Consider the following 576,716-nt stretch of genomic DNA (forward strand, 5'->3'; position numbering starts at 1 on the left):
AGCAAGCAGTAAAAGATATAAAAGAAAAATTTGGAGTAGGAATTAAAATCCGTGGAGAAGAAATAAAAACTTTGACACTCACCAATGACACTGTAATTCTGTCAGAGACAGCAAAGGATCTGGAAGAGCAGTTGGACAGAATGGACAGTGTCTTGAAATGAGGATATAAGAGGAACATCAACAAAAGCAAAATGAGGATAATGGAATGTAGTCAAATTAAATCAGGTGATGCTGAGGGAAATAGATTAGGAAATGAGACACTTAAAGTAGTAAAGGAGTTTTGCTATTTGGGGAGCAAAACAACTGATGATGGTTGAAGTAGAGAGGATAAAAAATGTAGACTGGCAATGGCAAGGAAAGCGTTTCTGAAGAAGAGAAATTTGTTAACATCGAGTATAGATTTAAATGTCAGGAAGTCGTTTCTGAAAGTATTTGTATGGAGTGTAGCCATGTATGGAAGTGAAACATGGACGATAAATAGTTTAGACAAGAACAGAATAGAAGCTATTGAAATGTGGTGCTACAGAAGAATGCTGAAGATTAGATGGGTAGACCACATAACTAATGAGGAGGTATTGAATATAATTGGGGAGAAGAGAAATTTGTGGCACAACTTAACTAGAAGAAGGAATCAGTTGATAAGGCATGTTCTAAGGCATCAAGGGCTCACCAATTTAGCACTGGAAGGCACTGTGGGGGGTAACAATCACAGAGGAAGACCAAGAGATGAATACACTAAGCAGATTCAGAAGGATGTAGGTTGCAGTATGTACTGTGAGATGAAGCAGCTTGCACAGGATGGAGTAGCATGTAGAACTGCATCAAGCCAGTCTCTAGACTGAAGACCACAACAACAACAGATCACCACTGACCGTATAGAGGAGACACTGAGCAGTAAACAGGCACAACAAAAAGCCTCCTGTAACCAATCCCTTGCCTCAAGGCTCATATCCTTGCAACTGACCAAATTGCAAGACCTATCCCACATCCTCCCATCACCAACCACTCCAGACCTGTCACAGGCATCCCTTATCCCATCATTGGCAGGGCTGCCTCTGAAAGCAGTAATGTGGTATAAAAACTAAGCTGCAAACACTGTGCTGCTTTCTACATGTGCGTGACATCTAACAAGCAGTCCATCAGCATGAATGGCTACTGGTAAACTGTAGCCACAAGACAGTTGGACCATGCAGCTGCTGAACACACTACCCAACACTGTGTGCTTCACTTCAATGACTACTTCATAGCCTGTGCCATCTGCATCCTTCCTACCCACTCCAACTCTTCTGAAGTGCGCAGGTGCGAACTCTGTCTGTGATATATCCTGTTCCCATAACCCCTGGCTTCAAACTGTGCTAGTCCCTCTTTCCAACTGCTCTTCGCCCACCCCCACCCTAAAAATCTCCCGTCTGCACCTAGCAGCCCTATCCTGTCCACACTGTGAACCAGATGCTCCCACAAGCATCACTACATGCCCCCCTCCCCTGATATCCCCCACCCCCCACCCCTTGCCTCCTCCTTACCACCACCTCCAAATTGCTGCTGCCATCAGGGCAGTTAAATTTAGTCTGGCCACAGCGACCAGAGACAGTGGTCATATGAGTGTGAGTTATGCCTGTGTGAATGTGTGTGTGTTTGTGTTTCCTACTTCAGATTCAGAAGAAGCCACTTTGACTGAAAGCCAAAATACAACAGTCTTTCCATTGGGCCTGTCTGTGATTCAACATCATCTTTACATGGTGAGTAGCTGTCCAACCTCTTCATAATAGTGCTGTTATTCCATCTTGGGGTTTCCACTGTGTTAGTTATATGAAAGAAAAATGTGTGCTAATCAGAGAACATTGTACAACAGGGACCAATCTAATGAGGCAGTGTAGTTAAGGCACTGACATCATACTGTGTCTGTTCAAAAAATTCCAGAGCTCTGTTCACAAAATTTTTCTAGGCTTACCTTTTTCTTATTGTGCACTGTCTCCTTAAAAGTACCCTCCTCCATAATTGAGATACTGCTCTCAATGCCATTTCCACTTCGGGAAGCAATCTTGGTACGCCTCTTGCTGGATTACACAAAACGCTGTCTGCAAATTTTCATTTATGTTGTCTATTGTTGCAAATATTTGTCCTTTCAATGAGGTTACAAAGTTGGAAATTAAAAAAAAAAAAAAAGCCCATAGGGATCAGGTCTGGAGAATATAGAGGATGAGGCAGCACAGTGATTTTGTTTTTTGTGCAATAGTCGTGCACCAACAAGGACGATTGTGCGGGAGCGTTATCATGATGCAAGAGCCATGAATTGTCTTGCCACACTTCAGACCGTTTCCTTCTTACATTTTATCACAGGTGTTGCAGCACATCATGATAGTACCATTGACTAACAGTTTGTCCCTGTGGCATGAATTCACATCACAGCACTAACACAATTTCTTAGGACGAAAGTTTTGTTGGCTGACATCAGCCATCTGTTGTTGATCACGTGACCTTCAAGCTCACTTCCTCTCAATACAAGGCCATGTGTAGATCTCCACCTCTTGTTGATACCAGTTGTTTGTTGTTCATTATTCTTGTTATTAATTGTTTTGTTTTATTATATCTTTTGTTAAAATTTAATAATAAATGACTAATGATTAATTGAATCACTTAGGCAGTCATCTGAATTGTATGACATGAGCGTGCTAAATTACTTGCCCTCTACTACATTTACAAAGTCAGTTTATATACCTACCACTAACGTAATTAATATTTTACAATTAAGTGGACTGCAATATGGCTGCAAAGTGAAGTGAAAAAAATATTGTGGGGAGAGTCAGATTGATTACTAAGTGGAATTTACTTGTTCAGCAGCAAGAATTTGTAATGTTTCATAAAGAGATGAACTGAAACCCTTAGACACTGCAACAGTGCAAGTAATGTCTTAGAGTTTTTTTGTTTCAATATATGTTTGTGGCAGGCTTATTTATTGTTATGTAGCTCCCTGGATTGTGAGTGTATCAGCTTTGCTAGCATCAGTGGTCAATATTTATGTGGTTTCATTAGCTAACACCAGTGTAAATAAGACACTTAATAGATTAAAATACAAATAAAAGATGTAAAAAATAACTGTGAATCTTGAAAGCCACAGTATAAGGGAGACAAAAAATTTGCACTGGTCTGGCAACTAAACTTAACCTTATACAAGCCGATTTTTCATGGGATATGACGGCAGCTCGTAACACTGTTCCTTTTATTAATTCTGAGAGCAATTTGACCCAACAAATGAAAAAAACTGATTCTTTGGTTCCCTAAAATACTTATAAATGCACATTCCTGTTCCTTGAGCTCCTTGTATAGTGTGTGAAATTCCCTTTCTGTATCACATAATGACATTTTTCAGACCCAGACTTTCTTTTTCTTTTGTTTTGAACTTCTGTCATTCTTATCTAATATACAAGTTATCCTTGCAAGTTGAAAGCCATTTGAACCCAATAAACATCATTTTCAGACAAATGTGGACTCCAGCACCAACACATGTAAGTTACCACATTGTGTATGTGCACTTCATGCATAAAAAGTTAAAAATTGTCTTTCAAAGGACTCAGTTCCTGCAAAAATCAGTTGAGGACAGCAATGTGAGTTGAAATCGTGGGCTCTGAACTGACTTGATGTGCTGTAGCATAACAGACAGTGTGCTTGCACTTTGACATGACAGTGCCCTAACATAATGATGCCATGACAGCCAATGTGAACTGGTCTTATATCTGAATATTGTAGAATACTGAAATCAAATACATCAAATTTTGATCATAGATATAAGTCATACCTCACCACATTTTTGACACATTTTAACAATGATCGAGGTCAAAGAGAAAAGCATAAAAAACTAAAAAGTGAATATTAAAATGGTAAAGCGATAAAAATTTTTTTCAATATGCAAATGTAAAGTGAATCTGTAAAAAAAAGAACAGAAAAATAGCTTTTTTATTTGTATTCAATTGTTTTCCTAAAATTTTTTATCCAAGTAAGTATAAAACATCTTTTAATTTTATATTTGCTGCTAATTATTTACAGAAAGTATTTAGAAGCACTGAATAGAGCACATAGAACACTCCAGGACTGACAAAATAACAAAAGTTTAATGGGAGATGTATTACTTATACTGTCAAGTTTTTTTTGTCAAACACTGTCTGTCATTCTGAAGTCAACACCAGCAGATGAAATAAATGCCTGTTTAATAAAGTCGTTCATAAGGTAGCAGGGAAAAATAATCAAGTTAACAAAAATATGAGAACACAAATCTTGGAAGATGAAAGAGCACAAGAATTTGTCAAAAACCTTTTACAAATAGGGGAAGGCGCCTATCCAATAGACAAAAAATCTGGCCAGGTCATACTGACAAATGAATTGTATAATATCACTGAAACACCTGAACAACTCTTAAGCCAAATAAACTCACGTATTGTCAAAAATTATACCAATTCAGAATCGTTATGTGAGCAAGTCAATATAGCAATGAAGGGCAAAGTTGTCAACAACATCAACAAGGCCATCCAACAGACAATTCCCAGAGCAGAGAAAATTTACCTGTTGATCGGTACATGATTGACGAAAATGAAACTGCAAATTTTTCTACTGAATTTTTAAATTCATTGAATGTTCCAGCAATGTCATTCCATTGCCTCAACTTGAAGAATTGTTTGCCATTCATTTTACTGCAGACTCTGATTTCGTTGAAACTGTGTAACGGGTACAAGACAGTATAATGATTCACAAAGAAAAAATGTAGATATTATTTATAATGTGATTACCTTTAATTCACCTAGATTGCCCACCAGTTTAACAAATTTGCAATTTCCAAGAAAGTTGGTTTACAGCATGACCATCAATGAAGCACAGGGCTAAACATTATGAAATTGTGGTGTTATCTTACAGGAATCCTGCTTTTTAGATGGCCAACTATACATCATATGCTCATGAGTAGGATAATTAGAGTCTGAACAATAAAAATTCAAATATAGTGTATGAGAAAGTGTTGTGAAATTTTTACCAAGGCCAGGATTTGAACACAGGTCTTTGAGTCACTAGGCAGATGTGCTAACCACAAGGCCACCCTGGCTGCACAACTGAATGGACTACTCTAGCATGCCTCCCTCCTTAATCCAAAATCCCATTCACACCTCAGCCCACTTGGCATTCCCCCTAACTCAAACAGCACTGCAGAAGCTCTCCAACTCTATTGGAATAGTATCTCAGCATCAAATGAAACAGAAGATCTTGCCTGAAACCCAGGCATAGATGCATTAATCAAATCAAACTATATGGTTCCACATACTTTTTCAGGTTTCAAAAACATCCATGATGTATATATGCATACTAAAGTGACGAACAAAAATTTGTATTATACTATTCCACCACAGATGGCGAGTCTCTGCAATGCTGACTGGGTTTAGGTGCAATAATAAGTGGGCTAAAGTGTGAATGGTAATTTGCATTGAGGAGGGATGGATGCTAGGGTAATATGTGTAGTTGTGCACAGCTATTGTGCCTGGGTGGCCTTGTGGTTATCGCATCTGGATAGTGAGCGGAAATCATATATGTCTGAGACTTGAAAGGGTCACTGGAATTGTATAGTTTCATTCGATTAAATAATACTTTATTTCACTGTTGATCAGTTAATTTAGTATACACTATATACATCATAATGGAAAGTATATCTGTATCTGATAGGGAGACTGGTTCTTATGGTGTCAACATTACAATATATTCTGACTTGGGCAATGCTGGCTATTGCTGGTAGTAAAGAATTATTATTTACTGACCTCAAAATGGAAATTTCATCTCAGACTAATTAATTATGTAAAATTGTGTAAAGAGTACTAACCAAATGAGGGAGGGGGTTAATTTTTACTGACGAGCAGAGATACTTTGAGGATGATGATTACCGATGTACAGTATGGTCGCTTAGCTGAAGCTAAACCGGAGGACACGGAAAACTTATGTCCTGTCCATAAGACACAATTAAGGTAATTGTTATGCAAATATATTGATATTTTTGACAAGAAGCCTGGGAATGTAAAAAATTATGAATTTAAGTTAAAACTGAAACCAAACACCTATTTCTCATTAAAGATTATGGAGTACCATTCTCAAAGAGGGAGGCCATAGAGAGGCAATTACAAAAGATGAAGAGCTGGAGAATAATTCAGAATAGTGAAGTGAATACAATAATCCATTGGTTGGCATATCAAAAAAAGATGGAGGTTTAAGACTGGTACTGGATTCAAAACATTAAAATAAAACTTTGCAAAGAGAAATAGATCATCCTGGAAACACTGATGAGTTGTTGCATACATTTACACATGAAATTCATGACTAGCTTAGACCTCACCTCCAGTTTTCCTCTAACCCCACTTATGTAACTCACAGAAATACACTGCATTTTTATATGAAGGAAGATGCTAGCAATATTGCATAGTATCTTTTGGCCTTAATGTTTCTGCGGCTGAGTTTATTTGTGCACTGGTAATTTCTACAGGGGAGGGAACCTCTTGAGTGCATTAATCATTTATGGGGATTGAATTTTAACCTCTGGGAGAAACCGGGGGGGGGGGATATTTTGTTTTGGTGGGGAAGTTTGTATGAAATTAAGGGAGGGGGTATATAACTGAAGTTGTCTAAGAAACAAATTTGGATTGAAGCAACTCAAATTTTTGGGCTACAGTATTAACGAAGAAGAAATTTCGTCAGATGAAAAGGAAGTTGGAGCCATCAAAAATGACCTTTTCTGAAAACAGAGCATTGAAATCATTGGGTATTATAGAAGTTCAACAGTATACAAGTTTCAAGTGCACTCTGTATAAACAATATTTTAAAGAATAATTCTGTGTTTTTTGGGGTAAAGAATAAAAAATTGGCAAAATTGAGACACAACTATGTGAAAATAAAATTTTGTACACACATGACTTGTCTTGGCTCTTCTGTATCATGACAGATAGCAAAGGCAGTAGGTTACAGTACGCTTGTTCGCCCACTGCTTGAATACTGCTCAGCAGTGTGGGATCCGTACCAGATAGGGTTGATAGAAGAGATAGAGAAGATCCAACGGAGAGCAGCGCGCTTCGTTACAGGATCATTTAGTAATCGCGAAAGCGTTACGGAGATGATAGATAAACTCCAGTGGAAGACTCTGCAGGAGAGACGCTCAGTAGCTCGGTACGGGCTTTTATTGAAGTTTCGAGAACATACCTTCACCGAAGAGTCAAGCAGTATATTGCTCCCTCCTACGTATATCTCGCGAAGAGACCATGAGGATAAAACCAGAGAGATTAGAGCCCACACAGAGGCATACCGACAGTCCTTCTTTCCACGAACAATACGAGACTGGAATAGAAGGGAGAACCGATAGAGGTACTGAAGGTACCCTCCGCCACACACCGTCAGGTGGCTTGCAGAGTATGGACGTAGACATAGACGTAGAAGATTATAAATGGGAATAAAGAAGGCCAATAACTGTCACAAGTAGACCACTACAAAAACACGAAAATTGTAATATATTTAGATCAAAAGAATAATTTACTTACATGAATATAAACTGTACCATAGCAAGATAATCATGTAGACACTTTTTATTCACCATTTTGATTACATAATCAAATATATAAAAGAAAAGAACAATCTAACTGACAATCCCCAGTCAACACCCAGGGAGGTGAATTCAAAAAAATCTGTGGGAAATGTGAGGAATTTAACTTAATGTATTTGAAATGGATATAAGATCAAAAGGAGATAAGCATCATTTACAATGAAATCAAACAAAATGAAAAACATGACCAAAACTAGAGACTGGTAATGAGTTCTTTGAGTAACAGGGGAAAGAAAAAGTAGGGCAATATTACAAAGTATATAAAAGGATACTATTTAGGAGAATAAATATTGACAGTGACATCGGGAAGTTATCCTGCCAGATGAGTATTTGATATGTTAATAAAATATCTATATGAAAGTTTCAGACACTGTGAGGTACAAAAATGTATTCAGAAAATTCTAGAAAATATTTATTTCTATAGTATCTCAAGGAGAGGCAGCAAACAACTAACAACCTGACCAAAGAGTGAGAGTCAATTACAAGACCTGGTGGGGATTATGCAGAACATTTTGCCAAAAAAATGGATGGAGCTTGTTGCTATACATTTATGTCTGTCACTACATGAAACAAAAAGGAGTTTTTGCTAAATATTTGTCAAGGTTGATTTGTTTTCCAAAGTTATAAAATTATCTCCATTAAAGAGAGTATCTAATGGGAATATAGTTTTGAGAATCAGGAGAGAGTATTTTACAAACTGGGGGACACCTTATACAGGACATATTGTAGCAAGAATAGCAGAGGTTGAAAATACCGCTGCAGTTACAAATTTCTTTATTTTCACACGGCCAGTTTTGGACTGTTATAAGCCCATCTTCAGGTGTTGGAGCTATGCTGTGGTCCCCAAGCACCATGTGCACCAGGTGCGGTGAGCTGCCTATGAGTGCAGAACAGGGAAAAATAAAGAAATTTACAACTGAAGTGGTATTTTCAAACTCTGCTATAATGCTCAGTTGCAAATGTTCTTCCAACAGGAGTGTTTGTAGCAAGAATAACGCAAATTGGATAGAAGAATATGTTGAGATATTACTGTGAGCAGCTTAACAGTTTGTTCCAAACAGAAAGATTTATAGAACACATTCACAAAGTTAATGTCAATACATAAATTCACAGAGGATGAGAATGAGGCCATCTTGTAGAAAATTGAGCAGAGAGTGCTTGACACATTTTTTAGGGGTTTACAGCCAGAGATATCGTGAAGAATTTGGATGAATTTCTAATGACTTTAAATGAAGCAATAGGAACCAAATTAGCACTATCTAAGGTAGATATGTTCACCAAGTCATGAGAAAAGAAGGTAATATATAATATTGATGTTAAATGTTTTAGATGTGGACATGTGGGTCATACGAAGCATAATTTCAGAGAATAGCAGAGCCAGATACATGGACTGTTTAGGCATTCTGGTGGAACAGTAATGATAGAAATTCATGGAGGCATGGAAGAGAGTCACAGAGTGGACCTTGCCCCCCCCCCACCACCACCACCCTCCCAGTTAATGGGGCAGAGGGAAATGTGTCCAATATACAATGCTTCCATTAACAGTTAGCTCCAATGTGCAATTACTGGCAGACTTTTTCTGACTGGTTATGAAAAAGGAAAGTTTTGTAAATTTTTATTAGATACTGAATCTCAGGTGTCAGTGGCAAGTAAGGATAAAGTAAAATTAAGTGCAACATACTGGACATTATGTAGATTTGCTCAGTTCAGTGGTAACAGCTTTCCACCTGGAGGTATGGAGAAGTTCTTTCCATCATCAGCAGTGATTATGATATCATTCTTGATTTAGATTTCCTGGCTGCACATCGTGCAAAAGTTGGCTAGGAATGATGTATAGTGGGACTGGATGGAACACCATTTCATCTGTGCTCTAAGCTGGAATACCAATACTGTTGCAAGGTTCACCTCTGGGCCAGGAGTGGTCACCTTGAGTGTGTTCAAGTTCTCAAACTCAGCTCACAGGATATCACACTGGAAGGTGTTGGAGAGATAATCTGATTTCATTTAGGAGATGATCTGCCCGTGAATTCTTTTTATATTTTTCAAACTTTATCTAAAATGAAGAACTGGACAAGGTGAAGTGTTTTGCATGGTGTTGTTTATTATTTGTTTCAGAAATTGAAGGAAGCAAAGCAGTGCCTGTCAGTATTGATCACTTTAGCCATGAGGAGGTACAGCTATGTGTTATACCTAGATAGCTAACTTAGAAGTACTAGATGAAGATGAATCAGACAGGGATTTCACATTAAATTACACAACACTGGGATAGTCCATCAGCTTGACTGCACTATGAAATAAAGTAGCACATCTAGAGGGGCATTTCAAGAAGGACATGGAAAGACTTTCACAAGACTACATAGGGTTGTTTGATCCCTCTGCCACAGCACTAACTCAGTAGCATATCACTGGAAATGAAGCACCTTTTTGAAGAAACCATGTAAAGTTCCTCAATCCCTACAGCCTGCCATGGAATACTTTATAAGTTGACAGCTTCAAATTTTAACCCCTGGTCAGTACCTGTCATCACTGTACCAAAAAAGTCACCAGATAGATGCAAAGCGCATCAGTTCTGTTGTCACTACCACTACAGAAATCACAAAACAGTGTCAGTACCTACCCAGTGCAAATATTAGAGAAACATTAGATAATCTAAGCCAATGTCAATATTTTACAACTACAGACCTATGAAGTGGATACCATAAAATAGAGGCAGCACCTGAACATCATGCGAAACCACATTCTCAATCCATTTTGGTCACTGACAATATTGCTGTATGTGTTTTGTGCTGAAAAACTCACCAGCTCCTTTCCAGTGATTACCATATAGTGTGTTGTGAGGAGTAAAAACCGAAGCAATGTATGATCTATTTGGGTGATACAATTATGTTTTACAAAGATACCCAGCAGCACATACAGTGTTTATGTGTGTAGCATAGTTAGCGCTTAGCCTGTTAAAGAGCAACTTTGTTTTACAAAAAGTCTGTTACTTGGGCTATATTGTGGGCTGAAATGTGGGTCATGATGATCTGTGACTTCTTGAGCCCATCAAAAATTTTCTGACACCCACTAAAATAAAGAAATTGCAATCATATTTAGGCCCTGCAAATTTTTATCGAAAATACATTCTAAAATTTGCTGAAATTGCAAGATCCATCACACCACTGTTAAGGAAATGGATGAAGTTTCATTGGTCATCATATTGTGAAGCAGATTTTCTGAAACCTAATGATTTGTTAACATTTAGTCCAGTTCTTGCCTTTCCAAATTTTCAGAAACAGTTCACGCTGTCACGTGACTCCAGAATTTTGCATTACATTGTGTTCTGAGTCAGGAAATAGATGGACAGGAATTCCCTATACTGTATACATCCAGACAGCTTAATAGGGCAGAAAGAAATTATTCAGCAGCTGAGAAAGAAACACTGGCTTTAATATTCATAATAACATATTTGTAATGTTATTTACATGGACATCATGTTAAGGCAATAAATAATCATGGAGCACTCAAACTATTATTAGAACTCAAAGAGCCCACTACTAGATTTACAAGGTGGTCAATGCTGGTCAGTGAGTTTCCTTTTGAAGCAGTACATCAGCCAGGAAGGTAACATGTGAAGCAGATGGTCTGAGCCACAAAGTCTGCACTGTGGAACGTGCTGGCAAAAAAAAAAGGATGCATAGAAGGAAGAGCAATGCAATAACCAATATTATTAGCAGTTCACCAAGTAGCTGCAATGTACAGTAAGACAAGACATGGGCTATGTATCACAGTGCCAGAGAGATTACGAAATGAAATACTGAGGCAGCTCCACAATTCAATTTTGGGAAAACATGTTGGTCGCAATGCAATGGAATGCAGGGTAGCGCAAAATTACTGGAGGGGAAAAATGCAAACGAGCCATCAATCATTAACACAACACCAGTAGAAAACTATTATGTACTTCGACAATAATTGATCATTTTTCACATTTCTTTTCTCTGGCAGCTGTACCAAACCAGCAGCACATGTAATGGTGAACCAGAGGATACCCAAGTTCAGATCATTTGAAACAGTAATAACTGACCAAAGGACAAGTGTAATGCTTGATTTAATGAAGTAGTTATACCAGTTATTGCACATTAAGAAACTTCAGACTAATGGTTAACATCCACAAAAAATGGTCAAAAAGAAAGGGATCATCAGACGAGTGCAAAGCTGTTAAGGTATTATGTTAACTTGACATTCTCTATACTATGTAATGAAAGGGCAAAACATACATATGAGAGGCATTCAATAATTAATCAGTATCAAATAAAGAAAAGTAGGCACTGTGTACAAAATCATGTTGCCTGTTGAGCACTTTTGCTGGCTTCTGTTTTTTTGGCTTTGTAAATTTTAAGCTCTTGTAGTAAACTGAGAGCACAGCTTTTCTTCACACTGTGGAACCTTTTTGCACTGCCTATAGCATGGCTGCTTTCTGCTAAGTGTAACCCAAAGGCTGTATGCTACCTGGATGTAAATGCTCCTTGAACTTTGCATTAAAAGAGTGGCTAGTTTGTCCAATATAATATGCATCACAGTTATTGTGTTCAATCCTGTATACAGCACAGCTGTCAAATTAATCATGTGCACTTCTCACCTTACGTTTTACGCAAAGTTTTAGAGTGTTGTTAACTTGAAAGCCACATCTGATTTCAGATTTTCTAAAAAAATATTCTCTATGTGGTTGGACACATTACTATGAAATTGCATTGGGATGGTTTTCATTTTTTCTTTATTAGTAGTGTTTCCTGGCTGAAGATGCATTTGCCTACTTTATTAGCTTATTGTATGGGCTCATAACATCATTTACTGAAAAACCTTTGGCAACTACTGTGGTCTGCTTTGAGATATTGAGTCCTTTAGATATTTCATTGTTAGTCACAGGTAAACAAAAGAGCCAGTGGATCATTGGGGTGAAGGAGACCTTTTTATATCAAGAAGCCTGATATGAAATGTCACTGATTGTAATATCTGTGCTGTGAGTTTTCTGAAAATGGGAAACCTGTGTCTGTTGTCAAAACTTTCTTAATAGTAAAGTCTAAGTAATTAATGGAGTTCTCTCATACTTCTGTAGTAAAAGTTATTTTCGGGTGCAGTATGCAGCATACTGCTTGGGCAAATTCATTAAGTTCATTGGTGTCACCCTTTAATAGTAATTAAATATTGTCAACATAATGTTTATAGTAAACAGTTTCCTCTTGTACCTGTGGGAAGTTGTCAAAAAATTTACATTCTAAATCATTCACAAAAATATCTACTAAAGTGCCCCAGACTTTTGCCCATCCCAAGACCATTTGTTTGTTAATATATTTCACCATTGAAGGTGGGAAAATTATATGCTAAAACAAACTCTAAAAATTCAATCAGTTCTGTACTTTCTGCAGTGATTATTATGGATTAGCAGATTAAGTCTTATAATTTCAATAGTTTCTTGTATTGGCACATTACTGAAAATGTTTTTTTTTTACATCCAGGGATGCTATTTGCATTATTTGGTATATGTAGGTCACTGATAGCATTTGCTACCGCAGAACTATTTTTAGCCCCAAAACAGGTACCAAGCATGTAATACCTTCTAAGTTTGTTGGTAAGAAGCTTATTTAGTGTATAGCATGGTGATGACATGTTTTCACTATTGGGCAAATCAGAGTTCTTTGTCTGTGAATCTTAACTTTAAATCTAAATTGGGGAAGTTCAGCATTGACCATTTCAAGCAATTTCTCTTTATATTCATTAACAAGAAATTTATCTCCTTATATAGTTCAGACAAGAGCCTAACAGTTGGATCTTATGAACTTCTATTACACTATTTTTCAGCAGATCATTCATTGTCTTCTCTAGCTCTGACTTTATATTGAATTTTTTTTAAAATCTGACTCTCACGATTAACAACCTTACAAGGTCTGTTTTAAATGGATAGAGCTTTATTGAATTTAGTACTGTTTCAGTTTGTGTGGCTAGAGAATTCAAATATGGCCAGGAATAATTCTGAAAAATTAGAAAAGAGGCATAACAGAAAGTTAGGTAAACTGATTAAACCTCAGACAAAAAATATTATATAAATGATTAATGGAAAATCTCATTTAAAGATGTGAAACAAATACTAACAAAGAGATAGAGGGGCTGGCCATTACTTACCTCAGCTCAGTACAACTGATAGATACACAAAAAAATTTTATCCTAGCTTTTGGAACTTTGTTCCTTCGTCAGGGAGGAGAGAGGGGGAAAAAAGGGGGAGATCTTTGCTACCCTTCCTGTTTACCTTTCCCCTGTTGCTTCATAACCTCAGTTGTGAGTAACTGAGTCCACTTTCCCTTCTTCCCCTTTTTTTCCCCTCTCTCCTCCATGATGAAGGAATAAAGTCCCGAAAGTTAGGATAAAAATTTTCTGTTCTGTTTTGTGTATCTATCGACTGTACTGAGCTGAGGTAAGTACTGGCCAGCCACTCTAAATATTATATAATGTAAGATAGGCACTGGACAACATAACTTTAATGACAGGATAGAAAACTTAACAAACATAGAATTGAATGGTGTCAAAAGTGCTTTGTTGAATAAAGGTTTACAACATAATGTCACTCCAAATGTCAATAAGGAAAATATTAAGTGAGTTACAGTTCAGACTGAAATGGCACATGAAGCAGCTAGGATGACACAAATTGAAATAGTGGACACCGTGGTTAAAAGTCAATACAGCTTTATCCAGTCAAAACACGTACTGTAAGATTGTTAAGCATTTTATTTTTCAACATAATCTCTGTCAATGTGACAGCCATACACCATCTTTCTGTCAGGGCCTGTATGCCCACATGGTACCACTCTACTGATTGACGTCAGAGCAAACATCTGTCTGCATCAGTAACCTCCCCATCATCCATGTTCTGCTTCCCAAGGCCCCATTGGGCCAAGCGGATGGAAGTCAGAAGGTGTGAGGTCCAAACTGTAGGGTGAATGATGAAGAATGAGGTTTCGTGAGCCTCTCAAGGTGTGAAAACTTGAGGTTTTACATTGTCATGGAGAAGGAGAAGTTCATTTGCATTTTGAGAGTATCTACATGTTCCAAGACTGCAGGATTCAGAGCTGTGTTTGACTGGCCAGCACGTGGGAGACTAGAAATGTTAGCGGGACCTAGTTGCAATGATGATACCTATCTTGCCCATCAACTCACCATGCTTTTGTACAGTGCCAGGTCTCCATAGAGATTCTGCAAGCACCTATGAATATCTGTGATGCTCTCAAAAGAACCCCAATGACAACTCTTTACTTTGAATGTTTTTCCATTACAGATGCCACCTTATCGAACTTCATGAAACTATGGAGGCTGAAATGGGAATATACCACACTGTCCCACATCAAATTCCACCAAAACTGACTAAGGAATAAATAAATAAATAAATAAATAAATAAAGCGGTGCCTTGCTTATTGAATACCATTTGCACCACCCTCTTGGGGGGAAAAAGGTATAAAAGCAGCAACATTTCCACAACTATCACAATTCGATATAATCTTAAATTTCATTTTAAGCACTTTGCCATGTCTCTCTCCCACTCCATACTTTCATCCTTTAAAAATGTACACATTTTATTGTCAGACTAACTTGTCATATCTTTATCAAGGGCTGCACCCAAGGAGAGCACACTGTAGATTAACCCTAATATGTATAAAACCTTGTTGATGTGTTTCTTTTTCCAATACTTTTGAGTGTAGGCAACAATATGAATGTCTCCAGACCCAATAGCAGGAATGTATTTCTCATCACCAATATGAACAGATCTTGCCTCTGGAAATTCTTCATAGGTAGTGACCCAGAAATGTTGATTGGACGTGTGATCAGTTGTTCCTGAATCAATATACAATGCTTCTCCAGTTATGTCTGGATCACTTGCACTGCACAGTGCTTCTCCAATGAGAGATTCTCCATTGGATGAAGATTGGTTTGCAGTTGCAGATACTGCAACCTGTCTTCTGACAATAGTGACAACCACATAATTTTCAAAATGCTCGTGTTCTTTACCACAGTTTTTATGAGAGCTGTTGCTTGCTGAATATGCTAAATTTTCTCCTTTACCACTTGTGTTCATTCTATCTTTCTCAATACCAAGTCGGGATCTAGACTGCCAAGTCTTCATTCACTTGTCTGAACAGATTCCCATGCAGCAACAAAATATTTGTATGCTACAGGTAGAGTCATCAAAATTGTTGTAATGATCATTTACTCAGATATTTGCTCATACAGAACCTGCAAGCCATGTAGAAAATCTTCAGTTAGCAATATGTGTCAGTATGTCATCAGATTGTTTCTTTTGCAAACAATACCACTGCTGCAGGAACATGTAAACACTTGTTATGGATTTTTGTTCATAAATGCACAATGATTGTGCCACATTTTTTTCAGTGTGCTGCAGTTCATAATATGCAGCATAATATTTTGAGCAGACATGGTGATAATTTGTTGAGCCATTGTTTCACATTGTGTCAGTCTGCAACCAACGTGCTACACATATCATTATTGGATTTTTTTTTCAGTTAGACAACTGTCCAAGCATTGCATGATTTCAACACTATGCATACTTGATACAGTCAAATTTTCAACACTTTTGAGTTTGCTTATGCAGATGATCTCACTTTCCATCCTGAGGTTAAGTTATTTTTCCTCTACATGCATGGCCAGAAAAATAACCTCATGATCATATTTCAATTGTTATTTCTTGTCTGATACTAACTTCCCACAAAATATTACTTGTTTTGTATTCCTGGGCCCATAACCTGCTGGAAATCATTATTTTTGTGTTAACAAATAAGGCATTGAACATGATGAACTTGGGTTTTATTTGATACACAGTTTTGCACACAACATTCAGAAAAATCAGATACATACAACACGAAAAAACAAAGATACTGGACTCAAAAGAAAGTGAACAGATCAAAGAGTCTTGAGGACCAAAGAAGATAAATTGCTGAGTTTCTGACATTTAAAACAAAATTAAATTTGTCCTTCTTTTATGTATTTTTAACACATGATTATAGCAGAAACAAATAGGGAATCATTTGAGTGATGATATGAGTCCAAATGGGAAATCCACTGAAATAAGCAACTTTGACAAAGGCCAGAGTGTTGTAGCCTGACTCCTGTGAATTAACATCTCAGAACCAATGATGCTAATCAACTGTTTGCATGGTGCCATTGTGAACATCTATGGAAAATGGTTTACGCGTGATGAAACCACAAACATACGCCAATGTGTTGGATAGCCAAATCTCATTTTAGTTGGTGGAGGTCATAGCTCACAAAGGTCAGATGATATGACACTTCCAATTACCCAAGATAGACAGGGAGAGGACAGAGGGAGATGAGTCATTCTGTTTTATGAGTCAGTCTGCACCATTCCAGAGGTAGTTCACTTTCACAGGAAGATAGCAATCATAACAATGTGATGGACAGTGAGAGAAATTGTTAGGGTGGAAAGTTTGCATAATGATTTTGCTTTTTTCAGCAGCATAAAATGTCATTGAACATACAATGTCTTCATATTCAGTTCGTATTCAGAAATAATACTGTCATGTTGTAACTATAGTCAATTCAACATCCAAAAGTAGGGCTATCACAAAAATGATGACAGAATGTTTATTAGTACTGGCATACACCCAGAAATAATGAAACTCTCAGATGGATAGTGCAGGTATTTGTACAAACATTGAATATTCCAGAGTGCTGGTATTAATACAAACATCAACTTTTGCAGAATATGCAAACATTGAATATTCCAGAATATACAAACATAAGATTTTCCAAGAACCTTCCAGAAATGATAAATACTAATTTACAAGTAATGGTTGGTGGTTACGTTTGTCCTGGAGAACCATAGCATGCCAGACACTGATGCCCATACTCTTACGCCTTCTTTACTAAGATGCATTGAATGTAGCCCCTCCTGTCAAAGCTTCATGATCATTGAGTGGATCTTCATTTTCCTGGGACCTCCCATCATCATTCTGTGCCTTTGGATTGTAGTAGGCCTCCATACAGAGGACATGTATGACTTCTTTGTGCTTTTGCCTTCTTCAACATATGAGAGTCTAAGAAACAACGAAAGATATAATACAGCCCAAAGTAGTGCTCTATAACTTTCCAATAGTCCTACTTTCTGCATAGGCATAAAAATCCATACCACATTTCCAGGGCCGTATCTTAGTGACTGGTCCATGGCACAATAGCCTCTTGGTCTTTCTCCTGGTCATCCAGAGTTCATTTGTGAGCTGGTGCCTTACTTCATTGGTAATGGTGAGAGGTGTTTCGTGTAGTCACAATGAGTGTCATCCAATTGAAATGGGAACCATGAATCACGGTCATTTCAGCCTTGTGACTGTGGGGCAGAAAGAATAGTGTGAAGTCTGTGGTGTCTTGCTTCATTATGTTGTATACCAATGTCATGACAAGCAGCACTATGTCCATGTTCGACATCAGTGTTCATCAACAGTGTATATGTCAGTGTCTTATTAAAGCAACTGATGAGGTTATTCGTCTGTGGATGGTAGGCAGTTGTCATCCTGTGGGTGATGTCACGACGTGACATTACTTCTGACACTAGTCTCAACTGGAAAACTTTTCCACAATCAGAAACCATCGCACAGAGTAATCCACATTTCAAAATGATGTCTTCTACAATGTACATACAATTTCCAGAGCTTCAGCAGTTGGAACAGCTTTAGTGACAGCACAGAGGGTGAGGTAGTCAGTGCGGACTATTATCCATCAATTCCCATTTATTAACTTTAGGCACCTCCACAAGAGGTTGATTCAAATCAGATGGAATGGGGGTCCTGTAGGTGGCATTAGTACCAAACACTACAGAGGTAATTATGACATGTGCTTGTGTCATTGGCATTCCTTAGAGAGGCTCACATAGTGTCTTAATGGATTGGTAGAAACATGACCAGTAATACCTGCTTCTGATTCTGTCTAGAGTCTTCACAAATCCTAGTTGAACAGATGTTGGAGCACCATGGAAATCTTCAGGATAGGTAGTCACTGGTGAGCTGAGCAGAGCAACCAAGGCAAAAAGGCTGCAGGAAAAGTATGAAGAAGTTGAAAAAAGAAATGATCAGCAGAAGGACTGACTCAGCATATAGAAAAGTCCAAATAACTCGGTGAAATTAAAAGCAATGGTGGTAACATTAAAAGCACAATGGGAATTCCAGTGTTAAACTCAGAGGAAAGAGTGGATAGGTGGAAAGAGCAAATTAAATGCCTGCAGGAGGGAGAGTACTTTTCTGATGATTTGATGGTTCCACATACTTTTTCAAGTCTCAAAAACATCTATGATGTATATATGCATACTGAAATGACGAATGAAAATTTGTGTTATGCTATTCCAGCACAGTTGGTGAGTCTCTGCAATGCTGATTGGGTTTAGGTGCAATACTAAGTGGGCTTAAGTGTGAATGGTAATTTGCATTGAGAAGGGATGGATGCTAGGGAAGTATGTGTAGTTGTGCACAGCTATTGTGCCTGGGTGGCCTTGTGGTTACTGCATCTGGATAGCGAGCAGAAATCATATATGTCTGAGACTTGAAAGGGTCACTGGAATTGTATAGTTTCATTTGATTAGATAATACTTTATTTCACTGTTGACCAGTTAATTTAGTATACACTATATACATCATAATGGAAAGTATATCTGTATCTGATAGGGAGACTGGTCCTTATGGTGTCAACATTACAATATATTCTGACTTGGGCAATGCTGGCTATTGCAGTTAGTAAAGAATTACTATTTACTGAACTCAAAATGGAACTGACCTCAAAATGTTAATGGAAATTCCAGTATTAAACTCAGAGGAAGGAGTGGATAGGTGGAAAGAGCAAATTAAATGCCTGCAGGTAGGGGAGTACTTTTCTGATGATTTGACAGAAGAAGAAATTGGAGTTGATATCGAAGACACTGGGGATCCAGTATTACAGTCAGAATTTAAAAGAGCCCTGGGAGACTTGGGATCAAATAATGCTGAAGTGTTAGATAACATTCCATCACAATTTCTAAAATCATTGGGGGAAATGGAAACAAATGACTACTCAAGTTGATGTGTATTATCTATGAACTGGTGATGTACCACAGACTTTTTGAAAAATATCAACCTCACAAGATAGCCAGGGCACTTAGGTGTAAAAACTATTGCACAATTAGCTTAACATCTTACACATCCAAACTGCTAATAAGAATAATATACACAAGAATGGAAAAAAAATTGAGAATCTATTGGACGACAATTAGTTTGACTTTAGAAAAGATAAGGGCACCAGTAAGACAATTCAGATTTAGTGCTTAAGCAAGTCTGAAGAAAAACCAAGGTACACTCATAGGATTTGTCGATCCAGAAAAAAAAGTTTGACAATGTGAAATGGTGCAAGATGTTGGAAATTCTGACAAAAATAGGTGTAAGGTACAGGGAAAAATATGTGACATACAATATGTACAACCACAAAGCAGGAACAATGATTTTGGAAGACCAAGCATGAAATGTCTAGATTAAAAAGGGTGTAAGACAGGGATGTAGTTTTTTGCCCCTACCATTCAATCAGTACATCGAAGAAGCAATGATGGGGGAAAAAAATTGTTCAAGAGTGAAATTAAAATTCAAGGAGAAAGGATCTCCATGGTAAGATTCGCTGATGACATTGCTATCCTCAATGAAAGCGAAGAATTACAGGCTGTGTTAAATGGAATGAACAGTCTAAAAAAAAAAAAAAAAAAAAAAAAAAAAAGAATATGGTTAAGAGTGAACTGGAAAATAGCAAAATTAATGAGAAGTGGCGGAAATTAGAATAGTGAGAAACTTAACATCAAAACTGAGGGTCACAAATAGATGAATTTAAGGAATTCTGCTACATTGGAAGCAAACTAACCCATGACAGATGAAGTAAGGAGGACATAAGAAGCAGGTTAAGCACAGGCAAAGGGGGCACTCCTGACCAAGAGAAGTTTACAGGTATCAAACATAGGCTTTAATTTGAATAAGAAATTTCTGATGATCTACATTTGGAGTAAGCGCTGTATGTTGGTGGATCATGGACAGTGAAAAAAGTGGAACAGAAGAGAGTTGAAGCATTTGAGATGAGATGTTACAGAAGAATGTTGAAAATCAGGTGAACTGGTATGGGATGAGGAGGTTCTCCACAAAATCGGCAAAGAAAGGAACATAAGGAAATACTGACAAGAAGGGGCAGGATGGTAGCATATGTGTTAAGGCATTAGGAGATAATCTCCATGGTACCAGCAAATACATAAGGACATAGGGTGCAAGTGCACTTTGAATCCCTACGGGCTATCAGGAGTTACGAAGGCGGTCTTTTCCCAGTCAGTCTCTTCAACATTGATTTCCCAGTAGCCAGTCTGTAAATCCATATACATAACTTTGCTCCTTTCAAGCAGTCTATGGTGTCACCAATGCGTGGCTATGAGCAAATGTCTTTCTTCATGATTATTAAAATTCAACAGAACCACATGTGCTGCCCTTCTCCCTCACAAGCACCACAGGAGAGGACTAAGGACTCTCTGCAATTTCAATGACATGCTCTTGCAGCATCTTCTCCCATTCCTCCAGGATTATCCTCGATCAGCTGATGACACGTTATATTTGAGTTGGCTAATTGGTGGATGATACCCAGTACTGAAGTGGTGTTTTACCAAGGGCTACATGGACTGATTTTTCTCCAGTCTGGATTTTAAAGCATCCAAAAAGTGAGACAGAATGGCTATCACACACTGATGTTGTTCTTCAGTCAGGTTAGAACCTGTTGGCAGTTCAATAGCTGCCTTCTCCCCTGCATTTGCTGTTATTGTAATGGACCAGGATTCTTTGTTGATGGCCAGACTGGTTTGGCTGTCCCTATACACATACTGAAATATAGACAACCTCTTTCATATCATGGACTATAGTCTTCTTTATCTGACAACAGTAAGCACCCGACATTACAGAAAAGGAAGCTGACTAGCATCAGGACAGGTTGGCTGTCAGTGATAGCATCAATGAGATTTCCTGACATCTTGGTGACTATCATCCATGGACGATTTTCATCTGGGGTTGTCTCACCTCCACAGATGGTCACCTCATCTAGGTTTCCTAAAATTGGCAGTTAGGCAAGCTTCTGGTAGCTCTGTACAGTGACAGGGAATGACTATGGCATGCTGTGGATTGATGTCTCACAGTTCGGCTAGGTTCATATGAAATTGATTGGCATGATTAGGTTTGGTGGCAGTTGATGTCTTGCAGCACAGTAATCATCAAAAACTTGCCTTTGTTTTTCGTGATAATGTACAAGGTCATCCATGGTGAAAATGTAGCAGTGTCCATTCTTCTGCAAGACATTAAACTTAGAGGAGGAGTTGGCTGTGCCTGAGTTGGTTGGGTGCATTTGTTGGCTGTAGCATAAATCCGAGTTGGCCAAGTCCATTCTTCCTGGCACGATCAACTGATGGCAGCAATTGGTGCTAAAGATCAACACATCTCTTCTTTGACATCCTCTATTACCTCCTGTCAAATGCTCTTGACATTCCCGGCTGCTATCTCTTGCTTATTCAACATAAAATGCTGTATCTCTTCTCTAACTACCTAGCGCATGAGGGAAATGAGATTGTGGTGATCTTCCAGTACCACATCAGGAACCACATTGGGAGTCAGTTGTGTTTCTTTCATCTGATTCTTTTCTGCTCCATTTCTCCAATGCACTGGCATCACTTGATGACTTCCTGAGCTATTGCAGCGTCCTTGACCAGAAGAGCATGTTACATATTTTCTCTGACCGCTTTCATCAAGTGTGAGATTTTGGAAGCTCCTATCATATTTGAATTTACAATTTGCACATAGCCAAAACATTCTGCAAGCAGGACTGTGTTATTTCCCCATGGTGCTGTGCCTTGTTATTCACTTGTTTGTCTGCTAAGCAGACTTCCTGATTATTATCATCAAATGTTTTGTTCATTTCCACCAGGAATTTGTCTTTATTATTCTCAAAGCACTGCTGGGGTGTGCCATCCAAGTTAATGTACACATTGTCCAAAAAATGTCATGTCATCCCACCTATCATATATGACTCGATTGAATCCTTTCAGCCATTGTGTTGGATCCTGACTAGTGATTTCCGAAAACATTGTAGATGTCTGGTGTATAGTTGATATGTTGCTGTTTCGGAAACCACTGATAACCACAGAAATGAAGTACTGCTTGTATTCTGATTATTTCAGCCCATGTCGGAGACAGCTTTTATGTGGGCTAATTGGAGTGAAAGTCATTTAGATGTTTTTAAGTACCCAGCATCTTCACCAAACAACGTCTTGTTGTGACCACACTCAAGTCTAAATGTGAAAGCTGAGTCATCACAGAAGTACAACAACTTAGAACCATAAGGAAGTTTGCTATGACCACACCGTACAGCCATAAAAGAACTGCAGTCCTGGACAGAGAATGCAGCAATTTATCCAAACACAAAATACGCCAGAATGCTAGTATTTATATGGAAATTTAATATTATAAAATAAATATTATATAATAAACAAACATAAGATATCTGATGAAGCTTCCAGAAATAATAAATGTTAAATTACAAATAATTGCTGGTGGTTGAGCTTGAATTGGTGACTTGCGGCATGTCAGCCAGCAAAACTATTCATTGCGTCATACTCGATGCAACCCAGCATGCAACAATATATTTGCTCAATTACTACTCACATGAGATAACTGGATGTAAACTGCCATTTGTCATACAAAGATGAATGGATCTCTTATACAATTTTTGTGTCTGTAAATTATCTGTGCATCAGAGTGTCACACTATTTGTGCCAGAAGTGATGAGTTATTGGAAAAAAAGCACAAAATCTGGTCCAGGAACTGAGAAACTGGATCCTAAAGTTGAAACTTTTTATGAAAAATGGTGGCAACTACAAAAATGATATGGAAGATCATCAAAGTTCATGATGGAAATTGAACAGGTTTTATTCCTTAAAAACTTGAAGATATAGGACATGCCAGTGTGCTATGAAGATCATTAGTATTGAACAAGTTAGCTAACTTTTATAACAACCAATGGTTGAAAGGGGGATAAAAGTTCATGCATTGAATGAATCACTATTTATCTGAAAAATAGTGACAACCAGAGGCAGCTGTGAAGTTGCAACAAGGAAGGGAATGTGAAATTCAACAAGTTAACTATTTATGTACTTGTGGTGGTGGTGGTGGTTAGTGTTTAACGTCCCGTCGAGAGATGGAGCGTAAGCTCAGGTTAGGGAAGGATTGGGAAGGAAATCGGCCATGCCCTTTCAAAGGAACCATCCCGGCATTTGCCTGAAACGATTTAGGGAAATCACGGAAAACCTAAATCAGGATGGCTGGAGACGGGATTGAACCGTCATCCTCCTCGCTCAGTTTTATGTACTTGTAAAATAACTTTTGCACATGTATGAATTTGAAAATAAAATAAAAGAAGAAAATATTTCTCATTCAATGCTTTCATACCAAATCTGATTTGAGTGACAAGCTGCCCATCCCAGTGACACAAAAATGATAATTTCGGCAATGTACTGCACCTAGTTATTAAACTGAAAGTTGCAAATAATCTGGGTGAGAGAGACATCAAGTTCATGGAGGTCTACAATAAGTAATTTACAAATAACTGGAAACAGAAATAGTATGTGCTTCAGGTTGTATCTCAATATCACCTCCAGTACCCATGGCATAAAAGTGAATTGATTGAATAAGAATAATCTTTAAAAGTAAATGCAATTTCCTCATCATACACTATCTGATTATGAGCAACCAAACAGCCCTCTGAAAAGCAGAATTACCACTAGATGGCACAAGAGGTGGACCTGCCAGTATAAAACAAGGCGAGGAGTATTATGTTGACAGTCGAACAGCAGAATGAGTCAGTCAGAAAAACTCAGAGGTAAAATGGGGACCACTCATTGGATACATCAGGGGCATTTTAACACTTCTAATGCTGCCCAGATTGACTGTTGGTGTGATTGTGAAGTGGAAACATGGAGGAACAACCACAGATCAACCAAGATCAGGCAGACCTCTTGTGCTGATAGTACAGGGACTTCTAACATTGCGAAGAGTGGTTGTAAAAAATCACATGAAATCAGTGGAAGCAATAGCTCATGAGTTCCAGGGGCACTGTCAATCCAACTAGCACAATGACTGTGTGTATAATAATAGAATTATATTCAATAAAAAGGGTGATACACCACATATACACCCTCACACTCACTGAAATTTGTTTAATAACATTTAAAGGTCACAAAAAGTTATAGATATGAGTCTGTCAGCTACATGACAGCATCAAATACATTTAAGAAATTAGTAACTCAGACAGGGTTTGTTGATGCAGACCACACAGCCAGGGGATACCAACTTTGTGTATTTCTTTAGTCATCAAGGAGTAATGAAATGGTAAAAAGTTGCAGTTCTAAATTAATGAAATTTGTCTCCAGAATGAACATTCATGAAGAAAGAGAGAAGTCATGAGGCATAATTGCTGGCCAAGAAGTGAAATATATATTTAGCACTGCTGATTGATACCTACAGAAGTACACACAGTATCCTAGCTTTCAGAACTATTAGTTCCTTCCTCAGGGAGGAGAAAGGCTCAGGTTGAGGAAGTTTAAAAAAAGAGGGGCAAGGTCACTCAGACTTCAGGCCAAGAGGAACTCACCTATTGTGAGGATGAAGGGAAACAAATATGAAGGGAAAGATGTCAGAGAGAGCAGGAGCGCAAGTATGTATCCTTTGAGAGCTGCCACCCCTTCCATATGAAATAATCTTTTCTTCGCAATCTAGACATTTACAGAAATATATCTGCTCTACCACTGAATCCCTCCATACCTACACCTACAACCTCTCCCATACTGCCTTCTCCCACAACTAGCCCACAGATCTTATTCACATACAAATCTCCAGGGCAGTATCCTCATTTCACCTGAAACATCACTGCACCAAAGTCACAACTTTCTTGAGTCAAGTCCTGAAATGAGAACCTCTTTCTTTCATATTCTCCCAACACCACCCACTTCCGCATTCCACCACCTTCCTAAGCTCCATACCATTGTAGTGAAACCATTATCCCTAATCCAAAGTTCCTGCAACCATTCTCTTTGAAAAACCTAGCTTCCCGAACCCACCCACTAACAGCTACTCTTGGTTAAACATTGGTAAATCCTATAATATCAAAGGAACAGCAGCTAGTGAAGATGTGAATGTTATTAGCGACTAATAGCAATGACCATCAAGTAAGGGTGCACTTTGAAACACCCAGTACCCAATTTCTAAACAAAACTTAAGTGACAATCTAAGAAGGGGATAATAAGCTGAAGATGTGAATTGAAGCCTGTGTTAGGGAGAGCATTGTACTAGGGTAGTGCATGCAGCTGTGTTAGCTGCACTGCCGTGGTGGTGTAATGGCTAGCCCCACTGCCTAGTAATCAATGAAACATGAGCCCAAGCCCCAGCTGCAGCACAAATTTTAATCCACTTCTTCAGCTTCTTTCATTATCATAGATAAAGATGAGACTCAAATATCTCAAAGAAAATTTAATTATATCACACTCAAGTGAGTTGGGTGCCTGCTGCATCACATGGGCTATTTGGATCTTCACACCTGAAATGGAGATGGGAGCTTTCCCCTCAACACATCCATATATCTGGACATCCTTCTGAACTTAAACGTGTCTTTTTTCATTCTCATTATTTTTATGTTTATTTATTATATGCCATTATTTTCTTTATTGGTTTTACCTTTTCATTTTTGTTCTACTCCCACCTTTCCTTATAATTTTCCCCATATACTTTCTTCTTTCCATATCATGTCTCTCTTAGTTATTAATTACACTATTATTTCTACATCTACATTTATACTCCGCAAGCCACCCAACAGTGTGTGGCGGAGGGCACTTTACGTGCCACTGTCATTACCTCCATTTCCTGTTCCAGTCGCGTATGGTTCGCGGGAAGAACGACTGTCTGAAAGCCTCCGTGCGCGCTCTAATCTCTCTAATTTTACATTTGTGATCTCCTTGGGAGGTATAAGTAGGGGGAAGCAATATATTCGATACCTCATCCAGAAATGCACCCTCTCGAAACCTGGCGAGCAAGCTACACCGTGATGCAGAGCGCCTCTCTTGCAGTCTGCCACTTGAGTTTGTTAAGCATCTCTGTAACGCAATCACGGTTACCAAATAACCCTGTGACGAAACGCGCCACTCTTCTTTGGATCTTCTCTACCTCCTCCGTCAACCCGATCTGGTACGGATCCCACACTGATGAGCAACACTCAAGTATAGGTCGAACGAGTGTTTTGTAAGCTACCTCCTTTGTTGATGGACTACATTTTCTAAGGACTCTCCCAATGAATCTCAGCCTGGTACCCGCCTTACCAACAATTAATTTTATATGATCATTCCACTTCAATTCGTTCTGCACGCATACTCCCAGATATTTTACAGAAGTAACTGCTACCCGTGTTTGTTCCGCTATCATATAATCATACAATAAAGGATCCTTCTTTCTATGTATTCGCAATACATTACATTTGTCTATGTTAAGGGTCAGTTGCCACTCCCTGCACCAAGTGCCTATCCGCTGCAGATCTTCCTGCATTTCGCTACAATTTTCTAATGCTGCAACTTCTCTGTATACTACAGCATCATCCGCGAAAAGCCGCATGGAACTTCCAACACTATCTACTAGGTCATTTATATATATTGTGAAAAGCAATGGTCCCATAACACTCCCCTGTGGCATGCCAAGTTTTCTTCTCACTCTGTCCTCTCTCTCTCTCTCTCTGCACTGAATAATGGACAGTGCTGACCAACGTAGTAGGCCTGCTCTCTTTGATCTACTCTCTTTGACTCTTTACCGTTCACTTTTGTCTTGCATCACTGTCAAACAAGGTGGAACCCTGACAGCCTGGCATCTGAGTGACCTGCCTTTCCCTTTAATCTTCTCCAACAGATCCCTCTATCCTCCTCAAGGGAATAATTAGCAGTTTCAATTATTGTGCATCCTCAAGATTAAATACTGTCCATAAATTCTGATTCACAAAACAGTTTAGTTATTCCCATAGGGTATCTTTCACTCTGACACAGAAAGTGTATTGTTTTAAAACTTAATGGCAGATTAAAACCATGTGCTGAAGCTGGACTCAAACCTGGAACCTTGTCTTTCCTGGGCAGTGCTATTCCTTACAGAGCTATCTACAAGTAACTCATGACCCACCCTCATCAGTATACTTAGATTAGTATCTCTCTCCTACCTTACGAACTTCACATAAATTCTCCCAAATACCTTGCTGGATCATCACTCCTGGACTAGAGGGCACAGCGGAGAAATGGCTTATCCACAGCTATCTGCCAGGAAGTTTTAAAATGTGTGAGTTTAGAAGTAGAAAGTAATACATAGTTAGTAACCCCATTTTATTCTTAAGAGAATCACTTTATGAAAAATGGGACACAGTCTGCTCCCTTGGGCCTGACTGATATGGTAATTAAAAGAGTTCTTCTGAGTCTGCAGCATATGAAACATTATGCAGTTGCTACACATTCAGAAAGGGGAAGATTAGGAAAATGGAATAAGTTAAGTTTTGACCAATTGATTTGGGTTGCCACTGTCCTTTTCAGTATACCTTTCTCTTGTTGAAGAAAGTGCTTAAAAGTACTGTTAGTTACCCAAGACATCATCATCATCATCATAATCACTTAAGACTGATAATGCCTTTCAGCGTTCAGTCTGGAGCATAGCCCCCTTATGAAATTCCTCCATGATCCCCTATTCAGTGCTAACATTGGTGCTTCTTCTGATGTTAAACCTATTACTTCAAAATCATTCTTAACCGAATCCAGGTACCTTCTCCTTGGTCTGCCCCAACTCCTCCTACCCTCTACTGCTGAACCCATGAGTCTCTTGGGTAACCTTGCTTCTCCCATGCATGTAACATTACCCCACCATCTAAGCCTGTTCGCCCTGACTGCTACATCTATAGAGTTCATTTCCAGTTTTTCTTTGATTTCCTAACTGTGGACACCCTCCTGCCATTGTTCCCATCTACTAGTACCTGCAATCATCCTAGCTACTTTCATATCCGTAACCTCAACCTTGTTGATAACGTAACGTGAATCCACCCAGCTTTCCCTCCCATACAACAAATTTGGCCGAAAGATTGAACAGTGCACAGATAACTTAGTCTTGGTACTGACTTCCTTCTTGCAGAAGAGAGTAGATCGTAGCTGAGCACTCACTGCATTAGCTTTGCTACACCTCGCTTCCAGTTCTTTCACTATGTTGCCATCCTGTGAGAATATGCATCCTAAGTACCTGAAACCGACCACCTGTTCTAACTTTGTTCCTCCTATTTGGCACTCAATCCGTTTATATTTCTTTCCCATTGACATTACTTTCGTTTTGGAGATGCTAATCTTCATACCATAGTCCCTACATTTCTGATCTAGCTCTGAAATATTACTTTGCGAACTTTCAATCGAATCTGCCATCACAACTAAGTCATCCGCATATGCAAGACTGCTTATTTTGTGTTCACATATATTAATCTCACCCAGCCAGTCTATTGTTTTCAACATATGATCCATAAATAATATGAACAACAGTGGAGACAGGTTGCAGCCTTGTCTTACCCCTGAAACTACTCTGAACCATGAACTCAATTTACCGTCAACTCTAACTGCTGCCTGACTATCCACATAACGACCTTTAATTGCTTGCAAAAGTTTGCCTCCTATTCCATAATCTCGTAGAACAGACAATAACTTCCTCCTAGGAACCCGGTCATATGCCTTTTCTAGATTTATAAAGCATAGATACAATTCCCTGTTCCACTCATAACACTTCTCCATTATTTGCCGTAAGCTAAAGATCTGGTCCTGACAACCTCTAAGAGGCCTAAACCCACACTGATTTTCATCCAATTGGTCTTCAACTAATACTCGCACTTTCCTTTCAACAATACCTGAGAAGATTTTACCCACAATGCTGATTAAAGAGATACCTCTGTAGTTGTTACACTCCTGGAAATGGAAAAAAGAACACATTGACACCGGTGTGTCAGACCCACCATACTTGCTCCGGACACTGCGAGAGGGCTGTACAAGCAATGATCACACGCACGGCACAGCGGACACCCCAGGAACTGCGGTGTTGGCCGTCGAATGGCGCTAGCTGCGCAGCATTTGTGCACCGCCGCCGTCAGTGTCAGCCAGTTTGCCGTGGCATACGGAGCTCCATCGCAGTCTTTAACACTGGTAGCATGCCGCGACAGCGTGGACGTGAACCGTATGTGCAGTTGACGGACTTTGAGCGAGGGCGTATAGTGGGCATGCGGGAGGCCGGGTGGACGTACCGTCGAATTGCTCAACACGTGGGGCGTGAGGTCTCCACAGTACATCGATGTTGTCGCCAGTGGTCGGCGGAAGGTGCACGTGCCCTTCGACCTGGGACCGGACCGCAGCGACGCACGGATGCACGCCAAGACCGTAGGATCCTACGCAGTGCCGTAGGGGACCGCACCGCCACTTCCCAGCAAATTAGGGACACTGTTGCTCCTGGGGTATCGGCGAGGACCATTCGCAACCGTCTCCATGAAGCTGGGCTACGGTCCCGCACACCGTTAGGCCGTCTTCCTCTCACGCCCCAACATCGTGCAGCCCGCCTCCAGTGGTGTCGCGACAGGCGTGAATGGAGGGACGAATGGAGACGTGTCGTCTTCAGCGATGAGAGTCACTTCTGCCCTGGTGCCAATGATGGTCGTATGCGTGTTTGGCGCCGTGCAGGTGAGCGCCACAATCAGGACTGCATACGACTGAGGCACACAGGGCCAACACCCGGCATCATGGTGTGGGGAGCGATCTCCTACACTGGCCGTACACCACTGGTGATCGTCGAGGGGACACTGAATCGTGCACGGTACATCCAAACCGTCATCGAACCCATCGTTCTACCATTCCTAGACCGGCAAGGGAACTTGCTGTTCCAACAGAACAATGCACGTCCGCATGTATCCCGTGCCACCCAACGTGCTCTAGAAGGTGTAAGTCAACTACCCTGGCCAGCAAGATCTCCAGATCTGTCCCCCATTGAGCATGTTTGGGACTGGATGAAGCGTCGTCTCACGCGGTCTGCACGTCCAGCACGAACGCTGGTCCAACTGAGGCACCAGGTGGAAATGGTATGGCAATCCGTTCCACAGGACTACATCCAGATCTCTACGATCGTCTCCATGGGAGAATAGCAGCCTGCATTGCTGTGAAAGGTGGATATACACTGTACTAGTGCCGACATTGTGCATGCTCTGTTGCCTGTGTCTATGTGCCTGTGGTTCTGTCAGTGTGATCATGTGATGTATCTGACCCCAGGAATGTGTCAATAAAGTTTCCCTTTCCTGGGACAATGAATTCACGGTGTTCTTATTTCAATTTCCAGGAGTGTACAATCTTTTCTGTTTCCATGTTTAAAGATTGGTGTGATTACTGGTTTTGTCCAGTCTGATGGAACCTCTTCCGACTCCCAGGCCATTTCAATTATCCTGTGTAGCCATTTAAGACCTGACATTCCACTGTATTTGATGAGTTCTGACTTAATTTCATCCACCCCAGCTGCTTCATTGCACTGCAACCTATTGACCATTTTCTCCACTTCCTCAAATGTGATTCTATTTCCATCATCATTCCTATCCCATTCTACCTCAAAATCTGAAACACAGTATTTTCACCTACATTGAGCAACTCTTCAAAATATTCCCTCCATCTGCCCAAGGCATCCACAGCATTCACCAGCAGTTTTCCTGACCTGTCCAAAATACTTGTCATTTCCTTCTTACCTCCCTTTCGAAGATTGCTAATTACACTCCAGAATGGTTTTCCAGCAGCTTGACCCATAGTCTCGAACCTGTTTCCAAAGTCTTCCCAAGATTTCTTCTTGGATGCTGCAATTATCTGTTTGGCTTTGTTTCTTTCTTCAACATAACTTTCTCTGTCTGCCTGAGTTCTAGTATGTAGCCATTTTTGATGCGCCTTCTTTTTCCTTTTACAAGCTGCCTTGACTGTGTCATTCCACCAAGCTGTTTGCTTCATCCTACTTTTACACACTACTGTTCCAAGACATACTTTAGCCACTTCTAGTACTGTGTCCATGTACCTTGTCCATTCCTTTTCCAATGACTGTAATTGACTACATTCAACTAACTGGTACCTTTCTGAGATCGCTGTTACGTACTTGTGCCTGATTTCCTTATCCTGAAGTTTCTCCACTCTTATCCTCCTACATATGGACCTGACCTCCTGCACTTTTGGCCTCACAATCCCAATTTCACTGCAGATTAAATAATGATCAGTGTCATCAAAGAATCCCCTGGATACACGTGTGTCCCTAACAAGCTTCCTCAATTCCTGATCTGTTATTATATAGTCAATGACAGATCTGGTTCCCCTGCCTTCCCAAGTATACCGGTGAATGTTCTTATGTCCAAAAAAGGAGTTTGTGATTACTAAGCCCATACTGGCACAGAAATCCAAGAGTTGTTTCCCGTTCCTGTTGGCCTCCGTATCCTCTCCAAATTTACCCATAACCTTTTCATACCCTTCTGTTCAATTTCCAATCCTGGCGTTAAAATCACCTATGAGCAGAACACTGTCCTTGTCCTTTACTCTAACAGCTACATCACTGAGTGCCTCATAAAAACTATCCATCTTATCTTGATCTGTCCCTTCACAATGTGAATATACTGACACAATCCTAATTTTCTTGCTAGACACTGTCAAATCTATCCACATCAGTCATTTGTTTACATACCTTATTGCAACTACGCTGGGTTCCATTTCTTTCCTGATGTATAGCCCTACACCCCATTGTGCTATTCCTGCTTTGACTCCTGACAGGTAGACCTGTATTCTCCCACTTCCTCTTCTTTCTCACCCCTTACCCGAATGTCACTAACAGCTAAAACATCCAGCCCCATCTTACCTGCAGCCTCTGCCAGCTCTACCTTCTTCCCAGAGTAGCCCCCGTTGATATTAATAGCTCCCCATCTCATTACCATTTGTTAGCCAACTCGTATCTTAGGAGTCCCTGGTTTGTTAATTAGAGGTGGGACTCCGTCACCTCCAAAGGTCCGAGGCATTTTGCTCTGATTATTGCCAGCATCATATTTAAAGTACCAGGGAAGCATGTTGCTAGCCTTACTTGAGCCGAGTCCCATTGGGTTTTACCCCTATCGGCTGAGGGACTAACCGGTGGATTTGGTAGTCTTTGCCGTATGAGCACAAAGGTGACCACGACTCAGAATACATCCGAGATGCCCAGCCTTATTCCAAAGTAACTGGTATCCCGACTGTCGGGACCACTTACTTGGCCACTCATACGTTGCCCGTGGTTCATGAACTAGGACATGACTACAGGAACCCACACCATGAACCACAAGACTGGTATTTTAATTTGTTTATATCCTGCTACAGTTTTTCAAGTTTTGACATAGCATAGTTATATATTTATACATCAGAAAAATGGAGGTGTGCATAAACAGGTGTAACACAGGGGCCAACCAGTAATTTTAGGTGGGGTCTGGATACATCTGGAAAAAAAAGGACCACTCATATTCCTTACTACATTTAATTTTCACTCACATAATGAAAAGAAATACATTAGATAGGCACAACTGTATTAAAAAATCAATGGGATAAATTATATTTGTGGTTTTGAGGAAGGTTTTTGTAGTCAGGTTGATATTGGCCCTTCAAAAAGATTCATTTTTGAAAACGAAATTTCCACAAACATATGTGGAGCCAAACATGCCAGTCAAGTAAACAGCTTATTTTTGCAGTTTTTATATTTTTCTGGGACATGTTTACTCCAAAATTCTTCTCCAAATGCAGTTTTATACATCGTCAAGGGGATGTCTGCCTGAAAGCATATTACCTCCATTTTGATTGAAGGCTTTGAAATGTGGAATAACTTTGCAGCCACATCAGTCTATTCTGTCACTGGAGAAACTTCAAAAACAAAATTAAGAATCATGACAACTTCTCTATCTCTGTGAAGTCTTGGAATCTTGCTGCAAATTCCTTTCTAAGATCTGACATAAAATTTGAAAATACTGTGATATCTATTTCAGAATTATTTTTGTATTCAAGCATTGTTGGAAAGTAAATAAATTCTTGACTTGAAATATTTTTTCACAGATATCTAGTTTTCATTGGAAGAAGACACTTTGTATAACATCATATACTAATGTTCCACAGCTAGCACAATGTGATCCTTTGCTAGAAATTGCAGATGCTTCCTTGCTTCTTCTGCATTAAAGTTATCTAAGGAGGAGGTTACTTCTCCTTTTACTTGGCAAAAACATTCAATCACTTGACCCTTACTTTGCCAGCATACATTGCTGTGCTCCAGTAAGTCAGAATGTGCTGAATCATGCTCAGATAGGAACTCTGTGAACTACCTTTGCCGAAGAGTAGAATAAGGCCTCATAAAATTAATCAATCTATCAAGCTGTCCAGAACTTCTTTCAAAGTGTCACTAAGTTTTCCACAAAGGGCTTCCTGGTGAATTATGCATTAATAAGATACTAGACCCAACTTCTTATCCTTCATTCTCTTTACTAACCCTTTTCTTTGCCAATCATCGCTAGAGCCCTGTCAGTTGAAAGAGACTCCATTTTATCACAACTAATGTTTGATTTTGTCACAAAGACATCAAAAGCCTTGAATAAATCTTCTCCACCTTTAACCAGTAATATTGCTAGCAATTCTTCCCCAAATGCTTTACTTTCAAGATCCAAGGATTGTAACAAAGTAACATCTGTTTTTCATAAACAATGTCACATGATTTATCAAGTGTTATGGTGTAGCAAGGTATTTTATGCAGAAGTTCAAGCAAATACTTTAACTGTCAGCAGCCAAAATTATGATTCTACTTGTATTGCTTCTTTCTGACAGTGGAATACCTTGAACTATGGCAGCAACATCTTCTCTTCAAAAAATGAAATGGTCATATCTAACATACATCTTTTTACTATCTAAGAGGCTGAAAATGACTTCTGATGTTTGAGCAGCTAACACTATACAACACTGCTTTGGCAGATTTTTCTTTACTGCTCATAGAGCGATTTAGCAAGGCCATCTTTTATAATATAAAGCTAGCTATGCCTGGAGTTTTTCTTGACAAGTTCCACTATACAGAGGAAAATGTTATGCAGCTGCTTATGAATTGTTATGTAGCGTCACTTTAAATTGGCACCTCTAATAAAAGCAACAGTCTCGATGCCTATGAAGCAAACTGGAACCGCTCTGGGCCTATCAGGCAGTGTAAAACAATGTTGTTCAGCCTATTTAAGTCTGTTACAAGCATCAACAATAACAAGATGACATTAAGAACAGCTCCATACAAGAACACAACTACTGATGAACTGACAATAAAAGTTATCTGTTTTATTTAAATTCGTTTTTTATAAAAACACCACTGCCCTGCACAAAGCACATGCCAACAGAGTCGCTTCCCTGCATCAGATCATCATCATCATGTAAACCCACCACAAAGGTAAAACTGTCATTTCACATCAGTTTTGTAATGTGATGTTAAGCTTTTGTTCATGTTATGAGTACAAAAACTGTGTTAAAATGAGTATGCCAGCTCCGCTTAACAGAAGCATTGTGTGTTACCAGTCAGAGATTGATTTATAAAATTTCCTATTTCATTAAATAAATTCTTGTGTTGCTTTCAGGTGTACAGAGCTTTTATGCAGACTTGCATAACTTGCTGCACTGGGCAGCCAGCTGCCCCTGTTCCCCAGCATACACTCCTACACTACACAGTATATCAACTATGTATTTAATCTATCAACTAACAATTAAGAACACAAATCAGCCACACAATTACTTGTAAAATACTATAAAAATTATACAGATGACACTAAACATATTGTTATCTGTTGAAAAATATGTTTTAAGTACGCTACTTAAGTAGCTTATTTTCAAAAGACTTCTGGCAGTCCAGTTTCTGACCTTCCATAGTCTGGAGCTGGACCACAGTCCACCGATTGTCAACCACGGGTGTAACACTTCACAATTACCATTCCAGACATGCATGAATTAATAACTGAATTATTTAACTCCCTAGTTTCACATCTGTCTCTTACCATTTCTTTCACCTCTGGCACTGTTTGTTAATGTGAAAAATGCTGAGCTGCACCATGGTTCGGAAACCATGTCAAACTGCATCTCCCCCTATAGCTGTGTAAGTTTGCAGGTTGGAGGAATGCAATGGCGTACCATGTCCAACAGAACCATGACCAGTAAAGAACTGTGGTGTTCAAAACAAACTTGCAGGAAAGGTGAAAATCAGTGAAATCAACTGCAACAGTAAAAAGTTTTATTAAAACCACTTGACCTAGGTTTTGACGTGTTTAAGTATGTCTTCTTCTGAAGGTTCAATGATTGACGATGACAATGGTTATATAATGCTGTGGAGGTACATAAACAAACATTTAATGCTGATTGTCATTGGAAAATGCTTCACAACTGCACCTAGTGAACCTATGCCACACACAAGTGGCTAACCGCAGTAATGACTTTGAAACAGGCCTGGGTGACTAAAACTGATCCATGATTGCTCAACAGCTTTTTACAGCTCATAAGAATAGATTGAAATACATTCAAAGTGGTCGCACTGTTTTATGCAGCATTCAAAATGTCCTCCATGGATATGAAATTAGGTGTTTCAGAGAGCCAGGTCAGTATTGAAATGCACATGAAATGTTCATCAAACCACGTTAACACATGGCAGAACCAGTGGTAGTTTGATAATTGCACAAATGCAGCAGATAAACAAATTGGTGAATATGAGATGTCAGCAAATCCTGGTATTGCTCACATGAAAGGCACAAAGGCAAACATATTGGGATCCCATTTCATCACAAGTAAACACTTCCCACATGAAAAAGCCATGACAAACATTAACAGTAGCATTTCAATAAGAGTGATCCATGACATCACAGACTTTTTGGTGAATACCTTGTCACTTGCAGAGTGGTTCTGAAATCGGGTGATCCAGGGTCAGGTTAGTATTGAAATGCACATGAAATTTTCATCAAACCATATTAACACATGTCATCTGAATCGACTCATCAATTCAGGTAACCTTTATCCAAACTTTGAAAGCCAAGTGTTGTTATTCCTATGGACATACTGGTCCCTGAGCCCTGTCATTAACACAGTCATTCATATACTACTAGTAGCTCCTGCAGCCTTTAGAGTGAAGATGGTTTTGCTTGGTGTGGTGAATCATATGCTTTTGTTTTTTAGCACTGAGCTTGTGAGTGACATTCTCTACTGTTACAGTAACAGCTGATCAAAATTATTCCCCAGTATTAACATATACAGGATGTTTCAAAAATGACCGGTATATTTGAAACGGCAATAAAAACTAAACGAGCAGCGATAGAAATACACCGTTTGTTGCAATATGCTTGGGACAACAGTACATTTTCAGGCAGACAAACTTTCGAAATTACAGTAGTTACAATTTTCAACAACAGATGGCGCTGCGGTCTGGGAAACTCTATAGTACGATATTTTCCACATATCCACCATGCGTAGCAATAATATGGCGTAGTCTCTGAATGAAATTACCCGAAACCTTTGACAACGTGTCTGGCGGAATGGCTTCACATGCAGATGAGATGTACTGCTTCAGCTGTTCAATTGTTTCTGGATTCTGGCGGTACACCTGGTCTTTCAAGTGTCCCCACAGAAAGAAGTCACAGGGGTTCATGTCTGGCGAATAGGGAGGCCAATCCACGCCGCCTCCTGTATGTTTTGGATAGCCCAAAGCAATCACACGATCATCGAAATATTCATTCAGGAAATTAAAGACGTCGGCCGTGCGATGTGGCCGGGCACCATCTTGCATAAACCACGAGGTGTTCGCAGTGTCGTCTAAGGCAGTTTGTACCGCCACAAATTCATGAAGAATGTCCAGATAGCGTGATGCAGTAATCGTTTCGGATCTGAAAAATGGACCAATGATTCCTTTGGAAGAAATGGTGGCCCAGACCAGTACTTTTTGAGGATGCAGGGACGATGGGACTGCAACATGGGGCTTTTCGGTTCCCCATATGCGCCAGTTCTGTTTATTGATGAAGCCATCCAGGTAAAAATAAGCTTCGTCAGTAAACCAAATGCTGCCCACATGCATATCGCCGTCATCAATCCTGTGCACTATATCGTTAGCGAATGTCTCTCGTGCAGCAATGGTAGTGGTGCTGAGGGGTTGCCGTGTTTGAATTTTGTATGGATAGAGGTGTAAACTCTGGTGCATGAGACGATACGTGGACATTGGCGTCATTAGGACCGCAGCTGCAACACGGCGAACGGAAAACCGAGGCCGCTGTTGGATCACCTGCTGCACTAGCTGCGTGTTGCCCTCTGTGGTTGCCGTACGCGGTCGCCCTACCTTTCCTGCACGTTCATCCGTCACGTTCCCAGTCCGTTGAAATTTTTCAAACAGATCCTTTATTGTATTGCTTTTCGGTCCTTCGGTTACATTAAACCTCCGTTGAAAACTTCGTCTTGTTGCAACAACACTGTGTTCTAGGCAGTGGAATTCCAACACCAGAAAAATCCTCTGTTCTAAGGAATAAACCATGTTGTCTACAGCACACTTGCATGTTGTGAACAGCACACGCTTACAGCAGAAAGACGACGTACAGAATGGCGCACCCACAGACTGCGTTGTCTTCTATATCTTTCACATCACTTGCAGCGCCATCTGTTGTTGAAAATTGTAACTACTGTAATTTCGAAAGTTTGTCCGCCTGAAAATGTACTGTTGTCCCAAGCATATTGCAACAAACGGTGTATTTCTATCGCTGCTCATTTAGTTTTTATTGCTGTTTCAAATATACCGGTCATTTTTGAAACACCCTGTAGCTGATTGTAACATATGACATTAACAGCAGTGGTTTTCCCAGAATTGAGGCACTCTAAAAATTGTGGTCCACAAGAAGGCCAGAGCACACAGATCTTTACACATGAATTGCACCATCAATCTGGCCCATGATTAAGGTCAAATATAGTGAGAACTGGGGTCACCTCAATCCTGTGTGTAACAGTTATTGAGGCAGCCATCACAATTCATTCATTAGTCATTCACTAACCCATTCGCACAACTCTCTGCAAGCTCCATCATGAAATAGAATTCTCAGGGATCTGGAACGAGAAAGATACAACGATAAGGAACTGCTTCTGTACATAACTGTCATTAAAAATGTCTGCTTATTTCGCTTCCCAAATTTTATACATATATTTGTGGATTATTAATTATTATGTCACAATATTATCTTTGATAGTGCTGAAGCTGAGGTTCACTTAATATTACATACACTAATGGCCAAATGTCAAGTGGGAAAATATGAAAATGGAAAGAGAAATACTCCAATTATCCCAAAAATTGTACAATATAGAATAGGAATACTACCTGCTTTGGAGACATATGTGTGTTACCCCCACAATTTCTCTGTCGTATTTTTATTCTCATTGTGAGAAGAGGTACTTCTTGGTGAAGTTTACAATATAATACCAATAAGAATATCACTGCATTACATTAATGTATCAGAAAATTGTTAAGTAAAAATTCCAAAGCTCTGAAAATGCTGGTTTTTACCAGTTATGTTGTTGGCTGATTTTCCCTTATTACTATACATGCTAATGGTAAAATGCAAGAGGAATAATATGTAAATTTCTCAGGCCCCTTGAAACTGCTAAGATGAAGATTGCAGCTCAGCATTGTTGAAAATGCTATGAAGTGTTGCTTTGGTGATAGCTCTAGGAGACACTTACTTTTCAGCATAGGTCACAATAAAGCCAACTAAATGTCCACAATAACTAATACCTGGTCTTAACTGCACCATGAACTCTAACAACGTCTGCATGGCAATTATTGGAATAAGTAAAGGCTGCCTTAAAAGTTGCAGTTTACTGAAAACTGTGTAATGGATACTCTGAGAAGTTGGTCTGTATTCTACACATGCTTAAGTTGGTGTTCTCACTCATGACAGTGCAGAGATAGGCTTTTTCATTGTGTTTTGTTGCAAGGTTAGCAAGATAGAGACTGGACCAAGAATAAATGGAAGACTGTGGTCTATACATTTCCATTAAATCTGCAAAAGAATCTTGGTTACATGTTCATTTTGAAGGAAATAAGGTGATACAGCTGCAGGAGAGACACAAGTGTGATATTCACAATGGCTTTCACTCTGCAGCAGAGTGAATGCTAGATTAAAACTGTGTGCCAGACTAGGAACTGATTCTGGAACCTCTGGCTTTTGTGTGCCAATGGTCTACCAACTATTCTATCCATGATGCCTCAGCATATAGAGGACGTGCCTGCAAAAGACAAAAGTTCTGGGTTTTTGGTCCCCATTCAGCACAGAGTTTTAATCTGCCAAGATATTTCAAGTGTGGCATTGATTGGGACAGCATCGTTATACTAACAGAGCTTCTAACCTTCATTGGATGTTGGAGAAATAATGTTAATGTGCAACATAAAAGAGATGAGCTCCTGGCCACTTATGCTACTTTCAGGGGTGTGATTGGTATAGACCTTCTCTTCATGGATGAAAATACCTGTCAGCATTGAGCTGCTTTGGTAAACAAATTACATCCAGATGAAGATATCTGTCACATGTACAGGCCAACAAGGTCTCTGGATCTGAATTCCACTGTGTGTATCTGTGCTACAGCAGGGAAATTACTTACACTGTCTGAATCCAATGATTCTTCTAGACCCCTGGAGAGCTCTGTCTCTGCTTGCCTTTTGAACACTAGTGTATTTTAATGTTATACACTGAGGAGGCAAAAGTCATGGGATAGCAACTTGTACAAATTCGGACGCAGTAGTATGGTCTACACAAGGCATAACACGGCAGTGCATTGGCAGAGTTGCCATTTGTATTCAGGTTATTCACGTGAAGAGGTTTCCAATGTGATTATGGCCACACAATAGGAATTTTAATAATTTTAAAAGCAGAATGGTAATTGGTACTAGATGCATGGGACACTCCATTTTGTAAATCATTACGGAATTCAATTTTCTGAAATCCACAGCCTTAACAGTTTGCCGAGAATACCAAATTTCAGGCATGTAAGGGCAATGCAGTGGCTGACTCCCTTCACTTAATGACCAAGAGCAGTGGCATTTGCGTAGAGTTGTCAGTGCTTGACAAGTAACACTGTATAAAATAACCTTAGAAATCAATGTGGGACATATGAAGAATGTATCCGTTACGACAGCACAGTGAAATTTGGCATTAACAGACTATTGCAGCAGATGGTCAATGCGAGTGACCCTGCTAACAGCATGACATTGCCTGCAGCACTTCTCCTGGTCTTGTGACCATATTGGTTGGATCATTTCAGTTGGTAAGAGTTGATGGTAGAGAATGAGTGTGGTGCAGACCCCATAAAGCCTTGGACCCAGGTTGTCAACAAGATGCTCTGCAAGCTGGTAGTGACTCAATTAATGGTATGGGCTGTGTTTATATGAAATGAATTGGGTCCTCTAGTCCATCGGGACTGATCATTGACTGGAAATGATTCTGTTTGGCTACCTGTAGACAATTTATAGCCATTCATGATCTTCATATTTCCAAACCACATTGGGATTTTTATGGAAGACAATGTGACTCATCACCAGGTCACAACTGTTCACAATCAGTTAGAAGAACATTCTGGAAACTCAGCGTGAATGTTTTGGCCACTCAGATCACCCTACATGAATCCCATCAAACATTTATGTGACATAATTGAGAGGTCAGTTCGTGTACAAAATCCTGCACCAGCAACACTTTCGCAATTATGGACAGCTGTAGAGACAGCATGGCTCAATATCTATGCAGAGGACCTCCAACAACTTGTTGAGTCTATGCCATGTTGAGTTGCTGCACTACACCAGACAAAAGGAGGTCCAAAACAATTTTAGGAGATATCCCATATGACTTTTGTCACCTCAGTGTAAGAATGTGCAGGAAATTATTGCAAGATGAGAACTACTATGTATTGTGAGGGCAAGATAAAATACTTATGGCCTGACAATGAAAGGCTGTGTGTTTATAGAGCTAAAATGCTCTTATATTTTCATTTAATGTGCTCAACAGTGAAACACCATGCCTAATGTTTTTCTGTAGAGATTGTCACTAGGAAGTGTAATTTTAGTATGTTTGCAAAGTACAGGTCTGTCTGTCATGACTTCCTCATTTGGCTCAAAACGTTTTCACTCATTAATTTCTTTTGGTGTAGGAGTGGTTGGAGGTCAGAAAGTGAGAAATGTTTTCATGTCAGAGCTTCTAACATTTTGAAATTCAAATCCCTCAAGAATTAGGGGACCAGCCTAGCAATTACATAAATGAACGTGAGGAACTGCCTCAACCAGGATGGCCAGCATACCAACGCATGTTCATTAATCTGCCAGGCAGATATTATCTGAGTCTGGCTAACCACCCTCCTTCATAAGCTAGAGTGCTGCACATTAGGCTTTATGAGAAGGTTGAATTTTTTTAAATGACCTTACATAATGGTTTGTGTACTTCTAATTACAGCTGCTGATTAAACTTCAGGAATCTAAATGTACTTATGTCTGGACTGTGTTTGTTGCCGTCTATAGTAACTTGAATGAGGGTACAGGTCACAATGCCAGGTGAAAGTTGAGCCATACATAATACAAATCACAATTAGATTGAGAATGTAAGTACAATGAGACTAAATGTATGGCCAGTACTTACAGTTTTCTCTAATAAACTATCATTTTCATGCAAATGATTCATTAATGTCTCATTGGTCTGCAAAGGAATTTTCCATGTCGTATCTTTGGTGTCTTAATGCTAATCAATCCATGAAACTTCAGTGACCCTGTCACCCTAAATGACTGCCTGTAGCCCCAGCTATCGTCACAGTAATTATGGATACAGAAAATGCTCCAGAAATATCTCCGTCATTATATCTCAGGTGCTCATGAATAGGTTGACACTCAAGAGTGTCTTTTAAAAGGGTCAGGTCTTTCATGGGTGATGGATTTTTATTTTGTGGTGAACTAGATGATCTCATTCACTTGACTGATAATGTACCAGTATGTAAGTGCACACTTACCCAAGAGTATTCTACAGTCTACAGTTTTTGTGCATGCATGTAAGAATAATGTTTAGTGCTCACCCACAATCATTTTGTAGATATCTGTTCAAAGAGTTGGGCATTATAACTACTGCTTCACAGTACATTTATTCCCCCATGAAGTTTGCTGTTAATGATCTGCTACAGTTAAAAAGGAACAATGATGTACATAATTACAATACCAGAAGGAGGAATGGCATTCATTAATTCACATTAAGTTTGTTTGTAGCACTAAAAAGGCCACAATAATAATTTTTCATCACTTATCCAATGGTATGAAATGTTTAAGAAAGTTTCTCCTTGACAAATCCTTCTATTCCACACAAGAATTTCTAATACTGTAATGTGTGAAAGGTTTTGGGTAGAAATTAGTTACACACATCTGGATGTCTCTTTTATTTTTGAATAAAAATAAATAAAAAAACACTTTGAAATGTTCAAAATTGAGCCATATGGGCATATTAATTTACGAAGTGAATTTAAAATGACTTGTTCCACATTACTACAATCTGCCATCCAAAATCATCCATCGAACTTGTGACTAACTCCAAAGGTTTCAGCCATAGGCTACATAAAGAGCTTAATTATAGCAAATACTATTTTAGAAGTCTTTCTTTTTGTCCTCATGTCAAATGTGCATTGAGTAATGGAGAACATCCCCCCAACTGGCATGTGTAACAACTATTCAAGGTTACTTATTTTCCACTAGGATCAAAATTTAAATACTGATGGGACAGCCATTAGCCTCTAATGCATCAACATAGTAAATGGATCAAATACCATTCAAAAAGAACTGAGATAGCATCACACATCTTGCCTTGTCTGTCCTCTCATACTCTAACTCACAAGCATGCCACACAAGGGAATATTATACAACAAGAATCAACATAAGAGTTTCACAATGACCTCTTTTATGTAACTAGACAGTCTAAATGAATCACTTGGTACATATGGGTGTGATGAAATTAAGACAGAATGGAAACTAGTATCTGAGCAGTAAAAAATGCAATATTAATGACACAGATTGTACAAATACAGAATAAGAAATTGCCAATATTCTTAAGATGGATGACAAAAGAAGATCATGGATTGATGTACTTGAGACTGTATTAAAACAATAAAGTGAAACAATTCAAAACAGTTTTTTTTAAATAGAGGTTATGGAATGTTTTCAGGTGCCTACTTTATAAAGCTGTCTCTTTGCTGTGTTACATTTGCTTCACTACTAGTGAAGTATGATTATACTGGCCCCTAGAAATTTTTCTCTTCTTCAGACTTATGCTGTTGATGGACTGGTGCCACATCACAAATGATGGTGAAGTTTGAGTCTCTCTGTCACAATGAATCTCCAGGTAAAAAAGTTACATCCTGGAGCTTAGGCTCCTAGCTTCACTTTGGAGGTACTTACCTTGATTGTTTCATAAGTATCAACTGAGTGATTTCATTTCTGAAGTTTGCTGGAGCTCACATTGTGATCCTTTGTTTAGTGGTTTTTCTAATGTTTCTCCAACTTAAATGGCCATTATTATTAAAATTTCACATTTCATTGTCGGTGATGAAACACTTGTGTTGGTGAAATATCAGAAAATCATTAAATGACCATTGGCCTAAGATCCTGAAATGAGCACCAATGGGCACGACATTAAGTGGCTGTGAAAAACTCAACAACCCCAGGAATGTGGTCTGAAGGCTGTTTGTGTATTTTATTTAAATGTCTGTACTGACTGCTGCGGTCCAGAAAGATAAATCTTCTTTTACTAACCATACATTTATTGCAAGTCTCTTCAGTTTATGTACCTATAGCTGTAAGCTGTTTCACAAACTGAATTAAAGTTCTTTTCAGTGTGAATTATGGCTTCTGTCAAAACTTAATTTCGTTTACTTGAAATTCATGAATGAGGAAAGCAGTGCACTATTTGAGATTCTGGGCCCACATTGACAAGGAATGGCGTTCTGATCCCCAGCTTTGAGTTTTCCATACTTTTTCTCCCCTATGCTTATTGAAATCATATTTTGTCAAAAATGACCTTGCTGCCTACGGAAACTTAAAATCTCATCAATCATCCCTTCGTTCTGTAAACCTTTGTAAGTGGGAAATGAATATGGGACACTCCAAAAACAGGGCGAAAATTTCTATTTCCACAAGGCGCATTCTTTGACATTGCCAGACGCTTGTGTGTAATTTCGAAATCTCCTAAAAGTGTTCCTGTACTTACATGTTACTGTGCTATGGAGCAGGTACTGGTAGTGAACGTAATTAGTCCTGAGCATTAATACTCTGTTTTGACGATTTGGATTTGACCTAATCATGCTATCACTTACTGTGAACCATTTAAGAAAATCAAGCACAATCTGAATAAGGGCGGCCACATCTTAATTTAGACTTTCTTTTTATCGAGTTTGAGTTCATAATTGTCACCACAGCGGTTGATGGATTTCTAATCCCCCTTTTTTTGAAATGGTCTATAGTTTCCGTGATTCAGTGACAGTATTTCCGATTACCATGTAGCGGTAGCGTACTTCGGATTTTGACTTCAAATTTACAGCGTACGTGCATTAGGCTCGAGCCTAAGTATTTTAAGCTATCTTTGTAGGAAATAAAAACAGTTGTTTCCACTGGCTTAACGACAATTTGAGTTTGATTTCCACTCATGCCTTTATTAATATCTATATTACTGTTTTTCTGTTTAGAGTTGGAATGTTTACAGAATGTCGTTTTGTAAGCTTTCAAAATATCAGCTACTTAGAAGTTTGCAACTTACCTTAGAAACTTTTAATGTGTTCCTGACTGTTCCGGCTGTTAGCAGTTTGTACTTTGTTTATCCCAGTCGCCAGCGAGAAAATTAATACCGGTACATGAAGAAGAGTTTGAAGAGCCTACTACGTTACATCATAAGACTTTCCATTGACTGGATTAGTTACAGTGGGCACTTCCACATATTATTGATTCCTTCTCTGTGTGTCAGTAACTGTAGATAGCGATCGGTTTTTATCTGTGTCCTGTTTGCGGCGTGTGTGTTACAGACTAGTATTTCCGTTTCGGAGGTGGTCAGCAAGTAAACTGTTTAAACACATATCTGAACATGCTAAAGTCTCAAGCATACATTACTTTCTTCAGGTTGGAGCTATGGTAGGACGTAAGATAAAAAGTAATATCGTTACGAACATCTGGTAACATTTAATTCTGTATTATCTTCTACTTACGAAAGTATACATTGCAAACTCTCTACAACAATTAGCAGCATACATATTGTGCGTTTGATACGTGAGTCTTCTGAACACATTACCTTCAGGACACCTCGTCGCAGTACAAAATACGGTTATCTAAAAAACCAGTAATTTATAAATCATAATTTATTTGGTTGATTAAAGGCATTTCTTTAAAAATACATTATTTTTGCCTTGTCACGGCATTTATAGTTTTCATATTTCGCAAACTCAATGCAACCCTTCAGTGAGTTGCATGGGTTTGGAAGCTCGGTTAAAACAGTCTGCTTTCGCAGCAGTTAATTGAGTTTGAACTTTTCTGACAGTGTTTTATAAAAATGTTTCTCTTAAGACTTCAAACTTATATAATAGAGATAATTATCTTTTAGGGAATGACACTTTATATTCATACAGTTTAATTTCATAAACATACGGGATGCTTACAAACATGTTTAACAACTCAATTTAATTTAAATTTTATTAATTTATGTTCGTTTTTTTATCGTTCAAGAAATTCGAATGATTTGATGTACAATGCCAACACGATAGTTGCGGCTCTAAATTGAACTTCAAAGCGCGGCTAATAGCGATCGGCGACTGTTGTTCCCTTCGTGACCTGCAGTTATTCTTCAGATCCTCTCCACTGCCGTCGGTTGAAACACACTCCTAGGTATTAAAAAACGTGTAAGTACCTCAGGTTTTTTGCCAAACCACTTCTGTTAACAAAATCTTTCGTAACAGCATAAAAAGCTAATTATTATTTGTAGATTAAGCCCCCACGGCACTATTTTCTTTTCAGCATGCACTTTACAAGCACTAAATTGTGATGCAATCCAGGGATACAAGAATTTTTTTCTTTGTCAGCATTTTCCCCGACCTCGGCAGCCTCTATATGACAACAAACAATTTATAATGCTGCAGAGAAGCAGGTAGGAAACATGTTAACGGATAACAGGTGCAGTTAAAATTACAATATTGAAGGGCTTTGACAGTGAGCTGCCCCACTGAGAGGGCGTATTAGAACTGTTAATTCAGCATGGTTCGCGTAGTTAGTCACCTCACTACTGCACATTGTGCTGTAGATTAAACAGTAGCAGTCTACCAAGTAAATTGCAATTTTGTGAAAAGGAAGATGAAAACATTTTGATACCAATTTCGTGTATATGTGAGTTTTAACCTGTTGATACTTCAGTAATAATAGTTTGTGTGCCACTGCCAGAATCAACCTTTTGCTTCACTGTGGCCAACTCCTTTGTCACCAATCCACAGCGCTTCGAAACCACAGCTACAAGAAATTCATAGACAAGTAGATGCATTAGATGTTTATCGGAACAAAATTGTTTTGGTAATGAACTTATTCACACTTGTTTCGACAGTGATAAGCAATAATGTAGTATTCAAGACGGCGATTTTTGGCTGTTACTGCAACGGGAAATTAAACGTTCGCAAGATATTATCATTACGATATTGTTATTATTGCAGTTCTTGATACGACCCATAACTGATTGACCATATGGCTTCATTTTTAATCGTACTTTGCCAGACAGCTCATCAAATAGCTCGATAACCCCATTATTTATTGCTAGACTGTTTGGTCGTAAATGCTGTGATTTATATTATTTTGAAACCGAAAGTAAGCGAAAATGAACAACAAACAAAATAAAGTTACGGCGCGGATACAGCGATTGTCGTGCAAGTGTTCAGTGAAATAAATAGCCAAGACACAGTCTTCTTGTTCAGAGAAATGAGACACTCCCTAGCTAGCGAACAACTAGACCCGTCTTCACATTGGCGAAGACTTGATATCCGCCATCAGTTTGCCCCCATTTTTCAGATAAGGTTCACTAAAGAACTGTACATTGGCGGATTGATTATTATCGTCCAGTATGTGACATGCTTCAACTTCTCTCTTCGATTTCCGTAGCAACTTTGACTGAAATCAAGTCGAGTGGGTGAATGGGTGACTAAAGTTTAATTGCCCACAACTTTTAGAATATATTATTGAAACGAAAGTTCTTCACGTTCTTGAATTACATAACAATGAAGTTGTTTGTACGCTATTTTGAGCAGAGAAGTATGCTTCTGGCTGCTTTTGAAACCCGCCACATAACTTTTACTTCATGCACCTGAAACTGATAGACGCCGTTATGATTATTGTTGAATTTCATCGTAGGATCATATCCAGTACCATTTTGTTTTATGCTGAGCTCTACTTTCCTAAAATTAACTTCCAGTTGGCAACATAAAATGCAGAAAAGTTAAGACGCAACTGTTCTAGTTCATTTTCATTGTACAGAATAGATATTAATCTTAAGCTCCGTAAAACCAAGGAATTTGTGAATTAACTTTTCGTTTCGATATACGTTAAATGATTAAATTTTCCAGATATTATTTCCAAATGTCGAGAGAAATATAAGGACAAGCACTTCGGCGATAGACTGTGTGAAGTTTAGATGAAAGTGTACTTTTACTTATGAAATACGTTTGACATACAGTTAATAAATATTATATTTCTCAACAATTCGTTTCGATAAAATCTTATGTGTGCTGCAGCTTTCTTAGCAGACACTGTAACTACAGCTATTATCCATGATTCTAGTCGTGTATACAAGACAATGTCAGCTTCACGGAGATATAAAAATTTGTGACGAGCAGATCACAGGAAAAACTTTGTTACAGTTTACAATATATCTCTTGATATTTACAAATTGTTATGCATCTTTTAAACTAATGAAATAAAAACAATTTTTGTGAGACAAATTCATGCATACCTTCTCGCGATTTCGATAACATGTATTGAACAATGCAAAGAGCACCTTTCAACCAATCGGAAAGGATCTGTTGAACAAGATATAATTGAGCTGTGCTGGAAGACTACGCAAAAGTAATATTGTAGTTCTTCCGGCACCGTTAGTTTCAACGCTGCGAACCTAAGCCGCAGTTCTTTAACAATAACATTATCAACAATAACAATATATTGTGACCTAATAAGGTCTTTATTACGTCTGCACGCGGCTTGCGTCGGTGCAGACGGAGAAGACAGTGGAAGAGTTAGTCAATTCCTCATTACAGCATCGTCCAGCGACAGGCTGCAGACAAGAGTGAAGGGATAAACATTCATCAGACAATCGCTGACGACCCGTTGATAGGCAGATTTCGTCCTGAGACACTGATCGCGTTGTAACACGTCCTTTGCGTAACTATTGTCCTCCAGTGAGTGCAACACAATCTCAGAACATACGAGAGTAGTTTACAATAGCTTGATAACAGTTTAAGGTCTAGCGAATTCAGCTGCGTTCACGCGTACAGTTCTTATTTTGGAGACAGAAATGGCAGCAGTTTCCACTGATTGTACAACGGAAGTTGAAAGATGTTGGTGAGTTATGAGGAATGACGCGGCCAAAGTCAGGAATTAACGCAGCGGCGGAGGCCGCTTTTATAGCGAGGTGTACGTCTTTACACTGCACTTTGGTCAGCTGAAGACCTGAACGCACTTCTATCACCGACGTCTAGAACATTATGATATGTGGCACCCGTCGTAAGTAACTTGCAGCCCCGGTGATGGGTGGTGGGACAGAAGTCTTCGACGAACCATTCCCGTCGACAGTGAATTCGTTGCTCGCCGGTAACCTACTGGACGATGATGTGGGGAGCCGACAGGAGCACCGCCACGGTCGCGATGATGGTGAAGAGCGTGAAGATGATGAGGCAGAAGCGGTCGACGACCATGGCGGCGAACTTCCAGTCGCTGATGAGCTCGGCTTCCTCGTCAGCCTTGCGCATGCGGCCGGTGATGAACTGCAGCTCGCGCAGGATAGCTTGTAGCTCGCGCTGGGCAGACGAGCAGGGCGCGTCGTCCAGTGTGGCCGCAGTGGCCGCTCTCGGCAAGTAACCGCCGCCCGTCGGCGCAGGAGCGCTATTCGCCGCCAGCGTGGCCGCTGCCGCCGCAGCCGCGTGGTGGCGGAAGTCGTCGTCGATGTCCAGCACGTTGGCCAGCAGGCTCTTGGAAGACCGCTCCTTCAGCTCCAGTTCTTTCATGCGGTTGCTCATGAGGATGGTCTTGCGTGTGATCTTCTTACCCGGCCGACTCATCCCGAGGATCCACGGCAGCCACTGCAGGAACACGCTCTTGATCTGCGCACAACGGAAAGAAAAACCACAGTGATTAGCTATCAGCTGTGCAGCAGATTCTATGGTGCTGTACAGGTGTAATGTCGAATCCCTCTACGACGACGTAAAAACGGGGAGTGCACAAAAAATGGGAACACCAGACATGCACTGAAGCGCCAAAGAAACTGTTATAGGCATGCGTATTCAAATACAAAGGATGTGCGTTTAGCGGTTACAGAGATCAAGAATCACACTTTATTAATAATTAATAATCGAGGGCAAGCGTCCGCTGTACAGGGTGAAAAGTATTTAAACCGACAAACTCTGGGAGGTTTAGGGGACACCATGTGGTGTGCGTGCTGTAAGACCTTCGGTACACACACCATCATATTATTTGACTTGTCGCTCTAACGAAGGAGGCGAGTGTCAGCAAGATGTCTCGTGGTCTTATCGTGGCGTGTTTATCTTCTGCCGTTAGGTCAGACGATAGAAATGCCACTTGCACGCTTAGAGTAGCAGATTGATGGGGACCAACTTTAAACAGAACTTGATTAATTTTCACACACATTTATTAAAATAATAAAAATCATAGATATTACGTAACTGCTTCTGGATGCTGTTTACAATTGACAATCTGAAGTTCCTTTGGTCTTGGTACGTTAATCTTATTCTCACATATCTCTGATACTTGACAAAGTGTCTATACATTTCTCTTCATGGCTACGTACAGGAATATGATAATCTTATTAGGCACATACTGAAACTTAACTACAGACTAATGCAGACTGACTAATCGGAGGTCTGTACACTCGTTATAACACCTCGCGCGTTCAGGTATCACTGCGCGAGTGTGATCCGCGAGGAGAAAAGGTTCTACGTTAGCAGCAATCTCATTGGCTGCGTTACATATTAATACGCGGATCGGCGGAAGCAGAATTTGGTCCGTCTTTATGGCAGCGCCATGTCGTAGAGCGGAGACGGACGAGCGCTGCGCCTGCGCTGTTGTGCTTAGCGGGGCGCGCTCTAGTGGGAAAGTTGCGTACGCGCTGACTACGCGGAGCTATGTACACAACACACCAAAACAAATATTTTTCCCAAATGTCATTTTTTCCTATGAGGAGTATTTAAACAGGTAGAGGAAGATTTCTCTGGCGGCAACACTAGCTAGACACGGCTCCTCGCGCTGGAGGTCGGGCATATGTGTGTTTGTGTGTGCGATTCACCCTACTCAGAGAAATCGTACTCCACCTACACCATATCACTAGCTGGACACGGCTCCTCGTGCTGGAGGTTCGAGTCCTTCGTCGGGTATGTGTGTGTGTGTGTGTGTGTGTGTGTGTTTTGTTCTTAGCATAAGTCAGCAGAATTTTTTTATGACCAAGAGACAACACATTAACACAATCCAATTTCAACTACAGTAGATTTTCAAAAATGCCCCCATTGACACGTAAACAAAGGTTACGCCATCGGATCATGTTCTGTTTGACACGGGTAAAAACCCGGGTATCCTGCATTGTTCTTGCTGCTGCCACTATCCGGGCAACCAGATCCTCTTCTGATGCAAGAGGAGTTGCCTAAACAAGGTTGTGCATCTCTCCCCACACAAAAAAGTCCAGAGGGGACATACCTGGGGATCGAACAGGCCATGGTACAGGACCACCTCTCCCAATCCACGTTTCTGGGAACCGTCGGTCCAGGAATCGACGCACCCGACGACTGAAATGTGCCAGCGCTCCGTCATGTTGGAACCACATGCGTTGTCTTGTAGGTAGCGGAACGTCTTCCAGCAATTCTGGCAATACTCTGGCGAGAAAATTGAAATAGTGCCTGCCGTTTAATGGACTTCGTAGCAGATATGGCCCAATTAAACAGTCCCCAACAACACCGACCCACGCATTAACGAAGAACCTCACTTGATGAGCGCTAGTAACTGTGCCATGTGGGTTATCCTCACTCCAAACATGCGAATTGTGCATGTTGAAGACTCCATCACCCCCGAACGTTGCTTCATCGGTAAACAGCACAGAGGATGGAAATGTAGGGTGCATTTCACACTGTTTCAGGTACCACTGCGAAAACTGTGCTCTGGGTGGATAATCAACTGGTTCCAGGTTGTGAATATGCTGTAAGTGAAATAGACGTAACAATTGCTCTCGAAGGACTGTTCTTACATTCGTTTCATTCGGCCCCATGTTACGTGCAATTACACGAGTGCTGATTGAAGGATCCCGCTCCACATGATGCAAGACAGCTTCCTGAAATTTCAGCGTTCTTACCATGCGACGGCGTCCCTGTCCAGGTAATCTGCTAAATGACCCGGTCTGACGCAGACGTTGGTACATAGCAGCAAAGGTCGTATGATGCCGGATACGGCGATTAGGATATTGTTGTTGATAAACCCGCTGTGCAGCTCGTTGTTGTGGTGCGCTACGTAGTACGAACCAACCATATCGGTGTACTTACTCCAGGTGTATCACTCCATTAGTAAGCAGAGGCAATGCACTACTGCACTGGTGGACAGCAGTTGCCTACAACTGAAGAGCGTAATACGCCCTCTAACTACTGAAGATCGTAATACGGCCTCTAACAACTGAAGAGCGTAATACGGCCTCCACCGATTTAAATAATCCTCATAGGAAAAAATGACATTAGGGAAAAATATTTATTTTGATGTCCCCTACAACCCCCCAGAGTTTGTCGGTTTAAATACTTTTCACGCTGTATAAGCGGGCAGTGCACGGCAGCGGAACCATTCCGCTGTGAGCTCAATCAGCAACATCACTAAAGCACTATGCCTCGTCGACGTGTGTATCGTCAACGCCGTCACCGCACGCCTGTGTACAAACATATTATTAGCCTATAAAATATACTGGGGGGCAATTGAACAGCCCAAGCAGTTATATTAAGTGGGCCTATATTCTTCCGTGGATGCAAGATTAATTTTACTCTCGACGTCACTACTGGAAATTCTGGTAGTGATTGGTTTACCCTATGCATTACTTGGCATTGTGGTATCGACCCGAAGACGCAAAGTAGACCTAGTTATGTGTATAGTAATAAGCCATTTACTTTGTACACTCGTTCACGTAGGCCGAATACGGCGCTGCGGTTGATAACGCCTATATAAGGAAAGTGTCTGGTGCAGTTGTTAGATCGGTTACTGCTTCTACAATGGCAAGTTATCAAGATTTAAGTGAGTTTGCACGTGGTGTTACAGTCGGCGCACGAGCGATGGGACACAACATCTCCGAGCTAGCGATGAAATGGGGATCTTCCCGTACGTCCATTTCACGAGTGTACAGAGAATATCAGGAATCTGGTAAAAACAAACCTCCGACATCGCTGCGGCCGGAAAGAGATCCTGCAAGAACGGGACCAACGATGACTGAAGCGAATCGTTCAACGTAAGAGAAGCGCAACCCTTCCGCGGATTGCTGCGGATTTCAGTGCTGGGCCTTCAACAACTGTCAACGTGAGAACTATCCAACGAAACATCATCGATATGGAATGAATGAGATTTTCACTCTGAGCGGAGTGTGCGCTGATATGAAACTCCGTGGCAGATTAAAACTGTGTGCCGGACCGAGACTCGAACTCGGGAAGGTAGGAGAGGAGATACTGGCAGAAGTAGGAGACGAGATACTGGCAGAAGTAAAGCTGTGAAGACGGGGCGTGAGTCGTGCTTAGGTAGCTCAGTTGGTAGAGCACTTGCCCGCGAAAGGCAAAGGTCCCGAGTTCGAGTCTCGGTCCGGCACACAGTTTTAATCTGCCAGGAAGTTTCATCATCGATATGGGCTTTCGGAGCAGAAGGCCCACTCGTGTATCCTTGATGACCGCACGACGTAAAGCTTTACGCCTCGCCTGGGCCCGTCAACACCGACATTGCACTGTTGACGACTGGAAACGTGTTGCCTGGTCGGGCGAGTCTTGTTTCAAATTGTGTTGAGCGGATGGACGTGTGCGGCTAAGGAGACAACCTCATGAATCCATGGACCCTGCATGTCAGCAGGGAACTGTTCAAACTGGTAGAGGCTCTGTAATGGTGTGGCACCTGTGCAGATGGAGTGACACGAGACCCTTGATACATCTAGATATGACACGTACGTAAGCATCGTGTCTGGTCACCTGCGTCCGTTCATGTCCATTGTGCATTCCGACGGACTTGGGCATCTCCAGCAGGACAATTGCTACAGAGTGGCTCTAGGAACACTCTTCTGAGTTTAAACACTTTCGCTGCCTACCAAACTCCCGAGACATGAATATTATTGAGCATGTCTGGGATGCCTTGTAACGTGCTCGTACTCTTACAGATTTATGGACAGCCCTGCAGGATTCATGGAGTCAGATCTCTCCAGCACTACTTCAGACATTAATCGAATCCATGTCATGTCATGTTGCGACACTTCTGCATGCTCGCAGGGTCCTGCACGATATTAGGCAGGTGCACTACTTTTTTTTTTGCTCTCCAGTGTACAACACATTACCACGCCTAGTATGACGCAGGAAAAGATTTGGAATTCAAAGAAATTTCCAATGATCTTGAAATGGATAAATACGGGTTCTGTGTGTTTTTCAAGGGTATCTTATACCATTCTTCCTGCAAGATAGTGGCAAGTTCAGGTAATGGTGATGGGAGTGGGTAGCGATCGCGTACCTTTTCTCTAAAGGACACCGGAAAGGCTCAGTAATATTGTGACATGGTGACTATGGTGGCCAGGAGAGATACGACAGTTTATCCTTGTGCTCACAAAACCAATGCTGGACGATGCGAGATTTGTGAACAGGAACCCTGTTGTCTTGGATCACGGCATCACCATTGGAGAACAAACATCGTACCATCGTCTGGATCTGATTGTCCAAAATGCTCGCATAATTCTTATCAGTAATGCGACCTTGTTTGATTCACTATAAATCCTGTAATGCACAAACTATAGGGATATTACATTATTGAATACTGCATATACACTACTGGCCACTAAAGTTGCTACACCAAGAAGAAATGTAGATGATAAACGGGTATTCATTGGACAAATATATTATAGTAGAACTGACATGTGATTACATTTTCACGCAATTTGGGTGCATAGATCCTAAGAAATCAGTACCCAGAACAACCACCTCTGGCCGTAATAACTGTCTTGATACGCCTGGGCATAGAGTCAAACAGAACTTGGATGGCGTGTACAGGTACAGTTGCTCATGCAGCTTCAGCACGATACCACAGTTCATCAGGAGTGGTGACTGGTGTACTGTGACGAGCCAGTTGCTCAGCCACCATTGACCAGACGTTTTCAGTTGGTGAGAGATCTGGAGAATGTGCTGGCCAGGGCAGCAGTCGAACATTTTCTGTATCCAGAAAGGCCCGTACAGAACCTGCAACATTCGGTCGTGCATTATCCTGCTGAAATGTATGGTTTAGCAGGGATCGAATGTAGGGTAGAGCCACGGGTCGTAACACATCTGAAATGTAACGTCCACTGTTCAAAGTGTCGTCAATGAGAACAAGAGGTGACCGAGACGTGTAACCAATGACACCCCATACCATCACGCGGGGTGATATGCCAGTATGGCGATGCCGAATACACGCTTCCAGTGTGCGTTCACCGCGATGTCGCCAAACACGGATGCGACCATCATGATGCTGTAAACAGATCCTGGATTCAGCCGAAAAAATGACGTTTTGCCATTCGTGCACCCAGGTTCGTCGTTGAGTACACCATCGCAGGCGCACCTGTCTGTGATGCAGCGTCAAGGGTAACCGCAGCCATGGTCTCCGAGATGATAGTCCATGCTGCTGCAAACGTCGTCGTCGAACTGTTCGTGCAGATGGTTGTTGTCTTGCAAACTATCTGTTGACTCAGGGATCAAGACGTGGCTGCACGATACGTTACAGCCATGCGGATAAGATGCCTGTCATCTCGACTGCTAGTGACACGAGGCCGTTGGGATGCAGCACGGCGTTCCGTATTACCCTCCTGAACCCACCGATTCCATATTCTGCTAACAGTCATTGGACCTCGACCAACGCGAGCAGCAATGTCGCGATACGATAAACCGCAATCGCGATAGGCAACAATCCGACCTTTTTCAAAGTCGGAAACGTGATGGTACGCATTTCTCCTGCTTACACGAGGTATCACAACAACGTTTCACCAGGCAATGCCGGTCAACTGCTGTTTGTGTATGAGAAATCAGTTGGAAACTTTCCTCATGTCGGCACGTTGTAGGTGTCGCCACCGGCGCCAACCTTGTGTGAATGCTCTGAAAAGCTAATCATTTGCATATCACAGCATCTTCTTCTCGCCGGTTAAATTTCGCGTCTGTAGCACGTCATCTTCGTGGTGTAGCAATTTTAATGGCCAGTAGAGTAAAAAATTCCCTGCTTTGTATCAAACCTTTCGCAGAAAAAGCAGTTGGGAGATATCAAGCAGGCTTTAGATCTGTCAAATCAGCTATTGACCAAATATCCACTCTGAGGCAGATATTGAAAAAAAAAACAAAAACAAAGGAATACAGTGTAGAAACACATCATACATTTGTTGATTTTAAAGCAGCAGATGACACCATCAAAAGAAATAAGCTCATTGAAGCTATGAGTGAAATGGGCATACGAAAACACTTAATACATCTCATGAGTTTGGCTGTGGGTAAAGTGGAATGTAAAGTACGATACAGGGAAACTTAAATCCAAGTTATGAAATTAACTGTGCACTGAGGGAAGGAGATGCCATTTTAACATATTACTAGAGAAGGTAATAAAGATAGCTCAGTTCAATATAACAGGCGCAATATACAATAGAATGGTACAGGTTCTGGTCTATGCAGATGATGAGGATATTGGTGCAAGCACAGAACTAGTTACTAAACAAACATATAGGGCACTGGCGGGAACAGCAATAGAAATGGAAGAGAACGTCAGTAAAACCAAAGAAGAGTGCGAATAATACGACCAGAACTAAATACAATGTAGGAAATTGACCTGGCACAAATAGAATGTATAGTGAATTTGCTACCTGGGAACACTAGTAACATCGCAGAATGATATTAGTATGGAAATAAAGTGGTGCATACGCCTAGCTAATAAATGCTATTATGGGCTGGGCCCACAACGTACGCCCAGAAATCTGTCCAGAAGAACAATGTGTCAACTGTGTAAAACTTTAATACCTCCAATATTAACATACGGCTCAGAAACCTGGACAGTGACTCAACAGTGTGAAGAGCTAATACGATGTTTTGAACGAAAGGTGTCCCATTGAGCCACTAACGAAGATGGAACGTGGCGTAGGCGATATAAGTTTGAACTTTACTGATTGTATGTATAGATCTTGAAATCATAAAGTTCATTAAAATAAACCACTTGAAGTGAGTAGACCATGTTTTTCGCATGGAACACGCAACCCAGCAAAAAAGGCATCGCTACAAAACCCAGTGGGATGAACATGCAGGGGAAGACAAAGACTTTGATATTTTGATGACATATAAGAAGATGTAAAAATTATTGGAGTCAGAGGGTGGAGAAGGAAGACGCTGGAGATGGACGAAGTGAATAACGTCCCAGAGCAGGTCAAGGCCCATCAAGGGCTATAGAGCCAGGAAGAAGAAGTGTTGTATCCTAGCCAGTAATGCCAACCGAGCCCGCTGCCAAAAGGTTGGCAGCATCAAAGTACGGACGCCGTCCGCATAAGCAGCGCCAGCGAGACAGGAAATCGCCGCAAGTCTGCGCGCGCCACCGCTGGCTTCTGGCTCTTAAGCGCTGGAGTCGCGAGCGCTAGGACAGTTCTGTATTCGCCGCTCAGTTGTATACTCGCCACCGAATTGTGTACTTGTTAGTCAGTTGTGTGTTCATCGCAGCAGAGTTGTTGTTTGTCGTCAGCCGACGCTGACCTAGCCGCTCCGACTCGAACTAGACAGATCTCTGTAGACACGGAGGTCCCTATTGTGTTTCTGTATCTTTATCAATAAAGATAAGTACCGACTTTTATTTAATCAGAGTGTTTAGTTTTTCATCTTTCTGTTTACTGTTCCAGCGGACCGGTCGGCCCGCTATTAAAAGTGTGGCGGTGACTTCGTAAGCCATTTCTACAGCCAAGTGTTTGTCGCTACGAACACCGCCACAAGACTGGCGACGAGGACTTCCGAACTCGTGTGCAGGGCTGGTTCAACTTGTTTCTGGTTATACTGATTATAGCGATAAACTTTTGGGGGCTGGTTTAATTTGTGTTCACTATGTCTGCCGAATTACAACAGTTGATCTTGTTACAGAGTCAGCAAATACAAAGTCTGGTGGAAGCAATCGCCAAACAAGCGGCTAATCCTCCAACACAAAAGGAACAAGCACAGGCAGCACCACAGTTCCGGGCTTTTGATGAATCCAGAGAAGAATGGCGAGAATATTTCGCGCAGTTGCAGGCGCACATGACAGTCTACAAAATCACAGGTACTGAGCGGCAGCTTTATTTAATTTCCACTGCAGGCGTGGAAATCTATCGACTACTTTGTAAGTTGTTCCCGGAATCCCAGCCAGAAGCTTTAGACTATGACGTTGTTGTTAACAAGCTTGCTGAGTATTTCGAGTCGCGAGTTCATGTGGCAGCAGCCAGATTCAAGTTCTTCAGATTAAAGAAACTGCCACATCAATCTAATAAACAGTGGTTAACAGATTTACGGGGCCTCACCCGTCAGTGCCGATTTAATTGTGTGTGTGGAGCTTCCTACAGTGATGTCATGTTACGAGACGCTATTACTCAAAACATTGCAGATTCTCGTATTCGTGCTGCTATCTTAAAGTTGCCTGATCCGTCATTAGAGACTGTGATGAACATCATTGAAGCCCAAGATACTTTTGACTATGTTGAGTGTGAGTTAGATCAGCCATGTATTTCTCAAATTGCCTGTGCTAAGCAAGTTCTGTCACGCCCGCGGCCCCACCGGCAGAGTCAGACTGTAAACACTAGCCGGCCGCGTCATGTTAAACACATTCGTCAGCCGCGTGTGCAAAATGATAGAGTTAAGTCTTGCCCTAAGTGTGTTCTTGCTCATCCTCGTGAACGTTGCCCGTTGAGAAACGCGGTTTGTCACTTTTGTCAAAGGAAAGGACACATCCAGACTGTTTGTTTGCGTAAACGCAAGAACAATTCTAGTGCTGCCCAGCCCATGGATATTCATGTTCTTCAAAGCCAGCCCGCCCAGAAGGTCGCGTTTAAAGACTCTTCCACGGTTCGTGTGGGTAATAAACTTGTTCGCAATCAGCCACCCACCCAGCCCTCTGCTATGCGACCCAAGCGTAATTCAAACGCTGTAAACAGTAATGTACAGACTGCAAGTGAAGCGGGAGTTGTTGTTCCACCCGCCCAACCCACGAGTTGTCGTAAGCAGCGAACACGCGCTAAACGCGCTGATTTTGTGTCTTCCGCCTCCACTGCACCGATCCAGAGACAGTGTAATAAACTATTTGTGAAGCTACGCATCCAGGATAAGACCTTCAATTTTCAATTAGACACTGGTGCGTCTGTGACTCTCATAAATAGTGCTACATATGCGGCTATCGGCCGCCCTAAACTTTCAGCGGCAAAACATTCTTTGGCTACTTATAGTGGAGAACGAATTCCTGTGTTAGGTGTATGTAGCGTGCCAGCCACATTCCGTGGCAATACAAAAACAGTTTCATTCACAGTGCTCCGCGCTACAGACAGTGTAAACATTTTCGGATTAGACTGTTTTGACTTGTTTGGCCTGTCTATCCAAGACAATGTGTTGCAAATTAATTCTGTTGTTGTTCCTCAAGACAGCATAACCGATTTGTGTAAACGATACAGTGACATATTTAAAGACGAACTAGGTTGTGCTGCGAACTTTGCCGCTCATATTACGTTAAAAGATAATGCTCAGCCTCGATTTTGTCGTGCTCGTCCAGTGCCTCACGCCCTCCGGGCACCTGTAGAAGATGAACTTCGTCGTTGGCAAAACAACGGTGTTATTCAACCCGTTTCAGCGAGCCAGTGGGCTTCTCCCTTAGTTATTATAAAGAAACCGTCTGGCAAGTTACGTTTGTGTGCTGATTTTAAGTCGACAGTTAATCCTCAGACTGTCATTGATTCTTTTCCTTTGCCTAGACCGGACGAGCTGATGGATAAGTTAGGGGAAGCTCGTTTCTTTTCCAAAATTGATCTCCGTGAAGCATATTTGCAATTGCCCCTCGACGAGCAATCACAACAGTATTTTGTCATAAACACGTCGTTGGGGTTGTTCTGTTTTCTGCGTTTGCCTTTTGGTTGTGCGTCAGCTCCAGCTGTTTTTAAGCGTTTTTTGTCACAACTTCTGGCTAATGTGCCATCGTGTTGCAACTATTTAGACGATATTGTTGTGTCCGGTCGGACGCCTGCTGAACATTTCCATAATTTGGAGTGTTTGTTTCAAGTGTTGTCCCAGGCAGGCCTACGTTGCAACATCGATAAATGTTCATTTTTCCTTACGGAGCTGGAGTATCTGGGACATGTTATTAATGCTCAAGGCATTCATCCCTCCCAGTCACATTTAGCAGCTATTCGTGATTTGCCCGCCCCTCGCAATCTGAATGAATTGCAAGCAGTTCTTGGCAAATTGACGTATTATATTAGGTTTATACCTAATGCATCACAGATTGCTGCACCGTTGCATCGTCTCCGCCGTAAGAATGTTCCGTTTGTGTGGTCAGCTGATTGCCAATCAGCCTTTCAGCAGCTTAAAGAGGCTTTATTGAATGATCGTTGTCTGGTCCATTACGATCCTAACAAGCCTCTGGTGTTAGCTTGTGATGCCTCTTCTTTCGGCCTCGGTGCTGTGTTGTCTCACCGAGTCGGTAACACCGAACGTCCTATTGCGTTCGCATCTAAATTGCTAAACAAAGCTCAGTGTAATTATAGCCAATTGGACAAGGAAGCGTTGGCTATTGTGTTCGGTGTCACAAAATTCCATCACTACCTCTACGGTAGACCATTCTATTTAGTAACAGATCACAAGCCCCTGACGTCACTATTTCATCCGTCTAAACCAGTTCCTCAGCGGACAGCTCAAAGACTACAACGTTGGGCTCTTTTGTTATCACAATACCAGTATGAGATACTGTACCGCCCTACAGCTCAGCATGCAAACGCTGACGCGCTTTCTAGATTGCCGATTGCTGCGGATGATGTCTTCGATTCCTCCGAAGACTCTTGCCATCAGATTGACGCCGATGAGCATCAATCCCTCCCGGATTTTCCGATTGATTATCATCAGGTGGCACGTGAGACAGCTACGGATCCTCATCTGAGTTTACTATTACGTTTTGTTCAACGTGGTTGGCCGTCCAAGGCAAAGGACATATCGGATCCTGTGGTTCGTCGCTATTATCCGCAACGTCATCTGTTGTCTGTTTCGCACGGAGTTTTGCTGTTACGCACCGAGGATGACCAGCTTCGTGTAGTGGTTCCCCAAGTGCTCCAATCCAAGGTCCTCGACTTGTTGCATCAAGGTCATTGGGGAGTGGTCCGCACCAAGCAGCTTGCCCGCCGTCATTGTACGTGGATCGGCATTGATAAGCAGATTACGCAGATGTCTACAGATTGTTCGACGTGTGCCGAACACCAAGCTGCTCCGCCTCAACGCTATTTTGAGTGGGCACGCCCTGCCGGTCCCTGGCAGCGAGTACATATTGATTTCGCTGGTCCATATTGGAATTCTCGTTGGCTCATCGTGATAGATGCATTTAGTAATTTTCCGCTTCTTGTGCCCATGCAGTCTACAACGTCTGCACAAACTATACAGGCGTTGACTTCAATTTTTTGTATTGAGCGTCTTCCAGAAGTTTTAGTGTCTGACAATGGTCCACAATTTACCTCTGCTGAATTTGAAAGTTTTTGTTCTGCCAATGGCATTCGCCATGTTCTTACTCCGCCGTTCCACCCTCAAGCGAATGGTGCAGCGGAACGTTTTGTACGCACATTCAAGGATCATATGGACCGCCTTCGTGCTACGCACTCTCGTCAGCAGGCCCTCATCACGTTCCTGTCGTCGTACCGGACCACGCCACGCGACGGCCCTTCGCCTGCGGAGCTTCTCCACGGCCGTCGTCATCGCACCCTACTACGGTTGTTGCACCCCCCGGATCGACCCGCCGCTTCTGAGCATCGCACGCGTTTTCAGCGCAACGACGCCGTTTTTTTCAGAGTTTATCACGGTCGCCGTCGTTGGGAACGTGGTACCGTGATAAGTGTCCAGGGTCGCGGTTTTTATACTGTTCAAGGTGCTACTGGGGTGCACAGGAGGCATCAGAACCAGTTGCGCCGCGCTGGCCGCTCGGATTCTGCCGCTCGTTCTTTGTCCACAGATTTGGTCCGCGGCGGGTTCCAGCAGCGCCTTCCGACTTCGCTGCCACCCCCAGGGCAGCAGCAGCAGCAGCAGCCGTCGCCGCTACCACGCCGACAGCCCGTCCCGTTGATGCCTCCCGCGCAGCTTCATTCGGGAGCGCCCCAGGTGGTCGCTCCGGCGCCTGCGGCCCCTCTTCAGTCGCCACCGCCTTCGGAGCTGATGGACGTCGACCCCTCAGCCGGGCCGCCTTCCCAAGCGGTGGCTGTGCAGCCTGTCCTGCAGCCGCTTTCCTTGGGCACCCCCAAGGAGTCTGACACCGCAGCGCCTTGTCCGGCGCCCGCTCAGCAGCCGTCGACGCAGCGTCAGGAGACGCTGCCTCTCTTCGTGGGTCCCGACGCCCCGTCGCGTCCAGTACCAGAAGCTGCGCCCGTGGTCACAGGCGTGCACCCTGACCTCGGTTTTCAGTCGGTGTTTCCCGGGGCCCCGCGCAGCCAATGCTGGGGTGCGGACCGGGGACTGCCACCGACAACAGTCTCCGCCCCGGTCTCTTCTGCTACGCCTGCGGCCGGACCCCTCCCCCGCCGTCGACGCTCGCCACGTCATTATTCAACGACGGTGCGGTGATTTGGGGGGGGGGGGGGAGGAGTGTTGTATCCTAGCCAGTAATGCCAACCGAGCCCGCTGCCAAAAGGTTGGCAGCATCAAAGTACGGACGCCGTCCGCATAAGCAGCGCCAGCGAGACAGGAAATCGCCGCAAGTCTGCGCGCGCCACCGCTGGCTTCTGGCTTCTTAAGCGCTGGAGTCGCGAGCGCTAGGACAGTTCTGTATTCGCCGCTCAGTTGTATACTCGCCACCGAATTGTGTACTTGTTAGTCAGTTGTGTGTTCATCGCAGCAGAGTTGTTGTTTGTCGTCAGCCGACGCTGACCTAGCCGCTCCGACTCGAACTAGACAGATCTCTGTAGACACGGAGGTCCCTATTGTGTTTCTGTATCTTTATCAATAAAGATAAGTACCGACTTTTATTTAATCAGAGTGTTTAGTTTTTCATCTTTCTGTTTACTGTTCCAGCGGACCGGTCGGCCCGCTATTAAAAGTGTGGCGGTGACTTCGTAAGCCATTTCTACAGCCAAGTGTTTGTCGCTACGAACACCGCCAGAAGACTGGCGACGAGGACTTCCGAACTCGTGTGCATCGCTGGTTCAACTTGTTTCTGGTTATACTGATTATAGCGATAAACTTTTGGGGGCTGGTTTAATTTGTGTTCACTATGTCTGCCGAATTACAACAGTTGATCTTGTTACAGAGTCAGCAAATACAAAGTCTGGTGGAAGCAATCGCCAAACAAGCGGCTAATCCTCCAACACAAAAGGAACAAGCACAGGCAGCACCACAGTTCCGGGCTTTTGATGAATCCAGAGAAGAATGGCGAGAATATTTCGCGCAGTTGCAGGCGCACATGACAGTCTACAAAATCACAGGTACTGAGCGGCAGCTTTATTTAATTTCCACTGCAGGCGTGGAAATCTATCGACTACTTTGTAAGTTGTTCCCGGAATCCCAGCCAGAAGCTTTAGACTATGACGTTGTTGTTAACAAGCTTGCTGAGTATTTCGAGTCGCGAGTTCATGTGGCAGCAGCCAGATTCAAGTTCTTCAGATTAAAGAAACTGCCACATCAATCTAATAAACAGTGGTTAACAGATTTACGGGGCCTCACCCGTCAGTGCCGATTTAATTGTGTGTGTGGAGCTTCCTACAGTGATGTCATGTTACGAGACGCTATTACTCAAAACATTGCAGATTCTCGTATTCGTGCTGCTATCTTAAAGTTGCCTGATCCGTCATTAGAGACTGTGATGAACATCATTGAAGCCCAAGATACTTTTGACTATGTTGAGTGTGAGTTAGATCAGCCATGTATTTCTCAAATTGCCTGTGCTAAGCAAGTTCTGTCACGCCCGCGGCCCCACCGGCAGAGTCAGACTGTAAACACTAGCCGGCCGCGTCATGTTAAACACATTCGTCAGCCGCGTGTGCAAAATGATAGAGTTAAGTCTTGCCCTAAGTGTGTTCTTGCTCATCCTCGTGAACGTTGCCCGTTGAGAAACGCGGTTTGTCACTTTTGTCAAAGGAAAGGACACATCCAGACTGTTTGTTTGCGTAAACGCAAGAACAATTCTAGTGCTGCCCAGCCCATGGATATTCATGTTCTTCAAAGCCAGCCCGCCCAGAAGGTCGCGTTTAAAGACTCTTCCACGGTTCGTGTGGGTAATAAACTTGTTCGCAATCAGCCACCCACCCAGCGCTCTGCTATGCGACCCAAGCGTAATTCAAACGCTGTAAACAGTAATGTACAGACTGCAAGTGAAGCGGGAGTTGTTGTTCCACCCGCCCAACCCACGAGTTGTCGTAAGCAGCGAACACGCGCTAAACGCGCTGATTTTGTGTCTTCCGCCTCCACTGCACCGATCCAGAGACAGTGTAATAAACTATTTGTGAAGCTACGCATCCAGGATAAGACCTTCAATTTTCAATTAGACACTGGTGCGTCTGTGACTCTCATAAATAGTGCTACGTATGCGGCTATCGGCCGCCCTAAACTTTCAGCGGCAAAACATTCTTTGGCTACTTATAGTGGAGAACGAATTCCTGTGTTAGGTGTATGTAGCGTGCCAGCCACATTCCGTGGCAATACAAAAACAGTTTCATTCACAGTGCTCCGCGCTACAGACAGTGTAAACATTTTCGGATTAGACTGTTTTGACTTGTTTGGCCTGTCTATCCAAGACAATGTGTTGCAAATTAATTCTGTTGTTGTTCCTCAAGACAGCATAACCGATTTGTGTAAACGATACAGTGACATATTTAAAGACGAACTAGGTTGTGCTGCGAACTTTGCCGCTCATATTACGTTAAAAGATAATGCTCAGCCTCGATTTTGTCGTGCTCGTCCAGTGCCTCACGCCCTCCGGGCACCTGTAGAAGATGAACTTCGTCGTTGGCAAAACAACGGTGTTATTCAACCCGTTTCAGCGAGCCAGTGGGCTTCTCCCTTAGTTATTATAAAGAAACCGTCTGGCAAGTTACGTTTGTGTGCTGATTTTAAGTCGACAGTTAATCCTCAGACTGTCATTGATTCTTTTCCTTTGCCTAGACCGGACGAGCTGATGGATAAGTTAGGGGAAGCTCGTTTCTTTTCCAAAATTGATCTCCGTGAAGCATATTTGCAATTGCCCCTCGACGAGCAATCACAACAGTATTTTGTCATAAACACGTCGTTGGGGTTGTTCTGTTTTCTGCGTTTGCCTTTTGGTTGTGCGTCAGCTCCAGCTGTTTTTAAGCGTTTTTTGTCACAACTTCTGGCTAATGTGCCATCGTGTTGCAACTATTTAGACGATATTGTTGTGTCCGGTCGGACGCCTGCTGAACATTTCCATAATTTGGAGTGTTTGTTTCAAGTGTTGTCCCAGGCAGGCCTACGTTGCAACATCGATAAATGTTCATTTTTCCTTACGGAGCTGGAGTATCTGGGACATGTTATTAATGCTCAAGGCATTCATCCCTCCCAGTCACATTTAGCAGCTATTCGTGATTTGCCCGCCCCTCGCAATCTGAATGAATTGCAAGCAGTTCTTGGCAAATTGACGTATTATATTAGGTTTATACCTAATGCATCACAGATTGCTGCACCGTTGCATCGTCTCCGCCGTAAGAATGTTCCGTTTGTGTGGTCAGCTGATTGCCAATCAGCCTTTCAGCAGCTTAAAGAGGCTTTATTGAATGATCGTTGTCTGGTCCATTACGATCCTAACAAGCCTCTGGTGTTAGCTTGTGATGCCTCTTCTTTCGGCCTCGGTGCTGTGTTGTCTCACCGAGTCGGTAACACCGAACGTCCTATTGCGTTCGCATCTAAATTGCTAAACAAAGCTCAGTGTAATTATAGCCAATTGGACAAGGAAGCGTTGGCTATTGTGTTCGGTGTCACAAAATTCCATCACTACCTCTACGGTAGACCATTCTATTTAGTAACAGATCACAAGCCCCTGACGTCACTATTTCATCCGTCTAAACCAGTTCCTCAGCGGACAGCTCAAAGACTACAACGTTGGGCTCTTTTGTTATCACAATACCAGTATGAGATACTGTACCGCCCTACAGCTCAGCATGCAAACGCTGACGCGCTTTCTAGATTGCCGATTGCTGCGGATGATGTCTTCGATTCCTCCGAAGACTCTTGCCATCAGATTGACGCCGATGAGCATCAATCCCTCCCGGATTTTCCGATTGATTATCATCAGGTGGCACGTGAGACAGCTACGGATCCTCATCTGAGTTTACTATTACGTTTTGTTCAACGTGGTTGGCCGTCCAAGGCAAAGGACATATCGGATCCTGTGGTTCGTCGCTATTATCCGCAACGTCATCTGTTGTCTGTTTCGCACGGAGTTTTGCTGTTACGCACCGAGGATGACCAGCTTCGTGTAGTGGTTCCCCAAGTGCTCCAATCCAAGGTCCTCGACTTGTTGCATCAAGGTCATTGGGGAGTGGTCCGCACCAAGCAGCTTGCCCGCCGTCATTGTACGTGGATCGGCATTGATAAGCAGATTACGCAGATGTCTACAGATTGTTCGACGTGTGCCGAACACCAAGCTGCTCCGCCTCAACGCTATTTTGAGTGGGCACGCCCTGCCGGTCCCTGGCAGCGAGTACATATTGATTTCGCTGGTCCATATTGGAATTCTCGTTGGCTCATCGTGATAGATGCATTTAGTAATTTTCCGCTTCTTGTGCCCATGCAGTCTACAACGTCTGCACAAACTATACAGGCGTTGACTTCAATTTTTTGTATTGAGCGTCTTCCAGAAGTTTTAGTGTCTGACAATGGTCCACAATTTACCTCTGCTGAATTTGAAAGTTTTTGTTCTGCCAATGGCATTCGCCATGTTCTTACTCCGCCGTTCCACCCTCAAGCGAATGGTGCAGCGGAACGTTTTGTACGCACATTCAAGGATCATATGGACCGCCTTCGTGCTACGCACTCTCGTCAGCAGGCCCTCATCACGTTCCTGTCGTCGTACCGGACCACGCCACGCGACGGCCCTTCGCCTGCGGAGCTTCTCCACGGCCGTCGTCATCGCACCCTACTACGGTTGTTGCACCCCCCGGATCGACCCGCCGCTTCTGAGCATCGCACGCGTTTTCAGCGCAACGACGCCGTTTTTTTCAGAGTTTATCACGGTCGCCGTCGTTGGGAACGTGGTACCGTGATAAGTGTCCAGGGTCGCGGTTTTTATACTGTTCAAGGTGCTACTGGGGTGCACAGGAGGCATCAGAACCAGTTGCGCCGCGCTGGCCGCTCGGATTCTGCCGCTCGTTCTTTGTCCACAGATTTGGTCCGCGGCGGGTTCCAGCAGCGCCTTCCGACTTCGCTGCCACCCCCAGGGCAGCAGCAGCAGCAGCAGCCGTCGCCGCTACCACGCCGACAGCCCGTCCCGTTGATGCCTCCCGCGCAGCTTCATTCGGGAGCGCCCCAGGTGGTCGCTCCGGCGCCTGCGGCCCCTCTTCAGTCGCCACCGCCTTCGGAGCTGATGGACGTCGACCCCTCAGCCGGGCCGCCTTCCCAAGCGGTGGCTGTGCAGCCTGTCCTGCAGCCGCTTTCCTTGGGCACCCCCAAGGAGTCTGACACCGCAGCGCCTTGTCCGGCGCCCGCTCAGCAGCCGTCGACGCAGCGTCAGGAGACGCTGCCTCTCTTCGTGGGTCCCGACGCCCCGTCGCGTCCAGTACCAGAAGCTGCGCCCGTGGTCACAGGCGTGCACCCTGACCTCGGTTTTCAGTCGGTGTTTCCCGGGGCCCCGCGCAGCCAATGCTGGGGTGCGGACCGGGGACTGCCACCGACAACAGTCTCCGCCCCGGTCTCTTCTGCTACGCCTGCGGCCGGACCCCTCCCCCGCCGTCGACGCTCGCCACGTCATTATTCAACGACGGTGCGGTGATTTGGGGGGGGGGGAGGAGTGTTGTATCCTAGCCAGTAATGCCAACCGAGCCCGCTGCCAAAAGGTTGGCAGCATCAAAGTACGGACGCCGTCCGCATAAGCAGCGCCAGCGAGACAGGAAATCGCCGCAAGTCTGCGCGCGCCACCGCTGGCTTCTGGCTTCTTAAGCGCTGGAGTCGCGAGCGCTAGGACAGTTCTGTATTCGCCGCTCAGTTGTATACTCGCCACCGAATTGTGTACTTGTTAGTCAGTTGTGTGTTCATCGCAGCAGAGTTGTTGTTTGTCGTCAGCCGACGCTGACCTAGCCGCTCCGACTCGAACTAGACAGATCTCTGTAGACACGGAGGTCCCTATTGTGTTTCTGTATCTTTACCAATAAAGATAAGTACCGACTTTTATTTAATCAGAGTGTTTGGTTTTTCATCTTTCTGTTTACTGTTCCAGCGGACCGGTCGGCCCGCTATTAAAAGTGTGGCGGTGACTTCGTAAGCCATTTCTACAGCCAAGTGTTTGTCGCTACGAACACCGTCACAAAAAGAAGAATGCGATTCCACATAGTAACCACGGGGTTCATGGAATACAACGTTATGGCTGCACAAACCATCACCGAAACCCCGCCGTGTTTCACTTTTAGCACGTAAACCTGCCAAGAATTTGGAAACAGTGTGAGAGAAGACACATCCGACCAAATGAAATTCTTCCACTGGTGCACACTACAGGTGTTTTGGCTTCGGCACTACGTTTCCCTGTTACAGGCATTTGCATCACTGGTGAGTGATTTTGGTATTCCTGCTCGCACTGCATTTTCATGCTTATGGACACCCTTTGTGTTGTTTTGGTGCTGAAAAATTCGCACGTGCGACATTCAACTTTTTTAGCTGTTGTCCTTTTTTATTTTTCATCACAAAAATATTCAATGACCGTCCGTCACGATCAGTCGACATACACTGTCATTTGAATTGTGATTTAGCGGCTGATGCGTTCCACTTTCCTTGTATGCAGTTCAAATCCCGTCTTGAATGACCAAACACTTCGGCTGTCTTGGTTGCGGAAGCATCCACCATAAGAGCACCAATAGTTTACCCATCTTCGAATTCACTTAGCTCCGATATAATGCACTTATAAACTACACAGAACACTGTTCTGACCGCGAATGACACGTGTAACGTAATAAGGATATGCCGTTCGTGATAATATACTACAGCACAGCCCGCAGGTTTGACTAGTTTTGCATTTATGTGAAGCACGCTTTTTCTCGCGGTGTTCCTATATTTTTGTCCACACCTTGTATTTCCTTCACGATTTAGACCCAGGGACATAAAAGCAGGCTATAAAGGCTCCGCATCACAAAAATCAATATACAAGTTGTTTTAGACTAAGTGTCTGTCCGTGCAACTTACAAAGCAATAATTGTATAGAGTATTGTTTAGATACGTAAACGTAAGAAACGTTACTCTTTCTGTGAAATTATGAACATGGTTTATTTAATATTTCGATGAAGTTGAAATCTTTTACAGATTTTTGATAAATAATGCCATATGGCATCTTGACTACTGCTTCACAAGATATTTATTCCTTCATGAAGTTTGTTGTAAATACACTACTGGCGTCTGCGCCACCTGACCACCATATCGTATGATGGTTTATTGTTGCAGCACACTTCCAGAAAACGAATAACCGCACGCTCTTCCAATTTATCAAAGGGCTGCGCCACTTCGATTTGGTTCCTCTAAGCAACGGCGATTTTAATGTACACTACTGGCCATTAAAATCGCTACACTACGAAGATGACGTGCTACAGACGCGAAATTTAACCGACAGGAAGAAGATGCTATGACATGTAAATGATTAGCCTTTCAAAGCATTCACACAAGGTTGGCGCCGGTGGCGACACCTACAACATGCTGACATGAGGAAAGTTTCCAACCGATTTCTCACACACAAACAGCAGTTGACCGGCTTTGCCTGGTGAAACATTGTTGTGATGCCTCGTGTAAGGAGGAGAAATGCGTACCATCACGTTTCCGACTTTGATAAAGGTCGGATTGTAGCCTATCGCGAATGCGGTTTATCGTATCGCGACATTGCTGCTCGCGTTGGTCGAGATCCAATGACTGTTAGCAGAATATGGAATCGGTGGGTTCAGGAGGGTAATACGGAACACCGTGCTGTATCCCAACTGTCTCGTATCACTAGCAGTCGAGATGACAGGCATCTTATCCGCATGGCTGTAACGGATCGTGCAGCCACGTCTCGATCCCTGAGTCAGCAGATGGGGACGTTTGAAAGACAACAACCATCTGCACTAACAGTTCGACGACGTTTGCAGCAGCATGGTCTATCAGCTCGGAGACCATGACTGCGTTTACCCTTGACGCTGCATCACAGACAGGAGCGCCTGCGATAGTGTACTCAACGACGAAACTAGGCGCACGAATGGGAAAACGTCATTTTTCGGATGAATCCAGGTTCTGTTTACAGCATCATGGTGGTCGCATCCGTGTTTGGCGACAGCGCGGTGAACGCACATTGGAGCGTGTATTCGTCATCGCCATACTGGCGTATCGCCCGGCGTGATGGTATGGGGTGCAATTGGTTACACGTCTCGGTCACCTCTTGTTCGCATTGACGGCACTTTGAACAGAGGATGTTACATTTCAGATGTGTTACGACCCGTGGCTCTACCCTTCATTAGATCCCTGCGAAACCCTACATTTCAGGAGGATAATGCACGACCGCATGTTGCAGGCCCTGTGCGGGCCTTTCTGGATACAGAAAATGTTCGACTGCTGCCCTGGCCAGCACATTCTCCAGATCTCTCACCAATTGAAAACGTCTGGTCAATGGTGGCCGAGCAACTGGCTCGTCACAATACGCCAGTCACTACTCTTGATGAACTGTGGTATCGTGATGAAGCTGCATGGGCAGCTGTACATGTACACGCCATCCAAGCTTTGTTCGACTCAATGCCCAGGCGTATCAAGGCCGTTATTACGGCCAGAGGTGGTTGTTCTGGGTACTGATTTCTCAGGATCTATGCACCCAAATTGCGTGAAAGTATAATCACTTGTCAGTTCTAGTATAATATATTTGTCCAGTGAATACCCGTTTATCATCTGCATTTCGTCTTGGTGTAGAATTTTAATGGCCAGTAGTGTAATCCAGTGCAGTTCAAGGGAACAAAAATGGCTCTGAGCACTATGGGACTTAACATCTGTGGTCATCAGTCCCCTAGAACTTAGAACTACTTAAACCTAACTAACCTAAGAACATCACACACATCCATGCCCGAAGCAGGATTCGAACCTGCGACCGTAGCAGTCGCGCGGTTCCGGACTCAGCGCCTGAACCGCTAGACCACCGCGGCCGGCTCAAGGGAACAATGAGGTATATAATTACAATACCGGAAGGAGAAATGACATTCGTTACCCCACTTTAAAACTGTCGTTAGCACGAAAGGGGTGAACAATGCTGCAACCAAAATTTTTGATCAGTTATCCAGTGAAATAAAATGTCCGACAGATAGCAAAGTAAAATCTGAAAACAAAGTGAAAAAGTTTCTCTTTGACTACTGCTTCTATTTCATAGAAGAATGATCATTACTCTAATGTGTAAAAGGCGGTGGGTAGTAATTACTGACTCATATACCTATATTATTTTTTTAAAAAAGAAAGAGAACCAATTTGTAAATGGACAGCATGTTGCTATATTTACAAATTAATTTGTGATGTGAATGTAAAATGACTCGTTCCACATCATTACGATTTATCGTGTAAATGTCCCAATGGAACATGAGACTAACTAAATAACTAACTTTCCCGGCGAACTGAATATTCAAAGAGACTTGAGGCCTGCAACTGGGCTTCGTTTACCACATTCCACATTTCGACTGGGAATCTCCAGTCAGGCGAATCATCGAGGATTCGGTAGTTCAGACAAGTTGTAGGGTATAGTAAACAACGACTGCCTGCAAGCCCGAAAATTGTTTGAATAGTTTATTGAATTATTTTCGGTGAGTTACAGTAATGAGCTATAATTTTTTAACAGAAAATTATTTTTTTCTATAATGTAGCTGATGAACCAGGGTCGACTAGATATACGGAAGAGCCAAAGAAACTGGCACTCCTGCCTAATATCCCATAGGGCCCACGTGAACACGCAGAAGTGCTGCGAGACGACGTGGCATGTACTCGACTCATGTCTGAGGTAGTGCTGGTGCGAACTGGCACCAGGAACCCTGCAGGACTGCCAATAAATCCGTAAGATTACGAGGGAGTGGAGATCTCTTCGGAACAGCAAGTTGCAAGGCGTCCCAGATATGCTCAATAATGTTCATGTCTGGGGACTTTGGTGGTCAGTGGAAATATTTAAACCCAGACGAGTGTTCGTGGAGCCACTTTGTAGCAATTCTAGACGTGTGTGGTGTCACATTGTCCTGCTGAAATTGCCCAAGTCCGTCAGAATGCACACTGGACATGAATGGATACAGGTGATCAGACAGGATGCTTACATACGTGTCACCTGTCAGGGTCGTATCTATACGCATCACACCATTATAGTGCCCCCACCGGCTTGAACAATGCCTTGCTGACATGCATGGTCCATGGATTCATGAGATTATCTCCATATCTGTACACGTCCATCCTCTCGATAGAATTTGAAATGAGACTCGTTCGACCAAGCAACATGTTTCCAGTCATCAAAAGTCCAACGTCGGTGTTGACGGGCCAGGAGAGGCGTAAAGCTCTGTGTCGTGCAGTCATCAAGGGTACACGAGTGGGCCTTCGGCTCCGAAATACTATATCGATAATATTTCGTTGAATGGTTCGTACGGAGACACTTGTTAATGGCCCAGCACTGAAATCGGCAGGAATTTGCGGAATGGTTGCAATTCTGTCACGTTGAACGATTCTCTTCCGTCATGGTTGGTCCCGTTCCTGCAGAATCTTTTCCCAGCCGCAGCTATGTCGGAGATTTGATGTTTTACCGGATTTCTGATATTCACGGTACACTCGTGGAATGGTCGTACGGGAAAATTCCCACTTCATAGCTACCTCGGAGATGTTGTGTCTCGTCGCTCGTGCGCCAACTATTACACCACGTTTAAACCCACTTAAATCTCTTAATGTGCCATTGTAGCAGGAGTAACCGATCTAACACTGCGCCAAACACTTGTTTTCTTATATAGGCGTTGCCGACCGCAGCGCCGTATTCTGCCTCTTTACGTATCTTTTCTGTACATAACTGGCTGTGTTCAGGTGGATTTTCTAGTGGTGAAATGTTCATTAAAATGACTGGTTCAAACGAGTACCCATTTTTTTGTGTGCACAACTAAATGAGTCTTCAAAACGATCTGAGGACGAGATGGAATAAACCAACTCACGCTGGCAGTCTAAAAAAAATATATTTCCTCTTGTGTTATCTTTACTCTGTTTTACCGATATTAATGGAAGGACGTTGCTTTCGTTCGTTCCATGTTAATCACAGACTGTTACAACTGCAGTGATTCGGATCTTCAAATTAACGACTGAAATGAAACACGAGCAACATAAATCGAATACAGACACCTGTCTGTATTCTTGTCTTCACGCCTTCGAATAATAATAATAATAATAATAATAATAATAATAATAATGTCATTTAAAGCCGGCCGGAGTGGCCGTGCGGTTCTGGGTGCTACAGTCTGGAGCCGAGCGACCGCTACGGTCGCAGGTTCGAATCCTGCCTCGGGCATGGATGTGTGTGATGTCCTTAGGTTAGTTAGGTTTAATTAGTTCTAAGTTTTAGGCGACTGATGACCTCAGAAGTTAAGTTGCATAGTGCTCAGAGCCAATAATAATGTCATTTAAAGAAATCAGCATTGAACTCATACGTTCTCTTTCTGTTCGTACAATCGAAAAAAACTCCTTTTTTCTTTCGTATTCATTTTTAGGTGACATCTGGATGTTTCACCGACAGTTAGATTAATGTCTGAAGTGAATTGTCTGACTACAGAAAAAGTTATCGAACGGCAACGAGCAGAAGTACAAAGTTCTAATCTGCGAAATTAAACGGGAAGATTTACGTCACCGGAGAGGAGTATTAAATTGCCAGCAGCATTCCAAGTTTTCAGAGGTGGTATGACAGCAACACCGTAATTACAGATATAACACTAGAACTTCTGGTACAGAATTAAAATAAAATCGTCAGAAACGTTTGCAATAAGCATGGCTGAAGAACGTATGTAATGTGTTCTCCTATTACTTTCATATAAAGATGATTCTCTGTTTCAGTTGTTTGAGGCAGTCAGGTACCCAGTAAGTTGATGAAGTGAAACAATAGTTGTGTGACTGAAATTATTTGTGTGAAGCGAATTGAGAGAATAATTTGCAGACTGAAATTGGCGAAGAAAAGTTCGCTTTTCAAGAAGCGAAAAAGTACTAGTGAAGTAAATATTGACATTACTCTTGGTAATGGAATGCAGGCTGAAGAAAAATTAGAATACTTTTCTAGCATTTAAGACGCAAGAAAAAGGCTTAGACGATATAAAGTGGATGTTCATAATCTACAGAAGATTGCTGTTTATTTATAGTTACACAGGAATAATCTACGAGGGGATTTCAAAAAGTAAGTTACACATTGTTGTGGCAGGTCAAGTAACTTTTATTGAATGCTGCACTGTACTTCAAAGTGATACGGATAGTTGACACAATTTTTCAACATAATCACCAGGTCTCTAAACAATGGTCTGAACATCCTACCAACCGTTCAACTCCTCAACAATGGGAATCCGCTCCTTGGTCGCGAATCCTTTCGAGAAACGGCGTGTGAACATCCTCATCATTGGAAAATATCTTTCCACTCCGCGTGTTCTTTCAGCTTCAGCATCACCCACGTTTATGCAGCCTTGGTCGTATTGTTGGCACCAATTCACTATGGCTGGCGCGACATTACATTTGGTCCCTACACCGTCAAAAATATCGAGGTGAATCTATGTGCAATGTAGACGCTTTGCCCACAAGAATGATACTTTCCTACGTACTTCATCTTTGGAGTACGTTTGCAGTTGCCGTACCGTTTCACTCCCTTCCTGCGATGCACCTGTCACCCTTGCCGTAGCAGAACTGTGGCTATAGAAAATTGAAAACCTTTCTCACTGACAGTTCGCTACTGTTATTGAGCAATGGTCTTAGCGTGAGACGACATATGTAACCTACTTTCTGAAGTCCCTACGTTCATCTACACAACCCAGGTGGGTGTTATAAACCATTGAGTTCACGATAGACAAGTTAGAGACGGTACAAATCACGGATTTAGTTAATACCACCGTTATTCAACTTGTACGTCGAAGAAGGAATAAAGGAAGTGAAAACAAATTTTGAGAGCTGGAATCATAGTTCATAGCGAGCAGGTATGAGAGCCACGGTTCGCAAGTGATATATAGCTTCCTGGTCGGATGTAATGGAGGTAAACAGAGGATAAACAGAGCCAAGGCAAAGGATATAGAGAGCAGTAGGAGGGTGAAGAACGACTTGCTCGACATCGCAATTTGGAACGACACAGTAGGAAAGACGGAATTCTGTCTACGTAGTACGGCCGAAGTAAAGAATATATCAGAAGCAGCTTGGCACAGGTGATGAAAGTATACCCACTCTGTCCAAAAAGTTTTGAGAATGGATTAATAAAGTATAGAGACAAGTTAACTGGTGGTTTTATGCTTCAGGTGTTCTACATTGACTCCCCGCATTTGAGAACAACTTGTAGGACGTTCATAAAACCATGTGAAACTGTCACAAAAATCCTTCTTCGGAATATTGTTGAGCTTGTGCATCACACTCGCTTCCTCTTCACTCTTGGCTATGACGCAACAACACTCGCACACTACGGCTGGAATCCACTGCTTTACACTGCCTGCTGGAAAATGACTGGTCGAATGCACATCTGTTGCGTGCAGTCGTTAGTTCAACCTTCCACCGTAATTACTGCGCTGCAATCGCTTGTATGCCAGGAACATAATGAGTTCGGAACGTTTTTGACAGGCAGTATACAAGGTGCTCCGAAATTCCTGTTACAAACTTATAGGACCTAAGGTTGCCTTTCGCGCATTTTAGTTCGTTATCGAAGATCTACATCTACATCTACATGGATACTCTGCAGTCACTTTTAAGTGCCTGGCAGAGGGTTCATCGAACCACCTTCACAATAATTCTCCATTATTCCAATCTCAAACAGCGCTCGGAAAAAACGAACACCTATATCTTTCCGTGCGTGCTCTCATTTCCATTATTTTATTATGATGATCGTTTCTCCCTATGTAGGTGGTGTCAAGAAAATATTTTCGCATTCGGAGGATAAAGTTGGTCATTTAAATTTCGTGAGAAGATTCCGCCGCAACGAAAAACAGCTATGTTTTAATTATGTCCAACCCAAATCCTGTATCATGCAAGTGACACTCTCTCTCCTATTGCCCGATACTACGAAACTTGCTGCTCTTATTTGAACTTTCTCGATGTACTACGTTAAACCTATCTGATTCGGATCCCACACCGCGCAGCAGTACTCCAAAAGAGGACGGACAAGCGTAGTGCAGGCAGTCTCTTTAGTAGACCTGTTGCATCTTCTAAGTGGTCGGCCAATAAAACGCAGTCTTTGGTTCGCCTTTCCCATAACATTTTATGTGTGTTCTTTCCAATTTAAGTTGTTCGTAATTGTAATTCCTATGTATTTAGGTGAATTTACGACCTTTAGATTTGACTGATTTATCGTGTAACCAAAGTTCAACGGATTCCTTTTAGCACTCATGTGCATGACCTCACACTTTTCATTATTTAGGGTCAATTGCCAATTTTCGCACCACACAGGTATCTTTTCCAAATCGTTTTGCAATTTGTTTTGATCTTCTGATGGCTTTACTAGACGATAAACGACGGCGTCATCCGCAAACAACCTAAGAAGGCAGCTCAGATTGTCTCCTAAATCGTTTATATATATAAGTGATAGCAGAATGTCTATAACACTATTTTGGGGAACGCCAGAAATCACTTCTGTTTTACTCGATGACTTTACGTCAGTTACTACGAACTGTAACCTCTCTGACAGGATATCACGAATCCAATCACGTAACGGAGACAATAAGTACGCAATTTGACTACAAGCTGCTTGTGAGGTACAGTGTCAGAAGCCTTCTGGAAATCTAGAAATACGGAATCAGTTTGAAATCTCTTGTCAGTAACACTTAACAGTTCGTATGAGTGAAGAGCTAGTTGTGTTTCACAAGAACGATGTTTTCTAAATCCGTGTTGACTGTGTGTCAATAGAGCTTTCTGTTCTAGGTAATTCATAATGTTCGAACACAATATATGTTCCAAAATTCTGCTTGTAAATCGACGTTAATGATGTGGGCTGGCAATTTAGCGGATTACTGCTACTGATTTTGCTGAATATTGGTGCGGTCTGTGTAACTTTCCAGTCTTTGGGTACGGATCTTTCGCCGAGCGAGCGGTTGTATATGATTGTTAAGCATGGAGCTATTGCATCAGGATATTCTGACGGGAACCTAATTGATATACAGTCTGGACCGGAAGACTTGCTTTTATTAAGTGATTTAAGTTGCTTCACTATTCCGAGGATAACTACTTCTAAGTTATAAGAACGTAGGCTTCCGCGGCCGGTGTAATAGTGATTAAAGTTCTTCTGGGTATTATGCCGCGTCATTGCTAAAAACTAACAACTATAATAAACTAAAACCGAGGCTTCGGCCGAATTGCAACGGCCTTCCTCAGGGCACGACTGGTTTTGCATGGGGATAGGTGCTTCTGTTTATTACAGACTATCGATGTCTGACGTCACTGTTGTAAAACGTTTCATTGGCCCTCTACTACGATTGGCTAGTCATGACGTAAGGGAAGATGGAAGGAAAGAGACTATTCGTGGATGTGACATTTCTGCCTTCTGTTCGTTGGTGTCCGTTGTACTCACACAAACCTTCAGCGGTTGACTGAATAGCCGGTGTGCGTTTTCCTTGTGCTTCCATTTGTTTCATATCAGCTCTAGGAAGAGGACGAGTTATGTTTCTCCTGATACCTTCACAGGTTCGTCAAAATCATTTTTGTGTTACGTTTATGATAATGTCATGTTTACGTGAGTGACAAAGTGACATGTTTTTGAACAAATCTGGAGGAGAGGAAGTGGATTCCTGACAAGGGAGACTACGACGTTGGGATCACGGATTTTCTTCAAAGTTTGTGCACCATTAGTAGGCCCCATAATGTGCGAGTAGTAAGGTGCACTACTCTGGCAATTCTGAAAAAAGCGCAAGAGAAGTTTTACGCATCTATTATGTAAGTGATGTATCTGTAGGAAGGAGCTGGCTGTAAGAAGTCATTGTGGTTAACGTTCGCGCTTAGCAAGTGGGGCGTACATCTACGTCTACATCTACATACATACTCCGCAATCCACCATACGGTGCGTGGCGGAGGATACCTCGTACCACAACAAGCATTTTCTCTCCCTGTTCCACTCCCAAACGAAACGAGGGAAAAATGACTGCCTATATGCCTCTGTACGAGGCCTAATCTCTCTTATCTTATCTGTTTGGTCTTTCCGCCAAATATAAGTTGGCGGCAGTAAAATTGTACTGCAGTCAGCCTCAAATGCTGGTTCTCTAAATTTCCTCAGTAGCGATTCACGAAAAGAACGCCTCCATTCCTCCAGAGACTCCCACCAGAGTTCCTGAAGCATTTCCGTAACACTCGCGTGATGACCAAACCTACCAGTAACAAATCTAGCAGCCCGCCTCTGAACTGCTTCCATGTCCTCCCTCAATCCGACCTGATATGGATCGCAAACGCTCGAGCAGTACTCAAGAATAGGTCGTATTAGTGTTTTATAAGCGGTCTCCTTTACAGATGAACCACATCTTCCCTAAATTCTACCAATGAACCGAAGACGACTATCCGCCTTCCCCACAACTGGCATTATATGATTGTCCCACTTCATATCGCTCTGCAATGTTACGCCCAAATATTTAATAGACGTGACTGTGTCAAGCGCTACACTACTAATGGAGTATTCAAACATTACGGGATTCTTTTTCCTATTCATCTGCATTAATTTACATTTATCTATATTTAGAGTTAGGTGCCATTCTTTGCATTAATCACTAATCCTGTCCAAGTCATCTTGTATCCTTCTACAGTCGCTCAACGACGACACCTTCCCGTACACCACAGCATCATCAGCAAACAGCCGCACATTGCTATCCACCCTATCCAAAAGATCATTTATGTAGATAGAAAACAACACCGGACCTACCACACTTCCCTGGGGCACTCCAGATGATACCCTCACCTCCGATGAACAATCACCATCGAGGACAACGTACTGGGTTCTATTACTTAAGAAGAGGCGAATGTTCGAATCCGGCAAACACTTAAATTATATTCTATATTTCTTTCCTCGCTAGTCTGTTAATTTAATGTATATGACTTTTGAGGGGTAATGTAACGAAAAAAAAAAAAAATCACGCGCGTCTATGGAAGTTGTAGTGAATTTCATATGTTATTTGAGCGTTTATTATTCGCAATTAAATTTTCAAGGACGAGGGACATGCTTGGAAAGCCCAAGTCAAACCTCGATAAATAATTGTCCGAATGACGTTATTCAGTTATGTAGTAAGTCACAATGTGCCAGGCCACAAGAATAATGCACAATTATTCGTCGGATGTGCTCTCGACATCACACGCACGATGGTATTTGTCATACAGACATCGAAAACATAAATTGAAATGGCATCTATGACATCGAATGAATTCAGTTTTCCCGCATTTACAGGGAATGTTCAGAGTTACCAAGGGAAAACATACCTCGTTGACATTTTGAAAACTTTCTCTTTTTTCCGACAGGATAGATTAAAAAAATTAAGCTTCAGTGCGAGCCGGACCCTCGTCTCATACACGTTTCTTTTACACAGCTCGATCGCTAACCACTTGATCACAATGATCTCTAACCTGCGGCCGCTATTCACAGATACGTAAGGAACATAATGGGTAAAACTTCTGTTGCGATTTTCTCGGAATTTCCGGAGTAGTACGCCTTATTATTTGCTCGTAATGTTTTAGTGGCCTACTAAAGGTGTACAAAGTTTGAAGTAAATCTTTGATCCTAACGTTATGGTCTCCCCTTGTGAATTTAAAATATAGTGTGTTATTTAAAAAAGACGTACTGCTGTTAATATCTTCGTCACGAACAAAGCTACAAGGAAGGTAATCATGCTGTTTAATGTCCTGTCCGGTAGTAACACAACATTTGTTTGCTAAATTTTTATTTTGCTTCTGGCTAAAAAGATATTTGGAGTGGTCAAAATAAGTGCGACACCCTGTATAATGCAACAAACACAACTTTTAAGGACTATTATTGTCAGTCGGGTAAAATGGAACTAAAAGAAAGTTCTAGCAAAAAAGAATCTCATCAGCATCAGGATGGTAACGAGGGAGACGTATGGTCGACTTCGGTTTATTGGAAGAGTTTTAGGAAAGTCTAGCTCATCCACTAAGGAGAGCACGTATAAAACACTTGTGCGACCCATTCTTGAATACTTGCTGGAGTCTTTCGGATCGAAACCGGGTCGGATTAGAGGAAGACGTCGCATCAGTTCAGAAGCGCGTTGCTAGATTTGTTGTCTGTAGATTCGATCAACATGCGATTGTTATGGAGATACTTCGTGAAGTCAAATCGAAATCTCTGGAGGGAAGATGATGTTCTTTTCACGAAGCACTATTGCGAAAATTTAGAGAATAGATATTTGTAGCTGATCGGAGAACTGTTCCACTGAAGCCAACGTAGGTTTCGCGTAAACACCGCGAAGAAAAGATAATATTAGGTTCGTACGGAGGCATATAGACAGTCTTTTTCCCTTTGCTCCATTTGTCAATGGAACTGGGAAGGAAATGAATATCAGTGATACATAATACCTTCCGCCATAGCCACAAGGTGGCGTGCGGAGAACGGATGTAGTAGAGAGCCTGTATACAGAGAGAGTGGTCATAGGTGAAGTTGCCCGTGATTGGTTGATTATCTTGATTGGTTGATTTTTCTGCCAAACGTCTCTCGCACTTCCTATGTTTACCGTGCTTTTGAGTTGAACTTCAGAGGACTTTTGGAAACGATTAAAAGGTATTTGAATTATTGAGAGACTTGTTATGCGTTGTGCATGCATGTTCGATTTAGTTGTATAACGTTTTTTAGTACGTAATTAGCTTTTGCAATCTTACGTACGAGTTGAAATAATGAAGCTTTTTGTGATGAAGTCGGTAGGCCTACATGTTTGAAGTAAACACAGTAGTAATTGTACAGTATTGTTTTTGACATCTGTAATTCGTTCTGCGGCCGTTCGTAAACGATGCCAGGTTGTGCTGCATTTGGCTTTCCAATAAAGGCGAAGGTGGATTTCGCATGTTAGCATTTCCACGCATTGAAGAAAGACGAAAGTAGTGGGCAGTCGCAGTCAACAGGGCTGATATGAACAGGAGCCTTGTGGAAACCAACCAAGTACTCTTATCTATGCGCCGGCCGAAGTGGCCGTGCGGTTAAAGGCGCTGCAGTTTGGAACCGCAAGACCGCTACGGTCGCAGGTTCGAATCCTGCCTCGGGCATGAATGTTTGTGATGTCCTTAGGTTAGTTAGGTTTAACTAGTTCTAAGTTCTAGGGGAGTAATGACCTCAGCAGTTGAGTCGCATAGTGCTCAGAGCCATTTGAACCATTTTCTTATCTATGCGAAGTAAGTCGTTTTTGCTTTTTATTACATATAAAACAACTTGCAATATGAAACAGACCAGTAAATTGGCTGTGTGAAAAGTCTGAAGACGTGACAAGAAGTACTAATACGTCTCACACTTTTTGCATGTCACAAGTGAACAACTGCTTACGACTTTCATCCATCTGACGTAATACAGGCACTTCCGATACAGAACAAATGCTATACACTATATTTTTTTATTTACGTTACTTTCATTGCAATATGTATAGTAAACGAACCTTAAAGGAGATAAATGCAAGTAACGAATAATTTTTACAGCCAGTGTATCAAATTTTCCTTTGCTGTACGTAGTAGGCTACTATGAGTATATTATAGCTGTAAAGAAAGGCATTTAACGAATGATTTCGCCATATTGTCTTGTGGTTTTGATTCGGTGAGTGTGTACTCCACTACTGGCCATTCGGGAGTCCCGCCCGCAGTTTGGCAGAAAAATGGCCGCCGTATCGTCCGGTTGGCCACTCTCTCCCTATACAGGCTCTCTTGGATGTAGAGGTAGGTATGGGCTTAGAGTAATCAGTGTGTATTAGAAAGCGCATAGTAGTTACATTCGTACCTGTGTAGGCACAAGTCCTTAACAAGTGTACCAGTTTCAGGGGAAGAAGAGCACAGAACACGGACACAGTATTCAGACTACAGAATTGTTCTACTCATGATTGTGGAACAAAAGTCAGACTTAACGTACATGTGCTGTGAAAAATTAAAATAAAGACTGAAACAATATTTTCTAGCAGCGAATAAAGCTATACAATAATCGAAAAAGGTAACGAAGAGAAAGAGATAACGGAAATCAAAATGTTTAAAAAGGTAGTTAATGCATGCCTTTTAAATAATACGCAATACTTAAACACCATAACACAAATTGCAAAATGAAATGATAATTAAACAGACACACTAGCTGAAAACAGGCGTTCATATACTTCATTGGGGACATGTTGAAAATGTGTGCCCCGACCGGGACTCGAACCCGGGATCTTCTGCGAACGTCAGGAAATGTACCATATTGTCCGTTACAACTTGGCTAAAACTGACGTCAATGTATTTATTGATTCTGCAAATATTTGAGAATGCTTGCCTCACCGTCTATGTAACTGAAATACTACTATACCCTGTGTAAGAGAGACACAGAGAAAAAAAGGAATAGAAGCTCTTGAATGCTAGGGCTGTAGAAGATTGCTGAGTATTAGATGTAAAGATCGATTAAATAATGAAGAGATATTGAATCATATCGAGGGCAAAACTTGACTACAAGATGGACTAGTTAGCAGGTGCCAATGGATGTCGCTACAGCAGTTAAGCAGAGATGAAACGACTTACACAAGATATACTGGTGTGGGGAACTGCATCAAAACAGTTTTAGAACTAAAGACAACAACAACAACACTAGAAAAACATTTGATGTAACGAACTCTTGCTTCCAAGTGGCTCGTCACAAAGAAATTTGTTTGGCTTGTTACCCCAATTACCTTTGAGATTCTGTTGAAGTATGAATACCTGCATATTATTGGATACGTATATAACGTGGAATGTGTGCCAAGTTTATGCTGTTACCCATCAAGGAAGTAAGAACAAGAGAGTGAAATTTTCTTAGTTAAAGCAGGACAGTATTACTGAAGTCCGTCCCCGGTAGCTGAATGGTCAGAGTGCCGGATTGTCAGTCCTCTGGGCACGGGTTCGATTCCCGGCAGGGTCGGGGAATTTTTCCCGACCAGAGATCGGGTGTCGTGCTGGCCTCGTCACCCTCCTATCATCCTCATCGACTGCAGGTCGCCGAAGTGGCGTCAAATTGAAGGACCGGCACCTGGCGAACGGTCTGCCCGACGGGGGGCTCTAGGCATACGATTAAATAAAATAAAGTATTACTGAAGCACATGGGAGTATCAATACGAGCCAGCCGCTAGGTGCAAACATTGTGGCACGGTTAGTTGGTTACCAGGAGTGCAACAACACTTCTGTAGCTAAGTGTGAGCAGGCTTAGCGGAAAGGGTTAGACGAGTGCAGAGCAGACTGCCTTCGTTACTCTCATAACACTATGTAAGAAAAGCTAAGGGGGCTGCAACAGTACGCCTCAGGGGTTTGGCAAAGCTGTTAAGACACTGAAATTGCTTAAGCAAATGTAGCAGAACGGAAGACTACTGACAGCTCATAAAGAGCTATTCCGATTGGGTCATGTTGAATGACGTCAGAAATCAGAGCCTCTCCTCAACGCCATAAATACTCCACCTCGCTAGTCTAGAGTCGGTCAATCAGCAGGATCAGTGGCATTCATGTAGTTCACACTCGATCCTCTGATTTCTGTATTTGAACACCTTGTGTATGAGATTGTTTCAGTATCATCATACTCCTGCTACCTTACATGATGACCACCGATCTGTAGCCATGGATAATAGAAGCCAGCCTCCAGTACCAGCCACCATTGATGGACAGTCCAGAAGTCTACCAACACAGTTCCAGCCTGGGGTACAAACTGCTCTAAACTTCAGCATCACTTGGGTGAGGCGGGCTACCAAACCGGCGGGCCACACGATCAGCATTCAATACGATCTCATGGCATCCAGCATCATGGTCCATCTGATGGGACAATATGTGCAGTGACTAGGGAGGGACAGAGTACGCCCAGAACGGTGTGTGAGACACAACAAACATGCGCCGTGGTCACCGCGAGCACCGAGCAGGACTTATCACGGGGCTCGCCTTCCACACCACAGACGGCAACCCACTTACTAGAAGTCGCTGTTCGTGAGCAGAGGGCTGATGCAACGAGATACGGCAGCCTGAGCCAGCCATTGGGATCATCAAATTCCTCCGCTGCTTGCTGAGCCACCAGTCATCGCCAAAGATATGCCGACGAGGTGTATTCAAAGAAATAAATGAAGTAATATTTAATCCTGTTTTATTGCATCTGGCGACAGCACACAGATTCCTTGGCCTTCGTCCTGATAAACGGAGGGGTTTGCAGCCTGTGAGTGGGCGATCTCTGCAGTGGCTCACTGTACCAGCTGTTTAACAATGCTGTGAAATTCCCAATTAATTCATCGCCTTGAAAATTTAATTGTATAGTGTCTGTCCTGTCTCGTATTTTGTTTCTGGCGATGTTAGTAGCTAAATAAGCAGTGACACATCACAATCCTACGATTGTTGAGCTTGTTAGACACACCATAGTTCGGCGGTTCATGGTCTGCATTATTGTGTGCTGTAATATAAAAAGTTTATGGCGTTAATCTTTGTGTCGTAAAGTTCTCAGTACCTGTTTTTTGTACTTCTTGACGTAAGTCCTGACTGCTATAGACCTAGCTGAACTAAACTGAAGTCTGTTTTTAGAAGCGTCTAAAGCTTTTTTCGGTATTGATCAGCTTATTAGGAAGTTATGCAAACATTGTATATGTGGATTGCCGATAAGTGGCTTAAGTCATATCTTTCTGGCAGGAAATATATGGTGGAAATATGTCAAAATAAAAGTTACTTTTCCGAATACATGAAAGGCAGAAATTGAGTCTCTTATGACTATATGTTAGGCTCTCTGTTATTCTTAGTGTTCATAAATTATTTACTGTACCATTTGTCAACTACAGAGCCAGTATTTTTCACAGATGGTAATAGAATTTTTGCTAAAGAACACGATGAAGCTGATTTAGAGCAGAATGTCTTTGTGATAAATAAAGAAGCAGGAAGAAATTTCCATGATGGTAAATGAGAACAAAAGGAAATAGATGAGCCTTAGACATAAGACCAAAAACGAGAAGAACTATAATCCTAGAATTGTTGGGATGCAGTGCTGAAAAAATATTTTACACAAAGCTTCCACGAGTTTAGGTAGAATATTAAGGTAAGAAACATGTTAACCTACTGAACAAAAGCATGAGCAAATACGGTTGTGGCTTAACAGCGATCAAGAGCTGCTATAATACTGAAACAGTACTATGTACTTAAACTGCTACTGTACATAGTTATTACGTTATGGTGTGGTGTTCTGGGGAAATACAAGTGTTGCAAAACCATAATTTAAAATTCAAAAACTAGTAATGAGGATAATGAAAGGAGTTACCGGTACAGAATAATTCTGGAACAGTTTTAACGGATTAAAAATTTTGCCTGACCTGGAATATATACAATCTCATTCCTGTTTGTAAAGGTCATTCATTATGTTCATGAGGTAAGCAGTACCAATCGTTTAAGGAAGTTAGTTGTAACAGCGATCAGACTTCGTGCCAAATACCAATAACTCAAAACTTACACTGAGAAGAAATAACTGAACGAAAGACGTACACACGTCAAATAAAGTTTTGCATCACCCCGGTTCCCAGAACTCCTGAAGATAGACGTTGACTGTGGATATTGTATTACAGACACGGTCCCTTTGACTGTTCAGAGATGTCACTAAACCCGCTCAAAGATGTAAACTACCATGCATGACCAGCGCCTATTAGACGGAGGGGGTCCGACAGCCGATCAATTCCAGTAATTCCACCAGGAAGGAGGTACACGGCTCGTGTTGTCTGTAGTTCAACCATGCCTAGACGGTCAATACCGTGGTTCGATCGCGTCCGCATTGTTACTTTGTGCCAGGAAGGGCTCTCAACAAGGGAAATGTCCAGGCGTCTCTGAGTGAAACAAAGCGATGTTGTGCGGACAGAGAGACAGGAACCGTCGATGACGTGCCTCACTCAGGCCGCCCAAAGGCAACTACTGCCGTGGATGACCGCTACCTACGGATTATGGCTCGGAGGAACCCTGACAGCGACGCCACCATGTTGAATAATGCTTTTCGTGCAGCCACAGGACGTCGTGTTACGACTCAAACTGTACGCTGTAGGCTGCATGATGCGCAACTTCACTCCCGACGTCCATGGCGAGGTCCATCTTTGCGACCATGACACCAGGCAGCGTGGTACAGATGGGCCCAGCAACATGCCGAATGGACCGCTCAGGATTGGCATCACGTTCTCTTCACCGATGAGTGACGTATATGTCTTCAACCAGATAACCGTCGGAGACGTGTTTGGAGGCAACCCGGCCAGGCTGAACACCTTAGACACACTGTCCAGTGAGTGCAGCAAGGTGGAGGTTCCCTGCTGTTTTGCGGTGGCATTATGTGGGGCCGACGCACGCCGCTGGTGATCATGGAAGGCGCCGTAACGGCCATACGAAACGCGAATGCCATCCTCCGACCGATAGTGCAACCATATCGGCAGCATATTGGTGAGACATTCGTCTTCATGGACGACGATTCGCGCCTCCATCGTGCACATCTTGTGAATGACTTCCTTCAGGATAACGAATAGAGTGGCTAGCATGTTCTCCAGACATGAACCTTATCGAACATGCCTGGAATAGATTGAAAAGTTCTGTTTATGGACGACGTGACCCACCAGTCACTCTGAGGGATCTACGCCGAATCGCTATTGATGACCAACAGTGCCTTGATGAACTTGTGGGTAGTATGTCTGCATGCCAGCCAGCACAGAGATGAGGAAGTGGAAGAATATTATGAGAAAATACAAGAACTCATCGAGAAAGAAAATAGAAATGCTTGCATTATCATCATGGGGGACTCGAATGCAGTGGTGAGTGAAGGAAGAGATGAAGATACAGTAGGAAAATTAGGATTAGGAATAACAATTGAGAGAGGTGAACGACTAATTAGTTTCTGTAAAGAAAATTCATTAGCAGTGGGTAACACATTATTTGAACACCACAAAAGGAGACGTTACACATGGATATCAAAAATTTGAATAAGAAAGATATCAGCTGGACTACATCCTGATACAAAAAAGGTTTAGGAACTGTTTGAAGAATGCTAAAGCTTATCCAGGAGCGGATATAAATTCAGACCACAACCTAGTGTTGGGAGAAATACAAGTGAAGTTGAAAAAAGTCTGGAGAGGTAAAGCAAAGGAAAGACTAAACATAGATAGACTCAAAGAGGTAGGAAAGGCATCAGATTTGGAGAAGAGATTTATGGAAAAATGGCAAAGAGGTAGTGTTGATGAAAGTGTTAATGACAAGTGGATAAAAATGAGGGAAGGACTCATGGACTCTGCCAAAGAAGTACTAGGAATTAGACTATCCCAAAGCACCAGGAAAGAATGGATAACAGAAAACATGTTGAAAAAGATGTAAGGAAGTGGAAAAGTGTAGAAACTGAAGAAGGCAAAAAGAGGTACAGGAAACTGAATAATGAATTAAGAAGAGAAACTGAAGAAGCAAGAGAAAAATGGATGAAACAGAAATGCGACGAAATAGAGAAAATGGAGCGAGAGGGAAAGTATGAAATGATGTATAGACTAGCTAGTGAAATAGTTTTTGAACGTAAAAGAAAGAGGAATGACATGGAAATAGAAAGAGCGGATGGTACTCTAGCAGAGGGACCACAGGAGGTTTTGAACAGATGGCAAGAATATATTGAATGTCTGCATAAGGGGGATGAAATGCAAAGAGAAATTAAGGATGAAGAGGAGCAATATGTGCTGTAAGATGGAAAGGGATTTTTACCATCTTGGAAGCAGAAGTAGAAAAGGCGCTGAAGGAGATGAATAATAGGAAGGCATGTGGAATAAATGATTTGCCAGCAGAACTGTTGAAGAGTCTGGGAAACAAGGCAAGAAAAGAAATAGTCTACCTTTGTAACAAGATATATGACAAAGGGGAATGGCCTGAGGACTTCGCTGCAACAGCTACGATACCAATAGAGAAAAAGTGAAACACTAAAAATGTGAAGAGCACCGGACCATCAGTCTAATTTCTCATGCAGCTAAAGTCTTGCTGAGAGTGTTGAATAGAAGGTTACATGGCAAGCTGGATAGAGGGATTGCAGAGGAGCATTTCGGGTTTAGAAGAGGAAAAGGAACAAGAGATGCTTTTCGCCTGCTAAGAACTATAGGGGAAAGATATATGGAAAAGGGTAGAGAAATCTTTGCTGTTTTTATAGATTTAGAAAAGGCTTGTTCAGTGGAACAAGCTGATGGATATCTTGAAGAGGAAAGGAGTAGATTGGAAAGAGAGACGACTGATACAGAATCTATATTTACACCAGAAAGTAAGGATAAGGATTGGAAATGAAATGTCAGAAGGAAGCAGCATTGGCCGAGGTGTTAGACAAGGTTGTTGCCTTTCCCCACTGTTGTTTAACGTATACCTTGAAGAGATTATTGCGAAAAGCTTAGATGGGAAAAGAGGAATATGTATTGGTGGAAAGAGAATAGAATGTTTAAGATTTGCTGATGACATGGTATTAGTGGCAGAAAGTGAGCGGACAGTGAATAACATGCTCAAAGATCTGAATGAAGCTTGTGTGGAATATGGGATGCAAATAAAAACAGCAAAAACAAAGAGTATGGTCATCAGTACAAGACGCAGACTGTACAATATTAAAATAGGACAATCTACCATTAGCCAAGTAAGTGAATTTAAATATCTTGGAAGCACAATAGCTGAAGACTTGAGATGTCACCAGGAGGTGAAAACTCGAATTGCCGTAGCGAAGGAGGCATTCAACAGAAAGAGGAGACTCTTATGTGGCAAATTAGATAAAGGACTAAGGAAAAGACTTAGCAAATGTTTTGTCTGGAGTGTGGCAGTATATGGGGCGGAAACATGGACACTGAGACTAGAGGATGAAAAAAGGTTAGAAGCATTTGAGATGTGGATGTGGAGGAGAATGGAGAGAATAAGCTGGATGGAAAGAGTGAGTAATGAAAGAGTATTGGAAAGGTTTGGTGAGAGAAGACGTCTGCTGAAGGTTGTAAGAGAAAGGAAAAAGAACTTGTTGGGACATTCATTGAGAAGGGAGCGCTTGCTAGTAGATGCTTTGGAAGGACTGGTTTGTGTGAGAAGACTGAGAGGAAGAAGGAGATACAACATGATAGACGACATAAAGGGAGGAGGAAATTATGCAGACCTGAAAAGGATGGCAGAAGACTGGACAGCCTGGAGAACTACCATGCGAAAACCTGCCTTTAGGCAGAACACTGATGATGATGACATATCTCTTCTTGCTTTGTTAGGTATCATTAGTAAGCCGGTTTGATCGAGTACTGCTGTGAAATGCTTTTAACATTCGAGGAACACTGTTGAGTAGTGTTTTGGTATATTACGACGGTTATTAAACGAAATGATGGCCTAATAAAGATCTTGTGCAAACATTCCTTTTTTTACAACATGCGCTAAAAACTGATATACAACCAGACGTTTAAACTACGTTCATTCTTAAGCTATTGACACATGGAGAACAGAAGTACTTTTATTCTATTTAGTTTGATAATGAAGGAAGTGACATACCCACTGAGGCATCTCGTGAATATCTGCTGTTCGATGATGATAGTTGAGCACGACGACCGTTAGCACCACCGAAGAAGCCACCATGAACATGATACAGTTGAAGTATGTTCCTGAAAAGTCATCGGCAATAGTACATGTTCAGTTGTTCCAAGGGCGGGTGTCACTACAATGAGAAGTGTAAAAACGGCAGCTTGCTTGCAAACAAGGCCCTTGTGCATACAAAACTACGGTACTTCATGAGCCAAGAAACAACTACTGTGAACGCAACCAAATACATATCAGACAAAATATAAAGAAAAAAATAATGCACAACAAGAGATATAGACGTATACAAAATTTGATACTCGTAAAGTAGATAGGATTGTGGCTGCGAAGTTCAAATAACGTTCGGTGAAGAATACAAAAATTCTATAAGAAACTGGTGTGATACAAAAACTTTAAAAAATACTGCATAAACACTCTTTCATTTTAAAAAACTTTCAGGCACAATAGTAAATAAATTTCTAAGACTACATACTTGTCGTAGCCTCCTCAGAAAATTTATTTGTGATGTTGAGGATGTTCTCACATCACATGATTTCACATGTAAAGTATTTTAAAGAAGATAAAAATTAGAATGGGATGTATCTTTCCGTCGTTTAATAATCTCAAAGTACAAATTTAAATATATGGAAACTTTTAATAATCAATGAACATTTTTAGCAAATGAAACTAAGAGAATTCAATCGCGAGTTCGCAGTATAAATTTAATAAATTTCATTAAAATTGTTTTAAGCAACTTCTTTAAATTTATAGCAGTTAGTTACTAATGAATCATGCTTGCACGAAATCAGAAAGTCAAATTAACTAATATATATTAAATAGGTAATCCTATAGTTATAAGCAGAACCATCAGGCATTAATCTGAAAATGAGAATTCATTTCCAGAAAACAATGCTACAGCTGCAGCTCATACGAAAAGCCGAACTCAAACGTGATTCTAAGAATATATGCATATAAGTGATGCAGTACTCATTCCATTTATAAAAAATATATAAAAAAATAATTTTGCAAGGAGAAGTACTGTGTTTTTAATTGTGTTTTGTCTCTGTGACTATTTAAACTGAAAGTAAGGTGTAACTGTCCTTCGAGCTCTGTCTGGAATTAATAATTCTCTTTAAGCGTTTCTCTTTAAAATTTTTACCTTGAAGATTGTCCAAGCCATTCCGGGGATGGGTTTTATTGAGGTGTCGTTTAAATGCCTGGAGTTACGTGGCTTTCCTCTCCTTGCATGAACTTCGCGCTGAATGCACGACAAAATACATTTTAGGCTTTGTCCCTCGCACCTGTGTGATGCGCTTTTAAATATATGTTTATACAAATAAGTATTTATAGAAGTACTTAGTAAATCACAGTTTGTGTTAAAGGTTTTTTTTTTCTTATTAGGAGAGAAGTTGAGATAAGGCTTTAGGGCTGAAAGTTAGTGAGGAGGAAACGAGTGGAAGAAACAAAATACAAAAAACAAGAACCATACCAGAAATAACACAGAATATACGGCAGAAGTTTATAATTTAATTTAATACTTTTTAGTATAGAAAACGGGACAGAGTCAGTTGATACTTGGAGGTGGAGGTGGTTCCGGCGGACTGCAGTCCACACCCTCGCATCTTTGTGACTGTCGGAAAGAACTCCGCTCAGCTGTACTGATATCCCTACGGATGCGCTCGAGTAAAGTAGGAGTAAACACAAAGAAAAGCACAAGACAGGTTTAGGTTTCACATTTTAAGACTAACGTTCTTTTAATAAAAATGTACACTATCAAAAGGTTAGTCATACCCTCGGAGTGTGATTGGAGACGCTGTTCATCCCGTGCGCCAGGAGACGACGTCTGTCTGTCAACAGAGAGTGTGCACACAGAAGGCATCAATCAGGTCACAGGTCGGTCCAACGAGGCCGTGCCGTCTCATTTCGCTCTGGAATACCCTGCTTCGAATTTCTGTGCGTTTGTTACTGATGAACACATACTGGACATGCCGAACGCACACAGGGAGAGAAAAGGAGACGAATCTGTGAGATGTGCAATCAATGGTTCTTTTTACAGGAAAGGCATGCTTCCAATCTGTTTAATGGAAAAAAAGAAAAGAAAATGTACATTCAGGTTTTGCTTGATTGCAAGTCTCACGGTGATCCGCCGCGTCAAGGCACCCGTCTGAACTGGTCTCCAAGTACGCATCACATGTGAGGAGTATGGGGGAAGATTGCGATGTGTCAGAAAAAAAATAGAGTAACAAGATGTGGCTAAGTTTTAGAGTGGGTTTCTATCTGTCTAATAACTGCTGGATTCGAGATTCCTTTTTTTTTTTTCTCGCGTCTCGGTTTAGTCGTTTCGTGTTAGAGTGGTCATCTTTATCAGTTGGTGATTATAGGGCAGTAATTTTACAGGAAAGCTGCAACAGAACGAGGTAAGCAGCGGGTAGCAAAGGGGGCGCTCGGCGCAGACTGCATGCAGGCGGGCAGGGTTGGGGGTATGGGGGCGGGGGTACAGGCACGCTCGTCGCCAATCCCATTGCGCATCGCGACCAAGTCACTGCGCTGCACGTATGCTGTCGTTCGAGTCCATTTTTTTTTTTTTTACTTTCTCATTCTAGTTACATGATTTTAATTAGGGGAGCTACCATTGAATTAACAATTTTTTTTATTTTTAGGAAAATGAGTATTTTGTCAATTTACCCGGAAATAGTTCAGGCAATTTACTAGTGCTGCTCAGGAGAGCATGTCAAAAAACCGTGAGATCCGTGCACCATGCCATCCTCAGTCGTGTAAATACGGTTTGTGTTGTATGTGTCGGTAGTACTAAAATAGAGCTAAGTGACCAGACGATCTCCTGCTAGCACATCGTCTCAGCAGTTCCGTACACTACTATGCTGTTACACCCTCTCCCTCTGCCCCTCCCCTTCTACACACCACCTTCTTTCTCTGGATATTCATTTCGAATGACCCCACACACAACATAAATCTTGTTGTTGAGGCTGTAGGGACGCTGCGTCATCGGGTAGCGTCGCTAAAAATCTGCCATATTTCAACGAAACTATTGCTCGTGATGTCGACTGACCTCGAACAATACAATAGGCTGGTAGTTCTCTTGGCGAAACATGAAAGTGCCACATTCTGCGCGATAGTGTTGGGCAATCCGAGAACAGGCTAGTTATCTATTCCAACGTGTTCTCCACAACTGACGTCGAGCTTTCGAATATCACATCCGAAAACAAGACCTCATTTTTCGGAGCGACTACTGTCGCCAGCACTTAAGACTAAGACACTTGTTGATCGCTTTCGTAAAAGTTCTCGGTTCTCAGATTTATCGGGTGATCAAAAAGTCAGTATTGATTTGAAAACTTTATAAACCACGGAATAATGTAGATAGAGAGGTAAAAATTGACACACATGCTTGGAATGACATGGGGTTTTATTAGAACAAAAAAAGTTCACAAAATGTCCGACAGATAGCGCTGGACAGCAAAACGTCAGTGACTGCGCATGACAATCGTCATGCTTGGCCTCCCAGGTCCCCAGACTTCAGTCCGTACGATTATTGGCTTTGGGGTTACCTGAAGTCGCAATTGTATCGTGATCGACCGACATCTCTAGGGTTGCTGAAAGACAACATCCGACGCCAGTGCCTCACCATTACTCCGGACATGCTTTACAGTGCTGTTCACAACATTATTCCTCGACTACAGCTATTGTTGAGGAATTATGGTGGACATATTGACCATTTCCTGTAAAGAACATCATCTTTGCTTTGTCTTAATTTGTTATGCTAATTATTGCTATTCTGATCAGATGAAACGCCATCTATTGGACATTTTTTGAACTTTTGTATTTTTTTTTTTGGTTCTAATAAAACCCCATGTAATTCCAAGCATGTGTGTCAATTTGTACCTCTCTATCTACATTATTCCGTGATTTATTCAGTTTTCAAATTTATACTGACTTTTTGATCACCCGGTATTTTCGCTTACCCAGCTGCCTCTTACCGCGGAAATTCGGCCAATATCTCCTACTTATTTCATTGTTATACAAAAAAGGAAAGCTGCATTGGAAAATGTATAGAAACAATATTATTTGATCACGTTTCTTTTACAGTTGCGTTAATAAGACCGCACTGAATTTCGCTAAGAATTGTTCCATTGCGTCTCACAAGTGATTATGAAAACATAAACGAATAAAATATTTCGAATAACGGAAATATAATAACATGATTATCAGGCAGCATTCTGAGACTATAATAAGCGGAAGGTAATATGAAATCTCACATTAATGACGCGAACACAGAGATACACAGGCAAGAGCTGTACTGGCGGTTGAGACTGCAGCGTACAGTGGCCCTATCACCTAGGTTGTACTCTTGCAAGTTCACTGCCTTCGGCTGTGTATTCGATTCCTTTCGGTTCTCGAGTAAAAAACTCCGGAATCTGCCCATCACTACCGTGCAGTGTCTTGCTGAATACCGATATACACTGGTGTGCAAAACTTATAGACGTAAGAAACTTTCGCATGACTTGTCGGTGCCAAGAAACGTAGCTTGGTGGAGCTTGGACCTTACAGAGAAAGAACTGCCACAGAACAGTGTAGAAATCTGAGAGTAGAAAAATGAGATGACCAGAAATTACTCTTTTGTTCAAAGGCAATAATTGTCCCGAATTCACCGCAGTTCATGTCCGCCCCGATAGCTGAGTGGTCAGCGTGACGGATTGTCGTCGTACGGGCCTGGGTTCGATTCCCGGCTGGGGCGGGGATTTTCTCCGCACAGGGACTGGGTGTTGTGTTGTCTTCGTCATCATTTCATCCCCATCCGGGGCGCAAGTCGCCCAATGTGGCGGCCAATGTAATAAGACCTGCAACAAGGGGGCCGGACCTGCCCCGCAAGGGGCCTCCCGGCCAATGACGCCAAACGCTCATTTCCATTTCCATTACCGCAGTTCATGATGGTCCCTTGAACATTAAAAAAGGCGGGACATGGTTCTTAATAGGTTGTGTGGTCACCGCGGACGGCAGTGCACGCTCTGCAATGTGCTCCCATGCTGTCCATAAGATCGATAGTGACTTCTTGTAGTAGGGCTGTTGGCGACTGCTGGACGGTCGTTGATGCGTGCTGGAATTCGTTTCCTCAACGCATACCACAAGTGTTTGATGGGACTTAAGTCGGGGAAACGGACAGACTATTCCATTTCCCGAGCATCCTCTCATTCCAAGATCTCATTCACCTGCGCAGTTAGATATCGTTGTGCACTGTCATTCATAAAAATGAAATAAGGGCCAAATGCTCCCCCGAAAAGACTCTCTTGGGGAAGGAGTACAGTGGCACATTAACACTTGTAAGTAGCCTGTTTAGGTTTTTACCTTGGTAACGCCACGTAGCGCTCTATATGAAAGTCACTGACTGTGCTGTGTGAAGTCTGTGGCTGGTTTGCATTGTTGTTTGCTACTGTAGTGTTGGGAAGTTGGCTGTTAACAGCGCGTAGCGTTGCGCAGTTGGAGGTGAGCCACCAGCAGTGGTGGATGTGGGAAGTGAGATGACGGAGTTTTGAGAGCGGATGATCTGGACGTGTGTCCATCAGAGACAGTAAATTTGTAAGACTGGATGTCATGAACTTATATATATATATATATATATATATATATATATATATATATATATATATATATATATATAATGACTTTTGAACACTATTAAGGTAAATACATTGTTTGTTCTCTATCAAAATCTTTCATTTGCTAACTGTGCCTGTCAGTAGTTAGTGCCTTCAGTAGTTAGAATCTTTTATTTAGCTGGCAGTATTGGCGCTCGCTGTATTGCAGTAGTTCCAGTAACGAAGATTTTTGTGAGGTAAGTGATTCATGAAAGGTATAGGTTATTGTTAGTCAGGGCCATTCTTTTGTAGGGATTATTAAAAATCAGATTGCGTTGCGCTAAAAATATTGTGTGTCAGTTTAGTGATGATCAGAATAAGTAAAGAGAGTAATGTCTGAGTACGTTCAGTTTTGCTCAGCTGTTTGAAAAGCGAATAACGTAAGCGGTTTTCCAGCACAGTAGTTAAAAAAAATTTTTAAGGGGACGTTTCACACTGACCAGTGACTGTACCGTGTTCAAAGATTTGGAGGTCAGCACGCGCATACAACATTTTGCCACCCAACATCATAACACCTGCACCACGAAAAGGAACATGTTCGACAAAGTTCCCGGGTGCATTACATGTTCATATCTCTCGCCACCTGAAGGTACTTCGTCGAAAATGATCGTTTTGGTGGGCCAGGTGCTACGGTGTTGGGAGGAATAATGTCGCATGGGCGTATGGATCCCAAATCTTTGAACGACACACTCACTGATCGGCATTATTGTCACTGTATACCTCACCTATATCGTCTTTTCATGGTTGCATTTGGCCCTGACTTAATTTTTATGGGTGACAATGCATCGAACAGCGCAGGTGTGGGATGCATTTGGGAGACGGACTGCAGCAAGATCACACGCACCAGCGACTATCCAGCTATTATCGACTGCGCTGTTGAAGCAACGGAATGCGCTACCACAAGAACTCCTTACCAACTTCGAGGACCACATGCGAGCAGGTTGGAGAACACGCACTACCGTCCGTGGTCATCACACACCGTGTTAAGAACCAAGTCCCGTCTTTTGTAATGTCCAGGGGAGCACCACAAATCGCCGTGACTTCAGTGTAATTATTGTCTATGGAGAAAAGCATCATTTCTCTTCGTCTCATTGCGTTGGTTCTTTCAGTTACAATCTGTAATATAACAGTTCTTTCTATATATGGTCCAAGATTCATCGACCAGTGACACATTATGCGGAAGTTCCTTTCGTCCTAAACTTCCGCACCCCAGTGCAGATATGGATCTGCTATGCGCGAAGCGACGGTCTTTTATCCGGCACAGTCGTAACAGCGTGCTGCACAGAAAGACAGTGAAAACAGATCGGCAGGGCACTGATGTGAAGGCACCAAGCAGTGGCGTCTCCGTTGTGCTGCCGTGTAATGATTTAAGCGCGGCCAATGACAGGTCCCCAGCCTTGATCAGATGTGTGAGGCTGGTAATGAAATCATTACTCGCGTGAATTTGAAAAGCCTCATCGTGAAACCTACCTCAGAAAATTTAAATAGCAGAAAAGATTTTAGTGTGTCTGTAAGTGACTTTTTTCTCATCTTCTTTTTATATATCAGTCATGTACCCTATATTCAGACGCAGTTCGGTAACCGCTGATTTTTCCAGTTAACAATGTACAACACCAGTGTTCATCTTGACAACGTTCAACGAAAAATTGCCAACGTGGGCAAGAGAATCAGTCTTTCCGAACCATCTTCTTCTGGCTACTTATTTCAAAATTCAAAACGAAATTTGCTTAAAATCTGTTGCTCAGTTACTCTGACGTAAAATTTTAGGCAAACAACTCGACACTTTTTGGAAATGTTTCGGGTCGAGATGGCTCAGAATCTATGCTCCATCGAAATAGCGTAGAATTTCAGCTCCACCATTAGGTGCAGTGCCCGAGTGCCTCTGCACCAGGTATTACACAGAGAAAATCCTAAATAGCTTAATATTATTTTTAATTAGAATGAGATATAATCACTCATAATACGCAAGCCCGTTATACAGAAACTAGTATTTTCGTAGTAATAGCGTATATAATTTGCACGAGTCTTTATAACAAAGGGATTTCATTATAACAAGAGCTAGCAAATGTTCTGGGTACAGAAGACGTTAGTGTCCAGCGATTCCTGATTCAACAATTCTAACAGATCTTCCGGTCCCCAATTTTGACACGTTTATTACAGCCGCTATTAGAAATTTTCAATGCGGTTCAAATCTGGCGACTTTGCGTACCAGAACAGTTACGTCATTGCTGCTGGATATTCTAAATATTAAGTATACTTTTAGTCCAGTGGACGTGAGAGTTATCCTCCCTGAAGACATAACGGATTATATTAACTATCCTCATTAACATGACGGGATACAGGCAGAACTGTCGAGCAGTTGATCCAGTTCAGTGTACCCGTCACTTCATCATATAGCTCTTTTCACGTGTTTCGTGTGACAACATAAAATACTTTCCGTCCTTTAGTGTGTTTTTGGGCAACAAGTGAGTCAGCTGTAGATGCCCATGCGATGCCGTTTCCTTCCGAACTGTAGGTCGTAAATGGCTTGTGAAGGACCAGCGACGATCCTACCTCGCATTAGCAAAGACATTATTACATCCCTTCCCCCCTCCTCAGCACGTCACAATCCGTTACTGTCTGTTTATAGACCAAGAAATCTACTACTGCTCGGAAAGCCATAGGATAGTTCGAGGCGAAATACCTTCGGATCCTCTGAAATCCGCAACGTTCTTCACAGGTCGACATCTTGTGCGCCAAAAGGCCATCAGTAGTTCAAAATCCCCAGTCGCCTTCGCTCCAGACACCAACGGGTGCCTCCCAAAATCATTAGCGTCTACTCGCCAGATGAGTAATTTTACTACGGTGATTTATGCTTCTCCCTCTATAATTGCCGGTTAGCCATGGTCAGTCTTTTATTTCGCGAGAGTAACACTCGTGATTATTTAGATTCTCTGTCGTTTTCTTGTATGTTTATCCACAACTAGAGTACGCTCGTAGCCGCAATTTCTGGTGTTAGAAAACTAATGATTAAAGAAATGTTGGGTGTAATAAATTGGTCTAAGCCTACAGTTAGCACCAAAGAGGTGATGTGCCAGCTTCCCTGGAATAAGTGTAAGGTTTTCTTTTTGTGCGTCACTCTGTTTCCATCCATTACCAAATGGAAACGTAGATGTGGAACGCTATATTTTGTGAGGTACTTCGTCGCCATTTGCTGTGAACTAGGAGACGTTGCGGTATACCTGAGTCTGGTCACTACCGCTCGCGGTCAGTGTGAGAAACGTTAAGTGCCGTCAGCGACAAAACTGAAAGCAGCTAATGAACACAAGTTTTTTTTTAATGATGCATAGTCCAGGATTTTTTTAAAAATGTTTATTTAGAGAAAAGCGATCAGTATGTAGTGTGTGTTGTTGTCTTGCCCAAGGCGTTATCTGGCCATGCAGCGTTCAGTTCGCTTTTCAGTGTTGAGAATTGCATGGAACGCGATTCTGACCTATCAGGGGTACAGCGTCGGAAGTCTGAGGTAGCACGTTTGCCACCAGTAGGGAGAAAACTGTTAGCGACAGCAGGATTGTGACACCTGTAACAGACAGAACGACACTCAGGCAGGGGCACAAACTGGCTCGCTACTCAGCAACAACAAACAACATCCAACAAACTAAACAACAGTCTCCGGGCGGGCGGGGCAGGTAGGATGGCTCAGCTGGTAAACGTTGGCGGTGGTGGCGGGGTTAAGGCCCGTGGGGTGTACTCCACATACCGGCCAGGACAGAGAACCAAAAAGAGAAAGAAAATAAAAGGTTTACATACAGTCAAACAAACAACAACATCAACAACGGGAACTAGTAAAGAAAAGATTGTCTGAATGCTATCTTTGCCCCCTCCAACGATCCAAGTATCAGAAAGCAAACCACTGTCAGCCACTGAGACAGCAATCGGCATCACTACCTAACAGAGGGATGGCATCGGAGACTTGGGGGAGGGTCTCTGCCACGAGGTTCAGGAACACTGTCAACGAGAGCAAGATGGTCACCCCTGAAACAGAACAAGGGTTAATTGACACAGCTACCCGGGGCGCTGTGGCGCGCACTCCACACTCACTACATTTCGAGCAAAGTGCCTCGAATGGACCTCAGTTTAAGCGGCTCCCGTCCCGTCCCGTCCGGTGCGACGGAACGGCTTGTCTGTCAGCTCCGCGGAAGGTCGACGTGGCCTTCAGTGCCAATCTTAAACGTTCGTCGCCGCTTAAAATGAGTTCCAAGCATTCTGCATTTGGTAACAGACAAAAGAAATTACGATGATTTTTCATTAAAATGAAAATGGTGTGAAGAATCAAGCTACATGAAAATTAAAGTAAAAGTGTGAATGCTTTTTTTTCTTTTTTTTTCAATTCGGGGCTTTTGGCATTACTGTAGTACATATCAGCATTACGTATTACATTTTAATAATTTCTGTTTTTCTTCTTCTTTGCAATCAGCTCAGAAACTGATATCGAGAAATAGGTTACCAACGTACGTTGGAAAAGTAGTCAATTCTCGTATCAGTCGGCAGTTACATTTTCTTATATTAACAGGAGATATCACTTGTTTTCTCTATGCAGTTTCTTGCTCTTGCTTCTTTCTGTCCGAGATCTTCGCTTGCTGGAAGTTCCTGGCCAATACTCTTATTAGTGAGAGGCTAGCTGGAAGAAAAACGGAGGACAGGTACGACTGTTGCGAAGGCTTGGGTCTGTGGGGGGCTCCATAGCAACAGAACGATACACATACAGTTGGTTCTCCCATCTAACATGCGACACAGTGCTATCACTAAAACTAAAAAAAAAAAAAAAAATAGACACATCCACGGTGCATACAAGAGGCGGGCGGCGGGGTTGGCGCTTTGCTAGCGGGAGTCGGGGTGAGGGCGCGCAACAGAGACACACACGTGGACAGGACGGCCGTGCGGTCGCTCGGGCCTCCAAGTATCACCTCAGCCTCTGCCCGCGGCACGGAAAAAGGCGCAAAGCCGGCTCATACCTATCAGCGGCACGGCGTCTGACGTAGAGGGCATCTTTTCCGCCACTAGGTTGAGAAATACTGTTAACGAAAGGAGAATGGTGACCCCTGAAATCAAGATTTCAAGTTTTTTATCGTCTGCGCCCAACGTGCAAAAGGAAGCTTATTTTGTACTTGATGCGTGGCTCAAGGAAATTACAGACAGCGAAGGAACATTGTGAGACGTGTATGTACACTTTATACATATTCAGGCAGTGCTTACAGTTTGTTGAAAAATATGTAAATGACATGCTCTGCATAATACAAGGTAAATGTTCACAGACGATCACCAACAGGACGCTCGACGATTCTGCAAATTGTATTCTTCTGTCGCTTAAATATACAGGCTGTAACTAAATTCTCTTTACAGACATTGAGAACGTGTAGTGAGGACCAAACGGTTAATTTTAGCGTAGGAAGTCGTTTCCCGTTACACGCAAAATACCAAATCACACGTTCAAATCTCCCTCATTTTCGGCGCCACTGACTAGGGTATCACGTACGTCATTCACCGATCGGATATGCCATGCCCACTACAGGTTTGTTTACATGCTATACAGTTGAGCCCGCGATCTGCCCGGAGAGGTTTGTACCTTTGTTTACAATGTACACTAGTAATCATTCACCACAGTACAGATGCAAGGACGGAGCGAGGTGGCGCAGTGGTTAGCACACTGGACTCGCATTCGGGAGGACGACGGTTCAATCCCGCGTCGGGCCATCCTGATTTAGGTTTTCCGTGATTTCCCTAAATCGCTCCAGGCCAATGCCGGGATGGTTCCTTTGAAAGGGCACGGCCGGCTTCCTTCCCCGTCCTTCCCTAATCCGATGAGACCGATGACCTCACAGTTTGGTCTCTTCCCCCAAAAAAACCCAACCCAGCAGATGCAAGTCATACTTACATTTCATTCTTAGTGTGTTACTGTTGACCATGGTGAACAACCCGTTTGCAGAAGACGTCCGCATGATGTTATTATACAGCGAAGCTCGGCGCAATTGGAGAGCTGCTGGACAGCTGCACGCGGAACGTTTTCCACACTGCCAGACACCTTACGCTACCTCTTTACTACGGTGTACCAGCAGTCCTTGGAGACAGCTACATTCACCACCAGCAGGGCCGACTGTGTCGCTCCATAGCGGTGCCACACACCCGAGTTTGAAGAGTCTGTACTCCGTGCAGTGGAACAGGATGTGTCGATGAGTACCAGAAACACAGCAGATAGACCGAGTGTGGGTCACCGAACTATCTGGCGTGTTCAGCATGAGCAGCAGCTACACCCGTAACATTCCCAGAAGGGACAGGCAATACAGACATAGGATTTTGCGTCACGAGTCCGCATCTGCAGGTGGCTTGCAGCGTTGTACGGATGAGCCCGAATTCACCAGGGAAAGTGTTCCCAATACCCACAACCGTCATGTGTGGGCTGATGAAAACCCGCATGCTGTGCGCTCCCATGGGTTTCAGGAATGTTATGGTCTGAACACTTGGACGCGGTTCCTGGATGAACTTCCGACTAGGCCTTCCTTACCTTCCTTCACTACATCCATAGGGTGCAGCGTACTTGCAGTTCCTTGATGGTGTACTGCACGGGCTGTTTGAAGGTGTGCCACTGGTCCGAGATAATCTGTACCAACGATTTGGACAACAGTGGATTGGCCTGCACGTTCTCCCGACTTGAAACCCCTAGAATTACAACCTCTTGGGTCACACGACTCTTTGATTTACGACATCCCATTGGCATTCGAGGAGGACCTACTGGCGCGAGTTGTGGCTGTGGTGGATGCTGGAGCACCAGGGATTGATAATCATGTGCACCGGAACATTGTACGGAGGTACCGTATCTGTGTTGACGTCCGTGTTCCTGGACGCTGACGGCAAACTGCAGGAGTCAGAGAGCGACATGTGTTGTGGTATTTTGCGTGTAGCGGGAAAACAGTACGAGTGAGTTCCTATGCTAAACGTAACCGTCTTGGTCCCCACTAAAAGTTCTCAGAGTCTGCGATGGGAATTTATTTACACCCTGTATACTGCTGCCATTATCGATCCGCAACAGAACATATTTCGAATATGTTCTAACCACTTTGTAGAAGTCTGAAATTTAATGCAGCGGAAGTAGCGACCTCTTACATTGCGGTATCATCACATGCGGGTCATACTACTACCTCTGGATTGAGCAGTACACCTTAAATAAATCACCGACTCAGTACAAATAATAATTCCATTTTGTATATTTTCATACACGTATTTTGTTGAGGAACACTTCCTTGATTCTTGTGTATAAATTCTGTATGGACAAGAAAATTCTAGCACACAGTATTTGAGAAGAATTCATGCAGAATGGCACAGTAAACTTATTTCAATAACAGATCAGATAAATTATTTATTTGTTGATACTATTCGTAGTATATTATAAAAATTAGTTTCGTTTCAACTAGCCTCATCGCAGTTCAAGTGTTTAATATTTCCTTCCTGACTGCAAAATGCACACACATTCCACAGAAGTGACAGACTACAGATTCAACAGCAGTTCGCGCATATCGTTGCCCCACATGTCTGAGCAGAGTTTGAAGCACAGCAACAGATTATTCACAGCGTAGAGTACATCTACAATTAGGACACAAAGTCACGCGAGTGTTACACTGACTTGTCTGCCGGGTTGCAGTATACATCAACAAGAGTTTAAAATATTGTGTTGTGGTGCTCATTACGGAAACTGGTTTGATGCACCTCTCCACACTAGTTACCTAGTACACGCCTTTTCATTTCTGCATCACTGCTGCAACCTACATCCACTTGAAGATGCGAACTGTAGTCTATCCTCTATCTCCCTCTATAATTTTTATCCCGCATGCTTCCTCTGTTATCATTCACTGAGGCCTTAGAATGTACCGCATCAATTAATCCCCTATATCAGTCAAGATGTCCCTTAAAACCCTGTCCTCTCCAATTCGATGCAGTACCTTTTTGTTAGCTACTCGATCTACAAGTTTGATATTCTGCTTTCTTCTGTAATATCACATATCAATAGCTTCTATTCTCCTCTTCTCGGTATTCTCCATCGTTCAAGGTTCGCCGCCATATAAGTCTACACTCTACACAAATGTTTTCAGAAACAGGTACATTTATAGCACTGAGTGGATATTTCCATTAGTGTATGGAGTTCCAGTTACAATAGTGGAAAACGAGAAATGAACACCCTGAAGCTGTACACCAAGTGTTATTATAATCACAGAGTTCCTTACGTAACAGATTGATTTGAACAATAATTTCAGTATCCTGCATAATCACTTCTAGCGACAATGCAGTCTTGTCACAGTGCTCGTAGACAGTCGTAGAAACGAAACCCCTTGCTGTTATCGTCGCACATCATCACCGGCATGAATGCTCAATGAACGACAGCTACGCTCGTGGTGCTGGCCTTGAGAATTTTTTGAACGTCTTGAATAACACATCTGATCACGCAAGAAGTGTGTACTCAGGCGTTGTGTTATCGGAAGAGCACGTTTTCACAGTGAAGTACGAGGGTGATTCTCTAAGTAAGGATGCAAAAGACCTCACAAGTGTAGAAATACTCCCTGCGAATTAAGTCCCATGTTTCGATCGAGGAGACAACGAAAACTTTCAAGCGCCAGTTGGTGCCAGAAATTTGACGAATGCAAAACGAGCAAAAGTCAGAGCGGCCAAGCATTGCCACATCAGATCAAGTTCCCTTTGGCGAAGGGTTGATTCAAGCCGATCGTCTCATTCATATGAAGTAGATTGTACACGAATTCAAAGTTTATAGTGGCAACACATAGGACTGCGGGCAGAATGGAATTGTCTCCCTCGGATACTTAACGTAGTATCAGACGGGGGGTATTCCATTCCTTCACCGCGACAGAGGACGAAGTGTGCGTACGTCATGTTTCATCTGAGAGTAGAAAGCATCAGCGTCAAAATACACACTTCATCTAATACCATCCTCTCCCACAACAAGCTCCAACAACGGTATTCATGAAGAAAGCTGTGGATACTGTCTTTAGAATACGCAGAATGTGCAGCTTGTTGATTTCCTCACCCGTGGAGAGACAGTGAATGCTGCCAGTTATGGGGTAACGTTTGTAGAAGGCCAGTCTGAGGAAACGAACAGGACTGTTTTCGAAAGATATCATACTGTCGTGCGGCAACGCCATGTCGCATACGGTTTGGTCACGCGTGGTTTGTTCCGATCTTTATAGGACCGTATTGGAATAGCTCCCATACAGCCCGTATCTCACACTAAGCGATTTTCATCTCTACGTGCCGTTAAAGAAGAGCCTGGTTCGTCTCCATTCCAGCACCCAGGCCAGCATTAAAGTGGCTACTGTTAAGCGGCCACTAGACTGTCACCCTGATTTCCTTTACGCCAGTTTCGGTAGACTGGTTTCCGGAGGACACTAATGGCAGCCATGGATACTATGTGAAAAAATATATGTACTAGCGCCCTAATAAGTCTCTGTATCTTTTTGGTTACTTAAGCAAACTGGCAGAGGACTTGTTGCATTACTTTTGCAACCATTCTCGTATTAAGAGAAATAGAATTGACTGGATAATGATGTGGGTGTATTTTTTACTATTTAATATTAACTCAACAATCACCAGAGAGGACTTGAAATGGTTTAAATGGCTCTAAGCACTATGGGACTTAAAATCTGAGGTCATCAGTCCCTTAGAACTTAGAACTACCTAAACCTAACTAACCTAAGGACATCACACACATCCATGGCCGAGGCAGGATTCGAACCTGCGATCGTAGCAGTCGCGCGGTTCAGGACTGAAGAACCTAGAACCGCTCGGCCACAGCGGCCGGCACAGTCGTTTGGGGAACGAAGCTAGTGCAAACCGCTGATTTTGTTCAGCGAGTGGATCAGGCGATTCGATAAAATCGTTGAAGAGGGTCAATTTAAATGCTGTTGTCAGGCATTGTCCTTCTTCAAGAAAATGTTCGGCCGTGCACTCCACGTTTCTGTAACGTTTTCGATGGGCAGTGTTTCGACCCACTATACAGCTCTGACTTGGCTCCCTCTGATTTTCACCTCTTCGCTCACATGAAACACTGGCTATAAAGACAGAATTTTTCCACGGGGAATGAGCTGCAGACCAGCCTAGAGAATTAGCGGTAAGCACAGGCGGCTGCCTTCTATGACGAGGGTATTGGAAAGTTGGTAGCGCGCCTGGTCCCGGCGGAGGTTCGAGTCCTCCCTCGGGCATGGGTGTGCGTGTTTGTCCTTAGGATAATTCAGGTTAAGTAGTGTGTAAGCTTAGGGACTGATGACCTTAGCAGTTAAGTCCCATATGATTTCACACACATTTGAACATTTTTTTTGAAAGTTGGTACCACTCTACGACAAATGTATTGAAGTGGCGAATACGTAGAGAAGTAGCTGAAAGGTGTAGCTAAATGTTGCAAATAAAATATTTTTGATTTTCACTGTGGTTTCCATTCAGCGACTGATAGGGCTTTGAAAAAAAAAAAAAAAGAGAGAGAGAGAGTGCTTGTTGCATTGGACCTTAGATTCCCAAAAGTCGACTGTTTTACTGCAGTGGTAAGTATCAAACCTCTCTGGCTGTGGCACAATTCCTTCAGTTTAGTTTTATGGCTCCCTGTGACGTTTCCGTAGTACTTTTTTCGCCAAGTTTCCTTTATTATCAATTAGGCGCTCGCTTGAGCATTTTTTATCTCATCCGCCTGCTCAGCTTCAGTTATACTGAAATAAATTACAAGAGTGAAAGACATATGTTATTTGTCTTCTCTTGATAACTGGGAAGCTGAGCGGACGAAAAGAGTGGCGCTCTTACGTTTTAGTAACAGATTTACTAAAATAAACTACGAGTCTCAAAACGCGTTGGCATGAAATACTTTAATTATTCTCATGTTTAATCATGTTACATCTTCGTGGAAGAACGGACAGAAATACTGACAATATCGAAAAAAATCAACCAAATTTCGCCAGTCTCACAAGGGGACCATCTGACCTGTTAATTAAGAATTCTGATGAATCTTAGCTGTGTTGTTGAGTGACCTGTCCTGAGTACCTGGCTAGCTGCTTTTCATGACACAGCTTCTAGTTCAGCTGTGAAGTGTTACGGGTAACTCGTATATTCGTAGTGTTAGCCATTTTCGACCGAGCGGGTGTGGTGCACGGGTTAAGGTTCACGGCTACCACGCGTGTGGTTCTTGTTAAATCCTGCCTGTGTCTTTTTTTCCAATTTCATGAAGTGGAAAATTATTCAAAAATAGTCATTTTCGCTGTAGTAATTTCATTAATGGATCAATCATTAAAATACACTTTCTTCAAGTGTGTATTCTGTTTGTGGTTCGTAGTTAAAATTCCAAATATTTGGAGAGTTCCAGAAAGTTGTCAACAATGGACGAAGTATTAGCAGCTGCCGAAGGATTACAGGTGCGGACAACAGTCCTCAGTCTTTATTTTGACCTGATTGATGTGATTGATACCGATCAAGCCCATGAACAATCGAGGTATAGTAGATACCTTGCGGAACAAGGAGCGAAAACCGATCCATAGATTAATCACTCCTTCACCGAAGTGCATCGGAAAATATAGTCCATTACGTTTTCTTATCTCTGCAAGAACCATCAGGTAAATGTCACCCGGACAAAATCAGGGAAGTTTACGGTGTTGGGCTTCAGAAACCCATTTATACCAGCACTGTACGGAGATAAATGCGCCTCAGAGGCTTCAACGGTTGATGACTGGCTCGTGAGCCTATGTCTTCCCGTGATTTTTGGCCATTAACCGTATTCCAGTCAGAGTCATTCATGAACGTATCACCATTTGTGGTGTTCACGAGTCGTTGATTACTGAAATTGGAAAATAAATTGTTCGTACTCTTCGTGGAACGAATTATAACTGATATCGTTTTCAGAATGGTGTAACTATTTTACCTTCGCAAAACTGGTAGTCGGTAATGGGAAATCCCGTATTTGAGGAACAGCTTGACGGACAACGTCCAGTTTAGACAGCAAATTGCGTCTGAAGCTCTAGTGACATAATGGGGTCGGACATTGTCTGAATTATCATGAGAATGCTATTGTTTACAAGGAAAAGATTCAGGGCCGGTTTTTAAGGCACAAACCGTGCGCCAAACTGCCAGAGACGCTACAACTCTAAGATTTCCGTACAGGACGTATCGTAATTAGTAGTGGCCACTAGGGGCGCCAAGCTGAGAGAGAACGCTAGGGGCGTCGAAGTGCAAGATTTACTTACAGTGCGCATCACAATTAGTAACGAAAACTGCCACAGATGAAAGTGGGGAAGGGCTCCAAATGATAAGTCCCTTGCGTGGAAAAATGTTCTCGAACAGGCCCTGAAAGAGTCACTGCATCGTGATTCGAATTCGGTCGACTGGTCTCCATCAGAGCCGCGACTTGGCGCCATTGAACGACTATACGATGAAATAGGATAGCGGCTGCGTACCAGATCAGTTCACCCAAAAAACCTGGTGACAACTGAGAGTGTAGCAGAAAAATGAAAAAAGAACCGCCGTCATTGTATTGTATCTCGAAGGAAGTGTTTCCTCGAAGATCATAAGCTGTAATAGTAGGTCGTCAGTGTTATTGGGTACATGATGACATTTTTGTAATTAGCAGCAATGAATGCCTCGAGAAACACCTTCCTCATTTTATTATTTTATGTAGCAAATAAAATATTGCATCTTAGTTATCAGGATGAGCTTTCGATCAAAAATGGTTTTTTGCTGCTTACTTTGCCGAATACACTCCTAGATTGTCAAACAGCAGTCATAAAGCGCCACCTGTGCAAACTAGGACGGAAAGTATCGACACGAGCTGGCGAGTTTCCACCGTGGTGCGTGTCTACCTGGAGCTCGCTGTAATTACAAGAGCAGGGAGCTGCTTGTCGGGGTGGAAGATACTTGCCGAGCTGCCGCCAGCGTATTATTCTGGCTGCAGACGCCGCTACTTCCGCAGATAATTAGCATAGTAATGAGGCGGCAGCGTTATCCGCCGCAATTCAGTCGCCTTACCGTCCCAGCGAGCAGTTGTGAATATGCTGGCTCTTGAGATTCCGCCGTCCTCACAGTAGGCGTTCGTTTACGTTCCCTGCTTGCAGCGCTACTTTCAGCTCTCCTGCCTGGTTCCTTTTAGACGAGAGTTTCTGCCAGAGATAACCTGCCACTTGCGGCCTCTCAGAATTTAGTTGCTCTTCGCCTTGGACGATATGGCTTCAGGTTCCATATGATAAACACGAGACCGCTGAGTCAAGATTCGATTTCTGCGTCTCGTCTGGCTGTCATTGTTGCAATTTGGAATGAGCTAAACTGGCAGATTGTCGAAGAGAAACCTTCTGGCGGGCCTGTCTTTCCCAAATCTTTTTATTCACAGATAGAATAGGTAAGAAAACGTTTACGATTGGCGTTATTTGAAGTAAGCGTGCAAGGGGAATAGAAGACAGGAACATGTGGAACACGACTCCAAACCGTTCTAAAAAATTTTCTAATGACACCGGTTACAAGTATTGTTTCTCTGCTCAAACACAGAGTGAATCTCAGCTGTAGCGATCTCTTGTCTGTTTTACCTCCCAAGAATGTATGTCATGAGACACTGGCAGCTGCCTGGCAAAAATGAGATTTCCTCATCGGTAGTTATGATCATGCGGTGTATTAGCAGAGATGTATCCATAGAGGGCACTGACAGAACTTAATTGCTATTTGAGAAACCGAGCCGACCAGAGTGACCGAGCGGTTCTAGGGGCTACAGTCTGGAACCGCGCGACCGCTACGCTCGCAGGTTCGAATCCTGCCCCCGGCATGTATGTGTGTGATGTCCTTAGGTCTGTTTCTGCATTCCACAGAAGTCAAAATTTGATTCATATTCTGTACAGACCAAACCTGAAGTTAACAGTTGCGTACTTAGAAGATTCGCCAGTCCTAGAGATGCTGTCAGCATTTACAAAATCTGAGGATAAACTGTTTCCACCCGGTGTACAATTACATAAAAATACACGGTTTCGAGAGGGTACTTCTGAGAAAATAAAAAGTAGCTCCTTGATCAACCATCGATGACTACTGGCAGCGTCTTCTTTTTAAGAGGTGCTGTTACTGGCCGTCGTTTCTTACTCCGCCTCATGGCGTCATTCAGTCTGGGTATGGAGGAGTATGAGGTCAGCACACTGCTCTCCCAGGTGTTGTCAGTTTTCCAGACGTTAGCGCCGCTATCCCTGATTTAATTAGTAACTCAGTTGGCCTCTCAAGGCACACTATGCGCCAATACAGTACTCCCATCCAGAAAAAGTTCCTGGCAGTCTTTTGAATTGTACACTAGTCATTCACAAAGAAGATGTACACTCTGACCGTGCAGTTAGGGAGTGTTCCTTTGAGAAAATATGGTGATCAAAATTGCTTAATGTTCAATATTTTTACCATATCACAAAACTTTCCTAGCGGCCTTGAAATCAATAAATTTCAAGCCTTCCATCGTTAATACACTATGTGGTCAAATGTATCCGGACACCCCCAAACACATAAGGTTTTCATATTAGGTGTATTGTGCTGCCACCTAATGCCAGGTACTCCATATCAGCGATCTCAATAGTCATTAGACATCGTGAGAGAGCACAATGGGGCGCTCCGCGGAACTCACGGACTTCGAACATGGTCAGGTGATTGGGTGACACTTGCGTCATACGTCTGTGCGCGAGGTTCCCACACCCCTAAACATCCCTAGGTCCACTGATAGTGAAGTGGAAACTTGAAGGGACACGTACAGCACAAAAGCGTACCGGCCGACCTCATCTGTTGACTGACAGAGACCGCCGACAGTTGAAGAGAGTCGTAATGTGTAATAGGCAGACATATCCAGAAAATCACACAGGAATTCCAAACTGCATCAGGATCCACAGCAAGTACTATGACAGTTAGGCGGGAGGTGAGAAAACATGGATTTCATGGTCGAGCGGCTGCTCATAAGCCACACATCACGCCTCACTTGGTGTAAGGAGCTTAAACAATGGACGACTAAACAGTTGAAAAACGTTGTGTGGAGTGATGAACCATGGCACACAATGTGGCGATTCAACGGAAGGGTGTGGGTATGGTTAACGCCCGGTGAACGTCATCTGGCAGCGTGTGTGGTGCCAACAGTAAAATTCGGAGGCGGTGGTGTTATAGTGTAGTCGTGTTTTTCGTGGAGGAGGCTTGCACCTCTTGTTGTTTTGCGTGGCACTAACACAGAACAGGCCTACATTGATGTTTTAAGCAATTTCTTGCTTCCCACTGTTGAAGAGCAGTTCGGGGATGGCGACTGCATCTTTCAACACGGTCGAGCACCTGTTCATAATGCACGGCCTGTGGCGGAGTGGTTACACGACAATAAAATCCCTGTAACGGACTGGCCTGCATAGAGTCCTGACCTGAATCATATAGAACACCTCACTGACCGATACAGATACCTGTTCTCAGTGCAGCACTCCGTGAAGTATGTGCTGCCATTCCCTAAGAAACCTTCCAGCACCTGATTGAACGTATGCCTGCGAAAGTGGAAGTTGTCATCAAGGCTAAGGATGTGCCAACACCATATTGAATTCCAGCATTACCGGTGGAGGGTGCCACGAACTTGTAAGTCACTTTCAGCCAGGTGTCCGGATACTTTTGATCACATATTGTATATAAGATAGTAAAGATGCTCTCTCTCTTTCTTTCGAAGAACATGGTAATAGATTGTGGGCGCGCAATATCTTTGAACAAATGACAGCTACTGTGTGCAAGGTTATCTTTGAGCTCTTTCCCGCTGCCATTGCGGTGCACAGGGCTAGAGAAGTCTGTCTTCCAGAAGTAGTGGATAAGTGAACTGTGAAACTGGGCGAGATGTTGCGGTGTTCTGAGTTGGCGGGTATCAGGTTGAATACCACTGTATTTTGGGCAATTGGCAATTTCCGGTACTTATTGTCATTATTTCCACAATCGTTCTGAGTCCGTATCGCATATTTATGTAGAATAGTTGGTAGCAATTTGCTTATTTCTGAAAAAGAGTCCTTTATGATAGGCCTCGGCATTGCACGTGGTATTTCCAAAGATATTTATTAGTGTAAATCGGCCAAAATCCGCTTCATCTTTTGATATATATGCACATTTTCTAAAGGGCAAACTTCTCTCTCTTTATTTTTATGGACCTTTGTTTTGTAAAAAAAAGATGTGCAATCTATCTTGTAGTCATTAGTAGAGAGAAAAAGGTTGTCTCTTATGAGGAGCGTACCTAGGACGTGGAGGAGTGGGGCAGGGGGGGGGGGGGGACAACTCATTTTAGTTTCGCGACGGAAGGTGAAAGCTTTGAGAATTTACGAAAAGTAATCAGTATCAATTACATATTCTAGCTTTCTTAAAACTGATTCTGAGCTAGGTATAAGTCCATGTGTGGAGCAAGAAGGTCTAAATTTTTATCGCAAGGGAGGTATGCTGGCGTCAGCTGTCCTCTCACGCTTGGCACGCCCTTGTCTAGTTTCTCGTGGGTTCTTGTCAGAATATCGCTCTCTGTACAGTTTCGTTGCCTGCATAGCATTTCGCCTACCTTCAATAACAACAATAAAAGAAAAGTTATGTCGATGCAGTTTGTAGGAAGGACAGTCTTTACCGTATTCCTACTCTACACAACAGTATTTAAAAGGACTAAACTACTGTACTAAATGTACCCGTACATAAGAATACAGTATTGCAATTACTGTTCTGCTAACTTACATTCCCCATAGATGAGTAGCATTTCTACCTTCTCTTCGTTGGTGTACATTCTACTCACACAACTCTTCAACTGACGATGGTTGACGGAATGACGGGTGTGCATTCTTCTTATGTTTACATTTGTCCTCTGTCAACGTCAGCACGTGGATGTGTTCCATTACCCCGAGTACCTGCACTAAGTGCTGGCAGCGTCAACATCAATGTTGTGTTATGTAATTAATAACGCTGTGTTTCAGTGAATGGTACACTGTGATACATTTCTCAATAGGTCTTCAGGAGAGGAAATGAATTAACGAATAAAAAAATAAAGGGTGCCATTAAAAAAATCGTACCGCTGTTCATATCTTTGTAAAAAATAAAGCTACAACGAAGGCAAGCATGCTGTTTAATGTCTCCATGACGGCTAAAGAACATTTGCTTGAAATATTTTGTAATTTGCATCTGGACAAACAGTCATTGAGGGTGATCAAGATAAATGGGACAACCTGATAGTTTGTCCATGTCGTCATTAGCCACAACTCTTTTTATGACATCATCATACATCACCTCTCTATGAAGCCACGCCTTCTCTCCTGGAAACAGATAAATCAGAGAGCTTCTAAGTCAAGACACCCATATTTAGATCTCCCAATCACAGCACAGTATTATACCAGCCAATGAAATGAAACTGTCAGTAACATCCCAGCCATTAAAAGTAAACAGCTGATCCCCATATTTGTTAAACAATTTTACATGTAAATTGAGTATGTTATTTATTAAAATATGAAAGCACACCCACACACCCACACACATTATTTATGTCAACGTTATTTCCACAACATAAATAGCTGTTAAAAATATGCAAAGGGTGTAACGTGCAGTGTTTCTAACTGCAAAATATCTGTTAAAAATACGTCAACCGTGTGAACCAAAATAGTTTATTCCACATCTAAACCGCTAATCAAAACTACGTAAATGGTGTAACTTACAATTTTCCCACGAGTAAAATCTTTGTATTATTTATCAAAAATAGCAGCATACGTTTGCTAAAATAATTTATCAGCCACTATAAGACCGCAATTATTCTGTAACTTACAGGTTAAGGCACAATTGATACAATTGATACCTAGAACGTGGCTGTGGACAAAAAAAATTAAGTGCAAATTTTACTTGGGGGAGTGGGGAGAGCATAAAGAAAATTACAATTACAGTTTTGACTGGTCAATATGAAATTTCATTACTTCTTATCTTGTACCTACCTGTAGTTATGTTCTACTAGCAAGTTTGTCGACCAATGTCACATTTTCCGACACTTTAGCACACGACAAATCGTACTATAAAATGTGGGTTCCTATGAGATCGCTAATGCGTTCTATCACTTAATCTGCATATTTTCGTAATACGTGAGTATAATTTCTAAATGCGCGAAACACGATATGTAAACACAACAAGGTCGAGGTCAACGAGGGATAAGGTTCAACATAAAGGAAAGCTCGACCTCTCGAAAATTTTATCTTTGCACCAAAATAATACTGTATTATTTATCAAAATACATAATGATCTATTTTTAAAAGTTCAAAACGCACATGGCCCCACTGTTGTGATTTAATTGTTCTTTAACATCTGAAAAAAATACACGCGGATCTAATATTGGCACAGTTGATGTAACTTACAGTATTGGAATGTGTGACGTATGTGGATAAACATGCTAGTGGAACATAACAAGAAGAGGGTCCAAGACCAAAAGTACTAGAAAAAGATAGATTAGCCTGTTATTATTGTCTATTATATTTTTCTTGTTGCATTATCTTCTGCCCCCGCAACCCAGAATGATGCAGCGTATTTGTGCCATCCGTAACGTAGCCTAATTTAGACCTAGCAGGAGCCGCCAGCAATTACTGCATTGCCTCCTTAATATGCTATTTTAACGACATGTGTTTTATATTCTTATAGAACAAAATACAGACAATTTACACGTGCAAATAACATTGTAGCCCTTAATTTGAGAGTACACAGTAATGGTCTAGCTGTCAAGAGTATCTTTACCTATAGTTTACATAATAATTGGACTCTTCTAGTAGCTGACATTACTTTAGCTAACATGTTTTTTTTTTACAGTTGTAGAACAATATACAGACAATTTTTACTAGGAAATAGTATTGGTGGACTTCATTTCAGGGTTCCACAGTTAGTTTTTAGGTGCGAAGTGTATCTTAACCACTAATTTAGACAATGGTTCCACTATTCCAAAACTTATGTATGTTTGATAGATACTAAGGACAATTTAGGTTTAGAATCCTGTAAGTTACACCCTTTACATATTTTTGATAAATAATGCAGGTGTGGAAATAACATTGTGGCACATGACTTAAATGTTTTAGCTGATGAGTCTTAGTTTTGATAGACAGATGTGGAAGTACTGTAACTTTACTGCCTTTACGTGTTTTTGACAGAAATTTCGGATGTAGAAGTAACATTGACGTAAGTATTGTGTGATTTCTTAAGTATTTTTGATAAATATTACAGATTTGAAAATACTGCAAGCTACATCAGTGTTATCAATATCTGTACGTAACTTTAGACAGTAATTTCAGCCATGGAAATAACGTTGTGACACTAAGTGTGCGTCAGTAACCCCTTTAAACGAGCCACAGGTGTTTTGTACTATTATAGCAGATAGTCTTGGATTTTGTTAAATAATGCACACGGTTTGGATGTGGAAATATTTAACTGTGCCTTACAATAAGTGTGGTGCAAATATCGAACTTTGCTCATTTCCAGGTGGGAGGTACAAAGAATAAAGAGGGGGCTTGGCTGTTTAGTTTTAACGGCCGGTAAAAAAACTGTTTGGCTGTTTCAATTTAGTGACTGTTAAATAAAGGGCTGTGATTGAGATAAGCTCTCTGACTGGTCAAGGGGCGTAGCTTAAGAAGAAATTGAGAAACAAAATATGTTTTGGTTGCCAAATACAAGGCTTTGGTTGGAAGATCCAGATATGGTTGTGGTAGTTTAGAAGTCTACTGATTGGACTGTTTCCAAGAAAAGAGTCGTAGTTTCGTAGAGACGAGGGATGTGATTATGTCATAGAAAGAAGGCATGGCTTGTGTCATCATGGATATAGTACGTATACGGTACATTATGGGTGGAGGTTACACTCAACAACCGAGCTAGGTTAATAATTGGCTCCTTTCATCGACCTCCCGACTCAGCAGCATTAGTGGCAGAACAACTTTCTCAGCATGTTATAGACTTAGGTGGAGATTTCACTTTACCAGATATAGACTGGGACACTCAGATGTTTAGGACGGGTGGTAGGGACAGAGCATGGAGTGACATTATACTGAGTGCACTATCCGAAAATTACCTCGAGCAGTTAAACAGAGAACCGACTCGTGGAGATAACATCTTGGACCTACTGATAACAAACAGACCCGAACTTTCCGTCTCTGTAAGTGCAGAACAGGGAATCAGTGATCATAAGGCCGTTGCAACATCTCTGAATATGGAAGTTAATAGGAATATGAAAAAAGGAAGGAAGGTTTATCTGTTTAGCAAGAGTAATAGAAGGCAGATTTCAGACTACCTAACAGATCATAACGAGAATTTCTGTTCCGACACTGACAATGTTGAGTGTTTATGGAAAAAGCTCAAGGCAATCGAAAAATGCGTTTTAGACAGGTACGTGCCGAGTAAAACTGTGAGGGACGGGAAAAACCCACCGTGGTTCAACAACAAAGTTAGGAAACTACTGCGAAAGCAAAGAGAGCTTCACTCCAAGTTTAAACGCAGCCAAAACCTCTTAGACGACAGAAGCTAAACGATGTCAAAGTTAGCGTAAGGAGGGCTATGCGTGAAGCGTTCAGTGAATTCGAAAGTAAATTTCTATGTACCGACTTGACAGAAAATCCTAGGAAGCTCTGGTCTTACGTTAAATCAGTAAGTGGCTGGAAACAGCATATCCAGACACTCCGGGATGATGATGGCATTGAAACAGAGGATGACACGCGTAAACCTGAAATACTAAACACCTTTTTCCAAAGCTGTTTCACAGAGGAAGACCGCACTGCGGTTCCTTCTCTAAATCCTCGCACAAACGAAAAAATGGCTGACATTGAAATAAGTGTCCAGGGAATAGAAAAGCAACTGGAATCACTCAACAGAGGAAAGTCCACTGGACCTGACGGGATACCAATTCGATTCTACACAGAGTACGCGAAAGAACTTGCCGCCCTTCTAACAGCCGTGTACCGCAAGTCTATAGAGGAACAGAAGGTTCCAAATGATTGGAAAAGAGCACAGGTAGTCCCAGTCTTCAAGAAGGGTCGTCGAGCAATTGTGCAAAACTATAGGCCTATATCTCTGACGTCGATCTGTTGTAGAATTTTAGAACATGTTTTTTACTCGAGTATCATGTCGTTTTTGGAAACCCAGAATCTACTCTGTAGGAACCAACATGGAGTCCGGAAACAGCGATCGTGTGAGACACAACTCGCTTTATTTGTTCATGAGACCCTGAAAATATTAGATACAGGCTCCCAGGTAGATGCTATTTTCCTTGACTTCCGGAAGGCGTTCGATACAGTTCCGCACTGTCGCCTGATAAACAAAGTAAGAGCCTACGGAATATCAGACCAGCTGTGTGGCTGGATTGAAGAGTTTTTAGCAAACAGAACACAGCATGTTGTTATCAACGGAGAGACGTCTACAGACGTTATAGTAACCTCTGGCGTGCCACAGGGGAGTGTTATGGGACCATCTTTTCACAATATATATAAATGACCTAGTAGATAGAGTCGGAAGTTCCATGCGGCTTTTCGCGGATGATGCTGTAGTACACAGAGAAGTTGCAGCATTAGAAAATTGTAGCGAAATGCAGGAAGATCTGCAGCGGATAGGCACTTGGTGCAGGGAGTGGCAACTGACTCTTAATATAGACAAATGTAATGTACTGCGAATATATAGAAAGAAGGATCCTTTATTGTATGATTATATGATAGCGGAACAAACACTGGTAGCAGTTACTTCTGTAAAATATCTGGGAGTATGCATGCGGAACGATTTGACGTGGAATGATCATATAAAATTAATTGTTGGTAAGGCGGGTACCAGGTTGAGATTCATTGGAAGAGTCCTTAGAAAATGTAGTCCATCAACAAAGGAGGTGACTTACAAAACACTTGTTCGACCTATACTTGAGTGTTGCTCATCAGTGTGGGATCCGTACCAGATCGGGTTGACGGAGGAGATAGAGAAGATCCAAAGAAGAGCGGTGCGTTTCGTCACAGGGTTATTTGGTAACCGTGATAGCGTTACGGAGATGTTTAACAAACTCAAGTGGCAGACTCTGCAAGAGAGGCGCTCTGTATCACGGTGTAGCTTGCTCGCCAGGTTTCGAGAGGGTGCGGTTCTGGATGAGGTATCGAATATATTGCTTCCCCCTACTTATACCTCCCGAGGAGATAACGAATGTAAAATTAGAGAGATTCGAGTGCGCACGGAGGCTTTCAGACAGTCGTTCTTCCCGCGAACCATTCGCGACTGGAACGGAAAAGGGAGGCAATGACAGTGGCACTTAAAGTGCCCTGCGCCACGCACCGTTGGGTGGCTTGCGAAGTATAAATGTAGATGTAGATGTACATATATACGCACTACAAAAGTGCGGAACCTCTTTAGCTATACGGCTCAGGTGAACGTTGTGGACAACGTCTTGAAAAGTGTGTGAAGACGAACATCGACAGAAACAAAACAAGGGTATTGGAATCTACACGAAGGAAAGCAGAGGGTGCTGAAGGAATTAGTTTAGAGAATAAGTCACTAAATGTTTTTGTTCGAGCAGCAAAATGACTGAAGATGGCGGAAACAGAGAGGATAGAAAATGCAGACATGAAAGCGCTCCTGAAAAAGAAATTTGTTAACAACGAGTAGTATACATTTAAGTGTTAGGAAGCCTTTCCAGCAGATATCTGTCTAGAGCGTAGGACAGATAGACGACGCGCTAAACGGATGGTGCTGCTCACTAAATTCCGAAATCCGATGTTCACCGAGGATGTAGAGCATATATTATTACCACCAACTTTCAAATCGCCCAATGTTCACCATTCAAAGATAAGGGAAATTAGAGATCGTACTTAGGCGTTCTGACAGTTGTTTTTCCCTCGTGCGATCCGCGAGTGGAACCGGGGGGGGGGGGGGGGGGGAGGGGGGGGATATGACTTTGGCCCGAAATGTGCCCTCCGCCACACATCGCTTGGTAGCTAGCGGAGTATATATGTAGATGTAGATGTAAAAGTGAAAAGTAAAAGAATGATAGTTAAGGCAACACGAGAAAATAAGTTTTGTAAATATGGTACTGCAGAAGAACTCTGAAGAATACGTGGGTCGATCAGATAACGAATAAAGAGACAGTGAATCGATCTGGGGAATAATTTATGGCACTGTTTGAGTAACAGAAGGGTTCATTAGACTGCATGCATTCTGAAGGTTCAAATAATAGTCAGTTTAGTAGTGGAAGAAAGGGGAGGCTAAAATTTTTACAGGTAGTCCGAGAGTTGACAGTAGTAAGCAGGATCAAACGGATGTAGGTTGCAGTAGTTATGCAGAGATGAAGAGCTTGTACAAAGTAGACTAGCGTGGAGAGGCTTGACAGTCTTCTGGCTGAAGATCGCAACAACAACAATGTGTTGGTTCATATCCTGTTTGACCTAACGAGGGTCCACTGTATATCTTACGCATCAGAATTTTGTAATAAGTGATTACCCTGCAGTGTGAGATTAAGGATGCTTTTTACCTTACATTAGACTCGTCTTCCCCTGCCGGTAACCACCGCCGCTTCACTACATGACATGTTTCAACCTAAACGTTAAAGAGTCGTAAAGGTGTACAGAAGCGCAGGATCACCGCGTCGCACGCTCTAGCTCGCCACGTGTGCGTCGCAGCCGCCGGCTGACGTCACGAACGGCGCCGGGATCGGGCAGGTTAGCGCGCCCATCTCATCGGCGCCTCGGCGGAGCGCACGCATTATTGCAGCTTTTGTGCCGGCCCAGAGATTAGCTGACGCCGAACAAAACGCGCGCCGCCCACCGCCCGCTGTTGTCAGCGGCGGCATCTGTCACGCTGCGCGCAGCTGCGCGTCGCATTCACGCCCCTGCAAAGCGCTCTGCCCGACACTTGCTAACGGAGCCCTTCGCGGTTCCCGGTTTGTCACAACGCCAGCCGTCGCGCCTACCAGCTGTACATCAACCACACTGTGTGTCCTGCTGAAAGTGACGTGGTGGAGCATCATTCATTCCGCAAGTCACTCTACAGTGCATGCTCCAAAGTAGGCGAACAGTGGGGTACCTTGGGACGCTTCCCACACCTTCGCTTCCAACCAGGTCCGTAACAAAAGTTTAACATACACTGACGTGACAAAAGTCACGGGATACCTCCTAATACTGCGTCGGATCTCCTTTTGCCGGGCGTAGTGCAGAAACTCCACGTGGCATGGACTGGACAAGTGGTCGGAAGTTCACTGCAGAAATACTGAGCCCCGCTGTCTCTATATCTGCCCAAAATGCGAAAGTGTTGGCGGTGCAGGGTTTTGTGCACGAAATGACCTACCGATTATATTCCATAAAAGTTCAATGGGATTCATGTCGGGCGATCTGGGTGGCCAAGTCATTCGCTCGAATTGTCCATAATGTTCTTCCAACAAGTCACGAACAATTGTGATCCGCTGACATGGCGCATCGTCATTCATAAAAATTCCATCGTTGTTGGGGAATATGAAGTCCATGAATGGCAACAAATGGTCTCCAAGTAGCCGATCGCAATGACTTTCAGTCAATAATCGGTTCAATTGGACCACAGGACATGGTTGATAACCTGGACCCATGGGTTCATGGGGTCTGTGCCACACTCGAATCCTACCATCGGCTCCGATCAACTGAAATCAGGACTCATCTGCTCAGACCACGATTTTCCAGTCATCTAACATCCACCGATATGGTCACGAGCCCAGGAGAGGCGATGTCGTGCTGTTCGCAAAGACACTCGCGTCGGTCGTCTACTGCTATAGCCCATTAACGCCAAATTTCGCCGCTCTGTTCTAACGGTTGCGTTCCTTGTACCTCCCACATTGACTTCTGCGATTATTTCACGCAGTGTTACTTGTCTGTTAGCACTCTGACCAAACGGCGTTGCTTTCGGTCGTGAAGTGAATGCCGTTGGCTGCTGCGTTCTCCATGGTGAGAGGTAATGTCTGAAATTTGGTGTTCGTGACACTGTGGCTCTCTGGATATTGAATTACCTAACAATTTCCGAAATGGAATGTCCCATGTTTCTAGCTCCAATTACCACTCCACGTTCAGAATCTGTAAATTCCCGTCATGCGGCGATGATAACGTCGGACACCTCTTCACGTGAATAACCTGAGTACAAAGACAGCTGACCGAGCGAGGTGGCGGCCAACTTATCGCGCCCTTACTTTAGATAATCTATTAAGGACTCATAACATAGTAATTTACGTAGGTTAGCGGTTAATAACGAGATCGGTACATATGCGCCCCGAAGTACCGCCTCACAGTGTCAGTATTGGTTTCTGAAAAAAAAATAAAAAAAACACTGTTCGATCGTGCTGCTTGCCGATTTTACTAGCTGGACTGAATTGGTACCCAAGGCAGCATAAATGGGTTCCGTTATCATCTCGTGGCTGTTATACGCTTCAGGCTGTTGGTACTTGAAGGGGTTTACGAACGTGGGTACTTCGCTTCTGTAAGTGGCCAACTTGTCCACATGCCGCACACGTATTGTTTTGACTCCCATATATGGGCAGGCCACAAAAAGTTTCCACATTAATGTAAGACGGAGCATGATTTTTAAACCAATGTGAACCTCTCGAACACCGTTATAAACTTTTAAGTGGGCATCCGTTGTCCTAACCTGTTTTATTTGGATAAACCTGTTTAAGTCTTCAGTACCAATTAACTATGTTCGTCTGGCATTTCAAATGGATCGGTGTGCACCCTACCGGTGCATGTCCCTCCGGCCAGGATCTAGCGAGGTGGCGCAGTGGTTAGCACACTGGACTCGCATACGGGAGGACGACGGTTCAATCCTGGCCGACCATCCTGATTTAGGTTTTCCGTGATTTCCCTAAATCGCTCCAGGAAAATGCCGGGATGGCTCCTCTGAAAGGGCACTGCCGATGCCCTTCCCCGTCCTTCCCTAATCCGATGAGACCGATGACCTCGCTGTTCTCTTCCCCCAAACAATCCAACTCAACGAAAGACAGCTCCATCAATGCGCTGCCCGTTTACACCTCGTGTACGCGATGCTACCACCACTTGCATATGCGCACATCGCTGCCCCATCACTTTAGTCACCTCAGTGTGTTATCTTGTCTCATTTTAAATCGATGCCATTCAGTTTTTTGTGCCGCAGTCTTTTTCTGAAGTTATAAGGAGCAGTCAATTGAAAACGAGACATGGGAATTAGTAAGTAAATTTTTCATTTTTTCAAAAGTAGTCGCCATAACTGTTAATAAATTTATCCCACTATGAAACAAGGCTGTAAATGCCGTCATGGAAAAATGTTTGCGGTTGTCTACGAAACCGCCATTGTACCCATCTGCATCTCTTCGTCCGACGCAAATCGATGACCACGAATATCTATCCTTGCACCAAGCGTTTATCTTCTGCAGGTCTTCTTGCATTTAGCTACAATTCTCTATTGTTGTTACTTCATATCAGCATCAACCTCATCCGTAAATATGGAAATCGTATGGAGAGATCGGGATTGGATAGAGAGTGTGTAAGGCTTTCCAGCGAAGCTTTTTCAGGGTAGTCGAAAAGACGGGAACTCCAGTTCCGGGAAAGTCATGATGACCTTTTTAACTCTTGGGAGTATATTTGTTCTGTCTACCTTTATATTTGACTGCAAGCGCCCGCTCCTAATTGACTTTATGGAGCACGGCGCCACGATTAATGCACAGCGGTACGTGTCCATTTTGCAAAAACTGAAACGCGAAAGGTCTAGATACACAGGAATGTTGACGGACAGCATCATTCTGTTGCAGGAAATGCCCAACCAAATGCTGCCGAGATTGTTTCGGTTACGCTGCAGAAGTTTCGCTGGGAAGACCTTACACTTCCTCCTAAACAGTCCCTACTTCCCCCCACCCGATTTTCACATTTTTGGTGCACTGAAGAAAGATGTTTTGCTTTGGACGAAGAGATACACGCCTGGATTTCTAGAAGACCACAAACATTTTTCCATGGAGGCATTGACTGTCTTGTCTCACAGTGGGATAGATATATTAACAGTTATGGCGATTACTTTTGAAATGCCTTAAGAAACAGTTGACCTACTTTTCCCCATGTGTTTCGTTTTCATTTGACAGCTCCTTAACTTAAATGTTCTGCAGAAAATTAAGGTTATTCCAAAAAAGAAAACATGTTCCAAGGTACAACAGATCGTGTACCTAGAAACAAATATTGTACTAAAATTTAAAAGCGTTGCGATTGAGAATATCTTGTCAGCGCTGTATTTAAACGTTTATCTGTTACATTATGATTCCACAGTACATCAATAATCAGTAAATGAAATCAAGCGAAGCAGAAATAGTATCAAAAATCGATTACAAGTTAAACAAATATTTGAATTGAAATTTTCAAGACAGGTAAAATTGTTAAGACGTTAACGAATTTGCAAGTATCCCACTTTCCATGGTAAAAGACCTTCTATTTCAATGTTGAAGTTGGTCAACGGTCGACGAAGTGCGGTTTTACCCTCGATGCATACATAACTAATTTTAGAAATATGTGTGAATTTTACTTGACATAAAAATCTGTACCTGAAGAACTAACAATATATGTATGCTAAATAGCTTTAATATATTATATAGCACTTAAATGCGTAGAACTCGAAATTTTTACAAATGCTGCGCAAAACACCTCATATCTGGTAACAACGTAACCTGTGTAAAATGGCGGAATCTATTTATGGATCTCTCTGGTGCGCATTCTTTATTGTGGTTCTAAAATCAGTCAGGAGACTGAAGTTCCGATCAATAAACGTCGTGTTCCTAGATGCACTATCTTCGAGGTATAACACTCTCCGGTACTTGGTACCAATAGCGATAGCATATCGTACGACGCTGTAGAAACGAAATGTTCCGAGTGACTGGAAAAATGCCCAAGTAATTCCCGTTTTCGTTGAATAGATGCACCCAACTATAAGCTTATAACACTGTCTTTTATCTGTTGTAGAATTTCGGAACATGGTATATGCTCGAGTATTGTGAGCTTTCTGGAACCTGCTGGTACTAATCTGTACCAGCAGGTCCCAGAAAGTTCATAATACTCGAGCATAAACCATGTTCCTCAGCGTAGCGCGTCAGCATGCATCAAAGGTAAGTGAGCCACTTTTGGATTGAATGCGTATGGTGATTTAACGACCATTGTTCTGGTAGACCGGCCAGCCTAAATTTCGTTTTTAGGCGGTTTCCCGCTCTCGTTTAGGCAGATGCTAGGCTGGTCCTCAATGCCTGACACAGAAAATACTATGCTGAAACAGTTAAAATACGATAACTCACAGAAAAAAGTTTACTCGGTTCACAGGCAGGTGGCGCAAGCGTTTCCTGACAGTTCTGTCGGCAGAAAGTATATCCGGTCACACACTTAAAACATAAAATTTCCTAAATCACGATAACAGCGCACCCCGTGAGACGGAATAAACGCTAGGAAACGGGGGCTATGACCTTTCTGGAGGCGGAAAACACCCTCTGCTGGAGGCACCATGGATCCGCTAGCAACGGTCTTAGAAACCCAGGTCGCTCAGTTCGTCCATACGACACATAAAACAGTAGATACCGGATTCCCGGCCGAAGCTAAGTTCCTTGACCTTCGGAAAGCTTTCGTTGCAGTTCTGCACTTCCGCTTAATGATGACGTAGTGCATAGCGTCCGAAGCTCTCTCACCCTGTTTGCGGAAGATTCTGGTACGAAATTGCAACACCAGAAAATTGTAGCTAAATGCAGAAAGACCTGTAGAAGATAGACGCTTGGTGTAAGGATAGACATTCACCCTCGCAACGCAAGCGAAGTCAACGTATTACATATATGACACTTTATTGTATTATTACACTGTTGCGTAAAACTAATCTGAGGGAAGGCAGATACTGGATCGAGTATCGCTGGAAGAATCCTCAGGAAGCGCAGTCTACCTACGAAAGCGTTGGCTTACAAGACATGCAGTCGACTGATACTTGAGAATGTAATTTGAGTCAGGGACCACTGACGGATACGGCTGGTAGATGTAATAGAAACTTCGTTAAAAGTAGCAGCACGTTTCGTTACGGGCTCATTAAGTACACTCGAAAGAATCGCAGAGGTTCTTATTCAAATGCAGTGGAAAACTATACAAGAGGGGCGTTGGGCATCACAGTGTGATTTCTTGTTAACATTTCGACAGCGTACGTCCCAACCATTATATTGTTTCCTTCTACATATAAATTTCCAAAAGACCATGAACGTAAAATTACGTGGATTAGAGCTTATACGGAGACTTATTAGTGGTATTAGCCACCGACACTGGAAATGGGGCAGGTGACAGTCGTACAAGAGGTATCCTCCATTGTACGCCGTACCGTGGCTTGCGGATTATAGATGTAGATGTAGAATATAGTCACCTTTAATCCACTTTAGATTATGTGTGGGCCGAGGGAAACAAGCGTCTCTATATGCCACGTGTGTCCTAATCCCTTATGCATTGCGACATATATACGACGTAACACTCCTTTCATTAAGTAAAAGGTCCAAGATCTCAAAACAAGTTTTCCGACAAATTAAAGCATGCAGAGGGGCATGTAAATTTATTGCACCGTTAATGCTCTTAACTCTTGTATAAACCGATATACTGAAGCTAGTATGGTTTTATTGTTTTAATGGAAAGACGCATTTTTCTAAACGGCTTTTTAAAGCCTTGACAAAGCGAGTACAGCTACATGACGCTTGTTGACGTTAACACAGAACTTTTCGAAAGGTAGCGGAGAAATGTGCTAAAACTGAAAGAGAAGGCCCGGTATAAAGACAGTCAAGAAGGGCTCTCATACCAGACACCGTCGTTGTGCGTAGAAAGAAGATAGGTCTACACTGCTCAGATAAAACGTATTTTCTCTTTGCCTTAATGTTTACGACATAGATAAGGTCTTCACTACGACTGTGACGAATGGAACGACAAGCTAAATTCTACCACACCAGAAGGTGCTTAGGAAAACTATTTCAAATTGTGCACGTATTCTGTTTTAAGCGAACAGCTTTTATGGAAACAAGTTAACAGTCGAAAGGCTCTTCAAACACGGTACACTCACCGATCTGCTTTACTTTTACGCTGTACTCCTTTCCCATTTACGTCTTTTCTGGAGTGCATTCGGTACTGACTTCATTTTTATGGATGACAATGCGCAACCGCATCGAACTGCGTATATGGAGGCCTTGTGGTCAGCGTGGGAACAAGTTGTAGGGACGCACTGCCATCTGTGGTGATCACATATCCTATTAAGACACATGTCCTGCCTTTTTAGTGACCAGGGGACTATCATGAATCACGGTGACTTCAGTGTTATTATTGTCGAATAGAAGTGCAATTTCTGTTCCTCTCACTGCGTATCTCTTTCAGTTACATTGTGTACTATATTGCAGCAGTTATTTCTATGTGTGGCACAAGTTTCATCAATCTGTGTTACTTGCCAGTGGCACATCATGCAGAAGTTGCTTTTGTCCTTAGTTTTGCACACTAGTGCATAAACGGGGTGTCTCTCCTAAGAGTCTTCAGGAGCATTTTCTCTGGTGTTTCGTCAGATATTTGTAATTTCAACTATATATGAAGGTAGTATCTGTTCCCGGAAGAACAGATATCACTGATGAGCGTGCAGCTTCTCTCGACACCTTAGCTGCGAACAGGCGTTGATATACATAAAAAATGGTTCAAATGCCTCTGAGCACTATGGGACTTAGCATCTGTGGTCATCAGTCCCCTAGAACTTAGAACTACTGAAACCTAGCTAACCTAAGGGCATCACACACATCCATGCCCGAGGCAGGATTCGAACCTGCGACCGTAGCAGTCGCGCGAAATACATCATTGGGGACATGTTGAAAACGTGTGCCCCGAACGGGAGTCTGATGGGCAAACATCTTTTAGGCGCACTACGAATGTAGTGGTGTAGACATGTTGGGAATTTGGGTCTCACGGGGAGCGTGCAACGGACAAGTCCCTGCAGGCGCACTATCCTCTGTGCCGTCGGTGGCTCAGATGCCATTACGGTATCTCAGCGTATTCGGTCAGAGGGATGCTCGATCTCTGTAGTAAAAACACTGAGTAAAGGAGTCAACGATCAATTTGAACGGGTGTCTTGTGACTTCCACCGAGACCAAACGCAACGAACAATATCGGAAAAAAAGATGGATAGATCGTCTGCCATGTAAGCAGGAGGTCCCGTGTTCGAGTCCCGTTTGGGGCACACATTTTCAACATGTCCCCAATGATGTATATCAACGTCTGTTTGCAGCTAGGGTGTCGCTTTAATTATCATTTCATTTGTAATTTCGTTTTTGCAACGTCTGGCTGGTGTCAACTCAAACAGATCCTGCTCATATGTTTCATACGAAGCACAGCGTCGGTGGAATGCGTCGGTTTGCTTCCTGTTTCAAACAAAATGATTTATAAATCGGAATTTTACGTGCCCATTCGATAGAGTGCTACAAGATTAGTCTAGTGCAATACTCGTTTTAACGACATGTGTTAACAGGAATAGTAAAACACGAAGAATAGCCAGAGTTTCAGCAACGACTGGGCAGTGATTCTGCGTGGCTGTAGCAGTCAGCGCGCGCCAGGGCGGAGCTGTAGCTGCTGCAGTACTGGTTAATCTCTGTGTTTTACTGTTCCTGATAACACATATCTTTAAAACGAGTATTGCACTAGACTAATCCGGTAGCGCTCCATCGAATGGGCACGTAAAATTCCGATTTATGAATTATTTTGTTTGAAACGGGAAGCAAACCGACGCTTTCCATGCACGCTGGGCGTTGCTTGAAAGACGAGATGAGTAGCATTTGTTTGGGATGACTCCAGATACACGTTGCAAAACCAAAACTGCGAATATCTGCCGAGACACCAGAGCAAATCCGCCTGACGACTCTTAGGAAAGACACCCAGTATATAGGCAATGCTACGTAATAGGTACAAATCTCAAAATACTCAAAAAACTTTAAGTTTTTTGGTATCTTACTTTAATAAGCACGTATGTAAACTTCGCAAAAAGGTGATGAGTATGACACTCTTCGAAATGTCGCAGTATTTTAACACTGTCACCCGGCTGGAAAACAGATCTTTTTTGATCATGGCTATAGTATGTTTTACTGTGTTAGCACAATTGTTCTATGACTCGATTGTAAAACTCTCTAAATTACGGCATAACGGTCATTCCGGAAAGGAAATATGTCGTCTACATGAGCCCAGTGGTGGTTGACTTGTAAAGAGTTTGTAATAGCACAACAAAAAACTTTAGGTTTTTTTGCTTTTACAATTATACCCTGTTTTGTAGTACGTTTCCATCAACCAATACAAAGTTTTAACACCAGGTAATTCCCTATTTCTGTTCAGTGGAGAAAGTAGAATTACTTAAGACTCCAGTTCCCCATATTTATTCAGCCGGGTTCCACGGTTAAAATAACTCTCGTTAAAGTTCTCCATGTACATGTTGTTACACATTCCTATGATCTACATCAATTATCAAGAATGTCGCGACGAGTAGAAGATGATCCTGCAACAACCATGCCAAGAATTGTTTCTGTTTGAAATTATGAACAAGAAGGATCTTGTGTTGTTGATTCTGCCCGAGCAGTTGCTTTATCCATATCACTTACAGCTCTCAGACAACAAGATCACCATGCCCTATTACAGTTCTGACAGTTCGTAAGAGATGGTGCCTAAAGCAGCACTCCTATTTTTGTTGTTATTTAGAAAAATAGAAAATAGTGAACAATTATGTTTTAAAAACATTTAATGTTTACTTCATAATGTTATACACCATTTACATTTTATTCTTAGAAAATATAATAACAATGTATTATAAAAAATAATATTTTCAAAAACCTTACACGTCGCGAGTCTGAAAAATAGTTGCTAAAATCGGACTCCTTGCAAAAACACTCAAAATAACACTAAACAAAATTAGCTAAAGTGTTGCCTGTGTTTGTAAGAGAATTTTAAGAGGGTAAGGGGGTGTGTAAGTACAGGCAGCTGTCAAACATGAGAAAGTGAGAGTCCTGTTTAAGCAACTGAAATGGGTCAGTGAGCAACTAAAGCCGACATTTTATTAACAGAATACATTTTTAACCAACCATCTGCATGAAACGGCCTAATCATTGGAAAATACTTCACTGTTCACGATTACTTATTGGCTGAAAGGCTTACCTGCCGATATCTAAGTGAAATGAGAAAAATGTAGCTCAGCGTAAAAGCTTTTTCCATTGTCAAAACCTGCAATGGCTAACTGGTAAGTAAAAGTGAAGCGGACGAATTGGTTACCGCACAACAGAGTGCTATAAGCCTAAACTACTATTTACACTTGGTCCCACTAGGGCTCAGCAGAATGCAGGGCCAAGAGACCAGGCTGTCCGCTTTAAAGAGGGCGGGGGGGGGGGGAGCCACTTTAAGGCACTTTCCCCTACTAACAAGACGGAGTGCATAAGACTGGTAGTCAAGAGTTTCATTCTATTTAGAGATGAGGTGGGAGCTACACAGAGCAGAATAAAAAATTACCGCCATTACCAAGTGTGGGCAGATGGAAACTCTTTGGCGTCGATATATGGTCAGGAATTGTGGATAACAGATTCATATGCTTCACCAGACGAATTAACCATCGTTGTTTAGCACCTGTTTCTGCGCGGCGAATTACTTCTACTGTTGGAGAACAAAAATACAGCGGATGTCGTTTATGGATGATGAAGCACAATGCCATTTGTTACGTCTCGCAACACAGCTTCTAACAAGCTTTTAATGACGATGCACTGGCCCAGGAGAGTGCGCTCCTTCTTCACCTGACCTTAATTGCTTATGATTACAGCTTCCGTCATTGATGAATTGGACTCACGTCCGGAAAGTGGACACATTGCACTGACCAAAACCGAGGATAGCCAGGTGCATTTGAAGAAATCTGTGATTCTTTGAGAAGGAGGGCTGGAGGATGTGTCATAATAAGTAGTATCCGCAGTGATCGCCGCCTGTCAGGTCAGCAGCAAGATGACTATTACAAGACAGCGTGATCCATATCTCGATAAAACATATGTTAATTTATGACAATTTTTCTAGTTTTGACAAGTAATATATCTTGTAAGATCCTACAAAAAATCCGTGAACTCATTCGTCATCAGACGATTTGCTTACGTTGTGTTCCCTGTGTTCGTCAATTTCGTGGGCTGATGATATTTTGGATCATGTTAATTTTAATATAACTCTTAGTTTTCATCAGGAAGGCGATAAGAATTATCAAGGTTCATTGTGAAGAGTGCAGGTATACATTTTCTGGGTTGTAGTTGGCGGTTAGAACCAGCAACGTCAAGGAAACCTAATGTTCGTACACCTGAAGGGTTAGCGTCAGAACTCGCTTCTAAAAGTGGCCTTATTGTAATAAGGTTATTCGGAGTAGCATTAGATAATCGAAAATAATGCTAGACATGACACGACACAGTTATTTTGCTGAGACTGCGTGTTTAAATGGACCTAGCAAGATCAACCAGGCTCTCTGTTATTTGTTTTCTTAAGCAACCTCCACGTGACGTCCATGTCGTGAAAATAGTGCCATCTCAATGGACCACATGTTAGACGCCGTGATGTCGAAAATTTTGCACAGAGAGTCCACATACTCAAATATGTAGTAAGAACTTATGACATAGATCATGAAGGTTACCGTTGGTGAAGTATAAACTACCTTCGTGTTGTGTATGCACCAATCACACAATTCGTGTAAATTATGGGCTGGTGGTTTGTGGGTGAGAAACTGGTGCCTAATAGTGTTGCAAATGTGTTCCATCATGTTCAGATCAGATGAATATGGTGTCCAAGACGTCAACGTGAGTTCTTTGCCATGTTCCTCAAACCACTCTAATATGATTCTGGGTAGTTATCCTGCTCGAGATTGTCATCACCGTCAAGGAAGACATCAAATACGGAGATATACAGGTCGTCCACAATGAATTCATGTAGTGCACAGCGGTCATATTGCCTTTGATTACTACTAAGCTCTCTTGGAAGCCCATATAAAGTTCCTCACATCATAATACTGCTCCCACCGCCCTGCGTCCATTGCGCAGTACTTCTTTCGAACAGCCATTCGCTGGATGACCGTGTATTTGGACGCGACTATCGATCTGGTGTAACAATAAACGAGATTCATCTGACTAGGCTACATGGTTCCAATGATCCACTGTCCAATTTTGATGATGCCCTGCCCTTTGCAATCGTAATGTTATTGGGTCAACCAGGGAGTACATAGTGCTCGTTTGCTGGGGAGCCCAATGTTGGACAATGCCAGTTGCATGGTGTTGGGTCGGGACCAGCATTCTACAGTGTCGCCCGATCTGCACAAACGACTTGGAATACTTTGTGCCCACTCATAGTTTCACCATCCTTCAGTCACTCTCAAAGGATGCTCATGACTGCAGCACATGGAAGAGTCGACCAACATCGCCGTTTCTGAGACCCTCGTTCCCAAGCGGAAGGCCGTAATAATCCGTCCTCTATTAGTTTCTCCAATTTCACAGCGTGCTGTTATTCCGCAACGAATGAAAGGCCGCTTCAGTTGATGACAGGCGCTTTACTAACTCCACTACTGGTTTCGTCCTTCACAGTCAGGCAATTTTAAAACGGATCTGAAAATCGTGTCGTTGAGAAACAACGCCAAACGTTCATTTGACAGAGAATCTTAACAGCGGTTTCGGCCGTTGAAATAAGGCCATCTTCAGATCCACATGAAAATGGTGTGATTATAAACGTATAAACGCCAACTCTGATCATGGTCTTAGTAAAGTACCTACTAGCTGTTCGTAAGCTCTGAAATCATAAGATGATGGAGATAAGGGATCTGATATATTTCTTAAAATTTTTTTGTCTTGATCTCACTAATACACTAGTTTATAGCTCGTTGATTACTATTTTCGGTTGCTATACAAGATGACTGGGTGTTGTGTGATGTCCTTAGGTTAGTTAGGTTTAAGTAGTTCTAAGTTCTAGGGGACTGATGACCATAGATGTTAAGTCCCATAGTGCTCAGAGCCATTTGAACCATTTTGCTATACAACCAGCTTCATATCAGTCTTAGTAGGGCCTAGAAATGGGCAAACCCTTCTGTTCAGAAATCGGATTAGAACTGCTCACTTACTGGGATGACCAACTCTTTTTCATGACTCACCACTTATTATCCACTCACAAAAATACGAGGCGTGTTTTTTAAGTAAGGTCAATTTTGTTGAAGACACTAGTAGTTCGCGCGCATACTGTGGTGTCACCGCCAGACACCACACTTGCTTGGTGGTAGCTTAAATCGGCCGCGGTCCATTTAGTACATGTCGGACCCGCGTGTCGCCACTGTGTGATCGCAGACCTAGCGCCACCACAAGGCAGGTCTCGAGATACGGACGAGCACTCGCCCCAGTTGTACGGACGACATTGCTAGCGACAATACGGACGAAGCCTTCCTCTCATTTGCCGAGAGACAGTTAGAATAGCCTTCTGCTAAGTCCATGGCTACGACCTAGCAAGGCGCCATTAGCCTTACCTAGTTTAAGAGTTATCGTATAAATGTCTCAAGAAGAACGTTGTAAACCAACAAAGAATAAAGTTAAGTATATTCCAAAGCTACGTATTTTCTTGATAGCAGTCATAACGTATCCTGTTCCAGACTTGACGCCAGTCGGCGTGTGTGTACGCGTGCCTTTCGGCTCCCTTCTCAGTGTGGCGTAGCTAGCTTGTTACGCCACAACACATACCGCAATGAGCGCGTGCATCGTGTATTGGCATGCCTCGGGAACAACTGGGCCCAGTTTCAGATCCGTAGCTAACTTGTACGGTTCTGTTCTGTGCTTTCAAAATGTTTGAGACTATCAACTCGCCCGCCGCGTGTGAAGTTCGCTCAGTGATACTATTTTTGTCAGCAAGGAACCTGTCTGATACAGAAATTCATCGACAGATTTGCGAAGTATACGGTGATACTGTTATGAGTGAAAGCAAAGTGCGTAAGTGGGTACGAGAATTCAAAGACTGCCATGACAATCTCCGTGATGAGGACCGCTCCGGTCTCTCTTCTTTGATTATAGACGATTTGGTAGCTTCAGTTGAAGGGAGGATTCGTGAGAACAGGCGCTTCACAATAACAAGTCTCTCAAACGAATTTCATCACGTGGCGAGATCGGTGCTTTATAACATTGTTTCTGAACACCTAAAGTTTAGGAAACGGTGCACCCGTTGGGTCCCAAAACTCCTAAAAGAGGACCACAAAAACCAAAGATTTGAGTGTATGATGAAGTTCTTGACTCGTTATTATGAAGAAGGTGACGGCTTCTTGAGTCAGATCATAATTGGAGACGAAACGTGGATTTCGTATATCACGCCCGAATCGAAGAAACGGAGCATTGAATGGAGACACACACATTCGCCTGTAAAGGTGAAGGCCAAACAGACTCAGTCCTAGCGCAAAATTATGGCGCCGGTTTTTTGGGATAGGCATGGTGTTTTGTTGGTCGACTTCATTCAACGAGGAACCACTATCAATGCAGAAGCATACTGCCAAATCCTGAGAAAGCTATGCAGAGTGATTCAAAACAAAAGACGCGACATGCTGACAAAGGGAACCGTCCTTCTCCATGACAATGCAAGACCACACACTGCAGGTCAAACCCGTGATTTATTGGACAATTTTGGCTGGGAAGCTTTAGACTACCCACCCTACAGCCCTGATCTTGCGCCGAGCGATTACCGTCTGTTCCTCCACCTCAGACAACATCTCAGTGACAACGCTTACAATGATGACGTCGACGTGAAATGGCAGTGAATTCTTGGTTATCGGAGCAGGTGGCAAGTTTTTATAAAGAGGGTATTTTAAAATTAGTTGAGAGGTATGATACCTGTTTGAACAAACTTGGCAACTATGTCGAGTGAAGTATGTACTTCCTGAAAATAAATTTACTTTTTTGAAATAACCTTTCGTTGTGTACTTATGTTCAAACGGACCTTACTTAAAAAACATGCCTCGTAAATAAAAGAAAGCCACCTTGCCTTTTTAATTTAGATCACTATAGGTGTATTTACATCTGGTTTAGTCCTATTTTGAAAGATCATAGAAAGAGAAGTAATAAGTTTTTGTTACATCCCTAGTAGTTTTGAGGTTTAAATGTTCTACATTTCGTCAAGAGTAAAAATTAAAAATATCACAAGAAAATCTTAAATATTATTTATCAAACGCGAATTTTAAAAGTAAAGCTAGTCTTGTTACGTTTTCATACTTTTATTGGAGACAAAATATAAGAATTACAGCATATTTGTAAATAATTTAACTTTCTGCAGTCAAAATTTAAAATTAGTATGACAATATATGTTCCCAAGAAGTAAAAATTAACTATTATTGTGATTTACAAATAAAATTAGATCTATTTTACTTGAAGAAAGTGAGTTTCTTTTCTCAGCGCACATTTGCCCTGCCTTTGAAATGATATGCTCATAAAGCACTGATGTACCTGTGATACATAATATTTTCAGAAACAATTGGTATAGCATTGGGTACAGCAATTTTCTGGTTTCCCAACACTTTAATGGATATCTGCTTCTAGGCAAATACGTCTGAGACAAATATTTATCTAGTTTGACAGTAGCTGCATGTCCCAGATCATGACTTAGTTGGAGCTGAGAACATACTCCAAACAGCTGTTAATATTTTAAACAGAAGCTAAAGTATTCATTCTATTGGTATCTCCAAAAGAAAGAGAAACTATGTCTTTCAGGTGCCAGAAGCCATTTCCCAACAAAATAATAATAAATGATCAGAAAATCGAAGAAACTTATTAAACTTATTAGGAATTATCATCTCATTCATGACAGAAATGGACATACAATAGAAAGTAGAAACTTAAATTAGATCAGCAGAAAAATCTTGAGAACCTTCAGAACTAAATTAATAAGGAAACTGTAAGTTCTACTAAATAATGTCAGGATCAGCTTTGATATTTGAAAATGAGTCGTGGACTGTAACAAAAAGATATGAACAAGGATACAAGCTTTGGAGATGAGATTCTTAAGAAGAATAACTCAGTACATACTGCCTGACAGGAGGATGAATGCTGACATCACTGAAGAACAGGGAATGAAAATATTAAATGAGCGATTATGGAATATAGAAATAAGTGAAAGGACTAAGTCACAAGAATGAAAGATTACAGAATACCCAAATTAAGGACGAATTATTACCCAGTGGACATAATACCTTTGGGAAAACTGAGAAAACATGGAAAGATCAATGATTTGAACCAAGAGGGCTTAATAGACAATGCCTAATACGTGCAGAAAGAAGATGACGACATCTCATATTAAAAATATTATGCTTTTTAAGTAGCTATGGCATAATAAGCTTTGAAATTACACAAAAAAACCTGATCCAATGTAAGAGGGGTATTGAAGATATTAATCTGATTAAATAAAATAAATAAATAAGTAATGAATAAATTTATTAATGCACTGTCTATATTAATGGACTATCATATACATAAATATAATTATATAGATATATACTATTACTGTGATGAAGAACAATATTCAGCAGAGCCAAAATTTGATGGAGAGTCACTACGTCATGAAAGTGAGCTGTGAGCTAAATCAGTGAGTGCAGAGATCAGAGGACTCCTGGTTTGCTTTGCGATCAGTTCTGTGTGAACCATGTGGAACGGAGTGCCTCCTGAGTCACTCTGTGATCCTCACCATGTGAGCAGCAGTGAGTCAGATCAACTGTGAGCCAAATCGGTCACCGAGACAAGTCCATCAGTGGGCTCGATCTGCTGGTGAGCTAATGGGAGGGGAGTGACTTATGAGTCACTTTGCAGTCTGCTCCGTGCAAGCAGTGGCTGAAATCTACCGCTCATGCGACTCACATGATCACTGACAACATATTCTGAGTGCAATGCTATGTCGGAAGATAAGAAGTAACAGTTTACTCAGAATAATGTAAAAATTTATAGTGCTTGTGAAATTTGAGACTTTCTTTTCGGATCAAGAGCAGAAGTACACGATGTAAACGATTAATGTTTACAATGAACCACTGTAGCGTACAGGAAATTGAGATGAACAGTTTGATAAATTAGTAGATTAAGCCAAAGACCTAAACATCTCAAATATTGGAAATAATTCGTGTAGTCGCACATATTTGTGAACAACTCACTAAAAAACCTGACCTATAGGAATGAGTGTGAGGAAGGAGGGGGGGGGGGGGCTATGTACTTGAAGGTCGCTTCTGTATGTTTCTTATATAACTCAGAAAATTTGCCCTCTAACGAAAACTTATCCCAGTACAAAATTAAACTACATTAAATTTCCAAAACCAGGTCGTACTCATTTTTTCTCTAGGACTAATAGTTTATATGAAGAGAGAGAGTGCATACTGAAAATCTCAAGCAATGTGCATGTGCTGAGCTTAGGTATTTTTGTAAGTCAATTTGAAATGTTTCCCGACTTGATAAACCACTAGCGTCCTATATCAAATTGATCATCACGACTTCCAGCCGGCCGTTGGGACCGAGCGGTTCTAGGCACTTCAGTCTAGAACCACGCGACCGCTACGGTCGCGGGTTCGAATCCTCCCTCGGGCATGGATATGTGTGATGTCCTTAGGTTAGTTAGGTTTAAGTAGTTCTAAGTTCTAGGGGACTGATGACCTCAGATGTCAAGTCCCATAGTGCCCAGAGCCATTTGAACCATTTTTGAACCATCATCACTACTTCTCTTACACCACTGTGATATGTTGTAAACAACTGCTGTCCTTTATCCTTTGTATAAGGTGGCAAAGTGTTTCCTGCATTAAAGCAGTCTTCTGCAGAACTTACCCTTCTTCATTTTCTATTCTTTTCATGGCTGAGAAATGCTGCACACACTGGTAAGATATACAAATTCATACATGCACATGATCGATAGCACCTTTTTTTTAGCTTGAGAAACGAGAAACGTTTCCTTCAGTATGCAATGAGACGCCCTGCTCCATATTCTTCGTTCAGCTTACTAATTCACCAGAGAGACATTTCAGATCGGAGGAGATAATGGTCCTTTTTTTAGGAATTGTTGATTGCCGACTCCTCAGAAGGATCTGGCTTTTTGAACTGGTTCAGGGATGGATCGCCCATCTCTAGTACTCAATGATAAGAAATGTAAAAATAAAAGTTGGTCAAAGCATGGTTGTCACGATTTTATGGTTCAAATGGCTCTGAGCACTATGGGACTTAACATCTTAGGTAAGAAGTCCCCTAGAACTTAGAACTACTTAAACATAACTAACCTAAGGACATCACATACATCCATGCCCGAGGCAGGATTCGAACCTGCGACCGTGGCAGTTCCGTGGTTCCGGACTGTCACGATTTTATGATTCTTCTAAACTGTAAATGAATGCGCTATTGCGGATAAGGGAATTAAAAATCTTTTTAAGAAGTACCTGTCAGGAAGTGAAGCGCCTTTTCATTACTCTGCTCTTTGTCAAAGTCGCATATGTCTGTGGATTTCCCCATCTGCGGCCCGTATCGCCGCTAGAACATGTAACACCACATTCAGACTCGTTTTGGACAGTCATGTTTTCGCACGTTAGTGTACGTCTGCTGGTGCGAAAAATGGTTCAAATGGCTCTGAGCACTATGGGACTCAACTGCTGTGGTCATAAGTCCCCTAGAACTTAGAACTACTTAAACCTAACTAACCTAAGGACATCACACACATCCATGCCCGAGGCAGGATTCGAACCTGCGACCGTAGCGTGCTGGTGCGAAAGATAAAGAAATAGAAATGGCAAATAATTTATCTAATGAATTATGTAACAATATTACAAAAGGAAAAAGATACGGAAGATCGTGAATCGTCAAAGAGCGCGTAATAACCGGGGCACTTCCACCGAGGCTAACCAGGCAACATAAACAGAGAGGCAAATTAATTCAGCGGTCAGCATTAGGACGATCAGCTGAAGTTGCGCGCGCTGACCGACTGGGACGCACGCCAATTTTCCTGTGCACATCGCTGACAGTTGCAGAAAAAAAGCAAACGTAAATAAAATAGGACGAGTTATTTCCACCGCTGGCCGCATTTCGTTGACGCGGGCAGCCGGCTGCGAGGAATGCGCTGTGATTGGCCGGGCGACCGCCGTGTTTGGCTGGCTGCGCAGTTTGAAGGGCGCTGCACCGCTCTGCGGTCGTTCATCGCTGGGCGTGGCACCCCAGGGACGGGCCGCAGGCCGCAAATCACCGCTATGTGGCCGCCGCCGTGGAAACCTCCACAGGGCGTTCTTCCTTCTGCCACTATGCGAAGACGGGTCACAGCGAAGAGCATTTGTGCTCCAAAGATATGGTGGCCAGAGGTTCGAAACAAGGACACGAGACAAAACATTACTCACACTCTGGAACACGATGCCGATACCATGTAACACAGCCTCTTGTCTTGGTAACGGCTTCAATTCGCCGAGAGACGGAGTCCAAAAGTTTCTTCTGGCTGCATTGATGACTGAACCCCGTAGAGACATCTAATTGTGGAGATGTCGATTGCTACATTTCGTCAGCTCTTCCAAAGAGGACCAGCTGTTTTCTATGGGAGTAAGACTTGGTAATTTTGCGGACCAGTTGAGGCACACTAGGATCCCTGATCGTTCGTTGAACTAGGAGCGTACACATGCAGTTTGTAAGCACAGCAGCCGACCGCTGTAGCCGAGCGGTTATGGGCGCTTCAGTCCGGAACCGCGCGACTGCTACGGTCGCAGGTTCGAATCCTGCCTCGGGCATGGGTGTGAGTGATGTCCTTAGGTTAGTTAGGTTCAAGTAGTTTTAAGTTCAAGGGGACTGATTACCTCAGATGTTAAATCCCATAGTGCTCAGAGCCATTTGAACCATTTGTAAGCACAGCTGCAGTTGCCTTGTAAGACGAAAGAGTCGCAGCATATCTGTCATTAAGATGTACCAGGTGATAATAATGAAAGTGCAGTTACTCACAGAGGTCTATTGTAGACTGTAATTATCATACGGCAGCGAAACGTGGTAGATATTCTAATGTGTTAATGTGGAACAGATTTATGCTGGAAAAAAATTTCGTTCCATATTAGGCCACCAGGTGCAAATCTGGCGCTGTAAGTGCAAGAAAGACATATTAAAATATGTCCATAAGTAATGGTTTAGGAACGGGATGTGGGTAGAAAGGCCAAACAAGTGAAAAAGGCGTAATGTTGATTTCATTATTAACCACCGTTTACACATTTTGTTCAATATGGGCTCAAGAGAAGTTGGTGAGATGCTGTGCAGCGCCAGATTTTCACCTGTTGGCGAAAATTGGAACAAATGTTTTTGCAGCTTAAATCATTTCCACTTTTACGTATTACAATGTCTACCAAGTTTCCCTGCATCATGATGATTACAGCCCCAATGGATTTTCGTCAGTAGCTGCACTTTAATTATAACCACCTGGTAGAAGAAAAGGAGAAACTTTGTCTAATAGAGTGTGGAAATAAAATCCTGGTTCGTGATCACGGTAAGCTGAATGATTGATCCCAAATCAAGGTATGAGAAACATCGCAAACTATTATAAAAGCACTTCTGACCTCAACTACACTCTCCATACGCAGCGATTTGAACTCCTTGTTGAGCCGCCTTGCATCATGTAACAGAGCAAAAATTGCTACTTAACGGAACACATTACACGCCTCCAGGCAGCTGCTGTCCAGTTTCTGTGTTGTTTGGCCCTTTCAAGACGCGTCGCTCTTTGTGCCAGTGTGAGAAATAGCTTTTTGCAAATTGCGCGCCATATGTCCATAGGATACAGTTCTCTCCTTGCACTGAAACTGTTTGAGATGGGCCTGCACTGTAATTATCGTACCACAGCGAAACTTGCTAGATATGCTAGTGTGTTAATGTGGAACCGATTTACGTTCGAAAACAATAGTTCCAGTTTTGCCCACCAGGTGCATTGTGCAAGGTTTGTTTGACGGAACAATGCCCGCGCTCTCATTGGACAATCGATAACGTGAGTAAATAGTATGGCTTTCGAGAAGAGAGGCCAAGCACTTTTAGCGAAACTGATGTATGTGAACAGCAGCAATTACGGTGCCGCATTGTGGGAGTATCGTTGACTGGAAGGTCTGAGGAGGGATTTGATGTCATTAAATGTTTAAAGAAAATGATAATGGAATTCGAAAACACGGGGGAGTTCAGTGTGTCACCTGGAAGAGAGGAGTGTCGTATCTCGGTGGAAGTTACTGACGAGGTTGCTGTTGCTGTAACTGACCATGCAGCACGTGCCCCGGGTAATGCTAGTGGTCGTGCAATGTCACGAGAACTGTCTAACCATGAGCAATAGTACGGAAAGTTTTACGGTCTATTTTACACCGGCACTCGTACAAGATCAAAACTGTGCAGCAACTGAAACGTTATGATCTGCAGCAATGTTCGGAATTTGCTCATCAGTTTCTGGCACGGATCGTTCGTCGTGACATGTGGCCGGGCAGTATTTTATGGAGTAACGAGGCACGCTTTACACTAAAGGGTGCAGTGAATACACAGAACTGCCGAATTCGGGGTAGTGTCAAACCACTGCTGTGCACTCGCCGTATGTAACTGTGTGGTGTGGATTCACAGGCACCTTTATTCTCGTATCCTTCTACTTTAAAGAAAATTCACCCAGAGGGCCCGTCTGGTGTGCCGCGACGTCTGCACGTTGTCGAGACCTTCTTGTACAGTATGGCCCTGCTTCGGAAGAGTGCAATGGTGTGGAAACCACTGTTTTCATGCAAGATGGGCGTGTCATCTGCAGAGGTTTCCCAGATGCGTGGCCTACAAGATCACTTGATCTGAATCATTTGGTCTCCACCTGATCTGAACCTGATTTGAAGCCCAGTATATAGGAACACATTTCCTAGATTCCACTGGAACTGCTGCAAGCAATTGTTGATCATCTCATTTTACGGCTACATCGTCTCGTCGACGTCTCTGGTGATCTTTGGTCACTTACTTAATAGCACTTTGGTCACTTACCTAATTCCATCAAAAGTCTGACAGATAGCCATATAGCATTTAAAAGGAAATTAAAAGAATTTCTGAATGGCAACTATTTCTACTCATTAGACGAATTTTTGGTATAGTAAGTGGGTAATTTACCCTCCCCCCCCCCTCCCAAAAAAATTAAGTGTCATGTAATATTTTGTGTAATGTAATATCTTGTATAGACACTTTTTATTAACCTGACAGGTTCCACATACGAAGTGTCGTATTCATGACCTATGGAACAAGTTATAATCCAATCTAATCTGATCATATTGAAAAAAAACTGTGTGAGCGCGGTGAATAATAAAATAAGCGTTATGATTTTCTCAATTGTTTGACGTCTCCTGCCTACATCCCATCCCTAATTCATTGCACATGGAAACATTTCTGTAAGTCTTTCTTGGAATCATAGAGCCAGATTTGCACCTGGTGGCTAAAACTGGGACTAATTTTTCCCGCGTAAATCAGTTCTGCATTAATGCATTAGCATATCTACCAAGTTTCACTGCTATAAGGTAATTACAGTCCTCACTGGACCTCCTTGAGTTGTGCAGTTTATCACCCAGCATCAACATATCGGGCTTGACATGGCTTGCATCAGCGGTGGAAGGTCACTCGGCGGCTTGGTGCCAGTTCGACATCTATAGCGTCTAAAGCGACTAGTGTGCTCTTTGGAGGGGGCGACTTATTTTATCCCGCTACCACATGCATCTATGACTGATAGAAAATTTGGAAAGAAAGTTAAATTCCAGGTAATAGAAATAGAACTTCAAGATTTGTCGATGAGATTGCAGTTAGAATACTTGTGAGGAACATATGATGTAAAAAAAATATTTATCGGGATACTTTAATAATAATAATAATAATAGCGTGTGACGAGGGCCTCCCGTCGGATAGACCGCTCGCCTGGTGCAAGTCTTTCGGTTTGACGCCACTTCGGCGACTTACGCGTCGATGGGAATGAAATGATGATGATTAGGACAACACAACACCCAGTCCCTGAGCGGAGAAAATCTCCGACCCAGACGGGATCGAACCCGGGCCCTTAGGATTGACAGTCTGTCGCGCTGACCACTCTTTTTTTTAAAATCTCATTTTGTTCGTTTTCGTTCGTTGTATCTGCTCGGGGCGGACGTCGAAAGACACCCATGTCAGTTCGTTGTTGATCCATTAACTCAGTTTTTTTATTACAGAGGGCAGCTAACCCTCTGACTAAACACGCTGAGTTACCGTGCCGGCTATTCAGCTACCGGGGCCGGACGGGATACTTTAAAGGAAAGTAAACCTAAAACAAGGGTAATGGAGTGTAGTCGATTTAAGTCACCTAATATTGAGAGAGTTAGATTCGAAAACGGTAAGCTAAAAGTAAGAGACGAGTTTTGCTGTTTGGGGGATAAAATAACTGATTGCGATTGAGGAGACGTAAAGTTCGGAACGGCATTAGCAAGAAAGCTTCCCTGAAAAACGGATATATGCTAACATGTAATACAACTTTAAGTATTATGAAGTCTTTGTGAAAACATTTGTTTGAGATGTATCTTTACATGGAAGTGAAATTTAGGCGATAACAGTACAGACAATAAGGGAATCGAAGCTTTTGAAATGTGACGCTCCAGGGAAATGCTTAAGTTTAGATGGGCAGATCGTACAATTAATGAAGAGGTGTTGAAGAAAAGTACTTCATGGGACACCTTTGCTACAAAACGGTTATACTGAAAGGACACATACTTAGATATCAAGGAACTGACAATTTGGTGTTGGGGCGAAGTCTTAGAGGTAAATTTGTAGAGGAAAACCAACTCTTAAACACAGTATGTTTGTTCAAGTAGATGTAGGATGCAGTATTTATACAGAAATGAATATAATTGTAGATCATAGTCTATCGTGAAGAACTGCATCGAACTACTCTTTAGACTTGAGATCACAACAGCAACACATTAACCAATATCTAGTTGGGTTTTGAAATTTGTTTTATATAGTTTGTAACTTTCAGATGTTTTTCACATTCTTATTAAAAATGTACACATTTTTTGGGTGTAAATATATACAATGAAAATAACAGCTATTTTAAACTGTCGCTTCCTCACAACTCCTGCATTCTTCCTCTTTTGCTACTGTAGGACTTCTGATGCCCTCATCTTAAGCGCGTATCAGTTAGTATTATGTATTCGGATATGATTATTGCAGCTAAAGCAGTAGCAAGAGTTAAGAAGTTTTACAAAAACAATAGCAAAAGCTGGAGCTTATCTTCCGTGAGCAACTACCAGCGTTTGGCTGCATTATAAGGCAAAAAACAAAACTCGTTCACTGGGCGAAACTATAAGGACGCTCAAAAAGAAACGAGCCGGAGGCATAATTACAGAAACCAGTACCTTTATGTTAGAAGTATTGACCCTGGCTGTGGAAACACTTGGCTCACAGTGACACAAGGCGGTGAATGGCTGTCTCATAAAATTCCCGGTGCTGCGATGTTAACCAGTTCCACACGTGCAACTGGACGTCGTCGTCCGAGGTGACCGCTTGCCCCCCCCCCCCTCCGCCCCCCTCAGAGCCTTTTTAAGAGGAACACGGGAGAGAGGTCCGGATTGTATGGAGGGTGCCCTAGAACTTCCCATTTGAATTTCTGCAGGAGTTCCGCGAGTGTTTTGGCCGTATGAGGCTCGTAGAGCAGAATGACCCCACGGGTGAGATTACCTGGTCGTTTTGATTTGATCGTTTGGCGAAGGGTGGTCAAGGTTTGCGAGTAACGCTGGGCATTCACTGTTGTCCCCGTGATTACGCCATTTTTGGTCCCCTTAAAAAGGCTCTGAGGGGCAAACGGTTCACCTCGGACGGCTATGTCCAGCTGTACGCGCGGAACTGGTTAACATCGATCGCAGCCCCGGGAATTTTATGAGACAGCCATTCACAGCCTTGTGTCGCACTGGGGCAAGTGCTCAACAGCCAGAGTCAATACTTCTAACATACAGGTACTGGTTTCTGTAATTATGCCTCCGGATCGTTTCTTTTTGAACGCCCCTTATAGTTTAGAAAGATACTGAAATGTCTTACCTCGTCCAAAGCCTCAGCCTCGTTGAAATTCTTTGGTCTTACTTCAAAAGACAAGTAGAAATTACACCGATGCATTCTAAAAGCGAATGAGAATGTGGCCTATAGGAAGAAACAAATTGAACCGGTGCTCAAGAGGTGTAGAGAGTCATTTCAGATGAAGGACGTCCCAGAACAAAACTAGTATGTCTCATTGCACTAAGAGATTTCTCATCTTTTTTTCTGAACGTTTGTGTTTGCGATTTTTCGCTTTAAATATAAATTTAGTTTTAGTTATACGTGTATTACATTGATTTAATTTTAAAGTGAATAGTTTACGATATTCTACAACTACTTTTTTGTTTTAACGCTGCCATGAGTGCGTTTGTATACAATGTAAATCGTGAACAATAAGTTTTTCCAGCGTGACGGCCAGCCAAAAATATAAGCTGAATGCCTCGTAGACATTAGGTGACACCAAGCAGCTTAATTGCATGCTATTTCCTTTACGACTTTCTTCTGGATAAATCATTATCCCATGAATACTTCGGTTATTTGTAAAAGGTGTTTGTAGTTCTCTGGCACGTATACAGAATACGTGGTTAGTAAGGGTTTAAATTCGAGCCTGTGTCAAGAAGGGTAGCCTATCGTTTCTCTGCTGTAGAACAAACATATAAAACATTATCTTCCAACCAGCTGTTTGTAACGAACTATTGTTTTAATCATTCTAATGCTAACAGCTGTTTTAGTAGTAATAATAGTAGTAGTAGTAGCTGTAGAAAGAAGTGAATACAACCAATAGAATATGAAACAAAAAGTCGATGTTATAAGATGCGCATAGGCATTAGGCCTGGCAGTTGTTGCCACGTTAATTAGTTGGCTACATATCTAATAAATATACGAGTCACGCTCAATTACTATAGTTGTTTCTTTCAGCAGTCGTGGGAGAGTGGATCACATTCTTCTACAACGTATATTCTTGTAATGCTGACAAGATAGTCCACGGCCATGGGTTCTTATCAAAGCAGTATCTGCCCAGCCAACTCTATACGTTCTACGTTTTTGTAAGAGGAATTTAGAAACAATGATTATTATTTTTGCTGTGGTACTGAGTTCGAAAACAATTTTGAGGCAGCTTTCCATGTGTATATATTTTCTACAATTCTCTTCATCTATGCATAACTACTGCAACAAACATACATTTGAACCTGCTTATTGTATTCAACCCTTGGTGTCTGCTACTGTTTTTACCCGTCAAACTTTTCAGTATTACCAAATTAACTAGGTGCGTCAAAATGTGTCTTATAAACCTGTCCGTTATTTTGGTTACCCAATTTACCCGTTTAATCTTCTGTCACATAACGTTTCAGATGCTCCTGTTCTCATCTGGTATATACTATTCGTCATTCACGTTTCATTTTTACATTATGTTAGATATAAATAGTTCAAAAAAGCATTTCCAACCATTAAAAATTATATTTCAAGTTAAGATGTTTCACTTTCTCAGAGAAACTTTTCTTGCTATTTCCAGTCCACATTTTATATCCCCTTAACTTCAGCCGTGGACAGTTATTTTAATGAACAACTAGCAGAACACATCTACTACTTTTAGTATCACACCATTAGATTAGATTCGACTACTCCCAATTACAAATGTTTTACTTTTATTGATATTCATCTATTTATCTGTTTATAGGACACTGTCTATTCTGATTTACAGAGATTTCAGGTCCTAACTCGTCTCTGACAGAATTAAATACTTTCTGTTCCAAAATTCTCCTTGTTTCTTTTACTGTTTCCTCAGTGTACAAATTGAACAGCGTGCAGGATAGCTCGCAACCCACTCTCACCCGTTCTAGCTACTGCCTCCATTTCATGGCCTTCGATACCCTGTGCAATAGGTATTTTGTTTTCTTAAATACAGCTGAGTGGTCTAAGGCGCTGCAGTCATGGACTGTGCGGCTGGTCCCGGCGGAGGTTCGAATCCTCCCTCGGGCATGGGTGTGTGTGTTTGTCCTTAGGATAATTTAGGTTAAGTAGTGTATAAGCTTAGGGACTGATGACTTTAGCAGTTAAGTCCCATAAGATTTCACACACATTTTGTTAAACACAGTTCCCTAGCCTGTGAATTGTGTCACGAGTAAATATCTGAACACTGCTACATTTACAAACAATGAATTTATCTTCTAGATCAGAGTAGCAGAATACATTAGTAAGTCTCCTTTTACGAGGTGCCATTGTGAAAAGCGAAAGCTGCCTTTCAGCATACCTCAAGGAAGTGTGATGGTACTATTACTATTGACGATACAGACTGAGGTGACAAATGTCATGAGATACCTACTAATATCGTGTCGGACCTCCTTTTATCCGGCGTAGTGCAGCAAATTGACACGGCTTGGAATCAACAAGTCGTTGGAAGTACCTTGCAGAAATACTCTGCCGTCTCTACAGCCGTCCATAATTGCAAAAGTGTTGCCGGTGCAGGATTTTGTGCCCGAACTGACCTCTCGATTGCGTCCATGAATGTTCGATGGGGTTCATGTTGGGTGATTTGGGTGACCAAAACATTCGTTCGAATTCTCCAGAATATTCTTCAAACCAGTGGCGAACAATTGTGGTCTGGAGACATGGCGCATTGTCATCCATAAAAATTCCATCGTTGTTTGGGAACATGAAGTCCTTGAATAGGTACAAATGGTCTCCAAGTAGCCGAACATAACAATTTCCAGTCAATGATCCGTTCAGTTGGATCAGAGGACCCTGTCCGTTCCAAGTAAACACAGCCCACACCATTATGGAGCCACCACCAGTCTGTACCGTGCCTTGCTAACAATATGGGTTCTTTGGTGTCTGCGCCACACTCGATCCTTACCATCGGCTCTTACCAACCAAATTCGGGACTGATCAGACCAGGCCACGGTTTTCCAGTAGTGTAGAGTGCACCGATATGCTGATCAGCCCAGGAGAGTCGCTGCAGGTGACGTCGTGCTCTTAGCAAAGACACTCGCATCGGCCGTCCGCTGCCATAGCCCATTAACGCTAAATTTCGCTGCACTGCCTAACAGATAATTTCGTAGTACATTGATTCCTGCGTTTATTTCACGCAGTGTTGCTTGTCTGTTACCACTAACAACTCTGCACAAATGGCGCTGCTCTCTGTAATTAAGTGAATGTCGCCGGCCACTGCGTTAACCGTGGTGAGAAGTAATGTCTGAAATCTTGTATTCTCGGCACACTCTTGACACTGTGGATCTCGGAATACCGAATACCCCAACAATTTCAGAAAAGGAATGTCCCATGCGTCTAGCTCCAAGTACCATTCCGCGTTCAAAATCTGTTAATCCCTGTCGTACAGCCATAATCACGCGGGAAACCTTTTCACGTGGATCATTTGAGTTCAAATTACAGCTCCGCCAATGCACTGTCCTTTTATACATTGTGTTGGTGATACTATGGTCATCTGTTTTTGTACATGTCGCTACTTCATGATTTTTGTGACCTAAGCGTACAGGGTGATTCTTATAAACCTTTTAAAAACCCGCGAAACGACGTAGATGACGCTGAAACAAGTTATTTAACCTAAGAGACATTGGGCCACAAATTTCGGGAAATACCCCAAAAGCGGATGACTAAGTCAGTTCAAACGTTGGAACAATAAAGGCCGTATCATCTCGATTTGGACCAAAATATTGCAGTGTTGAAACCAACCATTGGGTTTTGGGTAGTTACTTATCGTTTGACTACATAATCGATTATAAGTCGCTCAAATAAAACAGAACTGCTCAGTATGAATAGTCGAGTCGGCGTAAAAAGATTCCTGAAAGCTAGCAGTGGTACTGCCAGCTTGGAGCTGCATAGCGCTAAAGCAAGGTCCGCGCTAGTGGCTGTAGGCACAAACAACACCCAGATATACAGGGTGTTACAAAAAGGTACGGCCAAACTTTCAGGAAACATTCCTCACACACAAAGAAAGAAAATATGTTATGTGGACATGTGTCCGGAAACGCTTACTTTCCATGTTAGAGCTCATTTTATTACTTCTCTTCAAATCACATTAATCATGGAATGGAAACACACAGCAACAGAACGTACCAGCGTGACTTCAAACACTTTGATACAGGAAATGTTCAAAATGTCCTCCGTTAGCGAGGATACATGCATCCACCCTCCGTCGCATGGAATCCCTGATGCGCTGATGCAGCCCTGGAGAATGGCGTATTGTATCACAGCCGTGCACAATACGAGCACGAAGAGTCTCTACATTTGGTACCGGGGTTGCGTAGACAAGAGCTTTCAAATGCCCCCATAAATGAAAGTCAAGAGGGTTGAGGTCAGGAGAGCGTGGAGGCCATTTAATTGCTCCGCCTCTACCAATCCATCGATCACCGAATCTGTTGTTGAGAAGCGTACGAACACTTCGACTGAAATGTGCAGGAGCTCCATCGTGCATGAACCACATGTTGTGTCGTACTTGTAAAGGCACATGTTCTAGTAGTACACCGAGCGAGGCGGCGCAGTGGTTAGCACACTGGACTGACATTCGGGAGGACAACGGTTCAATCCCGGTCCACCATCCTGATTTAGGTTTTCCGTGATTTCCCTAAATCGCTCCAGGCAAATGCCGGGATGGTTCCTTTCAAAGGGCACGGCCGACTTCCTTCCCCGTCCTTCCCTAATCCGATGCGACCGACGACCTCGCTGTCTGATCTCCTTCCCCAACACAACCCCAACCCCTAGCAGTACAGGTAGAGTATCCCGTATGAAATCATGAAAACGTGCTCCATTGAGCTTAGGTGGAAGAACGTGGGGCTCAATCAAGACATCACCAACAATGCCTGCCCAAACGTTCACAGAAAATCTGTGTTGATGACGTGATTGCACAATTGCGTGAGGATTCTCGTCAGCCCACACATGTTGATTGTGAAAATTTACAATTTGATCACGTTGGAATGAAGCCTCATCCGTAAAGAGAACATTTGCACTGAAATGAGGATTGACACATTGTTGGATGAACCATTCGCAGAAGTGTATCCGTGGAGGCCAATCAGCTGCTGATAGTGCCTGCACACGCTGTACATGGTACGGAAACAACTCGTTCTCCCGTAGCACTCTCCGTACAGTGACGTGGTTACCTTGTACAGCAGCAACTTCTCTGACGCTGACATTAGGGTTATCGTCAACTACACGAAGAATTGCCTCGTCCATTGCAAGTGTCCTCGTCGTTCTAGGTCTTCCCCAGTCGTGAGTCATAGGCTGGAATGTTCCGTGCTCTCTAAGACGCCGATCAACTGCTTCGAACGTCTTCCTGTCGGGACACCTTCGTTCTGGAAATCTGTCTTGATACAAACGTACCGCGCCAGGGCTATTGCCCCGTGCTAATCCATACATCAAATGGGCATCTGCCAACTCCGCATTTGTAAAGATTGCACTGACTGCAAAACCACGTTCGTGATGAATACTAACCTGTTGATGCTACGTACTGTTATGCTTGATGCTAGTACTGTAGAGCAATGAGTCTTATGTCAACACAAGCACCGAAGTCAACATTACCTTCCTTCAATTGGGCCAACTGGCGGTGAATCGTGGAAGTACAGTACATACTGACGAAACTAAAATGTGCTCTAACATGGAAATTAAGCGTTTCTGGACACATGTCCACATAACACCTTTTCTTTATTTCTGTGTGAGGAATATTTCCTGGAAGTTTGGCCGTACCTTTTTGTAACACCCTGTATAAGGTATAACGCGTATAAGTTCTGATATTTCTATTGCTGACTGAGGACGGTGTACTGAACAACGTTACATCAGTATTTACGTCATTTGCAGACTAATAATTATAGCTATTACAAGTTGTATGTTTTTGGGTTGATTAGTACCTCCAGGTACATGTGGCAGGTAACTGGGAAGCAGGTCAGGTGTAAAAGTGTGGACGAATGAACTCAGAACGATGTGTCTGTACTGACAGGCATAGTCAACTTGGTAGTGCAGTACGACCGTGCAGAAAACATCAGGTCGTAAGGCTTCTGACATGTTTGTGGAAAGACTGTTCGTCGCAGAGAAAAAGCAATCAGCACGCTGATGTCTGTACATGTCAAGGCATCATATATGAAAATGTTTGCGTTATGCCCATTACACACTGTATAGCTGCGACAACAATGGGGCATAGCCACAGGGGCATTTTCAAAATCGCGTTACGTGACTTGTTGAGGTAGGCGCAAGAATCTGGCGTGCCCAACTCACTGCGACTGTCAGGGATCGCTTTCTGTGCCCACTCGGCTATAGGAGTATATGTCAGGAGTGGTTTAAGGTGGAACGACCACATAATGGCAGCTACCGAAATGAGACTTTCAAACAACTAGCTAAACAGGTATTCCACCTACAAGGAATAGTGTTAACAAAACTATTATTAGAATAAATCTTTGGTATAGTTCATCGGTTTGGAATCCTTACCAGATTGAGTACATGAAAGACAAGGAAGATCTAAAGAACTGCAAGACAGTTCGTGATGAGATGGTTTGAGCAGCGGAAGACCATTGCTGAAATTTTCTACTAGCCAACAGAGATGCTGTACGCCATGGAGAACGTTACTCTCAATATCCCGAAAACCATAAGTCAAGAAACAAATTACCTCTTACAATGTACGTCTTGCGCAATGGCCACGATGGTACGACTAGAGAAATTTGGAATTTTTCGAAGGGCTATCGACATCTTTCATTCCTTCGTACCTAATGCTGCGAATGGAATAGGGAGAGGGGCACACAGGTTCTTGTTAACTATGTACCCTTGACTACACAACATACGGTTGATTACGGCGCCCCGCACATCTGTGATGTAAATACTGTACTGTTTTCGCAAACGACTTCGAGCTAATTTGGTGAAATGAAATTTCTTGTCTGTCTCTAACAATGAAATTTTCATCGAATATGTAATTGGAAACATGCTTTCTTCAGAATTCGTCTTAGGATGTTTTCGTCTGACAGTTTGCTTTGATAAAAAAAGAAACCCGGACAGTAATCTGGTTACCTACAGAAATTTCGACTAATGAATTACTTAATTTCCGTAAATCGTTTCACATTTAAAGCCATTTTCTGATGACATAAAGACTGAAACTATTCTTCGTTCATAGTGAATTGGACACACAGCAGCTACGTCGTTTGGACTTCTAAGTCAAAATTTGATACTTTGGTATTTCGTTGCGTTCCCAAGGGGAAGTAAGGGAAATTTCAAAATTTGGCAGAAAATTGTGATGTCGCGTCCTGAATATCGCGTCCTGAATGTCAAAAATGCAAACTCGAAGCATGAGATAATTCGACTTCCAATCCCCTACCATCGATGCGGCTTAGAATCATGGTTCTCAGGTCTGGAGGATGGGCACAAAATCTACCACAGGAGACTGCAGATTGACGACATTTTTTCTTATTTTTTGTTACATCACCATCACATTTTCAACTGCGAATTACTTGATAGAATCCACGGAAATGTGGCTACCTTTGATTGTACGCGACAAATAACTATGTTACAGAATAATAATTGTACCGGACTTTGTAGAATATCTTTAAAGACTTTCAGAGATTAGCTGTAATTTTCAAACAAAATCGAACTTCCTTGTAATCTCTTTGACTTACGTGTACCGCTAGGAGTCATTAATGCAAATTAGTGGGAAGTTTCAGCGTCGTTATTTGGTAGGCATAAAGCCTCTCTATATTTCACATTGAGTTTTAGAATTTCTGAGCCTACAGTAACACGATCTGTATGCAGAGTCGGCTCATAACTGGAGCTGATTAAGTTACGACATCAAAGACATGTACCAGAAGCGAGAACATTTTATACTGTGGGACCTCGTCTTTCGGAGCGGGGCAGGCTTCTTTGACGTTCAAATCATGGAATTTGTAAGCGACTCCTCACCAACATCTACGAAAGGAAAATTTTCAAGTTACTTGCTGCAGTCAAGACAAATCGAAAATTTCAATTATATTTTGCTCACAGACGCCGAAAAGTTTTTGATCTCTGATGAGAAAAGCTATTCCTTGACCGTCACTTTGTGTCCATAGAGGAAAGCTACTTGACTTGAAGTTTTCCTCATACATTTTTTGGCTTGTATGACGCATTGACTAGTGCGACAAGGATTCTTTACTGTAACGAAAATTTTAACTACAAATGATGAAAAAATAATACGCTTTGCCAATTACGACGAAAAAAGAAAGAACCGTGTTCTGAAGCTGTTACAAAAAGACTTTATCAGAGCTATAAGCGTCATCATTAGAATAGCAGAGTTCGACGCTGAAAACTTTTAGACAGATTAATTCATATTGAATGTCAGAAGCACATAAAACAGAGAATAAGACTTGTGGAATTACAATTTTTTGTGATTTTTCTGGAGTGTTGTGAAAAATCCAGAAAGTGTGGTTTTAAACGAAAAGTTTTCACTATGTTCAGCGTACAATACCCCAAAGCTTAAAACCAAAATCTATAGCATGTCATTCTCATTGATGTCGATGAATTCAAAAGCTCCTGTTTTTTCGACAAATACAGTATTTCATGAGGCGATTTCTGAGTTCTGATTTCTTTAGAATCTTCAGTAGCTGTTCCTACACAAGATTTTAGACATGAGATAACAGGCAAATTTATTATGTACAGAAATACTGAAGCAGTTAAGCTTTTGATGAAATAATGTACGTTGTGAAACTACATCCTAAAGCTTGGTAAGACTAGTACAGTGATGTGGTACTTGCCAGTATTACACTGAAGTTTATGGCAAAAAAATACGGAGAAAAGGGGTTTATTTGAGGAGCAAGGCAGGCAGTACTGTGTAATTTGAGCTCCGTTGACATTGCGAGTAGCACGTAACTGGTCTCTGGCCGATACCATAGTTCTAAAATTTAGGAAAGTTTAGTTTTTTGCTACAATTCAAATGGAAGCATTAGCAGGAGTTACTGTACTTCTCTTTCCAACAGTCTGAAATGCCGTTAAAGTAATACATGTAAGAATGTAGTTATTTTAGTATCTCGTCCTATTATTTATGCATAAAATACTATCCATATGTGTAGGATCGCATTTTGAAACCTTATTTACGTATCTTAAATTGTTTGTGATAAACGTGGGCTGTAAGTTTACAATTGTTTCTTACTTGAAATGAGGGTTTTGTAGGGATGGACGGATAATGGCTGCATGTCTGATTGCGCAAATATGAGTCATGCCTGTAAAATGAAGTCTTAACACCAAGTCCTCCGTAGCGAAACAAAAAAAAAGTAAAATATTTCAGGACCTCTTAATACTAAGCGAATAAATTATTTCAGTGCCACTCACTTCGGATTCTATTCAGCTCCGAGTGCAATTTCCAAGGAACTCAGGAGAATCTGTTGATTTAAAACAAATAAGGCAATACTATGATGGATTCTGTCCTACGAAAAACAATAGCTCTAAACAACTTTCTACAGCTTAAATGCAGCGAATTTCGCCAGGTACGTGTACAGCTTCTGATGCTGAGCAACAACGATCTCCATTTTCTCATTCACATTCTTGAATTCGATGCTTTAAAAGATGTATTTTGTAAGAAAGAGAAAAAGAATAATTGTGGTTCCGGCAGTGGTTCCAGATATGATTTCCCTTTGAACGAATATCTTCTCAGATATCCCGTAAAATATGTGGCAAAGCAATTCGAATCATTCATCGTATGGCATAAGATCGGTAGTGATCGTGTTTTGTGAAACTGTTCCCGTAGTTGATCTTATATTATTAGTTCTCTACATCCAACCGGTGTATTCTGAAAGTATGGATGTTCATTCCTGAACAAATATTTGTTACATACTCCTCTTTAGAAATCTAGTAAAATGATTTAATGAGTTCCTATTCATAAAAATACTCCACTAGTATTCCCACGTCACGCTGTCATTACGATTACATTGCTTGAGTCTCACTTTTCTTCCGAAGGAACCTCGTAATAGGTAATTAGAAAAATTGATGATTTTAAAGAAACACGAGGAAGTAATTTCTACACCCCACTGCGTCGAGCAGTGCACTATTTTTTGTGAAAATTGCGGATTTCAGATTTGTTGTCATAGGACACGTAAATTTATTTTATGCAATACGCAGATCATACAGTCGCGCGTTTTAGTGTAAATCGGTTATTGTTAGCAAGATAGCAACAAGATATTCTACATATTTTGTGTTTGAGAGGCACAGCCTTTAGGTGTGATTCTGAACAATAACATGATGGGAACATCAGAGCGAGTATGAACTTCTTCGCTATGTTTGTTGGTTCATGCTCAGTTTTATGTCAAGGAAAAATAAAAGATCAACACAAGTTACTCATAAGGAGCGACATATGTACCAGATTATGCTATACGAATAGGCAGCAGAATAGCTTCTGGTCTGTCGTAGGGCATCTCTGTCTAGTGCTTTGACGATAACGGCGCTCATTATAACATAAATCTCTCCCGAAGAGTTTTTCTAATAGCACTTTGTCACTTTTTTGATTGTTAAGCAAGCGTGAGAAATTTCCAGGAATGAGAGTAGGACTGCATATTGGTCCTTACTGGAATCGGAGGTCCACATGGTTCATTGTGAATGTAAACTGAGAATTAATGTCGTTTTTTACAAGAGATTCATTGCGCTGTCGCTATTCCATATCTTAGGGAGACAATGTCTGTCACCTATAGTGATAGAATGTTTCCAAAATTAAGTCATATGAGTGACATTTTGGCATGCTGCACCTCGTGAGTTGATAAGACGAAAGGTCAGATTGCCTTCTCACGTACAAACGTAATTTCCTCTGTAAAGATTTCTTATTGTGTGCCCGTGCCACCTGCTAGGCATACAGTGTGCTGTGTTATTAGTATGACAACCTACTTGTGCATAGAGTTAACCACTTTCAGCAAAGTTAGCTGATTCTCATTTCTCCGTGATTTTATTTGGGTGGAGAGCTGGCAGACCGTGGCATGCGGTTGACCTTTGCGCAACGCCGCTATCGATGTTCACCTCGGGAATCAACGGTGCGATGCACTTCTCCCTTAGAAACAAACGACTAATTCACAAAATTTTCGTTTTAACAAATACTGCCTCGCCTGAAATGAGAACCAGTAACTAATCCGCGTCGCAAGTCACAGATATTCTTGTTTCGTCCGCAGCAGCACTGAGCGAAGTGCGATATGAAAACTTGCGCCTTTTTGTGGATTACTTCACCATTGAAGCACATCACGAGACATAAATCATGAGCTACGTTTAGTCTATTAGATGGTCACATTAATGTTCCATGTACGCTGTCTTAATAAATAGTAACTAACTTGTCTGGCATTATCATTTTCATTCCGACTGTGAACAAACTTGCCTGTGCTGATTGACAGTTCTTTACAGAGTTTCAGAGGTTTCCCTTGGCTGTAAGAATGGTATCAGAGCTGTCTCCAATAATCCGCTACAAATTAATTCCTAGCTGGAAGATATACTCGTACGTGCACAGTCATAGAGTTCTGTTTATCATGTTTAAAAAAAATAAATTTACATATGAGGGAAGATAGGAAAGTAAAGTACAATAACTTTATCACCAAAAAGTTTAACAGGTAACTAAATAAAAAAATTGCAAAGGAATTTACGTCTTTTACCTGTTTTATACATAGTCACCAACGTTTTCAGCACATTTCTCCCATCGTGGTACCAATTTCAATATGCTCTTTTCGAAGAAGTCCTTTTAGCTGGAGTATACCCATCTGCGGACTTTCACTTCCGCATCTGTCACAAAGCGATAGCCGGCCAGGAATTTCTTCACGGGGCCAAACAGATGAAAGGCTAACGGTGCAAAGTGTGGAGTGTATGGTGGATGCTGAAGAACCTCCCACCAAAATTTGGCGATTTTCTCACGAACAGGACCAGCAACATGGGAGCGAGTATTGTTATGAAGAAGTTTGACACGGTCAGCGTTAATGTTTTGTCGTTTGTCACGTAGGTCACGACGGAACATAACCAAGGTTTTAATACAGTCTGCAGCATTCACAGTGCTCCCGTGTTCAGCAAAGTCCACCAATAATACTCCAAGCGTATCCTGGAACACTGTCACAAACAGTTTTACAGCAGACTGACTCAGTCTGGATTTTTTTCGAACTGGGGAACCATCGTGTTTCCATTCCTCATAAGTCTTCTCGGTTTCGGGCGTGTAGTGGCACGCCCCACGTCCCATCACAAGTGGTGATTCCTTTCAGACAGTCATGACCTTCTGCAGCTCATTGCGTCAACTGAGCCAGGTTTGTCATCATTCGGTGATCCCTGCAGTTGTCTGTCAGTTCCTTAGGCACCCAGCGAGCACTAACTTTACGATGTTTCACCTTGTCATGAACAGTGTAGTACACCGCACGATAGCAAATGTTGAACTGCTGCGATAAGATTCGGAGGTGCCCACGCAGATCGTTCAAAATTGATGCCTCAATTGCTTCGACGTTTTGCAGAGTTGCAGCTCTTCCTAGCCGCCAGAACGTGGCGAATCTCTGAGTTTCACATGACCCTCGTGGAAGAATGCACAACTTCTGGAGGAATTGCTACGGTTCACAGCCATCGTCCTACCCGCCACGCGTGTTCCTGTGAATTCCACTCGGCTTAATGCCCTTTGGTCCCCACAAATATCGAACTACGCTTCGTAGCTCTTCGTCAGTTGACGACAGTAACATGCGCACCTTGTTTGTTTCGTAGTGCAGGCCCCTCTCGCTGGAGCTGCACATGAAAACAAAATACTCTGTGTAGCGCAAAGTTCAAACTATATCGTCGTGAAATTTCAACATTCCAGATACAATACCAGGGAAGAACTAAAATTATTGTGAGATACTTCCCGATCCTTCCTCGTTTAGCAATGATTGAGAAAAATAAGGACATCCGGCCGTCTGCAGGCACTGTTATAAATCAACGGTGAGGGCTGAAAATTTGTGCCGGACCGGGACTCGAACCCGGATGCTCCGCTTCTCTAGAATGGATGCGTTGACAGAATCGGTTATCCCGACACATTTCCCCTCCCACCAAAATTCTCAACATGTCTAGCGCGTATAGCGCCTCTGTCTATTAGCCCCACTCTTCGTATTGCTAAGTCCCGCATAGAATCGGAATATTTGTTGTATCCTTTGTCTGCAGCGCTGATATACATTAAAATCCCCGTTGCTTAGAGGAACCTAAACAAAATGGCACAACCCTTTGTTAAAGTGGAAGAGCGCGCGGTTATTCGTTTTCTGGAAGCATGCAGCAACAAAAAACCATCATACGACGCGGTGGTCAGGTAGTGCAGACGCTTCCAGCGTGGTCAAACAAATATCTGAACGACGAAGCATGAAGTGGTAGATGATCTCTCGATGAAGAATCGGGAACCGCAAGGGAAGTGGAAGCCCTCGAGCTCGAAGCTCGGCGTATCACAATGGAGGCGATAGCGGAAAAGAGTGAAAACCAGTTACAGATCAGTTTTCAGCATCTTGTACTACACTTTGAATTTGATAAAGTTCACCTCTCGCTGGGTTCCGCGACAGCACACAGCAGAAATCTTGTTGTGGTTTCAGCTCAATTTAGATGACTGCTTTAGCCTGTTAATCACCGTCGACAAGTGATGGGTATATTACTATGACCCCGAGATAGAGAAGAAAATGCAAGCAGTGGTAACAAATGGATTCTACCACCGCTGAAAGAGGTGATGCTGAGTGTTTTATAGGACTGCCATGGGGTGGTGCCAACAGAATGTGCTCATAAGGGACAAAATGACGCAGGAGCATTCTATAAAGCAGTCCTGACGAGTCTAACGGAAGCTGTCAGGGCGAAGCGCCGCGGGAAAGTGTCCAAGGGCGTGATTTTGTTGCTGTGTCTTCATACTCCGCCCTCGGATGAAGATACCATTGCGTAGCAAGCATTTCCATTGTGACGATGAGGTGATTGTTCTAGGTGTAAAGTTCCTTGAACAACCGAAATGCGAAGTTCAACAGCCAAATCTCCACCAAGTCATCCATCGTTAGGAGCCACGTGTTACAGAAGCAGGATGAACAGAGAAGGACAAACACCATCATCCAGTTTCACGTACGCAACTTCTGTGTTTGGATATTGTAACAAGACTGTATGACTACCCGTCGTAAATATCACACCCATTTGTGTATATACAGGGTGGCCCATTGATAGTGACCGGGCCAAAAATCTCACGAAATAAGCATCAAACGAAAAAATTACAAAGAACGAAACTCGTCTAGCTTGAAAGTGGAAACCAGATGGCGCTATGGTTGGCTGGCAAGATGGCGCTGCCATAGGTCAAAGGAATTCCAACAGCATTTTTTAAAATAGGAACACCTAATTTTTATTACATATTCGTGTAGTACGTAAAGAAATATGAATGTTTTAGTTGGACCACATTTTTCGCTTTGTGATAGATGGCGCTGTAATAATCACAAACGTATAAGTACGTGGTATCACGTAACATTCCGCCAGTGCGGACGGTATTTGCTTCGTGATTCATTACCCGTGTTAAAATGGGCCGTTTACCAATTGCGGAAAAGGTCGATATGATGTTGATGTATGGCTATTGTGATCAAAATGCCCAACGGGCGTTTGCTATGTATGCTGCTCGGTATCCTGGACGACATCATCCAAGTGTCCGAACCGTTCGCCGGATAGTTACGTTATTTAAGGAAACAGGAAGTGTTCAGCCACATGTGAAACGTCAACCACGACCTGCAACAAATGATGATGCCCAAGTAGGTGTTTTACTGCTGTCGCGGCTAATCCGCACATCAGTTGCAGACAAATTGCGCGAGAATCGGGAATCTCAAAAATGTCGGTGTTGAGAATGCTGCATCAACACTGATTGCACCCGTACCATCTATGCACCAGTAACTGCATGGCGACGGCTCTGAACGTCGTTTACAGTTCTGCCACTGGACACAAGAGAAATTACGGAACGATGACAGATTTTTTGTACGCGTTCTATTTAGCGATGAAGCGTCATTCACCAACAGCAGTAACGTAAACAGGCATAATATGCACTATTGAGCAACGGAAAATCCACGATGGCTGCGGCGACTGGAACATCAGAGACCTTGGTGGGTTAATGTATGGTGCGGCATTATGGGAGGAAGGATAATTGGCCCCCATTTTATCGATAGCAATCAAAATGGGTGCAATGTATACTGATTTCCTACGTAATGTTCTACCGATGTTACTACAAGATGTATCACTGCATGACAGAATGGCGATGTACTTGCAACTGATGGATGACCGGCACATAGCTCGCGTGCGGTTCAAGCGGTATTGAATAATATATCTCATGATAGTTGGAATGGTCGTCGAAGCACCAGATCTGACGTCCCCGGATTTCTTTCTGTGGGGAAGGTTGAATGGTATTTGCTATCGTGATCCACCGACAACGGCAGACAACATGCGTCAGCGCATTATCAATGCATGTGCGAACATTACGGAAAGCAAACTACTCGCTGTTGAGAGGAATGTAGTTACACGTATTTCCAAATGCATTGAGCTTGACGGACATCATTTTGAGCATTTATTGCATTAATGTGGTATTTACAGGAATCAAGCTGTAACAGCATGCGTTCTGAGAAATGATAAGTTCACAAAGGCACATGTATCACATTGGAACAACCGAAATAAAATGTTCAAACGTACCTACGCTCTGTATTTTAATTTAAAAAACCTACCTGTTACCAACTGTTCGTCTAAAATTGTGAGCCATATGTTTGTGACTATTACAGCTCCATCTATTACAAAGCGAAAAAAATGCTCCAACTAAAACATTCATATTTCTTTGCGTGCTACGCGAATATGTAATAAAAAAATTGGGGATCTTACTTGAAAAAAACGCAGTTGATATCCGTTTGACCTATGGCAGCGCCATCTAGCGGGCCAACCGTAGTGCCATCTGGTTTCCCCCTTCAAGCTAGACAAGTTTCGTCCTTTGTAGTTTTTTCATTTGACCCTTATTTCGTGAGATATTTGACCCGGTCACGATCAGTGGATCACCCTGTATATGCTTCACAACAAATTACTAAACATTTCGTCTTTTCGTGCTCCAAGATTTTCTTGCTGTCCAGTTGAATCTGGCCAGTGTTGATTCCTTGCCTTACTATCCATACAGCAATTGAAATAGTCATTCAAACGATATTTTTAAAATTTAGACTGTTAATTGTAAAAAAATGGTGGGCAATACGGAGTTTTTGCTATTATTTTAGGAGTCAGCACTTTAAAAACCACGAAAACGACTCTTCAGCTAAAAGCTTTTTCCATTATTGGTCAATGCAGGGTGGTCCATTGATAGTGACGGGGCAAAATATCTCACGAAATAAGCGTCAAACGAAGAAACTACAAAGGACTAAACTTGTCTAGCTTGAAGGGGAAACCAGATGGCGCTATGGTTGGCCCGCTAGATGGCGCTGCCATAGGTCAAACGGATATCAACTACGTTTTTTTAAAATACGAACCCCCATTTTTATTACATATTCGTGTAGTACGTAAAGAAATTTTAGTTGGACCACGTTTTTCGCTTTGTGATAGATGGCGCTGTAATAGTCACCAACATATGGCTCACAATTTTAGACGAACAGTTGATAACAGGTAGGTTTTTTAAATTAAAATACAGCACGTAGGTACGTTTGAACATTTTATTTCGGTCGTTCCAATGTGATAGATGAACCTTTGCGAACTTATCATTTCTGAGAATGCATGCTGTTACAGCGTGATTCCTGTAAATACCACATTAATGCAATAAATGCTCAAAATGATGTCCGTTAAGCTCAATGCATTTGGAAATACGTGTAACTACATTCCTCTCAACAACGAGTAGTTCGCTTTCCGTAATGTTCTCACATGCATTGACAATGCGCTGACGCATGTTGTCTGGCGTTGTCGGTGGATCACGATAGCAAATACCCTTCAACCTTCCCCACAGAATGAAATCCGGGGACGTCAGATCCGGTGAACGTGCGGGCCATGGTATGGTGCTTCGCTGACCAATCCACCTGTAATGAAACATGCTATTCAATACAGCTTCAACCGCACGCGAGCTATGTGCCAGACATCCATCATGTTGCAAGTACATCGCCATTCTGTCATGCAGTGAAACATCTTGTAGTAACATCGGTAGAACATTACGTAGGAAATCAGCATACATTGCACCATTCAGATTGCCATCGATAAAATGGGGGCCAGTTATCCTTCCTCCCCATAATGCCGCACTATACATTAACCCGCCAAGGTCGCTGATGTTCCACTTGTCGCAGCCATCGTAGATTTTCCGTTGCCCAATAGTGCATATTATGCCGGTTTACGTTACCGCTGTTGGTGAATGACGCTTCGTCGCTAAATAGAACGCGTACAAAAAATCTGTCATCGTCCCATAATTTCTCTTGTGCCCAGTGGCAGAACTGTACACGAAGTTCAAAGTCGTCGCCATGCAATTCATGGTGCATAGAAATATGGTACGTGTGCAATCGATGTTGATGTAGCATTCTCAACACCGACGTTTTTGAGTTTCTCGATTCTCGCGCAGTTTGTCTGCTATCGATGTGCGGATTAGCCGCGACAGCAGCTAAAACACCTACTTGGGCATCATCATTTGTTGCAGGTCGTGGTTGACGTTTCACATGTGGCTGAACACTTCCTGTTTCCTTAAATAACGTAACTATCCGGCGAACGGTTCGGACACTTGGATGATGTCGTCCAGGATACCGAACAGCATACATAGCAAACGCCCGTTGGGCATTTTGATCACAATAGCCATACATCAACATCATATCGACCTTTTCCGCAATTGGTAAACGGCCCATTTTAACACGGGTAATGAATCACGAAGCAAATACCGTCCGCACTGGCGGAATGTTACGTGATACCACGTACTTATACGTTTGTGATTATTACAGCGCCATCTATCCCAAAGCGAAAAAAGTGGTCCAATTAAAACATTCATATTTCTTTATGTACTACACGAATATGTAATAAAAATTAGGTGTTCCTATTTAAAAAAATGCAGTTGATATCCATTTGACTTATGGCAGCGCCATCTAGCCAGCCAGCCATAGCGTCATCTGGTTTCCCCTTTCAAGCTAGATGAGTTTCGTTCTTTGTAGTTTTTTGTTTGATGCTTACTTCGTGAGATATTTGGCCCCGTCACTATCAATGGACCAACGTGTATAATTCACGGCTATTTTCGGTAATCTATTTCGAGATACGTTTTTAAAATGTTCTCCTGTTTCCTACTGCTTATTATTATTATGCTAGCAATTGAGTTCACGCTGAGTTGTTATCTAATATCGAAATTTCATGACCTGCTTAATAAAGTATATTACAGGGTTTTCAACAAAGTTTCACCGGGTACGTGACTGCGTCGTCGCGTTATTCCATAGACCAGCGTTTCGACCACTGTTGCATGTCCCCTTCATCATGGTGATATGGTTACTAGTGCCACGTTCATGTCGTATGTAGAGTAATTTTGTCCGGCTTCTAGAGTCAGTTTGTCAAGAACGTCGCTGAACTACGTTCTTTAGTGTATAGCAAGAGTGGGGAATCGTTACGTGCCGTACTTTATTGATATAATTTATTTTAATTCCTCGTTGCCTTCTCCCTTATTGTCGAAGTTTGGTTGAATACATGAACGAGCATTTAAGAATGGATTTCCGATCACGGAACTGGTGGGGAAAAAAAGAAATGAAAACGAAGTATCCCGTCAGTCCAAAAAGTTTCGAGATTGGATTAGTAAAACACAGAGAAAAGTTAAGATGACGGTTTTAAGGCTTCGAGTGTTCTACATAGCCTCGCTCCAGTAGAGTACAATGCACGGAATGTTCATACAACCATGCGAAACCGTCAGAATAGTCTTTTTGTGGGACGTCGCTCAACTGAAACGTCCCGTTGTATTGAAGGTCGGTCGTGTTGTCAAAGCGATGACTCTTGATGTGAACGTGACGTTCGGTCGTATAACTGGAGAAAATTTATTGAAGATTTAAACTGCAGCGGAAGTCTACACTCACACATATGTCAAAAGTGTTACTTAAAAATTTCATTTCTGTCGACTGAGTATTCTTCTTACATTTTTCGGAATTTGTATTCGTTTCTGAATAGTGGGACTTGAAGTGACATTTCACTGTAAATTATAATGTGTATACAGGGTGTTACAAAAATGTACGGCCAAACTTTCAGGAAACATTCCTCACACACAAATAAAGAAAAGATGTTATGTGGACATGTGTCCGGAAACGCTTAATTTCCATGTTAGAGCTCATTTTAGTTTCGTCAGTATGTATATTCCAGCCTATGGCTCGCGACTGGGGAACACCTAGAACGACGAGGACACCTGCAATGGACGAGGCAATTCTTCGTGCAGTTGACGATAACCCTAATGTCAGCGTCAGAGAAGTTGCTGCTGTACAAGGTAACGTTGACCACGTCACTGTATGGAGAGTGCTACGGGAGAACGAGTTGTTCCGTACCATGTACAGCGTGTGAAGGCACTATCAGCGCTGATTGGCCTCCACGGGTACACTTCTGCGAATGGTTCATCCAACAATGTGCCAATCCTCATTTCAGTGCAAATGTTCTCTTTACGGATGAGGCTTCGAGGAGGAGGAGGAGGAGATTAGTGTTTAACGTCCCGTCGACAACGAGGTCATTAGAGACGGAGCGCAAGCTCGGACGATGGAAGTATGGGGAAGGAAATCGGCCGTGCCCTTTCAAAGGAACCATCCCGGCATTTGCCTGAAGCAATTTAGGGAAATCACGGAAAACCTAAATAAGGATGGCCGGAGACGGGATTGAACCGTCGTCCTTCCGAATGCGAGTCCAGTGTGCTAACCACTGCGCCACCTCGTTCGGTGATGAGGCTTTATTCCAACAGGATCAAATTGTAAATTTTCACAATCAACATGTGTGGGCTGACGAGAATCCTCACGCAATTGTGCAATCACGTCATCAACACAGATTTTCTGTGAACGTTTGGGCAGGCATTGTTGGTGATGTCTTGATTGGGCCCCATGTTCTTCAACCTACGCTCAATGGAGCACGTTATCATGATTTTATACGGTATACACTACCTGTGCTGCTAGAACATGTGCCTTTACAAGTACGACACAACATGTGGTTCATGCACGATGGAGCTCCTGCACATTTCGGTCGAAGTGTTCGTACGCTTCTCAACAACAGATTCGGTGATCGATGGATTGGTAGAGGCGGAGCAATTAAATGGCCTCCACGCTCTCCTGACCTCAACCCTCTTGACTTTCATTTATGGGGGCATTTGAAAGCTCTTGTCTACGCAACCCCGGTACCAAATGTAGAGACTCTTCGTGCTCGTATTGTGGACGGCTGTGATACAATACGCCATTCTCCAGGGCTGCATCAGTGCGTCAGGGATTCCATGCGACGGAGGGTGGATGCATGTATCCTCGCTAACGGAGAACATTTTGAACATTTCCTGTAACAAAGGGTTTCAAGGCACGCTGGTACGTTCTGTTGCTGTGTGTTTCTATTCCATGATTAATGTGATTTGAAGAGAAGTAATAAAATGAGTTCTAACATGGAAAGTAAGCGTTTCCGGACACATGTCCACATAACATATTTTCTTTCTTTGTGTGTGAGGAATGTTTCCTGAAAGTTTGGCCGTACCTTTTTGTAACACCCTGTATACTGTCACGTGACCTATGGTTTCATATATACTTCTGAACATGTTCAACTTTTCATGCAATTTTATATCAGTCTCACAAGAAATGTTATCATCATTATCATAATAATTATTGTGATATATGAATGAAATCTAACATTGCAAATATTTATATTTTTTGTCCTCTGTTATTTTATCTTCAGTGACTGTTTCTTGTTGTTAACAACATGTCCTTGAAGCACATTATCTTTGGTTTGTCGAGAGAAATTTTAAAACAATGTGCATTTTCTATCGTATTTTATATAAAAATTGTGCATTCCACCTCATTTACACTATCATTAATAATGAATACAGCGCTGAATAGCATAACAAGTATTGAAATCATACAGTGTAGGCTTTCACCGCCGGTATTGTCTTCACTTAAAACTTCCGGGCTGATAGGCCGTGGTCGAAGTATAAAACTCTCCCCTGACGTTTCGTCTCCCACAGCCCGGAAGTTTTAAGTGTAGAAATTATTGAAATACTGCCTCCCCCCCTCCCCCCGTTAAAGAAATATCCAGGTGAGCCTTCTGTTTTCGGGTTCTGGTTCGTCGACCATGAACAGGGATTGCTTCACAATGATACTGAAAACGCTCGAGGTGTTAGGCATGATTCCGGAGGGAACAGATTGTGGAAATCCACGGGAACCCGTTTCATCCCCGTTACAGAGCTTCGAAAATAGGGGGTCCAATCAGCCGGTAACCTCCCTCTCTCCCCCTTAGCCCTCCTCTACCACCTAACGGAACTTATCACTCTCTCAAATACTGAAATCTTACTGATTCAGAAGAATAACGAAGATCTTAAGTAATAAGAACCAACAGATGAGTGATCTCTATGTATTGCTCAGGTGACCTAAATTCGCTGACTTCTTTTTCTGTAGACATTTCAGAAATGTTGTTTATTAATCAGATAAGGACTAAGTTGCCACGATACATACAAGTGTGAAAATAATATTAAATGAAAAACGCTTTTCCAATGTGCTGCAAAATTATATTTACTTATTCCTGGCCCCAGTTCTAGACCAAATATGATTTTGCAGAACATTTGGAAAGTGTTTCCTGTTTAATATTGTTCTCACCTTCTCACGCTTCTCTAGTGTTGCCCCCCTTTCATGTCCTCGGACTCTTCAGCATAACTTGCAGATAACATTTCAGTCCGTGTATTTCATCTCTGATAATTTCAGACTACCAAAGAGTATGAAAGATGTCTACATTGTATCCATGTCAGTATGCGTGACGAAAGTTCTGTTGTATGCATTGCTTTTGTCGGACGTTGCACCACCTGGCCACCAACTCACGACTCTGTAGCGTTAATGAGAGTTTTTCAGAATGATCGCTGGCGCCGAGGAGACGAACGTGAATAGGATGCTGTACAAACGGAAGTGGCGGGTAGAAAAGAATGAAAGTAGCAAACAATCCTAATAAACATAGGTATATGCTCAGGTGAAGTTATACCGATGCTGCAACACTGTTAATGTCTCATGCTACTTTTGCTTCGAAACATCGAAAGTGAGGCGAACATTTCAAAGTGATGAACCTCGTTTGACTATCATCGTTCTGGATATCTTTAAGTACTGATAAATAGCGTTTCGACAGCAGGTAACTAGAAAGGGAACTCCAGGCAACATTGCTAAAATCTTTTTCTGAATTTATAAGTGCCGTAAACGTTGAAAATTAATTCTTATCTGTAACTACGTAGGCTTTCCCGGCGTAATAAGTCTTGAAAGTCTTTTCGGGTTTGCTGCCGGATCCTAAAATCAACTTGACTCGATATTTCGGCGATCCAACTGTTCGCCATCTTCAGGGAATGCTGCTTCTGCTGATGAGTCCCGCTGAGAATTGACGCAAGATTGCAATTCGACGTCCTATATAGGCCACCGTTCAGTACACGGCGCATGCGCCGCCCATCACGGTTTCTGACTTCCAAAACAGGGAGGTGGCGCCGCCCTTAGTGAAACACTGCTGGCAACGATATATCGCAATCAAGGCCGCACCGAAGAACGTTCTGTTTTGATGCGAGATAATACAGGATTCCACGTTTTGCTAAGAGGAAACCCATTGTCCCTGTTGATTAAATTATCAGCCAATCTAATTTCGATCGCCTCTTTATACACACTATTCCAAAAACCGGAAATGTTGGTAATTACAACAGTTTCCTCAAATTTCATTTTGTGTCTCTCATTCAGACAGTGTTCTGCTACGGCCGATTTTTCCGGCTGTTGTAGCCTCGTGTGACGGCGATGTTCCACACACCTGTCATTCACTGTGCGAATAGAACGACCAACGTAAGCTTTCCCACATTGACACGGGATTTTGTACACCCCGGGTTTCCTAAGTCCCAAATCATCCTTCACAGAGCCGAGCAGAGCCCTAATCTTAGAGGGTGGACGGAACACACTCTTAATGTTAAAACTCCTTAAAATTCGTCCAATCTTAAACGATAAGCCTCCAGCATAAGGAAGAAAGGCCACAGATCTATGTTCCTCTTCGGACACCTCCGGAGACGGTCCAAATTCCATAGCCCGACGAATCTGATTCTCGGTGTATCCATTTTCCTTAAAAACAGTTATCAAATGCTCAAGTTCTTGGGTTAAGCTGTCTGCGTCGGAAATGGCATATGCTCTCCGTACCAAAGTGCTAAGGACGCCACTACGTTGGTGTGGTGGATGACAACTCTTAGCGTGCAGATACAAATCTGTGTGTGTCGGCTTTCGGTGAACGCTGTGTCCCAAAGTTCCATCTGGTTTTTTATAAACCATTACGTCTAAAAATGGAAGCATCCCATCATTTTCAACCTCCATAGTAAATTCGATACGGGGATGAAGACAGTTGAAGTGGTCCAAAAACCTGTTAAGAGCATCACGTCCATGCGGCCATACGAAAAAGGTATCGTCCACGCATCTCCAGAAGCACGTTAGTTGCAAAGCTGAAGTCCTCAGTGCCATAGCCTCGAAGTCCTCCATAAATAAATTGGCGACTATGGGTGACAAAGGACTACCCATAGCCACTCCGTCATTCTGTTCAAAAATGTTACCGTTAAATAAAAAATACGTAGAGGTCAGCACATGACGACAAAGCTTCACCCGCTCTTCATCCAGTTTTTCATTGAGCATTTGATGACTGTTTTTAAGGAAAATGGATACACCGAGAATCAGATTCGTCGGGCTATGGAATTTGGACCGTCTCCGGAGGTGTCCGAAGAGGAACATAGATCTGTGGCCTTTCTTCCTTATGCTGGAGGCTTATCGTTTAAGATTGGACGAATTTTAAGGAGTTTTAACATTAAGAGTGTGTTCCGTCCACCCTCTAAGATTAGGGCTCTGCTCGGCTCTGTGAAGGATGATTTGGGACTTAGGAAACCCGGGGTGTACAAAATCCCGTGTCAATGTGGGAAAGCTTACGTTGGTCGTTCTATTCGCACAGTGAATGACAGGTGTGTGGAACATCGCCGTCACACGAGGATACAACAGCCGGAAAAATCGGCCGTAGCAGAACACTGTCTGAATGAGAGACACAAAATGAAATTTGAGGAAACTGTTGTAATTGCCAACATTTCCGGTTTTTGGAATAGTGTGTATAAAGAGGCGAACGAAATTAGATTGGCTGATAATTTAATCAACAGGGACAATGGGTTTCCTCTTAGCAAAACGTGGAATCCTGTATTATCTCGCATCAAAACAGAACGTTCTTCGGTGCGGCCTTGATTGCGATATATCGTTGCCAGCAGTGTTTCACTAAGGGCGGCGCCACCTCCCTGTTTTGGAAGTCAGAAACCGTGATGGGCGGCGAATGCGCCGTGTACTGAACGGTGGCCTATATAGGACGTCGAATTGCAATCTTGCGTCAGTTCTCAGCGGGACTCATCAGCAGAAGCAGCATTCCCTGAAGATGGCGAACAGTTGGATCGCCGAAATATCGAGTCAAGTTGATTTTAGGATCCGGCAGCAAACCCGAAAAGACTTTCAAGACTTATTACGCCGGGAAAGCCTACGTAGTTACATCAAGTACGTCTACGGGGAGGAGATGGTGAAGCTTGTACAGAAGTTAGATAAACGTCGGAGGAAGAAAGGAAAGCTGTTGAGTACACTCGCCTTCTTGCTGAGATGCCATGACGAAGGTATTATTCCTAATTTCGCCAGATTTATTCATTTTATTAACAGTAAGAGAGCTAATAGGATTAAGGAACGTGCAAGCCAAGCACTTTTAAGAGAACGCATTCGTTTTACTCGTAGACAGCTGGATATTGTTTCCAAAGATTTATTTTATTTACATTTGAACTTGTCATCGCAGTTTTCAAGGGATGTTTGGCAGTGGGTTGATGAATCCACGTGGGCGCTATCAGATTGGACACATAGGAGCGCCGTTACCAGACAATCCTCGAAATTTGAACGGCTTCTTTCTCGTTCTACAGCATCAGTAGTGGATAAACGTCGGCGTACTGTGATTAATCTGTCTAACAAGGCGTTGGATGGGCCCACAGTGTCGATATTGGAGAAAGGTTTAAATTTTTCGCCCACTCCCAAGAGACTTCCTATCACAGAGTTCATTTGCTCTGTAGAACAAGCAGTACACAGCCTACCCGAGGATCAAGCAGAGGAAATAAGGCAAGAAGTGTCGCACACATTACGTCGGGCTCGACCACCGCGGGATAACATCTCTTCCGCAGAGAGGGCAGCCATTCGTTCCCTTAAGAATGATGACGAAGTAGTAATTTTACCAGCTGACAAGGGGAATGCCACGGTTGTAATGACGCGGGATGATTATGTCCTAAAAATGGATTTACTTCTCAACGACCCGGCGTACAGAAGACTATCTAGTGACCCCACAGAAAGGATCAAACGTAAGACACTTTCACTGCTGAAAAAGAGTTCGTTGTCAGATGATTTACGTAAGAAACTTCATCCTGGTGCTGCCGTTCCGCCTAGGTTGTATGGTTTGCCTAAGTTGCATAAGGAAGGGGTTCCTCTACGCCCTATTGTTAGTAATTTGGGTGCACCGACCTATAACCTGGCAAAGTACTTATCATCTGCTCTCAGTCCATTTGTTGGCAAATGTGAACACCATATATCCAGTTCGGTGGATTTTATTCGACGATTGGGATCTTTGAAGTTGAGTCCCTCAGATCTGTTAGTGAGTTTCGATGTGGTATCCCTATTTAGAGTTCCTCTGGAAGAGTCCCTTAGTTTGATCAGTGAAAAACTGGATGAAGAGCGGGTGAAGCCTTGTCGTCATGTGCTGACCTCTACGTATTTTTTATTTAACGGTAACATTTTTGAACAGAATGACGGAGTGGCTATGGGTAGTCCTTTGTCACCCATAGTCGCCAATTTATTTATGGAGGACTTCGAGGCTATGGCACTGAGGACTTCAGCTTTGCAACCAACGTGCTTCTGGAGATATGTGGACGATACCTTCTTCGTGTGGCCGCATGGACGTGATGCTCTTAACAGGTTTTTGGACCACTTCAACTGTCTTCATCCCCGTATCAAATTTACTATGGAGGTTGAAAATGATGGGATGCTTCCATTTTTAGACGTAATGGTTTATAAAAAACCAGATGGAACTTTGGGACACAGCGTTCACCGAAAGCCGACACACACAGATTTGTGTCTGCACGCTAAGAGTTGTCATCCACCACACCAACGTAGTGGCGTCCTTAGCACTTTGGTACGGAGAGCATATGCCATTTCCGACGCAGACAGCTTAACCCAAGAACTTGAGCATTTGATGACTGTTTTTAAGGAAAATGGATACACCGAGAATCAGATTCGTCGGGCTATGGAATTTGGACCGTCTCCGGAGGTGTCCGAAGAGGAACATAGATCTGTGGCCTTTCTTCCTTATGCTGGAGGCTTATCGTTTAAGATTGGACGAATTTTAAGGAGTTTTAACATTAAGAGTGTGTTCCGTCCACCCTCTAAGATTAGGGCTCTGCTCGGCTCTGTGAAGGATGATTTGGGACTTAGGAAACCCGGGGTGTACAAAATCCCGTGTCAATGTGGGAAAGCTTACGTTGGTCGTTCTATTCGCACAGTGAATGACAGGTGTGTGGAACATCGCCGTCACACGAGGCTACAACAGCCGGAAAAATCGGCCGTAGGAGAACACTGTCTGAATGAGAGACACAAAATGAAATTTGAGGAAACTGTTGTAATTGCCAACATTTCCGGTTTTTGGAATAGTGTGTATAAAGAGGCGATCGAAATTAGATTGGCTGATAATTTAATCAACAGGGACAATGGGTTTCCTCTTAGCAAAACGTGGAATCCTGTATTATCTCGCATCAGAACAGAACGTTCTTCGGTGCGGCCTTGATTGCGATATATCGTTGCCAGCAGTGTTTCACTAAGGGCGGCGCCACCTCCCTGTTTTGGAAGTCAGAATCCGTGATGGGCGGCGCATGCGCCGTGTACTGAACTGTGGCCTATATAGGACGTCGAATTGCAATCTTGCGTCAGTTCTCAGCGGGACTCATCAGCAGAAGCAGCATTCCCTGAAGATGGCGAACAGTTGGATCGCCGAAATATCGAGTCAAGTTGATTTTAGGATCCGGCAGCAAACCCGAAAAGACTTTCAAGAATTCTTATATGTATTGTTACCTGTGAGTCTTCCTCTGAGTTTCATAATGTACAGTGATTAAGATGACGATAAACGATATTCATAGGTTTACTGGGAGGCAAAGGTCCTTGTATTTTCGAAACTCAGCAGCAGAACTGGACGATGTTCGGGACATGGTTTCCAGCTATCAATGTGCTCCTCTGGGTGCCTTATTCAACACCTCCTAGTTATTCGGTATCATTTCTAAACACCGGCTATATCAAAGTGTTTGTATCAGGCTGCATCGTTGTCTGACCCTTTCATATGCGGGAAATTTAGATGTTAAAAACTTGAATAAATCTCATTGATTTGTATGAAGGACACCTGTGAAAGAGCTTAAAAAAGAACCAGAAGGTGAGAAATGTAGTCGGTAGACGCCGGAGCGGAACGTGGAAGGTGTGGAGCGCGAGCGGCGGCGCGCTTGCGGCTGCGGCTGCGGCGGCGGCGGCCTAACAGCCGCTAGTTATAGGCCGGCGGAGCGGAAGGAGTGCCTGACCTAGCGTGAGCTTCTCCCCGGAGTCGGGCGGCAGCGTGAAGCCCAGCAGCGCCATGCTCGAGATGAGCACGCACGGCACGATCAGGTTGAAGAAGTAGTACAGCGTGCGCCGGCGGATCTGGATCGTGAACGTCACGTCCACGTACGGCTCCGGGCAGCACTGGTACACGATCGTATTCTTCTTCCCGGGCATACCTGTACAAACGGACACATCACTCATTTCATGAAATCACACTTTCTACCTTATTCAGAGTTACAGCGGGCGGTCAAAAAGCTTGCGTTTGAGGGCGTTCAACAGCGTATATGCAACGTAGCGCGACTCCGATGCGGATGTACGCGGAGGTGCCAAAAGTCGCAGGATACCTCCAGACAACGTGTCGGAGCTACTTTTTCCCGGCGTAGTGCAGGCGTTCGACATGACGCGGACTCAAGTCGGTGGAAGTCCATTAACGAGGGCGAGTCAAATGAAAACCTTAAATTTGTAATAACAAATCGAAATTTCGCGCCGTTATCCTGCAAGTTGGTAAGCGTGCTACAAACAGCGTGCAGAATGGCCTGTACGTGGCATCATAGTGCAGATGCACACATACCGTCGCAGTATCAGTATAAAGATGGTCGCCCCACTTGCGGCTTGCACCAGAGAGAACAGCGTTCTGTTATTCGGTTTTTGCGTAGTGAATATCTGAAACATATTGAAATTCATCGACGAATGAAGGTTCAATATGGTAATGCATGTTTGTCACAGCAGAAAGTCTACAAATGGAGTAGGAAGTTTGCAAATGGCGTGACTATACTGAAATATGCCCCTCGTCCAGATCAGGCACAACGAGTTGTGACTCCACAGAACATTGCAGCAGTTGAAGCCATAGTGGAGGAAAACCGCCGAGTGACACTGAATGACATTGCAGCATGTTTACAGATTAGTCATGGGTCAGCACACCACATTGTGCAAGATGTGCTCCAGTTTCACAAAGTGCCTGCAAGATGGGTGCAACGGCAGCTGACTCCTGAAATGAGAGAACGACGTGTTGATGCTTGTGAAGAACTTCGGCGCTTTGAACGAGATGGTGATGGCTTCCTTGTGAGAATCGTTTCTGGGGACGAAACCTGGGTTCACTTCCACCAACTGGAAACGAAGAGAGCTAGCAAGGAATGGCGCCATTCCTCATCACCAAGTGATTTCCATATGTTTGGACCATTCAGAGACGTAATGGGAGGAAAGAAGTTCCGTTCTGATGAAGAGGTACGCCGAGCGGTGCATGAGTGGTTGTGCGGACTACCAAAAGAATTTTTTTTCTAAAGGAATTTATGCACTTTGTAAGCGCTGGAGGACTTGCATTGAGTGTGGGGGAGATTTTGTTGAAAAGTGATACAGCTTTGTACCACTTCTGCACAATAAATAATATTAAAAAAAATATTTAAGGTTTTCATTTGACTTACCCTCGTAGGAACACTGAGACATACTGCCTCTGTAGCCGTCCACAATTGCGAAAATGTTGCCGGTGCAGGAATTTGTGCACAAAGTGACCCCTCGACTATGTCCCATAAAATTTCGATGGGGTTCATGTCGGGTGATCTGAATGGCCAGATCATTCACTCGAATTGTCCGGAAAGTTCCTCAAACCAGTAGCGAACAAATTTTGCCCGGTGACATGGTGCATTGCCATCCATATAATTTGCTTCGTTGTTTGGAAACGTGACGCCCATGAACGGCTGCAAATGCTCTGCAAGTAACCGCCCATAACCATTTCCAGTCAATGATCGGTTCAGTTGGACCAGAGGGCACAGACCATTACACGGAAATACAGTGAACACCATTGTGGAACCACCACCAGCATGCACAGTGCCTTGTTGACAACCTGGGTCCGTGGCGTCGTGGGGTCTGCGCCACACTCGAACCATGCCATCAGCTGTTACAATCAGAAATCGAGATTCATCTGATCACGCCACGATTTTCCAATCATCTAGGTTCCAACTGCTATGGTCACGAGAGCAGGAGAGTCGCTGAAGGTGATGTCGTGCTGTTAGCAAACGTACTCATGTCGGTGGTCTGCTTTGTTTTTGTTTTGTTTTAGGGCGACGCACCCAAGTCAAAACTATAGAACCCGAAGACAGAGAGGAGTTAAAAACGACTACACGTCAATCCTAGTTGACATAAGAGAAGACAGCTAAAAACAGGGACGTGGAGAAAGGACTACAAAAGATAGCACACAGAAGCGGAGGTCCAAAACTAAAAATTAAATTGCCTTCTCCATATTGCTGTGACGGATAAAAAGTAAAACGCGATCGTCAACACACGCGTCGTTTGCTAAAACGACCGATAACTCAGACGGAACGCCCAAGCGGATACGTAAACTGTCAAAAAATAGACATTCCGTCTGGAAGTGGCGGACAGTTAAATCTTGGGCGCAATGTGTACGAAGTGATGGGGGAAGCGCCACTTATTAAATGACGATGGCTAGAAAGGCAGTGCCCAATACGCAACCTAGTTACAATGACCTCCTCCCGGCGGGATGGCCATGAGATCGTCCAAGCCACTGGGAGAGGCTTAATAATCCTGAGCTTATTCCCACGAAGGGAGGACCGATGGCGATGTCAAAGGTACACCACCTCCTGACAGATGGCAACACAGAGATTATTGGAGGGAATATAGGCACTCGTGGGCTGAGGTACGAGGACTGCAGCCTTGGCAGCGGCGTCAGCAGCCTCGTCTTCTGGCAGACCGACATGACCAGGAACCCACAGTAACTTCACAGTGACTCCACAAAGAGTGAGAAAGTGACAGTTTTCCTGGACCTGTTGCAATAAGGGATGGGCGGTGTACAGTGCACATAGACATTGAAAGGCGCTGAGAGAGTCTGAGCAGAGGACACAATCGAAAAGTCTCTGTCGCCGGCTGCACTCCGTGGCCTGATACAGGGCGAAGAGCTCGGCTGTAAATACTTGAGCAGTGTGCCAGAGGCTAATATCTAACGACGTGGGCGTCAATGATGAAGGCACACCCGACACCACAGTGAGTCCGAGAGCCATCATTGTACACGAAGGTACTATCGCGAAATTCCATGCGGAGGTCGCGAAACTGAAAACGATTGACTGAAGCCGGAGTAGTGTCCTTAGGAAGCGAATTAAGGCCAAGATTAACACGGGCCACTTCACGAAGCCAAGGTGGTGAAGGGTTCACGCCCACAGGGAAAGTTGCAGGTAGTGTGCAGTTAAGCTGCCGGAGCAAGCGCCGAAAGCGGACTCCAAGAGGTAGCAAAGAAGAGGGACGCGCCCCATATTGGCGATCAAAGGAATCATTGAAGAAGGAGACAAAGGGTGGGTGGTCACGCTTGGAAGATAAACTGCATGCATACCTGCTGAGGAGAAAGTCACAGCGGTAGGACAGTGGTAGATCACCAGCTTCAGCACACACACTCTCAACCAGGCTAGTGTAAAAGACTCCAGTGGCCAAATGGATGCCACGATGGTGAATATTGTTGTAATAGGGATGGACGTGCAGACTCATAAACGAAGCACCCATAGTCGAGTTAGGAACGGACAAGGGACCGATACAAACGGAGGAGGACGGTTCGATCGGCACCACAGGAAGTACCATTGCGGACACGTAGGACATCGAGGGACCGCGTCGGTGGTCTGCTGGCATGGCCCATTAACGCCAAATTTCGCAGCTCTGTCCTAACGTATACGTTCGTCGTACGTTCCACATTGGTTTCTCCCGTTATTTCACGAAGTGTTGCTTGTTTGTTAGCACTGAGAACTCTTCGCAAACGTTGCTTCTCTCGGTCACTGCGTTGTGCATGGTGAGAGGTAATGCCTGAAATCTGGTATTCTTAGAACCCTCTTGACACTGTGGATCGCGGAATATTGAATTCCCTAACGATTTCAGAAATGGAATGTCCAGTGCATTTGACTTAAGGACTGTTCTGCTTTCAAAGCCTGTTAATTCCCGTCGTGCGGCCGTAATCACACATGAATCACCTAAGTGGAAATGAATGCTCATCCAGTATAATGCCCTTTTATGCATTGTTCATGTGACACTCCCACCCCCTTTATATGCGCGTATCGCTAACCCATGACGCCAGTGTATAAGCACCAACATGTAGGCAAGGGATTAGTTTGACATCCGTGTGTTTCCGACGTGCGTGCGGGAATCTGGAAACGTGAACTATGGCGACATTATTACCAAACGCGTACAAACAGAACCAACGTGCTATTATTATTGTTTTGGCTGCTGAAGGACAAACACCTGTGTATGGGGCAGCACGTCTGTCGAGAAGCACCGTTGTCGAATAATGCGCCATGTTCCGTGTGGTGTATCTGCTCCACGATAACGCAAGTCGCCATATACAAATGTCGTAAGGCAAAAGTTACGCCAGCTCAAGTGAAAGACATTCCTATAGTCCCGAGCTCTCCACGTCCGGTTGACTCCTTCGATCCCTTAAAAAAGGCCTTGAATGGTGGACGTTTCCTGTTGTTCCTGTCGGACGGGTACGTGCAACAGGCAGTTCCAGTCTTCTTCACACAGAAGGACACGGTGTTTTGCCAAACGGGTATCTTCAACCGTGTGTATCGGTAGGATGATTACCTCAATACTCACGGCGATTTTGCCAGACTGGCATACCGATTCTGGACTGTACGGCCTTCGACCGGAATCTTTTTCATCGCCCGTTATTTAACAGGACAGGAGGGGCAGGGGGAGATACGGTAGCCAGCGAGATGAACGTTTAAATGAAAGTTCCGCCATTTGGCTGTATAGATTGTTTATTCCTTTGTATAGTCATTTTCAAGTGCCACAGTATTACGTACGATAAGACTTCTCTAAACGGAGTCATCGTCGAACACAGAAGTCCGATCATACTTAACAATGTGGTACACGAAAATTGCCAAAGGGTGAAATCATGATTGTGCAGTACCATAAACAACCTATATATACAAATGACGGAACTTTCATTTAAACAGTATTATATTATAGTGGCCACGAACTATGGAGAGATTATTACCGAAATGAATACTGAGTCGGGGAGTGGTGAAACCAGGTGAGGATACAGGACACACTTTCTTAACGCCTCTCTCTCTCTCTCTCTCTCTCTCTCGCTCGCTTTCCCCTCCCCGCAAATTTGTCATCATCCCCACTACATTACGGTGGCACAGATGTCGAAGGCTTCAATAGTAGTAATAGAATATATATAAAATACTATAATAGAATATTTAATTTTTTAAGACAACTTATTTGGATCGGCGCTTAGTACATCGCTTTAGCATGTAGGGTAAGAGAAAGCATACATTTGAACATTTGAGAAAAACTTGTGTTATGCAATCAATTCAAGAACAGTGATAACAACAAGTTCTGTCATCTTTGAGCCGCACGGGATTAGCCCAGCTGTCTAGGGCGCTGCAGTCATAGACTGTGCGGTTGATCCCGGCGGAGTTTCGAGTCCTCCTCGGGCATGGGTGTGTGTGTTTGTCCTTAGGATTATTTAGGTTAAGTAGTGTGTAAGCTTAGGGACTGATGACCTTAGCAGTTAAGTCCCATAAAATTTCACACACACATTGTAATCTTTGACATTATCATAATTTACAAAATATAAAATTGAAGTGTGCTCTGAACATGAACAGTATTCCGATATTGCAGTGCCTGTGCTATCCCGAATTAAGATACAATGTTCCTTTGGATGTGCATGCAGACTGTAGCGATCACAGGCTTTATGAAATACATGATATGTATTCGCAGTTATATGGAATAACATTAGATGTATAATGGAATGACGACAGTGAAAATTTGTGCCAGACCTGGACTCCAACCTAGATTTCCCGCTTATCGCGAGCGGTCGCCTTACCATTTTTTTAATACCATTTTGTTCGGTATTGTTCGTTGTACTTGTTCGGGGCGGACATTTCCTGACCCCCGTTCAAGTCCATCTTTGATCCATTTTTTTTCTTTACAGAGGACACGTAACTTTCTGACCGACCACGTTGAGCTACAGTGCCGGCACCATTCGGCCATCGGAGCACACCTCAAGGCCAGACCCAAAATTCAATATGTCGTCAACCATGTGTTTACATGCATGTCCGAAGGAACATTACATCTTAATTCGGAATAACACAGGTACTCCAGTATCTTATTTATTCACCGACTCCGGGCCAGTGACTCTCTTGCTAAGTGTCTCCCCTGTACGGGAATATACATAATGGATGTACAGGTGCAGGTTGTAGACAAATGGTCAGTGAGAAATTGAAGTTCAGGTATGGCCGTGAGTGGTGCTCGGATAACCTGATGGTAAGGTGGCCGCCTCGCAATAAGCGGAAAATCCGGGTTCGAGTCCCGGTCCGGCACAAATTTTCGCCATCGTAATTCCATTATACAACTGATGGTTGTCCATATTCGAAGCTGCGAATACATCTCATGTATTAACAGTACTACAAGTTTGATTTTACGTCTACAGCCTACGGCTATGGAAAAATGGAAGGAAAGCTCCATAGTTCTGGCCTCAGACGGGCAATCTGGACCGACTGACAGACCTCCATGTCACTCTCAGCCAGTGGCGTTATGTGGAGGGGCGCAGGGCCAGCACACCGCTCTCTCAACTACCGTCGACCCCGCACAGTTTGGAGCCGTTGTTTCCCATCCAAGTACGCTACTGGCCATTAAAATTGCTACACCACGAAGATGACGTGCTACACACGCGAAATTTAACCGACAGAAAGAAGATGCTGTGATATGCAAATGATTAGCTTTTCAGAGCATTCACACAAGGTTGGCGCCGGTGGCGACACCTACAACGTGCTGACCTGAGGAAAGTTTCCAAACGATTTCTCATACACAAACAGCAGTTGACCGGCGTTGCCTGGTGAAACGTTGTTGTGATGCCTCGTGTAAGGTGGAGAAATGCGTACCATCACTTTTCCGACTTAAGATAAAGGTCGGATTATAGCTTATCGCGATTGCGGTTTATCGTATCGCGACACTACTGCTCGCGTTGGTCGAGATACAATGACTATTACCAGAATATGGAATCGGTGGGTTCAGGAGGGAAATACGGAACGTTGTGCTGGATCCCAACGGCCTCGTATCACTAGCAGTCGAGATGACAGGCATCTTATCCGCATGGCTGTAACGGATCGTGCAGCCATGTCTCGATCCTTCAGTCAACAGATGAGGACGTTTGCAAGACAAGAACCATCTGTACGAACGGTTCGACGACGTTTGCAGCAGAATGGACTATCAGCTTGGAGACCATGGCTGCGGTTACCCTTGATGCTGCATCACAGACAGGAGCGCCTGCGATGGTGTACTCAACGACGAACGTGGGTGCACGAATGGCAAAACGTCATTTTTTCGGATGAATCCAGGTTCTGTTTACAGCATCATGATGGTCGCATCCGTGTTTGGCGACATCGCCGTGAACGCAAATTGGAAGCTTTTGTTCGTCATCGCCATACTGGCGTATCACCCGGCGTGATGGTATGGGGTGCCATTGGTTACACGTCTCGGTCACCTCTTGTTCGCATTAACGGCACTTTGAACAGTGGACGTCACATTTCAGATATGTTACGACCCGTGGCTCTACCCTTCATTTCATCCCTTCGATACGCTACATTTCAGCAGGCTAATGCACGACCGCATGTTGCAGGTCCTGTACGGACCTTTCTGGATACAGAAAATATTCGACTGCTGCCCTGGCCAGCACATTCTCCAGATCTCTCACCAATCGAAAACCTCTGGTCAATGGTGGCCGAGCAAGTGGCTCGTCACAATACGCCAGTCACTACCCCTGATGAACTGCGGTATCGTGTTGAAGCTGCATGGGCAGCTGTACCTGTATACACGCCATCCAAGCTCTGTTTAACTGAATGTCCAGGCGTATCAAGGCCGTTACTACGGCCAGCGATGGTTGTTCTGGGTACTGATTTCTCAGGATCTATGCACCCAAATTGCGTGAAAATGTAATCACATGTCATTTCTAGTATAATATATTTGCCCAATGAATATCCGTTTATCATCTGCATTTATTCTTGGTGTAGTAATTTTAATGGCCAGCAGTGTAGCTCCTAAATCGGCTTCATGGCTGAGAGGGCCCCGTCCCAGTCCTCTCACCTCGGAATAATCCCTGGCCGTAACGGAAACTGAACTAGGGTCCTCGGCATCGCTGTCATCCGTGCCGGCCATTTTTTTTTCTATGTGTACCTTCCTCGTTTTTTCTCCCGTAGGAATTGCGAAGGCAACGACAGCGGGCACAGAGGTGTTAAGCAATCGTTCTTCCCCCACTCCACACGCAAATACAACAGAAAGAATCTCTAATAACTAACTCAGTGGGAAATGCCGTTTGCCATGCACGTCACAATGTCTTGTAACGTATAGATGTAAATGTAGATGCAGGGTGTAGAAAAGTACTTCTGCACACTTCGACAGGTGATAATTAAATCAAAACAAATTACAGTAGACAAGAAAGTACGAGTCACATGTGTTGGTAATGTTTGAATACGACATAGTCCTTGGAAGTTCACAGCGCCTAAAAGGCAAGGGTTTTAAGTCTGATGCGCTGAAATGTTACTAATTTTTATGCCTAGCTTTGGAGGGTAGGATTTATGTCTGAAACATGTCATGTAAAGTGCCGAATATAATTTTCTTACATAAGAACATCGTTCTTAGATGTTACCACTGTCAAGAAGATCCTGCACTAATATGCAGCCTGCTGCTTGTCACCTGAACTTCGAGAGCCAGTAGTGATTCTCCAACAGAAAGAGTTTCCTATTCAGTGGTCTGAAGATGACCACAGGTCGAAACCGGTCACCTTGATAAATAAATCGTGATAAAGACTGTTTTTAGTAGTAAATATTCGACAGAAGGGTTGTTTTGAACGTTTTGAGTGAGAAATAGTAACAACCGTCTCAGCTAATGCAAGGACCCATCTGCTGCTCTCTCAGATAACAAGCTACTAACTGGTTATCACAGAAGTGTCGTGAGATGAGCAGTTTCATATCGTTAATTGTGTTTACTAAAGTGACCTACTGTACAAAGAAGAATTCTACAAAAGTCCTAAAAGGCACACCGAGGCGGACGCTAACACTCAAGGGGCAATTATTCGTTGCTGTCAGCAGTTGTCTCGTGTAAACTAATGGGCACAACAGTTTGATTGTCTTGGCCTTACTGCTTCCAAGGTTGGGTGAAGACATTTCTTTTTGAAATTCTGCTTTTACAAAGGCTTCAAGGCGTTCTAGTTTACATCTGTACATGCTCATCGTTCCACGGGGATTCAGGTCACTGTAATAACAGAAATGTTGAGAGATGAATCGGAATAGGAATATCTGTTGGCTAACTACCAAGATCACCACATCCGATGGCAGTGGACTATTTTCGTAGCTACATGTGGAGAATATGCTGTGTTCCAAATCTGCGACGACGGTTTAGGACGTGTATGAATATTAAGAGCTCAAACGGGGCACCAAACCTAAGCAAAGAACGTGATGCCGAAAGGTGGAAGGAGTATGTAAAGGGTCTATAAAAGGGAGATGTACTTGAGGGCAGTATTATAGAAATGGAAGAGGGGGTAGATGAAGATGAGATGGGGGATATAATAATTCGAGAAGAATTTGACGGAGCACTAAAAGACCTAAGTCTAAACAGGGTTCCGGAAGTAGACTACGTTCCGTCAGAGCTTTTGATAGGCTTGGAAGAGCCAGCCATGACAAAACTCTTCCACCTGGTGTGCAAGATGTATGAGGCAGGTGAAATTGCCTGCAAATTTAGTGATATACATGGCTACTGTAGGCAGACTAAGTTGCGAATAGAGTTAGTAGTAACAAAGTAATACATTAAAACGTCATGCCTGATGCGGCAGCTTTCGGCATGTACAACGAAAATGTAGTAAGCGATAACCTTTTTTTCCTTTCATCATTTTGTGGGTGGTGTCAGGGAGAAAAATTTTCATAAAGGGCTGAAATTATAAATTATGTAAAGTTTGCTGCCAGTCGCTAAGTGTTCTCATTCTCAAAAAGTGGATGCATAAATCTGTGTATTTCCCTGAACGGTGCGTCGTACTCTTGTTGTTTTTTTGGACTAGGAACTTTCGCGGGCGTACGGAGAACAACTCATCAAAGTTTCATCTCAATCAGATGAATGGTAAAGGAACACATAGGGGACAACCTCAGAAAGAAACATTCATTTTTATTTTTGAACATTGTCAGTCCTAAGTATTTAAAACGGTCAACTCCACTGATTGTTTGACCTCCTTCGGACAGAAAAATTCTCTTTTACGGGAGTTACGTGTCAGAACCTGTATGTATTGAGTTTTGTTGCAGTTAAGTGTTAATCTATTCTCTCCGGCTACCCCAGTATCGAGACCATTTACGTTACATTAGATTTGTGTCATATTGCCATATACAAAGATAATATTGTTTGAATAGTATTTCATTTTTGGTTTCACATCATCATATATACAAACATCAAAAAAGTTTTACATCACCCCGGTTCCCAGAACTCCTGCAGATAGACGTTGGCTGTGGATATTGTATCACAGACACAGTCCTTTTGACTGTTCAGAGATGTCATTAAACCGGCTCAGAGATGTGAACAACCATGCAAGAGCAGCGCCTATTAGACAGAGGGGGTCCGACAACCGATCAGTTCCAGTCATTCCACTAGGAAGGAGGTACACGGCTCGTGTTGTCTGTAATTCAACCATGCCTAGACGGTCAATACCGCGGTTCTATACCGGCCGCAATGTTACTTTGTGCCAGCAAGGGATCTCAACAAGGGAAAAGTCCAGGCGTTTCAGAGTGAACAAAAGCGATGTTGTTCGGACATGGAGCAGATACAGAGAGACAGGAACTGTCGATGACATGCCTCGCTCAGGCCGCCCAAGGGCTACTACTTCAATAGATGACCGCTACCTACGGATTATGGCTCGGAGTAAACTTGACAGCGACGCCACCATGTTGAATAATGCTTTTCGTGCAGCCACAGGACATCGTGTTAGGACTCGAACTGTGCGCAATAGGCTGCATGATGCGCAACTTCACACCCGACGTCCATGGCTAGGTCCATTTTTGCAGCCAAAACACCATGCAGCGCGGTACAGATGGGCCCAACAGCATGCCGAATGGACCACTCAGGACTGGCATCACGTACTCTTCACCGATGAGTGTCGCATATGCTTTCAGTCAGGCAATCATCGGAGACGTGTTTAGAGGCAACCGGTCAGGCTGAACGCCTTAGGCACACTGTCCAGCGACTGCATGGTAGTCATAACGGCTGTGCGTTAATGCCATCCTCCGACCGATAGTTCAATCTTGTCGGCAGCGTATTGGCGAGGCATTCGTCTTCACGGATGACAATTTTCGCCCCATCGTGCACATCTTGTGAATGACTTCCTCCTGCATAACGACATCGGTCGACTAGAGTGGCCAGCATGTTCTCCAGACATGAACCCTATCGAACATGCCTGGGACAGACTGAAAAGGGCTGTTTAAGGATGACGTAACCCACGAACCACTCTGAGGGATCTTTGCCGAATCGCCGTTGAGGAGTGAAACAATCTGGACCAACAGTGACTTTTTGAATTTGTGGAGAGTATGCCACGACGAATACAGGCATGCATCAGAGGGCGTTCTACTGGGTATTAGAGGTACCGGTGTGTACAGCAACATGGACCACCAGATCTGAAGGTTTTACTATATGATGGTACAACATGCAATGTGCTGTTTTCATGAACAATAGAAAGGGCGGAAATGATGTTTATGTTGATCTCTTATCCAATTTTCTATACGGGTTCTGGAATTCTCGGAACCGAGGTGATGTAAAACGGTTCGAGAATTCCAGAACCTGTATTTATATCCAAATGGCCAAAAACTGAATCCTGTGATACTCTTCACTTTACACGACCCCAGCTTGATTCAAATATTTTCCGTGTTTGTTGACGTTGGACGACAACCTCATGCTTCCTACTTTACAGATTTTAGGTGAACAACTGTTGACCTTCATCCGTAATCCCATTAAGTTCCAGCTTAAGCAAAAGTATTCTATGGTCCACACAATCGAATGCTTGCATCAACTAGGATGAGACGAACATTTTTCCATACTTACCTATGAGGTACCACTCGCCGTTGGTGATGAAGTCGGAGAGGTCCCCGCCCTCTTCCGAGTTGAGCACCAGGTCGAGCTGCACAGAGTAAAAACAGTCAACGACTAACTGCCAGTGCTGGCGAATCGAGGCGCATGCTGCGTGCACTACATGCTGCGGGGATCCGCACCTAGCTTTGCGCGTATGCTCGCCGCGGTTGCTCACCCTGAGGGGTGCACTCGCTACGAGTGACTTCAAGAAAAAATTTTGTGTTTTAGTTGCAACAAAATGACTGTGGCACATGTATGGCCCATGCATCTGGTACTTGGTGTGGCAGGTGTCAGAACCGGGCAGAGTGGCGCAGCTGTAACAACTTGAATTTGTAGTCGGAAGGTGTGCATTTCAAGTCCCAGCCTGGCCATCCTCCTGAAACCTTCCGTAGTTTGCCTAGTAACTGAACGCGAATTTGGAGATGGTACTTCAAAATGATGTGAGTGGTATTCTTCTCGATCTGTTAGAAATGTCAAAGAAATAACATTATCCTACAGAAGGAAACTGAGTGGCCAAATTTCGCAAGAAAAGTTGTTCCATATGATGGTGTGCCGGGTGTGACACCTTAGTGTTGTGGATAGATGAGGCGTTTGGCACAAATGTAGACACGATATCTGGGCAGCCTGTTCCAGACAGATGTTTAGTGAAATGACATTACCTCGAGAGTTGACGGACTTTGAACTCGGGACGATAATCGGTGTACGACACATTAGTCATAACGTATCGGAGATTTCCAATTAAGATTTACGAGATCAACACAGTCTTAATCATATCATAAACATATCGCAAAGATAAAGTTTCTAACCGCGGAAATCGCCACTCAGGGCTACCGTAAGTGTTGGACGAACGGACCACATTTCGTCCGCAGAGACATACGGGGCAACTATAACTGAGTCATTCGTTTTCGAAGTTACTTTTTGTCCAAAGTTTACATGTACAAATATGAACCGTAAAGTCACAGAAGTTGCATTCTACTCACCAGTTTGCCTCACCAGAGCAGTGTTTCGACAAAATGGCGACAAAGCAAGAAAAGAGTTTTTGTATGTTGGAATACGCGAGATGTTTACCTGTTTCAACTGTGCAGCGTGCATTCAGAAGGTATTATAGGAAAGAACCGCTATATAAACAGAGCACTGTACGTTGGTATCGAAAATTTAGGGAGACTGATTGTCTGTATAGGCCAACGGCCTTTCAGCAGTGGTAACACCGGTTCCCGTCAGATCACCGAAGTTAAGCGCTGTCGGGCTGGGCTAGCACTTGGATGGGTGACCATGCGGTCTGCGTAGCGCTTTTGGCAAGTGGGGTGCATTCAGCCCTTGTGAGGCAAACTGAGGAGCTACTTGATTGAGAAGTAGCGGTTCCGGTCTCTAAAACTGACGTACGGCCGGGAGAGTGGTGTGTTGAACACATGCCCCTCCATATCCACATCCAGTGACGTCTATGGGCTGTAAATAAAGAAAAAACATATGCACCATATTGGTTACAGCAGTCGCCTACCATCCCGTGCCCCTATGCTTACACTTCGACAAAGAGGCCAACTACTGGCATGGACTCGCGAACATCGTTACTGGATCATGGAAATAATGACGGCTTGTAGCACGGCTCAATGAATCCTGCTTTCAGTTGCCTCGAGGTAATGAACGCTAAAGAGTGTGGCGTATGACCCATGAAGCTACAGATTCTGCGTGTCAAGAAAGCCGTGTGCAGACAGGATGTGGGTCTGTTGTGACATAGGTTGTGTTCGTATGGGCGTAGTTAGGTCCTATTCTCTGGCTCAGGGACGAATGACAGGTGCACGTTATGTGGAAATCCATACAGACCATCTATATCCTATTTTAGCGTTAGCGTACTCTGACAGAGAACCCATGTTTCAACACAAGAATGCGACATGTCACAGCTATTTTGTTGCAAGCTAGTAGCTTGATAAACACTCAAGCGAAACAACGACATTGACTTTGCTCTCTAGAGCTCCCAATCTTAGCACAAGCGAGCATTTGGGGGATTCAGTAAATAGCCTCGTACGTCGATGAACCCAGCACAAATTACGATGAATAATTGTAGATAGTACTCCAAATTCCGTGGATCAATACCTCTCGAGAACGATTCTAACACCTCGTTGATTCCATTCCTCGAGGTGTTACAGCAGTTTCGAGGACTCAAGGGGGAGCTCTCGATTCTAACTTCCCATGACACTCGTCCACTCACAAGTGTAATATCGATATTTATAAAAGTTGATACTTTCCCCGGTATCTCGGGATTTCACTATTCTATTTTCTGCATACTATTTCTGGACATTGAACATGATTAATCACTTTATTTTAAACGCCCTTTCAAATAAACCTTTTAAAACGAAGGTTCCTTAAGTATTTCCTGTATCACATTAATATAAAGCATCTCATCTATAAGGCGAGTACTTCATTATTTTTCATGAATTACTTTTATTTTTAATGAATTTAGTTTGACTATAGTGAGTGAGTTAGCGCTTAGGTTTTTATGAAAACATTTCTGTGGGGCAGGGTAGCAGTATTTGTTGTGGCAAATCGAAAGAAGACTTGCGAATTTCGTAACTGTTGTGCAGAAGTGCAGTTCCAACTCTTCTCCGTATCCGACGTCGCTAACACATGAATATGGGGTGGCGCTGTAAGACAGTTTGAATTCTGATCGTGGAACAAGTTTTCATGGTCGGTATTTCGTCGTCGAGGAGAAGAGAGGTGCTGGCAAACACTTTCTGTTTGCTAGACTTTTCGCAAATTTCCTGGTATAATTCCAAACCTCTCCACGGTGACTAAAGCAGTGTTGTTTAAGGATAATGCACCTGTCGCATGGTTACCGTTCAGAGGTGCGGATGCCTTGGTTTATCGAGTGTAGTAAGCTACGTGCGGCCACCATGATCAAATCTCCCATATTTTTCGCCCTATCAACAATACAAACACAACTCTAAATTCCAACCCTCTCAGCGCAGTCACCTACATCCAACAGGTACGCAAGAAGGAAGAAAACTTTCAACACTAGGCAGCTGAACTTACTATCAGTATTCTCTCAGCTAACAATGCCATACGACTTGTTTTACTTTCAATAATATTTTTTCAAAACGATTTTATCTCTATAATGAACGTACCATTTCAATTGCTAATTATTTATGAGATCTTGTTTTGTTTCTGCTTACCATCTAGTTTAGGAAACCACGTTCCAGGTACGCCAGCTCACGCTGGGACTATTCAAGAAACGTAATGCGCTGGGTCTAAAGCTGATTCACAACATTCGTGTACGGTGCACGATTCCCTGGATCGATTTTCTCCTCGCTTGAATGAACAATACATGACATAAGCACAGTCTTGCGAAGATGCCCGGTTAAATGAGGGACTGCAGCTGTATCCTCATATGGAAAATATATACATGAAGTGAAATGGGCTCCGCGATACAACTGCTTTTGTCGTTTGAAGGCGGATTGTTCATAGAGGCCCGCCACTGATCTTATTCATGTAGGGCATCCCAAAGGTACTTGAAAGTACAACTGTAAGTTTGTGTAAGACCTTCCACGCTCATATCGTATCAAAGTAGATTGAAGGAACTCCATGGGTATGGAGTATTTTACTTCAATCCAATCAAGCCATGTGAGATGGAGATGAAAGATATAGACGCGCTATGCACCATCCCATTACGCGTCTTTGACATATAAATACACATCTATACTTCGCAAGTCAACTAACAGCATATGGCGCAAGGTATTTCTAGTATTCGCGAATGGTGTCCGCGAAGAATACCTGTCGGTAATAGTCCACATGAGCTCGAAAGCTTCCGTTTATCTTGTCAGTGTCTCTGGGCGAGGTGGTGCAGTGGCAAGACACAGGCGCTGTAACTGGAAGGATAGCGGCTCATTGCCCGTCCAGAATTCTCGCTTTAGATTTTCCGGGACTTTGCTAAATAGTTTAAAGCTAAAGCCGAGTTTGTTCATTTGAAAAGAACGTGCCAGACTTCTTAACCAGCTCAGGTTTTCTCTCCGTCTCTAATGAAATCGTCGTCCATGGGATCTTTCTTCCTACCGTCATGATCATTTCAAAAGGTGAGTGTGGGAAGAAGTATATACTTGCTGAATCTTCTTGAGCGGTCATGTGTCCCAATAGCGTCTCAACTAGCTCTCAATAGCATATACGTGATGATGAATCCTTGTTATTTTTAGCTTAGATAATAATAGTCATGACAAAACTTACAAAGCTTGTTCAAAAAGTAATGAGTTTTAATGGAGGGGAAAGTCTTCATCTGCTGTCTTTCACGTATGGGCTTCATTTGATTTTAGTTTATTCCTGTCTGTAGGCTCCGTCGAGCTTAAAAGTGCATTAGTCTGCCGTAAGAGCTGTGCCATCATATTCTGTGCGGGACTCGAATAGTCAGCTATGGTGATGGTGGCCATGATCCAGAAATTGTTCAGAAGCCAACGCATTTCAAAAACTGCTGCTCTGATATGGTACAACTGCTTCAAATACCGTTGACATAGTGTGGGAAATGAATCCCGTATCCCGTGTAGAACGCCCATCGAAGGTAGAAACAACTACTATACGCGATGTGTGCGTGATGTGTTAAATTCAGGCCGGCCGGAGTGGCCGCGCGGTTAAAGGCGCTTCAGTCTGGAACCGCACGACCGCTACGGTCGCAGGTTCGAATCCTGCCTCGGGCATGGATGTGTGTGATGTCCTTAGGTTAGTTAGGTTTAAGTAGTTCTAAGTTCTAGGGGACTTATGACCACAGCAGTTGAGTCCCATAGTGCTCAGAGCCATTTTTGTTAAATTCAGACGGGCGGGTAAGCGTTCGAATGTTTACGGACCCGGAATTGATAAAATGACTGTTCGCGCCATCTTTTCCCAGAATTTTCAGACGAGAAAACGAACAGCTCGTCCCGAAAGTTACGACAGATGCTATGTAACAGACGAGGAATGTTTTTACAGTATGATAACAGCGAAGGAATGTTTGTTTTTGAGAACGACAACGAGACAAATCTCCAAAGTCCCGAATGGCACACACTAGCAATTCCCTCATTAAAAATTCTCGAAGAGGTAGATCAAAGGCCAAAGCACGCTCATCAAATGGTTCAAATGGCTCTGAGCACTATGCGACTTAACTTCTGAGGTCATCAGTCGCCTAGAACTTAGAACTAATGAAACCTAACTAACCTAAGGACATCACACACATCCATGCCCGAGGCAGGATTCGAACCTGCGACCGTAGCTGTCATGCGGTTCCAGACTGAAGCGCCTTTAACCGCACGGCCACACCGGCCGGCCGCACGCTCATCGTCTTCTTCGTTACCAAGGGCGGACTCCGCCACGAATTTGAACCTGAGGGACAGACCATCACGAGTGCTTCCTACGTGGAACTGCTGGAAACATTCATGGGAAGGGTCAACCGAATAAGGCGAGCCTTTGCCGCCAGCTGAAATATGTATCATGAGAATAGACCAAGCCAAACCTCACTTTTTGTCAACAACTACCCTGACGGAACGACGCTGCTACTTTTCCCCAGTCCCCCTACAGTCCCAACATGGCCCTGGAGAACTTTCCCAGATCCACCGAGCGAAGACAACACTCAAGGGGTAACACCACAAGACCGTAGCGGTGATTGAAGCTGCTTCGACGCGCTGCTGGAGGGACATTCCCCGAGAGCACTTCCAGAGCGCATTCCAAGTTCAAAGCGATGTCTTAAATATGTTTCTCCCAAATTTGGGCTCATTATTTCTTGTACGAACCTTGTATCATTACAACACCGACAACGGTTAGTTAGTTTCGCTCTACGGAAAATTTCTGTGTTTCAGGCTGGGAAATTAACTTGATTTTCTTCGATCCGTGATGTAATGGTCCTATGCTGTTACCGGAGTAGTTTGCATCATATTCTTCTTAGCAACCCGTAGAAAAGCAGTCAGGGGATATAAGACCAAGTGGCCACGTATCGGGTTTCTCTTTATCAACTATCTGAATAGTTGGCGTACAAAACGGAGGCAACACACTGATCGTTTCCGTATTTGTGTACATTCATGTTTGTGCATTCACAATTGTCACATAAGCAGACATGTCTTCAGATCAGTGAATGTTTGGGTTTTACGGCAAATTCAGGTTGTAGTTCATCTAGAGAGTGCTTCTTCACAACTATTTTAACATTGACTTCGGTTTTTACTAACATAAAGATCTTTGAGTTGCTCTTTTACCTGATTTTCTGATTTTTTCTCTTATTTGTAAGTAAAATCTGGTGATGCTAGGACTCATTCAGCTCTCAACTGTCACAGGTATGTATCCGGTAGAGATAAAGGCGTAGCTCTGTACTGACAGTCTAATCACTTCGTTTTGTGTAGATGCGGGATAGCCCACATTATAGTTTTTGTGCTTAGCGAAAATTTATTAGTTGGTGATTCAGTGGGAGTCAAATTTGCCTAAAGAAAAGAGGTTTCCTTCATACTTTGCTGAAATTCTCTCGCCTATGATAATGGTAGCAACTGGGACGTAAGTTTTGCCAATGTCTCTGTGGCGTGTGAAATGGAGGGTTCGGCTGTGGGCGTGCTGGTTTCTCCTAAATTTTCGTCGCTCGAGTGGATTCTCTTCTATGTGTATTGTGTTGTTCTAACGCAGTGGTCATCAAACTACGGTCCGCGGGCCGCATTCGGCGCAAGCCAGGTATACGTGCCGCATCGGACGACTAATGGCCGAATACAAAAACGTCATCTAACGTTAAGAACTTCTTAAGCGTGTATTTTTCCTGTTCAGTAAGACAAATACTTACAGATACAGCAACATTTTAAGATGCGCTTACTTTTAATAGACATTGGTGAATTCGGCAGTGAGAAAAGTAGGCCGCTTACCTCAGGGACAGAGGGATAAGTAGTACGGCCACTGCTGGGTTACAGGGCGTGAGGAGAGGAAAGTTTTATTTTTTGTCATCTGACAACTCACGTGAGTGCGTGGCTCCTACAGATCAAATTTCAAACGACAGTAGCTGGGATTCGTGACTATGTGTTATGGAGATGGTCATCTTCAAATGCAATACATATCTGTAGCAAAGAATATGGATAAATTAAGGCTATTTTAATACAACGCAATGAGTAGAAGTACAATGGCATTCAAAACATTTAGTAAATATGTGAGATCGTGTCTCATATTGCGCAATATGTTTAAATATAAGTTCAGTTACTGTTTTTAATCAGTTATTCATCCGCTCAGACAGACAACACAACACCACTTCGTCAGGCAATTACAGTGTTGCAACTTTGAGGTCGCGTGTGGGTTGCGAGTGGGAGGGAGGGGGTATGCACGGATGTGCAAGCAGAGGTTGGGGCGAGGGGGGGGGGGGCACAGGTGGCAGCAATCTGAAAAACAGAAGTCGACACGAAGTGTTCCGAGTGGTGTCGATTTTTAACCATCAGAACTTGGGGCCTGGTGGCCAACTTATCGCGCCCTTACTATAGATAATCTATTAAGGGTTCATGACATAGTAATTTGAGTAGGTTACCGGTTAATAACGAGATCGGTACATATGCGGTCTGAGGTATCGCCTCACAGTGTCAGTATTGGTTTCTGACCAAAAAAAAAAAAGACGACCACTGTTCGATCGTACTGCTAGCCGATTTTCCTAGTTGGACTGAGTTGGTACCGAAGGCAGCATAAGTGGTTTCCGTTATAATCTCGTGGGTGTTATTTACGCTTCAGGCTGTTGATAGTTGAAGGGGTTTACGAACGCACGTACTTCGCTTCTGTAAGTGGCCAACTTGTCCACATACCGCACACGTATTGGGTTGACCCTTATAAATGGGCGGGATACAATAAGTTTCCACATTAATGTAAGACGCTCGAACACCGTTATAGACTTTTAAGTTGTTATCCGTTGTCCTCTCCTCCTGTTTTATTTGGATAAAACTGTTTAAGTCAATACCGATTAAATATGTTCGTCCGGCATTTCAAATGGATCGGTATGTTTCTACCAGTACATGATCCCTCCGGCCAGGACCGAGCGAGGTGGCGCAGTGGTTAGCACACTGGACTGATATTCGGGAGGACAACGGTTCAATCCCGGTCCGACCATCCTGATTAAGGTTTTCCGTGATTTCCCTAAATCGCTTCAGGCAAATGCCGGGATGGTTCCTTTGACAGGGCACGGCCGACTTCCTTTCCTATCCTTCCATAATCCGATGAGACCGATGACCTCGCTGTTTGGTCTCTTCCGCCCCCAAATCATCCCAACCCTCCAGCCATCGATGTCGGTAACTTCATGATTTCACCTGTTGGGGGTCACAAAATCACCCTCTACTTTAGATTTGTCCATGATTCGTTGACATGCCAGTTGTGAGCTGAAAAAACTGTTTTTTGAAGTAAATTAAATTGAAATGTATATCTATCTTCTAAAGATAAACGTTGTTCGACAATAAGCCAATAATCACTCATGGCTATCCTCGGTTTGACACAAACAATGGGGCAGTTAAATCGGTGCGTATTCTTTAGAATTTCTTCCATGTTAGCCTTATGCTCCACAGGAGCTTACATACCGTTGCTGCAACGTCCGACTTAGCTGCAGTACTCTCTTGTATGTCTGTCTCGCCCGACCTCTACCGCGCAGCTAGGACGTACAGTAAATACAGCACGTCCTCGCACGGTGATCGCCGTAGCCAAACTGACGAGCTATAAAGACACGACTCACGACACTCCGTCACACCTCTATTCTGCCATGACTTCTCTCCTACTTTTCAGACCTCACAGATTTTTTCACGGGAGAGAGGAAGACTGATTTACTCTAATGAAGTAGTCCTTGTGCTTAAGCACTAAGACTCTCATTCGATGATGATGACGATGATGTTTGGTTGTTGGGGCGCTCAACTGCGCGTTTATCAGCGCCCGTACAAATTCCCAACCTTTTCTCAGTCCAAACTCGCCACTTTCGAGAATGTTGACGAAGTGATGCGGACAACATAGACATCCAGTCATCTCGAGGCAGGTGAAAATCCATTACCCCCGCCGCGAATCGAACCCGGGACCCCGTTCTTTGGAAGCGAGAACGCTCTCATTCGAATTGCGACTGACCAGACATTTGTTAGCCTGTGCACGTCAGCAGTCGATCCTGCAATGCAATCGTGCTGCCTTTGTCAGCGTCATTTGGACATACTTGAACACCCTGTTTACGCTTTGAAGGAAAATACGCGCATTCGTGATAGCTTAGCAGCATTCAACACTCTTTAAAACGAGGTTCGTATAATGCAGGTACGAGTTTCTAGTTTCAAAGCTAAGTTTATTGATTGCTACTGAGCTGTAACGATTGAACGTTGTAACCGCTACGCCGCATCTGTATAAATGGATAATACTATATAAAGAGTCTGTCCTGGTGGTCTATTGATACTCCTCTACGGCTGCCGCCTAGACAGGACTTGCCAGCTAGCTCTTGCTTCGCGCGCGCCGGCAGAAACAGTCGTTCAGCAGGTCAACTATTTTGAGTACGACACAAGATTGTCAACATCATGGAAAACTTGTACGAACGATGTACTATGAAATTTACCTTTCAATACGAATTTGCACGCTCCACGATTTCCGAATTCGATGACTGGCTCTTTGTAAAGATTAAGTTGAAACATCATGAAATAACTAGCTTGAAATACAATTTAGTTGCGGACACTGTAGAGGTGAAACTATGCGGTGATGATACTTGTGTTACAGTAATGACTCAACCCTCAGACTGGTGATAAAGTAAGGTTGCGATTAGTTACCCTGGATTGAGCTTACAGATTTTTATTCAATTTATTGCCTTTCGGGTCATATCCATCCAGCCATTTCAATAGTATTGTCAGTTACGACGATACAGCGCAACACCCAATCCCTGAGCAGAGAAAACCTCCGACCTATCCGGAATGTTACAGTCGAATCATGTCTTCAGCTTGCCTTTTGAAATAACAGCGGGCCACATTAGAAAAACATTCCGTTCACGGCGTGCTTTTGCAAGTGACCAGAGAAAAACGGACGCGAAATGAATCCTACGATATCGATTACGGCGTAAAGAGCATGAAAATTGATTATAAAAAGTACATTCCGTCATTCATACCCGCATAAGGTTTCCAGGGCTAAATAATTTACAACGGGTAGCCGCGCCCTTGCTCATTGAAACATATCAAAACCACATACCCAGACACATCAGCTCAGAAATACTCTTGTCCATTCGAACAGAGACGTAGGACACAGCAACCATACCCAAGAACTCACCTAAGGTCCAGGCGACGCAAGATGCTCCCTGACAGCTCGTAGTACTTTGGCCTGTGACGAGCCAACGGCTGCAGGCGACAACATCTACAGAACTGTGACGACACTTAGGCGCTGCCATAGACAAGTTTATAAAATCGCTTACTTTACTGATTCGCGCCCATCCCATTGCAGGTATCAGGGATCAACATGCACCGACTCAACTGGAGTACTAGCGTGGATAATTCGCACGAGAAACCATTTGCTGTTCAGAACGCAATTAAAATTGCTGCACATAATGATTTTAGCATAAGATCTAAGAAAAAGTTTGGCAATTTCACACAAATTAAACGCCCTTCCTTGTCTGAGTCCATTACCCCCATTGGGGGCGTATACGTTTACTATTAAGAAATGTTGGAAACACGTAGATATTCCGCTTCCACTTTCTAAAACCGCTAGCGAGTTAAGGTTTAATCCTTATTTTCCCCAAACGCGATCGATTTCTCAACAAAAATCATGAAGTCAAACAATAACGACTACAGAAATACTGCCCTTCAGGCACAGAAAGTAAAAGCAAATTCACTCGGTCGGGAACGTGACCCAGAACAGCAGCTTATTCCTAAAACTAATAAACAAAGCAGCGCGGAACGGCGGTAGCAGAAAAACAAAAACACTGCCACGCTTGTAGACCTCGCGTCTGATATTCGCATAATCAAAATAAAACCAGAGCAAAGAGAGGATGCATCAACAACTGTCGCAACTCACCAAGCCGAAAATAAACAAGACGAGCCTCCGGCAAACTCTCAACACAAACCTGAAAGACTGAAGCGTGTAGCGCGCAGACAGACATCCGAGGAGACACATGATTTAGAATTTAAGCTTCAGAGTGCACGCAAAACGCTCAAAAAAATACGAGAAGAAGTGCTCATCAAAGGAGCAAAAGGGCGTATCATCTTCCGAAGTAGACGACGATGATGCAGCTATGAAAACTGATGTACAGGTAGCCGAGCTTATGGATACAAGAGTCACGCATACACCAGCAACAAGTTTAGAATAGTCGGAAGACACGGAAGACTTCAAGCGAAATTTCAAAATAGCAGTAGATAGTTTTAAAAAATCATGGTTGCAAAACACTAACACAAATTCTTTACGGAAGAATGAAAAAAAAAGTGGTATAAGCTGGCCTCGGGGAAGATGAGGTTGGATTCCAGAGAACAGGAACACGTGAGGTAGTACTGACACTACCACTTATCTTAGAAAATAGGTTACGGAAAGGCAAATATACGTTTATAGCATTTGTAGACTTAGAAGAAGCTTTTGACTATGTTGGATGGAATACTCTCCTTGAAACTCTGAAGGCAGCAGGGCTACAATACAGGGAGCAAAATGCTATTAACTTGTACAGAAACAAGACACCAGTTGTAAGAATCGAGTGGCATGAGAGGGATGCAGTGGTTGAGGAGGGAGTGAGACAGGGTTTTAACCCATCCCTGGTTTTATTCAATCTGTACACTGTACACGCAGTAAAGGAAACCAAAGAAAAATTTGGAGTAGGAATTAATGTCCATGGAGGAGAAATAAAAGTTTTGTTTGCCGACGACATTGTAATTCTGTCACAGATAGCAAAAACTTGGAAGAACAGTTGAATGGATTGGAGCATATAAATAGACACTCCGCAAGCCACCGTACGGTTTGTGGCGGAGTGCCTTGAAAGGAGGATATAAGATAAACATCAACAAAAGCAAAACAAAGATAATGGAATGTAGCGGAATGAAATCAGTTGAAATTGAGGAAAATAGATTAGGATATGAGACACTTAAAGTAGTAGATGAGCTTTGCTATTTGGGTTGCAAAATAACTGATGATGGATGAAGTAGGGAGGATATAAAATACAGACTGACGATGAAAAGAAAAGCGTTTCTGAAGAAGAGAAGTGTCTTGACACCGATTGTAGGTGTAAGGGCTAATAAATTTTTTCTGAAAATACTTTTGCAGTGTGTAGTCATGTTTGGAAGTGAAACATGGACGATAAACAGTTTAGACAAGAAGAGTATAGAAGCTCTTGAAGTGTGGTGGTACAGAAGAATGCTGAAGATTAGAAGGGTAGACCATGTAAGTAATACGGAGGTACTGAGTATAAATGAAATAGTTATTGGGAGATGAAGAGGCTTGCACAGGATGGTGTAGCATGGAGAGCTGCATCAAAGTAGTCTTCGGACTGAAGACCACTATCACCACCACCACCACCACAACAACAACAACAGAGTTGTTTCCGATACTGAAATCCGAAACTTCGAAAAATATCTGTATGCCACCGATTTAGGCATAGTATTCGTAGAAGAGCTAGTTTCGACATTGCTGACTACGTAGTAGAAATCCACGTTGGGAACGAAAGTAGTACAGCTATAATGTGGAAACAAGTAATGAACCTTAGCTCGGACGCAAAAATTGGGTGTAATTCACGCAGACAACGAAGTACGTTTTATTGGGATGAAGCTGGAAATATTTTTATTCGACCTTATCCTAAAATCATTACGGACGGCGATTTTAATTGCATTTTAAACAAGGCATGTCAGAATCCCAATTTAAAATTTTACCATGAGCATCAGATTTTAACGGATGGACTCAAATTAATTGACTCTTGGACACATTTACGATGGCAAAAACATGGTTTTACTTATTTCAGTTCCAACTCGAAGAGTTGCCTCCGTAGGTTTTCTGTAGACAAGGTTTTTGCACAATTCATTTCTGGTAGAGAAGTTAGGGCATGTGCCGTTTCAGACAATTTGCCTATCAGAATTCAGTTAAACTTGCAAAACCAAAAATCTTTCGTGGGGAGACGCACCTGATACAGCAACCCGACAATTATAAGAGATCCAGGGCTGATTCAGGCCATTGAATAAGTTTGGAAAAAATGCATTCCAGAAGTTTCTAGTTACATTCGACGCATTGATTGATGGACATGAATGTTTGAAAATCCACGACTAAGTAAGTGCGATATCAGTTCGCAGAAGAGAAAGATTACTGGAGGACGCAGATAAACGAATTTTATTTTGAGTTCTACGAGTTCTAGAAGTTCTGAGCACTCGCTACATGCCATGGAAATGCAGATACTGAGAAGAGCATTAGACATTTCTCTGCTCGACCGTATCAACACTACAACGATCTGACAACTGGCTGGAGTCGTTCCAATAAAACAGATGATGCAAGAATGGAAACATATCATACAGTCACCTACCGGTTCGGTCATCAGTTCAACCTACCGTCTCGCTGTCGAAGACCAGAAAAAGCGATAAAGACCTATAAAAAAAGATCTGAGATCAATAAGCCTAAATCCTTAGGAAGTGTTAGAACGTAAGAAATGGCTTGCATTCCCCTTCCAACGGGATGACGCTAGTAAGCAGAAGTATTTCTACGATATCTATACTCCAAGACAACGACCAATAATGAGACCAGTTCACATAAGAAACCAAAATAATTACACAGACGAGACATTCACTGGAAGGAACCAAAGATAGGGCGCGCAGTATGATAGAAGTCAATGACGAAAAAATCTCCATCTGCCATATGATTAGAGAATCGGAAAGAGCTTGACAGACATTAATTACCTACTTGAGAGGTCTACAGGGAAATGTCTACAACATCCAAGCCATCACTGGACAGCACGTGACCGGTTATTTACGGACTGAAACTAATGAAAGCATGCAACAGAATCTGTTCGATGGCATCGCAAGCACGATCATCGAGAATGACAAAGAATCAGGTAGCAAAAAAAAAAAAAAAAAAAAAAAAAAAAAAAAAAAAAAAAAAAAAAAAAAAAAAAAAAACATTTGTGATGAGATCGAAAACCGAAAGCAGCAGGCTTCGACGAACCCCTTATAAAATTTTACGCTGAATTTTGGATTTTATTAGACAAGAACTCAATGAAATGAGTAACGGAAAACTTCACGGTATCAGACTCTCCTCTCGATTTACAGAGATTCTCAGTGTTAATTCCAAAAAGGTGCATAGCATCAATTTGCTCCGACTTCCGCCCTCTCCATAGATTGAATACAGATTTTAAAATCTTTACGTGGATAATTAGTAACAGAATAAAATCAATCTAGCCTCGAATTATCGGACATTACCTAACGAGCGCAGTTAAGGTCGTTTCATGTTAAACGCCTTAGTCAAGTGTAGGGATCTAGCCCATCCGGCTAGCCGCACGGTCTAACGCGATGCTTCCCGGGCGGGAAGGCGTGCCGGTCCCCGGCACGAATCCGCACGGCGGATTAGTGTCGAGGTCCGGTGTGCCTGCCAGCCTGTTGATGGTTTTTAAGACGGTTTTCCATCTACCTCGGCGAATGCGGACTGGTTCTCCTTATTCCGCCTCGGTTACACTGTGTCGGCGGTTGCTGCGTAAACACTGTCTGCCCATACGTGTACACCATAATTACTCTACCACGCAAACATTTGGGGTTACACTCGTCTGGTATGAGACATTTCTGGGGGGGAGGGGGTCCACTGGGGGCCGAACTGCACAATAACCCTGGGTTCGGTGTGGGGCGGCGGTGGGGTGGGTGGACTGCTGTGGCCTGTTGTGGGGTTGTGAGCCACTGAGGGCTACGGCAGGACGAAGCCTCTCCGCCGTTTCTAGGTCCCCGATTTAATACATACAGACATAGAGATCTAACATGTTTGAGGTGGGTGTGTAAAAATAAGGGAGCACTGGCCGCCCTCGATTTTGACATTTCATAGATTTAGTCACACGTTTCAGACATGTCCGAAACAACAGATACCATCTTCATATAGTTAAGGCTAACCGGCCATTGACTTTCTTCTGTGCGGATGCACACGCATTCCTCGAACTCTTACGGGATTCGGTAAGATTGTCTGTCGCGCGTAATGAGTGTAATGGGCAGGGGCACAACGAATGTAATGTGTGAACGTTAAGTTGGGCATGTGGGTCTCGCGGGGAGCGTGCAAAGAATAAATCCCTGCAGTCGCACTATCTTCTGTGCCCTCGGTGGGTCAGATGGATAGAGCGTCTGCCATGTAAGCAGGAGATCTCGTGTTCGAGTTCCGGTCGGGGGACACATTTTCAACTGTCCCCGTTGATGTATATTAACGCCTATCGGCAGCTTAGGGCCTTGATTTAATTATCATTTCATAATAGTGTGTTGTCCACCTTTGCAATAGAGCAGCGATTCCACGTGGCATGGATTCAACAGGGCCTTTGTAGGCGTCTGGAGGTATGTGGCAGCACAGATTTGTGTGCAGGTCACGAACTTCAAGTAAATTACGAGCCGGTGGCTTGTGAGCGTGGAACTTGCTCCCGAAAGCACCTGAGTCATGTCCATCGCGTTCAGATCAGACGAGTTTGGTAGCCAATATCGAAAGTTCTCTAGCTTGCTCCTGAAAACGCTGTTTACGATTCTAGCATCTTACTGGAAGGTGACATCGCCGTTGAGGAAGACAGCAAGCATGATAGGATGCTGGTAGTCTACAGGAAAGCCTATGTAGTCCACGGCTGTCACGATGCCTTCAATGACCACCACAGCTCCCTTGGGAGATTGAGTACTCGACAACGTCTCGTATCTTCCCGATGCACTGCAGCAGATGTCCGAGGACGAGTTTAGGGCTGCCCGAGCAGGCATGCCGGCTGTTTCACAGCTGTCACACTGAACATGTATCCCACGACGTCCGCTCCCGGAGCAGTGAAGTACTGTCAGCTCTGCTGCGAGCGACAAGGGGATCAGCCCAGAAGGGACCCAGAGAAGCCAACGAAACCGATCATCAAAATTCTTTTTACATTACAGATTCTTGGAGACAAAACACCATGTGTTTGGCACTTAATCTGAACGAGGGTTGAGGCTTCTCATGCGTGGGTACCTACAACGCAACCAAGTGTCATTCACTCTTTCGGTCTGCAGTGGTCATTATGATTTCGATGATCAACGTATATCTCATGATCATTTTCGTAGATCGAGGAACTAACCGTATGTACAGTCGTGGACAAAACGAGCGAGACCCCTCGCCTTTTCGTTATGCTGATCCGCACAGCTTTAAAGTTTGCTACACAGCATAACAGGCAAGGCGACGAAGTGCTACCAACATACTACGCAAGTTCGCATAGCTGATGTGCTGAGATACCTAGCACTGGCGAAACTCGCGCTTCGAAGACGCCGCAACATCGTCTGCTACCACTTAGTGGGAAGCAAAATACCTCAAGTATAAGCCAATGTGTTGTATTCGCATGTCTGTGACTATGACTTGGATCTAAACTGTGGTTAAGGATTGTACGTATGCTCAGATAGCGAATCTAACATCATGAATAAAGACAGGGGGAAATGAATTAAACGTCCTTCCTCTTCCGTAACATCAAATACAGTTCAGTTATTCTTTCTTAAATGAACTGCGCAGAAAATCATTCACCAGAAGTGAATAACTTTTTAGCAACATCAGAAGATATTAACAGCTTGCCGGCGCGGGTTAGCCGTGCGCTCAACGGCGTCATATCGCGGACCGCGCGGCTCCTTGCGCCGTCAGTTCGAATCCTTCCCCGGGCATGGATGTGTGTTGGGTTAGGTAGGTTGAAGTAGTTCTACATCTGATGACGTAAGTAGTTTGGTGGCATAGTTCTTAGAGCAATTTTTTTACCTTTCGCGTAAATTTTCTTTACATAAACGGCCGTATCTTTAGATTGGGTTGACATAGCTCACTTTTTTACACCAGTAAGGGACCGTATTCCGCAGGAACTGCGATACATTTCCTCTTATTATGTCCACCAGTACTTGAGGTAAACGGGTTTTAAGGGTTTGGTAGACAGATAGACAGTCAAGAAAGTGAGATTAGTAGAGTTACATTTTTACCGATTTACGTGACGAAATCCTAACAACGAAAATAGCTACCACAGTTACTGAAGATGCGGGCCGCATAATAATTTCCCCTACTCTTTATTCGAAATGTTCCAGTTGCAGTCGATACATCAGCATACGAAGAAATGTTACTGTAACAAACCTGCTTCAATGCGACGCTCGTGGTGTTCGTAATTTCAATGTTTCGATTGTTTCTACGTTTGGAGTCAACCAAGGAAACAGGCCACATCTTACTGAAGAATGAACATAACAATGAAATATAAGAGTTGATATACGAATGAAATACAAGCGTATAGGAATTTAAAAAGGTTGTAATCCCTGAATGTACCGTACAAACATATTTTATGCAATACATGTTTGACATTGTAAAACCCAGAAGTAATTTTACAATTAATATAACGCCTTGTATTCCCGAACCTGATAAGGAACATCGTGTAGTAACCTTCTTCGGACATGGGTAAATAAATGTGAATAATAAAATAAATAACAACAATATTTGCGTTTAGAACACGGGGCGCGGAAGTGAGAGACCGTGACGATAACCGCTGGGCCACCATTTCGTCTGAGATTATCGCCTTCTAAAATGAAATAAATTACGTCGAAAACTTTTACAGTCGTTTTCTCAGAAACGGTCAAGCATCCACGAATCTGTCGAGACAAGTGTTCGCTTATTTTGAGCCCTCTTCTACCGAGCGAAGTTTCTGGGAAATCGGGTTACGGCACTTACCGTGTTCTCATCAGCCGCTTCAAGCATACTACAATGGCAACGCAGATGTCGCCAATAGAAGTGGATGGAGATTATATGCGAGGAAGACATTCGCCACGGCTGAAAGGCGTCGCGTTGTTGAGACAGAGCTAAGCCTTATTCGTTCATTGTGATTGTGACAGTCGTATTGTTCTGACCCACTAGGACAGAGTTACAAAGAGACACAAAAAGAGACATTATTACGTATACTTATTATTATTCAAGTTGATTTCATGGCTCTACAAGGTCGTGGAATTTGCCATAATATATCCATAATTTATTAAAAGGAAAAAAGTGAACATTAAGCGTATGATGTATAGAACTGTGGTATGGAAATAGCAATGTTAATAACAATAATGGCGAAACAAATCTCATTTTCTCGTCCATCGGTATTAGAATGTCAACAAAGAATTCTGTATCCGCGCTTTGTAAAACTGAAGTGCATTTGACATGACTAAAAATTTTATAATCCATTTAGTTACCCATTTTATTTGCCCGAGTAAACTCTTCGGCCGGTTTAATCATTACATATCCCCAGAAGAATTCATCAACTGTGGCCAGCTATCAAATTTCCCGAGCTGCAAAACTAATAGTTACAAGAGAATTTATGAAAATTTTTGTTAACGAAAGTTCATTAAACTCAGGTTAAATATTCTTGGGTAATAGAACTTCTTTTGAATGTAACATGAGTCGCGATTATTTTGTTATGAAAGCGGAATTGTGGTTTTAGTAATACCATTGAAATCGTCGTCTTCTTGACGCTGATGATGGTGTAATGGATTCACTAAATTTGTTGAATTGAAATACCAGGTTTATAAAAAATACTTGTACGATATTTAGGGTCAGCTCTCTGACATAAAAAAGGGAAAATAAAGTAAACGTACGTTCAGAATTGTTTAACTTATTAGGCCGTTGTCCACCTGTTGTTGATTCCAGGGGTAATAGCTCTATTTTATTAAAGATCCTTATATCACCTACAGACTTAATCATGTATTCGTGTTACCGCGCTGCATACGCATAATAAAAGTAAATTTTCCTTATTTACTATCCTTCTTGGTGTTGAAATTTTAATGGTCAGCAGACTATGTCTGTCAAGATTGTTTGCTTTCGATCATACCTTCGACGAAACACCATTGGAGTTACATGTGCAGTAGGTCCAATAATGAAGCGGAAACATCAGAACAGTTCTGAGCACAACCGTCGCTCTCAGAAACATATGAAGTTAACTGAGAATAACCACCGACAAGTATAGCATCCTGTCGTACCGAGCCTTAGACGTTCTCGCCATCTGTAGCAGGGGAGTTTCATTGTAGCTCAGGTACAGAGGAAAGTGGTAAAACGATGCGATGAGAGGTAGTACAAGTTGGGTTTTACGGCTGTGCTGTTGGCTATAATAGTGATCACCGGAACGAATGCGCAGTGTGACCTAGGGCGGCCTTTGGACTAATAGGAAAAGTTCTATGGTGTGATGGTGCACAACGTCGTCCGGAGACGGACGTGTGTAACTAGCAGATGCTTGGCGAATAATAATTATTTAATGTTGGGACGGGACATTTAAATTCAAAGGATGACAGTCTGGATCTCGTTTGGGCTCAGGCTGCTAGTTTTAGTCAAAGACAAACGATCAGAAATATTTATAAAAAAAAAAACGGGCAAGTGCGAGTAGGACTGACGCTCTAAGGCTTCCGTACAGACGTAATAATGTATATAAACAATAACGGTAATGACTTTGTGCAAGTCTTTCTATTTGACGCCACTTCGCGACTTGCGTGCCCCTAAACAACCCCAGTTATGCAACCTGGGAAAGGGGACCTAACAGTTTAACGTGGAGTATGAACCACATGGTGTTTCTGAAGACTCCTTATCGAGAGGTAAAGGCTAGGTTAAAACGAAAAAAAGACAGAAAAATCCGTTGTCCGACACTCGATCCCGTGACCACTGTTTCCAGGCACGCAATTTCCCACTAAACGTCCAGGCCCGACGTAAGTACCGATTGCTCATCTATAGGTTTTGATGAGTGAGTCTGCGAGTATCGAAATGTGTAGCATAGTTGGCCGTTTCTTTCTACTCATTTGTCTTAGAAGTTTAAATTGTCCACACTGCCAAGGTTCAAATGGCTCCGAGCACTATGGGACTTAACAACTGAGGTCATCAGTCCCCTAGAACGTAGAACTAATTAAACCTAACTAACGTAAGGACATCACACACATCCATGCTCGAGGCAGGATTCGAACCTGCGACCCTAGCAGTCGCGCGGTTCCGAACTGATGCGCCTAGAACCGCTTGGCCACAACGGCCGGCACAGTGCCAAGGGAATGTATATCTTAGGCCGTTACATAAATTTAAACTTGGGACCTATCTCAGTTAATGATAAAAAGGGGTCTTAATAGTCGGACAAACACACAGACAGTCAGACAGAAGACATAGTGATCCTATGTGAGGTAAGGAACCCTAAAAACTGAAGAAATATTAAGGTTTAAATAACCTCTGATTATAGAAAGAAAGACATGGAAATCAATCAAATATTTCCCACAGGAACCATCCGACAGGTGCCTCATGCAATTTAGTGAAGTTCCTTTAAAGTAGATCTGGATTCCGGACGGAGAAATGAATCTCAGTTCTTCCGCATGAGGGTGGTGTGGCTTAATTGTTGTGACATTTAGCTCGCCCACAAGGAAAAATTTGAACAATGAATGCTTCACCCAATGAACACCACTTGTAGAAACGTGTCTGTTATGCATTTACATGACAGTGTTCATATTCACAGATCAAGGCTTACGGCGTTGGTGTTCGAATTGCATTAGGTGTAACTATTACTCTGACTTGTTCGACACCTCTATGTGAACATCTTTGGAATAGTTAGTGGCGTAGAGCTCACATACGACGATCTACCATATCACAGGATGAATGGAAACAGATTTCACATTCAAGCCTCCGGCAGATAAAAACTGTGTACCGTACCGTCACCCGAACCTAGGACTTCGACATTTCACGGGTAAGTGTTCTACCTAGTGAGTTATCCAAGTAAAGTTCACAGCTCGTCTTCGCATCTCTACTTCCGCCAGTCATGGGTCGAGAGTCTTGCTCGGCAGTGGTCCAAAGTTCGAGTCCCAGTCGGTGCACAATTTAAGCAGACCAAAGAGGTTCAAATTATCACAACCTCTGCTGCAGGGTGAAAATTCATTCTCGAAAGATTCAATTTTCATTATGTCAGAATTTAGTGGAAACCCTTTCGCTGAGATATTTTATGTGTGAATGACGATCTTTGGAAAAAAAAAATTGCTGCTCGAAATATTTGGGCGCAAATATGTGTAAGCTCATACGAGCAAAAGTTGTTTTGCTGATTTCAGTTATGGTCAAATATTGTCTTGTAAGGCAAATATAAAGTGTATGCTTCGGATCAAGCAACGCCATGCTGGAACAAGAAGGAACACTCAAGAACTGTAAAATGAGTGTTCATACCATGCTGGCAAATGACTCATAGACTTCAGATCAGAATCTACACACAGCAGATGATGTTTATAAGCGAAATAAGGACTAAATGCCTTTTCGTGGGCACACTCCGGTTCAAATGTAATGTAGCGACATGTGCTGCGGAGTTAGGCGAAATGCTCTGTGCGTCTGATATGTATCTTTAAGGCCCTCATTTGCCTCCAACAATGTCTGATACGCATCTGCAGGTGTTAAAATGAGATACACCATTATAACCCCTTCACATTGTCTGAGCTTTCTGAGTAGGTTTGCATTTGCCTTTAATTATTTTACTTTGCTGAAGTGGACTCGCATCCGAAGTTTTGTGATGAACTACAGGAGGGACGTTTCTGAATGCTGCGTCAAACTAATTTCTTTCCGCATCTCACAGTGGCAACCAATAATGTTACTTTTTATTTATGTTTAGGGCGTTTTGATGAGGAGAACTTTCGTAGCCGAGGTTGCGCGCTCTGCCGACACACCCTGAAAATTACCTTATGTAAAACAAGGATGTAGTATGTGATAACGACCAAATAGTTTTATCCATATTTTGTAGCTGTGAACATGACTGTATTCAAAACACAGAGTATGAACAAGATCGCCTTTACTCACAATTCTTTCGTGTTTTATTGAATTGTACGTTGCATTTCGGACCCTGTGGCTCCATCGTCAGATGCAAATCGTCTCAATACATAATTTACTTCTGCTCTTAAGTGAAGTGAAATGTATATTCCTGTTATAAGAAGGTTAGATGTTAGGTTTTGTATTTCATGAACCAACTACGGCAAATACCGTGAGAAACAGTGTAAAAACAATGAAAAACCTACCTAATAATCAAGGAAGAAAATTTTTAACCTTTTATCGCTTGTGGACGTTGGTTTACCATTTTTTCTACTGCACATCACGTCACTCAAGGCGCTTGTACATTTGTTTACACATTTTAAAAACACTTCACAGATGTAGTTTAACATGTTATGATCAAAGATGATATTTATCACGTAGTGTCAAAGGTCTGAGTATTAACCAAACAGGCATACCCAAGGAAATAATTGTAAAATAATTCCTTAAAATTATTAAAAGAACACTGCAAATCTGTGCGTTCATTTAACATAGATTCAGGCTTTTTGATTTTATTGTGGTATATTTTCAATTTTTCTAACATATTTAGGGTCTTATCGTTGACTTCATAGTGCAGTACTACCAGATTGTATTCTGTCTTGTTGATAATGCGTTTGGTCTCCGGCAAATGCTGTGCATCAACCGATTTTTCAAAGTGGTTGAGTCTGGAAGCATTTATGTGCTCCTGGAAACGAGTTTTGAAATTTCTGCTTGTTTTCCCTAAAATAGCATGTAGGGAAATTGAGACATGCTACTTCATACACTCCTCTGCTGTTGAATGTTTGGGTTTCTATTTTTTATGTACAAAAAGTTAATACACTTACTAGTTCACAACATAAAAACAAATTCCCAAATATTTAACAGCGGTGGACTGTATAAAGTATCATTCCCTTGTTGTCCTGCTTGCTATGCAGGGAAAACATACAGAAATTTCAAAACCTACTTCCAAGAATACGTTATGCTTTCAGGTTCAACCGTTTTGAAAAGTCCCGTATCGTACAGCATATGTTGGGAACCAAACACATAATCAACAAGACAGAAAACATGTAGGTAGTGTTACACAACGAAACCAGTGGTAAGATACTAAATCATTTAGAACATCTGGATATATGCCACCATAAAATTAAAAAGCCTGAATCGATGTTAAATGAACAGACGGATCTCGCGGTGTTATTTTAAAGAATTATTTTAAATTTATTTCCTTGCATATGCCGATTTCGTTAATACTCAGATCTCTGATACTACGTGACAGATTTCACTTTTGATCATATGATGTTAAACTACATCTGCGAAGTGCTTTTAAAATGTATAAACAAATTTGTGCACGCCTTGAGTGCCGCGTTGGGCGATGACAGAAAGAATAAAGCGACGTCTTCCGGGGTTAAAGGGTTAATAATGTTCTTCGATGTTGTTTTGTAAATTTTACTCTGTTTTGTTTTTTCACTGTTTCTCTTCGTATTTTCTGCAATTGATTCACAAAATATAAAACCCAATACCTAACCTTCTTAGAACAAGAACATAAATTTCAACTCAAGAGCAGAAGTAATCATTTATTAAGACGATTTGCATCTGACGATGGATCCACTGCGTCCGAAGTGCAACGTATAATTCCATGAAACACGAAATAATTGTGAATGAAGGCGTTTTTATTCATACGTCATGCGACATAACCAAATACCAGGAGATGGCGGGAAGTAATTGTGAAATTTAAAATTTTCCCTTCGTATAGACTGCGTATCGAAAGAACTCCTGGATGTCAGTAACTTGGTGCCATGTTTGATTCGCTCCGTATCTTGTGACCATCTTCAGGCCATTATGATGGAGACGGTACACTCAACTCTTGTATTTAAAACCCCGCCGGTGCATGCACGGTGCACTTAGTTGCTGTAAGTCTGTTGTAGATCTGTGCATTGCTGAGAGCGCCCTCCGCTGGTGAATACTCGCCTCTTCGATGTCAGATCGATCGTCTTCACGCAATAAAATCGCAGAACGGCGCCGGCTAATCGCAACTGATTAGAGTCTCAGACAGTCGTATTTTACTGACTGGGTGATAATGGCGTTCCAGAAGTATGAAGTATAGGTCGCAATTATTGTTGCATTGTATTTTATCGAATGATCAAAATCTGTTTATAAGCCGGTAAATTTTTAAATACCACATCAAGCACGTCAAGGGGAAGCCAATGGTGCAGTATATTCGAAGATCTAAAAAGTTACTGGAAAAACAAGAGCTGAGCTTGCAGAGACAAGGACATTATTCTAAAGTTTGCCAAAATTCTGTGTTTCATTAATGCTGCTGCTACAAATAATATAAAATGCAAAGTGATCATGGCACTTGTAAGAAAAAAGATTCGTTGTAGGTAATGCTACTTTGCTTATGCCACTGGAGGACAATATTACCAAAATAAGATCAATTTTTTATGTATCCCAAGATCGATAAGTATGCTACCAACTATATAATGAGCAAAACTGTGGTGTCTTTGACTTCCCGTCTTTACCTAATGTGGTCATTGAGACTAAGATCGCATAGTTCTGTTCTCCCTTTGTCGACTGCCTAAGAGACATAAAGAACATGTGCCTCTATAGTGACCAACATTGAAGCAGCCATCTATGAACTGCCTAAGTATTCAGACCCACTGGATATAAATCATATAAGAAATTATTCTGATTTAATCAGTAGATTTAAGTCACTTAAGCTGAAAGACAAATTTTTATCACTCAGTTTTGACGTTGTCGCTGTTTTTAGAAAAATACTGTTGGTGGAAACGCTACATCTCATTAGCAACCCAAAAGTTTTGGGGCTGACATAACAGCATTGTTTGAGCACATCCTCTCCTCGACGTACGTTTTATTTAACAACAAGTTTTATGAAAAATCTGATGGTGTTACCGTGGGGATTTATTTACCTCCCCTGGTGTCCAACCTTTCTGCGGAAGATTCTGAGGAGCGAACAGTCGACTTAGCAGTTTCAGAATAACAGTACTTTGGGGATATTTTAATGATACTTTTATAGTTTGTCCTCATGGTTTTGACAGTCTCATATAATCCCTGCAACATCTAAACTATGTACACTAAAATATAAAATTTACTATAGAGGTGGGGAATTAAGCTTGTTTGCCGTTTTTAGACGCCTTAGTGCGACGTAAAATCAGTTTTACATTTGGTCATTCGGCTCATTCATAAGGACCTATATTTACAGGCAAATAGTTACCACCTTGAGGCAGAAACAATGAGCTTCCTGAAGACTTTGATTCACCGATTCCAAACTATTTTAGCTGCCATTAGCCTGCAAACAGAACTGGAACATTTCCAAATGATATTCCTGGAAAATGGATGTTAATTACAGCAGGTATGAAGACATATTAACGGCAGAATAAGGAGGAGGATGAGAAACATGTCTTCAAGCTGAGAGCCTATCTACCTTACACTGGAACCGTAAATAGCAAACTATTTCAGAAACAGAAGGTTGAAGTGATCGTTCGTCCTCCTCAAAAAATTACTTCTGAGATCGGTCAAAGATGACTTTGAGTTGTACAAGGCTGGTGTTCATAAGATTCAGTGCGAATTCTGTAAATCATATTTAGGACAAAAAACGCGCACTGTTCAGGAGAGCGATGCGGAACACAGGAACAAATTGGCTGTGGCAGAACAATGTATTTCTACTGGTCATGCGATGAAATACAATGTAACAAAAATTTTAGCCCGTACTTCAAATTTCTGGAACGCTTATTATCAATGAATCAGTAGAAATACGATATCTGAAGCTCTTACTGATCGGGACGACGGTTTCAAACTGGATTCTTCATGGAGTCCTGTCGTAGTAAAACGTCGTGCTCTAGATAGCCGGCACCGATCTGCGATTTTACGACATGAAGACGATCGATCTGTCATCGATGAGGCGAGTTTTCACCATGGAGGACGCTCACAGCAGCGAGCAGACTGGTATCGTGCGTTCGAGCAACATATGCTTGGAGAAAACCGGGTACACCACACATACGCTGGCGGTATTTTAACTAATGGAGCTTAAAGTACTGACACCAGTGTACATTTGATGGTGGCCAGAAGACTCTGTGGCAAAATATCGTGGCAGCAAGTTACTGAAATCTGCCAGTTCGCCCAAAATTTTATGGAACAGAAATGAACTATTATTGAGGATATCCAGTAGTCATACCTTCCGATATTTACACTACAAAGCAGTTATCAAATGTCTCTGAGCACTGCGGGACTTAACATCTGTGGTCATCAGTCCCCTAGCAGTTATCACTGCGACTCTCCGCATACGTGCACACATCTGGCTATACTGCCATGAGGTAGCATGACTTGCGTTCGTTTAGAACAAAGCAGGGCAGTTAATTTGTGAATAACGCACGTGTCTTGTTTGGTCATAGCACTTTCGATGTAGAGGTGGCAGCTGCTGAAAATGATGAGATACCGAAATTCATTACGTGTCTCGTTTCCCGGTATCTTTTGTCTTACTGTGTTGCTGTAAACGGAGTCACTGCGTCATTTTTTGTCTTGGAAGATACTAATAAAGTGTGTCTAATCCTACTAACTGAAGCACAGAGTTCGTATCTGAAAGCGTCGGAATCAGTACGTCACGACTGCAGTAGAGTGGACGTAGACGGTTTCCAGACAATCGTTATGTGCTGCACCACTTTAAATAAGACGACAACTAATGCAGTAAGCACACCACATTCGGTTGTTGCTGCAATTTCTACTATTAAAACTTTCTCACGTTCTTAAAGGACGGTTATTCTTGACGGAAACCACTGCGCGCTAGGTCGCGTTGTCTCACTGCACCTTAAGAATTCATGCGAAACTCAAGTACACAATGTCTGACACTACTGTGAATCCCCTGGAGAGGCTGGATGGATGGGAACATAGAAAACAGAGGGAAGAGGGGGAATCTCACTACAGAGGAGATGTTCAAGGGACACGCTATGGCAAAATGCGGCATTAGTACGTGCTGTTTTGCTGCAATCGAAATTTCTACATACGAATCTTCGATAGAACCAGCAGCTCGAAGTAAGGGGGTGTAAGAAAATTCCCTGGTTCGCCAATGCGTATTTTTTTTGCTGAAAAAATGTCGGCAGTCTAATCAACTACAATCATATCCGCTATCATACTTGAGAATAAAATGTAAATGTCGAGTGACTAGGTCCTCCCGTCGGGTAGACCGTTCGCCGGGTGCAAGTCTTTCGATTTGACGCCACTTTGGCGACTTGCGCGTCGATGGAAATGAAATGATGACGACAACACAACACGCAGTCCCTGAACGGAGAAAATCTTCGACCCAGCCGGGAATGAACCCGAGCCCTTAGGATTGCTATTCTATCACGCTAACCACTCAGCTATCGTGGGCGGACATACTTGAGAACGAAACAAATGTTGGCTCCACTTGATATCTCAGGGTCTCAACAATTTTCTTTTTATAGAGAGTATATAATGTACTGTGATGACGGCTAGCTGATTCTTTATCATATAAAATTATATGGTGATAGTGCACAAGTACTATTTTATATTTTGGATGCTTATGCTGTGTAAATGAGTAAGAGTGGAAGTGACAGATAGTTAACGAGACTTATTAGGGGTAATTCCAATCTCTGTGTAGACTGTATTTGTTTCAAACAATATTTTACAATTACTTATGTCTTTCTCAGTTAGGTTAATTTAAAGTTACGTTTCCCTTTTCTTTAAATTTTTCTACATTAATACTATTTCTTTTTTTGTAGGAGCATCAGGTACACTATTAGTTTTATATTTATAAGTCTTTTGAAGTTTAGTTGTTTGACTAATTTTAAACTTATTTATGAATTTATTTATATAGTTACTTCAGCTGCCTTTGTGTATCATGCATTTGTTTAAAATCTCAGCAATTCCCCCAAGTGCAATGCCTCTAAAATCACATGATTACACAGTCTGTACAAGTGACCAAGTATCGTGTGGTGCCTATATACATTGTGATTAGTCTTATGACCAGTTCTAGAAATATAATTTTACAATCTATTTGCGATGGACCAACTTACCGTGAAATATCACACCATAGTTCTACATGCTGAAGCTGCTTTTCACTGTTTAAACTGATTATCTATCGAGAACATTAGGAGTCTATGCTCTGCAGTATCAGTTTGTAGTGAAGCGTATTCGTTTTTGAGGGTTATGGGGCTAGGTGCACATAGCCATTCTCAATGCAACCCCAACGTCTTAAACCTCTGAGCAAGGAAAAGACTGAGTTCAAGTTCATCACAGTGGGTGTACGAAACCAAAAATGCTTTATAAAGCAACCTAAAAACCTTAAACAAATGGTTCAACTAGGAATGTCAGCTAATAACGTATGTATTAAAGTAACAATGTTACTGAGTGGTGCTGATACAGTAAATAAAACTTTCCGCGCTTGACACTATTAAATTTTTTATGCGTTATGGTTCAGCAACAAAAAGCGAATTTTCAGCAGTCACTTCATGTAAGATGCAGGCAGATAAATATTGTTTTAATTTTAAACAAATCAATATCATTCGTGCCTTGTCACTATACTAGGCAGCCTCAGATCTCCATATCTCTACCTACTCCGTATTACGCACGGGTAACTCCGTGCCGTCCGCCTGTTATTTACGCGCTTGCAACTTGTTCGTACCCTCGGAATATTCCAGCTCAGCCGTTTCGCGCTTCAGTCGTGACTAATAGTCCGCCAAGTTTGGGTGCTGCTGGTGCTCTGTAACGCTCTCGTCATCTTGGAACGTTCTGTCGGGAACCATCCCCTGTGGCAGCCGTGACTCATTAACATTTCCACCCTGGCGGGCTGTAACTCGCTGCTGGAACGTACTCGTTCCTTCGTTCACAGTTTCCGGCGTAGGAGTTCCGAGTCCTTTCACTGCGCAGTGTGGAAGCCATGACAAAGCTCCATATGTGTAGAGCGTTCTTGACTGTGGTCTTGTACTTGTGAGTAATGCAAATTGTGATACACTATTGTAAACGTGTGTAGTTGCAACTGTTCGTCAAGAATGAATGAAATACGAAGTCTAGTTATTTGTGGGTATATTCTTCTGTAAGAGACGAAAGTAACAAAACTATACAATGCAATTTTTATGATTAAGCATTATGTTTCAAAATGAATACAACGTGTAGAATATTCAACAATTATTAAATAAATCGCAGTTCAAAGTGTTTTATTTAACCACATAAAATAAGAAACATTGCTTCGTGATCCGAACTGCTTTGTTCGTTCAGTATACTTAATAGCCTATGCAGACCCTTTGAAATAATTAATACGTATCTGAAATCTATTACCTTTTGAAACAGGAACAATGGAATCTGTTTCTCGTAATTAATAGTCTAGCACATCCCTAGTTTTATCCTCATTCAAGTCACACCCCGAGTAAATTACTGTATAGAGCACTTCTGCGGTGTGTTTATGTGTTTGTTTGATCTAATAAAAATTTTAGTGTTACCACAAACTCATTGCATGGCCACGATTCAAAGGATTACGAGGCGGGCTTGCTGTGTTGAACAAAAACTGCAGCGCACAGCGGTAATGGCGAGAGTGAGCAGGGTAGCGTTACCACATCGAGGCAAGGCCCATGATATGAGCTATATGCCTGGGGGCCGGGATTAGTGCAACAAAGACGTCCTGGAGCCGTATAAATAGCTCTGAATTATGAAGCGGATTCATTCAGAGCTCAGAAGTACCACCACAATGCCAGAACCATTGTAGACAATGAGACGAGTTGGCACTGCCAGTTACAGCCATAGGTTCGAGACTGCGTTGAGCCGTCCACCTCACGCACTAAGTCTGTCCTGTGGAAATTGGTGCCACGGCGCCACTGACCACCCGTCCGTGCCTCGCACCACCAGACTCTTGTGAGAGGGTAGCGAGTAATGTCCCAAGCACGGTAGTCTTCCCTCGCCTCCGTGGTACACGTGAGCCGTCACTGAGTCGCCTGGAGTGTGCTCAACGGCAGCACACAGTCCCACTAAGAAGAAGAAATGCGATGCCGACGCCAGCGACTAGCCCCACTGACAGACCGCTTTTGCCACTGCTCAACGTCACATCAGTAACGTAGGGTGTTGACACCCTTACATCTTCACTGGGGCAGAAGCCAGCTACCTGCTGGTCATTACCGACTTGCCGTGCTGGAGTGGGGTGTGATTGCCTCATGTTGTCAATGAAGATAAGTGTAATTGAGGTTTAATAAGATATTTCTCCCGACCACCAGTCTGTCAGTGGGGCGCACTGGCCCATCTCTCCACTATTCTCTCTAAAAGTGGTGTCAGATATCGGATTTAGCCCTCCAGAATGGTGTTAGGAGAGCTGAGGTCACCACCAGTGGGCAGCGAAGGGTGTATTGTTCAGCAGCCTATAGTATTATAGTTATGGTGTGAGTAAGGCTATTGTTTGTGTTTTGGCGACAATCACGGGGTCGAGAGTTTTGGGCCATCATAACTGCAAAGTTACTGTTGTGAGACCAGAGGAACTGGTGAATGTCTCCCAGTTTAAGCGTAACTCTAAGGATCAATGGTCAGAGTCCATGCTGTGTAATTTAATAAGGCATTCCGCTCCAAGGCGTCACTGATGAGGAAGCTGATCAATCATTAGTTGATCAGGTAGTACGGGTAAGAGCAGAGAATGTGTTTGTGAATAATATGCTAGCAGTGGAGGATGGGGAGATGGGTTGTTGAAATCGAAGTCTAGGGATGGGTCCAGCTGTTGTCAACCTTGTTACTCACTTTTTCCGTCAGGTCATCCAAAGATGTGTTGTCATTTATAGATGGTCTCTTGTCTTTGGCTAACATAGGGGGTTGGTCAGACAAACACTTACTGCAAATGGCAATATTGCACCTGTCAGGAAAACCAAGTCCTTTGTACGATGCACAGAGGCACTGGACGAGGCAGAAACGTTTGAGCAGCTCATGCAAGAACTGATCGCAAAGATATACACTGAAGAGCCAAAGAAACTGGTACACTTGCTAATATCTGCCTAATATCGTGTAGACCAGTGCGAGCACGCAGAAGTGCCACAACACGACGTGGCATGGACTCGACTAATGTCTGAAGTAGTGTTGGAGGGAACTGGCACCATGAATCCTGCACGGCTGTCCTTAAATCCGAAAGAGTACGAGGGGTGGAGGTTTGCTCTGAACAGCACGTTGCAGGGCATCCCAGATATGCTCAATAATGTTCATGTAGGGGGAGTTAGGTGGGCAGCGGAAGTGTTTAAACTCAGAAGAGTGTTCCTGAAGCCACTCTGTAGCAATTCTGGAGGTGTGGGGAGTCGCATTGTCCTGCTGGAATTACCCAAGTCCGTCGGAATGCACAATGGATATAAATAGATGCAGGTGATCAGACAGGATGCTTACGTATGTCTCATCTATCAGAGTCGCATCTAGACGTATCAGGGGTCCCACATCACACCACCTGCACACACCCCACACCATTACAGAGCTCCCACCAGCTTGAACATTCCCCTGCTGACATGCAGGGTCCATGGATTCATGAGGTTGTGTACATACCCGTACACGTCCGTCCGCTCGATACGATTTGAAACGAGACTCGTCCGACCAGGCAACATGTTTCCAGTCATCAACAGTCCAATGTTGGTGTTGACGGGCCCAGGCGAGGCGTAAAGATCTGTGTCGTGCAGTCATCAACGGTACACGAGTGGGCCTTCAGCTCCGAAAGCCCATGTCGATGATGTATCGTTGAATGGTTCGCACGCTGGCTCTTATTGATGGTCCGGAATCGAAACCTGCAGAAATTTGCGGAATGGTTACACTTCTGTTCACGTTTAACAATCTCTTCAGTCTTCGTTGGTCCCGTTCTTGCAGGATCTTTTACCGGCCGCAGCGATGTCGGAGATTTGACGTTTCACCCGATTTCTGACGTTCACGGTACACTCGTGAAATGGTCGTACGGGAAAATCCCACTTCGTCGCTACCTCGGAGATTCTGTGTCCCATCGCTCGTGCGCCAATTATAACACCAAGTTCAAACTCACTTAAATCTTGATAACCCACCATTGTAGCAGCAGTAATCGATATAACAACTGCCCTAGACACTTATTGTCTTATATAGGCGTTGCCAACCGCAGCGCCGTATTCTGTCTGTTTACATATCTCTGTATTTGAATACGCATGCCTATAACAGTTTCTTTGCCACTTCAGTGTAAGAATCTGTGTGCCGGTTCTTCCTGAGCAGTTAAATGTAATTTCTTAGAGGTCTAATGAAGTCATAGAGGATTTTGTGGACTGGATTAGAAAGGTTAATGTGCATATGAATGAGCTGACGTGGAAAGATGAGGCAAATAAGCGATTAGAACAGGTAGCCGAGCAGATGGTTCTTGATGCTTTCCTGAGGGGTTTAGCACTGGAATTGTCAAGATTGTGTACAATAGTGCGACTAGGGGTCTTCATACAGCAGTTAGGATAGCAATGTTGTGACAGGGGTAAGAGATTGACGAAATATATTTGCGGCGAATATAAGATGTTTAATTGTAGTTGTACGGGGGATGTGCAGAGGCAGTGACAACAACCACGTAATAATAGGAGCGGTAAGAACTACCAGCAGTTTTGTGGGAATGACTACAGGGATGGTATGAACCGGCAGCAGTCTTATCGGGATGATGGTGTTTGGTTTGTGGGGCTCTCAACTGCGCGGTCATCAGCGCCGATACGAAGTCCCATTTTTTACACAGTCCTATTGTTTTACCCAGTCCAACCTATCCACCGTCACGAATGATGATAATGATGATGTAATGATGGAGACAACACAAACACCCAGTCCCCGGGCAGAGAAAATCCCCAACCCGTCCGGGAATCGAACCCGGGACGCCGTGATCCTGAGGCAGCAACACTCGCCACTAGAACACTAGCTGCGGTCACAGTCTTATGCGGATAATGGTAGCAGTGGTCTGCGTGGTAAAACGCAAACCAGAAGACGTTCGCAGTACAAGCAAATGCAGTAAACACGAATGATGATGTGGAACATGCCATAATGGATGTAGTAGGCGGTAGAAAGCTTTAGTTTGACACAGGGGCACATGTATCGATGGCTGTGGGAGATATGGTGGGTAGGAGGGGTGAGACCCAAATCGTTTTAACTTTTGTGGAGTAGGGGGTAACGATGTATGGTAACTGGGGTCGATAATGGTGAAATTTTGAATTGGCGGCAATCAAGTTTAGGCGGTGTGTAGAAGTGGTTTCTAATGTAAACGAGGGCTCCGGCTTGATCCTAGGGTTAGACTTTCTGAATCAGCATCATCTCATAATTGACTTCGATGACGTGCAATGGAACTTAGAAGAAAGACATCCCAGCTGGGGGAAGTTGTTGTCAATGTTGATCTGTCACGAGGACCATCTGTTGTACATGTCGATCAAGTTAAACCATGGGCAGTGACATTAAGGCTTAATTCGCATTACTGTGTGTTGAGTGGCACTGGTAAGTTGCTATGAGTGAGTGTGGAAAAAAAAATGGTTCAAATGGCTCTGAGCACTATGGGACTCAACATCTGAGGTCATAAATCCCATAGAACTTAGAACTACTTAAACCTAACTAACCTAAGGACATCACACACATCCATGTCCGAGGCAGGATTCGAACCGGCGACCGTAGCGGTCGCGCGGTTCCAGACTGAAGCACCTAGAACCGCTCGGCCACACCGGCCGGCTAGTGAGTGTGGAGTCTGACTTACCAGTTGGTATGTTGTGTATAGTGGAACTACTGGAGAAAAGTGATGTATTGGATGCAACGGGTTGCTTGGTAAGACGATGCACTGTACGTGTGTAGGAAAGGGACGGAGGCAAGATAATATCCATCAGTGTGGATTATTTTGGCGCTGAGGAGGTTAACTTCTTAAAGTGAACAGTAGTGGCAAAGTTAGAAATTTCTGAAGAAGAAGATTGCTGCGCAGAATGTGTAAGCTACGAAAAGGCACTGGATGGCACTAAGACTGCATTACACGAAGAAGTGAAGCATTTGAAGGAGGAAGAGAGGGCACACATGGAAGAACTGTTGTTAGAGTTTCAAGACTTGTTCTTTTCACAGGGGCCATTGCCTTCAACGCCCATGGTGCAACACAGCATTCCTACAGAGAACGAATCGCCAGGGTACCACAGGCCATACAGAATACCGTGGTGTCTGCGGGCGATGCTATAAGAGTTTATAAGTCAGCATAATAGAAGAGAGTATCAGGATCGGGGGGGGGGGAGGAGGGAGGCAGGGATTGTAATTGTACGAACTGTCAAGGAAGTGTTAATTTTGCTATGACTAACGCTATTTGACTAGTAAGACAACAACAGATGTTTACCCCTTTCCATACATCACGGAAACCATTTATAATTTGGGCAGTGCCGGTATTTTTCTACATTGGACCTGAGGAGAGGTCACCATCTGTTAGAAGTTGCTCCAGAGGATAGATCAGAGACTGCGTTTTCAATATCTTGGGGACCTCCAACATGCTGCAGGTGAAATAGGTCAGCAACTTCTCCTTTATGTGGGTGGAATTCCATTGAAAGTTGCGTTAGGAAGTATTCTTTATTTATTGATGGTGACTACTTTTACTCAATTTTCAAATCAATAAATGAAGGACACTTCTTAATGCAACTTTAGACAGAATTTCAACCATTTATTGCTTGTGGACATGATCAGTGTAGAAGAATGCCATTTGGTTTAGCGAATGCAGACGCAACATATCAGCGTTTGTTAGATGGAGCGTTGACGGAAATGAAAAAGGGACTGAAACCTCATCAATGTTTAATGTATCTGGACGACATTATTGTATTATGAGGAGATGTGCAAGGACATAGCGAATGAGGGAAGTATTCAAGAGGTTATGTGTGGTACATTTAATACTGAGTATTGAGGAGTGTCGTTTTGTGTTGGTAGAAGTAAATTATTTGCATTATGTAATTAATAAGGATGGTATGATAATTTACCTGAGGCAGCGCAAGGATTTCCAGTACCAGGGGAAAGTAAAGGGTTACAGTCATTCCTGGGCCTCAAGAATTATTATATAAAATTCGTGAGAGTATTTGCAGATATAGCACGATCAATAATGCAGTGACTAGAAAAGAGCATCGAATTTGTGTGGGCTCAGGAGTGTAAGAAAACGTTTAATGAGTTAAATAAAGTGATGACGTCGAGTTCAATGTTGGTGTTCCTTGATTTTCAGAAGAAATTTATATTATTATCTGATGTGTCGAACCATGTGCGTTTCGAGCCCAGGAGGTCGGTGGAGAGGAACACACTACTACTTTTGCATCGAGGCAACTGAATGAAACTGAGAGGAATTATTGTATGATGGAGAGGAAGGTCAAGAACAAAACGCAGTCACGGCAAGAAGAATAAACGCTCCGCTGACGTAAGGTCTTAGCCCAATGACAGACCGCCGACTGCTGATCGGCTTGATGTCAGCAACGCAGGGTGCTGACATCTGTACTCTTCGCTGGGGCAGAGGCAGCCACATGCTGGCCATCATCGGTTTGCCCAGCCAGAGTGGGATGTGACTGCCTCACATTGCCAACGACGGGATGTGAAACTGAAGTCTAGTAAAATATTTCTCTCGACCACCAGTTTGTCACCGGGCCCCACTGGCCCGTCACTCCATTCCTCAGCCTACAGAGTGCCGCCAGAAATCGGCCTGACCCCACTGGAACCTTGTGATCAACTAAACAATCGTTCAACAGCCGTAGTTATGGCTCTTAATGTTTTATTTGAATTCTTTCGTGATTCGCGACTCGACGTTTGTTACAATTAATCTTTGAGCTAGCATGGATGCTCATTCACTTGTCTGGTACATGTGTTAGTTCTGGCGCGTGTCTAACCTTCTGCAATACCACCAGTAACGCAATTATTTTTGCCACACCATTTACTCTGGAAGTAATGCATCTTTTTACTGTGTTTCTAAGTGCCTTGCGGATCCACCATACATGTATTAGTTGTAACTGAGACAGCTTAATGCTTCATTCATGTCTTATTATTTTTGAACGAAGACGTTCACCATTTTCAGCTTTTTCCATGTCTGTAGATCTTTGTAAAATAAATGTGTAGTAATCGAATTCCTCCTCTATCATTTTGGTAGTTAGGTAATACCATGTCACTTGAATGTATATAAATCAACGCCGCCAGCCATACTTATACGTACGTGAGGGATATTGTTTGTTATGACAGTTCTGTGGTGCAAATCTTCTTTCAAATAATATATAGCTCCCAATCAACCTAAAGGCCATAGGACATGTTTCTTTATTTTGTATTAATCATTGATGCTCAGGGATCTGCCGACTATTGTGTTGAACCATTCGTAGAAACAAAGAGCAACAGCTCACTTAGTTCCGTTCCACAAAGTAATAAATAGTTTCATAGTTTGACGAACTTTCGGGCGACTAGATTTTATTTTGCAGGATGTCAAATTAAACATCTTTCAACCGTCTAGTTTCCAAACCTATTTATATGGCCACCAGCTTCGGCGATTTACTACGCCATCTTCACAGGCTCCTGACCGACGTGTGGGAGGTTCCCACCTCGGTTCTTATCAAAACAGAGGCCAGCAATACTGGTATTAGTAGATTTATGCCTGCTATAGCGATACCTTCAATCTTGGTTGAAGCTATCGGTATAGTTGTTTTGATCAGAACCGAGGTGGAATCTTTCTGCGCGTCAGTCAGGGTGCCTGAAAATGGCGTAGTAAATCGCCAAAACTGGTAGCCAATTAAAATAAATTTGTAAACTAGAGAGGTGCATCGAACAGCTGAGTCCCACAACCATCTCTGAAAAGATGGTCATACAGAGACTCAGTCTGATTTTGTTTTCCCTATGCGTTTCAACGGAGATTGTGATCGGGAGCCAGTTGCACAGAATCTCAACATTTCATTTGTGAACGATGATATTAATTTGAGCTTTCGTAGTAAATTAATTGTGCTTTGATCTTCGATGGACTTTGGAAACACTTTAAGTGAACTGCAGTGAGACTAGGTTCAACCACCTTTCATGATCTGACTGAATAGCGGGCGCTGTTAATGTAGTTAATAATAATGTAATTACAAACTATAGCCATGGTGTTTAGCGTTAAACTCATTCCCCAATCACTTTAAACATGTGGTTACTATTTTATGGTGCAATCAGTACCAGGGAAGATACCCGTGGTCTAGGCGTAGCGTCTTTGATTCATAATCAAAAACGTCTTCGGTCCCGGGTTCGATCCCCGCCACTGCCTAAATTTTGATAAATAATCAGCATTGGCGGCCGAAGACTTCCGGCACAAGAAGTCAGCCTCATTCTTCCAACGGCCTTGTCAAAGAGGGCGAAGGAGCGGATGGAGGTTCAGGGCACTCACTTGTCCTAGGGGTGGGAAATTGCCCCTAAAGGCGGAAGAATCAGCAATGATCAACGACATGAGGATGCAGAAGGCAATGGAAACCACTGCATTAAAGACACGTAACGTGTATCCACAGGACATGTGGCCTGTAATTGAAGAAGTGTCATGCTGATCTCTCCATTGGCAAAAGATTCCGGAATAGTCCCCCTTTCGGATCTCCGAGAGGGGACTGCCAAGGGGGAGGTTACCATGAGAAAAAGATTGAATAATCAACGAAAGGATAACGTTCTACGAGTCGGGGCATGGAATGTCAGAAGCTTGAACGTGGTAGGGAAACTAGAAAATCTGAAAAGGGACATGCAAAGGCTCAATCTAGATTTAGTAGGGTTCAGTGAAGTGAAGTTGAAAGAAGACAAGGATTTCTGGTCAGATGAGTATCGGGTAATATCAACAGCAGCAGAAAATGGCACAACAGGTGTAGGATTCGTTATGAATAGGAAGGTAGGGCAGAGGGTGTGTTACTGTGAACAGTTCAGTGACCGGGTTGTTCTAATCAGAATCGACAGCAGACCAACACCGACAACGATAGTTCAGGTATACATGCCGACGTCGCAAGCTGAAGATGAACAGATAGAGAAAGTGTATGGGGATATTGAAAGGGTAATGCAGTATGTAAAGGGGGACGAAAATCTAATAGTCATGGGCGACTGGAATGCAGTTGTAGGGGAGGGAGTAGAAGAAAAGGTTACAGGAGAATATGGGCTTGGGACAAGGAATGAAAGAGGAGAAAGACTAATTGAGTTCTGTAACAAGTTTCAGCTAGTAATAGCGAATACCCTGTTCAAAAATCACAAGCGGAGGAGGTATACTTCGAAAAGGCCGGGAGATACGAGAAGATTTCAATTAGATTACATCATGGTCCGAAATCAGATACTGGATTGTAAGGCGTACCCAGTAGCAGATATAGACTCAGATCACAATATAGCAGTGATGAAGAGTAGGCTGAAGTTCAAGACTTTAGTCAGGAAGAATCAATACGCAAAGAAGTGGGATACGGAAGTACTAAGGAATGACGAGATACGTTTGAAGTTCTCTAACGCTATAGATACAGCAATAAGGAATAGCGCAGTAGGCAATACAGTTGAAGAGGAATGGACATCTCTAAAGAGGGCCATCACAGAAGTTGGGATGGAAAACATAGGTACAAAGAAGGTAGCTGCGAAGAAACCATGGGTAACAGAAGAAATACTTCAGTTGATTGATGAAAGGAGGAAGTACAGACATGTTCCGGGAAATCAGGAATACAGAAATACAAGTCGCTAAGAAATGAAATAAATAGGAAGTGCAGGGAAGCTAAGACGAAATGGCTGCGGGAAAAATGTGAAGACATCGAAAAAAATATGACTGTCGGAAGGACAGACTCAGCATACAGGAAAGTCAAAACAACCTTTGGTGACATTGAAAGCAACGGTGGTAACATTAAGGGTGCAACGGGAATTCCATTGTTAAATGCAGAGGAGAGAGCAGATAGGTGGAAATAATACATTGAAAGCCTCTATGAGGGTGAAGATTTGGCTGATGTGATAGAAGAAGAAACAGGAGTCGATTTAGAAGAGATAGGGGATCCAGTATTAGAATCGGAATTTAAAAGAGCTTTGGAGGACTTACGGTCAAATAAGGCAGAAGGAATGGATAACATTCCATCAGAATTTATAAAATCATTGGGGGAAATGGCAACAAAACGACTATTCACGTTGGTGTGTAGAATATATGAATCTGGCGACATACCATCTGACTTTCGGAAAAGCATCATCCACACAATTCCGAAGACGGCAAGAGCTGACAAGTGCGAGAATTATCGCACAATCAGCGTAACAGCTCATGCATCGAAGCTGCTTACAAGAATAATATACAGAAGAATGGAAAAGAAAATTCAGAATGCGCTAGGTGACGATCAGTTTGGCTTTAGGAAAAGTAAAGGGACGAGATTGGCAATTCTGACGTTACGGCTAATAATGGAAGCAAGGCTGAAGAAAAATCAAGACACTTTCATAGGATTTGTCGACCTGGAAAAAGCGTTCGACAATATAAAATGGTGCAAGCTGTTCGAGATTCTGAAAAAAGTAGGGGTAAGCTATAGGGAGAGACGGGTCATATACAATATGTACAACAACCAAGAGGGAATAATAAGAGTGGACGATCAAGAACGAAGTGCTCGTATTAAGAAGGGTGTAAGACAAGGCTGTAGCCTTTCGCCCCTACTCTTCAATCTGTACATCGAGGAAGCAATGATGCAAATAAAAAAAAGGTTCAGGAGTGGAATTAAAATACAAGGTGAAAGGATATCAATGATACGATTCGCTGATGGCATTGCTATCCTGAGTGAAAGTGAAGAAGAATTAAATGATCTGCGGAACGGAATGAACAGTCTAATGAGTACACAGTATGGTTTGAGAGTAAATCGGAGAAAGACGAAGGTAATGAGAAGTAGTAGAAATGAGAACAGCGAGAAACTAAACGTCAGGATTGATGGTCACGAAGTCAACGAAGTTAAGGAATTCTGCTTCCTAGGGAGTAAAATAACCAATGACGGACGGAGCAAGGAGGACATCAAAAGCAGACTCGCTATGGCAAAAAAGGCATTTCTGGCCAAGAGAAGTCTACTAATATCAAATACCGGCCTTAATTTGAGGAAGAAATTTCTGAGGATGTACGTCTGGAGTACAGCATTGTATGGTAGTGAAACATGGACTGTGGGGAAACCGGAACAGAAGAGAATCGAAGCATTTGAGATGTGGTGCTACAGACGAATGTTGAAAATTAGGTGGACTGATAAGGTAAGGAATGAGGAGGTTCTACGCAGAATCGGAGAGGAAAGGAATATGTGGAAAACACTGATAAGGAGAAGGGACAGGATGATAGGACATCTGCTAAGACATGAGGGAATGACTTCCATGGCACTAGAGCGAGCTGTAGAGGGCAAAAACTGTAGCGGAAGACAGAGATTGGAATACGTCAAGCAAATAATTGAGGACGTAGGTTGCAAGTGCTACTCTGAGATGAAGAGGTTAGCACAGGAAAGGAATTCGTGGCGGGCCGCATCAAACCAGTCAGTAGACTGATGACCAGAAAAAAAAGTACCAGGGATTATAATCACGAGTGTCCAGAAATCCGTACATTTACCCCTATAGGCAATATTTAATGAGATAGTTACGCAGGAATTCCTTGGCATATTCATGGTGATGAAGAAATGCAACACTTGCTGGTCGGCATATGAGTCCTCGACCCAATTTAAGACAAAAGTGTATCTAGCAAAACCTAGTCCCACCAATAGGTTTAATTGAAACGCGATTTAAAAAAACGAGGCGTTGGCAACACTGTAACTGTGTGCAGCGTGGCCAAGAACAGGTACCATGACCTGTGCACTGTGACGGAGCCATCCCATTAGCTCATCGAGACGAGGCAATGCCGTGGAGAACGGATATGCAGACTCGCCGACATTTGAGTCACGTGACCGCCAAACTTTCTTTCCGTTAAAGCATCAAATTGTATTCTGTTTACACCTCCACAATGCTTTATCTTGTACATTTCTTTCTGTTATGTTTATTTAAAAATGAAGACATAACGTGAACTTCTTACAGATGTAAACGACCACTTTTTTCGTCCATGACACAAATAAACCCAATAGAAAATAATAGTGGATACCACAATAGATAAGCTACACTAGATCACTATGCTATGCAGTATCTTCCCAGTGCCGGTACGTATGCATACGAGGGAGGTTAACTTTAGAGAATACTTTCAAACGACCACCTTGCATTTGCAGACACTTCGCCGCTCACTGGATCATACTTTGCTGGACCCTACACAACACACCTGCATCCACCACTGCCGAAGTGGCATACACACGAGCTATTAGGTCGTATACATCCATGGTTAGAGTACTATAAACTGGTTTCTTTAAGTGTCCCCACACACAAGAATGTAGTGCATTAAGGTCCGGGTAATGCGGAGGCCAGAGCATTGGACCTCCCCGACCAATCTATTTCCACGGAAACGCATCATTTAAATAGTTACGCACATTCATTACAACTTGTGGCGGTGTGCTATCATGCTGAAACCTTAACGGTCGGCAAAGAACCAAGTCACACGTTTTCTAATGAGCCAGTCAAAATGTTTAAAAGAAAAGTACGATGCAGGGGCGCATTCAACTTGTCTGGCGAAGTGCCCAAAGTACTTCTCCCACGATTCCAGCCTACAGGTTTAGGCCACATATGGCCAAAAGCCACATTTACACGTGACACGCGGTTTGAGTGCCAATCAATAATGGCTGTTATAAGAGTTTAAATACGTTTACGGGTGAAGCTAGAATCATCAGTCCATATAACATTATTCATAAAATATTTGTCATCTTCCACTTGGTGCAAAAGCCATTCACAAAACTGTACTCGTCGAATGCTGTCTTCTGGCCTCTGGTGCTGAGTTAACGTGTAATGATGGATGCAGTTCTCCATCCTGCAACATTTCGATAAACATATCTGAAACTACCCTGCAATATCACGTATCCTCTGTTTATAGATATCGTGCCTGGACGACCTTTTTGCGTTATTTGTGGACGAAGATTACCGGTTTTCAGAAAGCTTTGCTGCAAGCGACGAAAAACATTCTTATCGGGATGGCGAGCAGCAGCAGCGTGGCTATTGAATGCACCCAACACCAACAGCATATTCATCATTTGTGTACTCCATTGAATGGCCGCCCAACGTAAACCTGATAGGACCAATTATCACTGGAACTGCACTGTCATTAGACAAATGCAAGCAATTTAATGGATCCCACTGTCACGTGATAGAATATTTCAACGCCACTAAATGATTTCCTGCGTATAAAGGACGAGAACTAGGGATGGGACACCTAAAAAGCAAAAACAGAACATGATGACGAATCGACTCATAGTACCATGGGGTGTGGGCTTGATGCTCCAGCAGTCTACTCAGTGAGCTGTGACGGCTAGTACGGTAGTGCCGGGCGATACACGGTCCTCGATGCATTCTGATGCACTGCACAATGTTACAGTATTATCATCTCTCAAAGTGCACCCAATCTGATTCTGCTAGATAAATCTTTGTCTTGAATCTGGATGAAGAAGGGCATGCCGACCTCCAAGTGCAGCATTTTTTCTTCAACCTGTATGCAGTTTGTCGTCCAGTGTGAACCTACTACGGCAGCAAATCCTACTTTTAAAAGACAGTAACAAAGATTTGTATCGGAAGCTAATTGCTGTTGCTCCAGGACACAATGCTGCAGGAGCGAGGAAGGAGCAATTGTGAGGGTCGGCTGTAGAATGAATTTTAAAATTTTTTGAGGCAGGTATTTAGTGTATTTGTCTGGACTGTAGTCATGTATGGAAGTGAAATGTGGACGATAAATAGTTTAGACAAGAAGAGAATAGAATCTTTCGAAATGTAGTGCTACAGAAGAACGCTGAAGATTTGATGGGTAGATCACATAACTAAAGAGGAGGTATTGAATAGAATTGGGGAGAAGAGGAGCTTGTGGTACAACTTGACTAGAAGAAGGAATCGGTTGGTAGGACATGTTCTGAGACATCGAGGGATCACCAATTTAGTATTGGAGGGCAGCGTGGAGGGTAAAAATCATAGAGGGAGACCAAGAGATGAATACACTAAGCAGATTCAGAAGGATGTAGGCTGCAGTAGGTACTGGGAGATGAAGAAGCTTGCACAGGATAGAGTAGCATGGAGAGCTGCATCAAACCAGTCTCAGGACTGAAGACCACAACAACAACAACAGTATTTAGTGTTTCATTGGGTGTGTCGTTGCACATATGTGACATACCAATGTACATAAATAAATGCCTCGTAGCAGTTCCTGGATAGCTTGTATCCTCAAGGATGTTTTCAGCTAAATGTGATGTTTAAGAACGACAAGAACAAAATTTCTAGAAAAGATTGACACAAATGGTGTGCAATATCTAAATGTGCCATAGAGTAGATATGCGTTTCCTGTTACATTACAGTGAAAGCTGCCTGGTCAGACTCAGGAATATAAAAATCTCCAAATGAAATCAGGTGATGGACTTTTGCTTTTGGATACTATGAAAAGCCTTGCTACATCAGAAAATCGTCTACCACAGCTACAATGTAACTTTTTTAACGCATATGTACGTCCACGCCCACCCATTCTCCCTCTCTCTCTTTCTCGCCTCAAGCATTAAAAAGTGATTATTTCATGGCAAACATTATGAAAGACGTAGCTGAATCTACCAAAAATCGACGGATATTTACATTTTTCCATCTTCTGTTCAGGAAAGGACGTGCCTAATCGAGCTTGTTTCCAAGAACAACACTTCGAATATGGGGCTCAGAGGGCCTTCGCAGTCAGTAGGAATAGGCTTCAAACGCCCATGTGCTGCAAGTTTTCCACGATTTTCCTAAATCGCGTAGGGACTATACTGTGAAACTTCATGTGAATATACTCCGCAAACCTCTACGAAGTTCGTACCACAAGGCACTTCCCATTGTACCGCTCTGGTTACATTTGCATATGGAGGGGGGGGGGGGGGGGGCGTGAACGTCCGCGTACACTGTAATTAAGCTAATCTTGTGATTACAGTCACTACAGAAGTTGTACGTAGTGGGCTATAATATGTTTCTAGTTACATTACGTAAAGTGGTTCTTGAAATTTCGTAAGAAGTCTTTCACGGTATAGTTGGCATCTATGTTCAAGTGTCTGTCACTTCGGTTTTTTCAGCGTTCCCGTGACACTCTCCCAAGGATCACACAAATGTGTGACTTTCTGTACTGCCTTTGTTTGCATACATTAAACCTCACCTGTTAGTACTATTTGGTACCGGTCCCAGACACATGAGTGAGATTGTAGGTTGGGTCGCACAAATGTTTTGCAAGCAATCTCTGTTGTAGAGTGGTTGCATTTTCCTAATATTCTTTCAATGAACTGAAGACTGCATCTGCTTTGCTTACAGCTGAGCTTGTGTAACCAATCTTAAACGCGGCAAGCCATTTGATATGAGAATCGCACTCTGCTTAGAGGACAGAGTATGATAATAATATTTCATAAAGAAGGTTTTGGACTGTAGTGGCTGTACGTACTAACTTCTACCTAACTTCATATCTTAACTGTATTTAACAAGGTGCAAGTCTTCTTCCCCTTTTTACTTTCTGTGTATAACTGGGAATAGGGTGCACTCTGGATCTGGCACAGGCAAGCCAGTGTCCAACGTAACGAAATAGGTGGAGCTGAGCCGCCGGCGGTGCCTCTCGCGTTTGCACGGGTACTAAGCAAGATAGGTGTTGTGAAAGTAGCCTTGCCGGGTGAGCCCCAGGGGACTGGTCCTAACGTGCATTTATGATTCGCCTCCAGTCGAGCGGCCGAACCGTAACAGTGGGAGGAATTTCATCAACAGATCGTCGGCGCTCTCCCATGCTCTGAAGAGCGACTTCAGCAGGTAATAGTCTTACGCTTACCTCTTTAGAAAACATGGCATGCTAAAATATAGGGGCCTAAGGTCATAAGCGATTTGCAAGACTAGTTATTGGGCGTGGAAACATGCCATAGATAAAATGTTTGTGACGTCAGAAGTCGGAGCAAAGCAGTATTTATTTTTGTTTTTGTTTGAAAGAGAGGGGTGAATCAGAAATTCATTGGAGATTTAATGCAATGCGTTTTTCTTGACAGAAAGGAAAGCGCAGGCTGTAAAATTCAGTAGAAACATCTGGATTTTTCCTGAGATGGAGATGAGGATGAGACGAGGAGTTCACTGGTGACAGAGACTAGGATGGACCGAAAAGTTCGTTCAGAGGTGGAGAGATGTGAGCATTTGGTACACATATCAGGAGCCGATCAGGGTCCGCTGTTTGTCTCAGCAGAACCGCGGCCCTTGCCCATTATTTCATAGTAACAGGCGCGACGGCAGTTTTATGCATGTCTCACGCTGTTTACAGTGAGCCGTATTTGCAGATCCGACATCTTAGGAAAACCCTTGGTCCGCGTTTAGTCAGATCATCGCAGTTACCTGTCTCAAGTCCAGCACTGCTGTAGTAGACGCATGAATTTTTCAATGTAACTATTAGACTAACAGTCACTCTATTCGTTTAATTACAAGCTCACGAGTCATTTTATGAACGTCAGTTGCGGATAAAGGGCACTTTTTCATTCACGTTCGAGTAGCTCTGGAAATCAGCAGGCTCACTTTGTGCAATTCATGCAGGGTAGGTTTGTAACATCAAATGAAGTTCTTTCATAGTCAGATGCCTTTTATGTTTGTGTTATAATTGAGTAATTTAATGTGTTTATGTAAAACTTGTTTCTGTTAGCATCTTCACTTAATACTGTATTCAACATTATGCTGTTCCCCACTTAGGATCCACAGGTAGGGCCATAAATTCTTCGCATTAATTATTCCGCTGCGCACAGTAATTTCACCTTGGGTATTAAACATGTGTCTGGCTCTTAATTAATTTTCAGGGTCAGGGTAAAAATGTAAAACACAGCTCGGTGTTGGAATTACATTCTCAACCTTCAGAATTCTTATACGCATGTATTCCTATGAGTTGACTCTCCTTCCAGAATAACAAACTGTGTCTTCCCTACCAAGAATCCTCGATAAAGTCAAACATTTCGCCCGATTCCTCATTCGACCGCACTTTCGATAGTAAGTGTAGGTGTAGTACTGAGTCAAGTGCTTTCCGGAAGTTAAGAAATATTGCATCTACCTGACTGCCTTAATCCATGGCTCTTAAGATGTCCAATGTTTTCGGAATCCACGCCGGTGACAAATACCTCATTGTATTTGAGCTTAGAATATGTTCGAAGATTCTACAACAGATGGATGTCAAGTACATTGTATACTGGTGTGAGTTGTATAGGTGTGGCCTGCACTAGGTACAGTTTTTTGTTCTATGTATCTGCAGTATGCTACGGTTAAACGAGGGGCTTATTCAAACACATATTCTAAATAGAATCTGACAAGGATTCGAACAAAGTTATGTTTAGCACGAAGAGCTGCTAATAAATTTTCTTTATGTAACTAACAGTTTGAGTCCAAGGACCATCATCAGGCTCCTACAAGCATTTACGTCATACTAGGCGATAAAAATTCAGTTGCGTCAGATAATAAGATCACTGAAGTCGTCACTGGTGTCACATATAAATAAAAAATTACATCGTCAGTCATAAAATGTGCTAGACAGTGCACACGTTCATACTTATTGTTGGTAGAGCATGAAAGAAAGCACTCTCCGCCACATTTTATGATCGGCGGTGTAATGTGACAAAAGTGACGAATTCATAGATTTTGTTATCTGACGCTGTGGATGTTATATCGCCTAGTGTAATGGAGTAGTTGCTTTTATTATGGTCCTTGGACCGAAAGTGGCTGTTAAATAAAGAAACTGCATCAGCAGCTTTTGGCGGTAATCATGATGTTCTTCAAATATTTACGAAAAAATGATAGGGATTTCACCGGGCATTGGATCTTTGTCTAATTTTAGCGATTTCAGCTGTTTCTCAACGTCATTGATCCTAATACCTACCCCACTCAAGTTTTCAGTCGTATGATAATTAAACCGGAGCAATATTCTTGTCTTTTCCTCAGTAATGGAACGTTTGAAGGCAGAATTACTCATTTCTGCTTTTGCTTTACTACGCTCAATTTCAGTTCCTGTCTCAACCATAAGCGTCTGGACATAACCTGTGGTACCATTAACACATTTACGTATAGTAAGAATTCCTCCTGGTTTTATGAGAGCACTTTAGATAATATTTTGCCACCGTAATCACTAAAGTCTTTACGCTTTGCTCTCTTCGGAGCCGAACGCTTTTCATTTAGCAGTTCGCTAGCCATAACCGTACTGTTTATAGGCTTCTACCGCATCAATGCTCAGTCGTGTTGTTTGGACCTCGCTATCAATGAGACGTTAAATCCTAGTTTCCCTGCTGTTGCCATATTATTTTCGTATTGGTGGACAATCAGGTTTTGATTTGATCCATAAAATCGCGGGAATTCAGCCGTAACCAAACTTTGTCTGCTGCTAATTATTTCGGCTGTAAACCGTTCGGCCGAAATACTAACAGTATACATTGTTTAGTTACGGGTGAATCCCTATAATTTTAGAAATCAAGTAATATGCCGTGAGAACATGAAGATTCACAGCATTTGATTTTCTGCGTAAGGCTTTGGAAAATATATGGTTTATGTTCAGCTGCTCAGTCATGCAGTACATTTAATAAGTTACCAACGATAAAATGTTAGCGGTATCCTAAATAAATCTGTCATCAACCCGAAGATTAGTTTGAACACCACAGTGCTTTACGAGGCATGATTGTAATGGAGGTGGTATATCGTCACCTTCCTCAAACTTCTGAACTGATTTACCTAGATACTAAATATAGGAAGGTTACAGTTTAAGGTGGACTCTGGAACTCGGTGGAACAGGACAGTTTACACACTTGCCCGAAGGTTACGAAGTGACAGTGACCGATGAAAATCCTAGGATTCAATGAACTTTACATTACCAATATACCGTAGCTTCCTCCTTATTTCATCCGTCAAGGGTTATTTTACTTACAGGCTAGCAGAATTCGTTAATTTCGTGTACTTCGTGATCACCAGTTTTGATGTGAAGCTTCTCGATACCCTCATTTCTGCAACTTCCCATTATTTTCGTCTTTCTTCGATTTACTCTCAGTCCATACTGTGCACTCATTAGACTGTTCATTCCATCTAACAGATTTTGTAAATCTTCTACACCTTCACTGAGGATAGCAATGTCATAAGCGAATCTTATGGATTTTAATCCCACTCTTGAACCTCTCTTTTATTTCCGTCGTTGCTTCTTCGCTGTGTAGAGTGAGCAGTAGGAACGAAAGACTGCGCCCATGTTTCAAACCGCTTTCAATCCGAGCACTTCTTACTTGAACTTCCAGTCTTATTGTGCCCTCTCGGTTCTTGTACATTTTCTGTACTACCCGTCTTTCCCCATAGATTACCCCTATTTTTCTCATAATTTCGAACGTTTTACACCATTATACAGTGACTAACGCTTTTTCCAGGTCGATGCAACCCATGAACGTTCTTTGATTTTTGCTCAGTGTTGATTCCGTAATGAAGAGCAACGTCAGGATTGCCTGTTAAGGTGTAACAATGTAGGTAAAACACTAATTTGGGTGCGACGAATTGATTTTGTGGTGAACGACATATACCGTCAGCGAGAATCGAACGTTCCGTGCTACGAACGCATCTCTGTGTCTTAACGAACCAAAGATTTTGTTTTATGGACTGTTTACGAAGGAAATGGAGAGATCGGATGTGTGAGAGGAGAAGAGTGATTGTATTGTTGTGAGACACCATTACGGTATGTAGTAAATTTTCAAATACTTTTTCACAAATTAAAATCCAGTAACTAACATCAAGTATTGAAGGCGTGTATATCTCCTTACCAAAATTAGTTAATTATCACGGTACAGATATTACGAGATGTAGAAGTTTGGAACGATAATGCGAACTTGCATTTTTTACGGTCAGATTTCGTCGAGAGATTATCTCCGAATTAATAAACTTTTACTTGCTAAATTGTTGGACCTGTCATCCAGACTCATCAGACAACATAGCACTTAGTTGTGCCGAACGATCTGCGTAGCAAGTAAAGGTTTTAAAAATTTCAGGTGGAGCAGATAACGACGTGGAATTTCCGCGAGATCGCCGCATTGGAATTCATCTCTTGCTCTCCTGTGGTATTTAAACCAAAATATTTATATTTTCCGAGTTTTCGGGAGAGTGAAGGTAAAAGGAAATAAGGAACTAAGCTAAACCAACTAAAACCAATAACTAAACAAATAATTAAAATAAAAGCACACATAAAGAATAATTATTTATAATAATAAATAAATAAAGAATATTTTTAATTAACTAACCAATAATAGTATATTTAACTCTCTGATGATAAACTTTCCATAAGCCAAACTGATAGCCATCTAACAAATCTTGAATTTTCTTTTCCATTCTCCTGTACATTACTGCGGTCAGCAGCCTCGATGCCTCAGCTATTAAACTGATTGCGCGACAGTTCTCGAACTGCCCTTTTCATCTACGGAATTGCGTCGATGATATTTTCCCGAAAGTCTAATGACATATCGCCAGTCTCACAAATTCGATACACCAGCTTGATTAGTCGTTAGGTTGCAATTTTATCCAATGATTCTAGAATTTCTTGTGAAGTATTATCTATTCCTTCTGCTTGCTTGATTTCAAGTTATGCACAGCTCTTTTAGATTATGACCCTCATACTGGATCCCCTATCATTTCCATTTTGACTCTAATTTCTTCATCTATCATGCCATCAGGCAATTTATTCTCCTCATCTGGGCTTTAGTGTACTCTTTCCAATGCGTTTAACAGTGGGATTCCCATTGCACTCTTAATGCTGCCATCCTTGCTTTACATTCCACTCTATGTTGTTTTAACTATTCTATGAGCTTGCAAAATTCCTGAGAAAACAGGATTAAGTGTTAATGATGAAAACACAGAATATCTGCTCATAAGTAAGAATATCCAAACTGATGCACCTTTGGTCTTTATGCTGTTCATTTTTGGAACACATTCTACGACCAGCTTAGAGACAGAAGTGATGACACTTTCTGCAGGACCTGAACACCATTTTGCAAGAACGTACAGTGCAAGTTGTTACTAATTTGTTTGACTAATGGGTCTGCTAAGTGCTATACCACCTACTGCACTCCCCTGACATAAGCCCTCGTGAGTTCAACTCGATTTCTAAACTGAGGGAAACACTTCACGGCATTCGCTTCAGAACTGCTACAGATTCGTCTGGCAATAGACCGCGCCGCTCGAACCCCAACACAACTAGCACTACTAAGAGTATCCTATGACTTCCACATCGCTGGCAACGGGTTATACACAATGCTGGTGACTGCTTTGAAGGTCAGTAAAACTTTGAAACACGTATCAATTTTGTACGAGCTGTAAATAAATTGTTGCCACTATAAAAGTTCCAACCCTTGTATATGCTGAGTCAGTCCTCCCGATGATCACTTATGTTTCGATTTCGTAACTGTTTTCCTGCAGCCATTCCGCCTTAGCTTCCCTGCAGGTCCCATTTATTTAATTCCTAAGTGACTTGCATTTATGTAGTCCTGAATTTCCCTTAACATTTTTGTACTTCCTTTTTTCGTCTATCAACTGAAGTACTTATTCTATTACCCACGGTTTCTTCGCAGTTTCTGCCATTGTACCTGTGTTTTTCTTCGCAACTTATCGAGCTATTCATCATCGCAATGTCTATAGTCTCAGAGAACTCCAGGCGTATCCCTTTATTTCTTAGCACTTCCGGAGTCCACTTCTTTGAGGACTGATTGTTCGTGACTAGTCTCTTAAACTTTAGCCTCCTCTCCATGGTTAACAAATTGTAGTCTGAATCTATGTCTGCTCCTGAGTACGCCCTACAAACCAGTATCTGAGTTCGGACTTCCTGGCCGTGATGTAATCCAGCTGGAATCTTGAAGTGTCTCTGGGCCTTTTCCAAGTACACCTCCTCTTGTGATCTTGAACAGAGTATGCGCTATTACTAGCTGGAATTTATTGCAGACCTCAATTAGTCTTTCTCCCTTTCATTCCTACTATCAAGGCCATATTCCCCGTAACTCTATTTTCTGCTCTTTCACCTACAACCGCATTCCAGTCTCCCTTGACCAAAAGATTATCGTCTCCCTTTACGTTCTGATTTATCCGTTTAACACCTCCTCTGTCTCTTCATATTCTGCTTGCGACGTCAGCTGGTATATCTGTTGTTGTTGGTGTCGGTTTTCCGTTAAGTTCAATGAGAACTATGCTATCACTGACCCGTTCACAGAAACTCACTCTCTCCCCACCTTACTATTCATAATGAATCCTATTCACTCAATACCATTTTCTGCTGTTGTTGATATTATCTTGTATTTCTCTGACCACAAATCCCTATCTTACTTACATTTTACTTCAATGACTCTCTCTATATCTAGATTGAACCTTTGAATTTCCGTTTTCAGATTTTCTAGCTTCACTACCACCTTCACACTTTTGACATCCCAGACTCCTACTCGTAGTATATTACCCTTTCGTTAGTTATACCATATTTTTCTGATGGTCGTTTCCATGTTGGCCGTCAACTCCCACAGTTCCGAGTGAGGGACTAATTCGGTATCTTTTCAGTTACAGGCCACATGGCCTGAGGACACAACTTATTTGTCTTTAGTGCGATGGTTTCCATTGCTCCAGCATACTCATGCCATTGATCGTTGTTTTCATTTTAGGTGCAATGTCCCGCTCCGAGGACAGGAAAGAGCCCTGAATCTCAGTCCGCTCATCCGCACTTTTTGACAAGGCCGTTGGCAGAACGAGAATGACTTTTTATACTGGAAGTCTTCGGTCGCCATTGTTGATGATTTTTATTCAAACTTTAAGCAGCGGATACTTTCGATTCCGGAAAAGAGGAGATTTTGATTATTGGTCAAATACGCTACACCTAGACCACGAGTCCACTACATAATTCATAGTATATGCCACAACAAGAAAGATATGGTTTGTCTATAGTTAACAAGGAGAAAACAGTTCACGACTGTTATTACTGAGATCTTCAAACAATAAATAATTTAACCCTCAATTTCAACTTAATAATGATCTTTTAAGTGATAACATGGTCGCCATTGATTTAATTATTTATTACCATTTCCATTATTGCAATTTCGATCTTAGATCATCATCAAGTAATAAACTGCAATCAGTGTATAAGCTAAAGTTAGATATTGTACAGACAAAAACATACTTGTATGACATTACATCCATGACAAATGTGGATTTAGGGTCACAAAAATTACTCATGTGCTGGAAAACAGCAGCTGTCAACATTAGTAGAATTAATGATCTCGGGGTGTTGACGTTCTTCTTATGTCCGTGCTTGCTACAAAAATAGCAACAATTACTAATCCACAATTGTAAATATATTGTACCAAAAGTTTCTATAAATGTTAATATGTAACAATAATTTTACAGTAAGAAAATAAAATAACTCACTGAAGGTAGCAGAAAAAGTGCTAAAACATGTCTGGGTAAAACGAAACTGAAAAGGTGTCTTGCATAAGGGGGAATTCCTCGTTTTATTAACATAATTACTAAAACGGACGTGAGCCTCTATGGCTCATGTCATCTTTCGTCACATACGCACCATCTGTATTAACATCTTGTTACGAGAACATAACATAAAATAGGCAACTAAATACAGCACTCTTAATTAACTTCACCGGTTTGTAACAAATAAGGTTAAGTCTCTTGAAACTAGATTAATTGTTTCTCCACACGCCACGGATACGTACTGCTGAAAAATAGGTTGGAATCTGCTGCAGCTTGCTTACATAATGTCCAAGGACTACATTTAACTAGCACGCAAGGCGTCTAGATACAAAATCTTTGGTAACCAACACAACAGAAATATACTTTAAATTCTAAGCTACAGGTAATAGGAAATCGATGACTATCACGCTTTATTAACTAACACACACATACACATCGATAAATCCTTAATTTATATTTATGTGTGCGTTTTTTACCATAGGTAATAGAGTGTGATACGCACATATATCCACAAATCCATAGTTTCTAGATATGTGTGTGTTTTTTTACCACAGTTAGTAAAGTACAAAAGTTCATATTTGATTGCCACCTGAAGGCTAGCACCTAAGAGTACATTTGCCTTCTCTACTAAAGGTTTTGTATCTGGATGCCCATATGCGACTTAAATGTAGTTCTCAGAAATGATGCAAACACAGTGAAGCTGAATCCCACCTCTTTCTGACTAGTGTGATGTGTTTGGAAGGTAGGAGACGAGGTACTGGCGCAAGTAAAGCTGTGAGAAGAGGGCGTGACTCGTACTTGGGTAGAGCTCTACCTCAGATGGTAGAGCACTTGTCCGCGGAAGGCAAAGGTCTCGAGTTCGAGTCTCGGTCGGGCACAGTTTTAATCTGCCAAGGACTTTCACTCTAACACCTCTTTATAAAACTGTGTGGGTGAACAGGCAAGGTTTAACTGCTGTCAGGTATCATGACGAGATCGTGACACCTCATGTACGGTTGTGACGAGATGCTATAGACTCAGGCTTCGTATTCAAGGACGATAATGCTTGACCTCATAGAGCATCCGTGGTTGAAGTTTTCCTGGAAACGATGTTTCACGCCAGGCATGGCTTGCTCACTCTCCCGATTTGAACTCCATAGAGCATGTCTGGGATGCACTAGGGAGATGATTTGCCTCGTGTCACCATTCACCAATCACTCTCCAAGACTTGCGAGCAACTCTGCAGGAAGAATGGGTTTTATTGCCTCTACAAGAGACTGATGACATCATTTACAGCATGCCCCATCGTTGCGAGGCCTGTATTGCTGTAAGACAAGACCACACCCCTTACTGAGCATATTAACCAGTTGCTGGAAAGTGTGCGCGAAACCCTCAAGTTAGAAAAAACAAAGAACGTTATTGCCTGCCGTTATGCTTGGTGCAGCTGTTTATATTCTGTATTCTACACTTTGTTCCGACATTACCATCGCTTATTTATAGCGTTTGGTGGCAAAATAAATTCAATATTGCAAAATTTCCGTTTGTTGATGTAATTTTTGACGCCATTGTAGTTGGTTAGAGACGATCTGTTATTTCCATTTACTGAAAATTCTGTGTTCCTTGTTGACAACTTTGTATATAACTATGTGTCCAAAATGACAACAATTGTTTTGAATCTGAACAAACAACAATATTCTGAGAGCTAGTTTGCTCTATGTAAATTTAAAACTATTACAGGCTTATGTACATTAACTCTTAGTGAACATGTGGACGATCTGTATAAATTACGAGTTTCTCATGTGATAATTTAGATTGACTTTCCACGTTTGAAGAGGCTGAAGATGAATTAATTTCACTGGTAACTATTGTCTTATAATGAAATTGCCTTTGCAAGTATTCAGTTACTATTTTATTCAGTTTCAATTCTAATAAAATAACCACATATAATTTAATCCATCGCTCTTTAATTTTCTTTCCACGAGCTGCAACATTTTCTTAGGAAAGTTCATTGTCACACTCTAATTTATTCTTCTCACATTTGAGAGTGAGTGGGGTTTTCCACCTACGAACCACAGAGCTTGCCGAGGTAGGGTGCCTTGATAGCGTCAACGATACAGATAGCCAAACAATAGCTACAGTTACAATGAAGGGGTGTCCATGGAGATGCCAGACTACCCTTTAGTTCTCGAAGAGTGGCAGCAGCCTTTTCATAGTTGCAAAGACAACACTCTTTATGTTGACTCATCTGGCTTTTTGACATTAGCGAACATAGTATTGCTGTTCTGGTATGCAAACGACTGAAAGCAAGGGGAAACTATAACAGTTATTTTTCCAAAGGGTATGCTTGTTCGACTGTGTGGTTCACTGATGATGACATCCTCTTGGGTAAAATATTACAAAGATGAAGGATCTTGGGGCAGGGGCTGGGGCCACTCAGGAGGGTGTCATCACTAGCAAAAACAAAAATAGAATTCTATGGGTCGGAGTGGAGAACGTTAGATCCCTCAATCAAATAGGTAGAGAATTTAGATAGAGAAATTAATATGCTGAAGTTACATATAGTGGGAATTAACGATGTGTGTTGGCAGGAAAAACTGGACTTCTGATCAGTTTAGTGGAGAGTAGAAATACATAATCAAATAGAGGTAATACAGGAGTAGATCTAATAATGAATAAGAAAATGGGAATGAAGTGAATACATTACTTTATCCAAGATAAACACCACCACAATGGTACAAGTTTATATGCCAACTAGTTAAGCACGTGACGAAGAGGTGGAGAGAATGTATGATGAGAGAAGTGAAATTACTCAGATAGCTAAGAGAGAGGAAAATTTAATGGTAACTCGGGGCGCTGAAGACCTTGCCGTCGTGCGCCCACAAACCCCTCTACTACTACTACTAGGTAACTCGGGCTGGAATTCAGTAGTACAAAATAGAAAGAGAAGGAAATTTAGGAGCAGAGCGTGGACTATGGAAAAGAAATGATGCCATGTCGTGGGATTATGTGTTTCATTCAAGAGTTATGTAAGATGGTTGTATACAGTAAGAGGTCTGGAGGCACTAGAAGACTTCAGATTAGTTATACAAGGGTAAGTGGGAGATCTAGAAATCAAATTTTAAACTGTTAGACAACTCCAGGAGCACATGTGGACAATGAGCACAATTTATTGGTTATGATTTATACAATAAAACTGAAAAAACGGCAAAAAGGTAGCAAATTAAGGAGATGGGACTTGGGTAGATAGAGGAACCAGAGGATGTTGAGAGTACTGAAGAAGAAATTAGGCACCGATTGACTGCGGAAAAGGGAAAGAAATACAACAGACAACGAATGGGTAGATTTGAGGGATGAAACAGTGAAGACAGCAGAGGATCAAATAGGAAGAAAGACAAGTGCTAGTAGAAACCCTTGGGTAACGCAGGAGATGCTGAATTTAATTAATGAATGGAGAAAAGATGCGGGCAAAAGGGGATACAGACGTCTGAAAAATGACACTGACAGAAATTGCAAAATGAGTAAGCAGTAATGCCTGCAGCTCAAATGAAAGCGCTATAGAAGCGTCTATAACTAGGGGAAAGAGAAATACTGCGTAGAGTGAAAATTAAAGAGGCCTTTAAAGAAAAAAAGAAGCAGCAGTATGAACATCAAGAGCTCAGAATGGAAAACAGTACTGAAAAAGGAAGGGAAAGCTGATTGGAGGAAGGCATATGTAATGCCCCTGGAATACATGATAGTCGCTCTGAACTACTTTGGGAAAATCAGCTATGATAAAACTATTCCATCTTGCGCGCAAGATGTTTGCAAGGGAAATACCTTCGGGCTTCAAAAAACTCCAATTTAAAAGAAAAAGGGTGCTGACAAGTGTGAATGTTACCAAACTATCAGTTTAATCAGTCACGGTTTAAAATAGTAACACAGATTATGTACAAAAGACTGGATGAATTGATAGAAGCAAGACCAGCTTGGGAAGATAAAAAGGAACAAACGAGTCTATACCGACTCTACGACTTTTTTAAAAAGATAGCTTAAGGGAAGGCAAATCTACGTTTAGAGCATTTGTTTACTTATAGAAAGCTTTTAACTACGTTGACTGGAACACAATCCCTGCGATTTTCGAGCTAGCAGGGGTAAAATCATTGAGCGAAAGATATACGACTTGTACAGAAGGTAGATGGCAGATGCAGGAGTCGAAGGGCATGAAAGGGAAACAGTGGTTGAGAACGCAGTGAAGCAGAGCTTATCCCTGACGTTATTCAACCTGTACACTGAGCACACAGTAAAGGAAACCAAGGATAAATTTGGAAATGGAATTAAAATTCATGGAGAGGAAATAAAGCTACAGGTTTGCCAATGACACTGTAATTTTGTCAGACAACAAGAGAAGTTACAAGAGCAGTTGGATGGAATGAACAGTGTCTTGAAAGAAGGATATAAGGTGATCATCAATAAAAGCAAAACAAGGTTAATGGAATGTAATCGAAAGAAATTCAGGTTATGTTAAGGGAATTAAATTAGGAACTGAGAAACTAAATGTAGTAGACGTATTTTGCTATTTGGGCAGTAAAATAACTGATGGTGGATGCTATACCACGTAGACTAGTAAAGGCAAGGGAAGGGTTTCTGAAGAACAGGTTTCTGTTAACATCGAGAACAAACTGACTGTTAGGAAATATTTTTGAAGGTGTTTATCTGAACTGTAGTCTTATGTGGAAGCGGAATGGGGGTGATAAGTTTAGAGAACAAGAGAGCAGAAGCTTTTGAAACGTGGTGCTGCAGAAGAATGCTGGAGATTAGATGGTAGATCACATATGTAATGGAGACATATTGAACAGTACTTGGTAGAAAAGAAATTTATGTCGCAACTTCACTAAAAGATGGAAGCCATTGATAGAGCAAATTTCTGAGACATCAAGGAATCATCAGTTTGGTACTGGAGCTAATTATGTGGAGGTAAAAATTGTAGAGGGTGGTAAAGAAATGAATACACTAAACATATTCATATGAATGAGTGTTGTAGTTGTTATTCAGACATGAAGAGTCTTGAACAGGATAGAGGAGCATGATGAGCTGCTTCAAGCCAGTCTTCAGGCAGAAAACCACAACAACAAGAACAACGACAAGAACTGCAACACCAACACATCGAGTAATCAGTAAAGAAAAGAAGTGATAAATTTGGTAAGAGGATTAAGGTTGAAGGAGGAGAATGAAGAACTTTGAGGGTTGATGATGACATTCTAATTTTGTTAGAAGCAATGAAATATTTCGAAGAGCAGTCGGACAAATTGGATAATGTGTTGGAAATACATTATAAAACGAACACCAAGAAAAATAAATTGTTAGTATATAATATAAATGTAAGCGTTAGTGGGTCTTTCCTGAAGGCATTTATCCGGAGTGCAATCCCTTACAGAGCTGAAAAGTGAATGGATTGCAAGAAAAGAACAGCTTTTGAAATACATTGCTACATAATAATGCTGAGGAATAAGTGGGTAAATCGAACAATGAATGAGGATTGGGGCAATAAGATATTTATGGCATAACTTGACTAAAAGAAGGGGAAGAAAGATATTTATGTCATAACTTAACTAATGGATGTGTTTGGTTGTTAGGACACACTCTAGGGTATCCAAATATCTTCAGTCTGGTAAAGGGGAGAAGTAAAAACTGTAGCTGGAGACTAGGCGATGAATACAGCAAGCAGGTTCACATGGATGTAGGCTATATAGAGATTCAGAGGCTTGTACAGGATAACTGCCTCGCAGAGCTGCATGAAACTAGTCTTCAGGCTGCTGCCAACTACAACTATAAGAGGGTTATTTGATGATGATTTTAGATGAAAGCTATACTTGAAATTCACATTTGTGGCATTGTATTCCAAAATATTCTAATGTTTTTCTCATTCCATTGTTTAGTTATGCATATCCAGTTATTTAATTTTTAAGCTTTCAGCAACGTTACTGTCTTTTAGATTTTTAATTTTTTTAATCTCCTTTATTTATGAATTGCTTGCAGTTCGCATCATGACAGAATATTAATTCAAATTAGAGTTGATGAAATGTCCTATTTTCTGCATATTTTACTTATTGTAAGGAAGCTATACATGTCAAACAACCAGATTTTTCTAAATGCTGTAAATTTTTTTAACCTGTGTCATTGAATGATAAAAATTGCAAAAAGCAACAGGTTATTTATGTGTAGTATGTTGCATAGATGATAAAATCTTCAAAATAATGAGAGCGTAAATGTTTGGTAAAATTCAACAGCCTTGCTGCAGTGGTAACTCCAGTTCCCATCAGATCACTAAAGTTAAGCACTGAAGGGGTTAGCTAGCACTTTGATGGGTCACCATATGGGTCTGTCGAATGCTGTTGGCAAGTGGGGTTCACTCATCCCTTGTGAGGCAACTTGAGGAGCAACTTGACTGAGAAGTAGTGTATCTGGTCTTGTCAGTTGACAACAGCCATGAATGTGGTGTGTTGATCACATACTCCCCCATATCTGCATACAGTGACGCCTATGTATCTGGTCTTGTCAGTTGACAACAGCCATGAATGTGGTGTGTTGATCACATACTCCTCCATATCTGCATACAGTGACGCCTATGGATGAGGATGACACGGTGGTCGGTCTGTACTGCTGGGGCTTCAATGGCTCTTTGGAAAGAATTTAGTCATAATTGTTTCGTAAAATCTGCCTAGCTGTTTCGTGGAGTATTTTAAGGCCAAAATCTGGAATGAAGGAATTTCACAAGGCTTAGATATTAAAGAAAAAGCTTATAAAATGTTATCTAACTTCAAAAACTGCAAAAGAGCGAAAAATTTTGCCTAATCAGTCAGTAGTAATGATGTGTTGTCAGACATTCAGTTAAGTTGATGATTCTATTTTATGCACAATATGTTGATAGTCAAGGGCTGCTTGTGTTACAAATTGTGCTGTTAAGTTTACTAAATGCCTGTACTCCAGGCTCCAGTTAGCACAACTAGCAGCATTTCAAGAAGACGAATGAGTTGGTAATCGAAAAAGTGCATATAAAATGGAAACAATAACTTGACTGAACGCCCATTAGGACCCCATTAATCAATAATGAATAGGAAATCTGAGAGATTACATCGTAAGCAGTGCAAGACCCATGAGATTGGTTATGTGACATACATGGAAGGTATACAAGACCCTGGAGATAATGAAATCAACTCACCAACTAGTTATGTAAACATAATTTTACTAGGGGAGGAGGCTGGATGAGAGTTATAATGTTTCATTTAATTTTGTGGCACTAGAGTAATCGCTGTCAGTAAATAGAAAGTTTTCTCTTGTGGGTATAAAAAAGAAAGAATTTGATACAGCCATAAAAATGGATAGAAACCTAAAAGGTGTTAGGTCAGACGGTATGAACATGGAATGTTAAAGTATGGATGGACTTTACTTCAAGTTAATTGCTGCTCCTGTCTGACATGTTTCGAAATCTTACATAAGTCCTCAAAAGCTGGAATAAAAGCAATAAATGAAGCTCCACAGTGGAAAAATATGACATTTATCACATTTTTTAACCTATTGTGATCAAATAAAAGATAATAAAAAGGTTGAGTATGAAGACAAGATATTTAAAAAAATGGTAGAAGAATCTGCAATGGATTAAAGGATAGACAGAATATAACGAGCATATATAATAACCAGTTGAAGGTGCATCTCAGGGATTGCAAAGATAATATGTTACTGAAACTAGTACACCTTTAGACATGTGAATGTCGTGCATTAAAATTATGATATAAGCGTATATGAAATGTTACTGAGAAGAATCATGAAGAAATTAATTATTAGGTTCAATTAAAACCATTGAAGCCCATAAATTAGAAGAAACAATAAACATAAAAAATAAAAGAAAGAATAAGGGAAAGAAGACTGCCAACTTTTGAGGATTATTATATACAGAATAAATAACTATAGGCTAATGAAACAAATACTTAAGTATCTTTGGAACAGGAAAGTAAAAACATGCAGGGTTTGTTGAGCCAAAAAGAGATGTAGTAAGACACAAGTTAAAGTAATAAAAAGTCATTGAAGAAGAAGAAGAACCAGCACTAGAAATAATGTTTTTCGAAGGAAAGTCAGAAATAGAAATATTTCCATCTAAGAGCAGTAAGAGATCAGGTGGAAAGGAAAATGACATAGGTGAAAAGACGAAAGAATACTGGAGGGAAAGGAAACAGAAAATGTAATTAAATATGCATCTGGTCTGTAACTGTCCATAATAAAAAGAATAAAAGCGTTATCTATTTTATTGCTTAAATAATAGACAGCAGTACAAAAAGAATAATGGAGTACTGGACAGTAACTGTAACAAATAGGACAATAATGTGAGGACCCAGAGCTGTGCGAATCTCATAAATTCATATCATTATTAATATGATTATAAATTACAATTTCCTTTCATTCCTTTAATTTGTACTGTATATTAAAAAGTTGCTGTACAAGATCCTCCAATAAGATAGCTATAACCTATATTACACCATCGCCAATTATCATCCGATCAGAGTGCAGATTAGACTATACGTATGTTCTATTGCTCGTTGTTACTTCTGTCTTCCCAGACCTACTGAGCAAGGAATAATAAGCATATTATCGCTACCAAATTAGAACTAGAACCGTGCCAGATTTCAGAGAGAACACGTTTGTTATTGTGTTCTTGTATTCAATACAAAGATACTCCACATAATTTGTGAAAGCATCTAAGTGAAACGAAATCTAGTCTTACCCCTTAATCACCTGCAAACTATTTTATTATATCACCATCTATGTCAGGTACAAGAATGTCTTTGATGAGTTGAATTTAACAGTCAGGGATATCCGCTCTCTTCAATTCTGAATTTAGCACTTGGAGCTTTACAAAAGCTATTAAAGAGGGAGGCAAATTGTTGTTTATGGGCATTTCATGGTAGATTTTCTGAAAGAATCTGATAGAAAGAATGACCTTGAAGGATTACTTGGTTCTTTCACTTTGAATCTGTTATTGATTTTGTTACTTGGGTAGTGCAGGAAAGCAGCACACTGACAGATAATGTTTTTATAGAACAAGATAAGTTCAATCAAATAAAAATCTTTTCTGTTAAGAATTGTTTTTGTGATCATGATGCACAGCTAGTTACAGAATATGACATAGCCCCATACAGTAATGCAAAAGATTCCTCCAAAATAGTGCATTCATTTAGCAATTTAAGATTTAAGATTTTAGGGAAACCTTGCAACAATTTGCCTGGGATGAGGTGTACAGGGAACATTATACTAATATAAAATTTAACTTGTTCCACGATATGTTTCTTCAAGAAAATAGCGAAACATAATTGTAAGAAACCATCTAAAAAGTCATGGACTACTAAAGGGATAAAAATATCTTGTAAAGAGAAAAGGGAAATGTATCTTATAGCAAGAATGAGCAATGATCCACAAACAGTCCAACATTATAAAAACTAGTGCACTGTATTAAAATAGTTATTAAAACATCCAGAGGTATGTGTATTATGTTTGATAAAAAATTAAAGCAATTTGAAATATTGCTTAAAGGGAAACACAGCAACTGAGAGAACCAGAGGACTATTTCTTGAAATTCAAAGAAAAGTTTGTTAACAAAAAGTCAGAAGTATAAAATATTTTCAAAAATAATTTTTTAAGTGTTATAGAGAAAATAGGATACAGCTGTTCATTAGAAAATGCTAACCTTTATATGGAAGAGGCAAACCTATGCAATCTGATGAAACTGAAATTCAACCCACCTCTCTTACTAACTTAGGAAAATAATACATTCACTCAAAAGTAAAAGCTCACATCGAATTGATGGCATTTACAACAGAGTACTAAAAGCCTGTTCCCATCAAATGAGTAGGATTCTTAGCTCACTGAAGCAGGGCATTTTTCAAGACAGACTGAAAATTGCAATTGTTAAACCATTGCATAAAAATGGGGATAGGTCTGATACTAATGACTACCACCCAATTTCACTTCTAACAACTTTATCAAAAATTCTTGAAACTGTAATGTGTTCAAGAATAGCTTCATAAATTGGTAAAAATGAAGTACTAACAAAATGTCAGATCAGTTTTCAGAAAGGTTTGTCAACAGAAAATGCTGTACATGCTTTCACTGATCAAATATTAAATGCTCTGAATAACCAGACATCACCCATTGGGATTTTTTGTGATCTCTCAAAGGCTTTTGGCTGTGTAATCACAAAATTATTTTAGGTAAGCTTAAGTATTCGGGTATGATTGGGGCAGTGCACAAATGGTTTGATTTGTATTTCACTGGGAGGATGCAGAAAGTTGAAATTAACAGTACAGGTAGTCTGGAAAAATCAATAATGTTCTCTAACTGGAATGGTATGAAGAACAGTATCCCACAGGGCTCTGTCTTGGACCCCTTATTGTTTACAACATGTATTAATGACTTGCCACTGTATAAATATGCAAAGCTAGTTATTTCTGCTGGTGATACAAGTATAGAATTCACATCCAACAAACAAGAATTAGCCAAGGAAATTTTAAATAACGTCTTTCAGGAAGTAGTTCTCTGCAAGTGGACTCTCATAGAATTTTGAGAAAACACGTTACATCCAGTTCTGTACAGTAAATGGCATAACACCATTGATAAATATATACTTTGAACAGAAGTCTGTTGCTAAGGCAGAATATTCAGTATTTCTGGGCAAGTGTGTTGATGAGAAATTGAACTGGAAGAAATTCATTAATGATCTGTTCAAACATCTGAGTTCAGCTGTGTATGCTATTGTGGTTGTTGCAAATTTTGGTGATAAATATATCAATAAATGTGCCTACAATGCCTGTTTTCTTTCACTGCTTTTATGTGGCATCAAATTTTTGTGTAATTCATCACTAAGAGAAAAAGCTTTTATTGCACAAAGTGTGTAATCAGGATAACAGCTGGAGTCGACTCAAGATCACCTTACAGGCATTTATTTAGGGAACTAGGGACATGCACAATACCTTCACAAGACACAAATTAACTTATGAAATTTTATTATTAAAAACTCACTCAACTTCAAAAATAATAGCAAAGTGCATAGCTACAATGCTGGAAGAAAGGATGGTCTTCCCTATTCTGGGTTAAATCTGACTTTGGCACAGAAAAGGGTGAACTATCTCGGCACAAAAGCCATTGGTCATTTACCAAATACCATTAAAAGTTTGTATATATATATATATATATATATATATATATATATATATATATATATATATATATATATATACCGTCCAAAGGAATGTTATGTTAAACTGACATGTTCTACATCATTAAGAAATGTCGAATTCATTATCTACAGAATAAGTAATAATGTAATGTAATGGATGAACAGGTCTATTGCTTGAGGGAGAGGAAGAAAAGAGAATCTAGAAGGCATCCAAAATGCATCACTTAAAGAGAATCATGAAGGTGTTCCACAATAGCACTGGGATTTTCCCCAAGAGAGAAATTAAGTAGTTTCAAGTAGCCAGAAAAATAGAATATTACATTCCTCACAAAAATTTTAGATTAATCTTTATAAAAGGTTCTTAACAAGGGACACTCTTGCTTGCTCTATGATATTCCCAGGACATGCCATCAGTATCTATTTACTCATCGAATTTATTGTATTTGATGAATGAGTACACGTTAGCTTGTGTCCTGTATGGTACAAGACTTGTATTAATGACATAAAATTTCTCACTTTTCCAACGCTCTCAGTGACCTTCAACTGGCACCAGACACGTAACTAGCTGATAAATGTGTAACATATTCTTGACTAACTACAAAAACTGCTGAAGTGTACAAGGTCACATTGGTTCATTCATTAGTTAGTTGGTTTCACGTTCCATAGATAATTTGACAATAAATTGTAGTGATCTGGAACAAGTAAGGTTATATTCATATCACAAATTATATTATAAATATTCCTACATGCTCATCATTTACCATTGGACTTTTTTTCTAAAAAAAGAGACATTTATATGTGAGTTAGTTTCACACATCACAGAAATAGAAATTCTTCTATAACATAGGAGATATCGAGGAGAAACACTTTCAGTTTATTTTTAAATTTTCCTTTGCCTTTAGTTAGACATTTTACATCCCCAAGTGAGTGATCAGAAGTTTTGGTAGCAGCATTGTGCATCCGTTTTTGCTAAAGAAAAATGAACGACTTTTTTTCTTCCGGTATTCTAATTATGTAAATCAGAGTTCGTTTTGAACTGGAGCAGATTAATCACAGCAAACTAGATGAGGGGGTAAATATACTGTGAAGCAGTAGTCAAAATACCTAAGTCCTTAAAAAGATGTCTACAAGATGATTGTGGTTGAGTGCCACGTATTAATCTTATTGCTCTTTTATCAACAATGAAAACTTTTTTCTTAAAAATGAGGTGGTCCCAGAACATTATTGCATGTGATATTATTGAAGATATGTAAAATATGCCAACATACTGATTTGTCTTCCCCCCACCCCCCAATGCGTATAAGTGTAAATGTGGCTGAAATGTTGTTTTAGAAGTTGCATAATGTGCTTTCTCCATTGTCAGTAGTATGGACACCTAAGAATTTTAAAGTTTACACCCTATCTGTTATTTTATCATCATTGTTGTAGTACTTCTTCATGTGTAAACCAAAATATCGAATAGTTTTAAAATTTAGGATGATACCATTCATAAAAACCAGTCAATGCATACTTTTGGGAACACTGTTTATTGTTTCTTGTGTTCTGTATGTGTTGTTGGAACGATTACAATACTTGTGTCATCCACATAACAGCTAATTATGCTTGTTGTGTTTTCGACAGAAGATCATTTACACATGTGAGGAACACTAGTGGCCCAAAGACTGAGCCTTGGGGAACCCCATATGTTATTGCCTCCATCAGAATAATCTTTCCTGGTTACAGTGGTTGAATTACTAAATTCAACTGCATTATTTTTGTTAAATATGACTTTATCCATTTGTTGGCTATATCATCAATCAGATGAAACTTCAGTTTATCTAGTAGAATATTGTGACTCAAGGATCAACTGTCATAAATGGGTTGCAGAAAACACCATCTGGCGCTGTTTTGTTATTAATGCTTGTACTATCCGGTGAGTGAATTTGTAAATAGAATTGTCAGTAGAGCAACTCTTATGAATTTGAAACTTTGATTTGCTGAGTACATTATTGTTGATCTGGTGAGATCTATTTTAGAGTACATCAACATCTAAAAAAGTCTGGAAAATGATGCAGTAGTCAAACATACTCGTAGTCATTATCACCTCTCTTATCACCTTTCTTATATAAAAGGTTTAACAATGGCATATTTCATGTGTCTTGTCTTCCTGTGATGCATTACATATTTCAGATAATAATCTGTTGGAAACGCCATCAAATCAAGATGAACTTCTGTTTCTGAGACAATTTTTAAGATTTTTTTAATTTCAGAAGAAAAAGTTGGTCGCTATGATGGAATTTTATGAGAGTTGCCTTTCATCATACTGCTTTGATGTTTCTCTTGAACAGTTTGTCCATATTTTCTACTGTGTTTAAGAAATGATTATTAAATATATTTGCAATCTTCGACTTATCATTTATAGCTATTCTATTCAGTTCAATAATGATATTATGCTATGCTGTGGCTTCTTATCCAGTTTCTCATTTCACTATGCTTCATATAACCTCATATCTGTTGCCAGAAGTAATGATTTCTGACATAATGTGCATTTTCTTTGATTTTTAGCAACTTTACATAGTAATTCTGTGCAGTTTTGGTTGTGTGCAACTACTTTAGGACCTCTATTTGCTCTTGCCAGCACATACATTTTTCTTTTCCTTTCACAATATACTTTAAGCCCGCTAGCGTTTCACGGTTTTTCATGGCTGTTTAATGTCCTTTATGATTAGCTTTTGCAGGAAACATTCAGATATGGATATGAATTTATCCTTCTATTCTAATAAATTTTGTATCAGCGTTTGGTATGTTATAGATGTCATTCCAGGGCATTGTAAAAACATTTGTTCCAGAGTGATTAATTATTCTGATTTCTGCTGAGGAGCATATATGATCTAAGGTACTTCCTGAGATCTACTACTATCTGTGCAACTTGATCAGAAAAAGAGAGAGAGATCATTTGTAGTTGAGTGTACAGTTAATTTCTTGCTTTGACCTTCATCAAAGAAAACATTATTAATTAGGGCCCTAATGCCTTTGTCCACCTGTGTTGGAATGTTTATTACTGGGATCAAATTTTAGGATCGAAATAAGATTTCCAGATTAATTTTTGTTTGAGGATCCTTTCGGAAATCTATATTCAGGCCACCACAGACTGTTAATTGTTTGCTGTTGTGTGATGGATAGCATAATAAGGAATCAGAATTCCTCAAAAACAGTACAAAATTTCCCAGTGGCGATCTACTCGAATTTTCCAAACAGACAAGAAGCTATTCTACCTTACTACCCCATCCTGTAATATTCTAATGAAATAAGGTAACTTTACTTTACTGTGTGTTCGTAAACAGCTTCTGCTATTTTAGCCTCCTTCATAATAGAGTGACAAAATGCTGAGTCGAACCTAAAAAGTGCCTGTCTGTCATCATTAACCGCAGGGATCTTGCTTTGTGTCATGGTGACCCACTGTACATTATCTGCAAGAAGCTCAGCCAAACTATCTCCACCTCTCTTTTTAAGATGTAGGCCATCTCTTAACTGTAGCAACAGGCACCACACTCATGAGCAGCTGGCTCAACTCAATATTCAAATGGATCCTACCACTGTTACACCAGGGCTGATTATGGAACTTTAGAACCTCCACAAAACTTTTATTTGTGTGTGTAGATGCTACTCATTTTTCGTCTAGAAAATTTAGCAAACCCAATTAGCAGATGTGGCAACCAAGAAATCTCGTGCAACATATCCTCTGGCTCAGTGTGGAGACCCCATATTGTGTAATGATTTAAGATGCAGAGCCATGTACCATCGGGAAGAATAATAGTACAAAGTTACAGACAATAAGCTGCTGCTCGTGAGGCCAACTACTTGGCCACGCCATACCACATTTGATTATATATCCTCACACAGTATGAGTAAGCTACCGTTCGTTCCTTCGAAGCTTCCAGGTCCTGCGAATTAGCCCTACCAATGAAGTGTGCTTTTGATTAAAGGTTTCTTTGATTTCTTGTAGGCCAGCCGCTGTGGCCGAGCGGTTCTAGGCGCTTCAGTCCGGAACCGCGCTGCTGCTACGGTCGTAGTTTCGAATCCTGCCTCTGGCATGGATGTGTGTGACGTCCTTAGATTAATTAGGTTTAAGTAGTTCTAAGTCTAGGGGACTGATGATCTCAGATGTTGAGTCCCATAGTGCTTAGAGCCATTGGAACCTTTTTTTTTTTGGTTTCTTGTTGTCGGTCATCGTAGCCACAACAAATTCAAAGAAAATGTAATCTTTTCATGCAGACTGTTTGGTTTAAATAAATACTTTATTGAGAACTACTGTCCACTTATGATGATGTTAAGTGATAATCAGGCACAGAGACGTGGACACATCATCAAAACAAACACACACAATAAATCACATCTTGCTAATTTAACTTGGAGACATCGTCGAAGCAGATGACAGTTACACCTGTGAGAACTACATGTGATTCGATGGTCAACAAGTATATTTTACTTAGAAAAGAGGAATGAGACTAGTTTATCTACTGATTTGTCATATGTTTTATTACACAAAGAGTTGTATATGAAGCAATTTTTAAGATTTTTTGAAACTTACAATCTGCTTTCTAAAAAGCTCGAGACAAAATTTGAGCCTATCACAGTTGCTTAGGTTTTATTGTGTATTTTCAGATTTTATTGGCATAATGAAAAATCCATTAAATGTTGGGCATGCAGAAGTGCAAATTCCAATCATTGGACTGGAATTTCAGCTGTGTGTCTTAATTCCTTCGCAGAAGATCTTTAGGTATGTTTCCTTGGCTGAGACACTATGGGCGCTGTCAACAAAGTTTTAAGGACATTGGTGGTTTTTGAAGGCTGATGACGACTGTCAGCAGGTAAATAATGATTTGTATTTGCAGTTAATTGGAAACCTCATCAGTAGTATGTTAATCAAAAGAAGCTTTCAAGTTGTAATGGGCAATAATAGGAGATCACTAATGAAGGTTATTAATGGCCTTCCACAAGCATCAGTGTTAGCCCCTCTTCTATTTTCCTTGGGTATAGCAGACATGCCTAACACAACATCAAGGAAATTTGGAAATGATATTGACTAGACTCACCGTGCAGGTCGCAAAGAACTGGACATTTCTGAGTCTGTTTTGACAGAAGACCTGCAAATTCTTGGCAAACACTTCCGCAACTGGAGGTCACAGACAAGCAAGCCAACTGCCAAAGTAGACGTCACAGGTTTCCACTTTAACAACAATCTTAGCAACAAGGAAATGAGGGTATACTCTGAAGAGGAACAGCTGAGGATGCTTAGGAGTAAAAAACACTTGCTGAAAACTGTCGCTAAGATGAAGACAAGGAACAACATCTTGTAGATATGAAATGTAATTCATCAGCACCAATACTAACCACTTGTGGTCTTGGACTGATGTGCCCTGTGGCAGAATACTGCACTGCAGTTTGCATCGGCAGCTCATACAACAGACTCGTCGACTCCCAACTAAACCAGACTACGTGCATCAGTAAAGAATAATTTGAAACTATCTTTTTGGGTGCTTATTCTCAGCCGTATAGCTCCCCCATTTTTTCGGCCAGAATCTGCTCTCTATCGGGAGTTTACGAAAGTAGCGGCTGTTCATTATCTCCAAATACATGAGTACATCCTGCACACAGTAGAAAGAGACTACACTACCGTCATCGATCTTTACAAGGTGCAAAATTTTTGGTGGACTGCGGATTAACAATCAGAGTCTGACGGACAGAAATATGGCGAAGAAGTGCTATCCCGGAACAGCGTAACATGCTATGGATCTCGTCCAGGGCACAACGTTTTGAAGAGCATCGCAATTTTTGTTCTGCACTCAACAAAATAAGGATAATTAGTGGAAGAAGTGCTGACTCAGTGTACAACATCGCTTAACTGTGACTATGCTTCAGAATGATGAACTTTTCAGCATATAATAATGCGTGCCCTAAACGATGATATCTTGCCGATCGGAAGGAGTTCGGTATTTTGTATACTAACCAATAAAAATGGACTTTTCGTGGGAGATCCGTGAACACCAGCGGTGTAACTGGGTAAGTCAACAACAGCAAAGCATTCGATAGATATGAACAACTCTGAGGTCGGCAGCAGCAGGAATATTTTAGTTTCCATGTCATTGTTTTGGGGATTAGTGCTTAAGAAAGCCGTGAGATCCTGTTAACGGAAAATCTAAAAGATCACGACAGTATATATAGTTTGAATAAGACACGTACTACGGCCCTTTCTAAAATTAAACTGCAGAGAAGTCACCACGACGTTTCCGCCAGCCACCGAAGACACATCGACGTAAGATTCAACCATTTGAGCGCTTAGTTCACCTACTTCAGGAATTTGTATTCGCAAAGCATACCTCTTCACCGCCGAACACCCTCTGTGGCGCAAGCCCGCTTGCGCTGTGCTCGTGGATGGCCAAAAGAGCGGTACGAGAAAATCAGGGAAGGAACTGCATCGCTGCATGCCCGAATTTTGTATCTATATCTGCACCTATTCTGCCTATCACAGTTAAGGGCCTGCCAGAAGGTTCATGGAACCACCTTCACATTAATTTTCTATTATTCGACTCTCGAAGAGTGCTCGCAAGAAAAAGAGCACCTTTTTCTTTCGGTGCGAGATCTAATTTACCTTATTTTGTTTTAATGATCGTTTCTGCCTTTGTAGGTCGGCGTCAACAAAATATTTTCGCATTCTAGGAGAAAGTTTCTAACTGAAATTTCCTGGGAAGATCCCGCTCAACGAAAAACGCCTTTGTTTTAACAATTTCCTCCCAATCATATTCGTGGACTTTCTCCTCTATTTCTCTATAATACCAAACGTGCCGCCCTACTTCGAATTTTCTCGATGTTCTCCGTTAATCTCATTTGGTAAGAATCCAACATCGCACAGCTGGTACTCCAAAGATGACGGACAAGCGTAGTGTAGGCAGTCTCTTTTGTAGATCTGTTGCATCTTCTGAGTGCCCTGCCAATAAATACAGTCCTTGGTTCGCCTTCCGCACAACGTTTTTTATGTGTTCTTCCAATTTAAGTTGTTCGCATATGTAATTCCTAGATATTTAGTTGAATTTACGACGTTTGGATTTGATTGATTTATCATGTAACCGAAGTTTTACGAATTCGTTTTAGCACTGATGTTGATGACATCACACTGCAAAAGTGAGCATTATCATGCTGGAAAGTGTCTCCTGAACTGGTTAAACCATGGAACTTCGGGTGCAGTCATTGAGCCTCGAATTTCCTCACATCACTCTGATGAGCTGCATTGGTACTGAACGCATGCATCTCCGAAAATTGTGTCAAGGTAGTGGCTTCTGGCCTGACACGTGTGTGAAAGTCACTTCTGCTATGTCGGGGCTCATAGTCCTCCAACATAACAGCAATGCATCGCAAGTGGACTATGCCTGAAGCCGCAGGGGCTACATAGGCGAACACCACCACGACAATTCTGAGCGCATACCTAGCAGGCAGGCAGCTGTAGTACCGCTACAAGGGGACGCAGTAAGCGTGGACGCGCTTCCGAAATGTCAAGTAAACAAAAATATATCCTTCCGTATCTTGGCGCCTCAACAGTATTTAAGCAGGCGCACGTCTACTGCGAGCCATTTTTGCACAAACGAACTCTCTGGACAGTTACGCTGACCGCTTTTGTGGTTCCGTGAACAGAAGATTTCCTGGTGTAATACCGTGAGCTGCCGTCCGACGCCAGCCTACTTACTGGAAATCTTGTCCTCCCTTGGGACGTGGAGCAGCCAGCTACTTAGCCCCTACAGTGTTTTGTGTGTAAGTAGACATTCAGGGGAAGCACTCGTGGTCTACGGGTAGCGTTTTGTTTAGTATTCAAAATGCCCTTGGTCCATGGTTCGAACCCCGGCACCGTTTAAATTTTGAATAAACATCATCAGCTATATCAGCCGAAGACTTCAGGCATAATAAGTCACCCTCATTCTGCCAACGGCCTTTTCAAAGAGCTCGGACGAGCTGACAGACCGTCAAGGCACTCTCTTGTCCTTGGTGAGGGAAACTTCCACAAAAGGCGGAAGAATGGACAATGACCAACGGCATCAGGATGCAGAAGGCAATGGAAACCACTGCATTAAAGACACGTAATTTGTAGCCACAGGACATGTGCCCTGTGCTTGAGAAAGTGTCACGATGATCTCTCCGTTGACAAAAGATTCCGGAATAGTCCCTCATTCGGATCTCCGAGAGGGGACTGCCAAGGGGAGGTGACCATGAGGAAAATATAGAGTAACCAACGAAAGGATAACGTTCTACGCGTCAGCGCGTGGAATAACAGAAGTTTGAATGTGGTAGGGAAGGTAGAAAATCTGACAAGGGAAATACGAAGGTTCAATCTAGATATAGTGGGGTCAGTGAAGTCAAACGGAAATAAGGTGAATATTTCTGGTCAGAGGAGCAAGGGTAATATCAGCAGTAGCAGGAAACGGTTCGTTACGAATAGGAAGGTAGGGCAGAGGGTGAGCTATTGTGAACAGTTCAGTAATAGGGCTATTCTCATCAGAATCGACAGCAAACCAACACCAGCAACGAGATATCAGGTATATATGCCGACGTCGCAAGCCGTAGATGAAGAGATAGAGAAAGTATGTGAAGATATTGGACCGGTACTTCAACAAAAAGTACGTAATGGGAGACGAAAATCTAATAGTCATTGCTTTTGTGCTATTGTGCTATTGTGGTGGGAGGCGTAGAAGAAAGGTTTACGGGAGTATATGGGATTGGTACTAGGTATGAGAGCGGAGAAAGAATAATTGAGCTCTGCAAGAAAGTGCAGCTAGTAATAGCGGATACTCTGTTCAAGAATCGCAAGTGAAAGAGGTGTACTTGGAAAAGGTCGGAAGATACCGGAAGATTTCAGTTAGATTACATATTAGTCAGACAGAGATTACGAAATCAGATGGTGGTTGTCAGGCATGTCCGGGAGCGGATATAGTGGTGATGAAGTGTAGGCTGAAATTTGAGAGACTAGTCAGGAAGAATCAGTGCGCAAAGAAGTGGGATGTGGAAGAACTACGGAATGAAGAGATCTGCTTGAAGTTATTTGAAAAAAATTGGAAATTTGTGGTAAGGACTTATGGTATCAAACTGCTGAGGTCATCGGCCCCTAAGCTTACGCACTACTTAATCTAACTTAAACTAACTTATGCTGAGGATGACACACACACCCATGCCCGAGGGAGGACTCGAACCTCCGACGGGGAAAGCCGCACGGACCGTGCCAAGAAGCGGCTACCGCGCGAGGTGAAGTTCTTTGAGGCTATAGATACTGCGATAAGGAACTGCTCAGTAGGGATTTCAGTTGGAGATGAATGGACATCTCTAAAAAAAAAAAAAAAAAAACAGTCACAGAAGTTGGAAAGAAAAACATAGTTACAAAGAAGATAACTGCGAAGTAACCATGGGTAACAGAAAAAATACTTCAGTTAATCGATGAAAGAAGGAAGAACAAGAAGTTAAGGGAAAATCAGGAATACTGATATACAGATCACTTAGGAATGAGATAAATGGCAAGTGCAGGGAAGCAAGGGCGAAATGGCTGCATGAACATTTTGAAGAAATCAAAAAGAAATGACTGTCGGAATGACTGACTCATCTTACAGAAACGTCAAAACAGCCTTCGATGAAATTAAAAGCAAAGGTGGTAACATTAAGAGCGCAATGGGAATTTTACTGTTAAATGCAGAGGAGAGAGCAGATAGGTGGATAGAGTACATTAAGGGCTTCCATGAGGGGGAAGACTTATTGAATGACGTGATAGAACAAATAGCAGTCGATATAGAACAGATAGGGAACCCAGTACTAGAATTAGAATTTAAAAGACATTTGGAAGACTTAAGATCGAATAAGGCTGAAGGGATGGATAAAATTCCATCAGGATTTCTAAAATCATTGAGGGCTGTGGCGAGAAAGTTACCTTTAACGTTGGTGTGTAAAATGTATGAGACTGGAGGTATACCTTCTGACTTTCGGAAAAACGTCATCCGCATTGTTCCGAAGACTGCAAGAGCCTTCAAGTGCTCATGCATCAAAGATGCTAACAAGAGTAATATATAAAAGAATGGAAAAGAAAAATGAGTATCTGTTAGATGACGATTAGTTTGACTTCAGAAAAGGTAAAGGCACCAGAGGGGCAGTTTTGACGTTGCAGCTGGTGGATACAAGGCTTAACAAAAATCAAAATATATTCATAGGATTTATCGACCTGGAAAAAGCGTTGGACAGTGAAAAATGGTACTAGATGTTCGAAATTGTGAATAAAATAGGGTTAACTATAGGAAAAGAATAGGGAAAAATATACAGTATGTGCAAGAACCAAGAGAGAACAATAAGGGGTGAACAAAAAGAACGAAGTGCTCTGATTAAAATGGGATGTAGTCGTCCCTACTGTTCAGCCTATACATCGAAGAAACAATGATGGAAATAAAAGAAAGTTTCAGAAATAGAATTAAAATTCAAGGTGAAAGGCTAAGAATGATAAGATTCGCTGGTGACATTGCAATCCTGAGTGAAAGTGAAGAAGAAATACAGGATCTACTGAAGGGAATGAACAGTTTAATGAATACAGAACATAGGTTGAGAGTAAATCGATCAAAGACGAAAGTAATGAGAAATAGCAGAAATGTGAACAGTGAAACGCTAATCGCCAAGTAGATGAAGTTAAAGAATTCTGCTACTAGCTAGCAAAATAACTCGTGACGGTGGGAACAAGGAGGACATGGAAAGCAGGCTAGCACTAGCCAAAGAGACATTCCTGTCCAACAGAAGTCTGCTGGTGTCGAAGATTGTCCTTAATTTGAGGAAGAAATTTCTGAGAATGTACCTTTGGAGCACAGCATTGTATTGTAGTGAAACATGGACTGTGGGAAAAGCGGAGAAGAAGATAGTCGAAGCATTTGAGACGTGATGCTACAGAAGAATGTTGAAAATTAGGTGCACTTATAAGGTAAGGAATGAGGAGGTCCTCCAGGGATTCCGCGAAGAAAGGAGTATGACAAGAAGAAGGGACAGGAAGGTCGTACATCTGTTAAGATATCATAAAATAACTTCCATGGTTCTAGAGGGAGCTGTAGAGGGAAAAACTACAGAGGAAGACAGAGATTGGAATACACATAGCAAATAAACAAGGACGTAGGTGGCAAGTACTGCTCTGAGATAAAGAGGTTGACACGGCAGAGGAATTCGTGTCGGGCTGCATGAAACCACTTAGAAGACAGACAAAAAAAAAAAGAAGCGCTTTCAGTTCCTCGTGAACCAATATATTGATATCATACACGAAGATTCAGTTTTCAGCGTTTAAAACACACCTTACTTACATTTCTTTTCACTTCAAAGACAGATATATAATCGTGAAATTCTGTTTGTTTTGTGTAATCACGCTTCGAAGAAAGAGAACTAGTTTACGAGGGTTGGAACATAAATAGTGGCAACTATTTATTCACAACCGATAGAAAAGTGTTACATGTTTGCACATGTTACTGTCCTTCAAATTAGTCACCAGCGTTGCATAGAACCCGTTGTCAGCGATGTGAAAGGCGTAGTGTACTGTTAGCAGAGCCTGTTCTGTTGATGCTGCGAATCGAGCGGTCTACTGCCTGTCGAATCTCTGGAACAGTTCTGAAGCGAATGCCATGAAGTGGTTCCTTCATCTTCGGAATCAAATCAAAGTCACAAGGACTTAAGTCCGGGCAGTATGGTGGATGGTACAGTCTCTCCCAGTCCCATCGACTGAACAGAGCAGCCACAGCTTGCGCTGTATGCGCCCGCGCATTCGTGCGAAATGATGAGTGGATTGCGCGGAAAGTGTTGCCGCTTCTTTCGCAAAGCTGGTCGCAGGTAGTGCTACAAAAACGAACAGTAATACTGTGCATTACGGTCTGCCTTGGAGGAACGTAATGCGTTAGGGTAACACCATCACAGTCGTACATGAGAATAACCATAACTTTCACCATACTGGGGCTCTGACGCACTTTCGACTTTCACGGCGACCCATAATGACGCCATTCGTTGGATTGGCTTTTCAGTTTTAGCTCGTACGATGTGGCCCATGTCTCATCCAGTGTTACAATACGACATAAGAAAGCCTCTCCTTCGCGCTCATAGCGCTCCAAGTGCGTCTGAGCAGCGTCGTGTCGCATCCATTTCTGCATTTCCGTCAAGTCATGCGGAATCCATCGTGATGCAATTTTTCGCATGCCCAGGCGTTTCTTCAGGATGCGAAGCCCTGTCCACTACCGCGGCAACAGCATGTACTTCTTCAGAGACGCTAGGACGACCTGCCCGACGCATGTCTGCCACAGTTTGCCGACATTCGTTGAAGGATTTTACACAACGTGCCACTGTTCTGTACGGCAATGCCGATTCATCGCACGCCTCCTGAAGACCTTGATGACACTGTTGTGCTGTACGACCTCTGGCACATTCAATCTTGATCCAACTCCGTTGTTCCTGTTTCGAAACATAGTGACACCGTTACGTTAGGCCGCTCGCTCACAAGTGACTGTGTTTCCCTGATTGCGCGCACGCCGGTGACGTGGGACAAGCGAGTCCATTTGTTCGGAGGTAAGGTAGGTATGTCAACAACGTGTGCTATCAGCGACAATAGTAGATTCCTTTGCATAGGGTCTCCACAGCAGTGTTGCTACTATTTAAGTTCCAACCTACGTATGTTCATTTTAATAAACGTGCGACATTTACTCCGTTCACTGCCACCGCCTACCATCATGGTATACATGGTCTGAAGATGGTCACATTCTGACCGAAACCGGTTACCATTGCAAATAAACATATTATCTCAGCCAAGACTGTTATTAGTCCATCTTTATAGTATATTACCTGGACCACTGATTTTCTCCGCGAGAAATATTCTCAAAAGGTACTGATAGTTTCCATTGTCTAATTGGGCTTTATTTTCTTTGCGCCGTCACTGGGAAGAGCACCTTAAGTTGCTTTTGAACATTACCCATCACACAAAATGTTGATGCTGAATTACTGATGTAGCACTGATGTTAACGGAATATTGAGTGTTGCCAAGTTCTCTGTAAGCAGATAATACTGTAGGAAAAGCGGAAGACACATTCCATATTGTGTTACATAGTTGCTGTGGTAACAACGAATGGAAATATATTGCCGCTGACGTATTACTATGGTGCAGCCTGGAGGTGAATAGTTATCGCCGTCCAGCGGTGCTCCTGGAAGGAGATTCAGTCTCTAGAGCTGCCGGGATACATGGAGGGAGATGCACAGAACAAGTACGAACTTGGAAACTTTCTGACGTGGCGCACCCTATATTCGTGGTGCCGTACTTTATTTTTGATTCCTGTTGTATTAATAGGGCGGCAACCGAGACAGGTGGTCTGTATGTAGTAGCATGATAGTTGAACAGAATCCTCTGAGCCATCAAACACTTCCAGATATGAGGAGCTACCATCATACACTGATGCGTCAAAACATTAAGGCAACTACCTACCGTGATGTAGAATCCCGTCTGGTGGTGTTGCGTGCACGTGACACTGCTTGCAAAGCATTTAAACGGAGCAGAGACGAGTGGGGAAATATTCTAAGGACCATACGGGCCACAACTTGGGAAATATACTGATTCTGGCCGTACATACAGCGCACCGGTGGCAAGACACAGTCAATACCTTCACTGCGCGATAACAACGGTGAAGCCACTGATGACAGTGCCACTACAGTAGAGTTATTAAACACGGTTTTTCGAAACTCCTCCACCAAAGAAGATGAAAGAAATGTTCCTGAATTCCAATCAAGAACAACTGCCAAGATGAGAAACGTGGAAGTAGATATCCTCTGTGCAACAAAGCAGCTTAGAGCACTTAATAAAGGCAAGGCCTCCGGTCCAGATTGTATACCAGTCAGGTTCCTCTCAGAGTGAGCTGATAATGTAGCTCCATATTTAGCAATTATATACAACCACTCGCTCACAGAAAGATCCGTACCCAAAGACTGGAAAATTGCTGAAGTCACATCAGTACCCAAAAAGGGAAGTAGGAGTAATCCACTGAATTACAGGCCTATATCACTAACATCGATTTGCAGTAGCGTTTTGGAACATACACTATATTCGAACATTATGAAGTACCTCGAAGAAAACAATTTATTGACTCATAGTGAGCACGGATTCAGAAAATATCGTTCTTCTGAAACACAACTAGCTTTTTATACTCATGAAGTAATAAGTGCTATCGACAGGGGATGTCAAATTGATCCCATATTTTTAGATTTCCAGAAGGCTTTCGACACCGTTCCTCACAAGCGTCTTCTAACCAAACTGCGTACCTACGGAGTACCACCTCAGTTGTGCGACTGAATTCGTGATTTCCTGAAAGAAAGGTCACAGTTCGTAGTAATAGACGGAAAGTCATCGAGTAAAACAGAAGTAATATCCGGCGTTCCCCAAGGAAGTGTTACAGGCCCTCTATTGGTCCTGATCAACGACACAGGAGACAATCTGAATAACCGTCTTAGATTGTTTGCGGATGATGCAGTCATTTACCGTCTTGTAAAGTCATCAGATGATCAAAACGACTTGCAAAATGATTTGGATAAGATATCTGTATGGTGCGAAAAGTGGCAATTGACCCTGAATAAGTAACAGTGTGAAGTTATTCACATGAGTACTAAAAGAAATCAGCCAAATTTCGATTACGCGATAAGTCACACAAATCTGAAGGCTGTAAATTTGGCTAAATACTTAGGGATTACAATTACACATAACCTAAATTGAAACGATCACATGGATAATATTGTGGGTAGAGCAAACCAAAGACTGCGATTCATTGGCAGAACTCTTAGAAGATGCAACAGGTCTGCTAAAGAGACTGCTTACACCACGCTTGTCCGCCATATTCTGGAGTATTATGTGCGGTGTGGGATCCGCATCGGGTGGGACTGACGGATGACATCGGAAAAGTACAAAGAAGGGCAGCTCGTTTTGTATTATCGCGAAATAGGGGAGATAGTGTCACAGACATGATACGTGAACTGGAGCGGCAATCATTAAAACAAATGTGTTTTTCGTTGCGACGGTATCTTCTCATGAAATTTCAATCACCAGTTTTCTCCTCCGATTGCGAAAACATTCTGTTGGCACACACCTACATAGGGAGAAATGATAATCACGGTAAAATAAGAGAAATCAGGGCTCGCACAGAAAATTTAAGTGCTCGTTTTTCCCGCGTGTCGTTCGAGTGTGGAACGGCAGAGAGACAGCTTGAAGGTGGTTCATTTAACCCCCTACCAGGCACTTTATTGTGAATAGCAGAGTAATCAGGTAGATGTAGATGTAGATAAAGCGACTGTTGTGTACCGGCGCTTTGGAACGAGTATCGCAGAAGCAGAAAAGCTGCTCGGACAGTGAAACCATGAGTAGCGACAATGTATTGCACGTCCGAGTTTCATCGAAGAACGCGGAAATTAGAGCTTTGACCACTCTGTAAGACAGGGGGGCAGATATGAAGACAGAGCGCAATTTCTCTGCAGGAGCTAGTATTTCGAAGCTCACCGTTCAGCGCACATTTTTGAACACAGGTCTTCGCAGCGGACAAGTTGATCAACGACGTCTTCATTTACAACTGCTGTGCGCACAGGGTCATAGAGACTGGGCCATGGATTTTTGGAAACGTATTACTCGGTCGGATGAGTCACGTATCTTGTAATATCAGGTTGCTGGCCCTGTCTCGATACGGGGTCATCCAGCGAATGGCTGCTCGAAATATGTACTGCGTCACGAATAAAGGCCGTTGGGGACAGTCTAGTGCTGTGGGGGGACATTCACCTGAGCTTTTTTGGGACCAGTTGTAGTAATCAATGGCACCATGGTGTCGGCGAACTACGTGAACATTACTGAGGACCACCTGTATCCCTCCACTCTTCGGTTCTAGGCGCCCAGTCCGGAACCGCGCGACTGCTATGGTCGCAGGTTCGAATCCTGCCTCGGGCATGGATGTGTGTGATGTCCTTAGGTTAGTTAGGTTTAAGTAGTTCTAGGTTCTAGGCGACTGATGACCACAGATGTTAAGTCCCATAGTGCTCAGAGCCATTTGAACCATTTTTTGAACCTCCACTCTTGATGTCTTGTCTGATGGCGATGCCATCTTCCACCAGGATAGCTGCTGGTGTCGTTTGGCCAGAATAGGACTTCATTGGTTTGAAGAACATTATAATGAACTCACTTTGTCCGTTGAACACTAAATTCGTCTGATCTGAACTCGACAGAACTCATCAGAGACGCTATCTGGCGCTAGATCCCAGCCAACAAGCCTCAGGCTTCTTATTGACGGAAACTGTGTGTCTTATGCGTAGACTTATGGTGTCACATAGCTCCGGAAGCCTATCAAGGACTTACAAGATTCATGCCACGCAGAACCGCTGATATAGTGTTTGTCAAAGGTGGCCCAACCCTCCTATTAAGGAGGTGGTCAGTATGTTGCGGTTCATCAACGTATGTTGATCACTTGGAACCATGAAGTAAAATGCACGAAAATGACATGCAACTCAGTACACTACAGTACATCGTAGGTAGATGAGCATCCTTACCCTTCAGAAGTTGTCATTAGTTTATGCCGAGTGTATTTTATGCATACACTTTACTCAATTTCACGCCGAGTAACTATCGTCCAAGTGACATTACAGGCTATTCACCGTCCCCAAATCGGTTGACATACAACTTTTTCTTCTCATCACTTGTGACGATACCTTAATAATGTCAAGTTACTAATATTTCCATAATTATTTGTGAACCGAAATTTTAAGGCTAGTGTAAGACGGAAGTGACAGCAATACGAGTAGCTCGCCCACCAGAAAAGAGAGAAGGAAATTAAAAAAATTCTGTGTTCTGTATTAATAATAACGGAGGTTGCCTAATAATACACTGCCCAGTCACCTGTCAAAAGCCTGAATGACTACCTTTTGCAGCGCGAGAGGTGCTGGAGGACAGTCAATGGGGTTGTGGAAGGTACTGCAAGGGATATAGCACCATGCCGACTGCATTGCCGTGGCCAGCTGTGCTATTTTTCTCGTTTGAGAAACCCAGACGCAAACAGTCCGATCGAAGAGGACCCACAGACTCTCGATTGGGTTTAAATCCGGTGCGTCTGATGACTTCTCGTAACGCTCTTCTAACCACGAGCTGTGTGCTGTGTGACACGTGCATTCTGCTGCTGATAGGTGCCTTAGTGTCAAGGGAAAATAAACTGCATGTAGGGGGTGGACGCGGTCACCGAGGATATATACATACTTATGCTGATCCAGTGTGCCTTCCAGAATGACGAGGTCACCAAGAGAATACCACAAAAATATTCCCCAGACCATAACGCTATCTCCTGGTTGCAGGATGTTTCACACTGTATACAACAGCGGGCATCTTTCCAATGGAGCATAAAGCATGATACATCTGAAATGGAAACTATCGCCTCTCAGGGGACGTCTAGTTGCGATACTGGCGTTCAAATTCTAGGCTTCGTCGCCGATGAACAACAGTCAGCATGGATCCATAAAACAGGCACCTACGGCGGAGGCTCATACGCAGCTCCGTTCGCTGAACAGTCGTTGAGGAGACACTGCTGGTAGCCGCTTGGTTCATCTGTTTGGTCAGTTGATCAAAAGATGCACGTATATTCGCCTGTACACATCTTCGTAACAGTCGTTCGCCACTGTCGTTTATGGCCTGTGGTGCACCACGGTTGCCTTGTCTCCGGTTTGGAACAGGGCCATTTTGCCGTGTGTTATATACTTTAACGACGCCGGCACGCCCTTGGCCCAAAGGGAATGATCAGACAGTTTTGGAAGTCAGATAACTCACACCGTTTGCGCATTACCACGACGACTGCACTGTTTCTCGCGCCGTGCCGGCCGGAGTGGCCGAGCGGTTCTAGGCGCTACAGTCTGGAACCGCGCCACCACTACGGTCGCAGGTTCAAATCCTGTGATGTGCTTAGGTTAGTTAGGTTTAAGTAGTTCTAAGTTCTAGGGGACTGATGACCTCAGAAGTTAAGTCCCATAGTGCTCAGAGCCATTTGAACCATTTGAATTTTTCTCGCGCCTCCTGACAAACTTTATATCACCTCCACTGCTAGTGCTGCCATCTGCCGTTTGTGGATGGTTATTGCACTTTGACTTTGAACGTAGGGGGTGGTCCTATTTATGTGAATGGGCTGTGTAGGATGTGAAATGGTGAAACACACAACTTCTGTGATGGGTAAAAAAAATTCTGGTAGAAATTTAAGGGACATATTCGGTACAGTAACATTGACAAATGATGAACAATCAATGACATTCTCTGTTTGGTCAGATATTTTATGAAGAGTGCTTCAGGGAGAAAAAGACATGATTTAAAATGTGTTAGTATCTACCATTCCGAAAATATTATGCGAATGTGTGCTTTATCCTCAACTGTTTCCGAGATGCTGTTTCTACATCTACATGTACATGGATACTCTGCAAATCACATTTAAGTGCCCGGCAGAGGGTTCATCGAAACACCTTCACAATTCTCTGTTATTCCAATCTCGTATAGCCCGCGCAAAGAATGGACACCTGTATCTTTCCGTACGAGTTCTGATTTCCCTTATTTTATCGTGGTGATCGTTCCTCCCTATGCAGGCAGGTGTCAACAAAGTATTTACGCATTCGGAGGAGAAAGCTGGTGATTGGAATTTCGTGAGAAGATTCCGTCGCAACGAAAAACGCCTTTCTTTTAATGATTTCCAGCCCAAATCCTGCATAATTTCTGTGACACTTTCTCCCATATTTCGTGATAATACAGAACGTGCTGCCTTTCTTTGAACTTTTTCGATGTACTCCGTCAGTCCTATCTGGTAAGGATCCCACACTGCGCAGCAGTATTCTAGGAGGGGACGGACAAGGGTAGTGTAGGCAGTCTCCTTAGTAGTATATAAACAGATCATCACTTGCTGCATTTAATTTTCTTTACCTTTCTACAAATTTCATAAAAAATGGCAAACTGAAGCTGATATCGGTTGTTTGCCCAAGTTTTAATTATAACTTCTCTGGTGAGTCTATGCCGGCGACAGCTTAAGAGTGCCGACTGGTGAAGTCTTTGGCCAAATAAGAGTAGATGCAATCTGTAAATACTACACAGCACAACAGAATTATTTTTTATCTTCATAATTGGTACCGTGCTTCCTGCTCAATTAAACGATGTTAATGGTACAAATTTACAAGCATACTATATGAACGCTGATACTTCGGCCAGTGTCACCTGTCGTTTGAGACAGACTGCCCTGACGACCGGCTTCCTTCAGTGGTCATGCTATTTTCGCGTCAACAAGCACAATCCCGCTCATTTGTAAGGGATAAGTATTCAATCAACTAACTCTAGTGCCGGTTTTACTCAGTCCCGATTAGCAACGCATGACTTGAAAATTTACTGAAGTTTATTTCCTTGCATGCCTGGATGAACAGATATTGTTGACGATGGGCCGTAGTCCGAAAATCACTTCGAAATAAATTCACTGAATGCGGATAACTTGGCTTCAGCTTGTTACTTAAAGATTTACTACCTTTTGGTGACAAAGCGACAAGCGGAAGTTTTGGTCGATCCGCGAGGCGTGCGTGGACAGCCTAATGTTAAGGCGACCACTCGCGATAAGCGAGAAATCCGAGTTCGAGTCCCGGGTTCAAAATGGCTCTGAGCACTGTGAGACTTAACATCTATGGTCATCAGTCCCCCAGAACTTAGAACTACTTAAACCTAACTAACCTAAGGACAGCACACAACACCCAGCCATCACGAGGCAGAGAAAATCCCTGACTCCTCCGGGAATCGAACCCGGGAACCTCGAGTCCCGGTCCGGCACAAATTTTCTTACGTTACAGCAACAACTTCCACCCTTCTCATTCCTGACAGTTGCAAATAGCTGTAACACGAGAGTAAGAGAGCAGTTATAGCATGTGTTTATATGAAGTTTTCCCCCCGTAGTGAATCACACTATCATTTAGCGTGGATCTGCTTCCTTTTGAAACACTGTATAAAAAGTGCTCCATTGCTAATGACCGGGCCAAACATCTCACGAAATAGGCATCAAACGAAAAAAACTACAAAGAACGAAACTCGTCTAGCTTGAAGGGGGAAACCAGATCGCGCTATGGTTGGCTAACTGGATGGCGCTGCCATAGGTCAAACGGATACCAACTGCGTTTTTTTAAATAGGAACCCAAATTTTTTATTACATATTCGTGTAGTACGTAAAGAAATATGAATGTTTCAGTTGGACCACTTTTTTTCGCTTTGTGATAGATGGCACTGTAATAGTCACAAACGTAGAAGTACGTGGTATCACGTAACATTCCGCCAAGGCGGACGGTATTTGCTTCGTGATACCTTACCCGTGTTAAAAAGGACCGTTTTCCAATTGCGGAAAAGGCCGATATCGTGTTAATGTATGGCTACTGTGATGAAAATGCCGAACGGACGTGTGCTATGTATGCTGCTCGGTATCCTGGACGACATCATCCAAGTGTCCGGACCGTACGCCGAATAGTTACGTTATTTAACGAAACAGAAAGTGTTCAGACACATGGGAAACGTCAATCACGACCTGCAACAAATGATGATGCCCAAGTAGGTGTTTTAGCTGCTGTCGCGGCTAATCCGCACATCAGTAGCAGACAAACTGCGCGAGAATCGGGAATCTCAAAAACGTCGGTGTTGAGAATGCTACATCAACATCGATTGCACCCGTCCCATATTTCTATGCACCAGGAACTGCATGGCGATGACATTCAACGTCGTGTACAGTTCTGCCGCTGGCCACAAGAGAAATTACGGGACGATGACAGATTTTTTGCACGCGTTCTATTTAGCGACGGAGCGACATTCGCCAACAGCGGTAATGTAAACCGGCATAATATGTACCATTGGGCAACGGAAAATCCACGATGGCTGCGACAAGTGGAATATCACGACCTTGGCGGGTTAATGTATGGTGCGGCATTATGGGAGAAAGGATAACTGGCCCCATTTCATCGATGGCAATCTAAATGGTGCAATGTGTGCTGATTTCCTACGTAGTGTTCTACTGATGTTACTACAATATGTTTCATTGCATGACAGAATGGCGATGTACTTCCAACATGATGGATGTCCGGCACAAAACTCACGTGCTGTTGAAGCGGTATTGAATAGCATATTTCATAACAGGTGGATTGGTCGTCGAAGCACCATACCATGGCCCGCACGTTCACCGAATCTCACGTCCCCGGATTTCTTTCTGTGGGGAAAGTTTAAGGCTATTTGCTGTCGTGACCCACCGACAACGCCTGACACATGCGTCAGTGCATTGTCAATACATGTGCGAACATTACGGAAGGCGAACTACTCGCTGTTGAGAGGAATGTCGTTACACGCATTGCCAAATGCATTGAGGTTGACGGACATCAGTTTGAGTATTTACAGGTAATCTCGCTGCAACAGCATGTGTTCTGAGAAACGATGAGTACGCAAAGGTACATTTATCACATTGGAACAACCGAAATAAAATGTTCAAACGTACCTACGTTCTGTATTTTAATTTAAAAAGCCTACCTGTTACCAACTATTCGTCTAAAATTGTGAGCCATATGTTTGTGACTATTACAGCGCCACCTATCACAAAGCGAAAAAAGTGGTCCAACTAAAACATTCATATTTCTTTACGTACTACACGAATATGTGATAAAAAATGGGGGATCCTATTTTAAAAAACGCAGTTGATGTCCGTTTGACCTGTGGCAGCGTCATCTAGCGGGCCAACCATAGCGCCATCTGGTTTCCCCCTTCAAGCTAGACAAGTTTCGGCATTTGTAGTTTTTTTTCCTTTGACGCTTATTTCGTGAAATATTTGGCTCTGTCACGATCAGTGGATCATCCTGTATAAGAATGGGAATGGCCAATCACTGTATATCTTAAAGGACATTCCGAATTACAGAAAAAATAAACAAATGAATCTACAGAATAGTTAGAAGCATTCTAAAGTAGAATATTAAAAGAAACGAAAATATGATATCCTGATGTTATTGTAGGCCAGGTTATGTCACCTCTGATTGGAGCATGCCTAGTAGAGCACTGTGATGTTTATATCAACTCTCAGGTTACTAAGTTTTATGCTTCATTAGCAAGTACTAATCGCAGAATATATTTTTATAGCCGAAATCGCGTTGAAAACTGTTATTTACTGACCAGTTTCGACAGGTAAGATTTTCATCCTCAGGTCCTTAAAAGCTTCTTTGGTTGTACGTCATGTTTCTTTGTGCGTTCATTTCTCATACCACATTAAAAAATTTAGTGGACAAATGGTTCAAATGACTCTGAGCACTATGCGACTTAACTTCTAAGGTCATCAGTCGCCTAGAACTTAGAACTAATTAAACCTAACTAACCTAAGGACATCACACACATCCATGCCCGAGGCAGGATTCGAACCTGCGACCGTAGCGGTCGCTCGGTTCCAGACTGTAGCGCCTAGAACCGCATGGCCACTCCGGCCGGCTTTAGTGGACAGTGTATTGCACATTCCACAAAGGTTTGTCAGGCCTTGACATCAGTAATGAATGCACAATGGAACAAGACGTACAGCCAAAAAGTTTTTAAGGATCTGAAGATGACAGTCTTACCCATCAAAACCGGTGTCAATAAAGAACAGTTTTGAAAGCGATCTTGGTTTTAAAAAATGTCTTAAAGTACATACAGATCGCTACTTCTCATTTCTCATTATTAGAAACTCCAAATTATTCACAGAACCTAAAGTTGACGAAGAGGCTTCAGAGGAGCGTAGGACTTACAGTATGGATTAGTGAAGGATCAGATTCGTGTCTCTCATACTTCAAGTGCACTAGAGTATTACCAATGACATTTGCATGTAGATACATACTCAGGCTACTGCACACTGCAGGGCGGAGGGTGAATTATACTTTTATTTGCCACTTCCCATCCTCATCTGTTCTTGTGTGCAGCGAGGCAAAAACGACCTTATGCTTCCGTAGGTGCCCTAATGCTACACTAATGTATGGCGTTTCACGGCCTATTATGGTTCTAGCAGTGCGTCTTTGAATTCATTCTCTGGTCACATTCAGACCTATGCACTCCATACGCTGGATTTCAACAGAACAGGCCGCACAAGATTATTAATAGATACACTCAATTGCAGTGTTATCCCATCAAATACAGGTCTTCCATTGGCCTTCCCTACTATTGGTTTATCGTTTTCGCTCCATTTCTATCACTTTGTAGTATTACCACCACTTGTTGAAACTATGGAACAAGCTCGAGAAGCTTACCAGTAATCTTACAATCAGATTCTATCAGGTTCTTTGTCTTGCTGATAGGTGTTATTTAGCATTTAGAGAGCACTACTTTCAGTACAACAAGTGGAAACGGTGTTTATTTTGTTAGTCATTTCTCATAATCATACACTGACAAGAGAGCTGGCAGTGTTGCTAAACGTATCTAATAAACAAGTTATAAATTGGAAGTGTATAAGACTTTCCAGGGGGTACAATCAATGTTACTTTCATTTCTGTTGAACATTCGATGTTTGTGAAGCATACTCGGTTCTTCTACTCCAATATTCTTAGAGCCAGTTGCATAAGAGTATTTGTGAAGCTGCTTCGTAAGATCTTACAGTGAGTATTAGTCAATAATGTGGTATAGTGTTCGAAGCCTTTGAGAAATTTATGACAAGGAAGCATATTCCATGGGTGAAACATGTGACTTGTCTTTCGCGCGAGTGCTGATTCCCGTAACCACACTGATTCTTTGAGACAAGATCCTTCCCCTACAGGAACGTCGTAAGTAGGAGCTTAGAATATGATCTAGGCAACTGCAACATACGAACGTTTCGGCTATTGGTCAGTAATTCACTGTACCCATTATTTAAATTTTTCTGTAACCCGATGTCACCTGCGCCCATTCCTAGTTGAGTGGGCCTGTCTCACACGAGAGATTAGCGATAAATATGAAACAGTACAGGTAAATTACCAGCGGTACCGTGTACGAAGTGTTCCTAGTCGACTCTGTACAAATTAAAGCCACCGCAGAAAACTACCGAACATAGGGATTTTTGAGTATTGTGGAGTGTACGGTGCCTCTGAGTTGCTCTGCGAATGAGGAGTCTGAATCTGAATCTAGTACCATCTAGGGCGGTTACTAATGTCTATACAAGTATGCAGGTGATTTAATTTTGGATCTCTCTATACCTAGTAATTACTACAAACGCTCGTTCTCCTGGAGAATGTAGTCTGCCTTCCAGATAAACATTTCACTAAATATCAGAAACTTACTTCCTTTATACCACGGGTTTTAACTCGTAGTCGTATTATATGACGGGGCCTGCTTTCTTGGAGAATGGTAAGTTTCGGGAATTAACTACGATCATTTCGTTAGTTGACGAAAAGTATTTTAATATTATCGCCATTCACATTTGATCTCTAAGTCATTTTAATAAGTGGATTCTGAGATGGCATGTTTTTCTTTATGGATATCGGAGTTTCGCCTAACCTAAAGCACAGTCATTTGTATTACAAAGTTACTGTGCCGAATTATTAATGGTAACTGCAGCAGCTGTATGTGGATAAGTAACGCAAAGACTAGCCCTTAAGAAAGTATGTGTTATTTGGGTAAAGATAGGATACTTACGTGGTATTTACTTACCTACAATCTGCTCTTAATGACCCTTAAAGGGCCAGTACTTTTCCTGTATTTACTGCTTTCTGAACATGTGTTGGTTACCAGTAGTTAAGCAGTCGGGTTGCATCAGAATTTTTACCGCTACTTTGATGTGACACCATGGAACAGCCGAGCTAACTTCATTTACTTCTGTAGCGTTTCCAGTTTTGGTCCTCTGTTGTAGCTGTATTTTAACATACTGAACTCAAATTTAGAAGGAAGATGAACTACAAGTTACTATACTACCATGATTCTCCACATATGTCTGATGGTAATAAGAGCGGAATGACATATTGGACTAAACAAATTTCAAATGGTTCCGTTAATTTAATTCGGCACCATTCTAGCTTTCCCACATACAGTAGCTAAAAATATATTTCTGCATCTCTAATGACATCAGTATTGACTGGACATCAAAATTTATCCTTTCTTTCCTTGAATGTTAAGAAAACTTTGGTTATGAACATGAACTAGGTCTAATCGTGCCTGTAATATATATTGTTCGAATACGCAGGAATCTTTAACCAGTAACTTCAATTACGAATCCACGACACATTTCTGACTCTTATACTTCCATCATCAGGCCTATTCTATTCAAATTTATTTTAATATCAATGTTGATTTTTGGGTGTACGTTTTTCTGGGTTGTAGCGACCACTACAAACATTGTCAGAGGGTGCACACCACATCCAGGACATGGAATTGAGCATTATGATACATTAGCATTACGTGAATAGATGACTGATGCGTAATACTCCAACCTGCGTCGTTGAGTCATAAAAAAAGTGACTGGTTATAAATGTTTATGTATTTTGGTTCACCGTAAAGTGGTATATAATAAAGAAAAGTGAATTTAGCTCCATACAGAGTATGTCTAGGGGATAATTTTGACATTTGGATAACGCACCCCATACTGCTCTACAACTGAGGAGGTCGTTGAGGAATAACTGTCAACAGCGTTACCCTAACAGTCATTTTACATTATGTCGAGTTCACAGAGATATAACCTATCAACGGACACACAAAGTACCACACTATTTCAAAGACAATGTTGTTTCTAGTTCTCTACAATTATTACTCTACACTTTCGACTGTGTTCATTGTACAGAGGGTGAGCAACCGTCAGCATGCGTGTAAGAATAACTTATCGCTGAAATATGAGTATTTAGAAACTCGGAAAAATGTGTATTTATAATCATGCGAGGAAGCAAAATGAGAACATTACGTAAATGGTTAATTGGTCGTCATATTATTAGTCATGCACTATGTCTAAGACTAGTTGATCTATTGAGTAAGAGCCAAAGGAATCATATAATTTAATGTATAAGATTCTACCCAATGTTTGTAATAATAGCACGATATAGAAAGAAATACTATAAAGAAAAATGTTAAACCTTAGAAAGTGAGCTATTACGTGCAGAATGGATAAATGTATTTTCTACCTAAGTAGTACCTATTGTCTGAATGTTATGGATAATCATGCGTCAGCGTTTGCAATTCAAGTTCTCCACATTTGCTGTCCACTGAATCACTTAAAATGCGTTTTTTCGTATGTTTCAGTGTTACTAGTATGAGCAAGGCTTTCGAAACTCGTGGACTAGTTGAACGTTGACTTCACTTTCATTTCTGAAATAAAGATATTCCTCTTTTGGAAAACCATTTCACGGTCAAGAGATTTGAGTGGAAACACTGTAAATTGCAATCGCTGTGCTCAGATGCCACTACCGGGATAGTACGAAAATGCATTGGCGTCAACTGCAACTCAGATCTGCCCATATCGGTAGTTTGACTGGCTGCCGCCTCTTAACCTAAACCAGATATCCCCGACGTCTACCAAAACGTCAGTTGGAGGCCTGTTTCAATGATGACATTCGAGAAATTATTGGTGAAACTATAATATTCCTCAAATATAGACCAATGTTGCTAAACAACGTTCCGTTTCTTTGTTGCGGAATATACTGTAATTGGTGATTGAGCTGTGACCTCTCGCAGGCTAAGCCACTGTACTATATACAATGAATTTAAGTTTTCGATTTATTTCAGACATATCTAAGCAAGTGGTCTACACAGAATGTCTGTAACATCAATTTCAGTATTTTTACTAAACACGTGAAATGTGAAAATAGCTAATTTTTCAACCTATTTCCGGACATTTCTAAGTGAACTTTCTTTACGATGACCAGACTGAATCTCTATAATCTTACTTTCAATTTTTTCCGCCAAATATGTGACAACTTTCCGTGCATAGCGTTGCTTGTGTCTGATCATATGGTCGATATTATCTAAAATTTCACCTACCATTTGTAAGCAAAAATTGTTATAAGACTTTTTTATGACAAAATTAAAGTTGTCGGCAACAAGTAGTCATGATCTAAAATCAGTGGTTCCCAACCCTTTCGTAAATATTACCCTTCATCGAGTTTACATGTCAACAAATACCTACAACAAATTTTTTTGTTTGAAGTGTTTTCTAGATGTTTTATTAAACTGAAAAGTAATGAGTCACGGAGACCGTTGGTACTGCTTGTGTCTGACGCTCTATTCTTATATTTTCTTTTCTTTTGGTTAATTCACATCGTTCTAAAATATGCTTTAATATCAATAAGTCATGGAGAATTGTATCGTTACTTTTAAGGCTATTCCAAATAACAATGTATCCAATCTATTGCCGAAATTTTGCCATTTCCGTTTTATCAAAGCGTACTGTCAGTGTCTTGATATCACAGAGTTCAAGAAATTCCTCTTTGTCTCAGATTTCACGATCTGAAGATATTCTTTAACTCATTGAAAATGGTCTTAATAGCCACACATTTATTTGTCGATTTATCTGAATCAGCAAAACAGTCAGTGGCAAGTGCTGGCTTATTACACTTGTGAAAGAGTAACTTCTGTTGCTCGTGTGAAGTATCATTGTCAGTTCTTGGAACAGTGAAACGTCTTAAACTACAGGCCTTCGTTGGTAAAGGCCAAATTTGCCAAGAAAACGAACAACAGTAACTTGTTTTGTTAAAATATTCCCTATATTTCGAGACCATCCGAAATGAAGCATGCTTATTTCATGAAAGAAATCAACGCGGCACGCTAGTTTGGAAAAAAAAACGAAAAAAGAAAAAATCGTTCACCATTTTCGCTCGTTCGTCGAACTAACAACTGGCTGGTAAAACATTAAGAAACAAGCGAACTAGTAGCTGTTTCGAACCACAGAACACTCTGAGCCAAGCAACTGCCCATTGTAATATGTTCCCTGACTATACGCAAACTTCGAATAACGTTGTTCATTGACTCGTTTCAACAGTTCTGCCTTCCTTTTCATCGCATCACAGCCAGATACTCGTTCTGAAAATTTTTAGGTATAAATATTACAGTGTATCGATATAGTAATAGTAGATATGACTGTTTCAAATCGTTTCGTTTACTAATTTGCCGTGACACATGTCTCGCTTTCGATCTCCGGTCAACCCTTGGATTGTAATCGTCACTTATTATTTCTTTTGCCTCTAGCAATGTTTGTTATGTGAAACAAGCCAAATTGTATCTTTGTTTGGAGGCACTCTATGACTGGTCAAGTGGAAGGCAACGGCATCTACATCTGTACTACATATACTACGCACTCCGCAAGCCACCATCATGTGCATGGCGGAAGGCGCCTTTTACCATTGCTAGTCACCTCCCTTTCATGTTCGACTCGTAACTCGAGCGACCGAGCGAGGCTGTGCGGTGGTTAGCAGGCTTTACTCGCATTCTGGAGTACGACGCTTCAGATGCCCGTCCGGCCATCTATTTTTAGATTTTTCGTGATTTTTCGCTCCAAAGCAATTGCCTTGATGGTTCCTTTGAAAAAGACACTGTCATTCCTCACCATTTCGTAATCTAGCTTATGTTCCGTCTCTAGTGGCTGCACTATGGATGGGACGCGAAACTATAATCTTCCAGCGTCCTTTCGTATGGAAGTAGTCAAAAACTGCTGTTTATGAGCATCCGTAAGAGCCCTGATTTCTCTTATCCTGTCTTCAGGGCCATTACGCGAGATGTAAGTTGGTGGCAGTATTAATCGTTCTTCAGTCTATCACGCATGCCAGATTCCCACTGAGCACATTTATTTATTTATTTATTTTTAGTCATCAGTCTTTTGATCGCTTTGATGAGGCCTGCCAACCTCTTCATTTCAGAGTAGCACTTGCAACCTACGCCTTCAATTTTTTACTGAATGTATTCCAATCTCTGTCTTCCTCTCCTTTTTTGCCTTCTACAGTTCCCAATAGTACCATGGAACGCATTCCCTCATGTATTAACAGAATTCCTGTCTTCCTGTCGCTTCTCCTTGTCAGTGTTTTCCACATACTCCTTACATCTCCGATTCTGCGCTGAACCCCCTCATTCCTTACCTTATCAGTCCACTTAATTTTCAACATTCATCGGTAACATCACATCTCAAATCCTTCAATTTTCTTCTTTTCCCGTTTTCCCATAGCCCATGTTTCACTACCACACAAGCTGGGCTTCAATCGTACATTCTCAGAAATTTCTTCCTCAAATTAAGGCGTTTGTTGGTTACTAGTAGACTTCTAATGGTCAGGAATACCCTTTTCCCGGTACTAGTCTGCTTTTGGTGTCCTCCTTGTTCCGTCCGTCATTGGATATTTTGCCACCTAGGTAGCAGAATTTCTTAACTACTTCTACTTCGTGACTATCAGTCCCGTTGTTAAGTTTCTTGCTGCCCTCATTTCTGCTACTTCTCATTCCTTTCGGCTCTCTTCGATTTACTCTCAATCCATATTCTGCACTCATTAGACCGTTCATTCCATTCAGCAGATCATGTAATTCTTCTTCCCTTTCACCGAGGATAGCAATGTCATGAGCAAATCGTATCATTGCTACCCTTCCACCTTGAATTTTAATTCCACTTCTGAACCTTTCTTTTATTTTCGTCATTGCTTCTTCGATGTGCAGATCGAGCAGTAGGGGCGAAACACTACATCCGTTAATTACACATTATTTAATCTGAGCACTTCGTTCTTGGTCGTCCACACTTGCTATTCCCTCTTGGCACTTGTACATACTGTGTATTACCCGTCTCTCCCTATAGCTTACCCCTATTTTTCTCAGAATTTCGAATAGCTCCAACCATTTTATATTGTCGAGTGCTTTTTCCAGGTCGACAGATCCTATGAACGTGTCTTGATTTTTCTTTAGACTTGCTTCCGATATCAACCACAAGGTCAGAATTGCCTCTCTGGTGCCTTTACCTTCCCTGAAACCAAACTGATCGTCATCTAACACTACCTCAATTTTCTTTTCCGTTCATCTGTATATTTTTCTCGTTAGCAACTTGGATGCATGAAAGGTTAAGCTGATTGTGCGATTATTCTCGCACTTATCAGCTCTTGCAGTCTTCGGTATTGTAGATGATATTTTTCAGAAAGTCAGATGGTATGTCTTCAGACTCACACATTCTACACACCAACTTGAATTGATGTTTTGTAGCCACTACCTACCGGTAAAAAATCTAGCAGCACTCCTCTGAATTGCTTCGGCGTCTTCCTTTAATCCGAGATTTGGAGTTCCCAAACAACCGGGCAGTATTCAAGGGCAGGCCGCACATGTCTTCTATACGCGATCTGCCTTATAGGTGGTCTAGTATATCCTAGAATTCTTCTAATAACCCGAACTCGAACATTTACTTTCCCTACAACCAGCCTTGTGTACTTGCTCGTTGCATTTCATGTCTCTCTGCAACGTTACGTCTAGATGTTTAATCGAAGTGACTGCGTCAAACAGCCCGCCACACTCTATTCGAACACTACGGTACTTTTCTTTTCACTCATTGGATTAACTTACATTTCTCCGCAATTAAGAACGTGCTGCTATTCATCACACTAAATAGAAATTCTGTATCTTTTTGCAGTCACTTAATGACGACATTTTTCCTGGCACTGCAGTGCAATCAGCAAAGTCACCTCCTCCGATAGGATGATGTGTAGTTGTGTTCAGAACAAGCTTCGAGCTGATGACAGATTTACCTAATTGATCTATAATATATCCCTTCTTGTTTGTTCCCCGTAGAACATTTCATTTTACCTATTTCCCAGTGTGTAACTACCCACTAGGTTGAGAACCACTGCCCTATATTACAACGTGAAGAAAGAATTCAGTACGCAATATCCGTTTAAGTTACCTGAAAACACAATGACTACTTATTTTGCCTGTGTGAAAGGAATTGAAATATTAGATAATTAATTAAAAAAGTACTATGTGACGTACTCTACTCAACTCCCTCTAGCAACTCTATACGATGAGATGTTCTGCTCTTCAAGATTTTCTTGATGTCATTCAGCTGTGGTGACCGAAATAGCGTACAAAATCTGTAACTTTCCTATTGGTCCTACATCACTGCTTTGTCGAAGATCCAGTCAGATTAAGAGGCGACCTCCAGGGCTTTCTTGCTCCATGCAAAATGGTGGTGCAAACCGCGGTTTCCCCTCCTGATGGTTCAATTGCGCCAGAAACTGAACGATGGCCAGCTGATCTGAACATATACCTGAATAGTGCACTGCCTTGGAACCTACTGCCTGCAAAGCTAAGCTCTCGTGTCAGCGGAAGCAGTGCTGTTGGTTACGTTCTGCTCCGATCGCATACTGAACGATTTATGTAAGCTAAGCCAGTCGGCGTACGGGGCTCGTTTTGCATGATATTAAGCATGAGATTCAGGCACTGAAGCGGCCGTGGCGTATGCACCGTGCCTCTTATCTACTCATCAACTGTCGTCGTGGACTGCAGTGCTGTTTCTCGACTGGCCCGAATACTTGGCTGAGCCAGCTTCCCGTAATTTCGCAATGACAACGTGCAGTAATCAACTAAACTGGATACTTGTCTACTGTTCAGAATGCGCCGTGTGTATCTACTCTATTGCTTAGGCATTCGATTAGGAAGTCACTACTTAAAAGACAATTTACTCAAGATTTTTTTTCTGATTAGTGTTCCTTACCTTACACTTGCTTCTTTACATTTTATTTGCCTGCATGTTTGTCATTTTCGAAATGTGCTACCTCAAATTCACTTTGAAATTCGGTATCTTCTATACATGATCAGTATCCTATCACAGACTTCTGTGACGACATTGTCGAATGCTTTGAAACACACTTATAAAGCTTTCTCGGAGGCAGTCTGTTTACATCAGGTGACATTAATTTAGACGAACCAGGCAATCTAGTCTTCGTCTCTCTCAGCCTCGATGACATTTCAGCTTTATGCACTTGTGATCCATTTTTAACTTTAATCGGTATAGTCACTAATTTTTATTGATCTTTAAGGCTTCTTGAAGCAGACAATAAGGAAAATAAGTCCCAACAAAAAGAATACAATTTTTTTCGGTTACATAATTAGATGATTCGTAATTAGTTATCTAGAGCAATATTCACAGTGTCTTATGAAAAAGAAAGAGTTACTCTCACAGTGACATAATTCTTTCCTTTCATTTTCAAGCCGCGCCTTTAGTCAAACTTTTGTACATAATTTTGAGAAAAGAGTACTTGACTGAGGCGGTAGGGACTGCCTGTTGCAGCTCTAGTGCACCAGGGACGCGGAGACTAGATTGCCTGGTGAGCCATCATCGCATGTTGTGCAGCCACTGTGTACTACCTGATTGCCATCATAGGTCCAGCTACCGAACTTCATGTCACAATGTTGGTCATCAAAGGGGAACCACGTAATGTCTATCTTGCATGTGCTCTTGAAGATGCCCGGTGGAACGTACAAGCAGCTACCGTTATGTCTGACCACAACGTTGGTGTGGTAGGTCCCGTCGAAACCCTCATCAGCACTTGTGGTGGAAAAGTTGGAAAATATTTACTGTGTGTATCATATCAACACTATCGTGTGTGTATACAAAGGCAACTGAATAGTAGTATTACTTTAACAGTATTTAGTTCTGCTTAGTCTCGTCACTTTAGGTTCCAGGCGTTTAAAGGACCTACTTGAGTTTTGAAATTTTAAATCGGTATTTTTAGGGATGCAGGAATTCGGGAAGGGGTATTAAAAGAACACATTTATTACTTAAATATTTTTATTTGCTTTTTTTAACAGGAATAAAGGGCATGTGTAAGTTAAAATTGTTCATAAAGTTTTATATTTAGGAAATATTGCAAGCAGAAAAGAAGAAAAATTATCTGAAAACATCCTTCCAATCTCATTAATGCGACATTTTTTAACATAATGTTCCATAAGATAGTTGTTAAAGGCACTGTGTTTCGTTTCTACAAATTAATTTTAAAAATGCATAGGGTAGCTCTCATGCGTGAAGCTAACCTTATCAAATACAACTAGTCCTATAGTAAAATACTGGCAGTTCGCTAATATCTCAGGATATATTTATACTGCAACTGCAGTTAGCAGCAGATAGATCATAGGAGACGCCATTAGTGTTGTAAAAGAAACATCAAAGCTCAGCCAATTTGGAGAGCTCGCAAGACTAGGGCCCAAGGGCTTTGAAGTTCATACTTTTCTTAGTTTCAAAGAGTTTGTAATTCTAACAAGAGTATGTAATTTGTCTGTTGTTTTCTATCTACATCTCTTTACATGACGTTTTAGACGGTGCCAAATAAAAAATCAAGTATTATCTGTAAGAAGCATCAAAGGTCAGATTCGTGTTCCTACCAATGTGCGTGAAACTTTAGACTCAGTTCATGATTTGTTACAGCAGAGCACCCCTTGTATTCTGTACGCGTCTTTTGGTGTTAATGTTTATTCTCTTCATACAAAGAGAAAGAGTCAGCGTAAATTCTTTTTATTGGACCGAATGATTTCTTTATAACATCACAGTGCCACATGAGTTTCAAGCATACGATAATTTTATTTGACTGTTGTAATTGTACTGGAAGCAAGGATCGTGCGAATCAGTTTAGTACTCACGTGCTTTCATCCCTGAAGTGCTGGTGTGCGATGAATTATTGGGTATGGTTTACTGAATGTTAATTTATGGTAAAAGCTGGCGTTGTGGGTTTAGATTTCTGAAATTTACAATGTCGGTTGACAAAGATTTTTTCTGGGACTTTCCCACCACACGCAGGGAGCGCCGCCAGCTCCGAGCCGCTAGAACCAGTGCCGCCAACGTCTGTACAGTAAATTTACTCCAGTCTTCACGGAACAACATTCAGTAGTGCAATGAGGAAGGATAAGGTGTGGGAGAGGCGTTCATGGAAGAGGGAAAGACGGAATTCTAACCGTTTTGTATCTCGCGACAAACTGAAATTTTCTGCCAACCAGGACGGCACCAAAATGCTTCTTTTGTTGGGCATCTGCGAAACCGAGCAAATGCCTGGAGTGGAAGTTGCAACGAAGTGTGCTCGAACATGCATCAAGCATCACTCGGAGGAGTCTCGCTGCAGTAACCATGGTGTGTTGAGTGTCAGGACAGACTGAAGTGGATAATCATACACAGGAAATACAAGGTGTAATTAAAAAAGAAAAATATGCTGATGACGTCATAAATGTGGTGAAATTTGTTTGAGTTAAAAGAGAGAACCATTGTTTCTATACAAGAAGACGGATCTATTAATCACACTTTTTGAAATGCCGATAATGTACCGAGAACTCCAGCATGATTAACCCAGAGCGCTATCAAAAAATTTAAATGCTCTCTCTGACGCTGATTTACTATCTTTTACAGAGACCTGTTTTACTTGTTAGAAGAAAGCAAAAGCAACTGCAGCGAAATACGGTTTGAAAACCGTGGTTAGAAGAATCCTGAACATCTACTCTGTGAGTCGTTGCAGTGCTACAGTGTGGTGTAATGCTTGGAAGTTGAACAGAAGGCTATTGACTGCAGAATAACAGCTACGTACAGCTGTTGCTTACAAAATGTAGTCGATAAAAGAACAATGATTGTTTACGTGCAGTGGGAAAAAAATTCGAGAACGGTAAATGGAAAAATAAAGTGCGAAAAACTGATAGATTGGTGTACCGCTTCAATAAATCCCTTTGCAGTGATACCAAATGATTTCCTAGAATTCTTATACACAAGTGGGACGTCAGCATTGGACACATATCATACGCGACTGGAACAGGAAAGGGAGGTAATGACAGAGGCACGTAAAGTGCCCTCCGCTACACACCGTTGGGTGGCTTGCGGAGTATAAATGTAGAAATGTAGAACGGATCAGATGCTCTACCTCGAGGTCATTTTAGTTTAGCCTTGACAGGCATAAAAATGAAAAAATAAATAAAATCTTGATTGAATTTGAAAGTGATCTGATAGCAAGGAGTTACAATATAAACATAACCTTTATTAATACAACTGTCAGTCACAAAAGTTGCTACATTTAGCTTATTTATTTGCGATGCGTTGCGACATCTGGAAGATCATATTAAGGCGCTACAACTATCCACAATTCCTACAAATGTACTGGCTGAATTGTATATCACATTATTGTTAACAGGTTGTCAGGAACGGTGTGTGCTGCTGCCAGTGAAAATAAGGTTGTCCAGTTATCTGGTATATGTCGCCACCAACAAAAGAATGGCTTACTATTTTATTACTGCTGAGTAATTACTTTTGCTGTCATTTAAGGTGTTGTTGCAGTGATTCACTGGCTGTTTGAGCGCTGGTGTCCCCTTTAGTGTCTAATTAAAGTCACTTCATTTGTGTTTTTGTTTCGATGTTTCATTTCGTATAAAAGTCACATCGATTTGTACAAGAAAGAAGGAAGAATAGGGTTTAGTGCCCCCATCAACGGCAAGCTAATTAGAGACAAAACATAACCCAGATTGGTCAAGAATGGGACAGGAAACTGTCAGTGTTCTTTCTAATTTGATGATCTCGGAATCTGAATCAAGAAATTTATAGAGAGATTATAAATATAGATGGCAGCGGCCTAATCCAGCATCCTAACAACCAATGGGGTTTCATTAAAGGACGTAATGCTGCCGATACCATCTTTGCTGTGCATCAACTCATAGAAAAAAATCTAGAGAGTTTTATATTGCTTTGCTACATTTGGAGAATACGTTTGGCTGTGACCCACATCAAGCAAATGGGCACAATTTCTATGTCACAGGTGTGCCAGAACAACTCATCTATTGACTCAGAATGTTATGCATAAATAGGCTGTGTATGTCTGGCATGGCCATCATTGTTCCAGTATCAGTTGAAGTGCAGCTGCACAACTGTTCATATTCGTCATGGACACTAAAGAGATTGGAAGCTAAACCTATGTTGGACTTATTCTACAATGACGATGGTTTGATTGAAGATTCTACGGGATGGGATTTACATAATGCTCAGGCTACGCTGTTGATCGCCCCAGTTTGTGGTCCGACAGTAAAACCAGAGAACTGTATGCTTGGGTACAGTTATTAGTCAAAGAACCTTCGAAATTTGAGGGAAAACTTACAAAACCAGTGTCTCACGGGAAGTGAAGGCATTATCAGTAGTGACGAATAAACTAGGATGGAAGTAAGTTGGAAGTGGGAAACACAGCAGCTTATCATGTTGTCATCCTAGGGAGAGCAGGATAACGCCTTTAACAAGAATGTGAAGATCGTAGACTTTTACCCAATAGGCGTAAATAGTTGAGGAAAGTGAAACTCCAAAATTCTAAAAAGCTTGATAACGTGAGAAAATGCTCGAACGAAAAGTAAAAGGAGGATTTGTATTGTTTTTGTTTATGGTGAAGCTCGAAGACAAGGGATGAATGGATCTCGCTGGACAATGTTGCCCTAAGTAAAACTCGAGAATGCTATTATAATTCAGAAGGGACCTCTCCGTTATTTGGTCTGCACGTCAGCATGATAACGCACAATGAGTGGGACTGGGTTCTGACTAAAGGGATCTTTCATGATCAGACAGGACAAAGAGTTTGCATGTTCTGCGAAATATTATACAAATATTTCTGAAGAACAAAACAAGTTTCTAAAAATTTCATTGGTGGAACTCAACCAGGCCAATGAAAAGAAAAGACAAGCCCAGGTCAAACCAGGGTGCCAGAAGAGATGAGATTTTGATATACTGCTACTGTTGAATTTGTGTTATGATACTTGATGTGATATGCTTCTACGTTTATTAGAACATTACTGAGGTTTTCACGCCAATTACAGTCATTGGTGTTGATCAAGTCAGAGCCAGCTGCAACCACATGGGAGCAACACACGACGCGCATATATATTATTGTCTCATATGCACAGCAGCTTGAAGCCACAAGTTACTGGATATCAAAAAACTGGCTGTGAACTGCCTGATAATAATACGTCCTAAAGCATTTTGTGAATGTCTGCCTTCCGTAGTTCTGTTGGTCGAAAGGTAGTAACAAACACCTAGGAATGTCACCCTGAGTCTCCGGTTCGTAAAATGGGCATATTATTGTGAATCTTATAGTTGTGATGGAAAGATGTTATTTTGCTTCGTTTGAATCCTTGAGAGCAAGTCACTAATTAATTTTGTAGAGGGTAATTACTATTCATTTAGCTGTAGTCCATAATAGATAAAATTCGTGAAAATAAATGTTTTAAAGATATTCTACTGTACCAGTCGCGTAGCTGGTGTATTCAGTCATATTAACTGATTGAAGTTAAGTTTCCTTAGCTGGATTTATGCAACAAATCTATCACCAATACCTTCTCACAAAAATTCACGCCATCCTTAGCACTATCTACCAATTACAGTGGACAGGTGAATTAGTAAGTAATAATAAAATCGTTGTACAAATGTAAGCAGTATGAAAACAATAATTCTGTCTTTTTACAAAGCGGCGACAACTCAAAACAACTGGATAACATGGAGCATTAAACTTATCTCTCAACAGTTATATGTTGATGTGCTTATCGAAAAACATATTGTACTTTCATCAGCTGCTATGAAAATTCTTTGTTATAGCAACCAGTTTCATCACCTAATCATCAGGCACAGGGTGTTTTTCAATTAATGTATTTGTGTAGAAACGTACAAGACGTTCAGTCACACTTTAGATAACGTCAAGAATGCGAATTGAACAACACAGCTTGAGAATATAAAATCTACATATAGTTCACAAACTGCAATGTTATCAATAACCAAGGAATATAACGCACCAAAAGCCTGAAAACTTGCACGGCGTATACCATTTCGCTATTAGACTTCTGTCGTGATTCAGACATCTAAGAGTATCTTCATCTGGGTTTCTTTCCTGTCTTCATTCTGCAAAACTTTTTATGATGGTCTCATATATGGAAGTAAATTTATTTAAATTTTGGTCCACGTCGTGATTATATTCTTAAGCGATGTGCATCCTAGATATTTAATATGATTTATTTGCTTCAGGATTTTATTATTCAAGACTATTTTGGATCTTACTAGTAGTCTGCCAAGAAATGCCATCATTTTCGTTTTATCTACCAACAATGTTAGGTTGAAATTTGAGGCTTTCAGCTGCTACCTACAGACTACCATGCAGAGGTCGTCTTCATTGTGCGTGATCGGAGTTAGGTCATTTGCATATACATTTAGTGTAGTGTCACGATCTAAAAGAACTCCATTTATGTTCAACATTTTTCATTTGCTGATAGCTTCATGTATATATTTAATTAAGAATTTTGGAGAAATATAGCATCCTTGTCGTATTCCTTTGTTTGTGTTCATTGCTTTGTTGTTATGTTTCCCGTATGTATAAAGATAATACTATCACTGAAAATAATGCAGACTTATCATATCATGTAAAGATACTGCAGCATCATTCCTGACAAATATATACAAGCTATGGGGTACTACCTTCTGAAAATATTAAAAAGTTGGTTACTGTAATTGTTTGTGTACTGAATACATACACCACCTGATGATAAATTACCAGATCTCGAAATCCATCGCAAATAAATAAGTTAACCAGAGCAATATTTGTGACTCGTAACTGTTCTATTCATAATGTAATTAATCTTGTAACTATGATATTGGTGGAAGAGAAGGAGTCAATAGATGATAAGATTTTCGTGTCGAAATGTAAGTGCTATTTATTGCCTTTTTAATTCTGTATCCGAACAGGTGATTTATTACGTTCCAATTTGCTTCCTATCGATTTAGAAGGGCTCCATCTTCCAGCAAAAAAGGTGGGAATCGATACACACTATAACAGCTAGTGTATCACCTGAACTTGAGGAAACCGCTCATCCATTCACCAACAGATGCTAAAACATTTCAGTTGACGAGTACAACAGGATCTGTTGTTAGGGCTGTCGTACCTGTTGGACAGAGGACCAGTTTCCTAATTTTAAGGCGATATAAGCACACTAGACAAGAAAAAATTAGTCACACCTAACAGAAATCATGCTAATAACTTGTAATACCACCTCTAGCCTTGATAATGTCCCAAATTCGTCGGGGACGTTAGTTCACCATTTTCTTCAGACGTACCATATCTCCCTGAAATCACTCATTGATCCTGCAGAGCCAGAAAATTGCGGAGATGTTGAGTGCTACGTTTCAGCCGCTGTTACGAGTAGTCCCATACATTTTATGAGGGATTAACATTGAGTAATTTGGCCTGAACGCATGCGTGCAGCCTTGTAAACACGACTGCTGTTATCTTGGAACGCAGGAGTGTCCACAACATACTCACCATCAAGATAAAGGACAAAGGCCGTACTTAGTCATCGAGATAGTTAAAGTAAATATCCTGGCCCTAGCTCGCGGTGATCTGAATCAGTGGGCCCAAGTAGTAATACAGAAAACACCCCAGTCTGAACCACAGCCTCCTCATCATTTGATAAGAGGCCAAATGGTGACTTGAATTACTTTTTTACACGTCTCCAGTCAGTTTCTGTCCAGTTTCTGTGCTGCTTGACCAACTGAACTTTATGTGTCTTTATGAGCAACGGCCTTTTGCGGCCCATCCAACTTCAAATGTCTGTTGAATACAATGTTCGCTTGGAAAGTGATTGATACAGACTCGTGTTCACTAACAGTAGAAACTACTGCCTTGTTTGAAAGAGGTCTCTGGTCACAGTCAGTTAGGATCTTTTTACGAACATAGTTCTTGTGTTATATTGCTCCGAGTAGTACACCATTTCATGTAGACACATTGGACAGCCTGTATTGATAAACTGACCATCGGGCAACTTCATTCATGGTGTGGTTGTGGGCATCTTCCCGTTATTGTGACGTCTCCAAGTCAACTCATCTTTTTGCAATGATTCAATACAATGGACCAGTGAGTGCATACCAGTTCATTGTCATGACTTACACCTGTGGTGGATGGTCACATGAGCACCTGATACCCGCTCTCTAGCACCTACAGCGTTCCAAAGCGACCAGTGTGCTCTTTTAAGGGTGTGATTAATACAGTGTTGTTCATAAGTACCACCAGGGTTTCAGAAGAGAACTGTGAGAAAACAACAAGACATACAGAAAACGCATGTCAATGGACAGGGTTTCTCTCCAAGTTTGGTTTCTTAATAAGCTCCTTGGCATAGGTGTAATGTGGAGCAGACATATGGAAAGATGTAGAGAAATCATTCACTCTGTATTGACACATCGAAATAATTCGCCCCTGAAAATAGGCAACCCAGTAAATAAATTTCCAGATCAAGCTGCTGTGGTGCCTTTCTGGGCAATTAGTGTCTCAGACTTCAGTGTGTTGCACGTCACTGCAGATGCTTGTCGCACCACAAAGAGTGCCGTTGTTGAGTACCTGTAGTGTCAGTTAAAACATGGAGGGATGCTGTATCACTAATATGTGTTTATTTTCTATATTCGTTTGCCTTGAAATTTTAGTGCAGTCGTCTTCTGATAACCTGGAGGCACTTACGAATAACTATGTGTTTTGTTAACTGAGATTGCTTGCATTTGTGTAATATTCATCAAATTTCGCATTTTGTGCTTTAAGATGGACCCTTGTGACTTCTAAACCGACAGAAATTAAATGGGAAAGCAATAAATGCAGCTATTTGGATAAGGACATTTTTGTGTAGCTACCTTTGGCAATAGGTGTTATATATTAATTATGTATTTTTTACCTTAAGTGTATTACAGTTTAAAAGAATTTTACAGCAGACATTTTTTGCTTTTATTTACGAAGCATCTTTAATAGATTCTATAAATCTGATACACTTAATACGTTTCTACATTTCTACATTTTGCGTTTTATAAATTAAAATAAAAACAGAAATAAATTAAAGACATTAGCAGCCAGTGGGTGCTGATTTATATCAATGGGGCATGTTGAAAATTTGTACCAGACTGGGGCAGGAAACTGGGCTGCCTCGTTTGTAGGCAGATGCCCTGATAATTATGCCACACACACAAAGTGGTCTCCTGAACTGCACAGACTACCCTAGTACCACTTCCATCAGACTCATATTCTCTATTTTCTACTTATACCACACACTACTAAAGTAGAGCCCCTACTCATTAGCCTCATTACTCACACACGCACACACAAAATATATATATATATATATATATATATATATATATATATATATATATATATATATATATATAATTATGCTGATGACAGCCGAGAATTTGGATCTGACGAGAGGTGTTCATGAATTTAGGCAACATTGTCTATGGAGTGCAGTGATCTGGTGTTAACTTTGATTAAATCAATAGTCGGGCTCACAATAACATTTGTTTATTATTACTGGTCTTGGCTTATGTTAACGCCATCAGTGTTTGGTTGTGGTGTCACGTGAAGAACCAAGGAGCTGCTAAAACCAACCACAGCGAGCCTAAAATATGTGAAGATGGCTTAAACATAAGCCGAAACTGGTAATAATAAACAAATGCTATTACAGTCTCGACTGTTGTTTTAATCAAAAGACTGGAGGTGTTCTAGGCTAGCCTGTACAGCTGCTGTGAGCACTGTGTTTGGATTTGCATAGTGGTCTGTCCACTGTTCGAGTAAGCAGGAGACCCAGTTTGGAATCCCAATGTGACAAAAAATTTCAACTTGCCTCGTTGATATAAATAAATGTGTGCTGGCAACTGGTGTCTGTAATTTCTGTGTGTCCAAAAGAACAGAAAACACCTGTAAAATTAAAATTAATTTTTTTCTATAAATTTGGAGTAAAAAGAAATATTGAACACCATAAGTAAGTTGTTGCCAAATCCATAAGGAAGAACTGTTTTTAATGTACATATAGCAAAATGTAAAGATATGTAATTTATACTGTATTTATAGAAACAACTCATGATACTTTGTAAATGAAAGCGAAAAGCGTCTGGTGTAGAACTTTTTTGAATTGCGTTGTGCTTAAGATGAAACAAATAATTAATAATGGAAGTATTACGTTTTTCCCAACTGACATACACTTTTTATGTAACTATCAATTGAAGTCAATAGAGTGAAGAAATGATGTGCTAGTTAATGGAAAAGTCAAGAGTGTAAGAGCTATGCTGGAGAAATGATGACATAAACGGGAACAGACAGTGAGTGGATAAGTTGGAAGTTAGTGGGACAAGAGAGGAAGTTGAGAGAGAAAAGTGGTGAGGTTAGGAAGGGCTTGGAGGCGCTGGCGGCGCGCGGCGCGTAGTGGCGGTGGCGCTCCCCGCGCGGGCGGCCCGGGCGGTTGATGTGGCCCACAACAACGGCTAGCTGCCACTTGTACTTCCACCAAGTCGCCGGGCGGGCGGGCAGCTCTGACTCGCATGCGCTCGCGCTGCTCACAGACACAGGGGCGTAGGCGGAGGCGGGGCTGCTAGGGGGCGTGGGGCAGGGCGGGGCGGACAGCATGCACGACCATACCCGGCCGGCGACTGCTCGTCACCTCGCTTGGCGCCTTGCTGGGCCGGACACCCCCGCGCGCCGGCGTGCTTGTGGTGGTGTGGTGGTGGATGGTTGTAGTAGTAGTAGTCGTTTAGTAAGCATGTTTGGTTTTTGCTTTTATTGCACTGCAGGGCGGTCTGGAATAGTCTTTAGTAGGTGCTTTCAACTCGGATGGAATTTACAGGAGACAGAACATAGGATGCTGTTATAGAGGGTGATTACTTTTGACAGAATGAACACAGTTTTACTGCCGAAGTGACTGTTTTAAAAGACAGGTGCAGCACTGCCCAAAAATTGTCGTGATCGTCGAGGTGACATGCGGGTTGTACCACAACTACGTGGACGACGCTTGATGTGGTCCATTTGCGTCTGCATATACAGACTGTATCGTAACTAAACTTTTTGTAAGATGATTGCCAGCAGCAGTTAAATATTTTATGAAATACATGACATGCGGCTGTCCGTACGGGCTGTATGAAAACATTTGTCAGAAACCTTACGGATTTTTTCTTGACATCAAAACGTTACAAAAAGTTCGTAAGGGAAGTATGAAAGTAATGCGCTGTAGTGACTGCTAGATTTGTAATTTACCTCAGTTGTACATTTTTACTCACTTTATTCTTTATAGACGACCACTCCGCATGTTTTATTTTATCTGATTGTCGTTTCTTATGGTTTAGAGTAACATCCACCACAACGCATCGTGACTGTTTACTCAGTTCCTGAAATGATGGATTGGGAATACATGTATGGCCCAGTATATGTGAATCCGGACGCAGAACGTCAGCTTTAGCCTGAACGTTGCCCTGAGAGACAGTTACCTTGCATGCATATGTTTGATTCCATCAACGCGTGCGACGGACAAACCTCATTTGAGAGGAGACTCGGATATTGTGGGAGACTACATGATTTACGAACGCCTGAACGTGAAGACCGGGCTCTTCGTAATGTGGATGAAACTCCATCAACTACCTAGTACCACGACAATTCTGACAGTCCGCAGCTCGTGGTCGTGTGGTAGCGTTTTCGCTTCCCACGCCCTGGTTCCCGGGTTCGATTCCCGGCGGGGTCAGGGATTTTCTCTGCCTCGTGATGACTGGGTGTTGTGTGCTGTCCTTAGGTTAGTTATGTTTAAGTAGTTCTAAGTTCTAGGGGACTGATGACCATAGATGTTAAGTCCCATAGTGCTCAGAGCCATTTGAACCATTTTTGAACAATTGTGACAAGGAGTTAATCACGTGATGATGCGGAATATTCTGCACGAAAATGTTCTGTTCACCTATTACCTTCAACGGGTGTAAGGATTATGAGGTAGACTGTCAGCTAAGAGTACCTTTTAACGCATGTTTTCGTAATATGCCGTGGTTCTGCATTTCTTAACGTGTACCTCATTCACTGACGAGGCTGGCTTGTCACTTACGGGTTCTTCAATTACTTTTACAAACGCGTCTGGACTTGTGAAACCCTCATGAAGTGTGACAAGCAGAGCATCAACAATGGTTCAACCTCATCTCATTCATTGCTATCTCGATGGTCCTATTTCTTCCAGCAACGTCTTCTGGACAAACCTATCTACAATGTCTCAGGTATGCATTGCTTCCTTTACTAAAATAATGATGCTCCTCTAGACATCGTCCAACCAATGTTGTTGAAGAACAGTGGTGCCCCACCGCGATTTAGACAGATAGTTCGCCAGAATCTCGATAACCAGATTGGTCGAGGGGGATCCGTATGACCCACTAGATCAACAGCTCTGAATGCAACTGATTCCTTCCTTTGGTGACACTAAAAATCATTGGTGAATTCAACTCCCACACCAAGTGTCGATGTTCTGAGGGAACGAATCCGAAATGGATGTGGCCAAATGCGAAACGAAGCAGGAGTTTTCCGCAACGTACGTCAGAGTACGGAACGCAGCCTCAGTGGATACATGGAAGCAGGAAGTGGCCACCTCAAGCCGTTTTCGTAAATGTATTATTTTTGTACCATGTATAATAAATTCTTTCACACATGTAAATGTGTTTGGTAAGTTGATCATTTTTGTGTTCATGAACAATAAATTTTTACATACTTTTTTCCAAAGTTTTGATATAAAAAATAAATCCCTAGAGATCCTGACATCCACTGATGAAAAAAAAATCACAACATGGAGGAGTTGTGCGGCATAATCGATAGTTGGTAGGCGTGTTTCTACATCTGAAAGTTGGTGTCTATTCACATTTCGCGCCAGTCACATAAGACTGGCGCCAGTAGTGCCACTACGACGATGCAAATCAGGATTGCTTTAAATACGCGCTGTAATGGTCATGAGCATTAGTTACCATTGAGATTGGATGTGATGCGTTGATGTTAGTCAGGAAAGCCTTTGAGGCACAAAGACACCATTATCAACACTTCACTGGATTTGAACGAGGTCGTTTAATAGGGCTGTGATAATCTGGATGTTTCTCCTGCGATATTGCAGGAAGGTCTGACAGGAATGTAGTCACTGTACATGATTACTGGCGGCGCTAGTCACGAGAATATATAGTCGCAAGAAGACTGGGCTCCAGCTGGCCATGTGGCAATACCGAAGAGGAAGACTAACGCTTTTGGCGTATAGTTCTGGCGCATGGTGCTGCATGTGCAACAGAAATTTGAGCAGCAGTTGGCATCATAGTGACACAACGAACTGCTACAAATAGGTTACCTCAAGGCCAGCTCCGAGCCAGACGCCAAGTATCCTGCGTTCACTGACCCCAAACCACTGCTATTTACGACTTCAGTGGTGTCAAGTGGGATCTCGTTGGAGTACAGGGTGGAGGTCTGTTGTGTTCTATAATGGAAGCTAGTTCTGCCTCGGTGCCAGTGACGGCCTTGTATTGCCAGTTAAGGGCCTGCAACTAGCCTGTCTACTTGATAGACACACTGGAACAACACCTGGTATTACGGTTTGCTGTGTGGTTTCGTACGTCAGCAGGAGCACTCTCCTGGTTACCCCACTTACCCAGGCTGCAAATTTGTACTTCTGTCTGGTGATTCGATCTGTGATGCTGCCATTCATGAAGAGCATTCCACGGGGCGTTTTCCAACAGGATCATGCTCGCCCATATACCGCTGTTGTAATCTAGCATATTCCACAGAGTGTCGACATGTTGCCCTGGCCTGCTCGACCAACAGATCTGTCTTTAATCGAGTACGTATGGGACATCATCGGAAGACTATTCCAGCGGCATCCACAAACAGCATTAACCGTCCCTGTATTGATCGACGAGACTACCGACTAGACTGTAGACAGCTGCGTGTCAAGAATTTCAGAAAATGTATCATGACGTGCCATGGAAAACAGTGCACAATAACGGAAACAAAAATATTCCAGTGAACATTTGCCCACGTATAGCCGTTTGCGGGATAATTGCGAATGTGGGATTCTGAGCAGCCATTGACGTTATTTAGTACAGAGGTATCTGACGTCTGAATTTCCCTATTAAGTCACCATCTAGTTTCGCTGAAAGTTCACCGCTGGCTCATCGTTGGGGAATATGATACGGGCGTGATGAGGCATTGGCATACTTTGCTATTAGTGTAAGATGACATGTAAAACGCAAATATGGTGCCAGATAGGTTGAGCAAGGCTGGTACCTTGACCTCCAAGATCGCTTGACCTCAATACTCAGGATTTTTCTGCCTTGTTTACGTTACTCCCCTTGACACGGTTAAAGGACTGGGGCAGTGAAGCCGCACGATCGCTACGGTCGCAGGTTAGAATCCTGCCTCGGGCATGGATGTGTGTGATGTCCTTAGGTTAGTTAGGTTTAAGTAGTTCTAAGTTCTAGGGGACTTATGACCACAGCAGTTGAGTCCCATAGTGCTCAGAGCCATTTGAACCATTTGGGGCAGCGAATTGTACAGTCTTATCAAGAACTCCTAACTCACTGCGCAGACGGGCGCACATTGTATCCACCTGCGAGAACGGCAGGAGCGGCACCCCCTTTAACGTATTCGAATGGTGACACGTAACGTGCTGAAACAACACAGTATTTCTTGTTAAGCTAGGCCAAGGGTAAACAATGAGCTCAATTAGATGAGAACCTATTCATAAAGTTTATATTTCTAATAAGTGTGCGTCAGTGGGGCAATATTTCATACAGAAGGCATAGGAAACTCATAGCCAGTCATTCTCAGTTACCTCAGAAACGGTTCGGTTCCGGACACATATTAACTGAAACTCTTCTGATTCTACTATCTTATATTTTCATCCGCGTCAGTTTTCCCAGTTAATTACGATACAGCCTCTACACATAGCACACCACTGTACAATGCCTGGAAGTGCGTGTTTCGCACTAATATTAAGCGATTTTCCCTTCTCCATTCTCGTGTAGAGAGATGGAAAAATGAAGGTGCGTTTTCGTACACGTCCCAATGACACCAATTTTATCATCGTGTAAAATATTTGTCAATGAATAAATACAGTGTGACGCGGGACAACACTCAGAACATTTTAGTGTCAACTGACTCTGGTGCGACTGTGATATTTTCGTCCCAGAGCGATAGACAAATTCAGTGGTATAACAGATGAGAAATTACGCAGTACAAATAATTTGAATATAAGGGTTTTGTGCTATAGATACACGGCATCCAGAAGTTTAAACCATTCTCAACGGCAACTGGCATCACCAAGGCAAGCGATATGTAATGATGTAAATAATAAAAATGAATACAATAAAATAATTCTGAGTATCAGTCTGAATGTTTATAAAACACTAAAGCAACCGAATTGCCGACGTTACAAACCAGCTTTGCGGTAGTCTTCTTCATGTCTTCCCTGCCGAGTCAACCATCGTGAAGAGGACCGCTTTAAATGCGGTCGAAACGTCAGCAATTTAGTTGCTTAGCGTTCTATAATGGCACGGCTTAATATTAAAAATTATTTTATTCGGATATGTAATAGTATTTACGGTAACTTCTTGTGAAACTTACAACAGAGTTTTATCACTGAATGTGTCTCATACAGATCTACTGCTCTGGCGCAAAAAATACCATAAATCCATTTAAAAAATAATGCCTGTGTCTCGGTGACTAGCCAGGTTGCTCCATGAACCGCTGGTGACTATTCGGCTAGATTAAACGATATTACACATCTTTAACGCATCAAAAGTTATTTAAACTTGGGCTCCTTACCCCATACAAGGTATATGATAATAGCAAGGACTGCCGCGGGCGGTATTCGGCGAGTTTGCACAGGGACTGAACTTTGCACGTGCTGTTATGTCGAGGGTTACCGAAAGCACGGCAAGCTGCGGAAAACTAGACCTTGCAGAGTTCGTTGTCCTGCCAGATCGACTACCGTGGATTCGAGCAGCGGATAGATGCGCCACTGTGCTTCAAACAGCATACTAATTCGATGGAAGCTGTGAGCAACTGTACTATGCAGAATCAGTTCCTCCCCACGCGATACAGAATCTCACTTGTGCATCTCTGCCTCGGCAAACGTAAGCGGGCACAGAGATTAGTCTGGCTGTGGCAACACATATACTGGACACTCGAGGCGTGTAATGCGTTCCGCTTGCTAACAGGAAGTGGATGAGGTACACTCGTGCGGGAGATTTTCACATTGTGTGAAATGGAGCTCCCGATACGTGTGCCATTGTCTCTTACAGGTTAACGGTACAGATACCTACTGTTCAATCATGTGCATCTGTTCCTTTGTCTATAAAAATTTGCACTTAAATTATTTCTTTGGTAAAATAATGCATCACTCTCTTAGTTCTGAACTGTGAGTAAACTACTTGTTTGAGCCTCTATACCAATGGGCACCTGTGGGACATTATCGAGCAAGATATGTGAGTCTCTGACTTAGGTCCAGTCAATGTCTGCTGTGTGTGAGGGGAGGTTGAATGGTCATGGATCAAGATGGCTATACATTACTTTCGAATGCGACACACTATTAGCTTGACAGGGCTCGCGCAAAACAACTTAGAACTTCTGCAGAAACGAATTCTCGTTTTTCCCGCTGTAAAATTGATAGCTGTGGCTTTAAAGTTCTTCATTGGGAGTAGGTTTCAGTTGTTAATTCACGCGATGGCCGCACGCAACGGAACCTACACCACTACTGTTGCCCCCCCCCCCCCCCCCCACTTCCCCCGCCTTTCAAGCGGTCTGCGCAGGTACAGGCCAAGTTATTTAGTGGATAATTAGGTAGATTATGCATTTTGAAGCTAGTTTTTTAAGGACTTATTATCACAGCGTTCTCCTCTCCACAGCTTTCGTTACCTTTGTGTGCACAGGGTTCAGGTTTTATAAACGCAGTGGGCAACAGTGACACACTGTAACTGCCTGAGGAGTATTATCTGTACTCTAAAGCTCATGTTACCCAACGTTCTGTGTTACCTTTTATGTAGGAGTCGTATCTGCGTTAGAGGCAACACTAGGAGAATATTAGCAAATTATTGGAAATCAATGTTTCATTCACTTCCTGATGTCAGGAAAATCAGCTGTATAACTGGAATAAAAATGTTCGGGTGTATACTGTAGAAATGCCACATGAATGGAACTTCGTTTTATCTTAGCTGTCTGGGCTTGAAACTAGATCTTACACATGTACAAGGGTCTCTAACGTTCTTCGAGTGTTGTAAATGTACAGTTTAATAGAGCACTCTGTATCGACGAATGTAGAAAATATAGAAATCAAGAGCAACAGCGGAATTGCTACAATGTACACGATTTTTCGTTTTGACATACAAACTTGCTATTTTGAATTTCGATGTTCATAAAATTCTATATCTCGCATTCGTTGTACAGTTCTTACTTTCTAGTCACGACGATTTATACAGTACCGTTTGCCCAATCACGCCATCGGCAGGAAAGCTATGTTCAGTTCAGTATGAAGGATTTAGGGAAGGAGTACGTGATGGTAATACAAATTTTATGGATAATTTACTGTTGGTACTATAAATCATTCTTCAGCATTGTAGTGCGAATCTGGAACCGCTTTGACTTTGAATGCGCTTTCCAAGGAAACGAGAGTTCTCTGCAAACGCAGACTAATTATTACAAATTGCTGAATCTAAAGGTGTTATTAACAAATCTACATTTTATGAGCTTTTTCTACAATGCTGTAATGATTTATAGGCATTTGAAGATGATGTTTAGCTCACCAGTATTTATCTGTTGACATTAAACACAGAAAATTTAAATACATATTCCATTTAGAGATATTACACACAGAAAATAAAAGAACAAGGCTTAGTACTTAATTATATAAGAAATAGATTCTTTCCAATATTTCTGTGAAAATTTTAAAATGTATAATAAACTTTTAAAACTAGTTACAAGTCAATTTGCAAGTGATTTTGATGAGAAATTGTAAATTACAAGTATTTTTCTGACAGTCAAAACACCTTTCAAAGATAATTGAATGCATTTCCCAAATACTGAACAGAGCATGGAAAAGTATTATAAAGTTTCCATTCGAACGTTTTCATACAACTTTCCAATTTGCTAGCTACTATTTAATAATAATATGCATAATAATTTTATCAGTTTTACTATTGTGTAACAAATAGAATTTAAATATAAATGTATTGTAAATAGAAAAGAAAGGAAAACAATATAGGTGAACCCAGCAAACATACTGTGAAACGGAGAAAAGATAACATGATCATTTAATACGATAGTTGTGTTTCTGAATAGTTCCTTATGGAACATTTGGAGATGTCAACTGTATACCTTCAGTTTATAACAGTACTTATTGACATAAAAATGGCTGGAAATTTAGTGTATAAGCTGTGCAAAGTGTTTGTTATTTATAACTTCTGAGTGACTAGGCGAAATTTGACGCTTTACCGGATCAGTTCTTACTAAAAAGAATTGTGTGTCTTGGAAAGGAAAGTATTCTAACAGAAACAGTAACCAGTCGCAGTTGCTCTTTTGAAAAATTTATTTCTTCTCTACGCTACATTTCAGTCACCAGACAGTCCTAATTTGATTGCTGTTGGCAGTAAATTACTTGCTAAATTAAATGTAGGTCTTGGCCAAAGTTGTAGCGATGATACAGAAACATTCACTATGTATGAAACTTTATAACATGTCAAATGGAGAGACACCAGTAAACTGCTCATTGTTTACCAATGTGAGTAAAAAGCGCTCGAAAAGTTGTTGGTTTGCTTATATGTCGAACAGTTCACTCATATGTGAAAATCCAACATTTCACCTATCTATCTTGCCTTTATGCCACGCTATTTGTTTGGCAACGACCTACAAGTTATTTATATGAGGCAGCTCAAGTATACTATTAAGCCTGGAGAGAAATTAATATTTAAAGAGAATAGCTTGCAAACTGGTTGATTGTTATAACTGAATAATAACCATAGTGTGCGTATTTGGTGATAATGTTGCCTTAATTTTTATTCTCAGATTTAACTATCTTTTCGCAGATTTTTATTTAACACGTAGCCTAGTACAGTAGGGTCTACAGATTTCATATTCAGTGATACTGAATGATATTTTTGAGTTAATTTCCTTATAGTACAGAAATTTAAAGCCTTGGGTTAACTTTCAGACGCTGTTAGTATTTAAAAGAGAGTGACATACGCATTTGTTTAAAAGCACACTGTAAGTCTTGTATTACAGTTGTAATCTACTATATTGCACAGTGACTGCTATTGATTTAAACAATCGCATGAAAAATAATTCTCCAGTTAACGTTAACGAGAATAACTATAGGAGAAATCTTGAGGAAGCATTTCATCTTGTTAATCATTACTGTCTTTTCAACAGTGATTTTTTGAAATATCTCTCCATTATTTACACTGTCAGTTGCTGTCGGATCAAGATTAAATAAACATGATAAAGGTGATTGCGTGTTAGATACTTCTGTCACACTGGTTGAACATAGAATTATTTTTTCTAATGATGTGCACAGATTGTCCCAAAGCTGAATCTGTAATTTGTGTACATTGCGTTTTAAAGTTATTACTTTATTAATCACTTATTACAGCCTCTGGGATCTCATTTAATTAGTTTTGCCTACATACATTCACTTTTGTGCTAGCCTAATATGAAGATTTAGCAGTTTGTTGTAGTTACTATTCCATCATAGAGCCTACTAGAGTTGTGCTTGGTACATAGTCTACGAGAAGTAGAGGAAGTGATTTCTTGCTTCCTTCAGAGTTCTAATTTACGTTTTCTTGACATTCACTGTTGCTTCACATGTATTAACAGCTTATGTCTGAGGCAAATAAAGCGCATCACTCACTCAAAGCTGTCGATATTTTAAAAACTGGTACCACATTTTTCAATGAGCAGTTAAGAAAATACAAGTTATTACCTTTTCTGCAAATACTTCCAGCATACAAAACTGGATAATGTTTGGTTAGTCTTAAGACCTTATCTTCGAAAGTGGGACGATAGAGTGACATTCTTCATGGGCTATACAAGTCTATTAATTACAATGAATTATTGAAATGAGAATCACAGAAAACTACACGATGTGCGTGTAGTCTCAAAATCTTGAATTACTGGTGATGTAAAATTATTTACTTTCTCTCATTTCGAGATTTTTCTTGCATCTCTCCTCATTATCTAAGGAGTAACGAAATTTTTCGCCATAATTACCGATTATTCCTCATGAGCTGTATTTCACACATGGTTATCTGAAGGATGCCTTTGTGTTCTGAAACGATATTGATTTGTGGGCACTAGAAACATGCTTTTATGTCAAGTGACTGCTGCATTCTGAAACGCACCTTTTCTGTTGGCAGAGATTGCTTACTCACAGACCTAGCTATACGTGAACCTGTGACGATGGTGATCAAATATTGAGTCTGCCAGTACCAATGAATAAAGCGACCTCTCGAGGCAGGTGAGACTTAGGAAAAGATAATAAGCAAGGAGTGTTGCAGTAGACTCACTTGCCATGGATATTTGATTGAGAGAAGAAATTCGCTCACGTGAAAGGGGCTTTATACTAAGATACTAATTAATGAAAAAGTGCCAGTTTTGTTTAGCTCCTTCAAAGAGAGTTCGCCTCTGTAGTCGAATGGTCAGTGCAGCTGACTGTGATGCAGGTTGCCCAGGTTCGTTTCGCAGTACTGGCAGGATTTTTGCTTGGTGCAAAGACTGAAATGGGGTACAATCAACCTCGTGATGCCAATTGTGAGGAGCTTCTCACATGAGAAGCTGTGGGAGTGGTGTGCTGACCCTACATCAGTATTGGGACAAGGGGGACATGAGCACAAAGTACCGTTATCCAAGATGGCGGCTGTGACATCAGCTGATGATGTCATCCAAGATTGCGGCCGTGACGTCAGTAATTGACGTCATTGAAGAAGGCGTCTGTGACATCAGCTGATGATGCAAGTACCGTTACCCAAGATGGTGGGAAAGTGCCACGCCCCCTGGCGGGAAAATTGAATTTCAGAGGGAAGATAGGTCACTTGGGTTATCTCTACTAACCTAAGAAAATAGCGGGAAAGAAAGGGCACTTGGCTACCCCCACTAACCTAAGCCAATCGACCGCCACGTCTTCCTAGAAAATGGTGGTGAGAGGACTCAGCCTGTGCTGGGCTGCTGGAGGAAGGAAGGAGTGTACTTTATTTATTTTGGGACAATGTATTTAGGCATGGATTTTGGGAGATAGTATATTTATCTCAGTGATACAGAACATACACTCTGACATGCTTGGGGTCATGGCTCACAGCATACAGACCTACAAACAACTCGTAAATTACCCATGTATAATAATCTGCAGATGCGCTCGCTAATTGTAAACAGCCCAAAATAATGCACTGCACAGCCTACAGACCTGCAAACCACTTGTAAAATAATGCAACACATTTATGTCCAGAGATCCAAAAAACTCATAAATTGTCAAAACAATAATACTCTGCATACATAGTCGCTGATTGTCAACTCTCGAAATCATGTACCAGTCTTTATTTAAACAATTTGAGGCACTACAGCCATTCATCGTGGTCGACATGGGGTCCAGAGTCGAACTGACCTAGTGCACAGTACTGCCACCAGAGGGCACTGGCATCCTTTCCATGATGTGATCCAAGATGGAGAAGGAAAATGGCGGGAAACAGTGTGGTCACCATGGGGTCCGGAGTACAACTGACCTAGTACCCAGTACCACCACCAGAGGGCACTTTGTCCATTCTGTGATGTAACCCAAGATGGCTGCTGGGAGGGTGAGGGAAAATGGTGGGAAACAGTGTGTTCACCACGAGGTCTGGAGTTCTGCTGGCCTAGTACACAGTACCACCACCAGAGGGCATTGTCTTCCATTCCATGATGTAATCCAAGATAGTTGTCTGGAGGAGAAAATGACTCAGCCTGTGCTGCGGTGCTAGGGAGAGGAAGGAGTGTACTTTATTTATTTTGGAGAGATATTATATTTATCACACTGATACAAAACACACGCTCTGACATGCATGGGGTCACACCACACAGCCTACGGACCTGTAAACTACTTGTAAATTACCGAAATAAACCACTACACACACGCAAACTACTCCTAATTTACCAAAATAATTTCAGTACACATCACACAGACATGTAAACTCCTCCTAAATAATGTAGTACACTGATTTGTAGACACGAAATCAACTTCTAAACTGGCCAAATAACACATAGCACAGCCTACAGACCTGCTCGCAAAATAATGGGTTGGGTTGTTTTGGGGGAAGAGACCAAACAGCGAGGTCATCGGTCCCATCGGATTAGGGAAGGATGGGGAAGGAAGTCGGCCGTGCCCTTTGAAAGGAACCATCCCAGCATTTGCCTGGAGCGATTTAGGGAAATCACGGAAAACCTAAATCAGGATGGCCGGACGCGGGATTGAACCGTCGTCCTCCCGAATGCGAGTCCAGTGGCTACCACTGCGCCACCTCGCTCGGTGCAAAATAATGCAATCAACTTGCGCAAGCACTGGCCACTGCTACTTGTCCACTGGACCGCACAGGTGGCTTCTGGCAGACCCCCCCTCCCCCCAAAGTGATGTGGCAATCAGCTGCCAAGCCACGCACAGATGCCCTTTTGTGTCCCTCAAGCATGAGGCGGTGCATCCCTTTCATACTTGACACTTGAGAACTTCCTCTCGAAATACGTGATCAGGTAGACACCATTGCTGACACGACTAGATGGAAGTGAAGACCTATTTGAAGAGTGCAGACGCTCCAAGGGCGCATGCGCATCGACGCCACTGCCAGATGCAAGCCAGCTTGAGCCATCACTCTCACACCACTACTGCCTACAGCGAGCAGGTGAAAGTTTCCTCTATTTTCGGGTGTACAGTTAGAGTTCTTCCAGTGTTATACTGACATCACATAACTCCATGGGATGCTCACACTTGTCTCATGCATGATACCTATGGATACTGATGTCATGGGTGCCTAGGGGAGTTCTATATCGGATGAAGTTAGTGGATCTTTTATAGTTCGTAATTTTTCTCTGTTGAGCTGATAGGTGTGAATCATCAGTTGATGCCGTCATCAGCTGGCGTCTCCGCTGCCATCTTGGATAACGGCACTTGTGCTCATGTCCCCCTTGCGCCAATACTAACGGCTTCCACACTGCTTCTCGATAACGTCATTAGCTGATGATAAAACGGCTGTCAGTTGGTCCCAGTCGTCCTATTTGTTCCCAAAACGTCGGTGCTTTCCTTTCTCCTTTGACTGAACAGTCGGCGACACAAGCTGGTATAGGGTGTGCAAAATGGCCTGGGCGCTAGATGTACAGCTGGTTAGGAAAGTGTGGGGAAAGTGGCACTGGTGGGGGGTCGCTCAGAGCGCTGCAGGGGAAATGTCGAGTGCTAGAGTGGAAGAGCCGCTCTAAACTGAAGCCTACACTCAAATCTTTTGTAAATATTAAGCGAGTCCCCTCCACACCTACACTTGCATGGTGACCATTCAAAATAATCGACTGTCATCTCAACTTTCGTTGGTGTCTAGAAAGAATTCCGCCGATAAAGCACCAATTTCTTTTCGGCTGGCTTGTTAACAATTTGTGGCTTTCAGAGAAGCATCGTGAGCGGCGAATTTTGAGTAAAACCTACACATTTCTCTGGCTGCCATGTTAATATTTGCTTCTTTTGCCAAAACACATCGAAGTTTACACTGTCTCACCTCACTAACATGTTGTGCAGACACAATTGTGAGCGAATTCTGAAACAGTGGTTTATTAAGTATATTAAAAGAGGAACTGTGGAAAAGTAAAGTCAGTAGCTTATGAAAAAACACATCCTCTGTACAAACGACCCTGTAATGTCTTCACATACGTTGTTCTAATGTCCATAGTGTTTCTCATTTCACGAGCTATCGATGGCCCTTAAAAATTACATTCCCTTACCAAAAAAGTCTGTAGTTATTGGAATAACACCGTAGATAACGAAGTTATATATAATAACGATATGGTGAAATACTCCCCTCTTTGCGTGCAGTCATTTGCCAAAATCTCATTTCGATGACCGAAACTATAAATGAAATAAGAAAAATGTTGTGGATATTTCACTCTGACTTTATCGCTTTTGTGGCGCGATCGCGAACGTGTGTTACATCAGGTCAATTTTTCTCGGGATTTTCTACAGACAGATGCCTCTGCCCAAATTTAAAGAACAATTCAACATGTTAGCTAAATTCCATACCTAACGACATATTATGTAATATGCACCAAACGCAGACTCATAGCAACGCCTATTTTTTGTCGTACACTTTTCCGAATTTCGCGCCGTGTCTTGCTTTTGCACAAATATCACAATAAATATGACCTTTAACGAAATGATGGGCACATGATCACGAACCTGACATATAAAGCTATTAGTAAAGTAAAAATTAATTTTTTTCCAGAATAGTTTGTGTAAAATCGTTTGAGAAAGATTGCAGTGTGGGCGCCTCGATTCTGGCATCGCTGACGGGTCGAAAGGTGGAAAACATTTATCGGCCTCCCGTTTGGAGCAAACGAATGAACTCTCCCAACGCTTTTGGACGAAAACTGGTCACTGCGCTTCGTCCTCCGTATCTTGTGCGAGCTATAACCTCATTTTGCGTAAGCAGAGGCCTCTGTCTTCAAACACGTGTAGTTGTTGAACCAACGTCGTACTCCGAAAGGACATTGCGATGTTCGTTTGGAGACCGTGTGTGGTAAAATCTCCTGCTCTCACTTTTCACGCATGCGGTTTAGTATACAGACATAACAGGCTATTTCGGGCGAACAGACAGTCCTTAAAAGACGTTAACTGGCAGGTCCGCGAGTCCGGCCGGACATCTTCAGCCGCTGCCGCCCACGCGCGGCCCGTCGCGTCGCTTATCTGATGGCGGCCGTCCGGAGCCAGGGCGCGCGCGGTCGTCCCCGGCGTGCCCTAAACTCTGAGATACGACCCATTAAAAGGGCGCCGGCATTCGTCGTCAACCTTTACGACCCATAAAAACTCGCGCCGCCGTAACGAATTACGCGTTACATGTGTTTATTTTGCTGCGATTATTCGCCTGGAATTCTTACGCCGTTACTCCCGAGTCTTGCTGATAAATTGAGAAACTCATTTGCGGACAGAGTCGCTTCAGATGGATATGAAAGACGTGGCTTGTGTTTCTGACTTGGGGAATTGGAGGAAGGGGGCTGGGGATGGGGGGACAGAAACTGTGCCCTGCAACTTCCGGGCTCCAATGTCGTCTCGAACGATCTATATCATCCAATTCTCGGTATTCATTAAAAAGTTGGTGGGCGTTAAATTTTGCTCTTTCTGTCAAAAATACTGTTGTGGAAGTACGTTATCTAGTTTTCTAGGACGCTGGACTGATATTTCACAAACGCGACGTAATCTTAGTTTTCTCGTTATAACAGCTTGTTTTCATACCGAGTGGATAATTATAGTAAAAAAAAAAATAAAAAAATTTTTGGGATCACATTTGCTTGGTAAAAAATAATTCTATGTTGGAATGGTGAAATTGCAAAACGACTTAGTCCAAATTTTCTCGGTGCCTGATTAACGGATACAGCCATATTCCAGTGCCCAAATTGCTACGTTTAACAGAAAAATCACTTCAGTCCCCATTTTCTGTACAGTATTTCTAGTCCCAGAAAATTAATGTTTACCGGCAAACCAAGCTTGGTACAGGACTTGTTTTGCTTGCCAGGTATTTACATATAATTATTAACACATTCATTAATAGCTTTCTCTCGATAATTTATGTATAGTAATATAGTCTGTACGGTAGACCTACGATAGGTAAGTAGAAAATGACAATGGCGTCTAATAGCAGTGATTTATGTATTGATGTTGTTGAAACTGAACAAAAGAAGTTAATGACCTAAGAAGGAATAAATGGAGTAAAATGAGTTCAGAATACAAGAGGGCTACATTGAAATATGCAAATGTTGATGGTCTGGAGCATATAAATCATATCGAGAAGTTAGTTTCGGTCAGAGAAACAAGACCTACTTGTGGGTAAGCAAACTGGGTTTAGTCGTGTTTCACAATAATTACTGTTGTACACATCTTTGTAGATTAGTGACATAATGACGTTAATAATATCACTGTCCGAACTGATCATCACAGTCAAAGCAAGCAATAACGGTTGAACCAAATGTATTCCATCTGGAACTTTTGTGTTTACCATATGACATTACACTGGTGCGTCTTCTTCAACGTGTTGCTCCCAAATGTGTTTGCTGAATACTACATAGAGTGTCACAATGGTTGATGTATTTACATGACCTGAGGATTTCAATTTAATTTGCCGAAACTAGTTGTCTATATATTTACTGTGATCTACGCAAATAAAACTTCTCTAGTAAAAAGCTAACATTCTGCAAATTCAGAGATCTCTCTCCTGCTCGCAACATCTGTTAACCGTAAAAAGCAAATAGCATGACAACAGTAACGGTGACGACTGGTGATACCAGTGCAGTTGACAATAATGTTTTGACAATGTAAAACGATCGAAGGCTTTCGCTCAGAACTGAATGCGTCGTACTGCGTCGACTGTTTTCATTCAGCTGCTCTCACAGACCTGTTCCAGGCAAAAGAATGAATAATTCAAGCGATACATACGAGTAGAACTATAATCGAATGAGTCGACTGTTTCCCAGCAACATACTCAGTCGACTGTTTTCATTCTGTTGTTCCTATCACTGCTACCTACCACTCATGCTTATCCAAATGGTATGTGCCCAGTTAATGAATACAAAACCAAATACGTATGCAAGATGTCAAGTATGTTCAAGTCAATAATTAATTCAATGCATTTTATGAAAAAAAGCTAAATGAGTAAAATTGTAGTTTGATTTAAGTTTCTTATATATGGTTATTTACCTTGATGAGCTATTGTTCTATGTATTTTGAATGCGTTTTTCACCAAACGAAGTATATTTCATGTCTTTATACATCAGAAATTTATTACATAACCACAAATGAAATTAATTTGAAATATGGCTTCAGCCTAGCTTTGTCTATAAGAATATGAGCTAGAAGAAGGATATAAAGTAACGTAATTTCATAAACTTTTTATGTCACGTACCTGTATGTATAATATCACATCGTAATTTAGTGCAATATTCACTTCAGTACGATAATAAACCGTTCTTTGTTGTTTCTAAAGATTTACTTCTACGAACTTCAAAGGCGATTTGCAAATTCATGATTCACTTGCAAATGCGATGAGCAGATAATTTATTTCCTCGGATTCTGACCAAGGTTATGGAGTGATTTTCCTTGGTTTTAAGGCAAATTCCAGAACCGTGAACCTCCCGAAACATTCCCAATTGGAACTCCGTCTGTCCCACTACCATCTAGTCTGGTATTTGACTGAAAAGACCCAGTGGGTCAGAACGCTAAAAGACTGCTCTTTCTCTAAATTTACGATTAAGGAATAAAAAAAAAGCTTTATTCCTTCATCGCATCGTCTGCTATTGGCAACGCATTGTACATGCTGAGGAAGGCATCTGTCTACACTTCGACTCACTGGGTAAATGGCAGGCTATGAAGCCACAGATCTGGGTTTATAAACTGGTTGGTCACAGGGTTTATTGCCTCCTCTGGTTATATTTTATGTCTGTTAAAAATGGTAAGTTGCTCCGCGATTTAGAACCCATGTCAAACTGTAGGTTCCTCTACAAATGACTAGCTGATTGACTTCCAAGGTCGGGATGAGACAAAGACACGTCACCTCCGATAGGACTATGCCTAGTAAAGCACCGTGGTCTTGAAACAAGCCTTTGGATTGATGCAGATTTTCCTTTTACATAAAACAGTACACTTACATATATCCGAGGTCCTCATACTTTTGTCGCGGACATAAAAATAAAAAATTAAATTAGAAAGATAGTGCACATACCTTAGCCCCCATAACTATGCTACGTTTTCGGGAGTTTTCATTGGTTTTTAATGCGACCGTCAAAGCTTGAAATCCCCTCACGAATAATATTGTGAGTTGGGACTTCCTCCGCTTCTCTGCTGGCTTGCCTGGACTATGGCGAAATGTAACCGCCCGCCCTACCATTAGGACGATACTTTATTTTTCGAATGCCTCAAAAAAATTAGGCGTTGTTCTAGTGTAGACGTATTGTAGTTCTTAAGCAATTTTCGATTGAACTCACCAATTTCATAACTGTTGTTCGTTCTGTGTGGCGCAGTGCAGACGGCTATTAACGGGGAAAGTAATGTAATTATAATATCTGAAGTAGCGTTTGTAAACTTTAGGTCATGCTTCTACAGCAGATTTTGGGCAGATGTTTCCTTTCTTCCTTCAGTATGTCCCAGGCTGATACCCTCTCCATTCCTGGAAATATACTAACGTATGTAAAAACTAGAATGAGATTTTCGCTCTGCAGCGGAGTGTGCGCTGATATGAAACTTCCTGGCAGATTAAAATTGTGTGCCGGACCGACACTCGAACTCGGGACCTTTGCCTTTCGCGGGCAAGTGCTTTACCATCTATGTAAACACTGCAGTACTCAGAAATAATAGCCCAATTGAATCCAAACTTGGATGATACATAGAGCAGCGTATCAGTGGCTGTAGATGTATATTATTCTCCTATGAGATGGCACGGAAGCTCTCGAGAATCTCGCCTATAGCGCAGGGATTTCTATCCATCCGTGTGAAACAACTACATCACATTCAGCGAGAAGAATTGATAGAAACGGTTTTGCAGGATTTTCTTTGAATTTTTATTGGGATTTCATGACCATATCTACACCAGTTAATTATTATTAAAGATTAATTTCATAAGTTAATATGCACAACAGGCTGAGTTTACTGCTGTACCACCTCTATAAGGTGGACACTTCCATTGGCGTGCACCTACTATGAACTGCTGACGACAATACACACTGCTCCTACACGCTTTCACTAGCTTCACCTCAGAAGAGAGAAATAAAATCTAAATACAAATCTCTACAAAACATATCCCGTATTCGTCGCCGTACGGATTTTGGTGATTCAATACTTACTATTCAGTGCAATTATGAGTAGAGAATTTGCCTGTCTTGCTTTCAGTGGTTTTAATGGCAGACTTTGAAAACAGATTTGTGTGAAAGATAGACAGCTCCAAGATTTCAGTTTTCGTGTACCCGTAGCGCGATTACCAGTACTGAACGCTACAGGATACCAGCGGGGAAACGCTCCTATCGGAGCACAAAAACGCGAATATACTCCTGTTTAAAAGATTAACTTAAAAGTGGGGTACCAGATGTCTCATTAACCCTCCTCAGCACCTTTAAAATTTTCCCAGAGGTTATGTCATGCAAACATATTCACGCTCTTTTTAACATGCAACTCGTCTCTCAGTCCCACAAGATCCGCTAACTGTAACTCACTCACAATCAATAGTCCATCGCTCTTTGTCGATGAAACCCATCGACTCTCACTTGCCCATTCTCAATCATTCAGCCTAACTCACAGTTCCCTGTCTCAACACCAGTGTCAGTTCTGTCGTGCAACTGCTGCCTCCTCTCACTGTCACTGTCACTATCTCCCTCTTGCTCTCTCTTATTGCTACTAATCTCTTTCATTCCTTACCATTGTTCTTCTCATCATCACTCTTCCAAGTTGTCATAGTGTGTCTCTCATTGTCACTAGCTTCCGCCTATTTTCACTTTCTCCGTCTCTTCATTCCTCTCCCATTGGCACTGTCTCCTTCATTCTTTTACCAGCAATGTTTGGTCACTGTCAACTATATCTCACTGCCGCTATGTACCTCCCTTTATCTCACACTGCCCTCGTCTCATTTGCTCTTTCTATAATACAACCACTGTCTAATATCTCCCACTATTTGTCACTTTTTCGTCTATTTTCCACTGCCACACTATCCTCGTCTCTCAGCATAAAAATGCAGAAATATATCCGCATGCCTAAATTAATGGGACACTTTTTGAAGGTGTTGAAGACAGAATGAGACAGCTGCTATCCCACTTTTCAGAGTCTTTTAAACAGACTTGTTCGCCTTACTTGTGCTCCGATAGGAATATTTTTCCTCTGGTTCCCTTCTTTTTCCTGATACGGCAGGGCAGGTCGCTCATGAAAAGAACTTTAAAGGACAGTAAAATTTTAATAATTTACTTATGTGAAGCTGAAGTAACGCTAAACTATTTTTACACTTCAGACCGGATATTGCGCAAAAAATTTTTACTCGTACTTCAGTACTACAACTTGGGCTCCCAGAACATTTCTGATGATAATGGTGACGTTTATATCATCATACTGCTCCGTGCTACAGTCACTTTATAAATTACATTTTCGCCTCAAACGGCATTTTAGTTGCGTATTTTACGTGAGCAAGTAAGGTAACTTTAAACCCCTATGTCTAGGATGCACCGCATTGTTTTTTCTTCAACAATTCTATAGTGGACATAATGAAAATTTCACACAAGAAAGAATGGTGTTTTATCTACACTCCCTATTTTTTCACGTAATCTCCATCCCGTTCTATGGCCTTCCTCCAGTGCGAAAGAAGGGCGTGTATGCCCTGTCGGTACCAATCCTTGTCCTGGTGGCGGAGCTAGTGCTTAACTGTGTGAATCACCTCCTCATTGTCCTCAAAATGTCTTCCACGAATGGAATCCTTTAATAGCCCAAACAAGTGGAAGTCCGACGGGGCTAGGTCAGGTGTGGCAGCCGTGGATGATTTCCTCGAATGCTGCAAATCGTGGAGCTCCGCCGAACCTCCTTCTGATGACCTCACATTCTATGCCCAGAAACTACCTGTACTTCTGTCGAAAGCAAATGCTCCATACATTTTGCACAAGCATTTGTGAATACTGTGGTGTCACCGCCAGACACCACACTTGCTAGGTGGTAGCCTTTAAATCGGCCGCGGTCCATTAGTATACGTCGGACCCGCGTGTCGTCACTGTCAGTGATTGCAGACCGAGCGCCGCCACACGGCAGGTCTAAAGAGACTTCCTAGCACTCGCCCCAGTTGTACAGACGACTTTGCTAGCGATGCTACACTGACAATTAGGCTCTCATTTGCCGAGACGATAGTTAGCATAGCCTTCAGCTACGTCATTTGCTACGACCTAGCAAGGCGCCATTATCAATAGATATTTAAATTATAAAACATGTACCGTCAAGAGCGATGTTCTCCAATTATGGATTAAAGTTAAGTATTCCAAGATCTTCGTATTTTATTTGCTACTATTAATTCCGTTAACTGTTCCAGACCTCACGCCAGTCTGCGTGAGCTTAAAAGCGTGCATTTCGGCCTCCTCTAGCAACACGGTGTTGGCTCTTCTGCCAACACTTCAAGTACTCCCCACAGTTTCTTTCTCTGCAGTGAGAAATCCAATGACGGCACATTGCTTGTAACGTACATCAGCTACAAACGCCATTTTTAACGTGTCCTGTAGCTACCCTCTCTGTCGGAAGTGACGAAAATTCGGTGCGCTCACTCAGGAGATTTCAAATAATACATACGTAACGTTCTTCGAATTCGTAGCATTGTTTTCGGCTGAGAAAAAAAAATGCAATGCGGTGCATTACTTTCTGGGCAACACCCGTATTTTGTCACTCATGGATGTTATATATTATCAGATATGATTTAATTAATTTCCACTTATGTGACATACGATATGGTAAACAATAATGCATAGCAGGTGGTATAGTTCGACAACTGCACACACGTGTGTGTCAAGATATGCAATGGTACGCTTATGATAAATGATGCGGATGGCCAGTTGGTATACTCGTATATGCTAACAAAATAGTCAACACATGACTCTGAACATATGAAGTGGAAGGCGTTCTGTTAATGTTTCTGTGTAAAAATATTACAAGTGAGTGGCAAATGCTTTCTGCTTCGTATAACAATTGTGATGGTTTGTGCAGATACGACGAACCAATTTTCCACAAGGAACATGTATACCCCGGGCTACTGTTGGTGAATACATTGCGCATATTAAAACATTGTGCACAATTATTCACTTAAAACGGCGAAAAAAAATTCTAGAGAAACGAATACAGGTGCTCGACAACTGCAGTCATTAGCGCTGTGTCACCAAAATCATTTATATAACAGCAGCTCTTCTGGCAACAAACACAAGATGCACTTTTTATGGATCTATAGGGCGTCCCAGAAATATAGTGACTAACTTCGGGGGGTTTGTAGCGTTCGTTTTGAGGAAAAAATCGAGGACAGCAACCCATACCTGGAAACTTCATACTGCAACGTGCCACTTCGGCATCCCTTCGGCAGCAAACGTGACTTTGTACGCTGGCGCACCGCAGGCGGAACGTCTCGCAATGTCGTTTGTTATTCAGTGATCACAAGTAACTGCCACTATCGCCAGTGGAGAACATGGAGCTAGCTGCTGCGTAGAAACAGAGCTAGCAGCTGCGTAGAATAGCCTTGGCTCATATGAATGCAGTGCTCTGTTGCCTCTGTGGATGACGTTTTCGGACACGAATTTCCACCCACAGTTTATGATTCTCCCGGAACCCTATAAAATCTGAATGTTTTTCGGTATACGGGAGAAAAATAAAATGAAGATAGAAAGCCCTATCCGAATCCGTCATCTACCATGGCAACAGAGCATTGCATTCGTTGGGAACAAGGCATGTATAACAAGTAACTATCTCCTCCTTCTACAATGGCGACCATGCAATCAGTCGCAATCACTAATTAATAGAAAACATTGAGAGACATTCCGCCCAAGGCCGGCCAGCGTAGAAAGTCACGGTTGCTGCCTAGTGGCTGGCATCGGCACCTTCAGATTCGACGAATTGTAACGTCATTGGATGAAATTTTCAGACACGGGTTTCTACCCTCGATTTGGTCCTTAATACACTCTCTATAACCACTCTAAACTTGTCGGAAAATTTCTGGAACACCCTGCATAACACATATGTTTTGGACTTAGCAAATACCCCGAAAGCTCAACAAATTAGCGACAGTCTAGTCAATAGTGTTAAAAGTGCAAATAATATTTGATTAATTTGTATACCTTGATGGCTGATGATGAGCACCAGTGGCTCAAAAAAGGATCGTAAATAAATTAATATCATAAGATGAATAATCCTGAAACATTATGTCTAGTTGCGCTGATTACGTAAACAGATGAGCCAAAAGATTATGACCACTGCCTACAGCGAGAACGCGTGCGCCTGATGGTATTCCTCCCAAGCGTCGTCCTAAAGAAAGTATATAATCAGAGCAGAGATAACTGGGACTCGTTCTAGAGATGATACCCGCTGCTAATTTGGGAAATCAACTGACAAAAACCGATTTACATAATCGGGAACGGCGAAGCTGGTAGGCCCTTCGCGTGCTACTGTCGTGGTTGAATGACTGTTTCAATCACGAGTAGGCGACAAGGTGCTGGACGTCACCAGAGTGTGAAATTCGAAGGTTTACTAGCCCCTCCGCAAGCAGGATAGATGGCGAACTGTGGCAGGTCTGAGGACAGAGTGCAGTGCTGGTGCATGTACAAATGTTTAGGAGCACCCCCTTCCGCACACATTGTCGAACATGGAGCTCCGCAGCAGATGACAACTACGTGTTCCCTTGATGACCCAACGAAATCGTCCGGTAGGGTTGCAGTGACCACAAGCTCATCGATATACTAATGCCGATTAGTGGAAACCTATGTTCGGATCGGATGAAGCACGTTTGATACGCCTTCATCCAGACAAGCGGCTACTCGAAACATCCACCGTGCTATGTACGCACTCCCCTGGGGCTGTGGGGGATATTACCCTGGGCTCCCATGAGATTAGTCGAAGTAACGAAGATAACTGTGGACTAAATGTTATTGCGGACCTCCTGCATCAATCCATGCTTCATGTCTTATCCGTTGGCGTTCGCGTCTTCCGGCAGGTGAACTGTCTCTATCACAAGCTCAGAATAGTGCCACAGTGGTTTGAGGAGCATCACGTTGATGTCTTGGCCATCAAATTTGCTTTTATTAACCTGATGGAACAAAACTGGGACGCTTCGTGGGCCAGTTGCACGCCCGCAAACCACCGAACTGAAGCTGGCGGGAATTACTTGACCTGTGCGTAGTCGTCTGTTGCGACATATCGGCAGAAACCTACTAAGGAATTATCGAATCCATGCCACCGTGAATCGCTTCTATGCTGCGTTCCAAAGGTAGACCAATAAGCCATTAAGAAGATGGTGATAATGTTTTGGCTCATCGGTGTATCTTCATTATGGAAGGAGAGACCCAGGACTAACTATTCAAATGTGCGAAGACTCGCATTCAAATATTTGCACAAATCTAAGGGAGAGATCCTCGTATTGTCGAACGAACACTCGGCTGCGCCGTCTGATGTAGGGAACTGTAACTGCTGCTGGAAGATCACTCAGTGGTTTGGTTCTGACCATATGTCCATCGTGACAGAGTCATTACTGCTGGCCCCTGTCCCTTTGGACCCAATTTCTGAGTCCAGTCTGGCAGCACCACGGAACGAGCCATTACCTGGCACTTGCTTGCGGATTAAAACTGTCTACGCGACCTGGAATCGAAGGTGGGACCTTTGATTTTCGCGGGCAAATGTACTACTGACTAAGCCATCATTTTGGAAACGATCCTTCAGGCTGTGGCTAAGCCATGTGCCCGCAATATCCTTTCTTCCAGGAGTGCTAGTTCTACGAAGTTTGCAAGGTAGGAGATGAAATACCGGAAGTAAAGCTTTGAGAACGTGCTGTGAGCCGTGCTCGGATAGCTCAGTAGGTATAGCACTTTTTCGCGAAAGGCAATGGTCTCAGGTTTGAGTCCCGGTCAGGTGCATAGTCACACAGTTCTAATCTACTAGCAAGTTTCAGACAGGCACACATTCCGTTGAAGAGTGAAAATTTCATTCTGGAAGCCATCACCTGCCAACTCTTGCGCTCAGTCGCTTCTAACTCGGTGCCAGCACACTATCAGCTCAGCGAAACACATTACCTGTCAGCACTACAGCACTAATGTAAGAGCCTGTTTCGCAGTGTTCCGTTAGTTTTTAATTGAGAACTGGCACTCTGGCTAATTATCAGTACAGCGAGCTTTTTAACTGTATTAAGGAATTCAAAGATAAGTTTCGTTAATAGTAACTGCAATATCTCTAGCGGCTACGCAGAATAAATATTTTTTTGAAAATAAAACAACTGCACTATACCTTATTTGCCAGACAACGTAATATGCCATGTGGTTTTATTTTTGCAAACTATATATTTCTTTGCGTTTCGGCTTAAGCCAGCATCAGAATCAGTCATGTAACAGTGCACTTTAATTTCAATGTTTTAAAGTCCTTGCTATATATTGCCATAATAAAGTTATCATCTTGTTTTATAATCCCTATTTTATGAAGTGAAAACTGTTATAACATACTTTTTACACACCTTTACAATGAAAGAGGGTAATAATTAAAAATATTGTTGCTCATTGACCTGTTTTATTTAATATTATAGAATATAATTACTATTAAAAACAGTCTTGATCACGATTTATTTAACACGGTGACCGGTTTCGACCACTACTGTGGTCATCTTCAGACCATTGAGTAGGAACCCCTTTCTGTTGGACTTTGCGCTGTGGACATTGTAGATCACAACCGGAGTCGTTGGGTTGGTTATGTTTGTTGCGACTTGGCAACACAGCCAAGACACTAGGAGAGGAAGCCGAAAGGCACGCGTTTAAGCTCACGCAGGCTGGCGTGAGGTCTGGAACAGTTAAGGGAATTTATAGTAGTATAGTAGTATTCTCCAACAGAAAGGGGTTCCTACTCAATGGTCTGAAGATGACCACAGTAGTGGTCGAAACCGGTCACCGTGTTAAATAAATCGTGATCAAGACTGTTTTTAATAGTAATTATTTACAAGACATTGATCAGTGCTGTTCCCGTAATGCATTCAAAAGTAATTATACAATATGTTACAGTGCTTTCAACTTCAAATTAGTATATTTACTTATACAGTGTGCGAAAAAAGTATGACTTTTTCGAAATGCCGTAGTTGTCTCGCATTGTTACGCGTAACTTTTAAATTTGGCTCAAATGTGCTTACAACCCTCCTCTGTAAATGTGCGATAGGTGGTACCCCGCGACGTCACCGTTGAGCTCGCCGATGCTTCAAACAACCAGGTGTCAACGCATGTGAAGCAAAGTCCACAGCACCAAAGTTTCTTGTAAGGTGTAAGGCGTGTTCAAGATGGCATGTTATTTGCAAATTTCACCACAATTCTGCCCAACGCCTTTGTAGACGTGGCACACGACGAGAAAGTTGTCACATCCCCTCTTAACCCACATTTGGCGTTTTCTTTGACGCCTCTGCGAAGGAAGTCAGAGCCATGACACACAGTATTGAAATCACTCGGTTTTCTTACGGTTAGCGGCCGCTCAGAATCGATACGAGGAGCCCTCCACCGGTGACATAAAGGGCACTTGGGACGTTTATTCCTACACATTTTGCAATCGAAAACGACAGTTCGCAGTGAAATGGGAAACAAGATGATGTTGGCGACTTTCGACGCAGCTGCCATTCCCTGGACGTTTCGAGACCACTCTAAGCGCATCATGGGGCTGCAGCCCCATTGTGCGTCATCTGACGTCTTTGAAGTGTAGTGCGACCGCAGTTGTTGCTCTGACATACCGGGTGTGAAACCAGTAGGAACTATTCGAAACCATTGGCCGGAATTTGAACGCGATCTAAAGCAGCAGAGGGTGTTTATACTTTTTCAGTCCTCCTGTTTCGCCCCCTCCTGTGGCGTGACCAAGGAGGGGAGCGACACAGACATGTGCACGAACAAAACAGCAAAGGGTCCCTCTAAGATCTCCAAGTTCGGCAACATCCTCGGTGCCATCTAAAGAACTTTGTTGAGACGCTAAAATATATCTGTTGCTTCTGAGGCAGGCAACCTCTTTGACACCCTTTAGGTGCGGTTGCATGCCCTCATGCGCTAGAGCAGCCATGAGGCACCACTGAGCTGAATGGATTATCGAAATATCTGAATGATAGATTTTTAACACGCTCAGCAAAGTGTTTGGGTGGCACCGAGTGTGTTATGGAACTGCGGAGTTTGAGACGGAGCCTTTGCCGTTTTATCCACGCACAACTCAACGTTGCACCTCTCCATGGGATTATTTTTCGGGGTAAGTCATCAAGCCAAGCTAAAGTTTTCCGTGTACAAAAACGTGCTATGAGAGTTATATGTGGTGTGAACTGAAGAACATCTCGCAGAAGCCTGTTGAGGAAACTAGGGATACTGACTACTGCTTCCCAATATATTTATTCCTTAATTAAATTTGTCATTAAAAATATATCACTTTTTCAAACCAACAGCTCAATTCATGGAATCAATACTAGAAATAAGAATAATATTCACAATGATTTAAAGTCACTTACTCTAGTACAAAAAGGTGTGCACTATTCAGGAACCCAGATTTTCTATAACTTGCCAGCTGCCGTAAAAAGCTTAACAACCAATGAAATTCAGTTTAAGAGAAGCCTAAAGGATTTATTGGTGGCCAACTCTTTCTACTCCATTGATGAATTTCTCAGTAGAATCAACTGATTTGTGTGTGTGTGTGTGTGTGTGTATATGTATATTTAAGTACAATCTAACTTCTGCACCACTTCAGAGCAGTAATGTGTTCATTGTAAATAAGTATTGTAGTAGTTCTATTATATGTTTATTACCCTATAAATAAAAAAAACCATTTTTTAAATTTTAAATTCAGTGCATTAATGCGATCTTAGTAAATGAGTGTTTGTAAAATGATTCTTTCATATAGTGTTCATTAAAAAAAAGTGACGATCATTCTACTTGGGACCTGTGGAAGGTACATTAGCTTATTTGTTTCAGATGTAAATATTTGTCATGTATTATTGTTTTTCTGACATGTTCTACATCCTGGAGGACCTCCTCTCTACGGATCAATTAGAATGAAAGTAAATCTAATCTAATGTAAAAACGCCACAGGAGGGCGCGAAATAGGAGGGCTCAAAAAGCATTAGCACGATTTGCTGCTTCGGAATGTGTTTAAATTTCGTCAAATGGCTTTGAACAGTCCCTAGTGGTACCACCCTGTATATCAGAGGAAAAACTTTGGTCGCACTACACTCCAAAGTGATCAGATCGCGTTCAGTTACGTTGCAGCCCTAAGATGTTCTTAGAGTATGGCTGAATCGTCCGAGAGTGTCATCAGTACGGAATGTTGTCAAGAACCTCTCTCCCTGTCGCTCATCGTACTGCGAACTGTCGTTTCCGACCGTGAAATGTATGGGGGACTCAACAATGCAATGGAAAGTGTGGTTTTATTGACGTCTTTGTACCACCTACTGAGTGGCGGTGTGGCTGAAATTATTTCCTCGTCCACTCGTAAGAAAACCGTATGATTTCAACGCTGGGTGTCGCGATTCTGATCTCCATCGCAGAAGTGTCAAAAGAAGGGGTGAAATGTGGGTAAGAGGGAATGTGACGACCTTTCCATAGTGTGACACGTCAACGATGGCGTTGGGCAGAATTAGGGTGAAATTTGGTGCCAGTGTGACATGATCAACCCTCTTCATAACTCACATGAACTTCGTTTCGCATGTGTCGACACCTTGCTGTTTAAAGCGTCGCCGAGTCACAGGCCACTGCTCCTTCGCATCTATACAGGGGAACGTTGTAGGCACCTTTGAACTACGTTTCAAACTCACACGTCGCAGCGGGAGGCAATTACTGGGTATCGAAAAACTAATACGCTTTTTTTTGACAGTGTGTGAAATGACTGTATGCCTAAAATTATGTTAGAGTTTTGCGTGAATAAACGTATTGTACGCGTGCCACCTAAGAGCCACAGTTTATTTTATTTGTAGCAGTTAACACTAGCTTATGGTACGATTGTTCACGAGAACCTGACAACGTATTTTGTATCTACATTCTTTTACGTACGTTGTATATAAAACGAACATTTGCATCTATATATAAAACTACTCACCCGATCAAAAATGCCAAAATGCGACCGTCTAAAAATGAAATAAAAAAGGAAGCGAGGAATATGAAAAACGACGTTGTCTAGTGTCGTAATGTCATGGATTCGTATAATGATTTGTTTTCACTGACTGACAAATGTACTTTTCCTACTTCACAACCGATGCACCTCATAGTTTTATTTGTTAGGCCAATAGTAAATGAAATTTTTATAATTAATAATTTAAGTTACTACGTAGTAGCTTGTCAAATTGCATCGCAACAAATGTACCACTATTAATGAACTTCCAAAAGTAGTGCAATGTAATTGTTGCAAAGCGTTTAATGTGACCTGTCAGCATTTATTGATGGCTGATTTGTAGATCGAAGGAAGGAGGATTGGATTATCGCCCCGGAGACTTCGAGGTCATTAGAGGCGGAGCACAAGCTTGGATTGTGTCAGGGATGGGGAAGGAAATAGGCCGTGCCCTTTCAAAGAAAACATCCTGACATTTGCCTAAAGCGATTTAGGGAAATCACGGAAAATCTAAATGTGGATGGTTGGACGCGGGCTTAAACCATCGTCCTCCCGAATGCGAGTCCATTTCACCATCTCCTCTGTGGATGGTTTGTAGTTGCTTGTCCTACTGACACGCCGTAATCAAATAAATCCGACACAACTAAGATTGAATAAGCAACGGGTTGACAGATTGTCATTTTTTTATATGTTCAGCAGGGTTAGCAGTGGAGACTAATTTAAAGTTACGTAAGAGATAATTTAGTAATGATTCTATTTAGGTCGATTTGATGGAACTCCTTCAGTTTATAATGAATACAAAGAGACCCGAGAAATATAGGATGCTGGTTATGTAGGTCAATAAGTACTGTTATTATGCTGGAGGTCATATCCTTTATCGATAAAAAAACCAATTCATGTGAATACTCTGCAAACGTTTTATTTTCATTGTTTAACCTTTATCGAACAAATTCACATGATTTCATGACATTAAGGCATTCTGTGCATTTAGTTTGGTTGTGGGATATCTGTGTGGAAAGTGTGAACTTAGCATTAAGCCTTATGAAAGGTGGTCAGGTGGAATGATAGAACCTCCACCAACTGGCTTGTGGCAGTGGCTCGGTTGGTCGAGTTTACCTGTTGTACATGAGGATGTCAGGCCGCCATATCTTGTTGGGTGTTATCCTGAGGTCCTTGACGCCGCCGTACTCCGACTCGTTCCAGCGCAGGTTGTAGTCCACCCACTCCTGCAACGCCACAGAGCACACGCACACATACAAACGCGCGTGCAAGCCAAACAAAGCGGTACACTCCTACACCAGGGCAGAAGTCTAAGCACACTCTCCCTTTTTGCAACGACTGTATCTCTAGTATTCTTTCTGATTAAAACTGAAAGTGATAAAAACAATTGAAAATTACATTCATCTGCGATAATATATGGAACTAAAGACAATCGAAATAAAGGCACCAACACCTTCATATTTTTTCTATTATTTTCTTTCTAATTACATGTAATTTCAATAGTAGCCATTTCTAAAATTTCAAAAGATTATGGTTATCTTAAAACAAATACAAAAGATCATTTTTACCGCACATAAATAACAATACTGAGTATATACTGAAGTGCACAGAACTCCTAGTCACAGTACTGCATGCGTTGATAGTTGAATTTTATTTGTGTCTCAAGTACAAAAATTAAAATTTAATTCTACTACACTTAACACGTCACTCTACAGATACGGTGACATTTCGATATACTTTACTACCGATACAAATTCACAAGATATTCGTGAAATGTTACTTCGAACTCTACGTATTAAATTTATTTACGTAGTGAAATGCTAGATAAGAGTGAAAATTTGCTAACGAGCACAAAATAAGTTCAAACTACAAGACTGAATGTCTAACGTCATGCATATGTAGGATATAGACGTGAAAAGATATTAAAAACTGTTAAAAGAAAGTAAGAAATACAAAAAGCAGTAAGAAGTAAAACTTCATGCAGGTTGGAGCAGATAAATAAGAGAAGCAATTTATTTTTCATTTATTAAAATATTTAATTTCGTTTTCATTAGTTTAGTTGATAATTTAAATTTTCCATTTATTATAGTTAATTTAATAATCTAGTCTTGTTTTGCCGAAGACCGAGGAGTTCTCACACTGGTCCGCAAAAAGTAAGCGAAGATATCACCCCAGTCCACTGTCAGCTCTTAAGCGAAAGCGAGTTAAAACTACACCTTAGTAAATATTCTCAACAGTTATTTATAATTTGTTATTTATTACAAATTTATATTTATAAATGGTGATTTGGTTGTCACTGTACGTATTTAAAAGTCAGAGTACAGTCCTATGACGAGTACGTAAAGTGTCTCCTCGCTTTGCTTGTAGGAAACGTGTTCCATCCAACATTTGCTTGTTACGCACTGTTACACTAACTCACACTGGTAATGAGTGTAACAAATCTTGAAACTACGTGCACGGGACCTGGACAATGAACAAGATCTCTGTCATTCACAGACATTTCATTTAAACTAAGCTGTTCTAATGCGCCTCGTGAACTGACATGAAGAGCTTTCTGGTAATAGTGTTATTACGCTTTCAAACTCCACAAGTGCTCTATTACGTAACTACGCGGTGAAATGGTGAGTAGTGACTTGACAGCGATCAACAGCATATTTCACGTGACAGACACGACTTTGCGTCAGTCATGAAGCTTGCTAGTGTAGCTTCCATAGTAGACACGTATCTGAGAAATGTAATTATCCGGGTTTTGAGTCCTTGTCCAGCACGAAGATTTGACTGGCGACGAAACTTACGGTGAACGAGCACTTCGCCACAAACCGAAGACTGATTCGTCAGCCTGTATATTGCCTCGTTATCACCACTAATGCAATTACGACAGCTCATTACACCGGACAGCTATTAATGAAATAAAGAAATGTATGTTATATTAAATTTAAAGTGAAGTTATTAAGCAACATTTACGAAGTACGCAGTAAAATAATGCATTATCGCTATCCTGGCGTTACTCGATTCCATCCTTGAGGGCCACAGCAGAACAAGAACATATCGGTATTTATGGTTATTTTTTTAAAGATGAGTAAGTTGAGGAAGGTTACAGAGTGAGTTTTAAGAAGTGTCACACACACGGCAGCGACTGACGATTTGATGGTGAAGAAACAGGCAAGTAACCATGGCAACACATTTCATGCAGGAGTGTTTGGAGACGGTTCATTCCATTTGACTCTGTCGTTGTAGCTTCCACGTGAACATCTCCTTAGTTGCTAGTGATGGATGTTATACTCCAGAATTAGTGAATAGTGACACATTTAATTGTTGACCGTTGTCAGCTTTCATTTGGAGTGTTTAAAGAAGTCCTCGCTTTAAGCATTACGCAGAATGAAGTGAATCAGTTATGTGATTTACGCGGTAAGGCTGTGTGTGACCACAGCATTTACTGATATGGTAACGGTGTGAGAGGCTGAAATGTTTATTTAATTTGGCTCAGTATGTGATATTTTAAACTTTTCTTTGTCGTTACACAATAATTATCTAGCATCGCAGATTTTTAGTATCTGCAAAACAATACAAGTGAGGTAATAAGTTAAATTAGGAACACATTTTGTGTCACATTTGGAAATATGTATCATTTATGGGGCATTAAATGTTTGGTTTTGGTACGTAGGTAGAGCGTGGTGGGAGGAAGTGTTGTTGCGACTTAGTTTCTACTGTAAAATAGCTATGTACTTAGGTGTCATGCAAGCTGTGCAGCTATTGAAAGATTGTGCTGTTGTGCGTGTTTGGCTAAAACGTTGTTCCGTAATCTGTAAGGATGCGAGTGTATACGTTTTGTTTCAATTCGAGTTATTCCAGGGTGATAGCCGTTGCTGATCACGAGTGCTTAGCTGAATTAATTCACATAACATAAGTTATTCTTAACTACGAGTAGTATTCAGCTGTTGGTGACTATAATGGTCCACATGTACTTATTTTACTGATATAAAACAGACTCGATTGTTACTGTCCTTTGTTTAGAATAGATTTAGACTCCATGAATATATGATCCTAATGAAACGTTTATCTTGTAGTGTTTACCTTAAGCATTAAGCTTTAAAAGTTTCTGTCCGGGAGTAATTTCCTTTTATCGCAAGAAAAATAAATGAAATTTACACAGCAGTTAATCAATTAATTTCGTAACTGTTCATTTCTGAATATTAACTTTTGCCCTTATCAACAGGCTGTAAGCAGGGATGTATATTCTCTTTCAGTGAACCTCACTGACTCTGTTTATGAGCCAGTGGCAGACGGAATTTTTCATTTCCTTCACACGTTCAAAGCGGGGATCAGAATGAGAATCATTTAGTGGTCTGAGGGGACGATAGTTTAATGACGATAAGTGTGACGGGTAAGGCGGTACTTATAGTCCAAGTTTCACGATATCAGCAGTGACTTGCCTATCCATGTGAGGCCCTGCACTGTGAGGCAAGTGCATCAAAGTTTTCAGTAACCCAGTTAATTTATACAGAAAATCTGGTCGGCCTTTAGCGATGCAAAGGTGGCGGCACACATCACCAGGCTTTACACGGCGGTTGGCACGATTGGAGTGTGTATAGTTATCGTCTATGGTTACACAGATATTAATTCATTGTGTTCGGAATTATTCTTATAGAAGCCAAGTCACGTCAAACATCACAATCGTAGGCAATTATCATTCAATATATTCTTCAGCAGCGATGAAGTTATGAGACTGGTCTCCAGAAACAGTGTTACTGCAGGAAATGGTAAATATATGTGGTCGAGATTATATTTATTGATCCATATGGTTGTCACGATTATATATTCGCAAATGTTGAAATACAGTGAGTTGAGAGAAGTCATGGGATATCTTCTAATATCGTGTCGGACCTCCTTTTGCACGATAGTGTGCAGCAAAAAAAAAAAAAAAAAAAAAAACGGCTCTGAGGACTATGGGACTTAACATCTGTGGTCATCAGTCCCCTAGAGCTTAGAACTAATTAAACCTAACTAACCTAAGGACATCACACACATCCATGCCCGAGGCAGGATTCGAACCTGCGACCGTAGCAGTCGCGCGGTTCCGGACTGAGCGCCTAGAACCTTTGACCACCGCGGCCGGCTGGTGTGCAGTAGCTCAACGTCGGGTGGTCTCATCAAGTTGTTGGTAGTCCCCTGCCTCTGTAGCAGTACATAATTTCGAAAGTGCTGCCAGTGCAAGATTTTGTGCACGAACTGATCTGTCGATTATGTCCTATAAATGTTCCATGGAATTCATGTCGGGCGATCTGGGTCGCCAAAGCATTAGCTCGAATTGTCCAGAATGTTCTTCAAACCAAACGCGAGCAATTGTGACCAGGTGACAAGGCGCATTGACATCCATAAAAACCGCGTCGTTATTTAGGAAATGAAGTTCATTAATGGCTGCAGATGGTCTCCAAGTAGTCGAACATAACCATTTCGAGACAATGATCGGTTCAGCTGGAGTAAAGGACCCGGTAAGACCAGCATTATGGAGCCACCACCAGCTTGCACAGTGCCTTGTTGACTCGAACCCTACAATCAGCTCTTATCAACTGAAATCGGGACTCATCTGTGTGGGACACGGTTTCCCAGTCATATATAGGGTACAACCGATATGGTCACGAGCCAAGAAGAGCCCCTGCAGGCGATGTCATTGTTAGCAAAGACACTTGCGCCAGTCGCTTGCGCCGGCTGGTGTGGCCGTGCGGTTCTAGGCGCTTCAGTCTGGAACCGCGTGGCCGCTACGGTCGCAGGTTCGAAACCTGCCTCGGGCATGGATGTGTGTGATGTCCTTAGGTTAAGTTAGGTTTAAGTGGTTCTAAGTTCTAGGGGACTGATGACCACAGATGTTAAGTCCCATAGTACTCAGAGCCATCTGAAACATTTTGAACCAGTCGTCTGCTGCCGTAGCCCACTGAAGCCAAATTTCGACGTACTACGCTAAACATATATTCGTCGTACGTTCCACATTGATCTCTGCGGTTATGTCAGGAAGTGTCGTTTGTCTGTTAGTATTGACAGCTCTAAGCGAACGCCGCTGATCTTGGTTGTTAAGTGGAACCGTCCGTGGTGACAGGTAATTCCTGAAATTTGGTATTATCGACATACTCTTGACACTATGGATCTCGGAATATTAAATTCCCGAACAATTTCCGAAATGGAATGTCCCACGTGTCAATTTCCTTCTACCATTCTGCGTTCAAAGTCTGCTGATTCCCGTCGTGCGGCCGCAAGTACGCCGGAAAGCTTTTCACATGAGTCACCTGAGTACAAACGACAGCTCCGCCCATACACTGCTCTTTTACATCTTGTGATTCTACCGTCGTCTGTATGTATGCATATAGCTATACCATAACTTCTCTCATCTCAGCGTAATTCTATAGCAAATTGACCGCTTATGTATTGTAATCAATCGCCCCTCCTAATGCGGGATTGTGTGTTTGCTTGATAAAACCAAAACATCTGTCTAGATATAAAGCTTTTCATAGAAATCACAGTCATAACTTTCTAAGCATAGATCATCTGAGTGGAAAATATCAAGACGCTATGGGTTTTACCGAGAGATCTGCGTCTTGTTTGATGCCACGACGAAGTTGACTTCAATATTTCTTGTACATGATGTTTTGCAGCCTTAAGAAATTCGTCTCAGCTCCGGTAAAATATTTTCCTTAGGCAGTGCCCGTAACGCCACCAGCCGATATTTACCTTACTAGCCATTAAAATTGCTACACCGTGAAGATGACGTGCTACAGACGCGAAATTTAAGCGACGGGAAGAAGATGCTGTGATATGCAAATGATTAGCTTTTCAGAGCATTCACACAAGGTTGGCGCCGGTGGCGACACCTACAACGTGCTGACATGAGGAAAATTTCCAATCGATTTCTCATACATAAACAGCAGTTGACCGGCGTTGCCTTGTGAAACGTTGTTGTGATGCCTCGTGTAAGGAGGAGAAACGCGTACCATCACGTTCCCAACTTTGATAAAGTTCGGATTGTAGCCTATCGCGATTGCGGTTTATCGTATCGCGAAACTGCTGCTCGCGTTGGTCGAGATCCAATGACTGGAATCGGTGGGTTCAGGAGGGTAATACGCAACACCGTGCCGGAACCCAACGGCCTCGTATCACTAGCAGTGGAAATGAGCGTCATCTTATCCGCATGGCTGTAACGGATCGAGCAGCCACGTCTCGATCCCTGAGTCAACGTTTGCAAGACAACAACCACCTGCACGAACAGTTCGACGACGTTTGCAGCAGCATGGACTACCAGCTCGGAGACCATGGCTGCGGTTACCCTTCACGCTGCATCAGAGACAGGAGCGCCTGCGATGGTGTACTCAACGACGAACCTGGGTGCACGAATGGCAAAACGTCGTTTTTTCGGATGAATCCAGGTTCTGTTTACAGCATCATGATGGTCGCATCCGTGTTTGGCAACATCGCGGTGAACGCACATTGGAAGCGTGTATTCGTCATCGCCATACTGGCTATCACCTGGCGTGATGGTATGGGGTGCCATCCGTTACACGTCTCGGTCACCTCTTGTTCGCAGTAACGGCACTTTGAACAGTGGACGTTACATTTCAGATGTGTTACGACCCTTGGCTCCACCCTTCATTCGATCCCTGCGAAACCTTACATTTCAGCAGGATAAAGCACGACCGCATGTTGCAGGTCCTGTACGGGCCTTTAGGGATACATGAAATGTTCGACTGCTGCCCTGGCCAGCACATTCTCCAGATCTCTCACCAACTGAAAACGTCTGGTCAATGGTGTCCGAGCAACTGGCTCGTCACAATACTCCAGTCACTACTCTTGATGAACTGTGGTATCGTGTGACATGGGCAGCTGTACCTGTACACGCCATCCAAGCTCTGTTTGACTCAATGCCCAGGCGTATCAAGGCCGTTATTACGGCCAGAGGTGGTTGTTCTGGGTATTGATTTCTCAGAATTTATGCACCCAAACTGCGTGAAAATGTAATCGAATGTCAGTTCTAGTATCATATATTTGTCCTATGAATACTCGTTTATCATCTGTATTTCTTCTTGGTGTAGCAATTTTAATGGCCAGTCCTGTAGTTTAGTCTCACCGTGACTAGTGGTCATAATGATTTGCCTCCTCATAGGACGTTGACGTGTTTAAGTTGTGTGCAAAGAGATCTTGAGTTCACAATCTTACCTTTTTTTTGAAATACTAATCAGGTACTTTGTTAATTAGGTGAGGACATGGAAGCCTTATTCGGAAGTAATGATAAACGAAACGAAACTGTGCTCCGCTGTCTACGGCCCTCTGGGTCTCCCTACTCAAACGGAATACTGAGAGCCTGTTAAGATGGACGGTGAGATTGCAGTCGCCGCGGATGCAGCAGCAGCAGCTCGGGGTGCGCTCAGCGCCGGCGGCGCGACTCGGAGGCCGCTCGGTGTGGTGTGGTCCCGAGCGGCACGCGCCGACCTTCGCCGCCGGCGCCACCGCCGCCGTCGCCACGGCGCCGACGTCTGCGCCTGCTCCGACGCCTTCATTAGCGGTGTCTTTGTCCGCTGCTTAATTACAAGGCGCGCCTCTGCCGCAAACGCCGCACCGCGCAGCTTTGATACAGATCCGCGGTGCGCCGCCGCCGCCGTCACCGCCGGTAATTGACTTCGGCTGCCTGCAGTTTTGCGGCTGCATTCTCCACTAGAGATTTAATTACCGCGGATCGCCGGCGGAGGAGCGGTCGGCTTGACCTTCAGGCGCTAGTGGACAGGTGTCAGTCAGTGCGTGACGTTCCTCCTGCCCTGCCATGTATTATTCTCGGTTCCTTATTTGGCAGTGACGGTGTTGTGCGTCATTCAAGTTTATTCGTGATGTTTCAGGTTGTCGTTTCAGTCGTCAGCTCTGAGGCCGGTTTGATGGAGCTCTCTATTGCTGTTGCTTCTCTGGCTGAAGTTCGTCGGAGGAGACAATGAAGATGAGCAGGTAAGTCTACCAATGCGCGTCTCAGGAACACAGTTTTATGGGTTCAGCAGGGAGTTCAGTCATTCACTGTATGTGAAGGATTACAGACTTCCTCAGCCTGAAAGTGGATTATTCATAAAACATACCGGGTGATCAAAATGTCAGTATAAATTTGAAAACTTAATAAACCGCAGAATAATGAAGATAGAGAGGTAAAAATTGACACACATGCTTGGAATGACTTGGGGTTTTATTAGAACCGAAAAAAAACCAAAGTTCACAAAATGTCCGACATATGGCGCTGGACAGCAAAACGTCAGTGACTGCGCATGCCATCGTGTATAAAAGGAACTGTGATGAGAGAAAGAATCAGATGCGCCAGCAGTCGCAGCATGTTGACGTTACCAGAAAAGGCGCTTTTAGTGAAGCTGTATTATCAGAAAGGGGAATGTGCTAGTTCAGCGTTACGATCCTATCGCGATAGGAAGGGGATTCGAACGGGTAAAGGTCCGTTGACAAATGCAGCTGCGGCGAGAATGGTTTCGAAGTTCGAAGCCACGGGTCGTTTAGACGATAGACCCCGTAGTGTCCCACCGAGCACAAGGCGTAAAGCTGCTGAGGCAGTTCAGGAAGAAATGGGGACTGTAGCAGGTTCGTCTATACACGGGGAAGTCAGCGCTCGTGCAATCGCACGTCGCACCGGTACTCCATACACTACTGTTTGGTTGCCATTGAGGCGTACCCTCCGATGCTATCCGTACAAAATCCATCGGCATCATGAACTGTTACCTGGCGGTTTAGAGAAGCGGAGGGCATTTGCGGTGTGGGGGTTTCAAAAGATGGCGGAAGATGACGATTGGTTGAGTAACGTGTTGTGGACCGACGAAGCTCATTTCAGGCTCCGAGGGTCTGTCAACGCCCGCACCTGCAGAAATTGCGCTACCGAAAATCCTAGAACTGTCGTGGAAACTCCATTGCACGACGAGAAAGTCACGGTATGCGTTGGATTTACCACATCTACCGTTATCGGGCCTTTTTTCTTCGAGGAAATGCGTGATTCTGGTTTTGTAACTGCTACCGTGACGGGTGAGAGGTACACCGATAGATTACAGAATCGCATCATCCCCAGCCTGGCTGATAAACAACTGCTGGAACGTACGATGTTTATGCAGGATAGCTCTCCACCCCATATGACCCCATAGACGCGTGAAAGATCTCTTGCGTGCGTCGTTTGGTGATGATCGTGTGCTCAGCCGCCACTTTCGTCATGCTTGGCCTCCCAGGTCCCCAGACCTCAGTCCGTGCGGTTATTGGCTTTGGGGTTACCTGAAGTCTCAAGTGTATCGCGATCGACCGACATCTCTTGGGATGCTGAAAGACAACATGCGGCGCCAATGCCTCACCATAACTCCGGACATGCTTTACAGTGCTGTTCACAACATTATTCCTCGACTACAGTTATTGTTGAGGAATGATGGTGGACATATTGAGCATTTCCTGTAAAGAGCATCATTTTTGCTTTGTCTTACTTTGTTATGCTAATCATTGCTATTCTGATCAGATGAAGCGCCATCTGTCGGACATTTTTGAACTTAAGTATTTTTTTGGTTCTAATAAAACCCCATGTCATTCCAAGCATGTGTGTCAATTTGTACCTCTTTATCTACATTATTCCGTGATTTATTCAGTTTTCAAATTTATACTGACTTTTTGATCACTCGGTACATGATAGATTTTGAGTGAGACACTCCATCATCATGTATCAGGGAAACCAACTGCAGTTACATCAATTCAATAAAATACGTAAAGGCCGATAGGAGATAACCATACCTTGCCATATCACGTAGTTAAATCGCGGTAAGCTTGTTTTTTGTTTTTGTTCCACAACAAATACGAAACATAATTGAACAGGGGGTTCTGGTTCACCTTTAGCCAGAGACCCCTGGAGATTGGACACATGTCACGAACATCAATAGAAGTTTGGTATCATCCTTTATTTCCACATTCATAGCGCAGAAAACTTAAGCTGGGTCTGAAGCATGCGTTTATATCCATTTGCAGTATGTCTAAATCACTATAACAGGAAACATTTGTGTGAAGACGGCGGTTTTTCACACAACTGCTGAGCATCGTCAGTACGTAGAGGAACGTCCGCTGCTCGGATGCAGATCTGAATCCATCGTGGAGTAACACAGATGAGGTTATAAAGCCACTCCTGATCCAAATTGTCCCGCTCTTCAATGGCAATTCTGCGTAAGTCGCACTGAATACTGGTCCTTGTCGACGTCCAACAACATCTCGTTTCAGTCTATCCCACACATGTACGATTAGGTTCAAGTCCGGGGAACGGGCCGGCCACTTCATTTTGGTCATTCTAGCATGCCGAAGAAACATGTTCAAGACAACAGCACGATGAGCCCGTTAGTTATCATCCATCAAGATGGAATTGTCACGTAAGTGTTGGCTCCACTATTGGTTGCAGTCCCTGAAACCGTCCTCAACAACCACGAAAGGTGTACGATAGTAGTATGTAATGCCACCCCAGAACCTTGTTGCACATGTGGGCGTTCGATATTATCAGCGTACAAACTGATCCGACTTTCGTCCATAAACAACAACCGACGTCAGCGCTGGGGCGTTGATTCTGCGTGATTTTTTGCCCATCTGTAATTGAGTCCACGGTCTTGTGCCGAACAACGTGGTGTTCGCCATGATCGTCGAGAATGTAGGTTGGTAACACGCAATCTTCTCTTATCGGTTTGATGGGATACATGACGTCCTGTAGACTCTTCGAATGTCCAGTTCAATTCTTGAGCACGCAGCCCACAGTTCCTTCGACTCAGAAGTCGTAGATATCGATCATTCTGTGGACCTGTCGAGCATAGACGGATTGTGTGGTGCTAGTCCTCAACACTACCTGTCAACTGGAACCGATTCCATGTCCGAACCACATCATATTGACTCCGGTGCACACGTCGAGCCACGTCCGTGGTTGAGAAGTCTTCTGTGATTTCAAAGGCCATTGAAGTTTATCCAACTGAGAGACTTGACCTTCCGCTATAATCCGTTTGGTACTCTTCATGCCTTCAACATTTGGGCTAATCTAGCTCACTATTAAGCTGGATTCTACATTCCCCAGTGATCTCATCTTGTAGTGGACAATAGCTGTTTCTTAATAATTTTCACTTTCAGACTAGAAGATTATTGCAATTACTCAGTCGTTGTATCTGAGATTTTTACAGTTAGAGTTCGAAATTCCTCGACAGATTAAAAAGCTGACGGAGTCTGAAATTAGTCTCCAATTTGGATCCTCGCTTTGATCTCTGGTGACTGTAAAAAAATCACCCCTCATACAGTTAAAATCATTCACCCTTTTGTAGGATCGGCTTCGGACTACCAATGGTTAGATTGGGTACTTTCGTCGCTGTTACTTTAATTATTTAGTTTCGCAAGGTTTACTGTCTCTTTTCCTTTCTGATATGGAAGTGACGCAAAATTTTTTTCTATGAGCGGTTTATATAAGCAAACGTTCTATTATTTGCAATAGTTAACGCAGTGGATTCGCATTCGTGGTGACTACAGTTCAAATCGGCGTCCGGCCATCCAGATTTATGTTTTCCGTGATTTCCCTAACTCGCTCCCGGCAAATTCCGAGATGGCTTCTTCGAAACGGCACGATCGATTTCCTTCACCGTCCTTGACACATTCCCAGCTTATGATCCCTCTCTAATTATCGTGATGTCGATGGGAAGTTAAATTATAATCTTCCTTCCTTTCTTTTGGCACATGTTTCTTTGTGTGGTACGTTAGACATTTTTCTCGCTGACTCGCTCCACGACTTCCTCATTTCTTACACCGCCAGTGCATTTTTAACAGTGTGATGCACCAGAACATTTCAAAGGCTTCCAGTTGTTTCACTTCTGTCTCCCCCATTGTGTATATTCCGCATCCATACGGAGCCGTGTTCCAAACATAACTTTCCAAGAATATTTTTCTGGCTATAAAGTTTTTTTAAATTTTTTTATAGCAAACGTTTCTGCTTTTGCAATTTTCTACTAGGTCATCCTCGCACCGTCCATCTTTATCTACTATATTTCGAATGTAGCAAAATTCATCCACTTCTCCATGAGTCTCATATCCGAGAACAGCAGTTAGCTGTCCGGTGTGCCAGCGTGCTGATACCATGCCAGTGCAGCAGTTTTCTTTTTGATTACGTCCATACTATAGCCATTCGCCAGCACATGTTTCACTTCATTAGGTACTCGTCAGCTTACTTTCATTTTCGGCGTCCACTGCTTGCAGTATCATGCTGATTTTCTGCTCGTAACAAACAACTCCCACACCTTTGCTCTCCGCATTTCCTCTTCTATATAAAAATTAAATATTAGTGGAGGAATACTGCCTCACACCTCTCCTGATTTTAGCCATTTGTATTATTCCGTTAATATACTTCGCATAAGGTAAGGAGAATGGAGATATATCTTAAAATGTTGTAGCGGAGATTCAGCAGAGAAATGAACTGTAGAAAGTTTTGGAATGATATCTTGGGGAATTTAGTGTAATTTCAGTTTCGGTTAATGAAGTTGGAGCACTCAAAAATAGGAACATTATTGCAAAATTCCTGATGGCACGGTATTTTCGTCGGAATATTTAATTTTCCTCGTGTTACGGAGCCACAAGTCCATTTTGAACACCTGCATTAAAGTTTTGGAGCATTACATCTGATTTAGTGTATCAGTAATCAGTAAATGGACAACAAAATTTAATTTTATGCACAAATTAAAATGAACTCTTTAATTTCTGTTTCAGAGGTGTATTTTATATTCTTCCACACACTCCACTGTAGTACGAATATTTATTAACAGTTTAATCATAAAAAAATGTAATGCAGAAGTAGATAATTTTGTATCAGAAATACGGTAACCACTTATAGTACTTTATTTGTTTGTTAATATGCTCTGAGTCACTTTTTCCAAAAATTAACAAATTTATCGTTCATTTACTGTTGTATCATAATTAATGCAGATATGCACCAAGAAAATGTTAGTGTACTCCCTGAAAATGGACATGCAGCTTCGTAAAGCGTTAAGGAGAAAAGTAACATATTGTTACTGACATTGCTCTATTACTAGTAAAAACTGGTTATTACTCGTAAAGATATCTTCAACCGAGAAACGCTCTTTATTCACGTATTATGTGTGATTGATGAGGTGGTGAGCGAGTAAAATTGGCGGTGTGCCTTGTTACTAGCGTTTTTGGAGATCATCGTGTTTTGAATTTTGGACGAGTCGTAGAATCGACTGTCTGAACAAGCTACCTTTACCCCTGAAATGGGGCAGAAGCATCCCAGAAAATGCAACATTTGCCCGGCTGCTTAAACCGTATGCTGCTTATTGCTGGAAAGAAGCTTACATGACTCGTTCCTTCATATCTCACCAGTGAGATTGCCTAATGAGTAGTCTTTGTAATTTTGATAATCAATGGCAGACCTGTGATTATTCAGTATCTCCCGGCGTATTTCTTGCTCGAACAGTCCAAAGGTGTACTGCCGGTCCATAGTGTCCAACGGGAACAATATTTCGGCGATCAGGCATGTCGCCATCGTCAGGTGCGCTGACGAACTGAGCTTCTGAGGGCGGGCAGCCGTCTTAAATCCCCACCCCTCACGAGGCGGTCTCTCTGCGATCCGCGCCCGGGCGTCTGCGGTCGGTGAGGCGCTGGCGTCGGCTTCTGTGGTGGCGTCGGTGTAATTGCCTCGTCCGTCCTAGACGCCCGTTCGTTTCCTTTTCTGAGCGACTTTTTAATTCGACTCAATACTGGTCCCAATGCCCTGCTGAGGTTGTAGGTGCAATCTCGTTTGATGAGTCCGATAGCCTCTCCAAGGACACTGTCCCAGTATTTAGATGTCTGTACCAAGACCCTGGTATGTTGGTAGTCCATTTCGTGATTTTCGGAAAAACAGTGCTCTGCGACCGCTGACTTGTTGGGGTACCCAGCGTGTGGAGATGGAAGAAGTCACGGAGAAAGAGATAGCCACTGCCTTTATACCGTATGCTGGCCCACTATCGGGAAAATAGGACGAATATTGAGGAAACACGGAGTAGGAACTGTCTTTGGGGCACCAAGTAAAAAGCTAGCATTATTGGGAAGTGTCAAAGACGATCTCGGTTTTGCGGAAGGCCGCCATATACCAGATTCCGTGTCAATTTGGGAAGACGTATATTGGACAGACAGTGCGCACCATCGAAGATCGTTGCCGAGAACATCAGAGGCACACTCGACTTGGGTACCTCAACAAGTCGACGGTTGCAGAGCACTGTTTGTCCGAAAATCACGAAATGGACTATCAACATACCATGGTCTTGGAACAGACCTCTAAATACTGGGACAGCGTCCTTAGAGACGCTATCGAAATTCGTACCAGGGACGGACTCATCAACCGAGATTGCAGCTACAACCTCAGCAGGGCATGGGAACCAGCACTGAGTCTAATTAAAAAGACGCTCAGCAAAAGAAACGAAAGGGCGACTAGGGCGGACGGGGCAATTACACCGACGCCACCGCAGACGCCGACGCCAGCATCTCACCGACCACGGACGAGCGGACGCGGACTGTGGAGAGAACGCCTCGCTAGGGAAGGGAATTTAAGACGGCCACCCGGCCTCAGGAGCTCAGTTCGTCAGCGCAGCTGACGATTTCAACATGTCTGATTGCAGAAATATTGTGCCCGTTGGACACTATCGACCGGCAGTACAACCATGGACTGTTCGAGCAATGACAGACCTAACATAGAACTGAGTAAGAAATCCTCTAGCGCAACCAGTAGCCTCCAATTAGAGAATTTTATAACAGTGTAATGTAGAGTTAGGCATGAAATTCTTCTTGGCTCGTTGTAGGGGATTGCCGATTCGCTGGGGGCTACTTCAAGAGCACAAGGCACCCATTACTTGCACTCTTGTGACGGATGACATAGAGGGCAGTGTCTGCTCCACCGAGAGTGTCAGGCGAGGACAGCAAGACCTCGACAGAATTAGTGTTTTATGATTGATAGTCAGTTTAGTAAACTTATATGGATTAAGTAACCACAGAATCTCATCAGATAAAACATTAGTCATCTCCTTAAAACATCGCACACTAGTTACATTGGAACGATCTAGCTGGCGTAGAGCTGATATCTTCCCTGGTTCACTTGTGTCATGGCAGCGAATCAGTGTGTGTGTTCCATGCTGATGTACGAAATATGCGCAATAACAAGGGTGACTTTTCTGAAAATAAAACGTGTTTCAGAATGAATTTTTACTCTGCAACAGAATGTGGGCTTGTATGAAACTTTCTGGCAGATTACAATTATATGGCAGGCAGGGTCTCGATCCCCGGGCCATTGCCTTTCGCAGGCAGGTGCTCCACCATTTTTTTTAAAAATATCATTTTGTTCGTTATTGGTCATTGCATTTGTTCGAGGAAGACGTTGCATGACACCCGTTCAAGTCCATCGTTGATACAGTTACTCAGCTATTTTTTTAAATTTTTTGTGTTACAGAGGGTAGTTAGCCCTCTGACTGAATACGCTGAGCTACAGCTCTACTTTCGCAAGTACCTCATCTCCCACCCCAAATACACAGTTCTCCTGTGAAACTTGTGGGACTAGCATTCCTACGAAGACTCTTGGAAGACTTTCAGACTGCAAGTTTCGCAAGAGATGTTCTGTGAAATTTGTAAAGTAGGATATGAGGTACTGGCGACAAATTGTGAGGACAGGTCACGAGTCGCCCTCGAGTAGCTCAATTGATAGGCCACTTACCTGCCAAAGACAATGGACCCAGCACACAGTTTTAATCTGCTAGCAAGTTTCAATAAATGTTTCAGTGTTAGCCTACCGTTCGTCTTTCATTCAGTTTTTCCTACATTTACAGTGCCTGACCACTGTTCATTTTTCAGTTCAGTTGAGAGACAAATTTGTTTAGTGAAAACCAGTTAGGTGCCCTAACATTTTCTTCATATAATATTTCTGTTTATGTTACTACTGTGTTATCTTCGGTTACGATAGTCATTTATCACATGAGGTCTTTTTTGTTGTTGTGGAAGGACATTGAGAAAAATGTATTTTTGCACTTACTGTCAGTTAAGAAAAAAATATCTTGTTAAAGGGTATAAAGGAAACAAATAGCATTTATTCCACTAATTATATGTGTACAGGATGCTCCATAATATCTATTACAGGCTTCTGGAGGTTGCAGAAGGGACTTAGTAGATAAAGTTTTGATAAGGATCCGTGTACGGAAACATATGTTCGGATGAAAAATATAAATTTCGGATCACTTTCGAAGTTTCCGATTTACGGTACGCACGTAGTGGAGACGATGAGCTCTGGCGTGTGTAATCTACGGGAGTTGGTCCACGTGGCGATCCTGCTATTCCATGCAGAAGTCGTATCTGCGACGAACACATTCATACGCACTGTCCGCAAGCCATGGTGCATGTTTGTGGAGAACTACTATCAATACTTATATTTGTGAACGAACCAGTTTCTCGCAGTCTTTGTTGTAGTTAGACGAAAATGGTACGTGATGGATTGAGACGATTCGGAAGACGTTATCGGTAGATAGGTTGTGCAGCTCTGCCATTAAGTACCGTGCAACGAAACTGGAGATTTGAAAATGAGCCGATCTTCAAGCCTGTTTTACATCTAAGCGATACATTTTAGGATATAAGTTCCTTATCAAAGCTTTTTTGCGCTAAATTCCTTCTACAACTTCTAGAGGCGCAATAGGAATTGTGAAACACCATCTATTAGAGTAACAAAACGTGATCTGATAGCTTTCCTCTCTGAAATAAGACATTTTTCTGCAATGAAGTGACAGAAGAATTCACTTACATGAAAAATTGAAATTTTTCATAACAATGTTCTGAGTCTAGAATATCCTCATAATTTTTATTTGTGGACCATTAAAGTCGGTTCAAACAGCTGCGATTCCAGTACGGTTGTAAAACGCTAACACACTTTCTGTACACATACGTCAGAAGCGTTTTAAAAGCTAAATATGCGAGAATCGCCTTGAAAGCTACGCAGAAAGGAGGATCTGTAGCGAATTTCACGCACTAGTGTCGAACTAATGTGCATTTTCTGGCAACTAGAACTATGTCTCGTTTGGAACCTGCTACTTTTCGTGCCAAAGTTGTGTATCGAATACAGTTTTATTATAAGAGATGGATTAATAAGGTGGTTCAGATACATGGATAATAGGGAAGGCTTTCTTATCTAACGAGGTTCTACAGTTACGTGGTTGTCTGGGGAAAAATTATGAGTACAAAGTATATAAATTTGCGCATCTGCCGTGTGTGTTTTTAATGAATCAGCAGTTAAAACACTTACCAACGTAAGCCAAATATTTGTAATTAGGAGTTGATTCTTCTCGTCCTATTGCAAGACACAACAGAAGGGAAACAACTGTTGTTAGTGACATGGCATTTCATGCAGCAGGCAGGCGGGCGCGGTCCACAGGCTCAGGAGTTTCATTTGGGGGGGGGGGGGCTAAAAGGGGGGCGGGACGGGGGGCAGGGATGGTGTCTGCGGCCGCTGACCTCTGGACGATCCCAGCCAGCTCAAATTCATTTTACTGCCTCCTCAATGCCATCTGCGAAGTCGTCGGAGTAACATTTCTGATCATGCAGCTGGTCATTAAGCAGTCATTATCACGTACATCTATACCTGGCGACTTCGTTCTTGAATTAATCATGGGTGTCATCCTATCTTCACCCGACGTGCGAATTCCACAAAAAAGAGTCGATACCTTGCGTCTGATCGATTCTGATGAACTTCAGCAATACTGGTCGGTACCCACTGGTAGGTAGCTGGTGTGAAAGGGCTTAGATCCCTTCATATAAGTTTTCAAAAAAGAAATCGGGGTCAAAGGTCATTAGGCAGGACCCATTTCAGATCGGGTAACACTCGAAAATAATGAAAATATGTTTGTACCCTTTGGTCCTGAAACACAGTATTTTCCGAAAAATCCAAGAATTAGCGATTTCAAATCATTTTGAGCACACTTCCGTAGAAAAGCATTTGCTATCTTGGGGGGGGGGGGGGGTATAATCGTGTAAGATATAAAACTTCTTTTATTTAATTTTATAGCACGTAAACTGCGAGACAGCTTTCGTTCTCTTGCCAATGTGTTAAAAGTACTGAATATCGCGAGATTAGAACCTCAAATCCACGAATCTTGACTGTTGGCCTTTCAACACTTAGCTGCGGACCACTTACATAGCATACATAGAGCTTTCCGTCGCAAATATGTCTGCAATTTCTCGGAAAATACTAGGTTACGGGCCTGAAACGCATATAAAATTTTCACATTTTCGATTGTTGTATGTTTCCAGTTGGTACGAAACGGATTCTAAGACATATATTTCGTCTCGATTTTTTCGGAAACGAAAGCGTCGTCGAACGACTTTCACAGAAGCTACTTCCTAGTGCCCCTTTCTCCCACCTCCCTCCTCCCCTCCACTACTAATCTCATCGAAATCGGTGTATCATAGGATATTTTCTCTATTGCCGTTATGAACGTCGAGCAGTCGGATAACATACTTTACAATGGTAGTATCTTATTCATCTAGTTGATGAATTTGGATCTACGTCTCACAGCTAATTAAATTTAGAAATCTCCAAACACACAGCATTATACCATTTATTTCACACATGATTAGTTTCTAGGATTCAGCATTTATTCTCAAACGCCACCGGTATAACAAACAGCGGGCGTCTGTGCTTAGCGTTACTTCACTTGCCTTACGACTTGGATTATTAGCGTTGGCTCGTACGTGCATACGCTGACTGCGTTAATTCAGTGGATGTAGTTGCTCTTTGTTAATCGTTTCACTAACGGAGCAAGCAACGAAGTACCTGATATACATTGAAATGTGATAAAAGCGTAAGCATTTGTCTTACAGCGTCGTACATTATTCGCAGATAGTTCTGTAAAGAAATGATTTTCCGTACCTTTTGGTAATAGTTTCACCTAAAGTGATCTTTGCAATTTTTCCATTTTGATGTCAGCTATCCTTAGGCTTTCATCAGTGTTTGTTATACAGATCACATTTGACAATGGGAGTTGGTCTCCTAAACTAATTCTGTCTTAAATAACTGGCGTAATGTTGATGTTTGGAGATAATTTACAGATTTCCATGGAATGCAACACGGAGTAAACTACGAAGACGTATGCGTTTGTATTCACAAACAGCCTTATGACGAGTGTCGAAGTTTACACCGTGTAACACTATCATTTACCCTTTCGCTCCGTCTAATCCCCAACTGCACTTGAGTTCGAGCACTTTAGAAGCCACTTTTCCTCTCACTTTACCGTAATGATCAATTTGAGAGATTCATATGGGAGAAAGTATTACCCTGCTTGACTCATTTTAGTTCGCGTGATCTAGGAACTTCATTCAAGCTCTCCGAGATGCCTTCTTCTGCATCTGCTACTACTTCGGTTGATCATTTCGTCGCGTTCTAGCACAGCTATCCTTCGAATCTTCTTTACGTCTATTCTGCCATATAAGGGTCTGAGTTTATGAGAAATATTCAAGGATCGCCGAATGAGGGTCTTCTAGATCACCTCCTTACTGGACGTATTAAACATCGTTAAGATTCTTCCACCCTTGCTACGTCTGGCATCTACTTTTCCTACGACCAGATGCTCCCCTGAAAACTTTCCCATCTATATTGTTGTGCTCGTAACTGTTTCCAGTGGCGACGACAAACGTGACCAATCAACGATGAACTAATTTTTCTGTTTACGCCTCGAGACCTTACATTTACATGCGGCTACAACTCTCCAGACCACCATTGTCCACCGCCCCAAAGATATCAGTTACATATTTTTCACTTCCTCCTCTTGGGGGAAAAGGCGGACTGTTTGCTCTTTGCAGTCACTGGTTTTTTGCTGACTCTGTGTTGCAGCTCGAGTGTTTCTGCAATTAGTTATGTTAAGGGAGAAGGATAAACTTTTAAATCCCACTTCAGAATTTATTGGGAGCTGATTACTGGAGACGCTCTTTTACTAACGGTAGAGCCCTGGGAAATCTTCTGAAACCCTGGCAAATGCTAATGATGTATTTAACACGTCGCATCTAAGACCTGAGGACGTTTCACTACGATGTTACGTGGAAAGTGACATTGGCTAGCCTACTTCTTGGAGTGTGGCAAATAACATCTCTGATCTATTTCTGAACCATGATGTAATTTGGATAGTAATAGCATTATCGTATTAGTACAGAAAACATAGTATTTCAAACCGATACATGGTACTGTGCAAAATATATTTTGCCGTCAACCAAAATTAATTATACGAACCACATTGGCGACTTTCTAAGCTACTGGAAATATAAAGTAATGATTCGATCTATATTTACGTAAATGTTACAGCACCCATCAGACTTATTTCTTACAGTGAAACGGCCCAACTGATACAGTATTTGGTAAAAGAGATCATATATTACCAGCTCTATTCTCTGCAGCCCTACACGAGGTTTTCAGCACGTAAAACTGGGATAACGAAGGAAAAGGTATATCTATTAATGGAAGACGTCTCAACCACTTTCATTTTCCTGATGACAAAGTTCTGCTTATGTCTATTGCAGAAAAACGTCAACTATACGAGGAACTTCATAGGGAAAATTAGAAAGTAAGCATGAAATCTGGTTATAATGCAAATAAAACAATGCGCAATCAACACACCGAAAAGAAAATTATACATATTAGGGGTAAAGTCATAGAACCAGTTGGCGATATTTTGTAATTAGGGCTGATGAAGACAACTAGATCGGCAGTAAAAGAAATATACAAAAGAGTAAAAGTTACCTGTACTGCTTTTGGTAAAATAAATACAGCTTCAAAAGCTAAGCTTTGAAAAGTTTGTATTGTGTAGTTGACGTTTGATGCGAAAATAATTCAAATACAGAAGGTTGATCATTTACGAGTGGAGAGCTGGATGCACGAAACTGCTAAGAGAGACAGAAAAACGAACGAATGTTTGGGGAAGAAACTGGAATGGAAGCCGCCATTATGACTATAAAGAAAACGAAGTGGGGGTAGATGGAACATATAACCTATGTAATAGATGGTATTGCATTCCACGACATAAGAAAAGATCAAGACGTTGTTGGGCAGATGACGTTAGTAAATATGCTGGATGCATTTATCTGAAGTCAACAATGAATAAAAATGTCCTGAGGAAGCAGTTATCCAGTTGTGGATGTCAGATGGCTGATGATGTTAATCTTAATGATAACGATGGGAGTGATATTAGATTGAATCCAGACCACACTGATAAACTTCCTGAGATTTGTTTGTGTTGTTTACTGATGAGGCAAGTCTTAGTTGACGCCACTTCGGCGAGTTGTGTGTGTACGTTAATGAAATGATGATGAAGACAACACAACACCAGTGTCTGAGCAGAGAAAGCCTCTGACCCGGCTGGGAATCTAATCCGGATCTCTCCATGGGATGCGCTAACTACTCAGCTAAGGAGACAAACATTTTATGATTAACTTGATGTGACAATCTTTCCGTCTTTACATCTGGAAATATGAGCTACTGAGAAACAAATACAGAAAAATATTTGAAATATTAAAAATGTGTGATTATGAAGTTTTTTCATTACTTGGCGAAATTAATTTGCTCCAGAAAAAATTACAATATAATCAGCAAAACCTGATTACCTTAGGCATGTTTGTTAACTTGTATTCCTTTCTCATTTTCTAAACGTAAGGATTTGAAAGTGCACTAGTTTTATGGGAAAGAATTTGGTGTACTGCTGAGAATAGACTTGGCCTGAGTGTTCTTCATCCTGTGTTAAAGGTAATTTTATATTTCGTACCTTCTTCACGTGTACTTTGCAACTCATTCAATGGTATCTCTTGATAATGTTATTGGTGTTGACATTTCCTACTAACACCTAAAACTACAATCGCGCGTCCGGCCATCCTGATTTAGGTTTTCCGTGATTTCCCTAAATCGCTCCAGGCAAATGCCGAGATGGTTCCTTTGAAAGGGCACAGCCGACTTCCTTCGCCGTCCTTCCGTAATGCGATGAGACCGATGACCTTGCTGTCTGGTCTCTTCCCCCAAACAACCCAACCCAGCCCCCTAAAACTAATGGACGTTGCCAGGCAAATGCCGGGATGGTTCCTTGGAAAGGGCACGGCCGAATTCCTTCGCCGTCCTTCCCTAATCCGATGAGACCGATGACCTTGCTGTCTGGTCTCTTCCCCCAAACAACCCAACCCGACCCCCTAAAACTAATGGAGGTTGCCAGGCAAATGCTGCCGGGATGGTTGCTTTGAAAGGACACGGCCGACTCGCCGTCCTTCCCTAATCCGATGAGAAAGATGACCTTGCTGTCTGGTCTCTTCCCTCAAACAACCCAACCCGACCCCCTAAAACTAATGGAGATTGGCACCTGCAGACACCCAATCCCGCTGGCGCCCCGCCCCTGGCTGAGGGCAGCTCGCACCTCGGTGTAAGTAAGTGGGGAGCGGGGTCTCCGGGCCTGTGGACGCCTGACGCAGCCAATGAGCAGACAGCGAGTGCGGAGCTGCGCCAGAGAGCAGCAGCGGCGCCTCGGCGCAGCAGACGCGAACACATAGAGGCACACACTCAGCTAGCACCGCCGCCTCGTGCCGTACCGTGCACACACTCACTCACTGCGGTCCCACTTACCATGTTCAACCAAGCGTTGGTTGTCAGAATTTGGTTCTTTTCGTCCTAGAAAAGAGAGGGGAGAGAAACAAAGAGAGTGGTCAGGTGGCGAAGACAGGAACGCCGCTGGGCTTCGGTGGCGCTTAGCTTTGCTTTGCGTTTTGCTGTGCTTTGCTCGGCTGTGCTGTGCTGTGCTTTGTTTTACGCCGCTTCGATACACAGGTCTTAGTGCTAGAGCCATTTACTGCATAACTTGCTGGCAGCTTGGTTCCTAAATACATGGAAGGCCTCTTACGCACTGCCGACTGGTCGCTGGCAGCTGCGGATACCAGCAACAATTGAAGGTTGGAGCAACCAGAAGGAAGAGATCAGGGAACAACAAGTGCTAAGTTCTCCGCTTCCAGTGTGCACTGGGATGGACGCAGAGGCCAAAGTTGTCGTAGTTTTTGTGACTACTCAGAAGGAAAATGAAGAAAGAGAATACTGTGTGTAATCCCTTCTGCAAGAACTAAAGGAGTGAGGCTATATCCAGAGTTTACTGTAGTTTTGCAGTGAACACATGCTGTGTCGTGGGGCGATCACTCTGTTTTTAAAATAATTGAAAAGCCACGATCGCTTCAATCGTTTATTAGATGACCGGTTTCAGCACTGTGAAGGTGCCATCATCAGATCTGAAACGTGGATTAACATTTATAAAATCATATGGACATCATGGCATATGAGGAAGACCATCTGATAAAATCATTGTCACGACCAATAAAAAATAATAAAAAACTGCTCTCATGGTCGTTCTTTCCATAAAATATAAAACTGAAGTCACCAAATAAAACTACCACTGCCCCTAAGTGGTCGTGATAACGATTTTATCAGATTGTCTGCCTCATATGCCATGATGTCCATATGGTTATATAAATGTTAATCCACGTTTCAGATCTGGTGATGGCACCTTCAGAGTGCTGAAACCAGTCATCTAATAAACGATTGAAGCGATCGTGGCTTTTCAATTATTTTTACTGTAGTTGTTGATCATTTACGTGACAATGTCGCAGATGTTTTCGATGGCTCTTTCATAGAGTAGCAACAGAGTGTTCCATCAAGTAATTTCATCTCCTTTTTCACAGTATTTTCATTATAAGGTGTCGTATTTTCGGCATTAAATTGTTCAGCTGCACTGACAAGCAGTTACTGTTAGTTGCAATATGTGTTTTTCAACATTTCTGCAAAGAAATGAAAAAAGTGAAGATTATTTCAAGAATCGTTATGTCATAAGACCATAAAAAATTTAATTTTTTTTTCAGACAGAAAAGATTACATGAATATTTTAAGGTGAGGTAAAAGCCAATCTTGTGAATGGTGAATAAACATTCCTTCTCAATTAAAATCGTTGTTTATCTAGTTTCCTTTCTCCTCCAGTTATTCACTGACAAAGAATCAACTATATTCTTCCACTGACTTTTTCTCCTCCCAGTTTACTCAGTGGAATTTTTGGCGTTGTGCTCTGTATCAATCGTTCGAAAAACATCCCTAAAACAGCCTTTTCGCTATCTGGTTGTGTAATCTGAGTGCGCATACGTGGGGCAATTCACATCACTCTGTTGGTTGCTACGCTCCCTGATCGTCGGGGCTAGTCTTCCTTGAATTCCTGGCCTCCGGCGACTCGTTTTACGCGAGAACCAATGTCGCCGCCGCGCAGACTTTTTCAATACCTGCCAAACAGTCGACAGTGCGTAAGAGGCCGAAACCTTTCGCTTACGTTTGCTTGCGAGCGCCTCGGCAGCTGCATGCTCGACGGATCGGGAGGATCTCGTCTTCTCTTTGCTTTGGCTTACTTTTGTAACGAGTTAATTACAGTACTGTTAAACACTGAGTGATATTGCAACTACGGAGTGAGAGTCTGAAACTGTTTCATATGGCACCCGGCAAAACTCCGCCTGGCGGAAGGCATACATGACGGTAGGAAGCCGCTGGCTTATGGCGCAATGCTTGTAAAGCTCTAAATGTTCACGGAAGTGTCTTGTTTGCATGCAAGGAACAAGTAAAGATATCGATTATACCACATTATATGTGCCACAAATAAAAATCAGTTTCAGACGGCAGCAGCTGGCAAGGCCCAACTCTCAACTGTGTTGATGAATTAATATATTTAAAATGATAATTGCTGCAGTCAGGCAAAGACGGTCAGTAGTGACAGTGTTTTATATTTCTAGGAACTGTGAGGGTAAAGTCAGTATATTGGCCCCCCGTCGCAGAGGAAACTTGTAACCTTTGTTAGTCAGAAATACGGAGAGTCATATTTCACTAATCAAATCACAGATTATAAGGCCTGTTTTTTGAGTTATGTTTTCTGATAGAGGTACACCCGCTACAGCGCTGCAGTGCCGATTCGAGCATGTGTGCTATAACAAAAGCATTCATCCTTGTTTACCTTTATGCTTATTTAAAATGCTTTAGTTGATTGATATATTCGAATGATTTGTCTTGCGTGCGTTGAACAGGAAACATGTCGATATTCATCTTTGCATTAATGGTGATTGTGGCGAAAACGCATGTGCGATGGAAAGGAAGAAAATGGGTTAGTGAGTTTATAGATGGTTGAACTCATTTTCATGATGCAGTAGTAAGTGGGCGACCATCTGCCATCACTAACGACTTGGTGCAGGAAGTTGACCAAAATTTCAAGAACAACAAAAACGTATTACAATTTTGTCCTTATGCAACGCGTTTTCTCAAATTTGAAAAAGTCTCCTGTAGTATTAATACATTTCACTGTGCACTAAGTTGTTCTTTCATTTTAATAATATCTTGTTTATCATCGTTGACGTTCACGTATTAATAACTACCAGACTGAAATTTTCGCTGCGGTGATAATGAAACTTCGTGACAGATTAAATCTGTGTACCGGATCGAGAATCGAACTCGGGACCTTCGCCTTTCGCGGACAACTGCTCTACCAGTTGAGCTACCCAACCACGACTCAGACCACGTCTTCACAGCTTTACTTCCCTCAGTATCTAGTCTCCTACCTTCCAAACTTCACAGAAGCTCTCCAGCGAAACGTGTGGGACTAGGGGTCCTGGAAGAAAGGATGTTGCGGAGCGGTGGATTACCTACAGCCTGGGGGATATTTTCCAGAGTGTAACTTTCAGTCCGCAGGGGAGTTTGCGCTGGTATCAGTCTCGAGTCTCGGTCTGGCAACAGTTTTAATGTGCCAGGAAGTTTCATAAAAAAATGGCTCTGAGCACTATAGGACTTAACATCTGAGGTCATGAGTCCCCTAGAACTTAGAACTACTTAAACCTAACTAACGTAAGGACATCACACACATCCATGCCCGAGGCAGGATTCGAACCTGCGACCGTAGCGGTCGCGCGGTTCCAGACTGAAGCGCCTTTAACCGCGTGGCCACACTGGCCGGCGAAGTTTCGTATTCCGAACATTTTGTATAATTGAACAATGTTTTTTCGGATATTCATCTGTTGATGGCAATAACGTATCGAAAACGGTAGTTTAAATATTTCATCACAATCAACGATCCTGAACTGGTAACTAATGTTTGAACTCTCAAGATAGTTCTCCTCCTTTGTAATTTTTTTTGGTACGCTTACTGTAGGAAAATTCTCCAACTAACTGCAGCGATCATAATCCAGAGGAAAGACCCAGACATTCGTATAACGTTTGAGGTTAACGATTATCTCGGAGATTCACCTTGCGCAGCTGTGATCGGTTGTTAACAGGCAACAAAAGCTTGCAAAAAAGCACTATAACGTCAATCATCGAGCTTCAGAGCATTCCACTGAAGAATAAAGACGGGACGCTGAGAGGCGACAACTGAGGCTGGAAGCAGGTAGAAGGAGACATGGGTGTACTGCGATGTTGGGATTATTCCTCCAGAAGATAGTACAGGGAGCAGCCAAAAGTACGAAAACACCAAAAACATAAGACATTACCACGTCAATACGGTAAAGGAAATTATTAGCATTCAAAACAATTTCGGAACGGATAAATACATCTCCTGTATGGTTTTATAGATAATCTTATAAGAAAGTACATCACAAAGGCATAATAATATTGTGATCTGGTGACTATGGTGGCCAGGCGAGAAGCAAAAATTTATCCTCGTTCTCACAAAACCACTCCTGGAAGATGCGAACTGTGTGAACAGAGGCTTTGAAACCTTCGAATGCAGTATTAGCATTGGGGAATAGACATTGTACCATGAGATGGACCTGATTAGCCATATCGGTCACATAATGCTTGGCAGTAATTTGATCTACATCTACATCTACATGGATACTATGTAAATCACACTTAAGTGCCTGGCAGAGGGTTCATCGAATCACCTCCTCAATAATTCTCTATTATTCCAATAGTCCAATCTCGGAAGAAACGAACACCTATATGTTTAAGTGCGAGTTCTGATTTCCCTTATTTTATTATGATAATCGATTCTCCCTACGTAGGTCGGCGTCAATAAAGTATTTTAGCACTCGGAGGAGAAAGTTGGTGATTGAAATATCGTGAGAAGATCCCGCCGCAACGAAAAACGCTCGTGTTTTAATGATGTCCACCCTAAATCCTGTATCATGTCAGTGACACTCGGCCCCCTATTTAGCGAAAATACAAAACGTGCTGCTCATGTGTATTCTCGACGTACTCCTTTAATCTTGTCCGCTAAGGACCCCAGACCGCGCAACAATACTCCAAAAGAGCACGGACTTGCGTAGTGTACGCAATCTCTTTAGTAGACCTGTTGTACCTTCTAAGTGTTCTTTCAATAGAGCGCAGTTTTGTCTTGCCTTCTCCACAACATTTTCTATGTGTTCCTTCCATTTTAAGTTGTTCGTAATTGTAATTCCTAGGTATTTAGTTGAATTTATTGCCTTTACATTCGACCGATTTATCGTGTAACCGAAGTTTAACTGATTGCTTTTAGCACTCTTGTGGATGAGATCACACTTTTCATTAGTTACGGTCATTGCCAATTTTCGAACAACACAGATGTATTTTCCAAATTGTTTTGCAGCTTGTTTTGATCTTCTTATGACTTCACTACCGCCTACAGGAAAATTAAAGAGACCTTTGGAGATAAGAGAATGACTTGTATGAATATCAAGAGCTCAGATGGAAACCCAGTTCTAAGCAAAGAAGGGAAAGCAGAAAGGTGGAAGGAGTATATAGAGGGTCTATACAAGGGCGATGTACTTGAGGACAATATTATGGAAATGGAAGAGGATGTAGATGAAGATGAAATGGGAGATATGATACTGCGTGAAGAGTTTGACAGAGCACTGAAAGACCTGAGTCGAAACAAAGCCCCCGGAGTAGACAATATTCCATTGGAACTACTGACGGCCGTGGGAGAGCCAGTCCTGACAAAACTCTACCATCTGGTGAGGAAGATGTATGAGACAGGCGAAATACCCTCAGACTTCAAGAAGAATATAATAATTCCAATCCCAAAGAAAGCAGGTGTTGACAGATGTGTAAATTACCGAACTATCAGCTTAATAAGTCACAGCTGCAAAATACTAACACGAATTCTTTACAGACGAATGGAAAAACTAGTAGAAGCCAACCTCGGGGAAGATCAGTTTGGATTCCGTAGAAACACTGGAACACGTGAGGCAATACTGACCTTTCGACTTATCTTAGAAGAAAGATTAAGGAAAGGCAAACCTACGTTTCTAGCATTTGTAGACTTAGAGAAAGCTTTTGACAATGTTGACTGGAATACTCTCTTTCAAATTCTAAAGGTGGCAGGGGTAAAATACAGGGAGCGAAAGGCTATTTACAATTTGTACAGAAACCAGATGGCAGTTATAAGAGTCGAGGGACATGAAAGGGAAGCAGTGGTTGAGAAGGGAGTGAGACAGGGTTGTAGCCTCTCCCCGATGTTATTCAATCTGTATATTGAGCAAGCAATGAAGGAAACAAAAGAAACATTCGGAGTAGGTATTAAAATCCATGGAGAAGAAATAAAAACTTTGAGGTTCGCCGATGACATTGTAATTCTGTCAGAGACAGCAAAGGACTTGGAAGAGCAGTTGAATGGAATGGACAGTGTCTTGAAAGGAGGATATAAGATGAACATCAACAAAAGCAAAACAAGGATAATGGAATGTAGCCTAATTAAGTCGGGTGATGCTGAGGGAATTAGATTAGGAAATGAGGCACTTAAAGTAGTAAAGGAGTTTTGCTATTTGGGGAGCAAAATAACTGATGATGGTCGAAGTAGAGAGGATATAAAATGTAGGCTGGCAATGGCAAGGAAAGCGTTTCTGAAGAAGAGAAATTTGTTAACATCCAGTATTGATTTAAGTGTCAGGAAGTCATTTCTGAAAGTATTCGTATGGAGTGTAGCCATGTATGGAAGTGAAACATGGACGATAAATAGTTTGGACAAGAAGAGAATAGAAGCTTTCGAAATGTGGTGCTACAGAAGAATGCTGAAGATTAGATGGGTAGATCACATAACTAATGAGGAAGTATTGAATAGGATTGGGGAGAAGAGAAGTTTGTGGCACAACTTGACCAGAAGAAGGGATCGGTTGGTAGGACATGTTCTGAGGCATCAAGGGATCACCAATTTAGTATTGGAGGGCACCGTGGAGGGTAAAAATCGTAGAGGGAGACCAAGAGATGAATACACTAAGCAGATTCAGAAGGATGTAGGTTGCAGTAGGTACTGGGAGATGAAAAAGCTTGCACAGGATAGAGTAGCATGGAGAGCTGCATCAAACCAGTCTCAGGACTGAAGACCACAACAACAACATGACTTCACTAGACGGTAAACGACAGCATCATCTGATAACATCCTAAGACGGCTGCTCAGATTGTCTCATAAATCATTTATGCAGATAAGTAACAGCGGAGGGCCTATAACGCTACCTGGGGGAACGCCAGAAATCACTTTTATTCGACGTCTTTCCGTCAATTACTACGAAATGTGACCTCTCTGACAAGAAATCACGATTCCAGTCACATAAATAAGCCGATATTCTATAAGTACGTAATTTCACTACAAATCGCTTGTGTGGTAAAAACTGTCAAAAGCCTTCTAGAAATCTAGAAATACAGAATCGGTTTGAAATCTCTTGTAAAGAGTAGTTATGTTTCACAAGAACGATGTTTTCTAAATCCATGTTGACTATGAGTCAATAGACACATAGTGTTCGAGGTAATTCATGATGTTCGAACACAATATATGCTCCAAAACCCTGCAGCATGTCGACGTTAGTGATATGGGCCTGTAATTTACTCCTACCACCTTACTTGAATATTGGTGTGACCTGTGCAACTTTCCAGTCTTTAGGTACGGATCTTTCGTCGAGCGGGCGATTGTGTATGACTGTTAAATGTGGAACTATTGCTTCAGCATACTCTGAAAGGAACCTAATTGCTATACAGTCTGGACTGGAAGATTTGCTTTTATTAAGTGATTTAAGTTGCTTCACTACTACGAGGATACCTACTCCTAAGTTACTCATGTTGTCAGCTGTTCTTAATTTTAATTCTGGAATATTTACTTCGTCTTCTTTGGTGAAGGAATTTCGGAAGTCTGTGTTAAGTAATTCAGCTTTGGCAGGACTGTCTTCGATAGTATTTCCATTGCTATCACGCAGAGAAGACACTGATTGTGTCTTGCCGCTAGTATTCTTTACATACGACCAGAATCTCTCTGGATTTTCTGGCAGGTTTCGAGACAAAGTTTCGTTGTGGAAACTACTGTGTTATAAGCATCTCGCACTGAAGTCCGCGCTAACTTTCGAGCTTCTGTGAAAGATGACCAATCTTAGAAATTTGGCATTCGTTTAAATTTGGCATGCTGTTTTCGTTGTTTCTGCAACAGTGTTCTGAACCGTTTTGTATACTATGCAGGATTAGGTCCGTCGTTTATTAATTTATTTGGTGTAAATCTCTCAATTGTTGTCGATACGGTTTCTTTGAATTCAAGCCACATCTGGTCTACACTTACTTTGTTAATTTGAAAGGAGTGAAAGTTGTCTCTTGGCAAGGAGTCGCGCGAATTTGTATCTGCTTTTTTGAATAGGTATATTTGTCGTCTATTTTTGGAGGATTTGAGGATTACAGTATACAGTCTCGCTGCGACCACCCTATGTTCACTAATCCCTGCATCTGTTTCGATACTCGCTACTAGCTCACGATTATCTTGCAGACTACGCATGCGGCCCATGGAATATGACGGCATAGTTGCTGAGTTCATCAACGAAGCCCCGTCGTGTTTTACTCTTTGGAAGTAAATTCGTCCAGATGGAGACAGTGTGCAAAAAGACGCATCCGACCAAATGACATTCTTTCGTTGCCCCATAGTCTAATTTTTATGGCTTCGGCAACACGTTTTCCTGATACGAGCACTTTCATCACTGATGAATGGTCCTGGAATTCCAGTTCGCCCTGAGATCCCCAGTTTACGGAGCTCCCTTTGTGTTGTTTGTTGCTGACAGGGTTCACGAGTGCGACATTCGGTTCTGCAGTGACTTCTGCAACCGTGGTTCTCTTTTTATTCGTCACAGTCCTCTTCATTGAGTGTCCATCACGATCACTCAACGCTCATTTTCGTCCGCGTTGTGAATTAGCGGCTGAAGTATTTGGTTTCGCTATATGCAGTATATATCTTGGCTACAGCGTCTCCTGAAACACCAAACACTTCGGTTACCTTAGTTACGGATGTAATACAAGCACCAACAATATGCCCACGTTCGAAGACACTTAGCTCCAACATAATGCAGTCACAACTACATAGAATACTCTCCTGGCCATGACTGGCACTTGCATCGTATGAGGACAATGGACAGTTGTGGTTCGAGGTCAGATACAACAGCGAAATCTGCATGCTCGGCTAGTATCTACATTTATGGTCAAGGAAGCATTTCTTGCGGTGTTTTCGTTTGTTTGTCCACCCCCTGAAGTTATCACTCAACAGAAGTGCCCCCTTCACTGCCACCAGCCTGCCAGTTAGTCTTCTTGAGACGATTACATTTTCTAGGGCGCAGTACGCTGTGACTCCCTCACGTGCATTGTTGAAAATTTTTATCCACATCGAAATTTCTCATGTAACGGTTGTTGTAAGTGCCATAGTTTTGTAAGGGAAGCGTTTTTAATAACGTATGACGTGAGATTTCGACGCCATATAGAAGTCACCAGAAGAAAGCTGAATGATGCATTTAATCACATAAAGAAGCGCTATACGTCACTGAAAGCAACGTGAGACCCACTAACGTAACGTGTGAGTAGTGTTGTCAACTACGAGACACAGCGCACGAATAAACATAGAAAGTCCACCTGTTGGAACGACAGTGATTGGGTAAAGAGTAGGTAGGTAATGAGGGGTATAAGACACTGGAAGACACTGGCAGTGAGATGGCACGCCTTCTTGAGTAGTTGGCTATGATCGTAATTGTTAGTTTGGTAATAAAATGGATCGTTGCAATCCATTGTTTCATTAATCTGGACTGCAAAATCCGCAACCGTACACTAACATCTTACTAGCGGAGCAGGACTCTAATCATGTGGACATTGCAACTGCAGCAAAGAATCGTCTGGTCTCATGAAGAGAAAGCTCCAGAATCATCAGTCACCGTGATGTAGACAAGCCCGTTATTAACCGTTTCATTTAGGATAGTCAGTAGCCTGAGATAGTGTGGGTATTGTTATTAAGTTAAGCAGAAGCACTATGGTCATCAGTCCCCTAGAACTTAGAACTACTTAAACCTAACCAGCCTAAGGACATCACACACATCCATGCCCGAGACAGGATTCGAACCTGCGACCGTAGCGATCGTGCGGTTCCAGACTGTAGCGCGTAGAACCGCTCGGCCACTCCGGCCAGCTAAACAGAAAGATAAGTAACTAAAATGCATAGGGAAAACAGATTATAAGGTGAACTTCAGCGAAATTGCGGCAATATAGTGTAATTTAACTGAGGTTGCGCTGTGGTAATGTAATTAGAAAATGAGAAGCTGAAAGTAGTAGGCTTTCTTTTTCTAAAACTAGCAGCAAAGTAATTTACGATACCAAACATTCCAAGTAGCTATACCAGAAAATATAGTTTCTGAAATGGGGAAATATGTTAACATCGAATATAAAATGGAGTGTTACGAAGTCCTTTCTGAAAGTATTTGTCAAGAATGTAGCCTTACATGTAAATGAAGCCTGAACGATAAACCGCACAGAGAAGAAGAAAGTAGCTTCCCAAATGCAGTGAAAATACCAAACAAGTTTCAATGTAAATATTTTTTCACTGATTATGTTATCAATAGTAGTGAAATGCTGAACGATATGTTTATAAATTTTTACCGATATTTCTCGGTGTTTAAAGGAGTTTTTCACTAATCATTATGATACCAAACATAAAAAACTTAATCTTCTCTGAGCGCAATGTATGTTAAAACAGCTTTCTGCACAGCCATCGCCTCACCCACCGAGGACACAGCAACCTCTCGCGGCAGTTGCATATTAAAAGGTGTTCACCTATCGACGTTGTTGTCGATGACGTTACCCGGATGTAGTGTCGAAAGTTATTTGATATCAAGACTAGAAACAAGTTAAACAGATAATTAAATATGCAATTGTGTCTTTACTAAGTGCTTCTCCTTAACTAACTGGTCAGCGTAGATCACTGCCATGAAGGGAACCTGGATTCGATTCTAAGTACTGCCAAGGAATTTATCCTCGGTGGGAGGCCTGGTGCCAGGTGTTTTTAGTCTCATGATGCCCATTGATGAGCTGCTTGATTGAGAACTGCCTGGCCCAAGGTCTCGAAAGTCGGGAAATCACCTGGGAAAGCAGTGTGCTGACCGCATGCCCATCCATACCGCAGCCGCATGACGCTGCTTGGTACAGGATGACACAGCGGCCGGTCGACATCCCTTCGGGTTTCAGGGCCGGAACGAGCAGCACGTCTTTATAACCGTGTCTTTGATTACTACCTTCCCATGGAAACACAGCAGAAAGTTTCTACAGCACAGTACTGCCCACAGGGTCTTGCTGTTTTGGCCGGCCGCGGTGGCTGAGCGGTTCTAGGCGCTTCAGTCCGAAACCGCGCGACTGCTACGGTCGCAGGTTCGAATCCTGCCTCGGGCATGGATGTGTGTGATGTCCTTAGGTTAGTTAGGTTTAAGTAGTTCTAAGTTCTAGGGGACTGATGACCTCAGATGTCAAGTCCCAAAGTGCTCAGAGCCATTTGAACCATTTAACTGTACCAACATTCTTCTTTGTCGTGAGATCTGTCACAAATAGCCGCCGGCTTCGGTGGCCGTGCGGTTCTAGGCGCTCCAGTCCGGAGCCGCGCTGCTGCTACGGTCGCAGGTTCAAATCCTGCCTCGGGCATGGGTGTGTGTGATGTCCTTAGGTTAGTTAGGTTTAAGTAGTTCTAATTTCTGGGGGACTGATGACCGCAGCAGTTGGGTCCCATAGTGCTCAGAGCCATTTGAACAAATAGCCTCCTATCATGCTGGCGAGACTGCAGCCTCGAAATTCTGTACCGAGTTGTGGACGTCCAACACCTCGATGATTCCATGTCCAATAGAATCGTAATTAAGGATGTGGTTGGGTTAACATGGGAAAACGCTGAAGTTGTCTGCTGCGGAGCCACATGGTCAACAATGTACGCTGTACAGAGTACTCCGAAATACTTAAACCTGCACCAGCACTGAACTTTGCCGTCAGAACTGTTACAGACTGCGGCCAGTGCTGTTGTACAGAACGGGAAAGCCTCCAGCCTTCAAGTCCTGTGAAAAGCTTGGACGCCCAACACACTGTCGCCTACTCGTGATTTCACCATTCTTCAACCACTTTCCGTAGATTCTCACGACATTAGCACACTAACAGGCGACCAAATTCGTCGTTTCCGAGATCCTCAGTTCCAGTATCGTCGCCAGAATATTTGTCTCTCCTTCGCTTATAGGAAGAAGGGGGTAAATAATGCTGCCACAAAAGTCTTTGGTCACTTACCTAATAGCATCAAAAGTCTGACAGATAGCCATATAGCATTTAAATGGTGATTAAAAGAATTTCTTAATGGCAACTCCTTCTACTCATTAGATGAATTTTTGGATACAGTAAGTGGGTGATTTCCCCACCCCAATAAAAAAAATTAAAAATATTAAGTGTCATGTAATATTTTGTGTAATTTAATATCTTGTGTAGACACCTTTTATTAACCTGACACGTTCCACATCATTACGAAGTGTCGTATTCATGATCTATGGAACAAGTACTATTCTAATCTAATCTAATCTATATAAAATTGTGGTGTATTTAAAGGCAAAGAAACACTTTCGTATATAACAAAAATGTCACAGGTGATCCGTTTCCACCATAGGTGTCCATGAATTTTGACGCTAGTGGTGTTTAGAGACGGTATTCAAATTGCCGTTTCATGAATATCGTTGTAGAGATGTTGCCTCACTCGTATGAATTTCTTATCACGAGAAGAGATGAAGCGTCAGGTTTATGAGACACCGACAGACGTTCCAGAAGAGATGGTTCTCGTTTTACTGAAGCAGCAACACCGGTTTGTTCTGACAGTGTTTGGCTATCATTAGTAGGCAGATGCCAGTTGTAAACGGACTACATTTTCAGGATCATTTCTAAAACAATATTCAGCTTAAGGTAGTCTGAACACCGACGCTGAACATCACTTCACGTACTTTAGTGGTGAAAGTCTGCACCTGAGACAGATTTGTCACGTAAAAAGTGTTTCTTTTTGTCTCCTCTAAACACCCTGAAACTGTGTAGATAGTTTCTTTTTAAACCTTATCGCTCCACGTGGCCGTAGTGCAACCGGATGGTATTCAGTCCCTTTATAGGCAGTGATTATAAATTTTTGGCTCATTAGTGTATTTAAAATAAGAAATGTGAAACAAGAAGAGGCATGTTACGAAAACCGCTTATTGACGAAATGAGTCGCAAAGTATGTAGTTGGTGTATTGTGACAGAAACAGCGGGTGAGTGTAATTTACTCAAAGCTATAAAAAACTGTTGAACTGAATAAATTCTCATTATTGTAAAGGAGAGAAAAGTTGAAATGTGCAAATTAGTGAGTATCCAGTGGGCGGAATTGCGCACTAGTAAATTTTCTGGAAATATCTTGTACACGACATTTATGGGATTTAATAGACTTGTGATTCAATAGTAATGAAAATGAACTGCCAAAGTTACTGAACAGAAACAAATTGTCTTTGGAAGAATGAATGGAAAACCATTTCTCTGTTTTATGTTCTGTAGCGCTACGGTAGCTGTGCAGCTGTGCTGATATCTGTAGGAGGATTCTAGCGCTACATTTATCAAACGGCGTCACGGTGTTAATTGATCACCAGTTTTAAAATATTCTAATCTTTATCTCTTGCTACCTCTCGGATTATGGAAATGAGCGCACGTGAAATTTTATGAATCTTGTATCAGGAGCGTACTGGAAAAGGGAACAAACTTTAAATTTTAATTGCTACATCAAACGATCCTGTTTCACCCAGCTATCAAAAGTCTGTTGATAAACAGGAGGGAGCTCAGAATTGCAAATTTTGTAGGAGATAAGGATTAAAAATTTTAATTACTTTGCTCTTACCGTCTCGCTTTGCTGCATGTTGGAGCAATAAAAATTATGTGAATCTACTTTTAGTGTCGAGTTGTTTTTGTGGAAATTGGAACCAAAGTTTTAATCAAGGAAGAGAACGAAACTACGTACCAATTTCCCTCTGTTCGATATGATGTGACTGGAAGACTAACAGTAACAAATGCGAAATGCTATTATCTTCAGCTGGAAGATCTAATGGTTGCCAACAGAATTCGCCGCCACTGACAAAGTGTGCTCTTTTATAGCAGGATAGTACTCGACCTCTTTCATCCGTTAATTATAATTTGAGAGCATTTCGCGGCATTTACAATCAGCTGATATAGAATAATCAAATTAAATCTTTAACATGCATAAGAACTTTCCTGTTGGTTAAAGTATTGATTCATATGGTTACGTTATAAAGGGTAATGGAATGGATTCCCAAGGGACCAAGAATTTTCTGTTCTGTTTCAATACAGTCGCTCGCCTAAAGAGAGAGGGCACATTACGGAGGAAATAAATGTATCACCTTCGCTAAATGATCCTATATTATATAAATTATCCTTTATGATATGAATCCTCAGACAAAAATTTGTGTTATTCATTAAATTGACATCATGTATAGCACATATCTCATGAATCTTCGCTGCCGTTGTCGTTTCATTGCCTGCCCAGTTTCTACATGTACATCGATGGAAATGGAAAGTGTAGCACCATGAAGTATCAGTCCGATATTTATAAAATTTTTGGAGAAGTGGGTCAGGTAATAGGTATTTGATGATTAAAATTTCATTCCATCTGGAAGTGCATCAGTAACAGTAGGAGGCCCAGGCACCATTAAACTCTTACATTTGTTGTAGTATTGAAGCAAATATCCTATTAACGTCACCTTGAGGAATTTCTCGCCATGCCTGAATCACATGTTGAGTCAGTTCACAAGAATTGCCGGCTGTCGGCTGGAATGAAAGAAACTATACTACACTCATGTTCAGGAAAAAAAAAAAAACGCCTTGAATGACTAGAAGTTCAACGTTCATATTCAGAGGACATGTGCATCTGTACTTTCTGCAGAGATGATTAGCAGCTGAGTCACCTCGGTTCAGCATGCGTCACCGAGCGAGGTGGCGCAGTGGTTAGCACACTGGACTCGCATTCGGGAGGAAGACGGTTCAACCCCGCGTTCGGCCATCCTGATTTAGGTTTTCCGTGATTTCGCTCAATCACTCCAGGCAAATGGCGGGATGGTTCCTTTGAAAGGGCACGGCAGACTTCCTTTCCCGTCCTTCCCTAATCCGATGAGACCGATGACCTCGCTGTCTGGTCTCCTCCCCCAAAAACAACCCAACCAATCAGCATGCGTCCTGTTGCCTAGCAGGCACAGGGTCCGCTCTAAGCCCTGAAGGCTTGTTCCATGCGTGATGGCGTCGACGCGTATAAGGCGCGAATATCGTCCCGTAGTGTAGCCGTCCATGCTACATTCACCTGGTTCCAAAGTTCATTTACGGTGGTTGGCATTGGGTCAGAGCGCTGCACCCATCGCTTCACCATATTCCACACATTTTCGAGTGGTGAGAAGTCTGGTGACCTGGCGTGCTAGGGCAAAAGACTGACATTCAGTGCTACCAAGAAGGCAAGATTTCGTGAAGCTACATGTGGTCGTGCATTGTCTTGCTGGAAAGTGGCATCTGGGGTGTTATGCAGAAAGACTATGACTACGGGTCGCAAGATGTCGTTCACGTGGGTCACACTGCGAACAAACAGAACCTCTATTCGTCCGAAAACACTATCGGATCCTATTTCTATCCCCAGTGATGCCGTTCAATATACCATCGCCTTGTAGCATGTTTCTGCACATTCGTCAAAGGTTGACGGAGAAGTGGATGATGCGCACTTAACTCATGCCGTAATAAACGGCGACGCCACGCGTGATTAGCCGAGCAGTCTAAGGCGCTGCAGTAATGGACCGTGCGGCTGGTCCCGGCGGAGGTTCGAGTCCTCCTTCGGGCATGGGTGTGTGTGTTTGCCCTTATGATAATTTAGGTTAAGTAGTGTGTAAGCTTAGGGACTGATGACCTTAGCAGTTAAGTCCCGTAAGATTTCACACACATTTGTTTTTGATAAACTGCGACGGTCTGTCATCCCTCATAGTGTGCGATGTTTTACAGTGTTCCACTCTTACGCCAGAGCCGAGGAGGACGCAGACCTGTCCTACAACGCCGTTCGGATGAGGCGTCGATCTTGTCGGAGGGTGGTCTGGGTGGTGGGACCTGACCCATCTCTTTGTGTTTTACGGCCTTCCGTAGACCTTTCCACACCCAGCCGTTGCAGTACGGAAACACTTCGTCCCACACGAGCAGCCGTTTCTCAAATGGTTCAAATGGCTCTGAGCACTATGGGACTTAACATCTGAGGTGGTCAGTCCCCTAGATTTAGAACTACTTAAACCTAACTAATCTAAGGACATCACACACATCCATGCCCGAGGCAGGATTCAAACCCGCGACCGTAGCAGCAGCGCGATTCCGGACTGAAGCACCTAGAACCGCTCGACCACAGCGGCCGGCTTCCCGAATGGATGCACCACATTCTCTGATACCAGTAATGGGCATTCTTTCAAACTCACTGATTTGACGGTACGGTTCACGCATACGTCTTCGAAGCATGCTGCGCGCCTGCCTCAAATGCCAATGATCCATTACCTGCGGTTTATGGACGACGAAAACCCGAGACACATTTTATCGGTAGGTGGTGTTGCGCCGCGATATCTATATTGACGCTGAACCCGCAGGCGACATAGTTTAAATGCTAATCATTTCTGCAGAAAACGCTAATGCACATGTCCTCTGAATACGAACGTCCTATCTCTAGTCGTTAAAAGTCTTCTGGTTTCTTTCTTTTTTCTTTTTTTAAAACGTGAGTATACTTCCTGTCAAATCCAAGACATGCTGTGTTTTTGACATATCGAGATACCGGGAAGGTCTGTCAAGTATCTCTACATTCGTCAAATTGTCTCTGGTGTGAACTGTAGAGTGGGGTCTCTCATTTTCCTGTTGGAATATGCCTTACGGAACCCTGGTCATGAGGGGTGCGACAACAAGGGTTTACCATTCTTGACACGTGCAGGCGAGCATTCAGCGTCCCGTCAACAACTGCCTAATCAGCACTGTTGTGATCTCCGATAGCTACTCACACCATGTTTCAAGGAAGTGGAGATGCATGGGTAGTGAGAGGCGCTGCTTCCTGTAAAATTTTACAGTCGTCTATGGACACATTGGGTGGACCTGACTGTCACAAACGGAAGCGAGACACAACGCTGGGCACCGCAGCACACGACTCAGTGTCCCAGTTGACAACGGTACTACCCAAGGCAAGTCTCTATCGTCAGCGGTATGATGTCAGCAGTGAACGAAGTATGGCAGGTCGACATCTCAAACCAGTTTCCAGCAATCTGTTCCGGGTCGTTCGTTGTGACTCTCTGCCTACAACAACCAACAACTCCCCCTCAGAGCCAGTCAGTGCCTGTCGAGCAAATTTACGACAATGTCGTGATGCAGTCTTTCCGGAAGGATCCGTGCCTACTCTTCTCGCCACACTGTTGTTCTGAGACTGTCTTGAAGTCTGTCGTTCTACAGTCAGTGCACGACATCCAACTCTCTGTGCGGAATGTACGTATGATGTTTTCATGTCCCTTATGCCAATGTGAAGAAATCAAAAGAGAAATGATCGTCTAGAAGCTTGATTCAGAATGCAGAAAAGTCAAAACAACCTTCGATGAAGTTAAAAGCAAAAGCGGTAACGTGAAGAGTGCAGTTGGAATTCCGCAGTTAAACGCAGAGCAAAGAGTGGGTAAGTTGTAAAGAATACACGAAAAGCCACCATGAGGGGTAAGTCTTTTCTGCTGTCTTGATAGAGGAACAAACTCAGTTCGATAAGGAACATATAAGGGATCCAGCGTCTGTGTTAAAATTTAAAAGAGCTCTGGAAGGCTTGAGACCAAATAAAGCAAAAAGGTTAGACTGCATTCCATTGCAATTTCTAGAATCAACCAAATGACAATTCAGGTTGGTGTGTAGAATCTAAGAGACTGTTGAAGTACCATCAGACTTTTGGGAAAATACTACCCACACCATTTCGATGATAGCAGGGTCAGAGAAGTGCGAAAAATAGCACCCAGTCATCTCTACAGCTTGTGAATCGAAGCTGCTGACAATACTAGTACACAGAAGAACGGAAGAGAAAAATTGCGGATCTGTTAGAAGACGATCAGTGTGGCTTTAGAAAAGGCTAAGGCACCGGAGAGGCAGCACTGACGTTCCGCTTGATAACGGAAGAATGAAGAAAAATCAAGATATGTTCATAGGATTTGTCGATCAAGAAAAAGCGTTCGACAGTGTAAAGTGGTTCAAGATGTTCGATATTCTGCAAAAAGTAAGGGTAGAACTGATAATATACAATAAGTACAAAAATCAAGAGGGAATAATAAAACTGAAGAACGAGAAAAGTGCTCGGATTAAAAATGGTGTAAGACGTAGTCTTTCGCTCCTACTGTTCAGTCTATACATTGAAGAAACAACGACGGAAATCAAAGAAAGGTTCAAGAGTGGGATTAAAACTGAGGGTGAAAGGATATCAATGATAAGATTCGCTGACGATGTCACTACCCTCAGCGAAAGTGAAGAACAATTGCAAGATCTGTTGAATCGAATGAACAGTCTATTGAGTACAGGATATGGACTGAGAATAAATCGAAGAAATCCGAAAGTAATATGAAGTGGAAGAATTGAGTACAGCGAGCAACTTAAGATCGGAACTGGGGATCGCGAAGTGTGTGAAGTTAAGAAATTCTATTACCTAGGCAGCAAAACTACTCATGATGGACGGAGCAAGGATAAAAAATCTGCCAGTAGTGGCAGAAAGGGCATTCCCGGCCAAGAAAAGTCTACTAATGTCAAACACAGGCCTTAATCTGAGGAAGAAATTTCTGAGAATGTACGTCTGGAGTAAAGCATTACATGGTGGTGAAACAGGGACTGTGGGGAAACCGGAAGAGAAGAGAATCGAAGTGTTTGAGATGTGTTAAGAGAAGAATGTTGAAAAGTGGTGGTAGAAAAGAACGTTGCAAATCTGGTGCTCTGATAAGAAAAGAATGAGGTGGCTCTCTCAATGAAGAAAGGAACATATGGGAAACACAGATCAAAAGGACGGACGGGATTATAGGACAAGTGTTAAGACATCAGAAAATAACTTTCATGGTACTAGGGAGCACTGTAAAGAGTAAAAACAGTAGGAGAAGATAGAGATTGGAATACATCCAGTAAGCAAGCGATATTCTGAGATCAAATGGTTGGCGCAGAAGAGAAATTCGTGACAACCACATCAAACCACTTAGAAGACTGATTACAATAAAACTGAATACATAAATAAATAATACAGGCAGACATTTTATGTACCTTTGATCGCCTTCCGTAAGGCTGACTTGAATGATATCCGAAGTCTGGAACAATAACTTCTGAAATAAAGCTTCCTGCATTGGATCACCTAACTCATGGACTGCAGTTCACCAGATATCCTAAAAATATCTGGAAGTTTCAAGTGTTTCAGTCAGCGTAACGCAGGTCGTTGTTTTAACGTTTATATGGTTAGGAGATGACGAACAATCGAAAATTCCGTGGTATCTCTTAGCTTTGGCTTTTCAATGGGAGTTATGGAAATTCAGTTTTCCACTGCACGCTGGTGATTGTTATGTAGGTTTCAGCGAAACTCATCTCCAGCTTACGCCAGCGAAAGTTAGTGCGAAGTTGGAGGCAGATCAAGAAAGACTTTTGTCGTACCGCGCTCCTCTTGTTAGGGAACAAATCTAACACTAAGGCACAATCCGATAATCCTTGGAAAACTTTTGGTGATTCGAATTTTGAAGAGGCTGGTAGTGGTTTTCTTTCTCTTCAACGTTAAGCAGAGTGTAAAAAAATGCGGTATACTTCTGGAGAGGCAATTAATCAGCATACAAAAGCTGCTACAAATGAATTTTCTCTTTCTGAGGCTACAGCTATGCCATCTTTTCTGACAACGCATGATAAGCCGAAAATAAGTGAATGTTTGGAATAATAAATGCCAGTGAGAAGAATATCATTTTATACGCGTAGAAAATACTTGGCATGATGAATCTCAGAGTGGAAAAATCCATTCAAATACGGATCACTTGATTTTATTAGATACGCCAGTCTGTAGTTGATAAATACAGGCCGGCCGCTGTGGCCGAGTGGTTCCAGGCGCTTCAGTCTGGATCCACGCGACAGCTACGGTCGCAGGTTCGAATCCTGCCTCGGGCATGGATGTGTGTGATGTCCCAAGGTTAGTTAAGTTTAAGTAATTCTAAGTTCTAGGGGACTGATGGCCTCAGATGTTAAGTCCCATAGTGCTCAGACTCATTTGAATCATTTTGCTAAATACACTGATGACCCATAGCATTGGGCCACTGGCTTCACAGCTTGTTTATCCACATTTGGAGGGCAATACAACAGTGATTTTGCGCAACGTAGTTTCGACAAATCTTTGATAGGATTCCAGAGGTATGTGTCACTAGACATTTAAGTCCGAGCCACGTAATTCCCATAATGGTACAGGCCAGTGGTTTGTAGGCACCGAGGTGGCGTCCTACAGCATCACTTATGTGTTCCTTAGCGTTCATATCAGCTGAATTTGGCAGCCAAGACATCAACGTGTGCTCACTATGACGCTCTTCAAACCAGTGTAACACGATTCTGGCCTTGTGAATGTAGAAAATGCAATCGGCGTCGGGGAAGATATCAAGCATGGAGCGATGCAGATGATCCTGCATAGTTTCCAAGTAATTCACAACTGTCATGGTACCATGGAACCCCAAGAGTATGTCCCTCATAGCACAACATTGCGACCACGGTCTGCTTCCCTGCCGCGGAGAATGTTACGAGCAGTCGTTCGCTCGAATGGCGCATTACCCGGACACGACCTTCAACATGGTGTAACGAGGTTCGTCTAACCAGGCGACACGTTTCTATTGCTCCGCGGTCCAATCTCGGTGGTCACGTGTCGACTGCTATCGTAATTGACGATGTCGTTGTGTCAGAGTGGAATAACGCAGGGCTCGTCAGCTGCAGGACCCTCTGTTCGAAATGTGTGCTGAACGGTGTAGTCCGAAACGTTCCTCTATCAGCTCTGTACTCTGTCGTAAGACCTGCCACAGATCGTCGCCTACCCTGCTTCACAAAGTGGACTAGCCTCCGACCTCCACTTTCCCTGGATGTCAACACCTTGTCACTTACACGTGGTTTCACAGTCCTTCAATTACGTTCCACATACGCTCACGTCAGTAATACACGAACAGACGACCAGTTTCGAAGTTTCCATGATTTTTGTTTCCAGCAGCTGCTCATAACAATCTGCCCTCTGTCAAAATCGCTATGACAGTGGATTTTCTGTTTTGTGGCCCGTATCGTCGCTAAATGACTCCGCTTATATACCATCCTTCTACATTAGCATCTGTATAATTTCCTTGCAATTCACAATTAAGTGCCTGGCAGAGAATTCATCAAACCACACTTAAGCTGCTTCTCTACCTTTCCGCTCTCGGATAGCGAACACTTAAATTTTACTATGCAAGCTCTGGTTTCTCTTATTTTATTATGACGATCATTTATTTCTATGTAGGTGGCGCCAACAATTTATTTTCACATCCTGACTAAAAGTTCATGAAAAACTCCTGCTTCAGCGAAAAACGCCTTTGTTTTAATGACTGCCTCCTGAATTCGTGTACATATCCGTGGTACTCTGTAGCTTTATTTCGCGATGATACAAAAGGAGTTGCCCTTATTTGAACTTTTTCGATGTTGTACGTTAGTCCTATCTGACGCGGATCCCACTCTACAATAAGGTGGACAAGCGTAGTGTTAGCAGTCTCCTTAGTAAACCTGTTACATTATCTAATTGCTCTGCCAATAAATCGCCGTCTTTGGTTTGCTTTCCCCATAACATTATTTATGTGATCGTCCAGTTTAAGTTATTTGTATTGTAATCAGTAAGTGTTTAGTTGAATTTACAGCTTTTAGATTTGTGTGTTTTATCTTGTAGCCGAAATTTAGCGGATTTATTTTAGTATTCCTGTGGATGACTTAACACTTTTCATGATTTAGAGTCAATCGCCACTTTTTGCACCATATGCATATCTTGTCTAAATCATTTAGCAATTTTTTTGATCATCTTATGATTTTGCTTGAATATAAATGACAGCGTCACCTGCAAACATTCTAAGGGGGCTGCTCTGATAGTCTTCTAAATCCTTTATCTAGATCAAAAACAACAGAGGGCCTACAACACTTCCTTGGGGAAAGCCAATCATTATTTCCGTTTTACTCGATGAGTTTCCGTCAGTTATTACGAACTGTGACCTTTCAGGGAGAAAATCACGATTCCAGTCACACAACTGAAGCGATACTCCATAGGCAGGCAGTTAAATTAGAAGTCGCATGAGAGCAGCGGTGTCAAAAGTCTTCTGGAAATCTAAAAAATATGGAATCAATTTGACGTCCCCTGTCGATAGCACACATTGCTTCGTGAGAACAAAGAGCTAACTGTGTTTCACAGGGATAACATTTTCTGAATCCGTGTTGGCTGTTTCTCAATAAATCGTTTTCTTCGAGGTGATTCATAATGTCTGAGCACAGTATATGTTCCAAAATCAACTGCAAATCGACGTTAGTGGTATGGTCCTGTACCCGTTTTTGGGTATTTGTGTGACTTGTGTAACTTTCCACTCTCTGGGTACGGATCTTTCTACGAGCAAACGGCTGTATATGAATGCTATCAAGGGAAGCTCCCCATCGCACCCCCTCAGTTTAAGTGGTAAGGTGGCCCAACAGATAGCCCATCAAAAACTGAAGACAGATCAAGCATGAAAACAAGAAGAAGGTGTACTAGACGGTGAAAAAAATCAAAATAAAACAGTGAACTTTCCTAGGTTAACCAGTGCAATATCGAGAAATGTTGCACAGCTCGACGTCCTGGTTAAGTGGTCGCGTTGTTGGACCGTAAACTGGACGACCCATGATCAAAACTCCCTCGTGAAATTAATTTTTTTTTCACAACATCATGAGCTGTCCGTCCGGTCATTAAAGTGTTGTTCTCTTTCTGTAGTCTTCGTCGTTGTCATACTGTACATTGGTTATACCGGGTGGCAATAATTAAACCTTCACAATTTAACGCGTTATAACACGGAAACTAAATACCATACGAGAACCAGACTTGGTAGCACTAACGTCCAGAGTACGGGGTGCGTGATTTCCACGCGTCACAGCGCCTCCGTCCATATCCAACTATGGCCACCGGGTGCCACGATCAGTTATCGTGATTCATGAACTCAGACACCTGACCAGTCGCTGTGCACTTGTCGACATGTCAACATGAGTTTGGACAAAAGGAGCAGGGCATTAATGATGAAACTCTATTATAAAAACAACAGTAATGCTGGAGCTGCACTTCGAGAATATCGCCGGCTGAAAGGATTACGGAAGGGTCTTCTTTGTCCACCTGCTGTGCGGAGCAAGATGAAGAAGTTACTATTAACAGGAGAACTGGGCGTCGTCCCGGCGTTCCGGGATTATTTATGATTTCACAGAAGTTCTTTTCACTGTTTGAAATTATACATTATTTGCTTGACTCTTTTTAAGAACATATTACTCGAATTCATTAAAAATAATGTCACTCATTCTAAGATCTTTCCGATAATGACACATACTCTCATTGCAGTTAACAGCGCCAAAGCTTAGGGAAATGAGTTAATGGATCCTCAGGGATTCAAAATGTAATCATGTCCACGAGGGTCTCAAATGACATATTCCAACGAACGCAAATTTAATTATTTGGGAAAACAGTTCATAAATCCATGAAACTAATGTAGAGTATAGCTATCACAGCCTTGGCTCACTTTAAAGTGAGGGCTGGTACCACCTATTCGTGGGAGACATGGTATCTCAATTCTGCAAACAGACAATATAATGCCCAATAAAATTCAGTAAATCAACTCTTGTAGCTGTGATATCTCATAGCAGTTGAAACGCAAGCCAAATGCAAACGAAGCATTTTTCGGAGAAATGCAGCAGTATTATGTAAGTCAGCAGAAATCTCAGATTTTCAGGTCTGTTGATATCGGCGGCGGCAGGAAGAGTGAGTCTACATTATTCCCTTCCAAAAACCGACGGTGTGCTGGCTACGGCCGGCCGCGGTGGCCGTGCGGTTCTAGGCGCTTCAGTCTGGAACCGCGTGACTGCTACGGTCGCAGGTTCGAATCCTGCCTCGGGCATGGATGTGTGTGATGTCCTTAGATTAGTTAGGTTTAAGTAGTTCTAAGTTCTAGGGGACTGATGACCTCAGATGTTTAAGTCCCATAGTACTCAGAGCCATTTGAACCATTTTTTTACTGACTACGAGGACTTGTCAGTAAATACCAGTCCACGAAAATTTCTGCCAAAAGGCTGATTTGCTGAGGGTGGCAATAAGGAGATGGTTATATCGCTTGCCAAGGTTCGTGGAATTAGCTTTCTCGCTGACCTCAGCTCACGCTGCTCCAGAGTCATGAAATTTTGCAGGCTGGAAATCGTAATTGTAATAGTGAATTGTCAAAACAAATAAATCTCAGGAAATTCCAATAAAACATTATGAGATGTTGCCTATGGACGGGCCTCAAGTTTTGTGCATTGTGTATATAGAGACATGACTTGAAAAGATGTAGGCTTCACTGTGCATCTGTTTAAAAGGGAATGAAGTAATTCATTATGGCCAACTTCTTGCTCGCAAGTGGATATAATACAAGAGGAAACTGAAGAAATCAAAGTTAGTTTTAAGAAGAATATACCACAGGGATGCACCTAATGACCACTGTTGTTCAACTTTTACATCGTAGAAGCTAAGATGAAACTAACTAAAATTTCTGAACGGGGATACAAGTGCAAGGGAATGTTACTTTATGAAAAGTAAAGAAGACACAAAGGTGATGAAAAGTGGTGGAAATAAGAATAATGACTTGCTTGATATCAAAACTGGGAAGGCCACAGCAGTGGTACAAATGAGAGATTTCTAAATATTGTAGAATTATTTTGCTAAATATGCACAAACCGTAGGGAAGGATCCCTAAGAGAATAATGAGTGGAAAAGGTCATATGGAGATAGGGCCAGAAATTCGTTCCAAGGGAGACACATCAACTTGAAGATGGAGATAAAAGTTCTTTATCAGTATAGGTTTCAGATATTAAAATACACAGAAGAACTCGCCAGGCAAGTGGGAGTATTCAGTCTGTACTAGCATTTTAGTGCTATGGTGGCAGCGAACCATCATGACCGTCTCAGCTTCAATGTAAGATCAAAATATACCGGTTGATCAAAAAGTCAGTATAAATTTGAAAACTGAGTAAATAACGGAATAATGTAGATAGAGAGGTACAAATTGACGCATATGCTTGGAATGACATGGGGTTTTATTAGAACCAAATAAATACAAAAGTTCAAAAAATGTCCGACAGATGGCGCTTCATCTGATCAGAACAGGAATAATTAGCATAACAAAGTAAGGCAAAGCAAAGATGATGTTCTTTACAGGAAATGCTCAATATGTCCACCATCATTCCTCAACAATGGCTGTAGTCGAGGAATAATGTTGTGAACAGCACTGTAAAGCATGTCCGGAGTTATGGTGAGGCATTGGCGTAGGATGTTGTCTTTCAGCATCCCTAGAGATGTCGGTCGATCACGATACACTTGCGACTTCAGGTAACCCCTAAGCCAATAATCGCGCGGACTGAGGTCTGGGGACCTGGGAGGCCAAGCATGAGGAAAGTAGCGGCTGAGCACACGATCATCACCAAACGACGCGCGCAAGAGATCTTTCACGCGCCTAGCAATATGGGGTGGAGCGCCATGCTGCATAAACATCGTACGTTCGAGCAGGTGTTTATCAACCAGGCTGGGGATGATGCGATTCTGTAACTTATCGGTGTACCTCTCACCCGTCACGGTAGCAGTTTTGCAGTCCAGTGGCATCTGTCAGACATTTTGTGAACTTTGATTTTTTTTGGTTCCAATAAAACCCCGTGTCATTCCAAGAATGTGTGTCAATTTTTACCTCTCTATCTACATTATTCAATGGTTTATTAAGTTTTCAAATTTATACTGACTTTTTGATCACCCGGTATGTTGTCGAGATGCCTCCGCACGGAAATGCGGAAGTGAGCTGGAGCACCATCAGGTAGTAGACATAATACCATTCGTACCACCAAAGGCAAGTCTTCCAGCAGAGGAGACAGCGTCACCTGCAGGAAGTACAGACGTGCCTCGCTTTTGAGGCGTTGTAAGGTTGACTTATTTAACGAGGCGGTCGCCAGTAATCCCCGCCCACACATTGAGACAGAACTGATGCTGCCACCACACCACTAGAACACTGTTACATGCAGAACTTTCCCCCATGTTCTCATGAGAGTTTTTATTAATGGTTCAAATGGCTCTGAGCACTATGGGACTTAACATCTATGGTCATCAGTCCCCTAGAACTTAGAACTACTTAAACCTAACTAACCTAAGGACATCACACACATCCATGCCCGAGGCAGGATTCGAACCTGCGACGTAGCAGTCGCGCGGCTCCGGACTGAGCGCCTAGAACCGCTAGACCACCGCGGCCGGCTTTTTATTAATGAAAACCTACATTGTCACAGATATATTATCTCCACCTTTAATGGGTGTACCTTCTTTGGAAAGTGTTTCCAGCCATATGTCTACGAGTATTTCTCCTTTCCTGCTGCTTATCTTCCCTGTGATAATTTCTTGCAGTTCGTCACCATTTAGCCAAAGCACTCTCTACTGAATGGTGACGAAAGAAAAATGTCACTTAATATCGGCGAAGGGAGAGTCCTATTGGTATAAGGCATTGATATGGAAATGAAGAAGTCGTTCCCCAAAGTGTACAGTACTTCTACGCTCAAAAGAATAGGTAGGGAACGAAGTCTGTGAAAGACCCGTAGAGCAGAAAAGACAAGTCACTAGTACATCCGTTGCGGCATCCAGAAGTAGTTAACGCTGCAGGGGGAAAAGTGACAGAAGTTGAGAAAGACTAGAAAGCACTTTCATGGAGATAAAATTAAGCAGAAATGGAAGACGACAAACCAGTCGAAAAATAGCTTATAAAAGATTATTTATTATGGTCTTCTATATATTTTGCAACGGCACAGCGTAGGTCCAATATATGCAATGTTATCCAAAAAAACATTTTAATTAAGAAACAATGTACTGCCTTATCCTGCATAGAGCAATCGTTGCAATTTCATGGTCGGTTCCAGTGAATCTTACCCTGTAAATAGTGGTCACCATCTACAGTACACAGGTTAATATCCGATATCTATCCAATATGCAGTATTCAGATCAGTCTGTGTGTGTGTGAAGCCTGACGCGGTTAATCCAAATCAGTATTATAATGATCCAGAAACAAAGACTTGCCATATAACAACAAAATGTGACAACAGGAAAAAAGAAGAAAGTATTTCAGACACACTGCCGCTAAGGTGGTGGCATAAAGTGTGGCACAAAGGGTGTCCGTGAAACCGCCACTTCCCTTTAGCACTGATTCCCACGTATTTCACGGTCGAAAACGACCGCAACCCGATGAGCAACGGTTCGACGTACTTGACAACTTTCGACACTAGTGATACCCCGTGGACTACTCAGGCCTACCTAATCTGAGGCCACCGTAGTGCTGCAACACACTGAACGTGATCCCACCTATCTGGAGTGCAGTTCGATCCTGACGTACAAAACACTCGAGGAAATCTGAACGCGATTTAAAGCAACAAAGGATGCATACGGTGTTCCAGTCCTCTGGTTTCGCGCCCTCCTGTGGCGTGATCATGGAGGGGTGCAACGTTGACATACGTGAATGACAAAGGGTTCCTCTAAGGCCCCTCAGTTCTGCATCATCCGTGCATCTTTGGTGAGCACGTTACAAATGTACCTGTCAGACGTTCGACACTCATTCAGCTGGGTGATGCAGCCAGTCAACCCATTTGGCTCCCCTTAGGTCCCGCATGCACGGGCGCTACGGCAGCAACTGAATAGGTTCAAATGGCTCGGAGCACTACGGAACTTAACATCTGAGGTCATCAATCCCCTAGACTTAGAACTACTTAAACCTTTAACCTAATGACATCACACACATCCATGCCCGAGGCAGGATTCGAACCTGCGACCGTAACAGAAGCGCGGTTCCGGACTGAAGCTGAATAGGTGTCGAAGTACATTTTTAAAGTGTTCAAGAAAGGTGTGCAGGTGACACCAACGGTGTTGCCGAAATGGGACTCTTGAAAGGAATTCTTTGCGGTTTTATTCATGCAAGTGCCACTGTTTCACAAAAATAAAAATTTATTTTCTTTCTGAGTAAAGGAACATCATATGCGCTTGGTGTTATATTTATAGGGCTGGCAATTAATTGTCGTCACTACAGCAGCGTCGTAATGGGAGTCGAATCATACAATAATACAACCAATTTGTTTTTATTTAGTAACAACTTGCTAGAAGATTAGTTTTATCGAATGCAAATCGGTTTTAACTGTTTTTTTCTCTTCTGTGAATTGTATTTCCCTGTTAACATGCGCAAAGTTTCAAATGTAAGTACGTAGCGCAATATTTCAAAAGTATCACGTAATTATGACGATACGAATAGACGAAAATGCAGGAAGTATGACGACAGTTATTTTAATTTCATGTTTACGTTTTATACTGTTGGAAATGAAGAAAGAGCGCAGTGTGTCATTTAGTTCAAAGTCCTAGCTACTGGAGTATGCTTCCAGACAAAATGAAGTGATGTTTGAAGGCAAATTGGTAAACAACACACGAGAATACAAGTTCAAAGAAATGACAGAACAAGGAAGACTCTCACTAACCAGGCTAGGATTTCTAAAATGGCTCATCTTTCATCTTACGAAGTTGCCTACCATGTAGCAAAGAGTGAGAAACCTCACACCATAGAGGAAAACCTTATTTTACCGAACATAATATATACTGTAACAGGTTAGTCAGTTGCAAAGTAATTGGCAAGTGTTCGTTTGAAGGCAACACTATCAGTCGTGGAGTACTCGATATGGTTGACATCATTAACGATTATCTGGTTGAAAACGTCAAAAGTAACGGCGATTTTGCTATTCAGTTGGATGAAGCTACTGACAGTTACCATGACGCGCATCTAATTTGTTACTCGCAGTTTATACATGACAACAAATTTCATGAAGACAAATTTAGCTCCTACCTGCTACGCCGGTTTGCAAACTCTGATCCGAAAGACACTACTCATGCTATATGGACACGCTTTTTTATTTACCGAGAAGCACTGGTATCAGAAAGCATGAGCTCCGTCCTTCATGAGGGTCATCAAATGGCACTGTGATACACTTCCTTAAAAATTGGCCACTTAAACCGAGATGTTTTCAATAAATTTACCTTGATATGAGGGCTGCTCAGATTTTCATAACAATTACAGTGGAAATGGAAATGAGCGTTTGGCGTCATTGGCCAGGAGGCCCCTTGCAGGGCAGGTCCGGCCGCCTTGGTGCAGGCCTTATTGCATTCGACGCCACACTGGGCGACCTGCGCGCCGGATGGGGATGAAATGATGATGAAGACAACACAACACCCAGTCCCTGAGCGGAGAAAATCCCCGACCCAGCCGGCAATCGAACCCCGGCTCGTAGGGCGGCAATCCGTCACGCTGACCACTGAGCTATCGGTGCGGACAAGAATTACACTAACTCTTGCTGGCTTTCGCTTGGCAATGTCTTGAAAAGAGTGTGTGAATTCAGAAATAAACTTCACTCTTCCTTTGTTCAAGAGAAATAATTGAGTGTCAAGAAGTTCGTAGACAGTGATCATTGCCAAGTTGACGCATGTTCCTAACATATTTAAAAAGCTCAGTTCACTCAATGAATCTTTTCAAGATAATGAGACAAATGAGTTCCTGTTGACCATCTTCTTCCGTGCGGATGGACAAGCAGTGCCCGAACTCTTACGGGAATCGGCAACAAGCCGCGAGTAATGAGTATAATGGACAGGGGCACTATGAATATAGTGCGGGACAATAAGTTGGGAATGTGGGTCTCACTGGAGGCGTGTCAGAGATAAGTCCCTGCAGTCGCACTATCCTCTGTGTCCTCGGAGGCTCAGATGGATAGAGCGTCTGCCATGCAAGCAGGAGATCCCGGGTTCGAGTTCCGGTCTGGGCACTCATTTTCAACGGTCACCGTTGACTTATATCAACCCCTGTATGCAGCTAAGGGTATTCATTTCATTGTAATTTCGTTCTAACGAGCTGCATGGTTTTTATTCTTTCGGACATGTCCGGAATAACAGATACCATCTTCATATATAGTCTATATATATTAGAAATGAATAAATATGACCATTGTGGACCTATGAAAATACACTCATGGAAATTGAAATAAGAACACCGTGAATTCATTGTCCCAGGAAGGGGAAACTTTATTGACACATTCCGGGGGTCAGATACATCACATGATCACACTGACAGAACCACAGGCACATAGACACAGGCAACAGAGCATGCACAATGTCGGCACTAGTACAGTGTATATCCACCTTTCGCAGCAATGCAGGCTGCTATTCTCCCATGGAGACGATCGTAGAGATGCTGGATGTAGTCCTGTGGAACGGCTTGCCATGCCATTTCCACCTGGCGCCTCAGTTGGACCAGCGTTCGTGCTGGACGTGCAGACCGCGTGAGACGACGCTTCCTCCAGTCCCAAACATGCTCAATGGGGGACAGATCCGGAGATCTTGCTGGCCGGGGTAGTTGACTTACACCTTCTAGAGCACGTTGGGTGGCACGGGATACATGCGGACGTGCATTGTCCTGTTGGAACAGCAAGTTCCCTTGCCGGTCTAGGAATGGTAGAACGATGGGTTCGATGACGGTTTGGATGTACCGTGCACTATTCAGTGTCCCCTCGACGATCACCAGTGGTGTACGGCCAGTGTAGGAGATCGCTCCCCACACCATGATGCCGGGTGTTGGCCCTGTGTGCCTCGGTCGTATGCAGTCCTGATTGTGGCGCTCACCTGCACGGCGCCAAACACGCATACGACCATCATTGGCACCAAGGCAGAAGCGACTCTCATCGCTGAAGACGACACGTCTCCATTCGTCCCTCCATTCACGCCTGTCGCGACACCACTGGAGGCGGGCTGCACGATGTTGGGGCGTGAGCGGAAGACGGCCTAACGGTGTGCGGGACCGTAGCCCAGCTTCATGGAGACGGTTGCGAATGGTCCTCGCCGATACCCCAGGAGCAACAGTGTCCCTAATTTGCTGGGAAGTGGCGGTGCGGTCCCCTACGGCACTGCGTAGGATCCTACAGTCTTGACGTGCATCCGTGCGTCGCTGCGGTCCGGTCCCAGGTCGACGGGAACGTGCACCTTCCGCCGACCACTGGCGACAACATCGATGTACTGTGGAGACCTCACGCCCCACGTGTTGAGCAATTCGGCGGTACGTCCACCCGGCCTCCCGCATGCCCACTATACGCCCTCGCTCAAAGTCCGTCAACTGCACATACGGTTCACGTCCACGCTGTCGCGGCATGCTACCAGTGTTAAAGACTGCGATGGAGCTCCGTATGCCACGGCAAACTGGCTGACACTGACGGCGGCGGTGCACAAATGCTGCGCAGCTAGCGCCATTCGACGGCCAACACCGCGGTTCCTGGTGTGTCCGCTGTGCCGTGCGTGTGATCATTGCTTGTACAGCCCGCTCGCAGTGTCCGGAGCAAGTATGGTGGGTCTGACACACCGGTGTCAATGTGTTCTTTTTTCCATTTCCAGGAGTGTATTTTCTGTTTTGGGTTGATACTCTGCAAAAATTATTGTGTGATGTAGTATAGCACCATGATTTCGGAGATCTTGTTACTTTTTCGTATGAAATGGCAAAATGAAGTTCTCAGCAAGTTGTCACATACGAAAGCTTGTAATACCTTCTTCTAAATGTAAGATAAATAATACGGAAGGCGTGCAACGAATGGCTTACTGAAGTCATGCTCATTCCAGTGTGACACAACAGATATTGACATTTATCAATTTAATAGAAAATAATCGAAGCTCAGGCCAATTTATGTTGGTTCGTACAGACTACTTTATTACATTCGCACACAAGACAAAGAAACAACCATCCGCTGCGTGTAATAAAATGTAACATCGCGTCTAACCTTGATAATGACGTCAATTTGGCACGGAAGAATGTTCCCTGTTTTATTCGGGTACGAAACTTACATATCCACAATAAACTCCTATTAGTGACATCATTTGCATAGTGAGTAACCGAAGAAACTTCTAAGGCATCTATCTCCGTTCCAGCAACAGCCTTGTAGATCATTTGTTGACTAAACTGAGATGACAAAAGTCATGGGATAGCGATATGTAGATTTACATCTGGCGGTACTATTGCATGCACAAGGTTTAATAGGGCAGCAGATTGGCGGACCTGTCATTTGTACTCAGGTTTCCGAACTGATTACGGCCTCACGACGGGTATTAACAGACTTCGAATGTTAAATGGTAGTTGGAGCTAAACGGATGGACATTCCATTTCGGAAATCGTTAGGGTATGGAATATTCTGAGGCCCATAGTGCCAAGAGTGTGCTGGCAATGCCAAATTTCAGGCGCTCCCTCTCACTAAGGACAAAGCGGTGGCCTACGGACTTCGCTTAATGGCCGAGAGCAGCGGCGTTTGCGTAGAGTTGTCAGTACTAACAGTCAAACAACACTGTGTGAAATAAACTTAGAAATGAATGCGGGACGTACGGCGAATGTATCCGTGAAGACAGTGGGCGAAATTTAGCGCTAATGGGCTGTGGCAGAAGATGACCGACTCGAGTGCCTTTGCTAGCAGCACGAGGCCACTTCTGCGCTCGTGCCTTAGTGGTTAGGCACTAGACAACTGGAAGATCTTGGCCTGGTCATATGAGTCCCGATTTCAGTTGTTAAGAGCGATAGCAGGGTTCGAGTGTCGCGCAGACCCCACGAACCTATGGATCGAAGTTGTCAACAAGACAGCGGTCAAGCTGGTGGTGGCTCCATAACAGTGTGTGCTGTGTTTACACGGAATGAACTGGATCCTTTGCTCCAATCGAACCAATTATTGACTAAAAATGATAATGTTCGGCTACTTGGAGACCATTTGCAGCCATTCATGGACTTCATGTTCCCAAACAATGAATGAGTTTCCATGGATGACAACGGGCCCCAGTTGTTCTTGAATGGGGGCCAATCAAATCTCCCCAAATAAATCCCACGGGACATAATCGAGAGATCAGTTCGTGCACAAAATCTTGTATCGGCAACACTTTCGCAATTATTGATGGCTGTAGGGGCAGCGTGGCTCAGTGTTTCTGCAGGGAACTTCCAGCGACCTGTTGAGTCCACGCCACGTCGAGTTGTTGCACTACACCGGGCAATAGGAAGCCCGACACGATATTAGGAGGTATCCCACGACTTTTGTCATTTCACTGTATACTAAGAGCTTCTACAGCGGCGAGCTACTTATTTAGCTTTGTCTGCGTTCTTTTGCAGTTTAATATTTGATTCCGTGTCTGTGTATTTACGAGGCCAGACTCGCGTTATTAACTGTGTAGTGTATATTTACACACTCTGTATCGCCACTGTCGTTTATTTTGAACAGGACAGCGACTGTGTCCACGAAGTCTTCGGTGGCTGCATGGCTGAATTAATTCTTGTTGATTTACAAGCCACGTTATTTTGGATAAGAACCTAGAGCTTTCGATGGATTCTCCGCCATCGTCGTCAGGAGTATTAAAAAACGAAAAAAACACTGACTGCTGCTGAAGGTGCTACATTTGTTAGAAGATAATACGTACTGGAAGCTCAGTAGATCTGACACAGGCCATCATCAGAAAGACAGGGATGTTGTAAAAATGTCCTAGTTCGCCAAATGATGTGATGAAGAAATTTATGCCTCCTGCTACCAGACCTCAAAGGCTTTATGGAATGTTGAAGATGCACAAGGAAGATACCCGTCTAAGGCTATTGTTAGTGCAATCAGTTCGCCCACTTACACACTGGCAAAACACCTGGCAGGTTTATTATTACTCAAAATGGGACTTTGTGAACGCTAGGTCGTCAGCTCACAGACATTTCTTGAGACACCCAAGAAAATTAAGAGAGATGAAAACGACGTAACCATTGGTTTGAACGTAGTGGCTCTTTTTACGGGCGAGCCTGTACAAGTCACGCTGGATGTTTCGGTCCAATAGTTTGCACTTTGGATCGTCAAGTTTTACCGCCATGCTCTAAGGACAACGTTCATGATGGTTGTGATTAAGTTTTTCTACTTGAGCCAGTGTACACACGAAACTACAGACCCTGTATAATTCTCTTAGACTTTTTGCAGATGAAGTCATCAGAAGATCAAAACGAATTACGATGTAATTTGGACTAAATATTTTCACGGTGCGAAAAGTGACAATTCATCATGAACAGTACAAAATGTGAAGTGTTCCACAGGAGTACTACAAAAATTTCGTTAAATTTCGGTTAGATAACAACTAACAAATTTAACGGTGTCGATCGAACTGCATATCTAGGAATTACAATTATGAGCAACTTAAGTTGGAACCATCGCATATAATACGTTGGCGTGGAAAGTGAACCAAAAATTGTATTTTATTACCACGACACTTAGAAAATGCATCCAGTCTACTAAAGAAATAGCTCACTCTACGCCTGTCCGTCCTCGATTGTAGTACTGCTGCGCGGTATGGGGTTCTGAACTGGCAGGACTCAGAGAAAGGGCAGCTCGTGTCGTATTATCGCGAAGCAGGGAAGAGAGTGTCACGGATATGTTAAAAAGGCGTTTTACCGTCCGGCGAGATCTTTTCACGAAATACAATCGTTAAATTTTTCTTCAGAAAACTAAATCATTTTGTTTTCTACCATCTATGCAGAGAGAAATAATCATGGTGTTGAAATAAGAGAAGTCAGAGCTTAGGCGGAAATATTTAGATGTTAATTTTTTCCACGTGCTACTCGAGAGTGGAACGACAGAGAAACCTCTCTGACAAACAAATAACTATGAATTTCAGAGTTATCATGTAGATATAGGTGTAGACTCTCTTACAAGCTGATTTTGGCCGTTATCACGGCTGAAGACGGTGGTACACGATAATAGCGTAATGGCTCAAGGTGGAGACAAATTTTTTGTCCTATTTTCTTATATTCTTTTTAAAGTCTTTCCTTGTAGACAGCTAGCGCGGCATACTGTGAGAGATGCACGCTGCGCAGCGGGCGCGCGCTCTATACTCTCTGGTGGGGCTAAAATCCCTTTGATTACACGACGTCCCGACAACACGCTGAGTTCCTGTGAATAATTAGCTCTGCCGTTTGAAGCAAACTTCATTGAACTGACAGAGCACTTCTATCCTGCACAGGCCAACTAGATTAAGGCTCCGCCCCTTTGAGTGAGGCGCTATTTCACGTTTCACGTAGTTACTAGGCGGAAACTGTCCTTCAGGGTTTGCTCGTAAATAACGCTACCTTTTAAATTCTCTTTTAATTAAAACATTAGGGTTTGTCGGCATGGTCTTAAGACTACGTTGCCAGGTGTGTTGAGCATAGTTCTGTAATACTTATCGGTCTGATATTCCACAGAATTACATCAGCTATACGAGAACTAGGTTGAAAAGGAGGATATTACAATAGCATATCACTATCTCAGTATACGAATTTTCCGTGTAAAACTCTAGCCGCTGTAGAGTGAACTGTCCATGGTACTTACAAGTGAAACCGGATTTAACATTTCTGGCGAAGACAGTGCTACACTGGTAAGCATTTTGCGAAGTGTTACTTTTTCGTCATTCCCGCCATCAATCATGTTTCCATGCTGAAGTTTCGACTGTATTGTATTTAGCATTGATTATTTTCTGTTAAGAATATAAATTGCGCCAATGCCCTTGCCGCAGGGGTAACACCAGTTACCGTCAGATCACTGAAGTTAAACCCTGTCAGGCTTGACCAGCACTTGGATGGGTGACCGACCAGTCTACCGAGCGCTGTTGGCATGCGGGCTGCACTCAGCCCTTGTGAGGCAAATTGAGGAACTACTTGAATGAGAGATAGCGACTGAGATGATGGAAATGAGCGTTTGGCGTCATTGGCCGGGAGGCCCCTTATGGGTCAGGTCCGGCCACCTTGGTGCAGGTCTTTCGACGCCACACTGGGCGACCTGCGCGCCGGATGAGGATGAAATGATGATGAAGACAACACTCATATGATGAAAACTGACAACGGCCGGGAGAGCGGTCTTCTGATCGCATGCTCCTCCGTATCCGCGTCCAGTGACGCCTATCTTTCCCTCCGGACGGAGGAGAAAATACAGGATGCTGGAGACACTCATCGCAGTTTTTGAAACTATTATCTACACAGTACTCAATCTATTAAGGGCAGATAGAAGAATTATCATAACAGCAGCTTTACGGTTAACACACCCAAAATTCTGACGAGAATAATTTAGAACAGAACGGATAATTAAGATTTGTTAGACTATGATCAATCTGATTTTATGAAAGATAAAGACTCGTGAGATACAATTCTTATTTATAACTTGAAAATGCAAGCAAGATATAAGAAAAATAAAGGCACTCTCCTAGAATTTGTCAACACAGAAAAAAGATCGACAATGTATAAGTGTTGCAAGTTATCAGAAAACTGCACAAAAACGGGCATAATCTGAAGGGAAAGAGAGAAAATATACAGAATGTGTGAGAGCCAAGTGTGAATAATAAGAACGTAATAAGAACGAATGACCAGCAGAGAAACTCGTGGAATGAAAACGGCGTTAGCTAGGATGCAGTGTTTCTACTCTATCGCTCTACCTGCACATCGAAGATGCGTGGAAGGATTTGAAGGAAAGCTTTCGAAATGGTAAAAAGATATCAACGATAACACTAATGACATGCTATCCTCTGAGAAAACGAGGAAGAATTTCAGGTCTTGTTGAATGTAATGTACAGTCTAAAGCGTATAGATTATGAACTCAGAATAAACTAAGTAAAGGTAAATCCTCTGTGAAAACGAGGAAGAATTTCAGGACATGTTGAATGTAATGAACAGTCTAAAGCGTATAGACTATGAACTCAGAATAAACTAAGTAAAGATAAAAAAAATAAGACAGTTTGTCATAGTTTTCAAGTAATAAACCAAACCCGTAAGACGCAGATTACGACAGGCGAGGAGAGCTTGGTTCGCCAGAAGGATTCTGCTAGTAGGAAAGAAACGCTCTTAACATGACAAGAAAATTTCTGAAAATCTGCATCTGGAGCACAACTGTTAAGGAAAGGAATCCTGAATTGGGGAAACCCCAGAAAGAAAAGAATCATGGTCGTTGAGATGTGCTGTATCTATGTTTCCGAAGATTAAGTGGGCCAATGAAATGAGAAATGAGGAATTCTCCGCATAACAACCGTGGAAAGTAATATGTCTAAAATTATTAACAAGGTGAACGTTCAGAATAATAGAGTGAACAGTACAGTGCTAAAATTCTATGGGAATATAGAGAATGGAATATGTGAAATGCGTGGAATTCTCGCAAGGTATCCAAGAGATCTTGAATGAAACGGGTTCAAATGGCTCTGAGCACTATGGGACTTAACATCTGAGGTCATCAGTCACCTAGAACTTAGAACTACTTAAACCTAACTAACCTAAGGACATCACACACATCCATGCCCGAGGCAGGATTCGAACCTGCGACCGTAGCGATCGCGCGGCTCCAGACTGAAGCGCTTAGAACCGCTCGGCCACAACGGCCGGCTCTTGAATGAAGTTATGAAGGTAGATACTGGCGGAAGTAATGATGTGAGTGTCTGCACAGTTCATTTGGTAGAGCATTTTATCGAGAAAGGCAAAGATTTTGGGTTCGTGTTCCGGTCTGACACATAGTTTTAAACGTTTGAAATATTGGTATTTTTATATAAACTCCTGTGGCCAGAAAATTGCACTATATATTTCATACGATATTTTATTACACATTTCCATCACATTCTTCTGGCTATAGTAAACCGTATCATATTATAAAAAGATGTATGAACGCTTAAGCCTCCGTCAGGGTACGTAACACTGTACTACTGTCCTGGTGTCCATTGATATGATGAATTTTTATTCGTTCCCTTTTAGGAAGAAAGCAGGTACTGAGAGGTATGAATATTACAGAATTATCAGTTTAGTAATTCATGGCTGCAAAATACTAAAGGAATTGTTGACAGAAGAATGGAAAAACGTGGTAAGCCGACCTCGGGGAAGATCAGCTTGGATTCAGGAGAAATGTAGGCACAGGCGAAATAATACTGACCCTTTATCTTAGAACACAAAAAGAAGAGAATCGAAAGCCAAACCTACGTTTATGCACTCCTGGAAATGGAAAAAAGAACACATTGACACCGGTGTGTCAGACCCACCATACTTGCTCCGGACACTGCGAGAGGGCTGTACAAGCAATGATCACACGCACGGCACAGCGGACACACCAGGAACCGCGGTGTTGGCCGTCGAATGGCGCTAGCTGCGCAGCATTTGTGCACCGCCGCCATCAGTGTCAGCCAGTTTGCCGTGGCATACGGAGCTCCATCGCAGTCTTTAACACTGGTAGCATGCCGCGACAGCGTGGACGTGAACCGTATGTGCAGTTGACGGACTTTGAGCGAGGGCGTATAGTGGGCATGCGGGAGGCCGGGTGGACGTACCGCCGAATTGCTCAACACGTGGGGCGTGAGGTCTCCACAGTACATCGATGTTGTCGCCAGTGGTCGGCGGAAGGTGCACGTGCCCGTCGACCTGGGACCGGACCGCAGCGACGCACGGATGCACGCCAAGACCGTAGGATCCTACGCAGTGCCGTAGGGGACCGCACCGCCACTTCCCAGCAAATTAGGGACACTGTTGCTCCTGGGGTATCGGCGAGGACCATTCGCAACCGTCTCCATGAAGCTGGGCTACGGTCCCGCATACCGTTAGGCCGTCTTCCGCTCACGCCCCAACATCGTGCAGCCCGCCTCCAGTGGTGTCGCGACAGGCGTGAATGGAGGGACGAATGGAGACGTGTCGTCTTCAGCGATGAGAGTCGCTTCTGCCTTGGTGCCAATGCTGGTCGTATGCGTGTTTGGCGCCGTGCAGGTGAGCGCCACAATCAGGACTGCATACGACCGAGGCACACAGGGCCAACATCCGGCATCATGGTGTGGGGAGCGATCTCCTACACTGGCCGTACACCACTGGTGGTCGTCGAGGGGACACTGAATAGTGCACGGTACATCCAAACCGTCATCGAACCCATCGTTCTACCATTCCTAGACCGGCAAGGGAACTTGCTGTTCCAACAGGACAATGCACGTCCGCATGTATCCCGTGCCACCCAACGTGCTCTAGAAGGTGTAAGTCAACTACCCTGGCCAGCAAGATCTCCGGATCTGTCCCCCATTGAGCATGTTTGGGACTGGAGGAAGCGTCGTCTCACGCGGTCTGCACGTCCAGCACGAACGCTGGTCCAACTGAGGCGCCAGGTGGAAATGGCATGGCAAGCCGTTCCACAGGACTACATCCAGCATCTCTACGATCGTCTCCATGGGAGAATAGCAGCCTGCATTGCTGCGAAAGGTGGATATACACTGTACTAATGCCGACATTGTGCATGCTCTGTTGCCTGTGTCTATGTGCCTGTGGTTCTGTCAGTTGATCATGTGATGTATCTGACCCCCGGAATGTGTCAATAAAGTTTCCCCTTCCTGGGACAATGAATTCACGGTGTTCTTATTTCAATTTCCAGGAGTGTAGTTCTTGTAGATTTGGAGAAAGCTTGTGACGATGTCGACTGGAATACACTCTCTGAAATTCTGAAGGCAATGGCAATAAAATACAGCAAACGAAGGAGTATATACAGCTTGTACAGGAATCAGACGGCAGTTACAAGCGTCCAGAAACATAAAAGGGAAGCAGTGGTTGAGAAGGGAGTGAGATAGAGCCTGTCCGCAATATTATTCAATTCACCAAGCGGTAAAGGAAACCAAGGAACAATACGGAGAACGAATGAAAGTTCAGGGAGAATAAATAAAAAAATTGACGTTTGCCGATGACATTTGAATTCTATGAGAGACAGCAAAGGACTTGGAAGAACAGTTGAGTGGAATGGACAGCGTCTTCAAAGGACGATATAAGATGAACGTCAACAAAAGCAAATCAAAGATAATCGAATATAGTCGAATTAAAACAGGCGATGTTGAGGGAAATAGATTAGAGAACAAGACACTAAAACTAGTAGATGAGTTCTGCTATTTCGACTGCAAAATAACTGATGACGGCCGAAACAGAGAGTATATAAAATGAATACTGCCAATGGAAGGAAAAGCGTTTCCGAAGAAGAGAAATTTGTAAACATCGAATATGGATTTAAGTGTTAAGTAGTCTTCTATGAAGGAATTTGTGTGGAATCTAGCCTTATATGGAAGTGAAATGTGGACGATAAACAATTCAGACAAGAAGAGAATAGAAACTTTTGAAATGTAGTGCAACAGAAAAACGCTGACGATTGGGTATGTAGACTGCGTACTTATGAGGAAGTACTGAATATAACTGGGGAGAAAAGAAATGTGTGTCGTTTCTTGACTAAAAGAACGGATCGATTGATAGGACACATTCTGACACATCGAGGGATCACAAATTTAGTAATGGAGGGAGATAAAGATTTTGAGGGCGACCAAGAGATGAGCACAGTAAACAGGTTCAGAAGGATGTAGGTTGCAGTAGTTATTCTTAGATGAAGATGGTTGTGCAGGATAGCGCAGCAGGAGTACTGCACAAGGTCAGTCGTCAGGCTGAAGACCACAACAACAACAACAACAACATTTGTAGGAGTGAAGACAGTGGTTAAGTTGCGCTGCCCTAGTAGTATTACATACACTCACGACAGCCACTTATCGTAACGTTGGTTCAGCATTTTACAGCGCTATGCGGGCTGAGGGCTAGAAGAATTTTATGGAAATTTATTCCAGATATAAAAGCCTACAAACTTACATATTTTTCTTTATTGCTGCTTCATACTCTTGTTCCTCACAGGCTAGGGTGAGCTGACAACACTCCAACATTCACTCTACAGCTGCACATTGCACAAAATACACTCCTGGAAATTGAAATAAGAACACCGTGAATTCATGTCCCAGGAAGGGGAAACTTTATTGACACATTCCTGGGGTCAGATACATCACATGATCACACTGACAGAACCACAGGCACATAGACACAGGCAACAGAGCATGCACAACGTCGGCACTAGTACAGTGTATATCCACATTTCGCAGCAATGCAGGCTGCTATTCTCCCATGGAGACGATCGTAGAGATGCTGGATGTAGTCCTGTGGAACGGCTTGCCATGCCATTTCCACCTGGCGCCTCAGTTGGACCAGCGTTCGTGCTGGACGTGCAGACCGCGTGAGACGACGCTTCATCCAGTCCCAAACATGCTCAATGGGGGACAGATCCGGAGATCTTGCTGGCCAGGGTAGTTGACTTACACCTTCTAGAGCACGTTGGGTGGCACGGGATACATGCGGACGTGCATTGTCCTGTTGGAACAGCAAGTTCCCTTGCCGGTCTAGGAATGGTAGAACGATGGGTTCGATGACGGTTTGGATGTACCGTGCACTATTCAGTGTCCCCTCGACGATCACCAGTGGTGTACGGCCAGTGTAGGAGATCGCTCCCCACACCATGATGCCGGATGTTGGCCCTGTGTGCCTCGGTCGTATGCAGTCCTGATTGTGGCGCTCACCTGCACGGCGCCAAACACGCATACGACCATCATTTGCACCAAGGCAGAAGCGACTCTCATCGCCGAAGACGACACGTCTCCATTCGTCCCTCCATTCACGCCTGTCGCGACACCACTGGAGGCGGGCTGCACGATGTTGGGGCGTGAGCGGAAGACGGCCTAACGGTGTGCGGGACCGTAGCCCAGCTTCATGGAGACGGTTGCGGATGGTCCTCGCCGATACCCGAGGAGCAACAGTGTCCCTAATTTGCTGGGAAGTGGCGGTGCGGTCCCCTACGGCACTGCGTAGGATCCTACGGTCTTGGCGTGCACCCATGCGTCGCTGCGGTCCGGTCCCAGGTCGACGGGCACGTGCACCTTCCGCCGACCACTGGCGACAACATCGATGTACTGTGGAGACCTCACGCCCCACGTGTTGAGCAATTCGGCGGTACGTCCACCCGGCCTCCCGCATGCCCACTATACGCCCTCGCTCAAAGTCCGTCAACTGCACATACGGTTCACGTCCACGCTGTCGCGGCATGCTACCAGTGTTAAAGACTGCGATGGAGCTCCGTATGCCACGGCAAACTGGCTGACACTGACGGCGGCGGTGCACAAATGCTGCGCAGCTAGCGCCATTCGACGGCCAACACCGCGGTTCCTGGTGTGTCCGCTGTGCCGTGCGTGTGATCATTGCTTGTACAGCCCGCTCGCAGTGCCCGGAGCAAGTATGGTGGGTCTGACACACCGGTGTCAATGTGTTCTTTTTTCCATTTCCAGGAGTGTAGATAACTTAATTTTTTCTTTAAGGAAACACTGAAGATGAAGTATTTACTAAGATAATGATGATGTACATTATTTCATGATGTATGAGAATGAGATGTGAGTGCTCCTATTAACTATGAGATATGAATTTTGATGGGGATAACATGTCTGCGGATGTTTTGTGTTGGAATATGTGTGTGAGTATGCGGACCGTATGGCAAGTGCAGGGTGTGGCTATCAGACTGCGGGTGAGGTTGCAATGAAGTAGAAGTGAGATTGGAAGGGATCGGAAAAGAAGGTTTTGAGGTGCTGAGGTGTGTGGTTTCCACGGGAAACACGGCCGTTCTGGAATTCAGACTGTGACTGACTCAGAATTTGTCGGAGGATATGAGGAAAAGGTGGATGTTTTTCAGGAGTGCTACGATGAGGCGGACTGTGTGTTTAACTGTGGGAGTAGGACGGAGAGAGTTACTTGCCGTTGTAGCTTCACTGGATCTGAGAAAGTAGGATGTGGGATTGGGTAGATTAGACCAGGGGCGACGAAGTGTGCCTGGCTTGGGGATTGGTAGCTATGACGTTAAGGTGCATGACAGATTGAGCTCTGAGGAAAATTTGGCAGAGTTTAGTTTCTTGCATGTTCTGTGTATCAAATTTGCCGCAGCTTACTATAATGTGGCAAGTGGCAGTAGGTTAATAAATACAGTCCATTTTTCTTCCGAATCTACGGCTATATGCAGGCCACTTACTCTATTCCTTCCTCCTTTTATTTTTTATTTTTTCGTGACGTACAACGAAATTTTATGACTGTGACGCAACCAGATACTTACTATCCATTCAGAAATTCGTCTATGACACAGAAGAAATTTTCAAATAGAAATGATTTCAATTTATGTTTAGTTTTGTTATTCGCAATGGAGGTGCTCAAATATTTTTATCTTGACATTGTTTACAGTTTCTGAGCAAGTAAGTTGGAGGCTATTCTTTACCCAGTGTCATATTTAAAAACGCTACTATTATTTTTAAATTGTGCCTGATCCTTCACAACAAACTCTGTAAGCGTGTAAATGTATTTTGAGGCTCATCCTAGTATGCCTAATTTTTTTATACAGTTGCTTACGTGAAATTCGAGAAAGGGCCCCTGATATTATCTATACGTGAGTCACTTTTGTGTGCAATTAATGCTTTGTATCTTTGTGTCGAAATGCTCAAGAAAATTAATGCCCCATATCACGTCCATTAATTGAAGTAAGCAAAGTAATTTGCTAATGATTTTGTTATCAAAATCAGCAATTACACGGGAGCAAATATTACTGAACTTAATTGTTTGAGAAGATCTATAATATGTGATTTTCACTTCAAATTCTAATCAAAATGCACACCATGAATTTGAACAATTAGTTTTAAGATTTCCTTTCCTCTGTACTGTACTGTTACCGCTGCATATCTTATCTTGTACACATTCTTCTCTATGTTAGTCGATAGACCATTTACCGAACACACTGAAAATGCTTTCGAGTATTTCGTTTATTGGTGTTATTTAGTGGCTGGTATGGTGGACTCAGTTCCTTCAATTTAATGCATTCGCCAGAAATTTACATGAGAAATGATTTCCGAAAATCAGATAGTAATATATAATCTTACACTGAAGCCTTACGTATTTATTCGAATATACAAAGTCGCCTTTGTTATGCGTGTACAGCATGGATGCTTGTCATGACCGCTAAAACCAAAGTAACGTAAGGAAAACAGCCTGAAAATGAGGCCTGTACAAGAAAAGGAAAACTGATACGCTAATTTTACCCAAGTACGCTCTGGCCAGACGCAAATTTGCATAATAAAAAAACACTGCTTCTGCTCCATTAGTCCAAGATGAAAGGCCATTTATTTGTGGCAAGGACAGGAGTTGTCCCGGAATTGAACCCTGTTGGACATCGGTAGTAACTTTTTCCCACTCAGCAGAAGATTCATCACGATCCTTTGCTCTCTGTCATGCAAATATTAAGTGACTCCATATCCGCATTCAGTAACGCCTATGGGCTGAAGATTACACGGTGGCTGGTCGGTATCCTTGGGCCTTCATGGCCTGTTCAGGAGGAGGAAATATTAAGTAATTCACTTACTCAGTGTACATCGAAAGTGATGAATTTCATCTTTCTCCAAAAGAATGTTGTGATTTGCTCTGTCAAATGCCTTGGTCAGACCACAAAAGAATGTCACTAGGTGAAATCTTGCAAATCAGGTATTTCAGCATATTGTGAGTGAAATGGCAGGTGGCCGTTCTGGAATTCAGACTCAGAATTTGTCGGAGGATTTGAGGAAAAGGTGGATGTTTTTCAGGAGTGCTACGATGAGGCGGGCTGTGTCTTCAACTGTGGGAGTAGGACGGAGAGAGTTATGGTGGTATATTGGACTGTCGCCCGCTGAGATGAGGACATTGGTTTCAAATTTTGTTGAAAGAGGTCTAACTTTGCAGCTTTTAGAGTATGAAGTTTATCGCAAAGCCTGCTCAGCATGGCTGTGGGATACAAGAATGGAGAGTGAAATGCTCTGTGTGACAACACAGCGGTGCCTATTCGCGGGGTCATATCGTATAGTAGTATTTGCAGACTCTGTGCCTAAGCAGCAGTAGGTGAGTGGGATATGGGGCTGCTGCAGCGCTGCGTGGGCGGAGAGCGTCGAGGAGGCTGGGCGCGGCGCAGCGTGGCACGGCGCGGGACTCACCACGTCTATGATCTGCTGCAGCGTCAGGCCGAACTTGACTTCCAGCGGCTCCGACTCGTTGGCGACGGGCCTCTCCAGCGTGTTGTAGGCGCCCAGCAGCCGGTTCAGCAGCTTCTTCTCGTGGGGCCCCTGCTCCGAACCTGTAACCACAAGGCGATCTGCACTGCTCTGTCCACTCATACGGGACACTCACTTCAGGAATATTTCCTGAGTTTTGTTAGATTCCGTGGGAATGATTGTGCCCCACGACGATGATGTAATCTAGGACAGAAAGAAGGTCCACATCGGTCGTAATATCATCTGCCGTTTTTATTGCACTGCAGATCTACATTCCAACTGACAGCGTAGCTCTCATCAGTGCTATAAATACAAATAATACAAGACTCAGACATAGAAACAGCAGCTAACAGCACACTCATCAAATGCCACGTCACAGTTGTACGCAATTACAGTTCCACTGTTACATACCATTATACACTGATAAACCAAAACATTATGACAACTGTCCACCGCGAAGTTGAATGGCTCCTGGTGACGTTGCGGGCACGTGACGCGGTAGCAAAAGTGTGTAAACGGATGAACGAAGTAGACATGGATGGGGCATCACCCTAGCAAAGATATGGGCTACAAATGGGGAAATCCATTGAGATAGGAGACTCTGAGAAAGTGCAAATTGTTATTACGCAGAGCCTGTGAACGAGTATCTCGAAAATGACGAAGCTGGTCGAATATTCACGTGCTGCAGTCTTGAGTATGAACGGAAAGAGGTGGAAGGACTGTGGAGCTACCACTAGGCGTTGAAAGGTTGGACGTCCACGACTCTTCACAGAACGTGGGCTTCGGAGGTTGGTTGGTTGGTTGGTTTACAAGAGGGGGGAAGGGACCAAACTGCTAGGTCATCGGTCCCTTGTTCCGAATAAAACAATGCCACAAGGGTGAGAATAAAACAAACGAGACTGACAACACAAAACGGAGGGAAAGGCAAAACCACAAGAACGGCCGAAGAGTAACAAACACTTAAATGGACAAAAGGGGAGAAGAAAACTACAGGAACGCAAGAAACAAATAGAAGAGATTAAAACGACGAAACAGATTACCATGACTGGCTGACTATGACAATAAAAAGGGGAAGCCAGCCATCTCCGTGGCCGGTCGAGATGGCCGAGCGGTTCTAGGCGCTACAGTCAGGACCGTGTGACCGCTACGGTCGCAGGTAATAATCCCGCCTCGGGCATGGATGTGTGTGATGTCCTTAGGTTAGTTAGGCTTAAGTAGTTGATGGCGCCCGATAGCGATATAGATGGCTTCCATAGGATTTGCATCAGGCAAATTTCGTCGCCGAGATATCAATGTGAGTTCACATTAAAATCTCCATCCTAAAAGCACTAGGGTGGAGGACACAGAGGGACCAAGGATAAGCGCTGAAACTTAGATCAAATGATAAAACCCACCCTTACATTCAAAACCTAAAACTAAATCAGCCGATGAGGCGTAGTCAGATAAAATTAGCGGCAACGAGTCCAGTAACCGAAGACTTCGTCGCAGGGCAGTCAAAGTGAGACAGTGCACCAGAATATGGGCCACTGTCAACCGAGCGTCGCATCGACACTGAGGCAGGTCTTCACGGTGCAAGAGGTAGCTGCGGGTCGCCCAAGCGTGGACAATGCGGAGCCGGCAGAGAAACACAGAGTCCCTGCGAGAGGCCCGCCTGGAGGATGCCACTCATTCGTAGTCTCTTTAATGGCACGCAGTTTGTTGTGCATACTGAGACTATGCCACTCCGTCTCCCAAATCCGAAAAACCTGGAGGCGTAAAAACGAAAGCAGGTCAGTTACTGGAATGCCGATCTCCATAAGCAGTTACCGGGTAGCCTGTTTGGCCAGCCTGTCAGGAAATTTGTTGCCTGCGATTCCGACGTGTCCTGGGGTCCTCACGAACACCACTGAAAGACCAGACCATTCTAGGGCACAGATGGACTCCTGGATGGTCGCTACCAAAGGATGACGAGGGTAGCACTGTTCGATAGCTTGTAGGCTGCTCAAGGAGCGAGTACACAGAAGATGTGCTCAAGATGTGTTCAAGAACACGAGATATAGCCACCAGTTCTGCGGTGAAAACACCGCAGCCATCGGGCACGGAATGGTGTTCAATACGTCCTCCATGGACATACTTGAAGCCGACGTGATCATCTGCCACCGAGCCGTCGATGTCAACCACTTCATGGCCTCGGTACATGTCAAGAATCGAGAGGAATTGACAGCGGAGAGCCGCGGGGTGAACTGAGTCCTTTGGGCCATGTGAAAGGTCCAGGCGTCCTAGGTGTACACCATGGAGGTGTATACGAATGGACCTCGAGTGTAGGTGGTAAAGGTAAGAAGGCAAGAACTTAAGATAGATACTGAAATTGTAATCCCTGATCTGGGCCGTAGTCAGACGAGAGATGTTCTATCATCTGACTGTGGATCAGATCTGGCCCAGGAGCTGTGGCGGGGCAATGTGCAAGGGCACTGAGGAGCTCCCACTCTGTAAATGGGGCGTTATAGGGTTCACTGTGGCGTGTAGTGAACGAGAGGACTCTCCCTTCCATCCACCGTTTGAGAGTGTGAAAGGTTGAGGGGTAATTCTCCGATGCAGAAGCTTGAGCATAGTGCTCATAAAAGTGCTCGGCAATTGCATTTGCGTCGGTAGATGACACGCTATTCATGTTAACACTGGGAACACCTGTTGGGGTCTGGTACCCAAAAACTCGTTTGATCTTTGCCCAGACTTGGGATGGTGACGTATGGCACCCATTGGTCGAGATGTATCTCTCCCAACACTCCTATTTCTGTCTTTTGATAAGCTGGTGAACACGGGCAGGGAGCTGTTTAAAGGCTGTGAGGTGCTCCAGAGAAGGGTGCTGCTTAGGCCGCTGTAGAGATCGCCGACGCTCCTTAATTGCCTCAGCGACTTCTGGTGACCGCCAAGGAACTGCCTTTCGCTGGAGGCACTCTAAAGAACGAGGGATCACGTTTTCCGCCGCAGAAACGATCCTTGTAGTTACCTGCTCAACCACCACATCGATGTTACCATGTGGGAGAGAGTCAACGGTGACAGCAGAGGTGAAAGCGTCCCAGTCTGCCTTGTTTAAAGCCCATCTGGGCAGGCGTCCGTGGATCCGATGCCGGGGCAGTGACAGGAAGATGGGGAAGTGATCAATACCACTCAGGTCGTCATGTGCTCTCCAGCGGATAATGGCAGAAAGCCAGGACAGCAGACCGAGAGATCAATGGCTGAGTATGTGCCTTGTGCCACACTGAAATGCGTGGGGGCTCCTGTTTTTAAGAGGCAAAGGTCGAGATGTGAAAGCAAATTTTCGACATGTCTGCCTCGGTCTGTAAGCACAGTGCCACCCGACAATGGGTTATGAGCTTTAAAATCTCCCAGAAATAGGAAAGGCTTAAGTAGTTGATCAATCAGTGCAGCCAATGCGTTCTGCGTTACTGCACCATCTGGAGGAAGATAAACTTTGCAGACAGCTACTTCCTGCATGTCCTTATCCTGACAGCCACAGCTTCAAGAGGGGTTTCAAGGGGCACAGGTTCACTGCATACTGCGTTCAGGATGTAGCTACAAACTCCACCTTACACTGTATTATAGTCACTACGGTTTTTGTAACATCCCCTATGGCCACAGAGGGCAGGGGTCCGCGTTTCCGGACACCAGGTTTCCTGAAGGCAACGCAGAAAGCGGGTGTAAAGCTTAAGACTTGCCATAGCTCAGCCAGGTGGTGGAAAAAACCACCGCAATTCCACTGGAGGATGACGTTCTACATCTACAACTATACCCCGCAACTCACCTGACGGTGTGTGGCGGAGGGTACCTTGAGTATTGCTATCGGTTCTTCCTTCTATTCCAGTCTCGTATTGTTCGTGGAAAGAAAGATTGTCGGTATGCCTCTGTGTGGGCTCTAATCTCTCTGATTTTATCCTCATGGTCTCTTCGCGAGATGTACGTAGGAGGGAGCAATATACTGCTTGACTCCTCGGTGAAGGTATGTTCTCGAAACTTCAACAAAATCCCATTCCAAGGTACTCAGCGTCTCTCTTGCAGAGTCTTCCACTGGAGTCTATTTATCATCTCCGTAATGCTTTCGCGATTACTAAATGAGCCTGTAACGAAGCGCGCTGCTCTCCATTGGATCTTCTCCATCTCTTCTATCAAACCTGTCCGGTGCGAATCCCACACCGGTGAGCAGTATTCAAGCAGTGGGCGAACAAGTGTACTTAAACCTACTTCCTTTGTTTTCGGACTGCATTTTCTTAGGATTCTTCCAATGAATCTCAGTCTGGCATCTGCTTTACCGACGATTAATTTTATATGGTCATTCCATTTTAGATCACTCCTAAAGCCTACTACCAGATAATTTATGGAATTAACTGCTTCCAGTTGCTGACCTCCTATACTGTAGCAAATTGATAAAAGATCTTTCTTTCTATGTGTTCGCAGCACATTACACTTGTCTACATTGAGGTAAAATTGCCATTCCCTGCACCATGCGTCAATTCGTTGCAGATCCTCCTGCATTTCAGAACAATTTTTCATTGTTACAAACTCTCAATATACTACAGCATCATCCGCAAAAAACCTCAGTGAACTTCCGATGTTATTCACAAGGTCATTTATACATATTGTGAATAGCAATGGTCCTACAACACTCCCCTGCGGCACACCTGAAATCAGTCTTACTTCATTATCGTGAGGCTAGGAAGGCATGAAGCCCGAAAGGAGGCAGGTTATGCCTCAGGGTCACCTGCTGCCACCGATTGAGTATTTGTAGCCATTTCTATGGTGGGTGAGGCATCAGTGAGATCCAGGTCCGCAGGGGACGCTAAGATCTCAACTGCATCCTCAGATGCAGAATTGATAGCGAGTGGTTGTGTTGGGGCCACCAGAGGGTACTGTTTCTTAGCAGACTTCTTCTTAGTTTGCTTGCTCTCTCGCTTCTCTTTAGGGGCTTGCTGGGAAGGTTTCTCCAAAGCAGCTTCAGGCATGGAGGTAGACTGTGAAGCTCTTCGTCCAGCAGGCTTGGGTCCTTGAGCCACTGGCAAGTGTCCGCCATGGCATTAGTGGAGACCTTGGGAGAGAGGGTCCCAAGGGATCCCTTCCAGATGAGCCGGAGAAGGCTGTTGCTTCTCCAGCATGGGGGAGGGGACCGATATCCCCTGTGTTTGGGGGGGGGGGGGGGCTTGCTCCCAAAGTAGGTGCTTTGGGAGCAACGGAGGAAGATTTGCCCCCTACCACCAAGGGGGCAGATGCATTCTGGTGGCCCAGAGGGCCCACTGTTCGTGGCACAGAGTGAGGAACCACTGGCACTTGGGACAGCGATGGTGAAATAGCTGCAGCACGTTCCGACATCAACCAAATGGGGTGTAATATTTCAGATTTACTTTTAGCCTCTATGTAATTCAACTGGTCCAGGGTCTTGTACTCCATGATTTTCCGCTCCTTTTGGAGTATTGGGCAGTCTGGCAAGCGGGGGGAGAGGTGCTCCCCATAGCTGATGCAAGTGGGAGGAGGTACACATGGAGTACCTGGGTGCAGTGGACGACCGCAGTCTTGACATGTGACGCTGGAAGTGCAGGGGGAAGACATGTGCCAGAATTTCCAGCACTTAAAGCACCGCATAGAGGGAGGGATGTATGGTTTAATGTCACAGTGGTAAACCAACACCTTCACCTTTTTAGGCAATGAATCATCCTCAAAGGCCAAGATGAAGGCACTGGTAGCAACCCTGTTGTCTCTTGGTCCCCTGTAAATGCGCCGGATGAAATGAACACCCCACCGTTCTAAATTGGCACGGAGCTCGTCGTCAGACTGCAAGAGAAGATCGAGATGGAAAATGGTCCCCTGGACCATGTTGAGGAGTCACTGAAAAAGGAATATCACCCAGCTTGTCACAGGCGAGTAACGCTTGGGATTGGGCACAGAGTGAGGAACCACTGGCACTTGGGACAGCGATGGTGAAATAGCTGCAGCACGTTCCGACATCAACCAAATGGGGTGTAATATTTCAGATTTACTTTTAGCCTCTATGTAATTCAACTGGTCCAGGGTCTTGTACTCCATGATTTTCCGCTCCTTTTGGAGTATTGGGCAGTCTGGCAAGCAGGGGGAGAGGTGCTCCCCATAGCTGATGCAAGTGGGAGGAGGTACACATGGAGTACCTGGGTGCAGTGGACGTCCGCAGTCTTGACATGTGGCGCTGGAAGTGCAGGGGGAAGACATGTGCCAGAATTTCCAGCACTTAAAGCACCGCATAGAGGGAGGGATGTATGGTTTAATGTCACAGTGGTAAACCAACACCTTCACCTTTTTAGGCAATGAATCATCCTCAAAGGCCAAGATGAAGGCACTGGTAGCAACCCTGTTGTCTCTTGGTCCCCTGTAAATGCGCCGGATGAAATGAACACCCCACCGTTCTAAATTGGCACGGAGCTCGTCGTCAGACTGCAAGAGAAGATCGAGATGGAAAATGGTCCCCTGGACCATGTTGAGGAGTCACTGAAAAAGGAATATCACCCAGCTTGTCACAGGCGAGTAACGCTTGGGATTGGGCTGGGGATGCTGTCTGAATCAAGACTGCACCGTTTCGCATCTTGGACAGCGCTGCGACTTCTCCAAATTTCTCCTCAAGGGGTTCAAAGAAAAACTGAGGCTTCGTAGGTAGAAAGGAGTGCCCATCAGTTCTGCTACAGACTAAAAACCGATGCGAATATGGCTCTCTCCGTTCTGAAGCCCTACATTCCTCCCTTGGTGTAGCGCCGTACGGTCACCAGCAAGAGATCACTTAGTCCGCTTCATTGCGGGTCATCCACCCTGATGCCACCCACTCGGATCAGGGGCTCTCCCCATAGGCGCCACCCAGCCACAGCAAAGGCCATCGGGCATGATAGCCGTTGCTGGGAGTCCTGATGCCCCAAGAAGACGGACATCTATTCCTTGGCATACATGGGGAGTTTACAGCTCAGTCATCAGCAGTGCAGTCCCTGTGCTGTCATGGGGCCACCACCAAATGGGTACATGCCAGCCCCACCACAACGGATACGGGTACCGTGCTGGATATTGGGTGCAGAGAAATCCAATATTGCGAAAGAGGGCAGGAGACAACAGAAGAAGATGACAGACTCCGGAAAGTGTCCTAGCCGAAATAGTTGAATCACAAGTGGAGACGCAAAGCCATGACAAGAGATTCAGGGGATCGAATCTAAGGGCACCAATGATACCTCGTCCACCACGTAAGGTGTCCTTCCCCATATGGCCCGCACTTCTGTAGAATTTTGAAAGTGGCAGGTTAAATCATAGAAAGGGACCTGAACTCATAGGGCCGAAAAGTGTGAGACTCATTTTAGTCGCCTCTTACGATAGGCAGGAATATCTCGGGCTTATTCTAACTCCCTGACCCGCAGGGGGGAGGGGGAGGGGGGCTTCAGAGGCATATCTGCTGTGAAAAGTAGAGTAGATGGTGATCTGTGTCGTCTCTGACGAAACAGCACAGTGCTGGTGCAGGTACTGAAACACGTATGTTGTGTGGCGGCGATGGCGAGGCATTGCAGAGTCTTTGACCAGAGAGCCATTTATCGTAGTTAGTCTGCGCTTGACCGCGCGAGTGTTGCGAGCAGTTCGCTAGTAGTCGTCGTGCAGTACAGTCGCGAGCAGTCTGTCAGTGGGCAGTCTGTGAGCAGTGCAGTATGTCGGTAGTTGCAGCCGAGTGCAGTTGTGTGTGAGGAGTCGGCGAGCGTCGACATGGCATTCTGGTCAAGATGCTGAATGAGGTATATTGTTAATTAAGGTAATCATCAGATAATGTAAAGTTTGTTTATTGTAATTAATTTTCAACAAGTGCCCCAATAATAATTTTGATTTCAAAGCAATTTTTACAAAAAAAAAATCATTTTATTACGATTTCCTTCATTTCCCTTAAAGAAAAGTTTCAGTTAAATATAAAAAAAAAAATATTATTTGCAATGCAGTTCCTCCAAGCCGTGCGCAACAATAAGAGCAGAAATTTGACAAGCAGTTTCAATGAGGTAAGAATTTAATTCTGATTTTTTTGCACAGGGCCAAAGACCGATATTTCGGTTTAATTGAATTTTCATTGTCACTGAAGTTTCATTAGCACTGAATTGTTTTTCATCATTTTCGTGACAGCTTATACTTTGAGTCAGATTGCGATTCCCATTTTTATTGTCATTAAATTTAATTGCTAGGGAGGTTGCGCTTGGCTCCCATTCATTTATTATTTCTGTTTTTAAAATTTCCGAGGGGAGGTTACACTTGGCGACACCCAGTCCAGGATCGAATTTCGTTGAGAATCTTTTGAACAACAGTCAGATATCTGCTCTTATTTGCTTAAGTATAATTAGGATTTGGCGCTACGCTTTTACTAATTTTGTGACTTTCTTTCCACAGATCAACGACAATTCGTTTTCTCTGTTGTATTTGTGTGTTGTTTTTGCATTGTGCTTATTTGTTTTGTGAATATTTGTGACTATTGTAAAAATGCCGCGAAAGACTGTAAATAGTGTATCGCGAGGTATTACGAACGAAATTACCGGCTCAAACGACTTTACCGATAGGACATGTGACACGCAGTGTAATGATGACAATCCTGCGTTCACTAACAATCAGTGCATTACAACCACTAATGATGACTTTTATCTTAATGATGAACAAACGAACTCAATTGTCTCGTCTGTTAATTTGACGACAATTGATGACGCGGGACGCTCTATTGTAATGAGCGCTGCCGAGCTTAACACACCCGATTTGGAAAATTCAAATAACGTTCAGACAAATTTATCTAATGAAAATGAACAGGATACACAAAGTACGCCGGAGTTATTTAATTCCGAAATAGTGAATGAGAGTGTACATTTGACAGGGACAGCTTTTTGTGAACCAAAGAATGACCAAATGGTCACACAAAACGTGACAATTGCATGTACTCCATCACAGAGTACTGAGAATGCAACAGCTACTTTAGGTTTGGATCAATTTATGACAATAATGCTACAGTTTAAGAACGAACTTGGTGTAGATATCAAACAACAGAGTGAGAAAACAGACAACAATTTCAGACAACTTAGTGAACAAATTAGAGCCGTTGCCGCGCAGTGTCATGACACTAAGGAACAGTTGCGCGAGGAAATTGAGGCTAACTCAAAGAAAAGTAGCGAAGAAATTAGGTCTGTTGCGCAAGAATTAAGGGAAATGCAAACAGTCGCAACAGAAACACTTAGAGTGGAAATTAATACAGTCGCTAAACAATGCTCTGAAAAAACTACACAACTACGCGACGAGTTTAAAGCAATGACAACAGAACTTTCGCGCACAATGGATGAAAAGATCGACGCGAAATTCGACCAACAAAACACTCAGATTGACGAACGCTTTAATCTCCACATACAAAACAGTGATACGCGTTTCCGCAAATTTATTCGGGATCAAAATAAAGTCAAACGTCAAGTCATGGAAACAATCACTGCACAAAGACAAGAAGACAAACGTAAAATGTTTGCGAAGGCAAAAACGTATGTAGACAATAATATTGCTACAGTGTCAGACAAAATTAATACCATAGAACAGTTGAACGCGGAATTACGTGATGAAATTTCTGATCTTAAATCAAAAACAGATACACACACAGTAAATATTCAAACAGTGACAGACAGATTCGAACAATTAGAACTAACACAGGATTGCGATGTCATTAAAGCTGATGTTAAAAAACTGAGCGAAACTACACGTAAGTTGCAAAAACAGATTCATGCGTCCGATTCTAAAACCGATGATCAGGCAAAAATACTAACTGAAAAATGTGATGAATTAGCCAGTCGTATTGATGCTATTGAAAGTAATAATGATCATAAATCAGACGATACTGCACCGGTTTCATTTGACCAAAAACCTGAATTTCAAAATTTACAGCAGACAATTAATGAGATCGATTCGTCTAATAACACGTTGCGTAGAAAATTGTCGAGTTTACAACAAGAAGTAACAGAGATGAAAAACATTTCAGTTAATAATAACATACCACAACAGACGCCACTTTATGAACATTTGTCAGACTCACGCAGCACGTATAATTTGGGTAATCTACAGAGAGTACGGGACTTAGATTCCGATCAACCACAGTTCAATAGATTCTCTTACGATCGTGAACCTGTTCCATCACACAGAGATGATAATTTCGATTACAAACATTTTCTGTCAGTGAGAAAGTTTAAAGTTTTTAAAAATGATAGAACGCAGATTCACCCAGTGGATTGGATTCAACAATTTAGCTTTGCTCTTCCACCGACTTGGCCTGTAACACACAAACTTGAATTTATTTGCAGTTTTTTGGAAGGCGAACCGGCAACTCGTATGAGACCGATCGCGAGACAATGCTACTCAGTAGAGGAATTTCAGAGTGCTTTTCTATCAGCGTACTGGTCGAAGACGACACAGCGCGGAATTAAAGACCAGTTAATTAGCTTACCAAATTATGAGAACACAAATTTTTCCAGTGTGACGCAATTTTTTGAGCACATGGTGCAACAGAACCAGTACCTAAGTGAACCGTACAGTGAATCCGCACTTATACAATTATGTATCTCTAAATTACCACGGTCATTAAGAGTGTCGCTTTTAACAGGTCAGCAAAAAGAAAATATTTCAGCATTCAGAGATTTGTTACAGCTCTTGGAAGTACAACAATCTGATTATTCTTTTGTAAACAAAAACTTTTCGTACAATAACCAAGGTCAACAAACTTACAGTAATTATGATCAGGGACGTAATTTCAATAGGAAAAGTAACAGACGGTTTAGGAACGACAACCATCAGGACTTAAATCACAGACAGAATTCTGTTTATCAATATAGTCAAAATCATCAGCAACAGGAACCACATTTTGGTAATAATAGAAGTTTTCCACCGCAACAGCATGAAAGTCAGCCGGTTGGAATACGTAACCAACAATGTAATGCACAAGGTCAACCAGGCTTTAATGCTCCGCCGCGTGCACGTATAGTCCAAGATCCAACAAATAGTAACGCACGGCAGCAAGGAAACAACTACGTACAGAGAAGACAGTATTTCAATTCCTATCGCAATGCACCGTATGGGAATGACTTTCACGACAGACGTAAAAACAATGAGCATAATTACCAACATACGTTCAATAACAGTCGGTCTTACCAGCATCAAAGTAATCAACAGGAACATATTCTCATGAATGAACCCGACAGCAGGTATCATCCAGAGCGTAACACGTCTGGAAGAAGTAATAGAACAGTTCAAATAGTAGAAATGCCACAACATCGAGCTGAAAATAGTAACACATCAGATAGAATCTGACTAGATACTGTACAAGTCGCATCTTCCAATAATACAAGCACTACTTCAGACACGCAAAATGTTGTTCACGAAAATGTAATTACTTTTGACGACATCAGAGACACTCTTTTGCAGGAAAGACCATTTGTTCAGAAAACTATTTCACATCCTGTCATCGAAATTAAAATTGGTTCATCGAAATTTTCAGCAGTAATTGATTCCGGGTCACCTATATCAGTAATAAATGAGGAGACTTTCAACGAGTGCAACAAAGAGAATACTTATCCGACATTACCTTTAGGCAAAACAAAAGTGAAGGGAGCAGTATCGAGTAAAGGAGTAGACGTTAAATTACAGACGCATTTATCATTTTGTATTGGAGGTCATACTTTCCACTCAAATTTTTGGATTGTTCCTTTATTGACAACAGACGTAATTTTAGGTACTAATTTTCTGGTACAACACGACGCAGTTATCGATTTTCAAAATTCTTATTTAATGTTGAAGGATGAAAATATACAATTTGCTATAGAATTTCAGCACTCACTATCTGCGGAAGAGCAAACAATTAATCGCACAGAGGTCATTTCCGTGTCACGTAACATAGACTGTAAACCCACATTGTTCACGGATACGTATGTACACAACTATAACACTCCAGACGAAGCTGACTACGACGTAATACAGATGATTTCTGATAAGGTTAAAGAGAGCAGTGCAAATACAGACGACGAACGAACGCACTTACACAAAATTCTTTTACAGCAAGCTCCAGTTTTTGACAATATTCCTGGTACTATGTCCGGCTTTATGTATGAATTTCAAGTGAAACAGCACGACACATTTAAAGCAAAGCATTATCCCATTCCGTATATTCACAGAGAACAAGTTAAAAAAGAATTGCAGGATATGCTTGATCAAGGAATTATAGAACCGGCAGTTAGTCCGTACATAAACCCGTTGCATATTGTTAAGAAAAAAGATGGCTCACTTCGCCTCGTGCTTGATTCACGTCACATTAATGACATTATTATTAATGAAACAGATCGACCACAGACACTAGAGGAACTTTTACAGAAATTTCACGGTACAGCTATTTATTCTACACTAGATTTGAAATCGGGATTTTGGCAAATTCAACTTCATCCGAATTGCAGAAAATACACAGCATTTCTTTGTTTCGGCGACTGTTATCAATTTTGCAAATTACCGTTCGGCTTAACTATTTCTTCTGCAGCTTTTATTCGCGGTTTGAACACAATACTTCCGACAGAACTTAAAGACAGAATTACGACGTACGTAGACGACATTCTTATCGCAGAAGCTAACTGGTCTGAACACAATCTGATTCTTGAACAACTGTTACAAACTTTTCGTGCACAAGGACTTACAGTTAATCTTAGTAAATCGCACTTTGGCAAAACTTCCATAAAATTTCTTGGACACGTAATTTCAGCAGAAGGCATTGCACCTGATCCGGAAAAACTTCAAGCTCTACGTGACATTACTATTCCTACGATAAAAAAACAATTACGCAGTTTTTTGGGCTTAATTAACTTTTTTCCGTAAATTTATTCATCACTCTGCTTTAGACACACCTAGATTATGCCAATTAACAGGTAAAAACAGTATTTGGTCTTGGGATAAGCAAGCACATTCTGAATTCATGAACCTGAAACATGCTTTGTTGAATGCTCCACTTTTATCGCACCCAGATCTTACCAGAAATTTTTCCATTGCCACCGACAGTTCCAACACCGCTTTAGGCGTACATATTTTCCAGGAAATAGAAGAAGATGGTTCAACAGTAATTAAAAACATCGCATTTGCAAGTCGCATTTTGTAACCTGCTGAACGAAATTACTCCGTTACAGAATTGGAAACATTATGTGTTGTATGGGCTTTTACGAGATTTCGGCACTTTCTTTATGGCAGACATACCACCGTCTACACAGACCACAGAGCAATACAATTTTTACTTTCGGCTAAATTCACTCACGACAGATTAAGCAGATGGAAACTTTATTTACAGGAATTTATTTTTACAATAGTTCACATTCCCGGCACACAAAATGTTATAGCAGACGCACTATCGCGTTCTCTGAGCAACAATCAGCAAGACGTAGCAACCAACTTCTGCAAAACAAATTTCAGTGTCATGTACATTCAGCAAGTTGCATTTGAAAACTTTATTTCATCGCCATTACAGGACATAGCACAAGAGCAAAATAAAGACAACGTGTGGAAAGAAATTGAACACCTTTGGCAAGATAAGAATAGTGTTACGATTAGAAACCATTACACTGTACGCAATGACATTCTGTTTCGCTGCTCTCATCCTGACAGCAACAACTGGTTATTATGCATTCCTGACGAACTTGTTAACAAATTAATCTGGTACACTCATTTAAGTTACGCACATTACGGAGCACGAAAATGTTTTCTTATACTGAGACAGAACTGTTATTTTACCAACATGGAGAAACGTATACGACGAGTTTTAGCGTCTTGTAAAATTTGCCAGAAAGCTAAATCAGACACCACTTCACATATTCCTCCTTTATATCCCATTGTACCTGTTAAATTAAGACACATGGCCGCTGTAGACATTTTTGGTCCAATTCCGAGAACTAACAAAGGTTTTTGCTACATCTTTGTCGCTGTTGAGCTCACTTCAAAATTTGTTACTTTCACTCCGCTACGCAAAGCTACTGCTAAAACTGTTTCGAAAGCATTTGTAAAACATTTTCTATTTCATGTAGGGCATGTGATGAAAGTAATTTCTGACAATGGATCACAATTTCGATGTGACGTATGGACACACATGTTACGAGCTGGAAACATTTCTCCGATTTATATATCCAAGTACCATGCTTCTTCGAACCCTTGTGAACGGTTAATGAAAGAAATTGGTAAACTGTGTAGAATATACTGCCACAAAAGACATATTGATTGGGATACACACATACTCTCGTTCCAAGATGTAATTAATTCCATTCCAAATGAATCCACTATGCTATCTCCGTCTGTTATATTGAAAAACGTTGAACCACCAAACAAAATTAAAGAATTAGTAAACTTCCCTAAATGTCGTCGACTAAGACACCACGAAATAATTGACATTGCGCTGAACAACATCAAACGTGCCGCAGAGCGCCGGAGAAGACAGCAAAAACAGGTTTGTACACGCCGCGACTTTCACGTTGGACAGAAGATATTAGTGCGTACACACTATTTATCCAGCAAATTAAAAGGTAAGTGCAGTAAATTTGAACTTCTATACGCAGGTCCATATAGGATTCGCAGCATCCCTCACCCCAATGTTGTACACGTCGAAACTTTGAGAACCAGAAAATCGAAAGGCAATCACCATATCTCAAACATTAAACCGTTTATTGAATGATACCACTTTATGATTCAACACACTATGATGCCATTTACTAATGCAATTATATTCACATGACTAATTACTGATGATTATCGTATTTTTTATTGGCAAGTGCCCGGCAAGGTAAGGTTAGCAGGTCGCTTTTCTTGTCGTTACACATCAGACCGTGCACATTTTCCACTTTTTTTGTGTGTATGATTGTATTCCAGTTTTGTTTGTATGCACTGTGAAATAGTTAAGATATAACACACACCAGTTGACTTTGACATTTGTTGCCCTATGATATCTCAACATCGTGACTGTTTTACATTTTTCTTTTTGCTGCTGCATTGTGATATTCTCTGTACATTTTGCCTCTGAACACTGTCAATGTCTTTGACATATTACGTTTCCTGTCATGTTATGCTGTATGCTTAATTGTGTCACCATTAACCAGTCATTATTTAGTGGGTATATGATTTAAATGCAGGACATTAATCTTTGTTCATCAATTTCGGAAAGAAATGATGCGTGTAAGAAATAAATTCAACAGAAATGGGAATTTCACCTACGGAATAAACGAAAGAAGATGCGATAACTTTATGAGGAAGAGTAAATGGATCAGGATTAACAAGCATTAACAAGAATATACTATACTCATCGTAGAATAGCAGTCTTAACTAATTTTTTCTTTCAGAATACAAGGTGATTGATGCAGGCTGTCAGACAGAACTACACATCTTAGTTTTAGTGATGAAATATGCTAGAGATAAGGAATAGTTATGTAATGAGTAATGAAGTGATTTTTTGCAGATGATAATGAATGCTGATGAATAATGATGAAGAATATGCTATTATGAATAATGAAGTTTTTCTTTACAGGTGATGATGATAATGGTGTTATGATGAGATGTATAATGAAGTTTTTTTTTCTTTGCAGATGAGGATAATGTTGAAGTTATGTTTATGCTATGTAGTTATTTAAGTATTTGTTGCAGTTTGTTTTGACAGCAGGTGTTATATTGCATAGTAGGATGACGGAAAGTTTTGGAAAGGACAGCTATGGAACACATTTTTATACACATTTCACTACCTGTTAATTCGAAGTTCACTACTTTTCAGCATAGTGTGCGTTTCTTCTTTCAAGTCAATAATCCATTTTGTATTTTTTCCAGGAGAAGCTTTTCATGATACTTACTAAACCTGTTACTTATTATACCTGTTCTAGTACTTGCATTTTTATTTTTACCCATTTGTGTTTATCATTTATAAATGTGATCACATATACTGGCTTGTTACATAACCTTGCTACAGCTGACTCATGACGAATGACGTTACCTATCTTCATTTGCAGCAATAGGTCAAAAGCAAATAGGGTTATGCCTGAACAATTAATTATCGATCCCAACGCAATGCATTGCTAAAAGAGGTATTACCAGTCCCACATAATGTCACTAGTTTATGATAATTTTGAATAATACTGATCAACTCTGAATAGTATATCACTTCAGTAATGACTTCTTAATGATACAAAAAAATATATATATATATATAAAATAATGCTTTGTAACTGGCTAATAACTGCCACTGTTTATTGTAATGAGATTACTTATAATGCCCATGATTATTAATGCTATGACTGTAATTAACTGATTTTTAATATTGACTTCATAATGATCTGAATAATACTGAATGATGAACAATGTTTTATTCTATTCAATACTTGCTGGCCACTGAGTGCCAATAATTAATGTCACCCAATGAATTATGTTATTAATTATGCCTTTAATTAGCTCTTGTTTTCAATTTTGAGTTTTCATGTTTTGGTAAATGGCCAATGAGTGCCAATAATTTGTATCACTCAATGTATTATGTTAATGCTAGGCCAATAATTGACTCTCCTTTTCAATTAAGACGTCTGATGAACATTATTCTGTCATACTAAATATGCTTTGTAACTGGCCAAGGACTGCCAGTGTTTATTGTAATACGATTACCCATGATGCCAATAATTTAATTTTTTGAACATTTTTCTGTAATACTACATACTTGGTACAGAAATGTTCAATAACTGGGCTATGAATGCCGCAAACTACTAATGAAGACTGGTATGTAACCTAATGTCCTTCACCTTATGAGCTAACTACCCTGAATTACTGCAATGTCCATTTGTCCTGTTTATCCTAGTGATCATGGAGCACTATATTTGGTTTTGCACTAATTTTACGTTGGTGTGCCTTGTAAGAGCGTGGTGTTGACACGAAATGCTGTCCACCACCGTGAGCGATGAAGACGTTATTATGGTCCCACTGTTTGGTGTACCTAATGTACTGCCAAAATGAGAACATGGAACATTACTACGACAGTTCAGTGTCTTGGCTACGCTGATAAATTCTGATGAGAAAAGAACTTCAAATTGTGTCACTTGGTGTTGTACTTCTGTGGAAAGATATGGACTTTCAGAACAGCTGTGTGCAATCTAAAGTGCTACAACCATGATGCAATCCTTCCCTTTCCTATCCTAATTCCTGTCACATAGTGAAAATCATTTTTTTTGCTAACATCATTTATGTTCATGGGTTATACATTTTTTTTTCGATTCGCTGAACTCCAGTGCGAGTACACTTACGTCACAGGTCGACATGATTTTTTGCCATTATGTTTATTTATTGCGAAAATGCTAAAGACATTTTTCGATTTGTTCTGAAGTACAGTATATGTGCACTCTTGTCTTTTATACTGTATATACATTTTTTTACTTTAATGATATGTTCTGAACTACAGTGCATGTGCACTTATGTTAGGTGTTAATATGTTTTCTACTGAACTTCAGTGCCTGTGCACTTTTCTCATTTTTCAATATGATTTGTACTCATTCTGTATGTTCAATACTTCAGTGCGTATGCACTTATGTCATTTGTTACTCATTGTATATACATTTCGTCATTTGCTAATATGTTCTCAACTCCAGTGCGAGTACACTCATGTCACTTATCAACATGATTTTCTGCCATTCTGTTTATTTGTTCTGAAAATGCTAAAGAATTTTTTCAGTGCGTGTGCACTCTGTTATCTGTCAAATAATTTGTATATACAGTTTCCTGATTTGCTAATATGTTTTGTACTCATATCTTGTCTTTGTCTGAAATGTTTTGTACTCGGTGCATGTGCACAACATTTAATTCATGTACTACATCTAAATATTCTGTAAATTTTAGAAGTTTATTAATTAAAGAAAAATTTTGCCCCGCTTGGCAAGTCCAAATGACTCACCATCGCTGCCAAATTTTTGCCCCCCCCCCAGTGGAGGGTTATGAAACACGTATATTGTGTGGCGGCGATGGCGAGGCATTGCAGAGTCTTTGACCAGAGAGCCATTTATCGTAGTTAGTCTGCGCTTGACCGCGCGAGTGTTGCGAGCAGTTCGCTAGTAGTCGTCGTGCAGTACAGTCGCGAGCAGTCTGTCAGTGGGCAGTCTGTGAGCAGTGCAGTATGTCGGTAGTAGCAGCCGAGTGCAGTTGTGTGTGAGGAGTCGGCGAGCGTCGACATGGCATTCTGGTCAAGATGCTGAATGAGGTATATTGTTAATTAAGGTAATCATCAGATAATGTAAAGTTTGTTTATTGTAATTAATTTTCAACAAGTGCCCCAATAATAATTTTGATTTCAAAGCAATTTTTACAAAAAAAATCATTTAATTACGATTTCCTTCATTTCCCTTAAAGAAAAGTTTCAGTTAAATTAAAAAAAAAAATATTATTTGCAATGCAGTTCCTCCAAGCCGTGCGCAACAATAAGAGCAGAAATTTGACAAGCAGTTTCAATGAGGTAAGAATTTAATTCTGATTTTTTTGCACAGGGCCAAAGACCGATATTTCGGTTTAATTGAATTTTCATTGTCACTGAAGTTTCATTAGCACTGAATTGTTTTTCATCATTTTCGTGACAGCTTGTACTTTGAGTCAGATTGCGATTCCCATTTTTATTGTCATTAAATTTAATTGCTAGGGAGGTTACGCTTGGCTCCCATTCATTTATTATTTCTGTTTTTAAAATTTCCGAGGGGAGGTTACAGTACAAGTGTGTCTGACCACACCGTTCATTGTAGATTGTTGAACATGGACTTGCACAGCAGACCACGTCTATGTGTTCGCCCAGCAACATCGTCTGTTTCGACTGCAGTGGGCACGGGACCAACGGGATTTTTACTACACTAGGTCGCTGCTCGTCTCCACAAACACCGTCATCGAGGAGAACCGCGGCTCGAAACGTGCAGCGTGCCACGGATGCAGGCTGGTGTGAGTAGTATTATGCTACGGGAAGCATTCTCCTGTGTTTGCGTGGGACATGCGGTAGTAACTGAATATGCGATAACAGCTGTGGATCACCTGTATCCCGTTATGCTTGATGTCTTGCCCGAAGGCAAGCAGTATAGCTGTCCGTGTCTCGGAGCCAGAACGGTGCAACAATGGTTTGAGGACCATTTTAGTGAACTCACATTGATATCTCGGCGACGAAATTTGCCTGATGCAAATCCTATGGAAGCCATCTATATCGCTATCGGGCGCCATCAACGCGAACGCCGACCAACGGCCCGTTGTTTACGCGAATTACATGACCTGTGCGTAGGCATCTCCACAAACCTACACACAGACTGCCGGATCCGTGAGACACAAGATCAATGACGTGTTTCGTTTGAGAGACGGACAAACAAGCTATTAAGCAGGTGGTCATTATGTTTTGGCTCATCAGTGTAAGTAGTAAGTAGACTGAATGTAATTATAGCGACACATTCCATTCTAAGTCAGGCATGTACAAGCATTAGTCTAATTGACGCCGCTGTTTACAAATCTATATAGCTAACCTCTTTTCATACTGGATAGCCTATGCCCTCTATTTGTGGCCGATATGTCAAATAACAGGTTAAATAAAAAACTTTTACACATAAATATACAAGGAATTCTAATCGTAAAAGAGCTTAACCTATTCTTTTACATGTGAACAATAAATATAGTGCATTGTCTGTCCAATATGACGAAAACGGAGATCAACTGGCTCTGAGCACTGTGGGACTTAACTTCTGAGGTCATCAGTCCCCTAGAACTTAGAACTACTTAAGCCTAACTAATCTAAGGACATCACACACATCCATGCCCGAGGCGGGATTATTACCTGCGACCGTAGCGGTCACACGGTCCTGACTGTTGCGCCTAGAACCGCTCGGCCATTTCGGCCGGCCACGGAGATTAGCTGTATGGCTCCTTAAACAGTGGTATGAGTTGGACTAATGCTTCTACAATTCTGAGTTAGACTGGAATGTGTGTCTTTGTAATTACGTTAAGTCTAAACTGCTGCTTATAACGGTTTTCAGTAGTGGAACTGTAGTTGTGTAGAACTGTGACATGGCGTTTGTCCGACGTGCTGTTTTAGTGTCTGGTTCTCTATGTATAGCAATTATGTTAAAAATCCAGATCTGCAATGCAATAAATAAGACAGATGCTGAACTTCGTTCTGTCCTGTATTTTGAGAATTTTAATAAATGTGACTCGTCGCTTCTAGTGTCTGATTACAGAGTAATGATATGGGAGGCGACTTCAACAACTAAGTTACTCATTATTACGGCAGACCAAGTAAGTTTCATTTAACGCTGCAAAACGCTTCGAGAGTGACACAGCTTCATGACGCTGTATTTCAGCATAGTCACCAAGACTCTTCAAACAACGATAGGAACGTTCTACCAATTGTTCACTTCCTCGGCAATAGAAATCCTCTGATTTGTCATGGAGCCATTCGAGAACCGATTTGCGAACGTCCTCATCGTTCTAAAACGTCCCAAAACGATCTTTCAGCTTCCTGAAAAGATGGAAATGGCTTCGTACAGGATATGGATTTGCCGATCAGTGTCTTCCACGTCTGTGCGTCATAGGACAAATCGTTGGAGCCATTTCACTATGGCTGGATGCGACATTACATCTGGTCAATGTACTGCCAGAATTTTACTGTGAATCTGTGTGCAATTTAGACGTTTGGCTACAAGAATCGTACTGTCCCGTGTAATTCAACTTCGGGTATGTTACCAGGTATCACACCATTTTAATCGCGTGCTATGGTAGATCTGCTATCTGTACTCAGTGGGCCGCCCGGAGTGGCCGTGCGGTTAAAGGCGCTACAGTCCGGAACCGCGTGACCGCTACGGTCGCAGGTTCGAATCCTGCCTCGGGCATGGATGTGTGTGATGTCCTTAGGTTAGTTAGGTTTAAGTAGTTCTAAGTTCTAGGGGACTGATGACCACAGCAGTTAAGTCCCATAGTGCTCAGAGCCATTTGAACCTTTTTTTGTACTCAGTGGCGACTGTTGTGCAAGAGCACAAGAGCACGTGAACACCCTAACTTTTGACACCCTGTGGATTTACTGCTTATTTTTCTTTGAATGCTGTTAAAAGTAATAACACGACAATCCCTGTAATGGACTGGCTTGCACCGACTCCTGACGTGAATCCTATAGAAGACCTTTGGAATGTTTTGGAACGCCGACTTCGTGCCAGGCCTCACCGACCGACATCGATGCCTCTCCTCGGTGCATCACTCCGTGAAGAATGGGCTGTCATTCCCCAAGAAACCTTCCAGCATCTGATTGAACGTATGCCTGCGATAATGGAAGCTGTCATCAAGGCTAAGGGTGGGCCAACACCATATCGAATTCCAGCATTACCGATGGAGGGCGCCACGAACTTGTAAGTCATTTTCAGCCATCTGTCCGGATACTTTTGATCACATAGTGTAATTGGTGGTGACTTCAGTCTACCCTCGACATGTTGCCGAAATTACGCGTTTAAAGTCGATGGTAAGCATAAATCGTCGTTGGAAATCGTACTGAATGATTTCTCTGAAAATTATTATGACAACTGGTTCAAGAGACCGCTCGAAGTGTAAATGGATGTGTTAACGTACTTAACCTCATAGCAACAAATAATCCTCAGAAAATAGGGAGCATAATAACGTGAGACGAAACATACTGAGTGTCCAATCTCTTCTGCTATAGTTTTCGGCTTCCCAGTATTTTATAAACAATAACAGTGATAATATGATAGCGTATCAAGGACGCAGTGAGTGAATAGTAATTTCAGATCCATAAATAAGCTTAGACCCATTTAATTTCACTCCTCATTACATACTGCTTGCTAATGTAATTGCAGTGATTTAATTAGTTCACTTAAACACTTTGTTAGTTGTGCAATATTGTTGACTGAAGAAGTCGATAATGTACAGGCTTACATATTTAGTGAGTGGTAGGGAACATATTTGGGCAAATTAACGCTCGTCATTTGAAAGGACATATCTCCGACTTTTTTGTAACATACTTAAAATTGTGTGAACTAATTATCTCCCGAATTAATTAACATTAAAGCTTTAGACTCCTGCTAACTTCAATAACAAATCGTGTAAAAATTACTGTCAGATTCTGAACTTGGGAGTTATACCTTCGTTGATGCATATTTTGTGTTCCATTTGACGTGCAGCATTTGTTAATTAACTTATTAACTAGAAACTTCAGTATTTTAAGGGTCATAAAATATTTTATTTAAGATGGCTGCCGTGAGTAATGAGTAATGCAAAACATATTGTTCATAAGCGAAACCGTATGTAGATCTACCATATCTGACGTCAGGCAGTCTGTGGCTGAGAGTAAGGTGAGCAACACCTTTTTCTCTTGACGAGACCAATGTGCCGTTGTCCGACAACTAACACTGAAATATTCGCTTATGTTGCGTACAGTTCGTTTTTTTAACGCGTGGTTTCAATTCATGACGATTGTGACAGTAACTACTAATTAATTCCGAGTGAGAACATATTAGAGGAACACCTTGATTATTGACTTCTATGAACAATAAGTGGTTAACAGGGCAATGTTGATGGTCTTAATGATTATTTTTGAGTACTACCTTTATTGCTTAGAGTTCCTTAAATTTTTGCCACGTGTAAATCTTTTGAACAACTGGGCTGTGTTGTGTAATTACTGGACTAGGATAATTTAACAATCTAGCAGGTAACAGTCTGCTTTCCATTAATTCGAACTATATGTGAGACACGAAACTGGCCGTATCAGAGATTAGTTTGTACCAAGAGTGTATTTAAAGTGTTTCAATTCTAACTTTGATGTCGTCCACAATATTGATATAGACTCTTAATAGAACTAACATGTTTGAGCCAGTTTTGCAGCCAGTGCAGCTACCGAGAAGAACGGAAGAGGCTTATGCAGAAGGAAGCTAGTTTGTTCCACTCCGACACAGAAATTAATGACCACAAGATCGTTGTAGCGAGACTTAATACTGTAACATCCAAATCGGCCAAAATAAACGCAAAATATCTCTATTTTAAAATGCTGATAAAAATTCGCTTGACGACTGCCTAAGAGTCTTCTTCCCGAACTATGTGAGCATAGACCAAATGTGGCTAAAATTCAAAGAAATGATATCAACAGCAATTGAGTGATATATAACTGATAAAATAAAAAGGGATGCTACTGATCCCCCAAGGTAATTAAAACAGATCAGAAAACTGTTCCAAGAGCAATGAAGAAAACACGTCAAATTTAAAAGTACACAAAATCACGAAGATCGACTCTGTTTTGCCGAAGCTCGGAACTGAGAGCGGATGTTATTAATAGTTTCCACAACGATACTCTGTCTCAAAATCTGCAAGAAAATCCGAGGAGACTCTGGTCATATGTGGAGCACGCCAGCAGTAAGACATTACCTATTCTTTCATAGCGCGATAGCAGCGATACTAATACCGATGGCAATGCTACTAAAACAAAGTTACTGTACATGATTTTCCGAAATTTCTTCACCAAAGAAGACGAAGTAAATATCCCAGAATCTGAATCAAGAACAGCATGAGTAACTTACAATGGAACCGCGCCTATTCGTCATCACCGATTTCCTCCAAATTTATGTTATAAATGAAAATGGCTGAAATGGAAGTTGTGGATCGCCAAGTGTTTAGAAAAAAATAGCATTTCTGTCTTGAGTCAAATGAGGCATGAGTCATTTACGTGTGCGTGTACCACAGGCAGCTGTTGGCATAGCGGAAAAAGTGCAGAACGATAATCCAGCGGTCAGGGGTTCGAGCCACTTTGTGGAAACTTTTATAGTTTTCAACTTCTACGTTACTCACACTGAAAATAAACCGAAATAATGCACAGTATATTGTATTTATTAGTATTTTCATAGAAGGAAAGGCAAAGGAAAACTTGGGATAGTAAATAAATTTCCAGGAAGATATTGTAAGGCGTACACGCGAACTTCGTGCGTAAAACGAGATAGTTTTATTATTTTATAGTTGATGATTCACGCATGCTAGAGTAATAGCCATCACAAAAACAGGAGGAGTCGTAATTTTCTCAGTGTCTTGTTCACGTTATAAACGCCACATTTTTATAATTACATGGTTGTTTTATAGTTTCTATATAAAAACAAATTTTGATTTACTTTCATAAAATCTTCTCTCTGACAGTACAGCACGGCAGCAAAGCACGCGTAACGCATCATTTTGCTAAATATTGGTGGTCTTCTCGAGGTTTAATTTCTTTTTCTCTCTCGAGGAGGCAAGAGCAGTTTTGAAGCTTTCCATTTAAATTATTTAGCTAACAATAGAGTTTGGCGTGGCAGGGTCACACTGTCGGAGAGCATTTGGAAATAAATGGCTTTAACACTACATGATGGCAATCCTTCTTCATTCTGAAGAGTCTCATCGTATAGTTATGGATTTGCTTATCCTCCCAACGAGTCAATTAACAGAAGAAATTGGTTCTCTGGCATATGGGATTTCATCACATGAAATACACTATATTGGGCCTCATCGCGGTTTATTTTCAGTTAAATTAACGTAAAAATTGAAAATACAGGAAAGAAACAGTTTTCCGCTAAGGACTCGACCGCACGACCCACGGATTGCCGTTCTGTTCTCTTTCCCACTGGGCCATTCACTTACCTGAAAATTATGCCAATCTAAATGGCACATACATCCCCCTACCCGCGCCAAAAATTCTTCAAAACGCTTGGCCGTATGTAGCTCTCACTTCTATCGCTGTCATTTCTGGTCAAGCCCTGCGTATACCATAAATTTTGACGAAATCGGCGATGATAAGCAGACACGATCCCCTTGTTAGATGCAGAAACCCTCGGTATAGCGAAGCAGCTTGCATTATTTAATGAAGGCAAAGTCTCCAGTCCATACTGTTTACTAGTTTGGTTCTTTTGAGAGTATGCAGATAAAACAGGTCCATGCTTAGCAGTCAATACAACCGCTCGCTCGATGAAAGAGCCGTACATAAAGACTGCAAAGTTGTACAAGTCACGCCAACACTGAAGAAAGGAAATAGGATTAATCCACAGAATTAGAGAACCAAATCAATGATGTCGTTTTCAGTAGGATTTTGGAACATATGACGTCTGTTCAGAAAATTCCGTTACTTTTTGCACACAATTTTTCTACGCTTACCTTTTATTTATTGTACTAGGGCTGTCCAGAAAGTAAGTTACGATCGGTCGCGAAATGGAAACGACTATGAAAATCCGATAAAGCTTTGCAAAGATGTCTTGGGCAGTGTCTCTAGTATGACTCTAGGTAGAATTATGTCGCTCTTTTCATTCCTGAGCTCTTAGTGAGCGCGTAAAGATGTTATAGAAAATAGTGTCTCCCGCCAAGTACGAGGGCCTGGTGAGAATTTTCCCCTGAAGCTATGCAACCAACATTACATAACTGTCGTGCGGTTTCTTCTTCAAGACAATTCTCAGCCTCATTCTGCAGGGGCAATGAAGATGTTCCTGCATCGTTTCAGTTGGAAATGTTTGGTTACCCACAATATAGCCCGTAATTGTCTCCCACTGAGTTTCAACCCTGCTCAAACGAACCGCTGGCTATGAAGACTACATTTTGGCACAGACAACGAGCTTTAGGCCAGCGTAGAGAATTGGCGGAAAGCACTGGCGGCTGCCTTCTATGATGAGGGTATTGGAAAGTTGGTACAACGCTACGACGAATGTCTGAGTCAGAACGGCGACTACGTAGAGAAGTAGCTGAAAGGTGTAGCTAACTGTTACAAATGAAACATTTCTGATTTTCACTGTGATTTTAATTTCGCGATCAATCGTAACTTACTTTCTGGACAGCCCTCGTACATAGCCTCCTTCGAAACACTCTCTTCTGCAACTGATACTCCGCTTCCAAGGCCGTTTCCACTTCCGGAAGCAGTACCCCTCTTGCTGTATCGCCCGAAGCGCCCTCTGCGAATTTTCTTTTATCTATCGTTGCAGATCGTCGTCCTTTCAACGGGGGTTTCAACTATGGAAATAAAAGGAAGTCCGTCTGGAGAGTACGGACGATGAGGCAGCACAGTGATTTCGTTTTTTGTGCAGTAGTTCCTCTCCAACAGGGATGAATATAGGGGTGTTATTCTAATGCAAGATGGTTCAAATGGCTCTGAGTACTATGGGACTTAACATCTGAGGTCATCAGTCCCCTAGAACTTAGAACTACTTAAACCTAACTAACCTAAGGACATAACACACATCCAAGCCCGAGGCAGGATTCGAACCTGCGACCGTAACGGTCACGCGGTTCCAGACTGAAGCGCCTATAATCGCTCGGCCATACCGGCCTGCCGTAATGCAAGAACCATGAATTGTCTCGCCACGTTTCAGGCGGTTTCCTTCTCACATTTTTTCCCATAGATTAACAGTTTGCCCTGTGGCACGAGTTCATGATGAACTAATCCTTCAAAATCAAAGAAAACTACCAGCATGGTTTTGACATTTGACCTAACGGGCATTTTTTTTTTTGTCTTGAAAAACCTTTCCCGACCCATTGTGAGAACAACCTTGGTCACAACATCATAACTGTAGACTCACGTCTCATCATCAGTTGTCATTCCCTTAACATCTGGTTCTCATTTTCCCGTTCAAAAATCTCTACAAAGATTGCGAGGCGAAGTTTTTCCGCTCTTGACTCATGAGCCGTAGGACGAACTTAGCGGCAACACCGTGCATTGCAAGATGCTGGGTCAAGCTGTCACGACATGAATCAACGGAAATGTTACATTCTTCTACAATCTCTCGGACAGTCAGTCTTCGATCAGCACGTACAATTTCTTTGGCGTTCCTCACCTGAGCGTTGTCGGTGGACGTCCTGAACGAGGGTCATCTTTAACTTCCGTTCGGCCACTTTTAAACCGTGTTAAACATTCGTAATACCAACTACGGCTTAAGCACTCATCATCGTAGGCTTCCTGCATCATTTGGTGTGTTTCTGTAAAGGTTTTTCTCGAGTTTTTTTGTAAAATTTAATGCAGAGGCGTTGCTCGTCTAACTCTTCCGTCTCGAAACTCCCGATCCACGCACACAACGTTCTACTCAATACAGCACTGAACAATAAGTAAAAGACTTACAACAAAGAAAATTCCGGCAGTTGTACATTAAACACAGGTGTGTGCAGGGATGCCAACGGCATTTTGCTGCAACGCACCATTGGCGCGAAATTACGAATATTTTTGAAAATACCTCGTGTACCTTACTCGAACATTATGGATTCGCTCTACGAAAACGATTTATTGACCAATAGTCAGCTCGGATGCAGAAAATATTGGTCTCGTAAAAGAAAACTATCTCTTTATTCACGCGAAGTAACAAGTGCTATGGTTCAAATGACTCTAAACACTCTGGGAGGTCATCAGTCCCCTAGACTTAGAACTACTTAAACCTAACTAACCTAACGACAGCACACACATCCATGCCCGAGGCAGGATTCGAACCTGCGACTGTAACAGCCGCTTGATTCCGGACTGAAGCGCCTAGCTCCGCTCGACCACAGTGGCAGGCCAAGTGCTATGGACGGGGGATCCCAAACTGATTCTATATTTTTAGATTTCCAAAAGGCTTTTGACACCGTTCCGTCACAATCGACTTCTAATAAAACTGCGTAAAAATTGAGTAATATCTCAGTTGTACGACTGGAATCGTGATTTTCGGCCAGAAAGGTCACATTTCGTAACAACTGACAGAAAGGCATCGAACAAAACAGACGTGATACCTTGCGTTGCCCAGGAAAGTGTTACAGGCCCTCTGCTGTTCCGAAGCCATATAAACGATTTAGGAGACAATATGAGTAGCCCCCTTAATTTTCAGTTGATTCTGCCATTTACCGTCTCAAAGTTATCAGAAGTTCGAAGCAAACTGAAAAATTACTTAGGCAAGACATCTGGATGGTGCGAAAAGCGGGGATTGATTCTAAACAGTGAAAAGTGTCAGGTCATCCACGCGAGTACTAAAAGGAATCCACTGAATTTCGATTGTGCGATAAAGCACCCTGATCTATAAGCTGTGAATTCAACTAAATACTTATCGATTACACTTGCGAATAATTTAAACTGGAATGATCACGTATATAATCTTGTGAGGAAAGAGAAACAAAGACTGCGTTTTATAGATAGAACTCTTATAAGATGCAACAGGTCAGCTAAGGAGACTACCTAAACTACGGTTGTTCGTCCTGTTTCGGAGTACTGTTTCAAGGTGTGGGATCCGTATCACATAGGTTTAACGGAGGACATCGAAAAAGCCAAATAAGGGCAGCTCGTTTCGTTATTATCAGGAAATAGGGGAGAGAGTGTCAAGGATATGGTAAGGGAATTGGTGCAGCAATTATTAACGCAAATGATTTCTCGTTGCGACGAGACCTTTCACGGAACTTCATCCCCCGAATGCGAAAATATAGGAAAAAAATGATCGTCACAATAAAATAAGAGAAACTGGAGCTCGCTAGGGATTTTTTCCGCGCGCAGTTCGAGGGAAGAACGGTAGGGAAATAACTTGAATCTGGACCGATGAATCCACTTACCAGGCACTTAACTGTGAACTGCAGAGTAGATGTATATGTAAATGAACCCAGTGTTACAGGACTGGCCATAAACGGTTGCTGTCAGGACCCGCAACTTCTGTTTCCTTCTAACGTGTAGTTATGGAAATTTTAACTGAACGCTTGGAACCGTGATTTGTGTATTTAATACGTGTGAGGCTACACAACGTATAGTTTGTACAGGAACCAAAAGCTGAATTGATTTTGATGTTACTGACCTGCGTATTATTTGTTGATGTAACAGTATTTACATTAAAATACATATTATACAAATTACACATTTTATTTTTAATGGTTATCGTAAATGTATATTTGACAGCCATTACGACATTACTGAGAGATAAGGCTTTTTGAATGTAATATCTACATACAGACGGATGCAAAAAACAGCTGTTACGAAATTACAGGTTTTTTAAAAAATAATTTGATACAACAGTGATATTTATTTTGTTGTTACAAAGATAAATTCAATTCCTACGCCTGTCCATGTTTTAATAAAATATTGGTGAAACGTGAGGATTTATTTACTTATCGTATGATAACAGGAGAATTAGCTAGACAGCTATTTATAACAAATATATTTACTTTTCTACACAAATACACGCAGTCTGAAGTCGTAATGGCATCATAGCTGTAAGAATATGTTTCAAATCTACTCATAGTCTTATTCAGACCAATTCTGAAAGTCTTCTGTCGTCAGTCTGAAGGCTCCGGGAGAACGCTGCAATTTTATTTGATTTACTATTTGCTGCTCTTCGCCACATTCATCTACATCTACATCTACATTGATACTCCGCAAGCCACCCAACGGTGTGTGGCGGAGGGCACTTTACGTGCCACTGTCATTACCTCCCTTTCCTGTTCCAGTCGCGTATGGTTCGCGGGAAGAACGACTGTCTGAAAGCCTCCGTGCGCGCTCTAATCTCTCTAATTTTACATTCGTGATCTCCTCGGGAAGTATAAGTAGGGGGAAGCAATATATTCGATACCTCATCCAGAAACGCACCCTCTCGAAACCTGGCGAGCAAGCTACACCGCGATGCAGAGCGCCTCTCTTGCAGAGTCTGCCACTTGAGTTTATTAAACATCTCCGTAACGCTATCACGGTTACCAAATAACCCAGTGACGAAACGCGCCGCTCTTCTTTGGATCTTCTCTATCTCCTCCGTCAACCCGACCTGGTACGGATCCCACACTGATGAGCAATACTCAAGTATAGGTCGAACGAGTGTTTTGTAAGCCACCTCCTTTGTTGATGGACTACATTTTCTAAGCACTCTCCCAATGAATCTCAACCTGGTACCCGCCTTACCAACAATTAGTTTTATATGATCATTCCACTTCAAATCATTCCGTACGCATACTCCCAGATATTTTACAGAAGTAACTGCTACCAGTGTTTGTTCCGCTATCATATAATCATACAATAAAGGATCCTTCTTTCTATGTATTCGCAATACATTACATTTGTCTATGTTAAGGGAAGGACTTCCGACCCCATTGGTGCAGCAGTGCTATAAATCTTTCCCGGCCAGTTCTGATCCGATTCGGTATCCACCATCGTCGTCGGTATGGATCACAAGCCGGCCGGAGTTAAGTCCCATAGTGTTCAGAGCCATTTGAACCATTTGACAAAATCTTGTCGACTGGATGAAATCAGAAAACCTCAACCTTAGATATGATGCAAAAGACAGGCACGTTATTATCCTGCCAGTGGAACGAGGGCCACACATACAACCTATGCTTTCTCACGCCGTCTCCATATGTGTCCAATGTGTTGCACCACAAAGTCCTAACCAGATGTCCCTACAGTCAGCTTTGCCCAACAATTCTCCAGACAAGATTGTTCATACTCATCATCCACCCCTATCAAAAACTAATGTAGAATATGCGAATTAAATTGGCAGATGAAATGATTTTTTTTATTTTACTTATTTTTTGTGTAGCAAAACAGTTCGGAATTTCAAAGTGTATCTTGTGTTCAGTAGCTAAATTTTTTCATTCAGTACACATTTGGTGTATGTCCTGTCATATCTGTAGATTCTGTTCTTCTTGCATGTCCATTTATTGGCTTTTTCTGGCAATGTGTGAAACTTCCATATGTTATTTCGAATGTAAGCGGCTGTATGACATATGGATAAAATCATGTCAACGTGTTATTGGTGAAAATTTTGTTCATAACGCAAAAAAATTCAAGGCGAACGAAAGTAGATCTTTGCCAAAAACTAATCAAAAAAGTCCTAAGGACCTGGAATACTCGTGACAATAGTGCTGCTACTTAAGTTTAGTGGCTTAGTGATTGGGGATTATAAATATTTGTGAAATTACAGAATGTGCTGTGTACTTGCAGGGTTCCGAAAATGTTGCAAGATGAGTACAAATACGAGCTAATGTATGTCTTACCGGTAATATTATGTGTTATAAACAGCAAAAAATTCATTTGCAGAGATAAGGAACTAAGGGATATGGGAGTATTTCCCTGAAAAGGCCAAAATTCGTCGGGTAACTCGCTGATTGCCCCGATGATAAGTAAGGTAACGATTTCAAGGGTGTTTGTGGAGCCCAATTCGAGAAGTTGTGGACGTGTTTTCTGCCAGAAAAATCCAAACGAGAGGTTGGAGTGAATTCGACTGGAGAATGTTTAGATGTTCCCATAATTTCGTTCATTCCATAAGAGGGGCTTTCATAGGGCCTGCAATGATGAAGTACAAAGTTAGTAAAGTTATTTTCAGGCGTTAACCTCAAGAAAGCCTTGTATCTAATTGTCGATCGGGTAGGCATCAGATGTTAACTTAACGAGTCTCCTGAATTTTACAGCTTGCTGTACCACCCAGTACGCAGATACTATTGTTAACAAAGGTACAGGGCTCTGGAGAATGAGTACTAAGGCCGGGGACAAAGGTCTGTCCTCATAGGACAGCTAATGCCCAACAGGCATTGATCACGGATGTGTGAAGTCGAATAGAGTGGCACAAAAAATGCCACCAATGGTTTGAGAAGCTGCTGAAGAAAGGTACATGGCTTGACTGGCATCTGTCAACCTCATTTGCTCTCGGACTATTATTTTTCGTGGGTGACTCATGTCATGTCATGTGACTAGGGCCTCCCATCGGGTAGACCGTTCGCCGGTTACAAGTCTTTCGATTTGACGCCACTTCGCCGACCTGCGCGTCGATGGGGATGAAATGATGATGATTAGGAGAACACAACACCCAGTCCCTGAGCGGAGAAAACCTCCGACCCAGCCGGGAATCGAACCCGGGTCCTTAAGATTGACATTCTGTCGCGCTGACCACTCAGCTACCGGGGGCGGACCGTTGGTGATTGATTGTATACGAGTGTCTATATCTTAGCCTGTATCATGTTTGGCACATTTTTACAACAGTTTGGATTTATGCTTTTTCCATATCAAAATGACGATTATCCTAGCTACGAAGAAAGACGCACATCACTGTGGCTCGATGAAACTCCGATACTGCTTTCGTATGGCATCATATTCTGGGGTAATTCATCGTTGAATAGAAAAGTATTCATTGCTCAAACACGTGTAATCAGAATAATTGCTGGAGCCCACCCACGGTCATCCTGCAGACATCTATTTAAGGATCTATGGATCCTCACAGTAACCTCACAGTATATATATTCATTTATGAAATTTGTTGTTAATAATCCAACCAACTTCAAAAGTAATAGCAGTGTGCATAGCTATAACACCAAGAGAAAGGATGATCTTCACTATGCAGAGTTAAATCTGACTTTGGCACAGAAAGGGGTAAATTATGCTGCCACTAAAGTCTTTGGTCACCTACCAAACAGCATCAAAAGTCTGACAGATAGCCAACTAACATTTAAAAATAAATTAAAAGAATTTCTAGATGACAACTCCTTCTACTCATTGGCTGAATTTTTAGATATAAATTAAGGAAAAAAAACAACTTAAACATTAGTGTCATGTAATATTTTGTGTAATGTAATATCTTGTACAGACATCTTTTATTAACCTGACACGTTCCACATCATTACGAAGTGTCGTATTCATGATGTATGGAACAAGTATTAATCTAATCTAATCTATGGTCCAGTCTGTTGTTCAAATCCCCCCCCCCTCCCCCCCACACACACCGCAAAGCAAAGAATATTGGTCGTGGTAGGAAAGAATTATAATGGCTTTGCAGGACTCAGCTGTTAGCATTCCGGACAGGACTTGGCTGACGGATCAGAGAGCCAGTTGTTCAGAACATTAATTTTTATGGAAACCCAACAATAGTTTACGGTATGCTTCGGGTGGACTGGGAAATAAATTCTCTGTTAGATTTGTGGAAAGGCACATTAAATCTCGTAATGTATTAGAGTGTATTTGAACTTTCGAACTGTGTTTAAACAAAATCATTTTCATTCAACTTTGAAGTCATAGAGCACAAATTGTACTTTTGCAGTAGAAACGCTTTGAATGAGCTCTTCGAATAGCACAACGATTTAATGACGACGATAAGCAGGAAATGGAATCGTATACCGACATGCAACCTATTTCTTTTAAGAAGAATCAAATTACACATCTTAAGCGCCGGTACAGACGCTTGCCATCATATTTTTTATTTGCCTTAACTGTGGCGGTGTGCTACCCTGGCCGACCGGGGTGGCCGAGCGGTTCTAGGCGCTACAGTCTGGAACCGCGCGACCGCTACGGTCGCAGGTTCGAATCCTGCCTCGGGCATGGATGTGTGTGATGTTAGGTTTAAGTAGTTCTAAGTTCTAGGGGACTGATGACCTTAGAAGTTAAGTCCTATAGTGCTCAGAGCCATTTGAACCGTTTTGTACTAACCTGCAGCACCGGACTTCAGCGTCTATAACAAGTGATGCATATTTTGAAATCGAAGAAAGAAAGAGGGGAAGATTTCGACGATGCAATTAATATAGATGGCTCATTAGCCCAGTTGGACGGGCGTAGAGCTGTAAATCTGACTCTGTCTTAAGGATGGAATCGTCACAGCATTCCCGAAAAGTAATTTAGAGAAATCACAAAAAATCTAAATCACTTTGGCAGAAGGGGTTTAGAACGCTGATATCCCCGTTAGAGAGCTCTGTGCTTTAACCATCACTCTAGTTCGCTCAGTTTCTGAGATCGAATAACAATGAATAGCGCTCGGTGCAAAAAAAACACTGATGTCTAATATTAAGCGCTCCTCGCGGGACCTAAAATCCTGTAGTCATTTTCTGGGCCAAGCGCTCACTATAATTTTATTTCACGTTGCAAAGTTAAAACATTTTATTTATTTTTAACGGGCGTATTTCTCCAATAAGCAACGCGAAATCTCGCCGGCTACACACGAGAAAATTAATGAAATTTGTTTATTTTTAACGTATCATAATTGAATTTACACCTCACAGAACATTTACAAGCGATACCGCACAATTAGTTACGATTGATTGCCTGCGATTTTTCCATCAAACAAAACAACAACGCAAACAAATTCTGGTGAATGCAAATGTAATCTACGAATGGAAGGCACTAACACAGGTGCAGTGGGGAGTAACGTTAACAGTCAGTTTTATAAATGTTTCGAACTCAGTTACATAATAGCATATGAATCTTGACTTTTTGACATTATGTATGTACTACCCATGAAACACTCTTTATGATTAGAATCGTTTTTTGAAATATTTGGTAAGCAGCTATTGTAATCGACATTAAAACTGCAGCAGCATGAAGGTGGATTGGAACAGAAGGCAAATTGGCATGCAATCTGTGATCAGAGACGTAAACGATAAGCATTACGGTGTAAGCTCAAAAACTATGTACAAGTAAAACAAAGAAAATATTATGTAGTCGGTTTCTTATGTATGGCATTTCAGTTTCAGTTGCTTCCGAGAACACTGTGATAGTCCATATCTAACATAGAGAAGTACACCAACACGTGTCGTAATTCGATAGCGGCGGATCACGGTCTACCGACATATCGGATTACCGCTCACGTTGGTCGGGATCTACCGACTATCACGTAAACATGGAATCGATGGGTTCAGGAGTCCATACTCAATCCGATCCATGATCTCATCTGGCCGTCGCTAGTGACACCCGAGTATCAGGACACCTATTAGCTCATACCTACCGTAGACACAATGAATGAGGTTTCTGAATGTCTGTGGAGGAATGGTAGCCCATTCTTCCTTAAGAGCCGAGGCTAGATTTTGGTCGCTGGGGTCTGGAGAGAAGTCGACGTTCTAATAAACCCCAAAGGGGTTCCAATGGGTTCAGGTCGAGGCTCTGGCCAGGACAGTCCATTTCAGGATTTTTTTTTTTTTTTTTTTGAGTCATCAGTCTTCTGACTGGTTTGATGCGCTCCCGCAATGAATTCTTCTCCTCTGGCAAATTTTTCGTCTCGGAGTAGGAATGGCATACTATGTCTTCAATTACTTGCTGGACGTATACCGATCTCTGTCTTCCCTAACAGCTTTTACCATCTACGGCTCCTTCTAGTATCATGGAAGTTATTCCCTTATATCCTAACAGATGCATATCATTCTGTCCCTTCTCCTTTCCTTGGTGATTCTGCGGAGAACCGCCTCATTGCTTACCTTATCAGTCCAACAAATTTTCAACCTTCTTCTGTAAGACCAAATTTCAAATGCTTCTATTCTCTTCTATTACGGTTTTCCCACAGTCCATATCTCACTACCACACATTTCTGGGTTCCCTCTTTATGTTAGGACCTATGTTTGGTAGTAGTAGACTTCTCTTCGTCTCTTTTTGCCAGTGCTAGACTGTTTTTGATGTCATCCTAGTTCCGTCCGTCATGGGTTGCAGAATTCCTTAACATCATCTACTTCGTGATCATCGATTCTGATGGTAAGTTTCTCTGTATTCTCATTTCTGCTACTTGTTATTACTTTCATTTTTCTTCGATGTTCCCTCAATCCAGTCTTTTCATTCCATTCAATAGTTCCTGTAATTCTACTACACCTTCACTGACGATATCAGCGTCATCATCACTTTGAATTTTAATCCCAGTCTTGAACTTTTCTTTTATTTCCGTCATTGCTTCTTAGATGTATAGATGAAAGCAGGGTCGAAAGACTACATCCCCGTCTTATACGCTTTTTAATCAGAGCACTTAGTTTATAGTCCTCTATATTATTGTTCTATCTTTGTTCTTGTACATATTGTATATTACCCGTCTTTCCCTATAGCTTATCCCTATTTTTCTCAGAATTTTGAACATCTTGCACTACTGAACATTGTCGAACGCTTTTTCAGGTCCACAAACCTTATGAAAGTGTGTTGATTTTTCTCAATCTTGCTTACATTCTCAACCACGTCATAACTGTCTCTCTGGTGCTTTTACCTTTCCTAAAGCCAAACTGATCTCATCTAACAGATCTTCAATTTTATTTTCCGTTCTTCTGTATATTATTATTGTCAGACACTTCGAGGCACGAGCTGTTACGCTAGTTGTGCGATAATTCTCACACCTGTCGGCCCTTGCAATATTCAGAATTGTGTGGGTGATGTTTATCCGACAATTTGATGGTATATCGCCAATCTGATACCTTCTACACACCAGTGTGAATAACAGATTTAATGTCACTTCCCTTAATATTGCAGAACTGCCGGTGGGATGTTATATATCCCTTCCGCCTTATTCGGACTTAAGCCTTCCAAAGCTCTTTTAAATTCTGACACTCGATCCACCTATCTCTTCGCTATCCACTTCTTGTATCACGTCAGGAGCCAACTCCTCCCCCTCATAGACGCCTTCATTGTACTCTTTCCAATTATTCGCTCTCCTATGCAGTTAACTGTGGAAATCCCATTGCACTCTTAACACTACCGTCCTTGCTTTAAATTGCACCAAAGGTTGTTTTGACTTTTCTGTATGCGGGCTCAGTCCTTCTAGCGATAATTTCTTTTGCGATTTCTTCACATTTTTCATGTAACCATTTCGCCTTAGCTTTCCTGCTGTTCCTGTTTATTTCATTTCTAAGTGACTTGAACTTCTGTATTCAATGAACATTTTTTGCTTCTTTCTTTCGTCGATCAGCTGCAGTATTTCTTCTGATATCCAAGGTTTTTCCGCAGTTACCTTCTTTGCAGCTAGGTTTTTTTTCTGACTTCTGCAACTGCCCTTTTTAGAGATATCCATTTTCTCTTCAACTGAACTGCGTACTGAGCTATTCATTATCGCGTTATCAATAGCCTCAGAAAGCTTTAAGCATATCTCTTCATTCTTCAGTACTTCCGTATCCCACTTCTTTATGCATTGATTCTTCCTGACTAGTCTCTTAAACTTCAGTCTACTCTTCATCATTAGTAGATTGTGGTTTGAGTCTATATCTGCTCCTGGGTACACATTACAATCCAATATCTGATTTTGGAAACTCTATTTGCCCACGATGTAATGTTACTGAAATCTTCCCTTATCTCTCGGTCTTTTCCAAGTATACCACTTCCTCTTGTGATTGTCTTTGCTGTTACCATCTGAAAATTATTACAGAACTCAATTAGTGTTTCCCGTCTCTCATTCCTACTACCAAGTCCATATTCTTCCGAAAGCCTTTCTTCTACTCCTTCCCCGACAACAGATTTTCATCTCCCTTGACGTATTTAATTACCTTTTCAATCCACTCATACTTCTCTATCTCTTCATCTCCTGCTTGCGACGTCGGCATATATACCTGAACTTTTGCTGTCGGTGATGGTCTGCTGTCGATACTGACGATAACAACCGTGTCACTGAACTGTCCACTGTAGCCCCTATTCATAACGAATCCAACTGCCATTATAGTTGTTGTTGATATTACCCTACACTCTTCTGACCAGAAATCGTTGTCCTTTTTATTTCGCTTCACTTATTCCCACTATATATTCTGACATCATAAGCCATGACACGTAGAACGTTCTTCTTTCGTAAGTTACTCAGCCTTCTTCTCATGGTGACCTCACCCTTGACAGTCCCTCCAGGAGATCCGACTGGGAATTATTCCGGAATTTTTTTCCAATGGAGAGATCCTTATGGCACATTTTTTTCAATTACAGGCCATTTGTTTTGCGCATACACGATATGTATCTTTGATGTAGTGTTTTCCATTGCGTTCTGCGTCCTCATGCCGTTGATCACTGTCGATTATTCCGCCTTTACGGGCAGTTTCCTGCCCCAAGGGAAAGAGAGTGCGCTGAACCTCTGTCCGCTCCACTAACCTCTTTGACTGGGGCGTTGGCAGAATGAGGGCAACTTCTTATGCCTTAATTCTTCACCCGGCGTTGCTGATGATTTTTACTCTTTTATTCAAAATTTAATTTGTGGCAGGGTTCGAACCAGGGACCGAGCACATGTTTATCAGGAATGTTACTCTACAGTAACCATTACCTCACACATGCGGTTTTATAACAAGGCGAATTGTCTTGCTGATACAAATCGACATCATTTTGGATATATTCCTCTGATGTGTACAGCAAATACAGTAAAATGTGTTCATATCCTTCCGCATTTAGCGTTTTATTAAGTGCAATAAGGGAGCCACACCGTTACCACGAAAAACACCCTCTTACCGTAAAATCATTCAACGCCCCACTTGTTAATAAAGCGTTTTTTTAGGGGAGGTGGGAGCTATTCGTTCCAAGGGTCGTATACATTGAGGAATGTGGATGAAAAGAGTTGAGACTGTCATTGAAATGATAAGTGTGTAACGTGAATATGTTTCACCTGTATAGAAAGAGACGTCTCGTGGCCGTGACTAGAATAACAACGTGGCTGGTTGCAGAGGTGGCGGTGACTGACGAGCTGTTTGAAAATCAACCGTTGTTACATCTAAGAGAAGCACAGGTGGGCCAGAATGATACTTATAAATCAACAAGCTATTTGGTCGCCACTTACAATGAGGATATAGTAAAGTGAATTGTAAGCGGGCCAGAAGGGCTGTTCAATTTGATATGTTGAGACAGTGAGAGTTGGTATAGATTTATGGTCATGACTAACTGTCCAGTCTTAGGTCTGAAGATTATGTGGTGTTGGCGAGGGTTGGTCTTGTATAGCAGTTTTCGGTAAAGTATGTGAAGAATACAGCGCTTAGTCTAACCCGAATTACTGTAGATAGCTTCTGAGGTGAGTAATATCTGAAGTTATTTACTAGGGTGATTCTGCAATAGAAAGAGCGTTTCTGAAGTGGAAGAGTTTATGTTTGTGAGGTTAAAGTGCTAGAGGCACATGTGAGAATGAAATATTTAAGTTGCTGAGAAGACTACATCAAGACTCTATGAAAAGGCAATAATAATCGGAAATGTGTTGTTTTAGGTTAAAGTTTAAAAAGATTGACTTTTCAGTAAGGAGTTAATAACACTGGACGGGGTACAATTTAATTTTAAAACTCCTTTGGCATATCGATAACTTTTTTTGACTCGGCAAAAGGTTCAATTAAAAGTAAAAGATCTAGTGTTTTACATTATTGCGATTTCGAACCAGTGTAAGACAAAATATTAAAGAAAAGAAGTTAATTTGCTCAGTATGTTTTGTTAAATTGAAAGAAATCACAATACAGAAAAAAGAAGTTTGAACATCCGTATCTGTAGTTTAAAATGAAGGAAACTTTTCTTAATTAAATGTCAGTTAGCTGTTCATGAAAAAGATAGTCTTTGATAAAGAAGCTCCCGATATTATTTACTTTCTAATAGCAGAACCAGGTTTATTCATACATAAGTAATCAGTTTACGAAAACAGTAGTCAGATGCATAAGTTTCAGGAAGAGTGGATTTGTTTTTGTTTTATTTTATTTATTTCTCTAAATTTCACTGCGCAAAGAGAAGTAAGGTGAGAAGTGTTCGTTGGTGTGGAATTGCAGTAACCAGAGCGCAGCTATTTAAAATGTAGCTACCACCGGATGAAATATTATCGCTGGCGCAAGTAATAGTCGATGCTCCCAAAATAAACGTTCAACGACGAGTAAAAAAGAACTAACCCGCGATGTATCTTAAAAACTAAACCAGTAATTAGCAACTCCGATGTATTTCTGTGACATATACGTGAAATAACACCATGGTAGTGCTGCCTTGCTATATCAAGAAGTCAGTGACCGACTGGATCCACGTAGATTATCTCCCGTGGCGTATTGGGTTTATGTTGTGCAAAATTAAAATAGTAATCTCAACATTACCCAACAATCAACTCTCCGTACTTCACTCTTAGCACTGCACATGATGGCAAGTTTCGTTCCACAGGCATTCGCCGAACCCAAACCCATCCAATTGGCGCAATGTATACATGCTTTTCCACTCCAACTCACTCGTTTTCAGTCAGCCACTCTCCTTTGGTGGCATTCTCTGCATCATGCTGTGGCCTTCTCCACCAGACATCACGGCGCCTAGAGTATCAGCAACCAAACTGACAGCCTACAGCCGCGGTTGCCCGCCTCGCAGGCACACCGAAGCCCTACACAACCGACAGGCAGTTATGATGAACGGCCACAACAACAACCACAACACCCCAGCAACGACACCAGCGTCCACCAGGGGCCACTACCGGTCCACAAAATATAAGAAAGAGGTCGCTGCAGCTCCCGGAACTATTTTCACACGTCAAACCACGTGATGGAAAATAGTTCCGAGGTACTCATCCGCCGAAGCGCTATAAAGGCCGGCGCTCGTACACACATCGGCAGTTCATCGACCGCCAGCAGACATGGATAACTGCTGCCCCGGCAGCCCGGGTGGATCTTCTCGCTGATCTCTGGATTAGGCTTAGTATCTCGGAGAACTCTCTGGCGGAGACTAGTAGGAAATTTCAGTTGTTTTCTATATTATTCTTGTATGTAATTGTGATTAGAAGACGGATCACTGTTTTGTGTTGGCACTATACTTGGAGAATTTGTTTTGGTTAATTGAACAGTCCAATAAATTGTTTTCGGACTTGTTCGTTAGTTTCTTCTGCGTACGCAGACGTATCACATCACCTCAAGCGTCGCTTAGCAATCACAACTGAAATGCATGGCTTACGAGGTTATGCTCGACCATTGTATCCCATCCTTTTGATTTCCAACGAACAATCACTGTGCTAATTGCTCTTCTGGTAGCACTTTGGAATGCGGGAGTGATTCGTTACGCTGATTTCACGCACCTTTTTACCACCACCCTCCACAGCGCTCGACGGTTCCTGCTATATGATGTCTGCTTGCTCTTGATCTAAGTGCGGTTATTCCTTCGCATTTCTACTTCGAGATCAGATCACCAACAACAGATTTGGGCAGTTTTGTAACGTTTGAAATATCCCTGTTGTATTTGTTAATCAGGTGACATCCAATGCCCAGTCCACGTTAGAAGTCACTGATCCCTCCCGACCGACCCTTTCTACTGTTACTGCGTCTCTACTGACAACACAGTACTCCTCGCTACTTTTATACTAACGCGTCCCCACCTCGTGACATCTATTGGTCAACACCGCATTACATACGGGTGTATGGGTACTTTTGATAAGACACTATATCGTTGCTCAGCCACGCAGCATCCTACACCACGTCAAGTTCCTTGAGTCAGGAAAAGGACTTGTTTACAGTGAGACAAGTATCCACACGATCAGTGCCACGACATCTGGAGCAACATGGACAGTCAGCACGACCAGCATTGTTACGAAGTCCCTCGTCACGACAGTAGAGAGAGGCACAGCGTCAGTAGGCGCCCAATGGACACAGGAGTGGCATAAAGCTGTGTTTTGAGAAGGCACACTTAAGTGTGTAGCATGACGATGTACCTATTCGTGTGTGGATGCTCCGAAAAGAACGAACGTTGTCAGATTGCATTCGTCTTTGTCAAGTGTGCTGTGTACCCGGTATTGTAGTATGGGCTGCCATTGGGTACGCAACAGTCATTTGTGTTCCGTATAGCCGGTAGTTTGCAGTGCCTCTGTTACATTTCTGACATGTGAAATCCTATGATTAAGCGCTATATCTTTCAACGAGATAACGCAAGATTGCATGTTGCGTGTTGTCATGACCCGCACCGATATGGCAGATGTTGTACTACCTGGCCGACCAGCAAGTTTTCTAGATCTGTCACCAGCCGAGAGTCCGGCCCTGGTAGCTCAGTGGTCAGTGCGACGGAATGTCATACCTAACGGCCCGGGTTCGATTCCCGGCTGGGTCGGAGATTTTCTCCGCTCAGGGACTGGGTGTTGTGTTGTCCTTATCATCATCATTTCATCCCCATCGAAGCGGAAGTCGCTGAAGTGGCGTCTCGAAAGACTTGCACCAGGCGAACGGTCTACCCGACGGAAGGTATTAGCCACACGGCATTTCCATTAGCAGCCGAGAGACCGGCAAGCTACAACACGACAGCCACTACGATTGGTGGCCTCTGGCACAAAGCTGAAGCAGCATGAAATGAGACACCCACATTTGTCAGTCAAGCTTAGTACGACTCCATGTCCAGCAGTATTAGTCATTACGGAGGTGGGAACAGTGTGTACCAAATTTCGCACTATTTATACCCCATCAAATCACCAACAAGTTGAACAATATGATCGTGCTATTTCTAAATATACTGAGGTGACTAAAGTCATAGTATAGCAATATACACGTAAACAGATAGCGGTAGTACCGCATACACAGGATATGAAAGAGCAGTGGAACTGTCATTTGTGATTCACCTGAAAAGGTTTCTGACCTGATTAAAGCCGCGTTTAAGACATTAACAGACTTTGAATGCACGATGGTAGTTAGATGCATGGGAAATGCCATTTCTGAAATCGTTAGGGAAGGCTATATTCCGAATTCGACAGTGGCAAGAGGGTGCAAGAATACCAAATTTCAGGCATTACCTCTCACCTCGGACAATGCAGTGGCCGTCGGCCATCACTGCTCGACCGAGAGCAGCGGCATTTGAGCAGAGTTGTCAGTGGTAACAGACAAGCAACACAGCCTGAAATAATCACAAAAATAAATGTGGAATGTATCCATTAGACCAATGCGGCGAAATTTTTCGTTAATATGCTTTGGTAGTAGAAGACCGCCGCGAGTGCCTTTCTAAGGGCACGGCATTGGCTGCAGCGTCTCTCCTGGACTGGTGACCATATCAGTTGGATCCTAGACGACTGGAAAACCATAGCTTTGTCAGGTGAGTCCCTATTTCAGTTGGTAGGGTTAGAATGTAGCGCAGGTCTCACGAAGCCATTGACCCAAGTTGTCAGCAAGTTGTCAAGCTGGTGGTGGCTCTGTAACGTTGTGGGCTTTTTTCACATGGTATGGACTGGGACATCTAGTCCAAGTGAACTGATCATTGACTGGAAATTGTTGTGTTCGGCTACTTGGAGACAATTAGCAGCCATTCGTGTACGGGACATAATAGAGAGGTCAGTTCGTGCATGAAATCCTGCACAGGGAATGCTATCGCAATAATGGGCGGCTATATAGGTAATGCAGCCATCACTGCCAAAAGTAGATGTTGGCATGCGGTGGAGGAATGTAGGACATGGATGGAAATGGTCAGGATGTGCCGTATTAAAACTCGGGCGTGATCTTCAAGTGTTTTATTATTCCCAGCTACAGTGCCACGTTCCTCTCTTCACAGGGTCCTGCGATGCCGAAGACGCCACTTCGCTGTCTGCAAAAGAGCTTGGCACGGAAGGGCTATCTCAGTGAGGCGTGCAACATGCTGCAGCGCGCCGGCTGTGTACAACTACTGAGTTTTGACGTCAGGATGCGCCGGCAGCCGACTCAGCGGCCTCCGTCCCCATTGCCTCAGCGCCACTCCACTGGGAGTCACAGGGTGGCCCGCTGCATGCCTCTTCGCCATCGTGGTTAAGGTCGTGACGACAACAAGCGTAATCTGACAGCCAAATCTCCGGCCCACACCTTGGGATGCATCCAGTGTGTGTTGAGAGCTAACAAGACCGCTCGTGGTAGCGAGTGGCCCACTGCTGTCTGGCTATGGACACCGCACTGGCCTCAGAGGGTCGAACCAGCGACCCGCTGTGGACTGTAACACTGGCGCCTCATCTGCCGCTGCGTGGTGTGACATGCCCCACCGTCCAGGAGACCTGCCACACTTGAATCCACTTGTCAGAAAACCGGCACCTATTTATACGCGGCTGTGCGCCTCTGTTTTGCTGACGCGCCCCTCCGAGTCATGTACTCATAAAACCTAGGTAGTCCAGTGGGCCTCTTCTGCCTGTAACTTGCGCCATCCAAACCACTGCGTTTAATCTTTCCAGCAGTTCTACGGCCCTGTGGCCTCCATTCTACTTCGCAACCGCTGGTAAGTGTAACTTACTGTCTGGCTGTAACTTGTGCACTCAGAAATATTGCGCCGAATCTAAATTTTTCCTACCTTAAAGGTGGTGCAACTACAGTAATATGGCTCAATATTTCTGCAAGAGACATCCAATGACTTGTTGAGTGCATAGCACGTCGAGTTGCTGCGCTACAACAGGGGAAAGGAGGTCCGACACGATATCAGGAGGTATCCCATGACTCGGTGTAAGTAAAATTTTGTAATTTGTAATCGTTCTGGTGTTACAGTCGTAGTGGACAGCAATGTACTACGTATCTGCTATGTAGAGTTAGTATTCTTACTATTCCTTACGTGAGATTAGTAACAGTTTGCGATTCATGCATATAAATTTACCGAATGACAGTGTCAGAAGAGAAACGTAATATGTCCCATCGTCTACCCTATTGATAAATACGTTATTGTATGCACTTGTTGCAGTTATGTTAATTTCATGGAACGTTCTACAACTTTAAATTTGTTCTTCTTTTCTCTTGTAGTTGGTGTCAAATCATAACTTGTTACACTGAGCAAACATTCCTGTTTCTGGAAACAAATACACGTTGTGAAATGTGATAGCTAGATATGAAAACAAATTGTGAAGTGCTTATGTGGTTTGAAGACAATGCCCCTCAGGGACAATTCGATTCACGTTCGGCTAGAATGAATCAGCTTTTTTATTGCTTGCAAAACTTTGTGTTTCAAGGTAGTGACACTGTGCGAAGTGTCTTACTTTAATATTTTCTAATGTTGCAGTGTTTTACGCTATGATAACTGATATTTATGTTAGTTTATATGTTTCACCCAGAGGGGACTGGCGACGCTACAGAGCGGCATTCGTGCTGATCATGTTATCAGCTCTCGTGATACACCAACCAGGAAGCACAGCGAGATCCCTGATGTGCTTTCACGCCGATCTGTGTCTGTCAATTTGAACAGTAGTTTAAGAGAGTAGTATATAGTTTGTATTAAACAAGTCTGAAAATGTGCAATTTAAACTGAGCTCTCGAAGTTGGTGTTCCGGTAGGTCACGGTATAGTTGTACACTTACCCTTGCTAACTGTAAGAGCTATAGTGAAGTACTGAATCATGGAGTAATATGTGTTTTTAGTGTTATAACCAATTTATTTGTGAAGAAAACTGCACAGTTTATTTCATGGAGTTAAAGGAAGCTAAAGGGCTGCAAAAGAAACTTCTAATTAATTACGAATTATCAAGGACCGTGTACTGAAAGAATGAAATTACATTAAATCAATGAAAAATACAGCAGACTACAGAAAAGCAAGCGTGGAGCACCTTGAAGTTTAAGTATCTTTGAAAGTAGCGTTTCTTGTCCCTTAGAAGAGTATTAGCCGTGGCAAGCTTCGGTAGAACTACCCGCGAATAAACTGACCAAATAGATTAAATATTCAAATTACGTGCCCTGAAAATATGTTCTTAAGTCACAGAATATATTAAACTAAAAGTAGCTCGGTTATCCACAGCAAAGAATAATAACGACAAGACTGTGCAATTTAATAAGTGAAAGTAATAACGGATCTCTCTGAAGAAGATTAATTTGATAAAACATTTCTCAAAGAAACGACAACTTTTACGTTGAGGTAACATTCCAGACTCGTTGGCTCGATCATTTCACTTCATGGTAAAACTTCATCCATAAAAATCGGAATGAGAAAAGGACAACGATCAATCATCGGGAGAGTAGTAGGAACGAATGACCTCAACCAAGTCTGTAAGATTAATTCGACCTCTTGACAACGTCTGGGCTAGTTTACTTCTGACAAACTGCAAGGAGTTTAAATATCAATCATAATGTGTTCCTCTTCTTGTTGATACCGGGCCTACACTGGATGAATTACTGGACTCAAGTGTTAGGACAGTAACACACGACTCGCATCTAGGAACAGAATGTTGAGAAACATCAGATATACGTTTACCTTAAGTGTAACGCTTCAGAAGCGAACGTACGCGTCGTTCAGAACTGATTCTCAGTGAGAAAATAAATATTAATTTCCCCTCGCAAAAGATGTAGTGCGTGCCCATTTAAGGACCCTGCGAAGTTTGTGCAAAATATTTTGAATACCGGCCTGGCTTTGATATATTTCCACTAATTCAGAGTTAACTGACGCAGGCACGCGCGTGCCAATAAAGCCTGTGCCAGAACAGGCGGGCGCGTTCAGTTCACACGGATAGCCGGCTCTTGTTCATTTTCGAAATTAATTCGCGGTGAAAGATGATTGTACGGGTACAACAGTCCACTGTGTGGTGTCGACATCCACGTCTATGTATGTTAATTTGTCCTGCCGTGGCTGACAGACAGTAACAAACGAATGGGCAAGCAGAGGCTTTCATCTATTGCGAGTAGTTTGCATTCAATTAAATGGCACCGATTATATATCCGTGTATCGTTGTGAACTTTTGGGATTCCACAATTGGCTGGTTTCGTGCTTTTACGAATTTCATCGTGTGTTGAAGCTGTCGACTTTGACATGTCGAAACCTGCCCTGATTTTTTTGATATGGGAAAAATACCGCGAAAGCTACTAAGACACACTGCAAGTATTCAAAAAAAAAAGTTGAAAACTGCTAAATTTACAGCTTGCCAGGCCGCTGGAGAACTGCACACCCGTATCGTAGTTCTAGCAGACACAGCATGCGCAACGCAGCAAGCATATATCATTGGTTGTCGGCATACTGGTAAAATGATCACACGGCACGACTCGATCGTAATTTTGAAAGGGAATCGTTGACAGTTTGTCACAATTACCCACAGTTACTATTCACTAGTATTCACAACTACTTTAACATCTAAAACAATTAGCAGTCCCGTTTCTGGTACTGCTATGTGCTAATACAATGGAGATGAAACTAATTTTCTTTGTGTTATCCTCGTATATGCTTGCTAACAGCATCTGTCTCTGTGCAGATTCCAGATTTTCAGAGTACTGTCGAATCCAGTGTTTTAAACCTGCAAAGATGATCTACTTCTTTTGAAGAGCTACATATGCCATATCTATAAGTTAATTTCTTGGAAATTGATTCGATTGTTATCGGGAACATTAGAAGAAACAAGAAATAACTGACAGTTCTGTGAAAAGTGGTTCGAATGATGATTGTTGAGCTAATTACAGTGCAGAACAAAAATACAGAACTTCCAAGCCCAAAGACAACGTGTACAGTAATAGCTTTCAGTGACAAAGAAAAGGCCTAATATTTTGGTTAAAAGAAGGAGACAGAAAGCGATTAAGTTTAAGCAGTGTGCGAAGCTGGTTTCGTTTCGGAAAATCTGAACTTTAATTTTGTAACCAAGATTTACACGAAGTACGAAATGAGCGCCAAAATGAAACTCGCAGAAGTTTCTGAGAAAAACTGTTTGAAAGTTTTAGAACTGTTCGTTATAATCAATGCTCTGGTACCGAGAGAGGTGTATGACACTGTGCCCTTCGGATAGTTCAAGAAATTATACGGAAAAGAAAGTCGCTGAAGTACTTAAAGTAAATGTGTAGAACTGTCATTAATAGGTTATACTACAGAGAAATTCGTAGCTAATATGAGGATGAAGCTTCTCGTTATCCCTTAAAATACTGTGTATAAAGGCAGTCTATGTGCAAACTGCACTTTATCATTCCGAGCGAAAAGAAGAGAGGGGCTTGAGCAGTTGATGAATGCTATAACACTTTCGTATATAACATTGTGAGTGATAAGTATCAGTGGATTAATGTTTTTGCAGCTTCATAAACTCTCAACGCAAATTAAGACCAAAAATTAAAGAAAAATGACTGTTTAGTTGAAAAAATCTAGTACTCGACGTACCAAAATCTGGAAAAATGGGAGAGTATAATTTTCAATATTAGTGTCGATACGTTCCCTTAAAAATTGCAGAAATTAATTCGTTGCTTTTGTTGCAGCCTTTGCCTGAACATAACCACGCCTCCGTCTTCAGGAGGACGACGAAAAGGCTGTTAATGTAATTAGGATTCCATTCTGAACTAACAGTGTGATTCAGCCCCTCGATAAAGAAATGCTTTCACGGTGTAGGCATTTTTTAGAAAATGTCAGTCATTTGTAAATTGTCGGTTTGTATCTCAAAATTTTACTTATTTGATTAAGCGTACGGTAAGCAGCACTATAAGCGCAACGACCTCGATCATTCCTTACTCCATCCCAATTCTCTCTAAATAAAACTAATGATTACAGTGAAGTGCCTAAATGCATTAATATGTCTTTTATCAGTTGTGCCTGGGGAAAATATTTTTTTTCGTGATCCAATAGACACTTCGCATTTTTGTGAGGACTTCAGGGAACAAACAACAAACTGTTTCATTGTCCCCTGAATCTTTCGCTGTGGCATGCTTCAATAAAATCCTCTCGGTTTACAAGCTGCGTCGCTTCGATTTCGATAGCTGTCACCTCCATCGTCATCCGGGGGTAAAATCACTGATTGCTGGGAGTGTCATGGTGTTCTGCTTATATAAATGTATTGGCAGTGTCTGGAACGTGCCACAGAGAGCCGGAGTAACATCCGCGGAAGGCAGCTCTGCCCCGCCTTGGGCTGAGGCTTACGCGAAAGACAGGCCGCAGGCGCGTACGTCACGAAGGTAGTCCTGCGCTCGCTCTATCGCTCAAATCAGCAGACAAACTACGTTTCTACACCTGTTAACTCGTAACTAGGAGTGTCCGTACAAACGAAAACTGAATCTTCTACTGGATTCCGCTATTGTGGAATCTTACTGTTAGTAGCCCTGTAATGATGGGAAGCCCATGGACGTACTTATAATTTCTTACGGCTATACTGACGTACAATAAAATAAAATCGTGCTAAAATGATTATCAATTGGATAAGGCACCACTTCCAGCATGTAATGAGTTCTGTTAAGCAGAAGAGACTAAATGCTACAAACAAGCCGTTATACCATTTATATCGAGTATTGATCTTAAATTAAATTTTGCTGTAGTACTGTTAATCAGTAAGATTTCATAATAGCAGATTCCAGTGGAAGATGCAATTCTCGTTAGTACCTACACGCCCAGCTGCGAGTTAACAAGTTTAGAAAAGCATTTTGTCTGCTGAGCTGAGCGAGCGAGCGAGTGAGTTCAGGACTACTTTCGTGACGTACGCACCGCGGCCTGTCTTTCTCGTGTATCTCGCGTGGGCCCGAGTGATGTCACATGGTGCGACGGCGAGAAAGACAGGCCGAGGCGCGTACGTCACGAACTCGCTCGCTCGCTCAGCTTAGCAGATAAAATGCGTTTCTAAACCTATTAACTCACAGTTGGGCCTGTACGTATTAGCGAGAAATGCATCTTCTACTGGAATCTGCAATTATGAAGTCTTACCTATTGACAGTACTACAACAAAATTTAATGTTTAACGGCGCTGGCCGGTGTGGCCGAGCGGTTCTAGGCACTTCAGTCTGGAACCGTGCCACCACTACGGTCGCAGGGTCGAATCCTGCCTCGGGCATGGATGTGTGTGATGTCCTTAGGTTAGTTAGGTTTAAGTAGTTCTAAGTTCTAGGAAACTGATGACTTCAGATGTTGAGTCCCATAGTGCTCTTTTAGTCTCTTCTGCTTAATAGTCCTCATTTCATACAAGAAGTGGTGCCTTATCCAATTGATAATCATTTTGGCTTGATTTTAATGTTATTGTGCCACAGTACAGTCGTAACAAATGATGACTAGGCCTACGGACTTCCGATCATTGTAGGACTACCAACAGTAAGACTCTATAGTAGTGGAGTTAAGTAGAAGAAGCAATACTTTTGTACGTACACACCAAGTTACGAGTTAAAAGGTGTAGAAAGGTAGTTTATCTGCTGATCTGCGCGAGCGACCGAGCTGAGCCTGGCTCGGGCCTACCTTCGTGACGTACGCGCCGCGGCGTCTTTCTCGTAGGCCTCGGTGCAAGGGGCCGACGCCATATTTGATAACTTCCACTCCCGCGCCACTTCGAACTTGAAGCCTGCGTCTGAAGCTGCCATTACATCCATTTAAGCAGAACATCATACCGATCAGTGATGTTAACGCCTGATTACAATAGTAGAGACAGCTACTGAAAGCTCTAGTCTTTTATTCGAAATGACATGGCTTGTAAGCCGAGAAGACTTTAATGGGACTCTTTCATTGTTAGTAAAATATACAGTATTCGAAAATTATCATAAAAACTGTGCTATAGGAATTGTTATAAAATATTTAATGGCAACAAATTAAAGTCCCGATTGATGGAAGTAACTCTTATACTTCTTTGATTGTCTAGTCACTTGTGTAACAGTTTAGCTGTAGATATGAACTGCAAATTATTTGAACAATTAGTGATTTGAGACATTTTGGGTATGGTTTAAGTGCTTAAATTTCACGTGTGAGCACGTCGGACTTCGCGCTGTAGGACGGTGCGCTCACGTGTCAAAACTTCGTCTGCTTATTCGGCGACTCGCTCCCTAGAGAGGAAGGGCTGTACGAAACGATGTTATAAACGATTATTCATGCAGAAAAAAATAAGAAACGTCAACATTAAAAAAATTACTTGCAGTGAACATTAGCATATAAAATTTTGGCAGTGTATTTCTTTCGGCGTGAGAGGAAATTCAGGGTAGATTTCGACATGTCGGGTTGGACCATCCCCTTGTGAGTGGAGTAATATTAATGATCTGCTCACAGGTAGGTGCCAGTCTGTCGACTTAACGTCACTTCGTCGGCTTATGTGTCAGACGCCATGAATGTAACTGTCTCACAGTAGGTGTTAAGGGGTGTACTGTTGTGTTTGTTGTTTGTGATATCAACCTTTCCGCCCCCCCACCCACCACAAACTGCTGCGTTCTTAGGCTGCGGACGGTCTGCCGTAAAGGGCTCGCCAGAGTCCTCCGGCAGTAGCTAGTGGCTGTGCCTCTTAAGAAAACACTTGTAAACTACGAGAAATTTTAATGGAGAAGTAATTCTGTCCCAACTGTGGATGGTTATCAACTTTGTCCGTACTTGCATGGGATCCCAATTAATTAGGAGACTGAGGAAAGTGCACAGCGGAAGCAAATTGAATTAAAGCAGATGAATGTGAAGCAATAGGGTATAGTCTTCTAGAAGTTACAAAATCGTAACCGATAGCAGCCTTCACTGACGAGATAAACTACTGACATAGAGAGATGTAAAATTGGGAACATTCAGATAAAGGAATGCTTGAACATAAATGCAGATGCCAGACAAAACCTACAGGTTTATTGTGTAATAAACCGGGGACCTAGAAACGACCGAGAGGCTTCGTCCCGCCGTAGCCCTCAGTGGTTCACAGCCCCACAACAGACCACAGCAGTTCACCCAGCCCACCGCCGCCTCACACCCAACCCAGGGTTATTGCGCGGTTTAGCCCCCAGTGCACCCCTTGGGAACGTCTCATACCAGACGAGTGTAACCCCAAATATTTGCATGGTAAAGAAATTGTGGAGACAGTGTTTGCGCAGCAATCGCCAACGAAGTGTAACTAAGGCGGAATAGGGAGAAACAACCCACATTCGCCGATGCAGACGTAAAACCGCATTAAAAACTATCCACATTGTGGCCTGCACACCGGACCTCGACTCTAATCCGCCGGGCGGATTCATGCCGGGGACTGGCACGCCTTCCCGCTCGGGAAGCAGCGCGTTAGACCGCGCGGCTAGCCGGGCGGGCAAACCTACAGGTAGTGCTGCTGTATTTGACCACGATCGACAGACGTGACATGTGCTCAGTACGTAGCAAGTGTCAGTCGTGGCCAGAACAGTGATACGTGTAGTAGTGAGTGCATTATGTCGTAGCTAAGTGAACTCGAACGTGTACAAATTATTGGTGCTCGTATGATGGCTGCGTCCATAACCAAGATAGCTGAAATGCTTCGTGTTTCACGAGGTATTGTATCGAAGATATATAGCACGGAAAAACATCATTCGCTAAATGACAATGCGGAGGAAGGTGTCTGTTGAGCGATCGTGACAGACGGTCATTAGAGACGATTGTGACGAAAATTAAAGGGATGCATGCACCAAAACACGAAGCGAACTCCATAAACCTGGAATTGCAAGGCGAGCTGGAATTCCAAAACCACCCACGCTTGTAACTGAAAACGTGGTGCTGAAGCCATAAAACCTGGACTATGGAGCAATGGAAGAAAGACGTTTGGTCGGATGAGTCGTTTCACACTGTTTCCAATTTCTGGCCGAGTTTATTTCCAAAGAATGAAACATAGTGGGGGTTCGGTGGTGGTAGCCACATCGGGGTATTCCATGGACCCCGTGAGAGGCCTACAAGGTCGCATTGCTGTGAAGGATTATGTGACAGTTTTGGCTAATCAGGTCTATCCCCAGTGGTGATCCTGTGTTCCAAGACGACAGGGCACATGTTCAGGTTGATCGCATCGTCCAGGACTGATTTTTGTGAGCACGACGATGAACTGTCGAATCTCCTCTGACTAGCAAAGTCACTACATCTCAATCAAAGCTACTACATCTCAATATTATTCAGCCTTTGTGGTCTACTTTGAAGAGAATTGTGCGTGATCGCTATACACTACCATCATCACTATCCTGAACTTATCACTATTTTCTAAAGAGAATTGCATAAGATTCCCTTGAAAAGCATAGCACTCACTCCGTCTTCAGCCCACGAGTGGCCTACCGGGACCATCCGACCGCCGTGTCATCCTCGGTGGAGGATGCAGATAGGAGGGGCGTGGGGTCAGCACACCGCTCTCCCAGTCGTAAGATGGTATTCTTGACCGAAGCCGCTACTATTCGGTCGCGTAGCTTTCTCAGTTGGCATCACGAGGCTGAGTGCACACCGAAAAATGGCAACAGCGCATGGCGGCCCGGATGGTCACCCATCCAAGTGCCGACCACGCCCGACAGCACTTAACATTGTTGATCTCACGGGAACCGGTGTATCCACTGCAGCAAAGCCGTTGCGTTTAAAGACCATAGAGGACCTGTATTTATCATTACGAGATGACTGGAACCTATTTTGGATTCCAACGGGTTTCCTACGCCCTGTTAGGCATGGTATGGTGCTGTGAATTTGGTGTTTCAATGTTTTTGCCCAGTCCCTGTAGTAATAATGAATGCATGAATCAACATACAGAATTATCAGAAGAATTTAAACGACCCCTGGAGTTTAAAGTGCAGGAGAGAGTTGAATTCACGTAAGAATATTAATATATTACAGAGAGAGCTGATCGCATCAGGTAGCGATCGAGGTGACGAAATTGTGGTGGTTGCGATGAGGGCTTACCAGACAGCAGAATGTATGGTCTCTCTTTTAATGGCGACACAGTCACGCTCACCGGTAGCAAACGATGGCACTCCTATACCACAACCGACATTCAATTTTTGCTCAGGGTAATGAGCTGGCAAACTTTACTCTAATGGAAGGTGGCTTACCGAGAGAATACCGCGTATGCGTCTGACTTATCTTGCTGCAACCGCTGGTCCGAAGAGAAGCTGGTGAACTGAGTCCGGGCGGCAGCGCTCTAAAGTTTTGTGGCTTCTGGTAATACCAACTGCTGGAAGGGTCTATGGTGAAGGACTACTTGCTGATGTCTAAAGAATAGACACAACTTTTTGTCGACTGAGTTTTCCCCTCCTGCGTTGACTCCAACCGTCGAAACGCAGTCGTTTTGGTAGCATTGCACCTACTATAGAAATAAGAAAAGCTGTTTGAATTTCTGAATTAACGGTTGTCGCCATCTTGACAAACGCATCCCCTCAATGATCGCACCCGAATTTAGATTCTGGCATGCTGTTCCTCAGTACGTGAGGAATCTGTTACGGTGTCTCTTCTCTCTGCAGCGCGGTATTAGCCCAGCGGTCTGGGGCGCTACAGTCATGGACTGTGCGGCTGGTCCCGGCGGAGGTTCGAGTCCTCCCTCGGGCATGGATGTGTGTGTGTGTTTGTCCTTAGGATAATTTAGGTTAAGTAATGTGTAAGCTTAGGGACTGATGACCTTAGCAGTTAAGTCCCACAAGATTTCACACACATTTGAACGTTTTTTTTCTCTTCTCTCTGAATTTTTGATTAGCAGGAAATTTTCATTTAATGTTCGGATCACATAGAAATAAAATTGATGACGTGAGTCAGTCGTTAAAATGGATCAGGAATCTCGAAATATGTGTATTAATTTTCAATTATGTGGGGCTTCTTTCTTTGTTAATGACCAGTCGCGAACTCACGTATGTGTGAGGTTTGTGGCGTTATAATTGGGCGATCTTTAAATGGCACAGCAAGATGTAAAAACGGATATGTCTCTAATGCACACTAACGCTCCTAGTTGGAAGAATACGCATCGGCGGAATGGGCACAGGTAGTGTTGGTGTTATTGCCATTTAAGATGAATAGAACACTACATGTAGCCACCTGTATATTTGAAACTTCATTTAAATCAGAACTGTGTGCCTGACCAGAACTCAAAGCAGGGACTTCTGCCTTTTACTTTCAGTTGTTCTACTGACTCAGCTATCCAAACCGGACTCACCACCCACCCCAACTGTCCTACTTCCGTCAGTACCTCTTCTCCTATCTTCCAAACTTCACAGAAAATCCCTCGCATACCCAGCGGGACTAGTACTCTTGGAAGAATGAATATTGTGGAGAAAATAGCTCATTCGCTGCCTAGGGGATTGTTTTTAAAATAACGCGGATTACACGCCTATTTAAAACTACCTGATGATTAAAATCGTCTGCTAGACTGTCGTCTGCCAAATTTACCGATCTGGACGAATTAGTTTGATGTTTATTCAGCGGTTGTTAGACTGTAACTTGATTTTAAACGCGTTATCTCCCTCCCTCAAATGATAGGGTTTTCTTGTTTTAAGATTGCAGTTCGCGTCAACAGCGGCGAGTATGATGAGGTTAGTAAACGAAGTAGGTGCCAGGAGGACTCGGCGATGAACGGTGTATGTGAAAAATATTGAAGATATGAAAGAAGAGGAAGATCGAACATAATAGTAAAGGTAACCGTAGGGGCCAAAGCTCTTGGGGAACACGGAGACAGGAGTACATCAAATGAATTATTTCAGTAGTGTGCGTGAATACTACTCTGAGAAGAAGAGGACGACAGAAGGGGATAAGACTTCGTTGGTTAGATCTTGTAGCCCTAGCCTGGAAGTAGCGACATTAAAAAAGGGTCATCTTCGTTTTTAGCGCTGATTCTCACGGTTAAAGGAGAAATCACATTTTAAAGTGTGAAGCGACTAGAAGGCTGCCTAGGTGTTAATCAGTCCACACAACTGTGATGGATGTCTTGTAAACTAATATCGTGGCTGACGTCCCTTTCCTAAAAAACCTGCTTGGGGAAGTTAACAGACCATGCACGACACTAGCTTAGCGTCCCCATCTGCTCAGTTGATCACTATGAAAAAGTCAGCTGGCTTAGATACTTCTGGTAACACGCATAATTTAACAGAGTTTATTGGTGCGCTGTGTAGAGAACTGTACCCAAGCCTCTCTTCTTTCTCTGATGGCTACATACTGGCGATATTCCACTGTCAGTACTCCAGCCAGCTACCTCTAGGTTGCGAGCTGTTGCAGTAAAATGCGTTACTGATATCTCTTACAGTGCTTATCTTGACCATTCCAGAAATAGGACTAAACTGATTTAGCTGTGGGAAGTACATGAGGACTACTAAATTGTCCTCTTTCACCCAGTCAGATGTAATGATAAGGAATGTACAACTAAAAAAGCAACTGCTCCCCTCATAGAAACCTCCCTGTAAATTGATTTTACGCCAAGGTGATCGTAAACTAAAGAGAATATTACATTAGCTGGAAGTTAAAACTGTGTACACTACCGGGATTGACGTTGGCTCGAACGGTGTGGTAGTTGTTCTGCACTGGTCGTTTAGGAATCATTGGCGCCTTTGCTGCTGAGCGCTGTGGATGTAATCAATCACTCGCTTTGTCGAAGCGCAGCACGGCAATGACGGGGCTTTCCGCAGCGTGATAAACGGCCACTCGAGATACCAGTTCATCCGTTACCGCTTGACAATTTTCGGTTATCAAGCGTTGCACGAACAACTAAATCGATGAGTCCTTCATCTCCCGTTCATCTATACGTTTATGACAACATGGCATATTTCTTTTTATGTGCCTATTGTAAAGGTTACCATACTGAATTTAGGGGGTTATAGGGCAAGTAAGTAAGTTGGCTTTCTTATCCCACAATATGATAACGCACCACTTTCCAAGTACTATTTCACTCGGCTAGTAACTTTCATGAACCCGCCAGTTTACAGAGGACGTTAACGCAATGTCTTTGTCTCAGCTGAAACAACTTTAGGTCGCTGGCCAGAAACGCAAAGTAGGTTTAGGTGCAGTGTAAGTCCTAGGTCAAGTTTTTTGCGAAAACCGCTGGTATGTCGGCGGAAAACGTGCGGGGGTAAGTAGGCGATGCCTGTGTTCCTGTGAGCGGTCGTTGCCAGACCTGTTCAGGATGAGTTCTGCTGGCGCCAAAGGTGACTGTTCGGGTCCAGGGCTATGTAACTTGAGGCTAACCAGAGGGTGTTAACAACTCCTCGTCTTTTCTGAATTAGTTTTTGCTTAGGTAATGTTGTAAATACTTTTTGATCCATCACGATTTTAATTTCGTTAAATAAATCAATGGGTTCTTGTGAACGTGGCCACATATTGGCAGACAGTCTTTCGTATGGTCCATTGTCTTAGACAGGTCTCCAAAGTGTTTCTTCCTAGCTATAATTGCTTCAACATTATATCTCTCTCATTTACGATAATTTGGGAGTATAATTTTCATGATAAAGACAACTTTTCTTTCTCGTTGTGTGCACTTGATATCGGCCAGTGTTTCATGTAGCTCATGAATAGACACTTATACTTAAAGTTTCTCATTATCATAAACTCCTTTGATAGTACAGTGTGATCAGTCCTTAATGTACCACATGTCGGATATTCTGTTGCCCGTCCGGCAGTCAGCCCGCGGCACAGAAATAGCATCATATAAGTTCTGAACCCGTGAATTTTCATTTTGTTCCCTCCTCGCCTTCTGGGTGCTACAACTTTTACTGTCAGGAAGTGTATATGGCGAATAGGTGCAGATATTTCTATTGATGATTGAGGAAAGTGTACTGCACAAAATTACATCAGTTGTTGTTGTCTTTAGTCCAGAGAATGGTTTGATGCAGCTCTCCATGCTACTTTATCCTGTGCAAGCTTCTTCATCTCCAAGTAACTACTGCATCGTACATCCTTCTGAATCTGCTTAGTGTATGCATCTCTTGGTCTACCTCTACGATTTTTACCCTCCACACTGCCCTCCAATACTATTTTGTTGATCCTTAGATGCCTCAGAACATGTCCTACCAACCGATCCCTTCTTCTAGTCAAGTTGTGCCACAAATTTCTCTTCTCCCCCAATTCTATTCAGTACCTCCTCATTAGTTATGTTATCTACCCATCTAATCTTCAGCATTCTTCTGTAGCACCACATTTTGAAAGCTTCTATTCTCTGCTTGTCTAAACTATTTATCGTACACGTTTCACTTCCACACTAAACTTTGAGAAAATACTTCCTGTCGCTTAAATCTATACTCGATGTTAACAAATTTCTCTTCTTCAGAAACGATTTCCTTGCCATTGCCAGTCTACATTTTATATCCTCTCTGCTTCGACCATCATCAGTTATTTTGCTTCTTAAATAGCAAAACTCGTCTATTACTTTAAGTGTCTCATTTCCTAATCTAATTCCCTCAGCATCACCTGATTTAATTAAACTACATTCCATTATCCTCGTTTTGCTTTTGTTGATGTTCATCTTATATCCTCCATTGAAGACACTGTCCATTCCGCTCAACTTCTCTTCCAGGTCCTTTGCTGTCTCTGACAGAATTACTATATCATCAGCAAATCTCAAAGATTTTGTTTCTTCTCCATGGATTTTAATTCCTACTCCAAATTTTTCTTTTGTTTCCTTTACTGCTTGCTAAATATATATAGATAGAATAACAGCAGGGATGGGCTACATCCGTGTCTCACACCCTTCCCACCCACTGCTTCCCTGTGAAGCCCCTCGAATCTTATAACTGCCATCTGGTTTCTGTACAAATTGTAAATAGACTTTCGCTCCCTATATTTTACCCCTGCCACCTTCAGAATTTGAAAGAGTGTGTTCCAGTCAACATTGTCAAAAGCATTCTCTAAGTATACAAATGCTAGAAACGTAGGTTTGCCTTTCCTTGATGTATCTTGTAAGATAAGTCATAGTGTCAGTATTGCGTCAAGTGTTCCAACATTTCTACAGAATCCAAACTGAGATTCACCATGGTCAGCTTACATCAGTATTTACTTCAATTTCACGCTAATACTAATAGCAGCTACGAGCAGAATGTTTTTAGGTTGGTTAGTACTTCCAAATACATGTTGCACAAGCCAGCGATTAATGTTTATTTTCCACTAGGCAGCCGATGAATCTTTGAAATGTGAACACGGATGCAAAATAGCTAGTCTATACTGACAGGCGAAATTCGCATCACAATCGTGTTATGACCATTCAGAAAACATCAGATAGTAAATTACATGATGTATTTGGGAGAAAACTATAAGACAATCTTATTTTAAAGCTGTGATCTGGAATGTTGCGTTGTTTTGAAAATAATTTTAATAATATTGGAGTGAAGACATAATTGTAGTGTGGCAGATGTATCGAAATGTATCGATTATCAGACGCCAATACGTACAACAAATGTGTACTTTATTATCTCTGAATATGTTATTCTAGCTAAGTCGCTATTGTTGTGTCAAACGATTAGTGTATGTTGGGACATCAGAATAACATGTTATGCTTTAATTTTGTGTTATTTTATTGGTGACAAGCTGATGCTCCCTGTCATGTTGTTTTTGACGCAGCATCACTATGTGACATCTAGTATTGTAACAAGCACATCCAACTAATAATGTTACAAGGTACATTCTAACACTGGAGTAGTGTACACTGTGGTTAAGTGCAGTCGTACATGCTTACGCCTCCTTCACCTGGGTAGTTTATTTTTGTAACTTTCAGATCCGGTGATGACAGCGTAGATGTGGTGAAACCAGTCATAGTAATAAAAAGAATTGCTATCGATCCTGGCGAACTCTATTCTTCAAGAATAATGCGTGTTAAGATACCAACTATCACAATATCTATGTGTGTGGCTGGGCTTCTCATTTTTTCTGTATTGGTGGAGGATGTATAGTGGACGACTGTAATTTCTCAGCATATCTACTGCATTCAATGACTGATGATGGGAAGACCGATAACTTTTTACCATCATGGTCATGTCGTTAAGTGTACGTGGAGGAAGTAATATTTTTCTCGGGCCAAGTAAAAATGTTTGACGAATTTCCCAGGTCACCGCTTAGATTTACCTCTTTTGTGATTGTAATGATAAGACCCCTGACTGATGAAGAATCTGTAAGATTGGTAACTGTCTTCCACAAAACCACAGTGGAGTCATAAAATCGTTGCCCTTCAGATCACGCAGGATTGAAGCCACCGAGTGCATGACAGTAATAGCTGAGTTATTGTAGCATATGTTTTGTTTGTTCGTTTATTCACGGGCTGCTTGAGACATAACGCGCAGGCGTTTTTCTCGGAATCTGTGCGACCAGTCCGTTTCAGGTGAAACGAGTTTCAGGCAAACCGATAAGGGCAAATAAAATATCCTCGCATCTAATTAGAAGAGTTTCTGTGATGACCTCAGTTTGTTATGCTGTCGGTAAAAAGCGGAAGCGAAATTCGCGCACTCGGGCTTCACAGCGCGACTCCTCATATACCAGCGATAAAAAAATGTCTGTCGCAGAATTTCGTCTGGCGAGTACATCCGGCAGAAAAAGGACATTAAAGAGTGGTAATCTGGCAACACTGTAAGAACACAATTGGTAACTACTTCTGACAGCACCTTTTAATTGTATTGCACAGTTGGCATAGTGGGTTAGCATGCACGAGGTCCAGGGTTCAATCTTGGGTTGGGTACTTTTCTTTGTTTGCTTATTTCGTTCTAGCATTTCACACTGTAGTATACACCGTTTCTTATATCTCATGTATCCTAAATTTACAACATTTTGTAACGCTGAACACAACAAATACATGGTTAGACAAATAAGAAATAGTCAGTTGAAACAGTTAATGGGACCATGGCGATAACACATACAAATAGTAACAGAGTTTGGACATTATTCGCAAAGCACGTTGCGAGTCCTACTGGTAAGGTAAGGCGCTAACGAAATGTAATGGACCTGAATGAGTTGAGAATAATAGTTGGTACTAGTCTATGTGACCGTTAGACGAGGGTACAAAGAAAACAGGTTTCGCTTCTAGTAGAGGCAGTGGTGTAAATAAATTCGAGCCCACATCTTTCAAAGGTGACCAATCTTTCATTTCCACAACTGTCGTATGTAAGAGCAAATGTTTTCCAGATGACCCGCTGCAATCGCTGTTGACGATTAAAATGCCAGACAACGTACCACTTGGACTACATTTACCAACCTCGACCTCCTGCATGCTAATCCAAAACTCTGTCCACTGCACCAGCTGTACAGCACAACTACCATATGTTGACAGAGGTAGTTACTATACATGTGGTTACAGTTTTGCCAGATTGCCACTCTTTAACGTCCCTTTTCTGCCGGATGTATTCGCTGGACGAAATTTTGTGACACTTTTTTTTTTTATCGCTGGCGTGTGAGGAGTCGCGCTGTGAAGCCCGAGTGCGCGAATTTCGCTTCACCCTGTATGACGATCAGGCATTTGGTATGATTGTGATATTTGGAAAATATCACCAATATTATCTACACGCAGAGCAAACAATGCAGAAACATGGAAAGTTCGTTAAAGCTAGTCAGACATGTTGCTCGGTGACTGGAAGCACAGATTCGCAATAGCCGCGCATTCTCGTAAAATACGAGCTTGTACTGGGTCTCGAATGGTCACGTCGTCGACGAGACTTTAAACCCTAATCCTTCTTTCTTCAAACATACGTGACTCCACATTGAGGTAGTCAGTAATGGTGTGTAATAATTGCTCTCCTTAGGTTGTGGAATAGTGTGCGTAATAAATGTAATGAAAATGGACAACTGTAACCGCATGGTTGGTCTGTGGTTCGTCGTGGGCTGTGGTCCAGAATGGTGTTTCACTTCAGGGCACAGCCGTAATGAGACTGAGAATCCGTTAACGGCCGTCGGCGGCCACTCCTTAGTGATTTATTGCGGCGGGGGTTGGCAGCGCGGTGTGGTCGTAACTCAGTGTGGCGCTAACTGACGCGGCTCCGGCATGACACGGCCATTCCTGCCGCTTGCATTCCAGTCAGTCGCGCACGTCCGGCAGGTTGTTAACTCTGAAGCGACTCGCGTGCTCTGTGTTATTCGACATGTTATGCGTGAGCCAAGTCCATGAGTAAATACTCCCATTCTTCGGGGCGTCGCAGTTGTGCACAGAAAGCTGGACATCAGATAGCGCGAGTTGCGAAACTTCATTGTAGATTACCATTAGCTGTTTACTTTTATCCTTAATGCTGCTGGTTTCGATCAGTAGATCTTTATCAAACCGAAGCAAAACATTACCAGCTTGTCGTCTTGACGATAGTCTCCTGATCGAAACCAGCAGCACTGAGCATAAAAATAAACAGCTGATGTTCGTCTGCAATGGAGTTTCACAATTATTTGACACCTGTAAAGCCCAACCACATCACAAATCTAAAATACAAAGAGAGGTCATGCCGCGCACCACGAGACGTTTGAAGGAACGGGGAGAGGCAGTGTGTATCAATCAGTGGTGGCCCGGGGACAACATCTGCTTAACTTCACACGGGGAAGAATCATTGGTAGACTGGAAGAAGTGTGACGAGTGTAGCCCAGCACTGTTTCGTGTGCATGGGAAGCGTTCAGAAACACAGCCGCTGTTGCCCGAAGGAGATGAGATGGTCGACCACGGTCGTCTACAGCAGCAAATGTTCGATCAAGCAAGAAGACAGGCAAGCCAAAGAATGGGTGGAGTTGCTTACCACATTTAACAGGACTACGGGACACGCAATCTCACGCTTCACTGTGGCAGATCGACTGCTTGGAAGTGGTCTCTTTGCCGACGACCAGTACATTCTGTTTCGTTGACAGTCACACACCTGCGACATTGTTTACTCTGGTGCCAAGAGCATAGAGGCTGGACCAACGAGAAGTGTGGTCCTGTGATCTTCTCGGATGAGAGCAAACTCAGTTTCAGTAGTGATTATGGACATATCCTCATGTGGCAAGAAGTGGGAGCACGCAATGTACCCAGGAACATTGTCGAAGGTGATCGTTTTCGTGGTCCAGGCGTTTTTCTGTGGGGAGGCATATTGTTGCTGAGGCGTACTGACCTGCAAATCGTTCAACACTGTACCTCACTGGTCAACGTTATTGTGACTCTGTACTCTTTCTCCATGCGCTTCTTCTCAACAATGCATTCGGCTGTGACTTTGTTTTAAGGGGAGATTGTAGGTGAAATTTGTTGAAATTTGACATTTTCTGTTTTCTACTCCATAATGTACTTTTGGTATATAATACATTAAAATTAGACAATTGTGAGACCTTCAAATAATATTTTCAATGTTGACGTGTGACTTTCAAATTTCGCGGTTACGTATATACTGACGCAGTCATATCTTGGGAACTACAGTCTAGAAGGCTGCGAATTGCTTTGTTTTGTGCCTACTGCTACGTCTCACAAGTTGACATTACGAATAAACAAATCAGTCCTCTGTTTCTAATACTAGTAGTGTGATAATCGGCTATTTTTGTAGTAAGCTAACATCTATTGCTTTTTATACGTAAATAAAGTGACTAAGCGTAAAAGTAACTTCAAGAAACGCAAGATGAAAAAGCTGTGTGGACCAGTTTCTTTCGCTGAATATCAACCGATGAAAAGCCATGTCACGTTTCATGTACACCTCCACAAAACACTTGGTGTAAATATAGGCAAGCTGAATTTTATGGCACCCTGCATGAGTTTACACATAAACAATCTCTTCCTTTGGCAGTAATGGAGGCAATCAAACTTATTTACAGAGATGTGGTAAATCCCGAGCTATTAAAGAAGTGTTTACATGGGAAGACCCAGAATGTGACTGAGTCCTTCAATAATGTTGTGTGGTGCCGTGTGCCTAAAAATGTATTTGTTGAGCTCATGACTCTAAAGTTAGCAGTGTCTGAGGCTGTAATAACTTTTAATGGTGAGAGCTATGATAGACTTAAGGTTATGGAGGAACTGTTCGCCCACTGTCCTCGGAGGATTCCTTCCGCAGTCGAAGGCGAAACGTCAAGGGAGAGTTTTATGAATGGACCACTGTATCTCAGCCCGGAAGTGTTAAGTGATGACAGTTTACTATCGTACTTTTCGGAGCCTCCATATACGCATCCTCATAATGCTGTGCACTGAACCAGCATGCGTCAGAAAAGGCGACATGCCGGCGCTGCTGCGTCAATTGCTGTTAGCCGCATCACAATCGGCGCGCCCTCTCATCTTAGAGTGAAGGGAAGCCGCAGTATTCTTCGCTATACTGAGAGTCCATAATGGTCCGGACATCGTAGCACTAACCTTGTGAATATTTGTCTTGTTGGAAACAAGTCCATTTCATGGATGAAATTATGCACGGCTGAATGAACAATGTATCTCTCTGATAGTCAGCCAAAAACAGAACAAGTGTAACCGGAAGAAGGTGTACTGAATTGTGGAAAAAACAAGCAACACAGAAATAGTGAACGGCCCAAGATCAACACTTGCAACATCGAGGAACTTTGAACAACCGTGGTGTCGTGGTCATGTGGTTAAGGTATTGGATTGTGAAGGAGGAGATCTTCGTTCAAAACTCCGTCATGCCTCACTTTTTTTTTTTTTTTCACAAAATTATGAACTGTCCGTCGGCGCATTGACGGGTCTGTTCGCTGTACTGAAATTTGTGTCTGTATCGTGTTGTAACGTTCGTTAGGAACATCGATGTGTAAGGAAGGGACCTGCAAACGTCCGCATCTCCTACTTGTTCTACACAAATATTACATGTTATGCATCTTGCGTTTTGTTTTGGATATTCTGACTCTTGAATTTCTTCGTTCTAACATTGGTCACACCGTATTATTTGTTGTTTTCATTTCTGTGAGAGTTCTATGAGGCATCTTACCTGCTCTCACTATTCATTACACTTGCTTGCGATGGTAATATATTCCTACCACATGACTCATATTCTGTATCCAATGTATAGTACGACAATTGCCAAGACTACAGAATGAGAATATACACGTCAATGATTGGATGAACAGTTAATAAATTTCTGAAAAAATTGGGGCACGGTGGAGGTTTGGACACGAATCTGCCGCTTTGTCGCCCAACAGCGTGACCACACTGCCAGGACGCAGTTGTTCTTGCGACTCGCTCGATGCTGCACGTATTGATATTGGACAATTCGCTGTTTCTATTCTGCTTTTCTTTCACAGTTCAGTACACCATCTTCTTGTTTTCATGCTTGATCGGTGTTCAGTTTTACCACTAAATCTGAGGAGGGTACGATGGGGAGTTTCCCTTGTAAATACAGACTTCTTGAAAACATAGATTCCATTTTCGCATGACAGTCACGGGATCCCAACCAACGCAATACCACTTCCTTGGAACGATAAACCGCAGTCTCTTTAGGCCACCATCCTGCCTCTGACGAATTGGTAGACGTTTCCCTTGTCGTCCCACTGTGTAATGTTTACGTATATACAGAAAATAGACTTGCATTACTTCTAGGTACTTTCTGCGGTTGCGCTTGTGACGTAAATGTTACATTGACAGCCCCGGTCAAGTAGCAAACGAAAAACACGAAATATTGTGTTTTAGATGTAGCTGGCTTGCTTAATTATTCTCTGACCGTGAATTTTGAATATTTTTCGAGTGTGTGAGAAATATGAGACTGATTTTTTGTTTACCAAAGGTTTTATTTTTTTCAAACAACAATGTCGTCCCCTCCAAAATAGTTCATTTCGGTAGCTATAAACCGGCGAGTCATTGTTCCCAGTCTTCGTAGAAGTGCTGAAAGGCTTCAGCTGGTAGGGACTTTAACATGTCGGTAACATTCTCTTGAATGCTATCCAGAGTCCCAAAACGACGTCCTTTTAAGACGTTTTCCAATTTCGGGAAAAGAAAAATATCAGGACTCAGATCTGGTGCAAAGGGGGCTGTGGAACAACGGGAATGCCATTTGAGGTCAAAAATACCATGATGGCAGTGGCTGTGTGACTTGGGGCGTTCTCATGATGCAGCATCCACTTGTCTGTAATGCCCAGTCGCATTCGATTCAACCTTTGTCTGAGCCTTTCAGGGACATCTTAGTAACACTGGATTGGTAGTTTGTCCTGGAGGAACAAATTCTCTATGCATGACTTCCCTACAGTGAAAACTGCTAATCAGCGTTGTTCTGATCTCTGATTTGCTCGTTCGAGCTTTATTCGGTTGAGGAGACCTCAATGTGCCACTCCTCACTTTAATCAATTGTCTCAAGATCGTACTTAAAAATACTGGAATCTTAACTTACGATCACACGACTGGACCACTCGTGGTCATTTGGAATACTCTCAGGAAGCCAAACACACACGTTTCTTCGATTGTCGTTCTGCTCAGTTGTGAGATATGTCGGCACTATCCTTGAGAGGTTCTATGCCCTCTTTTGCATGTCCCCTCTCATTCTCATCAATTTTATTAATCTTTTAGCCGGCCGCGGTGGTCTAGCGGTTCAGGCGCTCAGTCTGGAACCGCAGGACTGCTACGGTCGCAGGTTCGAATCCTGCCTCGGGCATGGATGTGTGTGATGTCCTTAGGTTAGTTAGGTTTAAGTAGTTCTAAGTTCTAGGGGACTGATGACCACAGATGTTAAGTCCCATAGTGCTCAGAGCCATTTGAACCATTAATCTTTTATGCCATTGCACGGTGGTAGCAGGCCGAATAAGGTCATTTTAATGAGAGTGTTTGTACTGAGAGCTCAAAATACTTGATTCCTATGCATGTTGGCTTACTTCCCTGGGTGGCCGGTGCGAGGCGAGCGCCGGAGGACACGGCACACTGCGTTTTCGGTTGGGGGCTGCACTTCTGCGTCGTACATCAATTGGCTTAAGCGCCTGGCGGAACGACTGATGTTGGTCGAGTTTCGCGTGTTGTATGCAGGGCAAACCGACCTGCGAGACGTCTGAGTGTTGCCGCAGTTTATGTGTTAACAGTTCCGACGCGTCCGTAACGGAGACTGCTGGCACTGACTGACTACATTGTCCTCATGATTCTGAGAATACTTGTGGACCATGCCCTTCTGGGCACGACCATCTGGCGCCAGATGCCGGACGTCTAGGCATGTTGTTTTCGTAGCTAGTCAAACGGTAAGTTCAGTGTCCTCACCTGAATAGCAGAGGCATGACTTGTCAACTTAGACTGAGGCGAAATTGGAGGAAACGGTCGCTACTGGCGCGAACGATGTTCTGAGACAGTGTGGGGGAATTTTGGAATCAGCACTGATTGCTGATTTGCGGTTTTCGAGGATGGCAGGGAGTCGAGCAATGTGGGCTTCCCTCTTGTGTTCCGCGTGCGCTGGAATTCGGGATCTGATCGGACGGTCTTGCGGCTTAGTCGCACTTTTCGGCAGAACTTAGAATTCTCGGACAGCCTTCGAAGCCAGGGGTGGAAACAGAGTTGCTGCACAGCAGAAGTCGGCACCTACATCGTTAGAACGCTGCCTACCGACGACGTGCTGCAGATTTTAAGTCTGGTACAGTATTTTGCGACTTCTGCATTGTAGGACCTATCATTTTTATATTGAATCCCTCAGCAGCATGCGCGCTCACTTTGCTACAAGTCCACCTTGCTTCTTTCTCCATGTGATCCCATTTGAGCTCTCACTAGTAATTGCGATAATGCATTATGTCAGGAGTGTAATAGTTGATTCATTAGGACCTCCAGTCATTATCGTCGATCTATTGCATCACAGAATGAGCCCCTTGTTCTCGAGCCAATTCTTATTCTCATAATAGTTCAGTATAGCCTGTTCTTTGACCTGCTATTTATGTCGATAATCATGTGCCTTTATCTTCTGATGTATAATAAATCTCAAAAAAATGGTTCAAATGGCTCTGAGCACTATGGGACTCAACATCTATGGTCATCAGTCCCCTAGAACTTAGAACTACTTAAACCTAACTAACCTGAGGACATCACACAACACCCAGTCATCACGAGGCAGAGAAAATCCCTAACCCCGCCGGGAATCGAACCCGGGACCCCGGGCGCGGGAAGCGAGAACGCAACCGCACGACCACGAGCTGCGGACAATAAATCTCATTGTAATATTTGATCCACGTATCATTTCGTAGATATATGCAGAATCACATTTCCTCTTGTTTGTTATGATAAAGATCACTTTTTTTTTCTCTAAGTAGATTACGATTTTTATTAAATTATTGTGAGTGTGCACTCATTTTACCAACTAGCAGGGTCCACCATCATTTCCTTTCGTTACCGTTGTGTGCATAATTAATTAAGTGGTAGATAAGGAGGGGGTGGGGTGCATGTCTCGTTCTCATGCAAAATTCGTCAGAATTAAAGAGGTACAAACTCTTCTCCATCCCGACACCTCGCAACCTTTCACTTACGCAAATTTCCAGTCAAAACTTGATGTACGGTGAAAGTGTTTAACAGGTCACCCATCATCCTTATTGTTAAACGTTGGTCTGATCTCACAAGAGCACGCATACATTCGACATTTTCGTCGGTTTGTTGAAGATGAAGGTCTCCCTCAGCGAGGTTCAACTTGATCTCGGCATTCCAAAACTGATTTGTGGCAGCGAAAAACTTGTGATCTCGATAAGGAATGTTCCCCATAGGCCTGTTTCAACATTTAGAACGTCACATTCGCGGATTTCCCAAGCTTAACAAAAAAAAAAAAAAACTTGATTGTATAGCGTTTCTCTAAATTCTGCTGTTCCATTTTCGTAACACACGACAAAAACACAACTTCACTAATGGCTCTCTCGCCAGTCACGTGGTGGATGTACGCAGTTCAAACTTTGACCTAGCATCTGGTATACACAAGCAGAACAACACAGCGTTGCCAGATCGCTCGCTGTGTTGTCTCTCTGCTTTCCTCACACACCTCTCATGTGCGTCAATCTTGTTCGCTCTATTGTATTGGATTTTGTGAAAAAAAGGAGAATGAACAGAGTCTATATAATTACAACAATTAATAGTTGTCTCAGTGAGATAGCCACAATGTCAGCTAAACAGATTACATCCAGGCTGGCTATTTCTAGGCAAGAGACAACACTCACCATCACTCCCAAAGCATGAACTGTTAAAATACAAATATATCATCAGTGACAGGGATGTAAATAAGCACTATAGAATATGTCCATTTGTCATATTTTATTATTATTATTTTTCAAAAAGATAACTTACGTAATCACACACAGCACTACAGATAGAGAGTAAAAGGAAAAAAGGTAATGCACGAAGTGACAAGAGAATGTGAAAACAGTGACTTGCAAATGGGTACGTATTTTTCTGCTTCCTTTCCTAGATTGTAGCTTATATGCACAGCTACGTGTTTCTTCTGTGCTTTAAACATTTTACTATAGGCTTCATTCCTGACTCCTAGTGTTGAAACGGCAATAGTATATGGGTATTTACAAGACCATCAGCTCGGTGTGTACGCGCTCCGCCTCACACTGAAAGACAAGACAATGCTAACGATAGCGCCTGCGCAGTATTTTCCTGCACGTGTTGCAAGTCGGCATCTGAAACTATGTGCAGTCGATCGAATACTATCCTGCGTGGAACCCGCCACCCTGCGAAAAGTCTGCATGTGGCCAGTCTAGCTGAACAAACAACTGTCTGCACTGTCGGAGAGAATTCCGACATAAACGCGCGTGGAGAAAATAAACGAACGCTCGCGTGGCCACAGCATCAGAACAGAAAGCGCTGAGGGGATGTGCGGTTCACTGAACGCCAGCGCCGGTGTTTCTGGACTTAACGTGCGTCTAGAGAATTCAGTCTGAATGAGAAACAGAGATGCAGAAAACACATAAACAAAGCATTCATGCTATGACCTGCAGATTTGATGAATGCAAAAAACCGACTTCAGTGGTTCAAGTAGCAAAGCGAGAGTGTTGTTGCACAGTTAAATCATGTAATACAGGTGCTTTTCTCCGTGGCAGACGGTGCTACATTTGCAAACCACATGGGACGTGTTTATTTCTGTCTTACTACTACTGTGAAAAATGGTGGAGGCACTATAGTTTTTTTAATCTTTATTCAATCATTATTATAATACAAATTAACATACTACCTAAATATATTAGTAGGTCCTATTTTTAACTATTATAATTTACAATCTGCAGGTTTACTTTCTAACACTACAGGTTAATGCTATATATACTACTATAGTTTACCCGGTAATATCGCAACCTTCTGTCGGTGCTACGAATACATTGACAGAGGAGGAAACAAAAAATCTATGATATCACTCTGACTGGCGATGTTTTTTTAAGATCGGGGGCGAGAGCTGTTCACAGTACGGATACGCCTCTACGATAGAAATGTCCAGGACTGGTAGTAGCGAATGATGTTGGCGTAAGGTACTTATGGGAAGATCGTGACGTTCAAATTCAGTGGAACTCTTGTACTGGTTTGGCTCTGCTTTTGTTTTAGGTTAGGATGATTAGATCTACGTACATGTGTATGAAAAGAGCTGAGGCGAGGGTAAGTGTGTCGCACTTAAAATTTTGAATCGGTACTATTTGAAACTGTAAATCTAATTCACCAACAAGGACTGTTGCACGACTATTTGAAGAACATCTACAGTGTGCTAAATCCATTTGACGAAAATACCAATAGCAAGTAAGGCAGTGGATAATCTACTGCATAATGCTAGTAAATCGTGCCTCAAAGTGTAGTTCCACGAAGATTAAACGTCATAAACGAATCAACTGCTTACGAGGGCGGTACTATAAAAATCTATTTTTTAAGACAAACAACGGAAAATCCAGGGTGGAGTAATAGCAGCATTTTGAAAATGATAGAATGCTACTCACCATACAGAGGAGACTTTGAGTTGCAGACGAGCGCAACAAGAAGACTGCTACACATTCGAACTTTCGGCGAAAAGGCCTTCTTCGAAAGCAGAAGACACAGGCACATCAACACACGCACATTCACACAAGCACAACTCGCACGCACACACATGACCTTTGTCTCTGTGCTCTGAGGCCTTGTGAAAGGGACATTTATCCATTTGGGGGGAGAGATCAGGCATGATGTAATGCGGATGGTCCACAGTAATGTTCAGGTCCACAGCGGTTTCAGCGGCAAGAGACAAAGGTAGACATCGTTGCTAACTTAAGTTGCCGCCATTCTTTAGGACGTTGATAAAATAAACATGGTACCGGTTCATGGCGAAACATGAAGATACACAATGAGCCAAAACACAACAACAACCAGATTATAGCATATTGCTCCTCCTTTGGAATGCAGTACAGAAGCGATTGTCTGTGACATGGATTAGAAAAGCCATTGTTAGGTTTTTGGAGGTATGTCGCACCACATGTCAACGCACAGGTTACAGCATATCCGTAAATTACCGGCCAGGCGTTTCAGCGCGCATAGCTGGCACCCTATTGCTTCCCAGACGTGATCCGTAACGGTTGAGATCAAGTGAATTCGGTGGGCCAGACATCAACGTGATCTCACTATCATGAGTTTCAACTGTAGCGCCATTCGGGCCTTTTAGATATTGTGTTATTAAAATACGGATGGAATGTGTGCGAGGGGAGACAATAGGAATTACTACACAACGTAGGTTAAACTTTTGGAAACCATAGGTAGTACTCTTTTTAACAAAAGACACAAGAGAGATGGTATTTTCACAGTTTACATTAACGTGAAAATCCAGAAAAACCTGCGATCTATAAACACAATTCAAACAAAAGTCGAGAAAATGTGGCTAGATACAGAAATATATTCCAGGGGAAGAAGGACTTTATCAATAGACAACTATACCATAGTCGTCTAGTACTAGTGAATAAAATACCAAGTTTTACCACCAACTATATGCGTCACAATATCAATAACAGTGCTCGCAGAGAGTATCTCAATGCCCTAAAGAGACACAAGAAAAACTAACCAAACTCAAAAAGTGCAGTGCAACGGAAAACCAGCCAAAGCTCCAAACTGCATCAGGATCCATTACAGTGATGTTACTGTCGTGTAACCGCTCCGCCACAGGCAGTGCATTATGAACAGGTGCAAACTTAAGTTGCAATCGCCATCCTCGAATTGCTCTTCAACGGTGGGAAGCATGAAGGTGTTGTGTTAGTGCCACGCAAAACAATAAGGGCTACAAACCCCTTCAAGAAAAACAGGACCACACCATAACATCACCGCCTCCGAATTTCACTGTTGGCACTACACACGCTGGCAGATAAAGTTCACCGGGCATTCGCCATACCCACACCCTGCCATCGGATCGCCACATTATGTACCGCGATTAGTCACCCCCACTCAACGTTTTTCCACTGTTCAATCGTCCAGTGTTTACTCTCCTTACACCAAGCAAGGCGTCGTTTGGCATTTACCGGCGTGATGTGTGGCTTATGAGTAGCCGCTCGACCAGAAATCCAAGTTTTCTCACCTCCCGCCTAACCGTCATACTACGTGCAGTGGATCCTGATGCAATTTGGAACTCTGACCGGTTTATCGTTATATTCATTTACAGAAGCTGCTGACCTACGATTATTCTGGCATGCTGGAAGTTTCACAAAAAGTGCAGTTGTCATCGAGCCATAGAAATAATGGCTAAGGGAACCAGCGTAAAATTAACAGTAAAGTTGTAAACACCACCAGAACTGAATTCGCTGAAGAAGAACTTAAACTTAAAGGTCTGAAATGTTACATTGAGAAAACACAATAGCAATATTTCAGAGATAATAGCTACTAAAAATGATGCTGGTAAGTTATATAACAACAATAAAATAGCTGCATCCGAAAAAAATTTAAATGTCTGCTTGAGAGAGAAACCACAAGCCGAACAGAAGTATTACCGCTATTAATGAGGACAAAGTACTTCACATATTAAATGCGTAACTAAAAGACCGTAAAGAAATTTCTACTATAGCAAACAAAGGAAACTCAATAGTAATTATATGTGAAAATGCATACATCCGGAAAAACCTTGACTTTTTTGAAGAAATTATGTGATTCAGATAGACGAAGACTCCACCTCTTCATGATACTTACTTTCTTCTTACTGGAAAAGGAAAACACTACTGTATATGCATGAATTTAATAGGAACACACCTAAGACCTCAATCAAAAGCTCAGAAAAAAGACTGCGCCCACATAAACTCAATAAATCATCCTGGGTATAAAATTCTACAAAAGCTGAAACAAAGAGGAAAACATCCTGCACGATTACCTTGTGTTTGAAAGTAATTGCTCAATAAAAAATAGTGTTTCTCTGTGAACGATCTGAAAGACACACGATACTACAAAAACCAAATGATCCCTCTAGATGTAAGTAGGTGATCTGTTTAAATATCCCCATTCATAATTCTACAGCTATTATTAAATAGAACTTAATAAGACGCAAGGAGCATTCTCCTGCTGAAATAACAGAAGTCAATAATGTCTTGGAACTGGTACTGAAATATAATTACCTCTATTTCAATAGAAAAGTTACAAACAAACAAATGGGCTAGCTATGGGAGCCAGAGTCCGGAACTATAGCTGAAATATTCCTCTATCACGTACAGCTCAAACTTTTCACAAAAAAAGGATAATAATCGTTCAGAAAGTTCACTTTTTCGGGAGGTGACTATTTCTATTCGTTGAAGGGGGAAACAAAGATGACGCCCACGTAATCTTCCAAGCATTCAGAAAAATACACAGGAAGTTTAAATTGAACTGTGAACAAGAGATAAATAATAGCATTAACTTCCTTGATCTAATCCTCTGCAGACAAGATCAAAAATACGTCTTCCAAATATACAGGAGGCCAACCAGTACTAACATAAATATAAATGCTTTCTCCAGGCACCCCAAAGTACACAACCAGCATCATTCCACTCAATGATTCACAGAGATCTAAAAGTCCCTCTGAGTGAGGAGAACCTCCAAAATGGCATGGAAATAACAAAAATTAGCTGCTGTTAATGATGAGTGTAAACCAATAATAATAGACAGTTCATCTGTAAAAGTAAGAAATAAAATCAGCAAAGTAACCACCAATAGCAAGGAAAATACACAAACAACATATATCTCATTCCTCGGTAACAACTCCCAAAGAATCACCAATATCCTCAAAAAACCTAGAATAAGAATTGAATTCCAAACGAACGATAAAATATGCCTCAGACTAGTTCAGCAACCACAATAAATTTTAGTTCTCTGATACACAAAAATCATATGCACTAAATGCCCCGCTCAGCGCATAGGTTAAAAACACTAACTTCCACACCAGATACAAAAATTACATAAATGTTTCCTGATACAACACACTACACAAATCTGCCTTAGCCTTTCATATATCAGAAACAGAACATTCATTTTCTAGTATGCAAAGGATCCTTTAAATACTACAAACAATGAACAAAGGACAAAAGATGTCACTATGTGAAGAACACAATTTTTTCAATATCATTAACAAATTACTAGAGGCCTTTGTTTTATTTACAATAAATTTCATTGGGCAGCAGCTTATTTGAGCTCTTCTACATATGCCAGTAAGTTCCCCATGGGGTATGTTTGTAAGAAGTGTGTTAATCTTTTTAATACACCTGCTGTGTATATGTATGATCTGCTTCAATCCATCCTTGTAACAATGAAAGAGCTTAAGAAATATATAAGTAAAATTTTGTTAATGCATCAATGTAAACAACCTAACTCTGACATTTGCAGTATCAGATTTTTAGTTTTAGCTTTTTATGTTCTTTAAATTCATAATATATTTATAATTAGCGATGCATTTAAATTCAGAACATCTCACAAAATTTTTGCGCTTCCCACAGGTGACTCACTCCTCTGCTTATGCTTATGTTCATATTCTGAAGCAGTCCATCCATATGTTAATAACACAAGATAAATTATACACATTATGTGATCAAAGGTATCCGGACATCTGGCTCAAAATGACTCACAAGTTCGTGGCGACCTCAATCGGTAATGCCGGAATTCAGTGTGGTCTTGGCCCACCCTTAGCCATGATGACAGCTTCCACTCTTGCAGCCGGTCGCTGTGACCGAGCGCTTCTAGGCGCTTCAGCCCGGAACGGCGCTGCTGCTACGGTCGCAGGTTCGAATCCTGCCGCTGGCATGGACGTGTGTGTTGTCCTTAGGTTAGTTAGGTTTAAGTAGTTCTAAGTCTAGGGGACTGATGACCTCAGATGTTAAGTCCCATAGTGCTTAGAGCCACTCTCGCAGGCATGCCTTCAATCAGGTGCGGGGAGGTTTCTTAGGGAATGGGAGCCCATTCTACACGGAGTGGTGCATTGAGGAGACGTGTCTGTCCGATCGTGTTGAAAGATGCAACCGCCATCCTCGAATTGCTCTTCAACAGTGGGAAGCAAGAATATGCTTGAAACATAAATGTAGGCCTGTGCTGTGATAGTGCCAAGCAAAACAGCAAGGGTTGAAAGCCCCCTCAATGAAAAACACTACCACACCACAGCACCACGCCACCAAATTTTACTGTTGGCACTACACAGGCTGGCAGATAAAGTTCACCGGGCATTCGCCATACCCACACCCTGCCATCGGATCGACACATTGTGTACTGTGATTCGTCACCTCACACAAAGTTTTTCCACCGTTCAATTGGTTAACATTTACGCTACTTACACCAAGCAAGGCGTTGTTTGGCATTTACCGGCGTGATGTGTGGCTGATGAGCAGCCACTCGACCATGAAATCCAAGTTTTCTCACCTCCCGCTTAACTATCACAGTACTTGCAGTGGATCCTGATGGAGTTTGGAATTTCTGTGTGATGGTCTGGTTAGAGATCTACTGCTGTGAAAAGCATCTGTGCCATATACTAATACCAGGAAAGTAATAACACAAGTTTCCACGTGAAGATGATGACGTGAACCATCCAAATGCACAATCGGAAAATAAAAGTTATTGACGCAGTGAACTATTTACACAATGAAAACTCTATTGTGCTACAACTTTGTGGAGGTCGTTGTTATTAAAGCCTGGGAAGGTGTGGCTGGTGGGTGTCATGTGAAGTTTAAGCCTGGAGATGTGCTCAGCTGTAACTGATCATTTAAAATTAGGTGGGAGTTTTGGGCTAGATGCTTATTTATCTTAAGTGCTTCTAGTGGGTTAAGTTTTTTCCTTTGTCGTCCTTCGATAGCATTTCTGTGCTGACTTTGCGTCAATCACCTCCCTTTAGCCCATATTTAGCGAAAACAGAGTCCAAGTTGTGTGCTCTACAGCTACATCCCAGCTCAGCCTGTTTAGCCGCCATAGTCGTGCATGTGTGACCAATATAGAACTTGAGTAACATGTCCTGGGGCTTCGAGCCGCGTCAAGTGGTAAAAATTTCTATCGAATACTCCTTGGTCATTGTCAAGTGGGATGACTGCTGATAGGCTGCTGGTACGTCCTTCTATAGTCTAGCTGTCGGCTGTGGTCACTGGTGTTCACGGTGTCGCCATGTTTGGGTTCTGGTTGACTCCGCGTTCGATGCGCCGCCTTCGGTCTCGCGAGCGCTGGGTTCCACGCTGCCATGAGCTGCCTTTGATGCCTATGGAACAGCAGCATTTGAATGTATTCTATTACTAAATCTCTATCTCGGTTACTATTCACTTGATTCTAAGACATATTGCGTAAACACAGCCGAAATTTCCTTCGAAACATGTACACCGATTTTGGACTTCTATATAAAAAGCTTGACATTCGAGATGCGTTCACATGCCAGTTTCTATTTTTTGGGTAGAGCTTTATTTGTTAATCTACAGCAATGTTATCAACTGGTTCAAATGGCTCTGAGCACTATGGGACTTAACTTCTGAGGTCATTAGTCCCCTAGAACTTGGAACTACTTAAACCTAACTAAGCTAAGGACATCACACACATCCATTCCCGAGGCAGGATTCGAACCTGTGACCTTAGTGGTAGCGCGGTTCCAGATTGTAGCGCCTAGAACCGCTCGGCCATCCCGGCCGGCAGGAATGTTATCCTCTTCAAAATATTCCCCATCACATACTATACAATTACGCTAGTGCTTTTTCCAATCCCCGAAACCCTTTAGGAACTGTTTCCTTGGGATAGTTTATAGGTCTCTTAACTGTGCATTTTTAATCTCATCCATGCTTGTGAAACCGCTGTTCTTTAACGGCTCTTTGAAATGTTTATCTTGTATACCCTTGGTTTACTCATAAGAGACTCACCAAAAGTAATATTTAGCATGTCTAAAAATCTGATACACTTTACTCTGTTCTTACAATAGAATTTAATACAGATTCTCTAATCGATTTTTATACAAAACAAATAATCGTTGATGCTACCAAAACATAGGCAACGTTTTTGACATCTGACAACAGAGTAGCCGCGCGGGATTGGCCGAGCGGTCTAGGGCGCTGCAGTCATGGACTGTGCGGCTGGTCCTGGCGGAGGTTCGAGTCCTCCCTTGGGCATGGGTGTGTGTGTCTGTCCTTAGGATAATTTAGGTTAAGTAGTGTGTAAGCTTAGGGACTGATGAACTTATCAGTTAAGTCCCACAAGATTTCACACACATCTGAACATTTTTTGAACAACAGAGTAAATACCCAATATGCATAACATTGTCCAGATACTTAACAGCCTGTAGTAGCGCCTTGTGACGTAGCTGGGTTGGCAGAGTAGGGGCTCGCTCGCTCGCTCTTCAGTTTACCGACAGACTTATACCAGCAGCCCAACCACAGCCATTCCACTTGACGCAAGTGCACTTGGTTCTAACCACTTGATGCAGCAGTAAGAACATTTTGTTCATTGCTATCGCCGAGAGACTCAGCATTCTTACAATATGCAATTTATTGTAGTAGTTCCAAATGAAAAACTCCCGAACAGGCCATGAAGGCCCAACCGTACCGACCGGCCGCCGTGTCATCCTCAGCCCATATGCGTCACTGGATGCGGATATGGAGGAGCATGTGCTCAGCACACCGCTCTTCCGGCCGTCAGTTTCCGAGACCGGAGCAGCTACTTCTCAATCAAGTAGCTCCTCAGTTTGCCTCACAAGGGCTGAGTACACTTCTCTTGCCAACAGCGCCCGGCAGACCGAATGGTCACCCATCCAAGTGCTAGTCCAGCCCGACAGCGCTTAATTTCGGTGATCTGACGGGAACCGGTGTTACCACTGCGGCAAGGACGTTGGCGGTAATTCCAAATGGTTTTTGTTAAATCTTTTGTTTTCGTGGAACGTGCCTCTTCGTTCGTAATACAGGCTTTTACGGAACAGCTCTGGTATAGTGATCGGCTTTGGAAACTTCAGAAATTATATGCGGGAGATTTTGGGCACAAAGTTCAGCTTATGGCGCATCCCTTATATGGCCTCCGCTCAAGTTACTGCGGAAGGGTGAGAGCGGCGCCGCTTCTTCACATGAATGCACGAAGCGCAACAGCTGCGGATGGGCGGTGAATCGCTCGTGTATCGACGGCAGTTCAGGAAGGCGCTTGACGGTGCGGCCGGGGCGGCGGATATTGCGGGTGTGGTGGTCTGGCGGCCATCGCGGCTGCGGCTGAGCCCCTGGGGCCGCTTTAATCCGTGGTCGCCTGCCCAGCTCCTCGCAGGCGACAACACGCCGCCCGCTCATTCAGTGCTCCACAACTGACAGGTAGGGATGGTGGTTACCGCTGAAACAACCGGCTTTCCGTTATATCGTTTTATTTTCGACACAGTTAAACATATGTGTTAAATCCTAAAAATGTAGGATTCCCAAATAACCGATTGTCGGCATTTTATTCCTATTCCAGTCATTGGATCTCGACCAACGCGAGCAGCAATGTCGCGATACGATAAACCGCAATCGCGATAGGCTACAATCCGACCTTTATCAAAGTCGGAAACGTGATGGTACGCATTTCTCCTCCTTACACGAGGAATCACAACAACGTTTCACCAGGCAACGCCGGTCAGCTGCTGTTTGTGTATGAGAAATCAGTTGGAAACTTTCCTCATGTCAGCACTTTATAGGTGTCGCCACCGGCGCCAACCTTGTGTGAATGCTCTGAAAAGCTAATCATTTGCATATCGCAGCGTCTTCTTCCTGTCGGTTAAATTTCGCGTCTGTAGCAAAAAATGGTTCAAATGGCTCTGAGCACTATGGGACTTAACTCCTGAGGTCATCAGTCCCCTAGACTTAGAACTACTTTAACCTAACTAACCTAAGGACATCACACACATCCATACCCGAGGCAGGATTCGAACCTGCGACCGTAGCGGTCGCGCGGTTCCAGACTGTAGCGCCTAGAACCGCTCGACCACTCCAGCCGGCGTCTGTAGCACGTCATCTTCGTGGTGTAGCAGTTTTAATGGCCAGTAGTGTACAATGTTGCAAGTTTTTGCGGATCCTCCCCTTCCCAATTCCTTAAAGGAATGGAGCATTGTACTTCATTGGTAACTGGTACCGCACTTCGTAAGATACTTTCAGATTAGGGATGGTGCCATTCTTTAATTCAACCAATGTCCGCGAAGACAGTGTGAAAGTACCATACAGACGAAACAGTGCAAGTCTCGCACTCTGCAAGTACACTTCTACCACCCAATGGGACAGGCCACACGGTAGCAGGTTCATTTTTGCCTCAACAATGCTGCACCAATTCTTATGCCACGTGTTTGTTGCTCGGTTCTGTAGGCATTGTTATTAAAATGGCACCGATCACTTTTCCCATTTTTCTACAATAACACAATATTTAAAAAAAAAACGAAATTTTACCATTCAAAATTAGAGTTTTTTTTTAACAAAGGTTTATTTAAACCTTTGTTTCAATTTGGGACTGCTGCTGTGGCTAATTGATATTGCGGTTTTTATCCGGTTATTGGTAAAAAATAAAAAGCATCTATTATAACCGACACCAAACGAATACCGAAAAATACCTGATATATCGATATTGGTTTCAAGCGGTCGGTTTTCCCCATCCCTGCTGCGAGGACTGGCTGCCGGAAGATGATGTCCGCTCCTGACTGAGATGGACGGTAGTAATCATTGCCCCAGAAAACCTGCCTACTGCTGACGAACAGACGTCTTCACAGTGCCTTTCCTGCATTTTAGTTGGTAACAATCATTTTTACAGAGTTACACTACTGGCCATTAAAACTGCAACACCACGAAGATGACGTGCTACAGACCGACAGGAAGAAGATGCTGTGATATGCAAATGATTAGCTTTTCAGAGCATTCACACAAGGTTGCGCCGGTGGCGACACCTGCAACGTGCTGACATGAGGAAAGTTTCCAACCGATTTCTCATAAACAAACAGCAGTTGAGCGGCGTTGCTTGGTGAAACGTTGTTGTGATGCCTCGCATCCGTGTTTGGCGACATCGCGGTGAACGCACATTGCAAGCGCGTATTCGTCGTCGCCATACTGTACGCATTGACGAGGTTCTGTTTACAGCATCATGATGGTCGCATCCGTGTTTGGCGACATCGCGGTGAACGCACATTGGAAGCGCGTATTCGTCATCGCCATACTGTTCGCATTGACGGCACTTTGAACAGTGGACGTTACATTTCAGATGCGTTACGACCCGTGGCTCTACCCTTCATTCGATCCCTGTGAAATCCTACATTTCAGCAGGATAATGCACGACCAAATGTTCGACTGCTGCCGGCCGGTGTGGCCGTGCGGTTAAAGGCGCTTCAGTCTGGAACCGCGTGACCGTTACGGTCGCAGGTTCGAATCCTGCTTCGGGCATGGATGTGTGTGATGTCCTTAGGTTAGTTAGGTTTAATTAGTTCTAAGTTCTAGGCGACTGATGACCTCAGAAGTTAAGTCGCATAGTACTCAGAGCCATTTGAACCATTTTGTTCGACTGCTGCCCTGGCCAGCACATTCTCCAGATCTCTCACCAATTGAAAACGTCCGGTCAATGGTAGCCGAGCAATTGGCTCGTCACAATACGCCAGTCACTACTCTTGATGAACTGTGGTATCGTGTTGAAGCTGCATCCAAACTCTGACTCAATGCCAAGGCATATCAAGGCCGTTATTACGGCCAGAGATGGTTGTTCTGGGTACTGATTTCTCAGGTTCTATGCACCCAAATTGCGTGAAAATGTAAACACATGTCAGTTCTAGTATAACATATTTGTCCAATGAATACCCGTTTATCATCTGCATTTCTTCTTGGTGTAGCAATTTTAATGGGCAGTAGTGTATATAGAGTCTTCTGAAATTCCCCTTACAAGCTTCTAGGACTGTTAGAGAGGAGTGAGTACATAATATTTTGAATAGGAAACCATGTCCGGAAACGTGCCGTTTCTATGACGGTTTCTATTCAGATGCTTAACTCATCCACTTCTAGTTGAGGAACTGAATTAGGCGTGACGCCGTACAATTATTAGGTAACAATTTGAAAGGGAACATAACGAAACATTCATTTGTCATTAAGGACATATGTTTGTATTAACACGTAAACAATTCGTGTTTACATTGTTCCAAAACAGAAAAGAACAGTACTAATCCATTAAAACAGTGTCTATATGTGGCGCCCACGAAGCGCTTTGTTGTACATGCTCTCCATCCTACCTTGTGTCTCTTCACTTTCTAGTGCAGCGACCAGAATTCGTGCAGCAGATCTTCCTGTGTCCCTACAAGAGTCCCGTAGCAAGGTATATGGTAAGTGACATCATGTGACCGTCTGACGTAGTACACGTCACCGTGTCCACCCTATTACATTCCAGGAAAAGGAACTCTTGACTTTTCTCTTTCGCGCAGCAGACGTGGACGCATTACACATCTGAACTGTAACCGTCGATGAACGGAAACGGTACGTTTGCAGATATGGCATCCTATTCAAAATATTATGTACTCACTCCCCTCTACAAGTCCTAGAAGTTTGTAACGGAAATTTCCGAACACCCTATATAGAGAAAAATTGCGGTCCCGTCACACTTCCCTGGGGCACGCCTGACGATACCCTTGTCTCTGATAACACTCGCCTTCGAGGACAGCTTACTGGGTTCTGATACTTAAGAAGTCTTAGAGCCACTCACATATTTGGGAACCTACTCCGTATGTTCGTACAATCTTTAACAGTATGTACTGGGCACTGTGTCAAACGCTTCCCTGAAACCTAGGAATGTGGAATCTGCCACCATCAGTGATTCGCAGGATATCATGTAAGAAGAAATTAAGCTAAGTTTCGCTAGTCACCAGCCATTTTTTCAACCAATGCCTACTAATAAAAGAAAAGTTATTGCATTCAAAGGAAAAACGTTCAAAATATCTAAAATTATAAAAAATAATGTAACAATGGAAAATATAACCTGCTTACAGTATCTCGGCTGTTAAATAGGACGAAATTTCGACAATGAAATTGGTTACAAGATCCTAAAATTTAATTTAATCTGTGGATCAATTAGAGATAAGCTAAAACAAAACAAAGAATGAGACAGAGATGTTTTTACAAAATTATGGCAGTACCTATTACTCTGTATGAACGTGAAACCTGGATTCACTTGCGAAACGGCATGACCAGAATACAGGCTGCGGAAATGGCGTTTCTCAGTAATGGTAAACGTCGCTTCAGAGGAGATCGCTTCAAATGGAGACCTAAGAAATGAAATTAATTCGTTGCTCAATAAAATAGGTTCTAACAGTAGCTGATGATGGGAACATGTAGACAGAATACATGCTTCCAAAACAAATTCTTGATTGCAAACCAAGAGGGACACAACAGAGGCAAAAATCATGTAAAAGATGACATCCATGTTGACTGGAACAGATGAAATCACATAACCGATGAAGGGAGAAGAAGAAGACGATTTTTACAGCTGTAAATACCTTCGCAGACAATATGTATCTGGCGTTTCTGATTTCCCATTACATACTTTGAAAGCCACGACTAAGTATCGGGAAGGATTTTTCGTATCTCTGGAGATACGTACAACCACAGTTCATACGGTGCAAAGAAGTGCAGCGAAGGTGCCCCTAAGTTTACAGATTCAAACCAAAATATGGTTCTGACTTACGTTGGAAGTTTTGATGTTGGGCAGAACTACTTACAACTAAATAAAACAAATGTTATCAAGCAATACCCTTTTCGTCTTTACATTATGAAAAGCATCACACTAGTCTGAAATATATACATACGCTATTGTTCGTGAAAATTGCAACTCCAAGAAGGAAACACGTGATTACAATGAAATTTATTCAAGAGATTAGGACCATGAAAATACACAACTGATTGCAATTAAGGAACTGTAGTGCACTTTGACTGTGAAAATTCAGTGTGGTGTGAAGCTGCCACGACCTGCAATCAGCACGACTAGATGTCATGGCATGGAATGAAAAAGGGCTTGGCTATTCTATGGTTGCTATGAAGGGGGATGCCTGTACGGTAGACTACGGCCTATGCTAGTCCGGTAGGTGATTGGAAGGCAACTCTAGTGGGTGACTGGTAGAATACTAATACACGCAGGGCTTTCAAAAGCAGCCGCCCACGTTGTTCCATGACAGCTTATACCAATTCCGAAGTCCGCTGACCATAGGCACCAAGGGTAATATTTAAATTGTGTCCCGCTAATCCAGATGATTTCTTTAGCCGCCACAGACTATTTACGAGTACCGGGCGCGTTGCTGTGACCCCTAGACACAAACCAAGCACTGTAAAAGGGAGATTCACTCAGTTGTCACCCAGAAAGATGATACAGAGTGTTTTCTTAGGATATGTCATGATGTGGTTATATCGGATTATGTTCACAAGGGACAAACTATCACAAAAACATACTACCGAATCCCCCTGAAGATGTTACAGCGGCTGTCAAGATGAAGGGTTGTAGAAAGCCTTCCACAGGTGCGTATGATGTCCACGACAACGTCCTAGCTCTTTCTGCACAGGACATATACTCTATTTCTTTGAGTTTTAAAATTCTGCCATGTATTCTCATGACATGACAAAGTGACATCTTCGTCTTTCCTCGGATGAACAAACCATTGCGTGGCTGGCATTTACAAAGTGACAATGCTATTTTCGAAGAGGAACGATTCCTGAACAGTCAAGATGTGGACTTCGATTTAAAAAATCCACTACAAGTCATCCATCACTGGAAAAAAATCCGTCTGTTCGCCCACCCCACGAGCGATCTGAAGCTTAAGAAAGACGGTGCAGTAACTCATCGCTTGCGAATTGTTTCAAAATGGTTTCACGAAACCTCGATGTCAATGGGATACTTGTACGGCCTTACATGCCAGCTAAGTTAAGACTTCATGGGTAACTACGAGGCGCCATCATTCGACTCAGTCTCAGGTAGCACCTGAAGAAGACAGCGAGGCACGCTGTTGAAATATCGTGCGAGAACGACGCGAACATCCGGCTGGATTCACAAATATCCAAGATGTCAATATATATTATACTGCACAAGATTTTATTCTAGGAATTAACAGCTGATGTTCACATAATGGGTGAGATCTGCGATACTTTTTTTCCTAGCCGTAAAAAAATTTTCTTCCTGCATCTGTAGCAATTGTGGGACAAATCAATAGACTGCCATTTCTTTAGAATGCTAATGGCATTGCCTCTATTATTTACCATTTCATTGCGTTCACATATGTCTGCATTACCTCCATGAATTTCAGTGTTTCACAATCACTGAGTTTGTTTATAATGTCACAAAGTTTCCAGCTTGATTCTCGGATTCTGAAATGTATATTCTGTCCTGCATGATTTTATTCGATTATTTTTTCCCTATCTATACCGTTCCTCCACCGCATCCTACATCGCACGCGTGCACACCCACCCACCCGCATACACACACAAACACACACACACACACACACACACACACACACACACACACACACACACGATTCTCATGCGGAGAACTGACATCGAGTGAAAATGACAGCTGTCAACGGAACTAACAGGTGGTATGCCAGTGACGCATATGACAGTCAATATTCATAATTAAACTGCATTTACTAATTAAAAAGTTGCAGTGGCAGCTCTGTGTAATAGAGGTGATATCAAAATTGTCTTTTAAGTGCGAGCCATGGCATCATTGTATTTAGCTCCTTTCGTAATACACGAACGCACGATGTCATTTAATCTGGTCAGTATGGCGGAACCATACCACAACAACACATTTGAAAACCTCATTATTTCCGATGTGCGAACAGTAAGTTCACATCCCTTGTGAACCAGCGACACTTCGCAGAGACCACGGCAGTCGGAGGCAGAGACGAAGCCCGCGACGAGGTTCACTGCTGAGGGCCGAAACAAGCTATTACTTCTCAAGAATTCAGTTTGTGGCAACGGCCTTGCGGCTGTGGATACACCGGTTCCCGTGCGATCACCGAAGTTCAGCGCTGTCAGGCTTGACCGGCACTTGGATGGGTGACCATCCAGGCCGCCATGCGCTGTTGTCATTTTTCGGGGAGCACTCAGCCTCATGATGCCAACTGAGGAGCTACTCGACCGAATAGTAGCGGCTCCGGTCAAAGAAAACCATCATAACGACAGGGAGTGCGGTGTGGTGACCACACGCCTCTCCTCTCCGCATCCTCAACTGAGGATGACACGGCGGTCGGATGGAACACTTGTGGCCTGAAGACGGAGTGTTAATTCAGTGTGTAGTATCAGACTGGCAAGAGTAAATACGCAATTAGCTGATTTTTGCATAAGTTCATAAAGATTGAGTCTACAACTACTGTTATCGTTAGCGTAGATAATCAGTACTTTTACAAAATAGACCTCGTTCAACATCCTTTATACAGGATGGACATTAATAAAACCGACAAACTTCAGGGAGCGAGTCTTGACAGGAAATGGAGGAAGAAAGGTCCTATGAACATGTTTTCGGAAATGCATCGTTGCCGCTGTAGAGGGCGCTGACGAATGCCAGCTCCTCTGACCACGTGCCGTGTGTTGCTTGTGTATCGTAGGCTATGTGATTGATGCAGCATACTGTAAGCAGCAGAACGGCCCGGTATTCATGTCGGGAACAAGCTGAGATGGCTTTTGAGTAAGGAAAACAGATAAAGCGGTGGACAGGCAGCACGGCTGTAACAAAACAAATACCCTTACAGACCAAATACCCTCACAGACACCAACCACATCGCATAACAATTCAAGCCCATTTTTGGCATTTGTGTGATCATGACTCGTTTCAGACAGACGAACGTACAGGGAGGCGGTGGACTGTGTACACGAGATTTTGTGGACCAGTTTCTACCGTATATTGAGACGAAAGCTCCAGGGAAGTGGCCTGCCAACATGGTGTAAGCCAAAGTACCATAATGTGTCTTCTGCATGACAACTGCTACCACCCCTGTCACCTGCAACACGCAAGGAACACACGGCATGCGGTCAAAGGAATTGTCATTAGTCACCGTCATCTACCGCAGCAACGATGCATTTCCGAACACGTGTTCATAGTACCTTTTCTCCTCTATGTCCACTCAGTAATCCGCCCAGTCAATTTTATTAACGTTCACACTGTATGGCCGGCCGCTGTGGCCGAGCGGTTCTAGGCGATACAGTCGGGAACCGCGCTGCTCCTACGGTCGCAGGTTCGAATCCTGCCTCGGGCATGGATGTGTGTGATGTCGTTAGGTTTAAGTAGTTCTAAGTCTAGGGGACTGATGACCTCAGATGTTAAGTCCCATAGTGCTTGGAGCCATTTGAACTACACTCCTGGAAATGGAAAAAAGAACACATTGACACCGGTGTGTCAGACCCACCATACTTGCTCCGGACACTGCGAGAGGGCTGTACAAGCAATGATCACACGCACGGCACAGCGGACACACCAGGAACCGCGGTGTTGGCCGTCGAATGGCGCTAGCTGCGCAGCATTTGTGCACCGCCGCCGTCAGTGTCAGCCAGTTTGCCGTGGCATACGGAGCTCCATCGCAGTCTTTAACACTGGTAGCATGCCGCGACAGCGTGGACGTGAACCGTACGTGCAGTTGACGGACTTTGAGCGAGGGCGTATAGTGAGCATGCGGGAGGCCGGGTGGACGTACCGCCGAATTGCTCAACACGTGGGGCGTGAGGTCTCCACAGTACATCGATGCTGTCGCCAGTGGTCGGCGGAAGGTGCACGTGCCCGTCGACCTGGGACCGGACCGCAGCGACGCACGGATGCACGCCAAGACCGTAGGATCCTACGCAGTGCCGTAGGGGACCGCACCGCCACTTCCCAGCAAATTAGGGACACTGTTGCTCCTGGGGTATCGGCGAGGACCATTCGCAACCGTCTCCATGAAGCTGGGCTACGGTCCCGCACACCGTTAGGCCGTCTTCCGCTCACGCCCCAACATCGTGCAGCCCGCCTCCAGTGGTGTCGCGACAGGCATGAATGGTGGGACGAATGGAGACGTGTCGTCTTCAGCGATGAGAGTCGCTTCTGCCTTGGTGCCAATGATGGTCGTATGCGTGTTTGGCGCCGTGCAGGTGAGCGCCACAATCAGGACTGCATACGACCGAGGCACACAGGGCCAACACCCGGCATCATGGTGTGGGGAGCGGTCTCCTACACTGGCCGTACACCACTGGTGATCGTCGAGGGGACACTGAATAGTGCACGGTACATCCAAACCGTCATCGAACCCATCGTTCTACCATTCCTAGACCGGCAAGGGAACTTGCTGTTCCAACAGGACAATGCACGTCCGCATGTATCCCGTGCCACCCAACGTGCTCTAGAAGGTGTAAGTCAACTACCCTGGCCAGCAAGATCTCCGGATCTGTCCCCCATTGAGCATGTTTGGGACTGGATGAAGCGTCGTCTCACGCGGTCTGCACGTCCAGCACGGACGCTGGTCCAACTGAGGCGCCAGGTGGAAATGGCATGGCAAGCCGTTCCACAGGACTACATCCAGCATCTCTACGATCGTCTCCATGGGAGAATAGCAGCCTGCATTGCTGCGAAAGGTGGATATACACTGTACTAGTGCCGACATTGTGCATGCTCTGTTGCCTGTGTCTATGTGCCTGTGGTTCTGTCAGTGTGATCATGTGATGTATCTGACCCCAGGAATGTGTCAATAAAGTTTCCCCTTCCCGGGACAATGAATTCACGGTGTTCTTATTTCAATTTCCAGGAGTGTATTTTTCACACTGTATAAGCTATTTCTAAATTCCCAATATACACTGAGAAGCGGAAGTGTTATGACCACTGCCCATAGCGATACTGAATACCTCCTGATGGAGTTGCGGCAACGAAACACGACAAGGTAAATATGTAATCGTGGCAGAGAAGAAAAGGGAATCATTTTAGAGACGATACGTGACGCAAACTCATAAATCCGCTGAGATAAACGAATGTGATATGGATAGATTCAAAATACAAACGCGAATTATTTACAGACGAATGGAAAAACTCGTAGAAGCCGACCTCGGGGAAGATCAGTTTGGATTCCGTAGAAACACTGGAACACGTGAGGCAATACTGACCCTACGACTTTTCATAGAAAATAAATAAGGAAAGGCAAACATGAGTTTCTAGCACTTGTAGACTTAGAGAAAGTTTTGACAATGTTGACTGGAATACTCTCTTTCAAATTCTGAATGTGGCAGGGGTAAAATACAGGGAGCGAAAGGCTATTTACAATTTGTACAGAAACCAGATCACAGTTATAAGAGTCGAGGGGCATGAAATGGAAGCAGTGGTTGGGAAGGGAGTGAGGCAGGGTTGTAGCCTATCCTCAATGTTAATCAATCTGTATATTGAGGAAGCAGTGAAGGAAACAAAAGAAAAATTCGGAGTAGGTATTAAAATCCATGGGGAAGAAATAAAAACTTTGAGGTTCGCCGATGACATTGTAATTCTGTCAGAGACAGCAAAGGCCTTGGAAGAGCAGTTGAACGGAATGGACAGTGTCTTGGAAGGAGGATATAAGATGAACATCAACAAAAGCAAAACGAAGATAATGGCATGCAGTCGAATTAAGTCGAGTGATGCTGAGGGAATTAGATTAGGAAATAAGACACTTAAAGTAGTAGATGAGTTTTACTATTTGGGGAGCAAAATAACTGATGATGGTCGAAGTAGAGAGGATATAAAATGTAGAATGGCAATGGAAAGCAAAGCGTTCCTGAAGAAGATAAATTTGTTAACATCGAGTATAGGTTTAAGTGTCAGGAAGTCGTTTCTGAAATTATATGATTGGTGTGTACCCATGAATGGAAGTGAAACATGGACGATAAATAGTCTGGTCAAGAGGAGAATAGAAGCTTTTGAAATGTGGTGCTGCGGAATGGGTAGATCACATAACGAATGAGGAGGTATTGAATAGAATTGGGGAGAAAAGGAGTTTGTGGTACAACTTGACTAGAAGAAATGATCGGTTGGTTGGACATGTTCTGAGGCATCAAGGGTTCACCAATTTAGTATTGGAGTGCACCGTGGAGGGTAAAAATCGTAGAGGGAGACCAAGACATGAATACACTAAACAGATTCAGAAGGATGTAGGTTGCAGTAGGTACTGGGAGATGAAGAAGATTGCACAGGACAGAGTAGCGTGGAGATCTGCATCAAACCAGTCTCAGGACTGAGGACCACAATAACAACACGGGTAGATTATTAGGACCGGGCCTTTGGAGGGAGCATCTTGGAAAAGGCGACGTTGGTCGGCTGTTGCCGTGCAACTGTCATGAACATCTGTGGAAAGTAGTTTGAGGATGATTAAATTAAAAGTGGACGGCAAGCCGTTGGTAGTTCACGCATCACAGAGGCTGGTAGCTTGTCATCTATGCACAAGAGGGTAACGGGTGATCTACGACACATATGACTGCAAATACAATGGTGATGCAGGTAAAAGTGTTTTGCAGCACAGCTTTTAGTGCACGTTATTGAATGCGGGGCCCCGCAGTAGACGAATGCCAGGTGTTCCCCTGTTGACCCAACGGCATCGTTGGTTACGATTGTAGTGCCTACATTATGGGCGCCCGGGTTCGATTCCCGGCCGGGTCGGGGATTTTCTCAGCCCGGGGAATGGGTGTTTGTGTTATCATTTTATCATCAACATCATTCGTGACAGTGGCTAGACTGAACTGTGTAAAAAAATTGGATTTTGAAAGAATTAGGACGTCGTACGGACGCTTATGGCCCCGCTGCTGAGCCCCCCACAAACCAGACCTCATCATCATCATCTGTAGTGCCTACGAGGTTATGGTGACGGTATGTCAATGGTAACGTGTCAGCTAGTCGGATGAATCATATTTAGCCTACGAGGTAATGGTGACCGTATGCCAATGGCATTGTGTCAGCTAGTCGGATGAATCATATTCAGCAAGTCAATGGTCGTGCCCGGATACGCCGTCATCCAGGCGAATGGCTGCTAGAAACACGCACTGTGCCACGGACGTAGACCAATGGAGGCAGTACTATTGCATTGTGTCCCAAGTAATAATCTAAGGCATCATGTGAACCCTGAGAACAATTTTGGGGACGACCTGCCTCCCTTCATGTCTTGTCTTTCCCCCGATATTGGTAGCATCTTCTAACAAGATAACTGTCCGGGTGACAGATAGTCAACTAACGTTGACGTTTGTCCACTACATTCGTCTGATCTGAACCTTACGAAACACACCTGGGACGCTATCGGTTGTCATCTCCGCGCCCGCAAACCGCTGGCCAGTAATGGATGGGAATTGCGTGACCTGTATGTGCCACATACATGCGAAAACCTATCAAGGACTTGTCGAATTCGTGTCACGCAGATCGCTGCTGTATTTCGTTCGGAACACGCAGTTAAGCTGGTAGCCATAGAATATTGGTTCATAAGTGTACACATTAAAAACGTGTAGATGGGACAAACAAATCATCAGTTTCAACAAAAACCTATGTCCGTTCTGAAGTTGTTTCCATGCTATTATGACAAAAATATAGGTTAGTGTGTTCAACGTTCTGGCACATGCTGGTGGAAAGTACGACGATATCGTACTTCCTACATTTGTTCCCACCTGATCCCAAGGAAGGAATGTTCTGCCATTAATTACCTGCAGAAGGATGGTTTATTAGAAACCGGCCTCAGAGAAGATCAATCCAGATTCCGGAGAAACATAGGAAATAAAAATTGAGGAGCGTACAGCAATAAGTCGCTAATAATCTGTTTCTTGCAACTAGCTTTCAACCAATGTGTAGTAATCATCAGTGCTGTAAGATAGAAGTCAGATCATCATCATTGCTTGCCTGTTCAAACAGTACTTACAACATTAGCCATGTCAGTTTTTCAGTTCACAAGTATGCTGTATGTTCCTCAGTTTTAATAAACACAGCCGCTGAGTACTCCCATTCCATACAGGATCGAATTTGATGAAATATAGGTACAAGCGAAGCAATACTGACCCTATATCTTAAACGATAGGTTGGAGAAAGACACAATGCACCTTTTACGGCGTTTATAGGTTTAGAAAAAGCTTTTGACACTGTACGCTTTGAAATTCTGAAGGCATCATCCAAAAAATATAGTGGGCGAAATTTTATCTACAACTGGTTCGGATATCGACCTGCAGTTGTAAGCCTTGAAAGATATGAAAGGGCGTAGCAGTTGATAGCGAAGATTGACTGGATTACAGTTTATCCCCCATGTGATTCAGTCTGTACATAGAAAGAAACTAACGATAAATTAGGAAAAGGAATTAAAGTTCATGGAGAAAAAACAATAAATTTACTGATGACATCTGACATTCTGTCGTAGACGCCAGAAGAATTTCGAGGCCAGATGAACAGAAAGGATAGTGGCTTGAAATGATGTTATAATATGAACATAAGCAAATGTAAAATAAGGATCACGAATTGCCTTAGAATTAGATCAGATAGTTCTATGAGAGGAAAAGAAAAAAAGAAGTAATAGATGAGCTTTACTACTATCATGGAGCAGCCTTATCAAATTGGTCTTCAGACTGAAGATCACAAAAACAATAACAACAAGAACCAAACTGACTAAAATGATAATATGACGAAAGGTTACTGCAAAATGGAAGGGACAGCGAACACGAAAAATGGTAAGCATTCGATGTCTCTTCCCCCACGCAGGCCACTATGAGCCCAAGGCAACTAGCAGTGCACCGATGATCCACAGCTGACAGACAACGTTTACTGCATTGGCCCATTACCGTATCGCCAGTAGCAGCTCGGTGGAGCCGCCAGCTATCGACGGCTAATAGTCTCCATATACGGACCACTAGTGCCTCCGCCAATCGCACTCGGCTAATAACGAGCTTATAGTCCGTGCTTGTACCACTACCACGATAATAGCACTGGCCAACAAACGTTCTGCGAATTTTTTACCTGATTTGTCTAAAACCTGCCAAGTAACGGAAAAAATATTTCTAATGTCTTAGAAACATGTATCAACCGTTTCCTTTATGTCTCATATTTGATTTCATCGCTGATTAGTCACAGAAACCATACAAAACTCTTCTATTGCGAAGGAATTTGACGGCTATATAGTCATCTCACGTAGAGGATGTTCAGAAATTCCCGTTACAGACTTCTAGGACTTGTAGAAGGCAGCGGGTACATAATACTTTGAACAGAACCACATGTCCGGAATAGTCATCGAAAGATGTTACAGAGTGTATAGGCGCTGGCACCTGTAAATGTGTATATATACAAGTTTATTCCGTGATTATGTTATAAATTTTCAAGGATACTGGAGAAGGATAAATGTATCAGGCTGAGGTACGGGTCTGTGTTGTGTATCGGAAACGAAAGACTCGAAAGTTATGAGCGAGAACCGTTCTGATATATCAGACAGTGGAATACGTGTCCCGCTAATGTTGTTCCTAAGACTGTAGGGTAGGAAACTTTCAGAAGTGGTAGTATGGATTTAAAAAAATTAGTAAACATTGGCTCTAAAATGTATGCCTTAAGAGCTATGAGCACTTGTTCAATAGACGAGTTTCACACTAGAAAAATGAACGAGTGGTCATAGATCCTCAGTTATACATTTTGATTCCCATGTTTAGTAGAAATTTTTTTCTTGTTTTAGTCCACACTATCGCCTCTGCAAATTGCATACCCTCCAGTCCCAGCAACAACAGTACTCCTAGAAATATTCAACTGTCAGAGGTATCAATGATTTTCGTTTGTAACTTTCGACTCGTTCGTTTCCAAACCAGGGATCCTTACTTCAAATTGATACATTCACCCATCTCTGAAAGTTTGTAACATCATTTGACCCTTTGTATAAGGTGCATCCAGAAAGTAAGTTTCTCTATTTTTTTAAAAGCAAAGACAACATAGTTACATGAAAAACTTGATTGTTTTTCGACATAGTCACCAAAAGAACTGAGACACTTGTCATATCGTGGGATCAACTTTTGTATTCCCCTGTCGTAGAAGCCTGCCGCCTGTAAATGGAACCAGCGTGTGACAGTCGTCTTCAGTTCGTCGTTGTGAAAATGGAGGACAGGAATTTCTTGAGGTGCAAGGAAAGATGGAAATCGCTGGGAGCAAGATCAGCACTGTATGTTGGGTGATCAAATAGCTTCCAGCCGAACCTCTACAAAGCAGTTCCTTTGCGCCGAGCCGTATGGGGACGAGCATTATCATGGAGCAGAACAAAATCTGCAGTACGCATTCCACGCTTCTTGTTCTGAATGGCGCGTCTCAGTTTCCGCATATTTTCACAGTAATAGCGTTCACCGTTTTACCTATGGGCAGGAAGTCAATGAGCAGAATGCTCTTCCTGTCTTAGAACACTGTGCACATTACTTTCTGCACTGACGGTTTGTTTGCATTTTCTCTTGACGAGAGACCCACTGTGACGCCATTCCATTGACTGCTGCTTCGTTTCCGGGATCCAGTAAGAAATCCACATTTTATCACCCGTGATGATCCTATGAGGAGCTCGTCACCGTCATCATGATACTGGTGCAGGTATTTCAGCGCTGCTCCAAAGCGTTTCATTTTGTGTTCTGGTGTCAGGCACACAATTTCTTGAAGAGAAAGTGCTTAGGGACAATTTCATGCAACAAGGATCGCGATGTCTGCCGAAATTGGCTGCTGAGCTTCGTAATCGTGAAGCGACAGTTCTCCAGAACACGCTGCCACACCAGCTCAACCAAATGAGCACTGATGAGGGACGGTCGCCCGCTGCTCTCTTCATCTTGGACACTTTGACGACCTTCGGAGAAAAACCTAGACCAGCGACACAACATCTGGTTGCGACGATGAGTTTCGTTGGGTGCTATGTATTGTGCATTAAGGAAGGCGGCGGGAGAACGAATAAGAGAGACGATTTCGGGTCACCGTTGCCGCGGTACTTGTACCAGGCGGGACTTGTCCCTGCGGCATTTCATTGTCATGTCATAAAACTGTTGTGCAAGGGCAATTTTCCCGGCTAAATATGTCTACTTCATAGGAAACAACATCGAGAAATTTACTTGTAACGGCACGTTTGCGGACATGGGTTCCTATTAAAAATAATAATGTACTCACCCCCCCCCCCTCCTCCTCGCTACGAGTCCTAGAAATTTGTAACTGGAATTTCCTAACACCCTGTACAGGATGAGTAATATAAATAATTCCACATGACTCAACAGTGTGGTGCAAGTCTTTCGACAGAGCCGCCGCCAGCTTGTCTCCGTCCCACAGTGCATTGGAACATGCAAGGTAGTCGTCTGCGGAAGCCGATCGTTAAGGGTCTTCGTTGCTCTGTTATTCAGACACACTTGTACTCTACCCATAATTAAAGTCTGATGTTGGTTCTGCCACAGTTCGCCTCCTGTTCTCTTTTATCAGCTTGCTCAAGGCTACGACGCCCGACATCTGTAATTAGGGGTGACAGCCCAAACCCACGAAGTCCGTACGTGATTTCACCTTGGTTTCGCCACGTGTTGAAGACACTCACCACAGCACTCCTCGAACACCCGACAAGTCGTGCAGTTCCCGAAAGGCTCGTGCCGAGCCTCCGATGCATGACAATATGCCCTCGGTCCAAGTCCGATAGATCGCGCGCCTTCTCCGTTCTACACACAGGCAGCACTCTCACTGGTACTACGCTCACAGTGCTTGTGTCTGACTAACAGTCATTTCTCGCCAGTTGAAGCCTGGACGGGTTTATATCGACGGCTGGTTTGTGGTCATAATTTTATAGCTGATCAGTGTATGCTCATACGTAGCACGCTATTAGCAGATCATACATGAAGTCAGGTACAAAGAGAAAAGCCGAACTATGTTCCAAATAAGTCGTCGATCCAACTAAACTTTGAATTACATTATACAACATATCAGGTTAAATGTGCTCACGCCGATTACCGAACGAACTACACAATATCCTGAACACTCTTGAGTCTACACTGGCGGTGGTGAATCGTACGTTGCACTACGCGCGGTAATAAGCTGAAACTGGGCACTAGTAGTGAATATGGCATGTTATTCAAATAATCTACAGATTCAGCGTATTCACAATTTCAATGTTTGAGGGTTTAGATGCAAGCGGAAGGAAAGTAATTACTACAGTAAAGTTTTCTATTAATTGAACAAACATTTCGTCTGCGGAGAAACTTTTAACTTGAATTACCACTTTCCACAGAGAGTCCAAAAATTCCTCTCAGAGCGCTGTAGAAGGGCAATTCAGCGCGACGTCCCATGCCGTGCGACGCTCGGAGGCGGACACGTGAAGCGAGTGAAGCCAGGAGCTGAAGAAGTGCCAATTATTTCCGAAAACCCCTTTCATGGTCCAGATTAAAAGCCCTGGTGGCAGCGCAGGCGGAAAGGGAAAGTCGGATTAGCGGGTAAGCAGAGCGGACAGCCGTGACAGCAGTTACCCAGACCGTTGAACTCTGGAACTGGTTCACCGTCTGAAGTTCGCTGCTTCCCATTAAACTATCGCGCTGACAATGTTTGCGCTCTGTACCATTAGGAGTAACGCGACGGTCTCTCATGTATACTGGCAGTAATTTCGCAGTATGTGGGTCATGTCTTTCTATTGACCGTTATTTGACAACCTACAGGGTGTTTCAAAAATATTTAAACTTTGGGGACAGGTTCCTTACACCAAAACAAGTAAAAAGATCTAGAAAATATCGGCTCTAAAATGCATACCTTAAGAGCTATGAAAACTTGTTCATCTTCGATAATGTGTAACATATCTCTTCTAGTGCAAGTTCTTTGCTTTGCATATTATGGACCTATAAAAGGTAAAAAATATCTAGTATACATGGGCTCTAAAACGCATACCTTAAGAGCTATCATCACTTGTTCACCTTCGCTGTTGTGAAACGCATCTCTTGTATTGAACAAGGACTCATAGCTCTTAAGATATGTATTCTAAAGCTCATGTTTATTGGACTTTTTTATTGTTCTAGTAAACGGAACTCGATCCCAAAGACAGTAAAGGAATTTTTGAAACACCCTGTATATTGAACAGAAACCTCTTATAACAAAACATTGAAACGATGCAATCATATGCTACACAACATATAGCCATAAGAGAATACGGTACAACAGGACAGCTAGTGTGAGTTATTACTTGCATTTTAGTCTCAACAAGAGGTCAAAAGACAAAGGCAGTCACAGAAAATGCCGGGACTTATAAATCCTACAGTTAAATCTTTGTACTTTTTAATTACATGTATTTACATTGTTAAATTTTCTGGACGGTGAAGTCTTACCATGACGTGTCAGAAATAAAAGAAATAGGACAACAACAAAAAAGCGTTGAATGATAGCGGTCTGTGTAAGACATGTTAATAAAACACATGTTATATTCGTTCTAAGTGGATATATCAGTACCTGAAGTAATGTATGAGCGAGAATGTTACATTATGCTAAGCACAGCAACAAATCACATTACTTGGGATTTATTTTAGCAATAAACACGCTGTGAGTGTCGTTCGGTGGTTCTACGTAAATATGGGCCTTAAAGAAAAAAGCCAGTGAATAAGTAGGTCCGAAGATCTGCGGTTCAATCCTCGATCTATTCTACGATTTTTTCTTCTTTCATATAACGCTTCTTTCCCCTTTGCCACTGATTTGTTGACGAGGAAAACGCTAAGCCACATCGTAAATGGATTGCCACATTAACATATAGGCCCCATGGCCTGATAAGATCAAAGAAAGCCAGAGGATATCATATCTAATATCATCAAGCCCAGTAAAGCAATGCGGTCCTCAAAACAGCTTTAGGATTGATAACAGCTTTACTAGCATGTTAATTCCGCAAATAGTACGTAGTTTTTCAAATGTTTGCTCTAGAAGTGGAAAGTCAATGGAAAGGAATTATTGTAATTGCCTTTAAGATAGCCTGATATCACGATTTATGACTTTTTTGTGAAGGTTAGTGAAGGAATTCTTGTGTCTGCCCCTCCAAAAGCTTCTGTTAGAATGCAATGCCGCATATCAGAAGCGTCGAATGCGGTAACACCAGACGTGCTCACAAAAGTAAGCGACGACATTGACTAATGTTTGGATGTTTTTCTTGCGTCCCGTGTATTGTTCATTAAACATTTGTTTAAGCTAAATGAAATCTTGGATCCCAAACATAATTTTGAAAATCATCCAAAGTTTGTATATGTACACATCTAACAGATATACCCTTGTAAAATCACATTGATCTTTGAAAATAAAAGCTACGCAGTCCTGTGCGTAACGGTAAATCTACTCAAAATGTTTATCTTCATTCACGTCGAAAACAGAATCTTCAAAAATCTTTTAAATCTTACGCAAACAATTTGAATATTCGATTGCATTTGTCTCTCTAGAAAAAGAGACCGATTCCTTAAAGTCCCCGAATACGCCCATCACTCAACTGGAGGACCTGCAGCAAATAGTGCCGAGGGCAACGAAAGACGCTCTCAGCATCAGTCAGTGTAATCTTATTATCCTGTTCTGCAGACACAGTTCGACTAAGTTTATGTTTAGACTTGGAGACGATGTGGAAACAAAGCATCTGGGGTGGGTTGGATGGATGAGGGGAGACTACCTCTGAAGAAATTGTACAGAGGATAATAAAAGAAATCCAGAAAGTGCAAAGAACGCCATTTACTTTTAACGATTTGTCCCTACGTTACCAAACCAATGCTGTGTAACGATATGCAAAAATCGAAAAGCGAAGCTAGACAACAATGATAACTCTGTCAAGAAGCAGTAGGTACCGAATACTGCGAAAAAGACTTACAAGAACACTAAACTACATGGAAAGGTCGACTGGAACAAACTAAAGAAAGAATATGGCAATACATAAGTTATAACGTTTGGTGAACTACACATAAACTGTTGAAAGTTAAGATATATAGTCTCCATATCATGAAAGTCTGCAAGTCATGAGGAAAGGAGCGACGTGGTAGCTAAAACAGAAAAGTACAGACTGGGGATTTTAGGGGAAATTCTGCAGGCTTCTGGTAGCTTGTGGTGGCTTAACCTATTTTCTCTGGCTATGGAAACCTGATGCCAAGGAATCCGTTATAATATTCTAAGGAAATAGGGCTGAGTCAGAAGAGCCAAAATATCCTACCAGGAAACCAGTTTATGGTGGTAGTAGTGGTAAGGTCTAATGTGACCAAACTGCTGAGGTCATCGGTCCCTAGGCTTACACACTACTTAATCTAACTTTGTACCTCGCGCGGCACCAGTTTATGGAAGAGTCGACGAACAAGTGTGTGAAATGCTCTGTTTCCGGTTCAGTGTTTCGACACGTTGCCCTTGAGCCGCTGCGGTAAAACGTAGAAAAGTATCAGAGGAGGAGGTACTAGACTTCAGCTAAAAAAACAGCAACCATGTACAACATGCAGTGCAAGAATGATGTACAGAAAACAGTACAGATAACTTGGCGCTTAGAGAAAAACCCTCAAGAAGTAGAAATCCCACAGATTGAATGGGCTGAAAACTAAAAAATCAATGGCGAAGCAGGTATCTGCTTAAAGACAAGAGTTGAAATTACTTATTTGACACCCAGTTTCTCATCTTCAAGAAATTTATAGTTGGTAGAGGAGATTATGTTGAAAAATACATCGTTTCCGAAAATATAAATTTTTCATATGATTATGAGGATATTTTACCCTAGTAGAAGATGCACAAATCTGAAAACAGGTGTTAGAAGAGACATGACTCTCTCTACATGTTATCTAAGTCTAGCACGAGAGATTAATAGCGAACAACAGTCTCTATTGCTTTAAAAAGCTATATTTATCGAGATACTTAATTAGTCTCACCAAATTAACCATTTTAAAAATACTGATAACACCAGTGCTTCCGTAAGTCTCGGAAACTTGATCATTAACATCAAAAGACATTGTAATGCTAAATGCTTGTGAAAGAAAAGTACTTTGAAGAATAGTTTGCCCAACTAGTGAAAGAGGGAGATAGTGAAGGAGGTACAGTCATGAACTGTACACTGTGTATAAAGAACCACCTATTAGAAGATTAGAGAAATCAGCCAGATTGAGATGGGCGGGACATATAGTGAAACGGAAGTAGCTAATATAAGTTGGAAATCCGGGTGATCAACGAAAATGGGGTCGAACGAGAATCAGATAGATAGATGGATTCATAGAGTTCCTGCAGAAAATGATGCGTAGGGGATGGAATGCTCGAACATTGGATCAAGGTAACTGGCGGAGAATTAATGAATGCGCCAAGGATCACAATGAACTGTAGAGCCATACAAGAACACAACAGGATGGTATTGCGATAGCTGCAGTACGATATGCAGCATATAGACAGCAATTTCTCGAAGCTCTACAAGCTCTACAAAGTGTGACTCTGCATTGCACAGATGCAAATCAAATTGCACCGGCTGGAGTTGTTATAGTTCTGATTAATGGCGTGGAATATAGGTGAAGAAAGTGAGAGATTGGAAAGCCAAAGGAATAGGGAGGATATTAAAATGCGGCTACTGCAAAAATACCAGCGTTTCTTTGACACAGAGACAATAAGTTTCACGCTGGACGCGAAATAATAGATTAATTTAAAATTTACTCAGTTATTCTGGAGAACGATACACTATCAGACGGGTCATAGACCATGTCCATCCTGCTTTGGAAGGCGATTTTCTATGAACCTAGGTCCACAGTTGCTAACGTATTTCTAACGATTCCATTCCACTTGCAACTAATAGCTTTTGGTTGACTTTCTGTACTGCTGTACACTTTAAGCCTTCATACACTTCCAAATACCTAAATAAACTTATGTCCGTAGGATCGCACCTCTTAAGTTATACAACGAACACCAGTAGCATGGTAGGATGTTGTGAGCTTAAAATCGTCTACATTACTAAAACAAATAATCATAGTCGATGTACGGGTGATAGCTGAACAGCCGTTTGCTGGGAGTTTGTTTAGTTGCGTGCGAAATGGATCCATGAAAAAAACCATGCCTGTGTAGGAACTCCGTACTGTGCAATGTGAGAGTGCAGTAAACTGTCAAGCCGGTCGAGGTGGCCGTGCGGTTAAAGGCGCTGCAGTCTGGAACCGCAAGACCGCTACGGTTGCAGGTTCGAATCCTGCCTCGGGCATGGATGTTTGTGATGTCCTTAGGTTAGTTAGGTTTAACTAGTTCTAAGTTCTAGGGGACTAATGACCTCAGCAGTTGAGTCCCATAGTGCTCAGAGCCATTTGAACCAATAAACTGTCAACAGTAAAAAATGGCAGGAATTTTGTTCACAGTGAAACGGTTCAACGTCAAGAATGGTGAAAGATCTAGGAATCTGCGTGGAAAACAGATCAATTGGAACAGTTGCGATAACAATACTGAGCAGCTTCCAAGTAGAGGCCCTGCCACAAGCATGCGAACGAAATGCACCGAGGCTGGCCACATTGAGGCGTTACCCCAATGCCCGCAGTGCTTTATTTTTGCTAACATCAGGTCAGGATTAGCAATTTATTGTAGTTTGTGTTACGTAAATTCTGGTAATTTTTTTTTCAAATCAGCCCTCTGATGCAGTTTTTAGCTTTTACACCTTGAAAGGTAACATGTTGATGTATGTGGCTGACTCTAAGGTTGTAGTGATGAGAAGCTGATGTTTTTGCATTTTTTGGTGACTAAATTATTAACGCTTAAAGCAACTGAATTGAAATTAATTTTATGTCCATTGTGTCTAAGGCGAGTGAACATTATGAAGAAGTGAGAAAATACGGACTGTGAAACTCCAATACTGACTACTTTAAATTGTGTGAACTACCTGGAATCAAAAATTGTTGCTGGTAAAGCAAATTCACATATGTTATGGATAAAATGGAAGAATCATTAAGGTTCTGCATTCCACCACCAAACCTTGGCAACTGCTTGCATTTGCGTCATGGCTCTGTTACACTTAGTTTTTTTTTTTTTTACGTCCGCATGGCAATAAACAAATACTTGCACAAATATCTTCGAGACGTAAACCACAACGTCGCACAATGTTCGATTAGTTCAAGAAACTACTTTAGGTCTGATGCACGAATGACAACTCACAACACGATAGCATCATCATTAGTGGCAGTGGCTAGATTGGGCTGTGTAAAAAATGGGACTGCGTACAAGTTGGGACATTGTACGGGTGCTGATGACGCCGCAGTTGAGCGCCCCACAAACCTAAGATCATCATCATCACAACAGTATAGGACGCTAAAAGGGAACTCTCCGGGGCGTAGCGCTTGTTATTTTTTGTATAAGTGCTCCTGGTGGAATCTCGTGGAGGTGCGGTCTCGTGGACCCTAGACGCTTGGGCGATGCAGCTGTGGCGAGTGTCCCAGAGGACCTCATAAATCGTAAAGCCCATCTTGAGATGGTTAACTTTCTGGAAAGCCCATGTTGAGATGGTTAACTTTCTGGAAGAAGAAAGGTACAATCGCGAGCGGAGCATGAGTGACAGAAAGAAAATATAAGGAACTGAAAGGGACCTCTACACTTGTGAGAGTTCCTCAAGAAAATGTGTTCTTTTCTTTCATTTATTATTTATATACTGATTTAATTGCCTATCGATTTTAATTTAAACATATATGTCATTTTCAAAAATAACTCATCTAAGAAAGGGCGTTCGGAGTGTAACTAGACGATTTCTTCCACCCTCATTCTAAACCTGCAGAGAGCTTGTCGGCGTCCGCAGCTCGTGGTCGTGCGGTAGCGTTCTCGCTTCCCGCGCCCGGGTTCCCGGGTTCGATTCCCGGCGGGGTCAGGGATTTTCTCTGCCTCGTGATGACTGGGTGTTGTGTGATGTCCTTAGGTTACTTAGGTTTAAGTAGTTCGAAGTTCTAGGGGACTGATGACCATAGATGTTAAGTCCCATAGTGCTCAGAGCCATTTGATTTGAGCTTGTCGGCTGTTGCCTTTGCATCATCGTAGATGTTTACAAATAATACCATAAAACTTGATTTAAGATTTTCAAATTTGTTTCCTTGTTGTGATTGTTGTTTCTAGCATTTTATATTCGTTGTGTAGAGAAACACCTGCAGGATATTTACGGGGAGGTATAATATTGAGCACAACGGGTGAGGTACCACATTATATTGCTCTACGAACAAGAAGTGTAGAGCCAAATTTGAATCGAAGTCATGGATTTGCATCAGCAATGTTGGTGAAATTAATGTTGGAGATTCGCTTTTTAATTGTAGGGATGATACAAGTATTTCATACAATATAATTGATCTGAGAGTACCAGATACAATTAATAGAAATTTATAGAAAACTAGAATGCTGCACTTTAAAATTTTGCACTTACGTCTGTCGGTAATCGAACCGAGAGGTACCAAGTTTTGATCAGCTCTGTGATGGTTATGTCCAAAAAACCAATTATTCTGCAGGCTGAATGGATAAACGTTTGCCGTCTCTCTGCATTTGACTATACAGTTGTTTGCTGTGCTGACATCCACATTTATTACTGTTTGCGCTTGCTTGTTTCAAGTGGAGCTGCTAATAGCTGTTTGACAACGGTCCCGCTAATATCCGGAAATTACAGAAATATCGAGCGAAGTTGTAAAGGAAATGCACGCTCATTCGAGAGCACATCGGTTCAAAACCTCCGAACAACTCTGACTTAGATTTTACGTGCTTCTCTAAATCAACTAAGGTCAATGTTGAAGTGGAAATTGACGCGGTCGATTTCTTTCGCAGTCCTTGCCCGTCCTAATAAACTCATCGCCGGGATGTTTAGCCTCAATAATTCCTTTTTCTTCCATGACGTGAAGGACTATACGTGAATGGGCGGCTTATGCCTCGACGTTGGATGAACTGTAAAGGGCGTACTAATATCTGGCCACTAATGGCAACCGCAAGGTCCTTCTTTTTTGTTTGTGAGAGACTCCATCCATGTGGCTCCCCTTCCTGCAGGCTTAACAGTGAATCTGTGACCATCCCTAGTTCTCCATCTCTCTCTGTTCATGTCTTTCTGCCGCCTCCCTTTTCTCTCTCTCCACTTTATCACTCTCACCTCAGCAGGAGGTTGCTGATTCTTACCCGCCCCCCCCCCCCTCTCTCTCTCTCTCTCACACACACACACACACAGACACACACACACGCACACCACTTATTTCATCCCAGATAGTAATTAATATGTTTACGAAGTTTGTTTGGAATCTATAGCTCGATTACGATTTTTGCAATTTGTTCCGATTTTATGACTTTCTTTCGTAACTGTACCGAATTTTTTTACACATATCACTATTCCAGGACAATAAAGAACAAAACAAAAAAAAAGAATTTCGTACACCCATCGTTAGAAATGGGTGTTATGGTCTTGTGAGTTCATTAAAAAGCCCATATAAAAATCACCTTCATGTTCTCCAGAACATTCCAATTTTCCAAATTTTCGTTTCCTATAACCTCTTACGAGCATAAAAAAATAGGCGAATCGGTTCAACCGTTCTCATTTGATGTGCTCACTAACGAACACTATTTAATTTTTATTTATGTAGAGTTATTTTACTTATTTACATGTTCGTATTTTCTCTTAGACTATTATCTAGATACAAGAACAGATCAAATGTTGGACATGAACTGGCATGAACGTAGCATATTGTATTTTAACATAATTTTAACGTGTTGGTATAGCCAAGCATTATTATTTTTAATGGGCAAGAATGTACATGAAATATAAAAAAAAATTAATTAAAAAATGTGCATACTAGCATTTGGCCTTCTGGCTCACATATACAGGGCTATTACAAATGATTGTAGCGATTTCATAAATTCACTGTAGCTCCATTCATTGACATATGGTCACGACACACTACAGATACGTAGAAAAACTCATAAAGTTTTGTTCGGCAGAAGCCGCACTTAAGGTTTCTGCCGCCAGAGCGCTCGAGAGCGCAGTGAGACAAAATGGCGACAGGAGCCGAGAAAGCGTATGTCGTGCTTGAAATGCACTCACATCAGCCAGTCATAACAGTGCAACGACACTTCAGGACGAAGTTCAACAAAGATCCACCAACTGCTAACTCCATTCGGCGATGGTATGCGGAGTTTAAAGCTTCTGGATGCCTCTGTAAGGGGAAATCAACGGGTCGGCCTGCAGTGAGCGAAGAAACGGTTCAGCGCATGCGGGCAAGTTTCACGCGTAGTGATGTGAAAGATTCAGTGTTTAAACCTCCTCTACCAAGAAACGTGCCAGAACTGCGAGCTCGCATCAACGATGCTTTCGAACTCATTGACGGAGACATGCTGCGACGAGTGTGGGAGGAACTTGATTATCGGCTTGATGTCTGCCGAATCACTAAAGGGGCACATATCGAACATTTGTGAATGCCTAAAAAAACTTTTTGAGTTTTTGTATGTGTGTGCAAAGCATTGTGAAAATATCTCAAATAATAAAGTTATTGTAGAGCTGTGAAATCGCTTCAATCATTTGTAATAACCCTGTATGTTCATACGGAATCAGAAGTGACATGCTACTGGTTTACTGTAATATGCTGCATTGCTGGACCACAAATTTTGCAATTTGTAATTCTCGACTACGCTAGTGTACCACACTGTACTAAACAGTACTACACTACAATACTGTACTTGGTATTCGAACCAAGATAGATCTCTCGTTTGTCTGGATAGTGCTTCCTTGGCATGCTGAGGTTTAACTCAGGATTCATACGGGCTGTGCTGCTGTGCCACCCAATGTGTAGAGGCTGCGATATTAGTGTCAGGGCCCCAGGAAATCCTTCCTGGTCTTCTCCGAAGCTCATCTCCACACTGCTTCCGGGGGCATGTTGTAGGTGGGTGTTCTGTCCTAGTGCTTCTCATTTTCATGATCTATGACCGCTTCCTGGTTGTCATGTGGGCTTGTAGTTCATAAGCTGATATTCCAGCTGTCACCGAGTTCAGCTTATGCCAAAGTTTCTCATTTCTTATTATATTATACAATGTTGTATTTCCAAAGACGTTCCTGTCCTGATCTGTAACGTCTTGTCTAATGGCACAGTCCCAGATGATTTGGTCTGCGGTGTTGATTGCTCCAAATTCACAAGTTCTAACGTTCGCCTCTGGGCGTATGTCCACTTGCCATGCATGGAGATGTCTGACGAAACTAAAGTGCCCGTGAACCCAGTTCCTGCAAGGTAAGGATATCGCGGATGAAGTCACGGTTAGGCATTAGAATAACAGCCATCACATATGCCCTAAAATATTTCAGTGAGGAAGGGGTAACCTCTACTCTAGAACACACCAACAACTGTTACCTGTACTATACCTTTTTATTACAGAATCACAATACACATTGTGTTCAAGTGTGTAGTTGGTGACATTGGAAAATCCTCTATAATTAGGATGATCCTGACAATGAAGTCACGAACTAAATGAAATTAATCGCGATGAACATGAACACATAACATTCTTTCAAAAGCGTTCCTACATGAGAAATGAACCCTTAGCGTAACTTACAGTACTAACTTACAGTACAATGATCACAAAATGCAATGATCACAAAACAATGTACCCTGCAAAATATTACACTCACAACACTTTCATATGCCCTATTGTCTGCGCTATTTTAGCTGGACAATAGTATATACTCACCGACGCCTTTCTCGACTTTTAAGCCCTATGAACATACGCGAGACGTGGCTAGCCTGGACACGAGGGAATCAAAAGAAAAAAGTATCACAACTCTAATTTTCAATAGAACTGAAGTGCACACACAAGCTAGTGACTCCCTTACTGAGCACCTGAGCAAATGCGATATTTACCGTGCTTTATCAGCGACTGCTGTGGTCGGCAGCGGACCTGTAAACCTCAATACTATTCTGGCCTTGGCTGTATCAGCAGTCGGAAACTGCTATGAGTTTTCGTCAGACAAAAAACTGTGTTTTTCCCTAGCTAAACTATTGGCATTGTCCACTCGCTTTGGCTTAGCGATGTGTACACCTCTGCCCTCATTAATTGCGGTTGGAAATCCATAATCTCCAATCTGGAGATTTTGCGTGATTTTCGAACCCTGTGTACGCAAGTGTTCACTAAAAAGCGCTTCTAAGCTGACAGAACAGGAAGTGTTTCATCTACACACGGTCCTGGTCCGGAGAGACCTCTCTCCCTTCTACCTACGCCCTCGGTCTGAAGAGACGTCTCTTTCTTCTCTTTGATGAGACCGTCCAGTGTATCTTTTTGGTTCCCCCCACTGTACCTTGTGTTCATCCCCTACCAAAAGCCGTGGCGGCCAATGCTGATTGTCGTACGACTTGGTAAGGTTTCTTGGACCAATGAGGCTTGAGAAGCGTATTAGGTGTGGCAACTATTTTCCTTCTGGGGTGTAGCATTCATGTTTCACTCCTATCATCTCAGACTCCGCTCATACAGGAGCTATCCATGTGCAACCTGGTGTTCTCCACGCCTTCATCACGTGATATGCGAGTGTTTCTTAAAAATAGCGGTGCTTTCACCGTGGCCTATTTTCTATTTCGAAAAAAAAGGAACATAGCGACAACGTTTTTCGTATTTTTCAAAGACCTCCCGTTGTGATTCTGAAAGCATTCCTTTCCTAGAAGCTTTTCCAGGTATCTGATATAGTCTTTCTGCTTCTGTTCTGTCCAGTCGTCTCTGACCCTCTGTTAAATTTATTTTGAGCGACGCAACGTTTTTCGTAAATGCGAATTCCTTGTATTGGTCGTATAAGAGCGGCCAAGCGCACTCCTGCTATTCTGTTTCTTTCCGTTCGACGCAGGTGTGAGTTAGAGAAACTCGCTAAATGGCCTATTGTTACCTGTGCGCTGTCATAAACGATTGCCTCCCCGCTGCAGAAGGTCAGCTTTTTTATGGCCCCTCTCGAAATGCGTTCCATGTTCTACTTCTCTTAATGGTTGGCAACATCCTCCGTCCACTTCAATTCAACGTGATTGCGACATTACGTGACTATTAACAAGCAAAGTAGGGAATGCTTGTTAGTATCGAGTTCATCTCTGCCATATATGAATGATTACTCTCCGTACTATGCCAATTTTATCACTTTACTTGAAGTAGGGCATGTGTGGTATCAAACTCCTTGGGTTGATGAGTAGATTACGTTTCTATATTTAAAATAGTATGTTAAGCGGCAAAATTACACTGTCACCTTACAAAGTGTGTGTGGGATAAGGGCCACGTCCTGACACAAAGTGGATAGTGCCCTTGGTCGGAAGGAATGAGGACTTAAGTTTTCTTTTATGTTAGGAAGGAATTGGCAAGTTCTCCTCCCTGTTTCTGTTCTGATCCAGATTTCTTGCCATTCTCTATCAATCACACCTTTATTTCCTTATTCGATTCTGCTCTTGTGCCCAATGGCTCCTGTACATTACCATATACACCATTTTTGAGCCAAATTGTGCACCTATCTTTCTTACAGCTAGTTCTAGTGGTTAAGCAGTCTGACGTGGCAGTTGAAAATAGCAAAACGAAAGCCGTAGTTTTAAATTCCACGTTTAAGAAATCCATTACGCAGGAGAATCGTACAAACATACCATCATGCATGCACGTCCAAAGGAACTTTGCATCGTAATTCATAATAACAAAGACACAGCAAATTGTGGCTTTGTTTTTGAGAGTATCTTGGCATATACTGTATCCACACAGTTTAATAGGCTTGTACTTCTATATTTATTGCGGTCATTCTGATCTATTTTTTAAAAAAATATATTGGTCAGACTATTGAACCCCGTCCACTTCCGCAACATGGCCATTCTTCATCCACATGTCACAGCCAAGCAAATAAAAGCCCGACTGAACATTTGTGAAAGGAAAAATTTGATCATAAACGTAAATGGAAAAATTTCCCAATGTGTGCATCGGCATAGATGTAAAAGAGATGCCCTTGTGAAATCGGATTGTTATATTGAAATAAAAACTTTGTAATGCTACGGATAAATTAAAATTCAACCCGAGTTTCTGTTTTTAGAAGATGTAGTCCTGTAGTCCTGAAACCACTTTATTGTACAGTGTTTGTATTGATTACAGAATATCCAAAATATTTGTAAAAATTGTTCCAGGCTTGAGTAAAAGTGTTGATCTGTTACTTCTGTATACATGTTTGTGCCTACTCCTCCCATCGTCTGTTTAATCTGTTGTGTAGTACTCACAATAATGTGTACCTAACATTATTTGTTTTCACGAAATGGAATCTGGGAGAAATATAAAATACATATAATGTCCTGGAGTACTGGAGGCTTGTCTCAAGTGTGAGACAGGATAGAATGTTGGAAATGAGTGGTATATGTCTCGTATTTTTCTGAGTCATGATTGACATTACACACATTGGTCTCAGCTACGTCCCATATGGCTAAGGGAGGCAGACTGCGGACATATCATCTCGAGGAGACCGAATGACAGTTAAGTTGGAAGCTCTAGCAGCCTAAAGGAGGGAACAGGTGAAAGCAGAAAGTATCACCAGCCGTTCTGGGCGAGCGGTTCTAGGCGCTTCAGTCTGGAACAGCGTGACCGCTACGGTCGCAGGTTCGAATCCTGCCTCGGGCATGGATGTGTGTGATGTCCTTAGGTTAGTTAGGTTTAAGTAGTTCTAAGTTCTAGGTGACTGATGACCTCAGAAGTTAAGTCCCATAGTGCGCAGAGCCATTTGAATCAGAAAGTGTCGGTCATAGTTACGCGTACGATGAATACATTTAAACTAAACAGGTATGGGATTACGAAACTATTTCTTCAATCCTGATGGAATATAATTCATACATAAACATAAAAGGAAATTAAAACTGGTAAATTGTAGCGCTTTAATTAATACTCGTATATCGATCATAGTGACATTTTTGCGCAGAATAATTTACGAAGAGGTAACTCTTACTTCTCTTCCTCCCTTACCTTTTCCCGTAATCAATTTGGCTATGTTAGTGGAATGGGCAGACGGGGCCCCTTCCTGGCACTACTACTGCCCTCCCACTGCGCTCCCACCACCGGGACAGAATTTGTGTACTCCGTCTGTTTGCATCCAGTGTAAACTCATGTTCAAAAGTGAGAACGTTTTCCAAAGGTTTTCGCAGCGTATTGTTGAGGTGGGCCATGGGCATTAGGTTGGTATTTACCTAGGCAGATGTGGGAAACCGAATAAAAAGCACATCCTGGATGGCTGGCACATCCGGTGCTCGTCGTTAATGCGCCGGGTTTATTGCATCCGGAGCCGTCACGCCTCGTGCTCTTTAACGCGCTCATCTATCACGGACTATGAAGGAGATAAACAGAAACGCCAACGGAAAGTGAATAAGTTATGGGAAATATTAGTTTCTTTCACGATCGCTGAACAGCTACTACCTAGTTTATTAATGGAATCCACGCTTGAATGTCTGCACATTTTAAACTAGCTCAGTCAAATTGACTCTACAGTCGTTACCATATTTATAGAGAAGGTAGTCAGCTACTCCACGGTATCCACTTTGAAGAAATTCCTGTAAGTTGGTCCCAATCAAATGTGCATTCTGTAATGATTCATTCAGATAGCCTGGTAGTATGTACTTCGTTGCAGTTGACAGTACAGCTTTAACAATTTTCCTGTATTCTGTAACTAATTGCAGCAGCACTAATGTAACCAACTTTGGTTCCAAAATAAATGGCATGAAGACAACCACCTCTACAATTAGTAGCATCCAGGCAGGCTATAAACGAGAGAAGAGCAAATTAACATCACATGTATCTGATCAAAAGTATCCGGACACACGTTAGTGGAAATTAATATGTTGATGTGGAATGTGTCCATCCTTCGCCCTTATGTGGCCTGATCTCTGCTGGGGACACTGTTGGTCTGTGCAGGAATGGCAGCTCTTTCTTCCTCAAGGGCTGAAACTAGAGAAGGTAATGATGTTGTACACTGGAGTCTGGAGCGAATTCGACATTCTAACTCATCCACCAGCTCAGTCCATTTCAGGGACGATATTGTCCTCAAACCATTGTTTGACAGACGCTGCTTCACGACAAGGCACATTCTCATGCTAATACAGTCATCCTTTCTGAACTATTCCTCTAGTGATGTAAAATGTGTTTATGTCTTTCCGCGTTTAGCAATCTCTTGAGCGCAATGACGGGATCATAACCTAACCAGGGAAAACACATCCACACCAGAACACCACCTCCTCAGTACTTCACTGTAGTCACGACATATGATGGCAGGTAACGTTCTCAGGCTTCCGCCAAGCCCTAACCATTCCACCTGATGCACACTGGGAATAACGTGAATCATCACTCCAGATCATTCGTTTCCAATCATCCACTGTCCAGTGGAATCGCTCTTTACACCAAAAGCGTCGCTTAGTACTGACTTCAGAATGTGTGGACTGTGAGGGGCTGCTCTACCTTCGTACCCCATTCCTTTCAAATCGCTACCCACAGTAATTATACTAGCTGGACTGCTGGTGGCACTTCGTGACTCACGAGTGATTCCTTCCGCTGATTTCATCCGATTTTTTACTACCACTCTTACCAGTCCTCGACGGTCCCTATCCGCCAGTACACGAGGTCTGCCCGGTCTTGGTGTGGCTGCCGTTGTTCTTTCGTGTTTCCACTTCACATTCACATCAAGAACAGTCTATGTTACTTATAATATACATCTACATCTACATTTATACTCCGCAAGCCACCCAATGGTGTGTGGCGGAGGGCACTTTACGTGCCACTGTCATTACTTCTCTTTCCTGTTCCAGTCTCGAATGGTGCGCGGGAAGAACGACTGCCGGAAAGCCTCCGTGCGCACTCGAATCTCTCTAATTTTACATTCGTAATCTCCTCGGGAGGTAGAAGTATTGGGAAGCAATATATTCAATACTTCATCCAGAAACGCAGCCTCTCGAAACCTGGACAGTAAGCTACACCGCGATGCAGAGCGCCTCTCCTGCAGAGTCTGCCACTTAAGTTTGCTAAACATCTCCGTAACGCTATCACGCTTACCAATTAACCCTGTGACGAAACGCGCCGCTCTTCTTTGGATCTTCTCTATCTCCTCTGTCAACCTGTCCTGGTACCGATCCCACACTTATGAGCAATACTCAAGTATAGGTCGAACGAGTGTTTTGTAAGCCACCTCCTTTGTTGATGGACTACATTTTCTAAGGACTCTCCCAATGAATCTCAACCTGGCACACGCCTTACCAACGATTAATTTTGTATTATCATTCCACTTCAAATCGTTCCTCACGCATACTCCCAGATATTTTACAGAAGCAACTGCTACCAGTGTCTGTTCCGCTATCATATAATCATACAATAAAGGATTCTTCTTTCTATGTATTCGCAATACATTACATTTGTCTATGTTAATTGTCAGTTGCCACTCCCTGGTCGGCCGCGGTGGTCTAGCGGTTCAGGCGCTCAGTCCGGAACCGCAGGACTGCTACGGTCGCAGGTTCGAATCCTGCCTCGGGCATGGATGTGTGTGATGTCCTTAGGTTAGTTAGGTTTAAGTAGTTCTAAGTTCTAGGGGACTGATGACCACAGATGTTAAGTCCCATAGTGCTCAGAGCCCTTTGAACCATTTTTGAACCACTCCCTGCACCAAGTGCCTATCCGCTGCAGATCTTCCTGCATTTCACTGCAATTTTCTAATGCTGCAACTTCTCTGTATACTACAGCATCATCCGCGAAAAGCCGCATGGAACTTCCAACACTATCTACTAGGTCATTTATATATATTGTGAAAAGCAATGGTCCCGTAACACTCCCCTGTGGCACGCCAGAGGTTACTTTAACGTCTGTAGACGTCTCTCCATTGAAAACAACATGCTGTGTTCTGTTCGCTAAAAACTCTTCAATCGAGCCACACAGCTGGTCTGATATTCCGTAAGCTCTTACTTTGTTTATCAGGCGACAGTGCGGAACTGTATCGAACGCCTTCCGGAAGTCAAGGAAAATAATCCGCCTTGATTGCAAAAATGTTTATTCACATGACCGGTTTCGGTTCCTCTGTAACCATCTTCAGATCTGAAATGACAAAGATACTAATTTACTATTTCACAACTGCAAACCTATCTCGTCCTATCTGATCAACATCAAATGTACCAGAACGTACCTGAAATTTCAGTTGCAGGAGTAACCCGTCCACACACAGCAACCTTCACATGCCGCGTCACATTAAATTGGTTGTCAGATTGCACGTCATTTATATTAATTACAAAACTGTTACCGACAGGTGTCGTCTGGTACATTTGTTACGTTACATATGCCTATGCTGTGCTTCCGTGGTTCCTGCTATTTCGGTGTTGTGCTCGCGACACCAACGCCATGGATATAGAACTCGCCCTTTGTTTTCTACCGTACAAAGACGATAATTTTATTGTGTATTTTAATTTTGACAACTACAGATTTTAACCTTGACCATTACAGATCTTAACTAAGTATTTTTAGGGATTAAAGTAAATTAGAAGAATCTACTTAATACAGCATGTGCATATGTAATGTAACAATGTACCAGACACCACCTGTCGGTAAGAGTTTTATAATTAATAAAAATGACGTGCATTCTGCCAACCAATTTAATGTGACGCAGCACGTGAAGGTTAGTGTGTGTAGACGGGTTACTCCTGTAACTGAAATTGCATGTAATTTCTGGTACATTTGATGTTGATCGGATAGGACGAAATAGGTTTGCAGTTGTGAAATAGTAAATTAATATCTTTGTCATTTGAGATCTGAAAATGGTTCTAGAGGAACCGAAACCGCTTATGTGAATAAACATTTTTGCAATCAAGACAGATTATAAGTAACATTGTATAACCAGATTGCGGTATCCCTCCAGACATTATGTCTGTTTTTGCCAACAGTCTATGTCCCTGACGGATTTGTTACTCATGTGCGGTCCAGTGACTATTCTATGTTCGGAATCACTGAGCTGACCTGAACAACCCATTCTGCCGTTACTGCTTCTCAGTAGATAACATAATACTTCAAGCCTCTTTTTATACTGGCGGATACGCTTCTCATGACATCTAGTGTTCAATTCCGCAATACATAGAAGCATCAGAATGTTTTTGATCAGATATAGTTGTTCGAGGCTCTGCTACCAAACACCAAGGAATTTATGACTTTAACCATTTCTGAACAGAGAGTACGACGTTGAACGAGCAAAAGTGATAGTCTTAAGAGCGTGTCAGTGATTTGTACGAATGGGCATTGGTTACAGGAAACAAAGAAGGCAACAGGAAACGAAAAAGGTAAGTACATTTTTGAAGTAATAAACTGCTATTGTAGACGAACGTATACGTAGAGTGCAGTACGATTATTTGTTAGAAAGGACTGTAAATCAACGAGATTTGACGTTCAAGCAGGTGAAATGCATTGTAAAATACCCTGGTGTGCCAAAAGTACGGAAGAAAGAAACTTTCACATGACGTGTCACTACACGTAACATAAGCTGGATTGAACTTGGACCATAGGCAGAAAGAACTGCTTGAGTATAGCAAAGAATGCAACTGAAAGAAATACATAATAAGACGAACGGAAATGATATTTTTATTCAAAAACAATATTTACACTAAAGACACCGTGTCAAGTGACTGTCCCCTAGAAGTTGCAAAAGACGGGACATGGCTCCTATCATAGTATGTGATCACCACGGACGGCAATACATGCTCTGTAACGTGCTCCCACTGTGGCCGCAAGTTGTTGACGCAGGGAGTTCCATTCCTTCACCAAAGCGTTTCACAACCGTTGGTCGGCCGTTGGTGCACGTGGTCGTGCTGTATTAGGTCTCCCCAACACACCACTCATGTGCTCGATAGAATTTAAGTCGGGTGAACGGACAGGCCAGTTCAGTAGCCGAATATCCTCTCGTTATAAAAGCTCCTCCACCTGCATTGTTAGGTGAGGCCGGCCGCGGTGGCCGAGCGGTTCTAGGCACTTCAGCCCGGAACCACGCGTCTGCTACGGTCGCAGGTTCGAATCCTGCCACAGGCATGAATGTGTGTGATTTCCTTAGTTAGGTTTAGGTAGTTCTAAGTTTAGGGGACTGATGATCTCAGATGTTAAGTCCCATAGTGCTTAGAGCCATTTGAACCATTTTGTTAGGTGAGGTCGCGTATAGTCATCCATAAAAGTGTCAAGAACGAATGCTCTACTGCAAAGACCCACAGAGGAAGGAGAACATTACTACAACAACTCTGAGCTGTGAGAGTACCGTGTTCAAAGATTTTCAGGGCACTACGACCATGTAACGTCATGACTCAGAACACCGTAACACTTGGGCTCCGAAACGATCGTGTTCGAAAATGTTCCTGGATGTATTAAGTGTTCTAACCTCTCGCCATATGAGGGTACGTCGAGAATTACTCATCCGTGGAGTGCAAGCGACCGCACTCTCGGTGGTCCACTCCGTAAGCTCTTGGCACCATCGCAAACGATGGAACACGAATTAGTGAAAATTTGTTTCTTAAGATGGAGTGTGTCCATCCTTCGTCCTTATGCTGTCTGAAACCTGCTGGGGATACTTTTAGTGAGGTATCTGAAAGTCGCCGGGGAAAGAGACCACATCGCTGCAGGCGCCGTGTCTATGTGGAGCCTGAGTTTGCGTTCCCTGCGGTCCTGTTAATTGCTTCCGTTGTTTGGCGTGGGTCGTTGCTTGCCTGTTGCACAATGTAGTGGCCATTTGATGCTGTAGTTGACCGTGCTCTACCACCACCTCCCAGCAGTGCCTGTGTTTCGGAACGATCTCCATGTACGTGAAACTATGCTGTGAGCTGTACCTAACTTTTGAGCTACACTCGTCACATTTCGTCTTTTCCCCAGTTACCCTACGATTCTTCCCCGTGTGAAGTCATCTAGTTGTCTCTGGGTCATGTCGTAAAGGGAAACACCACAGTAGTGCACTGTAACTGTTCGCTGAATGACACACACTGTCTATTCCCGTTCCTTCAACTGCCTCGTGATGTGGTAGGTCCCCTTTGGCGGCGCTTAGCCGCGCTGACTGCACACCACATGACGTCCAGCGTTCTGTGCACTCCCTCACTTCCATCCAGATAATACGTCATTTTTAGGTAAAGAGATGGGAGACTGGTTATTCAAATCACAAGCCAATTAAATGTGTGCTTAAATGATTCTAACAATGACTGCAAGATAAGTTGCAGACTTTGTAACAAGAACAGTTACCAGTAAAGTCAACATTAAGATTATGAATTACATGAATGCAATCCTAAAAGGAGTAATTTGGGAAAATATTTAAGAAGATAAGTTCAGACATTCAGTGCTGTTATTGATTTGTGTTGCATTCCTAGAAGAATAACATTGAAGTTAGTGTTAACAACGTGGATAACTCAGGTCATTCATGCAAATGCTTCACTAGCGACCATGTCTTTTGAAGATTTTCTTCTGAGTTTATTAAACATGACTTATTTCAAAGCATAACACAAAATTGACTTTGACTCGCTTGTACGTCCCCACAACCGTCATGCGGGGTAACGTTGCTCTTTCACTTGCTGCAGCTGACAGTAACGAAATGGAAACACAAAGTTTCATACAGTCAACCGTCTTCAGTTGAGGGTTTGTGTGAGTACAATGGACACCAACGAAAAGAACGTAGGAATGCCACTCATCTATGGAGTATGTAAGGTAACAGAGCAGCAATTTCAATATTGCAACCTCCCTTCACGTCGAATGTTTTCTCGTCTTGTTGTGGCGCTTCAGGAAACGGTAAGTTTCAATCCAAAGCAACGCAATTGTCGTACAAATCGAACAGAAAAAGCCGCCGGAGAAATTGTTCTCGCTTGTGTTTGGAATGAATCCATACCAGATGTAGAAGTATGAAACCGGAATTACACGTCTGTTGTTTGAAACTGATAAACAATATTTTATTCAAAATAATCTCCATTGCTGTTTATACATTTCTCCAACCTCTCCGGAAGGTTATAAATGCCCCGCCGAAAAAAAAGTTCTTCTTTTAAAGCGAACCAGTCAGCAGGCATTTTTATACATTTTCATACGATCTGAGGCGCTGTTCAGCGAGAGCGCGTCCCTGTGATGCAAACAGATAATAATACGATGGAGCCAAGTCTGGAGAATAAGCTAGTATTTCCCAACTGAGCGCCTCGATCGTTTCCCCGACCAGTTTTGCTGTGTGTGATGGGGCGTTATCATGGAGTAATATGACTGTGTATTACATTTTCCATATGCCGATCATTTTTCACGTAATGCTCAATTTAAATCGATCATTTGCTGTTGGTAACTATCAGTGTTAACGGTTTCACCAGGTTTTAGCAGCTGATAATAGATGACGCCCTTCTGATCCCACCGAACCGAGCATCCTGTTCTTTCCAAAAAAATTTGGTCTTGTAGTGTATGGCGATGGTTTGCCTGGATTCACTCATGATTTACGACGCTTAGGATTCTCAAAATATATCCATTTTTATCATCTGTCGCTATTCGATGGAGAAACGAGTTCTTTGTATCTGGCGAGCAGCATTTCACAAGCGATCTTTCGATTTGCTTGTGGTCTTTCATTCAGTACATGCGGAACCCATTTTCCCACTTTCTGCACCTTTTCCATAGCTTTCAACGAAAGAGAAATGGCTTTCTGCGTCACATTTAATTGTTCCGCGAGTTCCTGTTGAGTTTGAGTATCATCTTCATCCAATAAAGCCTGCAGTTCGTTGTCTTCGAACTCTTTCGATGGTTTCCCGCGCTCGTGGTTTCTCACATCAAAATCAACACTTTTGAATTTTTTGAACCACTCGAAACACTGTGTTTTCCAAGGAGCATGTTCGCCGAGAGCTTTGACAAGCATTCGATGCGATTCTGCTGAAATTTTCTTCAAATGATAATAGAAAACCAATGCTGTCCGCAAATCGTTGTTCGCAGTCACAAAACTCAACATGTTTACGGGTTGAAACACATACCGATGTTTACAACATGGATTAGTGTGTGTAGACATTTGTCGACAGCATTTACAGGAAGCAGATGGCGCTGCAGACGCGGTCTCATGCGCCTTATACTGAAGGCTAGCACATTCCGGTTTCATACTTCTACACCTGATATGTGACCATATGGCAGCTTTAACAGGAGGCTAGTTTTCCTAAAACCATCATTATCACATTCCAACTCCACCAGATCCATCCATATCGTGCACACATACATAAAGAATCGCATGAGAATCATTTCCAAAATCGTGTACGCTTCTGTCACTGTGTGCAGCAGGAAATCCTCGCTAGCAAGGACGTCTTATCCGATGTTCTTTTTTAACGATGGATGTTCCTTCTCGAAGAACAAGTAAATACAACGAACTTACATTAATGGTCCCGTGAGAGCCCACGATACGTTAGCCAAGTGTAAGATCAGCATTAGTGGAGAGTTCAAGTCCTCTGAATGACTGGTGCGCGTTTTCCTTGTGTTTACATTTGTTTCTACACCTGGATCTACATACACACACAGCAAGCCACCGTATGGCCCACGGTGCCTTTTACCTTGTACCACAACTAGTTATTCCCTTTCCTTTCCTACTCGCTAACAGAGCGAGGAAAAATGCTTTAGTAGTTCTTTAATAATGATTTATGTGCATAAAACTTTCGCCCATTGTTTCACCCCCTTAATGTGTGAATTTACGAAAATTCTGAAATATGTATTTCTTTATTTCTGACGGAGAAACCGAATACCAATTTTCGTAGTTCTTGCTTCGAAATTGCTTTGAGAGTGACATATTTTCAAATCGTTTCATTCCCTATTTCACACTGTAATAAGAACCCAAGACACTGTCAGTAAATTAAGAAGTAAACATAATGTAATCCTGTCGGCATTCAAGATAAGTACATTAGGCTAATAAAAGTTCAAGCCTCATAGATCCAACTAACTTAGACAACCAATGTTTCGTTTTGGCCATGATTATTCTCAACATATTTAAAAAATAAAGAAATAGTAAACCTACTTCGCTACAAGAGTGATACATAAGATTACAAAACTAGGCTCTATTATTTTGTTTCAGTTCAGTAATTGAATGAATCATCTTGAAGGTTACCTTAGGCTTCCAAGAAAATATTTGTTATTACTCAGAATGGTTCAGGAAAAGTAAATCTACAGTTGTTAATGCTATAAAACCGTTCATAAAAAGTGGAAATTTGTAGGGGAAATCGTCGATTCCCCCTGCTGACAGACCCAGGCTTGAGACTGTTTGCTGGGAAGTGAGAAGTAAGTTGCTCTTCAAAAATAGTGTAACTGCTTGCGGTTTTCTATCTCACTGGTACTTGGTTCATTACTTGCGGTGGATTTTCCTTCTTAAAAATTCCACTTGGTTTATACATACGTAAACATATCTGGAATGTATAAGATCGCTGCTCGCTGTTTCATTTTCCAATGATAGCTGTCTGCCATCTGATCTGCCTACTGAGTATGTGATCTTTCATTGTGTAAGTGTTTCCTGTGGGGAACTACAGGACTCGATGAATATTTATTAGGTTGGTGCATAAGTTCGTAGTGTTTTTCTATAACTTTGATAAATATAACAGATACACTTAGCTGTTTACATCATTCTGCCAACCTTGAGGGACCGTAGAAATCACCTGGATTTGAGACAAAGAAATGGTCAGGCCATGTACGGAGCGCATTTTCAACCGGAAAGGAAGTTTCTTGAAGGCTGTTTTGTAGAAGGTGGAAAATGTGAAAATCTGAGGGCGTGAGTTCAGTTGAATAAGCTGGGTGCGGAATGACTTCCCAACCCAACTTCTGTATTGTGTTTTGTCAGTCTAACAGAATGCGGTCGCGTGTTATAGTGGAGCAGAATCACTTTACGCAGTTTTCCTGGACGTTTTTCTTTCAGCCGTGATGGTTACACGTAGAGGAAGCAATTCGTAATACACCACACCGTCGCTATTCCACCAGATGCTTATCAATATCTTTTCTGGATATGAGCAGGTCTTGGTCAAGGATGTTGCCGCTTTGTTTCGGATGAGTCACGCCTTTCTTTTCCTTATGTTAGCATAAAGACACCATTTCTCGTCACCAATAACGGTACAGAATAGAAATGATCAATATTGTTCACGAGTAAATTGATAACGAACAAGCAAAGATGTACATGTTACCACTCACTGGTTTCTGTTATTTTGGCTTTGGCACGATGTACCCGTACACCCGATTTTTGAACCTTCGCTATTGCATGGAAATGTCACACGATTGTGGAATGATGTCAGTTCATCACATCTGCCAGTTATCGGGTAAGCTGAAGTGGATCATTGTGGATTAAAGCGGCTAAACGAGCTTCATCAATCCCCGAAGGCCATCCTGAACGTAAAGAGTCACTAATGTCAAAACCATCCTCCTTAAAAAGAGAAAATCGTTATCTCATCGTGCTCTGTCCAGTGGCTTTGTCCACATGCACGGTTAAAATGTTTCTGGCTGCCTCCGCTGCTGTCATCCGTCTATTGAACTCAGACCGAAAAATACGTCAGAAATGTTCAGAATTGTCCACTTGGCACTCCATTTTCTAGCGTCCACAGCTCCAATCGCTATCTCCAAATTACAATATGTAAACTCAAATAGTAACAGTGAAACATAAATAAAGAATGATAATCGATAAATAAACCCATCGCAACCGGTATAACAACATGCAAAACAAAAACGCTACGAACTTATGCACACGTCACAAACAGAACGTCAGATGAGATGAATATTGTTTCTTAAGAAACTATATTAATACTGAAGTAGTTGGAAATAATTTTTTAACGAGAGTTAGCCGCCAGTTGCTGTGCGGAGTAAAACTGCTCTGCTGGGGTAATCTCGGTCGAGTTAGCAGCGCTCGGAGGCTGGCGTAATTAGCGATTACTGGCACACGAGCGCCAGCAGGCCAGAGGGAGGGGGTTTCGGTAAAAGAGGGGGTTGAGGGGAGGAAGAGGTTGTGGGGGTCGGTGGAGGGGTGGAGAAGGAGAGCAAATTGACGAAGCTGCGTGGGGTCGTTGGCAGTGGTTGGCGTGTGCACCAAGTTGCCGAGCGCACACACGCTCCCAGCCGCGCTTATTTTTTTAGACAATTTTGTCGTTTCCTTACACACCGAATGAACGTAAACGCAGAAGTTTGGAAAATGTCGGATGAGCGATTTAGTTTCTGAACTTATTTGGAGCGTTACAACCAAGATACTGAGTTCGTGATATCTATGTTACTTCCCTGTGTTCTGATAATTATCAGGCCAAAGACTGATTTGATGCGGCTGTCCTTGCTAGTATATTTCGTGTAAGTCCTTATGTCAGCATGACTTCTGCAGTCTACTGTCGTTTGAATTTACTTGGTGTCTCAATTTTTGGTCTCCATCTAAAATTTAAATTTCAACCCTCCCCCTCTCCGTCGCTATACCTGTTCCTTCATATCTCAAAATATGTCCTTTAAAAATATTCCTTCTTTTATTAAAGTTATCCAACGAAACATTTTTCTCCCCATTTCCGTTCAGCAACTCTTTACTAGTTACTCGATCTACCACTTATCTCTTCAACATTGTAGCACTACATAATCTTCTAAGTCTTAAATTTATATACGATTCTAAAAAAAATCTGTGTTTTTCAGGAAAGTTTTTCTTACCTTCACCTTTATAATCTCTTCTGATGTAATGAGTTACTCTGTTACTGAAATATTTAAGTTGAGTGCTACTTTCACCGCCTCACATTCTATTCTTAAATCCTCCAGCATCACCTAACATTTATTCTATGCAAGTTGCAGGTAAATTACTGCTTTCTGTATTGCCTGATATCTCCAGAAATAAAAAACGTGCCTTCAAATGAACATTATCAAAATATTTTTCTAGATCTGTAAACGCTATCTAAGTCTATTTTCCTTTCAGTACAGGATGTATAACGTGATTGTATAAAACAGTAAAGTTAAAACTCATTTCATTAGAGTTTGTTTTAGAATGTACTGCGAAATAAGGCTGCTTATGTATTATTGATGCCATCTACATCTCCTGCTGTAATATAAGAGAAGAGCTAATGGAAGTTAACCCAATGGATTTATAAAACACAGAAAATAGAATATTAAAAATAAAATCTTTAAATTCACCTAAAAATTAATCGCCATCGTCGACAAAACGCTTCTGACGTTGATGTAATAGATGGGAATGGTCAGAGATGCCTCTTTGTGTAGTGGATCGAAGGTATATCGCACATCTTCGGATGTCATTTAAAATACCTTGGCGACAGTTCTACGTTGTACTCGCAATGGCTGCCTGTCGCACTGCAGATTGAACTGGCAGTGTTTGATTTCCTACCCTGCGACGATTCGTGTTGGGTAATTTGTGCTACACTGCCCTTGCTCATCAATAGTGCTTCGGAAATTAATCTTAGGCCCTTCCACGAACTTTATACCATTAACTGTCACATCTGGTTAGTTATGGCTATTAATCATCGATCAGAAAGCAACGAACTTCCTGCTGTCCCAATCGCAAACTTTTCCAACTATGTTTTGAGTCGCCATCAGATAGCCAATCCTATAGTGACTTTGCCATAAACGTTAGTGAGACCGAAATCCCCAGACGAAAGAAGAACCAAAAGCAGCCATGACTAGAAAGATTTGCGAATGGGAATAAAAGTATTTTTTTATAATAACCAACAATCGCTGATATTCCTCCATCATCCTCTTCGTCCCGAAAGCGTTTGGACCAGATCCTAACACAGTTTCTTTCTCACCAATTATCTTTCGTAGGCTAACACGAGTACCAACATCGCCGTTATTCGCATTCTGTAAGAAAAATCTTTATGTGTTACTACACTGAACTGTGGATCAACTTTGATACGTTGCTCCAGACAAATCTGTTTCAAGATAATTCTTGTCTATTATTCCGTCTCGGTTTCACATATTTAATTAGATTTTTTGTTTCGATCACTCTGGGTCATCTGCAGATCTAATTAGTTGCGTCAGCAACCCATCTTTTCTACTCAGAAGCGTGTACCAGAATAGTGTTTCAGTTAAGTGTAGGCCAAGTTACTTAAAGCTAATGGATATGTACCGAGTGAGTCTTTCTCTCTCTCTCTCTCTCTCTCTCTCTCTCTCTCAAATGTTCAAATGTCTGTGAAATCTTATGGGAGTTACCTGCTAAGGTAATCAGTCCCTAAGCTTACACACTACTTAATCTAAACTATCCTAGGGACAAACACCCATGCCCGACGGAGGACTCGAACCTCCGCCGGGACCAGCCGTCTCTCTCTCTCTGCCCTTATGTGTAACACTCCCTGTGATAAACCAGGGACACGGACGTGCGCACGTTTTCGGCACACACAGCTATTTGAATAATAGTCCATTTATCGAAACTGTACATTCACTTAAAGTGCATTCACTACATCGTTGAGGAGTAGTTCAAGAAATAATGACATAGCTACATAAACATGGGAATGAACGTATAACGTTCACATTTCCATTCTTAGACGAATATGTATACAATGTCACTTACAAATTATATCTGTATCCAAATACAACGATAAAAGAGTTGCACCAAGATGATCATTTCATACGCAAAGTTTCGCATATTTCCATGAATGTACACCGTTTCTGAAAAGTTCAAGGTGTATTATCAAAGATAAGTCCATTTTAATCATCTCTTTAGACACTTATATGAATCTCAACGTTCTGTTCGAGATTAAAAGCTGGTACAGACCTATTGAATAGTCCTGCATTTCTTGAGGAAAGTCATTTTTCTGCTTAGGCTGTTTTATTTTGAAATAACCAAATTATTTCAAAAATTTAGCTCTTAGGTAATTTCGCCCTTTTTGGAATTATCAAAAGATAGTCTCCGTGATCTTCCGAAGAGTGACACTTAGTCAAGACATGAAAACACAAATCCAAACAACATGTGTAAACCTACGATATAATATGAGTCAGTTTACACAACTGGCAGTAGAGCAAAGCCAGAAATGCGTTATTTGATTAATTGTTTAACAGTTACATTTGCATCGAATGCTATCCTTTTTGAAAAACAGTTGCCAGCTCGCAAAAGGTCTGAGCAGGAAGTCACCGACCATAAATACACCCTCTCCCCTCACCCACCAACCTCTGAGAAGATAAAAGTGTGCACTATAGTGTTCACGAGAGGAGATGGATGTGGTCGTTTGTCATGATAGTACAGTGCAAGAAACGTACGTTTTGAGCCTCCCATCTGACAAGAACGTTAATCTTTTGACCATTTTCCCTACTGTGTCATCTCTTTATCTCAGATTAACACTTACACCACACATCCTAGAGTTTTGTAACATTGATATTTCATATTGCAGTATTATTTTGAAAACCAATTTACTTGCCAAATTCGCTATGTGAACACAATTACTGGATTACCAGTTTCAGCAATATGTAATGCCATCCTCAGATCCATAAAGTATCTGTATGAGCACACGTATACGTGTCATGCGTACTCCAGTTTGTACATACTCTACGACAGACCACTTGGCATATCACTGTAATGCCTCAACTTTTTTATGCATATTGTATAGTCGTTGGCCGGCCGAAGTGGCCGTGCGGTTAAAGGCGCTGCAGCCTGGAACCGCAAGACCGCTACGGTCGCAGGTTCGAATCCTGCCTCGGGCATGGATGTTTGTGATGTCCTTAGGTTAGTTAGGTTTAACTAGTTCTAAGTTCTAGGGGACTAATGACCTCAGTAGTTGAGTCCCATAGTGCTCAGAGCCATTTGAGCCATTGTATAGTCGTCATGTGACAAAGTAGTGTAAGCACTCGATGACGTAATTATCGCTGCCCGGTTTTATGGATCTGAGGATGGTATTACTTACTGCTGAAACTAGTAATTCAGTAATTGTATTAACTTATCTTGTCAGATAAATTGCTTTTCAAAAGAAGACTACAATACAAAATTATAGATCGCATCCTGCACTAAATGATCACGCAACGTAACCAACCATACTTATATTTAAGTATCTGTCTTCCCGTATCATTTTTGCCCTCTAAGGCTTTCTCTAATACCAAGTAACCTCGCCACTATATTTTTTACTGTCTGAAATTTAGCCCAACTTTATCTCCCACTCTATAAAAGTTGACGTATTACAAACCTAAGTCCCCCCAAACTGTCATTCAACTTTTAACTCATACGTTAACCTTTGACTAAACACTACCTTATTTGAGCTGAACTGTAACTGATCCGAATGCAACTTGTCTTTATATTAAATGCGCAAAATAAGTAAAACAATTATCTGGCTCTAACCGAAATTTCCACTTACATCTCGTCTTGACAGTATCGTTGCAGGTTTCTCGAAAGTACAACAGCAAACACCAAGTAGGCAGCGGTTAAGCTAGATTTCTGTTTCTACATACATATTCAAACTGCTGCATGCGATAATGCGTAATGGTAAACGGTGGGATGAGGAGAGTAACTATTCCTATGAAATGATTTTGGAATGAAGTACGTATTTGAAAAGACCGAGTAATGGTCTTCACATATAAGATTGGTCTGAACAATATTATGCTTAACGAAGTGAACTATGATTTTAAAAGGGTAACACGTTAATAGAGAATTTCTAGAAAAATCAGACAGCTCAATCAGTTAATATGTTAGTGCGTGACCCAGTGAAGTCGGCCAGATTGGCCGAGCGGTTCTAGGCGCTACAGTCTGGACCCACGCGACCGCTACGGTCGCAGGTTCGAATCCTACTTTGGGCATGGATGTGTGTGGTGTCCTTAGGTTAGTTAGGTTTAAGTAGTTCTAAGTTCTAGGAGACTGATGACCACAGGAGTTAAGTCCCATAGTGCTCAGAGCCATTTGAACCATTTTTGACCCAGTGAAGTGGGGTGGTTTTTCTCTGGGCTCTGAGCAAGTTAACTAGCTGACAGTAATCATTCCTAACTGCGCAGTGCTGCAGTCTTACCTCAAACTTCTTCTCTCCAAAAGTAATAACATTATTCAAGATTTATATCGTTTCACCTTCCAGTATATACATCATATTTATCCTTGTAGTCCTTTACAATAAATCTTTCTTCATCTAACAAATACCATCGCAAGTCTACGCAGTGCTACTGAATACGTCCAAAACCTACCACACTTCAACTATTTTAATGTACAAGACTGCGCAGAGGCAAAGACTGTGCCACGACAGGACCAAAGATTGTTTAACATTGGCGTACCTTGCTTTCTCTCTAATGTTCACATCGATGACATACAAAAATCAAGATGACATGACCACCTTACAACCATACTAATTTACTCCTGATGTCTTAACACATGAATCATCCTGTCTTTTCTTGTTGCTATTATCTTCTACATATTTCTTTCCTCATCGATTCATCATTCTTATCTAACTAACCCACTTTTGTTACAGTATCTTTCTCTAACACCAGATATAAATCACCTACAGTCTCCTTTTTATCCATTATAACGACATCTGAAGGAGTACTGAAGCCTTAGCTACTCAGATGCTCGCAATCTGTCGGTTGCTCTCGATCTTAAAGTTGGCTACCCCAGCCGCCCAGCATCTCACATCGCCGTCAGCCGTCGCAGTTTTTTGAGTATCTTTTGCAGTGCAGATATACTTTACTGTCACTCATATTATTATGTATTCACAAGTGACTGCAGTTTGTTTTCTTAATTCATGGAAGATTGTGCGCATGGAGAGCGCATTTCAATAACAGACTGAGTGACAAAAGACTTGATTCGGAGTTATTCAGTTTTTTGTTTTGTTCTGACATAAATATTTTAATGAAGAATCCTTAACAATATTTTTTATTTATTTTGTACAATAAGAGACACACAAATACTGAAACGTTTTTAATTTCCCTTCATTTTACAATAAAAATAAATATTTTATTCTGAAAATCGCAGGATGTGTTAAATTCCATATTGGTATCGGCAAAACAAGGTAAGTGCCAATGAAAGAAATCTCAGGTATTTATCATTTTTGTTAATAGTAAACATTTTACAGGAACGCTATCCTGTGATTAAATTATTTTTAATCCTTCTTTTCATGTTATAGAACACAAAGCAATTTTAATTAAATAATTGTTCTAAAAATGTTCTGTTAGCTATTGTCAAATACGGCAGCTTCTGTTGCAGATCATTTTTAATTTCAGCTGGCAAGTTGTTTCTACATTGTTGTGACGGTAAAACGAAGTTCTTTATTATGTCAGTGGTAATATCTTCCCTGAAAATCTTGAGCCGACCGGCGTGGCGGAGCGGTTCAAGGCGCTTCAGTCTGGAAACGCGCGACCGCCATGGTCGCAGGTTCGATTCCCGCCTCGGCCATGGATGTGTGTGATGTCTTTAGGTTAGTTAGGTTTAAGTATTTCTAAGTTCTAGGGGACTGATGACCTCAGATGTTAAGTCTCATAGTGCTCAGAGCCGTTTGAACCATTTTTTTTTTTAATCTTGTAGGCACTCCAGTTTTCAACTTCGTTAAACATTATTATCATCTTTAAATCAGGTTCAATTTTTTTCGGTTGGATCCAACTACATTCGGAAATACTTATTTTCGTTATGTCAATACGCGTATCGGTTGCTGTCTTAAAATGTAGAAGTCCTCGGGTTGGAGTATAGTGACCACAAACTGAGTGTTAGGTGTCGCATTATCCGTACGCACTTGACACTCCGACATTCTTCCAGCCTCTTACGTTTTTCAAATCTTGGCAATACCTCTGTCACACGCTGCAGACAATTACAAACCTTTGTGGCACTTAGCCCGCTTTAGCCTCACCAGTGGCCCTGCACATAACCGCTCATGCTACCTTTCTGACCTCATGTACCCCAGTAGAAATGATCATAGCACTCAGTCCGCTTTTCAAATCGTTGACAACGACACTTATCTTGGTTTCTCGGGTGTAACTAAACGAAAAAATTAGGCACTTACGCGTTATTGATTTCCACTCTACTCATATAAGTAAATAGCATCATACATTACTAAAAGCTTAAAAACTGTGGGGCACTGAGCAGAGCCGCAGAAACGATAGCTCTATAAACTGTACATACTGAACCAAAGATTATTAATGATTCTGTGCTGAAGATTAGGCGAGGTAAATGTGGACGTCGTGCTCTGTAAAATTTCATTGAAAGTGAGTAAGAATTCAAATGATTTTATGCTATTTTATGGTCCTAAGGCAGGTACTGTACATAAGGAATTTTTCGTGTAAGTCAGATATATCACAATGAGCTGGGGGGCTTGAAATTGTAATTTACAAGCTTAAGTAGGTATAACTGTCGGAAAAAGTTCATGTTCCTGTGACATGTACTGTAAGTTACGAGTCCACCTTTACGACACACTGTTCGATACGAGAATAAGTACAACCTCTGTGAAGTGTGACAACACACATTTAAAAACCTCTGGCCTCCAAAATTAAGTTTTTCGTTTGCTTGCTTCTGAGCGCGTGCCAGAGTAGGTCTCTCAAGCGGAGTGTCCACATGTAGTCGGTTGTGAACAGTCGGTCAGAGGAAGCAGTAGCTGAGTAGTACACTGAATGCTACGGTCGGGTATCGGGCGAAATGTAATAACAATAACAATGATAATAATAATAATAATACTGAATAGTAATTCGCAAGTTCGGAATTTCGTCCATGGTTAAAGCATTCGTGAAACTTGAAGTTGTATTCGAATTTCGTGTCATAACTTGGTTACAACAATATATTAATTGGGTGCTACAAAGTATATAAAAAACTGGCAGTGACGTTCCAGTCAATTGTATTTAATGATCTCCACCTAACCCATAATAGTAACTAAGAAACAGTCCATAATCAACAAGGGACAGAGTAATCGTTTCCGTATCACGATCGCCAGCTGTGAGTTCCATATCATGCTCACATCATTGATAATTATTCGTCCCCTTGTCTACTACGGATTTTTTCTTAATTGCCATCATTGGTTCAGTGGAATTCATTGAGCACAACTGGCTCGAATCTCAGAATTAGTTTACCCTTTTTCGTACCCGATTATCAAATTAAAGCAAAACAGTTATGTCACCAGATTCGAATAAAGCTTCAACTTTCATGAATGCTTCAAACTTGGACGACATGCAATTATTACTTCTCCTGACACGCGACCACTATTCAGCTGCAATTCCTCTGCTTCCTCTGAGAACCTGATCAGGACCGACCACACCTGTACAACATTCTTCTTTAACGGCCGACGCGGTGGTGCGCGCTCGAAAACAAGCAGACCCAAAATTCATTTTTGAGCCCAGAAATGCTGTAGAACTAACTGGTGAATCCCGAAGTGCTTAAACCGCGCATTTTAGCACTTCACGGAAGTTGTATTTGATCTCGTATCGATCGAGCTGCAGCAAAGATGACTTCAGAACGGTAAGCATTTACATAATCCATTGAAATTCCGCTTAAAGGGATTTAGCTCTCCTAAAGTTCACAGAAAAAAATCTTTCCGTTGTTGGGCGTCACACAAAAGGTTTCTTATAGAAGGTCACGACTGTGTGACAAATAACGCAAAAGAAAAAATGTTCCTTCCCTTTCCAACATCGTAAAACACTGTTACTTAGACACACACTGTAGAAGTATCAGAATATTCATGAGTTGGCCGTTTATTTAAAGACTGTAGCTAAACTCTCTACATGGAAATCTATGTATAATATCGTAGTTATTGTCTATTCATTGTATTTTAACGTTTCGATGAATATTTACCATGGCGACGAATAACAGAGAGTAGAAATATAAATTGTCATTGCTGACACAATTAAGAAACAATAGACCAAATTATGTTGCTGTAAGAAGAATCAGAAGAGTTATTAAGAAAATATCTGCTAAGACGTGGGTGGCATACATTGGAAGAAAATTTTGGAATGAAAAATAAATATATTCATTACAGTATGGGAAGTTTTGTTCCTAGCTATAAAATAATTAACGAGCTATATACTGGAGCAGCTCTGAGCAACAGCACTAATTAAAAGAAATGTTTTCCTCCCTCAGCACGGTATTTCGCTTATCGCTGGGCAATTTTTCAGCCTAGACTGAGCCGACTGGCGTTCTGGTGCCTGTTCAGCACTGTTGTTGCCTCACTGCGACATCGTATAATGCATACATATATCACTGAAGCCTACATAACATTTCGTAATTAATTCAGTAATTATTCAAATGGGTCAACATTTCACTAGCAGTTATAGCCTTCTGGACTATATCCACACTGCGTAATGAATGTGCGAGTGAATGAGCTAACTGTGCCGGGGAAAACCCTGCCGGCAATCACGCGAACTTTCAGCTTCAAGGCCTACAGTTTTTCGACCTTCGATCGATCGAAAAATTAGAACCACAGTAAACATCCACTGTATCTTTACGCAGGTGTGTTTCGAAGTGTCTCTAGTACGCCCATTTATCGCGTCACGTAGTAATTATTCAGTTCTAAGTGCGCAGTGAGAACTTACAAACGCCTAGAAAATAGTGTCTTCCGCAGGTGTGACGTTCTGTTGAGAGGTTTCGACTGATTTCAACCAGCACACATAACACAGCTGTCATGCGTTTCCTCCTTCATGGTAAGTCTCTCCCACATACTGCAGGTGCCGCGTTTTCGATGGGAAGTGATCACCAACCATACAGCCCGGACTTGGCTCTCTCCAATTTTCATCCCTTCGCTCACATCAATTGCTGACTGTGAGAAAGGAATTTTGACACTGACAACGAGCCCGGCGTAGGGAATTGGTGGATATCACAGGTGACTACCTTCAGTGACGATGGTACTAAGAAGTTGGTACCACGCTACGACAAATGTCAAAGTTGGAGCTGTGAATAGGTAGAGACGTAGCTGCAATGTGTAGCTAAGTGTTACAAACAAATCATTCTTGATTTTCGGTGTGATTTCCACTTCGTGATTCATCGGAGACTGGTCCCAAGATACTTTTAGTTTCTAATCACAAATTTACTACAGGTTTCTATCTTTGTACATGGAGAATCTTTTAAAACCACAAAAAGCTTCGTGAAACATCCCTTCCATACAGACAGATATCTAAGCGAAACCCTCATTAGAGAGATGATTGGGTTTAACGTCATTAGACGAAACTCGAGCTCGGGTTTGACTTAGGGAAACTACATAGTATATTAAGCTGGATATTAGACCGGCGATTTAAACCCGAATGCGGATCCAGTATTATAAAATCTGCTTCTCGTCCTCCGTGCGGTGTGTGCTAATGGCTTAGTATCGCCAAACACCTCACACGCATTTCACTTTAGTGGCCTCATTAATAGCTGCGCCTGCGGCAGTGTGGCCTCTCCTGTGTGGGATTGTGCACTCTATGAAGACGTAGCGGGTGATCGCCGTCAGGCAGCAACGACATTGGATCTGAAACAAGCACTGAGGAGCGAGTCAACATAGCACATCTTAGACGATACTGCAGCCGCAGTGTCCATGAACACCAAGAATGACTTCACGAAGCATTCAACCACACGTCAGCATGCTGCCATCCAGCCTAGGCAACATATTCTACCGATCGATACAAAACAATGAAGTGGTTTCTCAAGAAATTGCAATGCGTTGCTTCAAGTGATTACCGAAGTGTGGATTCTAAGACGTTACAGTGAATTTTGGAATCGCTTGTTCTAGTGGAAACGCTAATGACGTGTTTGCCCTGTGCGCAAACAATCCAGCACACAGTGGCTTTTGACCGAGTTAATATGAGTGCGGATACATTAGTGGAAATAACGATCTAGTTTAGTTTCAACCTAATCAATTAAAAAAGAAGACAGAACAAAATCTGTAGTACTAACAATAATATTAGTGGCTGGACAACTGCTTAAGGGGATGTACTATAGCTTTGTAGTAGAAAGTAATTGTAGTAATAGTATTTTTGAAGCATTAGCATTTTTAAAATCAAAATTAGGAATATGTTACATACAGGGTGATACAGCTGCCCCTACCGATGTTGTTTTATGCAATCTACAAATTTTATATCTGGCCTTAAAAATCTCGCGCACAATTTTCATATCCTCTTGCTCGCTACGCGCAAACTATTAGTCCTGCGAACAATATGAGCAAGATCTTTTTCGTGGGAAATTTAATGTAGTTGTATTTCGTACTGTGATACATTTTAGCTAGAAGTTGTACGAAAGTGAGCTTCAAACCCCAATCCCACACACGGCTCCCACCGCTAAGGATTTTTGGTATGTTGTTCATAGCACTTCCTCAAACCACTGTACAAAAATGTGCGACTGCACGAATTATTCGCCACATTCTATCATACCTTTTGCGGTCTTAATTGATTGGCCTTATTACGCCATCGGATCAGTCGAGCAGCTACAAACTGTAAAACTAACGTTTGTGTAAATATTACATAACAATTTAGTAAATCTAAACACCATAAAGTAAACAATTACATCGTTGTATTCGTGAGGTCTTCTGACTGCGAAACTACTGTGTTTCATTGGATTAAGTGTGGATCGAATTGTCGATGTAATTAATTTTAGCGTACCTTTTACAAAAGTCGTTTTACTTTCATTACCCTTACGAGCACTTGTAAATTAATAATGTTAACGAAACAGCCGAGTATTCTGAATAAAATGTTCTCGGGTTTCCAACCGCGTCAATTGCTTAAAACTACACGAGCTTTCGGCCAAGCACTCCTTGGCCATTGTCAAGTGGTCATACCACTTGACAGTGGAAACCCGAGAACATTTTATTCAATGTTATCGCCGCGAGACTCTGCATTCATACAGCCGTGTATTCTGGTGACGTAAAAGCCCGATCAACGGAGACCACAAAGGCCAGTATCGGGAATAGTTGGTATAGTAGGAAAATTTTGTATAGTGGTAGGAGTGCCATGAACAACATACTAGATATCCTGATCTGTGAAGGCTGATTGTGGGAATGGGGTTTGAAGATCACATTTTTACGTTTTTCTTGAATAGCTCGAAACATACGGCCTCTAGCGGAAACTTAACCCAGTACAAAATTTAACTACATTAAATTTCCTACAAAGAAGGTCCTGTTCATTTTTATTCTAAGACATACAGTTTTTACTTAGCGTGCGAGAGAATATGAATTTGTCGACGTGGTTTTTGAAGGCCAGACGTAACATTTCGGGTTGCATAAAACGTCATCGGTAGGGGCAGTTGGATCACCCTGTAGACGTTTATCATTATCCCTGAAAATATATTTTGTGTAGCCAATTTTAGAATGTCAGGTTATAGGTTGTAATTGTGTGAAGAGTGAATACGCTGAAGCGACAAAAGTCAAGGGATACCTCTTGCTACCCTATCAGATCTCCTTTTTCCCGGCACAGTGCAGCAACTCGGCGTGGAATGTACCCAAAAGAAATGTGATCGGAGGCTTTCCTAGCGTATTTGTTGTTTCCAGTGCTCTCGGGTGTCCAGTCGGATGCGATCGTTGAAGTCTCACGATATTTCGGCGAATAACCTTTCCGTCATCATCAGATGGGTCTGAGGGAATTCCATCAGAACCACCTGATGATGGCGGAAAGGTTATTCGCCGAAATATCGTGGGACTTTAACAATCGCATCAGGCTGGACGTCCGAGAGCCCTGGAAAGAACTCAAAAGAAGTCGTTGGAAGACGCCTGCTGAAATACTGAGCCATTCTTCCTCTATAATTGTGCGTAACTGCGAAAGTGTTGCCGCTGCAGAATTTTGTGCACGAACTGACCTCTTGATTATGTACCATAAATGTTCGATGAGATTCATGTCGGGCGATCTGGATGGCCAAATCTTTCGCTCGAATTGTCCAGAATGTTCTTCAAACTAATCGTGAAAAATTGTGACCCAGTGACCTGTATGGGAATATGAAGTTCATGAATATCTGCAGATGTCTCACATAGCCGAACATAATCATTTCCAGTTAATGATCGGTTAAGTTGGACCAGAGGACTCCGTCCATTCCTCGTAAACACAGCTCACCATTAAGGAGCCACAACCAACTTGCACAGTGCCTTGTCGATAACCTAGATCCGTGGCTCAGCCAGGTCTGCACCACACTCGAACACTGCCATCATCACTTACCAACTGAAATCGTCACTCATCTGACCAGGCCACGGTTTCCCAATCGTCTAGGGTCCAAAAGATATGGTCACGAGCCCAGGAGAGGCGCTGCAGGAGATGTGCTGGCAGCAAAGACAGTCGCGGCGGTCGTCAGCTGTCATGGCCCATTAACGTCAAATTTCTCTCTAATGTCCTCACGGGTACGTTCGTCGTACGTCCCACGTTGATTTCTGAGGTTACTTCGCGAAGTGTTGCTTGTCTGTTAGCACTGACGGGTCTACGCATATTCCGCCGCTCTTGGTCGTTAAGTGAAGGCCGTCGGCCACTGCGTTGTCCGTGCTGAGAGGTATTGCCTGAAATCTGGTGCTCTCGGCACACTCTTGACAGTGTGGGTCTCGGAATACTGAATTCCCTAACGATTTACGAAATGTAATGTCCTATGCTTCTAGTTTTATCTACCATTCCGCATTCAAAGCCTGATAATTCCCTTCGTGTGGTCATATCCACATCGGAAACCTTTTCACACGAATCACCTGTTTACAAATGATAGCTCTGCCGACGCACCGCCTTTTTATGCCTCGTGTACACGATACTACCGCTATTTGATTATTTCTGTCACCTCAGTGTGTATAAATGAATACTCCTTTAAATGCAAGAGGCGTTAAGCCAGAATTTCAACATGGCACCTACTGCAGGTCCTCTGTGATGGATAGGGCCTAAGCAAACGGGACGAGTTGACTGCTCCAGGCCACAGAAAGAAGTCAGCCTGAGCGACCCTGCTGGCTCCTGTCTAAAAACTCGATCCCAGCAAGAAATCAAAAGCCTGTCAGGACAGGCATTATTTTTATAATGCCCTCCAAACTGTCCTCTCCTATAAAAAGCAATGTCCATCTGACGAGTTCTGAGTGAGTTCTCCAGATGTGTTACTTTACCATTATCTTCTTGGCTGTGCCCATGAACAACCTCCCACTAACGTATTCTTGGTGACCATCATTAATTACAATTTGAAGCGCGATACATGAAAACTAATATTGCCCAAAATTGTTCCTGCACAAAGCTTGAAAAATATGTAAAAATCTGCCAACAGGTTGCATATATTTTCTATATACCTTGACCAGGTTTCGTCACCTCTAAGGATGACTTCATCAGAAATCACTGTACATCTTTGACGAGATGTTCTTCTTGTAATTACCTTACCGTCTGATGAAGCCGTCCTTAGAGGTGACGAAACCTGGTCAAGGTATATAGAAAATCTATGCAACCGGTTGGCAGATTTTTATATATATGTTTCAGGTTTGTATATACGGTTGCTGCAAACGTCAGCCATGTTCAAAGTTGTCCTGCACAAAGCGAATGATAATGTGTAATTTCCGTCCCACTCTCGTCACCGGCAGACGTAGAAAAGCGGGGGTAAGGCATTATTTTAATTTTTAATTAATTCTCCATTCGCATAACTGAAAAAATTATTTTACGCTTAATTTCTTGGTATCATAATAAATATAAAAGTGCAGGTAAATAATGTTAAGAAAATATTCCCGTTTGAAGGACGAGCAGTTTGCTGTCCCGCACAAATTACTAAGCGTTACCAGTGTTTTATAATATACCTAATATAACAGCTATGAGCTGGGAGGACATCTGATAATCCGGAATTCCTTACATTTTTGAAGCAAAAGGAGAGATAAAGAGAGAGAATGAAGAGAGCTAGCAGAGATTTCACCTTCACCGTCCCTCGGCGACACTCAAATCGAGAAACAAGGCAACCGAGAAACGAGATACTTTCCTGTGGGAATCGCCTTCAATTTGAAATTCTGTCCCGTAGTGACCCGCCTTCCAATTCCCAACGACTATCAAGCAATGCATTTGGGACTGAATGTCGCTCTTTTCGCAGGAAAGGGAATTTATCCACCTCCGATGTCCTTTCTCCTTAGGAACTTGCGTCTCTGCTGTTAAAATCGGTGAATACTGACTATAGCCCGCAAAACTAAGACTCTCCGCTTATTTTATTATTATATGCCTTCTGTTGTTCTAAACAATCCGTCTATACTGCTGTTAAGCACTGTGACAAAGTTGACTGACAAAACACAATTCACTATGCAACACAACGAATACAGAACGGAAGCTAACTTCAGATTTAGCTCCAAGAAAGCGCTAATATTCTCAATATACTTTATCAGATTGTTAGCTAACATCAAACAGAGAGTATCGTTGGTGATCGATTGCAGTGTACAAACAACTTAGAGTAATTCTATTCGGTGTACTGAATGGAAAGACTACAAACGGAAGCGTGCAGTAACAACAGAAAGAACCCTAAAGTGTGATATAACAAAACTTATGTGTGAATATAGGCTGTTCCGGAATGTGCTGTCGAAGAGAAATATACCGTCGAGAATATGATGTGTATGACGTAACTTATACCAAAGTGTAATAATACCAGCCACGGAATTGGAAAGGGAATCGTTGCATTAACGACGACATTGCTCGCGTGAAACCCAGTAGTGTGAAATTATAAAAGCGATTTTCGCTATTTGTCCACCGTTTCATGTGCGTATGAAACAGGAAAAAACTGAAACGTGATCAACATTAATGCAAAGAGTTACTGCGGGTACACATTACAAGCATACTGCATTGTGGATACAGATTACTCATTGTGATTACGTATAGAATGTTTCTGACCTTTGGTTATGCAAGAGTCGCAAACCGTGAAAAATGCTTCTTCTGTCACAGAGATACTCATTATACGACTACACTAGGTCGTTAATATGGCTTGGTCGTTGTGTGGCGTTGAATGTAATCCCGCAGCATCCGGTATCGGCAGATCATTCCATTAACCTAATTAGGCCTACCTGACCTCTCCCTTTGAGAGCGGTTCAACGGCTCAGTTGGCGTGCCGTTCACAGGTGCTAACTAGTGTTCAGGAATATCCTAGTACCCGAGCTTTTCAGTTCTTTTATAAAGGAGATGTACCCTTCCACAGCATTCATTGAGGCAGTATTTAAGTACGAATAACAACTATATTCACTTCAGCAACATTTTATTTACATCAACTGCGAGATTGAATGATCACGAGGTCACCGTTAGAATTTCTTTTTTCGTCCTGGTTTTGATTTTAAAGTGCCTATGTGACATGTGAATGCGATGCAGTTTTTCCATCCAGTGTTTCGACGAGGAGATTCTATAACGAGCTGCGATAGTAAGAAATTGATGAATATTACTTGCATTCTGCACAAAGACAACATCTGTTTGGGCTACGTATTCGATTGGAATGTTTTATAACTTACAAAGGAAAGATGTCAGCTGTTGCAGCAAAGTCTTTAAAGTTTTCTTGTAATTTCGTTACTGTCTGTTACCTCCTACCGATACAGTCATCTACATACTATTTGAAATTCTCTTCAATTTAATTCTCCAAGTTTCTTAACAGATTAATGAGACTGAGTCTACGGCAACGTCTTTTGCTTGAATACATGGAAATGGAAAGACGTAACGAAATGAAGGTTCAGAATTAGGTATTGTATAGTAACGATATGGATTCGGTAAAAAATTACAGAGACAGAGAAAGAAAGAAAAGTACTGTAATGATAGTTACTGCCGCATGGGTAAATATTACAAAGATGTGTGATAATGGGATACTGATAAATATCTAATAGATTTACTATGGTTATGGGACATAAAAATTGTAAAAGTACATCAAATATACAAGCTGTATATTCAACATGCCTCAGTTATAGTTACGTTATTATTAAATCGAGTAAATAAACATGCTGGCCGCTGTGGCCGAGCGGTTCTAGGCGCTTCAGTCCGGAACCGCGCTGTTGCTACGGTTGAAGGTTTGAATCCTGCCTCGTGGATGGAGGTGTGTGATGTCCTTAGGTTAGTTAGGTTTAAGTAGTTCTAAGCCTAGGGGACTGATGACCTCAAATGTTAAGTCCCATAGTGCTCAGTGCCATTTGAACCATTTTTTGAAATAAACGGGGAAATTCAAATATATATGTTAAATTTATCTCAGATTTTGCTGTTGAAATCTCTCGCATTGCATTTTTTAAGAATTTTTACCTTCTTTCAAAGAAGAAGAAACAGAGTTCCCTGTATAAATCGTAGTCCGTTCCTGGCACAGATTTTAGATGATATTTTAGTTACAAAGAACAGGCGGTCTGCATCCTTCGCAACATAGCGATCACAAAGCTGTGATAGCACAGTATGCTGTCTCTGAAGAGCTCGGTTTGAAACGTGACAAGTGTTGCATCGAATGCATGTATGGAGCTCTCAATTAAATTCTATATATGAGGCTACAGAAAGATTAAAACTGTTTTTGTTCCACACTATATTAGTACTGTTCACGTGCGTAGAAAAGATTATCACATCCATCAGAGAACTACGTAACACTTGCATATTCCACTAGCGGAAGACGATATCTACCCCTCTCGAAACATAATTGGCTATTAAATATCCATTATGTGCAGCCGCTAGAAATGTAGAGCACATAAGAATACGCCGGGTGCAACGACCACTGAAACGAACAGAACTATTCACGGAGAATCTTATTGTTATTTCTCCTGTATCAACAACCTGCAGCCACAGAAAGCGTCCATATTATTCATATTGAAATTTTCGTAACTCATAAACGATTTTTACCGAGTTGTAATAAAATTCATTCGAACCGTATTCAATATCTTTGTTTATAAGTCCATAACATCTGTGTGTCACTGTCTACATTGCTGTCGCGACGTTACAAGAATATAACTGCCATGCACAAAATATGGTGACACTGTGTAGCAGCCACTGGACATCATTAGTACTTCATGTGGAGTTTGACTGTTTAATATTACGTATAGAAGCTAAGATGGAAGCTCAGACGGTGGTTTTAAACCAATGGGCAGGAGCAAGGGCAAGTTGTAGGTCTGAGTGAACTAGTGACGATGAGGCTGGATGGACGTCCAACTACGGGAGGCAGTGAGAGAAACCTGAGAAGCACTTGGGCTCAAACAATGCATCTAGCTAGTCCACAAGTTAGAAGAGCTGCACAGTCGATTAGGGAGAATAAGAGGATAAAAAACATTTCCGACCGTCGAAACCTTCTCAAGGACCGAAAACTTTCGGACCGACAGACAGTTTCAGTATGTCCGATAGGTACACAACAGTGCACCCCACGATTTAAAGTGAAGGAATCGTTCTGAAATGCTCGTCTTCCTAAACATAAAGATATTTTACAGGCACTAACCTCTCCAAACCTAGCCTCCACAGTGCGAAAACTGTCAACCCGCACTCCACCTATAAAACTTCGGAGGTTGTTCTGGGAGGATTTTTTTCGGTAAGTGGTTAAATAGACCCGAGGTCTACAGTGACTCATTACACAATAATAACATTTCGTTTCAGTGTTAGCATATTATAGGCTCTTTCACTTTTCTTAACGTATTTTTACAGTAATCAAGATAATAAGGGTAACAAACAGAATAAATCATAATTATATTATTACTCCATAACGAGCCACTGTAGTCCACGGGACCCTGAACCAAAATACTTAGACAATATTCCTCAACAAACTTGCAAATTTTGTCGATTTCGCTCTGTAGATGTAACATTACAGTAGTTTGTCCTAACAAGTAATGAATGAGAGTCGCCGGACGTCATCACCGGGAAGCTATCATCCCTGTAAAACAATAGTGGCTGTTGGACCAAATAAGGGCAGAAAAAGCCGATGCAGATGCCCAAAGATGACCCAACTATGAGGACATGGATAGGTGAAATCCATGGAACACTTATTACAGCGTGACATGTAAAGAAAGACCTAACGGATTTGTAATATTTCCCACATACAGTGTTTGTCAAGCAATGAAGCTTTAAAATGTAATCTGACTATTATTATATTTCAACATACCCATTTTTAAGTACTAACACTTTAATATAGTCTATAGGTACAACAAGAAACCATGAGTATAGCTACAACAAGAAACCACGAGTAACTAGCACATAAGTAGCTGTTCACGTTATTGCTTGTCCTCACTTAATCTTGGTTTCGAGACCACAATGGTAGGAAGTAGCCGTGCTTATCCGCTTATCACATGTATAATTATTCCAAATGGTTGCGGCCAATGTTTGAGTAAAGAGCAGAACGTTTATGAAAGTTGTACAAAATGTTTCAAATGGCTCGAAGCACTATGGGACTTACATCTGAGGTCATCAGTCCCCTAGACTTAGAACTACTTAAACCTAACTAACCTAAGGACATCACACACATCCATGCCCGAGGCAGGATTCGAACCTGCGGCCGTAGCAGCAGCGCGGTTCCGGACTGAAGCGCCTAGAACCGCTCGTCCACAGCGGCCAGCTGTGAAAGAACTCTTTGCAGAACTCATGCCTAGTTAAAAGTACGTAGATTAAAGCTTGTAATAAACCAATAACACCACTCCCCCACTCCGCCCCCCCCCCAAAAAAAATCATGACTCTTTCAAGAACTGAGCTCCTATGTGTAGTAAAGTTTCAAACGTCTGGTTACAAATGAGTTAATGTGTCAAAAATTTGACGTTAAACATTTAAAACCTTATTGTTGAAGACACAAAACTCTAATTATTTTACGTATTTCTATGTTGATGAAGTGATATCTCCTGAACTATGTGTCGAACAATGATATAATTTTACTGGCACATTCAGCGGTACCGATCTCTCTGAAAAATTGTAAGTGGACTGCTCCTGTGTTGGCAGCGATGTGTAGCGCTTTGCATTGGATCTCTGACTGCGCTTTCTTTGTAAGAGACTCTGTGGCTGGTCCGACTCGTTGTTGGAAGTTAATCGCCAGTAGTGTTGGGCAGTTGGAAGTTAGTCGCCAGCAGTGATGGAAATACTGTTGGGTAGTTGGAGGTGAACAGCCAGCAGTGCTAGATGTTAGATGTGAGAAGTTAGCATTGATGGATGGTAGAGGTCTGAAGTGTTAGCGTAGGCTAAGGATCTGGAAGTATCCGACTTGGAGATTGAAAATTATTCATGATTATATATCTTTGTACTAGATGTCAACGACGATTTATATTCGTGTTTGAACTGGATGTCACAATATTAAGGTAAAAAATACATTATTTGGTTTGAAACAAAATATTTCCTTTGGTAACTACATGCCTATTAGTAGTTAGTTGCTTTAGTAGTTAGAATCTTTTATTTAGCTGGCAGTATTGACGCTCACTGTCTTGCAGTAGTTCGCGTAATGCAGATTTTTGTGAGGTACGTGCTTAATAAAATGTACAAGGTACTGTTAAAATTTCCTTTTAGTCAGTGCCATTCTTTTGAATTAATTATTTGAAGTCAGGTTGTAATTTTTTTGAAAAGTCAGATTGCGTTGCGCTAGAATATTGTGAGTCAGTGTTGACATGATAAGAAAAAGTAAAGAGAAAATAGGCTCAGTACGTTCAGTTTTCCTCAGCTGTTTGAGAATCAAATAACGTAGAAGTTTCGTCTTCTCAGTCATTCAGCAATTTAAGTACAGACACACACGTTTAAATAAATAAGTTTCATATTTTTTACCTTAATAATGTGACATCCAGTTCAAACACGAATATAAATCGTCATTGACATCCAGTACAAAGATATATAATCATGAATAATTTTCAATCTCCAAGTCGAATACTTCCAAATCGTTACCCTACGCTAACACTTCAGACCTCTACCCTCCATCAATGCTAACGTCTCACATTTAACATCCATCACTGCTGGCTGTTCACTTCCAACTGCCCAACAGTACTTCCATCTTTGCTGGCGACTAACTTCCAACTGCCCAACACTACTGGCGATTAACTTCCAACAAAGAGTCCGACCAGCCACAGAGTCTCTTACAAAGAGCATTCAGAGATCCAATGCAAAGCGCTACAAAGCGCTGCCAACATTGGAGCACCCCCGTTACAAACTGTATTGCGAATAATGTTACTACTAAAGAAGTAATACACTAAAACGTCATACCTGATGCTGAAGACTCGCTGCATGAACAGCGAAAATATTGTGAGATAGGTCTTTTAAATATTTTGTGGAGGCTTTAAGGAGTAAAAGTTTCGAAAACGGTTGATGTTGTGTGTAAAGTTTGATGGAAGTCGGTAAGTGCTCACATTCACAAATGCTGGTAGAATATGATGGATACAGAAGACCCCTATTATTCTCCTCAAGAGACGGCCGGCCGGTTGTCAGCCCTGGTGTGGTGCCGTTGGCGCGGGCGCGCGTCCCGCTGAGCTATCTTGGCAGTTGGCGGCCCTGGTATGCGCGACCCGCCACGGCGACACTTGCCGAGATACCCCAGCGGGCAGCGCGCCATCCCGTGCTGCCGATGACGCTGCTTCCTCTCCTCTCCTCCTATACCTGACAACTGCTACCTGTCCGCTCTTTTTCTTCGTCTCTACATCCCTCAGCACACAGCTTTAGAAAGCATTTACGGCCACCCAAGTAAGTATCATTGCGACAGACATACAGGTTACACGCGATTCACACTGAAAAGACACGCTATGCAAAACGACACCGCGCAATAAAGGTCACGCGATCCGGCGCTAATCGATGCAGTACTCGTGTTCCCACTGGGACGATGCGATATACGATGAGACTCGCTATGTGAGAAGCAACGCGACAGCACCAATCACGTTTCTGTTTGAGTTTAAGCTGCAATTATGAGATGTTCGAACAAAACTTTATGTTCAAAAAACTGAAAAACGAAAGAATTCACCGTCTGCATCCGTATAATGCTGCTGTTTCTCGTAAAGTCTCCGAAGTCAAGAAGTTCCGCAAATTCTGTAGAATGAGTCGGGAGAGTTCCAATTTTTTGGAGCTACCCTGACTAAATAGGACAGAAATTGCTATTACCCCTGCTACGAACTGCTCATTACAGTAATGTAATTTGGCGAAAGAGAGTGGCTGGTGCTATAAAGGCCACCGTGAAAAGTTTATTTCTCGAAAGACCAGCGAGTACAGTACGTTATTCAATATGATACATACAAATGGCTCTAAGCACTATGATGGGACTTATCATCGGAGGTCACCAGTCCCCTAGACTTAGGCCTACTTAAGCCTAACTAACCTAAGGACATAAAACACATCCATGCCCGAGGCAGGATTCGAACCTGCGACCGTAGCAGCAGCGCGGTTCCGGAGTGAAGCGCCTAGAACCGCTCAGCACAGCGGCCGGCTTTGATACATACAAAAAATAGCAGTTACGAAGTACTAAGCCTAGGATAGTATTTCTACAACTATTCAATTTCGCTGGCCGCTGTGGCCGAGTGGTTTTAGGCGCTTCAGTTCGGAACAGCGCTGCTGCTGCGGTCGCAGGTTCGAAACCTTCCTCGGGCATGGATGTGTGTGGTGTCCTTAGGTTAGTTGGTTTAAGTAGTTCTAAGTCTAGTTGAACTGATGACCTCAGATGTTAAGTCCCATAGTGCTTAGAGTCATTTGAACCAATTTTATTCAATTTGAATTTCGCAGAGTAGTATGTGAATCTGCTCGACGAGTATTCAGAAGAAACGTTGCTGGAATTGAAGTGAGAGCAGTCACCATCGATTGTGTAGCGGCTGATGGTGAACCCTGCGTAGGGGTAGACAATGTATCTCTAGAAATGGAAGAAGCCCGTGATGATAAGAGAAATCCTGACGTGTCCTACTCAGCTTCGACGGCTGCTCATTCACTAGTAAAGGACTTTAGCTTTCAAATCTCTTTTGTGCCTGTCAGCAAGTTTCTTGAAATCAGGAACCATCTACAGGAAAACCATCCAGTCAGCATCAACAGTGATGGCTCCCAGTGTGATTTTACTTCATTAAGTTACTCATTTCTAGCTTCGGCTTGTACCGACAGCATACGAAAAAGATCAACCTTGTCGCAGACAACGTCCAGTATATCACACGTATTTTCTCGAGAGTGGAAAGAGGTGTTTTTCTCCTTTAGATATACATTCTTTACTGCAAATTGTTCTAATGTGCCCTGTGATTTACTTATTTTCGAAACATCACAGTAACTATGTGTAGTAACGAGAACATAACTAGCTCATTATAATGCTGTGATGTCAGACTACAAGATGCGGAAAAACCACTTTTTTTTTTTACCGAGTAGCTTCCACAAAATCGAATGAAAAAGACTGCATAGTGAAGAACACACTTGAATCCCAAGTTTCTTTTTTAATTATTACACGAAAAATGAAAAAGGATAAACTACAGAGACAAGGATAGCTTTGTTTCATCTACATAAAATATTTTTTGTTTGTTTTTTGAGGCATGTGAGAAGACTTGATATTTCCCTCCACATGTATCGTATTACACAAGTTGCTTTGAGCGTTCGGCACTCCGTATTGTGCCGGGCAATACGACAGAGATATGTGTCGGTGTTGCGTCGCTGTCATCCCAGGGTGAACCAATAAAGTCGCTTCAACTACGTTTCTATGCACTTCTCTGATGCGGGTTGCTTTGGCACCGTACCGCGAGTCGCATTGCGTACAGTATCGTATATCATATTGCCTCAGTGTAAACCGCGACTTTGCTTGGTCAGATGCAGCGACTTTCCGATGTTACTGATGTGAGTAATCTTAGAAAGTGCTGGTCTGTTATTGAATGTATTTAATCACGATCGCAGTGTGGACCTATTATGCTAAGCTGAATTGTCAGCAGTGCAGCATAAAATGCATATTTTTACAAAAACGGCTCATTCGTTTTTTTTTGTTTTTTTTGTTTTTTTTTTTAATTGCCTCCTCTTACCGCAAACCTAGTGTAGCAATGCATAATCGTTCCCTTTAAGAGGACATTGACCTCATATCAATCATGTTTACGTTCTCCATTTGCATTATAAGATAGAGGTCTTCGTCAGTTATATGAAATAATATAACACACCGCTAAAACGAAAACATTACTTGAAATACTATGTTCCTTTATACAAATGACGAATAATATGTGTACATGGTTGACTCGAGATCAGTTTACTCTTGAAAGGAATGATTCTGCCTTGACACACTTTGTAGTGAGATAGAAAGAGGTAAAATTTTATGTTCAATAATATTGTTTATATAAAAATGTATTTGAGACTACAACGTATTCCTAAAGCTGATCTGGTCTTCAACCGATTGACGTCGTTTTAGCTGCCACTTGATAATGGCCCAATAGACACTAATCACAATCGTGAATAAATACTTTTTATACCAGTCCAGGCGGAAAATGTTATTTCTAGAGGAAAGTTGTAGGACTGTGGACGGAAGGAAACAAAAAAAAATAGCGATATCAGCCATAGCAAGGTTACGGTATCGATGCCAAGCATCCGCTAACATCGTATTTCAGACTAATCGATACCGAAAGTCTCGATTTATGCGTGGAATAATAGTAACTTTCGTGGAATGTTACATAATCACAGCGAAGGTCACAGCGATCCAGTGCTTATAATTTGTAGAATTTAAAGCAGACTGTAACCGCAAGAACTCCCCTTATATCACTGGTTTGAGTCTATATTATCAGTATCAGCCATGTCTAAAAAAGACAAAAGGCTTTGGATAATTGTCAGTTGAGGCATTAAACTGGTGCACAACAGTATTTTTTTAGCTGCTTCTCATGTCATTAGCGTAATTTCTACTTACTGTTGTGTGTTAAAGCACTGTTCCCGTTGATAATTATGTTCTTTTTGACTTTTGTAGAACCTCTGATGATGAGCAAATGGATCGAAAGTGATCATAAGGTAAAAGAGAAAATATTTGAAGGCAAACTGTGTTTTAAGCTGCAAATAATTTTCCAGTATTGATTTAATGAGAATTATAATGTATTCAATATCGGTGTAACGTGTAGGACACACAGGCGCGGTAGTGGAAAACACTACGCACCTTAGCCAGTTTACGGGGTGGAACCGAACTGCATCGACCAAATTTCGGAGGTCGTTCGGTGATATTTTCTTGGTATTTTTCTGTGAGAGACCTTTGGGGTTCGGTGGTTCGTTACACAGTAATAAAGTAATTACGGTTTATTCAATATTTTAGCCCAGTACCCTCTTTTTGTACATAAATGCCTTCTGAACAAAAAGAAAGCTTGTAATATGTATTACGTTTCGATCGTAATACGGCAAAAGATTAAGCACATTTCACATTTGTCAAAGACATTATTATTTCATAGCTGACATGATTGTATTTTGAGTGGTTGTCAGATGATGATCTGCAAACCTGACAAAAACTCACGACTACATACTACATTTTTGTGCCTCTCCGCTACAAAGTTGGTACTTGCTGTCGCACTACCGCAAGCATTACGTCCAGACCCACGGAACCCAGAATTACGTCTGTTATATCTTCCCGCACATGGGGAAAGCCAGACTTTCAATATTGACTTGGTTTAAGGATTTTCAGCGTAGAGATTTGTATACGTATTATTGATAGTTGAAGGTATCAGCATAAGAGAAATGTCGTAGAGAAGCCGATTTCATGTTATTTGATTTCGTATAACGATGCAGCGTTACAGGTACGTAGCAATCACAACATAGGGGAAGTTTTTGGAATTTAACATTGGTCTCCTCTTACGAGGCAGTATGTTTGTCTTCGCATAATGAGATTTTTCGGGTGGTTATTACCAGGAATATCTTGTTAGTCTTACCTTACTTTTATTTCTCTCAGTAGTATTCCAGCTAACTTGAACGAAAAGATTCTGTTCGCGTATGTAGTAAAAAATAAGGTAAGGAATTTTCTTATCGACGTTAAGGACTAAGGCCTATTACATGTTTTTTAATGCTATTTTGGCTGAAAAGAAATTGTTGATTATTTTCGATACTTCAAAATGTTTCTTTACACAGTGTGAGCTTTTTATCCCGAGGCAATGAAATCCCCGAAAAACTACGCATGGGATTAAAAAACGGAAAAGTATGTGTACAATATTTTAAAAAATGCTATGCTGTGACAACAATTTTGACCCCCCGTCCCACACCTAGGAGGTGGGGCGGGGAGCAACATCGTAGTCTTAAATAGGAACATTCCATTTTTATTGTACAATCGGCTTCTACTGGGACAAATACGAAACTTTCGTATGTAACACTTTTGTCGTTACGCGTTAGATGGCGCTGTGATCGGCAAATAAAACAATTGAGTTCCAAAACGTTATCAACTCTATAAAAATACATTGGACCAAAAACATAAAAATAGATGTTTGTGACAGTGTTTTGCAGTTTTCTCCGTGTAGCTGTTCTGATACATTCATTCAATAATTATATGAATTGATTTAATTGTGCGCAAGTGGACCCTAATTTCTTAAATACGTTACCTTATAGCTTTACAGCATTGATGATCTCTTCACCCATCTCCTGTCCTACCAACTCAACTCCCGTAAATCTGCTGTTTTTGGCTCCCTTGACCTATAACCGCGTATCGCATTCCAGTGTCCTTTTCAATCACCAGATATAAGTACTTCCAGTTAACTATGTCCGCCTTATTGTATCCTTCATAACCAGTTTCCCATCCTCTGTCGCTCTAAACAATACCAATTCCTGTATCTTCTATGCCACTGCAAGAGTGCCCCAAGATTCTGTCCCTTTCCTCTTCTTTATCTCCTCTGCATTGCTGATATACCCAAACCATCCGCACCGGTCCACCTCCTTCAGTATATGCTGATGACAACCCTTTCCTCGCCTTCTACCCTACAGAAGTCATAATGATAACTCCGTACCCATCTCAATAAGTTTATCTCCTGGTGTAAGCAATAGGACCTCAAGACCACTCCCCCAAAAACCCAGGCAATAATCTTCCGTCTCCATGACTTCTGCCTTCCCATTTACGACCGATCTATCCAGTTAACTAACAAACTAAACAAGGGGTTCCCAACAAAATTTTCTCAAGGACACCCTCATCGAGCATGATTGGTACCTTGTCATATCACAGTATCAAGTACCTAAAAAAGCGAAATTAAGCCTTTTTTTATACGTTTTCTATTTTTGGAACTTAGAAAAACATTGACATATTCATTATTGAAAAACTATTGAGCTTAACACTTTTTCCATTTAGCCATCATTGTTATCGTTAAATTTTTGATTATTGCTCAAAATCTTTGTCTTCAAATCTGGGTGTTTAGTATAACAAACTCCTTAAAAAAATAAAAGTTGAGTATGAACTGAAAATGACAGGAAAAAATTAAAGCTGAGTGTATTGGCCTTTCAAGTGTACTGCACTTGAGATTGCATTGAGCAGACATGTGTGAGAGATAAGGCATACAGCAGAACTATTTGCCTCTATCTAATGTTAGTTTTGCGCTAGTGTCAGTTGGCTCTAGGTAGACGCTAGACGCAGAAGTTAGCGTTGGCTAAAGCTCTGCTCATGCAGGAAGCGTCCAGAACAAAAAATCTGTTATCGTACGAAATATATTTAATGTACTTTTTATTCTACTAGCATCTTGCGGACCCCTCTGGCATAGCTCTCGAACCCCTGGGGTCCGCGGACCACATGTTGGGAACCACTGCACTAAACTATCGCGGACTAACCCACGACCGACAGCTAATATAGAAACCTCACTTATTAACCGTGCAGCAGAAAATCTACAACGGACTAAAACTACTAAAACTAAACTGGCCGAAACTGGTGATTACACTCCTCCACTATTCTCCACACGTACAACCTGATCCGACCCACACTCTGCTAGGCAAACGTTGCATGGATCTCCGCCCTACCAATGTTGTATAAGCCCCTCCAAATCATCTAACGCCATAAATTCCGTCTCGCTTTCCATGTCCACTTACCTTCCCACTCCTTCTCATCACATCGAACACCTCTGTATCTCCTGTACTATCCGCAAAACAGATTCCAATAACCCCACTGTCTCCCCTCTGCTCACCAACCCTGGTATGCTGCCGTGTCTCTACAAACACGTCCCACCGCCCTACACCTACACACACTCTTTGGCCTATCACAATACAACTGCAACTGACCCCTTGTCTCTGACAATGAAAGCCCTTCCGATATTTATCCACCCTACCAGCTATAGTCTTTCACACCTACTTCCTCCCCACATCTCTCCTATCTCTCCATTTCACTTCCTCTCTCCCTCTCCTGATACCACGGCTCTCTGGGCCCACTGGACTCATCCTTCATTTTAATCTTTCCCAATTCCCCCTTAATGCCTACCGTTCTTCTACAGTTACCAACCAACGGATTATAAATTTGTACCAATCACCCTGCAAACGTTTAGTCTCCCCATAGCTTCTTCACCCAGCGCCCGCCCCTTCACATTTTTAATGTAAATACAGTGCTTCATTTTAACGAATGCCGCTGTTTCATTTTTAAGGTTTTAAATGCCTATTTTTGTCCTGTCGGACTTTTTATTTTCTTTCAAAACTTTAAACGAAGAAAACCACTCAGTATACAGAGTGCGCCACAAAAATGTATACACACTTTGAAGCGTCATAGAAAATTTATTTCCCGTTCTACATTGTTAAATTTCTGGAAATGGAAAGCTTAAAGTCCAATTGAAAAAATAAATGTACTTTGCAAATGTGATCAATGTTTAAACTGGTGGCCTTCACCATCAATACATTTCTGAGTACGAGTCATCACTGATTCTGTACATCGTACCAAAGTGCCCAATGACATATCTGCGCACACCGCCTGAATCTCATTCCAAAGTGTGTCCAGGTTACGTGGTTTACGTTGGTACACCACATCTTTTACTGTGCCCCATAAGAAGAAATCCAGCGGCGTGAGGTCTGGAGAGCGTGCAGGAAACTCGATTGGTCCCCTGTGTCCTATCCACTGGCCTGGCACATTGTGATCCAGGTATGCTCGTACGTCCCTATGATAGTGTGGCGGGGCGCCATCTTGTTGGAAATAAAACTCATCATTACCGTATAATACACGAATGGCAGGGAATATGAAGTCAGCAAGCATTGTTAGGTACTTTTGTCCAGTAACAGTACCTTCAAAGCGGAAAGGCTCAATGAGCCCCCTTGCAGACAAACCACACCACACATTTACACCAGGCAAATTCACAGCCTTTTCAACTGTAATGTGAGGATTATCTTCAGCCCAGTACACACAATTGTGCATATTGACAGTTCCATTGAGTTTGAATTGGGCTTCATCCGACCAAATTATGCTACCCATAAATACCAGTTCACGTCTCACCATCTCCTGAACCCATTCACAAAATTCTAACCTTCGATCTGGATCGTCGTCACTTAGCTGTTGCAGCAGCCTTGGAATGTACACACGAAACTTGCCTTTCTTCAGAATGCGTAGCACACTACTAGCACTTACATTACTCTCACATGCCGCTTGCCTTGAAGATTTTTGAGGTGAATGCTGAAACAGTTCCAAGACCGCAGTTGTGGAATCATCACTTGTAGCTGTACGAGGTCGCCCTGATCGACCTTTATGCACGTCACACACTGTTCCATGAATTTAGAATTTGTCTCGTAGACGTGTAATTGTTAACCTTGAAGGTGGTTCTGCAACATGCTCACTTCTCCATTGTCTTCGAACCGCAGCTACATTCTCAAACTTACAGTACCACTTAATTATCTGCTTCCGCGCTTCAAAGCTCAAACGCACGTCCGCCATGTTGCAGTTACTTCCTTGCCACTGCTGCCACCTGTTGAAGAAACATAACATTACTTCAAAGTGTGTATACATTTTTTTGAAGCACCCTGTATATTTGTAATCTTCTCGATACTGTATTTTAAAATCTCCTTTGAATTCTGTATCCATAAATAAGTTTAATCATTTCTTCATTAATTTTTGTGAATGGTCTAGGCTGAAGAGCTGGATACTGTAACGCTGGAAGCCAACACCCCCTCCCCCCCCCCCCCCACCCTCCCCAGCGAGAAGGGCGAAGTAGATGAAATAACAATACAGGGGGAAAAAACCATGTCCACGTTATCAGTTATAACACAGGCTGTTGCGATACAAGATAAAATGGAAAAGTTTATATTTGTGGAGAAAGTAGGAGAAAAGTCGATAAAGCTGTAACTCTTCATTCCAAACAGGATGCGACCACGCGCTTTTTTTTTTTTTTTTGTAGTGTTATTCGACAGTTCTCCACCGAGGGAACTGTACAACTACAAAAAAGGAACAATTAAGGAACAGCTGCTGGGGAGAATAATGAAATTGCGATATTGACTGCAGTGAATCATAACCAGCACATTAGCACTCCACTATTAAGTCGTTAATGACGATTTAGATTACCGTTAGCTGAATTTTGAAACGTACAAAATATCACCCGTTTCATATTTCCCTCAATCAGGAACTTCACGGCAATGGTTTCTAGAACCGGGTGACATTTCGTCTGTGGTCGCTTCAGCGAGTACAAGAAACTTCAAATTTCTTTGCCGCAGTATTGTTCTCTCACGAGTCGATCTTCACGAACCACGGTACGATTAATCGACAAAACATGTATTATTGGCATGTGGAAATCCCGCATTGGTTATGCCAAACTCAACATCAGCATCCGTGAGATGCGAATGTCTGGTGTGGAATAGTTGGTGACAAACTCAATAGTCCATCCTTTATCGATGGCACCGTAAATGGTGATGAATATCAAACATTCCCTGAGGACAATCTGCCAGTATTGCTTGCATACCTATTGGACTTGCGACGAAAAATATGTTTTAAACATGATGGATGTTCAACACATTATTCTGTAGCAGCAAGGGAAGTAATAGATCGCATGAGGAGATGGACCAGTGTCTTGGCTTGCAAATCGCCAGATCATACTTCGGATAACTTTAGTTTTTGCACTTACTCGAAGAGTGAAGTTTATAATGAAGTGCAAAAAACGGGCGACAGCATAATTCAGCGTATCACCAACGTATGTCAGAAGATAACATCTGAAACACTTCTGAGTTGTGTCAAATCATTCGATGTACGGATAAAAAGTGCACTGAAGCAGCCGGCGACGTTTTTGAGCACTTACTGCGAGATAATTTTTATAAGTAAGAATCCCGTTGATGAGAGGTGAGAGGACACACCTCAAACGAGCACACCGTTGGTGAGAGGTGGGAGGAGGTGGGAGGACACATGTCAACCTTTTTTCACAGTTACTGAACACACAATTTTTCTTTTTTTGATCCAATGCATTCTTCTTGAGATAATGCGGTTATGGAACTCGAGTGTGTTACTTGTCGATTGTAGCACCACATGCTGCGCAACGAGAAAAATGCTGCACACAAACGTTGGGGATATTTAGACGTAGAATCCGAACCTACAGTGAAAGTGGAATGTTACCATTTAATATTTCATTGTTGCACCTCCCCCCCTTCCCCCACTTCACTTTCCGGCGGTGGTACAGGGAGTCATTTTTGGTATCCCTGATATCATTTTAAAAGATATTGAAGACGTATTTTTCCGTTTTAGAATCCGATATGTAGTTTCTGAACTATTTCTCAGTCTCAAATAACACCTTGCGTGGTGTGTCACAGTGGCGAAAATAATTTAATTAATCCCCCCAGTGCAATTTATTTAACTATATTTTTTCACCAGACTAGCTAAAATGACATGTCACGTTGCTTCATATTATAACGGACATATATTATCGTAGCAGTATTGCTGTAGTAATCGCTCATAGTGTACCTTAGTTTAAATCCTACGTCCAACACAGGTATACCAAATGCAACTTGTCAGGCACTTTGTTCTACTGCAACTATTTTAACACGTTCTCAACGCTTGTCCGACTTCCCATTTCATTAGCTATTTTTTTGACTGTTTTACTTTTGTGTTACTTGCATCTTATTCACTTTGGTTTTAATCCTACGATGTAACACAGAATTCGTCACCAGTGATTCCGACCGAAGTAAATCGGAAAAGCCCAACTTTCCATTCTTTCTGATACACAAATGACAATTAAACGTACTACAGTACAATCTGTCTTAAGCTATATTTCTGTATCATCTATAATTCTACCCCATTTCTTTTACGTCATCTAGATGTCCAATTAACTAAGATTGTTTGAAACTCTTTCCCCTTACTATATTTTTAATCAATTCCTCACCTTTTCATGTTGTGCGACATTCCATTAGAGTAAATTTTGTAACTTTGGAATGTAAATTTTTAGCATAGTGACTGACATTGACTCCGCGTTTCTTTACTGACTCAAATAATTCATTGTGTTGGTTGTGGTAACTCACATTTCCGTTCAAATCCTCCCCCCCTCCCCCTTATTCATAAAAATTCTCTTGTTATAGCATTATTATCCTACAAGAAGGTTCTTCAGAGATTCAGATGTCTACTATAATCGTCTACACTCTGTCTCATCCGTTCTTTCTCCGACGCACCCCCTCTGAAGAGTTAACAGACAGTTATCTAAGTGAATGAGTAATCTGGACCGGAACTGATTTTGTTATTTTACATTTTAACATCAGGATAATACTATACATGTTACCCATTCCTGAGTCTGTAATGTAACGGTCGTATTCTCTTGCAGCTCCATATTTTGCGTTATGTCTAGCTCTTTCGTCCTTAAGGTATGTATTTCGTACAGAAAAAATTCCCGTTTGCAAACAGCATGGATTCCTAAACCAACAATCATGTGAACCCTAACTTGCGATTTTCTCACATGGCATCTTGAAAACCATGGTTCAAGATAACCTCATGAATACAATATTTTTTGACTTCTGAATATATGTGATTGCGTGCGTACTACAGTAACGTTTGTTAACAAAAGTTCTGTTATATGGGGTAGCAGTTAATGACTGGGTTGAGGATCGAAAGTCATCGATAAAAGTGGAAGTATGGAAGTAACTTTAACGTGGCCCAGGAAACTATAAAGGGACTCTTGTTGGTCATGTATATTAATAGTAACCGCAGACATTTCGAAGATGATGCAGTTACGGTTAATGAAGAACCGTCTACAAATTTTACTGAAATATTCAATCTGATCTGAACGAGATTTCAAAGTGGTCCAAACTGGCACTTGTTTAAATGTTCAGAAACATAAAATTATGAACTGTTAGACTCTTGAGAACAACCGCAAATTATCTCGCAAAAGCCTACTTACAAAATCTCAAGACCAGTATTAAATGGAGAATCTAGAGATATTTTTCAGCCCCTACGTATCGTTGCCGTTGGGATCGTAAAGACAAAATTAGACTAATCACTGCTCGTGCAGAGGAGTTTAAGCATCCATTCTGGCATGTGACGTCATTCTAAGGATCCTGAGCTATGCACTTCATTGTTTACGGAGACTGCACGTAGGTAATGATGTAGAAATACTCAATGTCATGTCGGGCACAGTAAGTTACAACTTACTGTACCCGGAAAGCAAGAGGGCGTCTGATTCCTCTATCAATTCCTGCTTTCTCTGTTAACGAGGTCAGTTGTGCAGTAACGGTTAGTACTCTCACGGAACGTCTTTGGTCCATCACACCTCATTTATTATAATAATTATTGTTATTATTATTAGTATTATTATTACTGTTATCACTGAAAATCCAGCAATGGCTGCGCCCTTTAAGACACGGTGACTTTTGGGATGACATGCACTACGAAGTGTGTTTTAAATACGTAGATGTCGATTTGCCACTGTATGTTAATTTCTCTCAAACCACCTCCGAACGGACAACTGGCAAACCTACACTGAGTGGTATATCCTGCGCTCACGGTATTCATGCTATCGAAGCAGAAAAACGCAACTGAGACGAAAACTATCAGCTATTAGTTCGATGTCTTTTTTGTCACGTTACTGATTAGAGTAATTAACGTGCGTAATTATAATTTGAAATAGATACTCTCATACTATCTCATACATTTTAGAACTACGAGGCTATCATGGGTATTATTGCTTACGTGCAAGGGATTCTACAGATTCTTTCAACCTCCTCTCCCCAATTCATTTTGTATGTCTATATAGTGCCCACTATTCTAAAAACGGGCGTTGGGGAATTGAAGCGACTTTAGAGAATCAGTGTCACAGTACATAAGTCCGAAGTAAAGGCTTCGGAAGATTAGTAGAATCTAGGGGCTTAAAAAGAATAGTATCAGGGGAAAGAACAAAGTTACTGTTTCGCGATAACATCTCTGTCAAGAAACCGATGGTATTCGCTGCAAAACGCAGACATTACGTCACTGTGAAAGAGCCAAAAAATTTGTTATGTGATTAACTTCATCACTGAAGAAACATATAGAAAACTGGGAATGAGAAGCAAATGAAAGGACAGAAACATAAATGGTGGCCACTCAAGAAACTGCAAGAGAAAACTGAAAAAAATTTATGTCTTTAGATAAAAAGGACTTTGTTCTCACGAAAAATGAAAATAATTACACCACAGAAAAATCCGAGAGAACATTTGAATATATGGAAGTCAGGAAAACACAATTAAGTAGGTGAAACAAAATTATATACGACCTACGTAAATAAAAGACAGGAGGCAGTATACCACTGACCAGATTAGGAAAGGACTGGGAATGAAATCGAGGTAAAAGTACAGAAAAAATCAAGTGCTACATGGCTGCAAGAAATCAGAATAGTCGACTCAGAAAAAAATAGAAAAATATAGGTTGAAAACAAGAAGACAGTAAATGTTCAAGCAACTTCCGGGAATTCAGTCGTGTGAGATATTCTCTGCCAGTCTTCGAGGACGTCACTCGGATGCATTCTGTTAGGTCATTTGAACACTTTATACGCCGTGAGAAACACATATTTCAATCTTGAAATGGCTAATGCTTCACAAAGCCCACAGTTTATCTATTCGAAACAAAAAACAAATAGGTATTTAAGACCCGCCGTTGGGTGCAGCCAAGCTGCATTTGTATCTTTTACAGGACAGACTAAGATTTGCAAGAAAAGAATATTTTCGCTGTCTTAATTACATATATTGCAAGTAATACCTAGTTTAGATCGTTAGATGATCACATTAAGATTTAATTTGTCTCAGATGATTAGTCAAAGTCATTAAAATTAAATGGGAGATGGAGAGATTATGTGTAAAAGTGAGACACGTGTTACGTTACATACACAGTGCAGTTACATTAATGTGACCACAGTCTACGTTCGACGTCAACGTGTAATAGTCACACACAGATGGCAGCTGGCAGCATTAGCAGGGGAGGGTGTGTAAAGGGTGTCAGACACACACACACACACACACACACACACACACACACACACACCTGCGCGCTCGCGTAAAAATTTGTTGTACGGTCATATGGGACCGAAATGTGGTCATCGGTCCCTAAGCTTACACACTACTTAATCTAACTTAACTTACGGTAAGAACGACACAGGCACACCCATGCCCGAGGGCGGATTCGAACCTCCGACGGGGGGAGCCGTGCGGACCGTGACAAGACGCCTTAGACCGCGCTGCATAGGTTACTACGTTTTCCTTTGGGTGTGTGTTTTGTAGTGCATAATTTTATACTTCTGAACATTTAAGCAACAGAGCAGTTGTTGTCGTACTGTGGAAACGCAGCGATATATCTAACGCCCAGAAGGGCCTGATCGTTGGCTTTCAGACCAAGGGTGGAAGAATTTCCAAAACGGCTGAGTTTGTAAACTGTTCGTGTGCGACCGTGGTTAAACTAAACAGCGCATGGAAAAATGACACTATAAACCGGTGCCGAGGCAACTGTGTTGTACGACGTACCATAGTTGAAAGGGGTGAGCATCGGCTGCTGAGATGTGTACATATGAATAGACGTGCGACTGTTGAACAAATGACCAGCCATTTGAACCAAGGGGCCACCAACAGTGTCCCGTGAAGGACTGTTCAGCGAACGTTGCTGCGTATGGGCCTCCGCAGAAGCCGTGTGGCGCATGCACTTAGGCTGACAGCTGTTCATCGGCTACGAAGGCTGAAATTTGCAAGCCAGTACCATAACTGGACGTGCACTGAGATGCGACAGGTGGGCTTTTCAGATGAATCACATTTTATGGTCGATCGAACAGAAACAAAACATTCAGCAGCAATCTTCGGAACGGTCCAGGCCGGAGGACCTAGGGTTACGATCTGGCGAATGCTTTTAGTGGCTCCCTCTGTGTGATGTCGTCATCCTGCAAGGCACAATGGGTCCACACAAGCAAGCATCTGACGGCCATATTCACCCATACATGCAGTTTGTTTTCCCTCGATGTTATGGCATCTACCAGCAGTACAATACAACTTGTCACACAGCTAGCAGCAAACGTGCGTTGTTCATAGAGCACCAGGATGAGTTAGCCGTAGCTCACTGGCCACTATACTTCACGGATTTAAACCCAATCGAGGATCGATGGGACCACTTCCCTCGCGCTGTTTATTATGGATCCTCAACGTAGAAACTAGCGCAGCTTGCCGCGGCTCTGTAGTCGGCATGGCCCCATATCCCTGTAAGTACCCTCCAGAAAGTAACTGATCCTCTTTCTGCACACCTCGCGGGTTACTGAAGCTTTCGACAGGTGGTCCATTAGTGTGACTGGACACGACTTCTGATACATCTTTTATGCGCGACTTGTTCGGGCTGTCTCTCACGGCTTGGCGCCGGCGGGAAGCATTGACCCACTGGGTACTGGCTAGGAAAAGCTGCACCTTCCGAGAAGAGGCGGCGGCCATGTATTTGCCGCGTCCTCTGTCCCCGAGGGCCGCAGGTGCTGCTTCGCTGCTGGGATTTACCGCAGGCGATGCATCAACCGCAACACAACACGGCGCAGCCGCAAACTTCGTGTCCTGCATTCCCTCCACTCCATCTGCTGCTGTCTGCCTTCCTGTCGTTCCTTTGCCCGCGGTTGTCCTGCCTGTGCTTGGTATTAATATTTTGCAGCGACACCAGCAACTAACTTTCTATGTAAACTAGAGGTTCGATTGATAGACCTCGTAATTTTGTACGAAACCGCACGTTTTAGTACTCTGCGTTGTGGCAGCTACAATCCGAGTTACCACATGCGCAACTATATTCGAAGCTGCGCTGCACCTAGGCAGTCATAAATGTTGGTTACCAATGGACAGACGATAGCTTTCTGATGTTAAAAAGACGTACAGCCGGGTGTTGTGGCCGAGCGGTTCTAGGCGCTTCAATCCTGAACCGCGCTGCTGCTACGGTCTTAGCTTCGAATCCTGCGTCGGGCATTGATGTGTGTGCTGTCCTTAGGTTAGTTAGATGTTAAGTCCCATGGTGCTCAGAGCCATTTGAACCATTTGAAAAAGACTTAACAGATAACGCTGAAAGAATTCTAAAACTTATTTACCATCTTCCATGCTAAACAATACTTACGTAGCCACTGCTGATTGCCGAAGCCAAAGACCAATTGCAGCTTTTGCGTCCTACATAATTCTGACAAGTCTGAAGAACATAAAAATAACGAATTAATATCTAGAATCATCTCATTATAAACATTCTACTGATACATTACTCCCCCCAAACCTTATGGAGAGTGACGGAGAGTTCGCTATGCACGTCATTTTCCTATTTCTCCAATTCCTGTCCTAGTCATGACTGGTGAGCGGCAAATATTATTCGTAAGCCTCCGTGTGAGCACTAATCCATCTAATTTTGCTTCGACAGTCTTTTCACGAGATATACATAGGTGAAATGAATGTAATGGTTGACTATTCTAGGGCCGGCCGCTGTGGCCAAGCGCTTCTAGGCGCTTCAGTCCGGAACCGCACTGCTGCTACGGTCGCAGGTTCGAATCCTGCCTCGGGCATGGATGTGCGTGATGTCCTTAGGTTAGTTAGGTTTAAGTATTTCTAAGTCTGGGGGACTGATGACCTCAGATATTAAGTCACATAGTGCTTAGAGCCATTTGAACCATATGAACCGGAATTTTAACGGTAAACCAACCCTTGGTACACAGCGGCTGTCTTGTGCAGTTTGCTATTCTAGTTGGATGAGCTTCTCTGTGAAGCTCTCGCGCGTACTAAACGAAAATATGAAAATATTCGGTGCTCGTCTTTAGATCTTTACTACTTCTCCCTATCAGTTCTATCCGGTAAGGGCGCCAGACTAACAAGAAATACCCACTTACCTGTGGAAAGAGGGCTTTGTAAGCTGGCTGTCTTCGGTTACTCCAGTATTTACAAAGTGTGTATGATGTTGTATGTCATATTAACCGGCAAAAAAGGAGCCATTGACCATTGGAGGTTATGACACAGCTTACCTCAAAGAATTACTCATAACAAGATTAATAAAACCGACAAACTACAGGGACGGATTCCTGACTGTAAATGGAGGAAAAAAGTTCCAATGAACATGTGTAAGTAAATACATCATTGCCACGGTAGATGGTGTTGACGAATGACAGTTCCTCTGGCAACGTGCCATTTGTGCCTTGTGTATTGCAGGCTGTCTAATTGATGCAGCGTACTGTAAACAGCAGAACGGTACTGTTTTCATGCCGGTAGCAAGCCGAGATGGTGTTTGTGTCCGGCCAAGCAGACAGAACGATTGAGAGGCAGCACTGCTCTACCAAAACAAGTACCCTTACAGATACCAACCACCTCAATTTATATTTTTAGTAGGTGGAAAATACCATTTTCCGTTACACGTAGACTTCTCCGTGATTCATCGATTTGTTCATCGACTTTGCCTATAATATCGCTGTTTTTCTTGTCCTACCTGTGTATCCTGGGCGAGAGATCCATCCTTTGCCGCAAAATTGTTGCAATCACCTCCCGATAGATATCGCGTTGTCACAGTTGCCATACTTACTTGCACGAATTCAAAGACACACCTTATTTTATTTATTGGTAATGCTGACATGTCCTCCAATGTCAAACTGCATGTCCTTCAACATCAAACTGCACATTTCCGGCTTCTGTAATACGCAAGCAAACAGCCGCTAGGCCACTTCAAAACCTCTCTCTTTCAGATGGCGGTAAGTAACGGTATTCGGTATTGGTGGAAATGTAGCGTCCAATAATTTGCAGCCCCGCAGTATAAATCATTCCGATGTGATCTCGTTCACGAGTGACGCTGCGTAATTGTGCGCTACATGGCGGGTGCCGGTGTATGGGCTGATTAATGTGCTGATGCGGTGATGACAGCGCGCCTGTGTAGTGGGATGAAGGGCCAGGGGCGGTAGGTGGGGGTGTTGGATACGGGGTAGGATCACCATCAGCGGGCGGCGAGTGCGCCTCAGGATTAGCCCTTTCAGGCGAGGCTGGCCGGCCACAAGGGCGCCAAATGAACCTGGGTCGCCACCAGCCGACCTATCCACCACCGCCACCAACTCGGCAGGACGACCACGCCGTCACTACCAAATATATAGGCATTAATCGATTTGTCATATAATACAGTTAAGGTGCGCAATAGTAAGAGATTTTTTGTCCGCAGCGTTGCTTGGAGGTTGTCAGTTTCCGCTTATGGCTGCAGAAGGCTTTATTCCGCAACTAGATCTTTGCTGCAACTTCGCCCGGTTTGCACATATTTCACACACGATGAAAAGTAATTGAGTACCTCCCAGCATCGTGCCGAGCCTCCTTTTGTGCAGGAACTCAGCGAGGTATGGACTCAACGAATACGAGGGTAATCCCAAAAGTAAGGTCTCCTATTTATTGGTAAGTACAAGGACCTGTTTATTTCTACAGTAGTTTACATCAGTTTACAGCTTGAACATTTAGCTATTTTTCGACATCATCATCATTTCTGTCGATGCATTTTTGTAGACGCTGTGGCAGTTTTTGTATGCCCATGTCATACCAGCTCGCCGCCATGCTGTTCAGAAAGTTATGAACCTCTTCTTTCACCTCGTCATCGGACTGAATCGCTCTCGGGCCAAGTGTTTTTTTTAACTTAAAGGAAACAGGTGATAGTCACTGGGCGCCAAGTCAGGACTATAAGGTGGGTGGGTGGTTATGTTCCAGTGAAACTGTTGCAGGAGAGCAACGGTTTGCCGAGCGATGTGTGGGAGAGCGTTGTCATGCAGAATATGTACGCCCTTGCTCAACATTCCTCTACACCGGTTCTGAATTGCCTGTTTGAGTTTTTTCAGAGTCTCACAGTACCTGTTAGCATTAATTGTGGTCCCAGTGGGCATAAAGTCGACCAACAATACCCCTTTCCGATGCCAAAAAAGCGGTTGTCATGACTTTAGCGGCAGACTGTGTTTGTTTGAATTTCCGCGGCTTTGGCGAAGAAGGATGCCGCCACTTGTGTGATTGTTGCTTGGTCTCAAGTGTAAAGTGGTATGCCCAGGTTTCGTCACCCTCGACAATTGAGTCCAGAAGGTTGTCCTGTTCGGCTGCGAGGCTGTGAAGAAATACGCGGGAAGCATCATCTCGTTGCCGCATGTGGTTCTCAGTCAGCATGCGTTGCACCCATCTTACGCACACCTTAGTTCAATGTTCGGGAAACCTCAGAAACCAACGTGCAGAGATCATCCAGGGTGATCCGCCGATCTTCAGGCATGCTTTGCTCAACCTTCAACACATTCTCCTCAGAAATTGACGGTCTCCCGCTCCTTTCTTCGTCGTGAATTTCGGTCCGACCAGCTGCAAACTCTCTACATCATTTACGAAAATTTTTACGTCCATGCACGACTCACCATATACTTCCGTCTGTTGGTGATGGATTTCAATCGGCGCAGTGCCCTTTGCTTTCAAAAACCGAATAACTGCGCGCAATTCGCACTTGGCGGTAACATCCAACGGGAACTCCAACAACGGCTGCCAAGCCAAGACTGAGCGCCTCAGCGCGGCGTGTGCATGTTTACACACAGCGCGTGAAGCACAGTGTGACGAACTGGCGTACAATCAGAGTTCTGTACTTATAAAAATGTAGGAGACCTTACTTTTGGGATTACCCTCGTAGTTGAAAGTCCCTGCAAAAAGCAGTGAGCCATGCTCCTCTACAGCCGTCTATAATTGCGAAGGTGCTGCCGGTGGAGGATTTTGTGCATGGACTGAGGACGCTATTATCCCCATAAATTTTCGATGGCATTCCTGTCGGGTGATTTGGGTAGCTGAATCACTCGGTTGTTCAGAATATTCTTCAAACCAGTCGCGAACATTTGTGACCCCGTAACACGACATCGTTGCCTGGGAACAAGACGTCCATGAATGGTTGCAGATAGTCTCCAAGTAGCCAAAAATAACAATTTTCAGTCAATGATCAGTCTAGTTGGGAAAGAGGACCCACTCCATTCCATGTAAACACAGTCCACACCGACTGACTCGCCACCAGCTTACACAATGCCTTGTTGACAACTTGTGTCCTTGGTTTCGTGGGGTCTAGCCGGCCGAAGTGGCCGTGCGGTTCTAGGCGCTGCAGTCTGGACCCGCGAGACCTCTACGGTCGCAGGTTCGAATCCTGCCACGGGCATGGATGTGTGTGATGTCCTTAGGTTAGTTAGGTTTAACTAGTTCAAAGTTCTAGGGGACTAATGACCTCAGAAGTTGAGTCCCATAGTCCTCAGAGCCATTTTCGTGGGGTCTGCCCCACATTCAAACCCTGCCACTACCTTGTACCAGCTGAAATCGAGACTCGTCTAACCATTCGTCTAGGATGCAAGTGATATGGTCACGAGCCCAGGAGAGGTGCTGTCGGTCGTCTTCTGCCATAGCCCTTTAACGCCTAATTTCGACGCACTATCCTAACGCATCCGTTCGTCGTACGCCCCCATTGATTTTTTGCGGTTATTTCACGCAGTGCTACTTGTCTGTTAGCAGTGACAACTATAAACAAACGCCGCTGCTCTCGGTCGTTAATTAAAGGCCGTCGGAAAGTGCTCGGTCTATGGTGACAGGCAATTCCTGGAATCTGGTATTCTTGGCACACTCTAGACAATATGGATCTCGGAGTACTGAACTCGCTAACGATTTCCGAACTGGAATGTCCCGGGCGTTTAGCTCCGGCTGCCATTCCGCGTTGGAAGTTTGCTAATTCCCGTCGTGCGGCCACAACCTCTTCACGTGAATCACTTGAATACAAACGACAGCCGGCCGGAGTGGCCGAGCGGTTCTAGGCGCTACAGTCTGGAACTGCATGACCGCTACGGTCGCACGTTCGAAACCTGCCTCGGGCATGGATGTGTGTGATGTCCTTAGGTTAGTTAGGTTTAAGTAGTTCTAAGTTCTATGGGACTGATGACAGCTCCGCCAACGAACTGCTGTTTTATAACTTGTGTTCCCGGTACTACCGCCATTTGTACACGTGCATATTGCTATCCTATGACTTTAGTCCATTTACAAAGAAAACTGTTAGTTGTCATCCTGGTATCAGATGTTTCCAGTCTGGAATGTACCTATGTAACATGTAAGAGGTGCGGCTAGTAACATGACTTTTAGATTTTAATTTATATTTTCATAGACTCACAGGTTGTTAAGCTATGTGTGTCAGCAGCTTCGAAAAGACCTATTCACCCGATTACGAAATTGCTCTCTCCAGTGTTACTCTAGCAGGTGATGACTATAAGTAAATTGCTGTTATGTAGAAAATTGTGGTTGTTTGCATGTCGTCTGATCCTTTTTTTTCAACTGTCATAAAAACTACTATGGGCAATATGTACTGTGATGAAAATAAATATTCGTGGGTCTTAAAAGGTGATTACCTATTTTATACTGTATTCTTATTGGCATATTCAAATAAATACTTGACATACTTTGCGTTCACTACAGAAGATATTTGTATACAGAATCAGCGAGTGAAAGAAATGAAACTAAACAGTTCCTTGTACAATTTTCTAAGGATAAAACGTGTCGAAATAAGCTTCGTCAGTTATGTACCTATATTTCTTCATCTAAACACCTAGGAATGACTGCTGGCTTACTATTATTTCAACTAAGGAGTAGCCCAGATGCAAAAGCCGCTAAATGCCTAGAAACCGAAACTGAGATAATTGCGAAAAACTAGTCCCATTCAAACTATGGTTCTCATTTCTTTTCTAAAAATAAGTAAAAAAATAATTAATTACACGATATTAATGGCTGAAATCTGCGATCAGGTTTTATACGTTGAAATCTTCAGTAAAATATCGACTTAGCGGTTTCTGCACACGATTTATGTTGTTAGCGGGTTTTGCAAACATATCGATCCAATTACAAAACAACCATTCGGTTGCAAAATCCTCTCTTTGGTGAGGTGAGGTGGTTAGGAATGACAGAAAGAATGAATTTAAATTTGCTAACATAAACAGAATACGTTTTATTTCAAAAAGAAGTATGGTAATTCTACAAAATGGCATATAAAAATACGAAGGTGACATTATTTTATGAGGAAAAACTACTTAACGTCAAAAAGAGAACAAATATGAATGTTCAACATTAGGTTTCTTTTTTAAAAAGTACACCATCGCGTTTTTGACAAGACATTGTAGAAAATAGAATAAGTTACAGATTGCATCTGAGTAAAACATCGTCAGAATTTTAGAAGATAATGAAATGGGCGGAAAGTTGCATATTAGTTAAAACAGCGACAAAAAATTCTAGAAAACGAAATTAGCTGAAAATTGTCCTTGACTGACATCGATCTCAACACTGCCCGTCAACTCAAAATCGCTTCCGGCTTCTTCTAGTGGTTGGCAGCGGGTGGAGAAACTCTAGGAGTGCCTTCCTGCTCGTCTAGCACCTCGGTGTGGAATTTAAATTTCTCGCTGGTAGCCCCGACTTCAACATAGTGGAGCTACAAACGTTTTTGACGTCTCCGTGTTTGGCTTCTGAAAGTTCTGCACCCGCTGTGACTGGTGTTGGGCCGTTTCCTTTGCTGAAATTTTTTCCTCTCTTGAGGATGCTCTACCCACTTGTTGTAGAAGACAAATTTTCTTGTTTTTGCTTTCCAAGAACACGATTATTTTGGGTCTTCGAATCTGGAAATGCCATTTACCATTAACTGTCACTAATTCTTCCACGTATTTCATAACAATTAGTGTCAACACAGTTTTCTTTGCATAACATTCCTTAATAATACATTTCATGTTCTTATCTTCCTGGTTTGGAAACATTTCTTTTCCACTGAAAAGGATGCGGCTTCCTTTTCCAGAGGGGCCGTCGCTCCCGGTCTCTTTCTGGTCATTTGCAACTACTATGACGGGTTCGACTACTTGCAGAATTCTTATTATTTAAATTGCTCCCACTTCGTTTGTCCCATTTTCTGCATATAAACCGCCCTAAAATTTTTATTTTCTTCAAAACACTCGCGCAAATATGTCAACAAACATCCCACGGTCAGATGAACTTTACTTAGCGGCATATATTTCTACAAAGCCTCGGCAGCGATAACTTCATTGTTGTGTACACGTTCGCTACAGCGCATCCAACCTTTCTCTGAAAACTAAAAAAAAAAAAAAAATACTTCTAATCTTGAAAACCTGAAAGGTAGCTTTCAATGTCTGAACTGGTAAGTCTGATGTCAGTTGGCGTGTTTTGTACCCGGACATGGTACGGCGACAGCCATGCCTGTTGAACTAGGCGGGTTTTGAAAACGTTGGATATTTAGCGGCGTTTGCACCTGAAACAACGTGCCGTCAGCGGCTTTTACAACAGAACACGTTTTTCTAGGGCCAATTCCAACAGTTTATAGCGGGTTTTGCACCCTGAAATCTATTCTATCGTGTAGGTGCTGAAACAATCTATACTGCAGTGTGCTCAAATCAAAATCGACAAAAAGTGCATTTAGCGGACTTTGCATCTGGGCTACTCAGATAGTGTTACATTTCCAAGCAGTGTTTCATTCATCTTACAGGAAAAGCTGCATACCAGAGCTGTGTGGTTTTACTTACACCGTAGCTCGAGTTGGAAAAGAAAACGTAGCCATTACGTCCAGATTTATGGCTGAGTATTTATATTCATTAGAATGCACAAAGGCTTTTGAAGCAAGTAAAATGTCAGCTAATTTATATATCCCACTTGGAGAAGCGGACACAAAGCTCGTTCTTTGTTGAAGAAGACTTTTGTGAGCTTTATGTCATTACGTTATCTATTTGTGAGCAAGAAATGATGTGATAATACTAAACGAGTGAGCAACAAAAACATTTCTACATTGATTAGTTAGTTCTGAATTATTAATTCAGTCGCTTTTTAGTTAGTCTACATGTGGCGACTTCTGAAAGGGGCACTTCCACTCAGACTTTCCTAACGGAGCTAATATTAATTATTCCACAGCTCTTTTGCTACACAACGAAGTATATTTACGAAGGATTTCCGAAATATATTTAACAATCAGCTTTTGCGACCAATCATTTTTTATTTTACCATGGCCGGTATCGAATTTCCTAGCGACACATCTTTGTGGGAGTCGTGTAGCTGTGGAAATATACAAAATGAAAAAGTAAGTACTGAATGTGGTGATGGATGAGGAATTATTTACAATTTAAGAAGCTATTACTTACAGTTTTTAGCACCTGTGGGTTTAATCCTGGTGCACACATTACTCTGGACAAAGCATGAATCAGAATATACCGACGAAAACTTAGATTTTTTTTTCGAAAGATAACACCATAACTGAATTAGAATCTGATACAACCTCCAAACAGCAAGATAAAATAAAAACCCTGTTAAACGACTGCAAATTCCTTCTACCACCCACCGAAGACGAACATTGCATGGTAATAAACGCTATCGCCCCAAAGCTCTGATCACAGATCAAAATTCACAAACCTGAATGACAAATACACCCTACTGCCAAATCAATGAATAGTTACGGACACAAAATAACTAAAATGTTAGTGAATTCTCAGTAAATCCTAGACATTCACAACCAACTTGTCCATAAAGAACAGTTATGAATTCTTTTAAAGTACATTATGAATTCATTGAAAGCATCCGAGACTTCACCAAACCCTGTTCAGCAAGGTTAACATACTTCTAAAAAGTTAACCTATACACCAGGGGTGGCCAAGAATTGGGATCGCGATCCGTGTCCTGGGACGAGTGCCATAGAGCTCAGCCTGGCTAGTGCGTTTCCCCAGCACCACGCCATGCTGCCTTAGGGAGAGGAAGGGCAAACCGCAAATCCACTCTGTACAACTGGGTTTTACATTTCAAGTTTCTCAGCAACAGAGATAAAAAATCCACATTCGGGAGGACGACGGTTCAATCCCGCGTCTGGCCATCCTGATTTAGGTTTTCCGTGATTTCCCTCAGTCACTCCAGGCAAATTCCGTGATGGTTCCTTTGAAAGGGCACGGCCGATGTCCTTCCCCGCCCTTTCCAACTCCGATGAGACCACTGATCTCGCAGTTTGGTCTCTTCCCCGAAACAATCCAGGTACTCCAACTTCGTATTTACCAGCCTATACCGGGCCCTGAGTCTTGCATATAAGATATCTCCTCTGTACGGGAATAGGATTAATGGTACATACGAGTAAAGGTACGACACAAGGACAACGGCCTATGGAAAACTGCGTCTGGCCTTGAGTAGCGCTCGGATATCCGAAACGGTTAGGGCAACTCCTCGCGTAAAGCAGGAAATTTGGGTTCGAGACCCGGTCCGACACAAATTGTCACTGACGTCATTGCATTACAGATGTGGAGGTGATCCATATTCGCAACTGCGAATACATTGTATGTCATACGTAGCAAAATATGTTTCCAGCATTTTCGGGAAAAGGACATACACCGACACATCAGTTTCGTCTGTTCGTATTATGCGACGAAAACACCTTTTTTTACATTACTTACCTCTCGCCTTTGTGCACAAGAAATAAAGAATAAAAGGCAATCGCAAGTTATAGACTACTGATATTTTGCTTCATCTAATATGGCAGTGCCGACTTGAAAGCAACGTACAGCGTATGATGATGATGATGATGATGTTTGCTTTGTCGTGCGCTCAACTGCGCGGTCATCAGCGCCCGTATAAAGTCTCAAGTTTTCCACGCTTAAATTTTTGTATCCAATTCAATCTAGCCACTGTCACGAATGATGATGAAATGATGAGGACAACACAAACACGCAGTTCCCGGGTAGAGAAAATCTCCAACCCGGCCAGGAGTCGAACTCGGGACCCAGTGATCCAAAGGCAGCAACTCTCGCCACTAGACGACAAGCTGCGGACAACGTATAGCCTCTGTCTGTAGCGCAATCTCACCGAGCGAGGTGACGCAGTGGTTAGCACACTGGACTCGCATTCGGGAGGACGACGGTTCAACACCGCGTCCGGCCATCCTGATTTAGGTTTTCCGTGATTTCCCTAAATCGCTTCAGGCAAATGTCGGGATGGTTCCGTAGAAAGGGCACGGCCGATTTCCTTCCCCATCCTTCCCTAATCCGAGCTTGTGCTCCGTCTCTAATGACCTCGTTGTCGACGGGACGTTAACCAGTAATCTCCTCCTCCTGCAGCGCAATCTCCCCTTATCGTACATCCACGGCTGGCAGACAATCCCTGGGTACATGGCGTAATGATGACGTGCGCTGACAAATCACAAGCCGTTTATGGTCACCAAACGTGCAGCTACAAGACGGAGTTATTAACTGACAAAGAAGACGAAGGATATCGTCGAAAACTCAATATTTTATCCAGACTTGAGGCAACAAGTCAACCGAGAATATCTCGTACATAGATGTAGTCGCAAGAAATTATGTTCTTGTAACACAGTCTTTGTTATATTTACAAAGAACTAACATTTGTGGTAACACTTATCAATCATTGCTATTAGTTTGGTACATAAGTTCGTAGCGTTTCTGTTTTGCATGTTGCTATTACATTTGACATATATATAATTCACAGCTGGCGCTTGAGTAAACGTATTGTCATTTTGTCGTTAGGAGATGGTGACTGGAGCTGTGACCGTTAGAAAATGGAGTTTCAAGTGGAGAATTCGGAACATTTCTAAAATATTCTTCTGTCTGATTTCAATAGAGGGCTGACAACAGCGGAGGCAGCCAGAAACATTTGCGTCGTGTATGGGGATAATTCCACTTGACAGAGCACGGAAAGGAAATGGTTTTCTCGTTTTAAGGACGATCCTTTTGATATTAGTGACTATCCACGTTCAGGAAGAACTTCGGCGTTTGTTGAAGATCGGTTAAACGCATTAATCCATAACGACCAAATTCAGTGTACTCGAGAACTGACAAATCATTGAACAGTGATAATTCCATGATCGTGTGACATCTGCATGCAATGCGGAAGGTTCAAAAATCGGGTACCTCGTGCCATAAGCGAAAATCACAAAAATCTTGGTCGTCATCAATTTTCTCACGACAATACCGACCGTTTTTATCCTGAATAGTTACTGGTGACGAAAATTGTTACCTTTATGCTCACATAAGGAAAAAAAAGGAATTCTTGAGCCCAAACAAAGCAGCAACAGAAACTTCCTGGCAGATTGAAACTGTGTGCCGGACCGAGACTCGAACTCGGGACCTTTGCCTTTCGCGGGCATCTGAGGTATCCAAGCATGACACACGAGACGAGGTACTGGCAGAATTGAAGCTGTGAGGGCGGTTCGTTTGTCGTGATTGAGATGGTAGAGCACTTGTCCGCCAATGGCAAAGGTCCCGCGTTCGAGTCTCGGTCCGGCACAGCTTTAATCTGCCAGGAAGTTTCATATCAGCGCACACTCCGCTGCAGAGTGAAAATCTCATCCTGGAAAGCAGCAACTTCCAGTTCAAAGACATGCGCGCATCCACAAAAGATAATCTTGTGCATCCGGCCTAACAACGACGATGTGGCGTACCACGACCTGCTTCCCCGAAGTGCAACCATGACTATTGACATATATTGCCAGCAACTGAGAAGTCTTGCAGACGCATCCAAGAACAACCACTGGGTAGGCTACGTGAAGTGATGCTACTTCACGATAATGCCCAGCCGTATTTTGCTAAAGTGAACAAAACACTGTACATGTGTTTGAAAGTCATTCCGTACCCACCTTATTGATCTGATCTAGCGCCCTCAGATTTTCGTCTTCTCTGCTCTGTATAGAACAAACTTAAAGGAACTTCCTCTCCGAGTCAAAATGCGCTTCGAACGCAGCTCGACGAGTTCTCCGCCTCAAAACCACGTGATTTCTAAAGACGCAGATTCGCAAAATCATCCCAAGATTGCCCCACTGTTGCAAATAGTGATGGAGAACATACACTACTGGCCATTAAAATTGCTACACCACGAAGATGACGTGCTACAGACGCGAAATTTAACCGACAGGAAGAAGATGCTGTGATATGCAAATGATTAGCTTTTCAGAGCATTCACACAAGGTTGCCGCCGGTGGCGACACCTACAACGTGCTGACATGAGGACAGTTTCCAATCGATTTATCATATACAAGCAGCAGTTGACCGGCGTTGCCTGGTGAAACGTTGTTGTGATGCCTCGTGTAAGGAGGAGAAATGCGTATCATCACATTTCCGACTTTGATAAAGGTCGGATTGTAGCCTATCGCGATTGCGGTTTATCGTATCGCGACATTGCTGCTTGCGTTGGTCGAGATCCAATGACTGTTAGCAGAATATGGAATCGGTGGGTTCAGGAGGGTAATACGGAACGCCGTGCTGGATCCCAACGGCCTCGTATCACTAGCAGTCGATATGACAGGCATTTTATCCGTATGGCTGCAACGGATCGTGCAGCCACGTCTCTATCCATAAGTCAACAGATGGGGACGTTTGCAAGACAACAACCACCTACACGAACAGTTCGACGACGTTTGCAGCAGCATGGACTATCAGCTCGGAGACCCTGGCTGCGGTTACTCTTGACGCTGCCTCGCCGACAGGAGCGCCTGCGATGGTATACTCAACGACGAACCTGGGCGCACGAAAGGCAGAACTTAATTTTTTCGGATGAATCCTGGTTCTGTTTACAGCATCATGATGGTCGCATCCTTGTTTGGCGACGTCGCGGTGAACGCACATTGGAAGCGTGTATTCGTCATCGCCATACTGGCGTATCACTCGGCCTGATGGTATGGGGTGCCATTGGTAACACGTCTCAGTCACCTCTTGTTCTCATTGACGGCACTTTGAACAGTGGACGTTATATTTCAGGTATGTTACGATCCGTGGCTCTACACTTTATTCGATCCCTGCGGAACACTACATTTCAGCAGGATAATGCACGACCGCATGTTACAGTTCCTGTACTGGCCTTTCTGGATACAGAAAATGTTTGACTGCTGCCCTGGCCAGCACATTCTCCAGATCTCTCACCAATTGGAAACGTCTGGTCAATGGTGGCCGAGCAACTGGCTCGTCGCAGTACGCCAGTCACTACTCTTGATGAACTGTGGTATCGTGTTGAAGCTGCATGGGCTGCTGTACCTGTACACACCATCCAAGCTCTATTTGACTCAATACCCAGGCGTATCAAGGCCGTTATTACGGCCAGAGGTGGTTGTTCTGGGTACTGATTTCTCAGGATCTATGCACCCAAATTGCGTGCAAATGTACTCACATGTCACTTCTAGTATAATATATTTGTCCAATGAATACCCGTTTATCATCTGCATGTCTTCTTGGTGTATTAATTTTAATGGCAAGTAGTGTATTATTTAAGACTAAAGTCGCTGTTATGTGCATCCGTTATCGTTATTAAACTCATAAAAGAACACTACTATCTTATGCAACAAACTAATATTATTATTCTGGAAAAGGATGCTGACCATCAGGGGGAATACGCATACCAGAGCGTCCTTTGTGATACGTGACCACTCTACGCTTCGTTTGTTACTTATTGTGGGGCATTGTTTCGACAAGCGAACTCTGTGGCCTTCCAGCGTATCAGATCACCCCGAGTGCGGCTTTGATTTCCACTGTAGCAGGTTGCGCGCGACGCTTTGTTCAGCGTCGTCGTGCTGTGACGTGTTTTGAGCGACGTGTAAAAGGCAGTGTCGCAGCAGGCCCTCGTGGTCCGCTGTCCACGTCCGCAGCAGTGCCCCTGTAACAGGGCTTGACATCTGTCAGAGCACTCCGCGAGGGCCCTCCTAGCTCGTTCACCGCCGGCCTACTGCTGCTGATGAATATTCAGCGGTCCCCCTAGCCGCCCGCCAGTTTAATACAGATTGCGCTCACGTGGCAGACGACAAAAACTGGTCCTAAATGACTCGGGTGGAATATTGAAAGATCAGTGAATCATTACGGTTACGACAAGGAGAGCAGTTCCCGGCTATATGTGAGGCACTGCACCAGTATTCTTGTTCTGAAGTGAACAGTTATCGCATAGCAAAAATAAGATTTCAGTTCTACATCTACATGTGCTTCAGAATCTAGTGATTCAAATGGCTCTGAGCACTATGGGACTTAACATCTGAGGTCATCAGTCCCCTAGAACTGAGAACTACTTAAACCTAACTAACCTAAGGACATCACACATTTTCATGCCCGAGGCGTGAAGCGCATGAAGCGCCTAGATCCGGGTATCTAACGTTTACTGAGTCATTCACTATACACTTTCTGGCAGAGTCTCAGTCATACCTCTATGACTCATTGCTTTGCCTGTTCCGTTCAGAGAATGAGCCAAAGTCCCGGTAAGCGTCTTAATCGCTCGCATCTTATTCTGATGAACCTTATGCGGGACATGTGACGAAGGTAGTAATACCAGAAGCCTAACGATCACATCAGACTGCTGATCGAACCACTTTGACTATTTACCGTTCCACAGAACGTGGTAGAAACGAACAGCTAAACCTTTCCGTGGCATCTCTCATTTCTCTTGTTTTATTACGATGGTTATTTCTCTCTGTGAAGGTATTTTTGAATTTGAAAGAGAAAGTTGTTGCCACCGCAGCTCACGTATCATATCCATGACACTGTCTCCCCTATTTTGCGATAATACATAACGAGCTGCTCATCTTTGAATTTTTTGGTGTTCTCCGTCAATCCTATCTGGTAAACATACCGTACCGCGTAGCATTACTCTAGAAGAGGACGGACAAGCGTACTTCAGGCAGTCTCTTTAAATCTGTTGTATCTTATAAATGTTCTGCCTGTAAAGAGCAGTCTCTTTTTCCATGTTATGGTTCCAATTTAAGTAGTTCGTAATACCTAGAAATTTGGTTGCATCGACAGCGTTTAAATTTGGGTGATATATCGTGTAACCGAAATTTAACGGATTACTTTTAGTACTACACTTTTCATTGTTTAGAGTCAATTGCCACGTATCAGATAATACAGATATATGTACCTCTTTTTAATTGCGTAGTATCTCAGGAGTCTGTAACACATGTTTGCTTCATGTATACAAAGTGGTCAGAAAGAGTCTGAAAAGCTTGTAAGGATCTTGCGATGTAGGTTGTCCTGAGAAATAATTCTTAAGGAAAAAATGCGACACGTTGCACCGTTTCCGAGTTGATTAGCATTGAAGTTAGCCACTCAGGCGTTGCGCGTGCAAATTCGAGTGGTCATCTAGAAAGTGTCGCCAACCGTGTTCATCTGGTTTCCTAAAACCGAACAAGAGAGCGATGCAGAATATGGACAAGCACCGTAGTAAAGATCGAACATGAGCCATAGACTGACCAGTCTCGTGCGCTATCATCTATGCTTTGTCTATGTTACGAGAACAACTAACACAAATTGTACATCGCAGGCCGCTTGAATTTGCGCGTGCAGCGGCCTGATAGCCTAACTTCAATGCTAATTAACGAGGAAACGGCACAACATATCAAGTTTTTTTCTTAACAATCATTTCTCAGAACAACCTACCCTGCAACTTCCACGCAAACTTTTCAGACTGTTTCTGAGCATCCTGTATAATTAACATGTTATGTTTGGTTTATGTAACTTTCATGTAGTATACCTACAACAAACAAATTTTGAGGAGTCACAGAATCTTTGAGGATATTCTGTTGCTTGTCGTATAGAATCAGGTATTTGCACAAACAACTTTACCTTCACTTTATTATCTATAAAGCAGCATCAACTGTTGCCACAGAAAGGATCATTGTGAGACATTCTGTGTTGATGAAAAACTGGGTAACAATTAATGTGCAGCCTGTTAGTAGATTAAAGCATTTTCTTTATCTGTTGATGTGCCACAATTATTCCCCAGGTTTAGCCTGCCAGTAATTGAATTAGCGTGTCAGCAGGTGAAAATAACTTGGGTCTACGTACAACAGATTGTCGCTTAACTTACAACAGCACACCGTACAATGTTTCTGCCACAGATATCTTGCAAAGAGAACTAGTGATGCCCTACAACTTGAACTAGCCGTCTGAAGATAAACCTATCGGTTCGAAATCGGTAACGGCGCTGTATAAGTAAATAAATAGCATTATAAGAAGTGGCTGGTTGCTGTAATATTCTGTGTAAGAGTCAACCTATATCCAGCAAGTAATTAAGAAAATTGGGTGCAAGTGGTACTCTGAGGTTGGCACAGAAGGAGAATTAGTGGCATGCGACATCAAACCAGCCACAAAAGTAAAACAAAGAATGTAGTCTTCTAAGACCTTAGTTTGGGGCGACTTTGTGCATTCACAAGGAATATGCTTAGCACAGAGAACGTTACTAAGAACGATCTGTTGGGTCAGTTTATGAAGTTCGTGAACACCATTATTCACTTGCCTCTCAATTCTGTCTCTTCCGTACATATACAGTGCAGGTGATATCAGTACAGAATGACAAGAATTAACTCAGTAAACATGATACAAAAAATAATTTCGGGTTAATTCGTCACTTTGCGAATGGTGTGCACTGTATCGTAGGTTCTTGTTTCAATTGGCTTCTATGAAAAGTAAATTATGTAAATAATAAAACCATATTTTCGACAAATTTCGAATGGTTTTATTTAGTCAGTGGGGCGGTCATCATGTGTTAATGTGCTACATAAAACTGCAAATATCACACTAAAATTATTCTATTTATCTTCGAATATAGGCCAGAAATCGCACTAAAATCACGCCATTTCTCTTCGAACGTGGGCAGCTATGCAAATAAAATTGTCGAATACACGTTTTGTAGCGTTCTGTCCGTGATAACTAGAAGCCAATGTCGAGTGCTGAAATGATGGTCAGCTGCAATACAATCTACTCCGAAAAGGGACGCAGTTGTTTGTTTATGACTGCACATGTGTTGATGTTAAGTCAGCCCTGCTGGCACATAGAGTGCTACGTTGCTCATAGCACCAAGTCAGTACTTTTCATGGAAAGTGCATTTATAGTATTGGGCAAGCAACATGGCGAATTTTGTAGATTCTCATCAGACTCGACAGCAAACCAACATCGACAACGACAGTTTACGTATGCAGGCCGACGTCGCAGGCTCAAGATGAAGAGGTAGAGGAAGTGTATGAGGACATTGAATGGGTAAATCAGTGCATAAAGGGAGATGAAAATCTAATAGTCGTGGGGGAATGGAATTCAGTTGTAGGGGAAGGAGTAGAAGAATGGGCTACGGAAGAATATGGGCTTGATAGTAGAAATGAAGAGGAGAAAGACTAATTGAGTTTTACAATAAATTTCAGCTAGTTATAGCGAATACTCTGTTGAAGACTCACAAGAGGAGGATGTATACTTAGAAAAGACTGGCAGATACGGTAAGATTCCAGTTACATTACATCAGGGTCAGGCAGAGAAAGGGAAATCAGATATTGGATTGTAAAGCGTATCCAGGAGCAGGTAGAGACTTAGATAACAATTCAGTAATGATGAAGAGCAGACTGAAGTTTAAGAGACTATTCAGGAAGAATCAATGGCCAAAGAAGGCCACACGAGAGAAGGCTACAGATACTGTGATATGGAATAGCTCAGTAGGCATTTCAGTTGAAGAGGAATGGGCATCTCTAAAAAGGGCAATCACAGAAGCTGGAAAGGAAAACATAGGTACAAAAAAGGTAGCGGCAAAGAAACCATGGATAACATTACCAATAGTTCAGCTGATCGATGAAAGAAAGAATTACAAAAATATTCAGGGAACTCTAGTAACACTGAAATACAGGTCCCTTAGGAATGAAACAAATGGGAAGCAGGGTAGGTAAGGCAAAATAGGTGTGTGAAAAATGTGAAGAAATCGAAAAACAAATGATTGTTTGAAGGATTGTCTCAGCTTACAGAAAAGTCAAAACCACTTTCGGTGAAATGAAATGCAAGGGTGGTAAAATTAAGAGTGCAATGGGAATTCCAATGTTAAATGTACAGGACGAAGCGGATGGGTGGAAAGAGTACACTGAGGGCCTTTATGAGGGGGAAGACTTGTCTGATGTTATAGAAGAAAAAGGATAATACTGATACATGGTGAAACAACGCTCTGGTGGGCGGTTTGCGGGTTTAAATCACTTGCAGTCGTCGCACGGTGGTGCTGGCAGCAGTCCATATACGCAGAGGTGTGTTGCTGCATGTCAGAGTACGGTGCAGCGAGTAAATGTGCAGACGTTTTTAGACGTGCTAGTGGTGACTGTGTGTTGAAAATAGCTCGAAGAACATATATTGGTGACGTTATGAGGGGTGGGCGCTGATGTCCACGCTGTTTAGCGCCCGAAAACCTCAAACCCCAAACACACACACACAGAATACTAGGCCGACTGGAGGCTGGTCAAAAACAGCAGGTCGTAGCACGGGCCCTCCGTGTGCCACAAGGTGTCATCTCAAGATTATGGCAACGATTCCAGCAGACAGGAAACGTGTCTAGGCGCTACAGTACGGGACGTACACAGTGTACAACACCACAAGAAGACCGATATCTCACCATTAGTGCCCGCAGACGGCTACGGACTACTGCGGGTAACCTTGCTCGGGACCTAACTGCAGCCACTGGAACACTTGTCTCCAGACACACAGTCTACAGACGACTGAACAGACGTTGTTTATTCGCCCGGAGACCTGCAAGGTGCATCCCACTGACCCCTGGTCACAGGAGAGCCCGTAAAGCCTGGTGTCAAGAACACAGTACACGGTCATTGGAACAGTGGCCCCAGGTTAGGTTCACGGACGTGTCCAGGTACAGTCAGAACAGTGATTCTCTCCGGGTTTAATCTGGCGTGAACCAGGAACCAGATACCAACCCCTTAATTCCTTGAAAGGGACCAGTAGAGAGATCATGGTTTGATGGTGTGGGGTGAGATTATGATTCGTGCACGTACACCCCTGCATGCTTTGACAGAGGAACTGTAACAGGTCAGGTGTATCGGGACGTCATTTTGCACCAGTATGTCCACCTTTTCAGGTGTGCAGTGGGTCCCACCTTCCTCCTGGTGGATGGTAACGCACGGCCCCACCGAGCTGCCATCGTGGAGGAGTACCTTGAAACAGAAGATATCAGGCGAATGGAGTGGCCTGCCTGTTCTCGAGCATGTCTGGGATGCTCTCGGTCGACGTATCGCGTTGCACGTCTTCAAACCCCTACGACACTTCAGGAGTTCCAACAGGCACTGGTGCAAGAATGGGAGGCTATACCCCAGCAGCTGCTCGACCACCTGATCCAGAGTATGCCAACCCGTTGTGCGGCCTGTGTACGTATGCATGGTGATCATATCCCATACTGATGTCGGGGTACATGCGCAGGAAACAGTGGCGTTTTGTATCACATGTGTTTCGGGACGGTTTTCCCAACTTATTACCAATACCGTGGACCTAAAGATCTGTGTCGTGTGTGTTCCCTATGTGCCTATGCTATTAGCGCCAATTTTGTGTAGTGCCACGTTGTGTGGCCCGCATTCTGCAATTATTCTTAATTTATGAGCATGAGTGTAGATAGGTGGGTCCAGCATTAGAATCAGAATTGAAAATACTTTTGGAGAACTTACGATCAAATAAGTCAGAAGGAATAGATAAAATTCCATCAGGATTTCTAAAATCATTAGGAGAAGTGGCAACGAAACGACTTTTCACATTGCTGTGTAGAATGTATGAGTTTGGCGACATACCACCTGACTTTTGTAAAAATATCATCCACACCATTCCGAAGACCGCAAGAGCTGACAACTGCGAGAATTATCGCACAATCGGCTTAACAGCTCATGCAACCAAACTGCTTACAAGAATAATATCCAAAAGAATGGAAAATGAAATTGAGGATGTGTCATATGACGATCAGTTTGGCTTTAGAAAATGTAAAAGCACTACAGAGACAGTTCTGACGTTGCCGTTTGTAACGGAAGCAAGGCTAAAGGAAAACCAAGACACGTTCATCGGATTTGTAAACCTGGAAATGCGTTCGACAATGTCAAATGATGCAAGACTTTCGAAATTCTGAGGAAAATAAGGGTACGCTGTAGGGAGAGACGGATAGAGTACAACATGTGCAGGAACCAAGACGGAATGATAAGAGTGGAAGAAAAAGAACGAAGTGCTCGGATTAAAAAGGGTGTAGTCTTTCGCCCCCACTGTTCAATCTATACGTCGAAGAAGCAATATCGGAAATCAAAGAAATGTTCAAGAGAAGAGTTAAAATTCAACGTGAAAGAATATCAGTGATAAAATTCGCTGTTGATGTTGCTATCATTAGCGAAAGTGAAGAAGCATTACAGGATTTACTGAATGGAATGAACAGTCTAATGAGCAGAGAATATTCTTTCACAGTAAATCGAAGAAAGACGAAAGTAATGAGACGTGTAAGAGATGAGAACATTGAGAAACTAAAAATCGGTATTGATGGTGACGAAGTAGATGAAGTTAAGGAATTCTGCTACCTAGACAGCAAAATAACCCATGACAGACGGAGCAAGGAGGGCATAAAAAGCAGACTAGCACTGGCAGAAAGGTCATTCCTGGGCAAGAGATGTCTACTGGTATCAAATACAGACCTTAATTTAAGGAAGAAATTTCTGAGAAGGCACGTATGGAGAACAGCATTGTATGGGTAGTGAAACATGGAGTGTGGGAAAACTGAAGTAGAAGAGAATCGATGAGTTTCAGATAAGGTGCTAGTGAAAATGTAGAGAATTAGATAGACTGCTAAGGCAAGGAATGAGGAGGCTCTACGCAGAATCGGAGAGAAAACACTGCAAGAAGAAGAGGGTAGGGTGCTAGAACGTCTGTTACGAGATCAGGGAACAACTTCCGTGATACTGGAGGGGGCTGTAGAGGGTAAAGATTGCATAGTAAGACAGAGATTGTAATACATCCTGCAAATAGCTGAGGACGTAGGTTGCAAATGCTACTCTGAGATGAAGAGATTGGCGCAAGAGAGGAATTCGTGGCGGGCCGTATCAAACCAATAGGAAAGAATAATGGCACACAAAAAAGAATCTGCTAAAAAGTTCCTTTCACGGTAGATATATGGGGGAGAAAGTGTCAGCCAAGTAGTTAGGTTGACCTACTCTAAATTTAGACAACAAGGGGAGGGCGCGGGAAGGGGCTTAACGATTTAACTCAAACTTAGTAGAAGGAGATAGATATCCCTTTCAAGTCTCACAGGAACAGGTAAAAACCTCTGTAAAGATTTACAAGGAGAGTGTACGGGATTTCTGAGTAAAACGAGTAGTTTCAAGGAACACAGACTGACTACAACAGAGAAAGAATGCAGACAACAGACTTAATCGGTACGCATGCGACAATGTGCCGCGCATAAAAACGGGATTTTCCGGTACTCATACCTTGTGTTTTATTGGTGATGAAAAGGTAGAGTCATGCGTTGTCGATAGCTCCTGTGCTAAGGACCATTTGTAAATTCAACAGAAGGATCGTCTTAGTGTGACTATCCTATAGTACAGGGTCAAAGTATCAACACACTTTCCCATGCTTACGCAAATGTAACAAATCGGTTGGTTCATTTTGCATTTGATGTGGTGAGCTTGATGGGACTTATATGGGCACCGTTAGTTCATGGGCGGTTCCTTGGAAAACTCCACAAAAACTGTTTTATTACTATATTTCCACCGCCATCGGCGGACCAAAACCCAGCCTCAAATTCCGAGACGGCTGTGCGCAGAAAATGGCTGTGATTTTTACGACGTATTCCTGATAACCCGATCTCGAACTGAATTGAAAATTTTCTTGATATCTTTATCCGTTTACAAGAGACAAACTTTGAAAGTTACCCTACTTGTACACCTAAAATCCGGTAGGACACGAAAACGTAGTTTGTAAAGCGACGTAGCACGAAGAAATATATTCTTAAGTGCCCATCTGGGAACCCCATATTGTAGTTCTGAACCACATGCATTTTTCATTGCACATAAAATCCCTTCCCAGGTGCAAAATTAGTCTTGCGTTATTTCATTTTCGCATAAGTGAACAACTTAAATTTTACTGACAAATTTCTTTTCATAGGAGGTACATGCCGTTTCATAGGTGTTACACACTCTGTAGCAGCAGGGAAAAGAAGGGAACCAGCGAAGATGTGCTCCTATCAGAGCAGAAAAAATGCGAATATGTTCGTGTTTATTTAAAAGACTGTGACTGAAAAGTGGGCTACAAGCTGCCTCATTCTGCCTTCTTCACACCTTCTGGGATGCGAGCGTATTGGCTCTTTATTATGCTGAGAGACAAGCAGACAGTGGCAGTGCCAAAGAGCCAGAAAAGTAATAAATACTAGAAGAGTAGTTGTTTGACACAAAGAGCAAGGGAGGAAGTGGGAGTGTGGTAGAAAGAGGACACAGTGGGTGTGGAACATAGTTGACAGATACAGACTAGTGCGAGGAAAGGAGTGAAGCAGGACAGTGCGAGGGAGGACAAAGGGGGGGGGGGTTCAAATGGTTCAAATGGCTCTGAGCACTATGGGACTTAACATCGGAGGTCATCAGTCCCCTATAACTTGAACTACTTAAACCTAACTAACCTAAGGACGTCACACACATATCATGCCCGAGGCAGGATTCGAACCTGCGACCGTAGCGGGGGAGAGGGGGGGGGGTCGGAGGAATTAACAGAAAGGGGATGTGGGTCAGAGTCTGTGATAATGAGAGACAGAGAATAGAGGCAGCAGCAGTAGGAAGGGAGGGATGATATATTAGCAGCAACAGAGAGCAAGAGGGAGACAGTGAAACAGAGGAGATAGTAGTGGTAGGACAGAACTAAGGGGTCTGTGGCTGTGACAGGAAATAATGAGAGATACAAAGAGATAATGACAATTAACTAGGCTGAATGAGTGCGTGAGGAAGGGCAGCTGGGAGCGGATGGGTATGAACGACTTGCAGCGATGAACTAGTGGGTGCGAGTGAGTTGCAGTTAGGGAAGCTTGAGGGTGAATTCCGATAGGCAGACCGCCACATTTGCCATCTCTACACGGCATATGTGTGCGACTGTGTGCAGATAAAGTGTGTATATGAAAGAGAGGGAGAGTGGCCGGCCGTTGTGGCCGAGCGGTTCTAGGTGCTTCAGTCCGGAACAGCGCGACTGCTACGGTCGCATGTTCGAATCCTGCTTCGGGCATGGATGTGTGTGATGTCCTTAGGTTAGTTAGGTTTAAGTAGTTTTAAGTTCTAGGGGACTGATGACCTCAGATGTTAAGTCCCATAGTGCTCAGAGCCATTTAGAGGGAGAGTGTATGGGAGTGAGGGTAAAAGAGAGTGTGTGTGTCTGAGAGAGAAAGAGAAAGAGGAACAGAGAGAGGCAGTCGGACACTGTGTTACGGCTACAGCCAGTGGTTGCTGGCGGCAGCTTACGCCGCGGCGAGCATTTTGGCGGGAGGCGCCCACCGCGGCGGTACATAACCAGGCGAGGCCGGCCGGCCCGAGGAGCTGGCCACGCCTCGCCACGCGAGTGGCTGGGTTGAGCCTGCCAGCCCAAACGCAATTTCCTCCAGCAAATTGGCTCATGGTCTGCAAGATCAATACGCACAACTGTTAGCTGGCCGGCGGCAAGCGCCAGCGACGAGGCCGTCCCTCGCTGCCGATTGGCCGTCGGTCCAGCCGGCGCACCGCTGCCCGCTGCCCACGGCCCGCCGATAATAGCTGACTTTCGCTGGCCGCACTCCCTGAGGACGGCTGAGATACTGGAGTGGGCCGAGAATATCGCCTAGGGCATAACTCAGCCTTTTTGTATTTCAAACTTACACCCACATAATATTGAACACGTATTGGTAGAATACTCCCATTTTATTCGATTTGATCAAGCCACCAAGGAAACTGATGAGAAATTTGGTAAGGAACTTAAAAGTTAGGTAAGAATAAATAAAAACTTATAGGTTTATTGAACTTCTACCAGAGACAATAAAGGACTACAGAGATCGGTTGAAGGAAATGGACAGTGTCTTGAAAATATGATGTAAGTTCAACGTAAGCAAAAGTTTCTCAAAACATATTACATTAGCCTCCGCCAGTTACAATTATTTATTTATAAAATTCACCATTGCGATTTCGGCCTGCAGCAATTTTCAAGTGAAGCATTACGAAGATGCATAAATAGAATACACATAAAGAATTTTATCACTTTAGTTCAATTAAGTAGATTAAGTGCCTCATGATCTCCAGTAGCTCCTTAGAGAATAATCGCATTTGGTCTGATTTTGGTCTGTAGTGCCCTTACTATACAAGTCCAACAGTGCAAATGTCGACGGTATCCGCTGTAGGTCTTCTTTGGATAAAGATTAATTCCTTTTAATCACTGTACTATTTGCTGACACTAGTAATTTGCGCTCGACTCATCACCCTCTTACCTACACTACTGGCCATTCAAATTGCTACACCACGAGGATGACGTGCTACAGACGCGAAATTTAACCAACAGGAAGAAGATGCTGTGATATGCAAATGATTAGTTTTTCAGAGCATTCACACAAGGTTGGCACCGGTGGCGACACCTACAACGTGCTGACATGAGTAAAGTTTCCAACCGATTTCTCATACACAAATAGCAGTTGAAAGCGTTGCCTGGTGAAACGTTGTTGTGACACCTCGTGTAAGGAGGAGAAATGCGTACCATCACGTTTCTGACTTTCAAAAAGGTCGGATTGTAGCCTATCGCGAATGCGGTTTATCGTATCGCGACATTGCTGCTTGCGTTGGTCGAGATCCAATGACAGTTAGCAGAATATGGAATCGGTGGGTTCAGGAGGGTAATATGGAACGCCGTGCTGGATCCCAACGGCCTCGTATCACTCACTACCAGTCGAGATGACAGACATCTTATCTGTATGGCTGTAACGCATCGTACAGCCACGTCTCGATCCCTGAGTCAACAGATGGGGACGTTTGCAAGACAACAACTGTCTGCACGAACAATTCGACAACGTTTGCAGCAGCATGGACTATCAGCTCTGAGACCAAGGCTGCCGTTACCCTTGACGTTGCATCACAGACAGGAACGCCTGCGATGGTGTACTCAACGACGAACCTGGGTGTACGAATGGCAAAACGTCATTTTTTCGGATGAATCCAGGTTCTGTTTCCAGCGTCATGATGATCGCATCCATGTTTGGCGACATCGCGGTGAACGCACATTGGAAGCGTGTATTCGTCATCGCCATACTGGCGTATCACCCGGCCTGGTGGTATGGGGTGCCATTGGTTACACGCCTCGGTCACCTCTTGTTCGCATTGACGGCACTTTGAACGGTGGACGTTACATTTCAGATGTGTTACGACCCGTGGCTCTACCCGTCATTCGATCTCTGCGAAACCCTGCATTTCAGCAGGATAATGTACGCCCGTATGTTGCAGGTCCTGTACGGGCCTTTCTGGATACAGAAATTGTTCGACTGCTGCCCTGGCCAGCACATTCTCCAGATCTCTCACCAATTGAAAACGTCTGGTCAATGGTGGCCGAGCAACTGGCTCGTCACAGTATGCCAGTCACTACTCTTGATGAACTGTGGTATCGTGTTGAAGCTGCATGTGCAGCTGTACCTGTACACGCCATCCAAGCTCTGTTTGACTCACTGCACCAGAGGTGGTTGTTCTGGGTCCTGATTTCTCAGGATCTATGCACCCAAATTGCGTGAAAATACACTCCTGGAAATTGAAATAAGAACACCGTGAATTCATTGTCCCAGGAAGGGAAAACTTTATTGACACATTCCTGGGGTCAGATACATCACATGATCACACTGACAGAACCACAGGCACATAGACACAGGCAACAGAGCATGCACAATGTCGGCACTAGTACAGTGTATATCCACCTTTCGCAGCAATGCAGGCTGCTATTCTCCCATGGAGACGATCGTTGAGATGCTGGATGTAGTCCTGTGGAACGGCTTGCCATGCCATTTTCACCTGGCGCCTCAGTTGGACCAGCGTTCGTGCTGGACGTGCAGACCGCGTGAGACGACGCTTCATCCAGTCCCAAACATGCTCAATGGGGGACAGATCCGGAGATCTTGCTGGCCAGGGTAGTTGACTTACACCTTCTAGAGCACGTTGGGTGGCACGGGATACATGCGGACGTGCATTGTCCTGTTGGAACAGCAAGTTCCCTTGCCGGCCTAGGAATGGTAGAACGATGGGTTCGATGACGATTTGGATGTACCGTGCACTATTCAGTGTCCCCTCGACGATCACCAGTGGTGTACGGCCAGTGTAGGAGATCGCTCCCCACACCATGATGCCGGGTGTTGGCCCTGTGTGCCTCGGTCGTATGCAGTGCTGATTGTGGCGGTCACCTGCACGGCGCCAAACACGCATACGACCATCATTGGCACCAAGGCAGAAGCGACTCTCATCGCTGAAGACGACACGTCTCCATTCGTCCCTCCATTCACGCCTGTCGCGACACCACTGGAGGCGGGCTGCACGATGTTGGGGCGTGAGCAGAAGACGGCCTAACGGTGTGCGGGACCGTAGCCCAGCTTCATGGAGACGGTTGCGAATGGTCCTCGCCGATACCCCAGGAGCAACAGTGTCTCTAATTTGCTGGGAAGTGGCGGTGCGGTCCCCTACGGCACTGCGTAGGATCCTACGGTCTTGGCGTGCATCCGTGCGTCGCTGCGGTCCGGTCCCAGGTTGACGGGCACGTGCACCTTCCGCCGACCACTGGCGACAACATCGATGTACAGTGGAGACCTCACGCCCCACGTGTTGAGCAATTCGGCGGTACGTCCACCCGGCCTCCCGCATGCCCACTATACGCCCCCGCTCAAAGTCCGTCAACTGCACATACGGTTCACGTCCACGCTGTCGCGGCATGCTACCAGTGTTAAAGACTGCGATGGAGCTCAGTATGCCACGGCAAACTGGCTGACACTGACGGCGGCGGTGCACAAATGCTGCGCAACTAGCGCCATTCGACGGCCAACACCGCGGTTCCTGGTGTGTCCGCTGTGCCGTGCGTGTGATCATTGCTTGTACAGCCCTCTCACAGTGTCCGGAGCAAGTATGGTGGGTCTGACACACCGGTGTCAATGTGTTCTTTTTTCCATTTCCAGGAGTGTATAATCACATGACAGTTCTAGTATAATATATTTGTCCAATCAATACCCGTTTATCATCAGCATTTCTTCTTGGTGTAGCAATTTTAATGGCCAGTAGTGTACATTGAATGCTGCTCGATTCTGTCCCGATTTCGTTTCTCGTGACTATTTGTACAACGCCAACAAAACGGTATGGATTAAGTTTACTGATGCAGAGTTCGCCGATATGCAGGTGCACTGGTTCAGTGAATGCAATGGCAAAGTGGCTTCCGCCGCATCACAATGCTTTCGCATCTGCACATAAGTGCCTAACGAAGTCAGATCCTTCGGTGTGCGTTGTACCCTTACCACCATATTTGTTTCTGTATGAAATTTAGCCCAACTTCACCTCCCACACTGTAAAAGTCTACGTATTACAAAAACTATGTACCTGGAAACATCCAACTTAAAATCGGATAATAACCTTTGACTAAACAGAACGTCCTTAGGTTAGGTAGGTTTAAGTAGTTCTAATTTCTAATTTTTAGGGGACAGATGACCTCAGATATTAAGTCCCATAGGCTCAGAGCCAATGGTACTCTGTACAAGCAGTGACAGAAGAAAGTGCTTCTCTCTGTTCAGATCTCGGTAGGATAAAATTTTTCAGGAGATTGCAAGTTGTCCTTACAATAGTTTAGTTCAGATATTTCTTTACTTGTCGTAGACTCAGTTATTTAGATATTTTATTGTTTTTGGAAATTTATGATAAGTTCCTATGGGACCAAACTGCTAAGGTCATCGGTCCTTAGGGTTACACTATACTTAATCTAACTAAATTAACTTACACTAAGGACAAAACACACACCCATGGCCGAGGGAGAACTCGAACCTCCGACGGGGGGAGCCGCTCGAACAGTGGCAAGGCGCCCGAGACCACGCGGTTACCCCTGTGTTTACTACACGAAATAAATGGAATAAAAATCCGAAAATCGGTTGTTTCTAGAAAACGGTTATTTCGAGCGGTTTTAACAGTCAGGCTAAATTGACGTGGAAGAAAACTATATAACCTAAAACGAGTTGTTTCACCAATAACAGTCATACCTAACTCCAACGTTTCTTTAAAGTCAGTACCGCCATTAGACTGTTGTTTATTTGCAGTATTACATTTACACTTACACAATCATGTGTAAGTGCCATTATCAAGTGTTTTAAGTGAAACTCATTCAACTGTTCTGAGTGTTATACAGTGCCTAAGATAGCATACTGTCGTATTTAAAATACACTACTAGACACGTTGTCTAGGGGTCGATATTTCTGGAAAAGCCTACTGCTTTGTTTTATCACTGAGTATACCATCTTGACTGAATGACAGTTCAGAGCCAACTGTCATTCAGCCAAGATGGTATATTCAGTGATGAAACAAAGCAGTAGGCTTTACCAGAAATATCGACCCCTAGACAACGTGTCTAGTAGTGTATTTTAAATACGACAGTATGTCATCTTAGGCACTGTATAACACTCAAAACACTTGATAATAACACTTTGAAGCCGAAATCATGATTGCGTAATTGTAAATGTAACACTGCAAATAAACGAGTCTAATGGCGGTACTGACTTTAAGGAATTATATTATGACTGTAGCCCCGCATTATGAATAAAATTATTATTATATATCTCCGACGTGTCGCTGCGTATTTCTCATTACCCCTGCATGTATTGCTGTGCTGTTGAAACTGAATTGGTTGTTGAATGGACTTAATAGGTTTATTTTGTTTCTACACAGTTCATATGAAATGCAATCGATGCGAAATTATTACCCTGACAGAGGAAATAGATTCTTGTAAAGCCCGCTGACTAGGGAACTGATTCGTATTCACCCAATGAGAATACTGGATGTTTACCAACCTCCCGCAGTAAATGTTACTAAGCAGTCTCAGTATGACGGGAGGGGCAGCGGACAGAGAACGACAACATTCCGCGAGATTGCCGGAGGCTGGAGGGGTGCGCGACAGCTCCGCCCGACACAGCGGGGGCCCCATCCGCTGCCTCGCTGCCGACCCTCGTCAAATGTTTACTGCCTGTGATGAAACTTTCTTCCGCGCCGTAGCCCCTTTAATGACGGCCGAGATTTTCTCGTCGCTCGGAGAATGTCGTTCCCCAGGCCTTTGTCTGCCGGCAGTTTCCATCGTCCGCCAGCCTCGCGTGGCCACTGTCGCTTCCCTCAGCTCTTGCTGGATGAGCAACGACGTTATCGTATCTCACGAGCAAACTGCTGCCTTGTTCGAAGACTGTGTGTGCCTCCTGTTAACGGAGCGTCGCTTGTGCGGGTTTTGAATCCTGGCTGTGGTGGGTTTTGTAACTGGAATTCGGTGGGCAAGCGAACAAGTAGTCAAGCTCTGCACCGGTCATAATAATAATAATAATGCTAAATAATGCAAATTACGGATACAATATTACTGGAACATACCCACACAAAATCACACATCTGCTATACATGGATGATCTAAAACTACTGGCCGCAACAAATCAACAACTCAACCAATTACTAAAGATAACAGAAGTATTCAGCAATGACATTAATATGGCTTTTGGAACAGACAAATCTCAGAAAAATAGCATAGTAAAGGGAAAACACACTAAACAAGAAGATTACATATTGGATAACCACAGCGACTGCATAGAAGCGATGGAAAAAAACAGATGTCTATAAGTATCTAGGATACAGACAAAAAATAGCAATAGATAATACAAATATTAAAGAAGAACTAAAAGATAAATACAGACAAAGACTAACAAAAATACTGAAGACGCAGTTGACAGCAAGAAACAAAAGCTATAAATACTTATGCTATACTAATATTGACCTACTCATTTGGAGTAGTGAAATGGAGTAACACAGACCTTGAAGCACGCAGTACACTTAGACGATCACAATGCCACAAATATAGAATACATCACATACATTCAACAACAGAAAGATTCACATTAAGCAGAAAGGAAGGAGGAAGCGGATTTATCGACATAAAAAAACCTACATTATGGACAGGTAGACAATTTAAGAATATTCTTTATAGAACGAGCAGAAACTAGAAAAATACCCAAAGCAATCACTCGTATAAATACATCGGCTACACCATAGCAATTTCATAACCACTTGTACAATCCTTTAGATCACATAACATCAATAGATACGAAGAAAGTAAATCGGAAAAAGAAAACACTACATGGCAAGCACCCGTATCATCTAACACAGCCACACATCGATCAGGACGCACCCAGCACATGGCTAAGAAAAGGCAATATATACAGTGAGACGGAAGGATTCATGATTGCAATACAGGATCAAGCAATAACCACCAGATATTACAGCAAGCATATTATTAAAGATCCCAATACCACAACAGATAAATTCAGACTTTGCAAACAACAAATAGAAACAGTAGATCACATCACAAGCGGATGTACAATACTAGCAAATACAGAATACCCCAGAAGACATAACAATGTGGCAAAAATAACACATCAACAACTTGCCATACAACATAAACTAATAAAACAACACGTTCCCACATACAAGTATGCACCACAAAATGTACTGGAGAATGATGAATACAAATTATACTGGAACAGAAGCATTATAACAGATAAAACAACACCACATAACAAAACTGACATCATATTCACCAATAAAAAGAAGAAATTAACACAACTAATCGAAATATCCATACCCAATACCACAAATATACAGAAGAAAACAGGAGAAAAAATTGAAAAATACATTCAACTGGCTGAGGAAGTGAAAGGCATGTGGCATCAGGATAAAGTTGTCATTATACCAATTATACTATCAACTACAGGAGTCATACCACACAATATCCACCAGTACATCAACGCAATACAGCTACATCCAAACCCATATATACAACTACAGAAATCAGTAATTATTGATACATGTTCAATTACCCGAAAGTTCCTAAATGCAATGTAACATATACCGTACAGTTAAAAGGAAGTCACGCTTGATCAAAGTCCGCGTCACTTTCCATTTTTAACCAGACATAACGACCGAGAAAGGAAAATAATAATAATAATAATAATAATAATAATAACAATAATCGTCATCGTCCATACGGCACGTGTTGGAGGATAGACCATACTTCTACATTTTTCCATCATTATGATCTTCTGCTGTAGGCATCCTTGTTTCTCCTGCTAGTTTTCTGCCATTTACCAACCTTCCAATACGTTGTCTTCCCTGTTTCTTCTTATCTCTTAGAGTCAAGCAAAACCATTTACAAAGCGTTTCTAAAAGGACTTAACATCTCTGAAAATTCACATATATATTTATTGATTTGACTTACGGCTCTGGTTTTGGTGTCTTTTTCAGCAAAGTATATCAACTGCTTTAACTTACACCTAAAAAGCTTGAATGTGGTTTCCACTGGTTATGTTGCGCACATCTTATCTGAGACTAATGTCTTACCAAACTAGTTTCAGCATGTTAAATTTAACAGATTATTGATCTGAGCTGTGCTAGAGACGCTGATAAGAGTGATACAAAGAAGGAATCCTTCACGAATTTCCACAAGAAAACATGAAGGGATGCAATCCACTTATCTGGAAAAGTGTTACTGAGGAAATATCGGATGGGACGCCAGCCTGCATGAAGTGTACGCTGTGTTCTTGGTCAGCCTCACGAGTCAGCAGAATTAACTAATTTTCATGCATATATTCTCGGTTTTATTCTCTTGGAAAAAGGAAGGCCCGTAAACTTCATTCTTGGTCGATGTAGGAGGGGCGTCCAATAAGTACAACACATTTTTTGTCGCCCCATGTTGGTTTAAAAATGCGGAATTTGTTGTAGGACATCTTGCAGTTCTCCCACTTCATGAGGTTCCGATAAGTGGTGGCACCGTATGTAGCCTTCAAACAGGCGTCTGAAACGGAGGTGGCCGGCTGGAGTGGCCGAGCGGTCCTAGGCGCTACACTCTGGAACCGCGCGACCGCTACGGTCGCAGGTTAGAATCCTGCCTCGGGCGTGGGTGTGTGTGAAGTCCTTAGGTTGGTTAGGTTTAAGTAGTTCGAAGTTCTAGGGGACTGATTACCTCAGAGGTTAAGTCCCATAGTGCTCAGAGCCATTTAATCATTTTTTGAAACGGAGGTGCGTTCCAAACAGATAGCTCTCATACAGTTTTTTTGGAGGAAAATCAGAGCATCGCACATATTTATAGGCGCTTGCAGAGTGCCTGCGGAGATCTGGCCTCTGGCCGTGAAAAATGTACCGTATGTCGTTGGGGGACGCGTCTGTCACCATCGCATCAAACTCGCGCAAACCTGTCCGATCTCGCACGTGCCGGCCAGCCGCACACGGCTGTGAGCCACGTAATGTCGAAACGGTCACACAGTCTCATTCGAGGTGACCGACGGATCGCAATCAGACACCTCGTTGCTCAACTGGACGTCTCTATTGGTAATGCTGACTCACTCATCCACCAGTTGGGATGCACAAAGATGCGTGCCCGCTGGGTTACTTACCGCCCATCAGAAGACCATAAAGAGTAACGAAGGACCATCTGCGCGCTACAATGCTGATCGTGACAATTTTTGTCACGGGCCATGAAATATGGATTCATCACTTCGACTTGGAAACAAAACGGCAATCCATGGAATGCTGCCATACCACCTCTCCTCAGAAGAAAAAGTTCAAAGGTGCATCATCAGCCGGTAAAGTCAAGGTGACGGTCTTCTTGGACTCTGAAGGAGTTATTCTGTTTGATGTCCTCCGTCATGGTACAATGATCAACTCGGAAATGTACTGTGCTACTCTCAGGAATTTGAAGAAGCAAGCGTCTTCGTCGCGACAGAAATGCAAGCGCATTTTCCTTCTCCATGAGAACGCAAGGTCTCACGCAGATCTCAAAGGAGCTCACAGAACTTCGGTGGACTGTTCCTATTCATCCACTCTACAGCTTGGACCTCTCACCTTTCCACATCCATCTGTTTGGCCCACTGAAGGATGAATTTCGGGGGAAGTAGTAGCTGGATGATGGGAAGGTTATTGATGCAGCAAGACGTTGTCTCCGTCGTCGAACAATAGAGGGGTACCACGCGGGCAGACAGGCCGTCTCAATAAGGTGGCGTAAGACATTACCCTTGAACGGAAGATGAATAATTAGGTTTTGTAGCCAAAAGAGTGGGGAGCTGAATGCTGTATTGGGATCCTGAGTAAAACCAACCTGCTTCCAGAAAAAAAAGTGTTGCATTACTTATAGAACGCCCCTTGTGCAAAGGACGTTAATTTTTGGCAGTAACTTATTTGTTCTAAGTTTTGGCCCAAATCCTACAATTGTGTCTATTAGCTTTACCGACTAAATAAAACGTTACTGCTACGAATGAAATCCTCATCTTTAACCAACAGATGTAAAATATCCCCACAGAGGTCGTTACGAGCAAC

General features: G+C 42.4%; 1 protein-coding gene and 1 pseudogene across 1 annotated transcript; both read right to left on the minus strand.

Moving 5' to 3' along the window:
• Window positions 1-46,031: 46,031 nt before the first annotated feature.
• LOC124798962 (neuronal acetylcholine receptor subunit alpha-7-like) lies at window positions 46,032-387,267 on the minus strand. Its single transcript, XM_047262497.1, has 9 exons — window positions 387,088-387,267; window positions 336,819-336,863; window positions 319,604-319,713; window positions 280,013-280,193; window positions 184,104-184,179; window positions 172,019-172,213; window positions 100,164-100,250; window positions 90,565-90,674; window positions 46,032-50,193 (listed from the first exon to the last, which is right to left on the minus strand). Exons 1-9 carry the CDS (start codon window positions 387,265-387,267, stop codon window positions 49,690-49,692), a joined length of 1,488 nt encoding a protein of 495 aa, XP_047118453.1. The 3' UTR covers window positions 46,032-49,689.
• Window positions 387,268-464,255: 76,988 nt separating this feature from the next.
• Window positions 464,256-464,373, minus strand: LOC124799859 (annotated as a pseudogene).
• Window positions 464,374-576,716: the final 112,343 nt, after the last annotated feature.

The sequence above is a fragment of the Schistocerca piceifrons genome, chromosome 5 (genome assembly GCF_021461385.2).
Source record: "Schistocerca piceifrons isolate TAMUIC-IGC-003096 chromosome 5, iqSchPice1.1, whole genome shotgun sequence".
In the NCBI taxonomy this organism is placed as follows: Eukaryota; Metazoa; Arthropoda; class Insecta; order Orthoptera; family Acrididae; genus Schistocerca; species Schistocerca piceifrons.

What these genes read in the sequence shown, in the direction of transcription:
- LOC124798962 (XM_047262497.1), bottom strand. Translation starts at nt 387,267, where the DNA reads ATGAGTGGACAGAGCAGTGCAGATCGCCTTGTGGTTACAGGTTCGGAG. An exon ending in CGGGGAGAAGCTCACGCTAG is followed by an intron (nt 100,251 to 172,018) that starts GTCAGGCACTCC and finishes GTTCTGTTTCAG; the next exon opens with GGGTGACCATCTTGCTCTCG. An exon ending in TTCACGAGATGCCTCAGTGG is followed by an intron (nt 50,194 to 90,564) that starts GTATGTCACTTC and finishes CGTTGTGCGCAG; the next exon opens with ATCAAGAGCGTGTTCCTGCA.